Consider the following 576716-nt stretch of genomic DNA (forward strand, 5'->3'; position numbering starts at 1 on the left):
GAGAGCAGTGCTGTGGAAAGGGATTTGTGGGTCCTGGTCAGTAGAAAGTCGAATATGAGCCAGCAGTGCCCTGGCAGCCAGGAGGGCCATCCCTGTCCTGGGAACATCAGGCCCAGCATCACCAGCATGGCAAGGGAGGGATTGTCCTGCTCTGCTCTGGGGCAGCCTCACCTGCAGTGCTGGGGCAGTTCTGGGTGCCACAATACAAGAAGGACATTGAACTATTGCAGAGTGTCTGAAGGAGAGCAACAAAGATGGTGAAGGGCCTGAGGGGAAGCTGTCTGAGGAGTAGCTGAGGTCACTTGGTCTGTTCAGCCTGGAGGAGACTGAGGGGAGACCTCACTGCAGGTACAGCTCCTTGTGAGGGGGAGAGGAGGGGCAGGCACTGATCTCTTCTCTGTGGTTACCAGTGATAGGAGCTGAGGGAATGACCTGAAGCTCAGTCAAAGGAAGTTTGGATTAGTTATCAGAAAAAGGTTCTTCACCCAAAGGTGAGCACAACCCTTTAACAAAAATGTGATTGGACACTGGAACAGGATTCCCAGAGAAGCGGTAACAGCACCAGCCTGGCAGAGTTCAAGAAGCTTTTGAACAATACTCAGGCATGTGATGGGATTCTTGTGGATGGTCCTATGCAGGGCCAGGAGTCAGATTAGATGATCCTTGTGGGACCCTTCCAACTCAGTGGAATCTGTAATTCTGTGGTTGCCAAATGGTTGCTCTCTACCACTCAGATGTGCCACACTAGAAAAAAATAAGTATGTAACCATTCATGATTCACCTTGTCCTAGTATAAAGCAAAGGCATATATTCTTCACAGTAGAAACTAAGATAGCAATGAAGTTGTCAGAATCACACTAGAGAAAAATGTATGGCAAAACAAAGCTAACCTTGGGACCATACTCTCAGACACTCTAAATTAACATCTTTTATTTAGCTAAACAGGCTTGTACTCATTTGTACTTCATGAAGGTTTCACAGGTGATATAGTGACACTGGAGATAAAATAGAAAATTAAAATAAAATTTCACAAAAAAAAAAAAGCCTGAAAAAATATTTCTGTTAAGTGTCCTTTTATTTACATTCTCTGAAGCACCTAAAGAAAAAAATATCAGCTGGAATCTGAATATAATTATACACAATACCTTGACATAAGGAAAATGAATGTTAAAGCAGGTTAATAGTGAAGGCAAAAGTTTATGGAAAATGAATACTTTCCCAGCAGTTCAGGAATCATAAGGCAATCATAACCACAGGTAACATGAATGAGAATGGTGTCTATTTACATCTAATCTGCAATGCCTGGGGAGAAGAAGGGAGAAGGAATTGGAATTTTAAGAAGTACCAGCAAAAAGCAAGGCTTAAAAAATGTGTTGACCCCACACTGAACCTATTTGTCAATTTGAAAAACTCCACAAGCCAGAAATGTTAGATGGGAAGTTACTGACCCTATTTATCTTAAGAGCATTGGGTATAAAATAGCTGAATTTTGTAACCATGCAAGAAGCGTATTATGAGACTGAAACACACAACTGTGTTCAGCATTCTTGTAAAAATAGCTGGACAATATCACACAAGCCAAACAAAATTTCTTTATCTCATATGTGAATTCCAGATGAAATGAGATAGCAGGGTTGGATTGCTCATAAAAATCAAAGAGACCATGGCCTAGCATTTTGTTTCCAAATTCATTCTACAGGTAATAACACTGGAGAGGAAGAAAAAAAAATTACTCTTACCTTAAAGTTACTAAAAAATATATGCCTTTTGCAATGATTTTCATATGAAGATCTCAAAGGTTTTTATTAACACTAAGCCTGACTCCTCATTATTTTGATATTAGTATTGAAATGTATAAATATGCTACTATGATTCTTTGGACAAGAGTTTATATTGATTTTGTGTAGCTGTTGATAACTTCATGACTCCCAAAGAAGTCAGTGGAAATCAATACAGCACTCTTTGAATACTGTAATCACCTCTCCCACTCCTGAATGACAAGTGTCCTAATTGTGACCTTCCGGTCCCTTTAGGTGCCCTGCAAGATGGAGAGAGACTCTACAAGGCCATGTAGCGACAGGCACAAGGAGGAATGGCTTCACAGTGGAAGAGAGTAGGTTTAGATTAGATATTAGAAAAAATGTCTTCACTGTGAGGGGGGTGAGGCACAGGAGCAGGTTGCCCATGTTGTGCCTGGCCCATCTGTGGAAGTGCTGCCAAAGCCCAGGTTGGATAGGAGCAATCTGGTCTACTGGAAGGTGGAGTTGGAGTGTGCAGAGGAATTGGAGCTGGATGATCTTAAAGGTCTCTTCCAAGCAAAATTCTTCTCTATGATTCTATTCAGCATGTGCAGGTCTCCTAAACACATTAACTTTTACTGTGTGCAGTTACTGCTCCATCAATAGCATCAATTTCCTTGGATCTAGAAGCCTGTTCCCTTACACACACATCTTTGTGATGCTTTTTGACCAAACTATTAACATTACTGCTTCTCCTGAACTTTCCCTAAATTATCCCAAGATTATTTTAAGATTCAAGCATGGACACTGTCATTTTTTGTTAAAAGTTACCTCTTGATATCTGAGTAACTCCTTTAGGATTTCTGCATTTTCCAGCCAAAGGGGGTATAGCATAGCAGTCCCAGTTGTTCATGGCTGGTTGGATGAATCCATATTTGATGAGCACATATAAACAGATACTATGGTTCAGGTGATCTGAAAATTCCTAATGTGGTAATTTTCTCAAAAGGGCAAATTCGCCCTTGGCGTGTTCAAGAGTTAAATATTATTTAAAATAAAGTTTTCTTTGTTGCTCTGAAAAATTAAGGGAAGCCATGCCCAAAGGAGAATCAGACTCTCCTTAATGACATGTGTAAAGGCATCTTTTAGCAGTTAACATTTGCTAACCATGTGACCTTGAAAAGAGTAATTATTGTCCTTTCTTCTCTCACCATGTTTGATGTGTCTTGCTTCCTTTTTCTCATTGCACAGTGATTGCAATTAGTCTTTAAGCTCTTTACACCAAGGAGTCTCTAATGCAGTTTTATTTGCTGTTTAATACCAATTAAGATGGATCTGCTCTTCCTTTGCCAAAGTTATCTAAGTCACTCTATAAACATTAGAAAATAAACATGCCATTCTCAAGGCTTCATTGTTTGTTTGAGACTGTTGTAACTGTCATTCAGGATGCTGTCTTAACCAAGGTTGAAAAAAATAAAATAAGGCTTGTGGGCTTTGTGGAATACTTACATGATGCCTAAATCATCTTGCCACTTAATCTTCTTGGGATGAAGGAAGGTTTCTTGATTGACTATTCTCAGCTGATTGACTTTCTCTCAATTTGTTTGGTTTTTTGTAAAGCTTTCCTACACTAGCAATAAACCTCTGATATCAAAACCACAGAGGAGATATTTTATTTATGCATATTCATAGGTGATTAAAGGAAATTTCACTTTTTTATTTTGCCCATCTGAATTGTAATATTATCCATATTGATTCCTGCCTTAGAAAAAGCTGCTTAAAAGTCATGTGATATTCAGGAATTCCCTGTAGGCCTGTTCATGGTTAATTCTATTTTAAAATAACTTCTATGCACAAAAGACTAGGGTTTTTTGATGCCATAAGAATAAAGATTCATACTTATTATTATTTTACTGAAATGATTTTGTAATGCAAATTAAGCAGCTTTAGTATTCAATTACTTTTGTGCTAATATAAATTGTAAGATTAACATAAGCATACTATAGCTTCAGCAACTGGTATCAAAAAAATTCAGCCAATTTCAACAGCTGCAGTTAAATGCTATCCTGTGGTCCAAATACTGAAATCGAGGTAGTGGTAATAGAAATGCTTCTTTTGGACACAATTGTGATAATTAGAATACCTCACAATGTGTGAGTCACTGTCATGAATAAACAATTTTAAAAAATAGAATAAACATACAGCAGATACAATTCTTTGTAATGCTCTGCGCTCACTGCCATGATGGATCAAGTCAGAGACCACAGGCAAAGGGATTCGTCTGCATCACCCACAGAGCTATGGGTACTTGAGCTATTCTGGCATCACCTTGTGATGAGGAAATGGATGGTGGAAAAGAACTCAGCAAGAGCTCAATCCCATCTGGAAGAGGGCCCTTGGGTGCTGTCCTTACATACTGCCTAAACACAAAATGGATGACCTGGATCATCCACAGGTCATATTATTTTGTTTTATTTTACTTTGGTTTATTTTATTCATGTTATTTTTAACATCTGTGAGAACAGAAAAAAGAGAGAAAGAGACATGGATTTGACCACAGAATAGCTAAATAAACATAAACTAAAAAGCATCTAGCTAGAAAGGTTGAGAAGCATCCAAAATTAATGTGACAGCTACTGAGACTGCTCCTTATGTCATTCTGAAGCTGTCTGGGGAAAGTATATGGTGGGAAAAAATGGCCCTCATTCTCCCATTTGAAAGAACTAGTAGGAGACAGAAGGAGTTAATTAAAAAAGACCCTAAAAAAATGTTCATTCTAGAAACATACACAGTGTAGTCATTAGCTAGCCAAGGTAACACTGTGAGGGGCTGGATTACAATTCTTTCCCCACTACTTATATAGGTGGATGCTCCTTAAGGAAATAGCAGGCTATCAAGCCATATTTTATGAACACATGTTGAAGCTGAGAGGAAAGCAATAACTGCCCTTATAACCTTGACAGTCCTACAGCATTTGGATTTAGCTATTAGCTCCTATGTTTACCTGAGATAATGCCTCAGTTGAAGAGCTAGCAGAGCCAGGTCAGAATGAGAGTGGCTAAAGATCACACTATGGCTCCTCCTAAGCCACCACTCCAGCATGTGGAGTGAGACACTTGGAGTCTCATTCCCTGGATCTGCTCCAAGGATCCTTACTCCACACAGAAAAATGCAGAATTTAAAATTTTCTCTATGTTTCTACCTCATGCTTTACACCTGTCTCCTCACTCGCAAATAAAAATTCACATTATTCAAATGAGATTTCTGTAGTTCAAATCATGAAAAAACTCCATCAGGTAATTTGAGAGTTACCTGTATAGTTACATGAAACTGACAATAATTTTCAAAACTTGTGAGTAATTAGTTGCATATCATAGTTTTTAACTATGTTATTGTTCTTACTTTTTTTAATATGTTACTGAACACAGAGCAATCAAATTTCACAAAGAACAAACTCATTTTGTTTTAATTTTATACATAACTTTGACTGGGTTTAAGTACAAAGGGTAATCTTTTCTATATCTTCTACATGATTTCTATAGAAATGGAAACTCTGGAAAGTTGGAAGATGGCAACTATTAGGGGTCTTAAAATTCATTCAAAATTAATTTCATTCCATATCATTACATTTAAATGATCTTTCAGCATAAACTAACTAGCTAGGTATCCTTGTGTTTTTATTCATTTGCTAAGGAAAATCCTTGATAAAACTAAGTGCCTACACTTGTCACTTTCTGTGGTACTGTCCCATCTCAGTTTGTCTATGAGGACTGAGAAGCTTTTGTAAAGACATGATATATGCTGTCAACTCATGTAAATGCCAGCAGAGTTCTGGTGAGGTTACTGCAACGGCACGAGTAACTGAGGGGTTGGTGGATGAGGCAGTAACAGCAACAGAAAAGGGAAAACAGGTTATCTCAACATTATTGGTGTCAAAGTGGGAAAGTATGGACCAGATTTTACATATGGATATAAGAAACATCAAATTTGAAGATTTCACTTTTCTCATTGTCCTCAACAATCCAATCTTGAGAACCAAAGTCAGTGAACATGACACTACCACTTGCAAATATCCACTGCAATCTTGACAGCCCTTTTGATAGATTACAGGGATAGTAATAACAGAATTATAAACCATGTTTACCAAGAAAACCACTGTGTAGTTAATGATTGAGTGCTTCTAAACCTTAGGTGGCATGGAGGTACCACATTGACAGCTTTTACCTAACAACCTGAGATCTTATTTTAATAATTCATTTAAAATCTGGTCTAGCTGATATCCAGTCTTCACAGAGGCTCCCTCACTTTGGGATTTGTGTCTTCAGTAGAAGACAATTGGATCAAACCACAGATTCTGCTCCACTGTGCTGTTCTTTGCTTGTAAGTTTATCACCAGTCATGATCTGCTCTAAGGTTTATGCATTGACCATGACAAAAGGGCTATAAGCATTAAAATATCTGCTGACACTTCCTCTTAATGATTTCCTAACTGGCAGTCCTTCCAGTTCTCTTATTCATTGCCCACATTCCTAAGACACAGCCCAATTTACTACTTTTAGTAAATGCCCCTCTCAGAAAAGAGGAATGCTTATTCCAGGATAGGGCCCTGATGCACAAAGAGTCCCTTTAACTGCATCCTGCCAAAATAGGAAAACTTGAAAACTTGGCAAAGGAGCCTTCATCTGCCAACAGAGAAAAATCTGTTGCAACCCTGCTATAAAGACTCATCTTCACCCTGCGTTGACATTTCTTTTGGAAAAGGGAACATTGAACTAAGGTCCACTGCCTTTCAAGGGATCCCCTTTAACCTTCTATATGTCAGTGTCTGACACATTGCACTTTGCTGGAAGATTCACTATAATTCATATAATTTAGAACTATAAAAATTCTATTGAAGTAGCAAGCACACTCTGAGGTGAGTTACAGTCTCGACTGCAGATCCACTTGTACTCCACTACACAGCTCAGAAATTACCACTGAGTATTTTACATTAGGCACTGCCCTAACAAGAGTATAGACTGTATTCTTATCTCAAGCAGTAAATCTGAGCTTCTTCCATTATGTGCCAAACAACCCAATTACCCTAGATTCTAGTGAAGAAATTACAAGTCCTGTTCAATTTATTAATTAAATAGCAAACAGAGATTTCAGGTTGTATACATCCAGTTGACCATGGTTTACTTTAGAATAAAGTTTAGAATGCCTGGATTTTGATCAAATGCATCATATAGTATTTGGATTTTACTCTGCTACAAAATACCACCTATATTCTGTTTTTTAATTATCCATTTAGCAAAAGGGGATTAACAAGGGAACTAACTAAAAAGATGCCAGACTGTTGAAAGAGTTGGTTGATAGGCAAAATGTTAGTTTATAATTTGATGAAACATTTGAGTCTGAATTTCTTGGGATTTATTTCTCATGCAGGGGAGCCACATGCATTTAAACAGTAAAATTTCTACAGAGACATTTTAAATCTCAGTCTAGCTCTGAATTTTGTACAAGTGGGCTGTCATGTGGGAGTGTTTTGGCTGTGTGTTTTAATCTGGTTTCATTGTGAGGAGTGCACACAGTTGCTTAGATATGAGCCATGCTGACCTCACTGGGGTCAGCCCAGGAATCAATGTAAGCCAGACCTGTCTTGTGCTTCACAGTGAATGAAGACCTCAGCACCAGCCAGCAGCATTGGACGGAGGCCACTTCACAACTCAGTTCTCACAGCCAAGCACAGGCTCTCAAAATCCTGTCCACTGCATTTACATCTGCCTCTTGTATTTGCAATTACATCATATACATCCAGGTTTCATAGATTTCTAGCAAAAGTGTGTAAACAGAAAAAAATGGGGGAACATTCAAACAAATGATTCTTGTGGGGAAAAGTGTTATGAATGCAGCTTAACATATTGCACCTGCAAGCAAAGAGCATTCTACCTGCTGTCAAGAGCCAATAGTAATTCCAGGTTTAGTAAGAGCCTGGGGAATTCAATGGACAGCACTTGTGTGATAGAATAAAATTATGAGTACATGGAGCTATGTGTGTTTATGCTCTAGTCTTGGAGTCTGTGTTATCCATTTGCTCATTTCAAGGCAAAATAGGAAAAATAATTATCCTTTCAGCAGAAAAACACTAGAGCTGTAAAAATTTCCATTGATTAATCCAGAAATTACCCAAGAACTTGAAGTATTTGTTCATCATAACCTGTAATTTTGCTGATGGGCTGCAGCAAGTCTCTAGGAGCCAAAAGGGTTCAGCTGAGGTGACACAGTAAGTGCAGAAACATGCTGCTCCAAAGCTGCATAGAATTTCAACTCACATCGTTAGCTTCAAGGATAATAGCTTTGAACTCCAGGGCAAACTTTCCTTATAGAGAATTAACGAGGTTTTGCAATACCTCAGAACATCCTGTACCTGCTGTTGAGCTCTGAGTTAAAAAAGCAGAAAGTGTCTCTCGTCTTCTTCCAGTCCTGTGCTTATATATGACTATATGGTAAGTAATTTCACCTCCAGATAACAATTTTCAGTTCTGATTCAAATTGTCCCCCTCCACAAATCTAAAAAAGAACAACTGAATTGAGGCATTGTGAAGATTTGGATGTTTTCTATGCCTTATATTCCTACTAGCTTATTTCAAATGTATGTTTGAAGTAAGAGTGGGGGGAAATATTCAGGAGATGGATTTTTATCAAACTACACTTTATCAGAATTATAAAATATATAATAAATGCAGCTCTCTGTAAATAGGATTGAAACCTTTTAATATTTCATTTCAATTTATTATTTGTTTCTTTTTCATTCTGAATTGCATATCATAGCTAATATTCAAAGTCAGCTGCATTATAATTAAATTAATTCTTAGTGTGTCCTACTCAACATGCCAAAACATGATTAATTGAAATTACAAAACACAGCATTTTGACATGAGAGAAAACTGTACTAGTGATTTAACAAAAATTAATTCCTTTTCTGTGGAAAACATCAAAATTTTGTCATTTTCTGAAAAGGAAATCTGGTGCCTAAACTGTAATTATGTACCTCAGGGGCTGATGCATGTGACGGCAGGTTTCTGGTAATCAGAACTTCACAACTTCATCTGTAGTTCTCCAACTTTGCTTGGGCAAAAATGCAAACAGAAACTGCAATTGTCACAGCTTTGGGTTGATTCTTCTCAACAGAAATAAAATGCATTGCTCAAGGTTTCTCATGACTGCAGTCCCCATGCAAGCAAGGTCAACTTGCTTGTGTCAAGTGTATTTAGTGGGGCTTTTACTTTACAGGATGCTAACCCATGCCATTTAGTCTGGGAATAAAGAGATACTAGCATTTTCCAGGGAGTCTGCAGAGGGTTTCTTACTCCAGACTCACAACCATGTGATACCTCCATGAATCCCACAGTTGTAGCTTTTGCTGTGCCCCTCACAGCTGCAGCAGGTCTCACCACAGCCTTCCTTTCTGGCTGCCTGCACACCTCCCCTTCCCCTGCTGCAGGCAGCATCAGCAGCTCCAGCTGGAACCTGCCAGAGGCCAGCAAAGGTAAACCTTGCAGAGGCTGCACAAGCTGCCAAGCCAGACCTCAGGCAAAGTGTGTGAAGCACCTAATTCACAACAGTGCATAGGACACATCCAAGATTTGTCCTTGAAAATCACATCCAAACTGTTATTACAATATGACTAAGCATCTCAGAAATTTTAGGTTACAATTACATTGGTAAAGCTTCTGATGCCCACAGTGATGGATGGCCTGGTCCACATGGCCTCTCTGGATCAGACTGGCCATTCAACCAGGGTCTTCCATGCATCTCATATCATACCTCTTGATACAAGTGCATATCTAGCAAAATACCCTGTCACAAAGCTCTTTTCCTGGCCCTGACAACTGTCTTAATTCTTAATTTCCTAATCTTTTTGTACAGTGTGATAGCATCCAGGATACTGGGAACAGAGCCCAGATGTGTTTCTGAATTTTGATTAATAGTAATTTCTGTTAGCATTGGATGGTCTAAACAAAAATTGTCAGGTGACTATTCAACTACTTTAACACTTGAGATGATGCGGGTGCAAAACCCGGTCTAAACCCTTCACATTTGGTGCAATAACTGGAAGCTCTGAGACAAAATTATCAATTATATTTTGTGCATTTAATTTTAAAATGCCTGCAGTAATGCAAGTGGTCTGTTATTATTAGCTAGAATGTTTTCTATATACTCTGAAGACTTTTCAGACATCTTTGGATGGGGCTAGAGGACTTGACAGAGGGGCCACAGGTATGTTGTTGTCCTGCAGAAATACTGATGTGCTGGAGGTGAGGTGACAATGTGTGAACAGGCCAGCCTGGTTGTTGGTATGATCTACTCAACAGAAACAATCTCAGGATAAAACCATTACTGAATCCATGTGCCATCCATTTATTCATCACAGAATAAATATTTTCTTCCTCTCCCAAGGATAACTGAAGTGCACCAACATAGATTCAGCAAGGATGCCATCAGAACCCTGACCTCCTCCCAGGAGCAAATAGGAGAGGCCAATTGTTTGCCAGTACACCTCAGGCAAATTCCAAGCCAAATTAAAAAAGCAAGTTTGAAAAAATCTGTATCTTTTCCACAGCAGACTACAGAGATTTCTGTTTCCCTTCAGAGCATCAGAATAGTGATAGTGACATTAAAATGGTGCATTCATCCACCATTGGATGTTTTGGTGTGACTTTGTATTTACACTTTTGCCATGCTTTATAAAACCATTCCTAGATTACACAAGTCTAGAGAAATGCTGATTAAGCTGTAGAGTAAATCTGAGCCTGAAATATGAATAATTAACCACTGCAGAGGCTGCCAATAACTGCAGGGCAAAAGCTTCTTTTAATTTTCCTTCAAAAGCTGAAGGAAGCAAGGTTTGATTGTGAGACTTCAGCCAACTACAAAAGAAAACAGAGTATAGTATTTCTTTGCTTTTGAAATAGCATGACAAAAATTACCAGTGTCTGCTTTGTGAGACAAAGAATTACAAATGAGGATTCAAAAGATAAAGAACAAATAAGTGTGCTATATATATATATGTCTTATAATAAGAAACAATAGTTTGAAGACAAGAAAAAGAACTTGGGAGTCAAGAGAGGACAGAACTGCAGGAGGACGGGGGAATTCCAGCTTTGGTTCAGACAAAGGACCACTGTAGGATCTTGGAAAAGCCACATGTCAGAGAATTGCCTCAGTTCTTCATTGTATTCTAAGAGCTAATGACAATAGACTTACATAAAAGAATTATAAAGTGTGCAAAATATACATTATTCTCTAAGTGCATTGGCTATTAAATATGGAAACATGAGAGTCAGCAATATTTTTGCAGGATATGTTGTATTTGAGCTTGTAAGACTCATTTACTCAATAGATAATCATTCTACCCTCTGGTTTCTTTTTTACTGTGAGACCAAATCAAGAGGTAATTAAAAATGTCAGTGGTCTGTACTTTAGCAATATCTTTCAATCAGTGGATATGATGAGGTAGCAAAGAGAGATAGACATTTCAAAGGCAAAATAGACACTAGCTTGTTTAGATCTTCTATAGCTAGATATGACTTTGTTTACTTTATGGAGTTCATAAAATGGCAATACATACATTTTGAGATTTTGGCAATACAGTCTCCAGATTTCTGGAAAGCCTTCCAGGTTTATCCTAGCATTATTGTACAGAAAATAGGCGGGTAGAGATTGAAAGTGCAGATAATATTTTATCCTTCCTCTGGTGAATTAATTTATGTGATAAATTCCTATATTAAGTAACATGTAAATTAAGATTTGGCCTGTTGTCTGTTCTAATACTAAACAATATTTTTCAGTAGCCTCTTCAATTTATTGCTTTAAAATCCCTGCCATAATGCTTTTTAGTACTACATATATACTAAGAGAAAGGCTCAGCTCACTTCCATCAGATTCACAGCTGAGGCATGTCATGCCATAGAACAGTAAATTGTTTCTTCTCATGCAAAATCTTCTGTTGTAAATACTTTAAATTGTGTTAAAACTACATCTACAGGAAAGCTGAGGAGATCATTACCTGCTCACAGTGAGACTGAGTTGTCACTTCATATTTTGTCCAGATGGTTAAGAGACTGAAAGATGTTAATTGTTCAAATCCCACATGAAATGAGATGTGTGGCCTCAGACTGCTAGAGAAGTGTTTCACATTACAAGAACACCACCTCACTTGGCACTTGCTGGAAACTTTATTGTCAGCCTCAGCTTATATGCAAATGAAGGGATGAAGAGACTGGCCAAGCAGCTATTAGGATGATGATGGCGTGTACACAAAGAGGCCCTGAAAAAGCAATAAGCAGAGGAGAATTAAATTGCTACTGTTTATTTTAAATCTAGTTCATGAATTAATAAAAGGCTTCTTAGGGCTGGAAATCCACTATCTTTGACTAAAGGATAATTTGCTTCAGAAAGGAAATCACATTTAGGAGAAAACAAAAGGAGACATCAAAGCATTTGGAGAGATTCAGCTCTGGGATATGCCACAGAATTGAGTGAGAAAAATTGCTCTGTACTGATGAGGGAATTCATTTGGGAAATTGGACATTTTGGGTCACATTTACCCTTTAGCTATATAAAAGGTTGGTAATTAGTTGCAAACAAATTATTTGTGAACTCAATGGAGAAAGGAAGAAAGGAAGGAAGGAAGGAAGGAAGGAAGGAAGGAAGGAAGGAAGGAAGGAAGGAAGGAAGGAAGGAAGGAAGGAAGGAAGGAAGGAAGGAAGGAAGGAAGGAAGGAAGGAAGGAAGGAAGGAAGGAAGAAAGAAAGAAAAAGAAAGAAAGAAAGAAAGAAAGAAAGAAAGAAAGAAAGAAAGAAAGAAAGAAAGAAAGAAAGAAAGAAAGAAAGAACTGAACTAGTCTTTTTATCCTTAACACTTCTATTGTTTTATTAACTACAGAAGAAACCTAAATGAAAATTCACTGTAGGTAGTCCAAGGGTTTGGATGAGTTACGTTTCCATGGCTAATGTTAGGAGAAATGGCTATAAATGCTTATTTTTATTAAATAACATTTTTTATCAAAACGCCTTTGCTCTCATTTGTCTTCACAGAATGCTGGAATGTCCACTGGAGGATAGTGAACCTTGGTCTGGCCCTGCCTTCAGGGAGCCCAAGTATCTTGGCCATCAGGCTATGGAGGGGAGCAAACCTGCTCCCACTGTAGTGGTAAGGCAGAATGATGAAGCAGAACTGGGAAAAACAAAGTAAGGGAAAAAAAGTAGTTAATTTCAAAATTCTGTCCTATGTATGTACTATATTTTCTATAGATGGTGTAAAAAAATCACAGTTCATCTGAAAAAAACAAATACAAGACAGTGTTTTTCATTTTTTCCCCACCCATTATGAGGTGAATTTGAAAGTCTCTGGCTACTAGTGAATATAGAGAAAAATGGAAAAAATAAGACATGTAAAAAGTGTCTGACTCTTGATCTGTTTTCTCAGCTACAGCAGCAACTAGTTTGAATATTTCCTGAGCCAGACATTGCATCTGGGTTACTTATGGATGTATTCCCATGAATTTCTCTAAAGTCTGTTTATGTCCATTTATATTTTTGGCATCTGCAACATCTTGTGGAAAATTACCTCACAGTGCAGTTATGCAACAATACGGAAAAGTGTTTCATTCTGTTTATTTTAAACTCACTACCTGATAACTTTATTGTGTATGTGTTCTCCTGAGTTCCCATGCTACAAGAGATCCAAGTATTCCCTGTTCTCCACAATAAATTTATGCAACTGTCATATTCCTCAAAGTTGTTTTTTCCAAGAAGAAGAGGTCCATTCAATTTAGTCTCCCTGCATATGGAAAACATTCTCTATATCTATCTACCTCATTGCCTTTCAGTCCTATTTTAACTATTACAATATGGTATTTTTGGTAGGGGGTTCTTTTCCACAAAAACAGCTAATACTCACAAATTGTGTACTATTTTCATATTAGCACAGCCCAATATTTTCATATGAATATGTTTCTTTTCAGCCAAAGCATTTAATCACCTCTAAGACTGAATCTTCAGTAACTATGTATGACATAAAATAAGAGAAATCCACTCTTTAGTATCTCATGTGATTGCAGTTGTATTTTATTGAAGATTTTACTTAAAACCATCTTTTAAAGTATTTTACACATTATGAAAATTATCCAATAGCTTTAAAACTCAAGGTAGGCTCATGTACTACTCATTCTAGTAACATTTCAATACCTTTTGATAGTGTATTAATTCATCGGTATTTAAATATAAATATGGGATCTGTTAGAGATGTTTATGCTAATATTTAGGATTAGTGTATCCTCTCTACATCTCTGCTTTGCCTAATGCATAAGAACAGCCAATTTTGTCAGCCCATAAAATGTCTTATCAGGTTCTATCACTTCCTGTGGTAGCAGTGCTATTTAAAAGTCAATTAGTGAATGAAGAAAAGAAAGAATTAAAAGGAAAATAACAAAAAAAAAAGGAAGAAAAAAAAAAGGAAAAATAACACTTTCATGTTATTTTTCTGGAAGATACATTGCAGGCATGAAACATGTGCTGGCAAATGAACTAGGTATAGGATTTGTATCATTTACTGGAAACCTTCTAGTAGCATAAACAAGAACTTCATCAAACTCACACTTCAGAGTCTTAAGGCTGACCTCACATGCTCTTTGTATCAACAGATGGGTCTCTCTGACTCACACTTGTTCCATGCACTCGGGAAGAATTCTGCCTTAACAAGCCTGAGACCCCGAGGAACTATATAAACCAGTCTGTGAGCTGGAATAGCTTTCTTTTTGATGTTTGTTGCAGATGAAAGTAAAAAGTTCATGGGGTTTGGGGGAATGCTGCTGACAGTATTTCAAACAAAGAAAAAGTGATAGAGAGTTCAGGAAACTTCTCTCTCGACAGCTGATTTCTCAGATTTTGAGTTTACAGGATGTGTCTGGTGTACCTCTTTGTTGGTGTCAGTAAAGGTTTTTGCCAGAGATTTTTTTTTCTTTTTTGAAATTTATTTATTTTAATTCAGTGAGTAAATAACCAAGCCAGAGAAGGGAGATTAAATACTTCAATATTGGCTTTTTGGTGATCTTTTCACTATATGAAAAATATTTTTCTACAATTCTTGTGTCTTAACTGTGTGTTCTGGTATACCTTCTCATGACATTACCAGCAGCAAATTAAGAAGAAAAAATTAAAATAAAAACAAATAGAATTTGAATATCCATGTATTCCTGACTTTTTTTTTCCATAGGTCAAGTGCAATTAAATAACAGAGACGTTTTATATTATCAGAGTTGTGAGAAAATATCTTAACACATGTTCAATCTAGATCATATAACTGTTTCCTAATTGCCAGTCATATACTAGAGATCAGTTTTCTTAGTTGTTATCCTTTACTTAAGAGTAAAAATTGTGGTTTAGTACTTAGAGATTCATTATGAAAAACATATTCACTCTGAGAGGCCATATGGATGATTTGTTAAGATTAAAACTTTTTATATGAGGACCTAGGTTCTGTTCCAGCAGCAATCCATGACCTTCCTTTTAGCTTATTTATAAAATATTATAGCAGTTCATAGTCAAATGTCCCCAGCTTAGAAGGCAAGCATGGATTTATTTAGTATAAGTGGTAAGTGCATGAAAATAAAAGCCAGGGTCACTAGATCTGACTAATATAAATCCATGCCCTCAAGAAGTTTTCCCAACAAGTACTAGGGAGTAAGTAGTACTGCCTTTCTTCTTCTCTGCTGTAGTGAGAAATGATTCCCTAAAAAAATACCATATTGCTCAGGTGACATCCCAAAATTTTAACAGGCCCACACAGGGCAGTGCAAAATAAATCACCCAAGTGACACGGCTCTCTGCAAGCAGCCCAGTGCCTGCTGCCCTCAGCATTTCCCACTCACTGGAAAAATGAGCCCTCCTGAGCCTCACAACAAATTCAGATAAGGAGGGACTCCTCACAAACTACGTAAGGAATCCTGTCCTTCCCTGACTTATAAATTTATTTTGCTTCCCACAGAAAGAAGAAATTAACTACTACACAAGCAAGTCGTATTATATAGAAGTTGTTTATAAGACCTGATGAGTCTCAAAGGGCAGGCAAAGTGCAGTCAGTCAAAATGAGATTCCAGAATTTCTCTTTCTGGAGAAGTAGGCAAAAAATGAGACATAGATCAAGACAAATTCTCTAAAGGAATGGCAAAAACTAGACCTGCTTTGGATCTGCTTTACCTTTCTTAAGCACCTTAATGAGGTCTTAAATTTTACATGTCTAATGAAAAGGTATCCTTCAAGTAGGGGCCTACATTTTCTTTATGCTTAATAAAGAAAAACAGGTACCTCAGGAGACAGGTTCATTTTGCCTATCTTTAAACTTTCTTCCTTGCATATATAAGCAACTATGTGATTCCCCTTACAACCATCACTTTATTAGGCACTTAAAATAGTGCACAAGTTAGCTGACAAACTCAATGGGTTGTACCAGGAGAAATAGTAAATAATATTGAAATGTTAAGTTCCAGGGTTTCAGAGTTGAGTCTTTTCTTTTATATTTAAACAAACACACAAATAAAAAATAGATGTGAAACACTTGTTAAACTGAAATCTTCTGCAACTTTACATGAGGTATTTAAAGTGCCTTCATAGCAATAAACGTGACTTTTAGTCTGTGATAAATCTGTGATAAATTTACTAACAGTGGACAGATTATTTTGCTTACTATAGCCAGAATCATTTTCATCAGGACACAAGGTGATAGAGATTATGTGCTTTAGAACAAGTTCATTTTGACTGCTTCATTTTTATCTCTTAAAAAACACAAGCATATTTTCATGGATGCATTATTTTCTTTTGACCTCTTTTTTTCTTCTTTAGTTTAGGAGTTACAAGAATTTTAAAAGTGTACTTTTTGCTTCAGAGTTTCTTTGACATTCCATAAAGCAAGTGCTGATTGGACTTTTAATTAAGTAGAATGAAGGCAAAACAGGCTATAGTATTAATGGGAATCACTAGATATGCTTATAATAATGAATATCTAACAGGCTACAAAATTTGCTTTTTTACAAGAAATCTATGCTAATTGTCTCATCAAATGAGTTCTACTGTTTGTTCAGTGTCAACTTTATAGTCTTTTAAACCCTGCTAGGATTTGAACCTAGAGATGCCAAATATGGAGTGATAAAGATTACTTAATGATTCTAAACTTCTAGATACTAAGCCAGGGGGTGGATACAAGAAAATTGGCAGAAAGTAGATATGTTTGCAGTAGAGTCCTGAGATTTCTGCTGCTGAAGAGGTGGACTAAATGTGTGTGTGGACATGCACAAATGAGTGTTTTAGAGAACCTGGATCTGAGGTCTTTTTGCCTCTGTCATCTCTCAGAAGATTGCTCTGCACCTTCTCTTACTCGAACATATTTGTTGCTATTCATGTTTTCTCACCACAACTAAGGAAGCACTCATTCATAGCACTAATTTTATATTCTCTTTCTTTCTTCTCATCTACCTCCATCTACTGTTAGAGACATATTTGCTGCTTTTCCCATCATCCTAAGTTTGATGACTTTTATACTTTTACAAACCTTTATACTGTCATATTTTAAAACTTCAGGTAATTAATTAAAAGGCTTTTTCAGAGTGGAAATAGGATTTCCATAATCCTCTCTACAAGGGACAGAAAGCTGGCACCAATGTTTATCAGTCTGAAATCTTGATTTGGAGCCTGTAAAAATTCTTTGCAACTAATGATAAAGTTATACATACATAAGTGGGTTTGGGAACAGTTATAAAAGGTGAATTTTTTGTATGAAAGTCAACAGTTTCCTCTGCCACAGGGAAGTTTTGCATCCATTTTTATCAGACATGGTTTGAACAAGGAGCTTTCCAACCTCCAAAAAAATTCTACATAAGCTGGTTAAGGCAAAATTTTTCATCTGTTGTGCAAATCCAGCTTCTTCTTCAGCTTCCAATTTTCAAGAACTGACTTAAATCTCTTTTGAACAGCACCCTTCAGTTGTGCTTACATGCTACTGAGTGTAGCTCCTACCAAAGCACACCAAGAAATTAAATCTGTCATACAAACAACCTACTGCTCCCTGTTTACAAGGGTGTGCCTGGTTTTTAAAAGTAGAGTTTCTATCAGGGGTTCGATCTTTGTTTCCTTCCAACCCAGCCTTGATCCAGTCAATGCAAGGTCCCAGTTGTGAACTTGTTAGGTGACGTTGCTTATGTTTTCTGACATAAAAGCTTTAGTTCAGGAAAAAACATTCTGAGGGCCTAAGAAAAATAAGCTTACAGTACAAGGGTCCAATATTTAAATTAATTTCTTATCTTCATTTTCACAACAGTAAAGCAGATCCTCCTTAAAGCAACGTAGAAGTTAAAGATGAATATATTTTTAAATGGGTGTTTTATTTTCTAAGGAGTGCTGCTGTATTTTATAACTAAAAGCAGGGCTGTGAAGGTGAAATTTTAGACATAAATATCCAGATGTAGCTAGACTTTCATAGTACTTTCTTTACAGTCTTTCAATTGTTTCCTTTTTTTCCCCTTTGAAATACAGGACTACTATTGCCAGCATTGTAATAACATTGTAAATATTTTTAAAATCCTTTAAGTTTCATGAACTATTGCAAAGGTGTTCAGCAAGTGAAGGAGGCCCTCTGAGCAAAGAGGGTTCCCAACTATATGAAATTTGCTTTGAGCTTGTAAATAAATTCAGGTGGGGACCAAAATGAAGACACAAATCAATGTCCCCAGACTTTGTCACCTGAATGAAGAGCATATTAAGCACTTTAAAAATTCTTACTATTTCACTGGTGTTATTAAAGAAGTGTCCTAAGGAACAAATCAGTAAACAGTTTGAAAAATAAAAAATTCTGACAAATTTTTATTTGGGTGAAAAAATTTTGAATTTCTACTCTGCCCATAATCCTGACATTTCACTGTTTTCTCCACATTACACTAGTGTGAAGTCATTTATATTTCCAAATTTCTGTGCAATAGGAATACATACATTCATAAAGATCAACACACTTAAAATTGTCCATTTGAGTTTTCAAGAATATTATATTTTAACATTTCTGGTAACAAAAAACTTTTTATAAGTTTTTATTTGTTAAAAACTCAAAAACCTTTCTCAAGCAATTTTACCATTAAACTGCCTTCCCTTATAGCCTAGAGAGCCAATGACTACATTTTCTTTAGCTGAACTATTCTTCTCTTGTGCAAGCAACACTCGTTTCCTATTGACCATGTATCTCAGAGTGAAAACTGTTGCAAAGACTTCTGGAATATTAAATTTCCTGGGAAGAATAGTAATCAGGAAAAACAGGATTTAGACCACTTACTTCTGATGGGAATGTAATACAATAGGAAAATTTAGCTTGGTGTTTTGCTCAGCTAATGTGGACAATTAAAGAGTTCTGGTTTACCTTGAAAAAATAAAAGTGAACAGCATAATTCATGGAAATTTTCCTTCATGAAAAAGTAAAAAAAAAAAATAGATACATGCAAGATTTTATAGGTTATTTTGATGTTTTAGAAACAGCTTTTCTTCTTACAGAAAATAACTTTGAGGGAGACTTTATGTATAGGTGATATCTGGATGTAGTGGCTAGTATCATGCTGCAAGCAGGCTACAGCAAGTACTCTCCACTACAGGAACAATTTATTTCAGTTCTGTTCCCACAGCCCTTTGAAACTCCAACCACCTGCAGCCCAGCAGGTGCGTCAGGTGTGAGCCGGTACCAGCAGCCAGCAGAGCAGCCGCCAGCCCCGCTGCGGGAGGCTCGACTAGAGTCCCGCTCTTATCCCCCTGCCCCTCAATACTGTCCTTTCACAGTGACAATTCTTCTTTCCAAAACAAGAGTGGCCGTTTGAGAAGACTGAAGCTGAAGCCTAGAGAGAACAAGCAGGAAATTCCTTAGCTGGTGTAGATATTCGTCTGTTAATTAGAGAAACCAGGACAGGAGAGAAGAGCGGAAAAAGTTTTTCATCTTTAAAAAGCAAATTGTGGCAATATTAATAGGAGGAGTCTCTGGATGTTAAATGAGGATGGCACAGGAGAGAGGTAAAATTTGTCTGCAGAGAAGTTTTGCATTTCATTTCTGTTGTATTGAATTTATTTTTTTTTTAATTTACTAAATAAAAATTGAAAAGGCTGACACTTGCAGGTAAATTAATAAATGAACTGAAAATTTTTGTGAATGATTTTTTTTTTGTGAATAGAATCTAAATGTCATTCATTTATTGCTCTAAGATTCTCATGTCAAATAGCCATTCTTTCACCTGTTTTATGACTCTAGGTTAGATAGAGCTCTGTCCTAGAATTAGTTATTCCAAAAAGTGCAGTTATTTTTTCCTTAGACAACTCACTATAATCTCTCAAAGGAATAAACCCACATACAATATCATTGCAAAACATCCTTTGCCTGGAGAAAACTGTTCTTTCTACAGCACAGGAAAGCCCAATAAATCTGATATTTTCTTAGCAAGCTGATCAAAATAAAGTTTGCAGGTGACAAAATACATTTTAATAATTAATATCTACAGGCTTCAGAAGATGTGAAATTAGGATGTGGAGAAACAAAAACTGAACAGAGAAGTTTTGCCAAATTATTTAGTCTCCTACTGTTGCTTTCATTTCTTACATAGCAAGTGGAGCTGTGATTCTGATGCCTATGTGAAACTGATACTGTCTATGACTCAAAAGCTCTAATGAATGACTCACCAGTGCTGAGAATAGCTACCAAAGGGTCACTCTGGGACTGTAAGGTTCCTTTCAGGAAGCAGAGAGAATAGAAATGTGTATCAGTTCCTGCTTGACAACAAAATACTCTGAAATGATAAAAGATAATTTCAAATATAATTTGAAAAAGACAATTTCAAATATATTTTTTTTCATAAAATTAAAACTATGTTGTTATAAAATAAAAATTGTACACGCATAAATACAAAAATACTTTTAACCAACTGTTGTGGTTTAACCCCAGCCAGCAGCTTCAGCCCTAGAGACCCATTTGCTCACCTCCCTCTGGTGTTACACCTTCATAGTGGGATGAGTGATAGAATTGGAAATGTTGAAGTAAAAAACAATACAAGGGTTGAGAAAAAGAGAGTTTAATAGGTAAAGCAAAAGCTCCACATGCACACAAGCAAAGCAAAGCAAAGCAAAACAAAACAAAGCAAGGCAGAACAAGGAATTCATTCACCACTTCCCATGGGCAGGCTCAGCCATCCCCAACTCAGCAGGGCTCCATCACATGTGACATTGACTTGGGAAGACAACCACCACCACTCCAAATGTCTCCCTCCACAGCTCCCTTGTCCTTCCCCAGCTCTGTATGCTGACCACGATGCCATATGGTCTGGGATATCCCTGGGGTCAACTGGGGTCCAGAGTTCTGGAAACCCCTCATACATCCCCAGACTCCACCTTGAATGGGCAACACAAAAAACAGAGAAAACCTTGATGCTGTGTGAGCACTGCTCAGCAGCAGTAACAAAAACACCTCTATATTATCAACCCTATTGTCAGGATAAATACAAAACAATACAAAACAGCCCCCTACCAGCTCCCATGAAGAAAATTAACTCTATACCAGTCAAAACCAGCACACTGGGATACAAGTGCTAGGAAAAGGATAACTAAAATCTTATATTTTACCTTTATATATATTTTCATTTCACAAAGGACAATCTTTAATGTAGAAGTAGATATATTATGAAATTTATCGTTTACATCTCACTACTCAACAAAATACTGCAAAATACAGCCAAACACCTTTCATATTCTGAATTTTATAATATATTCTGACATCGACATTATTTTCAGTATAGCTGATGACATCAAAATGTAGAGATAAGCAAATGCCATAGGAGGTGGACTTGGACATTGTGAGGAAAGTTAAATTGCTTTGTTCAAGAGTCGGTGGTGCTGGAGAAAGACAGACTACATTTTCACTGGAGATGGACAGCCAGATAACAGAAGAAGTGAAGTTTGGGCTGTGGCAGATCCTGGGATAAACAAGAAAGAATGCTGCAATAAATTCAGTGAAGAGCAGGAAGAGGGGAGAAGAGGAGATATGAGAAGTTAACTCTGGAAATCATGGGGTGGGGGAGAAAAAGAGGACCAAAAGGAAAACAACTCAATGAAGTCCCAGTTGTCACCTACTTGGAAACCATAGGAAAGGCAAATGGGCAGGCTCTATCAGATGAAATTTCATGTGATATATTAGGTCATGCTTTGATTATTAAAGAAAAGTCAGCACTTTGTGGGTTTTTCTCAGTAAAGGCTTTATGGACATAAGGAATCTATCAGTTCTGGATAGGAGTGAAGGTCAGATGAAACCACGAAAATGACTGAGTAGGAGTCAAAGAGATTAACAATCACCTGAATGAAAGTTGACACCACAAAAGATTAGGCAGAAAGATACATTATCTCCTCACAGCATGGATACAGGTTCTCTGAAACAGTAGATCTTTTCCATCTCAAACTCTCTAGGGCCTGGTAGTTCCCTAATACTCAGAACTGATACCACACCTCTGATAGCTTATTACTGTTACAGCTGTGCACCTAAAGCTGTAGGATATAAAAAGTAGAGCCCTGCCTTTAGCCTTCACAAACCCTGATGTGTTCTTTCATTCATTGTGAGTCTGTGTCTGTAGCAGGCTGTGATCTCTGATCTCTGACAGTAAGCAAGCTCCTCTGACTAGAAAGCCTGAAAAGGCAATGACAGCCTAATGGAATTTTATTATTGCATTTTGAACATTTCCACTGTGAGCAGAGGGCTCCTGATTCAGATATATTCATCTTCTGCTTAAAGAACAATAAAAAATAACAGGAAGGAAGCAACAAGTCATAGTAAAAATAACTCAATACCTCTGCTACATTTCCTTGTGCATTGTTTTCATGTGAAATTAACTTACTGAAACACAGTGAGAGTACTTTTGGAGCTTTGAAAAAGAAACCAATACTTTCAAACCTGAGTAGATGGCCAGCCTGCAATTTTAAAAAGGAGATTTTGCTCCAAGTATACCAGTCCTGACAATGAGCAAATGAACCAAGCAGGGTAAATTGAACTTTGAAGGAATCTTGAGGACAGAAAAAATTCTCTATAAGGTGGATCTGAGACAAAATAACTTCCCAATCAAAGCATCAGGAAATCTGAGGAAAGCCTGTGACGATGTGCCCACACTGAGGCAGAGCCACAGCACATGTAGAAATGGCTGGGCTTTGGATCCCTCAGTTTAGGAGACTTGTGTTTCACCCACCTAACCCAGCAGTGCCTTTTTATCAGGAAAGTTAAAATAAACTAAAATTTACTAAATCACAGACATTGTTCTTAAAATGCATTCATGATTGTTTGGACAGCAATTGGAGATTCTTGCTTGGCTGTATAAGCACATAGTGTTATTAAATCATTCAGCATCAAATGTCCTTTACCTCATTATATTTTATAGCAGTAACTTTTTATTATCATCTGATGGCAATAAAACATGACACAGCTCATCTAGCATTCTGGGGCAAGGTCTTGATTGAAGTTGATTAAAGTTTTGTCTGAGTGAGAAGTGAATAAAAATTGAGTTAAGGACTTCAAAATTTTATTTCCTAATAAGACATCAGGAACATATATATGAAAACTAAAAACTTCTGATATATATAGGTTGCTAATGTTTTAGGCTTGATTGACTCCTTCTAATAGGGATATAAGCTCTACTAAATTTCAATTAATTTTTAATTATATTTTTTCTTTTTACTGTTTCTGTCTTCCACATATCTCCCTCATTCTGCCTTTTTTATGTCACAACTATAATTATTTTCCCTATATAGTGAAAGCTTTTGTTCAAGAAAAATTAAGATAATTATCATTATTGGCCCATTGGATGGAAAAACATAAACATGTGATGAAGACAATTTTGCAAAGAGAACTTATTTCATGAGGAAACCGTTTAGGTCCACAAGAATTGATTTCTAATTTCATCCTGTGAAGTAGTAGCCTTGAAGGAGCTAAAGAGCAGTTGAATACTGGAAGATGAATGGGAAAAGAGGTCCATGATACAATTGTCACATACTGGATAAGACATCAGTGCCCTGGGCATCTATTCCAGACATTTGGCACATGGCTAGGGACATCACTAGCTGAAGAAGGTGAGATAAATCAGGGTCCATCCCACTCCCTTTCCTGTTTCACTTGGTCTTGCAGGTTTGGTTTGTTTTTTTTTTTAATAAGTAAATTTTGTATCTTCTGTTGCAATGTGATATTTTAAGCACTGTTCAGCTTATTGCCTCCACAACCTTATTCTGAATAAATGCCAAAGCTTCCCTGACTTGTACCATTCAACTGAATGTTCTTTTTAACAATGGGAGTTTCCCCTCAGTCCTGATTAATGCTTTTTCTACCATCCATCCCTTCTTTCTGTGTTACTGGAAGTATATGTAATCTAAAAACTCAAATTAAAATATTTTTTGTGCAATAAACTGTCTTCTGGTCTCACTTCTCTCCAGTTATTATTAATTTTATAAACCACTCATTGAGATATTTTATTTTGAGGAAAAATGAAGGAAAACAAGTTAAAAATAACTAGCAGGCAGCATTACCACAGCAAATGGTTTCTACAGAAAACTCAAGCTATATAGAAATTCCCTATGTAGGACCAGAAAGAGCAGCCGAGGTCACTGGAAGTAGAGAGAAACTACTCAACACAGTGCTGGGGAGAACTGATGCATCAAAAGTTGGTGAAAAAATACATTGCAGAGCAGAGACTCAGATGGAGTCTGCAGTGTGGTACCTGGAGAGAGGAGGTTCTTGCTCTTGGTCTTTTTCAAAGATCCCAGCTACATCAGTGTAAGCAGCCTGTGTGCTGCAGGCACGACTAGCCATGCTGTTCTTTTGGCCAAGTGTCGCTGTGTCAGCCCAGCAGTGGGATGCTGTGATAGATGAGGATGAAGCATCCATGTTGGCTGAATAGCAGCATTAATCGTGAGGTCCCCAAACTGCACTATGAGACAAGCTTGCCTTCTGTTTCAAAATTATATTCATGACAACAAATCTGTTAAACTCCTCCGCTGACATGTTTTACTTTCCCAGGACGGGAACACTGTGAAGGCTGCTTTTTGGCTCAACTTCAATTTTCATGACAGATTTCAGGCAGTGACCTAACCTAACTCACTTTATGGGAAGCAAGATGGAGATTCAAAGTAGCTATAGGAGCTTATTGATAAATTGACCACTGATATTTAAGAAAATAATGTATTTTCTGTTTATGAAAGACTAATCACCTCCAAGGTTGAAGAGTTCTTCATCTTTAAGGGAAGGAAGTTTCTTTTATGAGCTAGAAATCTGCTTCCAAGGAAGCTACAGACTTTTACTGCTTATATTTCCCCCAGGGCAACCATACGGCCAGAGCCAGTTGAAGAAGTTGGCCTAGGTCATTGGTAATAGGTAACAAACCTTTCCATCCTACAGCTATTTTGAATACTCCTCAGATCAGGATGGGATAAAACATGGGACTTTTACCAGACAGTGCCTTGCTGGTGAACAATAGTAGACTTTACTTAATGAGTTAATATTCCCAATTCACTTCTTTCCAAAACACACATGGTGTTCACAGGCAGTCTTCTCAACTCACCAAGGAGACAGGAAAAGTTTACTATGTGAGTAGAGAAAATAATCTTCCACAATTTAACATCAAAGTCAAAGCAGGGAATTCTACAATATTCATGTTGTGACGATTCACTAAGTAAGGGGTGAATCACATTTGTCAAGTCAGTCAATAACACAACTGTGATCAGCAGTAGACTTAACAACTTCTGCCCCCTTCACCCTAAAAGATCTCCTGTCTGCTCTTGAGAACCTCTCCAGACCACAGGAATAATTTCTTCTCTAGGCTCACCAGGGCTGAAGGATATCCAGCCTGTGAGAGCAGGAGAGGGACACCACCTCATGCAGATAAAAACAAGCACAGCCACAAGGTGAAGGAAAGCAGCAGAACTTGTACAGAAAAATCCCCCTGAGCCATAAATGCCAAGCATGTTTCCAAATCTCTGAAACCCTTGTCTTTCAAAACTTGGTGTCTCCTCTTCTGCCAACCTACAGGACAACAGTGAATTTGAGTAAGGGGGATGGAAAAAGCAGTCCTAAGTCCAAGCCACTGCTTCTCTTCTCTCTGCTCACCAAACCTGATGGCTATGCATGAGCTGCACACTCAGCCCAGTAGGATTAGAGTGCACTGCACCCAAGCATTTCATAGCTTTGTTCCCATGAGAACACAACTTCATTGCGTTTACATCACCTTTTTGCATACATTTTTTTATATTAATATATACGGACACCCAGGCAATCTTCCCTAAGACTGTGTTCCCAGCACAAAACCATACTTTCATGCATCAATCCATAAGGGCTCAGGGCTTCCCAGTTTTACCCTGGTAGCAGATGTGTGTCACTGCCAGATGGTGCTTCAGTGCTCTGAACTCCCTGCTCAAGGGTCCCTTCCCTGAGCACCTCAGCTCTGACTGCAGCTGGACGGGCAGGGGATGGTGAGCAGGAGGAGAGATGTTTCTGAGCAGTTCAGCAGTCTAATGTCTATTAAACTTATCAGTCCTTCTTGTACATCTGTTTTGCTCTTCCCATGGGAGTAAAGCAGGACAGACACCAGATTGTCTATTTAATGGAAACAGAATGATTTCCCCCTACTTTTTCTTCTTTTTTCCCCAGCAAAAGAAACAAAAGCAAAAAACAAGTTGAGGGGGAAAAAATGGAAAATTAAGAAATTAGATATTTAAATCACTTCAACTGCTTTGATAGAAAAATTGTGACATTTCCCTTTAATTTTAGTCTTTTTAAATGTTAAGAACATTTTATTACAAATAATTTATTTGATTTTCAAAAAGAATTTTGTAATTAATGCAATAAAATGTAATTTCAAGTGTGTCAAAATAAAATAATTTTTCTGTGGCCCCTAAAGCACCTCTTTTAATGTGGGGCCTAAAAAATCCATCTCAGATGAAAATTCAGAGAAAAAATTATTTCTTCTTTTAGACTAAGATTTATAGCAACACTCAACTGAGTAATAAAAAGGAAAAAAACCCACAAAGTTCTTGGTTGACCATCAAAATTACTTTATTTATTCCTGAGTTTTATGCAGGTAGTATTTAGAAGTTTTCATGTGGACTAGGTCACTTTGTGATGAAACCTATACAGAAATTCTATAGAAAAAAGTCTGTAATGCATATATATTTTTAAAAGGAGCAAAATGGCAATGCTAATTTTCTGCCTATGGCATCAACATATTTTTATACCCCTTCAAATACTAAAATAGGATAATAAAAATTAAAAATGACCCTTCAAATACTAAAGTAGGGTAATAAAAATTCCTCTTCCCTTTTTCATTGGAGTCTCTGATGTAGAAGATGAAAATGGTCTTAAGTTCATGAACACTGAAATCAAACAAGTTCCACTGAGTCAAGTTCCATTACTGGAAAGAGCAGCAGCATCTTGAACTGGTAACTCTGCAGCCCACAGACTCTACTCTGCAGTTATACCTTTGAAATAAATCCACATTTTTCTTAGCTAACATTGACATCGCCACTTTTTTTTTTTTTGTGGGGGACAAGGCAATTACATATAGAACCAAATGTGCACGGAGAAATCATGTGGGCAATTCTGCCCCACAATGAAACTGTATATGCTCCTAAAGAAAGTTAAGTCAGCCAAAACCTGTCTGACTTACTCAATGAATTATCCTTCCTCTTCTAGAGGCAAATTATGAGTTCCATTCACAATTAAGCCCAGGTTAATGGGATTTGGCTGATATTGCCTACAGTACGTCTTTCTATAAAGCCCAAGCAGCCTGGAAAATGGGTAGAAACTAATTTTTCTACAAAAGCTTCCATACAGTGGGACTTGAGCAGAATATGTACTTTTACACAGAGCAGCCAAATTTGTGGTGCCTTTCTGCACAGGAGGTCACCTTTCTAATAGAGTATGCCTGGGTGTAACTACCCATTGCTATGATAGCATGTGGCTTCTCTGATTCAAGAATGTGAATGTCATGGCTCTAAGTGCACTGTTAGCACTCCAGAAACCATAGAGGTCAGCATTCCCATTGTGTCAGATTGTAGACAAAAGAGGTCAGATGGTGACAGCTCTACCTTACAAGGAGGTGCACCGAGACTGCCAGCTCAAATAATTCATAACATTCACACAGTGTTGGATAATAATGAGGAAAAATTATGAAAAACAGGAAATAGCCTGAAATCAAGAGGCCAAACCTCAGCAGACACACTCCTGATCATGTGTAACTATTGCAGCATAAGTAAAGCCCACTTCAATGTGAGGATAGGGGATGGTGAGCCTGTGACAGCTGTTGTGTGATGGGAGAGGAGACACAAAAGTTCATTTTTAGGATGCCATTTCGGCTTTTAGTTTCTTTTCCTGCCTTGTCACAGGTTTTCTAGGGAATTTGAGTAATGCCACCATTTGTTCCTCTAATCATTCTCTCACATACATGTACACACACCACTCTTAAATGAATGACATGACTCTCAGGGATTCTGAAAGGATAAAAGTGTTAGACATTATAAATATAAGAACTGATATTGGTGGAGGGTAAATGTAGAAAATGGGGGGAAAGCTTAGAAAATAAATCTTTTTTCTCTTTGATACAAATACCCATATAAAACAATAGCTAAAACCAAAACTAAAACAAAACTTCGATGTAGATTTTTTTAATTCTGCATTTGCTTCCTAAGAAACACTGCTCTGTGATAAATATTTAGACTTTAGGACTAGAATTCAGGATATGTGAGGTCAGAATCCTGGAAGGGATAATTTATTTAGCACAGATGATTTCAACATTCCAAAATGGATATTTTTTCACAAGTTAAAGATTTGGTGGCTGTTTTTCAATTCCCCTTTATTCCTTGCCTTTGTTCCATAGCCCCAGGGAGATGGCGCTTCTCTCATCCATAAATTTAGCATAGTAATATTTGTCCTCCTTAAAATTATCTGCTAGATACAAGGTATTCTTTTTTACATCCTTTGCCATTTAAATTGTTATTCATTTTTACGTGTCACATTTAGCCCCCCCAGAAAAACCTGTTGTTTTTTTTTTTTTTTTTTGAGGAGCACGAATCACCCTCCTAGCTGATGTCCTGTCTAATCCGAGTACCAAAGGAAGGACTGTACTAACAGACGTCTGATGCCATCTATAGCTGGCAGAGTGGCAGCTTTTCTCTGCGAGCACAGTTCGCTGCGAGCACAGTCCCCACTGGGATCAATTTACTTTTTCATTCACACCACACAAAAGAATGTGTGGATAGCGCTGGAGATGACGTCAGTGCAGTCAGCTGCAGAGAGCCGTGCAGAGTGCAAGGGCTGCGAACAGCCACCGACAGCAGCTCCCGGCAGGAAAACCTTCCTCTTGGAAACCTACGGGCACACTTAGGAAAGCTTTGTTTTGAGACACAGCCAGCAACAAACCCAAACAGCCCAACACATCAGAGCAGGAAGTTCATCGTGGTGATTTTATCCTGAAATAATTTAAAGAGCACTGAGCATCAGAAAATTTCCAATTTCTATGGAATTATTCTTTTGTGTATCTTAGTAATAGAATTCACACCAATTTTGGTGCATAATTCAGTATCCAGGGAACAAAGTGCTGTGGCTAGGGGTCACGCGAGCCCTAATCCAAAAAGCAATGCAGCTTCTGGCAGTGAAGTCAGCAAAATGTAGTTTGTTGCTTTAAAAAAATCCTTCCCCCACACGCCCCCCCCCCCCGCCCCCCGAATCTTCAGCGTCATTTATTAAGTGGTGTTCATAAGATCTAATATTGTGCAATATTTTTGAAGTCTATATATGATAGAAAGGAGACACCATTGTGGTTGTAATAATGATATTCTCACAACCCACAATATTTTATCAAGTATTCAAGTGTCAGTTTGGTGCAGGTACTAATGCTTTGTCTCATAGACAGCAACTATGTCTGAATTTTATTCCAGTAATCAATATTTTATTTAAATTTAGAGATTTTTTTAAGGCTGTTTTGCTAAAGCAAATAAATCTTTAGCACTAAAAGAGTGCTTATGTAATCCCTTTCTACCTCACTCGTGATGCTTGGGTGCTTTAGGGGAGGTAAGCACTTCAGCAGGCTGATGAGCTGTGAGCCAAGCACAGGAAGGTGCTTGCAAACAGGAATCTCTCCATTGGCTTCAATGCCCGGCACATCAAAGCCTAAAAAGTAGACATTCAGGGGTGAAAGCGGCTCTTAGGCCGGAGTGGGAGGGCCGGCACGGCGCACAGCGCTGTATCAGATGCCACGCCGTGCCCGCCCGGAGCAGCGGCGGCGCCCGCAGACCCGGCGCGGCCCCGCTGCTCCGAGCTCAGCGCTGCGCCGCGGAACACGGCGCGGAAACAGCCCTGGGGACTGATGCCTTCCATGTAGGTATGCAAGAGAACAAGGTTTCTCTGCTCTCTTCCCTCTTGTGCACCCTGAGAGGACCAGACCTCAGAGAATTGCTGAGTCTCTGTGTTTATTTGAGTCTTTGTCTCGCTGCTGACATTTACTATGAGCGAGCTAATTTGAACCAACTGGGAGGGGTAGCAACGAAGAAAAAGAAGCCAAAACCACATTAGTTGGAATAAGATTAAGGACATAAGTATTTCTATTTTTTTTTTTTTAATATGAAACTACTGGAATGACTACAAGCCCGTTAAACTGCATAAAAGGCACTTTATTGACATCTTTAAGGTTTGGTTCAGGAATAAAATGAGTAAAGTCTGATCCAGCATTTTCTAAAATGAATGGAAAAATCCTCATCACTTTGAGCTGAAGCTAAGTCAGATGAAACCACTTGGGGTAATTCAGAGTTTGAGGAAAAATAATGAACACTAGCCAACACAGACTGGTAGACCATTGACTTGCTTGAAATTCATTTACTTCTTGGTCTAGAGACTTCTCTGCAGTATCTTTGAGGACCTTAAGAGATTCCAGATTTTTCAGTGAAGTCAGAGGGTAACCATCATCACGCTCATTCAGAAAAAGCCTAAAGCAGAAGGAGGGAGGGAAGAAGAAATTCTGATGCTCAGCATGAAGCTGCAACTAATAAAGGATTTCTGACTTATGTACAGTGGATAAAGGTTTCAAAATGTGGCCTTTCTTCTGCATACTTACAGGCAATACTGCTTGGAATATGACTGTAGAGAGTTTCATTTTGCTTTGGTCAGTCAAACAGGGAAAGTCAATTGATGTTTTGTCTAGTGTTGCAAAGCAATGTTTCTCTTCCCTCTCTGGGCACAGAAGAGTGTGGTAGATCATAAGTCTAGATTTGTTGTTTCACTTGGGCAGACAGGTTGCATGGAAAGGATATTCCCATTTCAAAGGCAGGTTGCAGGTTGCTATTCTCTGAGAAAGAAGCTTTGTATTTATTGTCTTACAGATTGAAGGCATTCTGAATTACCTACATTTTAACAATTCAGTTATATTTTATACTATAAAATTATACTGGCTTATTAATAAATTAATTTATATGTAAAATACACAGTGACACACATTTATTTATATATATCTATATACACACACACACACACATATACATATATACATATATATACATATACACATATATATATGGAATCACATCCAGCTGGGGCTTTAGCCTCAGTAGCATTTACAGAATGCATCAACCTCAGGCCACAGGAAACAGGATACTGAGGGGAGACACCTAGCCAGGCCACGGTGAGAAGAGTGGAGTCATGGGAATTAGTAGTATGCTAACAGAAGCATCCTGCATTTGGTCAGTTTCTGGTTCGTGCTCTCAGTTGGTTCTGTACCTGGTACATAGAAGGTCATGTCCGAGTTTGTGTTCATGACTGGACCTTTGCCCTCAAAGACCCCCATGTCTGGCTGCCTTTGCAACACCCACGGGTCTTCGGATGTTGCCTGCCATACCCTGGGGTTTCCACATTTTGTTGTTTTGTTATTAAAATTTTCATTTTCTGGGCAGAGCCATCATTCCCTTCCCTTATTTCAACAGCTCCTCCGGCCAAGCCAAACAAAAGGGTCACAGTGAGCTCTGGACTGTGATATAAATATATATATGTATAAATGAAAGTGCATAGACACACCAGGGAGGGAAATCCATATACATTTAATATAGGGAGGATTCCTGTTAAAGAGCAGTCAGGGATGCAATCATTCTGGCACTGCATGTTGCCAGAACATGTATCTGGATTTTATGTTGGGAATAAATATATGAGTAGATATATGTGTGTTTTATGTGTCTACTGTGAACATATGCAATGTTCATATAGAAGGTCTATAGAAGCTTATACTAGAGATAGACCATATGAAAGAAAAACCTGTCATTTATTTTTTGACATGCTGCAACACATTTTGGTGCATATTCAGAGTAGCGCTGTTTATCACAGTAATAACTGTTAGCCTGCCAGAGGCCTTTGGCTGCTGGACAATATAGATGTGTAGTGTCCTGGCAGGCTGTAAAGGTTTTTAGCAGTAGCAGCCTTGGAACCGTGCTGCTGCAGCAGGTAAGTGCTGCTGGGGTGCGAGGTTGTGTTACAGAAGACCAGGTTGAGGCTGACCAGCACTTCAGGAGTCAGTAGCTGTATGACAGGTTTCCTGGAACACAGATGCAGGAGGATGAGTGAGAACAGAGGTGGTAGTAAAACCAATGGGCTGTGTAAGTAGGGTAAGTGATAACGGAAGCAGATCATCCAAATTCAACCTCAGTGAATCAAAAATTCAGCCTTTATGTAAGACAAATGTAGTGTGTAGGAGAGGATCTCCTTTGAGCTTCTGTCAGCCCCCCCAGGCAATGCTCAATCCATTCTTATTAGTGAGTGATTTTGCAGCTCTGCCAGCAGTTGATTTTATTTGAATAACACCTGGATCCCTACATCTGAGAATCTTTCAATGGTAGCAACCGCCTTGCTATTTCTTCACTGACCACCATTTCTAACACTCTCAGAGGACTCCTGCTTTTCACAGTTGATGCCCTTTGAAACAAACATTCTAGATGCTTGAGGTTCTTTTCCTTTTCTTGAGAAAAGCCATAGCTGCAGCCTTAGTACAGATTTCCCCTCTGTCTTTCATGCCTTGCTGTTACAGAAAATCCAGTTATAAGCTTGCAAAACTACTTGTCTCCTCTGGGCTTAAAAAGTATACAAATACTGAGCAATGCTATGCCATAAAAATGTCTACAGAATTACAAAAAGAGTACTTACCACCCCTGTCCTATTGTGAAAAAAATGCAGTGAATAGGCATCTCCTTCTTCTTTTGGTGACACAAGAATGACCTAAATTACTTTTGTGCCAGGGACTGAACCTGCAGAGAGAAGGGAAAAAATACTGTCATTTAGACATGTTTCCAGGAGCAATCAAATGCTTAAACCCTTAAATAGATACAGTTTCATCTGCAGCTAATTACAGGCTTAAAGAAAGAACCCAGTAAGAAAGGGATGAAGAGAGGGTCCTAATTTGTCCTAGAGCCCATAAAGGGTTTCTTGAAGGCAAACAAAAGAGGACTTCAAAGGCACAGTGAATGAAGCAGATTATTTATATCTATATAGGACTCTGCTTATCAATATCCCAAACCATTTTGTATTCATTATTTGATGTTAAGTCTCAGGATCTCACAGTGTTATCAAAATTAAAAACTGTATCATGAGGCTTAGACTTTAAAAAGGACAGGCTGTGACAAGTTAGTTTTCTATACAATGACAGCGAGAAGATAGAACAGAGTGATACAGATGAAATTGTAGAGTTACAAAAGTGACCTAGCTCTTTACCTAGAGATTTTCAGTACAGGCGACAAAAAAATACTTAATCCTTGTCCACAACTCACTAGTTGCTGTTTGAAAATATGGATGCTTCCTATGAGAAAGGAAACAAAGTCACAAACCAGCTGCTAAGTTATAAGTAGCTACATTTCATCCTGTTTACAATGCAGAGATATAATCAGCACAAATTTTTATTGCAAGTGACAGTAAACTTGGACAAAGTTGCATGCCATTTGTCAAACATTAGCTCTAAAAGATGTACATGCCAGAGCTTGTAGTGGTGCAGCATGAATTCTGAAATCATGCCCTTCCCATGGGCTTGTCCATGGTGGTCAGTAGAGTATCCCACTCTTCATGCTAGAATGTGGCTTTTTGCACCAAAATTTTTTGCAGGAAAACAGATTGTTTGAACAAAAATACACCAAAACATTGACAAAATTTGTGAACAAGGAAAGGAAGATTTTTGTAGGTTGGTTTGGTTTTGTTTCCTCACAAAAATGGGGGAGGGTATGAGGAATTTGGTGCATATGAAAGCAGATAAAACTATGGCTTCTAGAGAAAATGTGTTCACTCTCTTTCTGGCATCAAACCAACACCCCTTGAAATTAATGGGAATTACTTCATTGACTCAATGTCTGCTACACCAGGCTCTATGTACTACACAATAACACTCATGGTTTTCAAAGCATAGGAAGAAGGGCAGTTTGAACTTTTCATCTCCAGTATAACAATCATTTGTGGCAACTAGCTGTCCTTTTCCTCAGGACAAGACCTGCTTATGCCTATCAAAAAAGATTACTTTAATATTTTGCTTTAAAAGAGCCACAAAATTACAATTATTCATATTACCATTTTAGATGTCATTGATCTTATTAGTTTATGTCATATTAAAGCATTCTGCCAGCCCCCACACTACTTCCTCAGACTGACAAAGGATGCTAGCAGCTATCATGAGATTAGTTGCATTCACTTCATATTTCAAACTTTGTATTCAACCACAAAATTATGAAGTTTAGTATTTTTCAGATGAGATTCTGAAGTGTGGTTATACAGAAGCAAAAATTATTGCTGAACAAAGGTGAAACAACAATTCACTTTGCAAATACTGTTACTTGTAGGGTGAGTGTCTGCCAGGCTGCTTCTGGGGAAGGAAGTCAGGAACAGTAAGGAGATTTTCCACTTTCTCGTCCTTCTATTAGTAATGACATGTTCAGCACATTTTTTCAGAGTGTCTGAATGTCAGAAAGATTGAAGGAAATAAACTGCCTATTTGTAAAAAGCTCCGTGAGGTTTGTTCCACACTAGACCTAACTGACATGCCAGAGCTTGGAATGATGCAGCTGAAACCACCCCAATCTGCACAGCACTACAGCATTCTTTTGCCACACACACAGATTAGACTGGATTCACTGCACATACACTGCCATACTTTTGTTTGAAATTTCCATTTGATTTAGGGATCCATAAGTAACGGGTGCAAAAACTAATTACATAGAGCTGGGTTCAGAGCAAAGCAATACATTTACAGGTGCTGACTGAGCATAGAAGAGCAGCTGAGTGTTGATTACACCCTCTACTACAGACATTTGAAGTTGGTGTTGGCAGCATAAGACACCTTTGGCAGCAAATGGTCTTCACGCTATCAGCAGAGACATGGTAGCTTGGATATTGCCTATGGCTTCATGCCCCAGGAAAGAGCAAAAAATCTTCACAATTTCTCATAACATGAAAGAAGTTAAATTAAAAAATAACTATAGATAGGATTATGTACCTAGTCTTTGAAATTTTTCATTGTCAAACCTTAAGAGAGGCTGAGACTAGGTAGGAACTAGGCTAGACCTAGACTGAAATTATTACACTGGAGAAAAGAAGGAAAAGAGAAGTTGGAAAAGAGATGTCATGGCACAATTACTAACACTAGGCGAGGTAGAATGTCTTCAAGCAGTTTATTATTAACAACAATAATAATGATAATTCAAGTACACATACTTTTATATTGAAACTACAATTTACTAAAACTGAATCTTATTTAATACAAGTCAATACCACTCATTAATATAGACTGTATATTAACTTCCTGTGTAATTACTTAACCTCAATCTTATCTCTAGAATGTATATTTTTAGAATCTAGATGCACTACTTATATCATAATGACCCTAAAATTATATACTTAGTAACAACATGTACCTATAACAAATTCCATAATTAAAATGTTTTAAGTATAGAATTGAATTTCTCACATAAAATCTCCAGATCTCAAAACCTGATGTGGGTATCTTTAAAAAGTCAAAAGCAGTAAATATGGAATTTTTACTTTTCTAAACTGGGATTTTACATTTTGATTATTGCATAACATTGCATTATTATGCATAATTAATCATAACATAAATTTTATCTATTCACTTAAATACTGGCCTAATCTTAACAGATATCAAAAAAAAAACCCAGCTGCTCTTTCTCACTTCATCAAGCAAGACAACCTACAAAATTTAAAGGGATTTTATTGTACAAAAATAATAAGCTACAATATAGATTAACTGTCAGTGCATTGTAAATGTTAAGTAAAGCATAAAGGTCTTAAGGTCAACATTGCTGGTATGTATATTTTATATATATATATGATATAGATATAGATATAGATAGATTAGATGATATAGATATAGATATAGATATAGATATAGATATAGATATAGATATAGATATAGATATAGATATAGATATAGATAGATATAGATATAGATATAGATATAGATAGATAGATAGATATAGATAGATATAGATAGATAGATAGATAGATAGATAGATAGATAGATAGATAGATGATAGATAGATAGATAAATAGATAATAAATTTATCAAACTGAATTTGAAAGTCTGTATTCTTATTTCCCCAGGCTTGCTTGAAGCACCCATTTTAGTTTTTATCATTTTATTCTATAAATGCTATGAATGTGTTTTGTCTTATTTCACAAGAAAAAAATTATTCTGTAGCAAAAATATCAACATCCCATAGACATTATAGCACTGTGATCAACCTTTTTACTCAGACCTCTTTGGCTTTCAGAAAATCTGTAATAGCTGTCAGAAATTGGTATGTGTAAGGATACAATTGATAGGGACTGCCTTGTGATGAGCTGGGAATTGAAGGAAGAATAATGTTTTAAGCCTTTCAGAATTTGGAAGCAGAAGGGTAGTTGATGTTTTGCAGACAAGACCCTCATTAAAGCAAACTCTCTTTCATCTCTCCCATCTCTACTTACATTAAACACTGGGACCAAAATTGACTTGTCTTTAAATGTGCCCATTAACAACTACCTGGCCTGAATTTTGGATTCAGGCCATCAGTGTGTAACAATTACAAGGTTTTTTTACCTTAATGGTCTAAGTTCAGAAACATCAGTGTGCTGCTTTTACACAATACACCCTATCCAAATATTTCAAAAGACAGTTAAAATCTGGCAACTCCTTATACAAAACACTTTTTATTTACATATTATGCTTTTTGATGACAATTTGCAAAGCACATATACAACTTTATGGCTGTACTTATTCAAAAATACAATATGAGCTTTTCAATGAGACAGACAATATCATCTGACCTGTTTTAGGATGAGCTGAACACTGCACTGATCACCCTAATTTTTCTCCCTTGACTATCAGTGACTCATTCAAAAATAGCTATCTAAATTTTAGATGTCCCACAAAGGACAGATAAATTTCACAATTCATCTATTTAATGCAAACAGATGTATTCAAATTGCTGACCAAATAAGCCCATTATCAAACAACATGAAGCCTACACATTTTATCTAGAATTTAGCTAGAATTATTTTAACTAGAGAAAGACCTCTGAGCTTTGACAAGTTAATATTTTCAGTGAAGAAACAGGTGTCTTATTTTACATGCCAAGTACTGAACCAGATAAGAAAGTGGAGCTTTAATAGATATCATTATATAAAGCAATTATTTGCAATGTCCAGTGTTGCAGTATATGTGAAGGTGCAGTAACTTACTCCAAAATATCCAACATGTGTCTGCTCCATCAAGTACAATAGTCTGGTTTTCTATGAGTTTGGGGGCCATTTTGGCTTTTTTTTCCCCCTATTTTTATTAAAAAAGCAAGTAAACCAGTTTTAGTTGCTCAAAAACTGTCACCAAATTACAGGATGCTTTGGGTACAATCCAGAGAGGCTTTTGATTGCATCCATCCTTTTCTTTGTATATCAAAATAAGCACATTTAACAATTCTACTCAAGTAGATTAAGCTTCATGTGTAGGTTATTGTAGAATTAGGACCTTTCAGGTTTGCTTCTTGGTCTAGAAACTGCCTATTCAATTCACATAGAACTGAATCAGCAGTCAATTAAATGAGTGCTTAAATTTTGCTGTCACTGAAAACTTGGCAGCCCAAGGGATGCTGATAACACAGTTCCACTCCAAGCACTCCAGCCAAATCTACTGAAGTTTTCTAGACTGTGCTATCTATCTTTTCCAGCTCCCTACTTAGTGCCATTGCATCTGACTGGCTAAAAGTCATTGTATATTCCCCCATAGCATGCCTCAGTGGCTGAGCAAATGCTTGTATCCTCTGTTACAGGGGAGGACAAAGGCAGATGCACTAAACAATGCAGGTATCTAAATTTGTTTCTTCAAAATATCACAGAGAAAAATATGTAAAATAGGCTCTGAGGAGATTTCAGAAATTACCTAACCTATCATGCTGTCCCAGCCCAGCATCAGTCATACCTCATTAATTTTACCTGATAATTCTTTAACTTGTATCTGAATATCTTTCTTTAATTGAAATTCCCCAAGCTGCCAAGACAATTCAAATGCATCACTATCTCCCGTGTGAAAAGATTTTCTGAATGAAATCTTTCTAAAATGTTAAGCCTTGCCTTTTCTCCCCTATGGAAATGAATAAAACTTTATTTGTCTTACTTTTTGTATCAGTCTCATGTCTTTGAAGCAGACATGTCTTTTTGAGCAGACATTTCTCCACTTCTTTGAACATCACATTTTCTACTTTTCTGCTGATCCCATATTCTATGAACATCTCTCAAGTGTGGCAGAACTCAGACTTGGATGTTCCAAGCTGATTGACTAGATTTTTCTTCCAGCTTAAATATGCAAGTATCCAGTATATTTTAATGATATCCTTATATACCTAAGCTAGGTTGCTGTCTACACACCCCAGTGTCTCAGATCAACGAAATCAGGTTCTTGCAGAATTAGGTCTTGAGTGAGAAATGGAAATCAGAACTTGTCACAGTAATAGTGTGAAAATTGAGACAAACTTTATAATTGAGTACGAAGATATGTTAACTACTAATAGGATATTAATAATAGCTCAATATATCAACACCTTAAAAATCAATCAGCAACTCTTCCCCTAAAGAAGAAGGTGTTCTGAAGAGGACAATGGGAATCTAGACCTATATTCTCATCCAGTTACTATAAAACTTACATGTAGTCATTCAGAAAAGAGATTCCCTGGAAAATATGAACCCAACATCCAGAAAGAGGCTTGAATGCTGCATAAGAAATGCATTGACTCTTAAAAAGACTGCACTCAACTATATAATGGATATATTGACTAGAAATTGCCAGAGAAGTCTGTCTCTACTGCAAAGAGGGGATTATATTACAATAGTGCACATAACATCTATTCTGGAAGGTATTATATGAAATGTAATGGTTAAAAGGAAAGACATTATGTGACTTAAGTAAGAGGGCAAAGGTTCTACCAGCAGTGCTCCCCAAAACCAATTTCAAATGCATTATTCAGGATCCATCCTTGATAATGTCTATTCCCAGCATAAGAAAATTGTTGCAGGTATATATTATAACATTTAGCACAGAGTAATCCCAGCTTCGGAACTGCAGCTGTTCCCAAGGCTGTCTCAGTGATCACAGCTACTTCTCTGGAAAGACCTTGTGGATTGTTTATACATATGATGAACTGCCTTGCTTTAAGTAGCCTCAGTAGCCATTCATGCAAACTGAGATCAGATAAAAGCTACAAAGGAATAATGGAAAGGTCAGTTTTAACAAATTTGTCAGGGGAAGACAAGTCAGTACAATTCTGAATTGCTTCCAGGGGTGAGAATATAAAAAAAACAGTACCAATGAATCAGAGAATATCCTGAGTTTGAAGGGAGCGACAAAGATCATCCAAGTTCAGCTCCTGACCCAGCACAGGACAGACCCAAGAATCACACTATGTTCCTGAGAGCATTTTCCAAATACTTCCTAAATTGTCCCAGTCTTGCTGCTGTGACCTGACCACTTCCCTGGGAAAACCTGCTCCATTATGCAACCACTGCCCAGGTAAAGAACCTTTTGCTGATATCCAACCTAAACCTCTCCTGACACAAACTCAGGCCATTCCCTCAGGTCCTGTGCCTGCTCACTACAGAGAAGAGATCAGTGCCTGCCACTCCTCTTCCCCTCTCGAGGAAGTTGTAACTGCAGTGAGGTCTGCCCTCATCTCCTCCTCTCCAGGCTGAATAGATCAAGTGGCCTCAGTCACTCCTCACATGGCTTCCCCTCAGGGCCCTTCACCATCTTTATAGCCCTCCTTTCGGTCCTCTCTAATAGCTAAATGTATTTTGTGTATTGTGGCACCCAGAACTGCTCCAGCACTGGAGGTGAGGCTGCCCCAGAGCAGAGCAGAGCAGAGCAGAGCAGGACAATCCCTCCCTTGCCCGGCTGGCAAAGCTGTCCCTGATGTCCTCAGGACAGTGCCAGGGCACTGCTGGCTCATGCGCAACTTTCTGCTGACCAGGACCCACAAATCCCTTTCCACAGCACTGCTCTCCAGCATCTCATTCCCAGTCTGTCCATACATCGAGGGACACCCCATCGCAGGTGCAGAGCCTGGCACTTGTCTGTATTAAACTCCATATGGTCATTGCACATTGTCTGGTTTGAAAAAGTCTCTTTGTGGGGCCTCTCTGCCTTGAATGGGCTCAAGAGCTCTTCCCAGTTTAGTATTGTCTGCATCTTGGTATCCTATTGCACAAAAATGGGTAATATAGAAGAAATCTATTCTAACTCTAGAAAGGTAGAGCCCTAACAAGTTGTTGGTTTTTTGGGGTCCTTTTACACCAAGTTTTCTAAAGTGATAATAATAGAGGCCTTATGATTAGGTGGCAAAAGTTAAATTCAACCACTGTTCTTGGTCTTTGTAATTTCTTTTTCTTGAAATTTCCACCTTTCTTTCTGTATCTTGTCACCAAGAAGACTGACAGTAGTTAGATATAGATTTTAGGTCACTTTCCTGCATTACTTTGATAACAACTTAAAATATTGACACTCAAAATGATTTGCAGATAATAATAAAAATATAAGAGTCATAGAAACAAAAATACCAAGGCTGATAAGGTTTGTACACTTTCATCAGTATGCACTTTATTTTAAAATGGTCATCCAAAATCAAGATATGTAGAGATGTTTTCAAAGCATGGAATGTTATGTTCCGATTGTCAGCTGGTATAAATTTTAACAATTTCACTGGAATCTGTGCAGCTACACCATTGCATATATAGCAGCTGAAACTCTGAGACATTGGTCATGTCTAACCACACATTTATTAATATGGATAGCAGACACTGCAAGGAAATAGTATATCTCTCACCTAAGTAGGTGAAAAAAAAAAACTTTAGAAAAAACTACTCAGAACTGTTATCTACTGTTTATTTCCAGGACTCAAACTCAAGCTTTCTGTTAGGTTTGGAAGGCAACTGAAGCAATTGAAATCCTACAGTGGTTGAAAAGCAGATATGATCTTTGGCTTTTAATATAAGACTCTGAAAGAGTAAACTGAGATTTGATAAATTAAAGAGAAATTACTAACTCCATCTCCCAAACCCACTCTTTTCTGTCTGCGCCAGGTCTTCTGTCTCCTTTATTAGCCTTGATATATCACAGAATTGCTAAGAGATGATGAGGAATAATGGCTTGTTTTTCTGGGTTTTCATTGGCTTTTTTTTTAAATTACAATAATCCATTGATTTTCCTTTTCTTGGCTTTCAGGGGTTTTTTTAGTTTAGAAATACACCAGTTATGAAACAGGATGTATGACACCAACTCAAAATTCATAATCTCCTATGTCATTAACTGACCAAGCTGCATTACCACTTCTGTTTTAGTAGGCAGGTCTACATAAGCATGCCTTTAAGTGATGGATCTTGGAATTTGTCCTGGCATGGGGTTAAGTACAAAACATTATGATCCACTGTACATTTCACTGTACATTAAGCTTGCCTAGAAAGCAGTCAGATTTTAATGTTCAATTATATCCTCCTAGGCTACCACAATGGACTGCCAGCATTACTGTCTTCCAGGAGATGAAATTAAATATACACAGAATGTTTTAAAATAATCAGTACTTTAGGAAGAGAAAATTGCTGCTTAGAAAATCTTCAGAAAAAATATTTGTGGAAACATTATTTTATCAACACAAAATTCTTACTTGCAGACACTCTAACCTCCTGCCCAATACTGGACTGAAAGTGAGGCAATAGGGGGCAGAAGAAAATGCTCTTCTCCTTCACCTCAATTCCTAAAGTTCTAGAAAAATGGAATAATAGTAGTGAGTTGCTGATCTACTTTGTGTCTTTCAGGTTTGTACTATAGGTAATACAAACAGCCTTTTCACTGACCTAGTGTCCCTGCCAGGGACTTTGACTTCTGCAGATTAGGAGAATGTGTGGTGTCCACAACAGCAAGCCAATGGTTTGATGGAACCAGGGTATCAGTGCCACACCAATGGTTTATACACATCTGGAGTGTTCCCACATGTCCTCTTAAATCACTTTGGTTGCTTTGGTTCTCAATCCCCACTTATCACATTAGAACTTATACTGGGAGTTTAAATAATGTGTAAGAGATGGAAGAAAGGATATTTCTTTAAAGATATTTGACATTTGGATCTGATTTTTGTGCATGGGCTTGGCATAGTTTTGCAGATCTGCAGCATTATTAGAAGAGCCATGACTTTGTTCTTGAGCTGTGGCCCAGTGTTGTCATGCCCGTTCTAGGCAAGCAATAGGTATTCATTGGTTATTTTAAAACATTTTCTTGAGGGCTGAGAGAAATTTAAGCAATCCACATATAAAGAGTTTGATCAAATTCCTTTAGAAAATCCTTACATGCTGATGGAAAACATATTATCTAGACAGTCTCAACCCTAAAGGCATTCTAGCAAAGTGAAAAGCCCAGAGTTTGTATGTAAAAGTTTGAAGCCAGAGAGAAGGTTCTTAAGGGAAAATTTGGACTGCAATGCCTATGCCATTGTGATGTGCAAGTCAAGACAAGTAAAACCACTGTTCATACACTAATGTGAAGGTAAATGAGGAGTTTTGGAAATCATGTATGAAGTATACAGCAATGTTGATAGAGGTATTTAAGAAACACTCTAGATATTTCTCAAACACCTGGCCATGGAGTAAAGAGACATATATGTGGGTTTTCAAAATGCAGTTTTTATTGAAAAGAAATTTTAATGGAAAATTTTTACACTAAGTCAAGATAATTGCAATGATCACAATAGAATTTTAGCTTTTTAATCCCAGGCAGTGGGACCGCCAAGGCTGCAATGAAAGATAAATGTGCCTTGACAGCAGAGCTATCAGGCTGCTTGATTTTCTCTTTTGATAGGTTTATGTTTCATGCCAATCAATCCAGGTCTACTGTGCATCATAGTCACATTACCTTTATAATGTAACCTGCTGCCAGCCTAAAAGCACTGAAGGAATACAGTGCCCTCTAACTAAAGCAGGCAAAAATAAGTTAAGTGTGAATATGGGCAAAGATTTTTTAAGATTTTTTTTTTTCTTCTGTAAATTATTTTATCTAATGGTTCAGATATTCAGCTCTCAGCCAGTCTGATGATTACACATTTCCCCAGGGGAAACATATGCTCGGTGCACTCACCTTGGGGTTTCCCACTTACTCATTGCAAGGATAAAGGAAAAACTCTCTGGGATGATGTCTCTAAGGAGTGAGATCTCATGGTGAGTGATTCACAACAGAGTACATTCTTTTATTAAAAAAAAAAAGCCACAGACAACAGAAGATATTAGATCAAATGTTGAACTAAATTCATAATTACTAAGTCAGATTCTCATCTCACTTAATAGAAATGTATTTGTGTGCTGAAGCTGCTTTGGATTTACTCCATTTTAATTAAGATCAGAATCTTACTCTGTTGGTTTAGATTTTTTTAATAGCTAAACTGTGCCTACATACAGCAAACAGATGAATTAATTTCCGGCCCTGTTCGTTTAATAAAAGCTTCAGCAGCCCTTAGTACCTTAATCTCACTCCTGGAATCAGGACAATGCTTTGGGGGTATACCCAGCATATGCTGCAAATCAAGTTATCTCACTCAAATGTAATATTATAACAGCCCTGACTTCTAATAATCAGTGAACTGTTAAATCTCAGTGCAGGTTATCTCAAATGAAAATTCCAGAGACAGAAACAGTTTGGAGGTTAATGGGATTATCTGAAGTCTCAGTATGAGGGACCACAATATAACTTTATGCTGGATCTGCAATACTGGGTGGACAATGCAATTTGAATTCTTTTTTACACCTCTCCTTCTCCCACTCTTGCTATTTCCCTAGGTTCTATGAAATAATGTGAGGCTTTTGACAGATACTCTAAAAAATGAATTCTGACAAGCCATATGCAATATAATATAGCTTCTTCCTCCATTTTAGAAACAATTCTCCTTCTGCAAATGCTCACAAACATGTCTAGTCCCATTTTATTGTTCCAGCTGTGCTCAGCTATCCGAGTGGAATGGAACACATCGTGTATCATAAATATGGTCTGATGGTCCTGAGTTTATTTTAAGAAGCAGAGGATAACAGATGAGAAAAACAAGCAAGATTCAAAAGTAAAGGGAGAGCAACTCAGAAGCATTGCCTAATACTGGTCCCAGGTCATCCTCTGAAATACCTCATGGCTTTGGGAAAAAGAGATTAGTCAAAATTTTCTTCAAGCATGGCAGTAGAGTGTCCAGCTTAGGGTATCTGAGCCTATTATAACTTGAAGGATCAATGAGGTTGGGCACAGTTTAGGAGTAAACAGGCAGACTGAAACCTGTGGTTAGAAATGGGCTAGAAAGAAAATAAACTATCTTAGTTTAAAAACATGAAAGTTGAAGCAAGGTTGCCAGTTTTTCCTAGTAAACACATCTAATAATAGTTCTTAGTGCAAAGAAAAAACATTTAAAAATGGCTGTAATTAGCATTAGGTTTGGCAAGAAATATCCTGTGAAGGTGAGAATAAGTGTCTGAAGAAGTAGAAATTCTTCTAACACGGATCAAGTGCCAACAAAGGTAGTTTACACATTATTAGCATCTGATGTCCTCCTTCTTCTACTCCTCCTTCCCCTACATTCCAGTGCAGATGGTTTTAGTTCCTTTACTTTTGACAAATGCCCAAGCATTGTGTCTGAATTCTAGATAAAAGAGGGCAGGAAAATACTGTCAAATTCTACAGAAACCTTTTAAAATGCAGTGAAAATGACCACAAGAAATTACCCAGTCACCCTCTTAAATGATAAAAACCAGATAAGGTACAAATTAAGTATTTTGTAGAAGCCGCAATGGATTTGAAGTAATTCACTAAAGGTTTGACACCAGACACAGCAGGAGTTTAAATATTTTTCCCTCCCTTCAGATTACATCTGCCAACTGATTACATCTCTGTCAAAGGACAGCCACTGAAAAGGTCCGAGGCTTACACTGAAAGGGTTTTAGTACTACAAAGAAAAAAAAAAACAAACTTGCACTCAGGGTTTTAATACTAAAAAGAAGCATCCTGCAGTCCAGCCAGGACTGGACTTGAGCACAGCTGTAGCAAAACTGCACACTAAACATTTAAATCCACTGGCACATTGGCTTCATCTTGGTTAAGATAGGCTGGTTCTTATCTGCTGGCCTGATGGGCCAGTGTTGTCAGGGGGTCAAATTTCAGCCAGAGGTCTCAGTATCCTCAACCAGAATTATACTATCTGTACTTAAGTGTACCTTAAGTACAGATGGAAAATGTCTGCAGAATGGAAAATGAGCTGTCTTTTTCAGACATGAGCTTCCATCTCCTTGCATTCTAAAATCTAGGTAGGAAGGTGAGCACTGACAAGCATCAATGTGAAAAACTGGCAGATAAAGGAAATGGCCACCTTATGGTATATAAAAACCTTATCTTTTGATATTAATTTCAGTGATGCAGGCAAGCTGAGCTGTGTGCAACAGCCATTTCTGACTCTCCCTTTCTCCTCTGAAACAGAAGCAGTGTGCGTGCAAATGTAAAGCTGGGATATGTATAACTTCCTTTTCCGTGCTGTGCACATTTGCATTTTTTAGTAGCAGCCTGTTTGTCCTTATGTCTATGCAAGGCAACAATATCTCAGATGTCTCCAAATGTCCTCGCTGTGGAACAGGAAGCAGCATAGCTGCATCGACATGGCAGAACTAATCAGTCTGGGCACCGTGCCCTGCTGATGCAGCTCTCCAGTCTCCAGGACCACAGCTAACATCTCTGCAAGGCACAAAGCACATGCTGCTGAAATTCAAATACTGTAGTCATAGGGACAGACAGACAGCAGCAAGAGATAACCAGACCTTACAGGCTAGTGGGTCAAGCACATAAAGGGGAAGGGGGAAACTTATCAAATATTATGCAATTATTATTTTTTTAATCTGAAGGAAACTGTGCATGTACTTCACCTGGAACCTTCCCAAGAGGTTGTCCGAGCTATTAGGTTTGGATTAGTGTGCCAAGTGCTTTTTATACTCTTGGTCATACCCACTACATTTATACTGCTAAATTTAACAGTGTCAGGATCCTTTCTTTGGCTCTGAGATCAGCAGCTTGGCCCAGATGTGTCCATGCTATGTTTCCAAAGTGTAGCCTTATTGGAAATAGACGCCAGTCTGCGCTTACTCCAGGGAATTGTTTCAAGGACACTTGTTGACTCAGGTCAAAGTCATGCTGGGAAATATTCTGTGAGTACACAGATGGTGTCTGAGCCCTGGAACTGGTTAAATTATTAGTATAGGTGCTGCACTGAAAAATGATTGAAAATGCCCAATGTATTTGAAGAGCAACTGTCCAGCTTCTGCATGGTAAGCACTATGACGAATATGTTGACACTAATTGCCACAAAACCCAGTGAAATCCAGAAACAAAACAGCAAATACAAAACCACGAGTTCCTACTCTGAGCTATACTCAATGCTTTCTGAAATGTGCTGAGTGCATCTGATGTTCTTTTGAACTCAGGAGACAGTACTTTTCAGGCTTGAAATATTGACACTATATGAGGCAAGAATGATTCACACTATCAAGGACCTAGAAAAAAGGAGAACACACGAGAATATAACAACAAACTGAATTTGGAACAATATCACTTTTGGTCCCAATGGGGAAAAAAAAGAGGTTGCTTACACCATAAAAATTCTGTAGCACAAGAAAGAAAATCCAACACAAAATTTACTTTGTCTCCCAAGTGAATTTGTTTCTCTTGTTCAATACAGCAGTTTTCTTTATAGCAAATATAAACACAACCACAAATAGACCAGCAATTTATTTTTCTTCAGCCTCTATACAAAATTTATAACCAAGATTATGAACTAGACTTAAATCCTGTGCCAACCTACTTAGTATAGCAGAGCTATCTTTTCGCATTCTTTTTCTTTTCAGTAGCCTAAGAAATCCTAACTTAAACATTACCATAACTCAGGCTTCTATTTAACTTCATGATCTAGAATGCCATGGCCTTTAAAGCATAAGCATATTTAATATCAATATTTTAAGGAGACTCAATATGCAGTATTCTAGTGCACCTGATTAATAAAGCCTTTTTTGAGCAGCCATGTGTGTTCTATATTGTATGTGAGCAGCAAAAAAGACCAGAGGAATCTCAGAGGAGTAGGATAGGAATACTGATGTGGCATTGCTGTACTCACTTGTCATAGGCAAAAGAGGAAGAGCACTGCTGGGAAATCCTCACACCCATGCCTCTAAAAGCAAAAGGATTCTGGGCTTCTGGACAACAAATAGATCCTCCTATCAATGCAAATGTCCTTCACTACAGCTTTGCTTGTGCTGGAGCCAATTTTTCTTCTCCCTCAGTTCAGACTCTGGGGAACCACTATAAGATGATGTGAAATTATCTAAACGCATGACATCTTTGATGTGCATATTCTATGCTTTTCTGCATTCTTTGACTTATTTTATATGTTTTTTTTGACAAATATTTCTCAAAATCTGAGCACAGATTCAACTGGATGGCAGAAATTACTCTCTGCTCACTTGTAGTAAAACCATAATGAAGAAGCCAGGCTATGAGGGACTCCAAGGCAGAACAAAAAGGAGCAAGGTTTCCTCAGTGCATATAAGATGGTGAAAAAAATCTCTCACATTTCCCTGCCTCTCTCTCTCACACACACATCACATCACAGGAACAATAAGTTGTGGCACAAACTGGAATATCAATATATCCTTCATCAACCTGAGGATGAAATACACTCAGATAAAATCCATTTTAGCCTATCTTGGACACCAGCCAGAATGAAACCAGCAAGAATAAGACTGCAATAAATGTTGGTAATGTAAAGCTGTAGATAGGAAAAGAGGACCTTAATTCATATGATATGAAGGTGCCCCTTAGTGAATCCTTTCTAAGATTTTAATAATGGAGTAATTCTCATTCTTGTCATTGGTATTGCCTTGTTTGAACATTGCCTTGGTTGATGGTTTTCAGCCCACCTTATATTGCTTTGAAGATGCTAGGCAGCAGATACCTTTACGGAGCCAAGGACAGTCCCTGCCAAAAGGACAATGGAATATAAGCTGCTTTTTGAGAGCCTGATTATGGTCCAGCTTGGTGTTTCTATACATTTCCTTGGTTGTATTTGCCTTTCCTGGCAGCAGGACTACACAGCCTTGTTATCAAGGCACCTTTGCAGCTCTAGTGGTGCCCTCCTGGGGAGGAAAAAGGCAGAGGGATTTATCATGAAAGAGGGAGGTGCTCTGAGGCAGCTCACAGCATCCAGAAACTGCCGTTTTGAAACTGGGCATTTGATTCACTATTTTTTTCAAACATGAAGGTCTAGCTTCAAAAATCCTCTCTCTGACAATAACCAGTACCAGATGTCCAGAGGAACAAAACTAACATGGGGTAATTAAAGTATACACTAATCCTTGCCTTTCTCCTCTTCTTCATGATAGTTAAAATTTGGATCAAAGCCTGAAGCATAAATTTATTTTCCAAAACTTTGTAGTACTAATTTTCACAGCTCTAAAAATTCTTGTGATGCCTGATTCTTCTTCACTGCTTATGAAGTTCTTGGTCTTACAAACATCCTGAGACAAAGAGTTCCAGGACCATGGTTATTTTATGTCCTAGTTGCATCCTTTCTAATTCTAATTTTTCTTCAGTTTTCATTAAATCCATGTTTTGTCTCTTCATAATTTGATGGGGAGACAGAAGGTCCTGATCTGAATTCTTTCAAGAATTATAATTTCATTTAATTTGATGTACTTTAGGGTTTTTTTGGTTTATTGCTCTCCTTTCCAAGTAATTAAAGCATTTTTAATCTCTGTTCATGTAAATCATTGTTATGCAATTTCTCAACTCCTTCCCACAATTCATATTCAGCAGTAGCATTCCTAATTGTCTAGTGATACTTCACAGATACTCACAGACCCATGTCAGACTGCACCACTGATGAGAATGGTCTGTTTGCCCTTAAATTTTACAATGTTTCAAATTCATATGCAAAAATAGGATTTACTTAAAGCTACTTTTAATTTTTCTTTTCTAAATAGTAAACTAATTAAAAAAAAATCTGATTTTACTAATAAGCTGGAGGGAACAATATACTTCCCTCTCTATATAAAGAATAACTTCATAAAACAAAACATTTCAAGGACTGATATAGGCCATTAGTAGTGGACTGTAAAAATAAGGCAGGAAATGTCATTATTGCAAGTCAGGTAATGGTCACTAAAACCAGTTCATTCCCAAATACACCTATTTTAAGCAGCAAGACAAGGCAAGAGGACAAAGATAATGGGCAGTTCAGTATGATAGCATGGATTGAGCTGAATGATTTTCAGTTGGAATGCATTGATCTCAGAAAGCATTAGAGAACTCAGAGTCCATCCTCTTTACTCATCTGTATGAGTCATCCTCATTAAATTCAAAGGATCTCAGAACATCTGTGTAACTGTAAATTGAATTTTAACACTCAAATGAGCAATGACTCAATACAGCCTTCTATGTCTGATACCAAACCTGGCAAGTGAAGAATTGCCTGAAAGCAACAAAGCAGTACAGAAATTTGACTTAGAAATGTCAGACTCAGTATATGAAAAGTTTACAAATTTATTTCCCATAGATAAATAAAGTACAGCTTTAAATATATTTCAAATATTAAAGCTATCAAAATACTAGTATAATAAATTTTGTACAGAGAGGATTAAACGTTTTGTTTCCTCAAAGAGACAAGTAAATAGACACCATAAAAAATGTTAAACAGAAATATACAGAAGATAAGGATCTAAAGAAAAAATTAGTACTATTGCAAAATGACCAATATTTTCAACAGAGTCCATGACATCAAATGAAACAGAGGTTTCACTTTGGCACTCATCACATTTCAGGGTTGATTTTTTAATGAAAAAATTATGTCAAGTAAGACCTAAATGTAAAAGACGTGAGTGTTACATGCAATAATAAAAATATTTGTAAATGCCAAAGGATCGGATTTGCAAAAGTATTTAGATCTAAACATCAAAATTATGATTCAGAATACCTTTCTCAACTCTGAAATAAAAGAAAGTTAAGTACCAAGAATCCCTCTGAAATCTTATGGTTTTGACTGGGGTTTTTGTTTGTTTTTTTTTTTTTAATCCGAAGATCTTTAAGATCTTTGTTAGAAACAGAGTCACACTGGTCTTCAGTGTATAAACTTTTCTTTTTTATAAAGTGAACCTCCTAAACTACTTTATTCATACAGTTCATTGTATATGCACTCACTGCTTTGGCTTTTGGTTTATCCATGGATGAGGGACATGTTCTTGCAACCAGCAAAGCTTAATTCCTGGCTGCATGTGTGCAAGGAAGTTAAACAGTGGAAGCGAGCACTCTGCATGCTGTGCAAAGAAAAAACAGTCATCTATTTTTTCTTCAATCACCTGCAATTCTCAGATGTTAGACCATTCCCAGGCATGCCATGGCTTTGCTTTCCACAGACACTAAACCTGAGTTCAGACCACACACTATTTCCTTTAGATATATTAGACACAGTCACATCACTGCATGAGGTGAGTACCACGAGTATGAACTTTATGTACAGGGTGCCAGGAATGTCCTGGGCACTGCAAGGTGCTGGGCACAGCTCATGAGTTATAGGATTGTCACAGTGAGATTGGGAACCGGTGGTTTATTGGTTTTCTTCTATTCCTCCTATCTGAAATTTATATATAACCAGTGCAAACCATACTAGTAGTCCAGGAAAAAGGGACTGGCATCCAGCTCTTGCTGCTTTCAGAAATGTGCTATAACCAGTAGTGCTCTCTGCACTGTCTCTGTTGCTACCTGTTGTCCTCATCATCACTGCAAACATGATCAAGCCCTGACTCATCAAGCTAGGTATGGGATTATTGGATGGAGGAGGGGAGCTGATTTATATTTCAATCACCTCCAATAGTAGAAATCTTCAAGGCTTAAATTTTTCACCTCTCACTTCTTCCTGTGACCACTGCCTGACCCTCTGCTCTTTGCACTGATCTCTGTCCTGTGTCTCCTCAGAGCATTTCTGGCAGCAGGGGAGCTCCCATGACCAAGGGTTTAGATATCCTACTGAGGGCTCACTAGACTGCAGCAGAGCAAAAGCAGCGTTTTGGTGCTTAGCTCCTTAAACTGGAACTTTTCCATACATACTACTACAAATTTAAGTTTAGGCGTGGACAAGCCTTTGTGGTGCTGAATGAATTTACTCATCTCTGAGCAGGGCACTTACAGAATATAAACAGCTGCAACCCCTCTTTTTGCTTAGACCTGTAGTTTTCAAGGAACTCCATTTTCAGCACTAGAGTTTAGGGTCTGGCTGTAATGCAGCCATTTGTAGTGTAACTCTTACATTTGATGTGACAGCCAGAAATCTTTGAATTCCTGGCTTACACACCTATGTTTGGTTGTCCTCCAGCATTATCTTTGGCTTTCCTAGTTCTGTTATGTCAGAACCAAGTATTTCAGAAGGGACATAGTGACCCTGCTGTAAGGTTTGGTCTGAGGATTTTCAATTATTGAAAGCTTGCACTTCAACCCAGGCTGAGAAAGCCATTGTCATAATGGCCGCTTGTATTTTGTAGTGTTTCTTGGTGGATTGTCATATGTAAAGCTGTGTGCAAATAGTACAAAACATAAAAAATTATTTTAGTATGGCTCTGAAAAATAAAACTCTTAAATTTTCCCGTTGCTAAAAATATGAAAATACAGAAAATGACAAGGTGATTGAGAAGTCTTAGCAAAACTTTACCCCAAAACAACATCTATTCAGATATATTCATCATTTAATTCTGACAGGAAATGCTTTTCAGGACTCATTCATGCCAGAAATTATTCAGTTTTGTAGAAGAAAAACCCTGTTTATTGCAAACAAGATATTTCCTCATTTTTTTTTTAACTGAGAAAACATGCTGTCTGTTTTTAAAAGGGCACAGTTTTCTCTGTCATTACACATGCCTTAAACCATGGAATGAACATTTTTCTCCCTGTTTTTTTTTTTGCACTACAAAGTCAGTACTGATGACAAAGCAATTTCCTGAATAATAAAATCTATTAGAAATGTTACAATATTTGATGCAATTAAATAGTTAGAATTTTAGCAGTATATCATAATTTACAGCTGCTAATTGGAAGACACAATTCTGTCCACAAACTAGTTGGAATATTTTTTCTCTAGGTAACACATTGGGTCAAATATTGCTCACAAGAGAAAGTACTTTATGCATCCATTGTCATTAACCCTTTCACTTTGCTTTATAGGTTTTCAGATACTTTGTCACTTTTAGGAAAATTTTGGAATTATGGGGGATTTGTTTTGTCATTGTTACATTCATGGAAATTGAAGTCTCTCTCTGCATGGAAATAGTTTGCCTTCAAATACCTTACTTCCTATTTTGCTTGCTGTGTATTTTAGCTAACACAATTACTCTGGCCTGATTCAGCTACTTTCTCTGCAAAATGTTGACATTTCAGAATCCTAAACATCACTACAATGGTGAAACTTTGCAAGAGGCTTGATATAGTCTATCTGCATTACAAATATAAGGCATCAAATGCTGCAATGGGTGCAGCTTTCTCCAGCACTTATTGTCTAAAAAATTTTATATTCATTTCTAATTGAAACACTGCAAATGGAAGAATAAATTCCATAATTAAAAAAAACTTCGGAAAACTGAGGGAATTAACTAATATAGATCCTGATAAATATTCCTTTCAAATTTATTGCAATGGAATGAGTAAAGAGCTTTATGGCTGGGGTTTTCTTACATACTCTAATTGTAATGCAATAAAAATTATGATTGATAGGAAATATTTAAACAATAGTGAAAGTTGCTATAACCAAATTATTCAATGGAATCAGCGTATATATAGATAAAACAATACAATAGCTGCATTTTCAAATTATTACTATTAAGATAAAATATTGACTGTGTCTTCTCATGTGTGTTTGTATTCATGTTTTCCACCCAGGAAAGATGACAAACCTATGAAATCTGAATAATAACACATGAGAAGTATCTACAGCTTGGGATCTTCTGTCCCACACATAGAAAAGAGATTTGAAAAGTCCACTGAAGATAGAAGTTTATGTCACCTGAACACTTAAGGCAAGGTTAATCCAACAATTTCTGCCATTATTATTTGATATAACTGGTCCCACCTTTATTACAACCCTGCTGAAATTTCCTGACAAAACAAATTCTGTGATGTTGCAGTTGCAGTTTTTAGATCAGTGGAGAAGAATTGGGTTACCATAATGGAATGGTTGCAGTCTGGAAGCAATAGGCAGTATAAATTACTTTGACTCTATAGTGCTGATTGACATAATTATGTGAGATAAAAGATAGAAAAGATCTATTAGGTCATCTTGTCCATTCCCTATGATACATTGTAATGTCTCCAAAGAAAATGTCATTATGTGTTGTGACAAGGACCTGGCTATTACTAATGCTATTAATAATTGCTGTGGCATTTTTAATTCTCTTGCTTGGGTATTTTTTATTGTGATCTGATAATAGAAGCCTTGCTCTTTTAGAGTGTAACCACATGCAATATGGTTGTATAAAATGTAATAGAATGTCTGATTGTCAAACAAAATTATAATGTATCAAGCTATAAACTATTTTGTGTGACCAGAGTGTTAAAATGTTACTCTATTAAAAACACAAAGAGCAAAACTTTTCAAAATTTATGTTCTTGTGTCTGATCTCACTTCTCATTATACAAATATAAAATAGAAAGGAACTTCTAATCCTTCCTGTTGTCCATTTCCCATTCTATGGAATCAAATTTTTTCATGGCTTTAGGACTGAGCAGGATTTGGGGATCTGCACCCTGAATGCAGAACAAAAATCTTAACTATTATTCTATATAAATTTATATAAATCTATATAAATTAACTATTTTCTATAGAAATTATTTTAAATAGTCTATATTTTTTTCTTTTAGTGTTTTCTACTCTATTCTTTTTGGTGGCAGCAAATCCAGACAATGCTAAAAAAATCACCCAAGAAAATGTTGATCAACCTGATGTTGAGTTTGACAGAAAAGATTTTTACCTGTGTATCACCCAGCATTTAACCTTTGGCCATACACCCTTGTGTGATTAAGACTTGTTCTACTGTATGTAGGCATGTAATGCCAGCAATTCCACATGGCTCAGGAGATGAGACACAGATCTGAGTCTTGGGTTCAGGATTCACATCTCTATTAACATCCCACTTGTCATCAGACAAGTCACCTAGGTCCTTCATGCAGCTGTTTCATCTCTTAATTTGTATATTCTTTCTATTTACTTTGCAAAGTTTATGTTTTGTAGTCTGCATTATTTGTTATTTTATCCTTTTCATCCCACAATGTAAATTAAAGAGATTTACACATTTTATGTGAAAAATTTGATGTATTTTTATGACAATTTCAGTGAAAGAAAATTTTCTGAGACAGTTTCTGGTTTATATTCTCACCAACCAAGAAAGCATAATGACCATAAATTTAAGTGATAATAGCCTGATAAGGCACTATTAAGTACAAAATAGAATTTTATGTAAAAAGTGTGTGTGCATTTATGTGTGAAAGGATCTTTATTAATACTTATGAAGTAATTACTAGATGCAGCTAAATTAATTAATAAGTTATTTTAGAAGATATTTTACAAAAAAACATTACGAATGAATCATTAACAAGCAATGTCCCAGCTAGCTGTTATAACAAATTTTGTAATGTAGATTTCATTAAAAGCACACACATGCCTGATTACTATATGAATTCACATGGCAATATAGCATCCTTTAAAGTACTATAAACTTATTAAATAATCAGTTGTAGAAACTGATATAAAAAGACAATCTGAAACTGGAATATAAAGCCATCTGTAATGGAGTAATCAAACCCTCTTGGGCTAAGGAGTTTGGGAAGCACAAACAGCAGAGAATTAGAGAGCACAACAGGAACACTTTGTCTAAAATAAGTACTAAAAGTTCATGCACAGATGTCATGTTAAGGGCTGAATTAAGTAAGTGATGTGATAGCTTGTTCCTTCATCTTTTTCTAGGCAACAGAGGAAGAGATTCTTCAGGAGGTGACTGAGTTCAGCAGACAAGGCAGGAGCTCCACATCTCCAAGATGCCACCTGGGAGAACATCTCTCCTACTACTGACTGCCCAGAAGGTCTGGATTATGTTGCTGAAATAACACAGTTTAATTACTTTGCACAAGTCAGATGCTGTGGTTTCTCTACTAATCATCAACTGCCTGCAGAAATTGCTCCTAAAGCCACTATTTACCTAGCTGCACATGCTACTTTGGAGCTTTTTTATTTTGAGACAACCATGCAGACTTTTGAAGACATGTTTTCTAAAGCAAGTTTTATTTCTAAGCTGGCTCTAAAGCTCACTTTTAAAAGCTCCAGTCAATTTTATTGGTTGAGTGACTTTGAAGACCAATTTTTATGAAGGATTCTTTCAAACTCAGGCTGTTAATTTATTACATGCTGATCAGTAATATGAAAGAACTCTGTGTTTCGGAAGTTCAGTAGTTCTTAATTATGAACAAGCTTTGAAGCATCCAGCCATGCATGACAGATTTCCTGATGCCTCCTTGTCTCTCTTCCTGCAGACTGGGCTCTTCCCTCCAACACTTTTATTGCCTGGAAGTGTTTGCCTTTATCTTGAAGATTTTTTTGAATCATCTGACGACTGAAAAATTCAGAGTACAAAATGTGATTTATATGTATGATTTAATATGACAAATCATATCCTGTGAAATATTGCAAAATCAGGGAAGGCTAATCAATATTTATGCCAGAGCTACAGGACACCATGTTGTGGGTGTTTATCCTATCTTCATCATAGAAATTATCCATTCAGCATTAACAATTATCTATTAGAAACACAGAGCCACTTTCTGATCCTGCAGTATTTGACTAAAAAGCCCAAGTGCATGTTAGTGATGCCTGATGCATTACTAACAAACCTGGCCACAGGCTGTGGGGGAATTCTCTCAGAAATATATATCTGAACAATCCCAAGTTATAAATCACTGAGCAGCAAACTTCTTCCATTGAAACTATAAATTAATGGGGATCCTTCAAAGACAGAACAAACTGGTCTAGGGACCTTGATTCAACTGAAAATCAGCTGGATTTTAAATGACACTAAACCACATTTTCGCAAAGTGCAACGCTTTTGTTTTCTATCTTGCAGTCTTGTGTTGACAAAGACCTGGATTCACTCATTCTACTCTATGCATCTAGTCTAAGGTGGCTATCTAAGTTTCAGGTGTAATTAGGAGAGAAAGAAATAACCATGGAATTAATATCCCTGTCAAAAATCTCTTTTTTTGCAGTGGCTATAGAGGTTGCTTTGATTAATTGCACTACTTCTAGATACCACAGATGAGTAACCTTCTCCCTTCTTGCCCTTTTTTCATTGTCTAGATACATCAGCAAAAACAAAATTCATACAAATTACCTATAATAGAATGGTAATTTAAAAAAAAAATTGGGCAATGAAAGTAAATTTCCGAAATGAAAGCTAAACAAGGAACTGTTAAAGGAGGGCAATGGGGCCAGAAATGTGCCTTTTGTCTACCATATTGCTTTCTTCCTGATATTTTTCAGCATGTGATAATGGTTAGTCCTGCACCAAAGGACTTGGATCCTACATCTGAGTATTTCCATCTCCTAATTGTTTTCTGACTTATAAAGATTGTAATAAATGTGAGGGATTCAAACATGACAGAGATAAATGCTGTGTCACAATTTGGCTAGATATATATTATAGTAACTTTGAAAAGATTCCCTGTGGACAAACTCATGCACTTCTATGAGTTTTTAATTTCTTTGCTTCTCTTCCCTGTACCTCTACCTCTAAGCAGTCAAAAAGAAAAAGACTGCGGAATAAATATTTTCCTTCCATATTAAATTTCTTTTAAAAAATATTTTCCAAAACAATTGCATGAATTATTCATTACCTCTTTTTCTTTGTTCCTATTAATATCAGCTTCCAGAGCTCTGTTTGTTTGGAATTTTTTTAATCCAGTCCTTTTGGTGCTTTGCTCATTTCCATTGATGGGGTGTTATTTATTTTGCAAATTGAAATGCCTGCAACTAAACTATTAATCCTAGCAAGGCTTTGATGAAATTATTTCATTTTTCAGAATAGTGGAAATGCAAAAAAATCTTTCACCTCTCTGAAGAAGGTTGCAATACTTAATGATTATCAACATGCATTAGAGAGCTACAGTAGACTAGCCAGAAATAATCTGTCAATATTTGCTCCAAGTATGGGCTAGGTCAAGAAATACTGAATGAAGCAAGAAATCCATGTGAATCCGTTAAACCAAGGCCATGAGACCCAGTATTCCCCATGGATGAGTGCCATAATATCTAAGCTATAGGGTCACCATCCTTCTCTCTTTTTGTCTCTTGGGTGAGGGTATAAGAGGGGCAGCTAAAGAATCATGAATGATATTTCACATAGAGGTGTACAGTCTTCCCTCACTCCCCATTTCAACTTCCACATCACAGATGAATGATTAGGGCAGGCTCCTATTCTGAATTGTCTCAGAGAAAAAAGAGAGCAAGTCCTGTGCTTCTCAATGATCTGTTTTTCAATCCAAGTTCACACACAGATGGAGACCTGAGGATGCTGTTCTGATTTTGTCACCTTTCAAAGAGAAGAGCAGTCCCACTATGACTTTTAAAAGGAAGATTGTAATTACCTATTTTGAACCAAGGGCTCCAAGGTGCAATGCACTCAATACCAGATTACAGTGTAATGCTTTTTTTCTCATTATGGCTAAACAGAGCATGAAATGAGTGAATTCAGACACAGCTCTATGTAATTTCATTTGTTCAGAATACAGAGACATAAGGCATGGGCGTAGGAGAGCAGAGAGACACTCTTTACCTCTACTCTGCACTCCTGTGGCATGCAAAGTAGAAGAGCTGTAACAGGGAGGACCATATCCATCAGAACCAGGAGTCAGATGTAGCCCAAAAGGCACTGACACTGTCATTATCATCTGACAAATAGTTTTAGCAGGAACTGCTGTTTACAGTAAACTTCCAGATGTTGGGGTCAAAAGTTATCCTACAGAAGAGCATGCAGTTCTCCAAGCTGCTGGGCTCCAAACCCAGCTGTGCACGTCCAAAGCCTCGCCTCATTAGCACACTAAATAAGTAAAATCTTCGGTCAGTTACCACATTTCCTCTGAAGAGTGGTTTAAAGGGAGCACAAGCTCCCACTGCGGTGTCAGGAGAGATGAGAGCATTGCTGGCTTCCTGTGGGTGTCATCTGCTCATAAACAGAGATCTGCTTCCCTGCTCTGGCAGCCAGACAAGGTCACGCTAGGGAAGATGACCTGGGATTTCAAAGCCTGCAGCATTTGTAAAATAAACAGAACTACTGTACTGCCTCACTGGACAGTTGTACCCTTAACATTCCTGCATTTTTCTCAAGTTTCAGAGTGTTGAACTACAGCTGTTAACCTGCCCATCTCACAAAGTTCTTTTGCTTATCAGGATATCCGCAGGGAGACGTAACCCTGATCCTGACCCTGGCACTGCCCCAGGCACGGGGCCCACAGGCCAGGACGGTTCTGCCTGTCAGGACTCCTGGCTGGCACAGGACACAGGGCTGTGCCAGCCCCTCACAGCCGCTGTCAGGCCAGGACGGTTCTGCCTGTCAGGACTCCTGGCTGGCACAGGACACAGGGCTGTGCCGGCCCCTCACAGCCGCTGTCAGGCCAGGACGGTTCTGCCTGTCAGGACTCCTGGCTGGCACAGGACACAGGGCTGTGCCAGCCCCTCACAGCCGCTGTCAGGCCAGGACGGTTCTGCCTGTCAGGACTCCTGGCTGGCACAGGACACAGGGCTGTGCCGGCCCCTCACAGCTGCCGTCAGGCCGGTCCCAGCCGAGCCAGGGGCAGCCAGCTGGCGGCACAGGGACAGCCCAGCCCGGGCACCGCTGCGGGGATGGACCGAAGGCCATGGCCAGGCTGGCTGGCCCTGGGAGCAGCAGCATCGCTGGGCAGGGGCTGGCCCTAGGCTGAGGACTCATGCTATTGATAGACACTGAACCTGTTGTGTGCAACTTTGTAAATGCTCACCAGATGCAAGAATTAATTTACTTGTGCTACTCCAAGTGAAATAGCCAAATTCTAGTAAAATGGTCCCTTTGAAAACCTGGCTCAAATCTGACAAAGCAATAAAAATATCATCCTACTATCTCCTCCCTGTGTTTTGTTTCTTGATCTCAGTCCAGAAGAAAGAAGCAATAAGCATAGTGAACACACCATCAAAATTCTCTTTTACTTCTTGTCAGCAGAGTGTGGGGAAAAACAACTGGGATTTGGAGGGTTGCAAATTTTTAGGCCTAGAAGAGGTAAGAGTTTTTCTCAAGATAAAAACCACTTAGAGGCTATCATGTCTGCAGACAGGAATATAGCTATCATCCATCAGCTACGACTCAGAACAAAGTAGCTGGAAAACTTAGGAAAGGAAATCATAGTCCACACAGTAATAGGAAAAAATATATTACCATTGTGTTCAGCAATTCCTGTTTCTTGCAAGTGCTTTAGGAATGTTTCAGGTTTAAGCATGTTCAGAAGAAATATTACAGGTATATAACAAGTACAGTCCATTCCTCTGAATATAAAAATTCCAAAGCTTTTGGGATTAACAATCAGACAATTAATATTTAGCTAGTAGGGAAGTACTTTCAGAATGCAATAGTGTTTGAATTTCCCTTAATTGTCAAGGCATTCTACATTAGAACACTTGGACAAGTCATGAATTTGATGCATCTTCAATTGTTAATTTTTCAAGAATGCTCAGTATCTTACCATCAGAGCAGTGGCTGTGCAGTGTTAACCAGAGGCCTTGGGCTGTTGTAAACAGTTTGAATCACAGAATGGTTTGGGTTGGAAGGGATGTAAAAGATCATCTGGTTCCAACCCTCTAGAACCTTCTGTGCTCCAGAATGTCACAGGTTTTCTGCAGATACTCTGTTTTATCTACAAATCTCATGTGGTTGTCTGAGATGCTCTCAAGATGTCTGTTTAAGAAAATGAATTGTGCCTTCACCATCATGAGCTTTCTTCCTGAAACTCTTCTGGCTGTGAGATGAAGAACAATCATTTGCATGCAGATGAGAACTCTGACAATTGCTAACCTCCTTTAGAGAAAAAAAATTAGGAAAGGAGCTAGCAGGATGTTAGAACTGCTCTAGATAATTCTTATACAGGTGTTAATAGTGGAAAAAAGATGGGCTCCTGAAAAAAGCACATCTCACTCTCTTGTAACTGAACAAAATTTAAGAGGCAATTCATGTCTATTCTTAGTTGTTCCCTGTCTGCTTGTTTTGCTACTCCCAGAGAGATGATTCTCAGCAGACATGTGGCATAACCTTGCTCTAGAAAATCTAGAGTTTTAGCTGATTTCCTACCTGGATGACCTATTCATAATGGTTACTCAGAAAGATGATAAATTACTTGGACCAAAATCTGTCTGTAGGGTTGTGCAGATATGGTTCTTCACACACAGGAATACTGAAAGTCAGGATCTCACTGCTTCTCTTTCAGCAGTTGCAGGGCTTCCTCAAAATTTGGTCTTTGCACTGTAAAGTGGGTTTGAAAACAGAACCTTCAAATTAGTGATGCAGTAAATAGATTTCTTGTACCTCTAAACCACTGAATTCTTACAGGACTCCTAGCAGAAACTGAAATGAATAAACGCGCAGAATGTGCTAATCTGCAGAATGAACCATGAGTGGTAATTTATGCATCTCATAAACAGCTACCGAGCTGTTACTTTACAAGCTCTATTTTGAGGTTTCATTATCTCACAGACATAGGCAAATCTGCAACCTTTCACTCATTCAGCAATCTGCAGTGCTTACTTGTACAAAGTTTAGGAGTCTGAATAAGAAGGTGCCACTTAAAACAGGCAATTGTTAGGGAAAGCAATGTGGTACACAATTAGCCAGAACAGTACTGCAAGCAGGAATATGCAGCAGTAACTTGCAATAGCACAGGATGCCTCAGAGCAGAAATAGAGTTTAGGCAAGCATAAACCACAGTGAGCTTAGGTTTGTGGTCAATATCAGGAGACACATTCTTCAGCCAAACATCTCAAATAATCTTGTGAGATGTGAGGAATTGTACCATCACTTGTATCCTTGAGAGCCATAGATGGCACTAGGAGTCAATTTGGTAGTCCTGAAACAGCCTGGAAAGTGGATGAGAGTGGATATCACAAAAAGTTATTAATTGCATTTGGTCTAGCCATGTTCCTGACAGCGCCTGCATGATTAAAATGGTCAGATTTTTTTAAAGGACACAAGAGGTGTCTCTTAGACATTGCCCATCAAATCATAATTATACTTCTTTGTGAGGCTACAAAGATAAACAAAAGGTTAAGGATGGAGTCACATGATCTGATATGATATGATATTCCATGAACCACATTAAGTTATGCTATTCCAAACTCACACATCTTATTAATTTTAGACAGTACTTTGCTGCATCTTCAACCTCTCACTTCTATCTTCTGCTGAAGCATTGAAAAGGAGACTGTCCAGTCAATTTTTTTTTAAAAAAGCACTTTGCAAAACATTAATGTGATTTTCAGTCAAAAGAGACTCTATATATATTTATACCTGTATGTATCACCATGCTGTGTATAGCAATGCTCAGATATACACACACATGTTCATCTGTATACCTCATTGCAGAGCAATTTTTTTAATGATGTAAAATACAGTTTATCTGACAGTGTATAAACTAAATGAGAAAACAACATCAACAGCTTCTGTGTGCTGTTTCGGATTTACAGTTGTTCATTGGCTCACTGATGGGTGGGAGCACATCTGCTATTTCTATTCAGAGTTGTTCATGAGCTGTGTGGTCTAACCCCCATAGGTGGTGGTCAGGAATAGCAGAAAAGGGTGCTTGACTCACTGAATACAGATTCTGTTTTCCTTTTAAGTCTGGGTAACTGAGTTCTCATCAAAGTGAGAAACTGACAGCTCATTGTAAAATTACTGATAACACAAACTGGTCTTCAGAGTTTTGTTTCAGCTTTCAGTGTCACTTCATAGCTTCACCCCTCCCATTCTTCTGATTTTCTACCTCTTCCACACAGAATATGTGTTCATATTGGATTGTGCAGTGGCTTAATAAAATGGAATTATGTCTACCCAGGTCTAAACCCTTTAGAAAACTTTCAGAAATGTTATATGTTCACCTTACTCTTCAAACCCAGCCACTACTACACATAGCTCTGGTGTCATCTATCCATCAAAGTGAGAGGGTGACATCAAGAGAGTATCATCACAGACATCACAGACCTTCTTTGGACCTCCATCCCTGAAACATGAGAGGCTGCCATGTAGGGTCTTTCATGGCAAGATGAACTCTGGGACTAAGGGGCAAGGGTCCAGGAAGATGCCACAAAAGTAATTCCCATCTGGGAGCATGCATTTTACCTGTGATGCACTGAGCTGGTATTCCAGGAAGTGTGCATGGCTTCTTCCTTGCTGCTGTGATGCCACAAGTCAAAACAAGTATTATATGGCATGTGGGACCAAGAAAATTCTCTCTGTATTGCCTCAAGTGAAGGCACATGAAAATCACTGATAATGATAATGAAGCAACTGAGCAAGTCTCAGCACAGACCAAGAGAGCTGGCAGAATTCAGTACCAGAAGAGAGCAAAGTCACTAAAAATTTCATTAGATTAGGTTCGCACTTGAAAGAAGATGGAAGAATGTAGCAAGAATTACTGCTCTCTCATGCAAGAGTTTTATAGAAATTTGCCTTGAATGTTCAATGCACTAGAATAGCTACACAAAGGGGGTCCTGGAGAAAATCTGTCATAGCTGGAATTTTGCAAAAAAATAGTAATGATAAAGAATAAAATTAATAAATACATGTTTTATTAGATATTCTGGTTGCAACACCTAAATTACTTCTAGCCTTCAACTTTTGCATGACATCACAAAAGTCCAGGTAAAGTACAAATAAACTGATAGTGCAAATAAAGGCCTGCTTTGTTGCTGAAAATATCAGTTTGAGCTTACACTTTCAGAAATCCTTACCATCACTTAGGGCTTGGACTGTTTGGAGAGTGACAATCCTCCAGGCAGATTTTCTCAATAGATATTGAAGACTGTACTGTTCAACAGTTAAGCCAGGCTCAGCCTCTACTTTAATCTTTCAATGTATATTTACAAAATGCTTAATAGGATGCTTTAAAAAAATTAAAGTGAAAATTATCCAACCTCAGACAACCAGTTCTGATATGCTGTGATGGAAAGCACCCTGAAACATCTTTCCTTTATAAATCAGTGCATAATTTCATTACCCAGTACAGTTCCTCTAGGGCACAGCAGTTTGGTAAAAGCATATATAATTTCTGAAGGGCAAAATAGTTTACCACCAAGCAAAACCAATTCCATTATTTTGGGGTGTTATTGTCCTGAATTTTGGTTTAAGTTAAATGTGTTGGAAGCATTCGGTTTCTGCTCGTAATCCATTTGAAGTGTATCTCCTAGACAACTTGTCAATCTCTTGTATGGGCTTCACTGGTGAGAGCCTTGTATTTAGTAAAACAACTGCAACAAAGCAACTGCTTTGTGGTCAGGGCAGTTACATTTCTGTCAGGTTCTCTTTCTGTATTTGAATGATGACTATCTTTCACTTCTGCATTGAGACATTTACTAAAATCATAAAGATTGTCATGCTGTGAGACATGCACATGCTCTTCTTATCTTGTGAGGCTGTGTATTACTTTTGACTCTGCGACTATTTTTGCAATGCCACATAATAAAAAAATTTGCAATATCACTGTGCAGTCACCTAAAATACTTATAATGTCAAACCTACCATTCTGCCCCTAAAATAACTAGGGGTAGAAGGGTAGGTTTGACATTATAAGAATTTGTATTAGATGGCCATAAGTCTGTTCCAAGCAAAATTATATCCTGGTTCAAATGCTGTATTTTTGTAATAGTCTTGCTGTAATGCTGTGAGAATGCTGTGAAATGGGGTAATATAAGACCTAGATAAAATTTTCCATTCAAAACATCTTTTCTGACCATTAGTAAGTGATGGATTGAAGAAGGGTGCATAAGACATCTCTCATACCAGTTTTCCTTCTGAATCTTGCAGAATCTGGGGAGACTGCCTCAAATCTCATGCTTGGAGCATTGTCTCCAAACCTTGGGCACTTCAGATCTAAGGCTCCACCTGATCAAAATTAACCTGTCCTCACCTTGCCTTGCAGTTCCATAAAGAAAAGAAGACATATAAGAATATGGAGATCTTTTTCTCTACAAAACCCATGACTGTGACTGTTCAGAGTAGTTTGGACTTTCATTTGAAAGTTTATATTAAGTTGTGATTTAATCTTTTATTTTTCCTCTCTTTTCTGGTTGAAAATAATTTTTGTAATTTCAAAAACTAAAACGACTAAGAAAAGTTATTTAAGAATTTATTCTAATTTTTAAATTTTCCTCTAAAAAATTTAATAACAGTCTCAAATGAAAAAAATATTATTTCAACCAGTAATATATCTCGATTGAAATATTTTGGTTACTGATGGAGCTATTCAGAAAGGCTTCAGCAGATATATTTGTGAAAGTCTGTGACTTAAAATACATTTGTGCTTTATGTAACTTTTGTTGTATAAAACCCAGCCTTTTCCATCACAACCACTGTCAATATCATCTCCTAGAGTCCAGGTGTTTTGGGTTGAAATCTTCAGGGGCTGGATACAGTGGAGTAGTTTAAACCAGCAAGATCTTTACATGCAGTAAGTGAAATACCTAAATGGTTTGCACAGAATATTCAGATTCTCATTTTACTGAGCCCTTCAAGATGAGACCTTAAAACAACTGTTTTAAAATCTTCAAATCTGATTTTATGCAAGAGAACACAGCTGAAAAAGAGACTGCTCAGAAGCCCTTAACTGCAAATCTAATTGTTACTTCATCTTCTGTGACAGTTAAACTAAATGGAAACACACAGGAACATCATAAAGTAATCAATGAAATCATGCTTTCACTGTAGAACAACAACAAAAATCTGTAAGAAATTCAATATTTGCTGATAGCTAATATTCTCTTCTTCCTTGAGAAAGCATCAAATTCTATCAGCAAAGTAAAAAAACAGTAAGTGTTTTGGTTTTTTTTCTAGGGCTGGTAGCCTCTTAGGGAAGCATATTACAAATGAAATATTACAGAGGAAACTCATCTAAGAAACTGAAAAGATAGAGCTGGCTGTCTGTAGAAATCATACATTAAAATCTGAGAGAGCTCGGGAGCAGCTCTGTAGTTTTCAGAAGAGCTTCCAGTCTTACTTCCACCATTTACTGTATTTTAGTGGAGTGGAGCCACCTCCCTGATCAATGGCAATTTGGGCACCTGGAAACTGTATCAAATGAGTCACCATAAAGTCATGACTGCTGAAATTCTCTTGGATATAAATTCTTACCAGTAGTACTTAGTACCTTTGTAGACAACAAGTATCCAGGAAAAAAAAAATACTTAGAGATTCACTAAGTAGTCCAAATGTAGATGTCTAAGTGTCCAAAATGTAGATGATGTGACTGTAACAATTCAGCCAAGCATCCATGTCTGGGAATGCTCATTGAAATGGCATTGTAGACTCTGCTCTAATTTATCATAATGATATAACCATCTTAGGGCCATTTTCTCCTTTTCCTTTCATACCTTTTGAAGCTAAAGTCTATTCCTGAGGGAAAGGAGTTATATGAGTGGTTGGGAAAAGTATGAGAATGTCCTGTTTTGAGGTAGACATTAACTCTTTTCAGATGTATTGCAGGGGCCTGTTGTGACTATGTGCCCTGGATGTCCATCAGCATCAAATTCCCAGCACTAGACAGAATTCCACAGGCCTTTCTTTACCCATTCTTTTGGAGTTAACAGCTGCTAATACTGCCTTTGACTATGGTCTTATAAAACAGGTCCTTATTTTTCTGTGTCTTCAATCTGTTCCAGTCCTACTACATTCACAGAACTGGTCACATTCCATCCTTATATCTCAATGTTTACAGCTTCAGTCAGGATATTTTTTCTATTTTAATTTTAAGCTTAGATCCCTGGCATTATTGTATCATCAATGCAACTGCACAGTAATCTGAGGAAACCATGTGCAGTTTCCCTAGTAATACTCAAGGGTAATAAACTACAGCCCACATCCATTGAATCCATTAAATGCTTGAACATGAAAGCTCAGAGAGCTAAAGCTCAGGCTGCAGTAGGAAGCAAAATTTCCTTGGTCTCAAAAGTCTGCAACATAGGGCTCTCATCTCTCCCACCTACACTGAAAAACTGTACTAATGTATAGTTACTAAATAATAAATAGCTACTAATAGTTACTAAAACTACTAATGTATAGTTACTAATATTAAAGTATTCTCAGATACTGAGATCCTTTGGGCTGAGTGTTCTCAGCTGTGTCACAACACTGAAAAAATGACTGACCATAGTGAGTGCTACTAAATCCCTATGGATGACGTATTAAAGGGCAATGATAAAAGCACAAGCATCAGTCCTACTCTTGTCATTCCGGTTTTCTAAAAAGTGCAGAACCACAATAGGCCATCACTGCTGCTGAGAGTTTTAGTTCAGTTATGCCTGTGGTTAACCTGCAGAACTTGCATCTGGTTTCCTCCTATAACTTCTCTGCTTGATGGGAATCATAGCTTCCAGCTAACTTTCAGAGCCTGCATGTCACATTTCAGCAAATCATCTCATGCCAGGGGATAAGGACAGAACATATTACGTGTCAACACTAAACTGTAAGCAAGTTATTGATATGCAAGGTGTAAATCATTGCCTAAAGGAGACTTTAGTTTATGTTACAAATCCTCCAGGTCAAAAATAGTTCATGGATAGGAAAAAAAAGTGAAAGTGATCTATCTTCATTTAGTTAGCCTTATCTTCATCCTCTTTTTTTTTCATTTTATTTTGTTTTGAGGGCTCTGAACTTCAAATATCTTCCAGTGATTTATTATTGATTTAATGTACCTTTAAATTTTCTGCTTCAAATAATCCCTTTGAATGTCATAGGATGTTGTCCCTTTAAACCAAGACTGTGAACCAATATGCAGGGATGACTGTACTTGACCTAGTTAGGGCTGAGCTTTCTGTTACACAAGACAGAAAATAAAGTTGGATCATTGCATACTCTCACACTCACAGAAGATTGGCAGTCTCTTCCCTCACTATAGATCAGTCAAGGATCAGTCTTTGTATGAAAGATCCAATTTATTTGCATAAGACAAAATTGAGAAGAAACTGTCAGAAACGTTCCTTTACTTTTTGAGGCAACACCCACTTTTTTGTTATGTTATACAGCATCCAGTACTAGAGATCCTTCTCTATAGCTCTGACTGTTTGGCCACATTGCATTATGACATTCTCAAGAGTGATGAGCTTGGGGTGGCCTCTTGGTTTTTTAATATGCATTCTGGTCTTGTCCAAAGAACTTAGCTGAGAGTGAGCTTCATTCTCTTTAGTATAAGAGGTTTATATATATTCATGTATATAAATACAAAATACCTACCCCCATAAGGCAACAATTTAAATGGCATGGTTGACACAGAAGAGGTAAAAGAACCTCTGTCAGTAATTTCAAAAAACCTCATACTTCATGCCCATGTCTGACTTTGTACGCATGAATGCACCATGTCTTCAAAAATTACCCTTGTGTAGAACATATTTAAAACAAACAAAAAAAAAAAATCGTGGTCTGGACATCCTCTGTGTGCAGATCAAGAGCATTTAGCTGAGTGGACGCACATGTCAAAATGTGTGTTTAGTGTTTGTAGAAATTTTGGGCACAGCAGAGCACCTATATAATGTCCTGGCTCACCCTCTGTTATTACACATGAATAAACTCATAGTTTCTATTGAACATTGTTTATTACATGTTCATACAGCCCCATGTGAGGCAGCTTCCTTCACCATGTTATTAAAGAGCAGAAATAGACGTTCCTCTGTGTCCTGTATCTTACCTCCAGTTTGCAGAGGCTATTACAAATATACTAGATAACCTGGAACCTTAATTTGGGTCTTGATGAAAACATCCATTGACATTGCTATTTCTATGTGAGTTTTTAAGCCAAGAATTGACATCCACCATCAGGTTTCTGGCACTGATTACAGTGATCCCAAAATGAGCTTGACACTATGTTGTCAGAGTTGTTCCAAGTCCCTTGGTGTAAATGTGAATTTGCCCTCCAGTTTCTTAACTGCCTTGCAGTGATTTTAATAATGGTCAATGTGGTGGCTAATTCACCATTGCATTCTTATTTTTCCTTCAGGACATCTTTAACTGTAAGTCTTGACACTGAAAAACCTCCTTAGCTTTTTGAATGTTAAAAAGCCAGATCAAATGTCTCTGTCAGCATGAAGGAATTGTATATTCTCTCTTTGCTCTGAACAGCTCTGGGGACCCTATTCTCACGGTATCCTGTGCATTGAGTCCCCACAAATGCTATAAAATTGTATCACTATTTTAAGCAGATGATGATGAATCATCTCCTGCCTTCCAATACCACTGTTTCCTTCAATATCAGCCCTATCCAGCCCTCAAGTGATACTCAATGCTACAGATTTTACACTTCTGTTTTCTAGTGAAAAAGAAAATGTCTAGTAGTAATTCAATATACAGCTTGAACACAACTAGTTTTACTTGTACTGTTTCTGGCACAGAAAATGACAAAAATCAAGATTTCAAACAACACCACTGTAAAGTCCTCAACCAATTCTGCAAACAAGGCAACAATCCCCAGATGACATGTAAAATACTTCTTCACAGCTTGGGAATAAAGGGAAGACATTGTGCAAAAAAAAACCCCAATCCCAAAACATACATTGTTTAGGATAAATTATTTGTTTAACTTAAGCAGAAAATAATCAGAATATTATTTCTCTTTTCTGTGCTGTAGCTTGGACTCTGAAATGCATTTGAGTTTCTATAAGAATGTCTCAATAAAATGGGGTTTTCTTAGAAGGAAAAAACATTTTGTGAAATCAAGATGAATTCTCTATAGTTTTTTTTGTCTAAGCAAACAAAGGTTTTGAGATAAGAAATTCACATAAGTTGGGAACAGTAGCTAAAAATAAAGGAACAACTGTATTAATATGTTTGTGACTGTCATACATCTAGCAGAAAAGGATGGACACAAAGACCCTGGGCTGCCTCACAGATCTATGAGTTTATTCATGTGGCATTGTGTGACAATTCTTTACTTCACCTTCATATCACACACAAATTAAGTGTTCTTGAAATTACAGAATTTTACTTCTTCAGTTGTATAGCTATATAAATCCAAGTATCAAATAAAATAAACATCTCCTAATGTAAGATTTATTAACACAAGGACCAACAGAATAACATTGGGACTTCATCTAGAGTGGGATTTGTCTCACTTACTCATCATGGCTGTCTCTTTGGCTGCTTCAATACTCAGTGGAAAGAGAGAGGTGGATGTAAGTGGCAACTAATTCCATCCTTCTTAGACCCTGACTTGGAGAAGAAAAAAAAAAAATCAAAAAATGGTTATCTATCTTTCCTTTTGGGGGAAAAAAGAAATATTCAGAAGAAATCTTGTAAATTTTCCAAAGATAGTTTATTATTTGTTTACCTGTAGGGAAAATTTGCACAGTCTTTAACTATAGTTCTTTAATTGCTCTTTAACTATTTATAGCCAATATTCTATTTGCCTGCTCATATTCAAGGAGAAAAGCTACTTTTCTTTTGCAAATGAGTTTTATCCAGTCTAGATATGCATTCTGGTATAAGCATATCCATCAGCTATCCTCCCCATAACTAATAACTGGTGCTCAGTTTCTTTCCCCATGACACAGACTACAAAATTCAATTTTATAGCAAAATATCAATCCTCCTTTCAAGGAAAAACACCAACTCTTGAAAGACCATCTAGAATTTCTGGCGTGTTGAGCTAGGACTTGACTCATTTTTTCCTGACACACATGGGGCACAAAGCTTAATCTCTTCAACATTTCACTTCTGGGTTATTATTGGTTCTGTGTGTTCCACATCCCCCTTTGTGAACATTCATTTGCAAAACACTTAGGAAAATTCAGTAACAAAGATATAAAGTCTGTTCACTGTGCAATGAACAGGATAAAGAAAATGTTTGATAGCTTGTTTTATGCTAAAAAATAAATTGTTTTCCTGCAAAAATCAGGATTCTACAGGGAATCTGATTCCAGTAAATGTATTGGTTAAAGAAAATGCTTGAAAATCAAAACTGTGGAGGTTATTGGGAATTCTCATGTCTCTTCATGATGCTTAACATGGTTTATCCTCAATTTACATATTGTTATTTCATAAGATATGAAAATTTTTCACTTGGCTGATTTTTTTATTAATCACTATGAATTTCTTAAATTAGAGAACTTCATTAAGTACATCATATTTTTCCTGGAAAACCAAGGACTTCAAGACATATCTGCTAAAATAAGCCAAGTCAGAACAGAAACACAAAAGAACACAGAACACAAAAGGTCTGTAAATGGAGTTTCTGAGTACTTATTGTTGCCAGCATTGAAGTAGACCAAGGAAGAGCTAGCCCGGTTTCAGCTGCTGAGGATTCAGTCTTTGAGCCAATAGAAATATCATTCAATTAAAGACACAAAACTCCCAGTTTGAAGATGTATGTAGCCAACATATGAAGGGTCAGTTTTGGTGCAGTGGAAGTACTTTACTCCTGTAGGTCACCACCTGCACATGGAGCATTCTGAGATATAAACATTCCCACAGATCATGGGAACAACTTGTTTATGAGAAGAAACAGTGCACCCATTTTTTTCAGTCCAGAAAAACGGAAGTTCAGAAGTTGATATAAGTGTTCCACGGCAGTAATAAACTGTGAACTCCCTTTAACATTTTTTTTAAAGTGGTTTAAAGGAAGGATAGCTCAAAGAGCCAGTCATGAACTGGGAAGAATTTTTGCTGTAGGATAATGGTTTAAATATAACCCAGTTCTGTGGTGTGAAAGGTTTTACCACTGGAGGTAGTACAGTGGTCTAAATATAAAGGTTTTGTGAGATTAGGTAATTTCACATAAAAAAAAAAAATAACACCACTGTTACTGGAATTAACTGAACCCCTTTGTTTGCAGTGATAGAGATAATACAAATGATAGAGCAAACACAGATCCCTTCCTATGGATCTGGTCCATAAGCATTGGGACCAGCTAACCAACATCCTCAATGGCTTTCTCAGCACAGGCATGGGCCACTGAATATTCCCACTCTATAAACACTCCTGCAAATGTGTTCTGCAGTGCATTTCATAGCACAGAATTAGGACATGTTTGCTATTGTCATGCACTCAGGATAGAGATTACAGAAATCAGACAGAAATCAGGAATGAGGTGAATTGATGAAGTAAAATTATTTAAAACCCTTCTCCATTCCTCCTGTAGTATTTCTTCCAAGATGTAATTGACTACATATTCCTTTGAGCAGAACTTGCATACATATCTTTAACAGCATCATCTTGTGATTTCCAGCACTGCAGCAGATTTTGCTTAAATGAACTGGGCATGTAAAAAATTATGACTATAGAAACTGAAGATTGTGTGAAGGTCTCCTCTTTTGAGTATGAAGCAATTACATAGCTTTCCAGTAATAACAGTAATGTGTCCTAACCAGGAGCAAGTGCCATATATTTTGCAAACACTATAGCCTGTTCTGTAAAAATCTGCCTCTGGATATAGTGAGGAAACAGAAATTGGGTGCATGTAGCTGCTGCTGTTTTGAAATGCTTCTGTTACATTTTGAGACACAGCGGTAAGTATTTGTTTCTACATTCGAAACCTTGTGTAATATGCATAGTTTCTTTATGAGATGTGATATCCTGTTTGAGTAATTTTTTTTATCTCATGCCAGAAAGAATCCATTTCAAACTTATGGTACCAAACTAAAATAAAAGAAATTATAGTGCTTTAGAGACTTAGATGAAATGTCAATTTTCAAAGACACTCATTTAGATACAACTAAGAAATGTCAATATTAAGTTGGAATAATGAGAAAGAATGATGTGTGGAGGAAACAGTCTACATAGGAAGCTGTGATTAATATTTCAGTGATTAGAATCAATATTTACTTTACTTGGGTTAGCACTGTATGATATATCTACTAAGCAAATAAAAATATGTCTAAGGAAGCCAGGAAAAGCCTTTGAAAAGTTATTGCAATCAGAATGGCCAACCAGTTATTTTATTGACAATGTCTTGTGCTACATCTCTGAACTTCATGGCTTAGAGCCCACAGATCTCCCAGGGACTCTGATCCCACAGGCAGGGGGAAGGTTGTGCTGGAGAGAGTTCCACACAACAGGTGTTGCCATTGTTTTTGCTGCTCTCTGGAATGCCCTGGCCTCTGATCTGAGACATTCTGCTTTTTCTTCCTTGCTCTTAAGCCCAGCCTTAAAGAAATATTCTCTCTAAATAAATATCTGGGTCTGCAACATTTTTAGATGATGCCTTATTAGTATTTAAGACAGCTTATATCAGACCTTAGCATGTTTTAGTGGAAAGGTCTTCTACAAATCAAATGTACTTTTGGGCAGCACATAGCGCTGATACAACTGCCCTGAATTTGATATTATCTGTGGATATCAGATGTACTCAGAAACTCCAGCCCATGGCACTTCCAAACATTCATATCCTACATAACATGTGGAATATATAAAAGACTCTGATTCAAAGCATTTCACTTGGAATTTTTTTAAGCCAGAGGTTGAGATCAGCTCTTCATACGCATTGCTGCTAAGAACACTGATTGAAAATTAATACTGGATTTGCAAAAGTCAAGCTTTACATTTTATGTTCACTTCTAGTTCCAATCTAAAATGTGATTCGAGATCTGCCCTGAAAAATAATCTGCAAATGTAGGAAAGACTGCATGCACAGTCTATAATTACAGCAATAAAGTAGAAGGAACTGCTTATTTTGTTGGTTTCTTTTTACAGAACCATTTCCACATCCTGTTTTGTGTGGTGGTTTTTCCAAAAAGAAAAAAAAAGATTGTACACATGGTGAGGAGCAGAAAATCCCCCGTGGGGGTACGTTGATCTTTCCATGATGAGGATGGGAAGTGAAAATGGATTCAAGTTCTTTGAAATATTAATGGCTGAATGTAAACCACACCAACAACATAAGTCTCAATGACTGACACCCAAGTAAAATAGGAAAGGGAAAAAAAAGTCTGAGCAAAATGCTATTAGAATCAATAGCTGCCCCCAACAGACTGAATGCATCTGTGCAAAACATGTGTCTATTTAACATGCCACCAACGCAAAGCTGAGGAGTGAAGTGTGGCAAAGGACAGCTTCTGTGGGAGGATGAGGGCTACCTGCAGTGACATCGTACCACTGGCTCTTTCCTTCTGCCCTCCAGGGAACAGCCTGGTAGAGCCAGGCTGCCGTGGGCTGGCTTTCACATCTGGACACAACCAGTGGTGTCTACACCAGCAGCTACCCCATGGCAAGGTCTGGATGCTGGGATAAGTTGACAAAAAGGCAGCAGGCCTTGCGTTAGATGCCTTCCTGAGGAAGGGATTTACTGATAGCTGGCTCACCTCAGCTGAAGCTGAAGTGCTAAAACTGTGAATGTTACAAATCACCCCCATGCTGCACAAAATAAAGTCAAAAGGTGATCACCAGGAGATACGGCCAGTGGCAGGGTATGGCTACATAAAAAGATGTGCTTGCACAAGCTGGTGATTAGAGCATGGCTAACATATTTACCTGTGCTTCAATGGGAGCCATGCACACAAAGAGGCCTCTTCAAGGCAAGGTACCAACAACAACCTGCCCAAGAATCAGTCAATAATTTTCCTGGGTTTTTTTATGAGAACTCATCTATCTCTATCACACTGCCTTTATTGCTTAAATGATGTAAACATAAAAGTACAATGAAAAGAGGAGTTAACTGTTAAAGGGAAAAAATATGTTTTGATTTCTCTTGTGGTAATGTTTTATCATGTTACTTCATCTATTTTTTCTAACTCAAATTCACTGTGGTAGCTAAAATTTCAGTTTAAAAATAAATATATTTCACATGGGTGAAAAAATAGAGAAACTACATAAAGAACAGTCAAGCCACAATAGAAAACATACAGTCTATAAAAAAATGCTGGTCTGTTACAAAAAAAACCCCAAAGCTGTTTATGATCAAGTCAAACACAATGCAATTTGAACTAAAGGTTTTGCAAACAATACAGTGCAGGTGGGATGCTGTTAACTTCTGCAGGATTTTACAAGCAGATACTAAAATTAATCAGTGTAGACAGGGCAAAGAAATCAGGAATGCTCAAATTATTATGCAGTTCACATAATAAATAAAATACAAATAAAAAGGTTTAAAAATAAATGGACATTTTTTAAAATACCAAGAAGACATTGCCTGCTGAAATAGGTTTACTTTGTGATGTTAAACTAAAAATTATTATGCATATAAGCACATAATAGCTAAAATGTTTCAGCTGAATCTGGACACTATATTTATCTTTGAGAAATAGCACCTTCACCATAAATAAAGATCAGGTAAACTCAAAATTATTTTATATTTGAATTGAATAAGCATTAAGAGTTGCAACTGAAAACAGTTTCCTCACAAGGCTGTAGTGACATAACAACAAACATTCAAGTCTGCGTCCCCATTAACTTATAGCCAAAGACTAATGGAGGTTGCTGGGAATGTGCCTTTCCCTGCTCTTGTATTAACAAATCACCTGCATCTCCCTCACCCACAGGTGAGAAAAAAGAGGATGTTCCTGATATTACTAGTCAGGGTTGCTTTACATTATATTATTGCTAAACTTTCCTCGGTATGGGAACAGGTTCCTAGATTACCCACCTGCTTGACAAGTGTCCTCATCATTAGGTTAGAAATATTTTTGCCTTTCCTCAGAACCAGGATATGCCACAGTCAAGCAGAAGATGCTGTTGCCTGATCATTATGCCACTCACTTAAATACAGTTCCTTACCCAAAATCAGACAGATAATTTACAAGCAAGCATACTTCTTGATTTATATAGCCAGCAGCTTGGATGTACCTTGAGGAACAATTCATTCTATCCTGCTTTAGAAGGACTTTATTCTTATTGAACAAATTAACATCTACCAGAAAAATTCAGCTCAGCCCTTCCTTTCATACCTACAACTTGGTGTTATCTGCCAACTTGCCACTGGACCTCTGCTACCCCAGCTGCCCAAGAACTAAATATAACTAAATATACATGAACAGGGGAAAGCATCAGCAGGTTTTAGAAGCTTTACAAATGTTTCCATTTTTTCTTCTGCATTTCTTGCAAGCCAACAGAACCCTTATTTTCCACTTCAATGTAGTACTTTCTGGCAAGGCAAATGCAATTTGTTGAAGAATCTTAGGTGAAAATCCAAAGTATATTTACTTTTGGAACTTCTAGTCCAAATTTCCTATCCTCACCTCCACTTTGACCAGCAAAACAAAGAACCATAACAAAAAATCAGTCATGCCTAAAGCTATAATTGTCATATTTTAATTTGGCAGAGCAATAGCTTAAATGGTTGTTTGGTTGAGCTCTGCATATACAGTTGCATAGCACTCATTCTAACATTGCTTGAGCAATTACTGTAACTTTCAATATTAATCCTAATTATAGGACTAAAATGCTTTCATAAATAATTTTAAACACTGTTCAAATGACTAATAAATATAATGAAGAGCAAGTATAAAGCAGGATGTATCCAGTTAAATTACTCCTCAGTGTCCAACATCCATGGCATGTTTAATGATTATACTACTGTCCATCTATAAATAATTATAATTATTTGCATTTATTACTATCAAACCCAGTAATTTGGCTAATTACTACAAACTGTAGTTAACATATTTCCAGTTTTCAGCAATAAGTCATTTCTTAATTTCTAATTATCACCCTGTCCTTTATTTCTCCTATTCCTTATGTCATTTAGCTTTGATAAAGTGTCAGAAATAAGTCTTCCAATGTTTCATAGCAATACCTTCTCCTTCATTTAAACAATAGATTTTTATCAGTACATGAGGATGTTACTATATATTACCTGGAAAGATGTTACAGCCTGTAACTTTCAGTGGGGATTGAACCATTCAATGGCACTCTCACAACCTGACAGCCCTCTTTGTCTTCTACACAGTGACAGCTGTCCCACTGAAAGTCACTCTGAGGGTTGCAGCAGTTTTGAAATCACAGAGTGTGAGCCTTACTGTAACAGGTTCCCATTAGTGCAATTCTGCTGACTTCATAGGAATTACCCTTCATTTACAGAAGCATTATAATAAGGTTTTTACTTTTAGAGTTCCTTGAAAAATGCAAGATGTATGAATTGCATCAGCTGAAAAGCATTTGAACTTGTCAGAAATCCTCCAGCAGAATACTTTTATGCCAAGGAATATCTTTTCACAGAAATAATGTTCTGTGGAAACCTTTCAAAACAGCATGGAGCAAAGTTTCCCTCAGATCAAGCCTGCCACATGGGCTTGCAACCTATGCAGCTTCTGGCCACCTCACCTACTCCCTCAATAATGCACATGAGGGACTTGTAGACAAGTGAGGTTGTGGGAATCCTGGATTTCAACTCATCAGGTCCCAAGTGCTGCACAGATGGCCTTTTTGTAGGAAATTTTGTAGGCTCCTACAGCTTAGAGGTTCCCAGTTAACAAGGGGACAAGAGTCTAACTTTCAAACTTATTGCTCTTCAGCATCTGAACTCCCAGACTACCAGCATTTATGGCTCCAGCTCATTGCACAAGTCACCATGGCTGGTGACTCTGGGCCAGCCTATTAGAAAGATCACCCTTGTAAAAACCAAGAATAAACTACAGCAGCAGAAAAGGGAGCAATTTAAGGTGTTTTCATGGATTGCAAATACCAGTCCTATAAAAATATGGGACATTGCTCAAATTCCAATTCTATTCCTTATACACATAAAATCCAAGGATTAACACAATTTATTTCTTCTTTTCCCAATAAAATGTTCTGAGCTGGAAAAAGTCTTGGTTTTGCTGCTCACATTTATCTTTTCAAAGATTTGAAAGAGCTCTTGAAAGGGAATGTAAATTTCCTTTTATTGGTCAGAATAAAGATGTTTATTTTAAAAAGGAGAGGAGTTGTTGTGGCTGATGTTAGAAAGAAGCATACACATCCATTCATTAATCACCCATTCTTACCCAAGTATTATCCTGGCTACCAAAATCTGTGTCAGTTCATGCTACCAATTGCACAGGTGCTGGCCTTCAAACACAGACCTGCCCAAGGGTTATTTTAATTGGTGCAGCCAGCTTTTCTAAAAATGTGTGTCTGCAGACTTGGAGGCTTGGTATGTTCCAACAGTGGGTCTCCCTACAGCCTTTCTCCACAGCTTGTCTTCTTGAAAGAGGTTCACTGCTCAGCCAGTTTACCCTGTTATCCTCAGAGAAACCTGGGCTGGGTGCCACAGACTCCTTCTGTGTTCTTGGCAAAACATTTAGGGTCAGAATCTTATTCACACTTAATTTGAAAGTATTCCCTTGGTATTAGTGGGATGACCCAAGGGGTGAATTACAGCACAGGGACAGTGGAGTAATGAAATTTTAGATATTTGGATATTTTTTGCAACAGCCAGCTCAAGAATCCTTGAATCTTTTTATCTGAAACAAATTTGAGAAAGATAACTTCTGAAGAAAAGCTTTTGCAAGAGACATCCACAAAGTGAATCTTCTTGCATTAGGCAATCCAAAGATCTCCTTGCACATTTTGGAATTGGCATACATTAATATGCCTCTTATTTTGCCAAAGGATTTGGGTTTTCAAATGCTTCAAGTAACACTAAGTTCTTCCTTACAAGGTAATTTTATCTTTACAAGGATATTTTTTCTTCTCTTCCCTTTATAGTCATAAAGAGGATGCCTGTCCTTGATACCCAAAATGGGGCAGTGGGCAGCCTCCCAAGGCATGGTTATACACAGGTTTAGTGTTCTTTCCTGTTGAACAACCTTCATCTTACTCTTAAAAGCTGGACAATGAACTCTGCTGTTTAAAATAGAAAAAGGCACTCCAAGTGCTTTGTTTCTTGGTGTGGCTCAAAAAGAAGCTAGACATGTGGGAAAAAGAGTAGTTCCTTCTTCCCATTTCCCCATTTTCTTTTCACCTTCCTACTGGTCTGATTAGCATAACAAGTTTATGAATAGCTTCCTTTTCTGAAGTCCAGGACCTCTAGACAAATGAACACCTGAGTAAATGTACTTTTTCCTCTTTGTGGTATCTTAGAAACATGATATTTGATAAAAAGGTCAGAGATGTTTGCACAAAGGTTGCAGATAATGAAGATGATAATAGAAACCTGGGGGCAAATGTACTTTTCATCATCTTTCAGAGAATGGTGCTCTTTCTATATAATCAGCTTTGGTGTTTAGTCTTTTGCAAATTTTTATATTAATCCCAATTTGGAAAATTAATAATTACGCTAAATGAGTAATTTGAGCCTAGACCTATACCAGAAATCTCAAAGGTTCGGCAAGCACCTCTTTTTTGCATTTGTTTACTTCTCAGTCTCTGGTCCTGAACTCCTTTGATCATTCCTGTGTTGGAAAATTGCTCAACGTAAGACATTTTATAAGATTTGCTCTCGCAAGTTAAAAACTAGAACAAGTTCCTCACTTTGGTTGGAAAATGTTCCCAAGAGGTGGTCCTGAGTTTCTCTGCCCGATCCAAGGTTGGGGATATCTAATACAAAGCAAGATTCAGCAACAAGATCAAAAGCCCTGCACAGAAGAAATTCGTTATACTGTCTTTGTGCTCTGTGTAAATAAAGAAAACAGGTATTTTATGAAACTTTCTCATTATTTGGTTAGGTATGGGTTTTTTTTTTTTTAATTCAGAAAGGAAATGTAAAACCTTTGTAAAAGTTAGTTATGCCATTCACAGTCACTGATAGTGGTTTTACATTTGTCCAGACTTTCAACCTGTACTACTGAAAAGTGGATTTTGGCAACTAAGTGGCTGGTTCAGACGCATTCTTTAGAGATAGATCTTTGGTTACTAACATCTCTTATTCCCAAACAATAAATATCTGTGTAAACTGCCTGTAAGGCATAAAGACTGCATAAAGTACAGAAGAACAAGCTTTGGTTTCTCAACTTGTGCCATCTACAGAAGAAAAATATTACTATTAAGTTTTGTTTCCTTATATTTTCCTCTCTTTAAACCAGCAGCCGAAACTATTTACAGCAGTTGACGATCTGTTACCTCTGGAAAAATGTGCTTCTATACTTCAGTTCAGAGACCAATTAATTCAGTTTTTATTAAGGTGTCCAACTGTACTTCAGCTAGAGATCTAAGTAGTCTAACAGGCTGCCAGTAGGTGAGTGACTCTGTAGAACACAATCACACAGTTCTCCTCCCACCACTCCACCTGCATTTCAAGCACCAGTAGCCCAGGAATCACTGACACCCTCCAGAGCTGTGTGTGTCCCATGCCTGGAGTGCAGGAATTTGAGAGGTGCACATCTGGAGCACAGCATCTTGAATGCAAGGAAATATATTTCTTTGTGAGCTTAGAAGCTGATTAGTCACAAACAGCCCTAGACCAAGGCAGCTCCACTCTCCCCTACAAAACTAAAAGAGAGAATTACTGTAACTGGTAGGGATTCACTTATGTAGAGGATAGTGTGGGGTTTCAGTCTTCAATTAAGATTTTTTAAATATTCAAAAATAAGTTTAAAAATTGATATAATTTATAAGAAAGGAGCAATTTTTCAAGACCATTATGAAAAATGCAGGACTGGTTCTTGGAAGGGTTTTAGGAAAAATATTTCCAAATGTTTAGCACAAATAGGGCATACCAAGCTCCTATGAGCACTTAGCTAGTTTCATTGTCTTTGGTATTTTTTTCTCTGGTGTTTTACTTTCTGAATTCTCAGCTTCACACAGCAGAAAAGATGCTGCTTTCTCTTAGAAAAACTGTGTTACCTATTTAGACTCTCATGAATAAGCTCAAAACAAACAGATTGTAGATTATTTTAAAGTTGTGAATTAAAATAATTATAATTTTATTATATTTTCCTAATATTTCTCTGTCAAAAGAAAGCTGAGGTTTTTTTACTTCTCTGTAAACTCCTCAAAGAAGGCTACAGTTCAGGGTAAATAAAAGGTGCTAAACAGAGGAAAATTACAGATTTCAATGAAAAATACTGGAAAATCTACACTCCCACAGGCAAGTCAAACATTCCAAACCAAACTAAAGCTAATTTTAAGTAGATAAAAGAATTTATTTTTCTTTTTTAATGCATTAATTTTGTATATAAATACATATGGGGGTCACTCCCAAATTAAATTCAAACCTAAATCTTCTGTGATTCACCAAAAATTGTGTTTCCCTAAATAAACAGCCTGTGAGCACAAATATTCAAAAAGCAGAGGAAAACAGGGGAAATAAAGCAAATTCATGATGTAGTGATATATCACTAAAAATTTGCTGGTGTCATTAAAAACACAGAAAGGAAAATGTACAATGGATACTGAAACTCTAAGGAAATGCTTTGAGTTGCTTCAGGAAGGTTAACAAATCTATGTTTCCTGACATTTCAGACTTCTGATTTTTCTCCTTATCATTAGGTTTTCTGAGAACTTCTAAATACAAGAGAAATATTTTCTTTTGAGCTTTTGAAGAGAAGAATGCAAGTTCCATGGAAATATTTTCCAAACCACCTTGTTTACTAGGTCTGCTTAGAAAAATTGACAAAATTTAGACTATTTCAGCCAACAAGATTTCCAAAGGCACCTAGGGATTTTAGATATATTACCTCCTTTGCCACAAAGAGGAAAAGAATAGTGCATTAAAGAAACCAGTAACTCAGCTTCTGAAAAGAGCTTTGAAAACCTCCTTATGTGTACAGCAATATATCCCCTGAAATTATTTCAATGCTGAACCAAGTGCATCCTTAAATTATTAAAGAAGATGCAATTTAGGCAGTAATAGGAAAATAACACTTTCCTTTGTTAAAAAACAAAGTACTAACAAGATTATTTTCATGAATTCTGGCCTGTTTCGTGCCATCATTCATTGTCAGGGATTGTATTTGCCATGTACTTGCATATATTTCCCAGAACACAGAACAGAACTCATACCATAAGTGCTGCCTGTAAATGGTAACTGTAGGAAACAAATAGAGATATAAGCAGATGGGGATTATGCAGAAGCAGCCCTGTGATGGTGGAATAAGTTACCATTCTCAGCCTGTCACCAGCTGCTTATCATGCCCTTATCTTAAAGGTTATCCAATCTCACAACAGAGCTGCTGAAGGGGAAACTACTGTACCTGCTGCAGTTGAGATAAGACAAATTATCAAATTCCTAGTCAGGGTAACATAATTTTGACTGAGAGATTAGGGAGCTTGCATGGGGCAGGTATCTCTGTAGGCATGCAAAAACAGTAGCCTTCAAAGAAAGTCAAGACCAAGGACCCAAAATCTATGTCTGCTAGCACAGGAGGATCAGGGATATGACATTGATCTGCAGTTTAAAACACATTCTTCAGATTTTGCCTTCCTAATGCATACAGTTGATATTCAGGGGAATAGGAACAGAGAGGAATTGTTTCAGAAATAATCCTAATAGGCAATGTTTATATCCCACACAGTCTTTTTAAAGCCATGCTTGTGCTTTTTTCACTGAACAGGAGTAGATGAAAATTTCTGCAATGTCTGGAGGCCTTTCAGTATACTGACTAGAAAGAGATATTATTCTCTATTTCCTCAGTTATTCATTCCTGGCCATTTATTTGACAATCACCCATTTTACAATCCATCTCTAAATCCTTGGCACAAATGGCTTTGATAAAATTCTAGGTGCTACTCTGCTTTTTTACCAACTAATGGCTCCCCAAATTAAAATTATTTTTAAGTCTGGTTTTAGTCACATAAGGATCAATAGCTTTGTCTTCTTGCTTTTCTTTTCACAAAAAATACTGCCTTTCTTATATAATTCCTTCTTCTTAAGGCGCTCACCCAGGAAAATTTTTGTTTCTTTATCTGCTTTTCTATAAAGCACAAAGCAATCAAAAGGCCTGCTTTTTTGACATGGAACTCGTAAACTACTTCTGTGCCCATAATCCTGGGAAAAGAAAGCAGATAAAAAATTTTAAAGCCTAAGAAAAGAAAATCAGAACGGCTATTAGAGATTAAACACAATACAGTTTAATCTAAGGGTCTGTCTACCTAGAGAAGGCATGCACTTTTAATAATAATGCTGTAAGTAAAGAAGCTCAGCTCCTTCATTCCCAAAAGTGTGGATTTCCCTAACCTTCATACCAACTGTACTACTACACTGTTATTACTGTTTAGAGAAAGGGATCATTGCACCTTTGAAATTATGTTTCCACCTTTAGACTAAGGTAGACTTTGAATAGTCGAACAGATTAAAGCACATCTGTATTAGACCAGCAGTTGCTGATTCTTTTAGGATCACAAATGACCTGAGTTAAGGATGGGAAAAATAGTAGAGTATAGAAAGAAAAAACACCTTTTCTTCCCAGGCTCAGGGAAGTGTTGCTAAGCTTAGAGGAGAGGATTGTTACAGAAGACCCATATTAAGTATTCTCTGTCAGCCTAAGGAAGAAGAAAAGAGCCTGGCTGAGGCAGGATTGATCCCACCATAGGATGGAATAACTGAGTAGGGAGAAGAGTGGTAGAAAAAGCAAGTGAAGTGACCTTGACAGCAAGGTAGTCTGCTCCCAGCTGCTATGAAGGAGACAGTTTGGATAAAGGAAAGGGAACAGAAAGACTGCTGCTTCTTGTAAAGCCAGTTAGGAAATTGCTTCCTTTTCTGGAATTCTCTCTACTGCTGTTATTTTCCCCTTACACTGCTATGAAGTTGGACAAGACCTGTTGGGAATCTAAATGAGGTCAGGGCAAAGCTTCTCAGCCTGGGATAGTGTGTCAACTTTGATGTTCTTCAGGAGATATTTTAGCTTGAAGCTTTGTCTCTTCAGCCTCACATTCAGAGTGATTTGATATGCAGCCATTTCAAAGTATCTCACATAATTCAAGGGCACTTTTATTCAGCATTTAGTTATGGACCAAATTGTAGTAAGAAAATAATTTTAGCTGGCCCTCAGAGTACAGACATCATCATTTTTATGTCCCAGAAACCCTTCAGGACTGTATTTTTAGCCTGTCTGAGTTCCTGTACCATCCCTGAAAGGCATCCTTGTATGAAGCAGATAGGAAGAAAAAAAGAACATACTGCTGGCATGCAAGGGCCCAGAGCTGTTATTAAAAGAAGTAAATCCTCCTCAATCTTCCTCAGTCATTCTTTCTCTCCTTTACATAAGGATGTGAAGTCAGAGTATTTCAAAAATGTACTGTAGGATTGTCAACACTAAGGCGTAGAAGACTAAGGTTATATCCATACCAAAAAAAAAAAAATAAATAGAGGGAATAATTAATAAAGTGAAAAATTAATAGAATGAATTATCTGACCCAGAAAACAACCAGCACAGTTTGGTCATGCCTGTGTACTCAAAATCCAAAACAAGATGTCATATCCAAATTCCTTGTTGAGAATTTAGTTTTGGGTAAGATACATCCCAGTCTATGACTGGGAACTTTTTGGGAGACTATTAGCTGTCCCCTAATGACATGAAGTATCCTGCTAATAAACTGATTACTAAATTTCAGTATTTGTGCTTGTACCCTGACAGAGTTTAGTATATGAAAATAGCTATAATCTGAGTGACATTATGGTGATAATTCCAAATTTATCTGGAATAGAAATTGCAGTCAGCCTGAGCACAAATGGCACACAGGCAACTGCATTAGTATTGTCTCTAAATCAGGTTTCCCAGCTGGACTTCATTCTCCTACACTGTACTGCAGTAAAGGACTGAGACAGGAGACCATGGTGACCCACAGGAACATTTATCCATCATGGTGAGCACAAAGTCTTGACAGATGCATGAGGCACCCAAAATACACCACATGGCTAAAAGGAAGATTATTTGTTACTACTATACATTACTTTAATCAATAAACCAAATGTTATTCTTAAGAGATATCCAGTCTGAAAAAATGTAATTTGCCATTAAAAATATTTTGACAGAAGATTTCTTGTTTGTTTCAATGTGTCATAGTAACTGACTGCCACAGGGTAGAATAACATTGCCTAAAGCCTTTCTCCCTGTGGCATCCATTCTGCATTCAAGGCAGATGAACATTTGCTTTTCATTCTCTCACATTTTCTGCCACATATCCTTCAATGCTTTATTTTCCTGAAGGTTTGAACTGATATTGTAATCGTTATCTGCCACTGTGCAAGAGATTTTCCTAGTTCACCTTGCAGAAGGAAGACTGATTACACAAGACATAGGTTGGGCTAGTTTCAAATGACACACCTCTCAAAATATTCTTGCCTCACAATATGCACACCAGCTTTGCATTGCTCTTTCACTAAAGCAGCTAGACCCACGTCTCCAGCCGACATTAAGTACTTGTTTAGAATGGAGCCAGGCCCAGTTTGGCTGAATGGAGATAAGCTTCAGTGACACCAAAAGGACTGTGCTTAGTGAGTCACAGAGGAATCTCTTTTTAATAAAGTTATTTTTAAAAAGGTAATAGAACAATCTGACTTCAGCATATGCTCTATTGTTTTGGTTAAGAAAGACTCTGGGGTACTGTTCAGCTGTTCCTCATCCCAGTGAAATGTCCCAATCAACATACAATGAAACAGTGGAGGGATAAACATGAGAAATACCTTTATTTTCTTGAAGAAAATATATTGAGACTAACAAGAAAAAGAAAAAAAAAAAAGGTATGTCCTCTGCCCCACTGAAATCAGAAAGAACATTAGTCGTGATATTTATGAGTCTAGAGCAAAAGACACAGAAAATTAGGTAGAATACCATGAGTTGAATGGCCATGAATGGTAAAATGCCAAAAAATAAATAAAAATAAGAGTTAAAAAAGAGATAGAGAAAAAATCCTACCAGGATTAAAGAATGAATATAATCTGGCAACAATTTAGACAGACTTCATAAAAGGAGAGATAAAATATGGTTGATGGAATATTGGTAAGTCAAAATGGACTCTGGTAGTTCATAAGACTTTAACAAGACCACAGCAAACAATATTGAAGAATAAATATCAATTTATTTCTGAAGTCTTTCTATTTTTCCCAGAGCAAGAATGATCAGTGCTTGCCTTACACCAAATACTTCCTAAAATATACTTGGAGAGAAAACAGATAAGCAGCATAAACAGATACACTTCTTTATAACTTAATATCAAAAACCAATTTTACTTTCGTAAGCTGAATTCTAAAATTGCTTGGAACAAAAAGTATAACAGTGAAGTGAGTCTAGGTTTTGACAATTTATCTGCTTTCTTCTAAAGCTGACAGTTAGAAATGGCCAGAGTACCTTTGTCTGGCTGCACTTGGCCATCCTTTAACAAAACCAAGCTGCTACTTTTGGAAGAGTCGGAGAGGAGCTCCAGCCCCATACTGAGGTGGGATGGAGGCAGAAGAGGTCATGGGAGGTGGGTGAGTACATGCTGTCCCAGGGCAGTGGAGGAGACCATGGCCTCAGCAAGGGTCACAAAGGGGTCAGGAATATGACCATAGTCAGGTGTGAAAACACCAGAATAGTCCTGTCTCACCTGATAAAGTATGGGGGTTTTAATCTCAAAGTTCTGGTCCTTTCCAGATTTTGGGTCACTGCAGGTTGGTTTACAATGGGAAAGTCTCTGAGGAAGACGTAATCCAAATCACAGATGTTTTATATATTTCTTCAGATCCCACTAACTTTCCTAAACATTCTTCATCTTTTTACTTCATACATCACTTTTATATTGCTATAAAACTAAATTTTGCCACACTAAAAGAAGATGCTAAATTATATGTACATGGCAAGACTTGGAGGGGGGCAGCAGGATGGAAGGTGACCCATGCAGAACAGATGGTTTCTGTGGGAAGAGGGTGGGGCTGCCCAAAACCAAGACCATCAGGAAAGCTTGCAGTGCCTCTCTGAAAACCTGTATATGAAAGGTCAGAAAACACTGGGCAGCGGGGAAGAGGGAGAGAGAGAGAGAGAAGGGAACAAAATAAACAGACACAAAAGAGCAAGAAACAGCAAAGGCAACCCCAAGGCCATAGGAGGATGAGATACTCCATAGCAGAGCGCATAATCCCAAAGGACTGTAGCTCATGGAAGGCCTATGCAAGAGCAGAAGGAAAGCATGAGAAAGAAAGAGCAGCACAGAGAAACTGTGATATTGTGATCATAACACCTCCATGAGACATCGTTAGAATTAAAGAACTAAGTGTCCAATGTGCTGATAACAAGCAAGGAGAGAGGAATCAGGAATGAAGGAGTGAAGCTGAGCCTGGGAATAGAGCAGGAAAGATGTTTGCCTAAGTGTGTAAACATTTGTTTCTCCTTGCAGTTGTTTTTCCCAATACCTTAAGCAATAAGCAATAATCAGGTATTTATATCAATTTACAATAGATCAAGTTATATAACCCAAAGCTGAATCTGTTTTACCTGTATATGTTACCTGTATAATATACTTGGTAAATGATTTCTCTTTATTTGTCCCACAGTTCTTCTTGCTCTCTCATCTTCCCCCCATATCACTGGGTGAGGGACTGAGCAAGTGGCTGTGTGGATATCTGACTGTGAGCCAAGGCAATGCATTATCCATCAAGATGACAAAATTCAATTTTGCCTATGTTCTGTGGAAACCTGAGATTGGTTCAATATAATGTTCAATTACTGTATCTCCCATGTGATACCGAGGCATTTGGTGATTCAAGTCTTTCTTATAGAGGGAATGCTTTTAAACTAATATATTTTGGAAGAAGAAATTGAAAATTGTTCTTATTTCGATGTTTTTGTGGTGAGGGAGAGATGAAGATCATACCTCAGTGTGATGATTACTCTGGGTGTGATGGGGTTATTCAAGAATAGACCACATTATTACTCAGTTTGGAATATGAGACAAACTACTCTGTGCTAACAAAGGCACATCACAAAAATAGTACTTTCACTAAACACAGAATAAAGCCATTTTGTCCCTTGAGAAAGCTGCAGAAAGCAAACCTAAGGAGTGAATATCTCCCTGCTATATCTGAACCAGTCTCCGGCGTACCTCCAGGGTACTGGAATATATTCAGAACCATGAAAGTCCTATTTCAAATTCAACTGCAGTGTGTGATAAATGCCAAGATTTTAATGGTGTATCTCAGTGAAAATCTAATATTGGCTTATTTATAATTAAAGTTTATCAGTGAGGAAGATGTGAAAATTGCAATATTGCAAGCAAGGAGCTGTATACAGTTATTTTCCTTGCCAAGTAAAACACCAATATTAGATTATCTCCCATCATTAGTGCTATATAGATGTTTTACATTTAAATAGTGCACAGAATCTGAGCCCAAGAACATGGAGATATCAAATTGTCCATCTTGAAAACTTGTTCCCCAGAGCAGTCAAATACTTAGGTTGAGATTGAAAATATACCTGAAATTACTTCTTCTTCATCATATAGTGAATGAGTGATTAAATAGTATTAAAAATTTGATCTCAGAATTCCATATCACCCAGTCTCAAGAAGTTGTGCTTCCATCTTATATAGGGTTAATCTGATGAGTTTTTATCTAAGAAAAACTCAATTGCCTCCAGTCCTGTTCCGTTCTTTCTTCCTTCTAAAAGTAGAAGCCAATCTGCTGACTTGTACTATTGGATTTTTTGATGTGGGCACCTTTTCCCAATAAACTTCACTGTGTCTACCAGTGCATTTTACACAAGCTACTAAACATCCATCAGATGGAAATGATTCACAGTCTTTACTGATTAGGTCATATTTGAGCCAGTGACCTAGAGCTGAAAAGTAATGACAGCTTAAATTGCTTTCTACCCTACTGCAAACAGCCATATGCTGAAATACAGTTGAAAGATGCAATTTAGCATACTTTGGTTTTATAACAGTTATCTGTTGCAGCTTTGATTCCAGTCAGAGGGAAATCTTTGACAGTTCACTAACTAGTCAAATATAGTTATGGGGAACTGGGAATGCAAGCATTTACATACAAAGATCAACAGTGGTTTTGTGGGGTTTTTCAACAGCTGCAGAGTTTTGTCAGCATACCAAATGCTACATTTCATTTTTACTAAGTTTGTTGATGTTAAGCTCCAGAGACAGAAAATCTGTGAAAGAATTACAAGAAATGTTGTTAAAATTGCAGCACCCCTAGTATAATCAAGTGTTCTTTGTGTGTTTTGAAGTATTCTCAAATCAAGATTTTATGGATTTTTGTTTTGTTTGGCTGATTCTTTCACATACTGAAATATTTTATAAGTGGCAACAAATACTATTAACCAACAGTGGCTTTCTAGATAGTATCCACACTAATAAACAATAGGAAATCATTATAGTACTTTCCATAGTCCAGAAAGAGAATTCCTGGGCTTCCTGTATGACGTTCTCTAGATAATAACGCAATAGATCTTCAAAAAAAGGACTAGTTTTCTGCCCTTCATTTATAGCATGCATTCAAATCTGATTTGCATTCAAGATAGCATATGCATATTCCCTTATATTTATTTCCAAGTGGATTGAGGGAAAGAAACTTTGGTTCATTTTTATGCAGACCTGAAGATAAAGCACAGCTGTGCTTGACACCTCATTGTTCTCCTACTTAAAATATTCTTATGGTGTTTGTTCAAGGGATTTTTTTTTTTTTTTTTTTTTTTTGCCAGCTGCAGTTTTCACATTATTTCTAGCAAGAATTAAAAAAAAAAAAAAAAAAAAAAAAAACACAGAACAGCAAAAACCAAGTTTTAGCTCTGAAGCACAGTATTAGGTGAATACAAAATGAAATCCTTGTTGCTGTTTCTCTTCACATTTTAGCATTGGTAGCTCCATTTGCTCTAACAAACCAGGCCACAAACAGTATTTCTGTCTAAGGAGTCCTATAGTAAAGACTAGACAGGCTCCAAATTTATAAGCTCTGTATATATTATGAACAGCATCCACATATAGACAGAAGAAAGAATTGAAGGATGTTGTGGCACTGTGTTGCTGCTTGTTCTTGCTTTCCCCCTGTTAAAATGGCACACATTTTGTTTTACAGCCTGTCAAGGTCACCCTGAACAGTTGCTCCACCCTAAAGGATATTGACTGTCACAACTAAACAAGGATAATCTTGAGAAATTTAGGCAGGTCAATGCCCCTGCCATGGGTAGGGATGCCACTCACTAGATTAAGTGCCCAGGACCACACCCAACCTGAACTTGATTGGTTGAATGCAACCAGTCAGAGTTGATATCACACAAAACAGATCTCTCTCTTCAAAGCTGAAGTTCTGCTTTCTCAAGACAGGTCCTCCTTTCCACACAGCAATATCACTACACTGGTACAATGTAGTGCTTGATGAAGGCAAAATTGAGAAGTATAAGCAATGACAGTTACACACGGTAGTCACACCCCATGCAGCCATATTATCACACCAAAAGGTTTAAAAGAGACTTAATAGTCTGTATTGGTATGAACAGAGAACCAATAGCATTAGTTTTGGACAAATATTGCACAATCATTACCAATAAAAGCAGTATCTTCAACAAAAGCATGTGTTTAATAAAAGCCTTCTCCTGTTCTCCCTGTCCTACTTCTGCCATCAGTGGAAAATCTTAGTCTTTCCTCTGTATTTCTCTGAATGGTAGCTAATCAGAGAATATCCCTGAAACTGAGCATTCAGTTTGACAGTCTTACTTATGAATATGTTTCTCAGATGTGGAAACCCCACAGAGACTTGTATTTCAGTATGAGTCATATTTCATCACAGTATGTTAATTTAGTTACTCGTTTCCATTGAGGGATTGTCTTCTAGAACACGTCAATTGAAGCCTTATTGTTTCCAAAAGAATATTATGTCATCTTAATGCAGTTTAGATCCAGTGCCTGCAGCTGCCTTCTGTTTAAGACTTGTTTCATTTAAGTTTATAACATTCTGAGAGACTTAATTCCCATTCATAGCTGCTTGGATCTAGGTCTTTAGTTTTATTATTGATGTGATGCAGCATGAGTTATCCCTCTAAAAGCTGTTCTCAGCTGAATGGTTAAGCAAAACATCAATCCGGCCCCAGGGCTCAAAGCTAATCTTTCAGCTCATTACATTTTAAAGATTGCAAACAGTCAGAAGGCCTGGAATTTATGTAACTTGGGTTATATACAGTAAAAGCATGTAAAAGTTATATAACTTAATGTTCATATCTTATGTTGAAAAATAATAGGTATATCAGATACAGGAACATAGCAAAAATATCTCAGAGGAGTACTTAAGGTTATCCTTTGACTAAACACATACAAAGAGCAATGTATTTTCACATATAATTAATTCTCTCACCATTTCAAAATGAAATGCATATTTTTCCACTGTTTAACTTTTATAATAGCATTCTCATGAGTACTTTAATAATACTCTTAAATCTTTGCAAGTTTAAATTGAGTTTATGAACAAGCTAATTAATTTTACTGTCCTCATTATGGGAACATCAAAGTTCCTATTTACATGCACTGTTAATAGCTTGTCTGTAGAAGAGTATTACAATTCTGACCAAGATTTTATCATAGAAATACCTAAGGAAGTAGACAGTCAGATTTGTAAGTAGAAAGGGAAAAAGTATGCCAAGTCAAAAACAAGATCAAGAATCACATTCCCATACCTCTGTTTTTATGTCTTAGAATACATTGTAAGGTATATACTCAGTGAATAGAATTGCCCTTTCAAAATAATCCACACTTTCAGTATTTTATTAAGAATAGATATCTATTCTTTAAGTTAAAAGATGTATTAAACAATGCCTGTGTAGTCCTTAAGGTTATTATTATGGAGGCTATTATTCTCCTCTGATTACAGAGGCAAGTGAGAAGTTTCTAAGCATCGTTTCTGACCTTAAAATCTTGTAAATTCCAGTCTGACAACCTCAATGCTTAAAAAAGTATAGAATTTCAAAAAGCACCTTCTTCTTCTTGTTGTTTCTTCTTCTTCTTCTTCTTCTTCTTCTTCTTCTTCTTCTTCTTCTTCTTCTTCTTCTTCTTTTTCTTCTTCTTCTTCAGCTGTGTCCTTTTATAAATCAACTCCTGTCAGGCTGTGGTGTGACACTGTGACCTGTTTTCAACCAAGCAGTCTACCTGATGCACCAGATGCTGCCAGCGGGGGACTACACAAGGCACAACTTCCAAGAGCCACAAGAGCTGGCACCCAGCTCAGAGGCAGCACAGCATTGTTGTCTCTCCTGTGCTATCCACGCATGCACTTGGCGTGGGATAGCTCATATCCCAGCAAACACTGTCACACTCGAGCCTGGACTGCTTCATGCCACCTGAGTCTCAAGCACAGAGGGAAAATCAGTGGGAGACTGGGAAACAAAGTATGAGGTGCATGAGGTGAACGAAGGAATTTTTTTATTTACTCAAGTACATATAGTTCCTTACTTTTTTTTTTTTTTCATTTTTCAGATGACAGTAATACAGTCATTCTACTGAACTCTTGAGTTCTTAACAAGAGCTAAATTAAGACTATCAACCCTCCACGATCTCTACTTCCCTAATGGAAAATAAAAGGCTTCTACAGAGAGCAATTCAATGCAGCTAAAATCTGAATCAGTTCCCAAGATTCTGACACTATATTAAAATCTATTACCACAGAGCCCCTTCTTCTGGAATAGGAAGTTTTCTGCTTCAGTGAGACCACTCCCAGTAACAATCAGTGAAGGATTTAGTAGTGGATGTTATGGCTATCAAGACTTCCAGACTTTTTCTCGCTGTTTGTCATTATGTTCACTTATTCACAAGCAGAAAGCACAGAATTTAAAATAGTTTCATTTAATATATGGTTCTCACGAAATCCTTTATTCCCCGGATAGCCATGGACAAAACACATCTTGGTTTTTATAAGTTTATCAACAGATCTGCCCACTGAAGTCAGTCTCATGGAAAACAGATCTCCACCTCTTACATTAGAATCAGTTTCAGAGGGATTAGAAGCAGTTCTTTATTCATTTAGTTCTTTTTAGATACCTGGGGAGGAGAAGAGTTTTGGACTTATGACCTGACTCTATTTCCATTGAGGTTAATGGGAGATTTGCCATTAATTTCCAGAGGAAGAGGATAAGGCCCCAGGCTTTTGAGAAAATGATTCAGTAGTGCTTAATGGATCATGCAGACCTCCTCAGTTGAAAACACCTTTGTGGTTCCAAGTTTCCATCTACCTTTCCTGGATAAACATGGACATTTAGTTCTCCCTTTCAAATTGTTTCCAACTAACATTTGCAACACAGTCACATTCCCTTTTTTGTCTCCTGTTAAAAAAAAGAAATACTTAGCATGTTCCATGATATTAGGAAATGCCAAGGAATCATTCCAGCAAGTAAAATTTCATACATCTATCTGGCTAGGAAGAATAAACAATGACCTTTTCCACATGCCAGCAAATATAAAACGTTCATATTTCCACAGGCACAAGCTTAATGGCCATCTGAGATGTCTGATTCATTTATGATTCAAGCACTGTTTATAGGAGTTGACCAAAGAATTTACTTGATATCACTGAGGAATGCAAAACACATGAGTAAATTATACAGTGCAGATATCCACTTGCAACGCACCAAGAGTGAAATAAAGCACATCTACACTGAAAAAGTAAACCTTTGCATGCACACCCACTTTTATGCCGTCATGCAGTCCATCACTTCACACCAATTCTGCATTTTTTCAGTTAGCATATAAGTTATATACAATATCACATTTAACGTCTGAATCTAAATTATGTCTCCATTGGATATTACTCCCTTTGCACTACTCTCTGTTTGTGTATTGTGCCTATCTTTACCTTACAACTGCTGCTAAGCACAGACCTCATCTCATGCCAGAGCTGCTGTTTTTGTGAGAAGAACTAGTCTCTTTCCCAAAATACACTTCTAGAATGATTGGAGATAAGTTGCTTGTCTGGCAGATGCTGCTGCAGATGGGTGCAGAGCTGCTATGTGCTATGTTTATCAATCTTCAGCAGACAGCACTCAATACTCCATCTATGCATGGGAAACAATGGACAGAAATTTATGTTCCTATGCTAAACTGGACATTTAAGCTCCTCCATAGGACCTCACTCCAGTCAGCACAGATACCTCCAATGACAGCTTAATTCCATCTGCTGTAAACAGTTATCAATAGATGCGATGAATTGATTTCTGGAAGTGCCCATCTCATTCCAATACCTCCAGTTACTTTTAAATTAATTAGATCATTAAAGACAGTGTATATTTTCATCCTCTGGCATGCTGCTTAGTCCATACTGCCTAACTTTTAGCATGATCCCTGCTGCAGTTTTGACCCAGGTCAGCCAGCACTCTCCAAAACAAAGTCTGGGTGTATTTCAGGAGCTAGTCAGAGACGCTTCCCAATGCTGACAAATAAAAAAGCACCCGTCTCAATTTATGTACTGGAATAGATGCAGCTTACATAACAAGCTTGTATGATGTACTTATAATTGCAGCATGGCTCTAAGACTAGGTGAGATGAATCCCATCCAGTGTGACTGAAAGGTTCATAGCTGGCCAGTGACTGCAAACATTCTACTAAGGACAAGAACTTTGCTCCTGAATTTCCAAATAGAGTCAAGGGTAACTACTTAAAAATCTTGTCTGACACTAAAATTATTATTAATAATTTTTTTCAGTCTAAGAATTGGCTCCATTGCACCAGCTGCTATACAAAAAAGACCTAATAGAAAACGTCTCAAATACTCTGAGATAAACAAAGAACATGAAAAGGTAAGATAAATAATAGGATGTAAACTGACATAGTTTGATCAGCAGCAGTATGGTCATTTCAGTTAAGCAGTGTACTTTTTGTAGAATGGTTTGAAGGTGGGTTTGAAGGTGACAAACCCACATTTTATAGGTGGGTTTGAAGGGACCTTTAACATTATCTACTCAATTTCCTGGACTAGTAGTGGGCAGGGACATCTTCCACTAGATCAAGTCACTCAAACCCCCACTCAATCTCAAACACTTCCAGGGATGGGGCATCCACAATTTCTCTGGGCAACCTGTTCCAGTGTCTCACCACCTTCATGGTAAAAAAGCTTCTTCCTTATCTCCAATCTAAGTTTTCTCTCTTTCAATTTAAAACCATTCCCTTTTGTCCTGGTCTCAATATAAAGTCTTTCTTCATCTTTCTTTTAAACTCTCTTTAATATTAAAAGGTCAAAATAATGTCTCCACAGAGCCCTCTCTTCTCCAGACTGAACAATCCCAGCTCTCTCAGCCTTTCCTCACAGGAGAGGTACTCCAGCCCTCTGACCATTTTCCTTGCCCTCCTCTGTACCCACTCTAAGAGGTTTATGACTTTCTTATACTGGGGATTACATTTTGAAATCTTTGTCCATTCATTCGTTTGTGATATCCACTACTGATACGCAATTTCACCCTAAAACAGATATGCCATGATACATACCAGACAATGATAATACCATGATGCATAAACAGACATGCTGTGATTAAGACATTTTCTTGAGGACTTCAGAGAGTCACTGGAATTTAGGTATGGAGATTGAAAGCTGCTGTGACTAAAGGAAAACTTTCATATTCATTCTTGCATTAAAGATTTTTGTGCAGTATGACAGACAGCATATAAAAGCAATGTAAGCAATGTGTTTTCCTTTACAGTCTCTCACACTAGCCTAAAATATACTATTTCCTCCATGGTGACTTCTCAAAGGCATTAGGCAATCTGGATGTAATTCATTTGACTTGTATTTTGCAGGGTCATATTCCCCCTGTTACTGCTTTGCCATAAAGGGACTGCATAAAGAGCATCCCAGAACACAGGCAGACTTCAGAAGGAAATTTTTTTCAAAGCAGTAAGCTGGCTGGTTAATATGGCCTATTTTGTGGATCACAGTCAAAAGGTACAAACATTCTGAGCGTCTAGTCTCAGTTAAGTGGGGAGTCAAACTTGTTTCATGGTCAAATGCTTAGACTCCCTGGAACAATTTGTTTGATTCCTGGAAGAGCTGACTTGGATGCTGAGATTTCCAAGGTTTCGCTGGATACTGTGGAACTCACTGTGGGAGCAGCTGCAGCCTGCTAGCCAAAGAAATTAAAACCTAAAGTCCTCTTATTTGTGGTAAACTTTACACACTGCACCAGGTTTCACATTACTCCAGTGAGTCATGACCTATGGCCAAAGTAGTATTTGTCAGTGGTACAAAATATGTCATTGTGGTTATTTGGCTGCTTCTGTCACTCCATCTGCATCTGTAGGTAAAGGCTCTTGGTGATTAGTTTAAAAATATGCCTTAAGATGGCCTGGGATGAAAAAGAAGTGATGCAACATTCAAAAGCATCAGTACAAAGTGTCCCATAAACTTCACACGGGTTTTAACTCAGGCCCTGCAGGAACATAGTTTACTAAGTGGACAGGAAAAGTCAGCAGTCAGGAGGTGATTATCATCTTTACATAAGCTTCACATCTGACTTCTAGGAGTAGGAATTCCAGCTGGGAATGTTCAAGCCACTGTCTGTGTTGAAGTTATGTCATCAATAATGTAACTCTTGGCTGGAATAATTTCAAATAATAAAAGTTTCTGTAGTTTGTAAAACTGGGTTTTGGATATATAGAAAGCAGTCCAATGTCTCAGCATTGCTCTCTAAACATCATCTTTCACTCTAAAACAGTGTTAAGGGCCAAATTTTCTGTGTGGCTTCAACCCAAACTCTAACATTGCAGTTGTAAGTTCAGTACAGGGTGAGTAGCTGTCTAAATACACTGGTCTTGAGTAGTGTACAGTTTAATTCACACACAACCCTGCAAGGAATGGCAATGGACCAGCACAGAGTGAATGATCATAAATAAGCCAGAACATTTCATTTGTTTCTTTTTTTATAAATGTCAGGAGGGTTATTGGGGGATTTTATTAGAAAGGCAGCTGGAAGAAGAAATGCATCAGGTGAAATTAAAAAGAGCAGAATGAGGCTTCATAATGCCTCATAATTCATAGTAACATTTAAACGAAGCAGAGAAGCAACATGTGATAATTCTCAGAGTCACTTGTGGGAAAAATCAAGAGCCAAAGAAAGCATAAAAAAGAAAGCATACAGGGCAGGTCTTCCTACCCTGTAGGAGCAGCAGCATCCTAAATCTGCCACTTCCTTCATGTTATTGAGCTCAGCTACCAGTGCAGCTGCAGTATATACAATTTTCTGAAGCTTTAACTTTCTAAAGTTACAAGGAAATGTAGTGCACTGACTCATAATCTATTGCACGGTGATTCTGGAGAGGTATGAGACTCCTTGTATTAATCAGGTGGGATGTAGTCCTCCTAATTCAAGTTATGGCTGTAAAGAAAACAGTGCTAGGGCATGGGCACGAATTAGGGAATCCAGAAATCCCTCCTTGTTGTTTGTTGGTATGACTCTGGCACATTTTAAGACAGTTAGTGGTTTTTCAGCCTCATTTATGGCACTGGCATGCACCTGAAACCTTTCCAGTAGCTGAGTTGGTATTTCAGTTGGGAGAGGAAAAGGAATCTTTAATGGCATGGGCACAGCTACCTTGTGCTCTGGCCCTGGAGCTGGAGAACAAGGTCTTGCTCAGCTCATTTTATGATCTTGGGTCTTGTCTTAGATGCTTAGAGAGCACAGAGGTTCTGGCTCTCTCTAGAAGCACTCAGAGTATCCACAGCTTGTAAATGTGGGGAATGTGCAGTATTATGCTTGGAATTCAGCATTTGACTGAGCACCCATTTGGATAAGGTCACACCTTGGTTTTCTTGAGCTGAGGAGCACCACAGGGTGCCTGCATTTTCTTCCACCTCACTGCAAACACGCAGCGTTTCCAGCAGAAACCCACGCATGGTGATCAGATAACATCAATGTGCTCTTAATAGAAGTGATAATATTTAATGACTTATTAAGTATTCCTAGCATAGAAGAAAATGTTCAACAAAATAATAAGTCTCTTCTTTGAATTAATTATTACAATAAAGCTGAAGATTTTCTTAACTCAGCACAAATTACTTGAACAAACTGTATCATGCAGACTAACATTTTAATTGATTAAGTAATTCAAGGAAGAGTATCATGGTGCCATTTTTTCTGAAGCCTTCAAAGATATTCAAACATATCTTTTTACTCTGCTTTTGACTGTTCAAAAAAATTATCATAAGATTGAAGAATTTCTGGTTTTAATATAGGAGGCACATATGCAGACACCAGTCTTTTTTTAAAAAAATAGTCTCTATGTTCTACCACCCACCATAAACTTGTCTTGGCAAAAAACACACCTCTGAGCTTGCTTAGCTTTAATCCCATTTGTAGCCATTACCATCACTTTCAATGGGTTTGCAGCCCTCATTTATTGGTAGCAGCAACTGAAATCTTCTGGCTTAGATTCCTTTCCTAGCAACAGCAGCCCTCTTGATCAAACCATTGGATGTGAAGTTCCTCCCCATATGGAAACCATATAGCACCCACTTATACAGGAGGCTTTCAATGACTTTACTGGAATCTGAGGAATGGTGTTGATCCTTATTTGTAAGGGAAATCTTACAGGAAAATATTTCCACAGAGCCATTCTGTGATCCAGTTCTTCCAGTGATATGCTTGAATTCACTCATGGGAATCACTCCCACACTAAAGCCAAGGAAACGTCTTATGGCACTTCTTTGGTATAAAGCAGCCATGGGAGCTTGAAAGAGGCAGAGACCATGTTGAAGATCTCTGTTAGCACTTTGATGCTTTGTCCCACTCCTTAACTGCTGTCCCTACACCTGCTGGAAAAGAGAAGTGTTCATCATTCCAAGACATGACAGTGGCAGCAGTGGCAGGTAGGCATGCAGTATCCAGAATGCCAACAGCTCTCTGAAAAAAGAAAGCAGAATAGGAATCATCTGAGGCTCTTTAGTTAATACAGTTTAGGCACTGATGACTGCAAGACAAATCAGAGAGAGGAAATTAAGTCTGTGCAACAGATATTTGTCACACTACTTAATATAGTACTAGATGCTTCAGTGATAAAAATAGATTGATTTTAACTCACATTTCCAAAGAAGTGTTGTGCATTCATGCCACTGGGGAGTGCTGAACTGCCAACCTTGCCCAGACTCCCAGGCTCACCTCAAGACTGCTTTGGGATAGCAAGGGATAGGCACAAAGTAATTCAAGATGCTCTTTCTCGAGCCTACAGAAAAAGCCCTTGATTAACTTCTGTATCATCATTAGATCTTATGACCACAATCAGGAGAGGACATTTCCTGTATTCAGACAAAAAATGGAAGGTAGTTGTCAGCAGGACAGTAACCAGAAATCTCTAACCTATTCTACATTTGGGTGAGATTAAAAGAGAACGTGCTGTCTTTTCATTTCCTCCTTAGGAAAAATACCCCCTCACATACTAAAAGCTATTCATTGTCTGCAGATTGGCTAAAAGTTATGTCAATTACAGTAATAATACCTTTGATGTTTAAGCAGTTGTAACCAGGTTCCTAAATTAACAGGCTGTTGTAAAAAAAAGGTATCACCTTTCTGGGTCTTCTCATTTGAATCTAACTACAGAAAGGTTACAGATATGGAACAACAGTCTGAGCTGTTGAGCTGGCATGAAAAATGTCCTTACAGGTCATTTTAGGAGAAAACACCAAAACTCCAGCTCTGCCTTGCAGTCCTCTGCTGTGAGACACAAACCCTACAATGGTTCAACTACACAAGCTGTATCACAGGGGAGAGCAAGAAGAAACCTTGTCAGCTATTATTGATTATTAATTTATTATCATATTTTATTGTAGGCTTCCTGTTCTGTGACAGATAAGCTGTGTCAAGGAATTTATAGGTCTTTTGAACTTCCAGGCTAAAGTGACAGTGGCTATTAAATAGTGAGCTGTTATAAAAGAAGCTCAGGCCCCATAAAATAAGTAAAATGGGATGAAAGGTGTCTCCAGAGATCTTCATCTCATCTCCCACAGACTTATACTAGAGCACTGATTTCTGATTAATAGCTCATTAGTGGGTGGGGTAAATTTCTGAGAGGAAGGAAAAATGTGTATTAAAGTGTCATGACTTGCCAAGAACAGCAGACATAATCCTCTTCTAAGGATGGTAAATAAACATTTCATGATGAATCAGTATGACCATTAAACTTTGACCTTAACTATCCACAATTATAAGAGGTAAAATCTGAGCAATCTTGAGCTTTGTATTAAAAATTATGTCTTCCAAGAAACATTCTGTTCCATGTTAAATGAATCACCTTTTTTTCTTTTGCACATGCAAGTCTTGGGGAAAAATATTAAAGTTGGCTTTCATGTTGCAGGTGCTTTTTGTGTAACTCTAGATTTTTAAATTAACACTATTTAAGGATATTCAGCACATTACATTCCATCAGCTGTGTGGGTCCAAAGGAGATATTGGCAGAATGAGTTTTTAGGGGAAAAAATGTGATGCTCTATTTCATTTTTTAAAGAGAGGGATATAAGGTGTCTGGTAAAGTTGGGTTTATTGTTTGGGGTTTTTTTCATGTTAAAATGAAAAGCTGGATATTTGTAGCATTTCTCTATTTTGTGCGTATTCAAAAAAAAATCACACCAATAACATGTAACTGCTTTATCTCAATTAAAATTCATTAATAGTTGCAGTTCAAATGAACCTGCATCTTTGAAAAATCAATCACTTGTCCCTAAATCTTTCTTCTTGTAATCAAATCTATCAGATCAAAAATACAGTGTCCAGCTCTCCTGTGCATTCACTTCTTAAAGACAGGGGCTGTGTAATTAAGTTTATACAATTATAGCCTAAGAAAGGAAGGGAAAATCAAAGTCCTACTCTAAATCAGGCATCCTAATACTCTACATATTATATGAATTCTACAATAGATATGTAATCTAATTCTACTTTATATGATCCATTGGACTGTAAAAATCTAGCAGAATTCCCAAAGAAGTGTTAGTCAAAGCCATAATACTCAAGAAGTATGTGGGAGATGTGGAGAATGATTGAATGCACTGGCCAACTCCTGAGGCCATGTTTTAGACCTCTTTGCAACCAACCATTTCCACAAACAATGGAAGTGTCCACAATGACCATTGTGCTGAACCAAGGTCTTTGGATCCCAGGCTCTCCAGGGACACAGCAGTCCTCTTTGCCCCATTTAATTCCCTCTCTCACTCATCACATACACCTGACAACATCCTTCTGTTGCTCCTGCAAATTAGAAACCAGTCACATTTTCTGATTTCAATAAACATTTTCATGAAGAGCATTTATAAGCATTTGAAGCAATTTCTCTTCTGTTAATTTGCCCAGTCCTCCTTTACACCTATGCATATTTTAAATAACCAGAGCTTTCCCAAATACATTAATGAACCACCTCTTTTTGCTTCTTCTGAACCTTTCTTTGTGTAGCTTCATTTGATGGCCCTGTTCTTGCACAGACAAGAGAGCAGAGGCAGATGAAATGCCATGCTACCTGACTTCCCCAAGTTTTTCAACACATCAGCAGCAGTTCTGGAGAATAGGGACTCTCCTTCTGCAAAGCACTTTCCAGCTTCTGCAGAAAAGTCTCTTACATTTCCTGACTCTTTTTTTTTTTAAGTTAGAGGAATCTTCCTTCCTGTTCCCCATTCAGAAACATTCATTACCCAAATATGGTCTCCTATCAATTAGTGGGCATCAAGCTCTCTTGCTTGCATGTGTTACCGCAGGAGAACAAACTGCCCACATCATCTTTGCCAGAATCACAGGCCTGAATTCAGCAACTTGTTAAAGCAATAATTGCAGCAATTTCCAGGGTGGGTCTTGCTTTGCATCATCCTTTATGTTTTTTCAGTCACTCAGGAGTAGGATCTGCCCTGGTTAGCATCAACACAAGGCCCATCAGAGCTCTTGCCCTTATTCTTGTATTTAATTCAATGAGGGCCAGCAAAGGCATTGCCTTCCCATAGAATTTTCTATCCAAACCTCTGATATTTTAGCCTGGGTGTTCACATCTCTGTGTGTTCATGTTTAAATGAAACCAATCTACATCTTCCTTGATGGTGTCCTAGCTCAGTGTTGCTCACATCATTGTGCCATATGTGCAGCATGGATGTGTTGTTCCTAGTGTAGCAGTTAAACCCCATATGTTTCAGCCTGTGGGAAAGAAAATATTATATACATTCAACAGGCTATCTTTCATGGAAGCTTTTCTTCAGTGCATTAAAATGGATTTCCCAGTAATATCCAATATTCACCATTCTAGACTTATTCAAGTAAATTCTGCAACCATGTTTGAAATTTATTTATTTATTTCCTAAAGGCCAGGGGCAGAATGTGCCATCATGATATGATATCCAAATAAATAGCAACTAGTGCACAAGAGGAAATGAGGAGAATATAGTGTCTACAGACAGCATATGTCATCTGTTTTTGTAAGTGTTACCTGTGCATGCCCTCCTTCTGTAGCATACTCTGATATTGTATATTGTGGCATTTAGTGCACTCAAGCAGTAGATTATATAAATTAATTCTGCAGTTCTTTACAGCTAGAATAAAGTTATTCTGGAATAATAGTCTATTATTCCAGAATCAAGCACTACATAATGCAGACATAGATTAGCACTCTTCTTATGAAAATAATATAAATAATGAGAGTACACTACATTAGGAAACTGGTTGACATACACAGTAAGTTGACTGTTCTCTGTTCAGGTCACTTCATGATGAATTACCTTTTCGAGAGGTGATCTGCTTAAATAACAGTTTAGGAATTGCAGAAATCCAGTTTTATTCTAGGGTGAGACCTTGGCTGCAGAGAGATTTTACAATAAAGTTGTCATTCCTCTGTGACTAGAATAACTAGTATTTCCTATATATCCTGGGAGGACCCACACTAATATAAATTATTTAAATTATACAGAAAAGAGTATTTGAGAATTTAAACTGTGGCATCATTGTTCTCAGTAGAACCATGTCATGTCTGTTTTGCAAAAGTGTTCTTGATTTACAGATTTGGAGGGTACCATTGAATATTATTATTAAAATTTCTATAGTCAAGTGCTTTTTTAAGGTGCCTGCTAGCTGCTCAAAGATACCAATGTCTGTTGTAATCTTTGGAACATCCAAGTTTCTCTCTTCTCCTTTGATGTGGTCCTCTTCGCTATTTTTCTAGCATACATCAAATATTTAAACTCAGTCGAAGTCATCAAAAACATTCAGACAAAGCCAAAAAGAGAAACAATTATCTCAAGCTTGTATCTTGTAAACACTGGTATAACACAATCTTAATGGAAACCACCACTTCTTTTAGCACATCACTTTTGATCATTAAAAACTCATGAACGATGGAATAATAAAACCCATACCAAGTCAAATTTAACAGCCAAGCTATTTAACAGCCAGAGATGATGAACATATATTCAGACTCCAAACTGGTCAAATTCAGGAGGCAAGCCTTTTCTAGCTTTTTAGCTAGAAAACAGGTCCTGGCACAGTTTAGTTTGCATCTCTGAAATGCTCTTTAATTTACCTCTGAGTCACCTGGAAATTCTGATACACAGCGATAAGAAGTGAATACAGACACAATGTGCAGGTGTCTGTGTAAATTCACCCATCCTTCCCAGGAAGAGGAGGAAAGGGAAAGGAACAAGATAACAGCACAGTCCTGAGGAGAGTGACACTGAAGGGACAGCAATAAGGAGCAGTTGCACAGAATGACATTAGAGCAACCTTCATTACTTATTCAGCTTCTTACAGCTCAAAAGGCCTGTATGGCTCTCAACATCTCTTTAGGCACATGGGGCAATATTTGTTCCAAGCACTTTGTTCACTTCTTCCTTTGAGAGGAAGAATGGCTGTTGAAAAGAGCTGAATAAAAAGTAAGGTACCCCCTCCTGACTCCCAGGTCTTCCACCAGAAATTATAGCAGGAGAAAGGCTGAACTTCAAAATGTAGTTTTGTTTGGCTCAATCTGATGAACTGATGCATAGCTGGGGACGTGGTTAGTTTTTACTTTTCCAATCACTGAAAACACAGTGCAGATATATTTGCCATGTTTTGCTTTTACTATTGGTGATCCAAAAAATCAGCTAATGATGCAGCACATGCTGGAGTTCTTTGGTACTTAGCAAGTGCAGAACTAGTGAATTGTCACAGCAAAAACACTATACTGTCAAAGAGGGTTTGGTTGGGCTGGTCAGTTCTGAGATCACTGTTCTGCAGTTAATGAAGGATCTGGATCTCATTGGAGGACAAGGCCAAATGGAGACCATATGATCCTGTCTTGGCAGGGTCTCTGGCCCAGATTCTGAAATCTGCTTGTATATTAGATAATTCTCCAATGCCAAAGAAGGGATTTAAACCTTCATCTTGAAATATGCATATTTATCTGTTACTTCTACCAAATTCCTTGATTCCCAAATTCTTTCCCATCTGGTCCCTCAGGTAGAAGACCTTATGCTAACAGGAACAGTGAGTGGGGAAGCAAGTGAGAACATACTCGCATGCATGCACACAGCCTTCAAAAGGCACATTAACAGAAGACAGCATTTCAAGCCATATGATAATACAGTGTATTAAAATGCTCTCCTAATACATTATTTGATGTGTGACTGAGTAGAAACAGCATATGCAAATTGATTCTAAGCATGCAATGTAATTCCCATGTATATGAGCTGTGCAAATGGGAATTCAAGTTTGTTGTGAGCACTGACTGAGACATGATCTTTGGTTGTTTCATTTTCTCTTACTCTGAATCATCAGTCTCACTGTCTGATAATGAATTTGAATGTGAGTCTGTATAATACCTTCTCATTCTCCATCACATGCCCTCCTGTCATCATGTCATTTCCAGGGAAATACAGTTGGAATCACACCCTGCAGTGATGAGGTGAAAGATTGCTTTTCCTGGAAGAAAAATAAATATTTGTCACCTTAATAACTTAAAAATTGATGGTTTTGAGAACAGACCACATTACAATCTCGTTGAGTTTGGGAGCATTGTGTCATTTTCCTAGTTTTTATCTTCATGGCAACTAAGAACATGTCCATAAGGTTCCGAGAAGGAAGCACTACATGAGTGAGTGGGGACATTTGGTGGTATGCAGCCATAAAAAGCAAATGCAAGATGAGCCATCCATTTTCAAGACAATGGTGTTCATTAATGCAATTTTCAGCAGAGTCTTAAAAAATTATGGTGGTTTAGAGGCATGTCTTTCCCCAACCCTCACATTTCTCTTTTTATTTCCCCTCACACATTCTTTCAAGTGGTTTTATGAAGTTATGAGTACAGAGACAATATCTAGCCTGGAGTCACCTGTGGGGGATTTGTGGCATGTCTGTTTCTAGAGAAACAGGCTGACAGATCTACAGACAGACTGCCTTTTCCCTGGAATAATCCTGAATCTTCTGTAAAGAGGAAAAGGTTCTCAAGTAACAAATCCAGGATATTTTTCCAAGTCATTAGAGTTCTAGGTTAGAGAAGCCATGGGGAGATAATAAAAACTGTATGGACTGAAGCAGATGACTGAGTGACAGCTCTCTTTCTGCCTATATGCAGCACAGGAAATTTTCCTTGAGAGAAATTGAGAGAGCAGCCTAAGCCACAACTAATCCCACATGCCCTAATCAGCACAATTTACAATATTTCTCATGAGATGTGGTGCTTGCAAAACAAGGAAAGCTGGCAACCTCAAAAGGAGAGAGCTGCTAGCACCAGAGCCAGGGGCACAGCTTCCCATGGACAGTCACAGGCACAAACCACTCCTGCCTGCCAACCATCAGTTGCTGCACCTCTGGCAGCAGCCTGCACACAGCAGAGAAAACAATTTCCTCCATCCCATCTGCCCTTGACACATGACAGGTAACACAGAGCAGCCCTGAGTTGATAGACGGGGAAAGTCCATGCAGGATGTTCTGACATCTTCTCTTGAGTTCAGGATCCTCAGTTCACTGCAGGTTCAGGAGCTGCCAGGCTTATCCATGATCTCCTATGACCCCATCCTATTTCATACCACAACCTTAGCAGCTAGGCAGTGAACAGCACAGCCTTCAGCCTCCCTCAGACTGAAGTCAAGCTGGTTTTTCCTGCTCCTCAGATCATCACTGGACCAGTTAAGGATGCTCCATTCCTCCTGAAGGAGCTTTGCTACATGACACTGGAGTTTAGCCTTGCAACACTTACCCAGGTTAGAGGAAAGCCTGACTATGGTACCTACTTAGAATTATTTGTGTACTGCACTGTGGATGGATACCTTAGGCACAAAGACCTCTTACCTCTTCTTTCCTCTGTCTTAATCACTAGAACATATGGTGATGTACCTCCTACTCTTATTTGCTCATCCTCGTGGCTTTTGCATTTTTTCAGTGCAGGCTGGGGCAGGATGTACAATGGGAGCGATTCCTTGAGGAAAGGACAGAATAGACAAGACAGAAAGATGGATGAAGAATGGAAAAGAGAAGGAAGATTCCTGAGAAGAATACTGTTGTTTGGGACTTGGACATATGTTTCAGATCACTTGAAAGCTGAAGGGCAAAAAATTATAATCACAGGAAGGGAGGAATGTGGAGAACTACCACAGGACCTAGGGTACAAAAATTTAATAAGCAGAATCCAGAGAGAAGATATAAGAGCAGAAAGCAAGGGATAACAGAGCAGTAGCAAACCCTTCTTTCAAGAACTTTCTAATTAATCTGCTGTTCCTCTAGCTTTGCTAACGAATGGGGCCGCTGACAAAAGTGTGCGCGCATCGCCCTCTAGTGCCGGGCGCCCTTGGGGACGTGCGGCGGCTGGAGCCTCTGGCCGCGCTGCGGAGCAGCTCTGAAGAGCTCCAGCTTCTTCAAAACCCGCACAAAGACATGAAGAGCAGGAAACTGGGAGAGTTTTCTCATCTGTTATTAAAAATAAACACAGTAAATTGCATCTAAAAGTCTAAAGTAAAAGATAATTGAGCTCAAAGAGCCATGCACGTGACCACTTAACTAAGAAATGTCAACAAGCAATTGTACTTCAGTGTTGCTGTCCTTGACTTTGCACTTGCTAATATTCATATTAATTTATCATTAGTTGCTTAGACATTGAAAAATATGTATATGAGAGCTGAACTCAAATAACAAGAAAAAAACTTTCCTACTTTGTTTATTCACTGATTTATATTGGATGTGCAAGTTGATTCTTCTGGACTTAAAGGCCAAATGAAGAAATAGGAGCATGGATACTGGTCAGTGAATGGAAAAAATTTATAGGCTATTTGAAATCCTTTTGATCTTCATTTGTCCATGCTTTATTGATTTATATTTTTTTATTATTTAATTTTTCTCATATGAACTTGGTGCTGACTGGCAGAACGCTGTGCATTCATGTAAACTAATGTTTATGCATTTCAGGTAGTAATGTGTGAACTTCAAGGAAGGTTCTCTCTCTATGGGATTTATTTCAGCAGGTGGAAATTCTTGCTATTGCTGAGGTGTGGGTTTTGCCAAACCTCTGCTAAATCACATTAATTCTTTAATGTCTTTAAATGTCTTTAAAACTTGTAGCACAACCTATTCCATAAAGCTGGCTCCTCTCACCCAGCTGTCTCACTCTGATTTCTTAATCCATTGCAGAGTTTCTCCACTTTTGCCCTGAACCATCTTAAAGTCAGACTTGAAAGTCCTTGGCCTCTGAAGGAAGTGGTGGAATAATTTCTGCCCTTTGCAATCAAGAAATTATTCAAAAATGTGTATCAGCTTGCAGTTTTGACCTTCTACATTGGAGGGACTCATCTGATTGTATGTGACCACTCTGCAGGACCAGAGCTGAGACCCTCTGGAGGCAGAGACCCAATTCTAGAGCACAGACAGTGGTAGAAATGGGCCTTTGCTCAGGCCCTTGACTCCTGCACTCAGAACAGGAATGAAAAGACGTTAGTTGCTCATGGCCCAAAGACCCTTCAAACCTCCCTGGCTAGCCACACATTTCAGTGTTTCTTAATCATCATTAGTGCAGAGCAAACCATGGGATTGACAGCTGAATGCATGTCATCTGTGGGTCATTTCTAGTACCCAGGACTCTCAGTTCCTGCTGATAAATTGCAGATTAACTAGTTACTATTAATTTCTGATCCTGCCAAGCTCCCTTGAGATACTGACATTCTTTGTAGTTCTGAAGCCATAATCCAAGCTGAAATAAAACCATTCCTAAAGCCACAATCCTTTCCTTCTTTTAACATCACAAAACAGATTAGTTGAGGTGGAAAGACATCTATAATAATAATAATTTAGTGCTTCTTTTGCATAAGAATAGTCATGTTTTTTACAAATATTAGCATGTCATTGAAGCCTGTTACATTATGAAAAAAAAAAAGCCAAGAAAAATATTTACAGAGATTAGCCCCTTAAATCAAAAGATAGACAGGACTTAACAGTCAGAATGGCTGATGCACTCTCTGAAAAATGTGCATGGTCCCAGTATGTGTTTTATAAAACTGTTTTACACTTTATAGAGCTTGAACTGGCTGTGCACACTTTATTAAGTATATGGAAACAGCTGTTCACAATTAAGTTCTTTATTCTTCAAATACCTACTACTGGGCTCTGAATTGACTGCCATATGTTAATCCAAGTCACTGATCTATATCTCCATATAGACATACTCCACAGTATCCTTAAACTGTTTCTCTTTACAATAATGTTAGTTTTCCTGCATAGTAAAATGGAAACTCAGAGCCTAATTCTCTTCTCATTCATGCCAACATGAATCAAGGTCATGGAGCTATGCTGATGAAAGCAGATGTAAAATAGAATGATGGTCAAATCCCCACAGCCCATTTGAATTTTTGCAAGTTACATGTCTAAAAATTAAAACAAACACCTGCCAAGCTAAAAGAGGTCAATCTTTCAGAAAGTAGCAGAACTTCTTTTTGTGACAGATATCCTTTCCCTGGGAAGGAGGAATTTTGTGTCATCACCGTTACACATAAACCATGGGAACAGGAAGAAACAAGCTAGTCAAAATGTTGCTTTCCTTAACTCCACATACACCTTTTCCCTTGGCATTATTAAAATATGCAGGAATGGAATATTCTGTTACTTCTGCAGAACAAGATACGCAAAGGAAATGGTCTGGCAAACTTGTTTCCAAGTGTAAAGGGCTTTCTTAGTTCCCAGTAGCCTTGCCAACAAAATTAAAGCTCTTCAAATAACACTCAAGTTAGTCTTTCCTTAGGATGCATTTAAATGTTCCTAAGTCTACTAAGGTACTTCCTTTCCTTAGAATTCTTTGTGTCCAAATGTCAAGTAATTACCAAGGATGAATTGTGTTCCAAAAGATCCTTAAACAAAACTCAGGAAAGTAACTCCCCATGTGTTGGGAGCCTCAGACATTTGAGGCTGTCTGATAGAGCAAGATATTTGAATAGTTGTTCAGTCTGAACAGCCAGTTCTATTGAAGGCAAAACCAGAGAGAAAACCTGAACCCACTGTTTAGAGAGGACAGGTGAGCTAACACCCACATTAGTAAGTGAAAGTTCAGTCCCATATCTGCATGTTAACTGTATCCAGCCCAAGACAGCAGTCACATAGAACAGCAGGGAAGCAGGTTTTGTGACATACCTTTCTTCCTGGGACATGAAATCAGCCCTGCACGCAGCTCCTTTGGGACTTAATCTCACCAGGACAGGATAAACACAGCAAAAATTGTTCAAAGGAGAGCCAGTCTCCAGATTATTTACCATGAGTATTCACAAGAAGTCATCAGCCAAGACCATTTGGGATTTCCTATTGCAGCCTGAGTGTTACACTGTAAGAATGAAGGTACTTGAATAATACTGAGCCTGGTTAGTAGAAATCTAGCTTAGGCAAGATGTGCAATGGCCATATGGTTACTATAATATTTCACAGTAACATAGACTTGAATATGTGATAATAGTTTCATAGGCAATGGTTTAATACTAGCCATGTGTTAGCTGTATAGATACAGCTGCTAGGAGAAAAGTCTGGGCACAGTCAAAGGGATTGAGTCAGTCAGTATTTGCCAAACTCAGAGGATTTAGCCACAGTAATAACTAGACTTTACCTTGTGTTTTTCATATTAATTTCCCTGATGAAACTATGGTTTATAATGGTCAGAGTAATATTTCTTTGTTTGCTCCAACAGGCTGAAGTCATGTGAAAACTGGTGTTTCTTTGAAAGCTGGGAGGAAATCGAAGATTAGCTTCAAGGTTCTTGGGAAAGCAACACAAATCTTCATTAGGGCAGTAATAAGCATTAATGCACTGTAACTAAAATGGTCTGTTACCTCTTCTTGTTAGAAACTGGATGATAGATGGAGACCATTTCCTCTTTCTGATTACTAGTGCAGTGCTAATGACTTTGGTGAATACATACACGATTGAACCGATCGCAGAAAAAAACAAGAGCATAAGGCAGTGATTTGGTCATGTCGCTATCTTTCCTCCTCTAGAGACAAAGCTATTTAATGTTGATCATTAAGGACATGGATGGTGCAAAATAATAAATAAGTTCATTTCTTCCTTTGAATTTTGGAAGGAAGGTTTATGTTGTTTTCTCTCTAACATTACATTAACTGTTCTAAATGATTGACTTGAAAGAAATAACTTCCCATGGTTTCCCTCTTACTATTTCTTCTACCACAGAACAGATTTCTAGTTGCCTCTAAAGAGGATATCAGTTTATATCCCAGACTTGATACCATGCTACACCAGTGTGCACTGCTTTTTAGTGCTTGAGAAAATGATGGTGTTTTGACACAGGACAGTGGTTTTCAAATAATTGTTCCTTTACTATAATTTTTAATAATCAGAAGAGTTATAAACTTGTATATAATAACTTACACATATTATCAAGCTAAAAACCTACCTTAGGACTACGTAAAATTGCTTAAATTGAAAAGTATTCCCCCTATGTTGCAATTATCCCATTGCTGAGTCATCAAAAATAAGGAAGGCAGAAATTCTTCTGGAGAACAATCCAGAATTGAAGACATAAATTGTATTGTAAAGACAAAAAACAATACCCCCACTACCCAAAGCCTATGGTAATAATATAAAGTAATAACCAAATATCATTATTATAGAGGATTTTTAATGTTTATGATGAAGACAAGAGGAGAGAAAGGACAGGACAAGAGGAGGTTTATATTAGATATTAGCAAAAATTCTTCACTGAAAGGGTTGTTAAGCATTGGAACAGTTTGCCCAGGGGGTGGTGGAACCACCATCCCTGAAGATGTGAAGTTGTGGCACTTGGGGACATGGTTTAGTGGTGGGCTTGGCAGTGTTAGGCTGATTGTTGGAGTTGATCTTAGAGACCTTTTCCCAGCATAAATGATTATACTTGCTCTTTCTTCTGTTTTGCTTATATATAATAAAGTTCCCACACACTTACAGACTTAGCTAACGACCCACTATGTTTCCTTACTTTCTAATTCTCAGTCCCATAGCAGAGTTGCCAGGGGTAGAAATAACAAGAATGGAAAAAATCCCTTACCCAAGAAGACATTATGATTTGCCACATCCCCAGTAATCTCTGTATGCCTGACTACATTTAGTTGTTATGTCCTGGCAGTGTCCTTTCAGGCCAGGTAGCAGAACTCTGGTCTTGGCCTTGAGGAACCCTGCTGAAGCCACAATGAAGAAAGCTGTTAACTTCCCATATCTGTATGCAAATACAGTTTAGGGTACTTTTTAACAAAAAAAAAAAAAAAAAAAAAAAAAAAAAAAAAAAAAAGCCCTGGCTAAAGAAGGAAAATAGCCGCTGCCTTTACACCTTGGTTATTTATCTCAGAAAGGTTATTAAATATTGATAGATTTTTACTAATAAATGTATCTTGGTGTATTTTATGTCCCAACATCTCAGACAGAATGTTTAATGGAAAAATCCCTCTGTAGGTAAGTACCAGTTCAGTCATGGAAAATTACATCTCTACAAACATACACTGTTGTGGAGTTAGTTCTTGAAGTGATCAAGGAAAGTGTGACCCAAGTGGGACTAATTTGGCCCTTCACATATGGTATATAAAGCTATGCATAGGAGACCACTAATCTGGGGAAGAGGCCAGCCTAGCATTAATTGTGTCTCTAGGCTACACATTCTTCAGCTGATGCAAGTGAAAAAGTACAGATGTCATTTTGGCCCATGGACAGATACCACATTTTTTTTACTGATGCCACAGAATAACTGATCATGAACAAAGTGGCTAATAAAAAAGCATATGTTATAAAAGGTCTCAAGTTTAAATAATTCACTGTTTCACACCAAAATATCATGCAAATAAAAAAAATGAAATCATCAATTTTAACTTCCTTACAGCAAAGAAGTTGCCATATTTTGGCTATAAATTTCTTCATAAAAATGGCACCTATTAATATGAATTTTATATCATATTAAAGTACAAAAAACTCATAAAGAATTATTCCATGCAATACAATTTTTCTTTGTGTTCTGTCTTTCCTTTAAACTATTTCTCCAAATCATTTGCAGAATGAAATCATAGTATTTAATTTTATGATTTATATTATTAGTTCATATAACTCTTAGGCCATGTACCTGAGGTTCTCTGTAGACCTTGTTGGAAGGGGCCATGCAGTCACTTTGTCTACTTTCAGCAGGATAAGCAGACAGAAGCCAGGCCAGCAAGAGTGCTCAAGAAAACCCTTTTTGCCCTTTATGCCTTCCCTCTCTCTTCCTTCCAGCTGCAGCCAAGAATTAGTCATGACTGCATTTTTGCAGTTTTTATAAGTTTGTCTTAAGCCCTGCTTCCAAAAAGGAGGAGAAGCCAAGCTTGGGCACTGCAACCCATTTAAATTCCACCAGCACTTAATAGTAAGTGCAGAGTTTAATAATTTATTAAGGGCAGAGTTGTGGAAAGAGGCAGAACCTTGAAATCCTTCTGCTGCTAGGTAGGGCACTAACAGGGACACATGCTCAATCTTTGGGACATTTTGCAAAGTGCTCTGTTGCTCTGCTGTGGCTGATTAAAGTCCTGCTGTGACTCTTGTGCTCTGGCAGAGCCTCCTGGTGGCACCTGTACATAGAGCTCTGGGACAGTCCATGCTCTGGAAATACATTCCCTTGCCATGGCTCCTGCCCTGCAAACATCACAGGAGACAGGAAAAGAGATGCCACTGCAATTTCATTTTCTCTTGTTTGTCTGAGAAAGCCATTGTCTATCTGCAGTCCACAGTAAATGTGTCTCTGTATGGGTAGTGCAGGACATGTAATGCATAAAACATCCTTCACCATGAGGCAGAATCAAACTGCAAACTGAGACACTAATTTGGAGAATCCCATTTCTGTTCAGTCTCTCAGCTTGCTGGAACAGAAGACAAAAGCAAAACTCCCACTGTATTCAATGCCGTAAGGCATCATGAACAGCCCTGAAGGGTGCTCCTCTGCCCAGCTGACCTGGTGATATTTGGGAAAAGAAGATCTTTTATTTCCTAGCGCTGAGCTGCAGAGACAGCCGATGAATTATTTACTTCCTCTCCTAAGCCGCCCTCCAGCTCTGCTGTGCACAGATGCAGCTTTGGCCCCAAAGGCCAGGGCAGATGAGAGCTGGCCCTTGGCCAGGGGCCGGGCAGCAGCAGAGGCTCCCAGCAGGGTCAGGGGCAGGGCAGGCAGCAGCAGCACACACAGGGCACACACACAGCTCTCCTGATCTGACACCACAGGAGATCACGGGCTTTGCCGTGCAAGAATGGCATAGTGGAGCTGGGGGAGATGTTCTTTGGCAAGGGCTGAAATTTTGGGTAATCTTCAAAGTTGTGACCAGAATAAAATCCATTGGGTTGTGCTGATTCCTTCCTTTTTACAGAATCTCTGCTTCAGTGGAATGGTGTTTCAAAACTGTCTCTGCCAAGCAGAGAGTATAGATATGAGATGGTAATGCCACTACTGAAAAGTAGCTGCCTTACATAAAAGAGAATTATTTTTTAAATCCTCTGCAATCCTGAGCTGTTACAATCACGTTATATAAATGTGAATATTGTGATTTAGCCAACTGTGCCTCTTTCTCTCTTGCTCCTCATTTGCCTGTCACATGGAAGATCTCAGTACAAAATTTTGCAGACATGTTTGTGATTCGCAAGCTATAACTTAAACATTTTTTCCTTTTTTTTAAACTCACACATCTGGGTCATACAGTGATCTGAGTAAGGCTTAGCCTCCCTGGTGATGTGCAGATCTGCCTGAAGCCTTTGCCACTGTTAACAAATATTCCAGTGGTGGTACAGAGATCATCTCTCAGAAACTGCAGCTTGATTTAAATTCACTCACTGCAGCTCCTCATCTCAGCTGGTGCCCTGCTGTGTTTAATTGGCCTCTAAAAGTACATCTTCCTTGTATCTTGATTATTTTGAGTAGGAGGTGAGAGCGGAGGAGGGAAGTCAGGGGAGACCTGCAAGGAGTGGAAGAGGACAGAGGAGGGAAAATGGGCAAATGTTGCAGCAGTGGGAGAGAGTTATCATAACATGGTCTTCAGAAATGCCCTTAGGGCATATCTTCACACAGGGTGAAGAAATGCAGCTAGGAATCTGGATAAGTATAGTTCTTCCTATGAGAAATGGATTTTAAAATTTGTGAATAATTTATTTAGTAAGGTTCATCAGCACTAATAAATGAAAAGGTGCCAAGGTGCATCCTGAGAATATGAACTTCATTGTAAATGCTGACAAATTTTTAAAATGCCTCGGCATAATTTTATCCTGAGCTGGGCAGAATTCATCCAAACAATTCCCAGTTGTGCACTGGCACAGTTCTGGAGTTAGCAAAGGCCAAGGCCCATGGCTGACTGGCAGTCTGGATGCAGCCATCTGTTTTAGCCTGTGTCTGAGTTCAGTGGGATGAACTCAGCTAAACCTCAGCGCCTCACACTCAGAAAAGAGACATTTATAAATGAAAATGTGCAAACAGTAAATCCTATCTTGAATGGCTGAAAAAGGGAGGGGGGAATACACACTGTGCTATTTAGGACTAAAGATGTCTTTATAGCTCATCAAGTTCACAGACAATTCTCAAAACCACCAAATTTACAGTCATAATCTGTTTAAATCTTCTCCAGATTGACAAATAGCACAAATGTCACAGAACCATTTACTGGGTAAGTGCTGCTGCCAGGAGATTATTATGAAGATGATGGGCAGAAATTCCTGCCCCAGACACAGCTGAGGAGAGCTGACCCCCCTGCAAGTCAGTGCCTGCATTCACAGCCCTCGGGGTGCTGTGCTGCTTGGTCAGCTCTCTGCACAGGGTCACCTCTCTGCTCTGCTTGGATTCCTCACCAAAACTCTCCCTGAGATCAAGGACTTGATCCACATAAGCCACAAATAATGTCTTCCATGGGCTTCAGTGGGTTGAATCACATGCTTCTTCATAGGTGTTTAGGTGATCTGCAGAGATTTGGTGGACTCTTCATCGAAATACAGCAAAAAAAATCCCCCATATTTCTGTCTACAAAGCTGTGTACTGGCACTGTATCCTCATGCTGCGGGGAAAATCACTACTGTAATTAATTTAAGAATGTGTCCTTTTTAAGCCACACTTCAATCGGGTTGCATTTTTGAATAATTATGCTTTGAAAAGGAAGTCTAATGAGACTAATGGCTATCAAATTACTAGATTTTGAAAATCATTGATTTTCTCATTTACACTCATACATGGCTGCTAAAATTAATTGATTTCATTTGCATATAGAGATTGCATTTGCTTTGACTTCCAGAATGTTTCTCTCCCAAGTTTCTCATCAAACTTTCAATATTCATTTTCATAAAAAGGCAAGTGATCCTTTAACTATGTTCATTTGCATTGGAACTGAGACATTATCCCTCCTCTAAATAAGCACTATTTTAATTATCCTTTTTGTTTGAATATATTCTATCCAAGAGTGCTTAGATATTTCAGCTGTACTCATAACCATGGCATCTGAATACCTTAATGAAATTACAAAAGAAAACTCTAACATTACATTATTTCAAACCTTTTGTTTTCTTTTTTTTCTAAGAGAAACCCTTTTCTTTCTCTCTTCTACTACATCCGTTAAGCTAAATCATTTTTTCCACCCCTTACCAACTTTCCACTTTCTGCCTCATGACTTTCCCTTCTCTTGCCCCTTCTCACTCCCTGGTTGAAAGGGAAGGCTGAGCTGTTCATGTATTTGGAAAAGGTTAAGTTGCCAAATGACTCGTCTTTCCCCTACTGTAATAAGTAGCACTAAGAAAAACAGAAAATCTTTCCAAGAGGACCCATCACTAACAGCAAAGGCATATAAAAAGAAGCCTAGATAATGATATGTCAATTAAGTACTAGTGAAATATGTTGATGCTAACCATTTATCCAGACATATGTCTACTTTGTATCACTAGCCAGCTTCTATCAACAAGAAAGATGCTTCATGATCAGTACATTTCTATCATTTCTCCCTTATACCATGCTCTTGTTCTGCTAAACTGCCTACATGGTTTATTCTCTATTTTTAAAGTATGAAACTATGCCCATCACTTCACAAGCATTTTGGCACTTTAGAAAATATCTTTCTTATGGCTTGGGTGCTGCTGGGCTCTTGTTCTTTAAAAAATTGTTTTGTCAAATTATGGACAGGAAGCTAGATTAAATAAATAGAACTAAAATTATGCACTGATTTTGTGCATTTGGGGTCATTGTGGTTGCTACTCGATGAAGAAGCCTCCAAAAAAAGCCCTGGGGAGACGAGTTGTGTGAACCAAACTGGCTGTGCCCCAAGGCTGCAGGACAGAGGTGCCATGGGAGGCTGTGAGACCCTGGCTGTAAGGGCTCTCTCTCCCAGAGAGGATTTTGAAGAGGATTCCTGCAGTCAGACATCAGATCAAGCTATTCTGCACAAAAGGAACATTTCTTTAATGTTGGTTCTGTGACATCTTGAATTGGCTGTTTTTCTTCGCCACACAGTTTTATTCAAAAATGTAATTTATCAGAGGAAGAGACAGGGATGCCCTGACAACCTTATTCTCTCCTGACTTCTGGTACTCTACTGAAAGGAGGCCTTATTGACTGGCAAACCAGTATCAACAAGGAGCAATTCAAGACAACATCCATCCAGTCCTTTGCCTATCTGCTAGGAAGGATGGCACTTTTACTGGAATAATAATTGTGATGTGAATATGTTTTCCTGAGTTTTTAGTGAGCCATGACATTTTATGAGGCTTGATAACAAGTAATTTGGACTTCAGTCAGGTCATAAGCCCATTTTGGTTTTCCTGGGTAGTGATGATCTGGATGGCACTACTGAGGTCGGTGCAAGTCATATGGACAGCTTCAAAGGAGCTACAGCACTGCAAGGAGCACAGGATTCTGGAATTCTAACACGCCTCTGATCTTTAGGGTTTATGTTGTTACTGCTAGAAGTTACTCCTCCCAATAAACAGGTTAACAGCAAGTATAAACTAGCCAGGAGTACACCTAAAATGGAAATTAGAAGAATCTTTCAAACAATTACAGGATTTCAGTTCTTAAAAATTATATCCACCTGGAGAAACAGAGGTGGGAAATTGAAGCTGAAGTTGGTGATTTTCTGCAGTTTAAATCTTCCAGAGATTCAAAAGTCCAAATGATTGAACCACTAAGAGCTATTTAATCCTGTAGATTATGTGCAGCAGGCTCTGGTCAGAAAAGTAAAGTGGAAAATAAATCAGTAGTATGAAATCTTGAGCATTATTTAAAATGTGCTGAATAATGGAATCCTGGCAATTTTGACTGTCCAAGAGTTCATGTAACTTTTCTTTTTCCAAACCTTTGTTAATATTCTCTTGTCCTTCATATGATTTAGCTTTAGCTACATCAAATGGAATGCACCCAGTCTGATCACACCAAAACAACTGAATAATTTTGTGCTTCACTGAGAGACTAGCTGGGAATCCCTTGCTGCAGGAGTTAGCCAGGGAGTCATGGCCACATATTAGACCACAGAAATGAAATTACTAGGAATATTTGTTTTGCTGCATCATCTCTACTGAGATGACAGGTGTGAACAGAATAAAAAAATAAAACAACATGTTTCTGCAATTCCAAAAAAGAACATTTTGAAAATTCCTCTCTGTCACTATCTGCACTTATTTTTTTATCATCAGTACTTACAGCGATGGAATCGGACTATGTGAGATCACTTTAGCTAAACTGAACAAAAATTAATATTAGGTAGTCATCTCATTTTGATTCACAGAGCTTAGTTCTTAAAAAATCATCCATGTAAGTGATATGCCATAAAGGCAGATTGCATGGAACATAATAACACAATCAATTAGGTGTCTGAGCACTGATAGTTTCACTGGTATTTAGTTTGTGTATTATTTAGGAGTTGGGTAACTTCTTAATATTCATGAGTTTTCTGTAGTCCGCAAGAAAAATGTTTTGACATTTAGATGGAGACTGGAGAGAATATCAGTTTGAGTGGCTAATTATTACTGTAAAAAAATGGGAAAAAGTAACTGAAATCCAGTCCTATAAATATAAATTCACAGTCCCGATTCAACCAGACACACAAACATATGTGTAACCTTAGGCTCAGAATTCTTACTACTGACATTTAGATGAAGAATTTTCCTTAAATCGGCCTCTTAATTATTGGAATATTCTTCACCACGACTCTCATGTATACTATCAGTGGTCTGATATGCCCTAACCCAGATTTCCACCAAATTAATTTGAACAAACTCACTGAAGATCTATTTGCCTTTCTTATCAAAGGTTTTGGCTGTACTCTTACTCAAAATTCATATGACGACCTAGCCATAGGAATTTCTAGATGTACATTTGAAGAAGAAAAGGGAGGGAGGGGTGTTTAGACTTTTTTTTTTTGCCATTTCATTTCAAATATTCTTCCCTGAAAGTACACTGAATTAGGCTTCTCCATGAAAAGTACATGATGATAAATAAAGAAGTACTTCTTGTTGTTGATTACAAACCTAAACACTTCCTTTATGTGACTGCTATTAGAAGGAGAGGATTGTTTTTTTGCATACACATGTGCAAACTCACTCTCAGGATACCTGTGGCTTTATTTGGTGCGTGAGGATATTCTGAGTTAATGAGAACTCCCAACACTCACTGCTCATTTGTTGATCATTACTATTATAGGTAGTGAAAAACATTCTAGGTTTTGTGTATGCACAGTGTGCTCGAGAACAATGTATATACATTTATATTTCTAAACAATAATGCCTCAGGTGGGTTTAATGGAATTAATCACTGGTCAGTACAGTCTCTACAGGCAAAGAAAGGGATGTAGAACAATGCAAACCCCCTGCTTTTTCAGACCAGCATCCTAATCAAAATTTCATAATTAACAACTTTCAGTTGTGATAATGTGCTGATATCTTAGAACAGATATGGGAAACAAAGACATTTTTATCCTTACAGTCAAACTTTAAATATTTTAAATTGATCACTTAAATCAAGATTAGCAATATTGTCATGAAAGCTTCTTGGGGCTTGCTGCTTAAAGACGCCAGCCTGGACATTGGTTTTTTGTGAATATTAACATTTTCTTATCTTGATATCACTCCTTCCTGGAAAGGAAACTGTTAAATCCTGAGTACGTTCCTTAGAATTTCTTGGAGAACAAAATGCAAAGCTAAATTAAGCATGAATACCATCCCAAAATTGCTCTGAGGATGTACTGTGAGCCAAAGATTTTAAACAGGCTTTGCTGGTTTGGGTGCAGCCCTGGTTTAGGGGGTTGTTTGAGGTTTTTTAGAGTGGAATTACATGAAGGTATGTAGTGGAGTAATGAAGCATGGCATTTTAATGAATAGCTCACTGTACAGCTATTGGTCATCATTTTTTTACAGACAATGATTTTGGGATGCAGAAATCACCCAAAATGCATGATCTGTCACTGTAGGATGAAGAGGGTGTTTTCCGAGTTTATTCATATGGTCATGCTCTACAGCAATAATAATAATATTTAATGTGTCTGGGTCATTCCATTACCAAAGTGCAGGCATTATAGGCTGTAAATTGTGGCTCTAGGGCAGTGGGTAAGCTAAGAGAAGAAGTAATGGTCTGGTGTTCCTGCAGGAGCTCATAAGGGCGATGTACCATCACTCAGGACAGAAGCATAAACCCACAACTGAAGGATTTTGCCAACTGCAGCGTGTGCTCCCCTGGCTCTGTGCTCTGACATGACCCAGTGCACAAAGGAAGGGGATTTCTAGCAAGGGCAGCATCATTAACAACCCTGGCCTGGGCTCAGTGCTGCTCAGAGGCTCAAAATCTTTCACTGCAACTGAAGGGAAGTGCCGACATCTTGAAAACATAAAGAGAGAGCCAGGAAAAAAGCTGGATTTTTCTTTTCCTTAGGACCTGCAGGAAGGGTGTAAATTATTTCAAGATTTTTATACATCTGCCAGATGTTTTTTCTTTTATTTGATTTTAATTTTTAATGTGAAAACTGAAATCTGTTTTGGATAATTCATAGTGTTTGAATTTTCAAAAAAAAAAAAAATATTTTGCTTCAATTGCAACCAAAATCTAATTCCATTCTTTCAAATACTTTTAGGTGAGGAAAAATTGGTTTTATCTGTAAGGCAAAGCTCTTATTCTGAAGGTGTTGAACCAGGCCTAAAAATCTGAGACAATGACACAGGTACATCTCTGTCATCTTAGTTGAGAAAAATATTCAAAAACCTTCCTGTACCCTGTAGTCACTGTTACTTTGGTCTTGACTAACAAACTAATTGCTAATTAATACTTTGTAGCAATTAAATAATACACAGGATTCTGGGAACAGGTCTTTCTAACAACAAAATATTAACCAAAGTCAGATGTTGAATCTACTGAAAATTAAATCAGCACCATTTCTGGTATGGACTCAAAAATTGGGTTTGATATCCTGATTCTAGAAGTGGGCTCTGTTCCATGTACAAGCTCATTATGGCTCATGTACCATGGTTTCCCCTATTTATAAAAATTAACTGAGGCTGTGTTAATGCAGTAATTCTGTGTCTGTGCTTGGGACACCAGAAAGATCAAGCTACATCCTAAGCAGTAAATAAATAAGGAAATGAACAAAAAAGCCTCACTTTTCTTGACTCTCAGAGTAAAAAGAGCCCCAGGTTTGGATGCCTCTGTGTGCTCCACAGAGCAGATGATGACAAATCATGCCTAAGAAAAGGCTCCACACAAAGCTGGCCCTTGATGGGAGCCTCTGAAAATAGTTCTGTAGGACATGCTGAGAGAGATGTGCATTAAACCCTTCTTCCTAGATCTGAAGAACTATATTCTGAGTGGGGACCTTGGAAACTTGACTACAGTTCTCCCTTCTCCATATGGGAATTACACTGGGACTAACCTACCTAAATCAGCTCTCACACTAGGACTTGATTCCCTGGACATCGGCATCTAGTAACACTTAATGAATTTTACCCATATCTCCAGAAGGATGTATATCTCCCAAAAGTGTTTCATCTCATCTGTGATTCCTGGAATGGCAAAAGATTTCTCACAAAGTGGTGGGTAGTTACACCTGGGTGATGAAATCCCATCTTTCTTGCTCAGTTCTTGTGCCCAAACATGGACATTTAGTGCTACCTACCTGGCCTGCTGCCACTACTGCTGTTACTCCAAAAAGATGGAGTTCTCTCCTATGGCCTGCATCATGTCTTCTAAGTCCATATGGATGTTGTGCATATATATTCTAGAGGATTTCCAGTGGTCATGAGTGTCTTGTCCAAAATACAGACTGGAGCCTGCCAGGTATATTTCTGCTCAGGCATAGGACACCTAAATGAAAGTAGATGTCTACTAGAGGTGCCTAAGTTCCCTTAGTAGTCACTGGAGTTAGTACACCCAGCAGAGTTCCTCAGGGCACCCTATAGCCGGCAGGTAGTAGCTGGGCATCTGAATTGCTCTTTAGGCTTCTCTTACAGCAATGTCTTTCCACAGACTATCACTGATGTTAGACTCTTCCAGCACAAGTAGACACCTTCATATAGACACTTAAGATATCTTAAGATGAAGGCAAAATCTTCTGCTGACAGCTTAAAACTCTAACCTTAGGTCATAGACTTCTCTGGTTATTGAGGTAAAGCAGACTGGGACAAGAAGCAAACTCATTTTACAGGGGTAAATTATATCATTGTACAATTGAGAGATAAATAAGAGATTCGTACTCAAGCTCAAACAGTGGTTCAGGAGGCTTTTGAGGTAAAAAAAAAGGATCATATATTCCTGCCCAAAAGGAAAAAAAAACACTGTAGATTGTTCTGGCACAGTTAAACAGAATTGTCAAGCAAGAATAATAGAATAGAGAGAACAGAAATATTAAAATTAGTCAAGCAATGCAAAATATCTAAGGACACACTTCTTCAAATTATCAGGACAAGTTAATTGCCCCTGCTGAGTTTTTAAATTATATTTTTCTACAAAGAAAGAAGTAAGCCAGTTTTAATTGGACCACTTTAGTGGTGCCGGTTTTGTTTGTTTATTTGTTTTAAGTTAGGCTACAGATTCTTGTCAGCTGCTCCTAGGAGCAAAAGAGAAATGTTGCCTGCTTAACATCTGCTGTCAGATTATGTTGCCTCTGCTATCAGAAATGAATGCAGAAGACCAATTCAAGTTCCTGTCAGCTGTGATGTCTTTTGGACATGTTTCAATCAAGCAGCAGGCTTTTCTTTACACTTAAAGAATCATTAGAACAGCTAAAGTCTTAGGGAAAACACATTTTGATTGCAATTATAAACTAATGTCTAATTCATTTAAATTATCATGTATTAAGTAAATATTTGAGCTACTTTGAGATCTATCACACATAATTGTAGCTCTGTCTTGAGTATTTCTCCCTCCTCCAAACTCTAATCAATAGCAAGCAAAACATCTTTTTAAGTTAGTGCTGCAGCAATCTGATATGCCAGTGTGCATGCCCACAAATTCTCACTAATGGTTATCTGATATTTCTCACATTAACTATTGATGGTTCTGACATCTCAGAGTGAACTTGGTGGAAGTTAATGATAAGACAGAACATCCCTCAGAGGATTCATTTCCATCTGATGTTTCAGCTCAGCTTAGAGTCTGCTGATTCTATTCCTAGACAAATCTTAAGATGCCCCTGGGCCTGCTGTATATGGCACAGAGTGTTGCAATGTGAATTGGCTTCATGTCAGACAATTGTTTCAACAACCTGAAATCCATCACAGCGATGAGTGGGGATGATTCAGCCTTGATGTTTGAGAAAAGACTGTTCAGTCTCCTGGGTGAATCACCTTTTTCCTATCCAAGAACTCATCAACAACTGCAAATTTCTCATTTTCCACACAGAAAGAAACAAAATGTTATGACACCTATGCTAGTAATGTAATTACAACATTTGGTGTTCTCCCAAGGACTGTATTTCTGGAGCCAAGTGATTAGACAAGTATCTCAGTTTTCAGTCTCTTTCACAGAGGCTTCCAGGAGATATCTTGGAAATGTTATGTTATTTCTGCAGGCTCACAAACCAAAGGCAAAGAAGTGTAGTTAATAATGCTTCCTTATTTCTAAACCTCACTATTTTAAGACAGTCACATGCCTTGAATTGGTCTATCTTTTGATATTTTTCATCTATACTGGTTTCGACTCTAATGAGTTAATGTCCATTTCCCATTTCTGCAAAGGGAACCCTCCTAACTGTAGGATAACCCTTTCCAAGCTAAAAATCTGTAGTGCTGCCTCATTTGACATTAATTAATCTGTTACATCTGAAGTAGTCAACTGAAGTTGTTTTCTGGTTGAGCAGTGTCCAGCTGACCCCATCACAGTGGTGGTGCCATGTTATTTTCTTTTTAACTGGTGTCCAAAGTTTTTAATCTACTTCAAGATCTACTAATTTCAGCAGAAGATATGTGTCAGACCTTGCCTACCAGGCTTACCAGGAAAGAATGAAAAAAAGCAGTTACATAGACTGGAAAGGAGGGTAAATATTCTCAGAACAACTGTGCTCAAACACAGAAAAGCAGCTGCAAAGAGGAAGGAGTATTCTTTTCTCTGTGTCAAGGGCCGGGAAAGAAAACAGCATCGTGATCTTAAATAGTGCAAAAGAGAAGCAAGATAAAAATTATGAGCCTGGTATAATGGACTGCCTGGGAATGCTGTGAGGCATCTTTAGAAACAGGTCACCTTAATAACTCACAAGAGTCAAACGTGTTGGTGATCTAGGGCTGGGAGGCTGGAATATACAGTTTCCTGAAATACTTTCTGCCCTAGTTCTCCGTGGCTTTATGCACAGGCTGCCTGTGAACTGCACCTGGCAAGTGGGGCACATCCCAGGTATGTCAGTCTACCAGTGGAAGTGTTACGGGTGCACATGAGGGTTGTGCTGATTGAGCAGCCCTCAGACACGAAAACCCTACTCTTTGCAAGCCTAGATTGAGATCTCTGCAGCTTGTAACAGTAATATGCTAAACTAAACCAAAATATTTAAACATTAATTTGAATTTGGATGCTCTCCATTGTTGGTCAGGGAAACCAATCCGGTAAAAAGCTATTTATGTGTCATCTACCACAACAGCCAATTTTTATGTACATGACAAATAGGATGTATGTGTATTATGCTCCCACAATTTCTATCAAGTTTTTGTATAAATACTGGTACAACAGAAAATAATTGCCCTCTCAAACTGCCTGTTAAAAACAGTGCTAGGTGTAAGGAAATGCAACAACACAAAAGACAGAAATTTATATATTTTTTTAATTCTAGGCCTGCCTCAACACTGAGGCGCTTCAGTCTTGGACATGAGAAGTTTTTGATTCATTTTTGATTCCGTGTGGGAAGGATGGGGTAGAGGAAGGCCATGTGCTGTCCTCACAAGGATGCTGCCATGTGTATGTGTCAGGAGCAACAAGGTGCTGTCAGGGTGTTAGGGGTCCCTGACTGGCAGACGTGGACCCTGCAGGATCCGGCTGCTGCTCCGCCCGGGTCCTCCTCCAGCTCCCAGCTGCTCCCAGCAGGAACCATGCTGGGCACAGTGCTGCACAACACATACAGAGCCACATGGCTTCAACAGAGGAGTCTGCAACTTCAGTGGCCTCAGGTTGAAAGTTTTTGTTTAGTTAGTCCCATTTTTTTATTAGGCTTATCATTTTCTTCACATAGATCTTAAAAATTGTAGATCTATATCTGCGTCACTGCCCTGCAGGCTTTAAGAGCTCAAGTCTACAGTCTGTTCAACGCATCCATTACAAAGAGATAACACTGACACTTTTTTGTTTTGGTTTCATTTTTTGCTTTTGTTATTATAGCCAATGTCTGTCTTTAAATTGTGATGAGTAAAACAGGAAATCTCTTTTCAGGATGATGGGGAAACATGTAGTACTTCCCTGAGAGAAATAAAGCAAGTCTCTTCTAATTCCTTGAAGATGGACAAAGCAGCAAAACAAAGAGGACTTTTCTTTCTGGTGTGGGAGCACTTTCATTTTCTGAGAGATGGAATCCAGCAAGCTTTCCATTTGATTCATATTTTGAAAAGATGGATTATCTTGTTCTCAGCTGGGATTTGTGGTAGTCTGTTATTTTACACTTCGTTCTTCTGTAGTATGTTTTAATATTCCTTGTTACAAGTTTGTAATGGTTCCGTCTCTGTACCCCATTTGGCTTCCCTAATGGTTCAGTCCTGAGTTGTTTACCGCAGTTTTCTGTGTCAAAATGTATGTCAACCCACATGTCAATGTACCTGCATGCCTCCCTTGTTCCCTTGTCTTACCCCTGTCTGTCAAAGACATCCCATTCCTTTGGTTCTGGAGTGTTCCCTGTCTCTCATCCCTTCCTCAAAGCAGAATTGGATTGTAGGGTTTGCTCCCTCCCCATGTTGGCTTCTCTTGGGGAGCCCTTACCCTGCACCCCTCCCCTGATGCCTCCTGTTGCTCAAGGCTTGTGTCCTCCCCGCGTTCTCCCCATCCCCTAAAAGCAGCCCCTTCAGGTTCAGATGTGTCACTTGCTCTGCCTCACTTCGGGATTAACTCTTCGGAGAGTCAGCCGAGCGTCCTTCCCCCATTCCCGTGGCTCGGTTTCCCGTGCTCTGTCCCCGCTGCGCTCCCCAGGCGCAGCGATCCCCGCCCCGCCCCAGGCTGGGCACAGCCTCGGGGCGGCCGCTCCGTGTCTGCCCTGCGGCCGAGCGGGACAGCGCCGGAGCCTCCGCCGGGGCCAGACGCAGCCGGGCACAGGGATTGTTGTGTCCAAGGTCCTATAGCAGTGGAGTGGCAGAGTAGGTCATAGGAAGAAGCCAAAACAAACTTTTAAGACAAACTCATTTGTAACCTTAGCTAAGAAGAATCACTCCTGCATCATGTTAAAAACAAAACCAGCGCCAGTGAGGGGAAAAGGAGAGGACAAATACTGTACATGCTGGAGATCTATGTCTTTCTGCTCTACTGACTCATAGCTTAAACATCGTACTAGTCAGGTGACGTTACCGCAGTGATAAATCTGATCTGTATCTACAGGAGAAGGCTCCTGAGCCAACCCTTTGTTGAATCCTGAGGAAATCACTGCCATATGTGAATATTTTTAGTGGTGCCTTCTGACAAAATACATATTTTCCATTCTTTATTGAGCTGTTTATCTAGACTAGAATTATGATAAACTTCTTGAACGGTTCGTTTTCCCAAGATTCATATGGAACAAATTAAAAATAGGTTTCCATAACAAAAATTACTTAGTGGTAGAGCTATGAGATCTCCCTCTCCTCTTCCTCTCAGATGAGCTTCACAGCCAGACAGATGTGAACAGCCCCATTTGTGGCTTCCCAGAACTCAGCTGCACATGCCAAAGAGGTGCTGCCACTCCTCCACGAGGCTGCACACGGCCAGGCGCTGCCATTGAGAAGCTCTAAACCACCACTGCAGTTTGGTGAATGCAGCAGGATACCATATATAAATAAGGATATATTTACTTTTTCATTCCTTTTAAGGTGTTTACTCCTCAGTGAACAAGGGAATAAGAATCTGACTCCTAAAAGAGACACTGAAGATTGCAGATGACATTTAGTTTGTGTCTGCACACCTATTTAGTCTTAGTCAGATTACTTAAGCACAAGCATTAGAGAGAGTCTAATTGACTTCTAAGACAATTTTTGGCTCAATAATGAACATGAACCTACATAACAGGTCCATTTGTGCTTCAGCAGTGTATCTATCCTTTCATCTTAGCTAAGATTGCCTAATGTTTTCATTTGAAGTTTGGAGAAACCTTTTGAGATTTCACACTTGTCATCTCTCCTACTACCATTTTTTTTTTAATTGCTAAGACTTAAAAAAACCCAAAAAATACTGCTAAACAGCGTTTTAAAAAATGTTGCTGAAAACCTTCAGAATTCTGTGTTTTGCAGGAACCCTGTATGGTGGAAGAGTGTGGCTTTTATTAAGGATAAACCTAATTTACTCATTTTTATTCTCTGTGATATACATACACACCCTAAAAATGTACAGGTCTTTTGACAAGTAGTAGTTTGCACATACTTCATAAAGATTTGCCAGAATTTAACAGCCAGAATCCCCAGATAGTCTGTCTTCACTGAGCATGTCCCAGATCCTTACAATTTCTGTATATGCTGAATCATTTGTGCTTCACCGTCACTGGAAAAAGAAAATGTTATTTAAGAAATAGTATTGTGTAGAATTGGTTACAGGAATGAAATCAGTTTTCCTCTCTAATGGCTGTCCCCATGTGTCTGGAGTTGGAGCAGTCCTGGGCACTGGATGTAGCCCCAGGGAACTGATATCTTTTGTACTCTCAGTCCACCCACTGCTGAAACAGAGCATCACAGAGAAGGGAGTCATCTACCTCCTGTTGAGCAAGAGGAGAACAAAGACTGTCAGGAAAGGAAGTATGTGGGAAAATGTGACTTCTTCTGGAGGAGAACTCTAGCTCTAGGTGTTGTCAAGGAATAGAGACTAGGAATAATCCATGAATAGAATGGTTTGGGTTGGAGAGAACCTTTATAGGCCATCCCAGTCCAAGCCCCCTGCAATGAGCAGGAACATCTTCAACTAGGTTGGGTTGCGCAGAGCCCTGTCCAACCTGACCCTGAATGTTTCTAAGGATGAGCCACCCACAACTTCTCTGGGTATCTCTCTCATTAAAAAATCACTCCCATGCCTTCATTTAGTTTCAAATCATTATCCCTTGTCCTATTGCTGCATGCCCCACTAAAAATTCTATCCTCAAGTCAGGTTTGGGAAGAATCCAGCACACTGGAAAGCCTGGAATAGAAATAGGGGCTGGAGCCTAGGACCTGGAAGGTGAGCCATAGGCCCAAGCAGTAGCCACAGTCACGCTGAGGAAGGAGGTGGGACTGTTTGTGTGCAAAGAAACTGCTCAGGGGTCCACCAGGGTGGGAGGAGAACCCATTGCAGAAACTGGATGCCAGTGCAGAGGGATGAAGGTCACAGAAAGAACTTTGAGGGCTGACCAGCACTGACTGAATATTTGGTGAGGGCAATCTTTTGGGAAAGGGAAAGTGAGACTGTGGTATGAATCTCCAAATGGGGCATACCTGAATTTTCTGAGATTTCCATGTTGTTAAGTGAAGAGCTAGGCATGGAATTGTAACAGGACTGGAATAGGACTAAAACAAGGCACAACAAGAGTTCTGCTTAAAGAGCAGAAAAGACAAACACAACCATCCTCAGATCTGCAAACCAAGTTCAAAATCTTTCCATTCAGCCCCTTCCCTGACTATGTCCCATCACCTGCTAGTGTTCATGTGTGAAATTTGCAGCATCCCTGTTACATCCAGAAGCAAAATTCATTCCCATGCTGATAAGCATTGAGCTACCCCCATGAGATAGAACAAATGCATTGCTGGGAAGAGGACATCAGCTCCAGCCTCTTGAATATGAACAAAAGCTGATCTTCTTTGTTTCCCAAAACTTGAGGAAAAGATCATGAGACTGGTGAGCTGGATGGTCCTCCATTGGTTGTGGTGTACAGTCTGTATCCTCACCTCTCCTAGAAACATCTGCCGTGTCCTGAGCTTTGGAAGTGCCAAAGACCCTGTAAGGTAAAGGCTGAGGTGCTGGCATGGAACTGAGGGGACTCAACTCACTAATGTGCTCTCTAGAGCAAGGAAAAAGCAAAAGGGCTAGAAAAAACTTGGTTGCAACAGGGAAGTCCACGAAGGAACTGAAATCCATATCTGTGCAATGGGAAGATCAATCTTCTTCTTTGTGACTGAAAATAACAATTAGTTAAAAGATTTTGTAGTTTAAAAGATTTGCAGTTCCTCATATGATCTTTGTGTCAGAAGCAGGGATGAAATCCAGTTCTCCTGAGTGACACCCACCTACCTCGGCCACCAGACAATCCTTTTTCTCCCTGCTCTCCCCCGCCTCATTCATCTCACATCTTCCAACTTGTGCAACAAATGAGTCAGGGGATTTAACAGACAACAGATGCCTTCACAGCACAAGTCTGATTCACCCCCCTGGCAAAATGGGAAAAATCATATGTAACTATTTAATTCAATATTGTAACCTAAGAAAGTGAATGGAAAACCACAGATGACATTAATTCTGGTATGTTGTTATTTTTTAAATCTCTGCATCTGCAACCCTAGAATTGTTCTTTTAAGGGTTGTTAGATATTGGGTGGGATATTTGGTTTCATTTTGTTTTCTGGTACAATCTATCTTAGGCTGGACCACATGAAATCAGTTTTATATTCCCAGGGCGACAAGAGCACTGAGATTCACTTGGATTTACCTTTTCTGATTCACTATAGTAAAAATATGAAACTAATAATTTATTGTAGTTCTATCCAAAAAGATAGTCATAGCCAAATGAAAAGATATCCAAAATACCCAGATTCATTTGTACTTCTACATGAGCGTGGTGTCCTTGTACTCTTTCTGTATATAAAATTGCATCTTTTTCTGATACACAGTTTTACAGGAGTCCTAATCCTCGAGGCCTGTGGAGAGCTGCAGTCTGGCCTGATGGCAAATGCAATGCACCACACATGGAACAGTTCTGAAAGTACACACTTATACACACACAGAGACACACACACAGACACACATACACACAAACACATAGACACACACACAGACAGGCACACACAGACACAGACACACACAGACACACAGACACACAGACACACACACAGACACACACAGACACAGACACACACAGACACACAGACACACAGACACACACAAACACACACAGACACACACACAGACACACACACACACACACAGACACACACACACACACAGATACACACACAGACACACACACACACACACACACACACACACACACAAAGAGGATTAAATGCTCCAAATGAGTCACAGGTTCTCACTGTTCATTCCACAGGCTGCAAACATTTTCCATTGAATATAATAATGAATTTGATTCCCAACAGAAATTTGTCAGCAAAGGAAGAAAAACAAAGTCCTCTGCAGACTACATCACACCAATGCTGTCAGCCATGCAAGGGCTCATAGTACTGGCACATTCAGATCAGATGAGTGCTCATTTTCATACACCCCTAATCCTCTTTTGTTCTAGTGTGCTATTATTTGACAGGGAATCTTCATTCTCATTATCTTCTCTTTCACACTCTTGACACAATCCAGAGAAATTAAGAGGGTTTGCATAGCACTAGAAAATAATCTCAGCAGACATTTCCTTCCTGATTACAGATATACTTGCTGGATTTGATAATGAGCTATGAAGATTTTTAAAGTATGAGTGACAAGGCTATGATTTCTAAGCAAACCCTTAAAACATCTCTAATTTACAAATATCTCTCCATACTCTACATACTTCAATTGTTTGGCAATAGAAAATTTTCCAAAATAAATATGAAGAAAATTAAAATATTTTTTCCTACATTATATGCTTAGGCTTCTTAGAGCTTCTTCAGCTGCTAGTTGCTGAGGAAAGGAAACAGGGAAAGGTCTATCCTGAGATCAGCCTCAGCTTTAGCTAGTGGCTCCCACACTGTGCCTGACCCAGTGAAACCATGGCTAGTTTGGATCCAAAGTGCCATCAACCAGTTTCCAAAGACATCCAAGATGACAGCACAATAAGCACATCTTCTTACACTGTACAATCTTGTCCACTCTTTGATTATGAAGGGCAGAGAGGAGTCGATTACAGCATTTTTAAACCTGATTTTTCAGTTTTGTATGTCCCTGTTAGACCACACAAAGCCAAAAGCTGACTCACATGGTCTGAATAAGATCTCTATCCTCCCTCATGCTTGAGTCCTAAGTGCCTGATCCAATAGTACGGCCAGAAGGCTCTGAGCTTGGAGAGGGCTCGTGAGCACTCCTGCCTGAGTTTCCCTGCCTGGAGGACCTGCCAGCTCTCCCCAGAGAAGCCAGCTCAGAGGCATCTGCAGCCTGGACTGAGGAGTCCTCTCACACCCCAAGCTCATCCGACAATACTGAACATTGAGTGTGAGCACCTGAGATAGGGTTCACCTCTGAGTTACCTTCTGGAGAGCTTTTCTTACCTGAGAACAAAGAGAGATTTCCCAAGTAACTCACACTTTACTTTGTGAATACCACATCCTTTCCACTCATTGTTATTTACAAGTCAGGAAAGCTTTTAGCACAGAAACCAAGGCAGATCCAGATACCGTCAAGGACTCTAAACAAAGGTTGGAACTTCAAATCTCCTTAAGTATCACTTTATGGGTCTTCAGACTCAAACAGATCTTTTGGTCTATTGTGGAGTGTTTTATTAGCTCCAACAAACTGCTATATACTGTTGTTAAGTTCTGATGGAAATATGACTAAATTGCTGTAAATACAATGCTGCTAAAAAAGGCCCATTTTCCATACATATTCTCCTCATTATAGAAAATGAAATATCAAGGAAACATCGAGGCAAGAGCAGAAAAGGATTTAGATACAATTTTGAGCAAATCTTAAGCATGTCTTTCGCTGACTCTTACAATTTCACTTTTAGGCACACAGGGTGTAGTACACCAAGTGCAAATGTCATCAGTCTACTGTTTACAGTCTTTCTAACCTGAATGGCTAATAGGTTTAACACATTCATTTTTCAGTACAAATTAGGTCTGTCACAGTGACTCACACTTCTATATAAAGGAAGTTCTAAACATATTTAAAGGGAAATTTAGCTGTCAAAGTCAGTTAGTTTGTTGGGGTAAGAGGAATCCCATGTTCATTTGTAACCTTTCAGAGAACATGGTACTTGGCAGATTGCAGACCTGTTCAAGATAAGTGGTTTTAAAACTTGTTTGTGTATGTTTGTGTGTGTGAAAGAGAGCAATTAGAGACTCTGGAGAGCAATTCTGGAGAAGTTGAAGGCATACTTCTTTGCCCTTTATTACCAGCTAGGACCTTTCTGTAAGTTAGTGAGGTCTGAGGAAGGGTTTATATCCCCATATTTCCCCCCCCCCAGTTATATAAGATGATATACTGAAAAACTTTATTTTTCCTACAAATCTTCTCTTGCTTGTGCTCCCAGTTATAACACTACTGCTTCTTGCATTTCAAGATCATTTTTCATTGCTAGTTTCTGAAATGTCTTATATAAATATTGGTGCTCAGAATGATCTTTTCCTGAAAAAAGATCTAGCAAAGCAAAAATCTTGTAAGCTAAACATGGCTGAAAGCCAAACAATTCTGCTTTAGAATTTTTCCAACCAAAAGGGGAAAATTTACAGCAATGCAAAAGTTCTTCATCAAAGTCTTTCAGCTGAGAACCGAATTTTCTATTCAGGCATTGTTTCAGTGGACATATTCCTAGCAGCAGTTAATGGGCCCCCTTTTGTTGTTTGTGAAAGAGACTTTGGAAAGGTGAAATGATATGCCAAGAATACAGAGCAAGTTAGATGCTTCTCCCAATATTAGCATACACCATATCCCATAAAGAGACCTGGGGACAGTTCCTGTGTTTCTTTGAGCTCACTATGCTGCATTCAAACCCTCATTTCCCTGTTCAGATCTGGAGGCCCACACACTGGATGAATTCATTCCTAAAAGGCATGCCAGTAAGTCTGTCTCCAAAGCACAGGGTAAAATTCACAGTTTGAAATCCTGTCAGAATGTAAGAACATCATTTGCACCAGACCTGCAAAAGCCCTGAGCCAAAAAGAAAAAGCAAGATGAAGTCTAAGTCTGGAACGTGATAGTGACAGCACTAAGTCAGGAAGAGGAGGATGCCAGTGTGGGAAGGATGGCCTATGAGAGGTGACTGGAGAGGTGAGGAAAAAGAGGCCAAATATCCTCTTATGGCGGGCAATGCTGCTTCATTCTGAAGTAGTTGGCAGGAAAGTTCCCAAGATCCTTTTCCCAAACTCTGCTCCTGGACTGCAGCTCATATCCCTGAACAACAGTTACTAAATATTTAATAACATTTAATAACTGAGATTATTTTTTAAAAAATCTCAGAAATATAGGAAATCTGAGGTACATGTCTGGTCTACATTCTACAGACAGGCTGCCCTCATGTCCAGGTTATATAAATCTTTACCCTACTGCCCTTAGGAACCCAGGAACCCCAGGTACACCCCTTAGGCAAGCTGGACAACACTAAACAGTTGGAGCCTTTCCCTAGGTACCTAGTAAACTTAACTAGAGAAGTCATAGTTGGTGCTCATTATGGACCCTGTGATTTTCATTCTTGGCCTCTAAAAACTATTAAGACATCCTTCCTCAGCACGTGTGGCCTTTTGTGGATTTCAGCCCATGTTTTGCCATTAATGCACCATGTCCTGGCTGCTACTGGAGCTGCAGGATTCCACTCCTCACTTTTCTGCCTTCTCAGTGTCCCTTTCAAAGAAAAGAAAATTTTCAGCAAAAATTTTTTTCACTTGAGGGTCATGCAAAGGTCACCTGTTAATCCAGTAGAGGATTAAAGTAAGATGCATGCTAATGATGGGGCAAATTAACTAAATTACTAAGGATCAAAGGTAACATTTAACATGCCACTGTCCACTTTATCTGTGGGCAGGTAATGCTGAATTCACCCCATACTGGAATTCTTGGGTTTTAATGGCACATTTGAACTTTCCATTTCCATCCAGAAGTTAAATTAGATGGTGACCTGAGACAGGTGGGCACAGCATCCTTTTACAAGGATAATTTTCAGTTAAAACTGCAGCCTGCTTTCAATATCACTCTTTAAATTCTCTATTTGTTCTAACTGAGAGTGTTAATAAGCCAATATGGCATGAACAACAGGTTGAGAGAGACTGCCGTTAGCTAATCAAAAGAAAAATTGCCTTTCCAGAAGATTATATTTAGCTCTTTTTTTGGGGGAAGGAAAAGGAAGCTCAGCATCAACTGAACTGTTTCAGGTCAGGCCAGTCACCATGGCAACAAATTTTTCTGATATTAGAAAGTATCACTCGGGAAGTGTTGTTGGGATAATAGCATCATGGATCATTTTCATATATCCACTTTAGAGTGGATATAAAGTGGATACCTTAAGTGTAGTATCTCAAAGATACGACATCCTTTTCTTTTGAAAAAAACTGCAACATAATGTGCAAGATACAGATATGCAAATAAGTGTGTCAAAAAAGCCAGGTGATCTCAGTCAAATATAGGTCCCAAAAGTTTTGGCTGGCAGAAACCCAGATTTAGCTACCCAGTAACCTGATTGACATTAGCTGTCCTAGCCCCTCTTTTCCCACCTGACTACAGTATAACATTATATAGCATTTCTCTGTTATTTAGTTATAATTAGATGCACTGATGAAGTTTTTCTAAACATCAGAATACTACCTAGAATAGTGAGTAGACTTGAATTGTTTTATTTCTTTTCACATTAGATTTAGTTGTATTTAAAATATGCTAGTTTTGCTTTTAGGAGGAAGGATAAATATGTAATCTAACAACAATTAAGAATTTTCAGTCTGTAATGTCATTCTTTTCACTCTTTCCCTCTCTGGAGGTAGACACATAGCTTCTGAAAGTGCTTGAAAATAGCTGCTTAGTAATACAGTAGATTCTTAAATTAAGTCTTTTGGATGTTTTTCTCTGATTACATGTGTGATGGAAGTGATAGATTCAGTATTTGATATTAGGGATGAAATGTACAAGGCAGAAGGTCAGACACATCTATAAACTGCAGTAAAAATATTGAAGATTCTTCTTTGTCATCTAAACAACACCAAAATCTATGACTGGACCAAGGAGCCACTTACCTCAACATCATTGATTCCATTGAAGCATTGCACTTCAGAATGAAGCAATGTACACAATACCTAAATATGTATCTTACACTTTTTATTCAGAAGAGTGAAGAAATGTTTTCACTGGGTACCATATTGTGAGGAAGGTGAACCAAATTCTGATTTCTCTTTCATTCATGTAAACCCTGGGATGCCAAGTGAAACTTCTCAGGATTTACAAGTAAGTAAAATGAACTCAGGATACAGCCCAATATATTGCATGAGGTAATGCTCACCCATATAGCTGGTTGGAGAGTTTCCTTATGGCCCAGGGAAGAACCATTCAGACTGTGCAGGAACCACCTGTGAGGTCAGACTAGATAATTAGAGTGCCTTGGAATCTTTGAAGCTATTCAATGGAAAAAAATGTTACAATTAGTCAAGCTGCTTTTCCTCTTCTCTGGAAAAACTAGCATCTCCAGGCATAGCTATCCCCACTGTTGTTTGGTGCAACACTGCCATGAATTAAAGACACAGGAAGTGTCAATCTTCCAGCTTCATTTTTTTCATAAATTACCTGCTGCAGCTGAAATCCTGAAATCCTTATTCAATTATGGCTTAGCTAAAGTTCAAATAAAGTCAGATGTTTAGAAAATTAATTTCAAGGACTGGATACAGTAGGTGTTGTTAGAGCAGTAACATGCAGCTGTAGTGGAGACATGCAAATGTCAGCTGCAGCCTGCAACAGTTAGGTCACCCTTGTGCCCAGAGTGTAACCTCCTAAAATGAAAACTTAATGCATCAATTTTTTTTGTAGAGGATTGAACTATTATCACTATATAGGTGTAAAAAGGATACATGTCATATTTTTACCTGGATTCTTCTTTCCTTATATACTTGCAGTTTGTGGTCATAAGCCATGTCCAATGTGTGCTGCAAAACCTGAGACCTATCTGTGGGATCACAAAGCACACAAAAATAAAATGCTCTACACAGTAAAAATACATCTTAATGATCCTACACAACAGTTAAGCTATACTGAAAATAAGTATTCTCAGTCATATTGTTTGGTGTAATTATTCAACTTCCTTCTGTGAATGACAAGTTAGAAATTTTAAATCTATCTTAAATGTATTGTTGTATTATACTGAAACCAAACAAAATGCATATTACATGGTTAAAAAATTTGATCTTTGTTATCACAAAAAGTGTTGGGAAATAGGATTTATGGAACTGAAGTTTTGCTGTATGTAATCTAAGTTGTTTATGCTTGATACAATGATTGGAGTAGAGATCTTTGCACTGAGGATAATCTTCTCAAAGAAATTTCAGTGCTTATTTTCCAGACAAGATATAAAGTAAGAATGCTTTCTTCCACTTTTTACACCCTCATATATCTACCAGCCTGTACTATTTTGAATCAATAGGAGAAATTAAATAAGAGTAAAAAACTTTCAGTTATTCAGAGAAGGAAATAGAAAACAGCAGTCATAAAACTATGAAAAGTCTAAGAATATGAAAAAATATGCACCATTTCATGTTTAAATGTATTACAGTTAACCTTTACTGTCATTTTTGAAGCCTAGGTATGGGAGTAAGATTTGCTGAGTAAGACTGAAATGGCAATATCTCTTATGATTATCAAAATCAGGGACGCCTGATACAGGCTTTTTGACCAGGTCAAATAAAACCGTCCAATATGACTATCATATAAATGAATATATCATTATACAGATGACTCAGAGAGTTTTAGCATTTGTACTGAAATTACTTTGAGCATTGCATCCTGCACTGTGTGACAAAAGGCAGCGTTTTGGTGCCCATATATAGCCATTTTGCAATTTTTTAGGTGCCATAGAATGTCTGAGATGTCCTCATTGGGCTGGCAGAGACAAACATGTCTCTATCTGAAGAAGGAGCTAGTGGCAGCCAGAATAGTCTAGAGCATCTACCATGGTACTAGGCATCTAATTTCAGTCATCTGAACTGAGCCTGAGGCACCAGATTCACAGCATATTAGCAGAGATCTACTCCATACAGTCACCAGAGTCTGGAGGGTGACTCAGCTTGTCTGACTGCAGAGAGATAGAGATTAGCCAAGTGATGAGCTGGGTGCCAGTGAGTGCATTAGCTAGATCTCCAGTGACTGTGACAGTCTAGATACCTAGTTAATGCATAATTCGAGTCCTAATCTCAAATGGATTCACAGCTGTAGAGCTCAATAAAGCTGCTCACAACACTTAGTGTTGTTTCAGATCACTCATGGTATCTAACTGCTTGTCAGGGAAGGCAAAGGTCTATTCTACATCCTGTATTATACCTGCCATCATATGGATGCTCCAGATACATTTGGGTGCACCAGCTGGCACTAAAAGCATAAATTCAGGCAGGTGTCCTAAGTCCATAACTCTGTGCCTTCCTTCTATAATGCCTTCAGCAACTGCCATGTGTTACAACCCCTTATAAAGAAACTCACTTAAGGAAACTGGGTAGAATTGGGCAATTAATTAGACAATTGCTTATCCATTCTGGGTGTTGGGAAAAACTCAACTTATCAGAACCTTTAGCCAATGGTGATCAACACCCTTCTTGTCTCATCATCCATCATCACATTAATTATGTGGTATTTTAAATCTTTCTTGTCCATGACTGCATTGACAAAATAGATTATCAGGGCAACGAACCTCAGAGTGCCCAGAAGAGGGTCGAATTATAACTGGGAGGAGATGCATCAAAATTGCCAAGGGCAATCAGAATTAATGCTTGAGAGGAAATAAAACCAAGCACATGAAATCCAGGATACTGAGACTTCCCTGAGGGATGACGAAAACACTTTAGAATAATGGCCCAATTATTTAATTCTGAATTTCAGTGAAAATCCTATAAAAGTACTTAAAACACCCCTATTAGCACTAAATGAGCTCATCTTGATTAATGTTATTAAAACAATTGCCAAAGGGTTTAGTAATGATTAAGTCTTTTATCTCAGGTGATAAATTCTTAACATTCTAGCTACATTAGACTAAAGCATAAAAATAAAATTTTATTTTAATTTTAATTTTTTTAATTTATTATATTTCTTCTTTGTCCCTCAGTCAGACCCAGCAACACCTGCACATTTCTACCCTCATCTTATTAAGTTTGTCACAGGAAATTTATGCAATAATTTTCCCACTGCTTCAGTTGGGTACTGAGATGCTCCAACCTGTTCTTCCCACTAGGTCTGGGCACTGTTCAAGGCACCAAATTAGAAGATTAGGTTCCTTTATTGACTCTTCACAGTTAACAGCATGGGATGGGTTCAATCAAAGAGTCTGGCCCACTGCCCGACTACATCTGTCTCTTTGTACTCTTCTACCTCAGACATCTTCATCAAATACCTACATTTAGGTGGAGGAATCCTAGTCTTCAAACCCTGCATAGGCACACAATTGGAGTAAGAATCCAAGCCCAGCTGAAGCCATTAAAAAGACCCCTGTTGACTCCAGTGTTGGATTTTCCTGGACTTATACTACTGATAATTAAAAATCGTGTTTGATAGCTTTCACATCCATCCCACTGTGTCCTGGCCTTTCCCTCCCACGACCCTCAGAAGAATAAAACTGAATCCAAGTGTGGGTTTTACCAATGATAAACACATGAGAAGTCAGGACATGGGAGTCCCACACCACCCAAGAGCAAGACATAGCACATGTGGAGAATGTTTATCCTTGCCCACCTGTATCCTCACAGTGAGAGAAACAACTGCCAAGCTGCCTTGCTCTGCCAGTGCTGGGTATGGGCCATAGCAGGGAAAGTCTTTTTGTCCTTCCAAGGTATCTGTGCTGCCACTGTGGATCAAGACAGCCAGGGAATCTCCAGGTGCACTGTCTGTGGTAGAGGAGATCTCAGTCCCAAATAAGTGCCCAGAACACTGGTATGTAAGTGGCATTTGCAAAAGCCAAAATACATAGGAAGTTTTTATTTGCATGGGTCAAACACCAGCATGCAGAACAAACCACTGACTGTGAAGAATTCCAGAAGTTCTCACCCTTTTTCCTCATACACATTGGGCGTGTAATAAATCCTTCCTTCCCTCATCCCAGTGATGAGTGCATTTGGGTGTCACGCTACAGATGCTGATAACAATTTTTCTGTTATTGAAATGGTGTGGTGTGCATGACAAAATACCTTGAGAAGACCCTTAGAGTCCTTACTTTTCTCAAGTTCCTGACATTTCAGGAGGCATTTTCCTTCAATCAGGGGTGAGAGCAGTGACTCATGAGCACTCAAGCTGTGTTGCACTGAGAATACAGCAGACTACTTTTCCTTATCTTCTCTGCTACAGGCTCTTAGGGCTGCATCAGGGCACACTGAGGTTTGCTCTTGGACAGATGGAAAAGGCAGATTTGGCAGGCTTTCTTCTCATGTGCAGTCATCTGAGCTGTAGTCCTTATCACTGAGTAATTATACAAATATCTCCATGAGAGCTCTGGAAGACAGGTGCAGACAGCACCATTGCCCTTCTTTTTGTATACTTGGCATCATACACGTATACATTTGCACAGGAAGTTTCACCTGAATATAAGAAGGAACAACTTAACTGTGCAAGTATCTGAGATTGCCCAGAGAGACTGTGGAGTCTCCCTCACTGGAGATATTTATGACCATTTTGGATACAATTCTGTGCCATGTGCTATGGGATAACCTTGCTAGACCAAACAGGTTGAACCACATGACCCACTGTGGTCCCTTCCAACTTTCCCATTTTGTCAATCTGTGATCTCCCTCTGAGAGGAACTGGGTGTACACTTCCTATGTGGCAAGGAGACCTGAGGATCTCCCATCCTTGGGAAGACACAGTGGAGAGAGCTATAGCCATCTCATAAAAAGCAGACACAGCAAACTTACAGCCACCCACTGCAAACCCAGCATCCTGCATGAGCATGTACAGCCTCTGGTGAAGCTGGGCTGTTCCAGCTGGTTCTATCATGTCTGCATGGGCTTCTGCCACACCTCTGGAACACACTGAAGATGTGGTTTCACATCATAATGTGCTTCCAGCCCTTTATCCAAAGCCCTGCAGACCTCAGTACTTCCTGTTGTTTTTCAGAAGTGGCACACAGGGCAGCCCACCATGGCTCAATACAGCAATACAGGGATAAGCAACACTCTTAGTGACATCAAGAAATGGTGAAGAGGAAAGAAAAAGGTGTTTTCAATCCTGTTATGTTTCTTGGCCAACCTGCTTCCCTTTGTTATTGTCAGGTTGCTAGAGATGCTGACAGAGCTCCCTGGATCCAAAGTGACCTTTGCTCAGAGGTTTTAGTTGATATTTTTGTGCCTGTATATGGAACAACTCTTGATCTGCACAAAGGGAAGTGATAAAGAATCCTGATCCTGTGAATGCAGACCTGGGAAACAATAACCAAGGGATTTCATTAAAATCAACCTAAACAAGTTCTGATTTCTTTTTCGGACTGAAGCATTTTTTTTAATTACTCATGGGTTTTTTAATATTTTTTTAATTACTCATAGGTTTTGCAAAACCTCTGCTTCTCTATTTCCTGATATTTCTTCAACAACTTGAAAGTTCTGATGAATTCCCTGAAAATATATAAAGTGTGAAAGATCCTCAGGATTCTTTTCCTTTCATCCTACATTTTGTGCCATGTAGCCATTACTGGATAGCATTTTGCAGTTTGATTTTCTTCACCAAAGCTTTTTCAAAATGTCAAAATGTCCTTATTTGTTGCTGCTGAAAAAGCCGCTTGATATTTTGATTAGTTTCTCCCTACATGCCCGTGAACTTGCAGCAACATGTGCTTTTTTTGCAGTTTTCTGCAATATAATAAGATATCCTGCTCTAGTTCACAAACTTTGACTCCCAAGAACTTATTTGGTCCCTGATTTTTTTTTTTTTTTTTTTAATCTCTGGCTTTATTTCGTTTTTTATTGAAGTCCAGACAATTTTCCTCACCCACAACTGACTTTCTATCTTGGCCTTATTTAGTTTCTCCTGCCCAAGGATGTTTATCTTATTTCCAAAATGAAGATTCCCAATTCCCTGTACAGCCCAGAGGAATCTGTCCAACCTGACAGTTCAATTGGGCAAGGACACAAAGACAGATCACCATCATCTGCACCAGAGAAAGGTCACAGCAGTGCCAGGACCACTTCTGAATGTAGCCTGCCAGCATCCTTCAACCAGTTCCTGGGCACAGTCAAGGCAATAGACCAGGGACTATTTACTAGTCAGGTTGGATACAGGCACCTTTTTTGCAGTTTTGGAGGCCAGGGAGAGAGTTTAAGGGTACAGACATTGCCAGATGGCTTCAGAGACAATGAGTCCTCAACAGATGTACTCTTGGAGAACCAGTGCTGCCTTCTCAGAATCTGCTGTGTTTATTCAAACAAGAGCAGGGCTGCTGGAGGCTGTTACATGTCCAGACCATTGAATGCATCTTCGTCCACCAGAAGAATGTGTGCCCATATGAGCCCATGAACACAGTTTGCAGGTGTTCCTCATTCAGAACCCTCCTCCCCATCCAGACACTCCCCATGCCAACAAAATACCCCTCAGCAGGGTTGGCTGAACTGTGCCAAGTGACTACTGCTACTCAGGTGCTGGTCAATTCCCATTGAGAGGTAATGCTGAATTTAGCTGTAGGTGTTTTTCCCTAATTAAAACTAGCAGGTCTGTGTGCTTTTTGTAAGGGGGAAGGGGGTGTGAAAAAATAGAGAAGCCCCATTAAATTGCACAAGCTTCATGTGCAATTAGTAACTCAGAGTGGAAAGAAATCATGAACCAAATCATAGGAAATGGCAACAGAGCTACAAAGATGACATCATAGTTTATTGGAATTATTTAAACATCTTAGACATATGTGCAAAGCTCAATGGAGAACTCCAATGCTACATGCCAGTTAAAATTAGCTTTCATTCAGGATCAAGTCAAATATCCTTCTGACTTCATACTGGAGTGCTATACACATCTTTTTATACATGGCATCTAAATAAAGCCTCTGTCACAATTAGCTGTGCTGAAACAACCTTGGATATCACATGATGATGCATATGCTTTAGCTGATGTGCATCCGGAGAGAAAGCTAACCAGAACCACAGGATATTTCAGCCCTCGGGGGGAGGGAAGTGAGCAACTCTGCTGTGGAAAGTAGCTGGAAGTCATCCAGCTTCTCCAGGGCAGTCAGTCATGAATATCCTGCTTTGGCCACAGAGGGGCTGTGGAGGAAGCAGGCTCACAACAATTGGGAAAGGTTTGTAACCACAGGAGTCAAATGAATGAAGCCAAGAGACTGCCAAGTGATGCAATTCATGGGGAAAAGGGGAAAAAAAATGGGAAGAAAAAAACATACCCAAACCCTCCTCAGTTCCTACACAGGAGCATTCATCATTCACTGTGACCTTCCAGGAATGTGCTGACAGACACAAAGCGTTCTGTGTGACATTGTGCCAGTGAACTGGAATGACTGTGCTCGCAGCATTGTTCCTAACAGCAGGGCACCATCTTCTGGAGGCTGCACAGGCTGTCCCGCCACTCCCGCAGCAGTGCGGGCTGAGGGGGGAGTGATGCACCATCCCATTGAAAGCAATTCAGGACCTAAAAAAACCCAAATCAGTGTTCCGAGCCCATATTAAAACCAGCCGCTGCCTCAATTAGGCACAGGCGCCTGAGTGCCTGAGAGGGATGTTGGAAGCGGGGGTGGTGCTGCGCTAGGATGGGATGGAGCTGGGGGAGACATCCCAAAAACGTTGTGTTGTCAGAGCTGGCAGGCAGACACCTTTGTGCTTTAATCGGCACAGCACAGCCACCGATGCACAGGCAGAAAAAAAGAAAAAAAGTGTTATCATGGAACCACAGAAAGATTTGTGTTGGAAGGGACCTACAAAACCATCTAGTTAGCTACCAAAATCAGTCTGGCAGCAGAAGTGGAACAAGGTGGGATGTGGTTGGGGTGTCAGAGGTTTTCCCTGCAGCTGTGACTCTGCTGGAGACCTCACTGCCCTGGGTACTGCCAGGGGGGCTGTAGCCACACGGTGCTCACAGACACCGTGCTGCCAGTGCAGCTTCTGCTTCCTTAGCAGCAGCAGATGTGGCCTTGGAGGTCTAGAGGTCATATCAAGCCATGCTTAGTGCAGACAACACTGTCACATTCCTCTGAAATAGCTCCAGGGTCCTGTTCCCTTCCTTGTAAGGGAGGTAAACCTTATTCCCTGGTGATGAGCCAGGCAATACATTCCTGGTTTGGTTGTACCTCCAGTGTTATCTCTCAGACCCTCCTTGCAGAGTTCTACATTTTCTGCCCAGTCTGGATGCTAACTCAATACAATGTAGCTTTGCTTGAGTATAAGTAGAGTAAATTTTACTCTCCCCTGTGCAATGCTGTTGTCCAAACTCATAGACTAATTTAATTTTAAAAATAAAAATATCAGCTTCATTTTGCACCTGCAAATCTCTCAAGTCCCAAAACTCATGGGACTTGAGACATGGTATGTCTGACATACATACCTTGCTAGTCTACTCTTAATAAAACAGACATCACATATTTTAGGACAGGAAGGACAGGTACCATGAACAGATTCTGAGCATCTGGGTATCTCTAGGAGCACAAGCTTCTCACCCTTAGCTAAACTGGGCAGCCAGAAGGTTTCACAAACCCTCCTTCTCTGTTATGTTTCCTGCAACCATTCCAACACATCACATCATGAGAAGGGAGGGAGAGAAGGGGGAATAATGCAGGGATATATGGCATTAAGCTGCCCTTGGCATTGTGTCTGCCTCATAGGGTACTTTAGGTGCCAGACTGGCAATTCAGAGGATGCAGAACAGGAGGAAAGAAACAAATCACTCTGGATTCTTGGGACAGAAGAAAAAAGGCCTAAAAGCTACATGGTATGACTCTTAGGACTGTCCTGTGCAGGGTCAGGACCTGAACTTTGATGTCTCTACCAACTCAGGATTTCTATAATTCTCTGATTGTGTGCTGCCACTGTACATGGTGCAGCCTCAGTTGCACAACAGGCCTGGCTTGTCAGACCTTGTATCTGAGAGGATCTGGCACAGTCAGAAGAGTGGAGCCTACCCAACAAGAGGAATTGATGTGGGCAGCAAGGTCCTGGAGATCCTGGCCACAGCTGGGTTTGCACACTGGAAGATTCCCATGCGTCTCGCTAGATTACAATAAAACAGACTGGAGTAGGGTCGTCTGAATGAGAAGAAATAAAACAAACTGTTACAAAAAAAAGGTACAAAAAGTTGCTCTCTCCAGTGTGTCCTCCACAAAGGCAGTGAGTCACCTGCTGAAGCTGGGGAGAGAACTCGCTCAAATGATATGAAAACAGAGACTGAAAAGGTAATGAGCCAGTGCAGGAATAAGTGTGGGATTACAGGCCAGGGTCAGAGAGGTAGGATGTGGAAAAGCATTTGGAGGAAATAGTAGTTGCTACAACCCTTTAATAAAAATAGAGTAAAAGATGCCAAAAAGGACTCTTCTGTCCTTGCCTGGAGCTAAATTTTCAGGATCGGGTGATAAAAGATCAGTCAGGCAGAGACAAAGGATTTGCATCACCTCTGTGCAGCACTATCACTGTAAATCTGGGTGCTCAGGGATGCCCAGTATGCTTTAGACATGCATTTGGGTTTCTCACTTCAGGACCAAACATGCTGCTTCATTTCTCACAGTCCAGTTGTAACCCTCAATCTCCCACTGCTGCAGTGGGCTGCAGTCACAAGATTGTTCCCATGCCCCTCACTAGTTTGCTTCTTGGCATCCACTTCTGGGAACAGCCATCCATGTGCCCTGTGTGTCTGGGAGCATGTGATCCTGGAAAAGTCCTGTAGACCATGCATGCCACGGATCAGACGTGCTGGGAAAAGTTCCCAGGGACTTCCTGAGTAATTGCCCAGTGGTCTCAGTGTGTTTATTGGAAAATGGGAGGACAATCAGAGCAAACCTGTAGGGAAACGTAAAAAGATAAGATCTAATCTAAGCTGTGGGTAACAGCCTGGCTAAACAGAGTAAAAGCTTATGGTTACAATTCCTTTAAGAGATTCACTTCCTTCTATTCTATGCCTGATGCAATAGCTGGTTTTTATGTGATGATCAGCCAGAGTTTTCCAGTTACCTGAGGGAAGGCTTCACCTCCCAGTGAGCAATGAAATGCTAAGACCACCTGGTGTCAGATGCCATAATTTAACTGGTGGTAATTTGCACCAGTGGATATCAAAGACAGATCTGACTTGGTATCTGCAAAGGCAATGCTAATAAAGGTAATATGTGCTCACTATACACCTGTGGGTTATATGGGTTTCTGGCAGCACAGCACAAGAAAGGCTATGGAATAAAGAGTGTTATCATCTTGTGTGTGATGTTCACTCCCGGGTATCCCAAGCCTGTTGTGCTTACTATGTTCCATGAATAATTCCTCCCAGTAAAAGGACAACAAAGTTGTGTCCAGCTTTGCTAAAAAAAAAAAAAAAAAAAAAAAAAAAAAAAAAAGCTGAATTCCCTCAACCACTTCACTGATTTATGCTGAAGATCTAGAAAACTGACATAACCCTCTTTAGGAACAAGGTTATGGTTATCACAATTTATCAGAAAAGCAGGGCTACCACACTGTGGTAAGGAAATGAACACAATGTTTTCTCTATCGTAAACTCAAAGCATATTGCATTCAATAATTTCCAATTTCTTTCTTCTAATTCCACATATATTGGGACATGGAAAATTTGGTGTGGGAAGGCTTTTAAGGAGGAAATTGCAACTTAAATTTTTTAATATATTTCCATAACTTCTAAGCTTTTCAAGAGCTCCTGATGAATTAGAGGATCTCAGTTCTGAGAGCTGAATTTAAACGACCATAAAAGGACTTAAATTTCAGATGATGGGTGCTCAGCCATTCTGAAATTCAGGCATTATTACAATGTTTCCAGTTAAGCACCCAAAGTCATTAGTCACTTCTGAAAACCTTGGCATAGAGTAAAAGAAAAAATCTCCAACTGAGCTAACATCCTTCATGTACAGACTCATAAAACAAAAACTAGAAAAAATGTCCTAAAGCCCATGAGTGAGTCAATCTCATTCATTTTGACTGTGGTAAGCTGTAAATTATTTTTATTTAATAACAGCTAATACCTGGCTTTTATACAGCTGCTTGCTTCTATTTTTTAATTTTTTTTTATCAGTGGGCTATAAATGTATTATAATCTTGAAATGCAGCATCATGGAGCCATTAGCACAAGAACTTAGTCAGTGTAGACAGATCATCATAGCAAAAGAATCCAGCTAAACAAAATATACACCAAAGTATTTGCTCCTTAGAAGACAATAGGAAATTTTAAACAGGCAAAAATTCCGATGCCTTTCTCACATATTATTCTTGAGTACATATTTTTCAGTCAGATCAAAAGACTGTGTTGATATTTCTTTCTCTGGTTTCTTTTGGCTACTCCTACCAAGCAGGCTTTATCATAGATCCCAGCTTCAAGTTTTCTGTCCTGCCCTGCAGACCAGAAAGGCAGGAGGTGCACCAGGATTGCACAGACCCTCCCAGGATTGCTTGCAGAGCAGTTGTTTAGGCATTAGCCCAAAGCTGTACCTGAAACAGACCCCTGGCCCCTAAGCCCCAGCAACTGACTCAACAGTCAAGGAGCCAAAATAATCCTCAGCAGTGCCCTCAGCCTGTGGCATTTAAATATCCCAAAGTATTTACTGAGGCACCAGCGTTTGACTGCAGGAGCTCATTCAGGATGCGACAGCATCACATCTGTGCCAGACTTTTTCTACCATGGAGCAACCCAGTTACCACCTGCCTGCCTGGACCTGGCCAAGCAGAGGAGCTGCTTGGCAGGTGGACCTTGCTCTTTCAAACCTACAGGTTTCAGCCTTGCACCATCAGCACCAGTGCTGGGCAGTGATGAGAGAAGCCACAGAGGGGGTGGTTGCCCAAGCACCCACATCTCATCCAGCACAACAGGTCTGTGCCAGACCCATCACCCTGCAGCTTAGATAAGACTGAAGCCAAGCCTAAGCTGGACTGAGCTCCACTTCTCTTCCACTTGCCGTCTGTGGCCAAATTTTCTGAATGCTCTTGCACAGGGTTGAAAGTACGTGTGAAGCCAGGCTGGAGCTGCAAATAGAGCCAGGCTCCATTTGAGGGCCTTATAAAGGTGACTTTATATATATTGTTGTAAAGTGATGCTATGCCATGTCTCTGCTCAAACCCAGTGCATCATTGCTCAGCTAAGACTGGTGGCTGGACAGGCTGAGGGTTGATTTAGGTGGGGCAGCCCCATCAGTTTTCAAGGGGTTAGTAAACAAAGTAAGTCCTTGCGAAATCTTCACAGTCGGCCTTGGGGCCATGAGCAGCTGTTTGGCTCCTGTCACAGCCCCACAGCACAGCCCCTGAGAGCAGAGAAGCAGATGGGCATATAGGAGGGATCAGGCCCAACACATCCTCATCTCATGTCCTTCTGAAATAGAAACAGGTCATGAAAAACAGGCAGCTCATAAGGAAGGTAAAGATAAAACATATAGGAAGAGAGTGGAATTTGAAATGCTAAAGAGATGGGTTGATCTCTTTCAAGAAAACAGAGAAATAGGCACCTAGCCACCCAAAACACTCAAAGGAAGTGTTCTGGATAGATGCAGCAAATATATTTTTCTGGATATTTTGCTTTCTAGCCCAATCTTAGAAACGTGTGGTTGTGTGTTAATTTTATACATTCATTTAGCAGTCAAACCAACCCTCTGTTTCATTTTCACCTAGTTTTAGAAGTTAACATTTTATTTAGTTTGCAAATAAGATTTCCTTTTAAACTAGAATTATTGTCAAATCAATGACTGACAACTTGTCACGTAAAAACTTTATAAAGCATTTTAAAGAGTTAAATATATGTATTTTTAGTGCACAACATTAAAATAAATATTTTTTTTTATCCCTAAGTGCAAAGTATGAAATAGTCATATACAACAAAATATTTCACCAAAGAAAGGAACACAAAAATTACTACTCTGTTCCTGAAAATAGACATGTTTTATGTGACTTATGTGCTTACACCTCTTGAATTTAATAAGTCTTTGCTTACCCATATGGAAGGTCATGCATGAGGTTATTACTCATACATACCAATCAGTTTCACAGGTAAATCAGCAGGAAGCTAGTTTGACCACACATCTGAAATTTTCCATAATTTTTAAGTATGAATTGCAATCAGAGCATTATTTTCAGGAATGGTTATTGCTTTTATCTGCAGTATTCCCCACTAAATGCTCTCTTTGAAGGCAATGTTTAGAAATTTTCGCTAGTCAAAATTCTACCTCCCTGTTTGTCACAGGGATGTTGTGGATATTTTATCCCTAGGTCAACGCTCATGTTGTTGCATTTTAATGAACAGTATGAGCTCTTCTCATTTGCATAACAGCCGATGGTTTCAAATCCTCTGGAGCTAGCACCTTATTATCCCCTTTCATGAGAGTACCTGGGTAGCAGTGACCTGGACACCTCACTGTTGCCATTATTCAGTGGATGTCATAAGTGTTCTGAGCTTCTGAAAACCAGCCTGCATTTAATAGGTAGCTAAAAATACATAAGCCCAGGATGCTTACAAGCCACAGCCCTTTAGCCTCCCACCCTGCCTACATGCTGCTGTCTCCAGCCATTTCATTTTCTCCTCGGCAATAGGGGTTTGGAAGTGCTCTGATACAGAACTGCATCACTGTCACTTAGCAACCTTTGCCATGGTCCCTAAATGAAGTGCTTTATCAAGGAATTCATGTAAGTTTAGCATTTATAACTAAATCAGAGAGCTTTTCCTTCTGTCATCAGATAATTAAAGTATAATAATTAAAGTTTAAAACAAACCTGTGAGGACTTTGTCTCTGTGACAGAAATAGAAATTAGGAAAAACTGATATAAAGTTCGGCTGTGAGTTACTGAGATTGCATTTACCTGGATTTTAACCTTTTGCCTACTTGTTGTGAGAAGACATTGCTGAGTTGGGATGCCCCCTGGGAATAATTGCCTTGGATATTGTCCCTTGCCAGAGCCTCCATCAAGCCTTCACTACGCTTAAAGTTTAGTACAGTAAGAACAACTGTAGTGGGAGATTGCTTCCTTATATTTAGGTAATTTTATGTTGGATGAATTTTAACATTATGGTTTATTCCCCCTTTTAATATAAACAATAATATTCTCAAGTATACATGAGAAAATTTGGAGTAGCACAACCACATGAGAAACTCCTTCAAGTTTAACAACATACACTTGGACTATGCAACAATAGTTTTTGCATATACCAAGCCACTGACTATTTAAAACTACAGCCCAGTAGCCCTGAACAGCTCATGTGCTGAACAGATTGTGGTGACAGTCATCTCTCTGCACCTCTTGGCACTCCACTGGCAACCAGCCCACCCTTGGCTGCCTCTCCCTTGGCTGATGGAGACAGTTCGGGGTGGGGAAGGACACCGAGGTGGGGATGCGCGTGGGTGGAGATACAGTTGGTTTGGCAGCGAGGAGGGCCTCGAGGGGACCATGGATCCTGGACATACAAACCTTCGGTGCTCAGGTTCCACAGCAAGGATCACGTTGCAGCTGTGACTGAAAGCCCGGAGCTGGCGAGGGCACCGCTCCTGCTCCGCCCTGCTCAGAGCAGGGGTCCCCAGCCCTGGCTGAGCGCTGCCCGGAGCGGCCCTGGGAGCCGCCGAGCAGGAGACACAGGTGGGTCAGGATCTTGGAGTGATTTTTTTTCCCACAAGACAGAACTAAAGAAGGAAATGAGAAGCGGCCTCTTTTGTGGCTGAGATTCACTCTGGAGGGCTGCTTCTTGCCTGCCGCTCCTATGTTGCAACACAGGAAATTTGCTTCTGCTAACACCTGGTGTTGTTTCAAACAGCCAGATGGTCCTAACCTCAGACTCCGGTAATTGATGGCCTACTTGTCTAACCCTGTAACTATCTCTCGCTTTAGACACAGATGCTGCATCTCTCTAAATACTGTTCCACATTAAAACATCCTACCTTCCTGTTTCACGTATCAATCAATGCAGTAATTCTTACAGAAACTAGCAATGGCCTGTATAAACCAGGAGACAGTGAGTGTAAGCAAGGAGAGATAAAATTATGCAGACTTAAATTACAAACTGGATGTGCGGTTTGAAGGATTTACACTCGCATTGCAAAATTAGCTGGGACATAACCAGCAAGCAAACAGACATCAGACAGTGACCCCAAGAGCAAGTGTTAGCTCACATAAGCCAGGATGCCCTGGTATGTACTGCTCTCTATTACAGGGACTAATGCTAATTTGGTGCTTCCCTGCACCAGCCTAACCCACTGCTCCTTTCCAGCACATCCAAATAGCCTTATACTTGCAATACCCTTTTTTTCTGGGTTTTTCTGGTAGATGGTTCTCTTCTTCTAGTTGGGTTCTACTTACAGGTGGTTTGTTACAGCAGGGATAATGATGAGACCATCCTACAGGCTACCACAATATCAGAAGGCATTAGCCTTCACAAGTTTGAAGGCCAGAAGCTTTTACTTGACAAATCAGGATCTGCCCTGAGCTCCCTGCTTCCTCTCAATCCTTGTTCTGAGCAAACTGAAGGCTGACACCTGGGACCCTGACAACAGACTCAGAAAACGAAAGCTGATGTTACTGAGGCTACCAAGATATTCTGTTTCCTGACATTAAATGGAGACAGTATTTTTCCATCTCTTTTGCTCAGTAAGGATAAAACTTGACTATGAGGTGTTCAGAAGCTGAGCCACTGCTGGTGGTTCAAATATCTTTCTTGCATGATCCCTCAATTTCACATAGCAGCATCTTAGGCATTAAAGCCTTGCTTTCAGGGCATGCCTGGGACAGAGAAGCTGCCATCATCCATCATCCCCTCCTTCTGCATGGAGACAAGGCACAAAGCACAGTGAAGGATTTACTCAGTCAACACAAGATTTCTGTGCCAGGTATAGACTGGATCCAGTTCCTTACTTGCAACCAGGTTTTTGCATTTGTATTTGTCCCTCCCTTTTAGGCAGGTGGTTTTGATCCTGCAATTTCTTTACATGTGGTATTTTACCATTCAGGTTCTCATCTGAATGTGGTTATCCCATGCTCTCACTGATGGACACCAGGCATGTCACTTTGTAAGGTCTGCCCACAATTATATGATGATTACTATAACAATAAAGAGGGCAAGTATAGAATTGGGATGGACAGAGTAAAATGTATTTTACAGTTTCATAAGACTTAGAAGCATAAGGTTCTTCTTACCTCTGAGACCATGTAACTCCCTGCAGAATGCAGAACAAAATCCCAGGAGTACAGAGAGGGTTTGGGGATGGAGAATCAGGAGGAACAAACAGGAAAAGTGACATTTTCGTTTAGGCAGTAGAAAAACCCAGTAGATCAGATCAGCCACCCTTAAAACCACAGCCCTCGTTTACAAGAATTCACTAGGTCAAAAGAAATGGAAGTTATTCCATGCCAATGATGAGCAGAAAAGCAGTGCTGAGCAAGAGAAGAAATGAGCTTTGCAGAGAAGTGCAATACCCATGCAGGCTCTCAGGTTGTGCATGAGAAAGCAATGTGTTTGTGAACAGCTGGACTGCTCCCTAGGTCACTGTAACTCCATACAATCTGTTACTGACACAAAACAATGTTTCCAAAAACCACCCACCCTGTCATACTTTGAGAAATAGAAATGTGCCTTGTCATTTCCATTCACACAATACACAGATCAGAAAAAAGTCCACAATACAGGGCACTGCATTTTTACACAATATCTGGATCCCTACAGGAAAGGAGTAGCATAATATGGAGTCTTCCTCTTTCTTTCCTCTTAGTAAATTCCCAATAAAGTTGCTTCACTTTCTAAGCCTCACATTTTTTTCCTCCCAGCTGTTGTCTCTGCCAGCTTGAACTTGACAATTGAGAGGGGTAACTGGAAGGTCACATTTTAACCATGATCAGGACCAGAGAGTGCCTTCTCTTGAGACTGAACTGAGCTACAGATGAACTGAAGCACCTCCTGAAGTCATAGGAAGAGCTCAGCTCATCTCAAAGCTTCTGGAAAGAGAGCTCCCAATATCTGATTACCAGTCAGCTGGGACATGCATGGGGAAAGGCACCACTGTCAGACCCAAGCCCCAGGTGTGGCTCTTCCCAGGTACAGCACAGACATGTCAGCGAAGCGTCAGGGCATGAGGCCCAGCCTGGCACACAGTTGCCTGCCCAGTCTCCTGTGACCTCAGCCAGAGCAGCCAGCATTCACCCAGGCAAGGTCTGGGCACAGTGTGAGGGTCAGCAGAGGCCAGCAGTGCCCTGTGTGCCCGCAGGCAGCTGGACAGCAGCCAGGCGAGCCCGTTGGTGTGGGCACCTAAAACGATCCCTACCCTTTACTGGGCAGCAATTTATCTGCACAGACATAGCCACGAGCTTGAAATATAAATAGTTATATCTAGCAATGGGGAATGGAAACTGTCCTGGTCATTGGCTTTGATGTATTTATGGTTGGTTTTAACGTAAATCTAAGTTTTCAGTGCTAACGGTCCAAGCCTGCTGAGGAGTCTCTCCTTCCGTCACCATATTTTGGCAAAAGTCAAAAATAAACGCATTCACATCTCCTACCTCTTTGTCTCCAGTATTCTGAAGGGATGAAAGGGATCCTGAATTGGACAGAAATCTGTAGCACTCACTATTCAGACTTCAGATTGCAATCATAGCTGTGCATATCTGAGCAGCCATCCAGATGCTAATGGAGCTGATCCTGTGTCAGTAAGATTAGAGAAAGGCCTCCACTGTTTAATTTTTGGATATTTATTGCCTATAAATCAAAGGGCCAACACATATTGACATAAGAGGGAAAATATTTTTTTTTTTTTGCCTGTGTTAACAGCAATGTTCTAAGATAAAGCTGTTATTTTAAAACTTGACTTATTTTTACTTTTCACTAGTGTTTTTAACTGTCCTGAAAAGAAGGATGTTTATACAATTTTGCAAAGAAACATGAACTGTTCTACTCCATTTACATTTCTTTGTTCCAAAATGTATTCCTCTTGTTGAGATTCCAGCAGACAAGGAAAGCAGACACAGCGGTTACTTTCCAATGTGAAACTTAAAACCACAATCTCCTGCTCAGAAAACACAGAATGAGTCACAGGAAGGGGCCACTTGCTTGCAAAACTCATTAAAAGCAAGGCAAGGCAAAATGGATTTCCTGTATCAATAAATAGATTGCTGGCAGTAGGCAGAACACCTGACAGTGCTGGAGGCTAAAAACCGGTCCAAGGGTAACCATTAGTAAAGTCAGATCAATTCTTCAGCTCAGAAACTCTATCTCCCCAGTACACAGTTTTCTTGGAATTAGTTGGCTTAATCCAGCAAAGTGTTTAAGAATATGCATAAAGTTTCAGCTCAGGGAGGGATGAGTTAAACACTTGCTAAAATAGGCTGGAAAATGATGATATCTGTATTTATTCACTGAAGCAAGCTGTATTAAGAGGATGCATGGTACCACCAAGGTGCCAATATTGCAGGTGAAAGCTTTGTTTCCCAAGTTCATGAAATAATAATAAAGAAGCCCTAGTCCTTACATAAGCTCAAAATTTAGCTGTAATTGCAACTTTGTTTTGCTGTTAGCAGTACTCCTTGGACACTTGAGCATAGAATTCTTTTTGTTCAATGTTATTCTCTTATGTCTGGCAAATGAAGCCAAAATGGCCTTCTGATGCCTTCTGTGCAGCACAGACACATGGGATCTCAGGCTGCACTGTTTAGGGGGCACAAGGCAGAGCTCAATGCCTGACCCAGCACCAACCAGGCTCAGCACAGGGGTAGGAACAAGAAGGTGCCTTTTGACCACTTGTTCTGGTTTTGTTCCCTTTCTCTAGTTCTCCTTAGAAAAAAAAAAACTTAATTCTCATTTTACCTTTATTTTTCTCCCTCACTTCCCAATGGCTGGAAAGGTCTTGATGAAGGTTTCTTCCCACAGCATCCAACAGCTGTAATTCCTCAGCGTTCTCTCTTGGCTCCCACTTACAAGTAGCCCTTTGACTGCATATTTTCAAAATGCTACTGAACACAATGAGGGGCTGTATTTTACTGCAAGCACAAAAGTGAGACTACCTGAGGTCATGGCACCGTGAGTATATTCCCTTCACCACCATACTTTGCTGGACATTTATGAAAAGAAATTTAAAAAATAAACATAACACAAAGAAAAACCCACTAAGAACAACCTTCAGACTTCACCTTTTCATGCATTCATAAAAGAGCTGAAAGTTAAACTAGTTATATTTTTAGGCACTAGCTCTTAACATCAACCATCTTGTGTCTCTTGCAATAAGCTATCCTGAGGTACTTGATGGCATATGCAATGCATATTGAATTAAGGCTATCTATTCATAATGAAAATGTAGTATTCAGGCAATAGTCCCTACCTTCCCTGTGGCATAAAAAGGAACCCCCCAACAACGTTATGGTCTTTACTCCTAAGGAGCTTCCTCCCTCAGTATCTCTAGTGTCAATGGGATATTTCAGGAGCAATGAGTGTGTCCTCATAAAGTTTGGTTTGCTGATGCAAAAGCACCATTTCTCTGACTTTTAATTAAAAGGGCACCTTCATTTCCCAGTCTGTCTCCAGAGCTCCAGGGTAAATGTTTATACAAGGCAGAGACATACAGAAGACAGAGAAGACTGAAGAAGCAGTGACTGCAGGCTGCCCAAATACGGCTGCTCTTGTATTTTTAACAGAGAGCTTGAGATGCCGCAGAGCCTTATCAACCCCAAACATCTTTGTTTTCATACCAGCACGCACAGGCCTGGCACTATCACTGCACTGCAGTGACTGCTCAGCAAACCTGGCAGTGGGAGCAAAAGGCACCACTGTGTTCTCAGAGACAGGAGGAAAAAAAAGGTTATTGGCTTTTCCCCAGCAGGATGGCCTATGTCAAAGAGAAGCCCCACAAAACAGGCTATCTGGTCTCACTGCCATGGATGACAACATCCCCATTCAAAACAGATGGACAGTTTTTGCTTAGGTCACACTAGGAATTAGACAAAAGGAAGATTCAAAAAACGCCGGGGTGGGGTAGGATTCCTGACTGCTCCAATTTGCTCCTGCTTCAATTTGCTCCAGTTCTTGTCTGTCTGCTCTTGGCTCCAAGGGGCTGTTCCCATGTCCCAAAACAGCCAGAGCCCAGATCCTGGCCCCATCTCCCTCAGTAAACTATAATCTTTCAGATTTAAAAGGCTCTGGGTAAAACACTGCAGCTGAACAGCAAAAATAATGTAAGTTATACTGGATAGTCCCAGTAAGAAACAGGTAGTGGAGACTGGAGATAAAAAAGCCATGGTTCAGCAGTTCTGCAAAAGCACTCTGCCATGATCAAAGAATACAGGAAACTAGAAAAGTCAGGAAAAATTTTATTATTGTCTTTATTACAATATATATTTCTACCCTTGTTGCATTCAGCAGATCAAAATGAAGTGTTAAAGCTATTTTCATCACTGCAGTAGCACATACATATACAGAGGAAACACTGTATATAAATAGGCTTTCAAATAATAACAAACCATATCTACAAATAAAAAATAACCAATACCTCTTTCTCTTCCTTCCCCAAATTACAGCAGTAACATTTTATCTTCAGCATAACTAATGTCACAAGTACAATATTCTTTCCCTCCCATGACCCAGCTAGAGTGGTGCAGTCATCAGTATCAAGAAAGAAAACATTAGCCACTCCTCACTGCTGCATATTCTAGTTTCTGTGTATTGTATGAATAGAATATACTGTGATTTAATGTGTCTACATACTTATGTTAACATATTCTTTCTGTAACAAAAACCAGCATTACACTGCAAGCACAGTTGATTTTTTTTCTTTCACAGAAAGAGTAGCAATTTTTTAAACCACACTTTTTTCTTCTAAATGAGTTAACAAAGAAATTTAAATATTGTACTAAAATTATTCAGTTACCAAATCAAAATGTCTTATACTTTCTGGAAAAGTATGGTGATGCTTCTAGCAGGTCAAATCCTTGATTTTCATGTAAGTGTCTTTTTAGTCAGTAAATTTGATAAAAAGTTACAGCAACACACATTCCTCACACTCTTCAGCTAGATTTCAATTTTGGATACAATGAGGGATGCAGCAACTCAGAACTGAAGTACTGAAAGTCACAGAATCACAGAAAAGTTGGTCAGAAGGGACCCCTGGAGGTCATGCAGTCCAACTTCAGCCTTAAAGCAGATGGTTACCAACAATAGAAAAGTCAGCCATAACCCTGTTTAACCAAATCTTGAAAAACTGGGACAGATTCTGCAGCACTTCAGGGTTACCTGTACCAGCACTGCACTGTGGCCACTGTGATCTGACAATTAAAATAGTTCCTCATTCACACTATCATTTGGTTTTAAACACTAAAGCCAACAAACAACCCTGGACTGCCTATTTATTAAGTTATAATATATATTTATTAAGTTATATCACAGGCTTTAATTGTGGAGAACATTCAGGGACCATCTTTTCTGGTAGGAGCTGCTGTGTGTAGCATCTTGGGAAAATAGATTTTAACTACTGTTAAGGATAAAAACCACAAAACTGTCAGCCTCTCACTGTTTTATTTTATATATCTTACATAATAAATGGCTTGAAGTAGGCCTTTACCAAAACTGAATTTAAATAGGATGCAGCTAGTACATCTGTCCATATATTCAATCATTAATGACAAGTATTAACAGATAATTAAAGGAAAGTGTGGCTACATTTAGAGATGAAACCATCTCAGTTTGGCAATCTGCAATCCCCACTGATTGTCTTTCAGAAAATCTACCCCGTATTTCTTACACCTTGAAGTAAAAAGATATTTGCATTTGCTTTAAACTTTCAAGAGAACACAATCAGTTCTGGCTTATCAAATACTCATTTCTTCCTCTTTGTGTCCTGATATGTCCAAAGCAGATATTTACCTTTCCTGAAGTAGCAACCTTCATGTGAAAAGAAGACTTGGGGAGGACTCTCCACTGCACACTGCAGCTATGTAAAGCATTGCACTTGTTCTCATTACTATTGAAGGCACAGAGAAAACATTAATTGGCCCACTAAGATCCCAGATAAAGTCTTCAGTAGTAAACTTAGAAAAACCCTACCAGAGAGTTACCATCCTATCTACACTGCTATCACTCTTGATGTGTAAAACCAGAATCTGTTGTTACAGAACAAATGTGATCCAGAGCAGTCATTTCCAAATTTCTGGGTGATAGCCAACCACAATCACATCTTAAAATTTCTGCTGGACCACTCTGCCTTCCTGTTATTAAACTCTTAAGTGAAAACACTACAAAGCAGTTGCAAAACACCTACTATAGCCTCGGATCACAGGCTGGCAGAGACCACAGCTTGTGAACCACCAGTGTAGTCATACTGAAATACAATGTACACAGAAACCCATGATGCCATTTTCAGCATTTCAGAGAGCAATTAGACTTTTCAGTGTATTTCAAAAAGAAGAAGTAAGTTTCTTTCCTAACTACGACACATTTGAAATAATTTGGCATGTGGGCACTTGGAGTCCATATTTTAAGTACCACATTGTCTAAAGGCAGACCATTTGAAAAATGTTATCAACTGATCCACAGTATTGCTTTTAGTGCACACAGTTCAGTCTTAAGGCTGTCAAAAGCAATATCTACAGCTTGTGTCTGGATAAATAAGGAAAAAAAAAGAAAAGAGGCTATTTCATTGCCTTAAAGGAGAGTAAATTGCACTAAAAGTATCCATTCTTTATGATACAAAACAAAGCAAAAAAATCCATACAGTAAAAACCTGAGATACATCATTCACCAGCATCAAAATTCACATTTTAACCAAAATAATATTTCAAACAAAACTATTCCATTTTGATAAAATCCTTACTATTTTTGGCTCAGTAAAAAATCTTCAACCTCAGCACACTGTGTGTGAAAGATGTGTTTACTCAAAATCAGCCACTTCAGTAAGGCGGGCACTATCCACAGTGGCCTGTATTTTCCATTTGAACACTTACCTTGATCCAAAAAGCTACTCTTGAAGCATGATAGTTCTCAGACTGAGAAAGACTGAAAGAATCTGGCATCCTATTTAATGTACTTTCTATTTAGAATACACATAACTAATTTCCTCAGAAATGTCCCATGTCAAAACAGGCTGGAATAAATCAAACACAGCTCAATTGGGTTTCACAGCTACACTGATTTACATCTGCTGAGAATCTAGACCAATAATTAACTCTTAAACAAACAGTTGTTGGTCAAGCAAGGGGAGAGGGGAAGAATCAATTGCTCCTTCAGAGAGCAGGATTTTGATATATAGATTGCAATCCCTGTCTGTAACACCAGATAATGTCAGGAATGGTGAGCACCTTCAGCTCCCTTACTGGCAAGGGGTTCTGACAGGATGGAAGATGGCTTCAGTGATGCAGAACAGATGTGGAATCACTTTACAACCTTATGGCATGTTTTACCTGCAACCCCAGCATCACTGCACTTTTAATTGATCTTATATAATGAAAGTGCATGGCAAAATTTGAGGAGCTGAGAGAGGACCTAGAAAAGCAACTCCTATTTCTAGCAAGACTCCTCTTGTCTGGAAACCTGACTAAGTATATAAAAAGCATAAAAAAAGCATTCCAAGTTTGCTCACAACAGAGGATTACAATGCTCAAAACTTCACAGATTCCAACTGAACTGTCAACAGCAAAAGCCAAGTAGTGTCCTTCCAACACAAGCCAACCCATTATTTGAAGTGAGACCAACAATTTGGAGATGGGGTTAAGATGAGGCTGGATGTACATCCTGAGTTTCAAATGGAGGCAGAGGTTCTCTCCAGTAGGTGAACTGGCTGTAGGTGTCAGAACATGGGAAGTCTGAAGAATGACTTCTTTTCAGCAAAGGGAAAATATGGTCTACCACTTCACAGAGTCGGACATAGCTGGAAAACAAAACAAAACAAAACAAAAAAAAAAGCTGAACCTTTTCATTTTCATTTCTTTAATGCCCCCAACCACTCAGGCATGACTATATTTACAAAAAGACAAAGTGGGCAAGTCACCCTTCTCAAAGGAATAAAACTAAATTTAATTTTGGTGCCCAGCTTCCAGAAAGGATTTACAGTTAGGATAAGAAATTCATTCTAATCCCTTCATTCTAACAAATGATACTTACCTAGTGAGAAACAGATGCCATTTTACACCCAGATCATCTGCTAAAATATTCAATCACAACATTCTGCTTCTTCATTTCTGTCCTGCTTGGCTCAAACAGCTCCCTGCTCAACTGATTATTCATATTTTATACAGATATGGCTCCCCTTCAATTAAGGACACCAGCACTTAACATTATTAAAAGCCATTCCAGTATTAGGGGTTACCAGTGCCTAAGCATCTTTCTGGAAGCACTTGAACCGCTCTTCAGATTTTGTTTTTTTGGTTCTTTTAGATAGGAGATCCAGGAAAAGAAAACTTTGAAAAGGCCAGGAAAAGGCAGATGGTGTCAGCAAACTAGTGAGTTTCATTTTTATACAGACTAAATCATCCACTTCTAAATCTTTTACATGACTAAAGTAGATGGATTATACTAAATACAAAAAATTTCTTTTTGTCAGTTTAACTGAAGGGAAGTGGAAAGTCTGTATTTTATTCTAAATCTTTTTTGTTTTGTTTGAAGCATTCAAAACAATCTTGAATTTCTACAGCTGAATGGATCTTTGGGCAATTTGAGTCATAAGATACAGCAAATTAACTTAGTCCATAAAGTGTTAGGGATAAAAGATTACTTACGATGAGATGTTTGTTTTTGCATGCTCTTGTATAAGTTCTCCTTTGGGATTAACTGTAAATATTCTGTTTAAAGAAACCCCGACTTGTTTGTATGAATAAACATCCTAAAAAGAATATAAAAAATGAAAAATCACGATTCTGCCTTTGCAAATCCACGTGTAATCTTGCTGTAATATTTTACAGCAAGAACATATTTACACAGAACTGGCACTACATTTACCTAGTTATTGTGTGCCTGAAATTCTCCATTATGTTATAAATGAGGTCAATCTAATGAACTGTTCATGAAACAGACAATTTGCTACTAGATAAGAAGTTGGCCACAATTTTTTAGTAACTTCCCTCGACACAATAATAACATTCAGTAAAGAACTAATGACATCTGGTGTAAAAGCACCTTCATTTTTCTTTCAGAGAATATTTGATGTCCTGTGTGCATTGTACCAAGTACGTTGCAACAGTTACAGCTGTTGAAATGTAACTGACATAAAACAGGAATTATTTTTTAAGGACAAGGTCACAAAATTCATAACAAATATGCCTATACTAAAGCCATCATGTATCTCCTGAGTTCAGATTTGTGGCATATTCATATGAAGAAAAGCTTGACAAAACCAAAGTTTAAAATATCTCCCAGAAGATCAGAGCAAAACCAATTTCCATTTTGCTAATATAAATCATGGTTTTAAAAGCCAAGATGGTGAAAAACTGGAATGCTAATGAAGCTACAAAGTTTGGTTTTATTTCTATATTGTAAAGGCTGTTCAAAAAAATTAAGTAACTGAACAAAAGTGAAGAGCAGTCACTTTAAGAATTCAGCATCACGGCAGTCCACACACTATCTACACCTGTAACACCCATGTGTACAGAAATTTCCCTGAGTTTGTTCTTGGAAAAAACAATCCAAACTAAAAACATAACAAAACAAAACTACAAAAAACAACTTAAAAAACAACAGAAAACGCAGAGCAGAAAATTGAGAAAGCTGAGCTAAGCAAAACCTGTAGCATGTTTCACACCTGAAGCCTGCACTCTGGCATCACGCATGGGAGTGAGCTACTAGTAATTACTTCAGAAACAGTAACTTACTGTTTTACTTGAAATAATATTGAAATATAATCATTATTTTAATGCATGTTTCCCTGTGGTTCAAAAAAATTGAACTAGAGGTAGTTATTAGCTGTAATACAACATCACAGAAGTTTTTAAAAAGTTATTTCATAATCATATGTTTAAAAGTGCTTTGATAATGGAAACTAAGCTGACTACAATATAACAATTCAATACAGCAATAGGATAGTGAGGAGCTCTGTAAGCTCTGACATAATGCTTTTAAAGAAGGGATAATTACATGCCAGGGTCCCCCCTCAGCCCAAGCCCATGACACTGTTTCCTTCTCTAGATGCATAACAACATTCTTTGGTCAAGGGCAGGAAGAGGAGCTTTCGTTAGCCCAAATATCCAGTCTTCCAATGAGTGACAGAGATCTGTCTTTCCTTTTCTATGCCAAACATATCACTTTACATATCAAGTAGAACCTTTCTGACTTCAATGGGACATTCAAGGTCTTTTGAGTGTACTCAGGAGTTTGAAGTGTCAATCCCACCAACATTAATCTTAAATATTTTCTGCCTGCCCACAGTTATCTCACTGACACTGTATCTGTGTGGATTAAAATGAGATCACTGTTTCTTCACAAGCTTAACTGCTAATTTATGCAGATATACATAGTTACTCTGCTGCTCTTCCATCTCTGAATCCTACATCATGGTATTTTTGAGGAAGAACCTTAATACTTTCTTTTTTACAGGGCCTAATAAAATGTTCCTAATTCTCATTTAAAGCTTCTAGGTTCTAATACAACAGAACCATGAAATAACAGCAACATTTCTGTTCTCTGCAATAGAAATAAATGCACCTATTACTTACAGCAGGTCTGTTTCCAAAAGCAGCATAAAAGGGTTCTGTGTTAGGATAAAACAAATTCTTGATGTCTGTCAAACACTGAACTTTAAATTTTTCTGGTTTCTTTTCTATGACCTCCCTGAAAAAATAAAAAAGGGAAGTTGAATAAGTACACATGAAATACACCATAAACCATTTTATCTTCCTTATTCAACATTTTCACCTAGCTAGATACTACTGCATAGCATCCAATAAATCTTTTAGAAGTCAGATTGCCCATGATGACAAAACAGTATTCCCAAGCTTACATAATGGGCACAGTAAATAAATCCTCTGATACAAGGTAACTTCTATTGAAATCTATATTACAATGATGTCTAGAGAGCAAAAATAGTGGATTACAGGGAGTAGCTGCTAAATCAATCTTTATGAGGAATAAACTCTTACCAAGTAAACTGCCTCCTGAGAACTGCAGAATGATTCATAGATTATATGAGCCCTCACTGTTTATGGTGCTTTTTTTTGTTTTTTTTTTTTATTTTATTTTTAAAAGGATTGCAATCACCATATGTGCTAAAAGCACCTCAGCCTGTTAAGACAGAATTACAGTCAGGTTCTCCACCACTGTTAATTATCAAAAGTTAGGGGATTTTCTATTTCTCTTCAGCTGCTTCTTGAACAGAGAATTCATTAATGAACGCAGGAGTTAGCTCATCTCTGGGCAAAAGCCCTTTCACGACAGCTTCTCTTGGCAAGAGGACTGAACAGGTGGCAGCGTCTGGAGTTCCCATAACATAGGAAGATGCCAGCATGACACAAAAACACTTAAGAAGCTCAGAATCCTAGATCCTAATACCAACACAAATGTCAAGGAAGATGTGAATAGTACAGCTTCATGGGAGTAAAGCAGCCCTTTGGAAGAGTAGATCCATGTGTAAATCAATGCCTGAGGATATGCAAAAGATGAATAAAACCACTTTCCTCAGTCCCACATTCACCTGATCTCAAACCTACAAGGATTAAATTTATGGATAAAACAGTGAAGTCATTTATTGCCCATACACCTCAGCAGTTACAATAGCATACACTGCAAATGGGCATTCCTTAGTCTAAACTTAAGATACCAGAAGTAGTATAATTTTAAACGTATTTCTAGATACAAGGAGCATAAAGTAAGAGTAACTACCTTTCACTGCATTTATTAATCAGTCTGAGAAGTGCACTGTAATACCTCCAAGGTTTCTTATATTTAGAACACGACTGGTAAGACAGCCTGTAGCATGTCACTCAATCAGGAGAGCATCTGAACAACCTTCCATTAAAAATTCTAATGAAATATATCTTGTCACAGCAGCTTTTAACAGCTTAAAATATTTTCAGTAATCACTTGACATGCTTCGCTGAATTAGGCAGAAGGTACAATATTCATAATCTGCGCTGTTATTATTCACTCACCACAGTTCAACACCTAGAAAAGATAACACTGTCCTCACAGAATCCCAGAGTGCAGTCAGGCATATAGAAAGTTAATTTCATTTCCACATTAATTTCTTCAAAACTCATCAAGAAACAACCTTCAACAAAAATATACTTATGCCAATTGGAACACCTTACAGGTAAAGAGAAGAGTGATTGCTATGAAAATGTCCACATTTGTCCCATAGCTAAATATAAACACACGATGTTAAACACATGAAGTCACCAAGCAGTACCTACTGGTAAACAGTGAACACAGCTGTGCCTTAATATACAGCTAAAATACAAACTAGGTAAAAAACAGGAATTGAGTAACTACTGAATTTTGGTATTTCTCTAACAAAATTTCTTCTTAATTGTAAAAAACAAATTAATTAATTATTTCAAGCATTCCCACTTAAAAAAGCTGGTAATTCAGCCTCCACCAACCTCAGAGTTTCCTTCTCTGCAAAAGTAAAATTGCATTACCTGTGAAGAGCTGAGAATAGGCTGCTTGGACTCAGCAAAACTGGCCCCTGAGGCAGCACAGTTCCTCTTTCATTGACCCAGTGCAAGTATCCTCTGGTCATGCCTGCCATTCCAATAGCTCGTGCTGAGCAGTACAAAAATTTATATCCATTTCTGTGAGCAGATATAAAAGAAGAAACTACTGTAAAAATAAAGCGAGTGTTTAGACAGAAATAATTTTGAGGGTTTACTTTTACATGAATCAGATCATGGCTGTTAAATAGTATGTTTAACCCAGACTTCATTTAAAAAAAGTAAAAACACATATGCAAAAAAAACTGGATAAGTAAAACCCATCTAGCCCTGCTACATTTAGTGATTACACCTAAAGAGAGCTCATTTATCTCTGCTCCTCTCAAGACTTACGACTCCTTATGGTTACCCTTCCACCCCTGTGTGGTGGAACCACTGCCCTTAGAATTAACTGAAAAGACATTTGCAAAGAGGAAAACACTTGACATAAGCAGACAATGGTATATTGGCTTTTGTTATATTAACAGTGTTGCATTCCTGCCTCTCAGGCCTCTGCAAAAAAAGATGTCCAGCAGTAACATATTTTCTCAAGCTGGAACAACTTGAGCTTCAAAACACAGTATGAGAAAAAGTCTTTAACTTGACACTGAAATTGAAGTTTTGGTGTAAGTCACAGTGCTTTTGATTCTGTTCATGATAGAACAGAATCCAATCTGATATTAGTTCAACTTAATAGCAGCTTACTTTCCAATTCCTATTAAAAATTACTTTTCATAAAATAAAGAAATACAGTATTCAGCGCACACATGGTCATTAGATCTATCCATTAAGCATTTATATGGGGTTCAGCTGTACTATCTAGCCACTACGTAATTAACTCAGTAATTTGAAAACCAACAAGACTCAAATCTATTTTTCCCCTATGTTTATGATCATCAAAGCCCTAACAACTGATAATGCTGGCAGGCACAGAAATAACAACTGCAATTAAAAAAATTAATTAACATCTTCACCAAATGTATTGCAGAGGTTATACACAAAACTCAGCATGTGAATTCCCAGACTGTCCTGTCTTTTCTGTGAACATGTTTGTCTAACGTGCAGACAAGTGTCTCTGGCATAATTTAGATTCCAACACCCATAATTTATAATTCATCATCTATGCAAAACAAAAAGTATTAAATGAACCTTAGCATAACTCTAGTACACAGAACAAATCAGATTAACTAAGAGGAGAGTTGTGATATGTACCAGAGGCTCTTCAAACATTTATGGTAATTTAAATATATAAGAAAAGCTGACATTCTTGCAATAAAAGAAAACAGCAATCACTAATTCTCCATGTAAAAATGAAAATCAGATACTCCATCTGACCCCATTCAGACATCAATTCATTTTTCCCTCATTTCCTTTTTTTCTCTCAAGGGGTAATTACAAAGATCCCCATACTCTGTCTTTGATCTTCCAGTGTATAAAATGGTTTGGCTACATTGCAAAATGCATCCAGGGAACCAACAGCACACCTGTACTTTTGCACTAGCCTTGATCACCTAGAGACATTCCTACACATCACCACACATGAGCTGGTACAGTCTAATTTTTTCTCTCCTGTTCATCTTCATCAGAAGAAACATCCCCATTGTCTTGGAAAGCATTGCTCTAGGTCATACCTGGATATAATGTTAATGACATTAACTGACCTAAAGCATAGCTGATATACTGTTTCCTGATACTTCCCCAAGAGCTAATGGTAAAAAATATTTTTTTTCTAAATATGGTTAGATCCCAGGTATATTGAGCTACTTTTGGAAGATGCCCATCTTTCTCCTAGAATTACATATGATGCAAAAGCCACAAGTAAACATGATTAATCCAAGTCCCAGCTCCAATGGCATGGAAAGTATTTATTACTGTGGACCACCAGACATCAGTGCAGGTCAGATAGTGGCCTATAATACAGCAGGTTAAAGCCTTTTCCTTAGGTCCTTCACAGAACGGTCCTTATTGACTTCCAATAATTTAAAATTGCATTTTAAGCAACTTTTTTTTAAGCAACTTTTACTTATCACTTGCTCTCAAAATTAACCAATTACATAAATATTTTAAGACTGATCCTTCCTAACCTTGCAATTTAACAATAGATTAGCAACACTTACATATAGAAATAAATTATACAATCAGCAGATCATCATCAATGTCTTGCAGCAAAACAACAATAGTATTAGTAGTGAGTATCCAAAATAGATTTCTAGTCAAGATAAGACATTGTGCTGTGCTTTAAGGATGAGATTTATCTTGCTTGACTAGAAGCTGGATGTTTGGACAGTTCAAATCAAATCTGTTTCACTGAACTCCCTTTCTACTCAGTGGAAAGAAAGGGAACTCCCCCAAACAGATTCATTCCATAAGTTCTAGGTTCCATCCCTGCACAACTCCAGGTAAGTCAAGTTAGCAAGAAGAATTCCAACTACAGCGACCACCCTGGGCCACAGTCTTTATGCATTTCTTCAATAAGGAGTGAAAGGAAGGTATATTAGCATCTTATGAATTAATACTGCTGCAATTCGCAGTTTGCAAGAAAGCTCCACTTTCTGCAACTGCATAACTCATTCAAATTACTGCAGTCTTGGGCACTTTCTGTATCTGTTTGGGCTGGTTGGAAGGGGAATCACCACTCACAGATATGGGGCTTTTGCTTTTGTTACAAAGCAGGTTTTGCTCTGGATACCATGCAGGAGACACACTGTGTAATCATCAGTAAAGCAACAAGGACTTGATGAAACTGTCACCCTTGTAGGTTAAGAGAAGCCTGGAGAAATTTAAATTTTTATGTGCAAATGAATAAACACAAGGCACAGATGCATGAACACATTTACTGAATACTCACTGGCTCACTTTATGGTACAACTTCGCAATCCCTTGGTGTGTCCAGTCTTTGCCAAGAGTTGGCAAAATATGACCTAAAGTATCTGACCTGAATAAAGGAAAAACAATATAAATGAGCTGAAAAAAACCCATACTTATTATAACAGTCAAGTATACAAATCCCACTAACTTACTTGGGTAGCTGTAAATGAAAAGAAGGTATTCCATAAGAGACTGATTGTCATCAGAAGAGAATTAGTTTATTTCCCTTTTTTTTAAGATAGACTGACATTCTCATCCTTGGCCACATTGTTTAAATTACTCCTGTGCCCCAAAATGGATAAGCCTGTGCCCCAAAAGGTAATACAGAAGTCACAGCACACAGGCCATCACTCAGACCTCTAGGAGGTCACCAATGCTAAACAAACTTTTTAAGGTTTACACTGTTTTCTAAATAAACCAAACCTACCCATAATTTAAGTTTATGGCAAATTGAAAGTATGAGGTAAGTCACATTCCAGCTTACTTCAAACTAACTTCTCCACATTAAGCCAGTAGTTGGTCAGGTGTAAACTATTTTGAAATATTTGTTAGCTTCAATGTATTTCCTGCTTTATATGATAGAAAATTATTTACACTCTAATAACAAATAGTGCAAATAAGCATCTTGCTTTAAAAAGCACTGTACAGATACACAGCAAAAAGTCAACACCCTGAATAACTTGTATCTTAGAGGAAGAAATATTGGGCAGTGGCTTAGGATGGATTGGCATTGGCATTTTAAGGTGAAATGATTCAGTAACTCTGGGCAGATCAATAGCAGAGAGAATAGATCCCTCTCACTTTACTGAAGCTTAAAAAAGTGAAGTGGGGAGAGGTGTTAATTTATGTTGGCACCAAATGAGAAGTTTGACATACAATGGATAAACCATAAGAAGAGAGTTTCAGTTTAAATCAAGTATTTTAATTTCCCTCAGATTGTTCTTGAAAATTATTTTTTCCTTCTTCTTTTTCCTAAATAGATATAGCTAAATTTGATTTTGAAAGAAATTGAATTCAAAACAAATTAAACACCTCACTTCAAAAGACAATGCTTGCATTTTTATTTCATGCTTTCCCTATTCCACACACAATTGTCTTCCCCAGTGTTAAATACACTAAATAAATAGAAGCCAGCCAGTCAGTGAATCATTTTGGTCATGCCAAAACTGTGAGTTCTACCCTAAGTACTAATCTGAAACTTTCAATCAGATTCTAGTTCTGACATTGATTTTGAAGTCTAGTCTTCTAATAATGCCTAACACTGGAATGCCCCAGGAATGCCATTTAAAATAAAAATTCACATGTTTCTTCCTTTTAATTACTCCTTCACATTTAATTACTCCTTTTAATTACTACCTACTTCATGAGTGTGATGTAACAAAAAGGTCATAATGTTGCAGAAGGTCCTCCAATACTGCTGTAAATACTATCATGAAACACCAACAGGTGACAAAAAATGGACACATATGGCATGTGTCTATTAAATTAAGAATTCAACTAAAGACTGTTGTATTGTTTGAAAGCCAAATTTTAAAAATTAAAAAAAAAAATTAACAATCAACCAAAGAAAATCAGAAACAAGAGACCAAATGTCCCAAAACATTTGTATATGAAGATTCTGTGACTAACATTCCTTATTAATGTTTTCCTTTAAACTAAAGAGGAAAATCCTTGTATATAAAGTCTCTCCCTGTTAATGAACTCACCGTGTGATTGTTCCATCAATATCAGAAATAACAACTTTATCATCCCAATTCCATAGGTAAATGGTGCCTTCACAGCGGCAAGTGCCTTGATACTGGGTTGTAACACTAAAGGTCACATCATTGGGGCCATTCTTGAGCTTTAAGCTTTTCTGCAAGACATTATCAGCAAGGTGATCAACAAACTAAGAATCTGAAATGGATACAGTGTAAAAGCTGCCTTGGAATATTTGGCTGGGGAAACTGGTGTGGATTTCTCCTCCCATAAAGTCAAATCCATTTGTGGGATTGGTTTTGCCCAAAGATTAGAGTGTACTTGGTGGGCAATTCAGAAAGACAGAGGTTCTAGAACCAGTATGTGCCTCAGGGATAAATAATCTGTGGTATAAGTTTTATGCTGCAGAAAGCAAAGTAGCAGCAATGACATGAATTGATGAAGAATGAATTTTGCACAGAGGGCAATGTAATGAGGACCCGAGCTGGACCAGTGTCTGGTGGCACCAATCAGGTATGCTTGCCCTCCTGTCTCAGCCACCCATCCTGATGCAATGGAGACCAAGTCATGGATCTGGAGGGGTGGAGGAAGCCCATGGAATGGGAAAGTAATATGTATCTGTGAAAGGATAAGATAGTGCAAATGAAACATGTGTTTGGTATAGAGATGATTTAAGAATGTAGTTAAGTTGAATCTGTGGGTAAGGAGGGATTTCAATAATGAGAAATAAATACAATGGAACAGTTAGAAGATATATCAATTATGTGGGAACTGAGTGTGATACAAACGGTATGGAACGGGGTAGAAATTGTATTAGGTCTGGCTGAGCTGGAACTAATTTCCCCACAGCTGCCCTCACAATGCTGTGCTTTGCACTGGCAGCTGGAAAGGTGTTGGTGCTTTGGGCACTGCTGAGCAGTGCTGGCACAGCACCAGCACTGTCCTTCCAACATTCCCCCCCCATCAAAGGGCTGGGGGTAGGCAGGATCCTGAGAAGGGACACAACCAGGCCAGATAATCCAAATTAACCAAAGGGGTACTCCATACCATACATCACCTTAGACATAAAAGTTAAGGAAAGGAGGAGGAACGAGGGGCATTTGTTATTTTACAATGTCTGCCTCCCAGAGCTGAAGCCCTGCTTTCTGTGAAGTAGCTGAGCATCCCTCACTGGTGGGAAGTAGAGAATATACTTGTTTTTCTCTTTGCTTATCGACCTTATGTTCTCTCTCCCGTCCCACTGAGAAGGGGAGTGACAGAGTGGCTTAGCTGGGCACTTAGCATCCAACCAGTCAGCTCAATTTGGTCACACTGAATTTTATTGCTTTCAGTAGAGATATTCTAAGTAACAACAGCAGAGGTTTACCCTGTGTGATGTATACTAGGCATTGATTTCTAGAACAGAACAAAACAAATAAACAAAAAAAATCTGTTTCACAGTCAGGTAAATTTAAAAAAAATCCCCTGATGTTCACATAAACAGTAACAAATGATGGAATGGGGACCATTTATGGGCGTTTCCCATCTGAAAGGCAGATAGATATGCAGAGAGAAATCTGAGTAACAAAAAGTTCCATAAACTGTAATTAAGACCCTTTTCTAGGGGGATTTGTGTTCTACAGTATTTTATCTCTTTTGTACAGTAATTGACCTCTCACATCACATGAATTATTACCCTTCAGCCTACACTAACTATCCCTAACTCTCACACTTTGCTACCCTTCACTGTCTCCTGTGCCACTTAGTGACATGTGGGACAAGAGGCTACTGATTTCATTCTATTTGAGAACCTAGCTGTTCATTTTCCCAAGACCAAGGAATTTCATACTCAGTATATCTTTTCCTTCATTATCTTTCATTGCAACTTTTCAATTAGTTAAAAAGTGGAAAGGAGGTGAGAATACAGAACTCATGGGTAACTGATGAATCTCACCCACTGTTTCATCAAGAAACCAATTTAAGAGTAGTTTTAACGTCAGTTAATTTCTGCAAGGTTTCTGAAACTGAAAAGTCCCACTTCATTTGTGTAATCCCTGCTCTCTCTTTGCAACAGAAAATAATCAACACATCTCATCTGCCTCTTGGGAAAAACTGCATTTCTTACAAATTATCCAGACAGTGAGTGATGGGCTGTTAAATGCTGTATGCCTCAGGTTTCCTTCAGAAAATTAATTATCTGTACCTAAGATGACAAGAAGTATTTCTCTATAGTAACCCATTTTTCCAGGTCAAACTGAAATGTTCAGGACACAAAACTGCAACAGTTTTGTCATCATTAGCCAAAACAGGAAGAGAATTGGCTTCAAAGAAATTAATAAACTCCAAAGAAATCAATAGTCTGGGCTCATTATAAATTCACAAGCAGCTCTTTCAGAAGTTACTAACAGAAAACTGTATTTATGCAAAATATTACTATCTGCCTATAAATGAGAGAAAAGGAAAAGAGAGGAAGAAGAAAGAAGAGATGCCTGTTAACTTATACACATTTCACATACTACAAGGAAGGATATTGTTCCAATACACTTTCTCAGGTGACAAATACACACTTTGGAATTTGATATTTTTCTAAATGAGATCCCACCTCCAAACCCAAGCACTTGCTGCAAGGAACAACATTCATGTTTACTACAGAAAAGAGAAGGGAAAAGGCTTTTTTGAAAAATACAACAAGAGAATTAAATGTGAAACGTAAGAGCTAATTAAGCTTTGAAGCCTGAGTAACAGTAAAGATTTATGTTGTATTAGAAATGCCATTTCAGAACAAGGATGTAAAATTAACTCACAAGTTGGTCAGAAGTGAGGCGAAGTGATTTTTTGTAACTGATTCCAGACAATAACGAGAGATGACTGGAGTTGGTTTGTAATGACCCGAGGTTTTGTTTGGCAGCTCTAGGGTCTTCATCGCTTGAAGAAGATTCATCTTTTATTCTGGAACATTGCACACACAGAAAATGATGTTATCATGTCAGTAAATGCATCTCAGTATCCATTAAAAATGCATTAACAGTGAGTCACCAAATAAGTCATTGATTCTCTGATACCAAGTACTGTCTCACAGGAGGTCATTCATATCATGAGTTTTAATATATCAGTGAAGTACCAAACTTTCATTCACACATTTCCCATTATTCAAACTTGGATTGTTACAGGCAAATTAATGGCTGTAACAACAGGTTCATTACTTAAATTTAATGAATATAAATTCATGTATTATGTTAACTCAAAAATCTCATATGATACAAAAATAATACCAATTAGATACTATAACTACAAAAAAAATCCTCTGTTCTCAAAAGAAGAAAGAGGCACTTGCTATGCTGGCTTTCTCTTTCCCTCTTCTATCCTCCCACAAAGAATTTAAAAATTAATTTTAAAAAAATGCAAGTTATGGAAGTTCTATTATACAAAATAACTTCTCCTGTTCTTTCAATAAGCAACTTCAGATAACTGGATTATTCTTTTCTGGGATTTGCAAGATTTCACTGTTCAGAATACAATGATGGAAAGTCATAAAACCTGAGCTCCCTCACAGTCCTCTGTTTAAATGCGCATTGGAATAATTACCTTTGTTCTCCTACAACCATTTTTTAGAAACTTCTTAAGGGTATTCTTCCTCAGAAATAACGTTTTCCTACAGTAAAAAAAAAAAAACTAGCACTGTAGCTGTAAGTTAAAACTCTTTCAACAATCAATATTTGGCCTTTTATTTCAATCATACCTGGAGTTTGATGTTAGGCAGTCTTGACCCAATATCAAGGTACTGCATGTCATGACTATCTTATTCTTTGTGACATGTAATCTCAAAAGCTTTACTCAACATTCCACTTGTCATATTTTGCTTGCAAACAACAATTTTTAACGAGAGATTTCTAAGGCCAGTTAAAATTTAAACAAACAGAATTCAGAATCTAGTCTGCTTGAACTCTTAATACCACTTTAAACCTTATTTTTAAACAACCATGTAAGAAACAGACCTCTATGTCACTTGCCATCCTTAAAAAGAAAATCAGCCTTTCCAATTTATTCTGGCTCTTGATCTCAGAGAGGCAATGGAGACAACAGCTAATCTCCTACAGAATGAGGAATCCTCCTTCCAGCACATTTGCCTGGACTGCATCTTCTGATCACCAGAAAGAATGAGAGCTTTTTGTTCCAGAAGGGCAACCCCTGAACCTTACTTATTGAGCATGAAGCATATTTGAATCTGGTCCTTTTCAGCTGTAACTGCAGCCAGCACAAACAAGATGTCTTTACATTAAGATGTATTTGCACAGAAAAGGAACAAGGTAGGAGAGCTGTCCCTAACTCATCCCTCTAAAGCTAAAACTCATCTTATGGAACCCTCCAAGGTGAGATTCTGACTATACACTGTGATTACTTAGGAGCACAAGAAGGAAGAGACTTCTGCAATCCTGGAAACCACGACTATTGCCTGTGGAAAACACTCTGGAAAGTCCCTAATTTCCAAAATATGCAGGAAGCAACTAATTTGTCAGGCCATAAGTCTAAATAAATAAAAAAATTTAAGCCACTGGGATCTGACAACAGCTTGGGTTCATCTCTGATGTTCCCTTAGAAACTCTAGAAGAATACATGTAGCTTTGGAGAACTGTTCCAATTACAGTTTGTTTCCAGGCTGCTGGAATGTGTGTCCCAGAGCTGCCAGCCAAACCACAGAAATGCCAGAGTGCACTCACAATGTCTGTAGCCCTACCATGGGTAGGGGCCTCCTATTTGGACTTCTGTGGTGCAATGAGTAACAAATTGAAAGTATTTCACTGAGACAGTATTTCTTTGTTAGAATAGGTGAGGTAACTTGCTTTTGTTTTAAATGTCACTCTTACTTGTTTTCAGGTACAGATTATTTTTGGGTGTACCTGTTTGCCCTGCTCATCTGTGAAGAGTCTTCTGTAAGTCCACTCTCACTCATACCTTGCTCTGGCTTTGTTTCCTGTAAAAATACAAGTATGAGTAGCTGTGCATATCCTGCTGAGCAGAAAGTACATGTTTTTAGAAAAATATCTGAAAATCAAATTTTGCCTTGTACAGATTTGGTAAAAATGAACAGTATGTGTGTCTCCTTGGTAGGCAAAATAAAACCCTTAAAGAATAAAGGCAGTACAAAGAACTAAAAACTGCAACTATAAAACTCAGAACAATAATTTAGTTTTGCAGGGAACAAGTAGGGAAATACCAGGTTTAACATCTGGTACTGTTGAAGTTCTGGTATCAGCTATGGAGCTGATAACTCAGTTCATACAACTCAAATAGCTAGATTTCACCTGAGAAAGCAAAGTATGACCTGGGAGAAGGAAAAAAAATTACCTTTCAATTACCCACAAATTACCTTTCAGAGAATCATTTAAATCTTAAATCCAGTAAAACTTTCTAAATTGCTTTTATCTTGAGTAGATGCTGAACACTAACAAAGTCATTCCAAAAGATTTTTAAATAGCGAATAATTCTGCTTTACATAGCTCCATTTAAAGTTGCTACAACTCAAGAGAGAAGTAAATACTTCCAGAGAAAATCCTAAAAACTTCAAATAACTACAAAACTAAAATCTCATGCTCTGAAACCCATACCCACAGAACAGTACAATGGTTATCTCATGCAAGGTTAAAGAAGTTCTTGACAGAGGCACAACCATGAAATTGTATTAAAAGTCATTTTCTCCCCTCAAGTATTAATGCTTCAGTAGTATAAATTAATATGAAGAGGTTTTACTAGCCAACAATACTTTATATACAGCTTTGGTTTTTTCAATTTTCCAATGTTCATCCATCACTTTAAGATTGTTATCACAAACTTCTAATGCTCTGAAAAGAAATCAAAAGACTTTCAAACCAATATATATAGTCAGTTTGCCATCTTAGGTTTTGCTGAGTTTTACAGCTCACTCTATTCATAAATATGTCTGCCCTTCGACCATCAAAAGAAAGATGCTGAAAGGTAGGTAATCTGAGTGAAAACTTTAAATTAGTGGCACAACTCTGATTCTAGGTTTCCAAACAGAGATTTAATACATTAGATACCACTGCCCCAGATCTGTGTAATGAAAATAAATCAAAACTCTTCAGGAAAATGTTTCCGGTCGGATCCAAAGCCTTCTGCAGTCAAAACAAACCAGACTTCAGACCATGTTTAATGTGTATTTACTCAGTCAAACCGAGTACCAAGTTACCCTCTGAAGGAAAGTTCTGACGGATGAATATGCTGATACCCAGCCTTCTCACTGCAAACAGAAGGAAACTCTGCTTGCTTCTTAAACTTACCTCTTTAATAGTGCTGTTCCTCCCTCGCCATGAAAACCACCATCTTCCACCTTTCTTTGGCATCTTGTCCCTCATTATAGATTCCACAGTTGCCTGTGATAAATGGATGGTAACATAAAAAAGGCCCAAAATAAAGGACAACCTGACATACGTAAATGAAAAAGTGCCAAACACACAATTTTAACTGATAATAAATAGAATAAAAGTAAACATACTGTCTGTGGACCATAAATTCTACTAAAGCAAAATCTAATGGTATCCAGAGCTGCTCTGAAGTAACTTAAGCATGAATACTTATGATATTTTTAAAAGGAAAATGAAAAATAAATCAAATCAAAGAAGAAAAAAAAGCATAAAGAGATATTAGTATAATGTCTAGAATGGAGGATCTGCTGTTTCTAAGTTTTTTAGTACAAATTATACATTAAAAAAAAATTAAAATATCACTTCCTGAAGGAGGCATCATGCAAAACAGTAACAAACTGACATGCAAGAGAGTTATTTACAAAGTTTGTATTTAATCACCAGCTTAGCAAAAAGCAGTTACTAGCTTTTATGAGTTTATAACTTATGAGTTTATGAAATTTCATGCTATGAACTTGTCTGAAAATGTCAGAATAGTTTCTTGTATAAACCTTTTCTACTTTACATTGGTTCTACATACTAGACACCAGTAGAAAAATTTCTTTCAATATCCATAATGGCTGGAGCCTTATGCATTTTAACAAGGGGAGCTGAATTTTTTCATTCAGAGAGAAGCAACAGAAGGAACAGAAAAATATTAAGGTAAAATTGGCCACAGGGTTTGGTACACCCTTGAACAGTATGGCCACTATATTTCTGAGATGATAGCTTCCACTGCAAGTAAGGTTATCAAAATAAAGCTGTGATGTTATCATTTTTTTTTTTTTTAAATTTAAAAGCCAAGAACTCTTAGCATTTAAGAGGGAGTTGTGTTCAGATAATGTGTAGCACAATGGATTCCTTTTCTCAGTTTTTCTATAGGTTTTCTTCACTATATTATCTAAAGTATATGAGAAAAAAGAAATGACAGAGGAATAAAGTTGAGTTTTTCAAACAAAATAAGGAAAACAGGGAGCAGATGAAGCTATGGAGAATGGAGTACCACAATTGAGAAAAACAGCTACAATTTAATTAGATTCTCAAACATGTCAACTTCAAGCAGATGACCTATAGAATTTTAGTGGGGGAATGCTTGTAATAAGATGTGCATTGAAGTGTATTTTACAGAACATCAGTAAATTTTTTTTACAAAAACTTACATTTTCAGACACTTCATAAACTCTGTTTCTTATTAAATTATCTTAGTATTTCAATTCCCTAACTTCATTACTATAGCAAATCAAAACTCTACGTAACAAATGATGAAGAAAACCAGTAGGATGACTGGTAACAAAAACGAGTCATTTTAGTTTCAGAGGTACAGTAAACCAAGTAAACCTTTCCAAACATACAGATTGTTCCAACTATAAATATTGGCTTCTCCACTAAATTAAAACTGCAGTCTCAAAAAAGTTATCAGCATTCAGAATATAAATTAACCATTTAAAAACCCCAAGCACATTTGGAATTACACACTCATAGAAGATTTTTCTCAACTGATAACCTATATGAATAAGGACATATGTATAAAGCTGTTGAAAGAATTGCCATCTGCTGCAACATTATGGAAAATATTTTATAACACTTCTTTACATTTACCCATCCTAGGCAAAACCCAAGACATCTGGCTCAGGCTTTAAAGTGTTTAACTTAAAATGCAGTTATCTTACATTATTTTTATTGCACTGAAGACCCAAGAGATACCTATCAAGGCCTGAATTACTCTGTGTGAGTACCCAACAAATATAGAGTAGGATAATTTCTGTGGGCATTTGAGTTCCATGGGATGAATCCCACCTTTGATGATTACCAGAACATTTGCAGTAATGCATGAAACATCTGGCTCTGTGACATCTTTGACATTTAAGCCATGTGTACCAGATACTTGGGATTTTTAGGCCAAATTTATTTTATACTGGGATGGTACCATGCAGCTGCACATGACTGCATATAGAGGAAATGTGGCACTAAGAAAGAAACACTGGCAGAGAGTATTCTGGGCTTTATAGAAATTTTTAGTCCATAGTAGAGATAGCATTTGAATTCACACAGAAAAATCCCAAAGATATGTGAAGTGCTGCAAACGGCAGGAGAAAAGTTTAGGTTCAAAAATGTATTAAATCTGTGTCTAACCAGGACACAAAATTTTGATAGTGGTGATACTACTGCTTTAGATACATTTACAGTATTGTAAATTACATTACCAGGTCATGTGGCATTGAACTAACTTCTTCAGCACATTTATATAAGACAACACATGGTGTTGTTGCACAGTCATAGAGCTATCTGGCACTACCTACCTGGGTTATGAACAATTAACTGAGAAACAAAAAGCTAGCAAGCTGTAGGCCTTCCTCATCCAGCATTTAAACCTTATTCACTGAGGTTATTTATATTGCCTTAATAATATATGCTGTACATACATAAAACAGAAAGCAAACACCAAGTATTGGCTACAGCAAACACTAACATGGGTCAATATAATTTATGTTTAAAATCCATACTAATGAAGTAAAAAAGAAGTTTTCCTACTTTAAAATAGTTGTAATAACTTTAGCCTAACAAACAAACACTAGTCACAGACTAAACTTAGTCCTTATTTAGGCCATCACAAGACAGATGAATTATTATGTGCGGGTAGATTTTACTGATTTGCAGATTCTCTCATACAACCCATTTCCCTCCCTTAATCAGTGGCATCATTTCCAAACTCCTCCTCTTACCAGCCTTCATGTTCAATCTCACCTTTGGCAAGGGTTTCTGGAATGCCTGCATTGCCAGTAGAAGGGGACCAGCTGTCGTCCAGTTGTAGTACCTGGGCATGCAAGGGAGACAATTACAGCATTTTGGAATCCCAAAGTCCCAATTCACAATCTACCTGGTATTCACCACCTGGCAGGTTAAAGCCATGAAGCACAGGTCAAACTCTGACCTGCACTAGTAATAACAGACCCATCTAATTCCACAGAATGCTCACAGGTATTTATCACATATATTTTTCAGGGTATGCAAGAGAAGCTAGGCCATGAGTAGAAAGGGTGTTTGTCACACATTACTCAAGTCATCATAGAATCACAGAATGGCTGGGTTGGAAGGGATTTTCATTCACCAGAACCACCAAATTCTTCTCAACAGAACTGTTGTCAACAAGTTCATCTCCCAGCCTGAACTCATATCTGAGATTGCCCCAAACCAGCTTGCATTTTAACTTCTTGAATTTCATGAGTTTCTTGTGGGCCCTCTCTTCAAGTTTGTTTAGGTCCCTCTAGATAGTATCACCTCCTTTTGTTGATTCCACTGCACCACTCAGCTTTATGTCATCTGCAAATGTGCTGACGGTGCACTTGGTCCCCACTGTCTATGTCATTGACAAATATACTGAAGAGCAGCAGTCCCCAAGACAGAGCCCTCAGGGACACCAGCTTCCATCTGGACAGAGCAGTTGACTGCAACTCTCTGGTTGCATCCATCCAGCCACAGGCCTTACTGTATTCCTCTTTACCACAGCATAAGCCACATTTTTACAAGCTTTTTTCACTGCTTTTCCACCAAGGAACCACATAAAACTTAGGGGCTGCAGTCTGTAGGATGTCAAGCTCCTGCATTTAGATGTTGAACACAGCTCAACCCCTGTTGCAGACAGCAGGACAATTACAGAACCCATTGTCTAGGGAAGGTAAAGTTCACATGACATTAAGAGAATATGACATTCATGATCCTCACTAAGGCCTCCTCTCTCCCCAGTACATTCAGCAGGCAGATAAATACTACCATCAGATTCAGAGAACAGTGTCAGGGAAGCAATGAGTGACTCACCTCAAACCACAGAGAGCTGAGGTCAGGTATGAGGCTGCAGCATGCACAATATAAACTACCACCTGGTACATCAACCTTGCATGAGCCATGTCTGTGACTAAGGGTAGCCAAACCTCTAAGTGCAGCACAAACCCATGATCTCTCCTCTGTTTGCAAGGTGCAAGGAACTCTCAAGTAAAAGAACCCCCCAAAAAGCTGCATCTGGCTTAGAACACAGCACTGCCCTTCTGCCAGCAATTATAAACATACAAAATAATGTCTTAGCCTTACAGAAATGGAAGCCTTATATTTAATCGGTGAAGTTTGACAAACCTTGAAAAGCAATGCCTCCACAGAGGCATATTGGCAAAATATTCAGTATATTAAAAAAAATTGCTCGGTACTGAGTGACTGGAAGCAGACTGATGTATCCGGGTAAATATTAATTATTCAAACTGGCTCAGGGCAAGCCTTAGCAAGTTCACATCGTATTTCATTTTTACTCTGTCAATTGAATGTGAATACTATTAGCATTTAGTAACAGCTTCTTGAAATTCAAACTGTGTCAGTAATAGGTCATCTGAAACTGCTCTTCACTTTCAGTTCAAAGGAGGAAAGGTAACTAGAAGGACCTGAATTCATTAGGGAGTTGACTCTTTCTGGATGAATCCAAGCTACAAAAATTCAAAACCCGGTTTTCAGCTACAATTATACAATGTAATGCACTGAAGGGACAAAGAAGTTTCTCTTTACAACAGTAATTTTTTTTTCTGAAATATACTTACTTATTTCCAATCTTAACCACAAGGTTAGGGTCATCAATGATAGCAGGATTGTCCACAAACTGCTGATACGTTACTGCATGTTCTAAGAACTCTTCTGTGGGGGAAAAGAAGTTACATTTGTAAAGCATGCATTTAGAGATGACTGGGACGGACCAACCTAAACCTCTCGGCACCTCTCAGACACATTGGTTCCACCTTCATTACAAGGGTGCTGAGATTAACTGCAATATGGAAGCAAGTTGTTCAGAGACTTTCAGCCTCAGAAGATGAGGGTTTCTTTGTTTCTGGGTGTCTTTCCTTTCAAAATACAACCTAAATTGAAAGCTTAAGGATTGAACTGTGAGGGAGGAAAATCTCCTTTTAGAAAAATTATGTAATTTACAACTGATCCAGATGACAGTATGACTCAAATAAATCACAGGATATTTGAAACACTTTAATAAGTAGCTTGTGAGCAGCTGTCAGTGTAGCATCAGGCTCATATGATTTTATGACACCACATTACTGCAGAAAGTGCAAGTGTTAACACATTTATTTTCACATGGCCACATTATGCCACTGGAAGTTTAAGGCACAAAGTACTGTGATTTATCTAAAAGTTACACAACAAACTGGAGGTAAGGCAGGAATCAGGTTGAACTTTTCAATTCCTTCTCCTCATGTTCCCATTTATGGACCACCTTTTTCACTCCTGACTCCAACAGCTGTGAATTTCCTAGCTATATACTACACTAAGTGGCAAAAGCACCATTAACACTACTACTGTGATACAAGACATAGCACTATTGGAAGTAAAAATATCAATAAAATAATTCCAAAAACTTTCATATATGGTGGATTGTTCAAATGTGTTAAAAATCAGGAGAAGTTCTAGGAAGTTCATCATTATACGGCCAGTATCTGTCTTCTCAACCCAGTGCTGAGTACAGCCACAGGAGGGCTCTGCAGCCTCAGGCTGGGAAGATCAAACCCAGCTGCCAGCACATGTCTGCAATTCACACGGTCATCCTGTACCTTTGGTTATCTCTTTGTTCTCAGTAAGGCCTCCGCAGAGAGAAATGGCGATGGAGGGCAAATCCCGAACTCCATCCGAGGTGCTTTCAGCCCCACTGTCAACACCAGAGCTCCCGACAGACTGCGGAGAGTGGCTGGACGGCCGTGGCCCCACGTCAGCCATGCTCTTGCTTTGGGCATTATCCCCACTGGAAAAGAAAAATCAGGAATTCAGGCTTCAGGTGTGCATTCCCAAATTCACTCCCTTTAACATATACAGGCTTAGGAAAAAAAAAAAAAAGGAAAAAAAAATAATAGAGAAAAAAAAAATAAACCGCCCTTGTTTAATTTTTACAGCAAAAGAAAGTAATATAGGCCTCGTGCGGCCTCCAATATTAGATTGCTTCTGCTTACTTGTCTAAACAAGGCATGTATAATTATAGCTTCACTTATTTATAAGAGCTAGGAAAATAAGACAATAAACTGTACAGTCTTAGTAGACAAAAAAATGGTACAATAATCAGAGTTTATACTAGTAAAACTATTCCCACATGGGAACAAGAATAAGCATGTAAGTTTACTATTTAATTTATATCAACTATATAAACTGATAGCTAAATGCAAATAAATTGTGTATGTTTGTGTATTTATGTATATATAAATAAAACACTCTACATGTAAACTAATAGAATTAAAATTTTCAGAAACAATAAATCATTATACCCACTTAAACTCTGATGAGATCAATATTACAAAGTTCAAGCTCATCAAACTCTGATTTCCACTTCAGATTTCTATGAATGCATTTGAGAAATTTTCAATCCAACATTTTCCCCATATAACTTCCTTCTCAGTTTTACTGAAATGTTAATATTACAGCAGCTGAGTTTAAGCAAGCAAAAAAAGAAAAGTAAAATACACAAGCTACTTTAGTTGTTGCTTAATGACTTTCATCAAGTGACTAGAGCATATGTTGAAAGAGAACTATAAATGTTGCAAGACACTCCAATAAAGATCAGAACAAGCTGGAAATTGTATGTTCAGAATGCAGTATTTTCATATGTAATTCTGTCATTCATCTTCCAAAAATTATTTTCTCACATTAACATTTATAGGTGAATCAACCACAGTAAAGCAACATTAGACCAATAATTTTCTGCTAATACTGGTACCAGTAAGATGTAATCTTTATGGTAGTAAGTCAGGACACAGGGATAAATATATCCCAAGGCCACCTGCTCTCCCAGGACATGTGAGTAACACTCACAAACATCAGTGTATATTAGATAACCATCCACAATCAATATATGATGCTTAATTGACCAAAACAGAAAACCAGCTATAAGCACCTTTCTCAGGTTCAAATGCAGTACCTTCCAAAAGCTCTAATATCCCTCTCTAGAAAATTTTATTTTCCTTCTGCCTTCATCTCTGCTTGAACCCTGAAAAACACATCTTATCTGGTTGGCAATGAAGAGTTTGATCTAAATATGGAAGGTGAAAAGAGCTCTTTAGAAAGTAAAAATATAAGCAAAAGACTTATACTTTTTGGGGAAATAAAGTGCAGCAACTTCTGGATCCATGTCAGTGAGGTCATCTAAATAGACACCATCAGCACCAAGATGCCGACTCCGTTTGTCTGCAAGGGACAGAACAAATAAACCTATTAATTAATATTTTCTGAGTAGCGGTACAGAGCTGTTATTACTGTTTAGCTATTCATTTTATAACTGAGAAACCAGAAAGTTATAAAAGTTTGTGAAATGCATTTGTACAAAATGATACTGCCAAAAATCTCAAAACAAGTAGTCTGTATACATTGTTCAAACTATGAATTAAAACAGGACAGCAGAGGACTAGTTTTGAGACATGCCAAAGACTCCCTATCCCAGACAAAATCACTGGGAATCAGAAGTTAGTGGAAAATAGCAAAAGGAAAACCTTCTAAGTATTTGCATAGGCCTATTATCACAGTATGGCAGGCAGAACACTGAATCTTTGAGAACTAAGCTTTCTCCTTGAAAAAGGGAAATAACAGATTAAAATATGGTCACTAACACACTATAACTAGCTCATTAGGGAGACAACTGACTTTTAAGCACATTCAGCTGATGTGTTGTGTGTGCATATGCACCTCTGTAGGGGACAACACATATCTTCTAGGCCTGTCACTAGGACCAACATAGAGCCACCTCTACCCTCTTGTTGCCAGTACACCTAGATAAGTAACCACTGTAAGGTCAAAACCTAATTTGGAATTCATTCTCAAACCCACAACTTCTCACTGTCTCAATTTCCAACACCAAGCGTAACAAAAACAATCAGAAAATCTATACAAGGACTGAATAGTAAGCAGAGAAACACATCATTTTTTTGTTTTCAAAGACAGTGGAATGCATGGGGAAGAGGCCAAGAAACTTGTCCTTATTTTATGGCAAATCTGTTCATTGTGCAAAAGACATACTACAACTTTGCACTAGAGCAGAGAGTTTCCACAATTTCCAGCAACACATCACTCAGGTGAATCAGCAGATCTACAGTCTGCTTATACATAAAAGTAAAATCCCCAAATCTGTCAAAGGGAGCAAGTTTTGTAGTCTTGCTCACATGCACAGAACTGCCAACAACTTCACACCAAGAAGAATCATCTAATACATATCTCATGTGAACAGCTTGATGCACAACTCAGGTTTTGAAGGCTCATTCCAAAGCTTATTCCTTTTCTGATCTGAAAGTGCCTTCAGGGCATGGATTAATTTATATGGCAATAAAATGCTTTATCACCATAAAATTTGAAGATAAAGCCATGCATATAAAAGTGCAGGATCAACACCTTTACCTTTCTTTCTGGAAGGGGAATCCGTCTTGCCAGTGGGTTGGGCTGAGCAAGCTGCAGCTTGCTTTATTTCTTCATTTGCAGGCAATGGGGGTTCAGCTGCTCCTGGCAGCTCTGTCTCTGGCTTATTTGTCTCAGCTGGTAAGGGCTCACTTTCATCAGCAATTGCTGCATCTGCTTGTCCAAGGGCAGGTAGAGGAGACACTGTGTTAAACTCCTCTACAGGAGAGCTTTGGATGACCCGAAAGTGAGTGCTTTCAGAAGGATTTGCATCTGCCATGCTGGGTTCCTTTGCTTTGAGCAGAGAACTGGCCTGTGAGGAAAATTTAACAGATTACTACAAAGAAAAGCCCTTAAAAAATACAACAGACAGAGTTCAACCTGTTCTGTTCACTCCAATGAGATCAGACTGTCAGGATCACCAACTACAGCAAAAAAGCCACAACTGAGATAGAGACTACAATATGCAAAAGACCTCTCTGCTGTGTGTTTGTGCAAAAATCATTTGCATCTTGGGGCCAGGAAAAATTTGTTCTGTAATGTGCTCTAGAGTCTTCATTTTCCATTCACCTGCACTTCCCACCTCTTACCCTGCCTTCCTCTATTCCTGTGAAAATCTGGCTTTCTCTCAGAAGGTTAACCTGACAAACAAGATAAGGTGGTGCAGACTGGAGTCCTTGCACAATCAAAATGGTCTCAGGCACCAAGACACTAATTCCCAGATTTAGAATTTAAATCACTTTATAGGAACAATTCCAGATCTTCTCTGAGTGTGGGACAAGAAGTTTTCTTTCTTACAGAAGGACAGAGTGGAGCTGAACTACAGCAGCAGCTGCTATAACCTTCATGTCATAGCAAATAAACAACTCTTACATGAAGTTCAACAGCAGCCGAAGTATGACTCCCAGTTCAGGTAAGGCAAGATCAGAATAGCCTGGGACACAGACAGGGACTGCAGAGAGAAAAGCCTCTGGGAGTGAGATTTGCAATACACACCAGGGTGTGTGACTGGGATAAAAAAGATACACCTAAATTTCCTAGCAGGAAACCCTCCATTATAGACTGCAACTGCCAGTTTGGAACTCCTGCATGGACCTGTGCACTTAAATCAGCTCTCTTTGAGCACAAAATAGCTCCCAAATTTCTTGCAATGTACACAGGGAGGAGAATAGTGCAGAGGTGATGAAACAGCTCATGACTGACATATTAAAGAAGAGACCAGAGCTCCTCTAAAGGAATTAAGAATTCTGGATTCCCACCCCTCCTTTTTTCACTAATTACCAACAGAGAATTAATTACAACAAATTATAATAGTGCTATTATAATTCTGGTGCCATTGCCAGAACATAGAAGTCTCTTTGAACAGGATGCCCACTTCCCTGGCCTGCAAAACAGCAGATTTTCCTCTTTATACTGTGTGTGAGCCCATCTCACCTGCAGTTCTTTCTGCAGAGAAGCCAGCCTTCAGCAGGAGATGCCAAACTCCGCACTATCCTAGCCCCCATCGTTGCAGTATCCCACTGAAACCTGACCTCTATCTCCCATACCCTGGTGCACGTGTAAACCTTAAGGCCCCCCCCTTTCACATTTGAATGCTGTGACTCCTCAGGAGCTGTCACAAGGAGCCAGACAGCACCTGACCAGCCTGCAGTGTGGGCAGTTTCTGTGCAGCACTGTAAACAACGCTGCCAGCTGCAGATCCCACACCTAACTGGGACAAGAAGAGAAGCACCAAGCCAGTCCTATCAGCCAAGAGAACAGCTGGTCTGCACACTCACAGAACTGCAGGTGTCTCTGGATGCTTTTGTACTGAAGCAGCCCATTTTCATTTCTGTGAATCTGACTGCTAATAACAACCTGATTTCCATTTAAGATAATTTATGAATTTCAGTGATTTACCAAAGGACACTGGGTTTCTTTTTTTTCCTGTTTTTTAAAGCTTCTAACTTTTACAAGACTGGGTCTCAGTTACTTCTTCATTTTCTACTATCTATCACCACTATTGAGAATATCAATGCCATAAGGTACTTTCCTATACCTTCTATGGAGAAGATTCAATTCTCTTACATAAAATACTGTAATTATAGGTTAAAACCAGGATCCATTTCCTCTTCATCAGGCTGCAGTAGACTAAGCATACATGCCCTATTAAAGCACAAAAGATTCTAGCAGAATTAAAGAACTTATGTTGGATACCTTTGCAGCCTGGGGTAGCTCTCCCCATGCCCAGTGCATGTGGGGATTATTCTTCAGTCCACTTCTGTCTGTGGGTTTACTGACTAATTCTGAGTCACTTTGAGGAGTAGGAGGACGTGAGTCTGATGGGCTAAAGAAAAACAAAAAAAAAAAAAGTTGCAAAAGTAACCACAACGCACCTAGTGCTTTCCAAACTGATGTCCACCAATACAAGAATTGAAGACTGAAATAATCAAGAGCCAACCTGATTTCAGGAGGGTTTTTGGTTTTCTGCATGGCAAAAAGAACAGGGATGGTACCAGCAGCAGCAGCAGGTGAATAATGTATGCAAAGTGCAGAAATTACTCACATCAACAAGATACCTTATCCTAAGTAATACTTTAATCTAAGAAATCCAGTTGACTCCTTTCTAACTTGCTCAGCTCAACCACTGGATGGATGTTTATAAAGAAAACAGCAGGAGAGCAACACAAAGAATCTGAGCCCTTTCAGTTGAAACATATTCAACTGTTTTGATAATTACTTGATAATAAATATTTATAAATTAATTAGTGAATTATCAGCGTATAGTGTTTTTAATGTAGCGAAGTCAAGAATGTGATGTCAATTCAGTCATTAATAAATAATGAATCACTAATTTCAAGGACAGAAGGAAAAATGCAGATAATCTGCTCTGCCTTTCTGCATAACACAGGTCACAGAATCTCCCCCAATGCCTCCTGAACAAAGCTTGCATTTTTTATTGGAGCCGTAACACGTCTTGGTATCCTTATCCAATCCTGATTTAAAGACTAAAAGCAACAAAAGAATCCACAATATTCCCAAATCAAAAGTCCAGGTTGAGTTACTTTCATTCTTAAAAACAAAAGGCCTAATCTCATGAAGTGCCTAACTACATGAAGTTCAACAAGGCCAAGTATATGGTGCTATCTATGCCTGAGACGAGGCAATCCCAATACAGGCTGGGCAGAGAATGGACTGACAGCAGCCCTAGGAAGAATTAGTTGAGAGTGTTTGTGAACAAAAATCTGGGAGGATGGTGAGGAACTGGCACAGGTTGCTCAGAGAAGCTGTAAACTTTCCATCCCTGAAGACCAGATTGAATGGGCCTCTGAACAGCCTGGCCTAGTGGAATATGCCCCTGCCCATAGCAAGAGGGTTGGAACGAGATAATCTTTAAGGTCCCTTCAAACCTAAATCATTCTGTGATTCTGCAGTTCTATGAAAGAGCCAAACCTGTATGGATAAAAGAATAAATCAAACATGAGGAATTTATGTAAAGGTAAAATCATAGAATGGTTTGGGTTGGAAGGGATCATCTAGTCCAATCACCCTGCCATGAAACCAGGTTGCTCAAAGCCCCATCCAGCCTAGCCTTGAACACTTCCAGGGATGGGGCATCCACATATTTTCACAGCAACCTGTTCCACTGCCTCAACACCTTCACAGTGAAGAACTTCTTACCAAAGTCCATGTTTTCAGCTCAAAACCATTGCTCCTTGTCCTGTCCATACACACCCCTGTGAAAAGTTCCTCTCCTTTTTAGCTACAGGAAGGTGTTATAAAGTCTCCCTTTTTCAATGTTCTGTAGAGCCGAGTGGTAGGGAATTCACTAATCACAGCAAAATAATTACTTCACATTCACATCTGAAGTAACAGTAACCTAAATAACTACACTATTCACTGTTTTCAACTATGCAGTAAAATACATATTGAATATGGACAGACACTAGGACATTTTAGCTATAGATATTTATGTTACCTAATTAAATTATAAAACTAATAAGCCATCTTTTTAGGGACTAAGAATTTCCATTTTTTATCCATCCTTAGGGCATAACCTATAATTTGACAGAGAAAGGAATCAATAAAGTGCAGTTTTAGAAGTATTTTCAAGCTCTAAGGATTAAAAACTTGCCTAGTGGGTTTTTAGGCAACTGCTAAATCTTCCACTGAAAAGTGTGTAGGATTTGCAGCATGTTCCATATTTAGAGGCCATTGAAACCTGGGAAATCAGTAGCCTGAGCACTTCAGAAAATTTCAGTAGGCAGTAATGCTCCTACTGCTGATTTAAACCTAAAATATCTAGATTTAAGGAAGCCTTGTCACTTCTTGTTTTACTTACCCTGTACATTACAGACATTTTAACCCCCAAGATACCTGTTGTTTTCCTAGAAAAATCTCCAATCTGTCTTTGTTCAGCCCAAGCTCACTTACTCAGACACCCTGAGAGAATAGAAGTATTGCTTCAGCTCGGGTAGAACATCTGCATTTTGCAGTAAGAAAACAGATTTGGGTGGGAGAGGAACCTGGTCTTCACCATAATTTTCCCTGAAAATACAGTTCCCTTGTACACAGAGGTGATTGGGAAGAGCCCAAGCTGTTACTCAGCCCCCTGATTTCTACTCTCAGAGACACAAGGAAGGCACCAGAAATGCAGCACTAACAAACATGGCTATGTTAAAGCAGAGAGCTCTGCTCTGTGAAGGTTCTTGCTGCAACTGCTGCCCAGTGGTCTGGCTGAACTATGTCTTGCAATTCCTGTGTCCTTAAGTTATGCACTGACTCAGCCCAGCTGAAATTTCCTTGCCTTGCACAGATTGCTGAGATACTGCAGATCAAACCAGAGCCACCCATCCTGTCAACAGTACACAAAGAAGGAAGGGAATCTTCAGGTATTTAGATCAGCATCTCTGATTCACATCCCATAGATGCTGAATATTTGTATCACAGTCCTATATATTAACTGCTATGATTGCACTTAATCTAATCTAATGACAAAGAACAAGGAACTTGGCCTGTAGTTGGTAGTTCTGCAATAACAGACTACAATCATCTTTGCTGTGTTTTCCACTGGAAGCAAAGAGATCCCTGAAAAAGCAGCAGTATGACCTGAGAAAAAGCCCTGCCTTGTGTGACAAAAAGTACCTGTGATAACAGACGATAAGGAAAGAGGCCTACAACACATACATGCTACAGCAATGTCTGAGAGCCTCTGAAGTATCTCTTAGGTGGCCATAATAGCATTCCTTACTTCACATGGAGGGGAAAAAAAAATGCTGAAAGACCCACCAAGCATTCTTATTTCAACAGCTGCAAACACAGAGCCTCACTCAGACAAGTTGCCACAGCACTTTAAATGTCTGTCTAGTCTGTAAGACAGGTGAACTCGGGAACAAAGTTCATGAAGCCCCCAAAGCACATTACTGCTCCATCCCAACCTGTGCTCCTCCCCTGCTTTGCCAAGAGAACATGCTAAGGAGAACAGTTTTGAACATCCCAGCATCTCTGACTTGGTGCTGCAACATGGTCAGGTTAAAGAAGGCAGACCTAGAAAATGGAAAAACCTCAAGATTATCAGTTTTGATATGGCTTTAGGCACCAAGTATGGCAACTATGTTGATATAAGCAATGAGTAATTTAGCCTGATGTATTACTCAAAGCTTTCCCAGCATTAATGGAGAATTGTACAGGTCATATTCTACTACTTTAAATTTTTTAACATTGCTGTGACCTCTCTCCGTTGACTTAATGGAGTTAAAGAGCTTGACTGCAGAATCTTGAGACTTCTTGAATTTAAGATAACCCAGAAAGCGTCTGTATCTACTTTTAGCTCTGTGGAAAAGAGGAATTCTACACTACTACAAAGGCCTAGAGAGACCAGTTTTCTTTTGGCACAGGGCTCCTCCCATTACAAGGTTTACATTTTTTATTGCTCACTTATTCTCTGAGGTTTTTGTTTTGCTTTTAGCAATCTATGCACAAGCAAACAACTGAAGAAAACCATGGGATTAAAATGTCATTAAAATATACACTGATTGTAAAAAGCTATGTGGAAATATCAGTCTTCAGAGGAATTAATTCACCATCTAAGTTCTTCCTTTTTGGGGTTTTTATCATCTTAATGAACTTGATTTTTAACCCAGGCTTTCATTGACATAATTTTGTATTAGCCACCCTCTTTCAATGGATGGTTCATCAAGGTAACTTACTGCTGCTCAATGCACACAAAGAAGCAAACTGAGAAAGTGGTTTCCAATGTCACTTTCAAAGTGTCTGGGTTAGCAATAAGTACAGTTATAAACATAACAGCAGTTCGCATAGTCTTAATGTGGTAAAGGTGTATTAAAGTGTTAAAAGGATTAAAAAGCAGTCCAGAAAAGAAGGAGGACAACTATTCTACCTGTCTAGAAGAGAAGAGTGAGAAGATTGTTGAGGACAAGAATTAGATAGGCCTCTGTCTGCTGGAACAGTGAGGAGAGTGGCTTGCCCTGTACAATCTATAGCCTTACTGGGCAGCAGAGCATGTGGGGAGAAAGAAAGACAGGGTGTCATTATATTCACAAGTCCCAATTAACATAAACTCTTTGTGCATTAGTTACACAAACACTCCCTTTACATTGAGAGTTTTCAAAACCCAGGATACTGCAATCAAGAAACAAACAAAACACACAATTCCAAAAGCCATCAAAAGGTCAGGGTATTGAAAAATGCTATCAGCAGCCTGGTGAAGCCAATCCCATCAAGCTTTTCAGGCACTGGACAATGTTTCTTCCAGAATGCAATTCAACAGTTCAATTTTGCCACTGCCCTGAAATAATCTCCTCACACTCCTTTCCTCTGCCCCCCAACTACAGAGGCAGGATATTGAGATTAGACTTGTTAGGACAAGGTCTTGTGAATATTGATGCACTCCAGCACTCTGCATGGGGGATGTGGAGCACACGTGCACGGGGCACACACACACAGACCTAACTAGAATTACTCAGTGCAATGCACTGAGCAAAAAATTGTCCCTTTTTGACAGACACAAAAAGGGAGGCCCAAACTGCTCTGTTTTGACATGAAAGGTATACACTTGCACACAAATACACACACAGGAAAAAGTATGCAAATTACTGTATGTGCTCTTTTCATACAGTAAATATATCATATCTGTATTAAAAGCGACATGAAAAGCTCATATTCATTTTAAAAATCTTATTTTTATATATTAACTCCTATCTGGGAAATTTTTAAAAGGATTACACTCAAAATACTGAAGACTTATAAACCTACATTCACTGAAGCCTTTACAAGGTGCATCAGGCATATATTCAGATTTCACAAAACATTCCTCCTCTCTACAGTATTTATATGCAGTAACATTAACAGATAAAAACAGTCTTCAGAATTTATGGACCTGCATTTTTATGTATAGATTTGCTGCATCAAGGACAAAGCCAACCTGATGCTTTGGTACACTATCTCATTAAAATATAAAAGCATCAATCTAATAATGGTCACTGACCATGTTTGATATCAGAATTGTTAGTGAGACTTCATATAGTACATGCACAGAAGACACTAATGGAAAAATTAAAAGAAGTGTACTATCTAGAACTGTACTATCAGAAAAGGTACCTTTGAAGAGGTGACCATTCTCCATCTGAATGAGGGTAAGGTGCAGACTGAGAAAGCACAGAAACTGAAGGAGCCTTTATGTCAGATACATCATCAACAAACACATCTGGAACAGGGATCCTAAATTGGGGAAAGAAGTGACATTTAAAAAAGTATTTGGTTACTGAATTTTCATATACCTCAACTAACAAACCCTATCGCAGAGAAGAACTAGTATAACCTGAATTAAAAGGAGATAAAGAAATGTTATCTCATTCAAACCATCTAGTTCACAACAGTATAGAGGATTCTTATGTTTTTAATGTCATTTTCATTACTTTAATTACTAACATTCCCAACAGCTTTCTACCCTAAAGCTTTACTTTTAAAGTAACATCTTCATAAGCCATATGTTCTGACTTAGAAATAACTGCTAGAAGGCATGGACTGGAACATTAACCCAGGTTTTCATTACATATCTCAATTCCACTATGATACCTTGAATTGTCCAATGGCTCTTTTTCTTCCTCTGAGCTAATCTCTATGGGAAACAAGTCTTCATCTTCTGATGTGTCTCCATGTGTGTCTTCTCTTTTTAAGCTGTCTATTTTATGAGTTGACTTCCTCCTCTTCTTCCTCCTTTTTTTCACAGAGCTACAGACTGGAGATGTTTCAGTAGAAGGCTGGGATCCATGGGCTTGGGGTGGGACTTGTGAAGATGCATTGGTGTCCAGGTTTCGTATCCTGTCTATGGAATTCCTCTTCAGCTGGGATTCCATTAAGGCAGTCCCCTCAGACAGAATTGGAGATGTGGAGAGATGATAAGGAATTACCTCCTGAAAAAGAAAAAAATTCAAATCATAAAACATGTTAGCTCTTTCACCAGTCATACAACCAGCAACCTATGTACAAATTACCAAAAATATCAGTTATTTACTCTTCAGAAAAATAACAAGGATTAGACATCCGGATACTCATTATGCTCCTATGGCATATGGAAATTTTTTCCATAGCTCCATCTCCTTAAACAAACCAGGGACAATACTCTTAATACAGCATCCTCTGAGCATCTAATATTGGCCAGGTTATGGTGTAGGTTTCTGTCCACCTCATGTAAGATACAAAGCAGAAACAAAATCTTAGTTCAGAACATTTTGTAAAATACAATTCCCCTTCACAACACAGATGACAGATAGCATCAGATAGGTCAATGGTTTATAATTAGGTCACACAAACACCCTACTATGCATTCATATATATATTCATCTCTAGATATTCATGGAAGTATTTCCAGTAGTTTTCAGTCACCAAATAACTCAAATAACTGTTACCACAAAAAAAATTTCAAAAATAAAGGTATTCATAAAACTCTCATCTGAAACTGGTAATATACTCTACACAGGAATCTGAACACTCACCTACTCTGGACAGTGAAAAAATTATTTGGGATATATAAAGAGAAATGCCTACAAAAGTTTCCTTATATTACATTACATATGGACTACTCAAAGTTACTGTAACCATAATTTATTTGGACCAGTATTTCACCACAGCACAACAGCAGACATTCTCATTGAAATACACAACTAATAGTTGTGAGATCATGTTTATGAGAAGCACCAGAATTAATGTGTGCACAGATGTTTACAGAGCATGTGCACTTTTACTAGCTGTCTGGTGCCTATGTTCAAATTAAAGATTTCTGCAAAAAAACAGGTCCCTGGACATTAACCTCTTCCATGCAACTTTGAAGCATGTGAACTCTGTAGCTGCCATCTCTGTTCACATACTGGCATGTAAATTATTTCTTTTTCAATCATGTGATTATCTTCAGCTTTTTCAAATCTCAGCAATTAAAAAAAAAAAAAACTGAATTAACAGCATAGCATTAAATTTCCATAGCAGAAAATTGTCCAGAAACTGTCAAAACTATAAAATTAATAAAAGTATATTTTTCAACAAAATTCCTAAACTCAAAACTGATTTTGAAGAGCTGGCATTGGATTTTTAATGAATTAAAAGTAATTTTTATTCTTACCTGATCATTATCTGTCTCCTGCACAAAAAAGGCCTCCCCATTGTCTCCCAGTTTCATGTGCAAATCTACAGCCTCTCCATTAATTTCTATGTCAACCTGGAAGGAAATAAATATATTCCTATATGAAAGAAAGTTAATCCTACTGCTGACACTGGGCAAATGCTTCTAAGGGAAGTGTAGGAAACATTACAATAAACAGGAAATAGTGACCTACTCTTTTTCTTTCAGTACCCCTTCACAAAGCAATCAATTATAAAGATGTTCTTCTAACTTGTTCAGCTCATTGATACCTTGCTCTTCTACTCAGAAAGGTTTATAGTCATTACATAAAGTTCTGAATCTTTTTGAATGAAATTCTGAATTCTTCACTTGCCACACAAATCTATTTGCTCTCTTAATTCATAGCCTATTTTTTAATTGTGCAAGCAGTACTTCCAAATGCAAATTCTTAATATGCTGTCTTTCAAATTCATTAAAGAGACTTATTTTCACACTGTGAGAAGCACAAATGAGAAAAATAATTTTACATTCAATTCCTGTGACTATTCCTTCCACACATTTATCCTATCACTGTACAGCCCTATCTATCTCTATTTCTTCTCAGGAAGATCTCTCTCTCTTTGACTATAACCATGCTTGCCACCAACTCCATTTTCACTGTAAATTTTTTGGAGACTTGCGCAGGTCTACAAGTCTATTTCAGGACATGGTACACCACTGGCACAGTAATACCTTTCAACAGTTACTGAATCAAAATATTGGAATTTCTTTCTGATCTGTAAAAATTGAACAATGCCCATGCTGACTTTAGGATCTTTCTACTGAAAATTCTAGCTACGGTAGAACCTAAGCTCTATGGAGTGAAAACCTACTTCCTAAAATAATCTGTCACACTGGTAACTTCACATCTGATACACTTGCAGGTCACTCAGCCTAGTTACATTTATTTCAAGATCCTCACTGAGTTTTTTTCTAGCTTCAATTAACCTCATGGTTTTATTATCTGAAAATATTACTTCATTAATATCTCCCTTTTTGGAACTATCACTGAACATATCATTGAACACTGAACAAAGAAAAGGGTTTTAATGAGTCACTAATGAAATCTAGTATAGTTTCAAATTAGCACATTTGAAATTTTGCTTTATCGAATATAAATATTACAAATTTCATGACTAGTTTTGTTTTTTATTATAGTCAATTCTGTTTTTTATTATAGTTAACAAATTATGCTCTGAACTGCAAGAATCAGTAACAACCATTTAACTGAAACTTGAATTAATTCAGGCTGTTTATAAAAGGCGTCTAAAGAAAACCTCAGCTAGCAGACCAAAGAACATTCAGTAATTTCCATGCTATTACAGTTAACTCACAGACAGGACATATAAAAAAAAATGACACATTTTCTTACCACTTTCTCCCTGGAACGTAGAACTCCCATTTTCCCGAAGCGAACGTGAAAAGGGGAACACTGAAGATTTCCATCTGGCTGACGTACAACGATTATATCTATACATCCTGACAGTGTGGCTGGGTTTAGACCCTTATAGAGCTCCTTCACAGTTACAAACACTTGCCCTGCTAACTGTCCAACGTAATTCATGGTTTGGACCTGAAAGGCAAAAGGTAGAACAAATTGGATTTTGATCCCTGCTTTGTATTTTGGAGACGTGAGAGATGGAGAATCTTGCAGTGGGGTATTCTCCTGTTTCACAAATTAACAATTTTGCACAAAATCAGGATTTCCCACCTGATTTGTTTACAGCATGTTTGTAGAGAATTATAAGGGACCTTGTAAGTCAGAAAATTGTAACAACTTTCAAAGGTTCATTAAAATCAGTTGAATTCAAAACCACTGTCAGACTTTGAGACTCTGAAGCTCAAATGTCTCCAATTATCTCTGAGGAGAAAAGCATTACTTCCAGAACAACATCTCCTCCTAACATTTATTGTGCCCTCAACACCAGAAATACTTTTTTGTGTGTATTTCCACAGGCTTTTAAAGGCAGGGCAAGTGAATAGCTTTGAGCATATCTAATTTTACACCACACTAAAGGCAAAGACTATTTTCCCATCTTTAAGTGATTTCTCCCATTAAAAGGTTATTATAAAGCATTCAGACAATAGATATGCATTAAGGTTGAACATTGTTTCCTAATGCAACTTTACTGTTCTTGTTTCAAACAGCCTTTTTAAACAGTATCTGCACTTTCATTAAAAATTACAATTATGTTGACAGTTGAAGTGATATGCTTTATTTCCCCTGCTCCTGCATTTATTTAGTATTAGGCATTTAGCTTTAGTTTGCTGCTTCCACATTATTAATACACATCCTGTTCAATATATTTAGTCCCCCAGAAATGACTAACATGCATATTTAGACATGCTTAAAAGATAAGAAAGTCTTTCAATGGCTCCCAAAGTATGAGTGAATTTAAGCAGATACTTTCCTGAACAATATAGATTTTAAAGACTTCCAGTGTCTATAATTTTCACTATTTTTCCAGCACCTCTTGCAGATTCCAAGATCCTGGTTTCACAAAGTCCTTGTGCACACAGGATAGAGCATAAGACTCACAAGTTCTTTGCTAGTCTGTACTACAGCACCTGGACATCAATAAAAGTGACAGTTGCAGGGTAGGCAACTCTGAAACTCCCATTGATGGTGATGAGAACAGAACTGAGCTCAGAGCCTGAGACAAACACTGCACAGCAGAAGCATCTGCTACCATAGAGACTCTTTCAGCTATGTTCTTTCATAGACAACAAAAAAGATGTATGAGATGCTGCAAAACGGCTCCAAATTTTAACTGTGATTTACAGTTATAAACAAAAGACTATTTAAAGAATGCTATGAAAGCACTAGAGTGAAAAAAAAATCAGAAAATTAGGAAATGCTATACTTAAGGCAGTTTTCTTCCATGCATTGCTGTTCTAATTAACTAATGTTCACCTGTGGTTTTTTTCAAAAGTCCCTCCAAATTGTGTGGACTGAGGCTTTGCTTTCTTCTCTGCTTCTGTTGCAATACACAGGTCAGAACACAAACTGTGCTCTGAAGGAAGAACTATTTACAGTAGTCATCACTACATTGTCCCTGAAAAACAATCATGGTTTTCCCATCTGATAACTGGGGAGTGGAACCACAAAAAGATTAAGACTAAAACTAGGCACTAACTTTAAAAATTCTGGCTTGTTTTCTAAGTATTCAGTGTACAAGATGCTGCCATGGTTTAACCCCAGCCAGCAATAAAGCACTGCACAGTCACTCACTCACAAGCAATTCCCCATCCTAAGCAGGATGGGTGAGAGAACCAGAAAAGCGAAAGTGATAAATTTCCTGGGCTGAAATAAAGACAGTTTAATGGGACAGAAAGGGGAGAAAATAATGAAAAATTGTAATAAAAATTATAATAAAAATAACAAAAGAATTTCAACATATAAACAAGTGATGTCCAATGCAATTACTCACTACCCACTAACCAGCTCCCAGCCATTCTACAAGCAGCAGCCCATGGCCAATTTCCTCCCCCAGTTTATATTCTGGCCATGATGGTCTACAGTATGGAATATCACTTTGGCCAGCTGGGATCAGCTGCCCTGGCTGTGTTCCCTCACAACTTCTTATGCTTCTCCCACTATGTCATTGGCAGGACACTAAGCCATCAAAAATCCTTAACATAATGCAAGCACTGCTCAGCAACACCTAAATCAGCAGTGTGCTACCAACATTATTCTCATCCTAAATCCCAAATACAGAGCTGTATCAGCTACTAGAAAGAAACCTCTGTCTCAGCCAAAACCAGGAAAAATATTAATTAATGGAAGAATAACCCCTACACAGTGTTTGGAGAAGTGAGGGCTGTTTCTGCACAGCCCTCAATTCAGGCATCCAGAAAGTGCCACCTACTGAAAACCCAATGCACAAAACCTTCATGGCAATTATATTCCTTTCTCCAGCACTGAACTGGTATCAGCACTTCTGGCTCCTGTTATCCACTAGAAACATCACCTTCCTGAATGCAAATCTAGTGGCAAGCTGTTTCACAGGGAGCAGCACTTGAAACTCATGTCACACCCTATGCTACGTGAAATGTCTACAGAACAATAGGTCGGAACAGACTTCTAAAGGTCACCTGGTCCAAACATCTGCCCAAGGCTGCCCACAACCTTGATCCTACAGAGTTCTCAGTGTCTTCAGGATGGAGATTTCTCAGCCTTTTTGATCTCCTGATCCTATGTAGCCCTGTCCTCACAGAGTAAATTTTCTTCATGATACCTAACCTGATTTTCACATGTTGCAGCTTGTGCCACTGCCTCTTGTCCTACCACTGTGCATTCTAATATCCCAGCTGTTTCCTCTACACCCCCCAAAAAGTAACTAAATATTCTGAAGAATAATAAAACTAGTTTTCTTGGCCTCTGCTTCTAAGTCATAAGGTCTTAGTCCCCTAATTATCTTGGGGTCCACCATCTAAAATCTTAAAAAAAAAATCTCTTAAAAAAGTTGGCATGACACAGGCAAAAATATAAGTTCAGAAGCCAGCCTCCAGGCTGGCAGATATAAGCAAACTTTTAAAATTACCCCTTTGCTGTGGAAAAATAGTTTTACTGGCAATTTTTCCAACCTAAAGCACAAAAACAAACACATTTCTTATTGAGCTAAATTAAATGCAAATATAGCTACAGTTAGAGTCAAAATCACACAGTATAGCTGACCCCAGTAAATGTTTGGTCTGCTGAAGTAACAAAATTTCTAGCTGCAAAACAGCCATTACTTCCTTGGTGGAGAAGTAGCTGCTGGGACTATATATAAACCCCACTGTTTGGGAGAGCTCTGGGCAGACAACCCAAACATGAGGACTCACACATCCTCATTAGAAGTCACACCAGCTGGGCTCCTAAAATCCTAAACACAGAGTTTTGCAACTATTCTTGCTCACAACAAATCTTAGCTTCTCTGCCTGCCCTGTCTTTGGATACAAAGATTATTTTTATACCCACAAATTAGAAAAGGTGGAGACCATCCACAAGCTCTAAGGCCAATCAGCTCAGCAGAGCTTGCTTCCATACAGTGGAAATCTCTTATCCCTTAAAAAGTAACACATTCAAACTGTGAGCTGGTAGTGGACACTCCTCTCAAGCGGGGCTGAACCTGGCATGTGCAAAAAATCCACTGTGGAATTCAAAGACAGACTGGGAAACTGATCACACAAACCCCACTTCCCCAAGAAACTTACAAAAATGGGTTTATTTTTCAAATGTAGGGAACAAAAGATGCTGTAGTTAAAATGGGGAAGAGTTCAGAAATTAGACTCTGACGGTTGTATGCCCTCTATCCTACCTTTTATGCAAGCCAAGCAATGCTGAGATTGTTTGGAGTCTGAGGTTTATTAAGTTTGTACTCCAAATCTAAAGTTGATCCATGCCATGTCAGCAGTCCAGGAAACCAACACTCCTCAAACCCCAGAGGGACTGGATGTGGTTTTGGAGCAACACTTCACTCTGGCTACTCCAAGAAGTCTTTCACTTACTGACGAGGCAGCAGCAACTTCAGCAGTAAACATGAGTTTACATCGTGGGTTACACCCCCAGTACCTGCCTGCTCATGATACTCAGTTTAGTAAAACTCTTGTTCTCATACCATGCTAGTGGACATAGCACAGAATATTTTTTCGTGCTGGGAAAATTCAGATCCTTTGATCTAAGCTTGCAAGTGAGAACAGTCTGTACTGCTTCTGTCAGGATTCTCAAATGGTCTGAGTTTTTTCTTTGCCAGAAGACATTTCACAGCTCTATATTTTGCATTGATTATAAAATTAAAGGTATTTTCTAGTGTAATTTTAAATGTAAATCTAACTAGCAGCACCTTTCAGATAGCCTAGAAAATTTCCAACTCTTTTGATTGTTAAAGACAGACGCCATTTTTCAGAATTTATCATCATGTGAAAAAATAAGTCAAAAATAAACAGCTGGTGATCTCCCTTATTATTAACTGATTTATTCACTTAGTAAAGACTGACCTAACAAAATACGTCATTCTTTATAGTCCCACTTTTCTGGATGCCACAGTAAGATCAAACACACTGTCATCTAGATAATCCACTTCTTTCATACAGGTACACGACACTATGTCCTAATTCCACTGGAAAAGCCAGTAAAAAGCCCTTGTGGCATGGTTTTGGTTGTTTGTTTTTCTGGGGATTTTTTTACAGCTCAGCTCTTCCCCTTACCTCATCTTTCTTTACTGCAATTTTCAAAATAAAATACTGAAAATCATAGAGACTAAGGCCCTTTTTTTCTTTTGCAGTACCTGGTGTCTTGTCAGGTGCCACAACATTAATGAATAATAGATTAGATATCCACACATATCCAAATTACTAAGGGATGTAAATGCTATTCAACATGCTCTAAAAACAGACAGTTGATTTAGGTAGTGTGCTGTAAGGGTAATTAAAAAGTCAAACACACTTCCTCTGGAAGATATGAAATTTCCAATGCACAATATTTTGAAAACAGGACAAACATCTGCAGGAACTGGTTTAAGAACAGACAATTGTAACCTTTGGGAAAGATACTGGTGCTCTGCCTGTGGCCAAGGCAGTAAATCAACCCATATCCCATCAGAGACCTGACCATTACAATCTGGACATCTCTACTGAATCTATTTAAATTTCAAAATCTGCTTCTGGTAAGTGTCAAAATCTGCTTTATTTAATAATAAGCACTCTCGCAGCAATGCCAAGGCACAGCTAAGGAGCTAAGGTGGACTGGGCACTACTCCCTGGGCCAGTTTAGAAGCAGTCACCTTTTAAAGCTTTACAGAGCTTTGTAGAATAGATGGTGCTATGTGGTCTGGTCCCCAAGAATGAGCTTTGGCAACATTTAGGTCTCTTTCAGCCAATTTTCTAAGGCTCTGTAGTTATGATTGTGGACTGGCTTTGTAGGCCAGGAGAGGAAGATTTGCAGCAATGGTAAATGTAACACTAAAAAACCACAACAAATACAGACAAATAGTTCAGTTACACTTCTAATACCTGATATTATGATGGGACCCTGGTCCATGGCTGAAGTGACGGGCACAAAGACAAAACAAATCAACTTTCCTCCTAAGAACTTCCACACATGTTGTGAAATGTTGAAGGGAAGATAAAAATTAATGGGCCAATGTTCAGTTAGAATACATCACTGCAGCTCTGCTGTTGACACTGAAACTGTGACAATTTTGCAAACCTGGTCCATATGGTCCCCTTGGTTTCTGTTTTGAAGATGTAAAGCTTGAGAGATTGGACTATATTTGGGAATCAGACTGTGGTCCCTTCAAGAAAATTATTCCTCATTTACAAAAAATAATAAGCAAATTATAATACTTCAAAATCAGTGCTTATTAACACTCTTTTACTGAATATCAAGTATTTCTATTCTTGACTGAAACAATTCCGTTTTGTCTGCATTACTGAACACTTAATCCCTCTACTGCAACTACTGGAATTTTACTATTGACATATTCTTTACCATGAAAAACAGTTTCAGAGTTTATGTTCTAAAAAAGATTCATGATAAATGGTAGGGGAGATATGAAAATATTTCAGATGAGGATTCTCTAGATGAATATTTTCAAAATTAAGCTTAACCTTTCATGTCTGTGCAACAATCATAGTAATGTTAACTATAAAAGCTCTTAATAACTATCATTCTATTATTTTTAAAATTAGTAAGCTGTCAACACACTGAAAAGTCACTAATGCTGTTTGATCATCACATTCAAATCCCTTAATATTTTATGCCATTTCACGTAGGAAACCGGAAATCATTAAGACCTTCCAAAAGCCTTTTTCTTAACTATTTGATGTAGGAATACATCAATCCAACCTAAAGTCACTGCCATGAATTCCCACCCTACCTTTCTGAGTAAGTGCCCAGGCAGAACCCCAAAGTTGTGCATTTTCCAAAGTAAAATCAGAGCTTGGATTTACTTTCTATAGAGGAGCCATGAAGACATTGCACGGGACTTTGGGAGACTTCCCTTTAGAGCTCCACTTTCCTACAGGATCCCCACATAACTCTGGGCTAGTTACTGAGGCTTTTATCTCAGAGGGTGTAGGTCCCATTGGCTGCAAACAGGGTCTACCACTGTGGCTATATCCCAACTGCAGCAGGCCAAGGTCCCCAGCTGAGATACAAACACTCTCTTTGCATATTCTTTTCTCCTGGGAAAGGAAACCTGGACACATGACCTGAAAGGGAGCCATAAGTAGCCATGACTCCAATCTGGAGAAGTTGCTGAGGGAGAACGCCAGAGCACTCTGCTGAGCAGTGTGACTTTGGTTGTTCTGTAAATAGGAGGGCAAACTCTGTCCAAGTCCAATTATACTCTCATTTGTTCCAGACTTCCCTATAGTCACAGCTACATGGGACAGACCACATTCCTGCAGGTGATCTGACATCTGGTCAGTTGGGAGACAGGCGCAGCTCACTTTTATGTCCCACATCAGAAAGCAAAATTCAGCCTGTGCCTGGCTCTACACTAGAGTAAGAGCATTGTGCTTCCTGCCAGTCAAACCTCCAGAAATATTTCAGGGCTGGGATTATTCTAGGCTTAATTCTATTAGGAACTATTTGACTTCTATTCCAAGTTACCCAAGACCAGTGCCAAAAATTGTGACTTCTTATAACAGCCAGAGAGTCAAATGGATCAAATGTCAAACTTATCTTCCAAGCTGCCTGTCCCTTCAAGAACTCACCCACTCACACTCACTCACTGTCACGGACTTTGAATATGACATGACTATTCCTCTGGTTCTGTATTGCACTGTATTTGAAATAGTTAAAACTTACTTGGTGCAATACTTCATTAAGTCCCATTAAGTAAAGAACAGAATATTTTCTTGAGAGCATCTAAAATCAAAAATTCAAACTGAAGACTCAAAACTTGCCTGCAGTAAACCCCCATGTTCAAACAAAAGGAGAACTGGCCCAAAGCTCCACAGTCAGGGTATCAAACTGGTACCCAAGAGTCCAGGAAAATTATTTCAAGGCCAGCTCAAGGGTACAACCACAGTCCCCATAGCATACTCCCAGCTGCACATTCCCCACTCTCTAAATCTCACCCTTCTGTTAGCACTGAAAAGTAACACTACTAAAGCCAGAAAAAAATAATTTCTAGCCAGATCAATGGGATGATCTGACTCACCACATACCCATACAATTGCTACTACCAAACAAAGAGAGAAACTAAGAGTGAGCAGTGCACAGTACAAGGGACACCTCTTGAAATTCCAGGCAGTCCTGAAATCATATCTCAAGACTTGTCTACTCCTTTCCCAGAGATTTCTTGGGAGACCTTCCACATTTCCCTTGGTCCCACTGTACCTTAACTTCCCAACTGTACAGTGCTTCCCTCCTCATGGAGACGTTTTGAGGGAACGTACAGAAGGACTGGACCCCTTTGGACTGACCCTGCATAAAGGAGTTCAACAAATTGAAAAGTACAAACTGATGCCTGAAGCCAAGAACTTTTGAAGTAGCTGAGAATATATGGTAAGTCATGTATTGTGTTGACCTGTGCTACTGTTCTGATGTCAGTGAGGGAACATAAATCAGAGTGGAAAACCAGCAGTACTACTCTATACAAACACTTCACGTGACTTGGCATGTTTCTCTCAGCAGGATTGGAAAACAAATTTGTTCATTAGGCTCTACATTTTTTGCATTTTAAAAGTTTAAATAAGCTTTTACTGTATTCCAATTGGTTTTGATGACTGCTATGTTATATATGTTTACAAATAAACAGATCTGTACATCTGCACATGCTCAGGTATGGAAAAGGGTCAAAGACTAAAACTTGCCCAACTCCCTTACAAACAGGCCCCCCTGCATCAGGTAAGCAGATATGATCAGGCAGTCTGCATCTGTGTTAGTGACTTGGAGCTATAAGAAAAGCAGAAATTATCTGTTATTATCTATCATTAGAAGATATTTCCATGGCTTTATGCCTAAAATCATAACATATTTATGTTGAGCATTTCCCATCTGATTTCCTTCCCCAGTTTTTCTCCAAGTTCTCTTAATGGAAGCAGGCTCATTTTACTGTAATAGGAGTACACCTATCTAACTGATGACAACAAAACCTTATGTGTGTACACTAAGCATTTACCAGTTTTGCTTCCTGAGACAGCAGAGACAGGGACACAGATTAAGCTGTCCAGAAAATAAACCATTTTTAAACACCGTCCACACTAGAAGCCAAATTAGAGGTCAAAAGATATATCAAGGCTTATGACTTTGCATGTGAAACGAAAAATTATCTGCTAGATAGTCTGCAACATCAAGGCTGGGATACTACCTCTACACAAGTCCTCTATTTGACAGGGATAACAATATTGCAGTGTTTTGTCCCCTCCCCACAATGCACATTTGCTTTTAGTTTTGCTTCTTGAAGGTAGAGGAGATATTCAAATCAACAGAAAAGTAGTAAGTGTTGGGAGGGTAACATAAAAGAAATACAAAATATCTGAAAAATTAATTTCCCGTGTAGCCATTGCATTGCTGCTAGCCAGGCTCTGCCATGTCATTAAATCCCTCTGTCCTGTTACTGCTGTCGTTATTTAGGCTCAGGGAAAGTATTAGTGAAGCAGGGGCATAATGCAGCGATTTACATCAGCAGCTGCCAGGCAAAGAGAAGCAAAATTCCTAAAGGCAAAGGAGAAGCTGCGGCCGCACACTGAGGGGCACTGGCCACCACCAGCTCACACAGCTCGGCGGGGGACGCACCCAAAACCGAGATCCCCACGCACAGTGCCTCCCTTTGAGGGGACACCTGGAAAGCATCACATCTTCCCTCTAATCCCATGCACAAAGCAGTGGCCGGCCACCATGAGCCCAGCAAGCCGGGCGCAGCTGTCACTGCCCAGAGCCGGGCGGCTCCGCAAGGGAAGGTGGGCAGGGGATGCGGGCAGGGGGTGCGGGCAGGGGATGCGGGCAGGGGGTGCGGGCAGGGGGTGCGGGCAGGGGGTGCGGGCAGGGGGTGCGGGCAGCCGCCCTGAGCCCCGCCAGGACGCCCAGGCCGGACGGACCCGCTGCCTTCAGCAGCTCCTGGCCTTGCCATCCCCGCCTGCGGGCAGCCGGAGGAGGAAGGGCCTCCCTCCTCCCGCAGAGGCCGCCAGAGCCCTGGCACCCACCTCTGCCTCGGGCCGGCTCCCGCAGCTCCGCTCGCCGCCGCCTCTGTGCGCGCCGCGGCCGCGGGACGCCGCCGGGGCCGCTGCAGCCGCCCGGCGGTGCCGCCCCGGAGGAGGCGCCGGGAGGAGGCGGCGCGGGGCCGGGAAGGCGCGGCGGAGCGGGGGCACGGCGCGGGCCGGGCCGGGGCGGGGCCGAAGCGCGCTGGTGTGGGGTGATCCCGCGGCCGATGCGCGGTGCTGTGGGGTGATCCCGCGGCCCAGACACGCTGTGTGCGGTGATCCCGCGGCCGCCGGCGAGTCAGGTTTCTAGCTGGGTAAAACAGAGTAGGAAAGGGAATCGCTCAGCCCAGGCTGAGCAAAGGCAGGTCGTCGCTTGGGCTGCCAGAGCCTAGCATTCATCGCCATCGGGAACGCGTCTGTCAGCGTCAGGCTCTTTATCGCTTTAAATAAATGCGAGGAAATAAAGTTTTTCCACCTGATAGAGGTTTTCCTGTATGTAAACCTATTGTAATCTCTCTTTGCACTGATCGCCTTACACAAATAAAAAGGGAAGTGGATTTCCATGTTGAAAACAAACTGAAGAAGGAATCTTCCAGGCCTTTTGAATCTTGTTTACAGAACTCAGGAGAGGGTGGTGCTTTGTCCATTACAAATAAACAGGAAACAGAGTAACCAAAAAAAAAAAGAGGAAAAATATTACACCAAAAATAAAAAACACCAAAGCGTCAGAGGTCATTATTGAAGCACTCTGCTAGTTTTAGGCCTGAAATAAGTTTTTGAGAGCTAGATTTCCAGCATCTCTGTGTTGAAGTCCTCAAAATGTACATGCAGCTGAAGCTTGGGAAGAGTAACTAGTAATTAGAGTAATTAAGCCGTCCATTTCTGTTAAATTTCAGGTTACACTCCAAAACAATCTTAGTGGAATCTTCTCTAGATTATCACTAGATTGTAATCCTTGAAATTGTTTTTCTGTGACACATCTTCTTTCCTGTATCTCACTTAGTTGTCTCTCCATGTTGGCCAGATTTTGTACAGCTCACAGATAAGACAGAGCCACCGAGTGATAGAACCCAGTGCAAACTCAGACTCCAAGCCCAGCCTCTTGTTCTCTCCTCCATTCCTGGTTACACAGCTGCACTAATGAGTACACTTCAATTTAGAACAGAAAAGTCAGTGACAACAGTTTCTGCCCAGTCCTGGCAAAGAAAGGTGTATACTTAGTCCTGAGGAGAAAGTAATACACAACTGCAATTTCATTTTCCAGGCATTTCATATTTCATATCTAATCTCCTGCCAGTGGGCAGTCAGTAGGCAATGAGAAATGTTGGTAAATAATCCCATGCCTGTTAATACAAGAAGCTTTATCTGTGTTGACTGTGGATCCTACCAGTGCTCTGCCCACCACATCTCTGCGGAATACAATCCCATAATGTGTTCCCTCTGAGAGAGTGGAAATCTACAGCCACCACCATCCACGTTAGGTGGGAGGCCTCCTCTAACATATTGGTCCACTATGGTCTTCTACTACTATGCTAAAGTCAAAACATGATCATAACATACTGAATCAAAACCACTGTCTTTCCACAGCCTCAACAACACCCACCCTTCCATGCTTCTTTCAGAAATCCGGAAGCTAGGTTCTCATTTTTGGAAATACTATATTGTGTTTAGCTACTTATCATGTCCAACCATCTGCTGCTTGCTGTAAAATAGCCCACAGAATAGTGCTCTACATTTTAAATTATTTGATATACAAGGTCATGTTTTCTCTTCCTACAGAGCAGAGTCACAATACACAAATACAGCCACAACACACACAAGATGCTGTGGGAAGTGCCAAATGCTTGTACAGCAACAGTGAGCAGGGTACCATCCTTCTATGCTTTTTCACTTTATTCTTATTCATGGTATGACCAGTGTGCAGAGTGGTGTTCTTCAGATTACTTCCCTAGAACAACCTTTGCCAACTCATTCTGAAATCCTTACTTGTGCTGCACTTCAGCTCATAACTGCTCTCAATTAGTTCTAGCTAAGGACTAAGCAGTAGTACATAACCAGTACTTTGATATTGTCCAAGCCCTAGCATGGTCATGGCTGTGGATTCGACTCAGCCCATTGCAGAGTTTGGAGGACAGTATTGTCAGGGATGGTTCCTAAAAAATAATCTGGAGTTACCCACAGAGTAGCTGGCAGAGGGAATATAGCCCTAGTGAAAGTCCCTGACAGTGTTTTTTCCAAAACACACTCAGGAATGATGAAGTTCTGAAATATTATTGTTTTCTTCCTGAAAGGTTTCACCTTTGACAGGTTTCTTTCTGAAGGTATTGTGTTGATCAACAAATGTTTGTTTATGAAGGTTTGATCTAAAACTGTCCACAGAATTTTGAAGGACTTGCTCATGGACGTTTTTCTTTCCATTCCTTTGATGGTCAATGTACATGAATTCATTATTACCTAAGTCTGAGTCTTGCTTCAAAGACCTTATAAGTTATGTATTCACTCTGTGTTTGTATAGTTCTGGCACAGTGGAGTTCTAGCCTATGATCTGGGCTCATAGTTACTATGAAAATACACTTATGAAGAAAGTTGAGTTGTGTAGTCTTTTGTAAATTAATAAAACTGGGTTTTAAAAGAGTTGACAAGCACAGAAGAGTTTAATAAAATCCAAGAACAGACTCCTATTAAAAATTATGTAATTTCATGAAAGGGGCGGGGGGGGGGAAAGCCTTCATTTCTATCTTAGGATGCTAGATTTTCCTAGCAAAGATGTTGCCAGTGAGCAAAATAACCATTCAAACCATCATGCATTAGCAGTAATGTCTGGTTTTTCCCCCACTAAAACTAGAGTTGATGTTCAGGCACACAGAACCTGGGTTATGAATGGCTACAACTGTTAATGAATGCCCAATGTGCAGGTAAAAATTATTCAATAAATAGAAAAGATGAGTTTTTAGCTTTAATTTATAATTAACTCATGTAAAGATGGCTCTGGAGTTGTGCTGACATTCTTTATGTAAGTAATAAACTCAGAGTAGCTCATGTAGTGTAAATTAAGTGTTGATTTAGTTTTATTCCAGTGTAAACATCAAAAAGACATTTGACTGACTCTGTAATTACCTGATTAAACGTTCCACCATCCTAACAAAGGAATTTCTCTCCTAACGTAAGTAGATATTTTTGTACAGTAAAAAAATACCTACAGTTGCCTCTGATAATCTACTGAATTCTCTGTCTAGTTCACTTCCCCCCCCCCTTTATTTTTATTTTCCTTTTTCCTTTAAGTACAATTACCTACTACTTCATTTCATCCTTCATTTGAAGGCACAGTAGTACAGGGTGTTGTAGCATGTAAATACTGGCATTTAATCTGCCTCTAAGTGCTTGTCTGGAGAATCGGAGACCAATTTTTAAAAGTATATGTAGATGTTACTTAGTTGCAGAGATTTCTAAAACATTCCCTCCTCCCCCGCCTTTGACTTTAATGTGTTGCCAGTTTTGACTGTGCTGCAGCTTTTGCTTTGTATCTGTCCCCCTGAGATCCTTGCAGTTTGACAGCTTTAGCTTTGGGATTTTGCTTTCTGCATCATCACAGTTTCTGAGTATTGTAATCATTTGCTGACAGTTGCACATGATAGACAATACACTTCTGGCATCATTTATTATCTTTCTTATTTGAGCTCTGTTTTAAGAGGTGAGATGATTACATCATTGTCAGGAGGACTGTGATGTCATCAGAAGTAGTATAAAGTTTCAGTCAGTAATGAGGCATGGCAGTGACCAGTGAAAAGCAAAACTGAGAGGATTATTTTGTCAAATTGTCAAATGTGGGATTGCAATTTTCCAGGAACTGTTGCAGCTGGAATTAGAGGTAGGGCAGGAAGCACTGATAATGTACCAAAATGCTCATCTGTAATGGTAACATCTCTCAAGCCATCAGTATGTGTATTGCATAACCAAAATTGATTCTGAACCAAGTACTTTTGGACTTAATTTTGTGACAGATACACCTTTCCTCCCCACCAAAAAAGACTTGTCTAAGTTTTTTTTTTTGCTTCTAAGAGTATAAAAAGTCCTGATGGTGAAGGTTCTCAGAAGAGCCTTTCTTCTTCCTCTAGATCCACATCCAACCATGCAAACACATGAGAACCTCAATGCTTCCTTTATATCCTAGCAGCTCTTTCCCCAGTCAAAAGTCATTTCTCTGCTACAAAGTACTTGACTACTGAGAATAGAGACTTCTATTGACTCCTATGATCCAAATATCATCAAAGCAGAAGAGCGTAGGGGTATTTAAACTAGGAATAAGAGAGCCTTAATATATCAGCCCTGCTGGAGCTACACTTGTACCAGTCCAATCTCATCAGAAAGCAATTTAGCTCCAAATCTGTAAATAGCCACAGTTGAGCTCTCTAAAGATAATCTTAAAAATCTTAGAAAAGCTTGAGCCCTGATAAAGCAAAGCAATTACAATGTGAGGTTAAGGATATAACAGTGAAATCATCAGTGTGTTCTTTCTTCAGCCAAGACCACAGTTCATGCATGTGCTTATTCAAACACAGGCCTGTATCCTGCTCAGGTAAAATACATACTGGTGTCTTAGTGCACATACATACAAGAAATGAGAGACATAACACAGCTCATCCATTCTGTCGTGGACAAAATCTAGCTTTTCATCAGTCCAATATATCTGTGCATGACTAGCAAAGCTTCTGCCCAGAATACTGTTTTCAAAGCACAGCAAATCAAAATAATTGGTATTATTTGTTCAGAACAAAATAGTACAAAACATGCTTTGAGAACATCAAACAAAGCTGGTCTGTTTCCCAGGATATAATCTTTTCTTCACAGTACCTGCAATGCTTGGAAAATAAAATTCCAATCTTAATCCCAAAGAGGAGAAAGATATTTGGAAACCAACTCCTTCTGTTGAGAAGTTTGTTGCTTTTCTCTCAGCCTCATGTCTAAAATTTCCAGATCAGAGTGCCTACCAGTATCAAATTATTCTTGCAAATAGGTTCTGAAAGTTACTTCTTGGGGATTGTAAAACCAGACATCTTGATTAGTACACTGTGTTGTTTCCACCTTACCAGGAAAACTGTAGGTAGCAAAGATGTAACAGCTGCACTTATGATAAATAAGAGAATTAATATATATTGTGTGCAAAGCTTTTCCTTCTGGTGAGCTAAGAATTAAGTGCTAATATAGGTTAGCTTGAAGTTCATTCTGTAGCTCCACTGAGAAAGTGAAGTATCTAAAATGTGTTTTATAATACAAGTAGCAATATTTGGTGCTTCTCTCTGTGACAGAAAAATTCTTCACTTCTGTGCAGACCAGGGTAGAGGGGGGCTGTGCTGTGTGTGGCTCCTGGTGAATTCAGGGATACTCTGTCCCTGTCTTGGCATTACAAGAAGCAGGTTTTCTTGGCTTTGAAGTGAGATAATTCTGTACTTTCCCAGGAACTGTAATTAAACTGGATGAAAAGGGTTTTACTCTCCCCTCAAGAAAGAGGCAGATGGAGGATTGTGAGCAGCCTGTCAGGAGGAGAGGCAGACTGTGGCTATTGTCTCCCTCACCAGTGAACTAATGGGGAAGGCTTCTGCTGGTACTGCCCAAAAGTTCACCTCTTCATCCCTTCATCCAAAGTAAAGAAAGGTTTATTGCTTTTGCTGTAAAAAAGGTGAGATAGTGCAACCCTGTACTACTTAGTGTTTTCCTCTCTCACTAATGCTCAGTTTTCTTGAATATTTGAAGTGACAGAATATAACCAGGTTAGAGCAGTGTTTTGTTGTTTGTTTGTTTGTTTTTTTTTAACAGTGGTGTGTAACATTTAAAAAGGTACTTCTCCCAGTTCAGCTTCTGCAGCAGGCGTGGGTCCTGTGCCTCCACCTGAAGGATTCCTGCTTTCTCTTCTCAGGGCTTTCTGTAACAGTGAGGCATGAGAGAGCTCTGGCTCTAAGATCTTTCCACACTGTCCTCTCATTCCTTCTTCTGTGCCAAATTTGAAGACAACTTAATCTGGCAGCACAGATTTCAGATCTCTCTGATCTTTAACCTCAAGGCTCTGTATCAGCTGAATTGGGGGGAGAGGTGAGATACTGGATTGGGATAATCTGTCTTAGAAGTGTTTTCCTTTTAATTCCATTATTGGGGATTTTAGTGATTACAGTTTGAGTCACTGTGCTTGTTTTGAATTAAAAGTACAATCATCCATTGAATTCTTGTGATAAATTTTTATCAGGCAAAATTTGAGCTAAATGGAATAATGACAATATTTTAAAACATATTTGGCTTAAGCAAATAATCTTTCCAGTCTTGGTTGCTGTAAAATCTGACAATCTTATTGTTGTCAGCTCTTTGGTTCTTAAAAATATATTGTTATAGATAAAGTTAATAATAAAAATTGTGTGAAAATCCTAGGAACAAGCTGAGGCACAGAATTAAATCCTGCACATCACAAAACAATAAATTCTCTTTAATTATTTGCAACAGCCCTGGGTAATTAATCCATAAATACTGCATTCTTTCTCTTATCTAAGTATTTCATTCTCCTGATTTAGGCTGAGAACCTGTATAAAACTCTAACTGGAACCTCTAAGTCAGTTGTGTTAAAGCAGGAACATTGCCACTTATTTGTTTTTTAGCTGCTGTCATTCTTTACATCTCCTGCAAGGAGATGCATATCTATGTGATATTATCTGAGAGATTAGTTTAAGTCTTATGATTTCTACAACTGGAGTGCTAATACCTTTAATAGGTATTAGCTTGCAAAATTATGAAAATGGTACTTTATGTCTGTTTCAGGTTTAAATTTCTATGAGTGGTAGAAGTGTCCCAGGTAATTCAGTAAATCCTTCCCTTAAAGTAAGTACTCACAGTGTCAAAATGAGTGTAGTTACTGCAGAAGTGTTATAGCACTAAAATCCCTGAACATAGTAGTGAATGTTATTTTAGAACTATCATTAAACAACATTTCATCTCCATCAGTCTAAAAATAATTACTTGGAAAACTAAATTTTGATTTGCTGACAAAGGATATATTAACCAATGGAGGAACTGTAGTCTGTGGTTTGAAAGAAAGGGTTTTTTTCTGATTTCTGCCATTGTGTTGAAAGCTGAGCAAAAATTTAAATTTTACTCTAATGAAAACTTCAGTATAAAAGAGTCTTGAAGTCCAAAATGCACACAAGTTTTTGCAAGTGAATCACAACTGTCTTAAAGGGATGTTTACTATGTCTATGTAATCTGGTCACAAAGTATGATGTGTTTGAATGGCTCTCAGAAGGCAATGATCCATCAAAAGGAAATGTAATTCAATGTTGAACTGAGAAAGTTGAAACAATTTTAGTTAGTCCAGTATTAAGATACTATAAATGAATGTATTACCAAGCCTGTTCTACATGTAGCTCTTTAGGTGTACTACCCTTACATAAATGGGTCAATTCTGTCTCCATGTATTCCTCTTCACTGTTGGAAAAAAGCTTATCAGCACTTGTGCATACATGCAAGAATTGTTTAAAAACATTATGTTTCAGAATTGTTTTGAGAAAATAAGACACATTCAGGATTAACACTGAAAATATTTATCCTTGTTCCATAAATACAATAGAAGTGTGTGCTAAAACAAGAACTTTGTGTAAATCTATGTAAATAATATACTTTGGTGATATTAGGGAAATCCATTCCATTAGGTCCAGCACATCCTGAACAGAAAACTTTTGTCCTGGTGGCCTGTATGCTTTCCATTTCCATTATGCAAATGTGAGAATTCATCAGGTACTTTGCCTCATTCCTGCTACCCTCATTCCATATCTACTTCAGAAAAATCTACATACCATGCACAGGCTCTCAAAGCCAGCAGCTTCTGCCCACAAAAACAACATCAGCTTGTTTTATTACTCACACATCAGCCACATTGTGTTGGTGGTATCATGCACGGAGAGAATTCCCGTCCCAGTGAGTTTAGAGTCTGAAAGTATCAGGCCTGGTGATCAGTTCACACAGAGCAATATAATCCCTTTCAAGCCAGTGAACTCTGTATTACACAAGCAAAGGGTTTGCTCATTGCCTCAAACAGGTGAAGTGTTGGGGTTTTTTAAAAGCAAGAGTAGGAGCAGGAAAGCAGTGTTTTGTATCATAGTACACGAAGAGACAAAGGATTGGTCAGAAGACAAAGAAAATAATCCTATTTAGTAGAATAAAAACCAAAGGCATACCCACAGGTAGGTCAGAGTCATGTCAAGGTACATGTCTGCTTCTGATGTGAACTCTTCAGACACCGTTTTCCCCGTTCCAACCTCCACACTGCAATTTGGGCACTAACAAAAAAGCCTCCCTGTGCAGTCATCCCAGTGATATCAGATGTCACTCCCCTGCAGCCCTAGATGACAGCCCAGTTCATTCACCCTGCATGTTTTTCATGTTGCTTGCGTGGGATCATGCTTATTGCTTATCTACCTTGTCCAGGTCAGATGTTATTTGTTTTGGGTAACTGCTTCCTGTGGTAGATTCGGCCTGATATGTTTTTCTCACTTTTTGTTTCATACTGCTAACTTCTCTCTGCAGATATTGAAACAGCATAGTGCAAGCAACTCTTTTATTTGCTCAATCTCTAAGATTTTTTTATCATTAGGGGTTAGCTTGTTTCCCTCAATCTTCTTTCTGTAGAGTAGGCTTTAAATGTAGCACATCCACATTACAAAATCCTTCCTTCTCCTCTTTTTTGTGTATTTCTGTACTAGCTTCTGAGAAATTTAGGACAAAAACCATAGTACTGATACATTTTTAAAGATTCAAATTTTTGTCCAAATAACCCATAACTTAATCCTTCTTAAAGTATAATCTTACTGCAAGTATGTATTATCCTCCATTCTTTCAAAGTTACATCACAAGTTCACATGGCATGTTTTGGTTACCCAGCATATGTTTTTGTAAATTTCAGAATCTCACCTGAATGTAGATCTGAATGTTCCCAAAGTTTGGAATGAAAAGAGCATATCTGTAGTATCTATCACTTCACATATGTTTAACTTTCACATTTTATGCAGTCCTTTGCTGATTGGAGTTCCCTCTGTTTATTTTACTGGCATTTTGAATTCCCAGATACCTGTCTGTCTGCAAAGCACAGCTACTGAATTGCATGTCCAAACCCAACTCCTGCCAACAGCAACAAACCCCATCCCAATTTCAGACTGCCTGTTTGGCTTATCTAGCTGCAATTATTTACGTGACATTGCTAATATCAAGCTCAGCATGAAGGTTAGATCCTCAGTTTGTTGAAGCTGACATACCTTCCTACATCTGCCAGACCCAGCTGAGAGGCTGCCAGGCTCTGACAACCAGCTCCAAAACCAACAAGCTACAAGCAAGTCTCCACAGGTTCCTGGATCAGGAAGATTCCTCTGGAAAGTATAGAGAATACCCTACACTGCACTGTGTAGGTTGTCTGGAGCCCCCAGGTAGGATTTACGTGAGATAGCAGTGTAGCTATCTAACATCACACTCCACCCAGGCTAATACCTCTGTGAAGCCTGCGCAGAGCTGGACAGTCACTCCAATAGCTCAGCTAGGTGGATGTGAATGCTCAGCTCTGCTTGGTGCTGGGTAGAAATGCTATGGACTTACCTGTGATTTCATCAAGTCAGCCTCTAAATAATCTGCCCCACCATCACTGCAAGAGTAGGTCACTTTGAGGAATAGAGTCCCGAGTCACTTAAAGCATCAGGTTGTTCCCTGGATCTGCCTCTTTTGCCTCCTTAACCAATCATTCAGCACTGGCAGTTCTATAACTGGTATGGGAAGTGCTTTCTTCCCCTCTCATTCCTTCTTTTGAGTGAGTGGTTCTTCTGTCAATCCATGGCTGTGTCCCAAGACCTCCACCTCACAGATGTGCTTCTCTGCCTTCCAGGAAAGCAGCAGCAGGGATGTCTGGGCATATTTTCCCTGGCTTGCATCTCACATCTGTCACAGGTTTGCTCACTCTGCTTATTGTCCAGGTCAAGTGCCAAATTTCCAAATTGTTATGGTTTTTCCATCCTTATCCTGCTATTACTGGCCATATATGAGGGCCACCAGTTTCACAGAGCTACTGAGCCTTTCACAGGAATAATAATATCACATTATAGTGATGACATATAGTAACAGTGTCCAAAGAGTGACACTTGGACACTGCATTGGGTACCAGGAAGTGGGCAAGAATTAACCACTCCTCATCCTGCTTTATCAAAGACCACTGGGCTTCAAGCTGGGCCTGCTCTAAGGCACTGGAGTTAAAAAGCAAGTGAACAATTAAATTCCTACATTTAGATTACGTGTCCAGACATTTCGAATCCAACCGGGATCTTTCATCAACGGAATCTGAAAAAAAACAAAACATAATAAAAATTAGCATAGTTAATTAACCATACACAGAAGTTAATATATACAGGCCTCATTCATGGTCCTTGAAACCCAGATTCAATTAATACCTCTTACAAGATTCCTTTGTAAGCCACATGGCCTTTGTGTTATCCTCACTTTTTATCTTGACTGAGAAATGTTCTCAATTCTCCTTCCACCACCTCCATTTTCAGGGGTTTTGAAGAAGGATTTAGTCCTCTGCTAGTAGGATCTGTATCATCAGCTGGAGAGAACTTAGAAGCCAGCAAATACTGTGAGCTCTGAAGAACCACAACACTGTCTATTCTTTTGCAGGATGGGGATGCCAAAGATCTTTTCATATGGCATCATCCCTAGATGTGTTCAGGGTACAGGAAGACTCTAGTACCCAGTAGGACAGGAAAAGCTGTTTTGTAGAACAAGAAGAACACACTTCAGCCCCTTTGAAGCAAGCTGGTGCTCAGAGTCTGCATAGCAGAGGCATTAGTATATTACATGAGTAATTCCTCTGCAGACAGGCAGCACAGGAGCCTCAGCAGTGTGACTGTTCTTCCAGAGACAGATCCCACAGCTGAGGTGACAATTACTGTGACAACCACTTTATGAACGCACAAAAGTAGGAGTAAATGGTGATTTCATTTTTAAAGAAGCCACAGTTGCAAGACATATTGACATTAATTAATACCCACTAAGTAGCGTAAACTTTCAGTGTTGCTGGAGATGAAGGGACACATATAAATAAAAGGAAAAGTTATTGAAGAGAAATTCTGAACTGCATTTTATAATACTTCTTATTCTGTTATACTGTAAAGACTAACACTACAGATCAATAAATAGGATGATGATCATGGTGATAATGATGACGATGATGATGATATGAACAAATAATTTGAAAGACTTCCCTTTTTTGCCTAGAAGTTATGGCCAGATTTACTGGTGGTGTGTTCTCAAAACACCCATGTTCCCACATATTCAAATCTTAACATTTTTCAAACAAAAATGCTCACCAGGAAAAAAGAAAAAACATTTGCTCTCTATCATTCTCAAGTTATATGACACCCAGAATACTCTGTGGAATTTTACTGAGCAAATAGAAAAGGTATAAAATTATCCTTTTTCTGAACTTTCTTCCATTTGAATAAAGACTATTAAACCATTACAAATAGGGAGCAATCAGAAATAGCAAAACAAGCACTACAGAAATAAATTCACCTAGTTCTGGTACGTCCAGTTCTCAAGGGTTGTATTAATGTTGATTACACTAATAATTACACTCACATGCTCTGGTACATGTGTAATTAGAGTATCATTTCATGTGTGGGATGTGACAAGTAAGTTTGAGGTGGCACAATCAGAGGAAAACAAAGAGGTATAGCACATAGGCCGTCTTCTGTTCATGACAATATCTTGCACTTGGAACATTCCACTAAGGATTGCACCACAGTATTCAAACAAGTTTACCAAGTCTCTCAACAACCTTATGGACCAGAAGATATTATAAATTCCATTTATCAAACTAAGAAATTGAAATACACCCTGATTAAATTACTTACTTGGCATTACAAAGGACTTCTAGCATCTGAATTAGGAACAGACCTCTTTCCACATGGCCCATTGTTTTAACAAGTGGTCTATCTTTCCTGTTCTCAGTAGCAGAATAAAAATACTGGCAATGTTACACCAATAATTAAATGAACAGAAATACTCTTCCAGGCTAAAGTAATAATTGAAATACAGATGCATGTTGTATGGAAATGCTGAATTCAATATAATTGCATTTTCCTGTTGCACATGCCTGTTTGTGTTTGAGAGGTATCATAGAGTGGTTTGTGTCGGAAAGAACCTGAAAGACCATCTGGTTCCCACCCCCCTGCCATGTGCAGGGACACCTTTAATGAGACTAAAGTGCTCAAAGCTCCATCCAGCCTGGCCTTGCGCACTTCCAGGGATGAAGCACTCGCCACTTCTCTGCCCAACCTGTTCCAGTGCCTCACCATCCCCACAGTAAAGAATTTCTTCCTAATATCTAGTCTAAGCCTACCTTCTTCCAGTTAAAAGATATTCACCCTTGTTCTACAAGCCTCATAAAAAGTCCCTCTCCAACTCTCTTGTTGCCCCTTCTGGTACTGGAAAGTGACATAAGGTCTCCCCAGAACCTTCTCTTCTGCAACCTGAACAACCCCAATTCTCTCAGCCTATCTGCAGAGGACAGGTGCTTCAGACCTCTGGTCACCTTTGTACCTTCCTCTGCACTTGCTCCAGCAGTTCCACATCTTTCCTGTGCTGAAGGCCCCAGAGCTGGGTGCAGCACTCCCATGTGAGATCTCACCAGAGCAGAGCAGAGGGGCAGAATCACCTCCCTCACCCTGCTGCCCGCACTGCTTTGGACGCAGCCCAGGACACAGTTGACTTTCAGGGCTTGCAAGCACACGTTTTTACTTTTTCTTTCTTTCTTAAAAACAATCAAAATTCCATGGTCAAAAAATAAATCTCAGAACCATTGTAATAGGAACTGCCACAGGAAAACAGTACATTTCATTAGCAGAAAAGTCAACAGTGTGTTGCAACAGAGTTGGTGATTTTCCAAAAGTGCTGCTGTCGGTGCATTCAGTTCCTCTGAAAAACAGTGATCAGAGACAGTCCTGTAAAACATTCTTTGTGTACTGGTGCAACAACCACGCGACTCTCCAGGATCCCTGCCAACATTTTGAAAGTACAGTTAATGTTGCAGTTAAGTATTTGATGTTTTGATTTGTCTAATCTCTTGTTCCTGCTCACATTTTTTAAACAACCCTAAGGGGATTTCATTCAGACCTGCAATTAATGGAAAATTTTAGAATTTAATGAATTATGTTTTGTTCATATTTTTTGAGTGACTGTTGTAAAAAAACTATCTGTCTTTCCTATTTAGTAGGCTTGGAAATGCAAACTGACATGAGCAAAACTTATTTCAAAGCAGACACAATGCATGAACTCTTTTCTTTAGCTGTACCAGCCTCAGAAGGCACCCTGCTGACCTTAGAGAACAAGCTAATGTGGGGAAAAGATGACCTTGCACCAAAGCTAGTGCAATAGGACACAGGTGCTATTCCTGTACAAGACAATCATAGTCAAGGCATAGGCAGAGGCACTGGGACACTCTGGTCTGTGCCCTGATGCTGGAAAAACAGCACTTGGCACAGGTACTGCCACAGCTGGCAGCTCCCAGCTTGGCAATAAGCACAGAGCATTTCCAACAGACCTCTCAAGGAGGCAAACTGGTTTTTAGTGCTGATGGAGCTTAATAATAATAATAGCGGGAGGTGAGTAGATCACACCAGGTAGCATCAAAGCCAGAGAACGGGCACTGTCACTGTTTAGTTTCCTATCATCACTGTAGCCAAGAGATCCAGATCTCCTCTGAAGCTACCTGAGTTTCTTTGCTTCCAAGAGTGTGGGCATATCACAGGCATTATTGCACAGCTCTCCTGATGTCTAAAATAAATAATATGCTCCTAAACTGTCACAGGAAATTCAACAATATTTATAAAAAAACTTTAATTTGTGATGCAAAGCAAAATTTTCCCTTTGTCCCCTAAAGAGAGTCTTTATGACCCTCTATTGCCCAGCCTGTTAGCATGAAGCTAAACTGTATGTTTCCCAACTTCATATGGAGAGTTTAAGAATGAAGGTATTTCTTTTAGCTGATAGAAAGTGAAGTAAAACAGAAGACTCAGAACTAACTGTTATGGCCTGATATCTGCAGAATAGTCTATATTTCATACTCTCAACTTAGAAGGAAAAATATATCTTATATAAAAATATTGCAGGCAAAAAATAGTAGCAGTAACTGTAATCCATGCCCCCTTGGGAGAGATATGGAAATGCAGTGAACATGAAAAGAAACAGGAAATATTTAGGCATTAGAAAAACTTTATAATAGTAGGAGCACTCGAGCTCTGGTATGGCTTGCCGGAAGAGGCTGAGATCTTTCAGAGCAGGCTGAACATGCATTTAACAGAAATGTTTTAATTATAGTTGAATTTGCCTCTAGGCATAGAGATGGACCAGATGATCTCTGAGTCTCTTGCAGCCTTATATTCTATTAGTCTATGATAAAGTGACATAGCAGAATGAGAATCCATTTTCAGAAGTTCTTTCCTAAGAAGGAAAACTCACAGTGGGAAAAAATACAGAAACTGGTGATGAAAACACTGTTACATTAAATGTTTTGAATTCTAAAAAAGTAGCACAGAAACAAGTTATAGGGAAGCACAGCACAGTAGCCAAGGGATGGGCAGGATGACCTAAGCAGCTCTTCTGTCTCAAACTTCTGACACAATCTCACGACATCACCTGACTGGTGTTTAACTCATCACACTGATGCAACAGGTGTTGTAAACAAAGTTATTCACTTTGAATTACTCAAGCAATTTAAATCAGGTTTCTACAGTAATCATGCCTCTAAATGTAGTTAAGTACACACAGTAAGTGCTTTATTATTTAAGTACTTTATTTCTGCCAGTACCAGATAGAAACATCCTATTACTTCCCTTCAGGAGCATCTGATGCCCAGAGTGAGTTCTATTTTTCCTGCAGTGCGGCTGCCTAGAGCAAAGCAGCTGGTCTGTTCTTTCACAGAGAGCCAGTGTAGCAAGCTCTGCTTGCTCCAGGACAGTGTAGATGAATGGAGACAAGAGATCTCTGAAGTTTGCTCTTGGGGAATGAGGTTTATTAGGGATGGAGAGAGGTCCTGCCTCGAGCTGCCAGATGCAGCACGTGGCGAGGCTTGAGAGGGTGGCGGAGGGGAGAGACAAAAGGATGCTCTAGGAGAGGGGGAGTTCCAAGGGGAGGGGAAGTTCCAAGAGGATGTGTGGCCCCTCGGAGCCCCTTATCAGGGGGCTTAAAGGTCGGCCTGAACAAGGCTTAGGCCAATGGGGTTACAGGCACTTGATGTTTTAGGGGAGGGATACAGGTCCGGGGTTAACCATACATTTTAGGGGGTGAGATGGAACAGCCCACTTGACCCCTGGACCCATCCGTAGGCAGGGGCATTGTCCAGCTAGCAGGGAGGACTGTTCTCATCCTGGCTATATTATTTATGAATAATTATATTTATCTATCCTTCCCGACAAGCCAGAGTAGGTATCTTTTGTGAGGAGATGCTGTCTCCACTACTGAGTAATTTTAAGCAGCAAAGAGGAAGGAGGGCCACCTTCTTTCAAGGTAAAATGACAACCCAATTGCCACATGATCATACTGCCTTTCGAAGTGACCTAAAGTAATAAAACCATTTCCTAGCTTCTCACATAAATCAGATTTGACTGAAAACTTTAATTTTCCTGAAGAGGTTGTAACTAGTCAAGACACAGCTTGGGACGTCAGTAAATAATGTGGAAAAAAAATGTAACCACCAAGAGTTCTGTCAGAAACTTCATAGTGAGTTCCTAGTTAAATGGCTTGATGCTCTAACACTCCACGCAAAAACACCCTTATGTGTATTTATCTTCTATAAGAAGGCTACCAAAATAAAGCCACTGGTCTGTAGGAGGCAACATGGGAGCTGCTGCCCATGGAGATGACCACAGAACAGTTTAAGTACTTTGCAATATGGAAGCCAAAGTCCAGTTTTATTCTATGAAGCAGAGAAAGCACAACAAGAAACCAGTTCTGTTTAATCACATCACTCAAACCTGGCCCAAGTCAAAGAAGCCATTATGTCAAGCACTCTGGTAGTTCCAGGGTCCCAAAGCATACATGGAGACAGAGGAACAGGTGTAGGGTGGGAATATCACAGCAGTTTGGAGTCTTCTTGCTTGCCCAGCCCTCACAGCCTCTATTTCTCTGGAGAAAGCATGGGTGCTAGGGTAGCTCTTGCAGCATTAGCAATGTTCTCCCTGTCCTTTCCTTGCTGAAAACATGGATACCTGCACTGTAATAATAGAATGGCTTAGGTTGGAAGGGACCTTAAAGACCATCTAGTTCTAATCCCCCACCACCATGAGGAGGGATGCCACACACTACACCAGATTGCTCAAATTCCCATTCAACCTGGCCTGTATGCTTCCAAGGACAGAGCATCAACAACTTCTCTGGGAACCTGTGCCCCTGCCTCACTCTTCACAGTACAGATTTTTTTTTCCTAAAATATAATATAAATCTCTTCACTTTTAGTTTAAAATTGTTCCCCTTTATCTGATCACTGCCTGCTTATGTAAAAGTTGTTCTTCCTCTTTTTTTATAGTCTCTTTCAAGTACTGGAAGGCAAATCTAAGGTTTCTTCAGAACCTGTTCTCCAGACTGAACCTTTTCTTTCAGCCTGTCTTCATAGGAGAGGTGTTCCAGCATTTTTATGTCCCTCTTCTAGACCTGCTCCAACAACAGGTCCATGTCTTTCCTGCACTGAGGACCCCAGATATGGATGCAGCACTGCAGGCAGGGTCTCACCAGAGCTCCTTTTGATGGAGCCCAGGATACTTTTGGCTTTCTGGGCTGAAGGTGCACATTGCCAGTTCCTGTCCAGCTCTTCATCCACCAGAATCCCCAAGTCTTTCTCTTCAGGGCTGCTCTCAGTGAGTTAATCTCCCAGTGGACTACGTCAAGTTCCTACATTATTTTGAAATCCAGATGGAAGCTGAACGCTTTGTAATAATACAGCCTATACATTAAATAAAAAAAAAAATAAAAAAAAAAAAAAGTGAGAATATCCATGGCACTTCTGTCCTGGACGTGCTGCAAAATGCAGCAGAGCTCAGGCATGGTGGTTTGCTCACCACACTTTGAAGTGACTTTGAAATAAAGATAAAATTAAGGACAGAAAGTGAGACACTATAAAGCTGCTCATTTAGCCAGAAACCTCAATGAGTACATCCCAGGGCTGGGTTAACACAGGGGACCCTGGTCTTGGAAATACACCCTGAAAGAGCCTCATGCCACGTCTGGATTTTTCCTGCTGAGCTCCTCCCTTTTCTTAACCTCGCCCTAGTCACTCAGAGAGAGAATTATCAGCTGTTTATCTAACGTCTTGCAAGGCATGCTGATAAAGGTGGTTCTGTCATCTCCTGCAGACCGTTCAGCAGGGCGGAGCCTGTTTGGCTGCCACCACCATTGGCAGGGGTGGTGGCCCCACCACCACACCAGCACTTGCTTTTGTCGGATGTTTTAATGGCTGCAGTTAACACTGCACCTGGGAATGTTTTTTCTTAGGAACCACCCTAGGCTACCAAAAGGTGTTTCATGAGGTGATGTATCCAGATCACCTGATGTTCACCCCACCCTCCCTCATGGCATCAGCCTTTCCAGACCCAGACACCTCCCTGAGCAACTTCTCCATCAGCCTGAACATGGCAGCTGCTACCACAAACTTTCCCCAGAGCACACAAGAGTGCAATAGATGCCCTTCATCAGAGAAGGGTGAAAATGCCTGATCCTCCTCACAGCCAGGGGCAGGAAGCTGGTGGGTGGTTGAGCTTCATGACTGCAGTATTGACACTGCCCATGGCTTAGGCTTGGTGAGGCTTTGAGTCATCTAGACCCTCATTGTTAAGTGCAAGGCAAAGGAGTTCAGAGTTAGATCCTGCTGAATGTAGGATCTGCAACCACGAAGAATCTGTAAATGTTGGGTTTTCATGATACAGAGCAAACAAAACTGATCTGGCCTGCTGCTGTTCAGTCTGAGACATGAGATACGTGCTCAGTCATGTAAACAGAGGAATCTCTGAAGAGAAAAAAGGAAGGAACTATCAAGAAGTTCCTGATGTAGTTCAGAGGGATTCTGGTCAAACAGGTATGGCAGTAGAGCTGAACTGGCAGCAGGCTTGTTTAAAGACTTGAGAAACTGGGTTTGTGCCACACGCTGGATTCCCCAGGCTCCCCACTCCCTGCAGTACACAGTGCTGTGCTGTGCCTGCTCTTCACATAACACTGGGCACAGACTATGTTTTTGCTTGCTAGCAAACTTTGTCATGGGTCACATACAAATACCTTGTACAAATACCTTAAAGAAGCTTGTGGGGAGCCTTCAGAAAGGGGCATTTCCCTGATCCCATTTGTTTTGTGTGGAATTTTAGGGATGAATTTCAGGAGTGGTGATGGGGTTAGGAAGATGACAGCAAAAAACTGTGTGCTGTACACTGAAAATCTGCACAAGTCGTTCATGTTATGATTGAACCCTTTGTCCATTTGCCTAGGGCAGCTACCTCCATAGAGGCATAAAGGTCATGGCAAGTGGGAGGCAATGGCCACATCAGGAGCTGACCTGTAAAACCTAGCTGAGCTTTTCATTCTCTCTGTTTATTTACTTTGCTTGCTTGTAGACTTACTCAGAGGCCTTCCTTATGGGTATCATAGCTATTTTAGGCTGTCAGTGATGCTTCCCATCCCCCTGTCCATTGATTTGTGGAAAGCCTCCCATAAGAATGCAATTTATTAAAAGAATATTAAATTTTGCCACAGAGGGAAGTTCCATTAAGTCAGTACTGATATGTAAGTACTTGCACATTAGTCACTGTCCAGAGTCATCAAGGGCACCAACAGTGATAGGCAAAACAGGTTTTAATGTATGGCTTCATGACAGGCTTGATAGAGTCACAACAAGCCTCCATTAAAATGTGAGTGAATTAAAATATACATCAGGTTTTTTCCACTTTGCCCATCTAGGGAAAAAAAAAAAACAGGTAGGCTTGCTGTTCTTTGAAACCCTTCAAGCATTCAAATACTGAAGTCTCACATGCACATTTTTAACAGCAGAAACAATTGTATTGTGTGTAGTTTTTATAGGGTTTTTTTAAGGAATTTGCTAGCCACAACTTTTTAGGGAGTAAGTTTATGTCATTTTGTGGAACATAGGTATGTTTGTAATATGAAGAGACCTTGTGTCCCAAGATCAGATTTCTGGAGTGGAGCAGCAGAAGAGGAAAAACAATCCTACGTCTGAGGGGTAGGTCAGGAAGTTTGGAAACTTCCATTGCAGCTGGCACTACTGCAGACTGCCTGTGCTCTCCGCACAACCCAGATAACTTCACTCTGCTTCTATCTTTTCAATATAAAATAGAGAAACATTATCAACTCAGACTACTGTTATGAAAGCAAATTTCTCAATTTTCACAGTTTCTGACTTCATTGGTTCAGTACACAGGGCTCACATGGAGTAAAGACTGCGTGTATGCAAAAGTAAACACATGTTCATAAATAGACTTTGGAAGCAGCTCCCTACTGGCTCTTGTCCAGAAGGACAGAAAATAAGGAGGTGGGGAGTGTGCCTCTTCATTGCAAGTGATTTGTTTTTCTCACTAATGCTACACACTGTTCAGGACTATTTCTAGGAAGAAGGCAGTCATAAAATCCAATCAATATATGCTGCAACATTGCTGACTAGAAGAAAAACAGCATGTGCAGAACAAGAGGAAGTATTTGAATAAAATTCTTGGAAAGAAGCATCTCAGAACACAGTGGGCCAGGAACATTTTTTCTGTGGTTACACTTTCACACAGAAAGCTTTTAAAGATTTTAGAAATATATTTTTTAATGTTAATAATCCCTTGGGCTTGCCTGGGCTTTAATTACTACCGAAATAACTGCATTGGCTTTGAAATTCTATCGCCATGTCACAATGCACACTTTTAGAAGTTCTCTGCCTCTCCTCCTACTTTCTTCAATATTTTGCCTAAACAAGGCTCAGTGGCCTGACAGCCATCAGTCTTTTGTTAAATGTCATACAGTTTTTCTCCAGGCAGGACAGTGCTATGGATGAAGCTTTACAGATCCCTGGCTGCAGAGAATGACGTTTGTAATCAGTGGATGCTCTTCAAAGGGCTGGCTGACTCAAGAGTAGAGCAACCCCAAGTGTTTATTTTACATTCCTGAAGATGCCACTGCAGCTAGGCTGGTGGTGAAGCAGTGCTGGATGATAGAGCACAACCAGCTGCCCTCAGGGATGCTTTGGGACTGTGTTTTTTGCCTTTATTGTTTAAGGACAATATGGAGAGACAGGTTACAATTCCTCCCACCTCCAAACCTTCCCCAGCATCTAGCAACACAGTCAAGGCCATCAGAGATCCACCAGTGTCAGTGGAGGATCACAAGTGCTGTTTCTGTTACCTACACTGAAATTATTTTCCCAGAAGTTAGATCAAGGGAACATTCAAAGCTCCATTTTGTGAATAATCTTTTATTGACTGTTTTGGACTTCAATGATACCACTGACTTCAATGGGTGAAAGATTGTTAACTGTTCTGTGAGAAATTAACATGTCCTGATACTCTAGACTGGTGGGATTCATTTTTAAATTAACTTCATAGATTAAGTAGTCAGCAAAATAAAGATGGTGGCAAGAAATAATCTGTTCACTGTAGCAGGCTCCTGCATATTTCCTTGTTTTCACTTCATTATGCAATTCCGTGTGAAGGGATTCCTGCAGAGGGCAAGCACATAGGTCCAGCTGTTCTTATCTCATTTGAGGTGCCAACACAAGACTTTACTTTTTCAGAGCCTTTTTCACCCAGGCCACAGCCTTCCTTATGTGGCATCAGTTGAATAGAGAGATATCCTTTCTCTGGGCTGGATTGATAGTGCTTGTGTTAGTGAGATAGCACCCATGGATTGGAGTCTCCATTGGAGACTGGATTTGGAGTCTCCATGGTATCAAATCCAAAGATATTTAATATACAAATCCTATTATATTCAGCCCAGATGTACCTGTCTGACTTTAAGGTGAGAGAATAATTCCCCTTCACTTCATGGCCACTTTTTTAAGTGGGATCAGATCCGGGGACTGCCCTTTAGATCTTAAATAGTCATAAGAGAGATGATAACACCTGGATTCCCTTTCTAATTAATCCACAGGGAGTGTTGCACTGTTAGAGCATGATCCATTTAAGCTTCCTTAGCATGGCATGACATAGAGCATTTAAATACAAACTTTTTTCTCTAAATGTACCTCTGGCATGTCTTGGAAAGATCATTTTCATAACTGCCTGCTATTCTTTTCCCATTAAAATTTCCATTCTTTTTCCCACAGGATAGATCTGCTATTGTATCTCACCCAGAGCACACCACTTCCATCAAAGTCAATTTCTCTTTAGCAAAGCTCTCATAGTCAATGAAAAAGTGAAAACACTTTTTCATTGACTATGAGAGCAAATACACCCTGAAAAGCAGTTTAGCGGTCAAAAGAGCTTCATTTGCTGCAGCATTAAATTATAAATGAGTTTATAAACAGAGTTTATAAAGAAAGTATCAAATTTTCATGGGGTTTATAAAAAAAAAAAAAAGATGCACTAAGACTCACATACTATACTGATGTTTTTTGGTCTTCAAAAGTGCTTTGAAGCTTTAATTGGGGCTCCCTTTGTCACACACTGTACAGGGACAAAATTAAAAGGTTGTGACAGATGCCTTTTTTGTGAAATCCTCATTAATTTAAGTGAAGTTTTCCCAAATCTTAGCATTCAAAATCTGAGCAGTCATTCACTCTCTTCACCAACTTTATTCATATAATAAGGAACAAGTCATCATTAATGTAGGCAGCCTAGGATAAGCTGAAGGGTTTGTTTGACATGTATGGCAGGGTCAGGAATATGCTGCACAGCTACCACAAGGCCAGCAAGTAGTCAGGAGATATGTCTGCTCCAGCCTGGTTTCAGGAATGCTTGTCTGAGGATTTGCAAAGCAGAAAATAAACTACTGGTGTTAAGCAATTAAGACCACTGTTCAATAGCTCTGAACTGAGACAAGCCAGTTAAAGTGAGGAATTGCCTCTCCCATGTGTAAATGTTGTGCAGATCCCTAGTGAGTAGCATCTTCCCAAACCTTAGAGGAAACCTAAGTGAGCTCACACTTCTCTCTGTAGGGAGTGAAGAGATAGAGACAATTCCAAGGACTGAATTACTCCAACAGGATTGTTGCCTTTAGACTATAGAAATAAATCCTTCAGTGTATTCATACAAAACCTATCTTTCCACTGAAATGAGGTAACAATCCTGCCACATCTTATTTTGTTCCTTTTTTTTTTACAGTGTAGGTGAAGATCAAATGAAACCATTTCTCCACAGGAAAACAGGAGGTGGAAGCCCCAGCGAACCTGTGGGAATCCCTGGAGTGGCTGAGATTGAGGTTTCTTCCCCAGATACCATGTGAGGAAGGGCTAGATGCTGCTGATTCTGGTGTTTGGCAGCCCTTCTCAGTGTAGGGCAAAGGCTCCTTCCAGCTCTGGCCGAAAGCTAAGGAAAAGCATTGCTGGGCTGGAAGCAGCCCAGCTCCTGCCTACAGCTTCCATGAGTGCTGTGTGGAAGGGAAACCTTTTCCCAACAGCCAGCATCCCCATGCCCCTGGATGTGTCCACCCTCCCCCTCCAACTCTCCCTCACCCTCACCATTAACCCCCATCTGTTCCCAGCCTTTCTGCCAAACCTGGATCCCCAAAGGCTGTCCAGCTTATTTGTCCTTTCCTGCTTACAGGCTACAAGTAAAGTGCCCAGCCCAAGCAAAAGCCAAGTATCTGGATCCTGCAGTAAGCACTGGGTTAATTCTCAATCCAGAACATTATCATTGTTCTTCATCCATTGCAGAAACTTCCTTCTCCTACCCAGCTGCACAGAGCTGCCAAGAAAACTGAGGAAACTTGACCATTGCCTCTCCTGCTGCAAAAACCTGCCCCCACTCAGGCACAGGCTGCCTGCAGGAAATTAGACACCTGCTTTGGTCTTCTTGCAGTCACGAAGTGTTGGTATAGTATGTCTGCCAAACCACTATTAATAAACCACCTTTTTGACTGTTACAGAGTTATGCCAAGATAAAATGCCATTCCTTCTACCATCCATCTTCCTTTTGTTTCACAGGTCCTGGCAGAGCTCTCTTTTCTGTACTATTTCCTGATCTCTTGAGATTTGTGCAGCACTGACCAAGGAAGGAAGATGATAAAACTAGTGAATTACTCAAATAAGTAGGAGTTAAAGGAAACTACTTGTTCTCAGTTTTACCATTAGGGTCTGACTATCTACAACCTGCTATCCTAGAGGGGAAAAAAGAGAGAAAGTATATTAGTTTTGAAGAAAACATGAACCTTCTAGCATGGCTTATATACACAGGTGTTGCTGTGTTCTGTGCACATCTTCATGGGCTTGTCCTTTACAAGTTTAATACAGCTGCTGGAGGGAAGCAGAAGAGGAAATTTATGAAAAAAATAGGGCTAAGATCTTCTTTCATTTAAATTCCTTTCACTTTGTGTTATTTTTCACATAGAAGTGGAAAAAAATGTATTATTGTGTTTGTACTCTGTTTATTAACTGCATTACCCTGCTCACACACAGCACAGCCTGGTGAATGTCACAATATATTGCAAAAGGTGTTATTAACATAATCCCCTTTCAACAGATGGAGCAGCTGAGAAAGTTGCAGAGGGTTATTGAACCTCATCCAGCAGCATGAGGGAAAATAGCTTTGTCATCCTGTCTCAGGCCAGCAGTGCACCGAGCAGGGCAAGAGCCACAGCTCATTTCTCAGTCTTAGCTCAGAGTCAAGTCTGCATTGACTTATAGTCAAGTTTTGGCCTCTGTTGCACAGACAGCAGTAGATTTCCAGAAGAAGGGAAGAAGGGATTTTGGAGCACCCAAACTTTTTTTATCAAAGGTCATATCTGTAACTGCTTTAAGTTAGCTCACTTGTAATGACTGTTGCATTTCCACTGACCTTACAAAAGCACCAGGACTCATACAGTGAATCCAATAAGGAATTAAAAATTAAGGACATTTAAATACCCTTTGGGAAAACTCTCCTTCAGGTTTAATCTTTTTTTTTTTTTTTAGTTTTTTTTTTCTTTTTTTTTTCTTTTTTTTTTTTTTTTAATAAGGCTAAAACAGATTAAGGAAACTGTTGTTTTGCAAAAGAGTTTTCAAATAAATTATTTATTGCAAATTATTTAATTATTAAAGAGTATTTTTCCATTGAATTTCCAAGGTGTCCCTCTGAAGGAATGCTGCCCCTCAGATGCTTTTGACTCATAAAAACCTCTAAGCAAAACTGGCAGAGTGAGTGGGCTCAGAAATTTATAATGAAAGAAAATCCTTGAACTCCAGGGATTTCTCAGAGATATCTACTGAGATGGAAATCCCACAAAGCCTTGGTTTGTACCTCTCCCTGATCCTTCTCTGCCTTAAAATATCCAAGAAATAATGAGTCCATGGGATCCTAAAATACTTAGAAAAAGACAAAATAATCAATCATGATTTCCAGATTTTAAAGGAAAATTATTGATTTTATTAGCAAAGCTATGCTGAATTCCTAATTGCTTGTGTAAGTAAAAAATATCCTTGAGTTGCCTGATATATTATTTGCTTTGCAAAGGTCACCTCTGTCCTGTAGCAGATTGCAATATGGATGGTGTTAGTCAAAACTGTACCACGTGCAGAGGGTGAGCAGAGAGAATACCCCAGCACAATGCAGGAAAAAACACTCCTGAGACAAAAAAATCGAAAGTGAATAAGTTGAAAGCTTTCAAACTGGTTAGAAGGTGTACAAAATATCTCAATATAAGGATGCATTCAAATTAACTGACCTTTTTTTTTCAAAGAGCACATCCAATTGAATTGGTTTTACTTGCTACAAGCTGTTAAATATCATATGGCCTCATTCCTAAGAAGGGGAAGATAAATATCAGGTGTCAGCCAAAAATAATATGTGGGACCACTGGAGGGCACTTTTGATTTAAAAATCCCTCACTTTAAAAGCCTTTTGGCAGCAATACAACTTCTGCAAAAGCTGGAGGGAGCAGAACTGGGGCTTGTCACTTGTTAATGAAAATTTATAGGAAAATATTTATTTAATTTTAAGATATTTTGTAGCCTAGAAGAGCTTGAGGAAATTCTGACAAATAACATTTATGAAACATGTATTTTAGCTAATTTTTTTTCCTTATTACAGATTTTTGCAATGTGACTGTTTTAGCCCAGAACACATAACATTAATGAATCCATTAATTGAAACAACAACTATAGATTGGGTTAGAACAAAAAAGACTGTATTTTTTTTTCTGTGTTGCTATGCAGACACATTGCTAATTCTGCATTTAAAAGAATATGCTAAAACTATTTACCTGATCCCTGGAACAGATATCTGCCACTTGGTTCAAAGGTTCCAAGTTTACTGAAGGAGCAAAGAAAAGTAGCAATTCTCTGTGTACTGGATTAAATCTAGACTAATCTTACAAACTTTCTCCTCTCAGCAGTCTTCCTTAGATGATTGATACAGTTCACTTTAGAGGGAGAGTGGGTTTGAATAAAAAAAAAAAAAAAAGATTTCTCAGACCAGCTGCCAGTGTTCAGTCTGTCCTTTTGCAGTTTTCTTCCTTGTTGACTTAGACCTTCATGAAAGGGGACTGCTTCCTGCCTGGCCTCCCTTGCTTAGAAGCAGCCAGGCAATTCCTTGTTCCCCATTTTGGTTGGCAAAGTACAATTTGCTCATCCATTATAGCAGAGCATTTCTCTGGCAAAGCCACAAAGCCAGCATTACTACAAGATCAGACCAAGACTTATGTGAAATCCATAAGACAGAAGGGAAAAAACAGAAAAGAGGGAAAGAAAACATGGAAAACACATAAATGCCTCCATCAGGTATTTTCTTCTTGGCTTTTCTGAATGGAGGATGAAGGATTTATTCTGAGCAGGCATGACTCCATTGCCTGCTAACTGTGCCTGTAATATAGAGTAAATGATCGCCTTTTTGTGCTGTGGTCTGTGGTTCTGATGATGAACTTCCTGAGGGACTGTAAAGATAAAAATCACAGCTTGGTACTTGTTGAAGATTTAAAGAGCTAAAACTTCTAAATGGTACTAATGAGGGAGAAACAGGCTTTTGCCTCCAGCCCCTGAGCACCATGGCAGGGCACAAGAAGCTGAACCTGAACAAAACTCACACTGAAGCCCACAAAATTCACCCCTACAGGACAGAACACAAAGAGGCTCTGCAAAGCTGAGTGAAGGCTCTCCTTTGCTGTCAGCTTTGCAGGGAAACCATCCCAGTACAGCTCCAGCAGGCAGCAGCACAGATGTAAAGCACTCAGGGATGGTGGTGAAGTTACAGCAGAAACTACAAGCTTCATTTGGAACAATACAGATAAAAGGTTAAAGGGGACACAGTTTCAGGAACTTCTTTTTCTCTCTGTATTAATATATATCATATTATACTGGTAAATTCTCATAAAACCAGTGGCTGATTTTCCTATGAGTTTGGCTACTGGTACCAAAAGAGAGAAAATTGATTCTGAGGATGGTCTTGGGGTCACTTCCATTCCTCATTTAAGGAACTGCAATCCCAGATGGCATTTACCTTAGTTCTAATATACAGTGCATCTGAACTGGGAGCATGGGGCAGTGTGAGGCAGTGTGCCCTGACAGAATGGCCATGGAGGAGGCTTTGAGTAAAACATGTCCTTCCCTTCTCATTGCTCCTTTGCTCCACAGGCAAGCACAGCTTTGCTTTCTGCTGCCATGCTCACTCACACCTGTCTCTAGCCTTCACCATATGCAGCTCCATTTGCAACTTCTAAATTATTTCTAACTCTGTATAAGTGACGAGATCCCCAAGTTCAGTTGATCCCATTTCCTTAACCTCAAATATGTAATTTCAAGCGAAGTAGAAGACAGTTCTGTATTTTCTGAACCATTTTGCCAGGCAGGCTTTTCAATGATCTCCCCAGCTTGTGTGCATTAGAAACAGAAGGGACACATTCTGAGGTGCCAACATGATGGTTGCTTGTTGTGCACACCCTGTTATGGCACCCTTGGCCTCATGGCTCCTCGGGTAATGTGTGTGGGAAATACTCAGCTGATGACAGCCCAGCCCTTTTCTGCTCATTGGTTTGGAACAGAAGCTCTTTGGGAAGATGCAGTGGAAGTGTCAGACTTATGCTGCTTTTCAGGAAGCTTTTTCTTAACCTCCCAGAGATAGGGGACTTCAAATTGAAAAAAGTTTTAACCTTTGCCATGACTGGTAACAGCTTGATAAGTTTTTAAATGCAGACATCTAAAAGCCTGTAGCAAGAAACAAATATGTATCACTGCTTTCAAAATATCGGGGTTTAAGACAGCTCTGGTTCTTGGAAATGTGTTTGTGCTTTCTGTCTGTTTGGATTGGGTTTTTCTTATCTGCTTCACTTTTCAGAGTGTTTTACACTTGCAATTTAGACCTCAGTAGGTTTTGTTTAGCTGCTCAGTTGCAGCTGCTGAATCTCAACCTTGGGCTGACCAGTCCTTGGACTGTGGCCTTGACAAGGTGCAAACTCCTACTCCAGATGAGACTGAGTTGTCACAGACCCCTACAAAGAGTAGGACAGTCAAAACCAGAGAGGTTGACACTCTGTTTGCATTTATGGCAGCATAAGATAAATAAGTGTTATTAAAGTGTTACTCATCATGCACATTGTTATGGTGCAAAGTCAGTGGAGGTGACAGGAGCTGGGGGATGAAGCAGCTGACAGCCACTCCTGGCCCTCACAGCCTTTCATCCCCGTGGACCAAGCTGAACTTTCAGATCTATATTAAGACAGGGCAGGCTCTCTGAGACATGATCTCCAGATACAGAATGCACACTGACCTCCTGCAACCTGTCCTAAATAAAATGCAAAAGGACTTGGCCTGCAGTCAGCTCCCCAAAGAGTGAACCACAGGGAAGGGTCCGGGTTCAAATTACTGTTTGTTTTTCAGTAGGTGGGAAGGCAGCACACGTGCTTGGCGCTGGAGGACAGCAGATCTGCAGTGAATACCGCTGAGACTTATTTACCCTTGCAAAAATACATCCTCCACTCTCTGAAGGGTCAGCCCTCCAAAATGAGAGCAAAGAGATGCAATGAGGCGGCACCTGCTCCCCCGGCTGCTGCTGCCAGCCTGCCGGGCATGGCAGGGTAAGGCCACCGTGGGGGAAAGATGCTCTGCCCCGGAAAGTCTGGAGTCTGCTCAGGAGATGGCTGCAAAAAGGCCACCAAAATAAACAAGGAGAGCCGACACCACAACCCCTGTGGTTAAGGCAATAGTGGATCCCGGTGCCCGAGGTGGTACAGATCAGCCACAGGGGAGGAATCAGGCCCCATGGGAAGAGATCCTTCCCCGGCAAAGGTCCGTGCTTGGAGCATCCCAAGCCCAGGGCCAGCTGGGAGCAGCCGTGCTGTGGGGTAGCTGTGGGTGTGCTGGCTGTGAGTGCGGGCGGCAAGCGGGCTGTGCCTCTGGCTGCTCGGGGCCGGCACAGCTTCGGGGGCCGGGAGCGGCCTCCGGCCTGCCCCGCTCCTGCCTCACCCAGCCCAGCGCCTCGGGCCGCTCAGTGCAGTAAAAGCCTCACGGTGAGAAACATACAGTTCGTCCATTAACAAAGAAATCCATGCTACTTAAATCGCTACCCCACTGGAATCTGGTAAATCCAGGACTGTCTGCAGCCCCAGAGAAATGGCAGTGCTCTGTCATGGTTTGGCCTGGGAGGAGGATGGAGACTTGCCCTGAGGAGCAGCCAGCCCCTCTCCCACAGCAGCACAGCTGAGCAGCGCTGGCGCAGACAGCGGCTGCAGACAGCTGTTGCATTTCTGCAAGGCTTCTCCCAAAGCATCTCAGAACACAACAAAAGAGAAATGAACCTAAAAATTATATGCGTAGGAAGAAAAATGAGAGTTACAATTTCTAGTGTGCCTGTTTAATTTGGGTACCCAGTGCAAGTGGCTCAGGGAGTATTTTTACAAATGCTCCTTGTGGTACAGGCAAAAGTTGTAGAAATTCTTCTGAAGATGAAGGTCTCAAGCAGAGATCTTAGAGCACAGCTACATAATAATTTGAAACACTAGTAAATAAAATGTGAATTTTGCCTTGGGCAGTATAGAAAGCTTGTATTTGATGCAGGAATTTGCACAGTTCTCCTTGATGCCTGCTATGTTTTGATAGGCCCAGTTTTGACCACCATCCCTACATGTTATATCAGCTTTTCTCAGTGATGCTTTTTTTTTTTTTTTAATTTATTTATTCTTCCTCTGGAAAGAACATAAGTGTACAATCTTATTCCTAACCCTAGGGAAAGCAAATGTCTCTATGACATCATACTTGTTTGGTCCTCTTGCAATATCATGATAAATCAGAGGAAGTTTGAAGTTTAAATGCTTACAAAAATAAATTTTTGCTTCTGGAAGCATGTAACTTTTTTATCACGTGCTGCATTTCAAAGCCTGGGTCTCATATATTTTTATTTCCATACCTAGGGAATCTTTTTATCAAGGAGCTCTCTGTGATGAGCTTTTAATATCCTCAAATACATGTATTCTGTCATCTTCTGCAAGGACCTAAATTTTTTCTATACTCTACAACACAGTTATAGGCAGAGCCACTTCAGTAAATCTATAGAGGTAAGTGGTTCTTCTTTTCTGATGTCCTCAGCTGAAGCCCAGAGTCAGCAGCTCCTAAAGGCCAATAGCAACAATTTCAAATGATATTTAGCACATCTATTTCTATCAGAAATCTGATATTCTTTATATGCTGAATAACACTGTTTATTAACACATTCACTGCAAAACAGATTGTTCAAAGGAGCAGTGGGATCTATGACTTTCTTTGGCAATTTAAGAGATTTATATGTGCAGGAAATTTCTAGAAGGAAACTAAAGCTAAAGTGCACATCATACATATGCAATAGTTAAAGTGTTGTGTAGGATATCTTAAATTTTAATATAGGTGAAAGCGAGGAGTTTAATGACATTTAAAGTTTAAAGAAAGAAAAAAAAAAAATCCCTGACTTCTTTGTTCTCAGTTTGGTTTATATTGAACAAAGTCTTGATGTCCCTGATGTCCCATCAGTGAACCTATCAGTCCCACCTCTCCCCACCCAGCCTCCATTCTGCTCAGTCTGTAGGGAATTTTCTGTGGAAATAGAAAGTTGTCACCTATGTTTAATTTAGAAATCAACACCTATAAACTATCTTCCTCTCTGTCAAAAACAGACATCTACCAACACACAAATACCAGGAAACCTGTCCTGATGGTGAGAACAGCTGGTGCTCATTTTCACCCTCCCTACATGTTCCTCCAAAGATGAGACTAAATGAATGTTTCTATAATTAGCTAAACCAATTTATTCTATGCATTCTACCTTCAGAAAGCAACAGTCTCAGATAATTCCTTGGGTACCTGCAGGACATATCAGTTCTGGACATACCACACACATTCATGCCTGACCACATTTAGAAACCATTTCAAATATTGTCATTCCCTGAAAAATCATAGATGTGTGTGTCTATAAAAAGATACGAAACCCATATATGAAACCATAAATATTAATTTCAAAGCATATAATTGTTTTTTAACACTTTCATGCTTTTTAAAAAGTAATTGAAAGCCTTGGTTGTAATCCATCCTGCCTTTTCCTGAAACTTAGTGAATTGCCAGGCAATTCAGTAGAGCTGTTCCTATTTCTACCCAAAGTCCCTTCAGAGGGAATTCATCCTTTGTCTTTCTGCCAGAAACCTGTACTGACCCACATCCTCTCCAGCAGCATTAGGCATCAGCCCAGACCTTAAAACACAGGACCATGCAGCCACTATTAGGGGGGCATCAGTGCAGATTGTGTTTCATTAAGGCAGCTTCAATCTTACTGAGAAAAAAAGATTGTATTTCAGTGGCTCTTTTTTTAATGCAGACCTCCAGAGCAAATGTTAGCACTGTTCTTTACATCCTTTTCCTCCCATTATACCTAAAAGCTACGTTCCAACAGTGTAGCTTTTCACAGCCAGTGAGACAGCAAAGCACACAGTGCAGAATCAGTCAGGTTTCCTTGTAGAATGTGACATACACAGGATAAGCCAAAGAAGGTTTTCCCCATCAATTCTTTTTTTAAAAGTCCACAGGCTGAACTAGAAGAGATAACCAAACCATTGATGAAACACAGACTTCAACAGGAGACTAAAAATGCTGATACTCAGTACTACTGAGGGTCACACAGCACAGCTTGCTACTTGTTTTCTGAAGTTTTAAGTGTTACTTATGCTACCTTAGGGCAGAGTCTCTTACCCAAGACCAAGGGGAGCCAATGGGGGTCTCTGGATGATCTTCCTCCTCAGACGACATCCTGAGTTGGTAGTTTTTCCCTGTTCTTCACATACGCTGCTAAAGCCACTGTTGGTTTCTGCCATATACAAAAAAGCTGCCTTCAGATTTTAGCTGTAGACAACAAAGCTCCAGAGAATATAATTTCGCAGTGATCATGTTCTTGCTAATTTTACCTGCTGAAGTTCTTGGAAGCACAGTCAGAGCAAGAAACCTGAGCTCAGTAAACCAGAGCACACTTTCCTTGCAACTGACTTCTCAAGGGCTCTAGTTCAGTCAAAAGGTTAAGTGAAAAATTAGAGCCCAAAAGACACAAATTCCCTTCCAGTTGGTATCCTAACTTTCATATAAGATTTTGTGGTCAGACTGAATTAAAAGTTCCAGAAGCAGAACACAAGGAATTTTTACTGCCAACATTTTATTACTGTCTTTGATCATATTTTGTATGGATTTTAATAGTTTAATTTTTTTTCAGGACAGGTTTTTAATGCCAAAATCTAATTCTGCCTTTCTGCACAGCTGCACAACTCCACAACTGTAACTGTATGAGTGAGAAGGCAACATAGCTTTCCTGTTCCTCTGTGCAATAATATTTGAAAGAGGATAATTTTCCATTTGTTCCTTTTGGGTTTCTGTTTGTGCCTAGTTTGATACCAGTGTGTAGAATCCACACAGATCCATACAAATCTCACACTATTCACTTATCAGATAAATTTGTCCTGAATATTTTGAGACTTCTGTCTCTGTCTGAGAGGACAGCTGGGTCCAGCATCTTGAAATCACTTCTGGCAGGTGGCAGAAATAGCAGCCTTGCCACCAAAATACAGCCTAAGGTTTTGTGTCCAAATGACCACTAACTCACAGCTATGATACACTTTCACATTCACAACCTGTGGCTTGAATTTTGTTATTTATCATCCCTCTGCTTATAAGGCATCTGGCTGCAGTAGCTGGTGAAATAAAGTTGCTATCAAAACCCCTGAACCCTTCTGTTACAGGTCTAGGTTTGGACAAAGGTTTCTAAATCTTCCCACTCTTATGTAATGAAATGGCTATTTATAGCATCACACTGCAGGAAAGTCCTAGCATTAACTATGAGCTGATAACAGTTAGCAAATGAACAAATATGCCCAGCTATGCTTCCTACTTAATCCTAGGCTATATGCAAATTCAGTGAATAGGAAAATAATCAATCAATAGAAAAACACTGGAAATAAGGCACAGAGTAGAAAAATAGCCTGTTGCCAGCATGTGGTCTCTCACCACTGTATCACTAAGTAGGCAGCATGTAAAGATAGAAAGGACTAAAAAGTGACAGCCCTCTGTGCAGCCCCCTAGGCATTGTCAGCTGGAGGATTAGGGTATCACAGGCCATGGCTGGACAGTGTTTTCAACAGCAACATCAGCATCAGCATCAGCTGTGCTTGCCTCTGTTACCCTCCTCATCCCAAAATACAACATGCAAGATTGTTTAAAGTCTGAAATACTTTCCTAAAACAATTTATTCTGAGGTTTCAAGAAAAGTTGTGATATTCCAGTTGAGAGTTCAGTTCATTGCTGCATGGAGGTGCCTGTAAGCTCACTCCAGTTGCTCACTGGGCCTATAGAGCTCTGCTGGGCTCCCTCAGCATCCCTCCAACACTGTCACACAGCTGCCTGCTGCTGGCTCTGACCTGCCCCTGCTCCTGAAACCCTGGCACTGCCCCACTGCAGCCAGTCCCTGATGGACTGACTTTCCACCTGATGGGTGTCTTAGGATCACAGGACACTGACGTGAAAGGCATCTGAAAGGGATCTAATAACCAGAAAAAATTATCCTTATTTAGACTCTTTCACACGTCACATTAGAAACTCTGAATCTGAAGTATCTCAATAGCCAAGTCACCCTCAAGTTGTAGAGGAACTCTTCCAAGAGAAAGTAACACAGCACTTGTAAGTAACACAGGTGCTCAAGTTACTCGTTTCTGTTAAGAACAGAAACCCATTTATTAGTTATCTGACAAATCACATTTGCTTTCTGGAACAATTTTGGGGAAGGAAATTCAATACAATTCTTCTCATTTCAGATAAACAGGGAAATGCCACACCTAATGAATTTCAGTGGCATTCCTGCCCTTGTTGAAAGGTCTATTCACCAAATTTAAAAGATAGGAACCACTGTTTGTTGGAGTAATTTTCCACTGTTCCACCCATTTCTTCTGATCAATTTTCTTTCAAGCTGTGATGGGTAAGAATAACAAATTAACAGAAGTAGCTTTAAATAATTGTAATATGCTGCATAATGTTTATTTATACAATTCTTCAAGAAGTGGGCATGCATCTTTCCCAGCACACTGCGTTCCTGAAGCCTTTGTCATTTTTTGTACCATGCGATTTCAGGAACTTTCTGCTTTCACCAGGAAGCACTAACAAGGGTGGGCATTTCTCCTTGGCAACACAGATGTATGCAGTGGCTGCTGTTCCTTCTTGCTGTCACACCCACACAGCCAGGCCACAGTTCCTTTGCCTTCTTCCCAGTGCTCCACAACTGCCCCAGCAGCTGCTTTTCCCTCACTCCCTTCCCGTTTTTGCACTCTCAGGACTTCACAGCTTTGTTGCTACTTCCCCATTTGGTGTTTTCAACCAAAGACAAATGTGGAATAGTAGATAACATAAAATTCACAGAAAATGTTCTCAGACTCACAGTTCATGTAGGCTTCACATCAGTTTTTAGATTCCTCTTCAGCCCATAGCCTCTGTGACATCCTCTAACAACAAGTTTCACTAGATAATTATGCACTATAAAAAGAAGTTTTGATGTCAGTTTTAAACAGTGTCCTGTGATTTCACTACATGACACAGGTTAAAGAGGAGCGAGTTGCTTTTTATAAACAGCATTTGCAAGTTCTGTATCATGAGAAGGAAAAAAAATTGTAATCACTCCAGAATATTTAAATATAGAAATATTAACTCATGGTAGCCTCTATGAGAACTTTCTTTTGCTGAACTGATAACTGCCATCTTCTTTTTAATATAATAATTTTTCAGCTTAAAGATTACTTTAAGATAGTCTTTAATACAATCACAACTCTACTGTACTGGAACAGCATCACTCTCTTAAAAGAGTTGCTTTTCACATTACAGTAGTTTCCATGGAGAAGTCTCATGGAGCTGTTCTCCTGTTTTGCATCTCCTACAGAGGTGAAGTTCAAGATACTACAAATTCAAACCAAACATGATTTTAGTGAGGTACTTAAGAAGGGTACACAGGGCTGCCACTCTGCTCCACCACAGGTGCCATCTTGTATGGGAGAGAACTTTGAGATTTATGGCTGATAAATAAACAGTATTTACAAGAATAATTTAAAGTCTAATAGAGAGAAATCACATCAACATAAAAGATTTCACATGCTTGCAAAAGCTCATTTATGAAAGTGTATCTTATGATGCAGAATCAGCCCTGTGATTACTGCAATAACCTCTGAGCCAATATCTGTTCTCCTAGCTGGAAATTATTCTGATAGGTAGCAACAAGTAATACCCCACTTTCCTGTCAGTCCTGACATCTCTAAGTATAAAGAATACTGGTTAATTATTGTTAATGATGCCAGTCATAATTTTCTACAACACAACAGCTCACACTGACAGAATAATACTCTGTAGTATGTTCAGTGTTTAAGTGCATAATCAATACATTGGTCATGTAGCAAGCGTGGAGAAATTTCCTTCTGTTTATATTCCTATGTAAATATAAATCAAAAATTTCCATTTCCTTGAGGATTTTAATCAAAAAGACATTTATGTATGAAGCTGCTTTATGAGGTCTTTCTTAAAATCATGGCAGTTGACTCCCAATGCCTTTTGCTCAGAGCACAGGAGTCTCACTGTTATATCTGACACCTCACCACTCCCTAGCCAAGTAGTATGTCAGCAGTGGACAATGTCAGCATTTGGACTATTGCCTCAAAACTGCCAGAGTTGTGTCCTCCACAGTCATCAATGGTTATTTTGGGAGCTGTCAAAATAGGACTGGAAATGTTATAAAAGCATTTGCAAACTACCAGAACCACTGAGTATTTATTCAGGTATAGTCTGGAGCAAGGATAAGGGACAGAAGAGAGTCACCAGGCAGAGGATATATGGGACAAGTTTTACTTTTCACTGAAGAGCTGTGCCCTTAAGGAAGTAGGAAAAAGGGAAGATTATGTTTGTTTTTTTTTTCACACCAGTATATCTACAATATTTCAGTGGTAGCTGATGAATTATGAAGACTGGCTGCTGAGGGGATGATGTGGGAGAGGAGGACTGTGGCAGGAGGGTGGAAAGGCAGCCTGGCAGCTGGGTGTGGTGTGTGTGGTGTGGTGAGAGGCTGTGCCATGGGGCTGTGGGTGCCCAGCAGTGTGCAGGGCTGTGCTCTCTGGGCAAGCCACGCTTGGCAGAGGGATGCAAGCAGAGGCTGGGCTTTATGGTAATTGCAGTGCTTCACCACCCTGAGAAACAGCTCTGGCACAGTCATTTCTGGCACAGGCACTGTGGTTGTGGCTGGGGGATGGACCCCAGGAAGGAGGGATGGCTCACAATCCTCACTCACCCTCAAGCCAGACCAGAGCAGCAGCCTGTGCAGATAGCTGGGTCCTGTTGAGCTGGGTGCTCATGACACCCACATGAATTTGTGGGTGTCACGAGCACCCACAACTTCCAAAAAAATCTAGATTCTTTCACACTACACATAATCCCTGCCTAGGGTCCTTGTGCCCCTGCAAACACTTCCTAGTGCAGCCAGGAGCTCTACTTGCCCCCCAGCTTCTTCTATGCTGCTGGATCCATTCATAGCCCCCATTTCACTTGCTCTTCAATTTCTACCCTGTAGAGCTGTCTCTTGACCCACCTTTGGGTTTATTGTACCTCTTTCTTTTTGTGTGAGTGATACCTTCCACCACAGTGTCACAGATAGAGCCTTTGAAAATCAACCCACTCACAAGCAATGTTTAGCAGCTGCTTTTATGTGCAGAGTGGGAGCGGAGATCTGCACATTCTCTATCACCACAACAGGAGGCACTTGCTAGGGATGGATGAAATGTCCTGTAGTGATTAGATACCAGATATTAGTGCTTAAGTGCTTGTCAAGAACTCTTTAACAGAGAAGAGAGGATGGTAAGAAGGAAAATAATGTCACCTTTCCAATAACCTTCTCTATATTTGGACTCTGACAGAAGCTGAATCATAAACTACTTTCCACTCTGACAGACAATTCAGAACATGCTAATAATAATATCTGCAGGTGATAATAGTGGATGACTGAATCAGAAAGCATAGAAGGTACTAGAGAAGAAGGCAGAGGCTATAAAAATTTTGTTTGCTATCACATTGGCAAGTGAATCCACAGAATGCAGAGTTCTGCTTTCTTGCCACATCTGAAAACAGAAAGAAAATGCTTAAAATATTTGTGTGCATAATGGGCATGGGCCAAGTTTTCTCACAAAGATCACTGGAACAGAAAGCCAGCGACTCCTTCTCACAAAAGAAAGAGAAGAGTGGAGCTGGGACCTGGACTCCCAGCCCTACATATGCACATATGGTAAAGAATTATAGCACCAAGGGTTGCAGCACAGGATGCCAGTCCCAGATTTGCTTTAATTTGTCATAATTAGTTATCTGTATTACTTTATAATCTCAGAATCCCAGCTGGACATAAAATCTAAACTGCCTTCTCCATGAAAGCTCACATTTTAGGGGGGCTTAGCTTGTAAATTAGGTCAGGGATTAAGAAACTTTTGGATGGAGCTCTGGAAGCTGTCTCTCCCTGAATCATCCATCATCATTTTTTGGCCTCTTGTGAGCAAAACGCTGTGTTTTCCTACCATGTGGGTGCACAGATGCTCCCATGGCATGACAGGAAGTACCTGCATTTTGGTCAGAGTAAAGGCATATCCAGTCTTACAGGATGTACTTTCCAATACAATGGGCTGTGCATGCCAACTTTCATCACACACAATTGCTCATAAATATAGTCCATGATGGAGAATGATTGTACTTGGTCACACAATAGACACAGGTCTGCTGAGGCCAGGCCCTGGGACCCCTATCCTCTATACAGGACACTGTATGGAGAAAAAGGTTAACATGAAGCAACACTCAGGAGTATGATGGCTTCAAGTGACTATCAGCTGTATTTTGTCAAAATTTTGGGAACTTTGTGGCAAAGGAGTGTTAAGAAAGGACTTAATTTGATTTTTTACTTATTTTTATTACTTTGTACTTTAGGGCTTTTTTAGTTTCTTGGAGAAAATGGATGTCTAAACACTGACAAAGCAAATATCAGATCTAAAACACAGAAAAAATTTAATGGGCACTTGGTGTAATTGTTTAAATATTTGGTTACAGGAAAGGAAATTTCAACTCACTGTCATTCAGTCTGAGTTCTTGCAAAAACTCCTATACCTTTGTTGTCTTATGTTGTAGGCCATTAAGAAGTTCTGTATTTTCTCTTGATCAGTTCAGGTCATTCCTTAATTATGTTAACTCCTTTCAGCCAGTGCTTTTCCTCTGTTTTTTTTTTTTTTTTTCCCACTACATAAGTGTGTGTACTTATTGGTCCAGTACATTACCAAGACAGATGTCCATGCAGCATGAACTTTATTTATAAAGACATAAATGTCACACTTCCTTAAAAAAAAGTTTAAATTAACTAATTAGCTGGTGAAAACTGAACAGTAATACTATTTACATAGGCCAATGCTCACCTTCCTTCACAAAACTTAAAGTGAATTCTCACTCTGAAACACAAACAATGAAATATAGAAGCACACTGATTGCCAGCAGTTTCCTTGTAGATATCAATCCACATCTCTTACAGAATTCACAACTTACAGAACTCACACTTTCTCTGTAAATTAACCTAAATTAGCTGTTTGGCACAGTCATACCGATGCCTGCGTTTCAAGGCCAGTGCTGTAGCAGACTCAGCCACCCAATGGCATTTCATCTTTATAAAGCACCTCATTGGTTGTATCCAGCAAGAAAGGCCTGCCCAAATATTAGATATCCTCTGACAATGTCTATACTTATCCTTCCTGCACCTTGTCTGAGTGACGTTAACACTGATTCCATAAAGACAAACAGGAAGCTTGCAGCTTAGACAGCATTCCCAAACACCGAGACAAAGACAGTGACCACTGATTTAACATTTAGAGCGTACAAAATATCACAATGCCTGGTGCTGTTCAAAAACATGGTTTTAGATTTTCACCTGAATTTCTCAGCATTGTAATCTCCATTTTCTCACTCCTTTGAAGCACCTTGGCAAGAAAATATCCCCAGAAAGTGTATTGGGAGAGTTTTAGAACCATTTCATAGGCTTTCCTGAGTGCACTTGCCTCAGCTTGAAGTCTACAGCCAGTCTACAATTTAGTCACAAAACATCACTGTTCTAGAAATAAATCACTTGCAGGTCAGTCTCACCATTTGATCTCTTCAGTTATTCAAGTTAATATCAGTTTCATGTTTAAATGCTTAGATTTCATTTTATCCAGGTTTAAATGCTCAGATTTCATTTTATCATCTACCTTGTTAACTCTCTTCCTTATGCTAATAAAACCAGACATATAATTAATCTTCTCCTCCAACAGTTCTGCAAGGTAAAACTATCCAGTGTGGCACTTATTCTAAAAATTAGAGCTTCAACTGAATTCCTACTGGTAAAGAACTATACTTTACAAATCTTCTTATAAAAAGTCTACCTGGATCAATCAGAAGCAGTATACTACAGAACTGTACTAACTCCTGTTGCCCTCTTCCCACTGATAAATAAGACTTGTAAACCAGAACCTGCTCCTAAATTTTCATTTCCTATTTCTGTAATGTGCAAAAAGTTTCCTAATCCTTTTCTTTATGAACTTGCATGTGGTCTTATTTGTCATAGGAGAAGTGCACTCATTGACCTCTCTTCTGCTATGAAATGCTTTCCACCATGTAAGTCTCTGTGTTTCTATCAGGAATTAGGGATGACTTCCATCAGAATGTTAAATTAGAAAAGTCACGGCAATGTTTGTAAATATTGTAAATGATCTTAAACTGTCTGATTAGATATCATTCTAATTAACAACAGAAAACAGTCCTGTTTCTGTTCAGAAAGCAGAGCCTCTCAGAAGTAATTTCATGAGATGGTGGCAATTAGTGTCTTGTGTCATTCAGGAAATGTGTCTCTTTTCAATTAAATATGTCGTCCAGTCAGGAAGAAGAGTGGTCTGTCCTCTTTGGCATTGGCAGTCTGGAACTCGTCCCGCAGGCGGAACTGCCATTCGTCCTCCAGCTCCAACCGGACAACAGTCTGGCGGAGAGAATTGCGATCCTGGCAAATCACACACAGGGTGGCACCTGGGCAAACAGTTCAAAAGAAACTCACATGAGTATCCCCTTTGTTCTCAGATCATTCACCTCCCACCACCCTGCACAGAGAATTCTACTCCAGAAGTTACAAATGGGCTTGGGAGAAAATTAAGCCGCTTAGGACTTGAGGAGAGCTATGTTCAGGATCTTCTTGTGTAACTTGAAGTACCTCATAATCATCTAGTAAACAGGACTAGAAGCACTTTCCATGATCCTTAGGGTAGGAAAAGTTAAACTGGCAGGTCTAAAGAGGTCATGATGGGTCCTGACAGCAAACCAGATAAAAGCCCTACATCCTTTCCAGTTGTAGCCCTCCTGATCATTACCTTTGTTTCACAAAACCCTCAGGCAGCAAACCCCACATGTCAATCACTGTGATGGCTGACTAAGCTCTTTGTGCTTTGCTGCCCAGAAATGGTCTAAACATCTCTTTAAAACTAATAAATTTTAGTGGTTTTGGATTGGTAAACTCATGTGCTGGCAAGAAAGAATCTGGTCTATGTGGCTACAGACACAATCAAATACAGAATGCCAAACTAAAAAAATCATACTTCATGCCAACTGTCCTATCTGGCATGCTGATAACCACTTTAACTTACATGCATAGCTTCATGGCTTCTGAAGAAGTCCTTCTTTAAGAGAAAATAATTACCTCACCAGCATACAGTAATCTAAATGAGAAATGGTAAGTGGCAATGCCCAAGACAAAAAAAAATGTCTGTGACTATAATAAAAAGAAACAAGACAGACAGTCACATGGTGACTGGGTTAGAAAATCAAGCAGACTGCCAGAGGAGATGGAGAAATCCCAAAGCAAACGCACTTTGTGCTACATATTATAAAAATTGACTGGCTTATACAAAATGAGACTGACTGGTAGCCTCTGTTTTAGCTGCAATGAAGATCACAGCAGTTTATAACAATTCTGCCAGTTTCAAGAGGCACTAACCATGGTGCTCTTATCCCAGTGACAGTTATAGCTGAGAGAAACAAATCCCCAGAGCACCAAATGCCTAAGATAGCAGCAGAAGGATCCAAAAGGAGTTTGCAATGTGACTGTCTACAACATCGGTGGAAGTTAGTTGTCTCCACTGCTATACACTGTCATAAGGTTTGCATAGAAAAACTGGGTATCAGGAATAACTCTTAAATGAGCCAGTTTCTATTTCTAAAAATAGAAAACAGATTTTGATAGAGCCTTGGCAATCACCCATTTTCTATTAAAATTTACAAAAGCTTCAAGAACACAGTAGGCAAATACTTCATGCATAAATCTTCAATACTCAGTTTTCAAACAGAGTAAGGAGTTGTGCACATGCTTTAGGCATGATGATATGGATCTAACATTCCATCCCACTTAGAAATCTGCAGAACTTATAGCACTGGTATATATCAGTTTAGTACAGTGCAGTGCCAGCATGATCAAGCATCAAAGTTGGGTGGGACATATAAAGACAAATATGAATACATGCATATACATAGATATGCATATATATGAAATAAATAGAATACATTTAAAACACAGATAAAATAGATTTTCCCCACATTCATCTGAGATCACGTCACCTAATTCTTTGTAATAAAATTATTGCAGCTCACCTTTAAGAAAATGAAACTTCTTCAAAAAGCTAGCTACAACAAAGGAGTCACAGAGGTACAGCAGGAGACCACTGAATGTCAAACCAGAGGAGCTGATATTCAGAGAATGAGGCCGAGAACTCACGTAGCAAACTGCAATCTGATTGAGAGAGGGTGGAAAAAAATTAATGTCTTTAGAGCTTCCATATGAAGCTTCCAGTATCTGCACTTGATTCAAATTCAGACTTTCTTTCCAACTCCAAGTATTATGAGCTTTATAGTTCCTTCCAAAACATAGCACTACTTGTTAACAATATACATAAGCACAATTCATAATATTCATAATTATGTACTGTTACTACTCATTATTATTATTATCATGAGGCTTAGATGTGATAGAGTTTGAAAGCTGCAGTAACAATAGCTCCCCACAACCATAATGCTGTGACCTGCCCAGCACATTTTATTTATATGCGAGTAAATACAATTATTCTACAGTCAGACAGGAAAAGGACGCTTAGAAATTCCAAATTTCATTTACATTACAATAGGATTACTGAAGTTAGTAGAGTTATGCATATACATGAATTTATGAGGTTTCCTCTTGCCTAGTTTGTTTTTATGGCTACTTCTGAAATCTAATAGGAATGGGAATATTTACAGCACTCTTTCAGGATTTATAAATTCAGATTAAGGGAATATTCCACACATGGCTTTGTTTCAAAAGTGCCACTGTACTCATATTCATCTGGCATGATCAGCATGATTGAGTGGAGGAGGAAGGCTGAACCTCAGCAACTAAGACTCTGTACCAGTATGCCTATTCCATATTCCTTCAATCCTATTGCATCATATTACAGTTCAGGCCACAATTCCAGAATGAAATTGAAATAATTTCACATGCTGAATGGGTTGGAGTTGAAAGGATGCAATGGATGAAGACAGTAACAATACAATGCCTCCCACAAAGCTTCTTTTTCCAAACATGGTGGAAACAAAAGCCTAAGAACCCAAAATGTTGTGGGAGCAGCATACATGGGAAGGTTATTACACAGCTCTTTGGAAGAGAAGTTCAGTAAACCCAGAAAACTGAATTTAATTTGGTATTCAGTGAAGAGATAAAAACAGCCCCTCTCTCCTGAATCACACCACCCTAGTACCAAATTTCTACTGACATATTTGACTTGAAGTATGACCTTAGCTTTAGATCCAGACTCATCAGAGAAAGCCAACAGCTCCTAAGACCTAATGTCAGTTTTCCCATTCCCACTGGTTGTCTAGTATTTGATTCTCTGCCTCAGCTTATCAGTCTGAAGTGAACTAAAACATCTGTATATATTTGTAAAACCCTCTTGTGCAGGAAATTTTCTGTAGGAGGAGCCAAATTATAGTAGATTGAGAAAACACTTCACAGACTATATTAGTATATATTTAGGACAGTTCTGGGATTTCTCTCCATGTACTTTAGTTGAAGCCTCTGACAAAATCTCTATGGGACTAAGAATTTGATTTAAACATTATAGGAATATTATAGGATTCTTCAAAGGCTGTGTAATTATTATCATGGAATACATCAATAACCCATCCAAAACAGAGCCTATGGATTTCTAGAGCCACTTGGAGATTGTTTTGCTCAGTACCTGTGGTCCTAAGTTAAGGTAACAGTCCACAGATAGCACTGGGTGGCTGTAATTCTTCAATGAGAGAGGAAAGAAGCGATGGCTGTGATACTGGAGATACTTTTCAAGGAGCAACTGAGCAGGTGCTGCCAAGAAGGTGTGCTTGCTGTCAGGAGCACAGATGTACTGAGCAGGGGAGATTGAAACTGGAGTGTCAGATACCTGTGAGGAAAAAATATTTCTCGTACAGATCAATCTTAATCAATCAAGTTGCACTTATGTGAATTCTGGTTTGTAAGAAATACATCTCTACCCTACAAATCTAAGTTTTATATAAGAAGAAAAGTTATTCAGCAAAAAATATCTGCTACCAAAACAGTTTCAGTCTCATAAAATTATATTTGCGTTTATAGTCTTTGAGGTTTCTACTCTGAACTCAAAATACTCCTACCTATGAAGTCACATGAAGATGAGCGATTCTACAGCTGTAGATAAAATCCACATAGTGAATGGTGACTTGGATTGCAAAAAGACACTTTACATGTTTTTTTTAAGTTTTGAAAGAAAACTGTAAAGGAAAGTTGCATTTATGACAAGAATATTGTGGATTTCAGAAATAAATAACTAAAAAAAGTCCCATGTGGCAGGCATACCCCATTACTGGCAACAGATAATGCATCAAAATACCTCAGTTCTCCTAGTTAAAAGGAAAACAGAATTTTAACAACAGTGCAACAGAGGTCTCAGTTCCCACCTTAGACTTTATGTGGAAGGATCGTTGTCCTCCTACTGCAATTTGCTTTTTCATGACGTTGAAGTGGTTGAACCGACAGATGAGAAGGCCAGCACTGTGGACACGCAAGTTAAAGTCAACATCATCACATGTAAATCTGGAAAGAAAAAATCATAGCAGGTCAGAGGAATGTTCCTCATTGCACACTGACAAATATAAGCACTCAGAGCCTTTGATCAGCACCATAGAAAGGACAGGTATCAAACATACTGACCCTCCACCAGTGCCTATCAGTCAGGGAAAGGGGCTTCAGCTTTCTAGTTATAAACTAGGCTGGAATCAGTTTGAGAAGACCAGAATGAGGGAGGAAAGCACTTATGGAGCGAAAGGATCAAAAGCATAAAGTGGAAAGGCAGTAAATTGCTAAGGAAAATACTCAGGAGTTAAAACTTTTTTTTTGCCTTTTACTACAATAATGGAGCCTTAAGAAATTGCTACATACATTACTACCCCAAATATGGTCAAGGAAATTTATTCCTTTGGTTTCCAAGGAAATGGATGACGCCTTACATTTGATTTATCAAATGTACAGAAGTATCTGACTACTCATTTTCCCCTCAGAATATTAATAGCTAGCAATTTTTTCAATGTCCCTCTACAGAACTAATGTAATTTTATTTTAGAAATGAAGACTATTTGAAGGCAGGGAGTCTTTATACAAGATAACTGCTGAGACACAGGAGAAAATTAAGCAGAATGAGGCCAAATATCCCTGAGCTAAATTTGACCCATTTTAAAAATATGAGGGAACAGAATAGAAGGTAAACTCCTAAAGCTGACTAAATTAAAATACTGACATCTCTGGAAAATTCAGACTCAGTTCTCCATTTTGAATATATTATTACAAAGGAAACAGGATGATGTGCAGAACCAGGGCATGAATTTAAGCAAACTGAGCAATCAGTGTGACAGTCAACATCAGTGAGAAATATGACATTCAATTATAGGTTTTTAAAGTTTTGTCTTTGATCTTAGCAATATCCACATGGTTATTAGATATCCCTGACTATCACTGTCTCTTTTAAAATGTACCTTTTTCCTTGCCCAGGCTTGGAATGCCAGACAATACTCCACACTCAGCAGTACCCACACAGGAACGATGAACCTCATGGGGTTCAAAAACAGGCAGGAAATGGGTGGTGTGATGTGGCATTCCTGACATTTTAACATTTTGCTTTATTGTCACTGTCTTCATTTGCCCATCATACACAAGGTAACATGCTCAGGCAGCCTGGGAACACAGTTCTCCACTAGGAGAAGCACAGGGTCAAATTTGTTTAATAGAAAACTGACAATAGAAATATAGATAATCTGTTTATTCACAGAATAATGAACGCTGAATGCTTCCCTGCAGTTTTAAGTAAGCTTGGGCCTCAAAAGATATCTTCCTGAGTTAGCAGAGTTCTGAAAAGCACAGTGACTAATGTTCAGTTACCCAAGTTTTCTACTCTGTGTAGAGCCATTTTTATTACTTGGGCTATCCCAACCAGCTTACAGAAAACCATTGTCTGCAATTCAGCAGACAAGAAGGGAAGTACATTATTTACCAAAGGCCACTTGGAGTAGACCAGTACTGCAGAGTACACTGCTGTCTGTGTCTATCCTATCATTTAGTTATCAGTGTTTTATTTGGAACTATAGAAATTAATGTCTTTTTTCCAGCTTCTGGCAGCCTGGGAAGGATTTGAATCACCAGTAAGAAAACAAAATCTACCTGTATGCCATTCACAACCTCCCTAAAAAAACCAAGAGCTTTGGTAAAACTTCCTTTATTTGGTTCATCACCTCTGCTGAAGAGTGCTACCGATTCACTTACCTGTTCTGATTGTACTGTACATTCTGTGTCAGATCCACATTCAGCATAAGGAAGTCATGCACATGGCAGCAGGAGAATGGTTCCTTGATCTCAGCACTGTTTGTTTTACTGGACCATTTCCTCATTCCAATTAGGGCATAATGAGTGACATTGGGAGTTGCTTCAATGTGTTGCAGAATTTGCTTTAGGGAAACATTTCTTTCAGTCCATGTATAGTCACTACAATAATTATGAAAATGTATTAATTTTAAAATATATAGAGAACATTCAGAATCTCTCAGCTGAAGAGCAATTCTTAACAGCTGGAAGTTGTTATGACTTTCTGGTAGATAACTTCAGTGTTGTCTTACTTTACTGTATTTTTTTGTCTCTCACTATAGTTAAAATTAACTAGTGCTTATGTGGTGGGGACTGGTATGATAGATCTGAAACTTAGTCAAGATCTCTCAAAATATTCACTTAGATATGTAAATTTTTTAAGTTACCTAGATAATATTACAATGAATCTTGGAGAGTTGCTGACTTGTGCCATAACTTAAGCAGAAAGTATTAAGATTCTTCTAGCCCACCCCTAGAGTATATAAATCTCATTTTTCACTGAGTGTCATTCTCTCTGAAAGTTTGCTGTAAATTCTGCACAGTCTGTACATGGAATGGGTAAAAATATCTAGCACAAACAATATGCTAAAGCAATGAAAACAAAAATGCTAGTTCAGGGATTTGGGGAACTCATAAGGAGACATACAGACTGGGACTGCCAAAAGAGCCAAAGGAAATCAGTTACACAACTTGCACAGAACTGTAATTTAGCTTCCCTAGAAAAATCTGGTGAAAATGGACATGTTGTCCAGTGTATCAGGGAGTGTTTACAGAGTCTAAAATCTGCAGTCCACGTAACTCTAGCTTCAACAGCAACGGCTACAGGGCACATAAATCCTCAGGGGACAGGAATGAAAAACAGGCACTACACTATGTGCTACGCAAAGACAGATACCTAGGAAAGTACTGTCCTTGGCAAATATAATTCTCTGCTTGTACAGGGTAAAAGTAGCAAACATCATTTCAAAATTACATGTAGAGAAAGGTTAAAAGAGATGAAATTAAAAAGCATATATTACACTATTTACCTTTTCCTGTCTCCTGAACAGTTAACTTCTACTGCATTCCACATAACACAGGAGTCATCTGAAATGACAATGAAAGGCCAAATATCCTGGGGTTTTATCCCCAGCTCTTCCTGCCGATTCCGTTCAAGCTCCAGGTTATGGTAAGACAACTCTTTTATCAGGAAGTGTGCAGCACCTGAAACCACGGGCATAAACCACCAGATTAAAAATAGGGGCAGAAACTGTTTGCTTTGAACTCAGAAGCTTTTTGAAATGAATATTTCTGCACAGACAAGAGTATAAATCATTCTGAAGATTTTAACCCCACCACCACCCAAAGCCAACTTGCTTTGTCACTTGCCAGTCAAGTGACTTAAAAAACCATATCGGCAAGGATGAAGAATGAGGCCTAACTTCTGTGGTAAAGATTTTCTAGTTTCTTAAACATTTAGTGACTACTTCTTTTCATGTGACAATATTAGCATCTCTTAGTGCAAAGAGTTAGAGATGTTGACTGACCAGCTTCCCAGTGAATAACACTGGAAATTGTCCTTGATGATCTACTTTGAATGTTTGTCACTACTGCTGTATATAAGTTGTTCCAGCAGCACAAGCAAAGGGTTGAGTGTTTCACAGATGTTACATTAGCAGAACCTACCTGAGGGATATACCCAACCAGAGCATCACTGCCCATGCAAATAGCACTCAACTTATTGCCACAAGGAAGCAGAGTCAGTAACTCCATCTGAGTTTTAACACCCTCAGTTTCTTTCAAAGACAATAGAAGAGTATAATATTTCTAGGGTGCAACTCAATGAGCTTGTTCTAGGCATTGTGGATTAAGAGAAGTGTATCTTCAGCTGTGACACCTTGTCTTCAGAGGGGATCCAGATCACCAGATCAGACATCCTAGCTGCAAGCTGTGGGTCTACATTTCACTGCCCAATAACACCTAAGGACCCAAGCTGTGTGTCCACATTTTTTAGAACCTTTTGTTACACTTACCTACTCCTGCACTGTTGAAAATGCTTGGAAGAACAAGCATGATGTGGTTGGGCCAATACTTCTTATATATGGCCATTTCATACTCCTTGACAACCAAAACATGCAAATGACTGGCTCCATCCATTGCATGATATAAATTGAACAGTCCATGTTCATGACGGCCAGTGGTGGGAGTAAAAGTGGGGCTTTTTATGTAATCTTCACTCTATAGGTAAAAAGAAGTGCAAGCTTCTGTATTAATCCAGAGAGAAAAAGGAGAAATAGATTCTTCAGAAGAATAAATCAGATCCACTAACACTAGACAAACTGACACATTTTAAACTTCCTTGATAGGAAAATAAATAACTTTTATAAGAATTGGAAAAAAGAAAACTCTATCATTTAGGTTATTTGACCAATGAGAGTGTGGTGGAATAGACAGGATCGTTAACCTTGGCCTGCCAAGTGCAGAGGTACCTTGAGGATAGATCTGGAAGAGGATTTAGGTCCGTATAATATAGGACTGTAAGAAACACCTTACTCCAAATCTACAGTACAACTCTTCTGACTGGAGTACGGGAATAGAAAAAGACGCAAATGGAAAACAGTCATTAAATGTCAAAGCCTCAAACCAGGTCAGTGGCAGAAGCAAGAAAAGAATCCACAAGGATGCAGTGCACAGTTCTGACCATGTAGCCAAGCACAAGTTTACTGGGTGAGGGAGAGCAGGAGATGTGATTCTTACATTGCTGTTGTGTTGCTGTCTTGGTTCTTCTATTTAAAACTTGAACTGGAGAGCGATATTGATTTATTACTGTTTATTGGAAGCAGCTTATTTTCTCCAGGATAGAAGTGCTACTGCTTACTGCTGTTCCACAGTTTGCTTCAGTACTCCAAGCAGTGTGGCCTGAGCAAGGCACAGCTTCACCTTAGACATGGGTATCAGGAATCTCTATAAAGGTCAACATCTCTGCACCAGTGTGGCCTCATGTTGAATACTGTGTGCAGTTTTGGGCATCACAATATAAGAAAAATATTAGAATATTAGAGACTGTCTAAAGGAAGGCAGCAAAGATGGTGAAGGGCCGTGAGGAGGCTGTATGAGGAGTAGCTGAGGTCACTTTTTCTGTTCAGCCTGGAGGAGACTGAGGGGAGACCTCACTGCAGTTACAGCTTCCTCATGAGGGGAAGAGGAGGGGCAGACACTGATCTCTTCTCTGTGGTGAGCAGGGACAGGACCCAAGTAAATGGCCTGAAATTGTCTCAGGGGTGGTTTAGGTTGGATATCAAGAAAAGAGCCTTCCCCCAGAGGGTGGCTGGGCACTGGCAAAGGCTCCCCAGGGAAGTGGCCACAGCACCAGCCTGACAGAGCTCAAGAAGTGTTAGGACAGTGATCTCAGTCACAGGGTGTGACTCCTGGGGATGGTGGTGCAGGGCCAGCAGCTGGACTCAGTGATCCTTGTGGGTCCCTTCTAACTCACTTCTGTGATTCTGTGGTCAGAGTTTGCAGAGCCTGTTAAATAGATGACCTTACAAAGTGTTTTCTACATGCATGCCATGTGATTCTTTATACAGTCTTGAAGCTGTGGCTAAGATTCTTTGAAAGCATTATTTTTATATGAAAGTAACTAAGCATGTATGCAGAATAAAACAGGATATTCCACTGCTTTTTCTCTACAGAAAAAATGTTTCCTCTGACTAATGATATGATAAATGAAATCATATCTTTGAGTTTCTTTGCAGAAACTATTCTCACTTTAACATTTAAACCCATAACCAAAGACCTTTTGTCACGGAAAAGACTATTTATACCAAAGTATCAACCTTGAGGATGAGCAAAAGATAGACCTTTTGGTGTCTCAATTTTTTTTCACTTATCCCTTTCTGGGAGAAAATACAAGCTTAGCATAAGGACATCTTCATTGTCTCTTGACAGTAGGAACAGTAGTATAGAGAATACTAATTCAAGAAATTTTGAAATCGGTGGTGTCTCTCTCCTATATATGGCCATAAGTATAAATAAAAATAATCCAGCTACCTTATCTGTGACCAGTGGTAGCCTCATACTTTCCAACTGTCTTCCTGGTTGGCTAAAGACAAAATGATGCTCCTTTGATTTTGGAATGATAAAATGCAGCTGTATCTCTTCTCCCAGCATAGAATAGGAAAAGGCAAATGCATGCAGAGTGGACTCATAAATCTAAGGGTGGGAAAAAAAAGAAGATCATTTCAGTTGAAGTCAAATCACAAGGTCTCAGTGTAGTCTATATACATTTACAACATTGCTAAACAGATTACAGTCACTTACTGTATGACATTAGATTTAACTTCATTATTCATAAGTGTTAAGCAATATTCCCTAGGCTAGGCTTACACTAAAAAATACCAATTAAAGTGTTCCTCTTTTGAAACCATTGTTTCAGTTTCATCTTGCAGATTGTACGAATACTTACAGGCCCCTCCTGGCTTTCAGAAATACTGGCACATAAAAAATAGGATTTGCATTGCTGACACTTTCTTCCTCACATTATAATAAGCAAGAAATTAGAAGGTTATTCTGAGTAAAAGCGAGTTGTCTACCACAGATAGACTACTCTGTGCTGGACTACTTCTGTATCAGAAATAACACCTGTTGCAGTTACTCGTGTGCAAACTTTTCCACTTAAGCAAAGCCCTGTGGAAAGCTTACTGGAATAGCAGTTTTAACTGGTAGTACACAGGCAGATCACAACACTGAATAAAGTAGTTTAAATGACAAAAGGGTTGGCACCCTGATCTCCCCAAACTGCAGCCTAGTCAAGGCAGGTAAGCCTCAAGAAATAACAAAATCTGTAAATCAGCTGTATGTGTACACACATACAACTTCTAAGTCAATTAAAATACAGTAAATGTACACAAGCTGTGTTTGGGTTGTGTGTGCTTCAGCTTCTGATCTGCAGAGTAACACCTGGAAATCTTTACCTGGTACCTGGGATTGAAACCCATGTACTGATGGCACTGTTCACAGTGATGGTAGGTGTTATATGCTGCATACTTGGACAATCTCATCCTAGTTGTTTGACGGCACGTGTACATATCTTCCTGTCTCCTGCTCATTGATCTGTCTATTAAGAGAAGAAACAAATTAAAAGTAACATATATTCAAGACTAGAATTTATTCTCTTGTGACAGAGTGTTTCTGTCACTGAAATCAGCTTCTAGGAAAAATAGCAATATAAAACACACACAAAACAAACCAGGAATTCATTCTGAACACAGTATATTTTATAAATTGCTATGCACAGCAAGAACTACAAGGAATTATGTACAAATTTATGATTATCATAATTCAATACAGATTTCACATAAGGCTTAGATGCCTGATCATTACAATTTTCATTGTTGCTATTATTGGTAGTATGCTTACAAAACCAATAAACAGTAAAAAAGAGCCTCATGCCATTTGCCATTCTGTGACAGACATCACAGTAGATTACGTGAAATGAATTTGGCAATTTAGTGATGTTGCTCCTTAGTGGATATCTGTATTTTTCAAAGGATCCTCTTTGTGAGAGACTAAGGGAAGATGAGTTGTATTTTATGCTGAAAAGGACTTTGTTATTTAATCTTCTACTCAGATTTTCAGCATCAGATCAGGTTGCTCAAAGCTTTTCTTTGTCATGTTAAGTTTCAAAAATCACAAGAGTGGAGTTTTCATGATCTCTCTGGGCAACCTGCTCTGTGGTTTGAGCACTGTTATTCTGCAATTTTTTTTCATACAATATAATTGTAATTTTCCATATTGCAATTTGTGTCTGTTATCTCTTGTCATTATACTGTGTATCTATAATTGGTGTTTTTCTATAAATTACCATTAGGAAGTTGAAGACAGCATTCAGATGCACCTGCTAGACTTCCCCAAACAAACCCAATTGAAACAAATCCAATTCACTCAAATTTTCTACATATCTTGGTGGCTGCTCACTGGCCACACTTCTCTATGTCAATGTCTTTCTCATACTGGGAAGCCAAAAACTTGACAGAACACCCAGATGTGGCCTTAGAGTTGCCATCACAAAAAAATAATCACTTCCCTTGACCTGCTGTTAGATTATTAGTAAGCCATTAACCCAGTGGAGAACTGGTGGCTCATGTTAAAATTGCTGTCAACCAGGACCATCAAGTCATCTTTAGCAAAGCTGCTGTCTGTAGAGCTGGCCCCAAACTTCTACAGCTGAATAAAATTATTCTATTCCCAAATGCAAGGGGCACATTTGGTGAACTGTTCAACAGGGTCCCATTCCTGAGGTTCCACTTCTCCAGTCTGCCAAGGTCTTTCTGAACAGCAGTGCTTCCTCCCTGCCACCCAGTCCTGTCTGTGGATGTCCAGCTGGCTAATTCAGAGGACTAATTCACACATCAATACTCCAGGAGTCTAGATCTGGGCATGTTCATCTTCATGCTTTCCAAACCTAACCTAAAACCTAAAAAATAAACTGATAGATACTTTTAACTACAAAGCTAACTTTATGCACATAAATCATTGCATTGCTAAAGAGCAGGACAACACTACTTTATAAAATCATTCAAATACACAACCTTAATGTGGAATTAGAGCTTTTAATGAAGAATTTTCCATATAATATTCCATAAGTAATTTATAAGGGTCATACTCTGGTACTTAATCTGGAAAACTTGAAATCTTTCTTCACTATTACTTATTGACTCTGCTTAAAAGTTTAATAGGATTCTCACATTAAAAACAAATAAATACATATACATGTACCAAACAGGATTTTAAAAATTCTAACCTTCACTGTTTATAGTCTGAAGCTTTGAACAAATCAGACTTGCATCTTCATATTTTGGATCATGGATGGTGTAGTCAAAAGGCATCTTCTTAAATGACTCCAAATCTGGCCACATATCTCCAGGCTGGTGGTAGTATTGATCAGATTCTTCTTTTATGTCTATGGTATTTTTGAAAAATAAGAATTCAGAATTTTTTTAAGCTCTTTATATTGCTATAGATGGTTTTGCTGTACCTGTTATTCCTGCTTAATTTTTTTCTTTCATTAGTCTGATGACACAATGTCATTATGCACCAAGAGGTAAACATTTGCACAAATGTACCTTGCACCTCAACACAACTCTACCTTTTAAAAATTATCTTCATGTCCAGTCTGACAGAAATACATCTGGAAACACAGAGGAGTAATACACTGTAAATAAAGGAAGTTTGGACTAAGATTAGATATTAGAGAGCAGAAACTTCCTTCCCTCAGGTAATCTTCTGTGATAACAAAATATGACATTGCTCCTCATGGCATAAATCTGACAAAATTTCAATGATTCCTTTTATATCCTTTGCCACAAACATTCATTCCAAATCTACACTGAAGACCAATGGCTGGATATAATTTAATATACATAAATAATGTCAACCCCTTTCCACAAAAAACAGAAGGATGTTCTTTCCTTAAATTCTTAATGATGAATAAAATAATAATTTTATGTATCAGTTGAAGATCACAGGGATTTTTTCTTACAGTATTTATATAATGTAAAGCAATTGAAAAGGTGAATAGGATAGAATAGGCATAGAATATACAGACAACTATATTTCCATTTAGCATAACAATTTTCTATTGTCTCCAGAATATTTTTATATCAGGAACTTACTAATGTTGATTTCTTCCTCATCATAAACATCCACTTCTGTCAGTCTAATCAGCATTCGGGACAAAATACTGAGGAACTGCAGATAGGCACCTGTTTTCCCTATCTGTAAACATAGGAAAAAAAAAAAGTAAAATTTTGCTTTTCACCATGTTAGTTTTCCACATATCTAGAAGCTGTAGCTGTGGTGAAACTGAATATTAATATTCAGTACTTGCATATCCTTGTTATTTGTATATTCCTTGGCATAAATGAAAAGCTTAATGTTCAACAGTTTTATTCTCTCTGTGCAGAAGCCTAGCTGGAAAAGTTTTATATCACAGGTCTAATTACAGGCCCACAGACAAGAATTTTCTCTCCTGATGATAACATCATAACATAGGTTCTACACAGGCAATGAATATTTAAAAATCACATAAGCTCATAAAATGTACAAAACCCCCCTCGAATTACAAGATAACTAAAGAATTATCCCAAGCCTTTCATCTCCATATGATTTACCAGCACACTGCCTGCTACTGAAGTACAGTCACTCTCCTGAGGAGTAGAAGTGGCAACGCATCCCTGGGAGAGCTCATGCTGGCCACTTCCACTCCTGAAGGACACGGAATGTGCAACAATGTCCTGTTCCACCTCTCATGCTGAAAACACATTATTTCCCTTCCAATCTTTTAAAATTACCTTTTAAAATCCATTTTTAAATTATCTTAAAATATAATTTTCTCCTTTCTTTTTTGCCCCATCAACACAGTAAACATTTTCCCTTCACTACGTCAAGGCTATTGCTGGAAGGTGTAAGCCACAGTCAGTGATTTACTCAATGGCTTATTCTGTCACATTTAGTCTGCTGATGATAACATCAAGTACATAAGGCCATGCCTAAGCAGGCAGCTTTAAAAACCATGATTGTGTGTGTGTGGGAGAGGTTAACACATAGATCAGTTACAACACATTGGACAGCAACTGTCTGATTTCACAAAGTGGCAGCAGATTAGGTCTATATTACTACTGAATTGAAAACACAGCTTCACTTCCATTACTGCTAGGACATGTCAGAAGCACAGGCCAAACAGAGTATTAAAGTTACTGTTTTCCATCTATGACAAGAAAAAAACTTTTTCTCTCAACACTTGAGGAAGGGAGGTTTTAAATTTGAAGCAATAGACATTTGTTTTGGTCAAAGCTCATTATCTACTGTTTTTCATATCAGACTGCAGTTTGAACAGTTGCTCACAAAGGGTGGATAAGGGTCTCATTATCCATGTTCTCCTGTTGAGAATCAAATGTCAGCACACAACTCTGTCATCCTGGAGTAACACAGAAGAAAAAGTGACTTTGAACAGAGGAAATGACAGCATGGACTATAGTCAGTCCATGGACCATATGTTTCTAACTCCCAGTTTTGTTTTTTATGTAAAATCCATTGAAACTAATGAGAATTTTTCCTCTGACTCTGGAACAAGGTTCTGAACTTGGCTGCAATGGCTACTGATTGAGGAGCTAAAACAAAACCATCTTATTTTCCCACATCTAAGGGAAACAAAGAAAATACTTTCATTTGTTTTCCTCATTTCTGAAATTACCTTTTTATTCTTTTATGAACATACTCTTTTAAAGTGCCTCTGATCATCTTTTCATTAAACCCAGGGTAGCCTGACAGATTAACAGTTTCCTAATTTCAAACAAGGGATCATTTATCAAAAGCACACCTGTCTCCTTGATATTAGATATCTATATAAAAATTAATTCTTAATCTGTCTGAAGTATATACTTAGAATTGTCAAGAGAACAACCTGCTGAAAACCTTACGTTTTCTTTTTGATATGCATTAAGATTTTATTCTATCAAACTCATTTATTTTTCTTTCCTTGGGGATCCAGTCTATGCCAATGGCTTTTCACAATGTGTATGGGAGTGATGAGGCTACTGTTGTGTGGTGCTGAGATGAAAAGCATCAGTCACCAGGCTCAAGTGTACACAAAACTGTAGGGTCATGAGTCAAAAATACTGGAAACCACAGGATGACAAGTGCTAGACACAACACTGTAATGCATGCACTTAGGCTATTGCATGCATCAGATCTTACCCAATCTCTTTATCTGTCACATTAAAAGTTTCCAATTCAGTACTGTGAGTTTTATGACCTGCTAGATATGAGCAATGCTGTATGTAAAAAGCTGTTGGGAACTTTCAGGAATATCTCCATATTATTAGAATGTTTCCCTGCCAGAGACCGGGCTGAGAAAATGCAGCATTCATATTTGGACTCTAATCACAGCACATTTGCCTGCATTTGCTGCTCAAGAAATGAACTGGTGAAAGAGAGAATACCTTTTTCAGGTCATTTTGAGAAGATTTTCAAAAAGAAAATGAGAAATTAATGATATCTCATTTACAATCAGCATTTACTCCAGAAGGGAAGAATCTTAAATAAGTGAACTGGTAGCATACCCAGATAGCTAAATGCACCTTTAAAATTAATTGTACTGTTTTATATGTGTACCAGCTCTAGGAAAAAATGGAATAGCACAGAGACTTTTTCTTTATTTAAAAATACTGAATAACTATCAAAAACCACAACTTCCACATCTCTCCAAAGATTCTCTGCCCCATCTGTCATATGTCTTTGAAGCATAATCCTCTGCATAATGGGATCCTGCCCATCCTCTATCTCCTAACTGCAACGAATAGGAGATCTGAAAAGAAACTTTAAACTGGATACCTACTTGCTCTGCAGCTTTACATGGCTTTAGGGAAGCCAAGCACAATGCTGTGCTGATCCTAACTAGTGACTCTGGGCTAAGCATGATATATTAATAATGACAACAACTGGTGAAGAAGTACTTTGAGCAAGCTGTTTTTCCCCATCTCCTGTCTTTGCTCTGGGTACCAAAGTTGCAAACAGATTAAAAGACTGAAGGAACCTAGAAGGAACCTCAGCTGCATTTTTACAATTGCTGAAACAAAATGTACATGAGAGGGGCCACTATGACAAACAGCTCTACTTTCCAGAAAAAAGGTTCCTCAAATATGTGGCAGTGCTCAGCACTTTGTAGGATAAGGCACTTGCAGGGCAATGTTCCCAAATAGTGGAAGTATTGCTCTAATTTGTTCCTGTCTACCTGACTTTGGAAGACAGAAGTCTGCAGAATCAGACTTGGAAGAAGAAAATCCCAGAAGAAATGAAAATCTCAAATCTTATGAAAACTGATGATAAGTAAGGAATTTGGGGCCTCATGAAATTTAGGGGTTTTGTTTCTATTTTCATCCTTAGTGTCAGGGATGATTTAACCCTTAAAATACTAAGAATATGCTTACTCTGCAGCTCTTCATTCATGCAGACTGTAGCTACTATAGCAAGAGGAAGGACTATGAATTAAAATTCTTTCCTGAAGAAAATTTGATGTATATGTGAAGGTCTAGTTTTTGTACCAAAGACATGTATTACCAAAGAGGAGGAGAAAGCTCTCCAAAGATTTTGACCACTAAGCTCTGCTTGCCATAGATATCAAGGACAAAGTGCAAACCAACAAAGAATCTGAGAGAGAGCATTCCAGTGAGATAAACTGCATGTGTGCCTCCATGCATTCATGAAATGACATCAAAAAGTGCTGTTGTAGAAGGTGAAACAGTAATGAGCTTCCTTTTTTAACTTGTAACAGTAACAGATGCTGGATACCAGAACCACTAGAAGTACTTTATTATTCTTACATGTTGGTATAAAGCATCATCAGATTTCAGGCCTCACATTTGGATAAATATGGTGAAAGAGGAAATAATTCCATAGGGCTTTCTATTCTAATTTCCAGGTAAGACAGTTCTTCACATACCATGACAGTGGTTTTCAAACTGTGGTCTGTGAATCAATGATGATTTGCAGAAAACATGCTGATGATCCACAGACAGTTGGTCAAATGTTGATGGCTCTTCTCCGTGTTTCCACATGCTACATTCTTCTAAAACACAGCTAATAATAGATATATTAAATATTCCCCTAATATTTTTTTTACATAAGCTGAATGGTATATACACCCATTGTAATGAGATTTTAATAAAGGTAGAGTAATAATATGGGCAGCAGTTTTCTTCTTCAGGAAGTGTCTTAAGACATGCTTGCTTTGTTCCCTGGATGTGGTGCCACAGGACTGAGCTGTGCTCACCAGCAGCTTCCACACTTCAGGAAAATGCCTGTTCTAAATTGTAACATCCACTTAAAAAACCAAACATACGAAACCTTGATTTGCACTTTGGGGAACTTTAAGATGAATGTTCTGAAGAAAAAATACTCGAGGGAATTTAGAATTCCATATGGGTACTTCTGTGGGTTTACCAGGGAACAGACGTAAATATGATACATATTGCTCATGATGATGTATATTAAATTATATTCACTAACCCATGGTTCACTTTGATCATGCCAGCTAATTACAGATAAATTATTCCATACCTATCCAGTTTTTGCTGCACTTCCTAAAGCCTATTGTAAAAATAACACATTTATTGCCTTCAAACTTACGTAACTGTCCTTGTAAAAATTCGTCAAGTCTTCCAGCAAAATATTTTGATGAGTACATAGGCTAATATGTACTAGTCAAAACATCTCTCACCTTTGAGAGAAGGATGAGCATATTTTGTTGCTAATTTCCCTGACAGTGAGAATTGTAATTTGGATTCTATAATGTGCCTAGTTTTCGTGCTCTGTTGATTTAGTAATTTTCATTTTAACCAGAAAATTGCTTCCTGATTTAAATTTTAGTAAAGGAATTGCTGCCTGATAAAGAAAACAAGTAATTACTAATTTTTGGGAAGATACTATTCTGGCAGTCTTATACTTTGACTGAGATGTTACCAACATTTAGATATGAGCTGTCTAATAATTGTTTTATTTTCTGCCTATACCTCTTGATGCAGTAAGTATTAAGTCCATGTGAAATGTTAATATTATCAAAAACAATGAATAAACTTCAGGAAGGAAAATTATTTATTCTAAAAAGAGAAGGGTAATTCTAATTTCTGCATATTTTATTGCTACTATTCCCTTCAAGAAACTTTGCATTTTTATACCTTAAATTAACCCACATACTTTTAAAGCTGTTTGTTTGGTTCATGGGTGTTTTAAGTACTTTGGGAGGTTAAAATAGTAAAGGTAGAAAAGTTGCTGGGTTTTTCCATGAAGATAGAAATAAATTAAGATATTTCCATGGAATAATAAATGTAAATTTCTATTAAATTAATATATAACCCTACATTTTTATATTTAGGAAGAAAATATGACACTCCTGATTTGATGAGCATGAATTTGCTCTGTGTGAAACAGGTATGTTCTTCAGAAAGAACTGAGGAATATAAAATGAATAAACATATAAAAAGCATCCTTTAGGAACTAATCCAACTGTAGGATCTGATATAACACTAGGAAATAACCTGCATTGTGAAGACAGCTGAGAAAGAGATGGAGTTTCAAGTAAAACGATTGTTACCAAGGCTGAAATTCACAGCTGTACAGAGGATGAACAGTGGTCCTATTCCATACTTGGAAAAAAAACCAGAAAGATTTGATAGTGAAAAGTGGGTTGACAAATAAACAAACTTCCTCTTTGATCATAGTTAGTTAAAATTGCAAATATTAAGACTGTGAAGCATCAAAACCTTCTCACCATGTGTAGTATGCTGTCAGAAATCTCGGAATGACTCTTCTGAGATATACAATTTACATTTGGGACTCAAAAGCAAATGAATACCAAAGAAAAAAAAAATTATTGGCTAATCTAAATGTTTAGGATGGCTCTCAGAATCATATTTTTATGGGGATTGATGTGAATGTAATATAAAATTCTAACAGAAGTTAGATCCTGTCATTTTGTTACAGCCTGCTATTTTGTTACAGACTGTCATCTTTGGATCAAGTCTTTTGGTTGATGTTACAGTAACTGGAAACATCTTTGTCTTGGTTTTCATTTATCCTATTTGACTTCTGAGGTTCACAGGAAAAATATCTGCTCTCAGCAGGCACAGTGCCTGTTCCTATCTCATTGCTTCATCCTTCAGTAAAACATGAGGCACAATACTACCTTTAGCCTGTAACATGTGCACTTAACTAGGAGCTACCTTGCTCAGAGATAAATGCTAAACACTCCTAGAGAATTTACACGAGAATTAACTTTTTAGAACTAGATCCATTTCAATATATATTTTCAAAGTAATGTAAAAAACTCCTGGGTCAGCTACTCATCTTTAAAATATGGCTCTGCTACTTTGAACTGGCCTTCTTGCATGTATTATTTACAATGGCTTCTATTTCTGTCTGCTGTGCAAAAGAAACAATTTAATTACAAACTCCCAGCTGCTTTCACATTGATCATAAAAAAGTGGCTTTGTTAAGATCTTTGCACTTTATTTAAAATGTAAATGCACATTCAACTTCAAGAAACTGAAATTACACATGAAATCTATCTCTTGAGCAAACCGTCAGTAAAAAATTTTACTGGAGAGAGACTGAAAAGTGAATATTGCTGCAGCTTCTCTTTATTGGAACTCAGGCTAACAGCAAAGAAAGGAAGATATTTTTTATTAGAAGGGATTAGGAAATAAAATATACGTAATTTACCCTCCACAAAAAAAACCCACCCTTTTAAGTATGAAAAATAATAACTAAATTTTTTTTCTGAGACTATGATAAACTTAAACAATATAGATCAATTATAATACCTTGTTCTTTTTACACACCTGTGGTGGCCCACTCAGCAGCAGCCTCCTTGGGTGAAAGGTGTCCATTCTGCCCTCATTTCTGTTGTTGTAGTCCATATGGATTGGCTTGGGAACCGTCCATTGGCGGTAGTACAGAGACTGCTCCGTGCACGTCATCATCTTGCTCATAAGAGGACGAAAAGAACTTGCCCACATAACAGAATGGTAAGGCAAGAGGGAAGAGGATTTGGGAAGTCCACTGCTGTCTGTAGAAGTAATAATGTCATAAACCAGTTTGGGCAGGAAAACTATGGGAGGCTGTTTTGATGCTTTGGTCATGGAGCATTGAGATGTCTGCAGGATGAAGGAGTTATGAGTAGGTGCAGAGGAGGAAGAAGAGGAGGAGAAAGGTGGGGAGGATGATGAGGTGATGGAGACTTGGGTACTCTTTATGTTTTGTTTCATATCCAGCTGTTCAGTTACTGGTGGCAAGTGTTTGCTGATTGTTGTTTGTGCCCCCTTGTCTACTTTCTGCTTCTGCCTTTCATAGTTATTTGTAGTTTCTTCAGTGCTGTTACTTAGGGCTTGGGGAGGAGATGACTCAGTGCAGAATGCTGTAATTAAAAGAAAATTTCTATTTTAACACAGTGCAACTATCTCTGCTAGCCAATACCACAGTTAAATAAAACACAACAAATCCTCTTGATACACTGTCCAGCAAACACTGCAGTCTTGCTCCTCTTCTTGCTTTGAGCTTCCTCGTGAAGGAAGCCATAATGGGACTAGTTTGTAGTATTTGTTTCAATGCAGGAAGTGGCTTTTAAAGTCCTGAAGTGCATAGGAAAGATGTCAGTGACTGCTCTGTCCTCTATTTCCCTCCTACATTCCTTGCTTAAGGTGCTCACCAGCTACTTTAATCACTCAAGGCAAATGCAAAATTATTGAAACTATTGTTTAAATGAATTGAAGGAAATAAGTATTTCCAGGCTATTAACCTACCACACTACAGAAATGTCTACTCAGACTGACATCTAAAAACAGTCCTCTGAGTCAGCTCTGCTCTGACACCCATGTCTGTGTCACTGCAGCACTTAGGCTAATCTAATAAAACCTGGCAGCCCTCAAGCCCCTGGTGCTATGTAATGCATTATCATACATCTTTGGGTCAGCTCAGAGAACATACTGAACTGATGAATGTTGGCTGGGAATATGTGATGTAAATACACCCCACAGATAATTGCAGGTTTTCTGAAAGCTATATATTTTTACCCTATATATTTTAACTATTAAGATTTCTTGAAAGTTTAACATATGTTAAATGGTTCTGAGCATCCCTAATCCTTAGTGAAAGAGGGCATGCAAATATTTCAGTCTACAAAGTAGACAGAGAATTGCTTGTGGAATCAATCTATACAAGGTATTAGAAATACCTGCCTAAGGCTGAACATAGATTAAACCAGATTTCCTCTCATGTTGAAAACAACCATCCTGGTTCTCAAAAAACCCCCACATTTCAAACGAACAAAAGTCAGTAGTTTCTCCTGATTTCAAGAAACAGTAAGCTATGCCCTGTCTATTAATCTAAAGTAGTCAGTAATAGCCATTAGCAACAAATAGAAAAGTGTCACCAACACTGTGAATGGTTGCAAGTAACACCACTGTGGCATACCTCAACATACCAGTATCCAGGGGCACATAAAAAAGAGAAATAAAAATATTTCTTTAACCACAGAAGAACTGAGGGCACAGAGCCATGAGCAGCCCACATGAAAACACCTAGTTTGGACAACTCATGACATGGTAATTTTCCAAGCAAGGAAAGATCCTATTTCCTATATTTCAGAACTCTAATCTCTATATTTTTTAGTCATATTAAGTGATCCCATTAAAATAGGCCTTATCAAAATCTTAGTGTAAGCTAAGGTCTCTTTTATGCCCTAAATTTAAAGTAACAGAGATGATCTTATGGTCTTACTGGAAGCTTTTGAAGAGAGAGATGAAGATGCAGAGTCATGGGAACGTGATCTTTCTCTTTTCATAGGACTTCTCTTTTCTGAAGTAGAACCTGTTTCATGAATGATATTAAGGGAAAACAAAATCAAAATATAATTTAGGTAAGCCTGCAAGTCACAGATATATTGTCAAAGTAAGGCAAAGTACAAAAGGGTTTGCATGGGGTTTGTCCTCATCCTGACACTGTTTCCAGTATGGAGAGTATCTGTTCCCACTACAGAATATTGGATCAGCCTACAGTCTAATTTACCTATGCTGAGCTGCAACAGCTTCACAAAAATCCATGCTGCAACGAGGAGCTGGTAATACCTGTCTCAACTATGGTAAGGCCTGTCTCAACTACGGTTCCTCTTCCAACCCATGTCTTACATTCCTCACAGATCCAGTGTCAGGGAAAGCAGCAGACAACAAGCTCTATTTTGTCAGTATGTTATGGAATTACCTCCTACCCCACACAGCTTTATGGCCAGATTATATCTCATCTTTTGGTGATGAAAATCTTCAGGTGGATGGCCATCAAGGCCATTCACTTGAGATTCCTAGCTCAGGCTCCTAAGTTAAAATGCTTGTTTCTGTACCGTTTTAACATGATAAACTGAGACATAAACGCTGCCCTTAGGAAACTTAGACTGTAAGCCTATCTCACATGTTCTGCATTGGACTCTGGATGATCATACCACACTTCATGGACCAGGAGAGCAGCCTTAGACAACATATGAGCCCATCTGACTCAGATGCATATAATCTCAACATGTTTCAACTAAATGGACAGAGCTACTCATCACAAGTACTCATTGTATCTGAAGCAGGCATCTATGGAACACAGTTTGGGTATGACCTCAGGTATTTCATTCCTCTATGATGAGTCCATATTGTATTAAAGAAAGTATTTTTGTTCAGCTTATTCTGCTATCATTTGCAGTGAGTAAGAACTTCCTAGGTGAACAGGAACTGGCTTTCTTCCTCCTCATAGCATAGAAAAGGAAATTAAGGGAAGTTGTTTGAGACTTAAATAGTTCACAGGGATAAAAATCCTTTGTTTTCCACAGGCACAACAACAACAAAAAAAAAAGTGTAAAGAGCTAAGAAATAATTGATAATGTCCATCAATTATAACTCAAAAAAACTCCAGAAAGCAATTGTTCTTGGGTAAATTATTGTTGGTCCTTACGCATTTGTATGTTCTTAATTGGTTTCTTAAGAAATGAATTCACTAACTCTACACTGTTGATTTGAATTATGGGCATTTTCAAGGAGAACTCAGAAGTTTCTATGTTGAGATATATTTTCTATCCATATTATTTAACACCTTACATACTAGGGACTACTCAGCTGTTTCCTTGAAAGGAATCTATCACTGACATCATTGTAAGCATAGCTTCAGTAGCACCCGGAACAGTTTAGAGCTGCCACTGCCCTGAGGGTAGGAATGCAGTTGCTGCTGCTGCTTCTCAGACAGCAAATTGCATCCTTCCCTGAGGGGGAGGGAGAGTGCAGAGGGTCCTCTGAAAACTGAGTGTCACCTGGTGTTCCTACTCAAGCTCCACTTCCTGGCTGTCAGAACATACAGGGCAAAGAAGGAACACAGGAGGGAGCCAGAAAACAGAGAGATAACAGATACAGCAGAAGAACTGCAAGAAGTTAAAATGCGTCAGCAGCAGAAGGGTGAGGACAGGTTCAATGAGATGAAACAAAACTAAGGAGCAGAGCTCACTTAGTAAGACTAAAGTGACCCATACATTTCTGCTTTTGCTAATTATTTTCAATAATTTTATTACCAGTAATAAAAAATACCTTCTGTTGCTATTTCTTCATCTTCATTGTCAGTACTGCTTAGTTTCTCTGGGTCACTTTCTAACACATCATTCACAACTGCTTTCTCTGTGTGAATTTCTGAGCTCACAAAATATGCTGCCAAACCGAGTTCTTGCTCCAGGCTTGTCCGTACCAAAGAAGATGAATTTATTAAACGTAGGTCACAGTATCTCAGTGATCTGGAGGGAAACAGGAGGAGTTAGTATGAAAACTCACTGTAATCTACTGCCTTATGTCTTTGAGAAACACAGCCAAAGGGGAATTTTTTCACTATTTGCTTCAATGAGGAATGAGACAGAACACAGTATTTTGTGCTTAATAAGCTTACCACTGTGGTGCATACACTTTTCTTTCACTTAACCCAGTTACACAACTTAATTTACTGCACTGAACATTAGCATCTTTGTAAGAAAAAGAATAATCATTTGGATTCTAAACCTAACACACACAGAACAGGATTCAGTTGAACATACAAAAGAATATAGTGCCCCAGGGCATCCTGTCTGGCTTCCAGCTGCCATTCCAGAAGGCACTCTACACATCCTGGGGCACACATACCAGCATCATGCAAATTTCTCAGCTAAGAAGCCTAAGAAGCCTAAGCAGCTATACTTCTTTTTTTTAACATACCCATTCTCTGCCCTAAACTGGGATAACTCTATTAATATTTTTGGAGCTATTTACATCTTGCTATAAACAGAAGTTTATTATCAATAATATAGAGTTTGTGTTTATGATATAAAAAATGCCCCAAAAATGGCAAAGAAGCACCTCCACACTTAAATCTGTTCTCCTCTCACACAAGTAATCAAACAGTTAATCTTTAGCTATTTGATAAGCAATGGATAACACTGCCACTGAGGAAAGAGTGAATCTTCTTACCGTGGCAAAGACTCCCCTTGTGGATCCATCCCACTAAATATCAATATGCAAGGCAAACCTTCCAATTCCAAATAGGTCTGTGGCCTCCAATCTACATCCTCAATTTTCTGCCAGATCTGTACAAGGCAGAGAAACACTGTTGGACATATCTATATGTTGGACTTATCTATAATTATATAATAGCTTATATATACATATTTGAGATTTATCTATATCAAATAAAAAGACAGAAAGACATACTTTATCATCCATTATAATATTCCACTTGTACAGTGGAAGGGAAGCCACACAGCAGAACCAAATTCAAAACAGACAGCTCTCAGAGTTTTGAGAGCATTACAGGCAGATGTGAGTCTGAGGACATTGGGACTGTATGTTCCAGCCTGAAAAGCCTCCCAGCTTCCAAGATGCACTGAGACCAGGGAATATGGAAAATATGGCACAATGGAGAGTAAAGCTGAGCAGGAGTTTTGGGGGATACTAATGAGAATACTAATGCTTCCTAAGGCAGATAATATATGGATGTCTAAGTCCAATGAAGAAAATAAGCTCAAAGTGAGACTTTTTCACCTTAGAGGAATAGGAGAAAGTTTGAAGTGTTCGACACACACCACTGTCCCTATTTACAACCCTCTGGACTCTCCCACTCTCCCTAAAGCTACTGGTTTTCTTGGTAACTTTATAAGGAATCTGGTAAGTCGATATATTGTTTGGCTGTTCAGCCTCAGGCTATACTGTTTTACTCACCAGCCAGTGCTTTCTGCTGTAAGTCTGATCTACAGATCAGGAGTGTCTATGGTATGATCAACATTACAACAACTCAGCCTCTCACATCTGTTCATGTTCCCCTCTATACATGCCAGAGAACACAATCAGGATGTGACTCAGAGCTAATACTGATTTTTCAGACTGATGCCTAATTAACAGCAGAATGAGATCAGCATTAGGCTCTGAATCTCAAATTACTTCTAACATGTATTGGATCAGAGTAAACAGTATAACATACATATATATATATATATATATATATATATATATATATATATATACACATATATTATAACATTCTAGAATGGAAATAGGTTTTTGCTTTGGCGATCAGAAGATGGTAATTTTATGAAGAGCAAAGGAGGCTTTTTTTTTAACAGATGACCCATGATTCTGGGCTTAAAGGATAAAAATTAACCCATGAACCAAAACATTATTCAGAACACATAAAATCCCAAATTGTGAACACCAGGGCACTAAAGGATCCAGAACTACCATCACTGATGAAGCATGTCAGTCTTCCTGTGTCCTGCTGGTGACAAGAATAATTTAACTATCAACTAGTCACTGTTTAAAATATTTTTGCACTGTGATGTTTTTGTGAGAAAATTCAACAAAACCTGAACATTTTATTTGGCTTTTTAATGTATTTCTCATAGTCCCTTTGATAAAAGCTCAACTCTTTCTGAGGGTTGCTACTGGAAGTCAAATGCTAATTGTATTAGTTAATACTTCACTGAGCATTAACCACAGGCAGGACAGGAAAGGTGTCACAGGCAGTATGTATAAAAGGTAAAAGTCATGCTCCTCATGGCAGTTTTTGTTTCTACTTTAAGACTCCACACTTCAGCTTATTACTATAACTGTCACCAGTAAAGTCTCCCCACCTACCCATCTAAGGAAGCTTCCCAGCACATGCCATTTTGCAATTTACCTTTAGTTGCTCCACAAAGTGCTTCCCAATTGTGATCCCGGAATTAGGATTTCCTAAGATTATTTCAAAGTTATCTTCAAGGGCGAGTCTTTCCCTTACATTATACAGACGTTCATATGCCACTGCAGCCAGAGGGATACATGGAATTCTCAACACTACCATGAGGCCATGGCCACTGGGACATTGTCTTGAAGAGTTTATTAGATTTTGGGTGATTTCCAGAGTTTCAACTGAGGTGTAATTCTTCATCTGAGAAAGACCACACACTGCCATCATAGCTGCAGAGTAGTGTTGGATGAGGACAAAAGTCCTTATCACTGCACTGTGTAATCTGGGGAACCTGAAATAAATTGTGAATTAAAAGTATTAAAGGGTGATGTGAAAAAGCTATTTTTTTACAAAATATAGTAAACTCAGGATTTTCTCCTGTAACGAATCCTTCATATCTATTATACAACAAAATCTCATCAATTGAAGTTGTACAGTATTTGCAAGGCATCATTTCACAATCAGAACTGATGCCTCTTCATTTCATAAAGATTTACTAAGCAAGTAGTCTGGTAAGGTTACATCACTTTAGTTTATCCATACCTTACTGCTGTTACAAAATTTATCACACAATATTAGCTGAGGCACTCAGTAATAACATCAATCAAAATTACATTATCTTATCAATAAGAATAGTATTCTTCATTGTGCGCCATTCTTAAGGGGCAGAGGGAGATTGGATGCTTCTTTTGTTTTCTTACTGAAGCCTGAACCAACTTATTCTTGTGTTCAAGAGGACTGAATATGTAGGCAGCAACCAATGAGCACTCCAAATTCCCAAGGCCAGCTACACCTTGTCTCAATCCCCAATTTATGGAAAGGTGATCCATGGATATCCAATAGCTTCCTGTGTTCTGATTTTCACAGAAATGAAACCCAGGTGCACAGTAAAAAGAGTGCTTACTATGGCTTGCTCAGAAAAGTGACCATGGCTTGCTCTGAAGTTTTTATTTCTGATTTATGTGTACCTACCACAGTGCTATATCTAACTTCTCTTCCTTTCCAAGGGCAGTATACTCAAAATCAAAATCAGCCAGAGTCAGCAAGTGATAATATTGCACAAAAGTAATAACACATTTAAAATTATGTGGTGATACTATGTTAGATTATTATAATATAGAGTTAGTTACAGGTTACAACAAGAACACACTGTAAACTGGGCTAAGCAGTGTGCATGCCCATAGTAAGAGACAGCCTTGACTGATGACACTGCAGGCCCAGTATATACTAAATATGTAAGAGAAAATAAGAACAGGTGAAATGCCTTGCATATGTAAATGATGTGTAAGACAGTGAGAAGTAAAATAAATAAATAAATAAATAAAACGGTCTACAAGCTAATAACTCAAGGCTCTAAAAAGAACTTCCTAAGTTTCCCATGTTAAACAAAGCAGGGTCCCATACCTCTTTCCCAAAGCCATGACCATTGCTTCAAAAGAGCTGTCGTACCGAAGCAGTGGAATACTATGTCCAGAGAGGGTGGACTCAATGAATTCTGACAGTCCAAAGTATTTCTTGTTTTCATGGTATAAATCTACACCCTAAAGCAAATGAAGCAATAAAAATATAAGGATAAAGCCTATCAATAATTAATTTACGAGTGATTAACCATTGGTATCTTGATATACTTACAATCACACTCTCTAATAAACATACATCTACTCAGACATATTAGAAAAAGAGAAAGAAAGAGAATTTGACCCAGTTTTTCCCCATTTCTTTCTCTCTCCCCACATATCCATACAAACAGACAGACCAGCTATATGGAATAAATATGCACATATACGAAAAAAATCCATGTATGTACATATATTTACACAGTAATGCACTGGAGACAGAACTGAAAATTATTTCCATTTATGTAGCTCAAAAATTTTTAGAAGAACTATTAAGGTTTATGGAAGATATAAAATGAATAAAGAAAAAGAAAGCTAGAAAGCATATGAAAAGGAAAAATGAACTTGCCACAGACTGAACAAGATATCATTCAGATTTCACTCTTGGTTACAAAAATCATGGGGCTTCACTGTTTTATCAAATACATAAATGGAAAATGACTTATGAAAAGCTCAGAAAAGCACATCAAAGCATCCATCTTACATTGCTGTATGAAGAAGGCCAGTGGATCTCATTGTAAGGGCTGATATGAGTATGCTGTGTCTGCAGCGCATAGGGGAAGGAAGTCACATGGAGGGTCACAATATTTGGTGCCTCTTTCACCTCCCTGCAGTTCAACAGTCTATCAACAAGTCCTGTCGACAGCTCTGCTTGAGGATAAAGACTGTGCATAGCACTGCAAAAAAAGAAACCCAAAACTCTCCAAAGTGATCAGCAAAAGGGAATATCTGTGTGGGTGGAATAGCTTAAACCTGGATGTGAAACGGAAGTTAAAGGAATTTAGGACTCTTCTTTTACCCTGAAATTGTTACACAGAAGAAAATACAAATTATTTCACTGCAAACAAAAATTTCTTTGAGTTTGATAAGCTCTCTAACTAGAAAATTACCAATCCCTTGCAGCTACCAGAATATGAGAGATAAAGTAGGAAAGGACGCTAGTGTGGGAGTTACCAAGAGATATATACTCCTGCAGTAACTTTAGTCAGATTGTTAGTGCTGCCCTTAACAAAGGATAATTCTAGCCTACAAAAATCAAGATAGAAAAGTACAGAGAGTAAGTCAGTATGATAGAAAAAGAGAGAAAAAGCAAAGAATATTTTTGCTCTAAGTTTGCTCTAAGTTTGGCCTAAGCTATTCTTAGAGAAAATCACAATATCACAGAATACTGACAATCAATTCCTTGCTCCTGTGCAAAATTTCAGTCAAAATTTCAGTCCAGCTTTAATTTTTGGCATTTGCCTGCCTGTGTATCTCTATTAGATATAAAACAGAATTAAGCAGCAACATAGGTACTTCCCTACCACTCAAGGATGCTATATGAATAAATGCCTCAAAGGCTGGGACAGTAAAAGTCCATGTAAGTTCCTAAGACCAGGGAGCTGAACAGGCAACCCTCAGATGCAGTTTCATTGAAAGTCATCATTGTTAACCAGTGTAAAAGACAAGATTTCTCTTCATTCACAAGCAAGATTCCAGTCTTTGGTTTCAGAAACACTACCATGATCTCAAAGTTGGAGTATGTTGGTGTTTCTGGAATTCAGAATGTTTTCCAACCTCCCCAAAAGCCTCAGAACCAGACAGCAAAAGCAGCCCCACTTCTCAGAAGGCAGGTTGTTGAGAATCTATGGAAATAGAGCTCTGTGAGGGAAGCAATGAGTTACATGAGTGAGCTGATAGGGAACACTAGACAGAAACTTCTCTTTTTCCCTCAGAACTCTACCTGGCATCACTACGAATCCACAGAAGCTTTCAATTCTTACAAATCTGTGATTTTGGATAGAAAAGAACTGGGAAATTTCCAATCAGTTAAAAAAATGTTGTTTCACTAGTTGTCTACTCACTGGGTTGGGGTTTTGCAAATTTTACATCCCAGAGGACAATAAAAGAGGATGAGGAGCTCTGTGTACTTTCATAGGAAGCTCTCCCTTCAACAAAGGACATGCAGCCAAAAAAACAATAGCTGTGGCTGAAAGTAGGTAAGAATGGGGAGCAAAAAAAAAGCTCCACTGAGCTCTTGAAATGTTCCACTGAGACATAATATAATAAGCACAGTAAGAATAAATCATGAAGGACCTTAAAATATGTTTATTGAATGCATGGGGAGACAGAGTTAGCAGAAAGATGCAAACAAAGATGAAGGAAGGGATAAATCTGAAAACTAATATTGAGAGATAATGCAGACAATAATTATTTCTCTAAAAACAAGTTACAGTTTTCTTACCTCATTAGATCCCAGTGTGCGTGATCATGGATTAGGACAAACAGTGTGTGTGGATTCTGCATAGAGTTTTGTAAAAAGATTTTGAATTTAATTTGGGCTTCTGCATCTAGTTTCATAACATACTGCTCCACTCTCTGCTTTGTAAGATGTTCCTTTTCTAGTCCAAGTTCTAATAATATACCTAAAAGAACAGAGAAAGTGTCAGTAATTCTGGATATGAATACATCTAAGAATGTTGTGTAAATCTAAAATAAAGCTAACTAATGAGCACCTGAGTGCCAGAGATGAAACAAAGTCTGTTGGTAAGTCACTTCGGAGGGTGGAACACAAATCAAGAAATCGATTTTTTCGAAGGAACCCAAATCAAGATTTTGAGTGCTGGAGTCAGCAATTGAGCAAATATGAGACAGCAATTTCTGAGCCACTGCTAGCTGGAATGGACGAATTTGATGTCGTTCAATCTCATAACCTGGAAAAAGGCAAAATTCTGTTTAGATATATGCCCAAAATCTAATCTAATGCAAAATGTTAAGAGTCTGGCAAAGAATGACTGATCTACTCTTTACGGTATTTTGCTTATTTACAGGAGTTCATTTATGAAAATCCATATAGAATACGCAAAAAAAATCTTTCCACTTACTTTCCTGTAAGTGGAAGACCTGAAAGAGAGACCTGAAAGGGAATTTGAACAATAGCATTCTGCTACCACAGAAGTACAACTTACAGCTTCAAACACTGTAATACCCTGTGGAACAAAGCAGAACATCCATCAGAATAAATCTGAATATTCCAATACATGAGTTGCTGTTTGCCTCAGGACCTTTGCCTTCTGGGCTCTGCCCAGAGGGATCTAACTGTGCACCCAGAACTTGGTGTACAGTGCCCTACTCTGTTACCTCTTTAGAACATGCTCCTTACTTGTACACACAGCTGCTCCAGCTCCATTCACTGCTGTTGGTTTATTCACTGAAGAAGAAAGCGATGAAGAGATGTGTCCTTGGTTTTCTTGATAAAATTTTTCCAGCAAAAGATCAATGTCACCCTCTGTCAAATGAAAGGGACAGTGGAACATCCATCTTCATAAGAGCTGCATTTCATATTGATTTTGCCTTGTAGAACTTAAAAACTTTGTATATATTTGCTAGCTATCCTGCCCTTGATTTATTGGCCGTTTTATACAGGAACCCTCTCAGTATTGTCTATTGCATCTCTTTTTACAGAGTATCACCAGTAAAATTAAAACCAGACCAAAGAATGGGAAACCATCTCTGCAGACCAGCTAGGACATTTAATGGAATGTCGTAGAAAACTAACCTTAAGGTCTTGATGCAAACGAGCAACAACAATGACATAAAACTGGCTTAGATTATGTTCAGACCATGGATCCATACTGTTCATTAACAAGGATTACAAGAAAGTTGAGAAAAATCTGATAAACATTTTTAAAACTCTATCATGTTTGAAAAACAAAAAGAAAAACAATTTCTAATACAGCCAGAAGAAAAACATGAGTCAATGCTGAAGCAAGCAATGTATATTTTGTTGAAGTATTGCATATGTTCAAACATACCCGTTTCTATAGAGCAGGGGCCCTACTTACAGATGAAAGCTATGCAGAGAGTACAGTATGCCTGACCCAGGCATTAGTATTTTCTCAGCAGCTGAAAAGATGTTTAAGCATGTCTGCAGTGAGCTCAGAAAGGCAGGGCCTGTCCTGTGAAGAGCAGTCCAGTGAATATAGGTGGCAACTATTTTTAGGATGCTAATTTACTTGTTCTGCTCAAACAATAGCAACAGCAGAGAAGTCTGTGATTCTCTGTGATTCTATGGTTCTCTGATTTTGAGAAGCATACTTTGAAGATACTAAGATAAACAATACATAACTACAAGATGATTTAAGGAAAGTGAGATTCCCTTAAGTGACCACTCAAAATATCATGACACATTCAGAAGGGTTCTTGTGATCTATTTATCAACATGATGTGAATGGCAAAGAAGACTATGACATCCCATTAATTCTGTCAAATATGCCGCATTTGCCCTAGTTGTGAAATATGGTTTAACTTTCTACACAGCTTGATCTATCCCCAGATAATCCTGCCTGTTGTAGTTCTCAGTATACTCACTTAAAAAATGATCCAGCCTCTCTGCAATTTTTGTCTCTGTCCCAGGCATCACAATCAAGTTCAAAGTATGACAAATCAAAGGGGCAAATCCCACCTTTCATAAAATAGCTCTATCTATTCTGCTCTAAATTCTTAGGGCAAAAGAATTTATACATTCATATGCATATGGACTTACATAATATAAGGATGGATTTGCATAGCTAAGAATAATATGCTCATCTGCTTGCTGGCCTATTTTTATGAAACCAAGGGATTTTAGAAACAGATGCTTTTAAGAGCAATTTCAATTCAACTGTACTTTGACAACTTTGTCCCGCATTTTTCATGTATTTCTAATAGTGTCTTGCTTCTGGTAAGGAAATAAGCAAAGGTGTTTTCCCAGACTTAAAATTTTGTTTCAGGGATTTGGAAACATGCCTCTTTACAATTTGTTAGGTACCTGGGCAGAGTGTGCTAAAGAAGGACCCCAGAGTTTCCACCTTCCCTGTGACCAGCTGATAGCTAACTTCTTTTTGGTAGTCTGAAGGACTGAGCATGCTCTCAGACAGAACTCTTGCCTGATACTTTCCTAAAAGACAAAAAAAAAAAAAAAAAAAAAAGAATTTTGATAACACTTCAAAGAAAAGAATGTTCTAAGTCAAAATAAGAATACCCTCACACATACTAAAATGACAGAAATGACAGAGATAAGTCTTTTATTTCTCCAACATATACATGCACCAGACACATGTAAAATAGATTTGTTTCATGATTCTTTGTATTTCATTCCCAGTTTGGAAAGTATTAGTTGATACAGGATATAAAAACCATGTAATATTGAAAGGAATTGCCAATTATGTTACAATCACAATGAATCTTTTAATGGTCTTTCAGATAATTTATTTAATCGTGAGCAGGCTGTTAAAGGAATGACATAGAAAGACTATCTTTTAGAAGCTAAGGAAAGGTTCTCTGCAGTAATATCCCCATTGCAGAGAGCAGGAGAGCTTTATGCACTGTGTGTGCTGTAACTCACTATTTCTTGTTTGTAGCCTTGTTGGCTGAGATGCTTTAGTGAGAAAATGGGCAAGACAGGCACAAGGTGGTTTGCTGGGGAGAGACCCAACTGTGCAGTGTCAGCTTGGCTTCATCAAAGCCCATTACTGGTTGGCCAAAGCTCTGCTTTCTGAGGCAACTTCAAAGTTTGGTTGGAACTCCAACCAAACCCCTCACAGCAGTGAATTATTCTGGTTTGCAAGGAGATGCATCCTTGGGATGTTACCTGTTATCACAATGCAGGAGTCAATGGCTCGGTTTCTACTGGCACATATGATCACCACATAGTTTGTCTTCATTAATTTTCCCTCAATGAGTAGCTTAAACATTTCTGAAAGCCCTTCTGCCAGGGAGTAGCTGCACTCGATGATATGGACACTGTCATTGCAGGAGCTGGCTGCCAGCCCTGCCAGCCAGGGCAGCTGGGCTGAAGTCACCGGGGTGATGTGGCTGGGCACCGGGGGGAAGGCCTGGGGAACAGCCTGCTGGTACTGGCGGATTTCAGACAGGTGGGACTCCCGCCAGGAGCGCATGAATATTTGCTCCAAATCCTCAATCAAAGGGACCTGGTCTGCAGCTAAAAAAAAATAAGAGGGGAAAGATTATGAAACAATTAAACAAAACTGTTGAGTTAAAAACTTCTTTTTTTAAACCATGCTGCAGATTTCTGCATGCATGACTCTGTTACCTTTAGTAGATGAAAAGCAAATTTTTGATTTTAAAATGCCTTTGTGATACTCAGATAAAGCTGCCCTAATTTGAACCTGAGTACCAGTAATTAGAAATATTTAAGAGGTTAAGTGCTGCCTGTCTCAGCATACTTCTAAAACCACAGATTGTCAGCAACAACAGTGAATTATGGCTCTTTTCCTTTAATTTTCATTGCTGAGGTTGCAGATGATAGCAGGAAATAAACTTTGTATGTTTATAATTCAATCTGTCTGGCCTTCAAGACATAGTCACTTCATTTTGTTCTACAACCATGAATGAAACAGTTTAATATCACATAATCAAAGACTCATATTTAGTACTGTCCTGCTCTAATATTCCCCTTCTCATTTGTCTTCATGTAATACATTCAATGTAGTCTATCTGGATGTAGAACAACCTTACCTAGTTGAACAAGGTAGTAGACAGTCAGTAACAGCTGCATTTCCTCAGAAATAGGCTGCATTGTGGATGCACCATATTGTTCGTATGCTCTAGATAAAGACTGTGAATTTCTGTAACAGGTGTACAACAAAGGACTCACTATCACATCATTAATGTTCCCACAGAGATATGGGAAGTTTCCATGACCTACAAAATAAATGTATGTACACATCACATTTATTTTGTCACTTTTCATATGTGCATTAAACAGGTTTAAAAGTCAGCCTCTTAAAATGGATAGTGTTAGCAGTGTACATCTCATGCAAAAAAAAAGAGGCCTTGTTGTGGGGTTGTGGGGGTTTACCTTTAAAAATAACTGGTTTTGCTTTACAGATTTTCATCAAGTTGTCAGGAACTGAGACTGGTTCTCCTGAGCCCACCATTGGAGAGGAGGCTGGTCCCACCAAAGCAGAATGTGGTAAAGATGACAGGCTTCCTCCATCTGAGATTTCAGACATATTGTTACTGGAGTTAGGTCTGGGAATGATTTCCTCAGAGAGAAATTATTCAGCATCATTTCATACCCACATTTACTATCAGTATTAACTGCTTTTTGTGGCTCCATCAAACAGCTCATGACCTGTTACTACAACCCACACTATTATTCTACGCATCGTGGAGGACTAATTATGTCACTGCAACATTGGACATCACATATGCATGTAAAAATTTTGAAATGTTTATAAATAAACAGTTCCAAGGATCAATGCATAAATAGACTTGTGTGATACTGTGTAGTTGTGATTATATGTGCAGTTATGATTTGTGAGTTCTGTGTGATATATTTAGTTTTACTCATTCTAAACAGGTTTTATTGCTATAAGAAGAAAGAAAAAATAAGAGTCAATGTTTGCTCAGGCATAACTTCTTTATGGTAATTTTAATATAATAAATAGTACATTAAAAAAAAAAAAACATTTTGGGGAAACTGGGTTTATTGCACTGCATGTCACTCTTGTCTGTATCTAGACTATAGAATCCAAGTACCAAGAATATTATGACAAAATAATTGAAATAGTGAACAGTACTGCTATTATGGACCTGAGTTATTACACTAATTCTAATATTCTAAAGGTGTTTTGGTATCTAAAATGGACCCAGGCATCTGCTGGGATTTGTTAATGACTCAGTGTCTGGAACCTAAGGAGAACTAGGCTCAGAGCCTCAAAATACGGAAAATAGTGGAAATAAAATATAGTGGAAATAAAGCATCTAGGTGAGCACAGAGAAATCTCTCATATGAATGTGCATATGTCTTTAAAATAATGCCTTCTTCCCCCCTCCCCCCCCCCATTATTTTCTGAATAATGAAACAAAATTATTACTTTGGGCATAGCTTACCATTTTTAATTCTGTTTGAAGCCTGTGGATTGAGTTGGAAGTTCCAAGTTTCAGTGGATGATGGAGATTCTGGTGACCAACCTTTATGGCGCTTTTTTGGAGGCCCTGGATTTGTTAATGTGCCTGCATGTTTCAGAAAAATATTAGAATAAAATGTATACAGGTTTGTGCATGATATTTCAATATGTTTTGATAGACTGAATGTATTCAACGAGTATGGTAGTAGAAAAGGTCAAGTGTATGACTACAATAATTTTGTGGTTTATTTTACTTTGTTGTGTCCTGCTTAAATTTCTTGGAAATTTCTGGTGCAGAGAACTCCTAATTATCCAGATTTTCCTTACCCTACACCAATGCTTTCCCTCTACCAAGAAAAATACAGTATAAGTACAGTAAGAGACATACTAAGAATCCTTAAAAGTATTAATATTTTGAAGTCAAGACTGTGGGCATTTTGCTCCTTTTATTTCTGAACACATGATACAGTGTTACATGTAATTTGTTGAAAAATTGCATTCCCAAAGGTTTCAGAGTAATAGTAATATACATCTGAGTTCTTTTTAACAATTTCCCCATTTACAGGATTTTTGCCAGTTCTTGCTGATTCCATCTTTTGTTTTATGTTATTCCATATTAACTCCTATCAAACTATTTCTACACCATCCTCCTACCAATGTATAGCTTCATTTTTTTTCTGTAAAACTACTTTCTCCCAGTTTCTCTAGGAGATCCTGATGACTAATTTCTTTAATTTTATTTCATCATTTTCTTGAGTCTCCTTGTGCACTCCTGCAAACTTATAGAACAATGAGCTTCCACTAACATTTCCAATTATTACGAGTAAATGGTCCTCCAGGAATTGCTCAGAAACTTGCAGGATTGAACTATTTCTGTTTCTGGACATTATTACACCAAGGTCATAACACTGCTTTACCCTGCCAAGGCTACATCTCCTGGCAAAATAGTTAGTCCCACATAAAATGTGAGGCAACATAAGAATTTCATATTAAAAGTGTGGGTTTAATTTTGAAAATTTTATTAAAATTCAATGTAAACCCGAGGTGTTCAGATCTAGAAGATTGTTCTCTTGCAGACTCTCAGGCACAGATTTCCAGTGACTTTGTCCCTTACACTTTTACCACGCGAGGGCAGCCTTTGGCCGTTTGTGCTGCTCATCCTTCGCCTGGCTTCCTGGCACTGCGCTGGGACAAAGTCACAAGACACTTAAAACAATAAAAGGATTTTTTTTAATTTGAAAATGCTGTGCTCTTTAGTTCAGATATGTTGATATTTGAAATTAATCCTTCTGAAATGAATTAGCAATAATGGGCTGCTTCATGGAAAAAAGATTAAGAGCCTGAATGGGCGGAGAAGGAGAATTTGTCTGTGATGCCAGCAGGGAAACTTGGGAAGACTTATCCTAAAATAGAGAAACAATTTATTTCTAGCCATAGTGAAAACTAGTTTTCTTTTTTAAACAAGCCAGTGACACAGTTTGTGACAGAAAACAATTAACAAAAATCATGATAATAATGCTACAGTGAGGACAGTTTATTGAATTTGGAGCTGGTTGCCAAAGTCTAGCTCTCCATCCCAAGGTGAACTGCAACAGTTCAATAGGAGCTGCAATAGGAATCATTCTATGAGTGATTACTTATAAATATTTTTTAGTTCCCTTCACAAAATCTGTCGGTGAAATCGATGCAAACTGACACATTCTTTAAGAACATGGATTCAGAATCTGGTCTATGTCTCTATTAGATTAATGAACTGTAAATATGAGGGACAAAATTCAGTTAATATTATGAACTGTAACAAAACTGTGGCTGAAAATATTAAAAGATTTTTTTTTACTGGTAATTAATACAGAAAACAGTATTGTGGTCATAAAGGACTTGGAAGGAAATGGTAATTTCTATTCATTCAGGAAATTATAATCATAATACAATATGTTCAATGCTTCTGTTATACACATAGAGTTTAGGGTTATTAAAGAACAAATCCATACAAATACCTAACACTGAAGGTCTTGTCAGAGCAGACAGGTTATTTTTCATCAGCTGTTTTTTAGGTGATTCCTTGCCATTATAAACTGCTGAGCTGAATGCAGCTGTTGAAGGGGTGGGATCTACGGCTACAGCTGACAAGAAAAAATCCAAGATATTCACATTAAACATTTCTAGGTCAAAATCCTCAGTTGATAAAACAAACCAATCATTTCATCATTTACTTTAATAGAGCCATCGGGATCTGCTCAAGAGTGAATACAATGCTGAATGAAATAATCCACTTCTGACCTCCTACTCCCAATTAAGTACCTGGGCAAAGTCTGATTCTTCAATTAAATACATATGTCAGAAGCTGTAGCTTCTTTGCATGACCCTGGCTCTTACATAAAGTTTACTCAAGAACCAGGCAAAAGAGAGATGTTTAAAATTTACTAAGCCTACATCCCAATCTTTCTCTAAGATTTTTTGAACAATGCTGCATAAAAAAAAAAAAAAAAAAAAAAAAAGGAGGTGTTCCCAGCCTAATGTTTTTGTAATTAATGTAGCTTTTTTGTAACATATGAGGAAAAAAAATAGGAAAATAGGCAATCTATTATCATAAAGAGATTGATGATTTGTTGTGGAAGGGCACCAGTATTCCAGATCATGACTATTTAACAAGTTTCTATCTCACACAGAGAATATACAGAATATAACCACCACAGATGTGCTTCAGCTCCCGTGTGTAAAAACCCAGGAAAAACCTGTAATAATCACAAGACACTAAAGAGCTGGTTTCATTATGAAGAAGCCCAGAGAGATCACTCTTGCCTCTGTCATCTATCACCTTTCATTTATGTCAAGTTAATGGAAAAGCAAACGTCATTAAAAGAATTTTTAATACAAAGAAAGTTACAGATACTGATCATTAGTTTGTTTTTTAATATTAAAGTCACTTTTCTCAGTGGAAGAAAAAATTCACAAGTTTTTAAGCTGATGCCCATATAATGTCTGTTTTGAAAAGGATCTGGTCATAGCAAAAAATAGATTGGATCAGAGAAAAAAAGCTAAAATTACACTGGATCCTATAACAGTTGTCATCTGTGACCAGACAAGTGACAGCTAGAAAAACACTTCAGAAATACTTTTTAAAACATTTTGGTTTGGTTCTACTGTAAGCAAGCTGCAGAACACTATTTAATATTTGCTAACCTTTTATACATAAACCTGATGTGAGAAAATAGACAGCAAAAAGCCTTCAAAGTATAATTGCCTTCTTTGTTTGTAATAGATCTCTTATTCTAGTCAACTTGTATTGGGCAATGTGCTTACTTGTTTGTCTTTGCTTTCACACAAGTACACCCAAATACACGAGCACAGACAAGTTAGGAGGAAGTGGAACCCCAGCGTGTTTTCTTTCCAGGAGGTACCTGTTTGCTGAGTCCCAGCTGGAGCGCTGGGATTTGCAGGTGGAAGAGGCTCACTGGAGGTGCTTCCTGAGAGTCCTGAGCTTTCTGGCAACTGGAACAAGGTGCTTGAGCAGTTACTGGCTAAAGACTGCCGGCCTCTGAACTCTTAACAAAAAAAAAAAAAAAAAAAAGAACTTTCTTTATCTTTCTGCTAATTTCACAATGAATTGCCTAGAGGCTACAGCATTTGGAATGAAGGAACCAATGTCTTCAGCCATGCCAGGCTCATATGAGGTCAGACAATGGCTTTTACAGCTGCTCTACAGTCACCTGGCTTTAGAGAGTCTTTCAAATGAGCTCTCTTTGGCTTCACCCAGACGCCAGACCCCGTGATAGCTAAGCTTGGATGATGAGAACCAGAGCTCGAGGAAGACAGCTTCATTATCTTACCTGCCCCTTTCCAGCAGATTACAGATCCTTTGGTCAGAGCTCCCTGTGCATTCCTGACCAGATAATACTTTAAATGTTTCTGTTTCTTGGGCTGAGTGGTCAGTTTAAGATTAATGTGATTTGAGAATTCTGTAAAGTAGCAGAAACCCTTCTTGCCACAGCCAACACAATTGCCAGAGAAGCCTGATAAAATAAACAATACACATAATCCAATGAGATAGGTGGGTCACTATTAATAACATTCAAACATTACTCTTTCCAGAGGAAAGGCTGTATTTAGGTTTGGGCATTTTGGTTGGTTTTTTTCAGAGAGTGAAATTTTATTACCATTTTCATCAAAAAAAGTATTTGCATTTTTTACAGAAAGTGTATTGCACTTCAGATAACAGACTGCAAAAACACAGCCTCACATTTAAAAAACAAATAAAATGGGCCATATTTTTCATTTTCTCTCATAGAAAAATATCACAATTCCTATTTATTACCTACCTGTGAAGTTTCTGACTGAAGAGCATTGAGTCAACTGCTTAACCCTAATCCAGTCCAACTCTACAGCTCTTACATGCTTCACTTCTCTTTCAGTTTTCATTGACATATCATTCAATTTCACTGAATTTCATTTCACTCAATTCAGTGAAACATGCAATTGAGTCTCAAGAAATTAAGTATATTTAACCTACTATATTTAGATAGATCTAAGCATATTTAAGTAACAAGTTCTTACTACAGATGCTACTTTAGAGAGGAGAAAATACTAAAGCATTCCTGGGCTATTAATTTAAAATAGCTTTGTCAAATTATGGTTGGGCTGTGTCAGCACTTCACAGCAGTTGAAACTATTTATGATTACAAGAACAAAGTGTCTGCAACTTTATAGACACAACAGAAACACAGTCCTTCCCCGTAAAGCTTTTTGTACTCGGGCTTGATGGGGCATTTCCAGGGATACTGCCATTTCCTCTCATTCTGAGATCCACAGCTTGAGCCTCAACAAGGGGCTCATGGTGCTGATGTCATTAGCATCGTAAATAAAGGGCACTGCTCCCACAGCAGCCTTAAGATCCTTATTTCTTTTATCCATTTTACAGAGTATTTCCTAAGACATTTTTATCTTCATCACACTAATGCAACTATCTGAAAATACTTATTAATATTATTATTATTGTTATTATTATTATCTTCCTATACTGAGCAATTAAAATATAATCTTCCCCATGAAATTTTTTTCTCTGTTCCCTACACATGACCTGAAGTACGATCTTTTCTTGTATTTTAATCATATGTAATGTACATTTTTATGTGTAATAACAATAACTGAAATGAAAAGGGTCTATTCAGTGAACTGAAACATAGTAAAAATAAAGGAAATGTATTACACATAAGGCGGACAATACCATTGAAAAGAAAAAACTGGAATAAAAGATCAATAATATGGTAAATTAAATTAAGAGACATTTATGAAATTATTTCAATCAGATATCTCAAACAAATTAAATTTACCAACTAACGGTGAATACTTTTTTCCTTCTGTAAAGTACAAGCACTGAAACATAATTCTCGGAAACACCTGTTGCTTGGTTTTCAACCTGAGCACTTTCATTAGTTTTCAAAAGGTTCAGAAGAATTTATTAAAAACTAAAGTTGATGTGGAGATTGGTCTGGTATCCATGGGAACAAGTGGCTAACAACCATTGAAAGCTGCCTATTATCTCTCTGATCCTAGTCAGTAGAATGATAAAAGTCATTGTGACTCATAAAATCAGGACAAGTCATGACTCTGCAGAATCCTCTGTGTTATATCAGTCAGCACAAAAGCATCTGTCTAACATCACAGAGCCTTGAGTAGCTGCAATAAAAGCAACAACAAAAGGAAACAAAATTAGAACGGATGTGGCAAAAGCTGTAGAGTTTGCATGCATTTTATGTCAATTGAGAAATCATCAAAAATGCTTTTGCTAGTAAACTAAATCTTCCCATCTATTTGGAAGCATACAGAGCACCACAGCAGCAGCACTGTAATTTTTGTCTGGGCTGTCACTTACAAAACCACACATGTTTTCAAATTTCTTTTTTTTTTTTTTTCCAGAAGTACACTTTTTAGGTTTTATCATTTTGCTAGGAGTGTCATGACAAAGCAACTTGACAAAGCTATATGTTGGAAGTATTTGTTCCATCCAAGTTGGACAGCTGACACAAAATCTTGTCATTTGGACTTCAGATTTTCAGATCACTTCTGTACATTACACCTGCCCAAACCAGATTTAGTAATAACTTTTACCTGAAAAAAAATGTTTTCCCTTAATCAGCTATTCTTAACTCTGCAGCATCTACTGGAAAATTAGTAAACACTCTATATAGCATAAGGTGAGCCCTAGTAAGAATTAAACAGATCTAAATTACCCACTTGTTTTGAAAAGTCCTTGGAGGACATTTTATAAGTTTATTTTTTAATTTTCCTTTAAGTTAAATTATCATCTTTCACATCAAGTTTCTACAGCCCCTCTGAGTGAGACTCAGTCCTTTTTTTCAAGCTCCTGCCAACACCCTTCTCATCCATTGCCTCTGACTGACACTCTGTGGTGACAGCCATCACTTCATTAATGCAGCTCAGCCCTGAAACCACAGATAGAACACAGCATGCTCTTATAGTTCCAGTGTAATAAAGTGCTGTTCAGTCATTTCTTATTGCAGGGCTCTGCCACCCCTGCTCAGAGCATTTTATGTGGCAGATTGAGTAACACTGAGAACCCAAACATTTCATCATCCTCCTCTGAATGCCCTGTTCATGCCATGGTCCAAGGCAGCAGCTGACAGAGGGGACAGCTTGTTTCATAAACAAGCTGCATTAAATATTCTTCCATACATTATAGAGAGGACAAAGGTCAGGGGAGTTGGGTCAGCCATAAGGTGACTCAATATATCTATGTCATGGGATTGATTTCACAAGAGAATTAGAAATCAATGCCTGGAGTTTAGGGGCTAAAAGCCTTTCACCTTTCGGTCATTGGTTCATACTGAGCACAGCTCAGCTGTGATAAAGGCTGCTCCCCTCTGAAGTTTGTTTAATCAGAAGGTGTTTGATTGTATCTGTGATTTGTCATATGCATTTGCTTGAATTTGCTCAAATCACAATGATCAATTATCCATAATTTAAAAAGCTCTTCCACAGCAGGGACCTTGTGCTTGAAGAAGGACCTTGGATCAAAAGGTTATGAAACCTGACCTACCTTCTCACTGATAAAATGGCTCCTTTGGATCAACAGTAAGCTTGTGGCAGAGAGGAGTTCAGAATGAAGGACATCCACTTGATATTTCATAGTCAAATCTTTCATAAAGTGGCAGAAAATTTTCTTCTTGTTTCTCTTTTAAATGAGTAACAGGCTTTAACATTAATATTTTGGTGGAAAGTTTGCAGCTTAAACAAAGAATTATTGTATTTTCAACTTTTCACCACAAGTATTTCTTCTTTTCAGTTCTACTCACAGAAAAAGGCACTCAAACACTGACAATGCTCTATGGTTTTCCCACCTACTCAGTACCACTACATCTGAAGACTGAAGTCCTAAGTTTAAAAAATGAATAAAATCAATATGGTCAAGCAAGAGAGCTCCATCGTATGGAAACTCAGTACTGTTACAAAAGCCCAACGGATCACTGCATATTTATAAGAGGCAGTCACAGAATTTTATACTACAATGTTTTCATCTTACATCCAGCTTGCAATGCAAGCAAACTAATCTTTTCCTCTGTCATTCTGACCTCAGGCACCCACAGGAAAAAAAAAAAGGATTTCTTGTTCCCTGATAGGAAAGTAGGCAGCCGTTTGGTCTTTTGGAAAATGATGGGCAAGTAGCTGCTTTGTTTATCATGAGACACCCCTGAAGAGTGAGAACTAGGAAAAAAAAAAAAAAAGAAAAAAAAAAGGAAAAAAAACCAAGAAAGAAAGAAAAAAAAAGATAAAAAAATGCCTTTGGCAGTGATACATGTTTGCTGCTTTAGTTAGGAAACAATAAATATCTCACTATCACAGAGCACTTCCTCCATCTAAGCATTCCTTTAGACTGCATAAAACCCAAGAAACAGCTTTGTAAAGGTAAAAACCTACATCTGTTTTGCAAAGCAGTTAAACCTGTGATCTAACAGGATTAACAGAATCAGCAGAGGAACAACTAGAGACAGAAGGCATTTTCCTTGTCAAAAAATATAGTCTTTTCCAGAAACTGCTGACGTTTTCTTCCTATGGAATAATACATCAATTGTAAAAACTAAAAACCAAAACAATCTCCAACAGAAATGACTTTGAAATCACAAGCACATCTGCCTGGATGGTGGGACAACTTGGTAGTATTATCAATAAAATGGCACATGCCTCAGAGGACTCAACAGCCCCAAATGAAAACAAGATCAAAAGTCAAAATCTGGCCCTGAAACTACTGAGGCATTTCCTGCTTTCTTCTGGTCTTTTTGTACAGTGTACAGGCAGCTTCACAAACACATGTAGCAGCCCATAAGAAACTATTGGGTGACTCATTGGTGTCTTCTCTCTTTAAATAAACTCTTTTGAAAAAAGTCGACAGTACTGAGGAACAGCTGCCTTACTAAAGTACAGTATATTAAAAGGAAAAAGCATGAAATTAGGCAAAACCCAGTGATGCTGAAGGGTTACAAATCCTGTGTCTCTATCACCAACAAGCCTTACTAAAAGTGTGGGATATAGACGATGACTCATGACAGCTAATTTCAATTCAAAATAATCCAATTCAATTTCCCTCTAAATTACAAAGGCTTGAAGGGGACCACTTTCCACGCTGTTTCAAAAGGCCAGAATGTTTGATAGAATACTGCCTAAACTCAGAATACCAAAAATAAGGCTTCTATGCTGTCTTGAAAAGCAAGACACTAAATAGTTTCTCTTTTCATATGACGTGTTTTCAATGTAAATCTGCTGCCAGACAGAGATCCCTGTACTACATTAATAGATTATTTACAGCAATGATGGTTCTGGTTTTTATCCCACTATGTGTCCAAAACCATGAGACTACTCATGTCTACTTCTAATTTTACTTCCCCTGATTTGACTTGCACTGGGATATGAAAATCTGAATCAAACAATCATTTCTATCCACAGTACGATCTATTGTACAAATGGTATACTATCCTCATGTTAGTATAATATTATTTTTGATTAAATTATGTATTATGATATGTCTTTTTAAAATTTGATTAGGGACAGGAACATTATTTTATCTCCACCTTCCAGATGAAGAATTCATTTCTTAAAGTATGCAAGCTCTTTTGTATTTGAGCTTGTTGTAGAACAACATAAAAGTCATACTACGGAGTTACGAGAATTCTCTGCAAAAGAATGTGGTTCACTGGGGTTTAAGTATATAACAACACTCAAAAATAAGCATTTAAATGGTTTCAGGAAACTAAAATGTATTAAATAAGCAAACTGAGGATGCAAGTAGCATAAAACCCTCCCAATTATGTTCCTGTTGCTTTTTTCTGTTCTTGTTTAGCACGCAATTAACAAATACACTACTTCCTCTCTGCTAACAGCCTAAGGAGCTTAAGCTGTTAATAGTGCTAGCACTGAATGACTTGAGTGGTACAACATTCCTGTCTTTATCTTTAAAATGACAACACTTGGGTGATTTACAACCCTCCTAATTCTTTTACAATCACTGGTCAAATGCACTGTGACCAATCCAACTCTACAAGATCACATAGGAAAAGAAATTACTGTACATAGGATCGCATTATACACCTTCACACTCCACTGTCAACCCAAATGCCTTGAAGAGCTGCTCAAACTGAGATAACAACTGAATTCAGGTCATATCCCTCAGTGTTTGTTAAAGAAACCTCTTAAAATTCTTGGGAAATGTTTCCTTTTTGCTATTCAAAGTTCAGACTAGCGCACAAATATATGATGCATAATCTTTTTGGTGAACTCTGAAAACAATATACACATACCTGTAAGTGTCTGATTGCAAAATAAGTTCCCCTTCCAATTAAGCACACCTTTCCCAATATAAAAAATATTCCATTTTAATAACATTAATATTCATTTAAGTAATTCACATGATTGCAGATTTTCCCTATTTGGCTTGATTTGAATGAAGTTAATGGCAATCAGAAAGACTATAATAAAAATAGATAGAAGGATCTATTTTTATGTCAGAAGAAGAATCTATTTTTATGACAGAAGTTAAACTTTTAAGTACATTAAACACGATAAATTGAAGCATCCTCCTAAGAGTATTTTTCAAACACACAGTGTTAACTGATTGCACATATAGGAAACATTTCAACTTATAATCACGCATATTTATTTATATGATGACAGCAAGAAGTCATAGATTAGGATATAGAACCCAGGCTTTTGTTCAAACACAGTGGAGAATATTATCCCTATCTCAAAGAGGTAAATTAAAATGGTCATTATTTTTTGTGGTCTAAACTATCATTAAACTGTCTATATGCATATAAGAGCCTGAAATTTCTATTTGAGAGGCCTACAGTCTGTACACACCCATATTTGAAAAGCTACAATAGACACAGGCAGCAGTTCAACCAGTCCAGTTACCAGATGTGCAGTTCCAGCAACTAGGACACACAACAGTCAAAAAAAACTTTAGCCTTGGACTGATGGACAGAGGGTGATGAAGCATCTCTAATGAAGTGGCTCACTCTGTATCTTTCCAAAGCAAACACAGCCAGCTCTGACTTGTTATTTTCTTGTGCATGACCTGTGAGCATTACTGTAGACGTGGAACAGAAATAAGATCTGCTGAACTCAAAATAACCAATTAGCTATTAATTGAAGCCACAGAAGAATCCAGTTACTGAAGTCAGACACTTACCCAACAGGGCATTGCGCCCGTTGTCATCCGGCAGGAATCTTTTATCCACAGCACACACTAACAGGTGATCAGGTAAATTTGGTGACTTTGCACCAACAAGTAAAAATCCAGATGGCACCTCAATATGTTCATTAGAAATTGAAACCAGCCTCAAATCTTTACCAGCCTGGCAGAAACCTAGAAAAAAAAAATCAATTCAATTTATTTTAAGTTGACAAGATCTTTTTGTTTCCTGCTCACAGTTGTCTTTTTTAAAGGACTTTCTATATTTTTAATGAAAGACAAAGTCTTACCTCCTAAGATCAAGGGCATACTAAAAGATAATTTTCTTCTCTCATTTTGGTCAGCCATAAACAAACAAAAATTTGAAAATGCACAATAAAGTATCTCTTGGTGGTAGTTTGCAACCTACATATTTACAGGACTCATCACTATCATCATAACTTAGGTTATGATTCAAAAAGGGAGAAAATAGTTCTCAAAATCTGGTGAATTTCACCACCTTTTCCTGGGTTTTCAAATATGTTTTACAGCTTCATAGAATAAGACACACTTTAAACAGGAAAGAGTGGTGATAAAGTAATAAGAATTATCACAATTCTTTTAGCAAATGCCATGCCTGAAAACTTAACAATTTAAAGGCTATGTTGCCTAAGAGAACAGAAATTCTGTCCTTGTGCCAGGCATTCAAACACAAATGCTATCTGACACTGAACAAAAACCCTGTCAAACAGAAGAGCAACTGAGAGCCATCCAGCTTTATCTGGCAGGTAATGAACACTGACATTTTTATATCATATAGGTTATCTTATTCTGACAAATTATAGGGGAAATAACCCAAATTCTACCCTTTTCAGTAGGGCACATGCTTCTGACAGCACAGTGGTTTGTAGTCTTACCATCAGTAGTGCAACATCCCTCTGGGGGAGGCTTCACCTGGTAAGAAACAGGAGGACTACTTGATTCTGAGCCTTCTTCTTCCTCCTCTTCCTCTTCTTCTTCCTCATTATCTGCTCTGCTGCCTGCTGCAAATTATCATAGCATAAATGACCTGGACAACAGAAAATGCTGGCAACAAACCAGTGAGTGAACAGGGTGACCCAGTTACAGAAAGTGTTACAGCAAACTGGATTCTCTTCTCTTGACAATGACTTTACTGCTGCCAACTCCTGATAGTTGTTGCTCTTTAAAGCTCCAACTGCCAGACATGCTTATGATAGAATGCCTTTCACCAAGAAAATAAAGACGTTAGTTCCTGTGCAAAAGAAGTTCAAAATCATGACTCAACTACACCTGAGAAATTAAAGCACTCTAAAGTACAAATAAAAATAAGCCTCAAGTTATTAATTGTAAAAATCACATTATTTTAAGATAAGTGCACAATTTTAGGGAACTAGCTTCTAATGTTTGAACTCTTGCTGATCAAAAAAGTGTAACTGTATCTTTTGTTTATAATATTAACAGCCAATAAAACTCGAAGTCATTACTTCTTGGCACTTTAGAATGTCCTGGCTACAGTCCAAGTCCAGAATTTATTAATTAGGTATTGACCATGTCCTTGGTTTTGTACAGGACAGTGAAAAAACAGTTCCTGCTTCAAACTAGTTTCACCACAGATGAGGCCACGACAAGAACACCTAATTCTCAGGCTGTCTCCTACCAGAATCCAGAGCTCCAAGTAAAGAAGCAACACTCCCTGTACAGTGTCAAGGAAAGGTAGATGTTCAGGAAGATGATGCACACCAGCCTGCACTTGGACTGTGCTAGAGCAAGAGGCACTATGCAGGCAGTACTGAATACTGGAGAGGAATACATGACATAATCTCCAATTTTTAGAATGTGTTAGGTGTTTTTAGAGGCTTTATTGCTGTGTGTTTCACCTCTTCAACTAGAGATTGCCTCTTTCCTTCTCTCCACCCAAAGGACAATGGTTTTTTCATGCATGATTCAACAGCTCCAGCAAAACTGACCATACTGAACAATGGCTCCATGCCCTCTTATGGCTCAGATACATTCGTGGCAAATGGGACAAAAGTGGCAAGCAGGGGAGAACAATTAACTGGAGAATGGGGAAAATGCTTCTACAGACTGGACTGAGGAACATCTTACATACAAGAGAGACAGTGCACAAGTACTAAGTGAACCCAATGGGGTTTGTGTCTTAGGCTTGTAGGCTTCTAGGGGTCTGTAGAGACATGCCTGCAGAAAACACAAGAACTTCCACTGGCAAAATTGGGTAGTGAAGGGCTGCGGGTACTTGAGGACCAGCAGGAAGCTGCTTCTTGTACTTGGGCAAGTAAAAGAGCAGTTAGGCACTGAAATTACACTGTTGATCCAGGTTTTAGTCTTGAAACAGAAAAACAGTGAAGCAGTGGAGTCATCCTCCAAAGCCCAGTGTCAACTGGACATATTCTCTTTGCTTCCACTGACTTCAGATCAGGTACTCAGAATCCCACAGGATATCATCAAGGAATTCTCTTTTCTTTCCTATCCTGACCCTTCTCAGGACCCTTTTATTTTATTGAGAAATTATTGTACAATCATCTAGACAACTACTATAGGATAAAAAGGGAAAGTAAATCTCGAGTCTGAAGATTTATATGTCAAGGTCATTAAAATTTACAGTCCAATCTAGAAGAGTATGTTTACTTTAGAACTCTGAACATTGAGCTCCAGTCCTGGTGCACACAACTAAGAACAGAACTATACACAACTATTTTAAGGGCATGGGCCAAAGACAAAAATGCTGCAACTGAATGAAGGGAGAAGTGAAACTCTTCATCTGTACTATTTAAGTAAAGGGTAAGTTATGTGTTATGACATAACCCTGACTAATATCCAAATGCAACACAAAAGGCCTGAATGTCTCTCCAGTCCTTCCCTTTGCTCCTAGACAAGAAATTAGTTCCTTCCTCTTTGTGCCAGCTCTGAAACTTAACAGAGCATTTGCTGAGCCACCCCAGATTGCCAACCAGTAAAAAATCCAACCAAGTAAAAAAGGTGACCAATTTCCTCTTTTCTTTTTGCTGGGTTTACTTATTAAATTACCACAATGGAAGATCCAAAAGATGGCAAAATTCATGAAAAGGGAGAAAATGGAAATGTATGGATAGACAAAGAGAATAGAACAGGATATGTTTTATTTCCCTTTTGGACAGAGGTAGACTGTGAGGTTTGTTCAATCATAACATGTGATTTAAGAAAGAAATAGAAAATGGAAGTGGAGACTAAGAAACAAGAGAGCTACAGCATTTTCAGTTCAAAAGTGGAAAGAGTAAAAGAGAAAGCACTCAAGAATGAGCTGCTGCCACCTGTAAAGGGTTTCATTAGCATGGCACAAGCCCCCAAGGATGTCTCTCAGATTCAGGGGCCTCCTGGCCCTCAGAGCATAGGGATTCAGGTAGCTAGAAGTGGAAGATTCAATTTCTGACAAGGCTGCAGTACGTAAGAGCAACCTGAAGACCCCTTCCACCCGAGGAAAAACCTAGGAGGCACTCTATTATAGGTCACTTCAGAGTTCCCCATGTCTGAAACTTTCATGAAAGGAATGCTCTCTGCCAGACTGTTATGAGACTTTTAATTACACTTCAATTCTTTTTCCATTAACTACAACGAACATAGAATCAACCCCTCAAAGTTTGCAAAGTTCTTTGAAAGTCTTGAAAGAAAGAAAGAAACTACAGAAATGTGAAACTGCACTTTTTTCCTGAACAATGCATCTGCTCCTGTAGTATCTGTCCCAACTGATGTCATAATCAATTTTGTGACATCACAGCTACTGTAGAAGTTTATTAAATCATTATGGAAGGGTTTGATAGAAGGATCACATTGTGCAGGGAATCAGCAGCATATCTATTTAAACAATTAATGTATATTCATTATTTTGTCCTATGTTAGCAAAAAAAAAAAAAAAGGGGGAAATTACTAATGATGTGTGAGCAGAATTTTTTTTTTCAAAAAATATTCACAGCTGTCACTGTGAGGCTATAGCAAATACTTTATTCTGTGCAAAATACTTTTATCTGTTACTACTCCTTGGCCTGATTTTGTGTGCGTGTTACTGTGGACCTTTAAGCATTTCTCACTGTAACAGCAGCAAAGTATGACAGGGAAAGTAGATGTGGACAAGACATGAAACTCCACTCTCTTGACAGACATGACTAAATAATCAAATTATTAAATATAACTTTACACCACCATGCCAATGTTATGCACACATCAGTAAACTCACTGGAAAACATGAGACCACTATAAATAACAGACACCGAACACCAGACTGCATAACGAGTTTATCAGATCCATACAGTTAATTTAAACTACATTACTGAGAAAGCAGGCTTCTGTAAACACAAATTCATTGAGAAATCCTACGTGTTAAGTACCAACTTATGCAGGGTTTGTGAGAGCACACATCCTAAATTTTACCTTTGCAACCACAGAATAGCTACAAATATTATGCCTGAAGAAATTACAAACCATCTCAAAAGCTAAAAAATATTTCTGCTGTATTTATGCACATTGAAAATCAGTCTTAGCATACATGTTTTATAAATCTATTATGGGTTTTCCACCATTTACTGTGTGACTTTGAGCAGTATATAATAAATCACAGGGTAACAGATGTATGTTACAAATCTTCAGAGACCTCTCCACAAATGTAATGGAACAATTCCTAGAACTTCAATTTGTGTGTACAGATGAATCTGAGCAAGTGGCTTAATTTTGTCAAAATAAAAGACAGTGTGTTTTGTATTTTAACTCCAATTCTAATACATATATATTTGCAGATCATTAAAAAATCCAAATAAAAACATATGTTTATCCATATTATGATTTAAAATGTGTATGCTGAGCCATGACTGAGCAAATAGGAGAACTGCTTTTGACACAAATAGAAATTCCGTTTTTTCCTACCTTCCAGTGATGATAGCTGCTGTTCAGCTTCCAAATACAACTGAGAAAAGATTGGTCTGGGAACTAAGTTGTTTGAGCGGAGAGAGGCCTCGATAGAATTATGCAACACTTCTTCAAACCGTGTTGTCTTGAGCTGACCAGCGTAAGAATTTCCCATCTTCTCAAAAAAAAAAAAAAAAAAAGAAAAGAAAGAAAAAAGAAGAGAGACAAGAAGACAAGAAGAAAAAAAAAAAAAAGATATTACAATTTAAGCACTCAGAACTCAATCACTGCATGCTGATGCCAGACTCAACACTTCTCACTAAAGGAAATGCTTCATTGTCCACAAAGAAAGGCAAAGAACATTGACTGCAGCAGTCACTAAGCAGATCCTGCTGGTAAATTACAGGAAGTTATCTAAAAGTAACAGCTTTCTCTAATTCAGCAAAAAGGCAGCAAGCTTTGGCACCTTCTTGAAAAAATGACTAGAAATCTGATTCAAGTAATTTCTTGTTTTTTATAGCAATTGAGGAGATGAGCTTTCAATAGTCATCAATCTATTGTTAAACAACCTATTTTAAGTGATTTGAACAGAATAAATGATCTGGGCAATAGCAGTTTTGTGTATTTATCTTTGCATGTTCCATCACGGCTGAACCTGGCTAAAGCAGTTCAACATATCATTCAGAGATGCTGTCTCATAAATAATGTAGCATTGCTGTAACCCAGAGATGGTGAAATATAACTTTTACTTTTCACCCGAAACAGTATTTCTCCTTGCAAAAAAACAGCTTTTTTGGGTTTTTTTAAAATAAAACAGTATCCATTCACATGTATTGATATTGCATTCACTTATTTAACAGGACTTTACATTTAGTGAAACCATGTAATTTATTCATTCTGTCATTGAGCAAGCAGTCCATTCCGGCTGAATATTCCATGGACTTAACTGACGCCTACTTTCCATGGGGAACACAATGAACTGGTGTAACCAAAAGCCATGTCAGCTTTCTTTCCCTATTACAAAGTAGCTCTTGCCCTGGGCCCCATGTCCTTTCCCTCCTCAAGTAACTGTGAATAGAAAGCATGAAACGCTTCCTGTTTGTGGCAGTAATTCCTAAACACTGAACTGCCCCTCCTCAGCACTGGCTGCTGCTTGGGAAATTCGCCTGTTGGGAAGCATCCTGTAGGAATCAGTCAAGCAAAAGGAAAACCACTGTGAAACCACATACTGCTTGTCATGGGAAAAGGGGTTTGAAGGGAACAACGCACACACTTGTTGATTTGGATATCTTTTTTTGACTTTGCAAAGCATATTTTACATATATAATCATATTTTAGTGTACTTTTTTGTATCATGTTAATACTGAGAGTATAGCTAGTAGTATATAACACTGCTATAACAGGTATACACAGTATTAATAGGACCACAATGAGTACTATAAAACAATGGAGGCAGTATTGAAGAAAATTATTTATACTACAAGAAGGCACTACAAACAAAATATTCATGTATATATACAAAGTCAAACAGAGAAGTTGCACTGAATAGTACTGAAGTATCCATTTGGTAAGGGGTAAACAGGAAACTGCAAAGCCCATTAGAGATGTTAATTGCTAATACAGAAATCAGGCTGCATCATCTCTTCCAACAAAGAAATCTGATCACAGTTTCTATCCCACACTGATAGGAACCCACTGGCTTCTTTTCCCTACACCAAAGGCTGCTGAAGACAATGAAAAAAACTGACATCAGTGATGCCCTTAACAAGTTTTATCAAAGGTATTTGCAGGAAACCCCAGGTCAGCTCTGAAATAAATTATATCCAATGCTGAATGCTTGCTCAGGATTTATAGAGCTCACAAGTGGTCAAAAGAAAAACCCTGCATTTAATCCTGAGGATAGCACAAACCAGCATCTTATCAATGTGAGGTTACAGAGAAGGAATCAGTTAAGACTGTATTATTTGTGAAAGAAGTGGGTTTTGGAATCCTTTGTAACACAAGCATGTTTTTTTGTCTAATAGGCAGCTAATTAAATTTTGTGAATGTGTTGGTAAAATGAAACAAAAATATGATTTCTGGATTTGTAAGATCTCATATATTTGTGTGATCTTACAATCAGTGTAAACACAATCAAACCCAAGAACCTATTTTGGAATATGTGGTAAATATTTTTTAGCCATTTTTCATTATCAAACACACACTACTGGAACCAGAAAATGGGCATTACAGGAGCTTTTTTGCCAGCACCAGTCTCTGTTGTTCAGAGCCTCACTGACTCTCAACAGCAAGATAAATTACTTCTCCAAAGAAAGCAAGGGAGAAACCATTTCCCACTAACTATATGACTGTTGTCATCCCCTCTTTTCTTTACAGATGATCAGACTGTGGTATCTGAATTGCCAATTGCTGACTCCACGGCATCAGGAAGCAAAAACTGAGTCCTATGTCCCACCTCCAATGACCTCAGTACTCCCAGCCTGATTTATGTTTCTCTTGGATACAACTGGGTGCCACAGGCTAAACTTTCAAACACTTGTGAAAGTCCAAACCATGCACATAAATGGTGACCAGATCTACTAAAAAAAAACCCCATACACTGACACAGAAGGATGGCCTTCGACCCCATCTACTGATAAATCAAAGGGCATCTCTCTGTCACATGATCAGTTTCCATGGAGAGCATGCAGAGGAAAATACTTGCCAATATAAGGAGGGGGGAAAAGGCAAAGAGCTGGACCTGGAAGAGCCTCATAACAGCATGATAAAGAGACAAAAATCACTCTGAGCCACTAGGGAGCCTAAGAAAAAATTGCAGATACAAACAAAGCACCTCAGGACAATGCCTTAGAAACCCGTGGATAATGCTGGCAAAGAGATGCTACGTCCAGGCACCTGAAAATGCGAGCGATAGCAATAGTTTCTTAGTCACTGAAAGGAGTATCTCAAATTCCAAATAAAGAACTGTCAGTATTTCAGTAGTAAGCAAGGACTATGTAATTAAGAAAAATGAGGACCTTCTTAAGGCTGAATGTCTGTCACATTTAGAGTCAACTTCAAGTTCAACAGCAGTTGAACTAGTCAGGGTTTAAGAAAACCTGCTATGAGCCTGCCCTCCACGCGTGATTTCAGTAAGGAGTTCCCTCAGTGACGAGGACAATCCCTTCCACGCGGGCCATGACAATGCAAGAGAGGACGATGGCCAGCAGCAGGAGCACATTCAGTCCCAGCACCCAGATCACACAGGGAGATCCTGGGCAGAGTGGAACAGAGACAACAGCACTTTACTGACTTTTTGCACTGAGGAACACTAGGGTTTTGTGAAGACTGAAGATCTAGCACAGCAGCTCTGGACAAAATTAATCCTACACCTAGGGTACACTGGGTATCCTAAGGAATGCTATGGACTTTAGAGCATGGCAAGTAATCCAGGGCTTTTAACAACTCCCATTGAAACAGACTGATAAATAAAGCCTGCCCTCAGCAGAAACTAAGGAAACAAAAGAGTGTATGTGGGCTGTGTTATGTTGACTTAAAAAAATAATCAAGGTAATTAAGTGGGAAAATAGGAAGACCTGGCTGATTAAGAAATTCAGCCTTAGATACAAGATACAATTGTTACAGGTGGGAATGTTTCATATTAATTTGCAAATTTTTTGCATTACACAATATAATCAACACTGCTACTTTAATACAGTAATCCTTTCATTATTGCTGTATAGCAGTGAATCTGTTTTCTGAGTTTGAGCAGACAGCTTTCTATCTTTTGAAATAGTTTAACAGAGTAATTTCTATTGTATCATTTTTAAGAGGAGAATAGCAAGACATTCTCAAGCTCTCCAATAGAATTTGCTATCACTATGATAAAAGGCAGTTTTTCACTTGCATAAAAAGAAAGGATTTTTTTGCATGAACACTGGATTTAGGTATCTAAAATGCTACCTATTATTTTTTCTGTGAGGAAGGAGAAAGCATTATTTACTGCAGGTTAACAATTTAACAGAATAGTACCAGTAAAGTTCTGTGATCCTTTTGCCCTTTGTGCATAAGTTATATGTATCCAGTAACACCCAGAAATTTATCAATGTTTGTAAAGTCCAGTAAAGTCTCTACTGATGTATTAAAAACATCAGTCTAAGAAGAAAGAAATCTTAGGGTAGGGTATGTAAATATAATAGGTATGTAAATATAACTGTAAGACAAATAATAAATTTGAGACAGCACAAAACTGATTTTTTTCAATGGTAGTGATATATCTTGCAAAATCCTCCTAATGGATTAAGTCCAGCCATGAAACACCACAATTTACTCTTTTATTTCCATGAAGCCATCTGTAATTACAGTGTTTTCTCTAGCTTTGGATTAGGAAGAATAAATTATTTTTAATTTCCTGTGTTAATGTGTGTCATGTGTAGAAATGATACTGTGTGGTATTTTCCACAGGTTACATAAAATCTATTCCCACAGGTTACACAAAATTCTTGCTTCAGGAGAACTAAAAGACACTCTAATATTCAGCCCCCATGAGATCCAATGCAGTATTATATGTTACGGCTTTATTACTAGTCTGAAAATAAGGTTACTCCATCCAAAATGCCCTTTGGGAACAGTCACTAGTCCATCATGACTCTTGAAGTGCATCTGGGAGCTACTGAAAAGAAGGAGTACAGGCACCAAAGCTATGCCAAGATATTACAACATAAAATTGATTTCTGGCACACAGAAATCTCTCCTTCAATTGTTTCATTTAGTAGTACAGCTGTAGCCCATATGGGCAAAGAGAAATTAAAAATTATTCTTCCAGACATCAACCAAGTTGTTCATGTACCACAAAATTATCACTTGTAGAAGTAATTTACAAAGCTTTTACTCTCTGTTAGTACAAAACCACCTAACAGCATTGTAAAGAGGTGGATTATTGCCAGTTTCTGAGAAAAATACTAGTTTTTGGAAGTCAAATCTGTTTCCTCACTATTCTGCAGACTGACTTGGCAGTAAGATAGAGGGGGGAAAAAGGGCTCAGAGGACTGATGTTTATGATATAATACTGAAGCATGGGAACCATCACCTCATTTGAGATTACTTCCAGACCAACATTTTACCAAAATTATTTTCGCCAAAATCTTCAAGAAGGGTTTGATTTTTGTCTCGTAGTGTTACCTGAAAGAGAAATTTTCAAGTTTCAAAAGATGCTGTGAAATGAAATTACAATTCTTTCCTGAGCCCAATTCAACCAATACCAACAAGGATAAAATCAGTAGTCACTTATGGATCTGTTGATTGAAATCCACTTCTTCGGGGAAGTAATTTTTATCTCAGAAGTAAAGCTGTCAGATGAATGAGAAATCTCTAGTCATTCTGTGTTTCATATATGACAAGAGTTTGGAAGTTCAGTAGACCCCCCTTTGGCCCATTACATTTTAAATGCAACATAAAACCTTTAAATAAAACCACAGTTACCTTTGCCAGGAATTCTAGCTCATTCTCTGTTACCAGATATTAGAATTTCCATATGTCTTGTGGACTTATATGAGAAATGTTATCTAAAGACCAGCCCAGACTAAACTTAATGGTTTCCAAAAAATTTGGATAGTAGCTCATGATGAAACACAGACATTGATTAAGGCTGATGACAGGTCACAGAGAACTTAATCCTACCAACTTTATACAGCCAAGAACAATTCTGCTGCTGCTTCCATAAAACAAATATACTGTAACAAGACTAGGCAGATATCTCTACCATTTATTTTTATCTTCTGTTTGCTTTTAATTTTCATGTGAGGTCTTCTTTTGATTTTGAAAATCAGGCTGACTACAGACAAGGATTTTCTGCATCAACAGTGAGAAGATTTCCTCTGACTCATGTTTCCAAGCAACAGGATGTTGGAACAAGAGTGCAGATTGAAAGGTGTCAAGCCTTTTTTTTTTGCAACTCTCGACTCCAAGCCACAATTCTTATATTACTCACTGAAATCAGTTCTTTCACTCACTACACAAGTAAATAACTGGAAAATGTCTTTATTCTCAGGAGATCAGGAGATTGTTGCAGAGATTAATATGGACACTTTTGCAATGAAATTCAATACAGGAAAATTGCCCCACCTACTGTAAAATAAGTTCGTTTCCTAACTGATCAATATGAAAAAAGGATGAAAACAAACTCGGACAAATCAGTGTTAAACCACTTCAATAAAACACTATTTAAAAGCTATTGCTTTCTTTTTTCTTCGGGAAATAAATAAATTTTTTTAATGGCTCATTCTTATTATAGATTTATTTCACATCCGTTTTGGCCATAGCAAAGACAGCTTTTTTAAAAAAAAAAAAGAGTATTCTTATGTTTTTTTGCTGAAATTTTTCAACTGCAAAACCAATAAACATTACTTCTGACTGTTTATTTTTTTCTATTTAAATACTACAATTCATGCAGGGAACAGTAGCAAAAATAGCAAATTAATATTTTGTACAGAAAAAGAATTTCCTGATATGTCAGAAAAAAAACCAACAAAATCAAAAGAAAACTTCTCATACAAATTCAACTTTACATTGAACGAAAAAAAAAAGAAAACCTGAAAAAATTCAGAGCAATCTAAGTTCTCATAAACTCATTAAAATATACAGCTATTCAAGGGGATCTGGACTAAGGCATGTGGCAATTTAGTGACAAGGAATCTAAATTGTGACAGCCTACACTGTACTTTTCTGGGGAAACAGAAAACTCCAATTGCAATCAGGTTCCTGTAATTAATTAAGGATGAAAGATTGTTTTGGTTTTTAAGACAAAGTTCGGTCTTCCTTTATGGCAACAGAAAAGGTAAGCTTCCTTCACCCTAGTAACTCTTATACCTACTCTCAAACCAGAGATTATTTTTTTCTGAGACTGGTTTGTGCTAAAATTACACTATATTTTAATTTATTTTAAATAGAATAAAAAATGCCGAAGTTCAAATTGCTCATAACAGAAATCATTTGTTAAAAGCCATTACTCTTAAAGGATTACTCTTAAAGGATTGCTCTTTAAGTTTCAAAAAATCATAATCATAAGCACTATTGGGACTGATGCCTAATAAAAATCCCTATCTGCAAAAAGAATTCAGAAGGAATCTTTACTTAGACTTTTTAAAAGTGACTTAGCATCTATTATTAATCTATTTTAATTTTCACTGGAAGTCTACTTTAGATATAATAATGGCACTGGTTTTCATTTATTTGCTTCTTGTTTTAGCATGAACCTTCTTTGCAAAGACTTGTCATTCCTTTATATCCTGACAACTGGGCCAAGAAGCCACTTGATAAAAATAAATGTGAGCTGGGTATAGTGCTGCATTAATAGTGCAGACTGAGCCTAATATACGATATGGCAATAAATACATTGAGGCAGTGGCACTTCATCCTGTAAATGCTTTCATATTCCTCTCTTCAAGAAACAATGTATTCTGATACAGATTTCCTTGACTTTCCTACAGGATCTCAAAAGCTTTGCAGGTGTTACTGGAGAGAAAATCTCTTATCAGGATAGTGCAGCTGATTTGCTTTACTATTTCTCCAGCACAGAACCCTGATCCTGTGGCTGGTCAGGCAGCACTGCCTTAGCTCCCATTTGCCTTTTGTGCATTGCTTTGATCAGCTCCTGGCTTTGGATGAAAGCAATTCTTTCAGAGGCCACCTTCAAACTCTCTTAAAAAAAAAAAAAGAATTACATACATAAAACCAATTGAGCTTGTTAAGCAGCAGGAAGAAGTCAAGTAGAGGGAGGAGAAAGGGAGGGAAGAAGGTGCCACAAATCAGGGCTAGGAAGCAGTGATCAAAGTGGAGACTGGAAAATTCATAAAAAAGATCCTGAAGTTGTACAGGTCTGGGGCATTCCTGTAAGTGCAAAAGCTCTCTCACTGTTACTTAAGGAGATACAGCTCTCTCTCCAAGAACTGTCTCAGACATCTCCTCCAGTGCTTTGAGAACAGCCACTTGAGATCTGAGTAAAGCAGTAGGGAGCCGATTGGCAAGTCAGGAGAGATATAATCTTGAAATGCATATTTTCTAAAGAAAATTCTAAGAAACCAGAACTTAGGACATACTACTATTTCTTCTGGTGCTGGTTACTAGTGCTATAGGGTATTTCCAAGAATCTTTTCCAAATCCAAAAGAAGTATATAAAGAGTAATGCTGTATTGATTGTACAAGCTAGCTTTTTGAGTCATCCTCAAAACCAGACTTTTGTTTTTCCTTACACCAAGCCTCCAGGCTCATTCCTACCTCTGCCCCTCCAGGCTCAGCCCTGGAAGCAGTGCAGCTGAGGCCTGAGGGGCAGCCACATGCTCACAGAGATTCCAGAGTGTACAGTTTAACACACTGGAGCTGTCTGCCAGGGCAGCAGAGGCAGAGCCAGTGCCTGTGGCAGCTCTCCCAAGGATGCACACACAGTGCACAGGTTCAGAGGTTCCCCCTCATTCACAGCAAATGGCCTCACTGCTTGAAAGAGAGCTTCACTGATTTCTACTAGCAGAGCACACTCTACTGTATCTAGGTCATATTTTCCAGTCATATTTTCCATCTGATGAACAAAAAGTGAACACAAATACAATGGGAGCAGTTTAAAATGTGCCTCACCATCTGTGGATAGCAAATAGATCTGTAGATGAGTTTATCAAATTACAAAATAGATTTGAACCTCAGGGTTTACTCAATCAGGATATTGATTGCACCAGTATTATATGTTGAAAATACATTAAATAAGAAACATTTGCAAACAAAAACATACAATCCAAAAAATTAATCAAATATCTTTAATTAGAAGTATCAGTAGAATCCTCAAATTTAATTCATTTAAGAAACTGAACTTAGCAGTTTTATATCTGAGAGTTTAAAAATTTAAGTTGTCTGAACTTCTAGTATTTTGAAGTTTTCCTAAGAGGAGATCACTCAAACCAAGGACAGCAAACAAGAGACAGCAAATGCAGACAAATTAATATATTTACAACATTAATATTAGTTGTAAAATGTCTCATAAATATCATATTTGAACAGTAACCAATATAAGATTGTATATGTTATATTAATATTTTTATTAAACTGCATTTTTCAGCATGGAAATATGCCATAGAAAATATACTGTACCGTACTGAAAGCATGTGCTCCTCAGCAACCTCCAGTAAAAGACTCCTGAAGTTTCATAACCTGACTGCAGTGCTGAATACTTTACACCTTTGGTAACTGCCAGAGATTATGTCTTTGTGGAGTTTTCTTTTTGGTTTCATTTAGAAGAGACTGCTGCTTGGCAAATTGGTGAGCACACTTAAGGCTCCTGAGTCAGCACTGTGCGCAACTGAACAACCCAGTCGGGTCACCATGACACGAACACTCTCCTGTCACAGCAGAGCACAAAAAGGTTTCAAACTATCTATTCTGTAACTATGGCAAAAACTAAGTAATGAGACAATGATATACCCTGGCAAGGTGTTCTCTAATTTGTGTACTGGCTATACTGAATGATAAATGGTCTGACTTTATGTCTTATTAATACAGAAGTGCTGTGCTGGGTCATGGTGCTCCCAGCCAGGCACACATGAATTTATCAGTCTGAAACATTATTAACATCAACAGTTTTGTTGGAGGCTTTTGGAAAGACTGAAACAGTCTGGGGTTTTTAAGAAATAACGGTGTCCTTTTGTACTATATAGGTATCAAAATCATTGAAAGAAAGCATTGAGTGTGTACTGTAGGTATTTTGTTTTGCTAACAGAAAAAAAGATTAACAGGAAAATGAAATCAGGTATGTAGCAATATTATCTTTGTGTTGGTACTATGCCCGTATCTCCCGTACAACAGGATAGGAAGTCAAAACAATATTTGAGAGAACACGTTCAATATAACACTGGATATACAAAGAAACAGCTGTTGCATCACATTTAAACAAACACTGCATCTTTTCAAGATACAACTAGAGTACATGTACAGAGAGTGTTTCTGCTAAAAACATATCTATAAAACATTTCTTTAGGTAACAAATAACTTCAGGATATAAAAGCAATAATTTTGATAATTGAATTTTCTTTTTCTTGTATCTCCAAGTCATGCAATGTTCAGATACATGCCCGATTTTAAACTCAGTTAAGTGTTACTGAAATTAGTAAAATGAAGCACTTGGCTCCCAGGTGAATTAAGCTTCTGTGTATCTTTATATGAAGAATATTTTTGGTACAGCTTGTGAAACTTGATTTTCACCCTTCACTCTCAGGACATGGTTTCATGACTGGCTCAGGACTCAAAACTCAGGTTACTGTTGGAAAGCAACATCTCTCACTGCTGATTGCATATTCCCCCTCTGTTGTTCAGTGGCATTGATGTCAGCTGATATAACTGAAGACTTGTAGTTTTTGTAGGGTCATGTTTTGCTAGGTCAGATCTCTGATCTAGCTATACATAAAGTATATGGCCATTAATATATGCAAAAGAAAAGTACCAGTACATAGCTAGGGAGGGTTGTGAGAACAGTATCTTTTTCTATAAAAATGCTTTAAATAACACTTCAAAATTTTAAAGATACAATTTCTGATTCTTCTGCAATATAAGAGGGAAAAACCTGAATTGTAAATCTTCTTGAAGCTTTAAAATGTTGAGAATTTCAGTGATTTAGTGCTTTCACTGAAATTGAAAATTTTCATTGTTTATTTGGTAATTTTTTAAAATGTATGCTTTCTCTATATACTCAACATGCTTTAATTTTTGATTGGCCCTGAACTGGTCAGGTAATTGTACTGGATGATCACTGTGGGGCTCTTTCAACTGACAGGCTCTACTCTAGTCCAGTCAATTCTATTCTTGGATTTTAGACTAAAGCACTCCATTGAAGAACGTGAAAGAAAAACTGTCCAGAAAGTAGTAAATAATGATTTAGGATTTGTATATTTTTCTGTTGCTACAGAAGTAACTATAAGCTTTATAAATGTTCTGTATTTAACACCAGATAAAGGAGACCTCAGCCATGCATTTTCAAGTAGGGTACAAATTTTTTCAGCTAAGAAATGCAGGAATGACTGACTGGTTTTCTACCAGCACTGTACCACTATGTATCTTCAACATATTAGCTTGACAAAATTGGCAAATATTATACTGACAGCCAAAGTTTAGAGAAATCCAAAAGGAAAACAAACATTGCAAGAAATAGATTTGTGTGTGAGAGGTGATTTTTGAAAGACTAGCTTTTAATAATTTACCAAGCCAACAAAAACAAAACCCAGGAAATTCACCTTTTACAGTAAGTATAACTTGACTAATGCAGTCAAACATATTTGCCTCATAACAGTAGTGCATTCACAAGCAAAATTTCTCTAGGATGCACTGCCCAGGATGTTTTTTAGAATGAAGTCTACAATGCTGCAGTGTCTGTCTCTGACTTTGCTTTGTGCTGGGAACACCACATCAGTGTTAAAGAATATTAGCACAGGGGAGATGTGAAAGAAGAATATGTTAACCTGATATTCAGAAATGGAATGCAGAAAGGAAAAGAAGCCTGCCTGCTTTGGATATAAGCATGGAAAAGAAGTTCCAGAGGAGAAGAAAGGGCAAGAGGGCACAAAGGCCTCTATTGTGTTTGATTAGTAGCCAGAGCAGGAATTCCAGGAATGGGCAGTGAGCATGGAGTTTATGTATAAGAGATGTTGTATACAGAAGCAGTAAGAGTTAGTCACTATACAGCTGCTGATACAACATCAACCAGAAAAGAGGGGCTCTGCCTGCTGAAATGAGCTGCAGAATCCGTGTGAAATGAGTCAGTAATGTAAGTGATTAATTGACAGAACAGTTGTTAGGGGAAAGCTGATCATGTAATTATCCCAACAAAAGGTATGTAAAATTGTAACCTTGTACCCTAGGCATTAAAGAAGAGAATCATATTTTACAGGACTCTGTAAGACATGTTTTTCACATATTGAGAACACTGGAATGGAAGTGAAACATGGCATGTAATTTGAAGTTATAACCTCAGGATTACAAGATTTTCAAAAGTCTAAAGCACATGGTCACAAAAATGATAAATGGCATAATAAAAACAATTTACCAGGACATGCATTTATAAGGCAGAATGAGGAGAGTTGGTCCCCTGTGCAATCATAACAGAAAATTAAGATATGATAGTAAAGTTTAATGTTTTGGGGTATTTTCCCCCCAAGAAGATGAGAGGTTATTTATGATCAAATGATTGATTTAGCCAGAGACTTTAGCAGGAAAAAGCAGACTGTTACTTGAAAAGTCCCCAAGAACTTAGTATTTGAAGCATTCTGCATGCAGACTGTGTATGAAAGAACTGGGTCATGCCAATCAGAATGACTGGTTTAATTGTGAGACAACTATTTTTCTTCTCAAAATGTTTTTTAAATGGCTGTAGGTATACCTGCCTTTTGTGTTTATACAGAAATAATACTGGAGTTTGTATAAAATCTTATATAAAATATCATCTATATAAGCTAAAAATACATACCACGCTGGTATGGAGGGTACTTATGTGGAGCCCAGATTGTCTCCTCCATGAGAAACACTCTTGTCTTGTGTATGTACACGCTTGTCTTGAACATATACAAAAGGAGAACTTTAAGATCATCTAGAAATAGAGACTGCATTCAACAGCCTAACCAAGGTATTGTCTAGCTTTGAGATGTTCTGGGTAGTTCTGTCTGGATTCTGACTGCTGCTCCAAAGAAGCAGAGTTCTGAAGTAAGTCCTCTGTCATATATGCCAGTCCTTTATGGACACCTCAAGTAAACCAATGAACTGCGTAAACCATGAAACCAGGCACCAATATTTAGGTGAATTAGACTCTAGATATCTAGTGTTTTGCTATGTATAAATTTCCATTATAATCAATAAAATCATGGGATCTGAAAGAGATCTTGGAGATGATTCAGCTGACCAGCTGCCAGTGTTTATTTAGCTCAACATGAGCTGACTCCCTCCCCAGCTCCATTGACCACACTTGGCTTCAGTGACCACAAGGCACTGCAGCTGTGGCTGCACAAAGACCTCTATATTGAGGAGTCTTGGGGCTCAATTCAGTTGCTTACACAAAGATGTTTGGTGCTCTTTGATATGCTCCAGGGTATCTATCTGAGGCAGCAAGACAGGTACCACAAACACCTGTAGAAGACCATGCCAGGTAGGATACCTGAGGGCATCTCAAATTGCAGAAGAAGCACATAAGACACAGAATCACATCCTGCATCTCAAACTAAATCCTACTCTCAAAGTCAAAAACTGGCATGTCTGTGGGTGCATCTACATTGTTAAGTGACTCCACTTGCAGTATGCTTCCAGCTCCCCATCACCTGATCACACTGTGTACACACTGGTTTACATCCAGGTACTGTGCACTCAGTGTACAAGTAGTGTACACTGCACGTTAGTTCCACAAGTAGTTAAATAAGGCCCTCCTTTCTCCAGAGACTGAAAAATTAAAATAAACAGGGTCATGCTGACCTCAAGGCAAGCTACGGACTTAATTACTGCCAACAGACAATGATGAATCATACCTCAGCAAACCTCCCATTCCTTTTCAATAGAATGTATTATCAATCAGACATATTGTTTTACAACTGGTAGGACCTACACCAGAAAAATCCTTCCTTTCTTCAAGGCACAACAGGAATATTTCAGAATGTCATATGTGTTTCTTCATCGCTCTTAACAGTCATAAACTGTTGATGATTTCATGTCTTACCCATATTTAATTTTTACTCACTTGCTGCACATAAGTATCTACCACATTCAGACATGCTGTATCTGTGTAAAAATCTCAAATGAATTTTCACAGATAATTTTTTAAAAACTTGAAAGCTACAGCCTGACCAATACTTCTGTAGCTATTAAAGACTCCAGCTGTTCAAAACACTTCCTTGAGAGTGTTCCTTCATCTGTAGTAATTGTTGCAATGGGCAAAAAAGCCTCTGAACCTCCAGGCTGAGCGACATCCCTTTGAGTGCTTAGAAAAACAGCTCTTAAGAACTCTCAGCTTTCTGCGCTCTCTTTGTGAAAGACCTCATATGCCAAGCCATGTGATGGAGGCTGTTGTACAGCACATTGGGTCAGGAGACAAGACGTGGCACCATCTCATACCTGGGGAACAGGCACATTACATTCTGCTAACGTGAACTGAAACTAATTGAAAAAATCCTGCGCTCAGTGTGTGTGATTTGATATGCCTGTGCTAACCCACTGCCTATCTCCAACTGCTGAGCCAGCAAGGATGCTATTCCACTGCAAACTACTGAAGACACTCATACCATCCCCACTCACTGCCATGTTTTGTACCTATTTCCCAATTTGCCATTTAGGTGTATTTCCAGGCCCCACATATTCTTTGGAAGGAATCATGTCTGTGTGCAGCCCCAGATGGCTTTTTTCATATTCAGTGCATCAAGAGAGGAACATGTATGTCCATTTGTAAGCCAAACAAATGTAACACAGTACAATTACACACACAGCTGCTGTAGTACAGCACATCTTTCTATTAGAACATCTTACTTTAATTACTATGAATCATTAGAGTTTTAATCTCTTTAGTTCACCTTGTGTTTGTATATTTTTTTTTCTTAAGAATTCTATCACCTGGTCACTTATAATACTAAAGACCTTAGTGTTGTCTATTGGGTGCATTGAGAATGCTCACAACAGTATAGTTTTCAATCTGACTTAAAACCTGTCCCATGTTACTTTTGAGAGCCATCACAACCTGCAGATCATGGATTATGTATCACAATTCCTGAATACTTCAGTGATTACTTAACATCACCCTCAGAGAACAACAGGGAAGTAATGGTATCTTATTCCTCCATTTTACTGAGTTATGTTCAGATTTACAGTAGAAAATAAGTGAAATCAGCATAGCTTCTATGAGTATCTGAATCTCTAATTACAAATTAAATCCATGCCAGGTAATGTTATCTAAATACTTTTGAGAGTCTGAGTTCAAAAATTTCAATCAATGTCAAGCTGTGGAAAAGCTCAGATCTGAATGCAGCTCATTATCTATTTACTATTTAGTTTACATGTTGGAAGACATATGGAGCTTGGAGAAATAAATCATTCTATTTCTGTAATTCTACTTGGAAAGCCTAACTATATGGCCACATAAAAACAATCTTCAAAGTAAGTCTCCTGATGAAAAAATAGATTTTTTTTCCTTATTTGGGTAGTGCTAGAAATTCCCTGTCACTTTTGAATAACTCTAAGCCATAGATGAGGAAAAATAAAGCATAAAGTTTTCACATCTGCTGTCTTTCTCTACTGCTCCTTAATTGAGCTGCAATTAGAGTAGAGATGAAAATCAACATGAGCCAGCCATGCACTCTTGCACATGAAAGGCAGCCCAAAAAGGCAAATTTGTCCTGAGCTGTATCCAAAGCAGCACAGGCAGCAGGTGAGGGAGGGGATTCTGCCTCTGTGCTCAACTCTGGTGAGACCCCACCTGCAGTGCTGATCCAGCCCTGGGTCCCTGCACAGGAAGGACACTGTTGGAGCGAGTCCAGAGGAGGCCACACAGATGTTCAGAGGGATGGAGCACCTCTGCCATGGAGACAGGCTGGGAGAGTTCAGCCTGTTCAGCCCAGGAGAAGAGAAGGCTCTGGGGAAACCTTAGAACACCTTCCACTGCCTAAAGGGGCAGTACAAGAGAACTGGAAGAGGGACTCAAACATAGGGATTTTTCTAATATTAAAAAAAAAAAAAATCAGAACAGGTCTAGTATTTGCAAATAGAATAAATAGTACTACAGACTAGGAATTCAGCTGCCTCTGTTCTTCCATTACATAAAAACAACAGGCAGTTATTTGGAGGAGCTATAGACACTATTTTGCAAACTTTGGATCCTTCTTCTCATTCTGTTTTTAAGAATCAATTCATTTTTACTTTAAGTTTTATTATAACTAATTCAAAACAGCACAACCATTTAAACAAGTTTAGTCTATCAATTCACCCCAAGCAAAAAATACAAAGGGAAGAATTTTTCATAATTTTCGCATATATGAACATAATTGCACTTTTCAACTGAATACAATAAAGTTACCTACTGTGAATATATTACAATGTGAAAATACTTTCATTATGCTGCCACCATATAAAATTTAATGCAGTTTCCAAGGCCGCAAAAGTTCACTTTAAACAGAATACTGAGTATCAAAGTGCAAAGGTCCTACAAAATCTACCTTAGTTTAGCATTCTGAATAACCAAAATGTGGTGCTGCAATAGCATAGTGACTCTATATGCTGCTGCTGACCGTTGGAAAAAATAGCAAAAAGTTTTAAAAAACAAGTACTCATTACATAATTATATAATTAAGTATAATGCTTGCTCTTTTATTCTAAGTATTTATCAAAAAGCCATTTTGGACCCAAGTCTGCCAGAATGATAATAAATTAATCAACAAAATTAGGATTCATTTTGACAGATGCGTGATTTTTGACATTATGCTGAAAGCAATGTTAAAATCTTTAGCATTTTTGACACCTCATACTACATAAAAGAAGCTGGGGGAAACACTGTCATTATGACATTTTTGGCTTGTTTGACATTTTGTCTTGTTCTTTTTTGAAATCATGATTGCACATTCTGCAACACATACAGAAGACATATTAATAGAAAAGGCAATCCAGAGCAATTGATCTATTTAAAAAAGCAGTACAAATTGTACACAGCATTATTTCAGTTGGTGGATAGTGTCTCACATTTTTCAAAAATGCTGGGCATTGCTCTCACATTTGAGTATTACCCATTGTACATTGTCCCTGCAGCAGAGAACAGTCGAGACAGACTAAAGAATAGAGTTCATGTGACTGGATGAAAGAATGGAACAGCACTCTAAACAGACAGCAGGAACAGTACAAAATGGTATGTCTGAAACACCACAGCTGGACAGAATGCATGACATGTTCCTAACTGACATGTTAGGAACAAGTTTTATGTAACAACAAATAGTTCTTGTCTTTAATGGGCAGCTCTTACACAACTGTCAGCATCTATTTTCCCCTGTAATTATGCATCCAGTATATTTTACACACACATATAATTTTTCCAATAGCAGTAATCATTTCATATAAATGACAGTCTTTTTTCTAGACATCTGAAAAAGGCTCTTTCAGAAAAATATTGTATTTTCTGGTATAATTTGAAAGCATGAAGATACGCATTCAGAAATGTTAGCACAAGATCAGTAGGAGACAAATTTAAACTTGTAATAAAAACTTTTAAAGTTTCAGCTGTCTTTGATTCTGAGTAGTTCACCTGCCTGAAGAATAAAGAAAAATGTCCTTTCAAAGGCACCCAATTACTACCTCTGTGACAGAATATGGGATGAACTGTAAAGGAAATGTTCTCAAGAATTTATCCTATGCAGGGAAACATGTGAAAAATTACTGAGAAATAATCATAACTACTGCTTGTTTACAAGCTGACTTAGACTCAGGAACATTACCTCTGCCTAAAGAAAAGTATGAATCAAGCCCATAGGAGGGCCCAGGTCACTTTCAGATTGAAATATCCTTCTTCATTGTCTCCTGTGTTAAAAATTCTGAAGAAGAAAAGGTAGGAATAATTGTTTCACAGAAAATAACCCTACCTCTTCTTGAATTCTGTTATCTAAGTCACTCTTCCTAACACTCTGACTGATGACTTCTTTAAGTGCTTGACATTATGGACTTGGAAACTGTACATTATTATCTTGGCCTCATCATCTCCTGCATTCAATTACCAGTCTATATACTACATGAATAGCCTCTTCCCATTAAGGTGACATCCCTTACCAAAGCAGAGTTTTACAGAACTTTCTCTGATTTAATGGGTCTTTACTTTATAAGCAGTTTTGAAGCTTTGCTTCCTTCAAATAAATTCTACGTACCACTTTGGTTTGATTTTTCCCACAACACGTGCCCCAGTATGCTATCAAGAAGTTCTTTTTAAGCAATAGCTACATCTCAGTGATGGATAAAAATAAATCAGGTGGGTAGGAACTACCTGTGCATACACACCTATTAACAACTACACATACACACATACACACACACAGAGATTCTTACATGTTCTCAGGCTGAGGTTCAGCTATCAATGCATAATACGACACTTAGTTGTGTATATACTGTAGTTTCCTTCATTAGTTGGCATTCATCACTCTACTTGCATGACCTCAGCATGAATGTGGCTCCTTTGCCATGTCTATATTGCTACATAAAACCAGGCCACTGGTGGTAGCACAGTCATGCCCACTCCCCTGAATCCATGCAGTGCCCTGTGGCTTTGTGGGCATATCGAGTGTGGTTTGAGTCAGCACTGTGATCCCAGGGCTGCATTGCAAGTCATGACAGCAGTGCTTCCACAGCATGGAACAGAATGGCTGTGGAAATGCTTTAATGGGGAAAAGCTGCTGGGAGCACATGTGAGGTCCCGGTGCTCTGGGAGCAGTCCCTGGTGCATGCCATCCCCAGCCCAGGCTCTGCCTGGAAGACTATTGACTGCCACAGCCCAAAATTGTACCAGGAACCACTCTGACTGGAAGTTCAGCTCAGGCTCACCACAAACTGCCTTACTTAGCTTTTCAGACTCTGCCTTCAAGTCCATCTGCACTCTGGTTGCAGTTTTCTCTTCTTTGTCCTACTTTCTCTGACTTCTTTTTTACTTACTGTTTTCTAAAAACTTTTTACTCTCAATGCCCTCCTCATACATGCTCCACTTCCACCTACCTCTCCTTTCCAAGAATTGGAATATTCAACAATTAAACAACTAATACTGACACCTGGACACCACTAGACTTTATCATTGTTAAAAAGATTAAGAGATTGCATGTTGAGACTGTTGCAAACCTGTACACACTATAATGGTATTGCAGCTGCACGTATACCCATGTAATAAAAGGCATTGGTTTTTTTACCTTTAAACATCATCGATTAAGTAAATACAGGAGCAAGTTGACTACCTGATTCATCATAATAGTAAAAGCTTCTCCATAAACTCCTGATTTGCCATGGGTAGATTGTCCAAACTATGATTTAAGCTTTGTGTTTGCTCCCTGCCTTTGGTTACACTATTGAGGGTATGCTGCTCATGCCACTCAGCAGCAAACTTCTTTAGGCAAATTTCTTTCCCATTCCCTTCACAAACAGGTTAACATTTTTATGTGTATCCTCGTTAGTTTATATGTTTTGAATTGTTTTTCTTGCTCTCTCTTACTCTGTCCCATCACTGTGCAGTATCAATGAGCACTACTGTACTCTCATTTTCTGAGGCAAGTCACACTAGACATGAGATTCAGTACACATTAAAGAGAAGAGCTGAGTAATAATGAGCTTTAATTTAAAATACAGACATTAAAGACAGGAACCTCATCTTGTAGTGTTTGTTGCAGTTTGTTGCAGTGTCATCCAACGCAGGCTGCAACTTCTCCAAACACAAAACGCGTTATCCAGCAGCATTTGCTTTTCACTTTCTTTCACATTACTCAAATTCTCACACACTTTCCCATAATATGTAACAGGTTTCCTATAGTATAAATCTGTGACAGAATTCAAAGATATTAGTAATCAATACATCTCTAGATGTCCTCAACAAAAACTCTTCTGAAAAAACTCTAAGATCAAAAACTTGCTAAACACCATAGGAGACCACTTCTTCAGAAAATATTGTAAAATCCAGGTTTAACTATTTAATCTAATTGTACCATATCAAAACCAAAGAAAAACAAAATGCCAGAAGATAAGCAGTAATAAAAGCAAGCCATTTCTTCATTTCAGTTCTATTGCATGATAATTCCAGTGGCTATCCTGCTTCTTTCACAAGGAAAAACATTGAATCATGGAATCACAGAATGTTTTGCATTTTAAAGGTCATCTACTCCACCCTCTCTGCCATGACAAGGGATATCTCCAGCATAACCATGTCACTTACAGTGCCATCCAACCTGACTTTGAATGTTTCCAGGGTCAGGCACTTACCATCTCTCTGGGCAATTTATGCTGGTGTTTCAGCGCTTCTATTAAAAAAAAAAAAAAAACCTTCCTTATATCTAATCTTAATCTAACCTCTTTTTTTAAAAACTATTACTCCTTGTCCTATCACAACAGACCCTACTAACATTTCATTCATTGAACACTCCATCCACCAAATCTGTACCTCTCCAATTAATAGAGAAGGATGTCCTTCACTCATTGAAAATATTCTCTTGTGAAAAGTTAGGGACAGAGAAGTTTGCAAAATCAGGATGCAACTATGACAAGAAAAAAACGCAGGTGTAGTAAGAAAAAGGTTAAAATGCTATAGGAGATGCAATACTTTGTTTTCCATGTTTTTTTGAGAAGTAGCACTATATGATCTATTATAAGATATGCTAACTATAGAATACATAGTATCTGTGTTCAAGATCCATACTCTGAAAGTGAAAAGCATTTGAACTGTGAGAGTAGCAAGGAAAATAAATATGACCACGTAACCTCTCTGTGGTCAGTCGAGCACACAAGCAAATCTGCAGCTCTTCATCTTCTTTACTAAATGAGGGTATAGGAAGGTAGTAATAATAAGTCATCTTAGCAGCCCCAAATTCCAGTTTTCAAGCGCAATATCCATCCAAATAAATAACAATTATCTCAGCACATCTGTTGCTTGTTATAAACTTCAATACAGCAACAATGATAGTATCATCCATGTTCTCCCACTTAAACTTAACTCATAGGTTTATATCAAAGTTTTCTCTTCAGGCCTAAACCACAGTAAAATAAAGTATGGCAGAGAAACATATGATTCTTAAATAGTTGCATTACAGACTTTCAAAAGCACTTTGCACTTACACTTTTAGTTATTTTTAAAGATGTCATATAACCATGCACTGAAAAATCTCAGCTTCCATTTCCTCTATTTAAGTGTGCTGTTGATTCAACCACAGGTTTGCTTTCAATACTTACATTAATTACTCTTTGATTTAAGTATCTTCATACTGAATTCATGTTGTTTTCTTATTACAATAATGCAATTATATGTATTGATGTGGTCTAATTTTATTAAAGATTTCAAGTACATTCTAATTAATAATATACTCTTAGCAAAATGTGTGCAGCAGTGAGTCCTAAAAACTGAGTTTATCAAATATTTCTAGAGACTGATCTATAGTCAGAAATTGTTCTGAGCCCTCAGTCCTGTGAAGAATGTTTCCACATTGTGTCTACTTAGTTCAACAATGGCAGCGGCACTGCATAATGACACAAGCACTATCATTGGCTCTGAATCAGCTAAAAACCCCAGAGTTTGGTTCACAGGAATCCCCAGCACAAGCCCATTTCTAGGCTGCCTTCCTCTCTGTTAGTCCCTATTTCAGGCTTAACAAGCTGTTACATGGTTCAGGACCAGATTATTACCCCAGCTGTTCACCAACAGAATTTGCAATATCTCTTTGTAAAACTGAGGTTTTAAAGAACTCTGATCTCTAAAAAGAAATCCAAAATTACAAAAAGCAAATAGTTGTTTTGTTTTGGTTTTCTTTTCTCATTACATTTTATTGCATTTAGCACAAACAGCTCACAATAGCTGTTCCTTCATCATTATACTAAAAGGTTGAATGAATTTGAAATACATTATCTTAAAAATGATGGCATAAATCTTCCAGGCGTAAGTCAATATTTCAAGCATGAACTATATGAAATACTGGCTCCTTTTTGTTTTTAACAATACCTCAGTACATATAACACATTAATAAAGCCAACCAAACAAAACACCCCACAAACCAAACTTCTTTGCAAGTGTTAAAGGAAGATAGGGGGTTTGTTTTGTTTCATTTTCTCAGACCAGTTCTCCATAATATTTCCAAAAAGGCAAAAAATTCTTTGAAACTAAGGTCTCATTACACACACATTATGAAAAAAACCCATTAAAATTGGTTTTTGGATGTGCAGTGTCTAATTTACAGGCTTGCCTAATCTGCATTTTTAGAAACTAACAGATTGTTTTACTGGTTAGTGGAAATGTTATTGATCAGCTTTCTTCCTGAATTAATAGCACTATGATAGGACAACTTGCTTTCTCAGCTTTCCCAATGTTTTCCTGAAAAGAGGCCCATTACATGGCAGGGGGCAAAGGACAGGCCTTGATAACACTGTTTGTACATTTCTTTGATGTCCACAGGCATCATCCTAGACAACTGACCACCAGAGACAAAGGAGTACTCTCAGGCTGCTGGAAATCCCAGCCATTCTTCTCACCACCTTTTGATATCCCACGGCTTCCATACCCTGACCTCTGCACTCTGACATCCTTATTTGAAGGATGGGCAGAAACATCAAAAAAATGTTTCCAAATTTAGCCAATAAACTAAGGATTTATTTATTTTACTTTCCATAAGCGCATGGGAACACCAAAGATTTTAAAAAGAGAGTAGAAGGAAAAGTGTCAACAAGAAAAAAATACTTTGATTTTCTGGTTTTGAAACCATTTTCAAACACCTGCCTTCTAAAAGCCAACCACTTTGTCTAATGTGCCTTGACATTGTCATCATAATGCCTTGAGTGTGCCACATGTATCCACAGTATTTCTACTTAGCCAGTGTCATGCAGATTTCTATTTCTATTTCTATTTATATGTAGATGTCGTTTGATGACATAACTTCACTCAATAAACATACACATTTTAAGTGGTGTGCATGCTCTATGTAAAGGACTGATATAAATTTCTATGCATTCATATTTTAAAAAGAAATGTGATTTTAACATTTTTTCAAACCGTTTCACTCTCTACACACCTGTGTGATAGATAATTGGATCAGTTTTCCTGTTTTCCAGAATATTTGGAGAATAATTTTCCACAAATCTACCAGAGATTATGATGGGTGCTTTTAGACAATTTCATTTTTCACCCTTCTGAGGAACTGAAATTGAACAAAATGGTTAAAGACAAATAATACACATACAGCTAAAACACTGGAAGTCAGGCAAACACCTAGAGAAGCACCCTTCTCTCTTTATTACTATGGGAGATCCTGCTGAAAACCCACTCCAAATATGTAAGTGAATATACAAGTAAAACCTCTTAACAAGACCAACCTACTGACAAACCATATGTATGCACAAATTTGGAGTTTAGCCAAACTAGTATTCAGTCTCTTGTGCCTTGACAACAATTTTTTGTAACACGGTGCTGAAATATTATCCTGCCATGAAGTTCTTTAGCTTAAATGAGGACAAAATCCGGTCCAAAATATGATGGATTTCACAGTATACAAGCTTCTACACAATCTTTAGTTTAATAAACTGTGCCCAAATGATAAAATGTTTTGCATTGATTTTTTTTTTCAAACTGGCATCAATATAATTTTTTCCTACACTGACAATATTCCTCCTAATTTAAAACTCAATGATGTACCAGTGTTAATGCAACAGATATAGAATAACAGATAAATGTCAACATTTTAAAAACCAAACTATCCATCATTTACAATGCAAACACTGGGATTTATAATGCTTATTTTAAAGCTAGTTCTAAATCACCTATTATTATCTACTCAGCTCAGCCAATGTTTATTTATTTTAATGTCTGCCAGAAAAGAGTGAAACTGAATTCACAAAAGGAATGGTATGGGATTCAAACAGCCAAGAATCTTGAGATATTTAAAAACTCTCTTCTCCATATTAGTTTAATACCATAAAAAAATAAGGCATAAACCAACAAGAAAAATAGCAAGGGGGAAAAAAGATGTTTTTTAAAAAGTTTTGGAATTCATAAACTTCTCAGACAAAATGCTGATAGTATCCATACAAGGGCTGTTCTAATTGATCCTTCTGATTTTGGTGGGTTTTGAATTAAACCAGACCCCAAGAATTTCTGTTCAGTGATAGACCCTGACGATTTATGTTCAATGTTTAAACTTGTTATTTTTAAAATGAATTGCATGTGTTTAGGCAGAACAGGAGGCCCAATTCTGAATCAGTACAGACCCCTCAGAGCAGCTCTGGCAAGAATGTAAAACAGATAAAGTTATAATGGGGGGGAAAAACCTAATGAATCCCAAGTCTATAAATATTTTCATTTAACTGAATCCTGACCATGGATAAAACAAACTACCTGTGAACAGGCAACATATATACAAACCTAAGTTCATACCTATATAGCAAGAGGAAACACTGAAAATTCAGTGACATATATTAAATGCACACAAAGCCATTAACAAATCTTTCAGTTCTGGTAGTGCGCAATGAAGATTACAATCTATTTTATAGAGGCTCATTACTGCTCTGATGTTGGAAATTATTGCCCTGCCAGTTTTACACACATTGTTTTCCTTGTGAGCAATCTCTGACTGACCCTCTTTAGTAAAAGAAAGTTAACACTGTTACAGTAACAGATCTTCAGCAGCCGTATTAATTTCAAGCAGAATCGATTAGGAGCCATGCATGGGAGCAGCTCTGCTGGCACAGTCACATCTCTGGCAGAAGTGCAGTAAGGAGTTATAAGGGGCAGGAACCCAATCTCAGCCAGCACAGTTGCAGTCAGAAGAGGATGTGTGAATAAAGCCTTAGTAAAACACACTAGCTTTTCATGTGCATGCATTCATACACAGCCCTAAGTGTTGGCAAATTCTGTGGCTGCAGCTACACTTAATTCTGATGTAGGTAGAAGATACAAGGAACAGATTATTCCTTTGCAGTCCTGCTGTTTATCAGACTATTTTTTCTCCACTGTGCCATCGTCTTCAGGAGTTTCCAGACTCTCACCACATAACCTAAAAAAAATACAACTGTGAAGGAAATTTCTAACTGGATATGTCAAAAATTGCAGCTTGAAAAGAAATGTTTATTTCATCCTGGAACCACAGAAGCACACAATGAAAAAAACCAAACCAAACCAAACCAAAACAAACAAACCTCAGAAACTGTAGATTAAGATCTCATTTGCAAGATTTAAAGGGATCATTTCAACTGAGCAATATTTAACTTGAATTCAAGACAGCCTTTTGTTTTTAGAAAGTGAACACACTGCCAAAGAAACCAAATTACATGCAAAAGCAATGCCACCTAGCAGTGAAAATACAGTGAAGCAGTATAGCTAATTCAAAATGGGAATAGCACCACCCATAAAGCTTTGTTTTCTTCCTGCCATCCTATACACCATGACTTCCCACCCAGATTGACCTGTCAGCATGACCTTACACCTCCACAGCTACAAATATCTGGCCCAGGAAGAGATGCCAGGCCTTTATGTCCAGGGCTGGATTCACACTGCAGGACTGTGTTCACATCACCTGATGCTGGGCCAAAGTGTCTCTGGGCCTCAGCTGGCCCCTGTGGCCCTGACATAACTATTTTTGTGTGGTCTTTCCCCCAGTCAGTTGAATTTCATTATTATGCAGGCTGTATTGAAGCTTTTATCAGAGCAGGATTTTTTTTTGGCATGGAACTAAAAAGCATGTGATACATGAACTGAGATGTTGCACCACATTACACACAGGGTAAGACACCTACTTTAATTGCACTAGAAAATCACGTGGGATTAGGAGAGTCATAAGTAATTGTGTTCATCCACTTTGCCAAGTGGGAGCAGTCTTTGAAATAAATTAGCTCCAGAACAATGCTGAAGTTTTGCCTCAGAGGGAAATCATTGGATTTCTGTTAAAGAGAACACAATTCACACAGTGAACACTATCAGTGGGCTGAAACCTGGGAATGAACTCAAGCCAAGTCACCTGCCCCCATTGCTGCACTTTTTCACACCAACTGATACTCCCAATTGGATCCCTCAGCTGCCTTTGCCTTTCCATTGTGCATATGAAATGCTGGCTGCATAAAAGAAATTTAAAAAATAAAATAAAATAAGCATCAGAACATACTGGGAAACTTCACTGAATAAAAGAAAAGAAGACATAGACACAAGGAAAGACATACGAAAATCTACAGAAGAACCATCCATAATCACTGCCTGAAATGTACAGATGTTGGTATTTTCACTGAAAAATGTAATCTGACCTTTTGAGATTGTAGGGATTCTTTAAGGCACAGTAATAACTAAATGCTAGAAATGCATATGTATAATGAAGCATTTTCCTTTTTTGAGTATTTTAAATTCATTATCTAGAGCCTTATTAGGGACATCTATTGTATCACATATGCAGTGAGAAATTCAGTAGAAGACTTGCACTACAGCTGGACAATATTAGAATTTTCTAAGCTCTCTACTAATCAGCCAAACTGCAAATAAAGACATGTATCTACTTTGACATGTACAGTACCTGGAATCATTGGCTTCCCCATATAAGAAGGCAGCCCATTAGAGAGACTGAGCCTCCATACAAAAATATCCATATGCATAGTGATGTTATCGCTTCGTGACTCTGATGAATGGGAGCACAAAATTAACCAGATGAAGCAATCTTCTCGATCATACAAAATATATGTGAATTAAGCTTCGGAAATATATGGCAGGAGCATATCAGAAAAAATCAATAATCAGTGGAGGAGCAAAGATAGGTCCATTAAGGACAAGTGGGTCCATTAACCAAATAAATTCATTAACGCAACTACCTGAACTCATATGAGTAAGATCAGTTTTCACATCAGCAAACCCAATGTCTGCTTAATAATCCCAAGGAAAATACAGCATTTCCCTTTTATTCTGTCACCAGTGCTAAGCACATCTCCCCAGAAAACAGCAACACTACCTGATTTTCTAGTTGTTCCTCCTATTATTTCTCTGAATAAGAGCTTTTTCCCCTTCTGTATTAAATGTCCCTACATCACAGTTGAACTGGAAGATGTAGGATTGTCAGTGTACAGACTGCTTGTAGACCAATGCATTAAATTAACAGCTTGCCAAAAATTCACACTTTCACCTTCCCAGCCCACTGAAAGAAAATAAGATTCTGATTAGGTTTAATAGAAAAGGAAGTAAATGGCAGAATTAAAGATATGTTGAGCTGAAGCTGGAAACACAGCTTGTAAAATAGAAGTGGTTCAGTTCAAAGTAACCGAAGGTCTCCTTCTTTATCAAGACCTCAAAGACAAAAGGTTTTAGCCAGGAGTAGCTATGATGGAGCAGCTGAAGAAGCATGCACATGCTCAGGCCAGGGTAATTTACATAAGTTAAAACACATGTTGTCTGTCTAGGCTGCAAACTGTTGTTTATGCACAAAGTACAGAAGAAACAGTGTATGGATCAAGTTGAGGCCACCTGAACATGTTGGTACTAATGTTCATCAGTGGGCTAGTGTAGGCAAATAGGAGATACTCTAAAAATTGAAGTTGTTATAACTCTGATTTCATTATTTTCTTAATATTCTTGCTGCCTTACGCATGGAGAAAAAGGCAGGTTGTCTTTTCTAAGTTACAATACTGTGAAATTCCCAGATGATACTTCAAAGATGCTCAAGACAGTTACATAACTTCTATTTCATACAGAACAAAAGTCACTGTCATTTTGAAGACAAACTTCTCTTGAAGATTCTTGTAAGATCAAATCTTTTTCTAAGCTGACATAATGAGGGCTCAACAAGTTATAGTACATAGGGTGTCATCAGGCTGGCAGCCAGTCAACTACAGGGTTGAACAGAGCTCAATTTTAGGGCCAGTGTTATTTAACATTTGTATAAATTATCTGGACACAGGAGTTAAGTTTGCTGAAAAACACAAGAGGAGCTGTGGAGTCAGTTGAGGGTCAAGAGGCCTAATACAGAGAAACAACTGCAGAGATTAGGGAGCAGCATAATACCAACCAAAGGAAATTTAACAAGAGCAAGAGCTGGATTCTCCATCTAGGATGGGGCAATCCTGGTTAAACATACAAACTGGGCTGGAGAGCAGCTCCACAGAAAGAGATCTGAGGGTTTGGATCAATGGAAACATAAATCTGAGTATGCTCTGGCAGCCAAAAGGGCCAACCATGTCCTATGAGGCACAGCACCACCAGCCACAGCAAGCCTGTCGAGGGCAGCGGTTGTCCCTCTGTGCACTGCTTTAGTGCAGCCCCACCTCCAATGCCATGTGCAATTTTGGGTGCTTCAACTTAGGAAGGACATGAAACAACTAGAGTCTATCTAGAGGAGGGTGACAAGATGGTGTCAAAGGCAAGACTTTAGAGGAGTGCCTGAAGGAATGGAATGAAGCTGAACCAGGGAAAGACAGCATCATGTTGGACATTAGGAAAAAGTTTCTCACTGAGAGGATGGTTGGACACTGGCACAGGGTCACAGCACCAAGCCTGACAGAGTTCAAGGAGTCTAGATGACACTCTTAGTTACGTTTTAGGCTGTCCTGCAAGGAGCAGGGAATTGGACCTGATGATCTGTCTTCCAAATGATTCTATGTTTTTACTAGACATCTTCTTTCCTGTGATGTTAATAAACTTTCTACAAATAATTATTCATTTTTATCTACTGCATAATTATACAAATATGCCATCAACATAATTATATAGATTGCTTTCAGAACATGAAGTACTGCTGTGCTCTTTAACTAGAAAAAAGGTATTTTCTTCATGTAATACTTGATCAGTATTTATATTTTACAGCATTTTTCCTATAGTATACAATGTAGGCAAATGGCAATTTTTTTTTTTACTCAGAGATACACCATTGCCAATGTTACTTCTTAGACTTCCTTACTTCCTCACATAAATATTTAAGCATGAAAGGCAGCACATGGATAATGGCAAATGAAGGCAAACCAAAACCAAACCAATTATATTTGGAATCCTTAAGTATAATTATAAAGGTACAGCTACAAATATCTGTAAAATGAGCATTAGTGATACACATGAACTTCCTTAGTAAATTATAGTATTTCCTGCCACAGTCTGTGTAAAAATTCTGAAAATTTAGTCAGATTTCCCGACTGACTGAATCATTAACCATACTCCTCATGGGCAAAAAAGCAAAGAAATATTCAGCTGTAGTTCAGGAAGCAATACTTTCCCTGTGCATATGTGGAATACACGAATGCAGGCATGTTTTTGTGAAAGTAGGCATGTTTGCATGTAGATTTTGGTTGGTTGTAGTTCCACTAGCCTTTTATGCCCCTCATGTGGCTTATATTCACATGAAATAAATCCCAAGCTCTGCCTGATCTCAGCTGATAGTAAGTAAATGTTTTATTTTGTATGAAGGTGAAAAAAAGGAGTAAGAGATCACTTATCATTCACCTTGCAGGTCTTGTATTCATTAGAAAAGCCACAATCAATAAGAACCAAAGGCAATTTCTCCCTAAAGATAACTATGCCCTGCATCACTAGAGGGTCTGGGAGTCTCACAGGCTTTGATTTATTAGTAAGAATCACCTTTTAAAATTTACAACTTCCTAATCCAAATATTAATTTACTTAACTCTGCTGCAAAATGCCCTCCTTTTATTTTGTTATACAAAAATATACTGCTTTTTCTTATCCTTACTTTTACAGTGTGACAGTTCCGTAAGTTTCAAATGCAGAAAAATTGGAAAGGTCTTACTTTGCCACTTTTCACTTTTTATGCAGCAATATATTCTGGGTTTTGGGGACAAGTGTTGTTTTATTACAAGAGAAACTATGAAAGCCAGTAATTTCTTATACAGAGTACATTCTTTTGGTTTAACAAGGAAAAACAGAATTCAAACCATTGTTTTTAACTTGCTATTTCACGTTAGAAAACTCTTTCCTTAACTTTGTGCATATTATGCATAGTTTTATTGCATAACATGAAATCTCATCTGAGAGATTCAAAGCTATTGTATCCAAAGACAGACTACCCTAACAAGGAATTTAAATACAGACACAAACAGACAATAGACTTGAGGCATAAAGGAGAGAAAAAAAACCATATTCCCAATACCAAGGCATACAGACACTTTCAACAGAAAATAAAAACATTGTACCTAAAGGATATTCACAACACAAAGATGATCACAGCCTGAGTGAAATCCCATCATTTCTGGGCTTCTGCTTATTACATCTTCTGTCAGGAGCTAATCTCATGTGACAGGCCTGATCCAAAGCCATTTGAAATCTATGGAATGTCTCTTCTTGACTTCGGGGAGCTTTGAATCTAGCCCTTATAAACTTCAAGAACAATACAATTCATGGAAAGTTGTTTTAAGAGAACAATAGCTAACTATTGTCTAAGTAGAAAAGAATGTTAGCTTCAAATGAAATTTACCTGCAATGGTAGATTTGTGTTAAGATTCTTTTATTACTGTTTCTTTATGCATCTAACACAGCTAAAACTTTCCTAAGTAAGAACATGCCATTTCTTTAACAGAAGCCACAGAAAATCAAAACTGTAGTCAAAACCAAAAAGAAAAGTAAAAGTAAAAATATCATTTTGTACATAGTACATACATTTAGGTTTTCTAAGGAAACAAAAGATCACTTTTAAGGTCTCAATTTATTCAATATTTTCTTAAACAGCTGTACATTAAGGACAAAACAGAACAAGAGGTTTCAAAAATGTATCAGTTGTTCCTGAAGTGAGAAAATCAAAAGACAGAATAAAAAATTAAAAAAAAAAAAACCACCATCAAACAAAGCCAAACTAGTTGTATAAGCCAGGGGGTGGGCTGACAGGAAAGCAAGTTATTTTGTTTTTGTTTTATAATAAAAACCCTGATTGTCTACTAACTTAAGTAAGTATCAAAGCTAAAGGTAACAACTACCACATCAGACATGGTGAGCAATGTCAGACTGTTATTTATATTCTGAAAATAATATAACTGAAATAATGAAACTGAAATAGCAATTAAGGTAACTCTAAACACTGGTGGAAGAGAAGTCCTATTTCTGTGATGTCTTTCATTTATAAGAAAAATGAGGCAATGTAGACCAGTACAGACCCTGATGTTGATCTGATGTGCATTTGTAGCAGTAAGTTTACACTGACAAAAAAGCAAATCAAACTTAGCTCTACCACCTCCAACTTCCCAATGCACCAGAGAGGTGGTTCCAATTTCCTGCCCCACAGAACAAATTAACTCACTACAGCTATTTTAGTTACCCAATGTTGAGATGAAAACATAGAAACTTCCAATTAAGCACAAATATTCCAGAATGCCCACCTTCAGAGAATGACTCTATGTTTTATAGCAAAAAAAAAATCCCAAAACCAAAAAAACAACCAACCCCCCCAAAAAAAACCCACCAACAAAACAATCAAAACAAACCCCAACATTAGGTCCTAAAGACTCTCATTCATAAGACATACAAACCACTGTTAATTTTCACTGTACATGGTTCTACATGTTTAACAACAAACACTGACACTATAACTTTAATTAATTAAAAATTTCAGAAGGGTCTATGAAGTATTAGGTCAAAACCAATGTAGCTATACCTCAAAAAGTAAAGTAAATGAGACAAAGCACAAGTGAAAAGCAAACAGGCAAACATTAATTTTTGCAATGTGGAGATGCTCCTTCGTTTTCTCCTTCATTTAAGCTCCCAGTATCCACAAGTAAAAATAAACATTTCACTTTATAAATGCACCTAAACAAATTGCTGATTTTTTAGTCTGAGTGGATGAAAACACAGAACTAGAAATTTTATTTCAGACAAGTATAAAATGGTAGTTTGATTTTTTTCCTAAATGAAATTAAACAGTATTTCTCAGGTCAAAGAGTATACCTTGTTTTGGTATCACAAATATTATCTTAAAATTATCAAACAGCCCATTTTGTTTGACTTTAAAAGCATATTATTTTGGGAATGTTGTCTTCTTTCCTTGTTGTTGCTATTTACTGCATTTTTAATCTGAAACGTTGTCCTGAAGCGAAAAATCAAATTTTAAAGTAAAAAAAAAAAAGTCAAAACAATATGCAGACTTTATTTTTCTTCCTTCTGACATGCAGAAAAGAATGAATTGTTTTGTTCACTCCAAAACTATATTTTGGCTAAACAAACTATTTCTATGCTTTGCTAAGTCCCATTTATCCACGTATCACTTATACCCCATTCTCTCCTCTTCCCACCCAGGCAGCTGGGACACGAACTGCTCGCAGCTCAGGACTGCTGGCTGCTATCCCGATCCCTTCGGACCTGCCCTGCTCTCCTCCAACTGCGCTCCTCCTGCTGCTGGGACTCACACTTCCCTAACCTTCAGGAGCCCTGGGCTCCCACTTACCCCCCTGCCGTCTCGGAGCATTCCCAGGTGCTGATAATCTTCTCTATTGTTGCTGCTGCTTCCCCTTATTCTGGCAGAAGCTACAGCTTTGCAAGTTGCACGGCTCTTACCTCTGAGACCCTCTTTGTTGCTCTGTCTGCGACCACGCTGGAAGCAGGGAGTGATGGATATTAGGGAAGCATGAGCCTCCCCTCGCTGTTTAGCAGCGTGGTCTGCAGAGAAAGATAGAGATGCTGCTCCCTCCTCCTCCTCCTCCCCCTCGCTGTCCCAGCTTCCTCCTCCCTCCTCCTTGCTCCCTCCTTCCCATCCACAGAGAGCTCCAGCGCTCTCCGCGCTCCCAGACAATGCCCTACCTCTCAGCACCAGCTACCTAAGGTCAAGAATACAACCCCTCACCCTTCCCCCGCCTTTTCCTCTCCGCCCAGGCATCTTCACCCCTGCTTCCCACGGAATATGGTATCTTCCCAACCAGACATGCCTGAGTCCATTCTGGGATCTAAAGTGTGCAGACAATTTCAGCAACCCCGGGGAAAAAAAAGTTATAAAACAGAAAATGCACAAGGAAGACCGGGGATATAAAGGGAAAATTGAAGCCTTTTGGAGAAATTGGAAACTTTGGGAGTTTATCTTTGTGTTAAAACAAAAACAAAAACAAAACCACAAAAAAAAAAAAAAAAACAAAAACAACAAAAAAAAAAAACCACAAACAAACCCAAAAATCAAGTCACAGTAGCCAAAGACTGCCACTTGGAGATTAGTTTAAGAGATTAATACAAATAAAGAAAAGTGCCCTGGATAGCAAGTTATCTCCCAAATCCAGTTTACCTATTGTTTATGCTCTTTGTCTCTCAAGCTTTATTCTAAATAGTTTTTCTGTAAAGAAGCCTCCAAACTTTTCCCCTGCAAAGCCAGCCTTAAATACCAGCATACTCTGATGATGCAATAGAGAATGAAACAGAAAAAGTAATCAGTAACATTTTTTAAGATTATGAGCTATGCAATAACCCCTTTAAGATCACAGAAGACACCAGCACAACTCCTCTGACTTTTCAGCTTGAATGACAAATGTGTTCAAGGGGTCTTTTCTCACTTTGAGCAGTTATGGTGTTTAGAAGCACTTTCAGGTGACCAGTACATGGCTCCCAAAAGTCACATATAATTACAGCTAACCAACATGTTTTTCTTACGGACCTAATTTTAGACACATGGTAAAACAGTCCTTATAAAATGTTTATGTTTGTTATGGAGACTGTGGAGAGATGTAAGTGATGCTGAACAATTCTAAAAGACCTTGACTGCTTAAGGTTATACAACCTTATTTAGGTGGAGAGGGTCTCCCTCTGGAGATCTCATGACACTTCTAGCTCTCACCAGTGACGTATGGCCACCAAACAATACCACTCCTAAGCTGTACTAAGTCAGAGGTTTCGTTTTAAGAACAGGAAAACTTTAAAATATCTCTATAAAATCATTGACATGCTTTTCTAGAACAGTCCAGAGATGTCACATTTGTCAGCACAATTTCTGAAGGTCAGAACTTCTTTCTGATGGTCAGCAAAGGAAGCTTTAGAATGGACCAATCATTTGGAAGTAATGTATCAGCAGGACCAGAGGTTGTTTACACAAAATCCAAAACTGTTGAACTACCAAGGATGAAGACTGTACATTTCTGGACAATCTGATCCATAGCTTCATTATTCTTATGTTAGAGAACAATGGGAAAAAATTCCTTTTCTCCGTTTCTTTCCCCCCATTTCAGATTAGTGTTATTCCTTTCAAATGACACATTTGAAAAGGCTACAGCAGAACAGAAAAGCAACATACAAGAGTGACTAGAGATTTAAAATAACTTCCACACATAACAGATTACATAGGTTAGGAATCTTGAAATTGAAAAACTGGTAACTGAGCTGATAAATATCTATTGAGATATTTAGTTGAGAATAATATAGAAAAAGTGCACTGAAAAGAAATTATTTCAGTTTCCCATAATACAGGAATTACAGAGTACCAAATTACATGATTGGGGAACATATTTGAAACAGAATTACTTCATTTTTCCTAACAAGTTAAAATCATGGAATTCACTGCTGTAAAAACTGATTATTTTTCCTTTCCTGAAATTATATAAATTGTCATTTTCAATTAATAATTTATTATTATTCATTAGAATTTGCCTTCTGATAAGAACCAACTTAAAATGAAGGAAGCTCAAGGAGACCTTATTACTCTCTACAACCACCTGTAAGGAGGTTGTAATGAGGGAAGTGTTGGTCTCTTTTTCCAAGTAATAAGAGATAGGATGAGAGGAAACAGGCTCAAGCAGCAGAGGAAGTTTAGATTGGTTATTAGGGGAAACTTCTTCACCAAAAGGGTTATCAAGCTTTGGAAGAGGCTGCCCAGGGAAGTGGTTAAGTCACCATTCCTGGAGGTATTTAGAAGATGTGCCAATGGGGCACACAGGGACATGGTTTAGTGGTGGACTTGGTAGTACTGAGTTAATAGTTGGACTTGATGATGTTAGAGGTCTTTTCCAACCTAAATTAATCTCTAAGGTTCCTCAGTATTGTAGGCAAAATTGCCATTCCTCAAAGGTAAAACAATGGTATTACCATTCAGCTACCTTCCATTTTGCTTGTGGTGGAAATGTGAGAGGAAGGGAAGGATGAGAAGAAAAGCAGAAAAGTCTGCTTAGCTTTAATCCTCTGGTGCTGGGATCTCATCTCGCTGGAGGCCTGGGACCTGTTCACAAGGGGTGTTACTCCCTGATGGAAAGACATGGAAACTCATGGAAGACTGGGGCTGGACTAGCAGAGCCTGGAGGAATGCAGATGCCTCAAAAATGGAAACAAGTACCTGAGTTTCTCCAGTGGTTTCCAGTGTTTTTTACAGCATCTGTATCAGCTCGTCTCCCAGTGGCAGGTAACCCACTTTCCCAGAATCTCTTTCTCCTACACCTTCCCTCAGCACAAACAGGTGCCCCAACATTTCTCATCCATTTCAAGTTCTCACTGCTTTAGAGTGAGAAACTGGAGGAAAGGATGGAAGTGGCCAACGTACTTTGTGTTAGGCTTGAATTACTTTTCTGCATCTTGACAATCCCACTATCAGTGAACGTGCTGAATCATAAATCTCACTGCACACATAACAGCAAGCTACTCTAATTTCAAGTAGGTACTGTATAACACTTTTTCACATTGTAAGAAAAATAATAAAATAAATTTTTAAAAACTCACCCTAAGAAAAAAAAAACAAATCAAACAAACAAAAAACCCACAAAAAAACCCAAAAAACAAAATTTAAAAACCTAAACAAAACGAACAAAAAAAAAAAATCCCACAACAAAAAACACACTGACTTCAAGGATACTTTTAAACTCAGGATATAATGACAACCACCTTATGAGGACATACTTCAACTTTTCCATACATTTAAAGTTTACAAAATAAATCCATCAGTGAATTCTGCACCTCCTCTGCCACAGAAAAGATACAAACAAAAAATATAATAATGACCTTTTGCAACAGGAATCTTCTTCTGTTGATAAATTCCTTACCATGGATGAAAACTTCCAGCAGATTCTGTAAAGACCTTTGCCTAGAAATCCCCAGGCTGTGTCAGACAATGGCAGATGGCTTACTGCCAAATTTCCAAACCTTCCTAAGAACACAATATTCACTGAACTTTTTCAGTAAGACACCAGTGTTCATATACAGTAAGTACTTGCTATTTACACAACTCTAATGTCACCTTAAGGGTTTTTTTTCCATCTATATAATTTCTTTACTAAATTAGAGGTAGAAGAAGCAGGAGCTTCAGTTTATATCATGAACTAAATCCAATGTCTCCAACGAGATACCACATCCATGACTTTTAAGTGTCATTCAGGACATGACAAAAATGAATGCCATTTAGCACTGTTCTTCTCTGATCTGATTAACTGACTCAATCTTCCTCATACACAACAAAGTGAAGAAATAGGAGATCTGCCTTCTTAGACTAAAGGATGACTATTTTCCATGTATACAGGAAGATTTTTTTTCAGGCAGATTAAGCTGAGCACATCAAGAAAAATTCTACTATTGCCAGAAACAGATTTAAGTCATTGCATTTTACAGCATAAAAATGTATACCTTTATGCCTAATAGTTATGCAGTGGTGAGGACCTTAGGGAGGCCTGGGAGCTTCTACAGACTGACATACTAATATACAAAAAAATGGATAACTCTATAGCCCCTGTAGTTCAAACAGGTATTTACAGCTATTGCTGTCTTTCATGATTTTGTACTTTTTCAGGAATATATTTCCTCTGGCTCATCTTTTCAGCAATACATGTGCACCTAATGTAAGATCCAGTTACAAGATTATTGTCTTGAAAGGAAAGATTTCATTTAATACAGAGCTGTAGAGTTTTACACAAGGCAGCCTTGGCTTTAAGAGCAGAATGCTGTAACCACTGTACACATAAAGAAAGAAAAAAATCATATAAGGGTATAAGGTACTCTTTAATGGATGTATTTCCAATTTCAGAATCACATATATAGGCTAATAAATATTAATAGTATATTAATGCAGCAAAAAGTAAAAGAGTGGGAAAATAATATGATTAAAACAAAGCTTGAATATTACAATGGCAATATAAAAACCACCAAAAAGCTCATACTGCGTTAGATACAAACCATGCACCATTTCAGTGCTGCATGAAGTTTACCAGTAAAAACTTTTACAAAGCAGTCAAATTTCAGCTGCTCAGAATAAAACCTACATGCCTTGCCTAAGTAGTGCATGGCAAAGTATTTACCATGTATTTACAAGTAATTTAAGAAGCATTTTTAAGAAACTTATGTTTTGCCCTTCACATACAGTCATCTAAAAATATTAGTGAATCCACTATTCTGGCAGGTTTTGATGGTAAAAGATCAGATTTAGGAAATGAATTATTGCCCCCTGGTGGCACTTTAAGAATCAATGTAATGAAAAAGAAATCAATTTCAGATAAATAAGCAAATAACTTTTAAGTATCCTGTTTTGTACAATTAATATCTGGAGGTGTTAAAAGAATGCACAGTCATTTTAGTATGTATTAAGATGACAGTAAATGGGGTATAATTTACATTTTCATCTTCATGATTATTCTAATAAAGAATGTGTTATGTTTAATTATCAGTTTTGTAAAATGTAAACAGTAACATACCAGAATAAAACTCTTTATCAGCAGACTGCCACAGCAAAAACTCCTGACAGTCAAGCAAACTACTTCAACATCTAATTTTTACTTAAAAGAATATTAAGTCTTTTTAATTTTCATATAAATATAGAAAACACTTCCCGAATCTGAATCCAAGTGAGGCTCTTCTTCACTCCATGAGATAACATCAGCAGGCAAGGACAGAGAAGCACGGGAACAACAGGATTTGATCTTATGACTGGCTAGAACAACAGCATAGTTAAACATTGATGCAATGTTTTCCACATGGGTTAATACAGGAATTCATGTATCCTAATCCTCAAATTATGAGTTGTTAACATCCTCCTAACGTCTGTCCAGCCAACAGCCACCAACTCCTATTCAATGACTTTAATACTGCTTGGCACTTTCCTTACATCACCTCAAACTAACATGGCCCTGAACATCTAGTCCAAATCATTTTGCTGTTCCAGGTGAAAAAAACTTGCTTTATCACAGTGGGTCTATACAATCTGTAATTGCAATGATAAAATATATCTTCCAGAATACAAAAAAGAGTAGAAATATTCATTCCTCATGGAACTACACATATTACCACATAGAAATTACCAATTAGGTTATGTTGCACATACAGAAATGAGCATTTTTACATTTTAGTGTAATCACGTGTCCCTTCCATAATAGGAAAACCTCCACCTGCAGCAGTCTAACCTTGCCTTGCAATACTGACAACCAGCATTTGCATGACATCTTTAAATGCACAACTCCCAATCTCCTGAAATACAAACATCTTGTCTTTGAGGAGCTGCAATATATTTTTCCCTCTTTTATTTTTGTTGATTCATTAGAGCATGAAAACAACTCACCTCAGTTCTACACTTCTCTACAAGGTCAATTATTACCATGGAAATACTTGGCTGAAAATTTATTGCTATGAAGAAAACTCCATTCTCTATCTAGGCATCTGATATATCACTGGTGATACCATAAGCTACTCTAAAGGAACGTCTAACTGGAAGGGCTATGAAATACATAGTAAATGAAAATTAATTCAGTATTTATTCAAGATAATATAGTATTAGTTGACTTGTTTGGTCTGACATATTAGAGTATGAATAAAGTTCTTCATGGCTTTGAATTCTTCATACCAGACTAGCAGTTTTACATGTCTGATGAAATCAGGACTAGAAATTTCACCTGAAATGTGGGTGGGAGAAGCAAAATAGTTCATAATTCTTAAAGCAAAAGAACTCCATGACAGACTTACCTGCTGTAGAAGAGAGTTAATTGCCATAAAGAGCAATTAAGCAACAAATGGGATACCTAACAAGGATCTGTGTTTTAAAGAAATGTTTTTGTCTTGACAAACAGAAGTTATCTATGCAACTGGCAATTTTGAGACTACTGCTGAGGCTGGCAAATGACAAGGTGTCAGTGCTTGTAAAACATTACCAGAAGTGTGGAGGAAAGGGCAGGAGCAATGGAACTGGGACTTGGGGAAGGATGTTGCTGCAAGGTAAATGTACAGGATTAGTGTGGACATGCCACATTTGATGGCTCCTGTCTGGCCCTAGAGGAACATACCTTGCCCTTCACTCACAAACCTCTTGTAATTAACTTATACCTGACACAGGCATTCTAGCCATGTCTCCCCTATGAGTGACACACATAGCTCTGGCTGCCTTGCACTAGCAAGTATTGACAAAACCAGGTAATTTGGCAGGGAGTCAATACTAATTACTCTCACTCACACTTGCATGGCAATGCTCAGCCAGAATGCTCTCTCCCAGCTCTTGCTGTTACCTGAAGGAAAGAGAACCCTCTCCTCGAGGGGAAGCCCTGTGAGGAGTGCCCGAGGGGAGGCCTCACTGCACTTTCAGCTTCCTTGGAGGGGAACAGGAGGGGCCGACACTTCTCTTTGGTGACCAGGGACAGGACCTGGAATGGGAGGTTCAGGTTGGGTATTAGAAAATGGTTCTTTACCCAGAGAAGCAGTGGTTGGGCACTGGAACAAGCTCCTCAGGGAAGTGGTCACAGCACCAGCCTGCCTGCCAAAGCTCAAGAAACACCTGGACAGCACTCTCAGGCACACGGTGTGACTCTGGAAGTGTCCTGCGCAGAGCCAGGAGCAGGACTCGACGATCCGTGTGGGTCCCTTCGAACTCGGCATATTCTCTGATTCCTCCCTTAGCCCACGCTGGCTGCTGCAGCGCCCAGCGCCGCTGTCGCAGAGGCGAGGACAGCGGTGAGGGGGCCGTTTCCTCCGCCGGCCCGGCAGGCTGACGGGAGAGGAGGCGGGGAGGAGGGGAGGAGGGGAGGTGGGGAGAAGGAGAGGAGGAGAGGAGGAGAGGAGGGGAGGAGGGGAGCGCGGCGCTCGCTGAGGCGGGGCGGGGCCGGGCCGGGCGGGAAGGCGCCGCGGGGGCCGATGGGTAACGGAGGGAGAAGGCGGCGGCGCAGAGGGGAGGGCGCGTGCGCGGGGCCCGCCCGTTCCCGCCCCAGCGGCCGCCTCGGGCGGGAGCCGCGGCCATGACGGGCAGCGATGAGGGTGGGAGCAGCCCCGCGGCGCCCCGCGCCCGGCCGCGCTTCGGAGCTTCGGTGTGAGGCCGTCAGTGCGCTCTCCCTTCTCCAGCGCCTCGCCGCGGGGCGGGGAGGAGGGGCCGGGCGGACATGGCCAGCCCCGACAAATGGGAGCGCCTGAAGGCGCTGCAGGCGGACATGCTGCGTGTGAGTGAGGTACATGGCGGGAGGCGCTGCCCGTGGCGGGGGAGAGGGCGGGACGGCGCCGCAGCTGCGCTCCTGCCGCGGGCTTGGAGGAGGCGGCCGGAGCCCGTCCTACGTCTCTGGGCGGGAAAGATGCGGCGGGCCCGGCAGCGTGGTACCCGAATGGAGCGCTGGGTGCTTCCCTCCCGCGTGACGTTGGGGTGGGCTTCCCGGGAACGGCGCTAGAATGCAAAAGGATGGTTTTTCTTGCCTGTGTTACCTACAGCCTCTTAATCGAGCTAAATATGTTGTAACTAATTATGAGAAAAGGGGACTACAATGTGTTTTCTCCTCTTAATGTCTGCGATCATCTTACGTGCAGCTGCCCCTATTACCTTTAGCAATGCTATGAAGTAGTTAGCAAAAAAGCATATTTTATAAAACGTTTTTTTTTTTAAATGTTACATGGTTTTAGTTAATCTGGATGGTGCATACTTTTAATTTTGTGAAATGTTTTAAATGTATTATTTTTTTAAAATTAATCTTGTCAGTTGGACTAAAGGTTACTTGATAGTATTAAAGCCATGAAAAAATTAATGTAAGGTTTTAGGTGATGTAAGTATTAATGTAAGTTTTTAGTTTTAATTTAAGTGATGATTGTAAGAAGCAAATTATGTTTGGCACAGCTTCTTCATGTAGATACTTAGATGAGTGTATGATGGGTGATAATTTCCTTGATCAGCTTCTTATAAACCGAGAGGTCGATATGGTAATCATTAACAGCCTTGCCTGTGATGGCCATGGAATAGTGGGTGTGAATTACATCTAGTGTAGGCACTGCCCAACCCTTGGGATAACAAAAGGGAACAGAGATGGTCTCACTGCTAAGGTGGGCGAAGAGAGACACATGGGGAGACACAGCAGGAGCAGAGGACTCGGAGTGAAGAGCAAGATTTATCTGAGTAGACTATGAGGGTATAAAACCTTAGAGGTTCCTTTGCTGTGTGTCCCTCTTTGGAGGTACCAGCTTGGGCTGCTTCTGTGTTGCTGCACCTTGAATAAATTGCTTTATGGAGAGACATCCGAGACTCTGCAGTGGGAAACCTGGGGTTGAACCAGTGAGGAAACATGGCCTGACTGCATGAGTGTGGTGTGTAGGGAGTCAAGAGGGCCTCCCAGTAGCACACTGAGGCAGTCCACCATGAAGGGGCTTCAGGTCCAGCAGTGGCAGCATGAGTCTTATGAATGGTCAGACTGGGAAGTTTTCTTAACAGTGGGATATTCAAGACCTTCAAGCCTACTACTAAGGAAGGCTAGTAGTAAGGTGCAGAACCTGGATTCCAGCTTACTCAGTCTTCAAGGCTCCAGCTTATTCTGGCAAGAGGTAGGTTGAGATTTTTGGGGAGTGAGCTTTGGAAGCTGGAGGAACTGAAGAGATGGGAGATTAGTAAGGAGAAACGTTTCATCGTGACACTTATCGCAAAAAGGACAGGACAGAAGAAGGACTAAAGAACAAGAATAAGAAGTGCTTGGACATGCAGATGTGATGCTTGGAAAGTCAAAATAGTAGTGTTGAAGCTAGCAAGGAATGTCAAAGGTCACAATATTGAAGAAATTTCCCTGTCTGACCATGCAAGAGCCACTTTTGTCAGTCACTCTCACACCACCTGAGCTGGGACCGAGGCCCCTTTGCAGCAGCACCCCCACACTTGCACAGACAAGCTCTCTTCACCAAATTGACCCCAGGTTTCCCATAGCAGAGTATTAGACATGTGGATTCTTAAAATAACTTAACAACAGCTGGAACAGGGACCCCAGACAAAGGAAACCTTGGGCTTGTATACCTTGAATTGGGTTTTTGTGGTCAGGTTTTGATAGTAGGTGAGGCCTGCAGGGTGGCTTCTGTGAGAAGCTGACAGAAATTTCCCCCATGTCCTGCAGAGCTAATGCCAGGCAGCTCCAGATTGATCTAACACTGGCCAAGGCGGAGTTAATCAGAGATAATAGTAGTGCCTCAGTGATTACATATTTAAGAAGAGGGAAAAAAGTTACTATACAATTGTAATTACAGCCAGAGAAGAGTGGAGTGAGAATATGTGAGAGGAACAACTCTGCAGACACCAAGGTGAGTGGAGAAAGAGGAGGAGGAGGTGCTCCAGGTGCCTGCTCTGCAGAGACTCCCTGCAGCCTGTGGTGCAGCCCATGGTGAAGCAGCAGCAGCCCATGGAGGACCATGGGGATGCAGAGATCCACCTGCAGCCCATGGATGAGACCCAGGCTGAACAGGTGGATGCCTGAAAGGAGGCTGTGAACTTGTGGGAAGCTCATGCTGGAGCAGGGACCCGTGGAGCCCATGCTGGAGCAGGCTTTCTGGTAGGACTCATGACCCTAGACCCACACTGGAGCAGGCTGTGCCTGAAGGACTGCACCCTGAGGAAAAGTGATGGACACTGAAAGAGTTGGTGAACTGTTTCTGTGGGATGGACTCATACTGGAGAAGTTAATGGAGGGTTTCTTCTGTGGGAGGGAACTCCACACTGAAGTAGAGGAAGGACTCTCCACCCTGAGCAGCCACAGGAACAACATTTGATGAACTGACATAACCCCCATTCCCATCTCCCTGCACTGCTGGTGTGGAGGAGGTAGAGCTTGGGAAGGTGGGAGGGGTGGGGGGAAGGTGTTTTCTTAAGATGTGTTTTATTTCTCATTATTCCTCTCTGATTTTACTGGTAATAAATATAATATTCTCAAGTTAAGTCTGTTTTGCCCATGATGGTATTTGGGGAGTGATCTCTTCTGGTCCTTAGCTCAACTCACAAACTTCTTGTTACATCTCTTCCCTAACCACTTGTGGAGGGGAGTGAGAGCAGCTTTGGTGGCCTGGCAGGGTCTATCCTAAGGTCTGTCCTGTTGTTAGGTGGAGGATGTGAGGTTTATAGGCTGGAGGAAGGAGTCATCTAACGCCTCATGAACCTGGGAAGTTGAAAATCAGGATAAAGCCTTGCCTTTACCCTGCAGTGGTACAGGCTGGGGACCACCCTATTGAGAGGACCTGGGGTTCTTCATGGACAGTGGGCTAAGTGTGCACCTGCATTGTGTCCTGACATTAAGGCATATGAGGCTGTCTTAGCAGGAGAACAGTAAATTGAGGAAAATTATTCTTTTTCTTTATTTGAAAGTATATTAGATTGCCCTTGGAATGCTGTTCCTGATTTAGGTCCACTAGTACAGGAAGGCTGTTAATAAACTCCTGAGAGAACTTGTTAAGCCACAGCCACCCTTCAGTAAAATCATAGCATCGCCTGAGTTGGAAAGGACCCATAAACATCATCAACTCCTACGCCAGCACAGGGCAATCCCAAAAGTCACACCACACCATGTTCCTGAGAGCATTGTCCAAGAGCTTCTTGAACTCCGGCAGTCTTGTTGCTGTGACTGCTTCCTTGGGGAGCTTGTTCCAGTACCCAACCACCCTCTGGGTGAAGAACCATTTTCCTAATATCTAACCTAAACTTCCCCTGACAAGTTTCATTCCATGCTTGCAAGCAAGTGAAGAACTTTAAGAGGTTACCAGATATTTCACAGTTGTACATGATGGGTGATTGAAAGGAAATGGCCATGAATTGAAATAAAAGAAGCAAGAGAGGTTGCAGCTTGCCTGAGCATCAGCAAGTTCAATGGTGTTTCCTGTTTTTGAAAACAGAGTGAGTTCTACTGAGATTTAAGGGCTGAAAATTCTGGCAGGAATTAAGGTACATGTATTCCTTCTATCTAGTGGCACATCTTCACAGTAATAGCTGTTGAGTTGTCAGAGCTGTGATGGCTGTAACGTTTAAAGAAGATTTGATGATTTCTTCTGAAGAAGCTCCCCCTGTACACAGCATTTTATGATAGTTGTTTTTTTACCTTTTTATGTCCTCAGGCATCAATGATCAACCTGAATGTGCACAAAGACACACAGCTTGTGAAAAGTAAGTTGCTATGTGTCATGTGTGAAAATTAATCTTGCAGTATGTGCCTTTCTACAATGTGAGTACAATGCTGTAGACAAATTAGAAATTGTATTTAATATCAACAGAGTAGGAAAGATGCTGAACACTGACTGAAATAACAGATGTGAAGCAATACATTCTTTATAGTTTTTCCTCTTCAGATCTGTTCTAAGTATACCTTCCCACTGCTATATTAAAAATAATACATAGGAAAAGTGAGTTATAGAAAATTGGAACAATGTACTAGCAACTGGTGCATTTCAACTGGTGTTAATAAATGTGGAAATAAATTTAAGTTAGTTTCTGGGTGTTGGGGGGGTTTTTGTTGTATTTTCTCACCAGCTGAGTTGTTTCACACATTTCACAGTAACACAGTCCAAAATGGAGTTGTTGAACCCATCCCTTCATGTTACAGAGTGCACAAACTTGCAGCCATGGAATGGGCGTGATACGTTATTAGTGAAAGTGCGCATCTTATTCATCTTGGGGAAGATACTGATGGTTGAAGTAAAAGTGTTGTCTAGGGTGCTTTGTTTACACACTCACCTTTTCTTGAAGCGTTAGACTGGAATATTGCCCAGGGATACAGGTTGATCAGATGAAATACCTGGTTTGCTTTACAGGAGAAAAGGCAAGTAACAGGAGAATTTGACAATCCTTTATTGGCTGGCATTAAGTGAATGTGTGCATACCATGACTTTCTGTGCCTCAGAAGCAGATGACTTTTTTGTGCTTTTTGCATACGTAAATAACAATCTCAAGTTATTCATCAGTGATTTCTGCTGTTTCTGCAAATATGGTGGTAATGGATACACATAGCACGGTGATCTCTTAAACCAGGGTGTCAGGGTAGCTGTAGATCTTTATTGTAGTAGTAAATCAAACAATGGAATGACCAGTTCTTTTGCCTTGAGACCAGATAATGCAAACAGTTTGTCTACATAGTAAGGTCTTCAGTTCCAGAACAGATTGGTCCTCTCCAGGCTGGAACAGTCCTGAAGCCATGATTCCTGAACCATGCCTAATGGTTACTTGCCAGGTCTGCTGATTAAACTGGACCAAAAAGATGTAAAAAAATACTCTAATAGTGTCATACAGCAGAGATAGAGCTGTATTTCTCTGGCAGCACCTCAGCACTGTCCATAGTTAACCAAAGGTTTCATTGGTATTTGTTCAGTAATCCAATACCATGTCCTCTAGAACATACAGTTACTCAGTTATTAATATCCATACTAGCAGTGTGGAGTCATGAATGTTGAAAGCACAAAAATGCATGCTTGCTATTTAGATAAAATCATTGCAAACAAATGAAGGTTTGTGTAGTTCATAGGCTTTTTATGGTGCTGTTGCAATGTAAGCATTAAAAACTGCACCGCTTCCAGACTTCTACCTTCATTGTTACTTTCACTATCACTTTTTTTACTTCATGCTTATGTAGTAGCCTACCCTAAATATTCTGCCAAAACTTTACAGAAACTGTGGAAGTCAAAAGGCCTCGATTTGATGCATCCTTGGTGCTTTTGACACGAAGATTTATGGCTCTTCTCAGAAAAGCTCCAGACGGTGTCCTTGATTTAAATGAAGTAGCAACAACACTTGGAGTACGGAAACGAAGAGTGTATGACATCACCAATGTGTTGGATGGCATTGACTTGATTCAGAAAAGATCTAAGAATCATATCCAGTGGATGTGAGTTGACTTTGAAGCTTCTTGTTTCTGAAACAGTAAATCCCAACAGTGTTGAGTAATGTTTATAACTTTAATTCTCGTAGATAATATTTTAAGTTCTGTATCCTTCCTTATGCTGTGTGAATTACCTAATATGTTAACAAGTATCTAGTACAGAAGTACATGGAAGCATATTTCAGCAGAATAAAGGATGCCAGACTTCCTTACTGTTTGCTGTTAGTATGCTTAATGTTTAATAAACAGGCTTTTATTTATACAAACAGGCTAGACAATTTTCATATTCTTCTAGAGGTAAGGATCTTGACCAACTTATTGGAAAAGCACCAGAGCAACAAAACCTTAGAGATGAACTTTCTGATTTATCAGCCATGGAAGAAGCTCTGGATGAATTAATCAAGGATTGTGCTCATGAGATATTTGAACTAACAGATGACGAAGAAAATGCTAAATATCCTTTCAACTCTTGCATTATTTTAACATGTTTTGGTTTTGGTTGCACATACATATCTAGTAAGAAGTGTAGGCTGATACCACAGGTATGCAGTACTGCTTGGTAATGAGTTTTATAATAGCAAACTTTTTGATTATTTTGCATTTGAGAATGCCAGTCATGTGCCCTGCTTTGCAGCATAATGGACAGTCTTGCCTTTCCTCAGAGGAGTGCTGCTTATGTGACTTTTCCACTGCAGAAGAACAAAGTGAGGCAGTAGTCTTAGCACCCTGACCACCACTCTGTTCTCTCCATTTGAGTCATCTCAGGGGCAGGTTTTGACCTACCAGTGAGCTCAAGCTGCTTAGTGAGATGACAGAGAGGACTCAAAATGGAGTCCCAGTGGCCTGTCACCAAGGAGATATAATTATACCATTATATATTATATTATGTCCTAATACTCCTCTCTTAAAAGAGATTCCAGTGCAGTTCTGACTTTCAGATGGGTTTTGACAATTAAAAAGAGATTCATTTTAATATATGGCATAAAGATTGATTTTTGGCTTTGGGTTACAGTAAAATATTATTTAGCTCTCTTGTTTGGCAGGTTGTTATGTGCGCCAATGAAATGTGCTCATATTCTTTACACCTTACTGGTTAAGAAAATAGTTCTACAGTGTCTCAGGAAATTATTTCCATGCTATTAGAAAACAGAATGCAATTCCTGAAGAACAGTATTCCTTCTGCTTTATAGACTTAGGACAACATCTGTGAAGACTGTTCAGGTTTCTTTTATAAATAACATTGTATATATTTTTAAAAGCTTTTTTTCCTTCCTGGAAATATAGAAAAAGTATTTTTCTACCATTAGTTGATACTTGATTTTACAAAGCTAATATTAACCTCTGCTGAATTGTTGATTAATTTTCTGAAATTTGTATTCTGCCTCAGCATATCTTGACATCACACTCTTGCTTCTGCCCATTAGCAAATGACTTTACATAATCCTTGACCAATGTATACACTAGCTTATGTGACGTACCAAGATATCCGAAGCATTCAGGCATTTCAGGAACAGATTGTGATTGCAATCAAAGCTCCAGAGGAAACCAATTTGGAAATACCAGTTCCTAAAGACGTAAGTTTTATATATTTCTTCTAAAGGAACAAAAGTTTTAATTTTGATTTTTTGCAGCACTACTTGACTTGCAGTTTCTCTGTTATACAGATAGTGGTAGTTAAATGTTCTTGTGTTGCACTGAACAGTACTGCAGGGATAATAGTCTTGGAAGCTTACTTGCTGTATTTTTCTTTTTGCCTAAATTGCTAAGCCATAAATGTATCAGAACTTTAGTTAACCTTGTTTTGTTAGAGAGAATTGAACAGTTGTAATAAAGGATGCAATGTACAGTATGGTTGGAAAAAGAAAACATTTTGTCGCTCTGGTAGATTATATCTAGAGGGATTTTTCATGGAGTGGCACTGTGCCCTGTCCTCACCCCATGGTGCACTACACAGGGTCTATTCTTGTCTCACAGAGGAGCCAGACCTTTGCCCCCTGCACCCAGCAGTGCTGCAGCTGCACAGTGGGACCTGTGTACTTGGAACCCACTGTTGGTGGTGCTATGAGAGGGCAAATCCTGCAAGACAGCCTAAGATAACAAACAGAACTTTAATTCCATTTTCTTTTCTGCATAAGCATTTTTGATAATCTTCCCGATTGCATAGTCATTGAAGTTGCCTTGCTGTGTGGATAGAAAGGTGGGGATATCTTGGGAAAAGGAAATAAATGAGTAGAACCAAAAGAGTTAGATCCACTGTATAGATCTCCTGTTGTTTCCCTGGTCAAAGGAGCTGTCTCTCATCCAGTGTAGATGGGAAATATATAACTCCAAAAGCCTCCTGAAGTAATAAAAAGGCAGAATTTAAAAAGTTGTACATTAGAACTGAATATTTCCTCCATTGTTCATTAAGATTTATTTGCTCTGTGTCTTGCAATGTGAGGTCTGCTGAAGGAAAGCAATAGAAGCAATAAGCTTTACTATTTTGTTAAAGCTGTGTGCTCCAGTTTGTTGTCTGTTTCATTGCACTGTTATGTCAAGTTTTTAAATTCTGTTACTCTTCCTAAACATGTAAGTAAGTCTTGGTCGTATATCTGAAGGTCAATAGAAAGACTAAACAAATACTTAAATGCACATTCATTAAAAATGAAAGCTTGTTAGCTTAATTCTGCATAATTGCCTGCAAATGCATGTAATAGTCATAATTTATGTAGAAGCAGTAACACAATTTTAAATAGTTATATCATTTCTGTATTTGTTCTGTTCTTAATCTATTGTCTTTAAAATACATGCAAAAATAGATAAAGAATGTATAAGATTTATTCTTTTAATTATATACAAGTTACTTTTTTATAGGATCACATAGAAGTACATGTGAAGAGCACAAAAGGACCCATTGACGTATATCTATGTGAGGTGGAAAAAGAAAAAACAGGTGCCAAAACTTGTGAAGATATGGATACTGTCACTAGTGAAACTGAGACATCATTTTATCCTGATGAAGGTAACATCATCCTTTTACATTTTTATCCACATGTATTTTTTTGTTTAAGATTATCATATTCTGATAAGGTTGTAAGCTGTACTGTTGAACAAGTGTACATTTCTGAGCATAAATTGTGGGCCAAGATGTGTGGTAGTATAGGAAACGCCTGGAGGAGAAGTCTGTGCTGTTGTGTTACCTCACAGCAACAGGCAGTCAGAGAGTCAGGCACGTGCACACAGAGCAAGGCGCTCTTGCTCCCTGGCCTTTTCCTTCCTTTGCTGGTTTCCTGTTGTAGCTGCACTCTGTGGATGGAGCAGCGTGTGTCAGCTCTCAGCTGCTGCACTACAGTCTGCTCACCTGAGATTGCTGCCATGAGAGCTATGATGCCCTTTTAAACAAGATTGTTCTACTGCTCATTCCTGCCCTAAGGGAGGGCAGAAAGAAGAGGGGACATAGTATTTTAATCTCCTAAAACAAGATTGGATGGAATAGAGATTCTGAAGAACCCTAGTGCTGCAGGATGTTGTGGCTTAAAAATAAATGTGGCAGGAATTGCAGTAGCTCAGAACACAAAGAAAGAAATTATCTTTAGAAGTGCTGCTTTATAGGTGAAGGGAAGAGTTGGCTTTTTCATCCTAGGCATTTTTTAATTCATTTTGCTTGTAGAATAACTCAGAACTGTATTTTATACAATTAGAGTAATCATATTCCTTTTTTACTTTCCTTTTAAAGTGAGATCTCCAATGGAAGAGAAAAAACCATTTGAGATGCCAGATTGATTACAACACAAAAATCTAATATAGAATGTAAATATCTGTGTTATAGGGCTTTTTCAAACTGCTTGGATCTGCAAACTTTGGAACATTTCAGGTTACTAAGTGTTTTAAAAACCCAGCAGTGGATTGGTTGAGTGCTTTCACAGGCTTGCTTATGTTCCCAAGGCAAAAGGCTTGTTTCTGGAGTTGTGTTTAAGAGCTTTGTTTTTGTAATTGCATGTGACCTACAGAGCTTTGGGAAAACATTATAATTTTAATTGACAGAAAACATAGATAATCAATTACTTCCAAAAATTAAGGTTGGAGAACAATTTCTGGAAGGGTCCACAATCTGCATGAGAATGTGTAATATGAAGAAATGCACTTTTCAGTTCTGAGGCTGCACTACTAAGCAGGATTGTCAAATACAAGTGTAACAAAGAACTGGTGTATTGGAAGTCTTTGCTATAAAGAACAAGATGTAAATATCCTGTAAGTTATGCCTTACACTGTGTGGGTGCTGTTTGCATCCAGCTCTACATGAACTATGGTATCAACACTGAAGTGAAATAATTGGGCTCTGTGTACATACTTGTATCATTTCTAGGTAGTTACTGATGTACATTTATTGAGATGGTTTGCATTTCTGCCTCTGTACAGCAAAGAAATAAAATAAGCTTTCGAAAATATGAAATAGTCTAATGAAACATGTTGGGTTGCCATTGCTGCAATTCACTTGGGAACTACATACATTTTAAATTATGTGTAAATTGAAAATCTGTTTTACGTGGTGCTGTCAGATAACACTTGCTGTCAGATTCTGTGATTCACTTAGATCTGGATCTTGTGATGCCACAGTACTGTAGCAATTTTCAGAAGAATGATTGATAACTACTTAAATTGGTCCCTCCCAGTTTCTGGAGTTTACATACAGCAGAGCTTTAGTTGAGTATCGTGACGTCTTTGTGGCTCAGCTTGCAAAAATACATAAAATACTTAAGGACTATGTCTGTATTTGCCATCTTTCATATCCATAAAGCTGTCAAATTTGTATACTGGAATTGCTAAAGGACTGAACTGTCACTGTACAAATGCTGTGATCACTTCATCTCAATATGGTTTCTGTAGGGGTGAAGTGGGTTGGCAGGTTTGGTTTTAAATAGGAAGTCAAAGTCCTTGGGTCACACAGTATTGGCAACTATACATCCACTCACAAGTGAGAACATCAAAGCTAATTAACCTCTACGTGTTCTAGCCATCAACTCTACAGCTACTTCAGACAGATGAAGTGAAATTAAATGCTCTGTGTTCTACAGTACAAATAATGTGGCACAGCTGACACAATGAGTATAAAATGCTAAGGAAGTCTGTCTTAAACAGCGGAACAGTTCATTTAAATGAAACATTAGGCTTTTTCATTTTGAACAAATTTCTAGTGATTGTTTTTCCTCACTCATTTGTTTTTCAGGAGTATAATTAATGTTTTTAGCCACACATCACAGTGACATGGAAGAAGCTGTAATATGACAATTATACTGTTACTATTTTATTAAATACATCTACGGTTTTAATGGTGCACCTTCAGTGGAACGAATGGACTTTTGAAGATTAAACCACTGCTTTTACTACTTGGTTATGTGCAGTATTACCCATTGGTGATGCTGGAAAGTAATGTACTGTATAAGCTCAGTGCACTAACTAGCTGAAAAGATTCAACTTGGACTTGAAGAATACTGGAGTGATGCCGAACTTACAAGTTACAAGGTCACTTGTAAATGTGACAGGACTTTACTCTGAATTTGTATAATAATGCTTGATTTTTTTTTGAGAGATTGTTATTTTTGCTGAGTCTATATCTGCATTTTCAGTACATTTGTATATGTAAGAAGCTCTCTTGGCTATTTGAGGACTCCAATAAATTAAAAGTTTCTAGTATTCTTTCTGCTTTCCCTTCAGTAAGAATGGCTAAGCATCTAAATGCATTCATTAATCAGCAATAGCAACAGCCAGGATCTGTAATTTTTAAATTCCAAGTTTTGCTGATTCTTATCGGAAAAAGCACTGCAGGTTGCCATTTCAGCCCTTATTTGGTGTGGGAAGTCACTTGTCAGAGTTTTCAGATGTGAACTACAGTTTTAAATAATGTGATTTTTAAAGAGTGAAGATTCTTGCAAATTATTGTCTGTTGTAAAGCATTTGAGTCAGCAGTTTTCTTCAGTTTGAAGAATCTTTTTGGTGTGTCTGAAGAGCCTCATTTATAAGCTATAATTAAACACTGATTTCAAAAGTCACTTCAGCTGGTCCTTGTCAGTAGCAAGGTTCACCTGCTGGCCAGCGTGCTGGGGCTGGCTGCAAGCTCTAAACCCTTGTGTTCCATGATCCTGGCATGGGCTGGCCCTGGCACCCTGCCGGGACCTCAGTAATTGCTGAAGGGTTTATCAGGAACATGAATTGCTATTTTTGGTTCCACTTCTGAATCTGCTTGGGGTAATTTGTGAGAACTGCATTGAGGTTAAAATCTATAAACTACACTTGGTTTTGTAGGTTATATAAATCGAGACGAGGCTCCTCACTGTCTGTAGATGTTTACTGAAGGACTGGGGTACTCGTTTGTAGAAAAGCAGGATCTTTGTTTCGAAGGAAATTTAATGATGTTTGCAGATGGTTCTGTCCATGTATGGCTGCCCTGGTTCCTTCCTTCGTGGCAGACAGTGGGTGATCTGAGGGCCTGGAGCTGTGCTCTCCAGACCCACCATGTGGACATGGGCTGATGGAAGCTCCTCACCATGTGATCCACGATTGAGGTGGTGTTTCCAATTCACTCTAAATTAAGGGATGGGATTATAGAAGACAATCCAAGAAGCTGTAACAGCAATTTCAAAGATACAAGCTCATCAAATTGCAACTCTTTTATTGACTTCTATTCGGCCACTGGGGGGGTGCATTCTCCCCACCCCAACCACACTGTGGTCTCAGAAATGTTCATTAGGCTTCAGCCTTTACAAACAACAGCTGGCTGAGCTTCTCTTGAACTTATCAGAAACACTCTTCTCCCAGGAACTTCTGCTGTCTAACAAGCTCCTGTGTTTTAATGAACAGCCTTGGAAATTTATTTTTGTTGCCTGAACAACAACCTAAGTGGAATAAAATTTTTGTTATCAAACTTTCAAAGAAAGTTACCGACCCGAATTGTGGCCAGGATGGAAAAGTACTCTGACTGAGGCCAGCTCTTACGGCCCTATACACACAGCCCAGAGTGTGACCCTTGGAGCTCTCCTGGTCTGCAGGGCGCTGTGGCCAATCTCTGCTGCTAGCTGGGTATTCAAGGATCAAATCAAGCTTCCCGGAAGTTAGTTGTGATCTTTACACAATCCCTAAAACACCTACAAAACCAGAACAATATCCACACTATACACTAAAGCAGGTTGCACAGAATTCAGGCAGGAGCTGAGAACAGTGATTTACTTGATAATGCTACTCGCTGCAGATCATCAGAGAACCTTTTTACCAAGCAATGTTCTCACAATCAATGCCAGTAAAAATTTGTGTAAGAAATAACTTCTCATGAAAAAAAATCTCTCTGGTTTTAGAAACAATTTCAGCCTTAACTGCCCAGCAATGTGTGTGACATTGTCTTCAGGCTGACAAGAAGCTACTAGAGGTCATTTCTGTATTTATTCAGCTGAAGAGAAAACAAACACATTTGAAATTATGCAATATTATCCTATCCTGGGAAAATATTAATGATGGAAATACAGAGATATAGGATTAATTCTTCCTGTGATTAGAGGTTAAAATAAAGCAAAGTAAAAGCAAAGTACTGTGAAAGCATTAGCATTGCCTTTCTTTTGAGATAAAAAGATTTAATTGCGGATTTGAATAAACAAATGCTTTCTATCTTTGGGATAAAAACAAATGCAGTCTTTCAAATTGCCAAAATTGACACATTGTTAGTGTCCACGCAGAGATTAGTAGTTTTGACTCAAAAAACATTGACAACCCTGGGCCACTGAGCAGCAGAAGAGGCAAATGTGGATTAATGTGTATTTATTGATTAATTATGTGTTTCTCCTGATCTGAAATACTCTAGACTGTATTAAAAATTTACTGCAGGTTGAAGCTCAGGAATCTTACCTCTTTCAAAAAGGCTTTAAATTTGTGACACTAGATGATGATTAGACTCTTTGAAACAAGTATCTTCCAATCAATATATATTTTATTCCCAATCTGTAAAATACTGTTTCGTTACATGGAGAAAGTATAAACTGCTTGGAAAGAAGGGATTGGAAGGTTGTCCAGATATTATTGTCTGTATTCTGTGTATGTGTCTCTGAGGATCAGTTGCCTGGAAATGAAAACAAGACAACAGCAATCATTTACATAGATGTTGCCTAAAAACTTCTCAGGCATTTATGCTCTCTCTGCTGACTTTATGCCAATTGCCCATCTCTTATATTGACACATGGAGCTATTTTTGCGGCATAAGTAGGAAAGTCTGCAAAGCCGTGTTTAATATTTGGAGGGAAAATGATATGGAGCTAAAGGGGGAAAAAAATCTCCTTAATTCAACTTAAAAAGTTTTTTACCACTTTTGAAACCAAAACCTTATCAGGATGGTGGTGTGTGTAATTGATTGCTTCCAATCCATTTAACAAAACTGAGGTTCAACTAGAAATATTCATTCAGCCATGGTTTTATTAATGGCAGATGATGACTCTGAAATGGGCCTGGGTTCAGCTCTAAGTATAATTTACTTAATTGTTGCACTATGATACTTTTGTATAGGTAATTCTTATTTAAAAGTAAAATGGATTCACAGTGGTAATATTGGTAGTACAGATGAATTACAGAGATACAGGACTACCATTATGGGAAGAATGATATCTGTAGTTTCTATTTCCATACAGAAAAAATCTCAGGGTGGGCTGTCCTTTAAGGACAGTTTTACTTACATATAAACCCGTGTCTCCTTTCAACACCACATCCTTTTGCTGTCAGGCAGCTTGCTGCATCTGGAACAAACCATTCCTCTGTGCTGTGCCCATTTGCAAAAAGGAGGGACTGTTCAGTTCTGCTCTGCAGTGACTCCTAAGAGTGTGCCAGCTTCCCCAGGACTCTCCACGGGATGCTTGTCCAGCAGCAGCAAGGGCAATCCCCAGATTTGCTGTGCTCTATGAAGTAACCACAGTGGGTGCCCTGGGACAGCATCCTTTCCAACGACAGTACTGGAGACTTCTTCACTATCTAATTTAAAGATGCTATCCCAGAGCTCTCATTTCTGCTGCATCACTTTAACAAATTAAAAAGCAAAATAAATTAAATGTTCCAAACACATAAACATAATTAGCATCTTATTGACAATTTCAGTTGAGAAGGTGAAGTGTACAGATGTACAAATGAGTGATCCTTATGTTTATTTTACATATACATTGGGTTTTTTGGTTTTTTTTCCCCTTTTGGTATTCTATCAGTCTTGTATTAAAGATACAAGAAGATCCGAAACATTTAATTAATCTTCAACTATAACTTGCCTTTTTTTTCAATGATGACAAAGTTGTTCTCACTCTAGGTTAAATAAACTGACATGTAAAAAAACTTAAGAGACAGGATTAACCCTTTCCTCATACCACCTCCCAGTACATCTGTTTTTTACAGTGGCCAGTGAAATGGGTTCTGCCTTCAACTGTCAAGTCTTGTGTGAAACAAGCACTCTAAACACCCTGAACTGGTGCAGAGTTTCCAGGGAAACTTTTGTGAAATGGAAAAAGGGCAACATTATCTGCCATTTCTTATCTGTGTGTGTCAGACAGTTCCCCAGCCCCGCAGAGGACCCAGCTGCACAGAGGAGCACATCTGCTCCTGCTGAGTCCGGGGATGCCACAGCTGCGGGGCCACTAGAGGGATGTCTACAACCATCCTTCCATCCACGGCTTCTGAAGCAAACCACCACTTCACATTCCTGACCAGCTGCAAATCGCGCACGGCAACCAACAGTCCTTAGAAATGCTGCAGCGGATGCATGAGAGGGCTGACTAGGGAGAGTATTTGGACACTACGATGAGATGCAATGCTTGGAGGGCTATAAGGTCCAAGAGAGCAGACCAGAAATCATAGAGTCATGGATTCATAGAATGCTTTAGGTTACAAAGGACCTTGACAATAATCTAATTCCAAGCCCCCTTGTTCTGGTTGAATAGTTTTAACACTATTAAAAACTACATCTAGTTATATCCTTTTATTTGATTTGATCCCAATAGTTTAGCTTGTATCTAGTGGAACTGCATAATTTATTTAAACTATCAACAAGTTAGCACAAGGGTCACTGCAGAAAGTGTTTTTTTATTAGTTTAAATTAGTTGACTAGAAAAGCATGAGAATGTAATAGGGAAGAGTTCCCTCTCCTACAATGATCTGATTGGAACTATCAGATCAGTTCCTATCAGCTGGAACTGATAGGTTGAAAGGGGCTGCAAAAAAAGGAAAACATGAGTAAAGTGAAGAAATAAGTATTAGTTGTAAGTGCTATAAAACAGCTTATGCACTCCAGAACAGCATAAGTAAGGAGCCCCAATTTCCCTGGTTGAGTAGATGGGTCAAACTGTTACTTTTAATTACATTTACTAATAAAAAAGTTTCAATTATATGGAAAAGAAGCATCATGGATTTTAAAAGAGGTAATAGTTAGAGTTGGGTGATTTATTTATTTATTTATTTTAATAGTTAATTCCCCGTAAAATGTGGTTTCAGTCATGTCTAAACTATTTGCTTCAAATTTGCTGAATAGTTTTGGCTGGAAAAAAATAGAGAAGGGGATAAACTGTGTTGGAGGAAAGTCCCCAATTACCCAACAGCTCGATGATCAGAGCATTTACTTGGGTAGCAGAGACCCCCCTTAACAGAGGCTCTGTTGAGGTGGACTATGCTCAATCTTTCCTGTGACAACTTTGATTTTGTTGCAGTTACGAGGGATGGGGACTCACCTCCCAAAGGAGCAGGCTGGTTCCCAGAGTAGGAAGCTGTGATTCTCATGCTCCCCTTTGCTGACCCAACAAACTTGGTGCCTTTGTGCAGGTCAGCAGCTTCATTGTGAGGAAGAATTTCCCCTTTGTCCTGCTTCATGGATACCAAGTCCTTGGACAGCTTTTTAAGAAGTAGAATTCTGCTTCGAGTTCCCTTGGACAAAATAGGATTTCCTAATCTTAAGTATATCCATGCTATGACATTCTTTCAAGAATCCAAAACAAATATTCTACATCGGATTAAAACATAGCATTTAATGGTTCACACAAAGAAATAACCTTCAGGTTTTTTGTTTCAGCAAGGAAAATCAGCCAGTTTAGTTATGTCCACACTGTGCTGATTTTTATGACATTCACTGCAGTTCTTGAACAAAAATGCAACTTCCACCAAGTCTTTAACTGATCATGAAATAGTTTGATAACCTTCATCCAGACTACCCTATACTTCTTACAAACCCTTATGTCTGCAGCCACATAAGAACTGAAAATGACATTGCAAGCTCCCGACTCTGGTCCTTGTGGTGCCAGACACCGTATCTTATGGCCCTTTCAGAGTGCACTGATACACTGCAGGAAGGTATTTTCTGGCTGCCTTTACTTGGATGAAGGTTGTACTAACCCCACATTGTGAATAGCTAGAAACAGTCTTATTTCCCATCGGTGCTTATTCGTGGCCAGTTTACTTGCATATGCTCTTCTGCCAGCATTGTTCTGTAATGTACAACTCTTAAACTCCTTGGTTGATGTTGTATCTTTAGACACCACCATATTTTCATTCACCTCTCTGCTGGATCTAGAAAATGGAGTTATTCAAGCTCCCTCACATAAAACAGGCTGCTTTGTTCCTTTTTATCTCTGCCAAATTCCCATTTTCAGTTCCTCTTCTCCAATCAGAGGAATTGAACTATTTATGTCCCAGTGTTCTCACTTGATCTTGCCCTAGCCTATCTCACTTGACTATCTTTGTTAAATTTGACAATACAATTTATATATTTTTGATTCCACATTTTCATTAGCTAATGCAAGCCTAAGTAATTCTCCTCAGCTATTTCCAAGTGGTAAGTTCCCACATGACATCAGAATTTCTTACTAGTCCCCAAGGACACTCCCTCTATAGACTGTACCATTTAATAATGTCCTGTTTCTATCATTCTCATCACTGAGCTGATCCAGATCTTCTGAGCAATATCCCAACCCTCAACTCTCTGCTAAGTTGTCTGATGCAAACAGCATCAACAGCATAGTCCTGGATTACATCCCGGTAAACAAAAAGGTTCAAATTTCAAAAAGTTAAGCAAGATGGACCGGGACTGGTCCTTGTAGTTCCTAGCAATCCAAATCTTCAAGGATTCAACTAATACATACCTCCCTATTTCACCCCATAAGGTATTGCTATCCTACATGAAGTGAGTTCTTTTTAATTTGAGAATAGCATTATAACCTTCAGAATGTTTTATTCTCCTATAAAAATTGTACATGAAAATGTCTCCTAATAATTTCCACTAACTTCAGCTTTCTCACATCAAAATCTTTCAAGTTTTCTTCCAATTTGGTTGCAATTACCTCCTGTAATACCTTATTTTTTCTTATCCATAAACATGGAAAATTAAAGTATTACAAGATACGTTTTTCTTATCCATGTGTAGTATTTCGTTTTAATATTGTCCCCCATCACCAAAGACTGGGGAAAACTGAGATCATCTCTATGTCAGCCTTTTCAGGTAGTAATCACATTTATTATTTGACAGCCAAGTCTAGAAAAAACAGTAGTTAAACATAGTGTTCATGTTGGACAGAAGGATAGGTAGAAAAGTCATATTTTTTCCAAGCAGTAAACTAACTTCCTTCCTTCCTTCCTTCCTTCCTTCCTTCCTTCCTTCCTTCCTTCCTTCCTTCCTTCCTTCCTTCCTTCCTTCTTTCCTTCCTTCCCTCCCTCCCTCTGATGCTGTTAAAAATACAAAGGATGTCATTTCTGAGACTAAACCCTTATATGCGAAGCTGTGTTTTCACTCATGCACTCACAACTGTTCTTATTCGTATCTAACAGCCCCTGCAAGTTCCCTGAGAGCAGGCACAGAAGCTGTAGTTGTTTACACCCCGGTATCAGCTGGACTGGCTTGGTTTCCCCACAATTAAGAGTAGCTAAGTCTTGATGAAAAGCAGATCACAGGAATGACAGTGGTAATGGCAGAGACACATAATGTGGGTATTCAGAGATGCACACAGAACCTCTACACTAACCATCTTTTTTTAGCTTGCTTTATCCAAGTCATCTTCTACTGGCATTTCCCCCTAATTGCAGGGAGCGTTCAGTGCCTGGGGTTTTACTGTCATTTTCCAAGCCAGTTCCTGCAAACTTATGGCAAAAGGGCAGATCAAAAGAAGGATTGATGAGGTGCCTCCAGTGGTTCTTACACCAAACTCCAAGATGACAATTCAAAAAATACTCAACAGCTGTATAACTGTGAATGTTTGATCTTAAATACATATAGAATTTATGTAGAATAAACTATCAGAAATGCTTTTGTTTTTACAGGTATGTGTTCACTAGAAGAGATTGTTACAGGCATGCAAGTGACATGTCTGAATCAATCTCTAGTCCCCTTGTCAAATTAAAAGAGGCAGAGACAGCTTTGAGAAGCTCTGGCCGGCACTTCCAAAGGATCAGAAGCATTTTACTCCTGCGTATTTCCAATATTTCAACATTTACGATGTGTCATGTAAAGGAAGTGCTGGAGATAATGCTCACAGCAGAAAGAAGAGCAGCAGAAACCCTCCTCTGCTCCAAGGTACTGTGAGGTATAAACAGCCCACTGACAGCATAACAGCAAGGATTTCATAAATCACAGCAGTCTCTCAAACTGCTGTGATTTTACACCTATGGGCCACAGAGCCATAAGCTTCACCTAAATGCACAAAGCAGCAAAGGGAAACTCGAGGACACTTTGTCCTTAGTCTCCAAACTACACTTACTGCAAGTTTCCTCCTGGGACTTATAGCAGAGAATCTGGCACATCACCATCACGTAAGCATTTCAATTAACCTAGATTTACAGCTTCACTTCTGTCTTCCCAATGCATCCAAGAAACTATGAAACTAACTTATTAACAAAAGCAATGATATTTAGCTGGGGAGAATTATGTAAGCAATTAAGAGCCAGGCAGAGACCAAGTCCTTTGTTATCAGACACACCCAGGCATTACACAGCCACTTTCGATTCACACCTCCTTTTCTTGATTCTCTGGTATTTGTGCTTAAGATACTGACTTTAACACAGCAAGAGAATACCAACTAATAATTCTGTATTTATCACCTATATATGCTGTTTGAAAAAATGGGAAGATGCTACCTGGCACGCTTTCAGAGACAAAGGTGCATGCCTTTCCAAGCAGAACAGTAGATATAGGCCTTTACCTACAAAGCTTACCAGATGAAGACATTTTCTTTAGCATTTGCTTGATTACTTTGGTTTGCATCTAATTATACAGATGGCTGAGTGGTTTTGTAATTTTATAGCTGGCCTGTGCTAGTAATTGATGTGGTAGTGTCAGTCTTACTGAGGCTGGTTTGGAAATGCATGGGTTTGAAAAGCTGCTTGTATTTAAAGCCTCTAGTTACAATGCAACAGATGAATTAAATGAAAGAATGTTAAACAATGTTGTTTTTTATTTTTCTGTGGATTTTACATAACTGTACTATTTGTCCCAAGACAACACTGGAACCATTATATCAACGATAAAGATTGTGGCTGACTTTGCAAGTCCTTCAAAAACATAACCCCTGTATACACACATTGTGTACCTGTCTTCCTGTCTGTTTTCATTAATCTAAAACGAAGAAGTTTATTTTTAATCCAGAAAAAATAATTTCTTAACCCTCAGGCTGATTGAACACTAGCATGTGAGAAAGGAAAATTAAAACAAACAAACAAACAAAATCCACAATAAACTTATATTCATTTTCACCCCTAGTTCATATTGATGAATATAAAAGTAAATAAACCCCTGTACTAATGACATAAATCTACATTATTTTCTGGAGGTAGAATGATGATCTTTAGATACGCCCTCCAGAGTCTCAAGACCTCATTATCTAAAAAATGACTTGTCCTATTTCCACCATAACAACACTGATCGACGTCAGTGCAGCGTCCTGAGCGAGTGATGATAGTTATGCACCTTTTCCTGTAGCAGTCTGACATGGTTTACTTTCAGCAGCTTTCAAAGGCTGTATTTTTTGGACTATTGATAGGTGTTTTGTCCTTCTTACTCTGTTGTCACGATTTGATTCTCATTTGGGTTCGAGTTGATTCATGTCACTGGATTGAGATAGTCCATGATATCTCTGGCAACTCACTTAGCTCTTCTGTCTGTTCTAATGTATGCAAAACACAAAGATGGACTAGATCCATGAGATGCTAAACCTAAATTTTAGAGAACTTAGCTGTTAAGATAATCAACTCCCCTGTCAGGAGTGCTCTTATGTTCTTCAAATATTTGCAGATACGGAGCCTGAAAAGAGGATTTGCAAAAGCCTTATTTATCCAGCAGCAAGTGCTAAAAGCACAGCCCCTTCTCTTAAACTAGATGTATGCATGGGTAGTTTGTCTCCTTTTGCTCCTTTTGCAATAGTAGTGAAAGCATGCCTGAGGTCCAAAGCCAAATCCCTCTTTTCCCTGAATAGGCTTGAGGCCTTGGAATACCCTAAAGGAACAGCCTGAAGCTGATGGCTTTTAACCAATAAGCCCCACGTACCAACTTCTCACAAATCTGTACCTATAAATGTAGCCAGTCATGAAAATGGTCAACAGCAAATTCCCTACTGCCTTGGGACACCTAAAACATATTTGGACTGTAGATATATGAAGAGTTCAGCAGCATTTCAGGAAGCAAACAGAGAGATGAAGGCAGACTCCAACTACTGCAGACTCCTATGCTTAAAGCTACAGCAGGCACACTCAAAGGCTTGGACTTTGCCTTACAAAACATAGTAAATAGCATTTGACAATTCACTGCATGGGACTTCAAAACCAGCATATACAGAGTGAGTAGGAAGAGTTCTTCCTGAGATGGTCATTGTAGGAATAGGTGATACTCTGAGAGATTTACACCACTGAAAGCAGAAAAGGTGGAACTGTAGAAAGACCACAGAAGGTGGTGTTATTTTTCCTCTAGAGCATGTTAAAACAGTGTTTTTTTGCAAAGAAGGAGAGAAGGAGAAGGATCTGACTTTCTGAGTACTATTTTTGTTACTCAGTCACTTGTAACCAGCAATAAATCTTCTACTGATGATTTTTTTGAGGATTTGTGCTGTACAAAGGAATTCAGCTGACTACTGTTGTCAATTTGTCCCTGTAATAGAGTAAAACTTGTTTAGTCAGTAAACAGATATGTCCTGAAGGGTGGAAGAATAGATCTATTGGGCAAGAATTTCAAGAAGGTATTATTTCTACACACTTGCTTTTGAAGTCACAGTCACAATTTTTTTCCTATGTAAAAAGGGCTGTTACACTTCTTTAAGATTTTCTTTGTTACCTTTGTTTAGATAGCACCCTGAACAATACCATTAAATCACCTTCACTAAACATCAGCTTTCACAAAGCTTATAGATCAGAAAACTGAAGAGAAGCACCTTGCCTAGAGCCAAGAGGAAACTAAGAGCTTACATGATCACATAACCTGGTGCCCAACTCTGAGTTCATTGAAATTACCCCAAAACTGTTGTTTGCAGTAACAGAACTTAGCACAAGCTCTTTATTGATCACCAGAGACACGCTCCTCACGTGTGGTCTGTTGTGCAAACCTATTTTATCCTTTAAAAAACCAAAACGTTTTTGTTGTGCCACATATAAAAATTAGCCAATGAATAGGCTGCAAGTGAAGAAATCATGTTTATTTTAGGTAATTTAGAGTTTTGAACTGTTGTTTTGCAAGGCTGTGTAACTTCATGGTCCAGATAGTATCCACATAAAATCCTAGTAGCAACCCAACTCATTCTTACACTTCTTTTATCTCCTAGCAAAGTAAAATGTTCTAGACGACTACATGATTTTTTTTTTTGGTGGTGCTGCAGTTAAGCAGATCCTAATCTGTTTTGAAGATGAAGTAGTCCTAAGATATAAATAACCAGTGCCTCTCCCAAACAGATTTCACCAATTCCTTCAGAAAACTCACAAACTCAATGTGGTTCACTGTAAAGTGTGAGTGATAACACCCATATTGACTTTTCAAAATGTTCTCGTGTATGTGTGTTTCTGTCAGGCTTGAGGATTTTGACTCAGTGGACTGTAAAAGCAGGATCCAGTTATGGGGTTTGGGTGGATATTCAGAGCAGACCTTCCCTCAAGTTGGGAGTTGTTTAGCACCAGGGCCCTGACTCAGACTATCACTGACTGTGATCTTGCTCAAAGCCATGCAAGTGACTCACATATTTACTTCTCTGACTCTCTCTCCTCTTCCTTTAAAGTTAAAATATTGAGCCACTTTTCTGACATCAGCTCACTGCCAGCCAGCTATCAGCTGAAAGTCAACACAATAAAATGTTAACCTTTCCTCCCTGAGGTCCCTCCACCTCAGCAAATGACACCTCCACAGTCTCTGTTGTTCTGCCCTAGAACATCTGCCCAGGAGCCACATCTCAGGGCTGCTGGAACCATAGTTTGGCCACAACCTCACATGGCGTTCCATGGAGCATCCCATCCCTACCATCCAACTCCCTACCTGCATCCCTGCGGCCACAGCTCAAGCATCAGTGACACTTTCCCTGCTGTAGCCTCTCTTGCCTTTCCCCTCAAAGTGCCACCAAGTGCAGCAGAGTGGCTGTACCCATCTCCAGCACAGTGTGGAGGTTCATCTTCCTCAGGGGGCATGAGGGTGGCCTGCACCTTACCCAGCACAGCTCCTCACTGCCTAGTTCTTCTTCCTCCCTCTCCTATACGTAGGATATACACACAGGAGAGGGATGGAGTACCTCTTCTTTGGATTGCTCAGCCTGGAAAAGAGAAAGCTTTGGGGTGACCTTATTGTGGCGTTTCAATACCTGAAGAGAATTTATAGAAAAGATAGGGCAAGGCTGTTGACGAGACCATGTAGCAACAAAACAACAGGGAATGGTTTCAAACTCAAGGAGTGTAGGATTAGATTGGATATGGAGGGGGGGAAAAATCTTTACCATGAGGGCAGTGAGGCACTGGAATATGCTGCCCAGGGAAATTGTGGATGCCCCATCCCTGACGTGGTAGGGCCAGGCTGTATGGAGCCCTGAGCAATCTGGCCGAGTGAAAGGTGTCACTGCCCATGACAGGGGGCTTGGAATTAGATGATATTTAAGGTCCTTTCCAACCGAAACCATTCCACGAATCTCCGATTCACGCTGTGAGCACTGCTACTCTGTCGGAAGTGCTACTCTCCCACCTTCTCAAATATTTTTCGGTTTCTGTGTGCTTGACGCCACGCGGGCAGGCTGAGGTCCCGTGTGCCGAAACGCACACAGCCCTGCTCCTGAGGGCTGCGGTGCCCAGGCCCGCCGAGCGCAGGATGCGCCGGGCGCGGAGCAGCGCCGAACAATGCGCCGCTCGCAGCGGGGCCTTGTGGGTAGGGGAGGCCGCGCCGAGCCGGGGGCGGGCGCAGCGCGGAGAGCGGCGAGGGCAGCGAGGCTGGCGGGGATCGCGGCTCCCGCCCCAGCAGCCGGCGAGCGCTGCAGAGCGATCCGCTCCCCCTTCGCCCCCCGCCTCCCCCCGCCCTCGGAGCGATGTCCCGGCGGAGCGGGCAGTGAGGCGGCGGCCGCCGAGGGACGCCCTGAGCGGGAGAGGCGGGGGCACGGCGGGAAGCGCTCCGTCCCTCCCTTCCAGCTCTCTCCCCTCCCTCTCCCGCGCCCGGCGGAGCGGCGGCCGTTTTCCCTCGCCCTTCATGCCCGGGCGGCGGCCACCGGCGGCGCTGCCCTCCGCTCCCGCCTCGCCGCCCCCGCCCTTCCCGGGCTCGCCGCCGCGCTAGGCCCGCCCGGCGGCCCCGCGCAGTGCCCTCCGCGGGCCCGGCTCTAGGCGGGCCGGAGGATGAGCCAGCAGCCGGCGGGGAAGATGTCGGCGGCTCCCCTGGCGGCCGAGGCGCTGGAGCCGGCGGCGGGGATGCTCGAGGGCCGCCAGAGGAAGCTGGAGTCCATGATCCGCGACCCGCGCTCCCCGGTCAACGTGGAGAGCCTGCTGGTAAGGGGCGGCCGCGCCTGGGGGAAGCGCTCGGCGGGGGAACAAAGGGAGCGCTGCCCTCGCCTCAGGCGGGCGGGAGGGAACGGGAAGGAAGGAAAGGGCTCCCGCGTCCTGAAAGTGCTTTCCTGGGGGAGGACGGAAGATCGTCTCCACGCCCCCGGCCGGGCTACCGGCAGCGGGGAGGTGGCGGGAGCGGCCCGCGCCCTCAGGACTGGGCTGAGGAGGGGACGGGCACGGCGCTCTGAGAAGAGAGCGAGCGCTCCCCGATCAGATACATCTTATTTGGCGGAAAGCGAGAAACGTCCTTGCCGAGATCTGATCCAGGGAGAGGAAAGGGCTTTGTTTTCCCTCCCAGCATCGTTCACACCGTTCGCTTTCGCGCCTGGGAATCTCAGCGTGTCCGTCCCCGAAGTACCTGCCTTTGTGTGCGCTGCCGGGCGCCCATCCCTCGCCCCCTGTGAAACGTCCCCTGGTGAAGCTGAGGTTGCTGTGTGGTGTGGAAGTAATTCAGGAAAAGGGGACACGCCTAAGGGAGAAATGCAACTGGAGGGTCCAGTGACCCTTCACTTTTATTTTTCACTGGGGCAAATTGATTCGTCTGTGTCCCTTTTCAAATAGTATTTTTCCGCGTGAGTGTATGAAATACAGTTTACCTTAGAGAGAAATCTATGCCCTTGTGAAAAAGTGTGAAAGTGGTTAGATTTTCTCATTTAACCATCTGAACTCTAGAAAGGAAGCCAAGAGACAGATTATTATAATTATTGTTATAATTGTTGTTGTCATTATTATATTATTAGTATTATAATTATTAGTATTTGAACTGAACTTGGGGGTCTTCAAATCGTACATCTCCTGTCTGCCCCAAGATTTCCAATGTGTCCCAGTCCTTGTAACAGTTGCTCAAGGCACTTACACTGTGTCTTTTTTTATGCGTTCAAATGACTCAGTCCTGTTTGGACAAAAATACAGGAACTGACTGAACAGAATGTATGTCTGTGCTGTGTGGAGAATATAGGAATTTCCTATAACATCTGAAAAATGTTCTTCCCGAGGCTGTGGTGCTGTGTTACTCCTCTCGTACATGTTCAGAGGCATAATGACAGCCATAGTCAATGGAGGGGGGTGGGAAACAGTGCTACATATCTGACTGGATTCAGATAAGTTTTTGCCTAGGCCAAAGCAGAGAGAGCTGCCTCTGGGCTTCGCTCCCAGCATTTTCACTTTGGTATTTTGCTTGGAAAACTTTGACCTGTGGCCAAAAAAGAGCAGTTAAAAATAGTACAGTCGTTCTGAAAAATGCATCAGGTTAATACTTAACCCCAGTAGACTTTTTCACACTCTGCTTTTATACTCAACAGCATGATTCTTTTCTTTTCTCACCTCCCATGCCTTGGACATAGATGGAATACACTCAAATATGTTTATGTTTCTGAAGAGAAATCCTAGCTACAAAATTGAGATTGGGCTGCTCAGAACTTGATTTTTTTTTGTTTGTTTTATATGTTAGCAATTTAGACTGCTTCATGTAATACATTGAGAAAGCAAACCATGGGAGACTGTTAGCTGGATTGTAAATGCATTTTTTTACAGTAAAGGTTATCACTGTTCTCTGCACTCTGTAAGTATTGTTTAAAAAACTAGCAGCAAGTGAAATATAATGCTAATCAATCACATTTCCTAGCTTGTGCAGTCTACATATCTGTGTATGAAATAGTGGACTATTTATTACTCTTATTTAGGAAATTTGCAACAGATTTCCTGTAAAAGCACTTTCTTTTGGTCTCTGGTATTGTTGCTTTATGCAATTTGATATTAATTTTGCATTGGTGTGCTGCTAAATAGTCTGAATATGAAAGCATATTAATATTGAAAAATTTACTTGTTTACTAAACAGCTCCCTTGCAGTGTAAATTATCAAAAATGAAAATGTGTTTTCAGTTAAAAGTAGAAATACAGCAACATGAACTGAGAGTCAGGGAAAGCATCTTAAAAAGACTAGCTGGAATGCCACTATTCCATCCTCCAAAAATAACATAACCAAAACTAAAAATGTGGAATGGAATTCAAAATGGAATTCATTTCCTTACAGTGTAAAAAGTCATAAACAGCTGCTATTCTGTATTTTGTGTGCATGCTTTATTTTTGGGAAGCCGTAAAAAGTGAAAAAGTAGCTGTTGATCTATAACACATGGTGTACATTTGAAAGGCGTGAGAAGCTGAGGTAATAAGCTGTCTTTCTCTAGATAGCAGTTCCACTGTCATCAAGAGATGTTTTATTCAGTGGCTCTAAATGAAGATACTTTCTTTGCGTACCTTCCTGACCACAGGATGGCTGACCACATCCATCTGTTTCTTCAGCAGGAGAATCTATGAAGCCAAATGCATTGATTGATTATGTTCCTCCCATCCCCCTTTGGGGCTAAGAGAGACTGTTAGATTTTCTAATGGGGTTTTTGCTATATTGTGTGCCTTAGCAGTCACTAATGCCTGTGTTGAGCATAATTATTTATGTTCAATTAAAACGTATCTTCAAAAAAGACCTATGCATTCTCAATTCAGAGGCATTATAAGATGGAGAACTCTGCATTTAGTTCGTTCTCACAGGCAGTTGAGGGCAAAATAAAATGTCCCAGGAAACAGTGAACCAACCAGAATGTGTGGCATGGTTATTACTACTCTTTTTCTGCTAAATAAAAAAATAATCATGGAGGACTTTCTACTCATTAGCATAGAATGAGGTGCACAGCCAGCACTTGGTGGGGTTCTTCTGGTTTTGGTCTGATAAAGAGATGAAAAGAGGAATGCTAGAACTGTGTACTTGGTGCTGTGATAGGTGTCGGCAAAGACATCCACAAAGGGAAGTGGTTATTGCAGCCTCATTGAGGCGTTGGCTGAGTGCTCATTCTCTCATTGTATCTTGTTGAAAGCTTCTTGTTAGGTTGCCTATGCTAAGATAAATAATTTTGGTATTGTCACTTTGGTGACAATAGCTTTCTATGGTACAGTCTTACCCTTTTTGGGCATGTAACAGTGCATTAGTGGTTATGAAAACCTGTTTTCTGTATTACATTTAGATCACGCAGACTACTTTGTAAAGCTACCATATTTTTATTATTTGCTTTTCTGCCAGTTGTGTCACCCACTAATTTAATGAAGTGACATTTTTATGTGTACTGCGTGTACACATGCATGATAGCACTTAATGGCATTTGACCTTTGCTGATCCATAAGAAACCCTTCTATAAATACATTCCTACCAAATAGTTCCAAGTTGACAGCTAAATTTAAGGAGTGCTTAACAGTGCTCAAATACATTTGTGGGCATTTATGATTTTGCATATAAACTCTAACTACAGTATGAACTGAGTTATTTTGATAGTATTTCATACACATTATGTAGGGATGCGTTGGCAAGTGCTATCTTCTCTAAAACAACAGCAGATAGGTTACTGTAGACTGTGTAAAACTAATCCAGATCTCTGCTTCCTTGCCATGAGTAATTGTATCACTTCAGCACATGCTGAACTCAACTTTTGAGTTGTGTGGTGGTGACAAACAGCTCTGGTAAATCTTAACATCCTTTTTCTGCACTGCTGTGCCTGGGCTGGAGCTGTTCGAGTGCAGTTGTCCAGAGAAGGGTGCCCTTGGACTCACTCTTCAGTGCAGGCCTCAGGATTTTAGCGTTAAGCTTGAAGTTTGACATTACACTGGAGGTGTAAAATGTTGAGTATATTCTGGTGGTCTGCTATGGATGTGTCAGCTTTTGAAAGAAGGAGCTCTTAAAACTGTTAATTAGACAGTGCAGCAGTGAAATTATAAGCACAGTGCTGGGCTATGTTGGAATGCAAGCATGGTGGACTGAGAAATGGAGAAATGATTAGCAGGAAAGGACTCAAGTGTCTCAAAATACACATGCCTTGGAACCCAAACCCACAAACCAAAACTGAACTAATTTGCCATTTATTTATTTTTTAAATAAAGATGACAGGTAAACTGTATATTTACACCAGTTTGAACATGAATAGATGTTCATCTACATAGGTCGTTGCCATCAAGACCCTGAATTTTATTCTTAATGAAAAGCGGATTGTAGATACAGCTCTGACTCCCATTCTTTCAATAGGTGCATCTGTCCATAAAGATCTCATCAACTGAATAGATGCCAGCCTTGTACCAAGAGTGTTAATTGAGCAGATCACTAGGCTTAGCTCTGTTAATTCAGGGTCTCCAGGTCTTCATGGCTGATACAAGGTATTCCTTAGCAGGATTTTAGCCTTAGGAACTTTCTAAGTATTTCATAATTAATATGAAAGTTGTTTTGCTTTCCTGAATTTATTGCCACACATAATTTTGAATCAGCAAGAACAATCTGTTGTGTTAATTTGAGCCAGCAAGTACAGGGAAGAGATGCAAATGTAGCAGTTAGCAGGATCTGATCTAAAATTCATTGCCCACTAAGTAATTTGAAGGCCAGATGATTCTCTGTTCTTGAAGAAATAACCTTTTCTTGTTTGTTATATTTCCTGTGCTGTTATTTCTCTCTTAGTTCCTAACTCTTTCTATAAATGTTCTATTTTTGATCTGTAATTTTAGAACATCTACTACAGAGTTAAAAATTATGATCCTTAAGGAAACAGAATTGTCTTTTGTTCATTGTTCCCCTCTGATGGGTTTATATATAACAGTATGGTTAGGTGGAAAAGGAGTTCTACTTTTCTGATAGCTTTATGTGATTTTATATTCTGACTTATACTACACTAGGATTAAAGTGTTTCACTTCTGATTTGAGAAAGCAAAAATAACGTTTTGCCCAGCTTCAGTTCTTTTTACTGTCACACGAGATGCATGCAGATTTTGTGTGTGTGTATTCATAATAGTCATGTTCCCTCCCAGTATTTCATCTCTGTTGATCAGATTGCAAAGTGTGTCATTAGTATCCATTAATTGTTCAATCTTTTTAACAACTTAAGAGAAACATAAACACACCTACACTATCAAATTAGCAGAGTTTTCTTCTGCTTTATATGTGCAGGAATAAAAATTCAGCAACTCTTCACTTTTCCAAATATGAGTAGTCTCAGTTTCAGTTGAAATGTGTGCAAATGCTTGTTAGAACCTGGTTTTTAAAGTACATTTTGAGTTCTAACTAATGGCAGAGCAATGCCAAGCATTTGGCTCTTTGTCTAGTAATGCAGTCCATAACAAAAGCTGCCTAATTTAAAAAGAAAGAAAAGTGCTATCTCCAAAGTGCTTGAGCCAATCTCCACAGCAATCAGTTGATTAATTTTTGCCAGTGTTTGATCTACAAAATATGACTGGAATTGTATCAGTGTCACAGAGGAGCTGACTTTGGATTTTAAAGATGAAAGTGATTGAAATTGGGTAGTAGAGTATTATACAATGAAGGATATTAAAAAATCTGTGTATTTTTATAACTCATAAGCATGGGGGTTTTGGGAGGGAAGAATGCTATATTGTGTCCAAGGTTTCTTCTAAACTGTTACACTGTAAAGCAGCGAGTGTTTCTGGTAACAAATTTATTTAAAATACTTTTTTCTTGGTACATCCCATTGGTTAAGAACAAGAATACAGTGTTTATATTGGCAGCCTTGCCTAGTAATAAACTTATTTTAATGAGCTGTTCACAATGTAAACACAAGGTTGAATGTAGTGCTCAGTTCCCCAGCCGTGCCTACCCTGTGTGAAGCTCCTGCAGCAGTGCAGTGTCCAAAGAGCCGCGGTGCTCAGAGGGTGCAGCTGCCTGGGCGCAGGTCAGGTGTCACCTGCATCCTTCACTGGCAACATTATGTTCGTTACCTGCTAACAGGGTTTTAAAACTGTAGGCTTAAATCAGTGATTGGGTCCCTAATGTGCAGACTGGTTGGAATATTTGGAAGATTGTGATTTTGTGAATTTTGTCCAGATTTCACTAGGCTGGATAGTCTCAGTCTGTAACAGGTGTTTTATGTGGTATGGACTTAGCTTTCTCTCTGTGTTCATCTGCTACTGTTACAGCTATTGAGAGAGGGACCCTTTTTTGTCTGTGACGTATCATGGAGTTCTGTTTTTGGATTGACAGATTTCTTCACTGTCATGTGAAATGTGCCTCCTGTTCAGTCTCTACTTCATTTGTTGCAGGGTGTGGAAGGTGATAGATGTGAGAAGAAAAACAATCTGAGTGTGACATACAGTGGGGTTTTGATTATGCTTGTCTTCCATTAATTTTATTTCATGTAGAATGACTTATCTGAGTCTTTTGCAAAACATAACCAATCAGATGCTTTGTGTTTTGTGTACCCAGATGGAGACTAATGAGTTATGATATTAGTGTTCAGCATTGTTACTTTAATTCCACAGTCATTTCATCATTCCTTTTTTTAAGGATAGTGTTGTTCAGATGGTACAGAGAATAAAAAAAATGGTGCGCAGGAGGGTCTGAATCCTAATCTACTGCTATCATTTTATGGTTTCAATCAAATTTTTCTTCATTTCCGACTATATGAAATGGAAATGATGAAGCTTTATTTTTAAGATGTACTGGAAAATAATTTAATATTTAGAATAGACTTATGTGATTAAAAATGATGGTCACAAGTAAGCTATGCCAAAGTGTTTAATTCCAAACCTTAAGGACTCAGGTAATCAAGTAATTGCTCTATTGCCTCTTGACTGTTCTAAATCATAGGTACTGATTTTATTAGTCTGTATTTAAAGTACAGAATTAAAGGATCCTACATAAAGCAAGATAAAGTTTGGGTGACTCATCCAAACACAAGGATTTTCTTGTACTTTTCTTCAGGAGGAAGTGAAGGGGAGGTCACATACTGGCATGAAAGTTGTAAGCTTAAACAACTATGAAAGAAGAAAAGTTAAGCTTTAGCAAATACTCTTTATTTTTTTTAATCTCAAAACACATAATGTTGACTGACACCAAATAAATAACTGGAAGAAAAAATGCCTTCTTGAGTTCCACTCTTTCTTCCAAATGCTATTTAAAGTTTAACTAAAATCTTGATTACTATTTAAAAGCTGTAACGCATCATTGTTCTTTGTCCATGTCACTGCTGTTACAGGTAGTCGACCAAAGTCTATGGCTTAACTGTTGATTAAATATCAAACATACTTCTGTCAACAGCATAGATTTACCCTAGTATGGAATCTATAGAGAGAAGGATCTTCAGCTCCTATGGGAATTCGTTTTTATTGAATGAGCTCTGAATTTGGAAATCTAATTGTTTTTGTTGCTACTATACAACTTGATTGACCCTCTTTATTTTTCTTTTGTTTGAAATGAAGAGTGCTGCATTGATAAATTCACAGTACTTTGTATGTGCATACTTTCAAAGATATTGTGTTCTAGAAACAGTAATAGCACAGGTTTTGGTTGAGGGATATACAAATGTTTGGCTTACCTATACTATAAGAATGTTCTATTTCATACAGAAAACAGTCTTAAACTGGTTTTCCTTGTGGTTTCTGAAAATAGTTTGTTCTAGTCTCTCTTTTCAGTTCAGTGCTGATTATTTTAAGTACAAGATTAGAGAGACAAGCCTTGTCATTTGTTACATGTTTAGGACACAGATTTTTTATTTGTAAATGACTTAGCACCATGTGCTTTGTAGAGAAGGCTGTATTATGATAGGCTTCTACAATGTGCAGCTAAAGTAATTGCAAACAAGCTGCAGTAAATAGATAAAAGATCTTATGAGGTTACTTAATATTGGTTGCACCCCTTCTTGCACAATTTTATAATTATGCTTGAGTTCTGTATTATGGTTTTTGTGTGGAATTTTAAACTTTTGTGATAAAATAAGCATGAAGTCTCTCAATTTAGGAATAGTTCTAATAATTCCTTCTAATAGTTTAGGAAAATGGAGAAGAGCAGGGAATAATATCATGTTGGGAGCTGTTGGTTTAGTAAGTAATTAAAACCTTTCCAGTGCCAGGGGTATGCATGCATGATCTGTTTCCTTTAGGAAATGTCTTGGGACCTCCTCCTCCAACAGTAAAAGCTAGCCCACTTAGGCATTAAGCCATACTTTTTATTTCTTGGCCTGTTCAATTTAATGATCTCTTTAGGGTGTATAAACCTGGATTATAAAATACCCTCCCTTTTATTTTATGTTCTTTTATATGAAAAGTGACTGAGAACAACTGCTTGAATTACTCATCTGGCAAGGAGGTACTGACAGTTTATTATTGTATTGCAGCTGCTGCTAGTAATTTAAACATTATTCTATGTTAATTTTTTTTCTGTGAGTACAAAATAATAATTCTCTTAAAATTTAGACATGCATCCATGTTGCTATTACAAGCACCTGAATTATAGATTTGATAGGGAAAGCTAAAAATTGCTGCACTTTCAAAAAAATGCTATTACTAAATTGTTAAGTTTTATAAAGCTATTTTAAAAATTGCTTTCAAGTTAATTTTTCAGTATTAGTTTAATTATGGAATGTACTTATTTTTTATTGTATTTTTAAGTTTTTTTCCTTTTTAAGTTATTTTCCCCACTTGTCATCTTCCCAGAACTGAAGGATTTGTCTTGACTCTGCAAATGTGGCATTATTGACAGTGAAGGTGAAAAGCAGCAGAACTCTGTTGTCAGAATTCTGCTGGTAAAACCAGAATGTAACACCAAATGAGGTAGCCTGAACATTGTTTTGTATGCGTGTAGTGTTCTATGTCAGGAATATTTTAAGGTTGTATTAAAAGATACATAATAAATAGATTCATATAAGCTACATCTCCTGAAAAAGATGTTATGTTGGCAATTCCTTTTAATCATAAATATCTAGCTATTTCTCTGGTTTAGAAATTATTTCTGTTCAGATTATGAAGAAAACCTCTAAATGTGGACACTGTTATGAAGAATGGTTCATGTGCGTAGAAGCCTGAAACAGTAGCACCATGAAGTGTGAATCATTTCATCTATTTTAATGGTTGACTGCCTCTGAAGAAAGGCAATTTAAGTGTCAAAATAAACTATTTCAGTGCTCTCATTTTTTAGAAGAAACCAGTATTTGTTCCCACATGTGTCTTGCAGTGTTTCTCAAGTGCCAGAAACCCCAAATGTCCCCTCTCTACCTGTGAAAACATCTTTGACAAATATTGACAGATATAAAGTAACTTTATATGTAACTTTAAAAATTGTGTAAGATATTAGGTTGCTCATTATTTTAAAAGCTCCTGGCTTTATTTTATATAACTCTACAGCAGGGCTTCACAAAATTAGAAAATCAGAGACAGCATTGAGCCCAACTGCAGAGCTTATTTTATGTTTTTTACATAGAATGGAGTGTTCCGCTTATACCATATTGCTGAAAGAATGTTTTCTATGGGTTGGGTAAAAGTACATATGGTGATATGGTATTCATGTTTTGAAATCACACTGTCTAAATTTATGAGGGAAGATGTGCTGTATGTCTTACAAACAGATGGAAATTAATAAAATTGCAGTATATTGAAGTACAAATTCTTTTTTGTTAAATCAAAACCAGATGAATGTATACTGAAGTTATTTCTATTTATCAGTGTTTTATATCAAATGGATGCTGAATGTCACATGGGAGAGGAATGGCTGTTTTGCCTTTTTGGAGTATGCAGGAAGCATGACTGAAGAAAAGTCATAGACACATTTTCTTTTCTAGAGTTTATGAGAAGAGGCTGCCATGTAATTGGACTCCTTTCTTGGCACACGGGAATTGTTCTTGGGTTTATAGACAGACTAAATTTCTGAATTGTGGAATTTGTTTTGGTTTTACTGTCATCATGCCTTGATTTTTTTTCTCATGTGCAAGCTCTTAGCACTGTTGGGTCAGTTGTCCTCTAAAATGGAAGTGGGGGACAAACAAATGTGCTTGATGCTGTAGTATCATAGGGTCACTGATGCTGAAAGCACATATGGATTGTGAGAGAAGAATAATATTTTTATCATCTTCATGTTTGATTGTGTGTAAGAAAACAATGAAAAAGTTGTTATTGTGGTAAAATGTCACTGTCATCTGTAAGTTTGTATCTAATAACAGTAACTCACTGTGTCCAGGTTCTCCCCTGCAGCTGGTGTGGTACTGCCCTGTCCCTAAAGGGAAGTTCCAGGCCCAAGGTTGTCCAAAAGCATCACTCTGGTTATGAGAGGACTGGAGGCCTCACACAGAGTTTCAAGTGCTGCTGTTGTTTCACAAAAGGATTCACCAGAATACCCTTTCAGCTCAGAATATTCTGTGTATCCTTCTGTGAATCTGTGATTTAAGTCAAAACCAGCAGAATAATCAGCAATTTAGGCTTAAAATGAACCTTGCCAGTGCTCAGAGTGAATGATGGTTTCCAAAGCCACATCTGTAGCAGCAAGTGAAACAAGAGCAGCACCAATTATCTCATGTTATTCCTGAAAATGTTATTTCTGAAAATGCTGGTCTTTGTGTAAATGAACATATTCAATAATCAATTTTTTTGTATGTCTAAGCTCCCTTTGACGGTGATGTGTATGTAGCTAGTCATATGCACACTTTCCATGTAGGGTAATAAGGAATGACAAGAAACTCAAATCATTTAGGGACCCAATTATGTCTAGAATGGCCTGAAACACCAGGGTCATGATCATACCTACTCAATGTGCAGTGAAGCTATTAAACTGTTTTTTGTTGATACAAGGATTTAGTATCCCCAGATTTAAATTCTGCTTTAGTAGAGAGTTAGTAGTGATCTCTGCTTGCTGTTGGGTAGTGCCAACAGCCCAACTACAGTTGTGGCTGTCCTGTTTCTGGCTAGGTCATGATTGTGTGCTCTCCACTTGTGTATATTCATATAGAATGTGTGCAGAAATACTCTTACAAGAGACCTATGTACATTTTATTTCTTCCCCACAGTCTTTAGCCAAGTGCATGCACTTCTTCTGACATTAAGGTCTTTATGCACAATTTTTTTCTTCAAATGTAAAAATTGTGACTCCTTGAGGAAGCAGCTGATCCAGATGGCTCTTGTGGGGATTAGATGATTTAGGCAAATATTTTCTTGCTTTTCCATATAAGAATCACTTGTTGCCAAAGCTGAAGGGAAATTTAGAAGACATTGAGTTATTGTCTGTGGAAAAACTGTTTTCCACTTATAAAACCATGAGGAATTTGCAATCTGCTTTATATTTTGCTTTACTTTCCCAAGTAATTTAGGATATTCACTTAGCCCTGAGCTTCTTGCCATATTTTTATTTAGCAGTTGTGGGGCTTTTTAATTCTTTGTATTCAGAAGATGTATTTGCTTAAAAAAAGAAAAGTGATTATGGTGGAATAAACACAAACTTAATAAGCGGAAAAATATTTGACTTTTTGCTACCATAATCTCAACTGATATTTTTAATACCAGTTTGTAAACAAATTTTGATAGAGGTTTAATTTAACAGTCTCAAGGAAAGCAGCCCTGTGTATCTTCTGACAAGGTGAAAAGGCAGGATTTCATTGCCTGAATATAAGAATACCTTGCAGAGCTATCATCAATTGGAAATAATACTTTATATCTGGTTCAAGGTTTACAGTGCCCAGGAACCTTTACTTGTAATAACTTCACCTTGAAAATGCTGTGGAATAGTCCTACCACTCCAAAGATACAAAGTACTTCATTGTCAGATTGAGACCAAACTTCCTGAGGATGTGGGATCTCTGTCAGCCATAGACAAAGATGTTAGAATGTCCATGGGGGATGAGGGAAGCCTAAAAATGCTGTAGGATGCTGTCTCTGTTTCTGAGTTCTAGAAGCAGAAAGAGACAAGATTTTGCAGACACAAACCTAGTAAATAGGTGAGTACTGTGATTGGGTCAGATAACTCTGGTCTGTAATCCAGATGTAAATGCAGCAGTAAATAAGACAAGTTTAAATAATCTCAGGTAGTCTACGAAGCTCTGAAGGAAGATAAAACATCGAGGGTGGCCATCTTATTTTGGAAAAGATGGGCACAGCAGAGGACAGATATTTTCTCAAATACATGTGCAATTACTAGTAATGGTGGCAACTTTTCTGCCTTAGGACTAGCACATTTAGAAGAGGAAGAGACATGGTCTATTCTTCTGGTTGTCTTGATAACTGGAATAAGGTTTTCTGGATTATTTAATAGTCTAGATGTTGATTTTTTAAATTTTTTTTTTATTTGTTGAAGTGCTTCCATCATTAAGGGTAGCACAAATCAATTTTTTACGTGATTAACAAAAATATATCTGTCTTGGAAGAATTTGTAGATGAACCAGTAAAATTGTACAGTGTTAGATGAAGATACCAAGCAGCTTTTAAAATAAAAACAAGAAATGTTCAGAAATCTAAAGAACAGAGAAGTCTTTCAGTATGAGAAACTAAGCCTCAGGGATCTCAGAAACTTTTTAACCCCTGTCTTTCTCCTTTAGTAGTTATAGGAGTCCATTTAAAAACAAATAGCTAACATAAATAGTTTCCCTATCAGTTAAAGCAGTAGCTCTACCTGCTTCCCTGAGGCACCACCTTGGTAGTGACACAGTGCTGGTGTGTTATGAATTGATTTGAGTACCTAACCTGGATTAAAACTAGCCTGAATCATTTTCTTAGCTAATCCTGGCAGATTTGAAGAATGATCACAAACCATATTAAGTTTAACGAGGACAAATGCTGGATTCTGTGTCTGGGATGGGGCAATCCCAGTTGTGTGCATAGACAGGGGAATGAGATGCTGGAGAGCAGTGCTGTGGAAAGGGATTTGTGGGTCCTGGTCAGTAGAAAGTCGAATATGAGCCAGCAGTGCCCTGGCAGCCAGGAGGGCCATCCCTGTCCTGGGGACATCAGGCCCAGCATCACCAGCATGGCAAGGGAGGGATTGTCCTGCTCTGCTCTGGGGCAGCCTCACCTGCAGTGCTGGGGCAGTTCTGGGTGCCACAATACGAGAAGGACATTGAACTATTGCAGAGTGTCTGAAGGAGGGCAACAAAGATGGTGATGGTGAAGGGCCGTGTGAGGAGTGACTGAGGGCATTTGGTCTGTTCAGCCTGGAGGAGACTGGGGAGAGACCTCACTGTAGTTACAGTTTCCTTGTGAGGGGAAGAGGAAGGACAGACACTGATCTTTTCACTCTCAAGGCCAGTAAAAGGACTTTGGGAAACAGCATGAAGCTGAGTCGGGAGGTTTAGGTTGAATATTAGAAAAAGGTTCTTCATCCAGAGGGTGGTTGGGCCCTGGAACAGGCTTCCTAGGGAAGTGGTCACAGTGCCAGCCTGACAGAGCTCAAGAAGCATCTGAACATTCCTCATGGTGGATTTCTTGGGGCTGTACTGTGCAGGGCCTGAAGCTGGACTCAGTGATCCTTGTGGGTCCCTTACAACTCAGCATATTCTGTGAGTCTATGAACTATCACAATAACTTAAGAAACCAAACCACCCACAATCCTGAACCTCTCCAAAGCAAACTAAAATATCCACAGCGTACCTCCTTTCTCCAAAGAGCTAGGTTCCAAGTTAATGGTGTGTTTATTGATTAAAATATGCAACCTACTTTTTCTGAATGCTGGCCACCATCTGCATGTCTTACCACAGTGTTGGTAATGAAACTTGGAGGAGAGCATGGATTCAAGAAAAAAATCCTGTGCACTGTTCTGCAAATACTGTAGCTTCTTTCAGATTACAGAGAACTTCAGCTAGAATATGCTAATATAAATTTAGAAAAAATGAGAATGAGAATAAAAGAATGAAATAAATTCTTCTATCGCGTTCAGGGATAATATCACATGGTCTTACTAGTCTGTGTACAGAGAAAATTGCAGAAACTGGAAAGGTTTTATTTAAAAAAAATAGTAAAAAGTAAATTCCAATTAATACTGGCCTGTGTTTGAATTTAGGTAATTTAAACAGGTTTTTTGTGCTTTAGTCTACTGCTTTAATCTGTTCTTTTAGGAAAAAGCAGGAATCTGTGAGTAAACATGCTTGTTTTAAAGATAAATACTGGCTCATATTTTCTTCTGGAAATAGTAGAATTCATCAACATAAGAAATGCCAAAATGACTAATTTCAGTTGTTAGCTGCCAGTGATTAACTAAAAGTGGTTCTTACTGCCATGTTATTATTTCTCCATCTCCAGTATGTAGGTTCTGTTACATGGACACAAAGCTGATTGATACCACTGCAGCCTGCTTTGATACCTGACTGAATTAAATTATATCAGTACTAATTTGACCTTACACTTATACAGTTTTCTGATTTTATACTCTTATATCAGGGCAAAGAAAAGAAATAAGTATTCTATATATATATTCTATATATATTATATATATATACACAATACATTTATATATATATATAATATATACGGTAGAAGAAAGAAGTATTTTTAATGCTGGGTACCATTTACAAATTAAGGAAATAGCTGATTATTGGTGTATCATTTTCACTATTGATTACAAAATTCTTTCAGAATTACAGGACAATTTGACTTGAAAAGGACTTTTCAAATCATGTAGTTCCAATTCCCCTGCCATGGGCAGGGACTTTGTCCAATAAACCAGATTGATCAAAGTCCCATCCAAACTGACCTGGAACTTTTCCCGAGACAGGGCATCCGCAACCTCTCTGGACAAAAAGTGTCTCAATATCCTCACTGTAAAGATTTTCTCCTTATGTCCATTATAAATCTCCCATCTTTGAATTCAAAAATGTTACCCCTTGTCCTGTCATTGCAGGTGCTGTTAAAAGGTCTCTTAACTTTCCAATTAGTCCACTTTAAGTATTAAAAGGTTGCAGTAAGGTCTCTCTGAAGCCTCTTCTCCAGGCTGAACAAAACCAATTCTCATTCTTTTCTCATGGGATAAGTGCTCCACCCCTCTTATCATTTTGGTGCCCTTCCTGTGGACTCACTCCAACAGATCCTTGTCCTTCTTGTGCTGGGGACTCCAGGGCTGGGTGCAGCACTGCAGGTGGGCTCTCTCCAGAGCAGAGCAGAGCAGAGGAGCAGAATCCCCTCCCTCCCCCTGCTGCCCGGAAAGTTTGGATGCAGCCCAGGACACATTTGGCTTTCTGGGCTGCAATGGCACATGGCTGGGTCATGTGCAGCCTCTCATCCACCAGCACCCCAAAGTTCTTCTGTGCTCAATTCCTTCATCCCCCAGCTTGTTTGGATTGCCCCAGCCCATGTCCTTGACTTGGCACTTGGCCTTGTTGAACTTCAACGGTTCACATGAAGAAGCAGCCAATAGTTTACTGCAGTAACTGGAATTGGTATTCTGATTTTTTTGCCTGAAAATGTTAGAAAACTATGTCAAATACAATTTAGGAAGAGAACAGCCATTTGAAGTGTCACTGCAGTCAGCTTTACGTTCAATTTGTTTCCAATTTGTAGCCTGATACTAAGCAATTCAGAGCTCTCTTTTGGTAACAAAACAGATTGAGGGTTGTAAAAAAGATTTTTTTCACCATCAGAGTGCAGGAATCATGACAGGATGAATTTCTGTACATACTGGATCTCCTGGTCAGATAAGCTAAGGGCAGTTTTCTTTCAGCGAAGTGAGGGTCCCAAGGAATCGTTACTTTTATACAATTTCCTTTTTTTTGACAACATTAATGTCAAAAATCGAATACAGCTAATCAAAAATCTGTATTGTTATACTTGTTCAGATGTTGTCAAAATGTGAATGCATCATCCCTTCACAAAACAAAGATACAAATTTCTCTGTCATAGTGGGAAGCTTCTTTGGCTGTTTGAATTCTTTCCCCCTAGGTAAACAGAAGAGATAGCCAGATATGGATTTTTAAAATTATTTCTTAACAAATCATGAAAGTGAAATGGATCCTAGAGAGATTGATTCCTGGAAGTCTTTTGAAAGACACTTTGGGATAGGGGGAGTGTTTTTCAGAAATATTATTAGAGTGCAGTTTTGCAAGCCCTTACATGTGTGTTTAGCTTAAAACATTTTAGTAAATACAATTAAGTGGGTAGGACTACTTATAGGTCCAGAGTTAGACATAAGGTTGTTTCAGTCCACGGGGCTGTGGATTGGGTGGTTGTTGCCAGGGCTGTGTAATTTTTCCTTGTCATCTCTTTGATATGTAAGATACTTGTTGTACCCACTTCACTCTAATCTCTCTTCTCATCTTAGAGCAACATGGAGCCATTTCAGTTGAGGCTAACAGATGAAGTCTATTTCCTAATAAAAATATGCTCTGTTTAAGTGGATTCCTGACATCTAAGAGCTAATGTTTGAATGTGTGTTCTGTTAGCATGTAATTCTATGAGCTTAGTCATTACTGCTTTGAAGCCAAAGAGTTTACTGAATGTGAAATTTAGTCATGCATTCAGTAATATATTCAACTCATATCTGTGGAATTCTGCCTCTTCTTTCTCAGGTATTTAATTGTATTTTTGGAGTGAGTTTTGTATGCTTTATGGAGGAATAATTGGAGGAAGAGGAAAGGGCAGATGTCCTGGCTCCAGTGATGATTTTATTTTTTTCTGTTACTAGAATATCCAGGTGGAACTTGGTGCATAACTGGAATATTTGCAACTGTGCAACTGTGATGAAAATCACAGAATTAAAATTACTAATTTGTCACATCTTTAAATATGAACAGGTTGATAGAACCTTTTTGTTATTTTTCTAAGAGACAATGTCTGAAAAACATTGAATTTTTTCCATGGTGCTGTCAGCTTTACATGAGATCATTGGTCAGAGTCTACAATGTTTCTTGCTGCATATGTGTATATATGTATGTATATATATATGTTTATGTGTGTGTCTGTAACTGGAAGACAGTATTTTTTTACTGAAAGTGAGTTTTGGCCAGGGATTTGTTTCATGTGCCGTATTTGAGTAGTTACAAAAATGTGTTGCTCTTCATTTCTGTTATGATTATCTAAGTGTTAATTTTCTGAATTTTCAACCATTTTGGCAAACATGAATATGTAACACTGGAAATAGTAAGTATTTTTCAATATTTTTAGTGAGGAAATATATATACTACCTGTCTCTTCTTTCCCCTGAGTGTTTCAGTAAGTTTAATCAGGTGATATTGGTTGACAGATATTTTCTCATGTTTATCTCATTTTGCCAAGTGTTTAGTGACTTTTACTTTGTTTTTATGCACAGTTTGCTCATTTTGGTACAGATGGCACTACCTTTACTAGGCTAGTCTTTGAAAAGCAGTTTCAACCCAAACTGTCAAAGAAAAAAAAAAAAGAACAAAACAGCGATCAAATTTTTCTCCCCTTTTTATTCAAATCACACAGGTCATCCTAAAAAGCATAAATATGTATCAAAATTTTTTGATAAACTGTAGTATTTTCTAAGCACTAATTTTGTAACTGATTGTGGTATCTGCTAACCTCTTTACTGTTTGTAGGAGAAACTTGCTGCAACAAACTTCTAATGCTGTTAAAGGAACACACTTCAGTGTCATGAAATGCACTTAAAAAATGAGTTTGATACAAGTGAAGAAAATAGCAGTCTGTCTCAGATCTGGGGCACTGGCTGTCCCCAGAGCTGCAAACTCTCTTTGTGTTTAGAGCTTGGGGAATTTCACTTTTCCCTAAGTTGTTATGCCGGCTTCCTCAGCTGTGGTATTTGGGGAAAAAACCCTGCAGGAAAAATACAGCATCTGACTAGGAAAGAGGCACCCTGTGGTGGAAATGATGGTGAGCTTTTCTGTGGTCCTTAATTCTGTGGAATTTCATTGACTAATTTTGGACCAGTCTCTCAAAATCCTAGGCTTCCAAACAGAGATGATAAAACTCATCTCTGTTCTGCAAATCATCTTTGCTCAAGAGGAATGTAATTGTACTCCAGGTGAGAGATTTTACTGGTGTGATGACACTGTAAGGGCCAGTTGATGAGCTCTGTGTTCCTCAAGGAATGCTGAGATCGATTTGCAAAGTCCAAATCTATTACAGGAGACAAAGGCAAATGCTTTGAGACAGCTGGTCTGGCTCTGGAGTAACACTGCAGAGTTTGGTACAGCAGGACTAGGCTCCAGAAATCTTCATGTCCATAAGATTGTATGGCAGCACTCCAGCAAGATTTATGATAAGTTGAATAAGTAAGGTTTATCTGCAGTATGGGATAGGAAGTTGAGGAGGAAAAATGTTCAGATTTTTGCAGGGTGGGTTTTTTTAAGGGTAGGGAGGAAAGAGATTTTCAAGTTGACAGTGCGGATACATGAAACTCAGGATAAACATTCTTTCAAATTACTTGGTATAAATCCAAACAACACTTTTATGAGCAAGGTCATGACCATTGTCTGAAATAGAATGAAAAAGGAAAATTACTTGAATAGGTGATGTTACTCTTTCTCTGTAGAGGATAATGGTTTGCAATTAATCTTTTCCCAAAATGTGACCTTACTAATATAGCTCTGTGTGTTTATAGCTGAAGAGGACCTTTGTGCAGTATGTCAATATGATTTTCTTAAAAATGTTTTTCCACCTTTTCACTCTCTCCAAATTTACAGATCTATTTCCTAAGCAAAAGAAGGTACTATTTGCATTTGTGAAGAGTTTTTTTATATAGTTATATAAATATTCACTGTTTTGACATTTTGACTTTCTTTTTATGTTTGGCAGGAAGTGAAAAATGAACTTACTGGATTACTCTAAAATATGTAGGGAGTGTTTTGTTCTTGAGAGGTCTATCTGTCCATTTGGATGTGAACCATAATTGAGTGAAACAAAACATTTTCTGTGGATAAACAAATTGCTATTGATAGTATGAATTTATCTTACAGAATTATGGATGTATTTTCTATTCTGATTAGACTGATTAGTATGCCAAGAAATAGTTAGTTCTGAAGATATACAGCTTCTTTTCAAGTGAAGTTCTATTGGTAGAATAAAAGAAACAAGTTCTTTACAGATGTACAGTTCTTACAGCTTTTTGTTGTTTTGTTACTGCTTTTCCCCCTCTCTGTGTTTCAGGTTTGAATGAAATTACATTTTCTTGAGAGTAATTTCCTGTGCATGAGACTGATCTGCCTTGGTTGCTATATTCTTTCAGCTGCTTTTTCACTGATTGTTTTACTTCTTTGCCCCTGCAGTGAGCAGGGAATAAATGGCCAAAAATGGAAACAAACAGAAGACCTGTCCAGTTTAGCTCCCTAAACTGGCTTGTTCAGGGTGAGAAAGACATAACTGCTGAGGCAAAGGAGGGGTGGGGATTTTTGTTTAGGGGATAAGGAGACTGGTTTAGACTGTCCTGGAACTTCATCCTCAGGCCTTGAATAGATCAATTCTGTATGCAAACATATGCTGCTTGACTGGTTACTCTGCAGCTCCGAAAATTACTGTGGGTTGCTGTAATTTATTTATTCATTGTTAATGGCTGCAACACACAGCTTTGGAAGCAAATGTTAGTGTTAACCTGCTTCGGAAGTTTGTTTTGGGAAGAGTTGGGTGGAGTAAGTTCTTGAGACATCCATTCTGACTGCTGTGGATATCACCAATAGCACAGGCTCGAGCTTTTCTCTGTGGTTTTCTCTCAGCTGCTTCTTTAACAGGTCAACAACGTAATGGCTGTCTTTTGCAGTCGGGGCCAAATGAAAAGAAACAAGCCTCATTCAAAAGGTTATTTCACACTTGTCCTTGACGCAGCATGTATATTTGAATGCCATATATTGGTAATTATTTTATATAAAAATTATAAGTATTGGTCACTCTTAATGAAAAGTACAAGCTGTTCAGTATTTCCATCTCAAAACCCCTCCCACAGGGCTATTTTTGATCACTTTCCTTCAGTGAATTGAAACAGAGCAATTACCAACATGTTTTACAGTTTTAGCATTTCAACACTTGTTATTTTGTGGAAGTCCTTCAGGCTTTGTTAGAAAATGTAGCAAAATATGTAGCAAATAACTAGTTTGTCATGTATTCCAAGGGTCATTCATTGCAACTAGGCTTTTTTCTCATTTTACCTTTAAGACAATCCTGTTTAAATTATTTTAATTTACTCTAATATGTTTAGGCATGAGTTTCAGACTTATTAACTTTTTTTTTTCCCAAAGTGTCATTATAAAATACCATTGTGTATAGTTAGTGTTTGCAATACCTGTGAAAATTTGTTTTGTGTAAGCCAGATATTTTGAGATGATGAGACATGGAGGTAGGTGATGTAGGAGGCATAGAGTGCACAGAGGTTATTTATAAATCTTGTAGGTGCAATATTGTTAATGTCATGGAAGAAATATATTAATGCTCTCATTTACATAACCTTTTTAATCAAGGGCTTAATTGTCTGAAAGTTGTTATCTTGTTAAAGAAATGAAATGACATCACAGAGCTAAAACTAAAACATTTCTGTGTTAAGCTATAAACTGCATTCCAAAAAATTGCTATGAATACAAAGTTCCAACTTTGTATGGCCACCCAGGTGCTCTGTTGATGAAAGCCCAGCTGTTTATGCAGTGGTGTGTGCCTCCTTCAGAGATGGTGCCAGGCTAGATCCTCTAATGCTCCCCAGTCAAATTTTTGAAGTGGTGTTAAATAATATTTCTATCAAACATTTGATAATTTTTCAGTTATCTTGGCTACTTCTGTCAAATTTCGCTGTGCAGTCATCCTCACTAAAAACTCTCTTTTCAGCATATGGAAGTTAAATGATTATAATAGAGTTACAATTGAAATTGTGTAGTAAATGTAATACTTCCACAGAAAATGCTGAGATAGTATCATTTCATACAACAGATCTACAGAACTTTTTTCTAAATGGTTATTGATAGTAGTTGTTTGGAATTCTCTGCTTTTGTGAAGTTGGTGGAGTGCCATTGTTTAGCTGTGAAGTAGAACTGGAATATTGTTTTTTGTCATTGGGTATATTGAAAACAAACAAATATTCAGAGAGCAATGTAAAGAAGGCACTAAGGTCAGAGAAAAACTCCTGGTGTCCTCCCAAGGCCTGTAGGTGCATCTAGAGGAAAAATGAACACCTGAACTGTTGTAGTCTAAAGAGAAGGATTCTGAAAAGTGTTATTTAAAAGCTTGACTTTGCTGGGAAAAAGTCCATAATATTGAAAAGTTTGTGGTGTTTTCAGTCTGAAGATTTGAAAAGGTTTTTTACTGTGTCATCTGATGAGAAGAACAGCAAGTATTGTTGCAGATCTCTTCACATGTAATGAAGAAAAATATACTAATTGTATGAAAAAATGATATGGCAACCTGGCCTGTGTAGATAAGTTGAGTTTAAAGAGCAGCAGATGTGCTGTCTGAGTAAGACATTGCAACTCTGAAGAAGATCTACAACTATGGTCAAACATCTCGTGCTGAGAGCAGTTAATGACAAATCATGAAAATAATGCAAGATCAGTTTTGAGAAAATGAAATTTTGTCTGGGAATCCAGCTGATATGAAGCTATAGCAAGGAAAGAAACCAAAAGAAGAAAAGATCAGGAGCATGGCTTTGTTAAAAATCTACTTCTGACTTTGTATTACTGGCTCAGCTAAAGCACTACTTTTTAAAAAGCCTTAAAATTAAAATGAGACAGTTCTGCTGACGTCAGTAGAAACAAAGTTGCTCTTGACTGAAGTGCCATATTTTAGCACAAAGAAGTAAGAAGCTTTCAGCTTTCCTCCTTATTTCTGTAGCATAAAGCGTTGGTGCAGCTTGGTTTGCAAGTGGAAGTTGTGAGAGCACTTACTTCGTTTTCCTGCCTGCTGTGCAGAATGGCTTACCTCTGCATTTACAGGGACAGTACTTTGTGTTCCTCTGAGCTGCCCAAAAAATCACAGCATAACTTTTCATTGATCTTAGGTCTTCTGTCATGTTTTAAAATGTGCATTCCAGTCCATTTCTGTCCAGGAAAGGACCTAGATCATGACATGTCATCAGGAGGGTTGTGCGGCTGGAAGGCAGTTGTGTCATAGGGCTTTTGGAGGGGTTGATGGAGGTCTCAGAATGCATCTTCCTTTTTGACTTGGTGAGAAAATTTAAAAGGAGAAAGTTGGTGTACTAAAGTTATGACTGATTGGAAGAATGTGCATAATTGCAGTGTGCCGTAGTTATGCAGTCAGTCAGAAAGTGAGTTTTCATAGAGCATCAAGATTTACTTTGTCACAGTTACAGAGTGTTGTTTTAGTGTTTTCAGTTGTAAATATCAGTCTAGCAAAGTATGGTATCACGCTTGGAGTTTAAAGTTTGACATATGCATTGTTTGGATAAATTGCAAGTCATTATGTTGTTAAAAAGTCATGCTTTTCACAGAAACATTCACATGGTAGCTCTCACGCAGATGGTTCTGTGTTATGTACCACCTTAAATTTGAGGCTGATCAAGAAATTAAATAACTTCCCATTTAATCATGTACTTACTAGAGGACAGTGTTTGAGCAGCTGTTCCTAGGAGTGGGCAGGTACCCTATTCTGCTTTCATTGAGCTACTTCCTGTGGTGAGTGGAAGACTTTTTAAATGAAATATGATTGTAATTTCTTAAATGTTTCAGAAGGTTAAAATATCATACTGTAAACTTCACACATACAATCTTAATTGAGGTTAACTGAGGGGGTTGAAATCAATATATAGGAAAGCAAGGTTGCAAATTTATAGGTGGCTTCAGAACTTGGAAGACTTTAGGAAATGTCAGCTCAGAATGATTTCTACATACTTACTGCTAATTTTCCCATAGTTGATTTTCCCTAGCACTTTTTAAAAATACAGAATATCTAAAATTGTGCTAGTAAGATGTTTCATATTTAAAATATTTGTGCTTGACAAAGGGAATGAGTTAATATTTTCATCAGCATTCTTGTTAATTATTGATCTGTAAAACAGTACATTCTAGCAAATACCCCTGAATTCTGGTAAACTACATTTTGGTAAAGAAGGGTAATGTTTGTACAGTTAGAATGGAATTCCATGTCTGAGATAAGGAAAAGGCTATTTGTCTGAGGGCAGCATTGGCTTTCATATGGAGCTGAAGAACAGTCTCCTAGTTTTGAAAATGTGGTGCTGTCTTGGAGGTGTGGGTTTTTATATTCCCCTTTATAATTCTGAGGCAAGGAGAAGTTGCCATGATGTAGCAGGAAGAGCCAGCAAATACTGGTTTGGAAGCAGCTCTGAAGACTTCTTGGCATAGGGGGGGAACTCTGGTTTTAATTCCTGAGTGGGTAAAGGGACACAGTCTCTTCTCCTGACCATAGCTTTAAGTGTGGAGGAGAGGACCAGAGTGGCTGTGTCCTGCCCTGGCCACCACTGCTCTCTGTTCTCAGCAATATGCTGTGAGCTGCAGGGGACAGGGTGCCTAGCAAAGGGATGGAAAAGGCAGCATTTTTATTAAACTGATCCTATTTCCCAACAAAACATGCTAGCTGCTTGGCTGAGTGTTGTGTTTGCAGAATGGACAAGATAGGAGCTACGACATTGGTATAGAGTGAAATTTCATAAGTGGGAGGAGGAAGGAATTGCATCACTACACTGGTGTTGTGGTGCACCAGAAGTCTCCGCCTAGACATGTCTACGTTTCAAGTTGCAATGGGACATGCAAGTAGCAGTTGTTGAGATCATCCACCTTTTGCTTTGCAGTGCAGGGTTAAGGTTAAGCTGCACTCCAGGCACTGTCTTCACTGCTGGTAATTGCTCAGAAACAGCCATAGCCATAAAATACAGCTCTATAGTCTGCATGAGGCTCAGCCACTGCTTTGGGTATCTGCACAGGGAAGACTTCATTGGCTTGTTATATAATATTTTTCTCTGGAAACTCAGGGCATTTGTGATTCTGAAATCAGGGCTGTCCTCTTGGCAGAAGACTATACTCTTAGAGTTGAGGTTTTTTTTCTTTCACCTGTACCCATTTTTTTGTTGTTGTTGTTGTTTGACCTGTACCCTACTCAGCCTGTGCTGTCTACCTGAAAGGCTTCCCATTTGTCTGTGCTGTCACATCGGAGGTGCTGCCATCCCATACTCTTGCTTTGTAAGCCTACTGGATTGCTTTTCGTAGAATCATGAAGACTGGAAAAGACCCTTAAGTTCATCAAGTCCAACCACTAACCTAACATTAAAAAAACAATAAACTTCCATTTTCAGATTATTTCCCCCCCCCACATTATTCACATGGATGTAGCGTGAGGAACTCTGGAAACAAATTACAAATCATGAATCATACTTATGTTGATGTACATGTACTGGTGAGTGACCTGAAAGTCATCTATTTTACTGGCTCAACGAACAACTTCACGGCACATGGTTCTTTGTTGATACTGGGAAGAACTCAGATAAGAGGCTGTCAAATCTGGTTCAATTTCTAATGCTTTGTGGACTATTTTTTTACATATCCGTGTAGGAGTACCTGCAAAAAAACCCAATATGGTCCTTTTACTAAGGAAATTTATGAACAAAGGCTGTTAAAGTCCAGAACTAGTTCTAGAATTTTGACACCAATTCTAGAATTCTAGCAGTAGTTTGTGTTAGTATGATTTTAGAATTTTACAAGAAATAAATTTTTTTAAATAATTGGCCTCGGTTTGTCCAACATTATCAATCTATGGTGTAGTTAGGGAATTAATTTCCATTTAATTAATTTTATTTTTTGTGTAAAGAATTTAGTATCTAATTTATCATATATTTTAGTAGTAATGGGAATTAAAGTCAGTGCAGAAACATTGCTTTACAATTGGAATTAAGCCATTCAGACTGAAAAAGCCATAATAATTTTAGCTGCTCCTTTCTTCCTTTTGCCCAAGTCTAAGTGATAATATGTAGAATTCCTTTCAAAATGTGTTTTAAATGATCTTTGACATTTCCCTCTGTAATCTTTCTCTGTCCTTTCATCTTTTTAACTATTGACCACCTTTCTTGTCTGCATTATGTCTGCTAAAACTCTGACCTTTTTTTTTTTTTGTTATTTTAATACCAGGAAGATCTTTGTGGATCTTCATTCTTCACATTTGTATGAGCAAACGTGAGCTTCTTTCAGCCAAACTTTCATCAATATTTCATCAATACTAGGTCTTAAATATATTCTAATTCAATGACCATGTTTTTCTTAGCCTAACACTTCTTTGCCTATCCTTTGTAGAAGAAATTTTATGTTGCTGCTATTAGGCAAATACAATCATATGTACTTTTCAAACAGGTTTCCATGACAGATTTGTTATTCAGATGTATTAAAGCCACTGTGGAATCAAACACAATAGTAGAGATTAGCTGCACGTTAATGAATTTTCATAAATAGTTGTTGTGGTAGCTGTAATTCAGTGTTTCTGAAAAGTACATGTAAACATGGGTGATTTGAGCATGTAATGAAATTAAGTATATGCTTTCGAAGAACTGAAATTATATTTTGAGATCAATGAGTCAGAATTAAGGATTGCTGCTTCTAGGAGTTCTATTTTGGTATGTAACTAAAGTATTTCCACGGAGAGCGATGGCATTCTGAGTGAAGAGATGGGTTAAATATAGAATTGCATACTGTGCAGTGTAGGGTGATACCAAAATTTAGAAATAAGTATTAGAAGGTAAGCTGCATGGTGGGTCATTGCACCTCTAAGTGATGAAAATTAAAATGGGATCTTCTTATCTTTCACCTGTGTAACTCCACCTCTTGGTTTGTGTACAGGAAGTTGGGAGCCAGGAACTCTCTTGAAGACTAAAGGTGCTTATCAACTTCAAAATGTGGTGGGTTTGGATGAGATCTTTTCTCAAGAGCTTAGAGACTTGTATGTCCATCTGAAAATCACATTACTCATGGATGTGCATATGTAAAGCAAAACCTTTGCTTTTACTTCATCCATAATGAACAGAAGAGTGAATTTACAATCGCTCAGGAATAAAATCATTACTGCGAAAAAAAGTATATTTGCTCTAATTTCAGAATTTTACAGTAGTGTTTGTGTTAGTAGAGACAAGTCTTAATTGTATTTGAAAATAATAATTTCCTAGGTTGGTGAAATTGTGCAAATAACACTATTTGAAATTCAGATACTGAGAATTGAGATGTCTGGGAAAAAAAGACACTAGAGCTCTCTTAAAGATAAATCTTACATTTAAAGTACGGATATAACTTAAAATAATTTTCACTCTTAGCAGTAGAAGTCTAAGGAACTTCATTATGATTTTAAGTCTTTTCTAAAAGGACTACAGTTTCCTTTGCCAATTTGATGTCATTCCTTTTCACAAATGCATACAAAAAGCTCTTGTATACATAGGCACACCAAATTGTTTGATTTGCACCTACAGCTGGAACACTGGGAAGAGGAATGTTCTGGGAACTCGTTATGCAAATTCCAGACCAAGTGTCCCACTTTATTTCAGAGTTACCATCTAGAGTATTACCAAAACAAATGGCCTTTTTTAACTAGAATGAGGTTTAACCAGCTGTAAAATTGATAATCAGTCATGGTATTTCAGAAACTGCAGTGTGAGTGTTTTTTGCATTGTCTGTACAGTAGTGGGAGTCAAGTTCCTAGAACATTGAGTGTACCTGAAAGTATTTTTTTAAGCTATCCAAGAGAAATTTTAAACACTGAATTCTGTTTGATTTGTTTTCACTGAGCAAGAGTGTCCAGGAAAGAGTGCACAAAGTGTTGCATAGCCACCCATTCCATGCTGGATTATCATGTCAAAAGGGAAGTGAGATAAGGTTGGGCAGTCAACCTTTGTTCTGTTTTATCCTCTGAGTTTTGATTTTTTTTCCCCTTCTAATATGTCTGTATGTGTATGCAGTTGTACTGCCACTCCCAAGATGTAAAAGTTGGCTTAAAATAGATGCAGTATGACTTTAAAACATTACTAAATGGCTAATAGGTTTTTTGTTGTATATTTCAAAGATGAGAAAAATTGTTATATTGCACAGGGCTGATACTATGTCCTTTCAAATGTTTTCTGCAAGCTCATAGCCTGCTTTGTAGCAGTAGCCCTTGATTTGGCTGTTGCTGGAACTGGCATCTGAATGCAGCCTCTGTTTTCTCACATGTCACAGAATTATTTAGATTGGAAAAGATCTTCAAGATTGTCTGAGACCAATCTCTGACTAATCACCACCTCATCAACAAATTACTCCTCCAGCCCAAAATGTCAAGGTTCTTCTTTCAGGTTGGGAGGATGACAAGCAAGATACAATGCACTGCTGATTTCAGAATGGTTTGTCTCTGTTGTTGAAGCTCTTCTCTTTTTCTGTGTATACTTTTGGGTGTGGCATGATGTTCTCTTTTGTCCAGAGCATGTAATATGTAGGCTGAAAGAAACTTGTCGTACTTCCATGTAATTATTTGTAGGGATTAAAGCACCTTGTGTGAGCATGAAAAGACAGTTTCCATTGCTAGTTTGAATTAGGAATTTTTCCAGCCTAACAATGCTGTTCCTAGCAGTAGTCAGTAGCTCAGAAGTGCCTGGGACAGAGTGCAGAAGAAGGGCTCTGCCTGTTCAATTCCACTCTCCCAGCTTGGAGAGACTGTGCAACTCAGGGAATCTCTGAGGCAGATGTGGTGGTTTTCTGTCTCTCAGCCCTTGACTGCTTTATCTCCCTTGAATCAAATAGCCTTCGGCCCAATGTAAACTCCTTGGCAGCAGAAAGATCCCGTGGCAGTAAGTTCTATGATGTGAATAAACCTTTCCCTTCTGTTTTGTCTTGCATGCTGGCTTCATTTGCCTTCCATCTTCGTGTTAATGGGGATCCAGCTAGCCAGGAAGTCTGAGTCACCACATACGTAGGAGACCAGGTTCTAGTTGAATGCCTGTGATACTGTCTGATATTGTCTCTGCTTATTTCAATTTGTGTGTATCCATCAGGCATCTCTTATCTTAGATTTGACTGCAATACAAAACAGAACAGACAGGCCCCAGTCCATGATCAATGACACTGTGATAATACAATTCACGATGAAATATTATTTCACAAAATATCCTGTCAGCTCTTCTGACAGCAATGTCTAGCCAAATAATTTGTGGTATTTCTGGAGATGCACATGGCACCCTGTCAGTAATTGTAGCTGTTTTCCAGAATTTAATACCAGTTCCTATCACAGGATAATTTAGGGTGCAAGGGACCTGTGGAGGTCTTCTGGTCCAAACTGCCGAGTTATTCATTATCAGCTTCAATTAGATGATGTTTAAGAATTTCACTTGGAAAATATCTAAACGTGGAGATGGCATATCCTCTCTGGGCAACCTGTTCCAACATTTGACAGTGGTGAAGAAAATGTTTCAATGTAGCCAAGTTCACTTTTCCATATGGCAACCTGTGTCTGTCACATACTCTGCCACAGGGCCCACTGCTGACCTGTGACCAGTTTTTGTTCACCAGGACCCTCGGTTCCTTTTCCTCAAAACCACTGTCTAGCCAGCAAGTGCCAGCCTCTCCTGGTGTGTGGTGGTATTCCATCCCACATGTGGGAGTCTGTGTGTCACTGCAGGAGGCAGTTCGGCCCATTTTCCCCAGCCTTTCTGGGTACCTCTGAATAGCAGCTCTGTCCTCCAGTGTATCAGCCACTGCCCTGGTTGTGTTATCCATTAGGTTGCTGAAGGTACACTGTGTCCTAGCTTTTGGGTAATTAGTAAAAACAAACAGTATTGGTCCCAGTATCATTCCCATTATTAACCCCTGGGTTTAATAAGTGGGTTTAAGTGGTCACCAGGTGCCAAGTTGGACTTGATTCTGCTGATCACAATGATACTCTGAGCTGGATGATCCAGCCAGGTTTCCACCCAACTGATTGTTTGAGTACCCAAGTGGCCCATACAATTCCTGCAGGAATCTGTATTGAATACCTTGCTGAGGTCTAGATAAACAAAATAAACAACACTGCTTACTCCTTCGGCACTGAAAAAGCCATCTCCTTAGAGAAGACAAGTTGATTATGTACAATTTACTTCAGATCAATTTATTTAGTTATCTTATTCTGCATTTAATTGATAATGGTGTCCAGGGGCCTGAACTTAATTGGAATTTTGGCCTGTTTTTCTGCAGGTCCTCTTTGTTGAACATGGGCAGAAAACTTATCCTTTTCTATTTAACAGGAGACAACCTCCCCCCCCCCCCCCCCAGTTGTTGTGACCTCTCAGAGGAGGTAGAGAGCAGCCTGGTAATGATTTTGACTGACTCCTTCACGCCCCTCAGATGGATCCGGTGAGGCTGCCTGAGGTGGAGCTCTGTATGTCCTAGGGAACAACAGCAAAAAAGGCATGAAGTGCTCATTTTCTGTCCCCAGATCTCTTGCTTTACCAAGACAGTATACCCCCGTTTACTTTCTTTCGTTGCTGATTTATTAATAGGAGCTTTTGTTCTTGTTTTTCATACCCTTTCATACCCTTTACTGAGGACCTGAGCCTGTCATTGTGTGTGAGTGTACATGCATCTGTGTATATTCTGGCTTTCTAGCGACAGACACACTAAATGCTTCTCAGTTTCAGAGAAACAGGTTTAATCACAGTCATTGTTTGTTATGCTCCAAGTCATGCTCTTTTATGCATGGCACAGGATTTTTTATACTATCCAAAGTGAGGTAATATGTTTATTTTATTATGGTCACACATGACATTTGAATATCTCACAGGCACTGATAAGATGGTGTTTTTCCTGACTGAGGCTAAACTGAGGTGCTGTGTACAAGCACAAGTGTTTATTGTTTGTATTTGTCTCTTCAAGCTGCAATAGTTTATGTTTTTTTCTTGGGTATCTTAGTATTATGTAATGTTTATTTTTAAATACAGTTCCTTCTGATATAACTCGCAATTAGCATTAAAAGCTTCTGCAAACTGATTCATAAGGCAGAGGCTATAACAACACCCACTGAGTGGAATTTATGGCTAGATAAACAGATCAGAAATCAAGAGCTGTTATTTTCCTGAATTAGTGATCAACTGTGATAGAAATTTTAAATTTTGTAATGAATTCACATGCTACCAGCTTCTAAAACAAGTTTCTGCAGTTACCTTATGTCTTTTAAACTTTACATTAACTAGATTTTAGTGACTAAAGAAATAAAAGTTCTTCCATTACTGATCTAATTTATTGTTAAAGTAGTTGAAAAAATCCTTCAGAAAGAAATTTTTTGCTCTCTTCCGTGGTCCTTTGTGTCACCTCCTCTTCAATGAAAGAAACCCAAAGATCTTAATAAAGACTACCCACAGCTTTGGGGAGCAGTTGTTTGCAATGTGAAGGTCTTAACTAATCTTGTGGAAGAAACAGCTAGTTAATATAGATTTGTGCACAGAATCAACTTCTTGCTCAGAAACTTGGAAAATGAGTATTTATAGCAGCAGATTTCAATAGGCATTCACTTCATTAGGCTTGCTGAAGTAGTCTTTCAAAATCTGCAGATAGCAAGTTCCTGTCAACAGTTCTTTTCTACTGCTTTACTTCATACTTTCTTACAGTAAAGAAATTGCTCATTCAAGGACTGTCTTTATTGATGCAAGAACAGAAGTTTTTGGACTCATTGATGTGAAAACTGATTTTAATGTTGCTAATCTGCCATATGCTCAGGTCAAAAGTAATTGTAGCATCATGGAATAATTCAGCTTTGAAGACCTCTAGAGGTCATCTATGTTTAAAGTGGCTGCTTAATGTCTGTCCTGAGTGTGAATCCAGTCTCTTTTATACAGGAGAGCCAGTGACGTGGCACATCAGGGTTTGTTTTTCTCCCATGTTTGGGTGGAGAGTTTTCAAACACTTTTAGTTGGGCTTATCAGGAGAGACAAACTGTTACATTCCTGGAGGTTGAGGCTGTTGACCTCTTAAATATTCTTTTGTTATTAAAATTAATGAGAAAACTTCAGTTTTTGATAATACCTCATCATCATGGATTTTACAAATTATGTAACTATTATTTTAGTCAGTCCCTAGAAGAATGTATGCAGAGTTCCAGCAGAAAACATCTAGAAAAATTACTGTTCTGCTTTAAAATCTACAATGTTCGATTAAAAGTCCTTACACAGGAGTTGGAATTGAAGTGTTGCATCTGTTATTTTATATATTTAAACATTTTAAATATTTATGTATTTTAACATACTTATGTGTAGGTTTTTCCATAGTGCATCCAAATTCTGTACTCCAAAGTTAGATGTGATTTTAATTACCTCAGTTTTATTCATCACTTTAACTGGAAATCTGGGCTCATGGAATTATGGTGGAGTACAGCACTTACATTTCAAGAAATACGTGGTGCTGACAGAATATGCTGCTGACATCAAATTTGAAGTTAGGCAGGAGGTAACATGATGGGCAGGCCATTATTTATTTTGTTAGAAGTGTTTTAAAGAGTGATTTTAAACAGTTGCTGTTATTTTTAGTACAGGGAAATTTTATAATTATTTGTTCTGAATCAGTGATTACAAAAAAACCCAAATCCTTTTATAATTTATAATTTATCATGCTTTTAAGAGAGGAGGGTGCTAGGCTTTTTCTTGATTTTTTTTCTTTCAAGCTATGTTTACAGCTCCAGTTACTGTAATAGAGGTAGTTACAATTTTTGTTTACCCTAATAATGGTCCTTTTTAGTTAGTAGATTGTGTACTTGCATCTTATTTATCTATGTTTGCTAAATAGATTAGTAAAAATAAATAATATAATACAACCATCAGCATTACATGAAGGAATATATAGGAAATACATTTATCCAAAACCAAGTTACCTCTGAGTCCAACAGCTGTAGCCTTTGGAAGCCCTTTTTGAGAAAAGAGAAATGAATAAAAGGATTTGTGTTGCATTTTCTTGAAACAGTAGGTAATTCCATTTCTTCAGGATGTCAGAGAAACAATACCAGGCATGGGTTTATTTTTGTGCATTTGTAGATAGTCTTTTTGCAGTTCTAGTATTTGTACTGTTTTGCTTGATTGCCTGGGCAAACTCCATCTGAGCTGGTGCATAAATGACTGTGGGAAAGTGACAGTCAAAATTACCATCCTGCTCTTGCTCTCTTGTTCAGGAGCAAAGATTGCTAATAAGGGCCTTGGGGGTTTCCAATGAATAGGAAGTTATCTCTAGTGTAATTTTAACAGGTTTGTAGTTCTGGGCTTTGGTGCACATTAATGTTTTAAGAGCAGTGTGAATTCTAAAATCAAAAGTAGCCAAGGAACCTGGAAATGTACAGTGACTTCAGATTAAAGCAAATTATGTTGATCTACTGAATTTTCCATGGCTACAGTGATAATCAGCAACACATGCAAGACCAGTTGTATTTTATTAAATCTTAAAGAGAAAACAACAACAACCGATTTGGAGGAAAAAAATGTGCATTTTTGTAATGGTTAAGTTTTTGGAGGTTTTTAAAGTGAATAATGTTAAACTGTATCTTCAGGGCTTCTGGGTTACTCCCCTTTTCAGTCCTTTTTCTTTGGATTGATTTACTGCTTTTGTGTATTTCTTACAATAATTTGTGAAGAGATTTTAGGTAGGCTTGGAAGGAATTTTAGAGATCACTGCTAAAGGATCCACAGTAGCTGGACCTACTGTAATAAATATTTCTCTAGCTTGTGAATCTCTCATGAAGGTGATTTCTCAACTCCCTTGAGGAGCTGCATTGTTGGTTTATCACTATTAATTACTTTTTAGGACACTACTGTTTAGAACTTTTCTCCCTAATATGCGACCTAACCTTTGTGCCTAATTCAGCTAATTTTTTATCTGTTTTGGGGAATGTGAGGAATTGTCTGTCATCAGCATCGCTCATTACAGCTTTTTATGTTCTGGAGAACTTGTCCTGTCTCCTTAGGCTAACCTTTTTAAAGACTGAAGTCTCTGGTCCTGACAGCCTATTTTAGCATAAATTGCTTATCATTTCCCCGCTCTTGTTAACTTCCCTGCAGTTCTTTTCCAGCTTGTCTTTTGCAGTTGTCTATATAGGGGTTCACAGAACTTGACACAATATTCTGGCTTAGGCTGTGCCAATATCAGCAAATGATTTCTGATCTTTATTTACAAAAGAGTCTTAGTTCTCTGTGAGGTTTTATCCAATTCACCTCCTGTTTATGCATTGTTTATGCATCTAGTGTGCTACAACCCCACGTCATTTTCCGTTCTCTTCCTGCTTGGTCATTATTTCAATTTTTATATTCTGCATTTAACTTCTTTCAAAAGTATATGTTAGTTGAGATTTTTTTTTTCCCTTTTTGTACATTTAGTTGCATCTGGCTGTATTTTTTTCAGGTTTTTTTTTTCCTTATTTTGAGGTAATTTTGAATGCAGTAAAAAGCCTGTGCTCAAAACTCTAAGCTTGATATTGTTTGCTGAATTTATTTATTTTATTTTATTTTTAATTCTTAATAGGTCTGTTTCTAATTCTGTTGCTTTGTTGTGGCAATGAAAATATTCTGTAGAACTGAAAAAGGACAAACCCCAGGGAATTTCTTCTTGACACACTTTTCCAAATCCTGATAATTACTAGCCTCCTAATAATTATCTTTTGGACCTTTTCGCCGTGATTTCCTATACCATATTTTTTTACTTTGCCAATGCTGATGTTGAGTCCTGCATTTTATCTTTGAAAAGAATACAAAAAATCCTTAAACCCTGGATCTTTGATTTAACCTTTTCAGTCCTGCTGACCTCTCCTGTTCTCCTGAGTTTTCAATGTAAATTGATTGGGGGAGTGAATTTCAGTGTATCTTGCTGTCCTCAGCACATTTCTTCATGTATATAAATGATTTTCTTTCGGATTTGTTTTCGTTCTTATTCCAGAAAGCATGGAAAGCTTAAACCTTCTGTGCATTCTTTGTTTTTTTTGTAACTTAACGGATTTTTTTTTTGCTCATTCTTAATATAAAGTATCTTCCATTATTTTCTCTTGTCTCTTGTAAACTACAACTCATTGTAGCCCTTTGCCTTCCTGATCATAATTTACATGCTTTTACTGTTCCTCTTTGGTGTTTCTTAATGTCTGTCTTGCTGCATCTTGAACAATTTTGTGATTATACTTTTGTAACTATTCAGAAGGAAGCTGTTTTTGGGCTGTTACCATCCTATTGTTATCATTGCACTTTCACACTGTGCCTTTCGAATAGCAGGGGAAAATGTATAAAACCATTAAAATATGCATGTAAGATGAAGCACATAAGAGAACATGTCTTGAGGAGTATTGCTTGTATGATGAAGAAATATTTGCCTGTATTTACTAGTAGACAACATCAAAACCATTTCAGCATTTGTTTACCTTCATGTACAGAAATCAGATTGTAAGTAAAGCCTGTTGTTAAGTATTTACATACTCATTTGCGGACAGTAGCTGCTTTTAGGTTTCTAAACTGTATATACTCAATACTGTTAAAGAAAACCTGTTAATTAATGTAAAACTGTTAAAGAACTAGAATAGCAAGACCTCCCAGCAGTAAATGTTGGCTGCATTATCGTGGCCCAGATTATTCCTTCACATACTGATTACTAACACTTAAATAAGAGAAAAGTGAATTGCTACATATCCTAGAGATCACTGAGCAGGGAAAAGGCTGTATTTGCCTTGCATACAACCTTTCAGTTGTTTTTCTTATTGTATGCTGTTACTGAGCTGTTCACCTTGCATCCAAATGTAGCTTCTGTATTATAGAGAGAACTAATTGCTCAGGAAAGTCCAGAATTATTTAAGGGTCCCATTGGCATATGGAAGAACACAGTGGAGGTTTAGTACTGGGGAAGAGTCTTATATCCTGTGTTTTTAGATTTGGGTACTTCTGTCTCTAAAAGCATTTAAGCCCAGTTAGAAAAATGCAATGTGATGTTACAAGACTTTTCTATCCTTACTTTTTGCTGCAGCATATTTTATTAAATTTTATTTGGTGATTTGGAAAAGGAAAGGAATATTGTTTTAGTTTTTTAATAAATAATGTTATAGTGAAATTTCCGTGGGATCTCATGGGTGTAGGTTGGAAGGGAACCTTGAAAGATCATGTATTCCAACTCCTTTGTCTGTGGGCAGGGACATCTTTCTCTAGATCAGGCTTTTTATATTTTCCAGTTATTTCAGGATTATGAATTGTTTCCTGAAGTAACTGATACCTTTTCTGTTCAGTCATCCACTATTTGGCCTTGTGTTTTATTTTTTTCACATAATGAAAGTAAGGAATAAATCAAAAATAGTCTAAGCTGCTTTTGACAGCCAGTGAAGTTTACATGCACATATCAATGTTAGACAAGTTCAGACAGTTACTTCAACATCAGAAACTCTTATCAACACAGAATGGTTTAATTTGGAGAAGGGTTCTGTGGGATTGCCTGGTATTAATATTAAGCTCATTATTGAGAAGCTACTAGTATTTTTCCCTATCACTGACCCTTCTGTCAGAGAAGAACATAAACATTTAGTTCCTGTGTTTCATGAACTTTTCTTGCCTGTTTTTCCCTTGGTTCATTCAGGTCGGTAAACAGTGCAAACTGCTTGCTGGGGAAGCCAAGCTCCATGCTGGCCCCAGAGGGTGACTGCTGGCAGAGTGGCCAAGAGCTCTGCTTCTCATGTAGTCGGAGGGTGTTGCAAAATAGATCAGGTTTGGTCTTTTCTCTTGGAGAACATTTCAGCGTGTTTGCCATCAGCAAAAGGCTTTTGATGGGGGCAGATCTATCTTTGCCGGTGATGCATTTGCTTTGGAAGCTGCTATTTTTGGCCTGTTAGCTCAGAGTCTTTTGTGATAGCAGAAAGCGGAAGTGAGCAGTGAAATCCCTTTAATAGCATATTTCCTGGTTCAAGTGACTTATCTGTGAGGCCTAGACAGAGGAGACGTCATTTCCTGGATTACTTCTCTTCAGTCCCAACTGCCTGTTTTACTGCATAATCTTTTGACCCAGCTTCTTAATTGTAGTTAGTTTTTCTGTTAAGTGATATAAATTAGATCTTTCAATGAAAATGTAAAGCTTTAAGGAAACAACTTCTGACAAAATGCTAGTGTGCAAGACAAGTTTTTAATAAATTACATGTTGATATGAACTTGAAATCTCTTGCATTAAAATTTTGTTTAAAAGCTTAAAATCTTGTCTCTGAAAGAATATGATAATAAGATTTGTTCACAGGGCTAAAAACCATTTCACACACTTTCTGTTACTTGTTGATGATCACCTCTCTTTGACACTAGCTGTATCTGCTGCGTTCTAGAATTAGGACATTTCCAAAGAGGTAAAATAGTCAGTTGTGTTGTTCTCATATTTCCTTTCATTAATAACTATTTTTGAAAATTGTTACCTGAAGTCCATGAAAAAGAGGCAAAAAAAGCTAATTAAAAATTAGGTGCAAATATGCTTCTCAGTTTGTATAGCCCATGAAAAAGCCATGGAATCAGAATGACATGTGGGAAAAAAGTGACAGCTGAAATTATAATATACAGTTCAGCTTAAATTGGAACATGTATGATAGGTTTGGACCTTGTAATCCAACTTCACTAAAAATTTTGTTGGGGTAATAACTATTCTTTCCCCTGATGTTTTGCATAAAATGGAAGTTAGACACACTATATATGTGTTTCTTGTCAACCACTAAATTATCTTCACATGAAAAGTATTAAGACATCAGGTGACCTCACCTCTCTTCCCCTTCAAAATAGGAAGAAGAGAAATACGCCTTTTTGATTTTTGTTAGCACAGAGTGCTTTTACATCTCCCTTTAAGTTCTTATCCTATTGTTAGTTATCATGAGAGAATTTTCTCAGTAGAAGTGAAAGAATAATGTTGGAGTTTGGTGTAGACTGCCATCTAATAGAAATTGATACTTATTGAGCTAGGTAAAATCCTAAAAGGTGTGGCCCAGCTGTTCCCAGTGGGCATTCAGCATGGTCCTTCTCTCCATGCTGCAGGGTGAGGATCTGCAGACACACTGTGCTGCAGAAGGAGATACCCTTTCTTGAAGGTGGTGTTTGCCAAGTCAAAAGTAGTATGTATTCTATTACACTATTTTGCAGGAAGTAATTTCAAATTAGTATTTTCTGTTGGATTTGTCCAGATTATTGGGCATTACCTGTCCAATTCATGTAGTGACTAATCCGTAAGTTTATTACAACTTTGTTACTTTGGTTTGGTTTTATTGTATTTTCTGTAAAAGTGTCATGTAAATTAGGAACAGATAGAAGTCATCTTCTGTCGCTCTGAAAGATGCGTATGATGTCCTGGTGCATCACTCCTTTCTCCTTAATGTGTCTTGCAGGAACTATTATGGTCAAGGCTGAAATAATTCCTATATTTACTATTATTAAAGCAACTATGTGCCTTTTTGACTGAGTTTCTGTTTGCTTATTTACACTGTCTTATGCTTTCTGGTAGGAAGTTCTAAAATTTGATGTGTAAGACTGTCATAACAATTAAGGGTACATAGAATCAAGACTAAAATTCCACCTTTTGTCTGTGCAGCAGTGGAAATATTATACGTGTTTCAGAATGTTTGAGGTTGGCAAAGACCTCTTGATATTGTCTAGTCCAACACCCTGCTCACTGAAGGATCTACCAAAGTAGGTTGCCCATGACCATGCCATGTCAGATTTTGCCTCTGTGGGCAATTTCATCCAGTACTTGACCACTCTCACAGGGAAAAAGTGTGGTGTTCAAATAGAGTTTTGTGTGTTTTACCTTATGTCCATTGTCTCTTGTCCTGTCAATGAGCAGCGCCTTTTCTTCTGTCCTTCCCAACAGACACTGATGAGCTCCCTTGTCCTAAGTCTTTGCCTCTCAGGCTGCAGAGTCACAGTTCTTTGTGCCTTAATCTTACTGGCCCTTTGCTGGATTCATCCTGCCTTTGATGGTTTGGGAGACCAGGAGTGAACACTGCATTCCAGGTGGGACTTCCTCAGTGCAGAGTAGAGAGGAATCTGTTGTTCACCAGGACCCTCAGGTGCTTCTTCGCAAAGCTGTTCTCTTGCTTGTTAGGCCACAGCCTATACCTGGTACCAGGGGTTTTTCCTCTCCAGCAGCAGGACTTGGCTTTTCCTCTCATTGACCTTTGTGAAAACCTTCTCTGTCCAAGAGAAGTGCCAGTGCAGGGATGCACTGCTGGTGTCTGTCTCCGACTGGACTTTGTGCCACTGATCAGTCTTCGGGCAGAGTCTTTCAACCAGCTTTTAATCATTTGCCTAGCCCATACTCCATCAATGTGTCTGTGACACTTTGCAAGACATTTTCATTTGTTAGAAGGCAAAAATAAATAAATAAAATCTCTTTATTTTGGAAATTGTCATAACCATTAATGTGTTTTGTGGTGTAAACTGATACTGCCACGGATGAGGTGGTCTTATTTTTTTATTAGTTTATTTAGGAACAAAGTGGCATTCAAAATGTATTTAATAATCCTAGGCTTTGCTTTTGAATCTCTCCAGATATGTTATTAAAATAAATACAATATTTTCAGTAATATTTGCAATAAATTATACCTTCCCAGATATATTAATAACAAATGTAAAATCAGCAGGTTGTTAGCTAATAGCCTCTGTTATTAAGAAGACTGAAAAGCTATCTAGTTCTGTTGGCTGCCTATTAATAAACATGATGTGGTCTCTGACTTAAATCTCTGTGATGCCCTGTCAAGGCTCAAAAACCTGAAAAAGCAGTCTCAGGATTTTGTCCTTAAGCAATGAATAAAGCTGCCAGTTCAAGCTGAACACTGGAGCTGCTGACAATGAATGGTGTATTCTCCTCTTAGTATCTGAAACTAACTTTTAGGTTTTTTTTGTCCCTGTGTAACTGGAAAGGTCTCTGTGTTTGAAGAGTAATTTTCTAAAGTTTTTCCAGGTTGCAGAAAGGTGGAATTGAGTAAAGTCTTGTAACAGACATTTCAAATGCTATTTTTAGTTTAGTTTTTTGATGATCTCATCCCTTTCCATTTTAGGATTCTCAATTGTATTCTGCTGAGGCATTGATAATGCAGAACGGCATGTAAAGTTCTGGCTCATGTTCTGTTGAGTCACTTAGAAAAGGTATTTTAGTGCTGTGAGCCTGAATTACATGGTGAATTGTCTTCTTAAGTTTAAGTCGTGTCTTGCTTCCAAAAAAAATGTGGTTGGTTTTTGTATGCCCAGAATGAGAAGGTAGAGGGACTTTGATCAAAGCAATAATATGGATATACAAACATAAAGTCTTTGCAGGAAAAGTGTAACAGAAGTAAGAAAAATGGATTGACTGAACTCGGTATCTTAAATCAGTGTTTAATGAGTAAGATTACTTAGTGATTAAGATTAAAACTACTACTCCAGTTTAAGTCCCAGTGCCACTAATCAGTGGCAATACAGCAGTACTGTTTATAGAACTTGGAGCCAGTCAGTTTGTTGGCTCCTCTGCTGGTTTATAAACATACTTGAGAGCTTGTTTGATTTGCCTACTAGGAATGTAATGCCTGCTTGAATAATGTATAATCACTCTCAGTGCAGTTACTTTAAGTAAGTTGTTACTTGAAATTTTAGAATTCAGTTAACTTATTTTTATTTTTTTTCAGGATGGCTTGAATTCTTTGGTCCTTGATTTGGATTATCCAGCGCTGAGGAAGAACAAGAACATTGATAATTTTTTAAATAGATGTAAGTTGCAAGTGGCCCTTAAACAATGACATTGTTGTGATCTCAATCATAAGAAGTTGAGTGGTAAGAAATGCATTGCTCATGGTTATTCTACTAATTTTTGTAACTGAGCTTCAGAAGGCTTTGGAAGACCATTTATTACAGAGAGAAATTTCATTTAAGGGAGTTGTTATATTGTGAAAATATGTTGGAAAATACTAGATTTTTATTTTCCTAAATACAGTTGAAAAAATCCCTTTATGTTATTTTCTTATCTTATGTATGCGTAGCTACATAACTTGCTAAGTATATCCTAGTTATTATTCTTCAGGACTTCATTACAATGAAATCAACATTATATAGTCATATTTCATCTAACAGAGAAGTCTTCTGTGGGATTTTAAAACTAAATTGTTGTACCTTAAAATCTGTTGGTTGATTTTTGAACCTTTCCATAAATGTTTGTGATTCTCCCCAAATTAATTGGAGACACAATCTTGGAATTTATTAAGCATATGATTCTACACCAGAGTAGCTGTATTTTATGGTTTTGAAGTGTTTTCTATTATTGTATATAAGCAGAACATTTTTTCTTGTAAAAATAGCAGATTATTTTGTAATTTGCAGTGATAAACCTTCTTGGAATAACAATGCTTTGTAGTGAGTTTATTTTGAGATACATATATTTAAAAAAAAAAAAAACAACTTTTCTATTGCATATGTTGAGGTTAGGTTTCTGCAGATGCAGTCTTATTAGCAACTCCTTTTAAGTTCTTTACTGGTAAGAGCTGTATGTGTCTGCCCTCTGTTGCCCTGGGACTCCTTGGAATATCCACTCACACTCCTCACTTGAATAGTGGCTGGTGTAGTAATTTGTGGTGAGTTCTTTGTTTGGAATTCAGTGTTTTTCCATAGGTTTAGCAGAGCCCTGTAAATGGACATACAGCTTTTACAGTTGCCAGTAAAGTCTCATTTGGAGAAACCACTTAAAATACAGTAAATAAGAAAGAGCAGATTAGGACATAGAGGCATTGGGATTATTTTCAGTTTGAGTTCAAGGGAATTCAAGTGGGTGTTTATGAAAGAAAGGGTCTGTAACAGCATTTTAATTATCTTTGTTATTTGCAACTGAGCATTGTATGTGTAAAATGAGGGGAAACACCTATGAAAATTACATAAATAACATTTATCAGCAACTTCTATAAGCTGGTCATATATGCTTTTACGTTACTATTTTTGCAGTAGAACAAAATTAGAAGCCTTTCTCTGATCAGAAGACTAGTGTCTTTTGACTATTAGAAATAATAACTGTGGGAAAACAATTTAACCTCAAGAGCAGGTTGGGGTTTTGGTTGTTATTTGATTGGTTGTTTTTTGTTTGTTTGCTTGGTTTTTGCAGCCCCTGAATATTCTTGTTGGCTGTCTCCCTTTTTTCAAAGGCTGTTGCTCCTTCTCCTCCTCTAGGTTATCTATCACTGTTGTTGTAAATATTTTTAAGTATCTTATATGACCTGGAGGTGACCAGCAATGTCAGAAACATGAAAATATACTTTTGTCACAGTTTTGTTACTGCATTTTTATTGTTAAATCAGCTGACAGTATACAGTTGAAATAGCCAGATACTAGTTAAAAGAATTTTGAGATGTGTTACAAAAAATTCACAGTAGTTAATAGAGTTTTCAAAGGTGCACTTCATCCTTACATGTTGAACTTTAAAAAAGCATGCAATACCTGATTATTTTGGCCAACATATCATGTGACAGTGCATATTTCATAAGAATCACACATGTAACTTCTCTCCTGTTTCTGTGCTGTCTGGGAGAGAATAAAAATAGTGCTGCATGTCTTCTGTGATTTACACTTTGGGAAAAAATAAATTATGAAATGAGAATTTTGTAAACATTTGAGGCTGATAATATTTTGATATTGCAAAAGAAATAATCAATCCTGCCACGGTGGTTCATTTCAAAGTCTTCCGACACAGGTTATGTGGTTTGTTATATACCACACACAGCGAACTGTGCAGAATTAATGCAGACAGTCAGGTTTCATTTTTTCTTTTTATTAAAACTAGTCAGGCAAAAGAAAAGCAAAGACCAGATTCTGATTTTCATTTCACTTCACTGATACATGTGCTAGCACAAAATGAGCCACTCAGGTACAGGAAAAAACAGGTCAACCGAGTTCTTATTGACATTGCCATTTTATGCAGTTTAAAATTTCTAAGAAGACCCATAGCTTGCGTCTTCTTGGAAACTGTTCTCAGGGTAGCAGGCATCACTGGAAAAAGTGTGGCACGTGCTTGCTGAAGCCTCTTGCCACCTTGGGCTTGGAAGAAAAGTTGGGAACTCTATTGAGAATTTGTAGAACTCTTAAGTTGCTGCCTTCTTAGGGTAAGGAACAGTGAGTTCTTGTCTCTTGTAATTTTTCTCAGCATCTGAAGAACTGCCACAAATGCCCGGCTGAGAACTGCTGTCAAAAGGTTCTGACAAACTCTGATGAGCAGTCTGTGCCAGGGGCCTGGAGCCTGCACCAGGGCTTCCTGAGGCCAGCACGGAGAGGTGGCAGGGCCGCCTGGGAGTTACACTGTGCTTGCTGCACAGGGAGACAGCTAAAGCAGTCACTGCAATTCTTCTCATCCTCATCACACAAGTCTGCAGAAATTGCGAAGAACACGAAACAATCATCATGCTTTCAGTCAGTTTAATCACTTACTTCTTTCACAATAACACTTTAAGAGATTAATTTTCTTTTTCCCATCACAATCCTAGGGGTTTGCATACACCCTACTTTCAACCTACATCAAGTCATTACTATTCGGGTTACTCTTTTATTAATAGTTTTTTTAAATTTAAAAGTAAAATAGCTTGCACTTCAGCTGAGGCATTAATTTATGTTCGGCTCAACTCATAATTGCAAGCTGAAACTCAAATGTTTCAAGTATTTCAAAAAAGCAGTTTATTAGTTGTCCATACCATAGGAGTTTGGTGTGTTCTGTTTCTGTGACCACTTCACCGAAGCAGCCTCTTCGCTCATTTAATAGGAAAGAAATTGTTTGATTGCCTGCTTTTCTTTACTATTCTGATTTCTTGTCACTTTGTCTAAGGTTTCGAACATAAGTGTAGCCTGTGTTTGTAATAAGAGGTATATTAAATATTTGACATAATACAGCTATTCCTTTTCAGTCTTTTTGTTCCTTTTCTGTTGCTTTAATCAGCTGTTGAGATTTTGATTTAAATTGCTCTGTTTTTTAGAGTATTCATGGAACAGAAAAGCATAATGCAATATTTAATTCCCAAAACAATGAGAGGAATCTCATAGTCCTCTGAGACCAAAAACTAATTAGCTTATTTTAGAAAAGGAAACTGAGTTTTTCAGCATGGGCTTGCTGTAACAAATCTTTCTTGGTCTTTTCAGTCATCCAGGCAAAGACAGTAGGTTGAGTATTTTTCCAAGTCAGTATTTCTGCTGTTTAAGATTTCCCAAGTGTTAAATCATATCTTTGTGGCTTGTGCCTTTTTTGGTGGTCTCCCATTCAGATGAAACTTAGTCTGAAATAGTTAAATAGCATGTTTAAGCAATAGTTGGAAACATTTAATCATTTATAATCTTCATGAATAGAAGGACACAAAAAATGGATTTTGAATAAGTCCAAAGAGCAGCACAGAGAGGGGTACCATCAACAAGCCTTGTATCACCCAGAAGTCTTGACTCCCTAAATGGATCAGTAATTTTTCTATGCATTATTGAGCATCACTCAAGAGTTGGAAACTTGTGTTGCTAAAATGATTTGCTGATGTTAATGTAGGTTGGCAGACTTGTAGAATGTAGTGACAGTGGATGTATTTACAGTAGAAGGGACTTCTAGTAGAGATGTGGCACCTGTACACCAGTTTTTCTAGACTCCCTGAATAGACTCTCTGGAAAATTCCTTTGGCCATTTTCCTTTCCAAGCAGGCACTGCTTACTTGGAAGATGCATCTGTTAAGATTAATTCCTTGCAAAATCAACAGTTCTGGCTCCTTCCCTTGCATTGTATTATGTCATTTGAAGTTGCTGAATCCTGCAGCTCTGTGTGCTCTGGGCTTCCTGTCAGCAGCACTCATGAAATGTCAGATGCCAGCCAGAATCTATAGAACTTCCACTAAGTTAAGGAGCTAATTGCTCCTCTGGTTTTCTCTTGGCTTCTCTAAGGCACATCTTCAAAGTCACCTTAGCAGGTTGGGCTCCAGTTCCATTCTTAATGATATTGTTCTGGTAGGAGTAGGGATGGGAGAAGTATCAAATAACCAATGTTGCAAAGCAGAACATGGAAGCCACAGTGTGTAAGACAGAATGTCTTAGATGTATAAACAAGTTATATGTCAGTGTCATTAACCATATTCCCTTTTGGGTACTTGGTAGATACAAAGCAATTCAGCCCTGCCATCAGGCTTATTTTCATTACATTAGAGATGTGGTCTCTGTAAGCCAGAGAGGGCTGCCACTTTCTGTTTCCCTGTGTTCTGCTCTTTTCCATCTATGTAAGAGAATATATTTTTCATGTTCCCCTTTTTTTTCTCTGAGGGAGGAGGCATTACCCTATCTGGAGCTGTGCCATCTAGTTCCTCTTGATTCTGCAAGGTCTCCAGCAGCTTCTTCTTCACACACCTTTGACCACACACCAGATGCAGCCCTAATTACGTCAGTCTTTCTGGTGTACTTTCTGTTGGGTTTTGTTCAGCTGCGGGATTGCAGCACTTCCTGGCTGTACTTCAGTTTAACTTCTGGCTGGACTTCTGCCTAGGGCAGCAACTTTTGACTTCATGTACTCCATAGCAGCACTCATTGACTGACTGTGTCTGATCTGTGGGATAAAACTGCACTCCCTTGCAATTTTATTCATCATATATACACACACTCGCCAGAACTACTTGATACACATTTTTTTAAGATAAAATATCCTGCAGATTAACTTTTTTTTTACCTTGAAAGGTAGAAAAGTTTGGGTTTTCCCTTCCTCTGTCCAGTACCCTTTACTGTCCTAGACAGGTATTTTTTCCATTTTCAAAGGCATTTGCAACATTCAGCCACATTCTTTCTGCCAGCTGTCAGTAACTGATTGAAACACTCTGCCCTTTCAGAAAGTGAAATTTGATTTGTTTAAAAGTTCTAATGTCATTTTCAAATAGTAAATCAAAAGCTGTCTTTAAAGACTCTTTGTATCTGGTCCTTCCTGTGTTAATGAAGATAACTAAATCATAGGTGATGGTATTCTCATGTTTTAGGACTTCTACTTAAATGTCATAATATTTCTATAAGATTCCATTGCATCCTGGGACTAGGGAATCCAACTAATGCCTTCCTTTAAACATAACATTTTTCTTCTGCTGGGCTTTGTGCTGTTGCAAATTCATGAGACTTGTGCATACAGATACCAAAACTTTCAAACTCATCTGTGTGAAATCTGAAAGTTCGACCACTATAAGAAGGCTGCTTTTGGAAAGGACTCCTGAACCCTGAATTAGATCACATTATATGATATGTGAACTAAATCTTATGATCCAGTATGTTGCAATTATGATATGGCTTCAGGGTTAATCTAAGCTTGCCTTCTTGTGCCCCGGTTTTTTGTTTCAGGTTAGTTCCATGCATTGATTATCTGTTCCATATCCATAAGATTTTGTGCCAAAATAGACAATCCATCTGCGTTACTGATACCTTTGCAACATTTGCATCCCTATGTGGTAATAATATTAACTGAGATTATTAAATTTTAAAGGAGGAGGAGGAGTGACCTCCTCATTGCTCTCTAAAGAGGGGAAAAGTGGAAAGGGAAGTGCTGAACTCTGCTTCCTGGGATGCAATGACAGGACATATGGGAATGGTCCAAAGCTGCATCAGGGGAGGTTCAGACAAGACATGAAGCATTTCTTTACTGTGAGGGTGGTCAGACACTGGAACAGGCTTCCTTGAGAGATTATCAATGTCCCAAGCTTGTTAGTGTTTAAGGGGCATTTGACAGCCTTTAACTGTTGATCAGCCCTGAAATAGACCATTTCAGTGGTGGTCACTGTGGGTCCCTTTGAACTGAAAGGGCTGTTTGAAATAGTCTGTTTATTCATCTTTTAGCAAAGCACATAGGATTTCTCTGTTCTCAGTGTATCACAGGGATGATAAAACTAGTAACTCCTCAGTTGGTTGTTACACATATTTTTGGTTTTTTTATTGCTTGTTTGCATTATTTAAGGCTTGAAGAGTTTCACTGGAGCTGTAGTAACTTTGTTTATAGTTTCTACCTCTACAGAAGTATTCCTGTGAGTTTCTTATTAGATATTGAGCTGTGTAAAACTATACACTGCTTTTTCAATGTGTTTAGATCCTTGCTCATTTCACATATTTGAAAACACTGAAATATGTCAGAAACATTTAAAATAAACTCATGTCATCCTTGTGTCTAGTGAGATCTAACTTTATATTCAAACATGTAACTGCACATTCTCTGTCACTTCCAAGTTTTCTGATATTCTTTCTCTACTGCTGCCTTCTGTGAATTTGTATTTATCTTCCTTGTCTAGTGCCAGGGCTTGTGATCTTCAGTTCCAAATGCAGCACTCCCTTTGCAGTCTGCAAAATTAGTTAATACTATTAACAAAAATAATAAACTTGGTGTGGGTGAAGCACTGTTGCTTTCCTCTACTTTTGGTCTAGGCTTTCATGATTCTGTGTGGAAACAAAATCACAATTCTCTCAACTCCTCTTCCTGTTGACACACTGAATTAATTTGGTCTTATTAGTACACTGAATGTAGCAGATTGGTTTACTTTTGGAGATTTTAATTGCCTCTGTCCTTACAATTTACTAGCAGACCATTCCCTCCTTGTAACATTAATCTCTCCCCTTCCCTGTCACATCCAGTCTTTTCCTCAGAAGAAACTTACAGTTGTGTTTTTGTGTTCCACTGGTTAGGAATGATCTCTGGAGGCCAGTAGGTCCGAGTCAAAGCCAAGCCAGTTTTGATGTTATATCAGATTGTTCAGGTTCTTGTGCAGTTGAATTTTGAGAATTTCCAAAGATAGCGTTTTTCAGCTCCACTTGACAGTCTGCACCTTTCCCCAGTTCTTACTATTCTTTTCCTACAAAAGAGGATTTCCAGTATTTCATCTTGTCTGGTGACTCTTGTCCTTTCACTTGTACCCCTTAGACATAAAACCTCATGACAACTTCCATTGAGACCAATCATCCCTAATCTGAACTATTCCTGTTCTCTCAACTTCTCTTGAGCATCATGTGAGCGTCTTGGTGTCTTCATGAAGCTAGGAAATTTTTAGTATTTTTTGTGCACTGAGGACCCCAAAGTTAGTCATAGTATTCTACATATGGTTTCGCAAATGACAGATAGGGGAGGAAATCTACTTCCCTCAACCTACGGGCTGTGCGTTTACCAATGCATACTTGCACAGTCAGTGCAAAGGCTGGCTCCTCATTCCTCTCTGCTTGGCTTGTTGTCCACCAGGGCTGTCAGGTCTTTCTCATGGTGCCTTCTAGGTGGTGAGTGCATCCTATTCTGTTTTGTGGTGCTGTTTCATCCCAGCTACAGGACTCTGCACTTGCTGTTGTTGAACTGTGAGCTTCCTGTCAACTCGTTACTCATGCTGTCTGGGTCACTCATAGAAGCCATCCTACCCTCCAGTGTGTCAGCTTTGAACTTAAAACCACTGGCTATGACTCCAGCAGCTTTTCCACTTGTCTTGTAATTCCTCTGTGCAGTCCATGTCAGCATGGTTTGGCTATAAAGATACTTTGAGATGTTGTGTTGTAAGTCATGCTATAGTCAAGGAAATATACTGCTTTCTCTTTGTCCATCAAGACAGACATGTCATTATTGAATGAAATCAGGTTAGTCAAACACACTTTGTCCTTTCTAGATCCATTCTGGCTGTTCTTATCCTTTCACATACATCATGTGCTTGGAAGTGGATTTCTGAATGATTTTTCTCCATGATCATCTTGGGCAGTGTGGTCAGGCTGCTGTTCCATCTTGTAGCCTCCTTGTTGTCCCTTTAGAATAGAGATGTGGCATTTGTGCTTTACCAGTCATCACCTTCCCAAGTTGCCATGATCTTTCAAAGGTGATAAGAGAACAGCCTTGTAATGGTCTTGACTGGTATTTTCAGCCCACCTGGATGCATCCTGTATTGTCTCAAGATGGGACATATGCCAAGTTTGCTTCACTGGAGCTGGGAGGCCTCTGAGCAGGGCTTGAGAGTGAAATGAAGCAAAAAAGGCATAGACTGCCTTGATCTTTTCGATGTCCCTGGTACTAGATCACCTCCCTCACTGAGAGCAGTGGAACCATATTTGCCTCAGTCTTTCTTTTATGGCCAATGTATTTATAGAGTGTCTTGTATCCCTTCATAATCCAGGCTAGTTTCAGTTCCAGCTGAGCTTGGCTTTCCTAATTCTATCTTTTTTGGTTTAGGAGGTTCCTGCTGGGTAACCCAACTCAGCTTCCATGTTCCAAACGTTTACCTTTTGTGGTGAGTTGAGGCAGAGGTTGCCCATTTAGGCAGACTGGCTCCTTGCCATTCCTGCTCGATTTCTAACTAGAACAGCTTGATAGCTAACTAGAACAGACTGTTCTTGTGCTATGAACATGTCATCTTTGAAGATCAGCCCACTCCTCTGCCCTTCACAGCAGCTTTTTGCAGGATCCTGCCAGTGAGTTTTCCAAACGAGCCATAGTTTGTTCTCCTCAAGTCCAAGGTCTGCTATTTTCCTTCTTCAGGTCTGTTCGAGTCTTAAATTCCACCATTTTACCATTGCTTCTGCCAAGTCTGCCACAGACTTTGTCTTCCTGAATCAGTTCATTCTTGTCTGTGAGTAATAAATCAGCATGCCTCCTTGTCCACTTCTATTGCACTCTTAGTTAGACATAAGGGTCCCTGCTACTGAAATCCCTGTGTTGTGTTGTACGACACACACAGATACTGATACAATCCGTAACTGAAAAGCAGGTACCTCTTCTTATGGCTAATTTTTGTACTTTAACACCTTTTGATTTCAGAGGACTCTATGCAGAAGGAGAGCTCTGTCCAGTGTCAGTTAGGTGGTTGTTTTGAGGGCTGATAGGACTCAGTAAAATGCCTTATTGGCTTATTGCTTGTTTGGAAGAAGTGTTCCTGATGGTCAGGCGTCTCTTGGATTCCTTGTAACCTGCCAAGTTGCTCTTCATGAATATGTAGGAATGGTTAAGCTATTTACTAGATGCTCTTATCATTAACTCCTTTAGACCATGTCATCTTTAATGCTGGATTAACTGTATTTCTGATACTTTTCTCCCCTGTATTCAGATCTGACATCCTCTTTAATGCCTTTCTAGGGATAAAATTCCATGGTATTTGGCCCTATATAGGGATCTTGCAGTATAAACCTCTACCCCTCTCTGAATATAAGCATCCACAGCTTTTCATACAATTTTATGCTCTTCCCTGGTAGAGTTCTTGCTCCAGCCACCCGTTTTGCTTTGTTTTGTTCTTTCTCTAAGTGTGTGTAGGAGCTTGTAATGCCTCAGATTACCTCCAATATTATGGATTCCATTATCTTTTGTCCTTGTAAAAAGAATAGATTTAAAAAATGCATTTAGCTGGGAATGCATTCGTAGCATGGCTCATTTACAAAAGTCTAGGACCTTGTGTATTTTTAGAACTTGTCAGAGATCAGAATTTCACTGTTTTCCCTTGTACAGATTCTCACAACTGCCAATAAGACACACACTGACAGACAGTGCTTATCTGCAGAATTCTGAACAGAGCATTGTAGACATCATTTTAAGAAGTGTAGAAGTACACATGTGAGCACCCAAAAAGCACTCTGAGATGGCCAGCAGTTACATACACATATGTGTAAACTTGAATCAATGTTTTGTATGGAATGGGTGAGTGGATGAGCCAGATCTTTGTGTGATCTGCAGTTGTACATGAAGGTTACCGAGCCACATTCCTTGCCTTGTGAGAGCTGTTGAACCCTCCAGGTGTGTAGGAGCAGGTTGCACCTGCAGTGCTTTTTGTGTATCATGTAATCCACCTTGACATTATCAGTGAAGTGTCAGTGGATCCTGGGAGTGCAGCAGGTAGCAAGGAATGGTTGAAAATTCCAGATAGGCATCTCTGGCTCTCTTCATTACCAGAGTCTTCCCATAAGCTTGTGAGTGATTATTAGAGGTGTGAAGTGAGAGTCAGCAAATTATGAACTATATTTCAGTGGTTACAGCTAAAGCTAGATAGTTTATGGTTTCCAAAGAATAATGAAAGGAAATATTAATAGTGACTACAGATTTCAAGAATTACCAAGAAGGCTCTAAACATTTGAATAAAAATAGCTTTGTTTTACTCTAAATAAATGAATAGCTAAAATTGTATTCTGTTAATGCATACATTACCGCAACTTCTGTTTGATTTGTTTTAGATGAAAAGATTGTGGAAAAAATCCGAGCTTTACAGATGAAAGCTGAAGACTATGATGTTGTTAAGGTGATTGGAAGAGGGGCTTTTGGAGAAGTGCAGCTGGTAAGAATGTAATGATTTAATGTTTACACAGATTGACAACTTTAGCTAAAACCTTCTTCAGTCTTCATGTTTTATATTTAAAAATTCTTCTTAAAAAGAGTAAGTGTAATTTTCATTGTATTGAGAGATTGTTTCTGTGCATAGTAAACAGTAAATCTGAGTTTAAAATATGATGGATAGGAAGGGAAGACCTCAGGAATGTTTTCTATCCTTTGATCAAAATCAAAAAGGCAGTTCATGGCAATTGTAAATCTTTTTGTCCACAAGTATCACTGTATAATAATGTCTGAAACCTTCTACAAAAGAGAAGGTGAACACTGCGACAAAAGATTTTTGTTTTGTATTTTAAATGACATGACTCACAGGATTTTTAAAAGATTCCTTCCATAACATTGTCCCCTTGACGTTGCATGCAATATAATATCTAAAGTATGAATGGGATTACTTTTAAAATTTCTATTGCAGAGAAATTATGTTATTAAAAAAAGGTAATCAAACTACAAAAAATAACTTGGTGTATCACATATAGTCTGATTTTCATTTAATTCTGATTTTTCCAGGACTTGGAAGTCCTACTGTCTGATAAGTGGCACAAAAATGTAAACATATGTATGAGATGGATTGGTATGTCAGTTTTGAAATAAGCATTGGATGCAAGTGCCAGATAGAATCTAGAATGCAAACATTAGGGACAAGTTACCGTGAGCTAGCAGGTAACTGTGCACCAGCTGATCTAGGGTGATTTTCTGGGTGAGTATTTTTAGAGGAAGAGAGATGTGAAGCAAGTCAATGGAAAGGGGAGTAAGTAATTTGCTACAATTGAAGCTTGTTATCTTATTACCACAAGGTAACAAAAATTATCCTTTTGCTTGTACTTGTTAACCTGGAAATGGCATTTTACTACTCTGTGGTAATTTTGCACTAGGAAGCTGGGAAAATCATATTGTCTTGTAATGTATAACCATTTTGGCAAATATAAAGATGTGTTGGAGTTTTGTCAAGGAGTGTGGTAAGATCTAAGCTGTGAAGGGCTTATAGGAGACACAGTGTATAATAGCAATAAATTTATGATGCATTTATAAAATTATTTGTAATTTACATATTAGTGTTGCTGAAATTTGTTGAAACTGGAAAAAAAACCTCTGACTAGCCTAATGTTATTTTCATGACTCATGGGTAATTTGCAAATTTAGGTGTGATTAGTATGACAGATAGCAATATCTAATCAGCATTTTTTATTAATCAGTGTCACTTTTTAGGACAACTTCATCCAAGTCTAGTAACATGAGAATGTAGCACCCTCTTCCCTTTCTTTCTATCAGGGTCATGTTCACTTTGTTTTTCTCCAGAAGAGTGAGTGAACTATAAAGTGGAGTATTTCCAAAAATCCTCATTTTCTAGCAAGATTTTAAAGAATTATTATGTATATTTATTTCCTTGTATGATTTTATATCTTTGTAGGCAAGAAATTAAAAACAAAACCTTCAGCACAACCTTACTTTCTTGTGAAGAGGCTGTTGCAGGATTTTTGTAAGAAAGCAGTCTACTCCATGTCTTTTCAATGACAGTCACATCAAATGGTTTATTTTAAAGTCTTCTATTAGACATTTGTATCTTTATATTAATCCACACAGAGCAGTCAGTGAAAAATCAAGTTGTAAATAGCAGAGTTCCTTGTCCATTTCTTGAGGGGGTCAGAGATGAAAAAGTGCAAGTCCCAATAACAGAAGTCATGTGCCATTTTTAGATATCACACTCATTTCCTGGAAGCATCCAAGAGACCTGTATATTTGATGTATTTTCAAAAATGAAAATACATTGTCTTCATATGTGTATTTCTTAAGAACAGAAGGGTTTCTCTAAATTATTTTTATTTTCTTTTTAACATTTAATTTCAAGTAGAAGGTCTTGATTTGTTCTTGAAACTCTTTATCTTAATTCATCATGTCATACACAGTTTACATTTTTAAGCAGAGATGTTTTTTCATAGTGTGCATACTGCACTTGGGCACTTAGATGGATCTGAAGACAAACTTTTATTTTTCATTTGCCTGACCATTAAAATGTCATGATAAAATGCCTAGTAACCTGGTCATACAATGATGGGGTTTGGGTTGCGTTGTTGTCATGGGTTGTTTATTTGTTTTTCTTTAATCTTTAATAAGCCCTTCAAAAAAAGCAAGAATCCTTGGAAAGAAACTTCTGTGTCTTCATATAAAGCTCTTCTGTACTCCATGTCAATTTAAAAGAACACTTTTTCTGTAGAGTAAAAATACAAGCAGAAATCATAATGTTACTCAGTCTTACAGCTGAAAAGCAGTGGGCTAATAAATACAACTGCAGATCTGAACTAATATTAGCTGGTGATGTGGACATACATACCTCAATTTTTTGCCTCACAAGGTATGGTACAAGTTTAAACTATTGAGCTAAGCTCTATATATTCCTACTCCATTCAAAAGGTTGACACCACTTTTGCAGATGATGGATTTGCAGTAATGAAAATATTTTGCAACACTTTCTGTGATCAAAATAGAAATTTGCTTCAGTGAGGATTAAATACAGAAAGAACCATAAATAAAACATGATTAAGTACATGAGTTAATTAATGAATGTTGTGTTATCAGTGTGTGTTATTGTGCATAGAAAATGTAGCACAAAAATTTATTATATGTTACTAATGATTATATTAGTATGCTCATTTTTTGGCTTGTAATGTCTGCTGCATAAAATAGTCAGCTATAACCTCTTTAATTTAATTTTGTTTTCCCATAGTTTTCTGTTCCAGTATAACATTTTCTTGCTAAGGAACTAATGTGAAGCAATCAGCTTTCCAGATTCTGTCAAGAAAGTGAAATGCATTCTCTATTGTTGTGTCTTACAGCTAGATTTTTTTTTTTAAGACTTGATTTTTTCCTCTTCCTCTCCCCTCCAAAAATTTTTAATAATAGTCCAATAAAGAGAGATCAGATGACTCTGGTCTGAGCATCTGACTGTGGTGGAGAAACAATTTCCTTATAAATCTAGAAGTATTAAACTCAACACTTGTGCTCTGGTCTCTGGTTTTGCTGGGTCTGTAGTGATGGGGAAAGCTAAGAAAATGACTGCCAGCTGCCAGATCACTTACTCTCTTACGCAGTGCCGTGAATAAAGGTGACTGGTGTCTAGGGCTGACAGAAAAATTGAATTATGCTGCTTAATATGTTACTTCTGGTTTATGCAGAAACAGTTACTTATGAAAGCACATCCTGAGTTCCTCTTGTTTGTTTTCACTTGTGGAAAATCATCTTGATTTGAAATTGAAACTTATCCTTAGTTCCTTGTCCCAGGTTTAACCATGAAGGACTGTAATGTTGCGGTGACACAGTAGACTGACCTGCTCATGTACTGGAAGAGAAAACTAAAGCAAAGTTAATAGTTCCTTGTGTTTGGGTGCTGCAGGATGGTCTGGGTGACAGTCCTTACTGTCTGATTTCTTAGAGTTGCAAAGCAGTGATTGTCATGGCCTGTGTAAACAGATGCTGGTTTATTTTTCTTCATTTAAGTGCTTTGTTTATTAGATTTAATTCCCCATCCACTGCTGATGTACAGTTCTGTAGTAAAGCAGATAAAACAGTCATGTTTTATTACCTGAAAATTTGTCAGAACATGGACTTCGATGCCCTGTCAGTAGTCATTTCTTACGGCTTTATTAAGTATTCTAGGATACCTGTAATTACTTCAAGCCATACAGTTCATTTCAAAACTCCACTCTAGGATCGTCATTTTTTTCAAAGTCATAAAAGAGACAGTATAATTACCAATACAGTGTACTAAATCAGATCACTTCAAATGGATGTGTTATTTTCTTTGCCTACAGATTGTCTTCCCATGTGAATACTGGGGAAATTATGGAGGCATTTTGTTTATTGAAAATATTAGATTGTTGAAGCAGAGTAGAGTGAATTTCTTTTTTCTTGATGCATTTTCATGAGTTAAACAAAGCCATGTTACTCAGTGCTAATGGCATGAAGGGATTTTCCTACCTATTTTGAGAGTTACTCTGGTGAGCTGCAGTTTAAATTTGGCAGTTCATTTTAACAGTTGGAAGAAATTGAAACATGACAGTTAAATACATGAATAATCTGCTGTATGAGCTAATATCTGTATGTACAAATATAGCTCTGAGTAAAGAGCACAGTGACTGGCAAATCAAAAGGCTGTCTCCAGGGGCTGTGGTGCTGATAGCAGGAGGAATGTCAGTGGTAGGTCTGCTCACCTGCAAGGAGTGCCAAGACATACTTAGTCTCTGGCTGTGCTAGTGTACTTGTTATTGCTTTGCTTTGGTACAGAGAAAGAGCCTATCTTGAAGTTTTCTCAAGAAACCATTTAGCCAATAACCTATTGGCACTATTTAGACACATGGACAGACTGATTTTGGGCCCCCCACCTCTCTTTGTTTCTACTGTATATGAGCTTCCTTCAGACTGTGCTTTCAAGATTTTTTTTAACCCAAGTCATGGGAGACAGTTGTTTTTCTAAATGCAGGCAGCTACTCTAACTGCACCTAGGCAAGAGTACACAGTGACTTTAGGAACTGTAAACTACTAAATGCATTGCAGAGCTTCCATGTGAAGTTTCACAGAAAATGCACCTTCAATTGACCAGTATCTTTTTGAGGTTTCTAGTCTTTGTGTTTCTTCTGGCTTTGGGCAGGATTACAAAAGCTCTGCTTAGGGGAGTATTGTTTGTGGTGTACCACCAAGTCTTTGTAAATTATTCCACATGGGATTAGTCAGTGGGAAGAAGTTAATTTTCAAAATACTGTTTTAGGACACCTTCACTAGTTGACTAATTAATGGCTAAAATATGCTCATAGAGTTGTTAATGCACATGGATACCATGTTTCTGTTCTGGTGTTAGTTGGAGATTTTTTGATCTAATTGTAGAGAAGGTTGCTTGTTAGTATTAAACTATGCAAGATACTAATAATAAAACCTTTGCATGTATATTTTGAAGGCAAAAAGTCCCAATTTCAAGAACAGCAACTCCTTAAATAATCCTCTTTTTGTTCATGTTCTTGCTTTTTCCAAGATTACTCCTTCCACCTGATGCTTCTTCAGTTCCTTCAGCAATATTAAATTTTGCAGCTCCTGCTCCTGAAGCTTTCTCTGCTCTCTGAAGCTTTGCTCTGCAGGTGTCATGCCTGCATCTACAGCTCTTCAGAAAAACCTATTAAACATTCTTTCATGTAACATAATTAAACTCAGATATTATGCAAAACTAAGAGGTTAGGAGATCTGCTTTATTTACTAGATGTGAGAGGTTTTAAATGCACCAGAAAATCATAACTTCAGTTTCTGGTGCATTTCACAATTTTCATGAATCGATGTCACAAACTAGTCCACTGGATTTTTTTATTTTAGCAGGAAAAAAATAGGCAGAAATTTAAGGTCCTGATGGCTCAAACTTCTTATAGCTGAATACGTCTCACCTTGATTTCTTTAAGAAACACTCAAGAATGTTAAAAACATGTTCATTTAATAGTTTTTTCATAAAATAATGTCTCATGATCACTTAGCTGAGTAATGACTGCAATGTGCAATTTAAGAATTTGGTTTCATGCCTGAATTTAGATGAAGTTTTCAAAAATGTTTTCAGACTTTGTAATAAAAGCTTTAATTCCAGTTTTCCAACAAGAATTAGTGTTTAATTCCAGTTTTCCAACAAGATTTATTGTATTAATTTTGCACAATTTAAAATGAATTTAAGAGCTGTTTAGGAAAATAAATAGAAGTAATCATGTTTTGATGTAAAATAAAAATTGGCAGAGGCTCAAGCAGACTGCTTGCCCAGTTTCTAATATGGATGAATTCAATGGCTAGACAGTGCTCAGAATAAGAAAACAAAAGCAGACTTAGACTTTATTTCCTGCTATGGTGGGTCTTTTTGAGCAGCTGTTAAACTTTTCTTTTTAGGTTTGGAAGTTCTCAAATCCTTACTGTGTAGAAAACTGTGTGTTTGAAGACCTGAAGGCATCACATCCCAGAAAGCAGTTTGCACATAGCAGAAATGTACTATGCTAGTACTCAGGTTTTTAACAAGGCATTTTAAAAAGGCTGATTCTCTTCTTTCTCAACCAACAGGTTCGCCATAAAATGACACAGAAGGTTTATGCAATGAAACTCCTTAGTAAATTTGAAATGATCAAGAGATCAGATTCAGCCTTTTTCTGGGAAGAAAGAGATATCATGGCCTTTGCCAACAGCCCGTGGGTGGTTCAGGTAAGGAAGATGTGTAAAAGTAAAATAATAACAACAATAGCAATAGTAATGATGCTGAGGCCATAAATACTTCCCGGTCTTGAGCTGGTTTTAAATTTACATTGAAACTCAAATCAAGATTTAGGTTCAGATTTTTACTTCTAACAACCACATTTTTACAGCAATTTCACTAAGTTTTATATATCTGGCTGTGCTAAAAAGTAGATTAATTTGCATTTTAGTTCTACAAATGTATCATAAAACAGAATTAAGGAGATTTTTGAAATGCCTACATAATTATTTGTAATAATAGGGAAGTTATCTTTCCAACTGTGAAAAAATATGTATAGGAATGTAGAAACAAATGTGATTGGTATTTCCAGTCTTTCCTCATGATACAGTCAGTTGATCACAGGCAATTGGTATTAAGAGTGTCTTTTCAGCTGCAGTTTGGTATATGGATGAGTGTGTAGTCCTGGTCTCCTGCAAGACAGGGGCTTGAAACCCTTATGGGTTTCCTTGAAACCATCTTCTCGTAGTGGTCAGTTCTGAGCATCAGTACTCAGCATGCCCAGGGAACAGAGAGTTGATTTCTTCATCTGGTCTTGGACACCGTCACTTGCAGCTGTCTCATGACGTGTCATCAAGATGCTGTAATGTGAATTATGCCTTTGGGAACAATCAGTACTGATTATTGCCATTTGTTGTAACTGGTAAATTGCACCAGTTAACAAAAGGAGTGGTGAAAGTGTGCTTGGAGAAATTTAGTCCTTAATTTTTAAAAATAATTAATTTCAATGCTCTCATATATATTGCTATGCTTCTGTATATTTGATAAGACTGACTTTAGGCTTTCCATATATTTTTAATAACACTTTACCTTAGTTGTACAAAGATATTTTTACTCTTTGAGCATGATTTGTGCTCTTGCCTATATTCAGCAGAAGTATTTAAACAAATAGAGGATTTTTTTATTTAGTTCTTTGTTCTTGTAACAGTAATTGTCAGGAGCTATTTTTCACATGCAGTTGAAAGTAATGAGAAATGCATGACGTGGATTTTCAAAGGCAATTGTCACAAGCAGGATATATATGTGTGTCTGCATTTGTAAATAGCAAATGAACTAAAGTGTAATTGCAATTCTGCCTTCTATGGTTATGTGTCTTAGTGTGATATATTTAGGTGATGTGGTCCAGTGGGGAAGGACACTGAGCTGGTTTAAAGAAAATGTAGGTCCTGTTCTGATCTGGAAACTGGGACAGATCACACTGCCTCTCTCTGTCTAGTGCTTAATGTGAAAAATAAATGAAACAAGAGCCCTAGATCTAAAAACTAATTTTTTAATGAAATCCTTTAAGGGCAATAACAAAAGTGCTGTATAAAGACATAGTGCTGTTATCTGTTATTATTTTAATATCTCTACTTGTGACAAAATTGAGATTATTTTGAATTTTCATTTGGATTTTAATGAACCAATGGATTATTATACTATATACTGCATATATTATCCATTTGTGCAAACAAATACAGTGCAGCATATATGTTTTAAAACATGTATTTCTGATTTAGGTCTTGTGTCACTAGTTATACAAGTAATTTTAATCTGAATGTCAAATCTCCATAATAACATAGCTGCCTTTCACAGTTCCTCATCCTCCACAGTCTCCCTGATTCTGACTTCATCCTTTCCACACATCCTATTTTTCAATTGCCTTTTAATTTTGCATGTTACTGAAAGATGTGAATGCTTTTAGTTTTTAAAATAAGGCAGTATTCCCTGAGAAATAAGGTGAGACTTTCAGGGAGATTCACAACAGTCACTGAACATTTGATAGTAATGCTTTTTGCTGGACTAGGCTATTTTCAGACCTGGTGAGCACCGAATGTAATCTCTAGAACTTCAGCACTCTAGGTCTGAAATACATTTTAAAGAGACTGGATTTACTTTCACTATCATGCCAGTAGGAAACATACTGACTGCCACTTATACCAGATCAGTATTTTATTGTTAAGGACAGTTTCTTTGAATTGTGTTAATTTTCTTCAGGAACATTTTGTTCTTATTTTTTATTTCAGTATGTGTTGATTTAGGACAAAGTCAGCAGTGACTTTGCAAATATGTACAGAGATAAGGAATTTATAATCTAGAAAGTTTGGAAACAGTATAAGATGCTGCTCACTGTTGAGCTATTTTCAAATCAGAACATAATATCCTTGATGCAGATTTGATTCTTTGCATTTTGACTCAGTAATACTTCTTCAAGCCAAGAAACATGGAGACAGATTGATGGATGGATGTCTGTAGTATTAAAATAATCAGGAAATATTTTTTTACTTTCTCAAAAAATATAATGAGGGAGTTCAGAAGTTAGTAAATTTCAAGGTACTCTCATAATTAATAGAAAAGTGTATTTTTATGCATATTAAAAGAAATCTTGAAAACGTATTCTCAGGTTCAATGAAACTTCAAGAAAAAGAGCTTTATTCTTTTCCCTAGCTGTCTGAAAAGTAATTGCATTTTTTTCCTTTCCTTTTTTTTAACATTGCAGCTATTTTGTGCCTTTCAAGATGACAAATATTTGTACATGGTAATGGAATACATGCCAGGTGGAGATCTTGTAAACCTTATGAGCAATTACGATGTGCCTGAGAAATGGGCCAAGTTCTACACAGCTGAAGTTGTTCTTGCTCTTGATGCAATTCACTCCATGGGCTTGATACACAGAGATGTGAAGCCTGACAATATGCTTTTAGATAAGTATGGGCATCTGAAGCTGGCAGATTTTGGCACTTGCATGAAAATGGATGAAGTAAGTATGCAGCTGAAAAATTAACCATTGATTAAACTGTAATTCTAACTTATATCTATATCTAAGGTTATTTTCTTATGAAGTATAATATCCAGAGGAATGTTCATCTAATGATCTACTTGGTTGGAAAGCTGATTCTTCTTTCCTATTTTTAAATATTAGAGTATTTTAAATAGTGTAACCTTTTCTGTTACAAATTGTTCTCTCATACAGAAGAAGGATGTAAACTTACTCTCTGCTATTTTTTAAGGCATATGCATTTATGAATTTCTAAGATACATTTTTTTTGCCAAATGTTTGAAAAGCTCACAAGATAACTCTTAGTTTCAACATTAATAATCTTGGAACAGTTCATAAGCTTACATTTTTTGTAAATTAAATTATTTTATAGGCAAGATACATTCTCTGTGTGTTTTTCTTTTATCTAATTGTTCTCATAGCATCCTCTAGTGGTCATTCAAATGAGGTCACAGTGTGGCAGCAGTGGTATATGATATATTGATCAAGATCTGTTACTTATTTGTCAGGATGCCAAGATGTCAACTAAAATTATTTAACTGTCCAGATTTAGCCATGTACAGCCAAATACAGTTTCCTAATGAGTTTGTATAAGAATATTTTTAACGGGGTACTTTATATTATTAAAAAAACTTGAAAATAAAACTACCTTTGTACTTTGCACTCTTAGAATCTTGCCTGACAGTGTTATTACAGCTGTAATTTACAGAATATACTCTTCCTATGAAAAATTATAAGATTATAACATATACAAAAAACACTGTATATGAATGCGCGTTATGATTTACATCTTTGAAAGTTTTCTCTAGTAGTGTTGGCAAGAGTGATCCTTTTAAGCGTACTTGCTTTTATGTTTTGGGGTTTTTTCTGTATTGTTTAGGGAGTGCTTGATATAATTTCTGCTATCTACTTAATTTGTATTTGCATTAACTTAATGTCTCTTCAGCAGTATCCAGAAGTACTGCATCTGTTTAGGGTGGGTTTTTTTTCACATGACAATATATTAATTTTATCATTGTCCAGCTGCGGCTGTTCATTGAAGTTCAGTGTTTTCACATTTGTTGATGTTGTAGTTGTTAGTCCAAAGGCAGAGTTAATATTTACCTCCATTTTGTTGATTTACTTTCCTGTATTTTGAAGGACAGCATTTACTTTAATTGAAAAAAATCAAAAGTTGTACTTGGTCTCTTGATTTAGTCCTTAAAAATATTAATATCTGTTTTGAATCAATAGGTTGTAATATCGTAAGGGAATCTGTTGCTCATTGGAAGGGACAACAAAAAAGCATAAAAAACCTCACAATATAAATCTAAAAAAAAAAAAAAGGGTGATCCTCTGTGCTGTTTTAGGGATCCCAGAAATGGTGGACCTACACCTACACCTTTTACTTTTTTTTTTTTTCATTTTTGCTGCTATTGTTAAAATAATGGAATACTAAAATGCAGATGACGACACTAAATGTGACAAATACATCGGTGTTTCTCATAAAGTTACAGTGAGCTCCACTTAGATGGAGCATCATCAGTGGACCAGTGATCTCCTAGAGAAGTTAATTTTTTAAAGGATAACATTTTCAGTTCTTTCTGTTTCTCACACTCAGTGGAATGGCAAAAATTTTTTCTACAGGAAGCTTTAGAAGTTGAGAGGTTCTGGATTGTCTCCAAATCTCATGCTACTTCTTACAAAACATGAACACATCCCAGCTGTGTAAATATAATATTGGTGTTGGCTGACTGATTTGTAAAAAATATATGCTTACCCAATCTTATTTATTTTTTGGATTTAGATCTCTTTTAGCAGTTGTGAGCCTTATTAGCATCTTCTTTATGCTTTTGAGAGCCCAGGAAAATTTTAGTGCAATTTGTTGAGGAATTTTTCTGACCTTTGCTGTGGAATTGTGTTCAATGGTTGCTTAAGTCAGCCAGGCCAGGCCAGAACAGACACTTGCAGCAGAGTTCCTCCTTACAATTTTGTGAAAAGAGTTGCTAAGTGTTTTAGTGATCTTTCCCAGCATAAAAGGAACTGCTCTGTTTTCATAACTCAGTTGTGATAATTGGGGGTTCGTGGCATTGTTTTTCATTGTTTGTCTTGGCTTTTTAAAATTAGTTGTATAATTGAGTGAGTATTTCTGTTGTTGGATTCAAAAATTTAGTAGGAATTGTGGTTCCCTTTTTTGGTATTTAGGTATATTAGGTAGATCAGGACCGGGTTCACCAGTCTGTCTAACCCTCAGGTGTTGTGTAACAAACTAAACAGCAGCTGGTTTTCGTAGGTATTGCAGGGCCAAGAGCTCCCAGTGTTGCCATCAAAGCACTGTCCTGTGCTGACTGAGGTTTCAGCAGAGCACAAATTCAGAGAGTATCTGTTGAAAAAGATGTGACTAAAAGAAGGGATTCTTGGGATTGCCACTTGGGATTGTTGCCTCAGCCCAGGCAGTTTAGCTGAAAGAAGCAGCGTTTTCCTCTTTTTGGAACTCAGCTTCTTTATCATTGAAGCTTGTCCAGTGGAGAGGACTCTGCTGGACCCTTCCTGCCTCAGTGCATTGTCTGCTGTTAACACCTGATGTGTGTGGTCCTCATGTTTCCACACAAACACCCTCCAGCTCTTGTTTACTGGAAGGAAGTTCCTGAAGGAATGAAAGCCTGATTGTCAGCCTTGGTTCAAGACATCAAGTCCTTCAGGTTTGATGGAGATCCTCCTGAGGATGAAACCTGAATGGCTTTGTCTTCAGCAATATAATAATGCTGAATGATGCTGGGAAACACGACAGGCTCACCTCCAAGTTGCCAGGAGCTGAGAGAACATTGCTGTGTCTCCTGGAGAGCCTATTTTTTTAAGACTGTGCACTGTACGTCTCTCACATAGCTGAAGGAGCTGAGTTCCAAGGTCCACCATGATCTTTTGAGGTGATGAGAAAATTTTCAGGTAAAACACAGGAAGCTTTGCATGACAACTGTCATAGCAAGTATGCTACTCAGGCATGGAGGCTTAGTGTTTGAAACACAGGAGTAACACATTGCCCAGAGAAAACAGTACCATTTAAGCCTCTTTTGAATGCAGGGACTGCCAAGGTGCTCTGTTGGACAGAGAGCATATCCCTATTTACTCTACTTTGATGCCAGAGATCACAGTCTTGACTGTGGTATCAAATTCTTTGAAAGAAGACGTGTGTAAATGAGCAGAACAGAAATCTGGCAGTTTCATATTTAGGTGATAATTGGCCAGCCTCCTGAGGGACCTGGTAGAATGCCCATTTTGTGATGGAGTTCCACAGGCTGCTAGATAATCTTTTATCAACTCCTTTTTCTATGAGTTGAGTCATATGGTTGAGTCAGATGATCTTTCAGGTCCCTTCCAAGCCAGGCTGTTCTGTGATCTGTAAACGCATTTCTAGGTTAGTTCCTGAGACAGAAGGTAGAGAGTTTTATGGGGAATAAGTAGAACCAGCTTAATGTGGTTCAGAGGGCTGTGGCCTCTTGAGCCTGGTGTTAGCATTCAAAGTCTTCTTCTTCTGTAGAAGTATTTTTTGTTTGTTTTACTGCTCAATTCTTTGTCGTCATGTATGAAAACTCAAAGTGTTACTACGTGGAGTTCTTTAACATCTGGAACATTTCTGAAAATACTTTCCTTGTTGCTGCATAGCAGCCATCTGATTTGTGTAGGTCTGGCTCAGTTGTGGCACAGCCTTTACTTTGTTTGTTTAAAAACTCAGAAAATATCAACATGTGTAACATATTTAAAAGTATTCTTGCTTTGGTGGATTAGTTATAGAGAGATGGGAAATAGGATGTTATTAAGTGCTTAGGTGTCAAGGGAGAGAAGCTGTGGCTGATGCTGCAGACTTCAGAGAACTCTATCAGAACTATTTTGGTGACTTTGTTTTTAAATAATCTCCTTACCCAGGAAGGGATTCAGGTGGTTTCGGCCAGACTTGACTGAGCAAAAATTCAGACTTTCCCCTGTTGTAATTGTGTGTTTGGATAAGGAAGAGATAGACACACACCAGTGCTGGAGCCTCATTAAGTTGCCACAATCCTACTGGATGAGCAGAACCACATAACCCTAGAGTGACTCCTCCTGTGCTCAAGGCAAAGAGAGGCTTAAGCTTCAGAGAAGTTGTGCAGGTTAGTGTACAGAGTGCTGTGGCAAGCAGGATAATCAAATAGTTGTTCCTTGCCATGTACTAGATCCATTTTCAAATGCTGTCAACGTCAGATTCCTGGAGTCTTTGAGCTTTAGTTTATTTTGTAGTGTTAAAATATGTTTGCCTGTATTTTTCTTTGTCTCATGAATGCAATCGGTCTTCTGGAAAGAGCTAACTTCATTTTCTTATCCCAGTATGAATAAGCTATGTGCTGTCTTATCCAGTATAGAATGCTAAAGTTTGCCTGCTGTTCATTCTGGAATTGAGAAGTTAAAATTTATTTATGTTTCAGTTTTAGCTTGGAGTCATAGAAGATAGACATTTGCCAGGAAGACATTTGAAATATTCTGTAGGTCTTTACAAGATGTAGTCATCCCTTTAATTTTTGTTGGCTGGTTAGTAACTTTCTGGATTCTGTTCTAGTACAGAAAAAAAAGCTTTTCACAGTTCATATTGTATAGGAGAAAGAATATTATAATGTGGTGTCTAAATTTTGTGTATCAGTACAATTCCAAAATCTAATGGTTCTCTCTTTAAATATGTATTTTGAACTTAGTTGTTGCTACTAAAATTGTGTATTAATATTCAAAATTAATACATATTGCCATTCATGATGATGGCAAAATGCACTAAAAACCTTTGTAAAATGGTTTAGATAAAATTTCAGATTAGGAAACAGAATAAAAGGTAAGTGTATTTTTGATACTTCTGTAACTTCATCAAGGATTTAATTTCATTCATCCATCTGGTCTTAGGAGTGAATTCAGTGAATTTCAATACAGGAAACAAGACTTACAATTCTGAATCAGAATGATGGCAGAGATGACTGATGCTTCTGCGTCAGTCAGTCCCTACATTTTTAGTTTCTCAGTGTGAAGCAGAGTATGAGCAATCATTTCATTGATACAATTGTGGTAATATGTTAATAAGGAAAAAAAAAAAACTTTGCTATTCATTAAAAATAGCTTCTCCTTTTAGTCTTCTTTATATATATAGACAAAAACAAAGTGTGCATACAGATTTACTTATAATTTGATTTATTGGCTGAATTAGACAAAATTGTTGGGTATGTGCTTTGTAGGGCCTAGAATTCATAACTCATCAAAGCTATTTTAAAATTTGTCCCTGAATTCAATGAGATAAGGAGCAGTCTGATATGCTGTGTACCTTCAGATTAAAACCAACAGTAAAAATAATAAAATTGGTGAGTTTTGAGAAGATGAAGTCAAATCACTATGGAGTAGGCAGAGGTAAGCACATTACCAAGAAATGTTTCAGACCATATTGCTTCTCAAATTCGAATTAGTCTTTAAAACACACTCCTCAAACAAAGTATTACAGGCTACATTTTTAATGATTTTCTGTCCTACTAACAGAGAAATTGGTTAAAGAGATGCTCAGAAGGCCCTTGAGCTGAGCTGTTTGTGTTGTTGCTGTTGCCCAGACAGGAATGGTGCGTTGCGACACGGCCGTGGGGACTCCCGACTACATCTCGCCCGAAGTCCTGAAATCGCAGGGGGGTGATGGCTACTATGGACGGGAATGTGACTGGTGGTCTGTAGGGGTTTTCCTTTTTGAGATGTTAGTTGGTAAGTAATGATTTCTTCTGCTAGTGAGACTGTGATTGAGTCTTCCCTGTGCATTTAGCTGCACTTTGCTGCATGGAGGCTGCTTGTACCTCACTGACAGCTTCTAACTTCTGGCTGATGCTGTGGCTCATTGCTGTTCTCTTTGCTCTCTGTCACTCTCACACTGCGACAGCTGTTTGCGTGCTTGCTCAGTGATTAGTTCCCTGACTCGGTTCAGCTTAAAACTAATTCTTAGAATAGTTTTAGCTGGGGTCAGCTACCTCACTACATTTGTGCCACCTCAGTCAGGATTGAGTTTGCAGGGACACAAGAGGTGAGAGAAAAGGCAAGGGTAGGCCTGCTCTTTTCTTTTCTCCTTCTTTTCCACAGCACATCTGTCTTCTATTAGGTCAAAGTGCGGGTATGGGTCAATTCTTTTTTTTTTTTTTTGTGCTTAAGTCAGGATTTTCTAGTAAAATACACTGGACTGCTATGGCAATGAACATAGAATATAATCTGTTCAGGAGATGAGTCATCTGCATCTTAAAATATAGTGAGGATCAGTATGATAGTCTGGTAGCAAAATTCTGATTATGGAAGGATGGAATTGAGCATACAATTATTAAAAATCAGCATTTTCTGGGAATATTGCAGATTTGATGTTTCTCGCATGCTGAGACAGGAGATGCACTTAAACATGATGCTATTACTACTTCCAGTTCTTTCAGAATTACATCATTTTGACTTCATGAATGTTTTATAGTTAATAGCCTCTCATGAACAAATTTAGTAGTAAATAAAATTATTCAGTTCTTAAAATATTTGGCATAGCTGTCCAGAATATTTTCTCTGCATTTCAAAGCCTGTTTTTTTCCCCCTCACTGGTATCTAGGAGGAAAATATTACTTCATTTCCCCATATCCCACATATTGGTAGAAAGTATCTATTTTTATCTGTACTTTAGTATCAGATTCTTCCAAAACTTTGCACTTCAAAGAAAGCACATAAACTGTTCTGTTATTCTGGTGATAAAACCACAGAAAATGGTAATTTTATTATGAAAATTAAAATTTTATTGTGTGCTCAATTAAACCGTAAAATATTGGTCACAGGATGAATCCTAACTTTAGTTCAGTGACTTAAGATAGTTTTAAGGTGTGGCCAAAATCAAAGCTATTTCCAAGACAGAAGAGGATTATGAAGAGGAAGGCTGGGAAAGAGGGAGGCAACAGCAAATACCAGTGATTCCCACCTGCAATGCACTGTTATGGCAACGTAATAAATTTGCTAAAAGTCTAGAAGTTAAGTTCAAGCTGCTGTATACTAATTTCTTATTTTGCTATAAAATGGCAGAAAGAGACAAAACAAAAGCAGAATGGTTGTTGTCCATTGGTTTGTTTGTACATTTTTTCACGTTCATGGTTTTGAAATGCTTGGTTCCTCGTTGGAAGGCCACAGCCTGCAGTGCCAGGTGATTCCTGCCTGCATGCAACACACCAGAACCAAGGAAAGAGCCTGGCTCATGTGACTGTTCACCTTCTCTATTAAACCTATGGATTAGTTGAGAGAAAGGATCCCTGTGAAAGTTGCAGCTTCTTGATTACAGACCCAAACCATTTCTATGTTAAGAATGTGCCAGTTGATTTGTCAGTTGCCTTTATCACAGCCTATTCTTTTCACTTGCCCCAGTTTTACCTTTCTTAAGTCTAATTCCTTTGCAAATATCTTTAACTACAGCCTAGGCTAGAAACCTCTGGATGAGAAGTCTTATTATTTTAAAAGCCACCTGCCATGTTAATATGGGCACTCAAGCTGATGTAATTTGTCAGTCAACAAGATTTATTAATATGGGTTTAATAGTGTGGTAACACACTGGAGGGCTCCTGCTCAGAGCTGGCATGCCTTAGGGAACATAGACCTGTTGCCTCTGAAATGGTCTTCAGAGAGCTTTGGTGGATTCCTTTTAACAAATGTGCATGAGCAAATCTTTAATGAGTTTTAGTTTTATCCTTGGAATGTTTAAAGATTGATTCCTATGGGTGTCGGCCATTATGTAAATTAGAAAATATATGAGAGCTTTAAGGCAGAACAAAAGATGTCATTCACCAGGTAAAATTTTGGTAGGGATAGACAGGAAGGAAAATGGTGTAGTTTATAACACAGACATTTTAGGGAAGGAATATTTTTAGTAGTATACATTACTTGTACACTGCATGTCCATTTTTTTTTCTTTTTCTTAATAAAAGACTCTTCTAGGTAAATTGCTTGTAGACTTTTCATTATCTCTTCTGTCTTATTCAACTTGCATAACTTAAACATGATGTAAAATCACAGCCAGTTTACTGTTTTATTTTCAGGCGATACTCCTTTTTATGCAGACTCACTAGTAGGAACATACAGTAAAATTATGGATCATAAGAACTCATTGCATTTCCCTGATGATGTGGAAATCTCTAAGCATGCAAAGAACCTTATCTGTGCCTTTTTAACTGATAGGTAAGTGCACATACTTTTCTGGCACTGTTTTTTATTTTGGATGGTACATTGTAAAAATTAATTCCTTCTCCTACTTCTCCTGATCTCTGTTCAAATCTCTTCTGCCAAACCTCCTGTTCTCTAATTTTCCTTTTGAGGTGTTTTTTCCTGGTATTGTATTTTATTTCTATGAGCAGTTCTTACAACTCTTGTTAACAACACAGTTTTTACTGGACAAATCCTTCAAATAGCAATAACACACTTGTAATGCTGAAAGTAATTAGTAACCTCAGAGGCAAGGACAAAATTGTTTTGCTCAGTGTCTATATGGATGTTACTTAAAAAAAGTGGAAGGAAGTACTTTTCTGAAAGTAAGCATGTATTTACTGAATTTTTTTTTCATTTGCTTTGTTGCATTAATTGGTAAATATAACTAACAAACCTTCAATGTTATTGTTTTGGCTACAAAAAAAAAAAAAATCCTAGAAGTTTCCCTTAATGGATCTAAGCCACTTATTGAAATTAAGCTGTGTAAGCTTGTTCTTGACCTGAGCAATTACGTTTTGTTTACTTTCAGAAAGCAGAGATAATCTTCAATTTCACTGATTTAAAAGAACAGGGTAGGTCCCCAGTTAACTCTGGATCGATGATGCCTTCTTACGCTTTCCTGTGGTCACCTGAACTTGGCTGGAGCAGGGCATCCGGCCGCTGTAGAAGGAGGAATTAGGAAAACAAAATGCCTTATAATGGGTTTTACATTCGAAGAGAGATTGTTTGCTCTGCTGAGCAAGCCTGTGGTTGGTCAGGAAGGATGTGCTTTATTTAACAGCATTTTTCACCTTTAGTAGCTGAAGGGTAAAGAGAAAATATGATTAGAATTTAATAGTGTAAATGTAGTAAGGTGGACTTGTACTACGTGTGTCCCTCTTCCTGTTTATATTTAACACAGGGCTTGAGCAATTTATTTGAAACAGATGCTGTGTGATCACTGCTGAAGCACTTAAAGAAGGACTAAACATCAACTCTGTGATTTATGGCTTCTTTTCCATGCATTGTTTTTATGTCCTGTTCTTTTACGTAGTTTCAAGAGAGATTCCTGTTCAAACTAAAAGTTTCTCGTTGCACTTAAGATTTACTTCATGGCAAATATCAGCAAGAGTCGTGTCAGGGTTAGTTGTGGGGCAGAGGATGGAATTCTTAGAATATTTATTTTAGTCCAGCTTTGAATAACTGTTCTGTGCAGCAAGTCAGACCTTCCTTCACTTGCGTCTTATGGTCTGTCATGTGGTTTGGCAGACACGAAAGTTCTGCAGTTTTATTTCCCCCAAGGGTGTTGAGTTTTTGTTTGTGTTTTTAGTTTCTTCTTAGTTTTTGCCTCAGTGCTCGCTTTTTTGCTTTACTCCCCACGTGGCAGACTCCAGATTCTGGACGTTTTAGCAGTCACAGGGAGAGTGCATGCTAAGAATCAGTAAATTTTATATAAGGAACTACAGATTAGTGGTTGGTGGTTTTTAAATTTTGTTTTTGTTTGACTGTTAGTGTGGCTAACACAGACAATCTTTACTGAAAGTTTAATTGCTGCTTATGAACAAGTCAGCATTTAAAAAAAGCAAAAGCAGCTATTTTTCCTAATGTGACTCCGGATTAATGGCTGTTTAGGGATGTGCGACTTGGGAGAAATGGAGTTGAAGAAATAAAGCATCACCCTTTCTTCAGAAGTGATCAGTGGAACTGGGACAACATTCGAGAGAGTAAGTAAATCAGGTTAAAAGTTCTATTTTATTCAGTATTTACAATAGTAGAAATTAAAATAAACTTCCAGTTGTATAAACAAAGTAATTTCTATCTATCAAGAATCTTGCTCAGACATTCATATTTATCACTTGTATTATGAAACCTTATATGAGGAAGGGTTAATAAATATGCATTTTTCCTACTGGAATTATTTCACCTTTATCATGTTTTTAATGTAGATGTTTCAATTCTAAACAATGGAATTGGATGGTTCAGAATTTTATCTGAAAGGAATGTATGTTAGCTTCTGTTTCTCTTGTTTTGTTGTTCTTTTGAGGTGGGTTTTTTTGTTTTCTTTCATTTTTCCTTTAATCTTCTGATAGTTAAGGCAGGAGTTTGACAATGGTCTTGTCAGTTTTGCTGCTTTTCATGTGAGGTATTGAGAACCTAATAGCTTTAGGTAAAAAAAGCAAAGTAGTTCAGTTCTCATAAGCTTGTCGTATCTTCTAAAGTTTTATATTTACTAAGAAGTTTTAAAATTATTACTGTATTTAAAGTTATATTCTCAAGTGTGATTACCTGAGCAATATGTCTTGCATACTAGATGGTCTATGCATTAGGCAACGAATACAAAAATAGATTGTTCTAGAAAAAATGGTTCATAGTAATATTTCCAGATCTGCCTGGTTAATACATATTTAACTCTAAGTTATTTAAGGACATCTTATAATACAGTCTTCTAACACTAGAGACATACCTGTATATAGCAAGTGACTGAATCTTGGAGTGAAATTCATCTTTTTTCCCCTTTTTATAGCTGCTGCTCCTGTTGTTCCTGAGCTTAGCAGTGATATAGATAGCAGTAATTTTGATGACATTGAGGATGACAAGGGAGACGTGGAAACCTTTCCAATCCCCAAAGCCTTCGTGGGAAACCAGCTGCCTTTCATAGGATTTACCTATTACAGAGACAATTTGTATGTGATACTTTAATATGCATTTTTAAAAGCATACCTGCACAATTTTTCTTACATTCTTTCTTTTTTTTCACTCTAAATGCATAATTTATTCCTTGCATTATATTAATTTATGTCCAATTGTAAAGATACAAAATGAAAAGTTTGAGTAAAATAATTTGTTACACTTTCAATTATTCCAATAACTGATTAAACAGTGTATTTTTATATTCACAAAATTATACAATACCTTAAAAATCAATTAGGGTGAAAATTCTGATAGATTTGTAATTTTTTTTCTAAAAAGGCTTTTTATTAGTTATTTTAGAAGCTTACACAACATAACAACTTTCTAGAATTCATCTTGAATAATCAAGAAATAATTGTATTAATTAAAAATTACAAGCTGCTGTAGTTTTGGAGACATTCTGTTAAGGAACAATTCAAATTAGAAAGATGCATTAATACCAAAATGAAACAAGCTTCATTCTGAGAGCAACATAGGACAAATTGAGATTTGAGAGAATTGATTAAAATGACCAGGTTGCCAGAGTTGCTGAAAACTTTAGTAAGAGCTGGAGGGATTTGTTTCTGTTTTTGACAGGTTGCTAAGTGACTCCTCTCAGTCTTGCAGAGAAAATGAATCTGTGCAATCTAGTAAAAATGAGGTTAGTGCTTTTTTTATTTGTATTAATGGGATGATTAACTAATTTAGTTAATCTGTTAAGAAAAGACAAAGTCTAAATTAAGTCTGAAACAGTTCTGTGGGGGGCTTTTTCTCTTTTAATGATCCTCAATAAAAATGATATTTTCTATTTACAGGACAGCAAAGAGGTAAGTATAGTATCTGAATTATGAAAGGAATAAAAAAAAACCTTCATAATTTTATGTGGATGTGAAGTATCTTAAATGTTTATTCAGCAAATGGTTAGCAGTAAACCAGTTGTATTTTGAAACAGTTGTAATCAAGTGTTAAAGTGATAGTATACTAAAGTACTGTAGTATAAAGATAAACCAATACAGATATTTCTCAGATTCCTTTTGTATCCAGAATTTGTTTGGAAAGCCAATGTGTGAGTGTCTGTTTCCTACAGACAGCATTACTCTTATGAAGGTCCCACACTTACATTAATGATTCGTGACTGATTTATTCAGAGTTTGAAAAAGTAAATTATCACCTGCAGGGATAAAGGAATGTTTAAATCATATTCCGTTGGAGTATATGGAGCGTGTTTATCCAGCTTTTGAAGATTGACTAATGAATTTAAATTTGCATGACAGGAAAAGCAATGGCATTTTCATACACTTACTTCATTATGTTTCTTAAACATTTGTATTATGCAAGTGAAGATAGTATATTGTTAGCATTTCTTAAAACTTACAATTGCTTTTCAAATTTTAAAAAATACATAAAGGAAATGCATTATGTATTGATCAGATAAATTTAAATGCACAAGCTTATTAGACTCTACTTCCTTCCTGTCATTGATGAATAGATGAATAGTTTTAGACTTCACCTTTTGAGTAGAAATGGTGCTGCTGTTTAAAATACATATGGTCACATTCATGATGTTTAATTTATATTGTGTTAGTAAATGCAGATGGCAAAATTTTGCATCTCACTTCTGACAGCTTACTTTATCTGCATTTTCTCAAGCAACAAATCTCCAGTTTTGATGTCCTTTTCAATGTTCCTGTTGTGGAAATCTTCTAATTGTAACAATTATAAAGTATTTTGGAAACCCACATGTTTACATTTTTTGTTTGGGGGGTAGAAGAAGAGGAGGAAGGGAGGAAAATAAATGTGTTTGAAAGCCTGAAGTCATGAGATTAATCCCAAATCTGTTATTTATAATTTCTATTTAGGTACTGGACTCAATTATTTCTTAAAATTATTTTATTAAGCAAACCAAAACATTTCCAAAGTTTCCATTATCATCCAAGATGTAAGACTAAGAAATTCTTCATGTGAGGTCATTGAACATGTTTAGCCATATTATCTAAGATTGTCTGATTTGGTCATGTACACCCCTTTTTTATTTTTTTCATTTCATTTAGAAAATGCTATCCAAAAACATCTGCACCAGTGGAAAGTCTCTGGCTACAGAGCACAGCAAAGGGCCGGTAACAATGTTTTTTGCCCATATAAATTTAATGACTCACAATCTGTGGCACATAATTCTGTGATGGTTCAATTCAATATGCAGCAAATTTTGTTGCTATAAATCCATATATTTAAAATTATCAGAATTAATACCTTGTAAAGATGTAACCTTCTAGTGATGGTTTTAAAAAGATATACTGGAAGATTTAATTAATTTTCCTCTCTTTCCCTTATTTTTTATTTACTTGAATTGCATTTGTTTTCTGTGAAATTATTTTTATATGTGGACCATGCTTTTTTGACATTTTACACAGTTTCAGAAAAAACTAAGCAAGCTAGAAGAACAGCTCAGTAATGAATTACAAGCCAAAGATGAACTAGAACAGAAGTACAGGTGAGAATGTTTCAGCATGCTTGGTATGTTTATAAAGATGTTTTATTAGACCTTTTGTTTCTGAATGCTTAAAAGCATTTTAATCCACTCTGGGGATTCCCAACTCTGCAAGCAGACCTCACTGTAAGTTGCTGGCTTAATTCTTGCTACTCCTTTGACTAATGGGATGGTTTTCTGGGGGTTGGTTTAGATTTTTTTTGCTTTAACTCCCTATAAGAATCTCACTATTTAGTGATTTCACTGGTTCTTGAGGTTTTTGCTTAAAATAGAATATCTTGCGTGGAATTATTGAGACAAAAACACCTTACATAAAATTAGAGAAACACATCCAAACATTCTAATTTCTGTATTATCAGTAGGGTTTAAAATTATTTTTCAAATTTGTTCAGGTCTACAAGTGTTCGTTTAGAGAAGATAGCAAAAGAGCTCGATGAAGAGGTAAGGCCATAGATTTCTTACTGGAATTAGTAACATTTGTGCATGGATTTTTCCCTTCAGTAACAGCAAATTGCTTTTGAGTAGCTGTATATTTTATAGCAAATAACACCAGCTGATTTCTTGGTGTTCACAAGCATGAAATTGTTGTCACTGCTAAAATATTTTTATTATGATTTCTGTACTGTAACTGCACATTTCTTTCTAGAACTAGATTTTTACCATATATTTAAGTTGGCAGACAGCATGAGACAAATATCCCATACAGATTTTTAAAATTGAAGGTGTGAGAGTAGTGTTTCCAGAGGAGGAAGACCATGCTTTGGATTGCTTGGTGTTAGTAAAAGGACTCTTTCTTGCTCAGCTTTGTGCTTTACTGCTTCTACAAATTTAGATAATATATGGTTCGTGTAGGTGCATGTCAAGACCTTACCTTTACATGTATGTTTCTTTGCTCCCAGAATGACTGCTTAGGCAGGTCTACCAGGTTTGTCAAATCCAGATGATCAAACAATATTCAAATTGCAAAGCTCCTGGCCATAGACATCCTGGGCTGGATTTGACCACGTGTTCTGATACATAGTATTTGCAGCAGGCAGATGGACTGGCTTCCTCCATTACAGACTAAACTGAGTGCATGAGCTGTGTTTTTATCGTATAAAAATTACCACTCCTGTATATGTAATTAGTGATGTAATTTTTTTAATATATCCAGATAACTTCAAGGAAGAATGTAGAGTCTGCAGTCAGACAGTTAGAGAGAGAGAAGGCTCTTCTTCAGCATAAGAATACGGAATACCAGAGGAAAGCAGAACATGAAGCAGATAAGAAACGCAATTTGGAAAATGAGGGTATGTTCAACCATGCTTGAAGGTTCCATTTTGATGTGGGTTTTTAATACTTAAAATAAATGAATTATAGTTCCAATTGAAGTGTTTTCATGACAGTTATTAACAATGTTGAGTTGTGTTTGTTGCAGTTAACAGTTTGAAAGACCAACTTGAAGATTTAAAAAAGAGGAATCAGAACTCTCAAATATCCAATGAAAAAATCAATCAATTACAAAGACAGGTATGCCAATATTTTATAATAATCACTGCTTGAAATACAGATTTTGGTAACAGTGGAGGAACTTGGAATGTGTAATCAGGTTTTAAAAGCTGTTCTTTCTTGTTAGGTTTTGGTGCTCAAATGTAATCTTAAAATATAGTCCTTACTTCTTTAACTCATAAAACTTAGTATTCTGTAGTAGAAATAGTGTTCTTTATAATTTAATTGTTTCTGAAGTATGTTTTTATCAATCTTAGTTGGATGAAGCCAATTCTTTGTTGCGGTCAGAGTCTGATACTGCAGCCAGGTTAAGGAAGAACCAGACAGAAAGCACAAAGCAAATCCAGCAGCTGGAAATTAATAATAGAGAACTACAAGATAAGAACTGCCTGCTAGAGAATGCAAAACTCAAACTGGAGAAGGAGTATCTCAATCTTCAGTCAGCTCTAGAATCAGAAAGGAGAGACCGAAGTCATGGATCAGAGATGATCAGTGATTTACAAGGTATTCCTGCAAATCTTCTGAAGTTGAGATTGCTTCTTTTCTCTGGTGTGGGTGGTGTTATTTGAGTTTCAGACTGTGACTAGGTAAGCATGCTGTTTTATAAAATGTTACATAATTGTGAATAGCATTTAAGAAAAAATGTGTGGTAACATCTACAAAACATTTTTGATAGCTTTTAGAATCACCCTAAAAGGAGACATTCTTAATAGTCAGAATTAGAAGCTGTTACATTTCAAAAATGTTACCTCTAAATAGATAAAGTTTGTTTTCACACACTGACCACAGCCTCGTTGATATTTTGGTAATTTTAAGGTCGAATATCTAGCCTTGAAGAAGAAGTGAAAAATGGAAAGAGTGCATTAGCCAAACTGGAAATGGAGAAAAGACAATTGCAGGAAAAGCTCACAGATTTAGAAAAGGTAAGAGCACTGATAGATGAACATTTGTACTTTTATTACTTGACACATTGCAACCAAACCTATACAATTTTTTTTTCCCCCCCAATTTGAGAAGTGGGGGAAAAAGACATCATTTCCCATACAATCATAATACATTTTACTTCTAAAGTACTTAATTATGTACTCCATTGTGTACCTTAACAATACAATTGCTACATTTAATTTCATTTCAGTGTGGAGTTTTTTAAAATTCTCATTATTGCCAAAAATAAGAGCCTCTGCTAATAGGATTTTTTAAACAAAATTGTTATTGGAACAAATGGCTTGAAAAATTTCTTCAATAAACTTAATCTTCAGATTGCTCTTACTATAGAATGTTGGTTGTTAAGGCAGTAATTCTATAATTGTTTGCAACTGGGGATGTCGTACATTTTTAGAATGCTTTGATGTTCACAAAAAAACATTTATGGAAATGAGTTCTCATTTCCTTAGCATGAGCTCTCTCTTCTATTCCAAGTTTCCTTCCAAGCGGCATGGTGTTGTTCAAAATTCTGCCACTAACCTGGTGTATTTAATGTTTTATTTCAATATTATTTTTTCTTTAACAGGAAAAGAGCAACATGGAAATAGATATGACATATAAATTTAAAGTTATGCAGCAGAACCTTGAACAAGAAGAAGCTGAACATAAAGCCACAAAAGCACGATTAGCAGACAAAAATAAGATCTATGAGTCTATAGAGGAAGCAAAATCTGAAGCCATGAAAGGTGTGTATTTGACATCACAGTTGGACTTAGGTGTGAATTGTACAAAGTAGATAATATAATCTTTCATTGTGCATATTCTGGTGCATCTCATGACAACTGAAATATCTTGAAGGGAGGGATAATTGCCAAAAAAATTCAGAAGATAGCTCTTATTTTGAATTAAATGGCTTATGTTTATTGCAGCTAATTAAAAAGCTACCTACAGATCCTGTCCTTCCAATTGCAGAACATTCCCAAAAATTTTGAGCATGCAGATCTTCAAAAGAAGCAAGAATGATTCAGTAACAATGGCTGAGTTACTTGGCATATCAGGTTCTCAAACAGCATCAGCTCTTTGATTTTATATTGTCACAGCCATAGCACAGTAGACTTAAATGTTTTATTTTTAAAATTCTACCTGTTTTGTTAATCTCAGAGGTGTTGCAGATAAAACTGGAAGTTATCTAAAAGCTCAAAAGTAGGAAATAGTTTTGTCAGAAATGCTTAAAAGCATCCTCTGGGTGTGTATCTACTGTGAAAATTTTAACTAATCACTTCTAAGTAGTCTTTCTATTCAGTTTTAAAAGGAAAACCATGTGGCTTATTGTTAGTACAGGGTAGACATTCTCTTCCCTTTGACCTCCAAAATCTGCTGTTTACACTTCACTGATGTCTTATACCTTTTACTTCACAGAAATGGAAAAGAAACTTTTGGAAGAGAGAGCTTTAAAGCAGAAAGTAGAAAATCGGCTGTTGGAAGCTGAGAAGCAGCGCTCCATGTTAGACTGTGATCTCAAACAATCCCAACAGAAAATAAATGAGCTCCTTCGACAGAAGGATCTACTGAGTGAAGATGTAAGGAGCGCTTTGTCTTGAGTCAAACCTTGTTTTCCATGTCCTAGTATTTTTCCTGTTATAGCTGTATTTGGGAATATTTGTGAATGAAAACGGCAACAAAGTTTTCCCCCTCTGCCTTTGAAACTTTAAAAGGTTTGCTTATGAAATGTGGTGTCATTTTTCTGAAATATTTCAGAATTATTCATGTTAAAAGGTTTGTCCTCTACAGTGGTAAATGCTGTGAGATTGACATGGAAAAACTAGGTGATTTAATGTGTGCTAATGCCTTTTTTCAGGAAGCAGCTTTGATTTACCAAGAGATGTAAAGGAGGTCAATTAGAGACTGTTTAAGTGTTGTTTTCTTGTGTAGATCTGTAAAATTCACAGGTTTCTACTTATTTTTCAGGTAAAAAACTTGACGTTAAAAATAGAGCAAGAAACGCAAAAGCGCTGTCTCACTCAAAATGACCTCAAGATGCAAACACAGCAGGTCAACACCTTGAGAATGTCAGAGAAGCAGTTAAAGCAGGAGAACAACCACCTTCAGGAAATCAAATTAAGTCTGGAAAAACAAAACAACGAACTCCGCAAGTATGCAAGTTGCTCTATATGTTTTTGTCATGTTACTGATTTGAAGTATTTTTGGAACAAAAGCTGGGAGCAAAATTAATTTTGAAAGTTGCTGCAAGGAATATGCTATTCTACAGTGCAAAACTTAATTGTTCTTTGAAATAATTTACAGTACCTCTAATTGTGACTTGCCCTAGTGATTCAGCAGTGTATAGGTTTGTATTAAAAGGCGTTCGTTAACCTGAAAAATCTTGGAAAACACAGCTTAAATATGAGTCTGAAAACTTGAGAGAAACACTTATTTAACTGAAGGCCTAGGTAACTTTTTTAATGATGTAGGACTTCAGTGAAGAGGAAAGTTACTGGAATTATTAGTCTAGGAGAGCTTATCAGAGTTGGAAATACTGCTACAGATCTACAAAGCATAACCATTGGAAATACCTAGTACTACAGATAACACATCTGTTGGACCTTCAGATAGGAGTGTCAGTAGTTCTTCAAGGTCTTACAAGTAGTATTTGCACCTGATAGCAAATAAGGAAAGAAACAATTTTATTTTTTACATAAAGAACTTTCTTGTGAATGAAATGACCAGGTTACCACACATATCAGATGAATCTCAATCCTAGCTCCTTTATGACTTGGATGTTTCTTCTCCCTGTGCTTTGCCTTTCTGTCAGGAAGATGCAGTTAGTCATGTAGAAGGTGGCCATAATGGGGAGCACTGGCAGAAGTCTTTTCTGCTACATTTCTGTGTTATGGAGCTGTTGTTTAAATAACAGATGAATTCAAGAAAATATGTGTGTCAAGGAATACAGACATTCACAGACTGTGCTCTAGCAAACAGGAGACCCAAAACAACCAGTCAGATCAATGACATTTTACATGGAAATTAGATTCTGTTGGTGGCTGTTTACTTTATCAATGTCTCTTACCAGTTAAACTTTGTGACACGGTTGTAGTTTATTGTGTTAGCAGTATTAAACTGACTTGTTATTAGTGCAGTATTCTCAGGTGTACGAGTGATAAAGAGAGCTGGTACCCATAGGAAGATTCAGGTTTAATAGCTGATGATACTTAGGTCAAGAAATTGCTGGAGATCTCAAGAGTGTGAATGCTCTCTTTTCTGTTTACTGCTTTGGAATATCTTCATATCTTTAAAGCATGTTCTTCCTTTCTAGGGAACGTCAAGATGCAGATGGACAAATGAAAGAGCTTCAAGACCAGCTCGAAGCTGAACAATATTTCTCAGTATGTTTGATGCTGTTTTATTTTTACATTAATCTGCTTACTGAGTATGTTAGCTTTTCTTCTTCCCCCTCAGCCATCAGATGTTTCACATCTGTAACCCAAAGCTACTGGTTTTTCTTGTGCATGTCTCCAGTGTTGTCTGCTGCCTAGATCTTGATCATGTTGAGAAATGTCGCAGCTTTGTGGGAGAGTTCAGAGGGAGGAGTCAAGCAACTCATTTTCCACAGTATGAATAATCTCATGCATTTTTCAAGCCTTTTCCATGCTGTATGGTAGAGAAGAATTGTATTCTCATGTGATGTGACAATACATCTACTGCTCAGATGGAAATTTTGCTTTACAACCAAACTTGGTAGTTATCTATTGGAGTTTTTCTTTTATTGTGGCAACGTGCACCAGAATAAATGGGTAGCATACTTAAAAATCATCACTGGCATGTGGAGGTTAGATTTTATTAACAGTGCGCAGCACATTGCATGAGATGCCAAAAGGCTTGTTTCAATATTAACAGAAAATTAAGATTTGCTTGTGGATTTAGATTAGTGAGGAGGAGGCCTACCTAAAATTTTATAGATGAAAATGTTACACATATTAAAGGAAAGAAAGGGAGCACTGAGGTCAGTTGACTGCTGTAGAGGGGCCAGAAAGACAATCTATCCTGAAATCCCTGCAGTGAGTACACTTAGAGTCATCTGTCACTTGATCTGTAGTCAGTCATTTGAATGGACAGAGCAAAATAATGTTTCTTTCATTTTCATCAGAGTTCTAAATTTATATTTATTCCATGAAATTTTGAATTTCAAATTATTTTCTAATTGTTTTTTCCCGTATTCCTGTATTTCTTTTTGTTCTTTAACTGTCATACTGGTTTCATGGATATATATGATTAGATTCTAAACTCCACATGCCTAATTACATCAGACAAAGATTTAAAATAGTAGATAAAATAATTAATTATTTTCTGTGCTTCAGATACTTCTGGTTTTGTATAAAATAGTTATTTTCACATTTAGAATATCTTTTGCATTATTTATACAAAGAAAATGCAAATAATATAACTACCCATTCACAAATATACAAATTAAAAAAGGAAAAACAACAAAGTAAAATAACCAAAGCACATTTGTGAATGATGATGACATTTAGATAAGTTTCAAGAAGGCATTGCACAATTATACTCTAATTAGTGTGATTAAAGAACTGCATACCATGTCAACTTGTATAAATTTTGTGGATCCTCAAGAGTATAGAAATCACATAATTTTCTTTCCAACTTTAAATTCTAGACTCTCTATAAGACACAAGTTCGAGAACTTAAAGAAGAATGTGAGGAAAAGACCAAAATTTGTAAAGAAATGCAGCAAAAGATGCAAGAATTACAGGATGAGAGGTAGGTTTTGCTAGTTGGACTACTAATGCATAGAAGATCAGGGTGGCTTTTTGTTGTTTTCTTTCCTCCCCTCCCTAACCTACCCATTTTAAAAGTGTATATCAATAATTTGCAGAGATTCTTTGGCTGCTCAGCTAGAGATTACTTTGACAAAAGCAGATTCAGAACAACTTGCCCGTTCCATTGCTGAAGAACAGTACTCTGATTTGGAAAAAGAGAAGATTATGAAAGAGCTGGAGATTAAAGAGATGATGGCGAGGCATAAACAAGAACTTACTGAGAAAGATGCCACCATAGCCTCAGTGAGTTACATGATCTATAATTTGGGTTGAGGTTGTATGTAAGCTTTATTTGCAGTTTGAGTTATGCATTGCTCTTTAGCAGTTTTGGGGATACACAAATATACCTAATGTTTTTAAAGTAATTATTTCTTATGATTGAAATTCAAGAATCTATTATTTTGTTTCATCCATGCATTTCTCTGGCCATTTCTTCTCTGCCCCTTCCCCTCTTACAGCAAGTCCTCTTACCCTCATCCTGGTCTCACTCTGCAGAATTTCCTTCTGTCTTCTAATCCAGCTTTGTTTGCCAAATAATGAGTTTTGTCACATGTCCTTTTTTTTTTTTAGTTGGAAGAAGCAAATAGGACACTAACTAGTGATGTGGCTAACCTTGCTAATGAGAAAGAAGAGCTAAACAATAAACTGAAGGAAGCACAAGAACGTATGTAATCTCTGAACCAAATGTGATTTAAATTGAAAATAGGTTTGTTCTTTAATAGTACTATGTGTGTTTGTCATGAATTTTCATAGATTTTCTTTTTAATTACCTTGCTACAGAAATTACAAAACTTAAAGAAGAAGAAGCAAATGTAGGAAATATTAAAGCACAATTTGAGAAACAGTTGTTGAATGAAAGAACATTAAAAACCCAGGTAAGCAAATATATTCAAATGCATGTAGACACTGTTCATGAATCAAATAATTTTTAATAGAATACTTTCTGTTATAAAGTATTGATATATACCAGTGTTGCTTTATTTGGTTTTGCTCTGAAAGTAAATATATTGGGTTTTTTCTCCTTCTTCTACGTAGACTTTCAGTGTAGTGAAACTGGATCCTTATGATTCATAATAGAGGAACTTCTAATCCAGATGTATTTCACCAGCAAAAGCCTTCATTTCCGTCAAATGATTTGATATGTTACTGGTTTCAGTCTTGGTTTGCATACCTCTGCAAGTTCTCTAAAGACATACATTTCTGATTTTAATCTAGATTGTTTTTAGAACAAGTGGCATTTTAATACAAAGACATATTTTGGGTCTAGCTAGTGAAAATGGAAAGGATTATTTAAATGAGTAAAAGTGCTCACACAGCTAATGCTTGCTTCAAGTAAAAAGGGCATCAATACCTTCTTTTGTGTAATACATTGAATTAAAGCAAGCTTGTAGTGCTGGATTGCAGAGGTCTTAGTTTGTGCCTGGTTATAGACAGAGAGAAGACTTTATTTCTTCACAACATAATAATTTGGTTTTTGTCACTTTTTTCTTTCCACGGGAAGGCTGTGAATAAATTGGCTGAAATCATGAATCGGAAGGGTCCAGTCAAACGTGGAGCTGACACTGATGTACGGCGGAAGGAAAAGGAAAATAGGAAGCTGCATATGGAACTGAAGTCTGAACGAGAAAAGTTAACCCAGATGATGATCAAATATCAGAAGGAAATAAATGAAATGCAGGCAGTAAGATCCTTTTGTAAAAATAAACATTGCAGCATTTTTGTAAAATCTTACTATTGATACAGACTTTAAGGTAACATATTCAATCTCTATTTCTAACTTTTCCCAACACAGAATATATATTGAGATTGGGTACAAATTCTGCATAATTTTCTCTGAGTAATCAAATACTGTGATAATAGGAAATCTTGTGATTTATCCCTGCAGCAAATAGCAGAAGAGAGTCAGATACGAATTGAACTGCAGATGACTCTGGACAGCAAAGACAGTGACATTGAACAGCTTCGTTCCCAGCTGCAGTCACTGCACATTGGGCTGGACAACAGTAGCATAGGCAGTGGACCTGGAGAGGCTGAGGCAGATGATGGATTCCCTGGTATGTTAATTTTATTAATATTTCTGCGTTAACTGGGTTTATACCAGTGTTTTTCCATAGAAACTGGAGTATTAAATTGATGGTCTGATGATTCTTCATCTATTCGTCTTCATCTATTTCTACCATCTTATCAATCCTTTGATAGTGATCACTTGCTCACCTGCTAACTAAATCTGTCTGTTGAAATACTTCACCTTACATTTATTTAAAGAAGTTTCTAAATTCTGTTGTACTCCATTAGAACTAAATATTTTTTTCACTTTATTTTGGTGGTTACTTTGCAATTATTGTGTGTATGTGATAAAATGTAAAACTAATATTCTCCTAGAGATTCTGTTTTGACTTCTTTTCTACTTTTCCTCCTTTATGCTTTATGTTTAGTCCATATCACTCAATCCCACACTATGGAATCCATGTCCTTTACCTATCAGCACTCTTCTACCTCTGTCAGTATTGCCACTAAGCCTTCCAGTTCTCGCATGCTTCTTGATTCCGATTCTGACTCAGAGGAAGAACCTTTGTCTTGTTCCCACAGCCCTACAGAAGTTGATAGCACAGGTGACATCCCTGAGAGTTTGGTTTTGTTCTTTGTCATTTTCTCTGTTTCAGAACTAACACTATTAATACATAATGAAAGAAACATAAACCAAATCTGGCAGATAACATGCTGCAGCAGCAGGAAACATTGCCATCAAAACATGAGAAGATTTGCATGAACAAATGACTGGCCTGTTTTCTCTAAATGTTTGCAAATGCTTGCTGACAGTTATAAACCCACCATGTTCATTGAGGCATTGAATAAATAAGCCTTATGGCTTGTTTTCAAAATAGCCTCTACGCAGTATCTGCAGTTCTCTATATGACCCTAAGGTACTGGACACCAAAACTCAAATCTTTTCATTTAAGTGTGGAAACATCTAACTCCTCACATCTAAACATATATGATTTTCTTGTAGAAATTAATTGTCCTGAATATTACATTGTTTTACCTTAAAAGTGTATTATGAGTGATAAGGCCCTGTTTTATTAATTCTTATATGACTACATTTTATATTAATTTTATATGACTACACATACACCCTTTTAACAAAGCTTCTGTTTGGTGTTAATGTTAGAAGTGGGTTTTTATAGCATTCAAATTTCTGTATTTCACATGAGGTTCCTTTAAAGTATGAATACCTTTCCATTGAACATAGAACCTCTTTTGGTATTTTGACATTACTTCATCAAACTAGAGTAAAGAATAATGCATTTCCTCTCTTCTTCTCCTCATTCTCTGGGTTTTGCTTTGAAGCTTCTAATGAAAGAAAACCTACACACATACATATTTTTTTCCTTGTTAGCTGCTGTTGTGGTATGTGCATGGATTTGCTTTGTTCTAAAGTAAAAATTATAGCTAGGATGGGATTTTTTTCTGACATAATTACAAAAGATTTGAGGTAGGATAGTGTCTTCCGTTGTTTCTCCTCTCCTAGTGTTTATAAGCATGTATTTTGAGAAGTTTGGAATTTTCTGCCCTTTTTCTGATCTGTTAGTATTGAATGGACACTAGAAGTGAAGAAATATAATGAGAAGCTCTCATTTTACCTAATTCAATATGTATTTCAGGTTACAGAGAAAAATACAAAAATCATATTTTAGGAAATAGTAGAAACATGCATTTTTTTTGCTCTACTTGTGCCTCCTGAATATGGGTAGACTATTTTTTTGCATCAACGTTATGCTTGTTACACTTTCTATGAGGTGTAGTTGAAAGGAACAATATAAGGTGGCAGGTATGAGGCAAAACAAATGTTACAGAACTGTTTCATGTACTTGATATGTGTATTAAAATAGGCCACCAGCAGCACTGCTGATAGGACTATAAGCATTGAAGACATTCACAGAAAGAATTCTATGAATATCTAGTATCTAGTAATTATTTGTTACACTGTGTTAAACATGGGCAGGAGCCTGCACATGCCCTCTGATGAGAAGGAAAATAGTTTTTGTAATTTTGGAGTATGTTTCTGCTTGTTTCATGGTTTTGTCTTTGTTAATGCTTAACACTTCATTATTTTTGACTTGGAAGTTCCTCAGCAGCCAGTAGAGGTTATCTGCTAGGGTAGGAAACTCAGTAGAAAAATACTACCGCAATTAAGTATTTCCCCTTAATAAAGCATAGGGAGAAGAAAGACTTGTGTTACATGCAGCTACAAAAATAGGGTGGAAGGGTATGTGATCCTGTGTATTACCAAGCACTGAGAAAGTGTGATCCTGTTGAGCTTTTGGTGACTACTGAAATGTGTGTGTCAAACAACAGCTGAGCTCTCCTTACTCTTTATAAATCAAATCTGACAAATGTGCCAGTGTAATATAAAATACTGCAAGCATGTGAAAGGGCAGTTGAGTTTAGGCAAGGCCTAAAGGTTAGCCAAAAATTACTTATTTTGGATTAGAAAGCCTAGGAGATAGAGGCAGAATTAGAGAGAAGAAAAATTTACAGACCAAAAAAGTATGAATTAGAATGCTAAACTGACATTTTCCCCAGCACATAGGGTATATAGGTTATTTGTGGTGGTAATTTGACTTTTTTTTTGGTCTTGGATTGGATATTGTGTGGTCTGTACTAATATCTTTAGGTGCTGTTGTAAAGGTAACAGTCAATAGACATAAGGCTTTTAAGACTTGAAAAAATTACTAAAGAGAATGTGTGTGCTATAGTTGCAAGTTTGTTCTTCTCCTTCCTCCTTGTGTCTACTACTTTGTTGTGATTGCATTGCTGGTTATTGGCTGTATTCAGTGGTACATTATTTAACATATTCCTGAACATTTGCCATGGTAAACTTTACAAGATCTCATACTGTTAAATAGTTCATCTTCTCATGTTTGCACTCTTGCTTTATTATTGGTGTTCAGTAATTTTAAAATGCACAGTGGTCTCAGAATTTGTTGTGTTTATTCTTTAATACCTATCTCTTTTTCAGAATCAAGATTGGAAGGCTGGCTATCAATGCCTGTTAGAAATAACACTAAAAAATTTGGATGGGTTAAAAAGGTAAGAAAACCAGATTTATGATTTTGTTTCATGCATAGGTTCGACTTTAAACTTAGTGTAGGTTTTCAGCACTTCAGTTTTTCTATGTGTTCTCTCTTTACTTAAATGTATAAAATATGTTAACTGGTAATCCTGCATCTGAGAGGAGCAGCTTAAGACAATTTAATAGTTTAAGACTCCTCTTTGTATAGCCAGAGGTGAGAACAGTCATTCATGATTTTCAAATGTTTATACATGCCATAAGCATTCCCAGCAGTATTACAGAGCTGGAATTAGGCAGAGTCTGGAAACAGGTACTCTTGACAATTTCTTTATTTAGGAGATAAGACTAAAACCTACTCCTCCTGCCTTGTGCAGCCTTCATGTTTGCTGCTTCTCAGTAACCTCTTTGATGAGATTTTGTCCAAAATGTAACATACACGTTTTTGTACAAATTTCCTTACTGCTGCCATGCAGTTAATTCTTGACAAAATTTTGGAAGCAGAACATCTTTTAGGTAATTAGCTTTTTAGTGAAGATTGCTAACTATTCTGGTAAGTATAATAGTGATCTTTTAAAGTATGATTCCTGTTAGTTGTCACCTGCACACATGAAATAGGCAGAGGATGACAGTTACTCTCTCTACCAGTCCAAGTGAAAATTAAATCAATGAAATAGAAAGGAAAAGCTTATATCTTATTCTTCTGGCTTTCAGTTTTGTTTCTTCATAGATATTTAAATATGTTTAAAAATCAGTTAATCTGATAATACAACTTCATTTATCAGGTAATCAGAATCGTGTTTGTTATGCAATGAATTCCTTGGCATTGACTTAGTATAAAGTACTACCATTTTCCACTTAGGTACCATTTAATCAAATTGTACAAAAATATTGCCACAACATATGTGATAGAGAATTGCTGTGACATATTTGACATCTGTGATGAGCTGGATTAAAACATGTTTTATCCTTTTGTCTCCTTACAGTATGTAATTGTAAGCAGCAAGAAGATCCTGTTCTATGACAGCGAACAAGATAAAGAACAGTCTAATCCCCATATGGTATTGGATATAGAGTAAGTATTGCCATGTGTGTTTCCTTCTTCTGATTTGTAGGTGAACTGTTGGGAAGACCTGTGACCAAAGGGCCTTTTGAGGTCCAGTCTGGGGGCACAACATCACATGAGACATAACATTTTTAATCTGAACTGTAGAGGCTGGACCCAGTGTGGTGCAGAGTGGGGTTTGCTTTAGGCACTGGTGCAGGATGAACACTGTGGTGCTCAGACTGATCCAGAGAGCTTCCCTGAGCCCTCGTGTCACTGAAGTGCCCCCACTAGCTCAACTAGACCTTCCTCACACACACTTTTGAGCAAAGCATGTAATGAAAGCTGTAGCAGAGCAGATACCATTTTCAGTGTTTATGTATTTTCTCTGACAAGATGGCCTTACAAGTGGGTTATATAGTTAATTTATTTTCTTAATAAATGCAGAATGTGGCTATTCAGAGCATGGGGACAGGATTGTGTTAGAAAGATGACAGCACATGATGATGGTTTCTCAGTGCTTCTGCAAATATAGCTGGATGCTTGTGACTTCTTTGTATTTAGGGTTTTTGGGAGTTCATGTGCAGGGTTGAAAGACAGGGTTTTACCAAGTGATTGGAAATCTGTACAAATTTGACTAATCTTCAGTGGTTCCAAGCCTTAAATGTGGTATGTTGTATCCTAACTTAATCCATCACATTTGTCATTGTGGTAACATTAATTTTGTCCTTATTAAAACAATTTCTTATAGCAAGCTCTTCCATGTCCGACCAGTCACTCAGACTGATGTGTACAGAGCAGATTCCAAGGAAATTCCTAGGATATTCCAGGTATTTATTAATAAATTAATGTTTCTAGTGTAACAGACATGGCATTTCAGACATTGTCAAAAATATTGTCTAATGAAATAGTTACTAAAAAATCATTGAAAAATCGTTCCTAATGTACTTCTTCAATCTTTGTATTTAGATAATGACTGTGAATTTATATTTGCCAACTAGGAGTATTGAGATTATTTTGCTTTCATTCTAGATCCTATATGCTAATGAAGGAGAGAGCAAAAAGGAACAGGAATTTCCTGTGGAGCCCATGGGAGAGAAGTCAAATTACATTTGTCACAAAGGACATGAGTTCATACCTACTCTTTACCACTTCCCAACGAATTGTGAAGCTTGTATGAAGCCCCTGTGGCACATGTTCAAACCTCCTCCTGCTCTGGAATGTCGCCGCTGCCATATCAAATGTCACAAAGACCACATGGATAAAAAGGAAGAGATTATAGCACCTTGCAAAGGTAAATAGCAAGTATTTGAATATGCAGATAGTGCTGGAGTCACAAGGCATTCTGATAGATCAGAGGATTCTAGTAATGGTCTGACACCAACTAAACATAAAGGTTTGTTTCTCTTTTATTAGTATGTGGCCATCAGCCCCTTTCCAAGAGTGTCTCCATGAGGGTCACTCTTCTTTGAGTTCATGACACGTGGCTGTGGTGTGCATGTGCCTGTTGTGTTGCCATCCTCGTGCAGCAGAGCATGGTGGTTGTCAGGTGCTCACACTGAGTGTTGTGCTCTGCTGTGGGAGACAACAGCGCTATGGAAGGGGTTACATTTGGTGAAGGCTGCTCCTTGTGACTCAAGGTTATATAATTTCTTAGTCTCTGTCACACCTCTTCGCATTACCCGCGTTTTCTTCCACTTGAATGTGTATCTTCCACAGTACTAAGTTGTTACTCTTGAAATACAAGGAGTAGGCACTGTCAGCAGACAGGAAACCTACTGGTTCATTTTAGTTTTGATCTCTCTGCTGATTCCTCTACTTCAAGTATGAGAGTATGCTAATCTGACAGCTAATTTTTGATGTGGGGCCATGTTTAGAATAATAAAGATACTAATTTTTATTTTTAAAATCTTATTACAGTGTACTATGATATTTCTACGGCAAAGAATCTACTACTGTTAGCTAATTCTACGGAAGAACAGCAAAAATGGGTGAGCCGACTGGTGAAAAAAATACCCAAGAAGCCTCCAGCACCAGATCCCTTTGCTCGATCTTCGCCCAGAACTTCCATGAAGGTACAGCCGAACCAGTCCATCAGACGACCAAGTCGACAGCTCCCTCCAAACAAACCAAGGTGACACAAGAGCTGCTATTTAATTCATTGTTCTGAATGTTTTACTACAATTAGTTTCAATTTCTTATTCAGGGTAGAAGGACTCATGCTAATGTATCATGATTCCTAATCAGATTCTTCTGATTGGGTAAAAATTGCCCATACAAAAATTGTTAGTTTTCTTCTGGATCACTTCTGAGGAGCAGAATCCTATCTGCTGTGCTGTGGAAGTTGATAGCATTCTGCAGGTAACATTTATATGATTGTGCAGGGCAGAGTTTCTGTTTTTTTTCCAGTTTGCGTTTTTCATCACCTGCAGTACTAGTTTATATTTGTTTATGTCAGTTCTCAGTACTGGCAGCCTGTGAAAAGGTTGGTCTCAGTTATTTTGTTCATTGCAATATTCCAGTTTGGCAAAGATTTAACATTTTTCCCCAGAGAGGTAATTTGGCAGTGCCTAGATGGGATTGCTCTCCTTTTTTCTGTGACCAGACTGGCACAAGTATCCCAGGTGGTTGGGTGAGACCTTGGGCTGGGTGAGTGGACAGAGGTACCATGGAGAATGCAGGGAAACACACTCTTGCTGTGATGCTGCTATTACCACAAAACATCCTTATGCTATGAAGGATCTTAAAGAGATACTGGTATTTTAATGGGTGGAAATGCATAGTGGTGGAAGGACTTAGAGTAATTTTATTTCACTTCCCTCCCAACCTTCATACAGTCTAATTTTTGGTGATTTAATTTACATATTTTAAACAGAATCAGACCTCATAATTTGGATTTTAAATTAATAGATCTATTATAATCATGAAGAAAAAAAGCTTTTAAATCACTTTTTAGTGACCAACTATTGAAGAGTTTCTTTGTGCAAAAATAATCAAAGTATCAGTGATAGGACTGAAAGCATGAATCAGGAAAACATTCATGACGATTTGGGGAACAAGTAGATCACTTTTCTTCTGCATACTGTTTACAGTCTAACTTAATGGTATTACTCTGTTTCTTGCTGTTAACATATAAAGGTATATAAATTCTGATTTTTTTCAATAACTATTGTTAGGTGTTCTGCAAATAATTCTTCTCCTTCTAATACAGCTTTTTCAGTCTTGAACTTTGGTACAAAATGCTTTCATAGCATAGTATTTACCATTCTATACTGGTAGGAAAAGGAGGGGGCTGAGTGTTTTTGTGTGTAAAGCACTTCATTTTAAGTTTCCAAGTTAGCCTCACAAATGTACCTAACAGATGAAAAGTGTAGCTTTGTGAGGTCATGTCACCTATTACCAGAATAATGCAGGTCTGTCAAACCAGTGGGAATTTATATGGATTTAAACACATTTAATTAGAAACCACATACTCATAAATATTGCTACGGTAAATTTATATCTCAGTGTTGCTTCTATGAGGCTTTTGTGCAAGTGCTTACCATATGAAATAATTAATTTTCCTTCATGAACTATGTTAAGAATGAAGTTGCCAGTTCAATCTCGGTACTGAGCAGTAGGCCCTGGCAGCTAGGTTTGGGCTGGGGCTGCACCAAGAGGAGCACAGCTAGGTGACTGAGGGAAGAGATTATACCCCTCTCCATACACTCCATAGTCTGCAGCACAACACTGCCTCTACCTCTGAGCCCCCAAATTCCAGCCAGACATCAACACACTGGGGGAGGACCAGGCAGAGGCCACCAGGATGGTCATAGCAGATTCCTGAGGGAGCTGGGCTTGTTCAGCCGGATGATGGCCATGTCCAGGGCTCCCATGGCAGCCTGCCCCAGCCCCTGGGGAGGATGTCCAAGAGACAGAGCCAGGCTCGTCAGTGCTGCATGGTGAGAAGCAAGGGGCTCACCTGAACCAGGAGACACTCCAGCTGGATAGAAGGAAAAGCCAATGCAGAGAGGGAGGCCACTGAGGCTGGACAGGCTCCATCCCTGGAGGCTCTCAACAGCTGACAGGACAAGGCCTTGAATATCCCGGGCTTGCTTTGTATCTGACCCTGCTTTGAGCAGGAGGTTGGGTTAGAAATCTCCTGGGGTCCCTTCCAAGCTGCCTGGTCCTACAAATGCTGTCCCTGCTAGGAATTTCACACAATGATGGTTTCTTCAAGGTTTTCATGGCTGTTTTTCTTCTTAAATCTGCGAGGATTTAAGAAAGGGCAAACCAGTTTTTCATACAGGACCATATAATTTCTGCTTAACCATTTGAGAAATGGCTAACAGATAATTCCAAATGGATAATTCCAAATTGAAAGAAACCCAATTTCAATGTATTTTACTTCCTAATAAATTGTTTAAGTGTAATAGCCATAGTTCATGTAACAAATGAATACTGAGCCTTTTCAGGGCTATATCACATTTAAAGATTTAAATAGTTTAAAGCCTGGAAATCCAAATTCCCAAGACCCATTTTGTTTAAAATGTGTGATTTACTGTATTAAACAATGTAGCATGTTTATATTGATGCTCTCTTAGGGTAAGGTTTCCATGCCTGCATCCTATGCTTGGCATACAACCCTAATTAGGATCCTTCCAGCTCCCTGGAGAAGTGACTAGGCTAGGTTTCATTTGTTGTAGCTATAGCAGTTGAAAAGTTAGTAGTTAAGATATTGCAACAGAAAGAGACAAGTGTTCCTAGACAATGATTCACCCCATCCCAAAATAAATGCCTCAGATAAGTAAAATGACTCATTTGCTGACAGGGTTTGCCTTGCTTGCCTTCTTTGTTCTATAGTGACCATACAAGGAGCAAAGACAGGGAGGCCTAGACAACAAGTCGATATATCCTCTTTTTTGGCATTGCTTAACTTTAAATAATGAGCTACAGAATAGCTTCATAGTGTAATCACCCTGTATTTGGGATACAGTAAAATCCTGCTATATTTGTTTATACATTCAGATGAAGTGCTATCTTATTCAGTGTTCTTTTCAGCACTCAAAATCACTTGATTTTATTGGAAAAATTGTTAGGTTTATATTATTGTCTGGAAGGGCATAGCAGGAGAGCATGAAACCACCACAATCAGCAAGAACAGCAACAAAACAGAAAGCAGCTAATTTTAAAAAAGGCACATGTTGGTGTTTCCTATTGAAATTCAGGAAAAAAATGAATATGGTAAGAATTCTATATTGAATGGAATGATTTTTGAGATGAATTTGCAATGAAAGCAATATTCTTAATTTAAATGAACACTAACTGAACCTTCATACTTGTAATAGGCAAAGGAACAAACCCATCTACCTTAAACAGTCTTTCAGTTAAAAAGGTTTAGTGATAGCAAAAGGAATTTTCAAGTCTTTTATAAAAGTATGACACTCTTTAAACATCAAACCCTCCTGTTGCAGATTACTTGATCTGGCATTTAAGGACTGGGATTGGTCCTTTGATGATGTTGATGATATTGATGGTGATGATGATGATGATGACGATGTTTTTGATTTCTGAAGAAGTATAAGGGGTAAATCTACATAGAGAGGAATGGATTTGTTTGCCTTTGAATACAGCATGCTATGTTGGATTTTGTTTCTCAAAACAGAGAAAATACAAGATCTCATTTTAAATTTTAAATAGAAAAATGAGATTCTGTTCATCATATTGAACTTCTAGAGGAGTCATTTTCATTAAAACACAGTTGTTGCCTTTGCCAGTGTTTTTATTTTTCTAATCTTAGATTTTTTTTTTCAAAATTCATGTCTGCCTGCCTGAAAAAAACCCCAAAACTTCTGTTTTCAAGGTCATTGCCCATCTCTAATGCTAATACTGCTAACCTCAGCATCGAATATTTGAAGGATAAATGGGAGATGTAGCAGTTGGATGTTCAGCTGAAATAGATTTGGTATTTACAAACACTTTTCAGTTTTAAGCTTTGAATATAAACTGGTCTATGGCTAGCAGACATGAAATCACTGGAGTTTTGCATTTTGCTTTTCTACCTCTGTTCTGAAGTGAATTTGACTTGGCTTTCCTTTGCAGTGCTGTGCTTTCTGCGTACCTAACCACGCATTTGAAAACTATGTAAACAGACGGGTTTGCAGCTTCCGTGGTGTGGTTCCCTTGACTGCTTTAGAAAGATCCGGCCATTGCAGTGATCTGATTTGTCCTATGGCTTAATTCTGGATGTATTGTGAATAGCTTTACCTGTTCTATAGACTTCAGGATCTGATTATTTCACACATTGATGCAATCTTATATTTACACAGAAAAAACCTAAATGTTAAATGGCTAAGAATTGTTTTAGACAGTATGCAAGATGTATCTCAGCTGTATAACAGTGGCACTGGGGCAGCTCCTCTGCTGTGTGCTCAGGGAACTGAGGAACAAGCTCCTGCAGAACTTAACTGGCTTAGTGTTCACAGTAATGAGCATTATGTTAATTAAATATACTGCATCTTTGTGTATTAAAAGTCCACTGATTACTAATCTTTTAGAAGTAACTATTACACTGTGCATATTGTACTTCACCCTCATGTATTGCAAGGGGGTTTAATTGATTTGGAATTACAGTGTGCAAGGATGTGCAATACTGAAGTAATGTTGCTGTTGGATGCAGAGGAAAGGTGCTTCTCTCAAGTACAGTGATGAGCCCATCTTAAGGGAAGATTTTGAACAAGTATTTATTGTCAGATTTACATTTGTTGCATTTACTGACCAAACTTCCTGCTTCTTTTTCAGCTAACTGCTTTCCGTGAATGCAGACACAGTCAAGGTGATAATTTTCTTCCCATTACAGCAAGACTGAAACATATCCCAAAATATATTAAAAATATATATTTTCCTGAGAGATTGTGCTATATATATCAGAGGTTTACATTTTTGCTGCAATATAAATTACTAATCTCTAAGGGTTTTCCTGTATTCTCCCAAGTGACTGATCAGTTGAGGAATGGTTGGTAAATAGTCAAAGGATATGTTAGGTAACCTTTTAAACTCTGTTCCACAAAAGCTTTCTTGGCAAGACACATACACTACATTTCATAAAAGGATCGAGAGGAATGAGTATTGAAATGGAAGAAACTGACTTTTCAGCTTTCATAAAGATGCCACCAGCACGTCTGCAAGTAGAACCTGAGGAAGATCCACCATAGTGATATAGACTGCATTTGTGAGAAGTGACCATTAAACTGTGTATATATATTGTACTGTAATACTGCAAGAGGGGTTTAAAAATCTTTCCACTTTATTTTTTTATGCTTATTAATCAGATACCGTTACTTATTGCAGTTGCAACTATGCACTTGTATAAAGCCATAATGTTGAAGTTTATATCATTCACACACATCTGTCAGAAGCTGCATGTCAGTGTTCAGCAGCTAGTATAGGTTTGAAGTATATACTAGTTTCAGCTACATCATCATGGGCAATCCCCTTTTACCTGTCTAATTGCCTTAATTTAATTTTTTTTCAAGGTTTTTTTGCCCATTCTTTCTGTTTAAGGAGAAAGAAAGTTTACCAGCTCTTAGGATGCAGTTTTGCTTTGTGGCAGAAAAAATAGTGCACTATTTTTACACCTATTAAGTATATCAGTGTCAACCTATTTTGAATGTATATCAACTGGTTTTAAGGGTGGAGAAGTGTTGGTTACAGAAACAATGTCTGAGAGCATGGGATTTACCAGACCATTTGCTTGTACATGTAACTGCTCATCCAGCCCTTTTTACAAACCTCAATACTAGTTATTGACTTATATTAACCCTCATTAAGTGCTATGAAACTTCATTTTGCCTTGTTTTTTACATACTCTCCTAGATGTGTTTTGTTGGTTTTTTTTTGTTTTGTTTTGTTTTGTTTTTTTCTGGAAAATAAAAGAATCTGTGACTGTTTTTACATTTCACAACACAATATCTGAGGACTGTCACAAACTTTAAGAAAAGTGAAACATACTGTAGATGTATTTTAAAGTTTTAATCTGGTTCTCTAGCACATAGCTGTAGGTATAGGTAAATAATTCAGTAGTGTGTTTTGAGAACTGATAGCTGGGAAGAAAGGGCCTCAGAGGCACTTATTCTGACTTTTTTTTTTTAACTTGGAGTTGTACAAAAAATATAATATATATGGGCTCATTCATGATGTGTTCATAATTATCCCAGAAAATGCATGTTTTATACAACTACAGTATGTGATGTTAAACATATTGACAGTAAAAAATGTAGTCTCCTATTTGGTCTCTTTAGATATATATATAAATATATATATATATTTAGAATATATATATATATAAAAAATATTGTGTGGGAGTGCAGTAATTTAAAATATGATCTAACACTTCAATGAAGGAGGACATTTCACTTTAAAATTTTGTTTGTTTGTTTTTGTTTTTTAAAGAGTGTTGAAATGTTGGAAGGATAGGACCATGTTTTATTTAACACTATCATGAAAGGTGGACTTGGAAACACTGAAATACTGAAAATTAGTAAATATATTTACATTTTGTAACCTCTACTGCAGTTCAGCTTAACAAAGCAAGAATGTATTTAGTCTTCTATTTATGTGCTCACAAAGTAAAATGTTCTTTGTGAGTTCTTAAATTCAAAACTAAAACTATCATGTCATTTCTGTTAGGTATTGTAACCCAGAGCACAACTACAGTGGTTTTTCCCTGCTTGTTTTGATTTACAGAAGTACGGTATATTTTTAGATAATGCAGATTTGCATAGAGTACAACATTAAAAATGTATACAGTAAAACTGTTTCCATTCACTGAATGCATAAATATTTTATATATATATAAAAAAATGTTACATTGTGGGAAGTTCTATCCTTTTCTGAATTGGAGAATATTATATATATATATATATTTTTAAATAAACTATTTGAGTAAGGTAAAATAGTTCCTGAACTTGAGAAGCTGGTAATTAATTGAAATATTAAAATATAATGATAAGTACTGCAGCAGATCTGGAAAGGGTGAGGGCTGCTCCAAAGACAGTCCAGCAAAGCCTGTTTGTACAGAGGAAGAGCAGACTCTGAGGGAGCTGTTTGGCAGCTCCTCCTCTGCTGGGGCTGGATCTTTTGCACTTTCTCTCGCTGGTTTGCCCTCATTTTCTGCGAATCCACAGGGCCCTGCTAAACCTGGCATTTTAGGAAATGTACTATATTATAGTATTTGCTAGCCACAGTGTATAAATTCCATGCTTGTACAAGTTAGCTGTTGGTACAGCAGGCTGCACTGAGATGCAGTCGTGGAGCAGGACGGGCCTCGGGCAGCGCTGGGCTCCTGTGCTCTGACCCTGGCACAGCTTCCTCGGGGCCGGTGCTCGGAGGTGCACCAACCTCGCTTTGTACCCAGGACACAAAAAGCAGAGCTGCTCTTCTGTCCTTCTCCCTTATCCTGCTGTGAAATGCAAACACCTCTTTAATGCTAGTTCCTGGAGTTTGTGTTGTTTCCTTATTGTCTAGTGGTGACCTTTTAATATTATTGAGAGAAGGGCATGTTCATGAACTAAGGAGTATTTGTCTTGAAAGTCACTGATGTTACAATATTTTCTTTTTGTTACAGGCTTGTCCTAAGTAAACAGAACGTTTTTATGGCCTGAATGACTTACTTATAGAAAATTCTCTCATTGCAAGTCCTTAGTAAACAAATGGTATAGCCAAGCTGCATATTATTCTTCTGGAAAAACCAGAGGTCAAACTTGGAGCCAGAAGCTCAAGGCACTTGTTCGAAAGTTGCTCCTTAGTTCCCAATCCAAGAGCTCACCAGTACAGAAAGACAGGCAGACCCCATTGGAATTACCTTGTCAGGTATCAGAAAGACCTTTCTGCAAGATTTCCACTTCTGTCCTAGTTGTGTGCTGCAATTCCCTACCACTTTTGGTCCCTGCCAAAGTGCAGCCCCCCCACCGCAGCACTGCCAGCAATTCAGCACCGAATCTGCTTTTAACTAGAGGAAAGCTGTGGTGGTTCTTGTGCTTCTGAGCATGGCTGATGCTGTAACCAAAAACATGTCATAGCATCACAGTAGGATGTAGGACTTGGAAACATGCGAGGCTCAAGGATTTTAGCAGTGATAGGGACCAAATTTAAAACATCACTGAAATTTTGCTGCAGGTGTCTAAATCTCTTACTGCGTCTTGAAAACACTGAACCACCTACTTTTTGACAGGCATTCAGTGGCTCTCTGAAGGCACCAAGGCCAGGAAAGCTGCCACTGAAATTATGTGCTTTTTCTCTTTAGTTTCTTTTTTGTTTCTAATGTCAAGTGATCATTAGAAATGTGAGACTTTCTGTGTGTAATCTTACAATGTATTAGTTTCCCATCTAGCTTTGAGAGAATCATCCTTAGAAGAGAATTATATATTTTGTTCCCAAGTGCCTTTACCCATCCTGTACTTGTGAGGTTGTATTTGGGATGCTGCTGTGAAAAGGGGGAACTTACATGAAAACAAACTTCTTACCTGCATTGCTTGTACAAACCCTTAATCACCTTCTTATTCTGTTTTTGAGGCAGAAGAGCAAACAGTACAAGGTCCAGTTCAGTGAACTGGAGTATTTCAGTCTCTTCCACCTTCCTGGATAGTTTGCCTTGACATTCATGTTAAAATAATGATTTATTTTTTCATGTAATCATAGAATATATCAAGTTGGAAGGGACCTATAAGGATCATCGAGTCCAACTCTCTGCTCCTCACAGAACTACCTAAAATTAAACCATATGAATAAAAGCATGATCTAGACACTCCTTGACCTCTGACAGACTTGGTGCCTTTTTCAGTGCATTACAGTTTTTTACAAATTATCTCTGCACATAGTACACTTTAAATTGAAAACATTATTACTTATTTTTTAAGATGATCTTCTGAATCATTTAGGGTTCTATCAGAATCCCAAGGATCATAGGGTTTGCCTGCTGCTCTGAAGTATCCCTCATGAGGATGAGAAGGAGTCTTCTTTCTCCATAAACAATGTTATGGAGTGGTTCTGAAAATAAAATTTTTGTTCCATGTTGAATTTGCCTAAAAATTGGACAGGTGTATATACTTAGACATTCACATCTGAGAAATTAGGCAAGTCTACTACAGTGTACGTGGCAGAGAAGAACACTCAAAACACATCCTGCCTATTTCTCCTCAGAAACTACTGCAATGAATGGAAAATTTGTAACTGTATAAACAGCTCTAAGAAGTGGGAATGTAGAGAAAATAATGTATTGGCACACGGATACTAATTACCAGGTCTTATTAATGTAAATTGGAGTTTGGAATCTTTGCTACATTGTAGGCAGGAAGCAGTGTTTTATAAAGGTAAGAAAAGCCACATTACTACTTGGGTATTGGCAAGGGTAAAGCCTTGGATTTGACTGCAGCTGCTTTTGCTCCAATAATCTTGTAGAAGCTGCAAGATTAAAGTGATCTTTCAAAAGAAAAGTCATGGTGAAAGGTCACAAAATTTTAATTATAAGTGTATGTAGTCCTGATACCTTAAAGAACTCTGGAAAGACACATAATCACCCTGAAAAAAAGGGCAGAGAGTCCAATAATGTGTCCTTGCAGCCCTTACTTGTTGGAGGAGCTGCACAGAAATGCTTCCACAACTGCATAGGATGCTTCAGTCCTACCACTTCACTTGAAGTCTAGGCCTTCAGTGTTCAGAGATGTGTGCCTGCTTCTATGCATAGTCTTATATTGTCCCTGTGGGCCTCATGTCATGTAGTTCTTGTCATTTGTCATTACTCTCTGGGGAGTTTTTTTGCCCAGGATGCTCTTGCCACCACTTGGTAAGCCTGGCTATGCAGTGATAAGTACACCAGGCTTGTGAGATCACAGCCAGTCCTCATGTCCTTTGGATCACCAACTGCTTAGGCTTTGGGCACTGAATTGCCTTCAATATGTGCTACTTTTATTAACAATGAACTGGTAGAAACTTTGGAGTTACCTGAGATGTTAAGTCCCTTAATTTTTTAAGACTGAAGGAGCTGGGTACCCCACCTGAGCTCTGAGCCCCGTTTCATATTGGCTCACCTTGCACTGTCTCTGACCTCAACTGCTCCATTTTCTGGTAGGCTCTTGAAGCAGGTTTTGCAGGTGGGTGCAGGTCTGGCTGCAGCTTCAGGACTTGAAGCTGCTTGCTGGATCCCATGGTCTCATGTGTCTGTGTGATGTTTTCCAGCTTATTACAATCCCTGTGTCCTGGGGGCCACTGAGATTCAGTGGGATCTGTGTAGCCTTTAGTCCAGTCAGGAGCCATGGGGGGAGGCTCCCCTGCCAGCTCCATTCTGAGCTGCAGCAAAGGGAGTTATCTTACTGGAAGGCGAGCATCTGTGCAAACTACAAAAAAACAACAATGCTGAGAGAGGAAAATACCCACAAGCTCAGAGAGTCCATGAGGACTGTGCTGACAGTGCATTTCGTGGAAAAAGAAAAGTCTCACAAGTCAGACTCTTGAAAGACAACTCTACAGGATGTGTATATAATCAACTGTTCAAAGGTGAAAGAATTTCTCTCCAGTAATTAATTAAAATATGCTTTATAGAAGCCCAATTTGTGCTTTGTTAAGATTTACAAGACAGAGGGAACACTGAGACAGAGGATGTGTGTTATTCCATTTATGATTTTCCTATGGTGTGAGTCTTGGTACTGCTGGGCAAAGCTGTCACAAGCAGGAATCTTGTACATTCCAGAGCAGGCATAAGCACAGATGATTTGCAATTATAGTAAGGTGGTAAGTAGAATTGATTTTCAGCATGAAGCCATGTTACTACTCAGTTTGAATCAGAATCATCAGTAGCCAACTTAACTTGTCACATTTTAGGCTGGTGCAGGTTCTGTATTTTACATCATTTTCCAGAATACTTGACAGATAAAACAAGGTGTCTGCCCTCTTAAAGCTCCCTCCCTGCGAGTGAGTGATACCACATAATGCACAGAGGCACCTGTTTAGGCTTCTGACAATGTAAGAAAGTTGTAAGATGAAATAATGAAACAAAACAGTATGAACAAAATTGTGACAATTACTTAAACTGTTCTTCAGGTATCTCAAATTAAATTTAATCAAAACTATGATGTAAAAATCTTATTTTACCACTGGCCCAAAGATTTATTTTTTTTCCAAGACAGAGATAGTTGCCCCAAACTACTGCCAATGCAGAATGGAATAGCTGACACCTTTAACTTGAAAATGTCTGTATGTCCGTCTTGCCATTAGGCAGGAAACACCTGAGGGCGTTCATCAGGGCTTAGGTCTGTGAGGCTGTCAAGGTCTTGTAACTGGATCTATCACAAGTGATGATCTGTCAGATTCTTACAGTGATGTTCACTGTGGCTCCCAGCCACCTGTTTGACCTCAACAGCTGTCATCACCTAGAACTCTGAAGTGTCCGGGAGAACCCTGGCTCAAAATCCAGCAAATTAAATTTAGTACAAACCAAGAACTTTAGAGCATCCTATTTAAAGATTTTTTTTTTTTCAGCTTCCTCACCTTCAAAAGTGAGACATCCTTAGACTATTATTAGTGATGAAGGTGACATTTCATGTTCTGCTTCATACATAAATATGAATTTCAAGTATGGAAGAATTTGGAAGAGAGTGGAAAAAACAGCCTGAAAAGAATTAGGAGGGAAATCATTATTATTTATCATCAGGGAAAATACATGTCTGGGAAACTACCTCATTTCAGTTATCTCCACATCTGTGGAGTTTTCATTTATAATAGTTCCTTGTGTGGACTCAGCTGTTATTTCCTATTTTTATTTTCTCTCTATTACATATGTCACTAAATGGATGATTGTGGGGTGGAGGAAGAGTAATTTTACCTCATTAAAAGAAGTGAGTGAAGGTGTTCTATAAGACAGGCACCATTCAGCTAATTTTGAATTACTTTATCCAGAGTCAAACTGCACTAAAATCCAGCTCCCAACCTGCAGCAGCTGGGGGCTGTCACTGCCTCCCCATCTCACTCCTTTCTCTCGTGTTTCAGTAGGTCAGATGAGCAGAGCCAGGAGCAGGAGCAGCCACGTGCACAGTGTAAGGCAGACAGAGGCTTGGGGGTCAGGCAGGGACAGGGACTCCTGGGCAGTCCAAGCAATCACATCCCTTGCTGGATTGGAGCAGCACAAGGAAAGACATCTGTGTCCACTTTGCACAGAATGCCCAGTGGTAAGGGAGGCCCATAGGCTGGGGAGAGGATGGTTTTGAATTTGTGTTCCATGTTTTGTTCACTAAGGACAGTCCAAAAAAAATAAACTGTACACATCTTCACTGTCCACATCCATGTCCAGACCGGCAGCCTGCTGTCTCTGGACTCACATTCTTATTCTTTCAATAGTAAATCTTAGGGTAAATGTTTTCTGTCATACAGCTGAAGTGAGCTTCTAGCTTACCTGCTGCCAAATCCAGTCACAGTTCATCATAGCCACTGCTGGAGGTACTTCGGGTTATTTATTGGACTGTACTGGAATTCAGAGCACAGACAAGGAGACTCAGAGATTTGAAAGCCCTGGCGAGACACATACTTTGTCAGCCAGGGCAGGACAGGTTGTGTTACCTTGTGAGCATGTGAGAACTGGTACAATTAGACACCGAGTGTGTAATTCCACACTTGCACAGCATCTCTGAATCAAGCTGGGTTACTTCCAGCTCTGTGGACAAGAGCTACTTATTTGCTTACACCTCCTGCCATAAATCCAAGATGCTTTCCCTGCTTGCTTTTGCCCTGCTGCTGCATTACACAGCCAACGACCTCCTTGTTTCCGCCCCGATACTGGTGAATGATGAGTTTAACAAAATTTATCCTGCCTATGTATTTGTCGAAAGCTGTTGCCTTTAATCCAGCCACCGAAAAGATTATTCTTTACCTACTGGAAAACGCAGTGTCTGCGCTTTGATGGGCCTTGCCTGGAATTTGAATGTGCCTCTGTTTATGAAAGAAGTTATTCTCTGAGAGAGGAAAAAGTAAACTATTTACTACTAGTTTCTGATTTGTTCCATATCTCTTACAGCTTGAATGAAAACTCATGATCCAGCTTTCCAAGTCCACAAAAATTACTTTACCTTAAGTTCATTAATTACCCAGCTTTCTTTGTTTTCCTCAGTCTTTTTTTTCCCACAGATTTCTAAGGAGATTTATTCAAAATGTGTTAAGTAACCTATTAAGAACTGTTCTTAAATGCATTTTCAGTATTTTATGATAAAAAAACATCTTGAGGTGCTGATTCTCAAACCAAAAATGGAACAGCTTCATCTTGCTACAGCATCACTCAGGAGTGTAAAAGATGTCAATAATAGAGAGGGTTTGGGTTCCATACAAATCTTTCTCTATCAAGAAAAGGCTTTAATTAAAAAGCAAGTGTGCCGTTTTTCATTTTAAGATGCTGGAGCCCTTTAGCATTTGGCAGGTTCAGCCTGATGCTTCAAGTGTTAAGGTGAAAGCTGCCCATTTATGACCTGTAATGAATATTTCATTTTCTCTCCATATATGGAAACAATAAAAATTAAAATGCAATGAAAATAATGACACTATCAATCTTTAAGAAAAGCATTTATTAGTATCACCTGGAAAATGTATCACATGGCATCTGCCACCATTTAGACCACTTCAGATACTTTACTCAGCTTTAGTAAAATCAGAATGTTTACAATTAATCTTTCAACCAACATAGAAAGATTTATACTTTTTATTGGAGCAGTACAAAAAGGTCATTTTTGACTTTGACTTGCTCTCAATGACATGGGATACATGAAATCAATGCCCACAGACACATCTCTTCCCAGCCCTTCCCACTAAAATTTAGAGTATGAGGTAGCTGTTTTCTGATGGTAGATGCTCCAATTGCTGTGTGCTCACTGGCAAAACATCTGCTTTTGCAGATCCCATTGCTCCACAGCAGACACACAATTTAGAATGTTGCAAAGAAAACCTGCCTCAAATGAAGTCAATGCAATCTTCCCATAGTTTTCAAGTGTGTTGGGTTCAAGGGTGCCTAGGTTTTTACATGCTAATCAACAGAATACCATAAGAACTCTTGGAATGTTGTATCTTTTAATTTTGGGGAATGTAATGACAAATTAAGGCAAGCTATATGATTACTAATGTAACTTTTGGTTGTGAAGGCAGTACTTCCAAAGCCAAAATCCTCTGTTAATAGTTGTCAAGAATATCCTTTCCCCCTTTTTACTCTAAGTACTACAAAGTGATTAGAATTAAAAGTTTAAGTGAAGTATATGTTCTTCAACTCACTTAGCACTGACAGGCCAAAAACTCGTGAACCACCGAGCACAAATGAGCAAAACCTGGCAACCACAGGAGATCAGTCTGCTGAGATACATCAAGGTGCACATGTCAGTATGAATGGTGTTTGGGAATTCTGGTTATCATTCCAGGAGCTTTGGCTTGAGCAGCATTTTTAACTGTTGGTCAGAGTTTCATTAATTCCCATAATTCTAGTCCCTGCTGTTCCCAAAAGAGTATGTTCAGTGAATGAGAGCTCAGGTTGAAAAATAATTCGTAGTTGAGTTTTTGCTCTTTTATCCAATAAAAACTGGGTATACTGAGGAAAGTGACTATGGGTATCCTGTATCAGCTGTATAAATTGTACTGTTTTAAGTGTTGCATGTAAGTGCTACAATTCCAACTGGATTTGTGATTTAGTAATTAGAATCTTATTCTGGATTGGGCCTTGGCTCAGATTTTCATCCTCAAATACAGACAGTTAATGTTGAACTAATTGAGTTGCTTGCAAGAAGACAAACTTTTGGTGTGGTTTTTCAGTCTTGCAGCAGGACGAGTCAGTATGTTGGTGCAAAATTGATCATGTATAATTGAAGAAAATTGCTTATATGTAACCAGAAAGAACTGAAGTGATACCAGAATATTTATACATCTAACTATGAAATACCTTGTAGTAAAAAAAATCCAGAGAAAATGTGATATCAGTGAAACTTGTCTGAAATGACTAATAAAAATATGCTGCTTAAATTAAGTATCTTATCAGAATTATTTCTAAGAGAAAGTAAGCATGGATGTCCTATACTGTAAGTCTGTAAGTACTGTAAATACTGTAAGCATGCTAAAGGGTAAATATTAGAGAAAGAGAGCTTCCTCAATCTTTGAAGAATTCTTAAATTCTTTAGGCTTAATTACATTTTTTATGGTAATGATATGTGTGCTGATGAGTGTCTTCTAATCAGTCTTTTTAGTCTTCCTGTAGTGCAGGATTGTGGCTGTGACCCAAATATTGAGAATGAGCATGACTATGAAACGGATGAGAACTAAAAGAGAAAAAAAATATTGTAAGCATAAATCAAAAAAATCAACTACTGTTACAGCACTGGTTTGTAAACTTTTGCTGGTGTACAGACAGGCTGGTTCACATTCAGAACTGTTTTCAGCCAATTAGTTTCAATTACCATGTTCAGGAACCCACACATTCTGAGCATGAATCCAAGAGAAAACAGCATTTAGCACTTGATTACTTTCAGAGATAGCTCAAAATTATACACTCCAGTACCTTTAATTCTTTTGTAACCTGATGAATAGTACAAGCATGAGAAGCCTCATATAAATTTATATGTACACCAAAAGTTAAATTCAGAGTCACAGCTCACATGTCCTTTATAGTTGCACATGTTATTTATAATAAAGGAACTACTTTCAGCTGCCATCTCTTAAGTTTAGACTTCGAGAAGACAGGAGATACTTGTATCTGTCAGACTTTAATGGCAGAAAATCTGACAACTGACAAGAAAGCAGTTTTTCAGTACCTGGTTTATTCAGCTTTAAATACCGTAACAGCATAGGACCTCTACTTGTACGAAGGTATTTAAGTTTAGATATGTCTGATGTCCATTTGGTAGGTGGAATATTCAGAAATGTACACAAAACCTTGTTTCAGAACTCTGTGATACCTGACTGTTTCCTATGTGTCGATGTGTTCAGTGTTGCAACTTAATTGGAAATATTTTCTATTAGAGCAGCACAGCATCAATGTTTGCTGCTGGCCTTTCCACGTTCCAAAGTGGATGGTGCTGTATTTCAAACAGCAGCTTTACCCAGCGCTAGCTTTGCTTTCCTGGTGTTTCCTCCCTCCCCCTCAGTGAAAATCTGTAGCTGTGGGTGGTGTGGACTCAGTACCTGACCCTGACTAAAGCCCTGCCATGAGCATTTTGCCAAATCCTTGGTGACCAGTTAACTGCACAGCCCCACAAACTCCTTATCTTGGCAAAGAAAAAGCAGCAAGCATGGGGGTGGAAATGTGGGCCAGAAATGGGATTTCCTTTCCCAGTAAAAGACCCACTTGAAATGCTTGCAAAGCTACAGCTTTATTGGGCTGCAGAGGCTGCTTAAAAACTACAAAATCCATTCAAGTGATGTTTCTGATGAAATACTTTTGAACAAGAACAAGGAACCACCAGATGAAGTACAAAGGGATTATTACTGTTCTTGCATCCACCAAGCCTTGATTTTGAACAATTCACGGAAAAATCAGTGACACTCCCTAGCTCTTGCAGTTTTGAATGAAAATGAGCTGTCAATAAGTGAAATAATTATTACTTGAAATTCTCATTCAATTACTACAAGATTTCTTTAAGTTATATTTTACTACATTCATTTATTTATTAAAATAATAAATATTTTTAATACTTTATTCTGTTATTTTCAGAATTAATTTTGTGGTGCTTTTGCTTTTTGAAAAAAAAAAAAGTCTTTTGGACCAGTTGCACCACATGACAAGCATAAGCAGTTTTCTGGCTTTTTTTCCCTTGATGTCTTTGCCTGATTTGTAACCCTGTGTAACTCCTGCCCTTACCACGCCAACCTATCACATTCGTGGTTTGTTCTTGTGACACCGTCTAGGTGTTTTATAAAACAACTAAAATCTGTGGCAGCTGTTCCCTTGGAAAGGCAGAGAATTCCATACTTCACTCACCTGCGAGATCATTTGTAGTCATTACAGTTGTAATAATTCTTGCTGTAAATTGAATGAATGCTGATTAGTGGAACACATAGGACACATTTATACTTTTAAAAAATTATGAAATATCTGTTTTTCAACAGAAGATAATCTTGCATGAAAACATATACTATACACATTCCCACTTTTATTGCGTCCTCTCTTCACTATTTTGGTTTCAGAGATCAAGCTCTCAAAGCTGACTGACACTATATTAACAGTCTTTTTTAATGAGAAAATCACAGATATAATAAGAACTTTTAAATCTATCATGCTAGACTGGACATGGTCAGTTTACTGCTTTTCTTTCTGTTCAGCCCCTCCTTCAGGAGCTGACAGTCAGCTACACCCACAGTTGAGTTAGCATAACTTAACCATTGGGAATGTTCACGTGTGTGCCTTCAAGTTTTGCAAATACAAGGAATTCAGCTTCTCTTCCCACAAGGAACCTAGATGTTAATCATTTCACACCTGCAGCAGAGTAAAACCATTTACAAAGTTTACTGTTGCTGTTCACCTCAACTTCTAATTACTGACTTTTTTTTCATGTAGAAATAGATCCAGCATCACTGGATGATGAGTTTTATAGTGAGAATATTTTAAACGAGTTTTGTGAAGATGCAGAAGGCACTTCTAACCAACAGCTGTAGAACTGTTCATGCAGACCACTGGGGAATTGCCACGGGAACTCCAGAAATGACTGTTCATAAATTCTGTCAAGAAATGTAATTACGAGTAGCCATAGAGTTAAAGGTATTTAGCATTAAGTGTGTATTTATTTGTAGACAGATTTTCAAAACTAGCATTTTCTGACTGTATACCTAAAATTTTAGCACATTTTCATGCTGGGCCACTAGTAACTTTATTAAATCGTAGAACATGGAAAAATTTCCTCATAAAGACAGCCTTTCAGTTATTTAAATTCCGGTTCTCTTGGTCATATTCACACTGTAAGTCATTGGTTTTTATCACTGATGTCAAAGATAAAACTTTTTTCAAGACTGTGTGTTATCTGAGTTCCAGATGTCAGCATTGAGGGAAACTAAGTCAAGATCTTTACCTACTATGATTGAGTAAAGACCTATGAAAAAAGGAATCAGGAGAACTTAGTACTTTGCACCAAGTTGTCTGTAGCTTACTTGCAGAGGCATATACAGACATGCCCCAGGTCAGGGCACTCGCTTGTCCGGCGTCTTTGGTCTCCCAGAGGTGCTGCAGCTGAACCAGCTTACTGGCTGCACTGACCAATGTGCACAGATTCTGAAAAGCAAGTGGAAAAGACAGGGAACCTTTCTCATGGCTTCTGCCATGGTATTACCTGAATAGGAGTAGCTTTTTCATTTAGAATAAAAAAAAAAATTTACTCTTTTCCAGTGTTTGGCAACCCAAGTGCTTCGGCTTCTTAGTAAGGAACAATGAAGCAAAAACTGGAAGTAGCCAGAAACAAGGACTCATTTCTGAGGTACTGCCCAGCAAGAAGCTCAAAGAACTTCAACAGTTGCTACTGTTATTGGCAAACGCTTGACAGAGGCAAATGCATTAAGAAGCAAAGAAACAAAAAAAAGCTTCTCAACCTGCTCCATAAAACTGTTTATAAGTCAGCTAAAATGCGACTGACCTAGTCTAAACAGCAAGGTTGTTTCAGACCATCTGTTACCATTAGGTCTGGCAAACCAAAACATAAAGAAATGAGAAAACTGACAAGAATGTGTGGAAAATTAGTCCAATTGGAAGGAAAAAATAGTAACAGGAATGCACTGTTCACTCAGTCTCCCTTTTAAAGGGGATTTTGCAAAGGCAGCAGGTAGAGAGGATTCCACACAGGCATTTGTGCCCTGCCCGGATTTCTGCTGCAAGTAAGGATCAGCATAGGGCTTGGAAGCTTTTCTCCCCATCTGTATCCTCTCTTGTGTTAGCAGATCCAGTTCATCTCAATTACCTTTTTACTTTCTCTCTCCTGCTAAGAAATGATTCTCTTTAACTTTTGTGGGCATTATCAGATGATATTTTTCTTGAAAAACTGCATGACTAAAGGGCAAAAAAGAATTACATCACAATCCCTGTTTCAAACGTTTTGATGCTCTATTTTCTTCCTCTTGTGTTAAAGGTTTATTGGTTTGGGGTTATGACATTAGGACTAAAACGGCAGTAGAATTTCAACATTTTAAGTATTTCCTAGTTTTAATTAAGGCATCACCAAGTAACAACTTATCTCAGGAATACCTTTCCCTCCCCCCATAGAGCATCTACTTTTAGTGCTGTTTCCCAGCTACTCGCAAAAGAAAGAACCTGTATCTGAAAACTGGTTGGTTATTCTGAAAGCTGGCCTAAGTGACAAATTCCTCCAAGGACATATGTTTAGGAGTAAGTCCACTAATAAATATTTCTAGAAAAAAGTCAGTTCATGTGAAGATCTAATTTCAGATAATCATGTAGCACTTACCATGGCCAGGTCTATTATCCACTTCTGCAGTGTCAGCATGTACCAGCCCCCCCAAAATCTTATATTATGTTAAGTTTCATAGTACTGAAAATTATAGGATACAAAGCTCTCAAAACTGCCTGAGGAATAAGTTTTTCTTAAGCATCTGGAAATAATTTTATTTAAACTTTTTAAGACTATACAATCCAGCTAAAACATATTAAGAACTGGTTGAAACACTAAGTGTTCCTATTTTTCACACCGTCTTTGGTCAAATAGTGTCTGGAGTTTCTCAAAACCTGCTTCTAAGCACAAGATTTGAGATTTAAACCCAAGTCCTATTTAGGAAAAAAACCCAAACACTGCTGTCTTTATTGTAGAAAGTACAACCTGCATGGACAGACAGGAATTAAAAAAAAAAAAAAATCAATCTGTAATTTCTACTCTGCATCCCTGTAGAAAAGATGTAAATTAAGAATTTAGTTTACTCTTTACCAGTTGGGATCCTTCTAAAGCAGAGCAAACATATAAAGCTTACTTCCTGCAGAGATTTTACTGTGATCCCAGAAATCAGCATGTGAATGTGGAATACATGTTGAGGGGTGGGTGCCTGAGAATGATTTACAATAGTAGCACACAAGAAACGATGACATAGCTGCTCTACAAAGAACTACCAAACAAGCCACACAAACTGAAGGATACACAAGTGCATAGAAAAAAGCTCGTCTCGTTTTTCCACTGAAATGCATAATGCAGGAAAGTAGAATGACAACTGCAATAAACAAAAGATGGCTCATCACAGAAAGAACCGAAGGGGCCCAAACACAATCCTAGACCGTTCCACTGGGCACAAGCTCTGAGGAAACTCCTTTCTTACAGCTTTTGTCTCTCAAATGTGATTGATGACCAAAATTCTGCAAGCTCCAAAACAAGGCTTTGACTAGAGTCTGGAGTGTTTAGTTATGTTTCTCTCCCATGTGGAGAACCAGACAAAAGGATGAGTTTACAGTTACTCTGTGTAATAATTGGGTTTTTCTCCTCTACCTGACCATCTCTTTCAATGGCATTCAAAATAACTCAGTTTTATATGAGATGTTAATTCCCTCTTCCCCCCAATTCCAGCATCACTGCAGTGGAACACTGTACCTACATGCAGGGGCTTGGAGGGCTGAACGAGCCCCATTTCATTTCCAAAACATGGCTTACAAAAATTACCTTGTCCAATGACGATGAGATACTCCAGGTATGTCTCCAGGGGGTAACCATAATAGATCTGGTACCTCAGAAACACAAGGAGGCTGAACAGAGAGATACAAAACATGACTGCACAGAGGGACATAAATGCCTTCACAGCTTTTATACTGTTTAGTGGTGCCAAAAGGTGCAGCCCTTGCTGTCAAACTGATCAAATAAAACACAGGCATACAGAGCAAGCCTGATCATTCTGTAATCTATTTCTGTTACCCTCACTGCCCACACTTCTCATCGAGGTCTTTATGTCACAGTCTGTAAGGCATCACTTTATTAATTATAACTGGTGAGAAAGAAATAAAGGCTTCCAGACCTAGGAGATACCATCTCTCTCCAAAAGCCTTGGCACCACTAGGATAACTCTGATTTCTTTATTTGTGTCTGTAATTCAATTTATACATTAAAAAAGTTTTTTAGGGGTAGAAAATGTCTTCCAAGCTGTCTAGACTATACTGTTATTGCTCAGTGTAGCTCTACTGGTCAGACTAAGAGACTGTTTCTAAGTGCACCAAACTGGCAATTTTCCTTCCTGCCATTCCAAAATACAGTACCTAAAAGGAACTGAACTTTGGTTTTCTGTACTTCCAACTCTCCTGCAAGTCCATGGGGTTAGATAGAAAATTCAAAGCTGTATAGAAAACAGAAAGGACTCAGAGCAGTTTTACGTAAGAAAAAATATTATGGTTTCTGGTACAGAAAAATGGCAGAAGGAACAGCCTGCCTTGTAAGAAACTGGCTTTTACAGTATTCAGAATTTAAATATTTGGACTTCCTAGAAGTGCTATTTGATGTAGATTCAAATCAGACTCCTAGCCACCAGCACCGTGCCTCTGTGTCACTCCTCACACCTGGTCACTTTATGTTGATTTCACAGAACCTGCCCAGTTTGTACTCCCTGCAACTGGATTCAAAGTCTTTAAAGATAGAAAGATAAATAGTCTACTAAATACAATAAATGTTTCAAAGAAGACCAGAACCTGTAGTTGTGTGGGTACCGTGGTTCTCACACAGGTGCTGAAGAGACATTTCCAGCTACTCCATGCTCATCTCGAACATTACTTACAAAGACTTTTTAATGCACACCAACGCACACGAATTAATGAAGTGCTGTCACCGCTTTTTGACTGAGGCTGTGGGGTCAGTAATCTCTGCTGGAACTCCAATTTGCTTCATTTACTCTGAAGTGCGTTAAGGATAAACAGCAGCAACACAGTTCAGTGCTGTAGAGAGAGGCGGGCGCGGAGCAGCCGCGGCGGAACCTGAGGGATTCTCCTCTCCACGGAGAGGTGTCTGAGCTGTGGCCCTGCCTGGAGACAGGGCACGGCGCCTTCAGACACAGCACGCCGTTTTCGTGAGGGGATTTTTCCGGATGAAACCCCCTTTCCTAGCTTGGCACACACAGGGAGGTGGCAGCTACCCCGCTGGATGCTCTGCCCACCTCCACGCCCGGTTCGGACAACGCAGGGCTCTTCAAGGTGTTCTCGCACTCGCACAGCTGAACGTGCACACACCGCGTTTATTTACTTGTCGTTTCATACAATCCTCTTTAAGCAAGATTTAATAAGCCTAGCCCATGTAAGCTCATTACAGGCTCACAAGTCTTTGGAGTTTGACACGGCTTGTAATTTTCTTAAGGAATTATTTAAGTCTTACAGATTCGGGTGAGGGAAGCTTGTCCGACAAGTACAGCTACCTGCGCCACAGGGCACACGGGCCACTGAAAAACCTGAGCACAGGCTTACACCCTCTGCAGCTGCTGGTTCGGGGCTTGTTAAAAAAGCCGAGTTTCCCTTTAAATGTCAAAGCGGAATCCCTAAAACAGGAAGTTCCTCCCCGAAAGGCTCTGAGGGCTCAGCTGGCGGGGCTGGTCCCGAGCTGGGAACGGGGCGATGTGGCACCGCGGCCAGGCCGCCCCTCAGCGCTGCCGAGCGGACCCGAGCCGCGGAGGGAGGGAGGGAGGGAGGGAGGAATCAAGGAAGGAAGGAAGGAAGGAAGGAAGGAAGGAATCCCCGTCTGCCGCAGCAGCCCCAGGGCGCCGCAGCCCCGGCCGAGGGGAAGGCGGCTCCAGCCGCTGCTCCCGCCGCAGGCCCCGTGCGCCCGCGCCGCTTTACCCGGCCAGCTCCAGGAGCAGGCTGCTCACGCTGAGTCCCCATGTCGAGCCGGCCCTCAGCACCGCCACCACCTGCGGCAGCTTGATCACGGCACACACGGCCCAGGTTGTCAGGTGCACCAGGTCCAGCAGCCCCGGCGCCATCCCGCCGCGGCGGCCCGGGCCGGGGAATCCGCGGGGCGGCGGGCGGGGAGTGCCGGGGCGGCGGCGGCGGCGGCGGCGCGGCCCTCGCCGAGCGCCCGGGGCGGCCGCCGGTCCGCCCTGCCCGGGGCGCGGGCCGCCCTGCCCGGGCCGCGGTCCGCCCTGCCGCCCGGGGCGCGGTCCGCCCTGCCCGGGGCGCGGGCCGCCCTGCCGCCCGGGGCGCGGGCCGCCCTGCCGCCCGGGGCGCGGTCCGCCCTGCCGCCCGGGGCGCGGGCCGCCCTGCCCGGGGCGCGGTCCGCTCTGCGCGCTGCCCGGGGCGCGGGCCGCCCTGCCCGGGGCGCGGGCCGCCCTGCCGCCCGGGGCGCGGTCCGCCCTGCCGCCCGGGGCGCGGGCCGCCCTGCCCGGGGCGCGGGCCGCCCTGCCGCCCGGGGCGCGGTCCGCCCTGCCCGGGGCGCGGGCCGCCCTGCCGCCCGGGGCGCGGTCCGCCCTGCCCGGGGCGCGGGCCGCCCTGCCGCCCGGGGCGCGGTCCGCCCTGCCGCCCGGGCCGCGGTCCGCCCTGCCCGGGCCGCGGGCCGCCCTGCCGCCCGGGGCACGCAGGGAGGGCGGCCCGGGCCGTGCTGCCGAACCCAGGGGACACCCGTGCCGCTGGCTGGGGTCTCCGTGCCTCCGACTCCCTCGGTGACCGGGCCGAGAACCGCTCCGCTCCAGACTCGGAGTGTTGTCGGAATGCCTCTGTTACCATAAACATCCCCAGAACAGGGATGATGTGATGCCGTGCCGGCCGTGGGCCGTGCTCACCCCGAGCAGTGCAGTGCTCCGGCTTTGGAGCTGTAGGCTGGAGCTCGGTTTTCTCCCCCAAAGTAAGTCCCGACTGCTCCAGCGCCCGTGCCTTTCAGGTAATTCTCTCTGGACCGCTGTGGAACTAACTCCTGCAGCAAGGATCACACGGGTCTGACCGCAGCACTTTATTTTTACAAGAAAATGTGCATCAAAATTAAAAGTTGCTAAATGCTGGACTTGACAGATGATACCAAAATTAGCTGGAATAAACTTTCAAATGCAATTTGAAGTATTAGAAAGGAGGTATTGTTTACTTGTGCAGGACACAGTGGATTTATTCTGTGTCTGGAGTGAGACTTTATAGCAGGGTTTTTATTCATTATAACTATATACATTAAAACGTGCTTCTTATTTAATAAGCCATTTTCCTAGAACTAATTTGCATGCATTCACCTCTTACTGGAAGTTTATGGTTCCGGGGGTTTATTAAGAGAGATCTTTTGTGATTGTATTCACTGAATGCTTCAATATTAAAGGTGACTTTCCCTTGAAGATTTTCTTCGTGTATGTGCTGTTATTTCTTGTTACATAAAATTTGTTGAAAACCCTCTGTAGGCCTCCTTATCTGTTTCTCCACCGGTTCCAGCTGTGTTTATCATCCTGTGTGCATACATTTACATTCTTTTATCTTTTTTTTTTTTTTTTTTTTTTTTTTTTTTTTTGGCCAGTTAGCCTTTCAGCAACTTGAGGGGAGCTGAAAATTGTTATTCTTTAAGTTATTTATCACAGGTTACTGGAGATGGAATAGCTTCTCCAGAACATACACCTACCCACCATACACAGTTAGATACAAAACCAGTAAAGTTTTTGTACTTCTCATTTTGTCAGAACTAAATAAAGGTTATCCTAGGAACACACATTTGTACTGATTACGCTTGGACAGAATTTTCGCTCTTTTGTGCCTCCATATGGCCAGGACTGCTCAGACTGTCAAATCTACACCATTAATTCAGAGTTTTACCTAAACTGTAATTGCTTTAACATGAGGCATTATTCACGGGTATAACATTTCTTCTTTTTTTGTTTTAATTTTAATAAAAGTTGTATTTTACTATGGTCAGTAGTACTTAAAATGGCTTGAAACAGGTACATTGCATTAATTCTGCCTACCCTTGATGGTATTTTAAACCTATTTCTAATTCTGAATTTGTAAATCATGTTTCCCTTTGATAAGTCAGTCATAAAAGGAAGAAGAAGTACATAAAGTACTTCTTTATGTAGAAATACATGCAATCTCAAAACTCAGAAATAAATGGCCCCAAATACAATTCTTATGTAGAAACTGTGTTTCTGGTAATACAATTCAAAGTAATCAAGCTTTTCAAAGACAATAAGGTAAAAGAAGAAAAGAAAATTTGGGTTTACCTTAAATAGTGACTGTTCCAAGATTTTCTTCATAAACTGAGTTGTTGACTTTGTGGGAGCATTATGTACTTGAAAAAAAGTTGAGACATTGTCATACAAGATGAAGTTATTTAAAGTTAGGTCTGAGGTGTAGGTGTGTCTGTCGTTTCAGATAATAGAAATTGCATATTTGCACTACTGTGTGGATGCTGATCCAAAACACCTATAAAATTGTCAGTAATGTGTGCTGCCTTGTACCTTCCTACAGTAATCAAGAAGCTGAATTAACTTCAAACTATTAAACAGGTCCATGAGTCCATTTTATTCAATTATATTTTTATATTTAAGAAGTTATTAAGTATTTAGCTTTAGTCAGCATTTTACCCTTTTGAAAACAGAACCTACTTTGCATTGCAAGCAGTCAGATGACCAGGATGATTTACCATCTCCCCTGCCCTGTCTGTGTAATGGTCCCACTCTGCATCTGTTCACTGCCCACGTGAGAAGCAGCTTAGGGAAGGAACAGACATCACAATGCTGGGCAGTCTCATCCAAGGTCATGAAGAAAAATTTAATCTCAGAGCAGTATGAGAAATTCTTTCTAGTCTGTCTACATTACTTAGTTCTACATTGAGTTTCAGTTTTGGTGAGTTGCAGCAGAATGCAAGACCCCTTCAAATTGCATTTCAGGAAATGAATTTATAACATCTGAGTCTCCAGTGCAAATTGCCAGTTCTGCAGCAGATAGGCAGTGGTTTAACACTGCTGCGCCTCAAATGGGAATGCACATGTTGATTCCTATTGAAAATAACACAGAGAAGGAAAATAATCTTCCTGTCGTAACTAAGGACAAAAAGCCAAAACATTTTTTCCCCATAATGATGTCGGCTTATCACAGTTGGATTTTTGAACAGAATGCCTTACATTTTGTGGGTTTGCAAGGAATGCAGAGAGTGCACTCCTGCTGGTTATTTCCACAGCCTGCCATGCTAACAGGGAATAGTTCATTTTATAGATAATTAATGTTTAAGCTCTAGGTTACATCCACCACTGAGGAACCTGTGCGGATGGGGACAGTCCCTGAGAGACACATAAAGGAAGCTGGGGATGGACAGAGTTGCCAGGGACAGCAGGTTACAGGAGGCTATTTTGTTTGCTCAGGGAAGGGAGCATGAACAGTGTGTCAACCCATAGAGCTCAGGGAAGAAACCAGAGGAATTAGACGTACCAGCACTGTTACAGGGCTGTGACCTCTAAGGGATCACAGGGACAGTATGGCACAGCACATTTCAAGTGGGAGGATTCAAGCTTTTTTGGAAAAGCAGACAGGGAAATGAGTGGAAGTTGTGTTCTACACAAAACAGTTTCTATTTGCCTGGAGCTTTCCCCTGCTTGTTGTAATAAGCGTTGAGTCAGCTGAGAGCTGATGGGTCAAAATTGGTGATGACCCTGGCATGGGGAGCACTGTGCAGGCACCTTCTATAAATTGATAGGAAGAGGAAGCAGATAAAGCTTGAAATAACTACAAGGAGCTCACAATTGTAAGAACTGCCTGCTTTGGAATACAAAATTGCTCTGCTATCTGGAGGAGCACCCAGTAGGGTAAAAGCAGTCCAGCCAATTTTTGTGGGTCATCAAGAACATTCTTTTTTGTCCCAGATTTGTTACTCATAAACAAGAAAGGAATTAAAAATAGGCAATGTTCAGGTAAAGGGCAGCCTTGGCCTTTTAAGGTCCAGGACCTTAGAATTAAAACCCCAAGAGAAGGAAGGAAGGAAGACAAATAGTAGAATAAAGATTCTGGGCTTCAGAAGAACAGAATATGTCTTGTTTGGGAAATTGGTTTGTCAGAACCTCCCAGGAACATGTGATGGGGGCAATGGAGATCAGGAAGGTGCATTGAAATTCAAAGAGAAGAACACGCTCACAGAACAAAAGCTGGCTTGGCTGGTGAGCTGGAACTCAGGCAGGCAGAGGAACAGCTTGGCTGATCCAGCAGAGCTTCTCTGAACTCAAACACCAAAAAGGGAGGGCTGGAAAGAGGGGAACAGGTATGAGCTACTCAGGCATGAGGGAATGGAGTTGAGTACTGGAACAGTGGCCCAGAGAGGCTCTGACATCTCTGTCTGTGGAGATTTTCACAACTGAACAGGACAAGGTCCTGAGCAACCTGGTGTAACATCAGCATTGGCCTTGCTTTGAGCAGGGACTTGGCCTAGAGGCCTCCAGAGGTCCCTTGTGGCTACATGACTGTGATTTCCTGTACTTTAGTCCTTACACAAACTGCGTATTTGAGGCTCCATTCTGCCACCAGACACATCAAATTAAGACATGGTAAAAATTATCAAGACTTTAAAACAAAATTGAAAAAGGATGGCTATGATTTTAGGTACTCTTCGCGTCTGGTTGTCTTTGCTGAACACTTGTAGTTCCCAAGGACTGTGAGCTTTACTGTTGAGGAGTAGACTGATGCAGAGTTGTCACAAAAGCTCACCTTGAGGAAGAGGTTATCTCTGTGCTGAGGCTCCTTGGTGGCACAATGACACTGCTTCAGCTCTGACTTCAAGATCCTTCTCACACTAAAGAAGTCCAATGGATCCCTGTGTGCTTCATGTTTGAGGTTACATTGTACAAATGTGCATGACAGGCGTATAAAAGAAGCCGTGGAGGTTGCGTGTAGTTTGTTGGTTCTGCCTGCAGTGTGTTGTATATATTTGTGGGAAATGAAAACATGACCTTATTTATATAAGGTTTACTTGATGTTAGGCTGAACAGAAGCATAACAAATAGAATGAAAGTACTATAAGCAAAAAAAACCCCAAACCCTCTTGACTCAGTGTTTGGTCCAGAATGTTTTTCTGAGTTAACAGAAGGCCTTAAGACCATTCTGGGTAATGACATTTATTGAAAATAATATTGCTATCTAAAAAGTAGTACTGATAGAGCCTAGAATGCCAAACACAGGTTTTAAAACCTAACCCAAAAGCCTAACAAAGCTAGGATCTGGGAGGAGCAGAAGAGAAGGAAAATACACTAACTAGTGTTCCTATTACTAAATCTGCATTGAGCTTGTAGCCCAGAGAGAATGTTGAGCTGCAGCTTTTGGATGTGGAACAAGTTATGTTCAGATCCATACTTACATCTGACCAAAGAGGAGGCTCCAGCAGGAGTTGAGAGTACATAAGGGCAGCAGCTCTTGCCAAGGTCCTACTGCATGATGCCTCCTGCACTCTTGCTAAATGTCTTAAGATTCTCCCAGAGTGTTCAAATGGATCTGCCAGCACGGAGGAGCAGCTACAGTTACAATCCTGCTTATTCCAGCAAAGATCATCATCATCTCACCAGGTCTGAAACACTGCCAGGTGTGGGTTTCACTCTGGGCCTTGCAGGGTTTTTTATGTATCTCTATGGTAACAAACACAGTGCTAGCAATGTGTCAGCATTCCATTAAGTTTTGTGGCAGACAGTTGATGTAAACACTGTTTTTTCAGTCTATCTGACTTTAAAGAGACATAACAGTGTAACTGCTAAATAAGCTTTGTGCTAGATCATATAAAATATGTCCAGTGATGATATTTGGTTATCAGTAACTGGGCAAAGTGAACCCACAGTTTTAAGTCATAGTGATTGGGTCATAGAGTGAACCCAAATGTCATAATTTTTATATTTATTGTGCCAGTTTACTTGGACATTACCTCTTAATGCAATTTATCAATCATTATATGCCTGCTGAGACTTTCCTCTGGGTTAAGAGACAGTTAATAGAAATTTGCAGTGGTTTTGCTCTATGAGTCTGGCATAAAGGTTTTGTGCTGACATGAGGCTGTAACCCCAGACCTTGGAAATTCCATTTTTAAGTGCTGACAGTTTTTTGCAGATATATAGGTTCATGCAGCTTCTCAGAGAGGCTTTGGAAAAGTCACAAGCTGAAGTCAGTCAATCTATGCCCTGTGACAGAAGAGGGCTCTGGGCAGGCCTGTGCCAGCACCTCTTCAGCTTTCAGCAGAATTCTTGAGTTACATGGAGACATATCTGTGTTTCAAGGAATTCATTGGCACAAACATGAAGTTTTCTGAAGAAGGAAAACATATCTGATGTGGATTCAGAGTAGCAAGTAAAATTTTTAAGAGAGACATTCAGATTTAGGAAAGTTTTAGTGGTTTATATCTGTGCAGGATTTAGGAAATGCAACTTGAGACCCTGACAGGCATCAAAAAAAAAACCAAAACAAAAAAAACCACCAACAAAAAAATGCCCCACTTTAGAAAACTGTTGTCTGATTTAAGAAGAACTTTACTTCAGAAATTTATTTCTTTTTAGAAACTGAGCAACGTCAGTATATATGCACATAATGCATAGAAACAGATGATGCACCGACTGGCAGTATTACCCATCTAATGTTCATACATAATCGTCCTTGCTCTTACCAGTTCTAGGAATCTTAATGTTTATGCAGTAATTGTCACAGTACAATGAGACCTTCTGTGCAGGAAAACCTGTTTCTGTTTTTCTTTTTTTTTTCTTTTTTCTTTCTTTTTTTTTTTTGTGTTTTGTTTTGTTTTGTTTTGTCTTAGTTTTGGTTTTTTTTGTTGTTTTTTTTTTTTTTTTACTTTAGAGTAATCTAAAGATCAAAAAACAGTTTTAAATACAGTTTCCAAGAAACAACTGGATTGACAGTAATAAACCTTATTAAATGAAACTTTATACTTAAGGTGCCATCTGGGAACTATATACAAAGACTGTTCTAAAAGCACAAGAAACACAGATTTATATGAACTTAGGTATTTTTTTTAAATATATATTTCACACTTTTTAAAATTTAAATAGAACTCAAAATGCAAACACACAAAATCCAGATGTAGTGGAAACGTGTTCACATGATAAATATTATAGCTATAATCAAAAATATAGAAAATAAAGCAGATATAACTAAAGAAAGATCTAAATCAATGCTGCTACCCACTTGTGCCATTAACTGAAAGAAATAAAGAAAATGAATTCTCTAAACATGGATAATCCCTTGTTTGAGATCTGGAAACAAAAGTGAAAAAAAAAGCTTATAAAACTGAAGCCCAAGAGATACACCATAAGAATACTTTACAAGTAATTTACCACACAGTTTAATATCTACACAATCTCTTTGATAAATGGACTCTCCACTGATTATTTACAGATTTCACTACTATTATAATCTCATCCAATCTTTCTAAGACACTCTGCTTATATAAATAAGGATTAGTTAGCAAAGATAATTACTGTAAAAGAAAAATGCTAAACTTGGGATGAAATTGCAGTCTAGAGTTTGTCTGTTTGCTGTCTTCTACTTGCAGGTGCTAAGGCAGTTTTGATTAGGACCCTGGATATTCCCAAAAGGTCTTTTCTGGAGGTAGCTGTACATGGTGGAGAGACCCAAACAAACTTTGGAATTGTAATGCTGGAGAGCTAATTGCACAACATAAAATAATTTACATGTAATTATTAGGAGAGTGTAATAATTTAACAAAATCAGATGTCCAGTTCTACACAATGTTCCCATATCACACAGATGATCTGATCTATTGCACATAGTAAACTTTGGTTCTCAAGACATTCCCCTTTAATAATTAAAATGTCAAAATGCTTAAGAGTTGCTATTGATTTCAGCAGGAAATAGGAATGAATTTGAGTTCTGTGGCGAACAGAGCTGGTTCTATCCAGTTGTTGTCCACTAGTATTTTAGAGAAATTTCGATTAGCTTGAACTCAGAAAGTCAAGATATTAGCTTAATTGCACATAAAAAGAGTCAGTTGTGGGTTGGTATGATCTCACAACAAGGCACAGAACTATATTTTCCAAGGTTGGACTCTTCAACAGTTAAGTAAAAAATTATTCCATACTTTGGCTCCTTTTCAGGTATTCCTACAGAGTTTCCAGTTGTGATCTGTTGGCCTGGAGTGACCATGCAAGGGAGGATGCAGCAGAGGGGAGTGCAGGGCTTTTCCTGTGCTGTACACACATTGTCACTGCACGTCCCCACTGCAAGATATGCCTGGCACCTCCATGACTGCTTTATCTGATTAAGGACACAGGACTATACATTTTTACTGAAGACTTTGTCAATTTTTTAAAAGAAAATTGGCTGTTGCCATTCACAGAAATTACATAATATGTTCTTTGTGAAGTGTCCTTACATGGCTGTCAGGAGGGCACTAAACAAGCCTTTCAGATGTGTGTGATTAAAAGAGACACATCTAGACTTTGTGAAAAGTATCATATATGAGTAGTTAGAAGAATTAGAAATATATTTCAATTTAAAAAAGTTATTAATCTGTATTTTTGAAATCTATTTAAACCTGGTATAATTAAAATAGGAATTAAAAAAAAAAATTTTGTGAATGTTTTTGAAAAACCATTTTTGTAAAATATGTTCTGATCCCAACAGCTCTGGTTAGTCATACAATTGGTGAAAATATCTTCAGACAGTTATTCAATTTATACAATACAAGACAAACCCTATTAAATATATCCCTCTTGATGAACGTATGTGTTTAACCTTCAAAGGTGGAGATTCCTCAGGGAATCCATTTCATGCTGTATTATCCTTACTACTAGATTCCCAAAAAGTTAATGTGATTCTTCCCTGCTAAAACTTAAGCTTGTTATTTTTTGCTGTTGCCTGACACTCCCTCGAAGTGCAAATTACTTATTTTGTCATTCCAGAGAGGCACACGTATCTAAAGACTGCTATCCTCTTCCAGGACTGCTTTTTTTTTCCTTCAGGTTAAACTTTTAAGTCTTTTTAACCTTTCCTTATATTACATGTCTTCCTATACTCCAGTTGCCATCACTGCTTCTCTAAACTCTGATTAGTAGCTCACATCTTTACGGTAAGATGTGGAAGGTCCTGTCCAAAACCAGAAGTGCATCAGTTGAAACAATGCTGGTTCTAAGTGAAGTGGGAGGATTGAATCATGTGGTGCTTAGACCATCCTCTTACCCTCCAGTTTGCAGGAACTCTCTGGGAGAAGGATTCTCTGGATTCACACACAGTAAACAGAGTCAAGAATCTGGAATTATTTAATGCAATTAAAAAGGCACTAAGTGTCCTTTTTGGTGGATTACTTGATGTAGACTGAGTGCCATCTGGAGGTCAGGAAACATAGAGCTCTGTATGCTTTCATGCTGAAAAACAAAATTCCCTAGGTTTACAAACAAAATGTTCTTATATGAGTAGGAGCTTGAGCCGACAGATACTGGGCATCACCACTCAGTGTAAAGTTTGTGACCCAGAGTAAGGCATGCAAAGGCAATGTCTCTTGTTGTTATGCAACCACCAGAAAATGTGTAACCTCTGAGTGGCCTGTGAAGTTTTCAGAAAAAGCTCTGGACAGCACAAGGACAAGAAAAGTCTTGATCTGCTTTTTCTTCTCCCGCTTTCAGGAGACAAATGAGTTCCTGGTGCAGTTTTCTGCTCACAGGAGAGAGCAAAAAGCACTTCAGCTGAACAAGAAGTTTTAAAAAGATGGTTCCTATTAGGTGTGTCTGAACTCAGTTATCCATCATCATTCATGTCTGCACAGAGTGGAATCAGCCTTCCTCACCTGGGCAAGTTGCATGAGGTGGTCATCCTTCTTTAGGTAACTTAGCTGTCATCTTTAAAGCCCTGATACTTCATAGTTCTCACTGTCTTGAGAAAGTCAAGAGGAGAAGTGCTTGGCAGACGTGACTTCAGAGGTGGGACCTGGCTCTTCTTGCTACAGTGCCTTTTTTTTTTGTCTGAGACCACATGGATCAGTGATCATACTGGTCACAGTGGTAACCTAGTTTGCTGGGCTTCCTTCTGCCACTGAAGTCTAATCATGAAAACAAATAGCTTTAATTGCAAAGTGTGAGTGCACCCATCTTAATCTCACTCTGGTGAGAAAATGCAGTCTGTTGTTTCGAGGCAATGCTAATGGTTTCTGTGTTGAGCTCCACGTAGGCCTGAGCATGATCCTGCAGAAGTTACATACAGCTTAAAGGACAGATATTGTGTGTACCCTCTCTCTGCTCTGCTCCTTGCAGATTTTTCCCTACAGAACAACAGGCCATAAAGTTTCAACCTATGTAATGAAGATGCTCTTGCTGAACAGGCTTTTGTTATTGTTGTGTTGATTTAACTTGAGGATGGTTTCCCTGGGAAACCATAGATTTTAGGGATTATGAACCTGTTAAATTCAAGACTGACAATCCTGAAGGTGTAAGACAAGTTGCTGAGCCAACACGCCTTCAGATCAAAATGTGAAAGCCTTCTTCCTTGTCAATGAGTTTCCATCAGCTAAACCAGAAAAAAAAGCATAAGGGAAAGGAATTGAAGAGCAGCAAATCCACAGAAACAAAAATGAAAACTAGTGTGAAAAATATTTGTTCTTCCTCCCTCAGCAGGGAGTGGTGAAAAGCACAGAGCATGTCTCACGTGCCTAAGTATTATTCTTTAGAGCAAGTTTAAACATGCAGATGACAGAAGCTGATTAATCCTTGTCTAACTACATGAAATGCAACAAGCTGCTGCGTTTTTATCATGCTGGCTTTCAGAACTGGAAGTGCATTTTTTATGTTGTGACTCATCTGAGCAGATCTCTTATAATTGTTTGCTTTCAGGAGATAAAATTCAGGAAGAAATGGCCTTTTGTCTGTAGTTTTGTTCTTTCAGATGTTAGTGGCATCCTTACTGTATTTTTCATGGGAAGATGGATGAGATCTGTAGTGCTGTCTGTATATGGTGCAGTCACTCGAAATATGAAGAGGATCATCTATTATGGCATTGTTTGACCAGATCTGTTTTTACCCTTGAAAGAACTTGCTTTGTTGCTGTTATATTGTTACTGAAGCACTAGGAAAGCTGGAGCTCACTCTCAAGTTTCCTGATTCATGCAGCACTACTGAAGAATTCATATTTACCAGAGCCCTGCCAAGCTCAGTATTCATATGGCTGCCAGTAGTTTTGGTTGGTTGAATTGGAAACTTTGCTTGAGAACACAGACATATAGCTTGGCAGTGGCTTCTGCTCCTTTCTCTTACTCTAGATAAAACAAATACCAATAATAAGTTTTCAAAATTGAAAGAATTGCTTCTTACAAAAGTACAACTTACTGAAATTATTTTTAATATCAGCACTTATAATATCAGCCCTTCTGCTTTCAAAATTAGAATTTAAATGTATTTAAATATATCATATAAAATGTACGTGACAGTGTAGAAATAAAGCAAAACAATTGAGGATTTTTTTCCCCTGTTGTCTTATGATAGGATAACAGAGGGAAATGAATAATTTTAAAATGTGTTGCATAAAATGTTATCTGGGATGGAAGTTACCCTGTTCTAGAATGGTTACAATGTGGGAAGTTTTTTCTTTTATTTTTAGTTAGTGGCTTGGGTTTCAGCAAGATGATTATCTTACAAATTTGCTCCTAGGAAATTGATTCTTCCAGCACCTGTCTTTTTGCCAAGTTGTTAACATTAAAACAGATTGAACACACATAGGTAGCAGAGGAAAACATTTCAACTCTATTATTTTTCCTAAAGATTATAGTAGTAAAGTAGTAAATGTGCCAATAATGCCTAGATATGCTTCAATTTGAAATATTAGCCTAGCTCAAATAGATGAAAACTAAAAAGAGCATTGGTACAGTTAAATGTCTGTTCAAAACTCAATATTTGGTCATGGTTCTTTAGGAAACTCCAGTTCTGGTACCTTGGAATAGAAGTAAAAAATATAGGGTCAAATTTTTTTATCTTTAAATAAATTGGTTAATGTTGTTCATAATTGAATGCCTGTTCAACTGCTCAGTTTGACATGTGCAGCCCAGCTGATAAACCTGCAGATTCCTGGTACTAAAACCTGTCTTTTTGGTGATGGAGCCCAGGGTTTTCTTTATTTCCATACTATATGAGGAGTGGGTGTTGTTTTTGCTAAGGGAAGGTGAGAATACCATGTCCCACAATGCCTTGTGCAAATGCAAATAAATTACTTATGACCTGAGTTGCTCTAGAAAACATTGTCCAATGCCTTGAGGAAGACATAGCATCTTATTATTAAAATGACCAATACTTTGCTGGCAGAAGTCCTGGTAGGAGTTCCCAGAGCCATATTGCTGCCAGCAAATATCCATGGGAGTATTCTGTGCAGATAGGTAGCTGTGCTAGGAGCACATGGAGTCAGAAAACCTGACTTTGGCACTTCAGCTCTGTTCTATACCTGGTGTGGGACTGCAGGACAAGTCCTTTGACTTTCTATCCTTTGCTTTCCTCGACCTGAAATGGCAAAAACATCAGTTCACCCACTATTGTAAGAGTACTGTGAGTCAAGAGAGGAAGCAGTTCTGTACAGCTCTATCTGCAGCAGGGCTCAAGGGACACCTGGGCTGACTCTGAGCTGCTTACCTGTGCTGCATCTAAGCTCACTGAACTAGTGCTGAAGCTGTACATCCTTCTGACCTGAGCTCGACTGTACAGTACAGCCATGTGCTAGGAGCAATGGATTTCTGTGCTGCACTCGCCTGTCCAGTACAGATATGCCCCAGGTGCAAATAAAATCGAATTTATGACTGTTGTGTTTATCACTATATGTCTTGGTATACCAGCACAGGACTGAGGTTCTAGAATTTTTTATCTTGATATGCAGCCATTATTTGAGCATTATCAGGTTTGGGTGCTACTGGATGGTGCTAATTAGTCAGAAATGTCATGGTCTCAGGCATTGCCCTACATCTACTTCAAGTCAGACCATTTAATGCATACCAGCCTCTCTCCATTATTGTTTTTGGGACAGGAGTGTGGAAGTGAAGGACAGTCCCCTGCAGGCTGTAGGGTATATAGTTTGATTAATCCATCTTTAGGCATCTTTTTCTTTACAAGCCTGTCCTACCTTTTTGCAAGAGTTTCTGTCTTCATAGCTAAAACTGGAAAGCAGAACATGCTTCAGCTGTATGATGTGTTACATTATACATGAAAGTGAGTTTGCACCAATATTCATGACTATCAACCCCAGGGACAGGCACAGAATCCTTCCTTCTGCCTTAGCTAGGGAATGAGTATGGAACAGGCTGAGACTGTTGAGCAAGAGTCGGAGTGTCCCAGCACAGCTGGGAGGGAGTAACATTGCCCTGGCTTTGCATGCGTCAGAGTCCTGGCATCAGCCTGTCCCTCGAGTAAACAGAGCCAGGCAAGACTGCAAACACGTCTCTGGGGAAATCAGGGATGGGATCTGCATCTCCTCTGGAAGGCTGAAGGGGGTGAAGGTTTTGGATTGTTTTGTTTCCCATTTTAGAAAATTCTGAGTGATACTCTTTTTCTTCCCTTTCCTTAGCTTGGGCAATGTGCAGCTGGAAATGGAGCTGACTTTAATTTTACCAAGAATATTCTTCTAATAGACATACTGATGATGTATACTGAAGTATAAACACTTACTCAAGATATGTGGCAGAGACAGGATCTTAATTTTGGGTTCCTTTGGGTCACTGGTGCGTGCACAGCCAAAGCTTAGGTTGTACGTGTGCAGCAGTCTGCTGAAATACCACAGCAATGGGGCAAGTTCAGTAGATTTACAGACTGGGAATACAAAATTGTATTTTGGCAGAACACTCTGTTCAGCTTCCATTTCAGCCATTTCCAAGAGTATGAGAAGAGGTGATAATATCACTCTGTCTGCAATAAATTATAAAGCTTGGCACTTTTATGTCTTCATTGTGGAAATCTCTAAGAGCTAAAAGATACTTAGCATGCAGTTCTTTGCATTGATTTTCAGCTTAAGCCCAGCATGCTGGAGATATTAGGACAGATTTTGTCCAGTGAAGGAGAGCAGAGGTAATGTAACCCTAGAAAGGAAGGTATTAGGATCTGATCCAAAGTCCCTGCAGCAGCAAATTTTGTTTGATAGTGTTGGCTTTGGATCAAGCCCTAATGCTGTCAGGGACTATCAGGACCATTGTCAAGACAAGCCAAAGAGACATGAACTGGAACAAGTGACTTACCAGAATCTTCTTCCTCTCTGTCCAGCCTCCACAGACTCTAGATCTTATCCTGTTGGACCTGGTCTGCCTGCTTGTCTGCCCAGGCCCAAGCAGCCATTTGTGCAGTGGTTGCCAGTTCTGCTCAGCTGGGCGCTGCTAGGACACAGAAGGAGCTGGGGCTGGTTGCCCCAGAGTATGGTTCCTGTTTGCTAAGACTTAACCAAGGTATTTCTCCTGATTCCAGAGCTCCTTTCCAGCTTGTCCATTTTGAGACTCACCATATACCCAGCCTTTTTAGCCATATTGTGACTTCTCAGAAAGTGAAACCTATTCTTGTTTGCACTTTTGAAGTTCCTTTTCTCCTAACATTTTTTTTTCAGCTGTTGCTTTGGAGTGCTTTCAGAAAATATACACAGCAGCACTGACAGGCAGTGCTCAGCACTGGTTTATTTCCCTCTTATTTAATGTCCTTTTCCTACTGCTTTCTGTTGCATCATTGCTTGAGTGCTGTCAGGATTTTCATGGTAACAGCAATTTCATAAGAAGTGACTGTAATTGGAAGCAATGGGATCTCCAGATGTAGCCAGCAAACTCTTAGCTTACAAGGTGATTACAGTGACTGCAGCTGAGATCAGCCTCTATTCCAGATCCTCAGAACAATAAAATCTTGTTTAATAGCAAAGGGTGCTGTGCAGATTGCTGCTGAGTAGTCAGGAGGACTTTTGTTGTGGTTATGTAGCAGAAGCAAAAGCTCCTGAAAGCTGCTGGTTTCCCTGTGTGTTTACTGTCTCTATTGGAAACATCTGACTTGTGAATATACACCAGAAGAGGAGCAGAGACACAGTGTGACAGCTGCTGGGGCCTTGAACTCTGTTTGGGGCAGAGATGTTTGGTTAAAATTAAGTGTTTCAAGGAATCTGTTCTGAAAGCTTCTTATTTTCAAGTTTTAAAAAAAATCTTTTCTAAGCACTTGGAGAGTTTTGTAGAAGGCATTAAGCAACTATAAAGGTTTTAAGTAACTTTAAAGGGTCATTAGTATAAAAAGTGAGAATTTTCAAAACAGTGTCCAAAATGTCCGTGTTTGTCTTTGCAGTCAGCCTGTTGGGCTTCTGTGGAATGAACTCACTTCCTCAAGTATTTGTGACCTTGCAGGAAAACAGAATATTTAAAGTATAAATTTCCTCTGAAATTCTTGACTGACTTGTTTTTGAGTAGTGTGGATTAGTTCCAGACAAATTCTAAACTCTTGTTTCATCTTTCTGGTAAATGCTAATGAACTTAGAATCTACTTCAGGGGGATTTTGGCAAACTTATTTGCTTGCAGTATTGGGAAACATATACTGAATTTGGCAGATAATTTCTTTAACAATAGTTAAATACAATAAATAAACACAACAATCCAAACACTTTGTGTAGACAAGTTGAGCAAGAAATACTTCTACAATTCTGCAGTAATTATGAAAAAGTTGTCCTGAATTTGAAGATTGTAATAACTTAAGATAAATTCCACCTCAAACCCCTATGTTTGCTTTGGTTTTGAATTAAATTTTAGTAAGCTTTTTGTTTATTTGCTATTTTTATTAGATAATTGAAACATGAATAGTGTTTTTCATCTCTTTCTGCCAAAAAGAAAAAGAAGTCATGTAGCCACATAGCATTGTCATGAAGTGAAGAAATCTAGTGTTTTTCAGCCTGGACTAATAGTTGTCCCTTTTCCTCTTGTGGAATCTGCTTATACTGTTGCATTTGGTCCAGGGTCCTCTCCAAGTTGGGGTGTGTGCAGCTGGTTGGAGAACAGTGTTTTAGCAGCATCTGATTGCTTTAAAAGGAATCTGAGGCACATTTGGAAGAACCAATGCATTAATCAGAGTGCATGGGATTTTAGCTCCTGATCTGTTCAGAAAAGGATGCTGATGGAAAGTCTGTTCCTCTTAATTCTTGTGTACAAAGTTCCTGTATCAGATCGGAATTTTAATTCTGATCATTCTTTCAAGTCAGTTTCTGCAAATTTAACCGTAATAAGGTAAAACTTGTACTGAGGACAGCCTCCAAATGACTACTTTCAGCTACTGAATAAACTGGACAGAAAGATTACAAGCATATATATTAAGTCTATGTCATTGAGTGATCTCAGCAGACCTGGCACAGATACTAAACTGTTTCCCCTCATTTTTCCCATTTGCCAGTTTAGCATTTTATTGGCTCATTTGAATTGGTACAACTGATTTACTGTGTACATATTTTCATCTTGTAGGTTGATGTTTATTGTGGCTTCATGCCACATGAATCGATGTAAACTGATTAGAACATCTTGATTTTTTCTAGCTGGGGACATGAAACGTAAAAAATAATTATGAGTGTCACTGTCAAAGATGGCCTTTGCTTAGAAGTTTGTTTTGTGGTTAATTAATTTGACAAGCAAATGCCAGGGCCTGTCATTTTGAAGAAGAACTTGACTGAGGTTAGTCTTTTGGTTTTACAAGACAAGTGATAATATGCGCTACAAATTCATCTGGCTGAAATAATGGCTGTTATTCCTTGTAGTCAAAGGAAAAGATGCCTAGAGAGGCTTTTTATAGAGGAAAAATTTCAGACAAAACCTTTTTATTTGACCACAAGAGGGTATTGCAGTATCAGTTATACAAGACTTTTACTAATGTTTGCCTTTATATGCTCTGACTTATTTTTAAAATACATATTTCTCAAAACTTATCATTTAAATTATGTAGTAGTTAAGAAAATCAGGGTTTGTATGCTGGTATTTGATGTTCTTGTCCAAGGGCAATTTCTGAATTGTTTTTTCCTAACATTTATAGTAAAAGTTTCTTAACACCTTATAGGTTCCCTTCACTGGAGACTGAGACAGTTACTCTAAAACAATGAAAAACTTCATAGAAATGGCTTGCAAGGATACATCAGTCACATTAGAGAAATAGTAATAGGAGATGAATGTGTTGCTGCTTTGTCTAGGGTGCCCATTGGTCCAGGATGGAGCTGGCACAGTCAGTGAGACTCTGATCTGATTTTTCCATGTGGTTTTATTTGAAGGAATAAGTTCTGAAATCTTTTTTAGCTCATTTGTGTTTCCCAGTTTTCTCATTTACACCCAATTCTTCTACAGTATACATCCAGTATTGATTTGCATTTTTTAAATAACTCAATAATGTGTTGCAATACTTCCCTACAAAAGTTGTGTATTCTGAACTTTAAGGGATGTGTTGCCAAATGTTTGTGCCATGGGAGAGGGACCCAGAAGGATTTTTGGATTCAGCCACTCCTGCATCTACTGCTGAATTTAGGAGAAGGTGCATGGGATGCCTGCATGTCTCTCAACAAACTCACCTTGTAAAAGAAGTAGAAGAGCAGCCATATCGCCTTTTCTGTGAAGATCAAGTTTCTGAGGGTTCTGATAGTGACTGATGGACAACAAAGGAATTTGCATACAAGCAAGTTTGTGAGCTATTGCAGAGATTTAAGGAGCACACACATTTAAAAGCCCCAGTGCACTGCATATTCTAAGAGATGGGAGCAAAAGCTGGAGGAGAGGGCAGCCCTCTGGAGACCAGCTTCTCAGAGCAGGTCACAATTTGGAAGATCTCTGTCACTTCATGAGAAGTGAAGACATCCCCATGGAAATCTTTCAGCACAAGCAGTGTTTCCTTCCTGCCTCACATAGTGGCACTTGACTTGTCATCATCATCCTCCTGGAACGAATGAGGATCAGGCAGTCAGGGTTGCAGGCTGGACGGGGGGCTGTGGTGATGGCTGGCAGAGCAGGCTGTGAGGTGGTTGGTCAGAGGACACTGAGCACCAGCAGAGAAGTGACATTTGGCAGGACATTAACACACTGCTTTTTCGTCAGCCCTGGCCATTAAGCACCAAGGGCTCCAGAAAGCCTGGAGATGGCAGGTCCTGCTGGTGAGCCATATCTTGGTCTGGCAGGAGCAGAATGCCTTGGGTCTCTGTATGCAGCAAAATAAAAACAAATCCAGCCACTACCACTTTGGAGTCAAACTCCTTTAAAGCAATTTATGTAGTTGATTGATTAAAGGCATCATGCATTAAGTTTTGCTGTGGGTTTCTTAAAAAAATCTACTTATTTCATATATATATGGAGTTCTGCTGATAGACTGTGGCAAGTGGAGTGTCTGTTGCATCAACAGTGTACAAATACCATAGGAGGAATGTCTGCCTCCAATGACACAGAGTCTGACACTTCAAAATACAACCAAAGCTGTAGTACAGACTGCAAGAAATCTGTTGTGATATTTTGTATCCCCTTATAATGGCAGTAAAATATGTTAACTACTGATGTGCAGTTTTCCCTATTTGAAGGAAAAACTATTTATTTGGGCTGGTGTGTGAGTAGGAATTTGAAGGTATCTGGTTTTAGAAGAAAGAATGTTAAATATATGTAGTGCTCCTCAGTGGCTGGTGAATCTTTTCAGTTGCTATTGCACATCATTTAAGTCTCAGAGGCCAGATCCTGTAAAGAAGTGCAATATTGTAGGCACAACCAAAGTTATCTTTGTGAGTCAGAGTTGAGTTAAAGTCACATCCTCACCACAGCAGGGAGCTCTGGTAACTGCACAGTGGAGCTTGGCTTTATTCATCTCCACTGTTGGCTTGCACAATTTGTTAGCAGGTCTAGGAGAATTGCAGGGTACAAACTGCTTGAGTGCTTTGCAGAGGCCGTGCTTTGAGCTGCCTAAGCACCCCTGGCAGTGGATTGGCCTCTGAGTCTGGTGTGGCTCTGATTCCTGCACTCCTGGGGTCTGCAGCTGCTCACAGGGCACCTTACAGGGCAGGGAAGCTGCCTCACAAACACTACAGAGTTTCCCCTCTCTGCTACCTGTAGCACTGTGGTACCAACAGATGTATTTTTTTTTCCCCTGTGAATTGCAACATTCCAGCTGTTATTAATACATATTTCAATGCTCAAGATGCTTTTCCAGTTTTGGGGTATTTTGCATTATTCTCTGGTTTTTACCTGTCTCCTCTGGCAGCTAAGGGTATAACTTGTTGATTGATGTACATTTTAGTACACTGAATGTTTCATTTGCCATCTGCTCACCATATTCATAAAAGACATTAACTTTCTGTTTTTTATGTGAGAAACCAAAAATTCTCTACTGCAAGTTATGCAAAGTTTTCAAAGCACAATACCTAAAATTTATTTTAAATTGTGTCTCACTATTGAATGAAAGGTGGCACCTGGCTTTCAAAATGTTCTTCACCCTTGTTAGTTTTGTTGGCTGAGAATTGAGCTACTTCCTCTTAATTTTTTTCAAGGTAACTGTCAGAATCTTCTCTGAACATGTCAATCACAAGCTTTATCTATTTTTCAGCAAAGCTTTTAGCGTTTTCATTGCAGCTATTAGTGTCAGTTTCCTTTTTAACTGTAGAAGATAGTGTCAAATCACACTTCAGGCTGATGTTTGTCCACCTCTGACTGTTGGAGTTGGAAAGATGTTCTCCCTAAAAGCAGGATGTTCCCATAATGGGGGTTGTGTATAACCTTTTCTTTGATATACTAAAATCTGGTGGCAGATTTCCAGAGATGATGGGAATTCAGGTCTGAAGGGACCTCAGGAGTTCTCTAGCCCAACATGCTCCTCAGAGCATGAGCTATGAAATCAGACCAGCTGGTCAGGGCTTTATGCTGTTGATCTTGAAAGCCTCCAAGGACAGAGATTGCAGAACCATTTTGGGTAATGCATCTCACGTCAGGGTTGCCACTGTGATGAAGATATTTTGGCTTATATACAGTCAGAACCTCTCCTGTTTCAACTTGTGCCCGCTTTATTTCATTCCTCCACTGAGCCATGCTCTAAGCAGCCTGACTGTGTCTTTCCAATAATCACCAGTTGTGTTGTCTGTGTTACACAGATGTGTCAGACCTTTACCTGACCCACTCTGTTCTCTGTCCCTGCCTGATGTGACCATTTACACTGCTCATGCCCAGCAGGGCAGATGCTCCATGAGATCTGGAAAGGAAAATATCAGAGTGTACTTGGAGTGCACAGTCCATTTTGGCATTCTTTTCTTAGATCACCTGCACTGTTCTGTAGCCCTTATTCACTTCAGCCTTATTCCTTCTGTGGTTGTACAGAGCTTGACTGTGTTGCTGTAGAGTTGGAAAATTTTGCTCCCTGAACAAATGGACATCTAGAACAATGTGAAATATTCCTGGATGTGTTTGGAGCTTTTTCTTTTTAGCTCAGTTGTGCAACTATTCACATGTGAATACTCAAACAGGCAAAACTAAAAAGATAACAGCTGCATTCCTAGACCTTTAGGCCAGAGTAACCAAACAGACTTAGAAAAAATTCAGACTGGATTTTCACTGTATCAGGTGCTTCAATAATGATCTTGTTATGGTGTGATAAAGAAAATGGGAGTCTACCTCTTAGAATGGGCTGTATTCCAGTTTTCAAGACAGGTCCCTGTTTCAAGGAAACCTTTTGCTTAGGTCACTACTTAAATTTAGAATCCTCTCAAAACAGTATACAGAAATACAACTAAGAGTGCAGTTGTAGAATTAGGATTAAATCCTGTCTTCTTGCATTTGGTCACTTAATGAAAAAAAGGGCAAGATCTTATCCTACTTTCTGTGTGAACTCCCCACATAATCTACACATGTACAGTATGAGTATCATATATCTCTCTTTAAAAATCCAGCTCTGATCACAGTGCTGATAGAACTGCACCTAGCACCATTTTCCATGTAGGCATGATGAAAAACTTCAGCCAAACTGAGATTATGGAAAATTGTTTCCCTGTTTCACATGAAGCATTTAATCTTGAAATATAGTGAGATCAGTGAATCATTAATGAGGAACAGGGTTTCCAAAATGCTTCCAGGTTCTGGAGGACCAGGGCAGAAAACAGGGCAAAACCTGACAGCATGAAGAGCCCCATGTCAGCTGAGGTCTCCTACAGCTTCCAGCATTCCTGGCACTTAATAGCAGGCATCTCAAAGTTTTGAGATATTGGGCTACCTGGAACCTTGGTTTCTGGGCAGACTACTCAAGGCTTCCATATATTTTTAAAAGAATGGAAAAAATAGCAACCAAAATAGGAATATTCAGATGGGCTTTTAAATTCTTTGTCTACTTCAGCATTCTGAGTCCTTGGTGGATTAAACCATGACAAAAACATTTTGCAAATCTTTGTTCTTGTCTGCTGACCGTGCTAAATTTCCTTTAAATGCATTCCAAATTGTTTAAGACTGACTAACCCATGCAAAATTAGTTGGGTCAGTGAGATAATCACACACAGAAGCATCTACTGCCATTTAGAAAGTCCTAGGATAGCTGAGAAGTACATGATGAGCCACCAGGTCTCCAGCTAAGCTACAAGAGACCTCCATCTTTCTACAAAAGCAGGAGGGACAGGCAACATCTGGGTGTCATATTGCACTGGATGACCATGAGTGTGTCAGCACTTCACATCCTGACATCCAGCTAAGAGTGTTATTCAAACAAATCTCCCAGTCAGCTCCACTTACTGCATTGTGGATCTTCCATGGAGTGGTCCTGTTCCATGCAGCCTGTGGGGACTCAGAGTGCTGCTGGGGAAGGTGAGGTGCAGCTGCTCACAGCTGCTCACAGCTGCTCACAGCTGTCAGCACTGAGCACCAGGGAAGGGCAGGCAGCCCCTGACCTGCAGCATGGGTTAAACATCTCTGAGGTTCCTTAACCACAGCCAGTTTCTCTCCAAAGATCCACTTTCTGCTGTTGCACATGAGTTCCCTGCGCCTCCATTACCTGTAGGGTGGCAGAAATATCCTTAAAGGATAGCAGCTGTTGAACATGAGATTACTGTGAGGGAAGGTATAACTACACTTATGCTAGGAAAAAAGTGCCAGGAACCACTCTCTGGATGGAATCATAAACTTTTCCTGTTACAGAATTTCTGAGTGACAGAGAGCATGATTTATATCTGGAGTGAGACTTGAGCTACCCACTCAGGCTGGGCCTCTGATGGGCAGCCTTGATGGGGCCTCGAAGCCTTTGATGCAGTGGGAATTCAGTTGTGGCACAGTCAGAAATTGTGTTAAGGTAACTACAAAGTAATCAGCTATCCGAGCATGAAGTAGAGTAGAGCTGCAGTGTGAAAAGCCTGACCACCTTAAGGCAAAGGTAAACAATGTTAGCTTGCCAATCAGAGTGCCTTTGTAACCTGTAAACTATGTAGAAGTGTATAAAAACTGCCATCTTCTCTCGAAGAAACGGAGAACGTTGCATTAATCATATTGGTTGGATGTATGTTCTGTCTGGCCAGCTTTCCCGTTTTATGAGGGCCCTGGCTTTTGTTTCCCACATTAGTGAAGAAGTTTGTACTAAGTGATTATGTTATATTGCATGGTCTGTTCTGTTAATTCCTGTTTAAAAAGGGACTTAGCCAGCAGCAAAGGAAGAGGCTGAATGAGGGACTTGTAGAAAAAATAGCTTAACTTTCCAGTCTTTTTCTCTGTTTGATAAATTTAATATTCCTAATTCCAGCCATTTTTCCCTCATAAAATTTTGTTATGTACTTGAACCTGACAATTGGAGGATTGAGGATGTGTTTGGACTGTGTTTTTTTCCAAGTCTGATGATGAAAACAACTTGTGCCATTAGCATAAAATAAAAAGCCCAAACACTTTTACAGTTTACAGAAGCTAAAAGTTTTGCTGATGAATGGGAATATCCATATTGGAAATAGCCTGCGCTGGCTCTGTAGTTGAAATGGTACCATACTCTTTCAAAAGGCCAGATAGAGATTTTGAATAAAGCATCTCTGTGCTGTATCCATTTGCTCTTTGCCTGTTTCCATTCCACTAATTTGCCATAATGTGAATATTAGGCTGCATACCTTAGCTTGCACAAACCTCCAATTTTGCAGGAGGACTAGAAAACAGCAACAATCAAAGCAGATTTTTCAAACTGCTCCTTTTAAAATAAACTTTATCCCCAAATACAGACTAAAATACAACATTTAACAAAAAAAAGTTTAAATTAATTTTCTATATGTCTTTGTTTGTGGTGAGTGTTCATATTCATCAGCACTTTGGTCTGTGGTGGCATCTTTACTTTGTACATTCTGTTTTATGGGCTCTGCTATTGGGATTGTTGTTTGCTGGGAGAAGAAATAGACTTTGAGAAAGAGATCACACCATAGCAACCTTCATCTTCTGTTTACAGTTCAGATAAATATCTGTGCTGTGGAAATTTATGTCCTGAAGAATTTTCTAAACTAGAACATTAATTGGTTTAATAACAAAAGGATTAATGCAGATAAATTGAAGGTGAATCTACATTCAATATTTAAATGGTGAATAATTTTATTTTTTAAAAGCTACCATTGACCTTGAGATTATCTCAGTTGGTCTGAGCATGATGCTAATACCACCAAATTTGTGAGGTTAATCCCCATATGGGCCATTTACTTAAGAGTTGAACTCTTAAGTTCAACTTGTGGGATCCTTGTGGGTCCCTTCCAATCCAGAAGATTCTGTGAATCTGTAAATTATACACCACAGGTACTAAGTAGGAAGAGAGTATTTTTCACTGATTTACAATACCAGAAAGTACATGATTGTTTTGAGGGAGAGGTTCGTATAAGCATCCATCAGAACATGACTTCTCCCATTAAAATCAATATTAAAACTCCCCTTGTTTAATGGCAGCAACTCCATGTGTGTTTTGAAAATCCAAACCTGTCAGTTTGCAATTTCCTCAACTTTTGGTTCAAGAAGTAGATTTTACTCAAGCAAAATGTCTATTGGCTGAACTGGATGTTTTGCTCCCCTCTGAACATCCTGGCTGGAGGGAGATCTTTGACCTAAAGGGTATCCCTGGAAAGGACATTTTTTCCTTCCTGCATCTGATGCTAAGACACTGTTGCTGAAAGTATTTTGGGTTTGTTCTTTTCTTAATATGCAAATTGGCAAGATTTTATTCCAAATTGAGAGCAATCCTTAGAGATTTCAGCTGTATGTGTTTGTCCTTCAGCTGGCTTTCCTTTATAATTGGCCAGTGGTGCAGAAAGCATGGTCAGGGGAAGTGTCAGTGTGGGATGGAGTCACCATTTGGGAGGCTCTTCTATGGGTTTTGGAAGAACATAGAGTGGCTGGAGAAGCCAATTAGTAAGTAGAGTAGGGTTAGGCACAGTTTTAATATCATGGTATTTCCCCCCTGATAGAAATTATCATAAAAACCAATAACTACAGGACATCAGTGGAATATTAGTCTTGAAATCCAGTGATAGGTGATCCCCACAGTGCTTTCTCAGAGCCCACCTGCAACATGCACACCTTCAGATTTGTGTCTCTTCTCTCCCAGCTGCCTTCCATCATGTGAAGATTAGCTGGGTGAGGGGAAAGCCAAGCTTTTTATGTAGTGCTGGCTGCTATAGAAACCAGGAGCTCTGTGGCAGCGAGCTCGGCTGTGTGGGCACAGCCGGCAACAGCTCCTGGCCAGGGGATGCTGTGACTGCACTCTCAGCTTTCAGTGTCCTCCACCAAAACCCAGCTGCCTTTGAGCTCTTGTGTGTCTGTGGCTCTGCAATGTGCAGGTGTTTAACATGAGAAATGAGATGCCAAATGTCTGTTGTTCACGGTGTAGAAGAAATCCACAGCTCCCGACTATAAAGGTTTATCTGCCATTTCAAGTCTGTTGCAATGTGTGGATGACATCAGGCCTCTAGTGATTGGAATTATGGCTGTAACTTTCCCCAGAACATCACTTTCAGCCATCTCTGTGTCTGCCCAAATGTAAAGAGCCAGTATTAAAAGAGGTGATATATGAAAAGTGTTGTGTCTGCTATGCTTTTCATGACAGTGTTAAGATAAAAAAGTCTATAAAATGGCTGATAGATATTTCTGGAGTCAGAGCAGGATGAGGCTGTTGGCTGTGAGTGAAGAAAAGTAGTCTGGCATTGATCCTTGGTCAACAGGATCATGCTGCGTATTCTGGTAAGTCTGGCTTTAGAAAAAAAAAACAGAACAAGAAGAGAGAAAACAAATGTAGAACATCCCAAAGACATCTGAAGTGCACTCTGCTAAAAGTAAAAAGGAAATTATATTAATGAAATGTTTTAAAGAAGTAGTTATGATTGCTTCTGTCTGGGTTACAAGATCCCTAGAGGAAGAAAAAGGTGTCTGTTTTTTTAAAAAAATCCAAGTTCTGGATGGTATGGCTGAGGCAGTATCCCAAAAACATTTACCTGGGAGCCAAATCTGAAAAACAAAGTACCCTGATGAGTACAAAAAACCAACATGGAAGATACAGTACAAAATAAATAAATAAATTAAAAGCTGAACTTGCTTTGTGTTCCAAAACCTTATTCTCAGAGGAACTTGTGTCCCACGGGCAGAGTACTGAGGCAGAGACAGTGGATGGAGACTGGGGAGCTGCTGCAAAGGGGAAGGATGAGAGCTTTGAATACTGACCTCTACTTCTGCAAGTTATAAACTAATTTTGCAAGCTTTTGTCTGCTTTTTCCAGCTCCTCTCCTTCCAAACACTAGCACAGACTATGCTATATGCACAGCAGCCTCCCCTGTGAAGAATAAATGTCACAGCAAAATGTTGGTGCTTCTCCAGGTCCCATGGAGTACCTTCTGCAAATCATTGAATTTTGAGACAAGTGGAACTCAGAACAGAGAGAGCAGACTCATGGGGTTGACAAGCTGCATACATCAGCTATTGGAAAGTGCACACTGAAAGAAAGGGGTTGGCTCACCCCCTCTGCTTTGAAACCAGTAGCCAGTCAGAAGTAAAAATGCTCTGGAAATATTGGAGTTGATTCCATAGTGGAGTAAGGATTCTGACAAACTGCAAAACCAAGTCTTTCCAGAAATACAGCATGATTTACACACCCACTTCTTAGTTTTGAATAATCAAGGATTATTGCTGCCAGACAAACTAAATTGGTGCTGTCATAAGCTCTCAAAGGCAGGCAATAGCAAAACCAATTCAAGGGGTTTTGTTTTCTTCTTTGATTTTTTTTTTTTAGGGCTTTGCTAGCTGTGAAAATGATGAAACACCTAAAACAGTGTGAAAGGAAAGACTTTTTGGGATTATACTAAGTAATCTTTCTGGTGGGAAGCTCACAATTATGTACTGTCAGCACATGGAGCGTGATGGGACTATAATTTTGGCTATGTTATTTCCCTGGGTTGCCAAAGAAACCATAATAAGAAAAGTCAAAGTGCTCCTGTTCTTATTGATCTTCTTAACACATTCTCACAAGCAGCATTGACTGTTATAATTATTTTCTCTTCTCTAAGCCGATGTCTGATGTCACACATACCACAGCTGGTTCGCCAGTGCTGAAATTTAGCATAAAACTCTGTAAAAAAGGCTAAATGGAAGGAAATGGAATGAGCACATGAATGCTTTCCTTTGCTGTCTCTTTAATTGAGAAAAAAAAGGCTGCCAAGTCCAAGAAAATTAATCCTTTTCAATTTTAAGGTGGGTGAGATGATGATGAAGGTCTCCTTGATGGCTGGCAGCATCCATGGTGTGTTCAAGGAAGAGCAGCAGCTCTTTGGAAACATTTATTTCCAACCATAGCCAAACCAGGCTAAAGCAGGTTTGCTTGGCAGCCTTGGGAAATAATAGTGGTGTACCTTGGATGGACTTTGGGAGACACAAGACAAGGAGGGCAGTGGCAGGGACCTGCTGGAGGACAAACAGCTCTGGGGCAGTAGTAGCTATAGGGAAGAAGGAAGCCAAAAGGACTTTTCATCCCCAGTCCCTGTGGAGCCAGTAGTTAAGCAGATAGTTGAAGGCTTCCTTCTCAGCCTTGTTCTCATTCTCCTCCTCATTCTTCTCCTCATCCTCATCCTCCTCCTCTTCCTCCCTGGAAGAGTCCCACAGGGAGTGGGGTCTTTGGGGCTCTGTGGAGAAGTGAGGTAATGAGGCCACACCAGAAGTCAGAGGAAAGCTGACCAACTGGCACATCCTGGAGTTAAAATTTTAATATTATTTTTTTCCCTTTTCCATCTCTGTCCTTTGAAAAAGGGTGCTCTGGTCCTGAAGTATCTCCATGATCCATGCAATCATAACTTTATCCAAAAAACTGAGTTTACAGCTAAAGAGAGAGTGATGGCTAAAATGAACCTATAAACTGGAGTGTCTGCAAACACATCCCATGATATTTCTGCAGTTTCTTGTAGCAGCTGCCTGTAGCCCCACAGCTGGAAAGTTCTGCTGAGTAGTAGATGCAGAGAAAAGAGACTTGTTATTACTATATAAATAAAAGCCCAAGCAGGACAGAAAGATGTTTATTCTTATAGGAAGCTGTGCAAAAATATTTGAGCTTTAGCTGTGGGACTAGAGAGGTTTTTGGTCATTTGGAGCATGAAAAGCAAGGGTGTTCCTTTAGACAGATTTTTGTGTTCACTTGGAAAGTCTCTGTCCCCTGTTGACCTCAGATGATGAGCAGTGACATATGGATGCTGTGGGAGGCTGGGATTGGGAAGGCAGTTCTCTCAGGTCAGGAGAGTGCATGACATTGACAAGTGTAATGCACCTATGGTTGATCTGCAACTCTGGTTGGGAAGATTAAAAAATGGTTCATATTTATTCAGGGTGCAAAGCAAGCCTTGGAAGAGGCTCTTGGAAGATCTTGGTGAAAGCTGAGAGGTGGACATGCAAGCAGAAATGTTGAAGTTGAGTTTGTATCCATATGGTTCTCTATCTTTCCCTAAAATTAATGGAAAGCATATGTTTTCCCCCATTTTTGAAATAATTTTCTCAAGTATGTTTAATATTATGTGAAGATATGACAAACCTTCCTGCCTAATTGGCAGCCTGCAGCTAACTTATGAGCCTTTCTTAATAGCATTTCTATTATTATTTATTCTCCTTCATACTGAGTGTGAGTGCAAGATATAATTTCAGTAAAATTATTACAGCCCTATTTTTAATCGCCCTGTTCAGAGTAGCAGCTGGGGCATTGAGTAGCTCTGGTGTTTGGAAATTATGTCTGACAGCCCCAGAAAAGTGTGAAAGAGAGCTGCTCTCTCAAAGCCAGTAAATAGTCATCCCATAACCACTGTGTCTGAGAGATGTTTAGGGTCCTTTGTCTGAATGGAGATTTGATGAAACTGAAAAAAACCAAACCATTGTATGTAGGTGCTTGGAAGAACAGAAAACATTTTTCTTACTGTATCATGTAGAAGAAACAAGGTGACCCCACTGGCCAACCTCCCCTCTGTAAATCCTTTCCATCAGAGCTTCAAAAGCATCTTGAGAAATCTTTCAAGACTGAAGGAAAGTCCCTAAAGATAATGAAGTGGTTTTTGCATTACCACAGTGGCTTCTAATCCTGAGAGCCACTTAAGAAGTGGAAGTGGTTTTCAAATTATTTCTGCCTGACCTCTTCCCATGCTGGCTTAAGTCTCTTCCCAGGCATCCATACCCACCACTGAGTGGGCAAGGCAGGATGGAATTACACATTTACTGCAAACGGACCTCTGTGCCATGTAACACAGCAAACAAATCATCAGCCACAAGACTGTGGTCAGTGGCTGCTGAAATTGGATCTGAAATTATGGCAGGATCTCTCATTAGAGGCAGTTATTATGGAATATAAATAATCTTATGCATATACTATTTTTCCATTTTAGTCTATCTGCTATGTAAAATGTCTCTTTGTTGAACCATGTCATCTTCCCAACCAACAGCCCCATCCACTACAGCTGCGCTGTGCAGTTTGCCTGTAAATAGTAAAAGGATCATAATTGTGCAACTTGTGACAGCTTGTGACAGCAAGCAGTGTGGCCAGCCCTTCATCATTGCATTTCTGTGGGCTTTTATGTTGATGTTTGATTGGTAGCTTAGCTATGAATTTGCATAAATCTGATAATTTTCATGAAAATTTGATTTGAACAACCAACACAGCATTTTGTACTATTTTTCCTTTCTTTCCTTGTTTGCTAGTAGATAGTGGCTCTATTTGGTGTTTAGGTAAGTGGTGAAATTAAAGCTCTCTGCAATTTCAATACCGTAAATATCTCTTCATTAATGATTTAAAGAAAATTTCATTTACTCAGTATATATAATGGAACACATACATGTTCTATGCTATGAGTACATTACAACATGTGCATTGTGCATGAATACTCCCATATTATACACACAGTGTTGAAACAAGCCAAGTTTTGACCAAAATCCAATGATATCCCAAGACCAAGGCAGCCTTTAATCTTATTTCCCTTTGGATGTATGAGAAGCCCTAAGTTTAGTGCCTTTGCCTGTTTCTGTTGCAGATCTGGGTTCCCATTGAGAAACGGCTTATTGAAGACAGTGGGTACCTTGCCTGCAGACCACAGCAGCTAGTTTAGGTGCAGGAAGAAGAAAACCACGCAGAAGAAAATCAGAACAGGTTTGTTCCTGGGCTGCAAAGTTCTATCAAAGGGGTGGCATCTGATCTTCCAGATAGAAAGTTGCCCAAGAGATGCTGTTCCTGGGACACAGGATACCTCTTTGGCTGTTCCTGTTCTCCAAGGTGATGTGTTATGATGAGCAAACAAACTTGTAGCTCAGGGCTGCATCTCTGTGCCTCCAGAAGACACCTTTATCCCCCTTGTTTAAAAATTTTAAGAGTCTATTATTCAGGGCATACATCATTTAATGCAAATAAGTAATGGTAATGGTAATGAGTAGTGGTAAGCAGCTTTCTTTCTTGGCATTGAGCCAGGTAAGTGAGAAATTATTTTTGTGATATTGGGAGTGATTCAAACCAGATCTCCTGTACTTAGAAAAAAATGTTGTTGTATATATAGTGGACTTCAAGCACTTGCCTTACTAAAAGAGCATGAGGCCCTTCTCTCATGAAGTCAGTACCAAAATCCCCATGGTTAGAAAAAAACACCAAAGCCCTAACTAGGTACTGTAAAAGAAAAGCATGCTTCAGTTATAGGTGTTGCTTAATGGTACAGTCAAGCTTTGAAGATGCTGCCCTGTTTTCAGGATGCAATTGGAGAGCAACCCTGGCTCCTCATCCAGGTGGTTCCCTGCCAAAAGCCCTGGAAGCTGGGCTGGGTGGGAGGGCTGCTGCCACGTGTTCTCCCGGTAGCAGGTATCTTGAGCTGCTGCTGTCAGTAAGAAAGGAGTTATTAGCTCCTTTAGGACAGCGTTTTAACAAGATGCTGGATGTACAATCTCACAGGAGAGTTAAGAGGTTTGCTGCCAGACTCCCAGATCTCTTGCTCACAGGCAGAGAGGCATTTTTTGATTCTGAGCTTTATGGTTTGAATACATGCATTCTAGCTGCTGGTATAAAGCAGTTCCTGAAACACACACTGCCAAATTTGAAGTTATATTGAAATTATAACAAAAGATATTGCTAGAAGTATTACAGGAAAAAAACCAAAACAAAACAAAACAAACATAATTATTGAATTATACAGAGGGAAAAAAAGTACGTTCCCTATATTAATTTACAGGAGTTGCTGAGCTGTTTTGGTAGAAACTTGAAAAGTATCAGTCTGAGGCTGAGGTCAGACAGGGAAATTTTCAGGCATGATGGTTAAGGTTTATAATCACAGAACTTATAGTCACAGAAATTTATAATCACAGAAAACCTGCTGATTACAATGGGAAAGTCAAGATACCCTCACCCCAGGCAGCATGTCTAGTCTCCCTACCATAATTCACCAGTCTCAGCATAAAGAATTTGTGAAAATTGCTGTCACCATTGCTGTCAGCTCCCCCTCGCGCAGTCATTCAAGGGCTGATGGCCTGCCAGGAAAGCATCCTTCGGGATTGCTCGGGCAGCTGGGGCTGGCGGTGCCCGGGCAGCGGGCAGGCTGAGTGAAAGCCAAGCACGAATGAACGAATGAATGAGTGCCTTCCCTCGCATTTCCAGCTGCTCTGACTTTTGTTTCCCTTCTGTGTTGTTGAGGTGTTGGAAGTGGGCTTTCTGGTGAGTTAGGATATTTAGAAGTGATGTGTTGATGGCATAAATATACATCAATTTCAAAACAGTGAACAGTACATTTTTTTTTTTCCCTGAACATTTTGTACTAGATGACATGAAACTGTCTCTGAGCCTCTAAATGAGTCTGTAATACATCAGCAGGTTAATGAACCAACATTATAGACAAGATCTTGAGACAGAACTGCATATCTGATAATCACGTCCCTGGTAATTTTGTTTTACTGGAATATTCCAGTTGTCTCTTTTCTTCACAAACTGCAAAGGACAGAAGTAAATGGACTGGAAAACATAATTTAACAGTGTTTCTGTCCCTTGCTTATGCAATGACTCTTGTCTTCTCTTCTGTTTTTTGAGGGAGGTTCTTGGGGTTTTTTTGCTGGGAGATTCAGTGTGCACGGAGCCACAAATCACTCACTAGATTTGAAGGGTGACCCTGCTCTTCTCACAAATGCTGCTTCTTTTCCCAGCAGGAGCAGAAGACAGGAAGGCAGCAACAGGAAAAGCTCAAGCAGTGTGGGTGAGATAGATGGATTGAAGAGCACTGATTAAGGGTGAAGAGGGTGCAGGGTCAGTGGTCACTATGCAATATCAAAGGAAAAAGGGAGGATGCACCTTTTGCAATACATCAAAAGCATTTATTAAGATGAGAGAGAGATAATGTGGGAGAAGGGGTGACACTTAGAAGTATTGGTGAGAACAAATTTTGTAGTGGGGCTCTGGCAAAAGTGGAGAATATCAATTGACAAGGTTAAAAGCAGAAGGCTGGAAAGAGGCAGATCAAAAATCAAGAGGGAATAGGATGGACAATATCTGTGAAACAGGAGAAAGCTGAGCACCAGCCCATATGAGTTCCTGGTGATGTCCCAATGCCTGTTGGCAGTGAATGTTCTCAGCTCTCACTGTTCCTCATTTGGCTTCTATAAGATGATGGTGGCTTGGCTTTGTAGGGTCACAGGATTAATCAGGTTTTTCATGGAAAGGGCCTCACAAGATAATCTAATATTTTATCATCTTCCCTTCCTCCTCTCTGTCTCATCTGATTAAAGCTTTTCTGTCTCTCATGTGTAGTGCTGCCACAATGGTTTTGATCTGCTGTGTTACAGATAATAAAACCCCCTGTTACCCAGAGACATCAGGCATGTGGGTGCATAAGATCTCAGCAGCTATGCAAGAGAAGAGAGACAAACACAAGCAAAGAGGGTGTCTTTAATGTGGTTGCATCCATGCTTGGGATGCCTAAATTCCCTGTGTAGCTGCAAACTTCTGACTTGCCTACTTGAGGCACCTTTCCTGGTCATTCTGTACAAATCTCATCACAGATGTAATTCCAGTGAGAGGTAAAGTGCTGTACACATCTTTTGGCATGGAAGAGCTTTGCAGCACAGCCTCTGCTCAGATTCAGATACATGTGATTCCTGAATGTAGCACCTGCTTTCTGAGAGCAAGCAGCCAGCTTCCCAACCCTACCACCAGCTTCAGGAGAGGTGTATTCCCCATTGTGTTTTGTATTATTATTCTCTCATTTTCATGTTAACCTTTGCTTTCTGCGATTTGATAGGATATTCCTGTAAAACACCTCAATTATTGCTTTAAAAACCTGCCATAGTCAGCCATGATACCCTGCCGTACCCTGCTATAGTCAGCAGGGCAGATGGGTTTGGAAGAAACCAGCTGTGCCTAGAAGGTGGAAAAACTACTTCCCAGGAGTAAGGAGGGAAGTGTTTCAGAAGGAATAGGATGTGCTTCACCCTAAAATACCAGGGTCATCAATGTGAAGAGCAAGGTGGAGCAGTGATTCTCCTCTCAGCTGCGTTGGAGCTGTGGTGAGTGCCCAGCCCTGCCCTTGTCCCTCACCAGTCCCGTGGGAGGTTGGCAGCACTTCTCTGTCCAGGAGACACCATTTCAGAGAGCTTTGCAGAAGGACCAGGGCAGTCCCTGTCAGGGCTGCTGGGGTTGTCTCGGCAGCCCGTGGCACAGTGCCCAGCACAGAACCACGCGGATCACAGCCAGGAACCAAAGCACTGAGTGACCTGCTCCTGACTGACTGGACTGCTGCATGTTTTGACCTTGTCTTTGGGGGTTCATCGTGCCTGTTGGAGAGGCTTTATTGCTGCTTATTCTATTCTGGGGAATTATGCTCTGGAAAGGTAAAATGTATATATTTATGGAGAAGAAGGACACTGATCTTTTGCTTTCTGACACATATTAATTTATTAAATTCCATTTTTCTCCTCAAAGTGAGCTTTGTTTAAGGGTGCCCAGCGATGAGACAGGTAAACAGATGCACATACATATATGGAAATAGTACCAGTGGTCATACTCATCATTCTTACTGAAAATTTTAATTCCCTTCTCCATCCGCTATGGATGACTTTTATAGAGAAAACATAATTTGCTCTAGGCAGGATAAAAGACCTTTCTCTGTGAGCTGACTAAGTCTTTCAAGTGCCTTTGGTGGGCCACAGTTAATGAAGCACAAAAGAATAATCATAGGCTGTTATGAGCCAAAGTGCTGTGATTTTCTCAATCTCACTCCACTTGATCTGAAAAAAAAAATCTTGCTGGAAGAAAAAGCTTATTTTTGAATGTTAGCTACCATGACGGCTTAAACCTGGATGCAACATGCACACATTTTTTCATATTAGAAATGTTCTCTTCCACCTTCTTTTCCACTTCTCTTCATATTCTCTTCCACCTTCTTTTCCTCTGTTTTATGCAAAATGAAAAGGGGATGAAGTTAGCATAAATTCAGATTTTGAGGATTATTAAAATTTGGAAGGATGGGTTCATCTACCATGAGCATTTTTGGCTCAAATGCAGGAACCATTGGAAATACTGGGGCAGAAAAAAAGACCCCCAACAAAAAAAATCCCAAAACCAATCTAATGAACCAAAACTAACAGAACCCAACCAAACAAACAAAACCAACAAAAGCCAACCAACAAACAAAACCCCAAACAAAGTCTTAAGGACTTTCTGCCTGATACTTCATCTCTAACTGTGAACAAGCACCTAGATGTGTTTATAGAAATACAGTACTTGTAGGCTGCTCTTCACTACTCAGAGAGTTTTTTTCAGGATACTTCATTATCTCAGGCAGGCAAGTGGTTGAGCAATGGCTGAGTGGTTTACTGTAAAACAAAAACCTTTCAAAAGTGGAAGGATAATGTTTGCATGAGCCTTTACTGAGAGGCTTGTGCTTTCACAGTCCTTGTTTGAGAGCCAGGCTCCAGCTGAGGGGCAGAGGATGTCATTGCACAGCTATAATCTCAATTGTAATTTATCATTCAGGTCACAATAACACAAGTGACTGAGAATTTTTGTTCAGTGCAGTTTCACAACCACACAAACAAAATATTTTTTAAAAAATGCTCTGTTGGCATTCCCTAAAGTTCTAACTCCATCTTTTAAATTTCACAGATATATTTCTTACAGGCAGCAGAAATAGAGTGTGACCTTTGCTGAGAAGAAATACAGGTGCCTCTTGCCTTGCCCTTGACCCTCCTGTGTGATATATTCATCAGTTTACAGAGGTATACTGAGATGCCTCTCTGCTTCTCCTTCCTAGCTTATCCAGTTCTGCATCAGCAGCACTGTAAAACTGTCTCTCCAGAGCCAGACCTTCCTCATCCAGAGACTTTCTTTTTCATGCTCACACATCTTCATGTGTGATATTTTTTTGTATTGTACTTTAATAAACTCTCGCAGGAATGTACCTGTCACTTTGAACACATCTCTGCTGCCAGCCATCTGACAATAATCTCCAATGGTATTCTGGCATCTGGAATGACTGCTTCAGGAATATTTTAATTTTTCCCAATCTTATCACTCTGAACCAGCTATATGGGAATGAGTTACATTTCCCAAAATATCAATATCAAGTTAAAAGACATCAGTCTGTTGACTCTATGTTTTGACTTGGGACTGGGAGTTCAAATATTTATAGACTTCCGCTTTGTAAGACTCTTTCCATTATGGAAATAAGATGTGCCAATTTAAAGTAAGTGCAAATTAATGAGATTAAGAGCTCAGAATGTTTTTCCAAATGAAAAAAGCACTAAAATTTTATTAGGCATGTAGGTGCAGTTAAGGTAAACAAACCAACACAGTTTTGATCCAGCTTGACGTATCCTTATTATCCAACCAGAGAGCACTGAGCAGTTTGGTGTACAATGTCACTAGTCCTATTTTACCTGAGTTACAATTCCTCTTGCGTATCTTTCAAGCAATCGTTTCTCCAACAGATACTGAGGATTATGCAAATGTAGTTTTGTTTGATTGGAAATCCAGAGATCCCAGGACATTGTTGCATTTTGGAGCTAACAGATGATCCAGAGATAATAATACAATAGAGAGACAGAGATAATAATACAAACAAATACAAATAGAGATAATAAAACAAACTCACTGCATAATTAATTTGGTAATGTTCAGATTCTTTTTTTTTTGTCATGTCAGGTCTAATTTTGCACTTTGGTCATAGTGTGTCTTGTGAGTCCACCAAGCTTTAAGAGCTCCACTGCTCTTCAGCTCTTGCTTTATACCCCACATAAGTTTCTAACTGTGATAGTCTCTCTAAATGGACTAGCAAGTAATTGACTGAATAATAGGTAAATTAAGCTACTTTTTAGCTAAGTCCCTCTATATCAAACTAGAATATATCTTTACTAATATGTTCTACACCTTTGGAAGAGTGTAGATGGACTAATTTTCTAATGATTGGACATTCCCAACCTCATGCCACTGGCTGCCATCTTACACAGGAATCTCCTGAAACAGTTTTCACTTCCCATTTTGAATACTGCTATGTGGGAAACTCTTGGAATCTGCAGAAGTAGAGGGGAAGTTTTACTGGAAATACTTGTCTGCTAACCAAACAATTCTCAAATTAAAGCACTGAAACAGGTTGCTCAGAGAAGCTGTAGGTGTCTCATCCCCAGGAGTCTTCAAAGTCAAGTTGGGTGGGGCTCTAAGCAACCTGGTCTAGTGGAAGGTGTCCCTGCCTGTGGCAGGTGGGCTGAGAACTAGATGATCTGTAAGGTCCTTTCCTACCCAAACCATTCTAATATTCTACTAAATGCTCCCAGGAACAACAGCAGCAGCTGGATGTAAGTCCCTTATATTATTTCCCTAATTTGTTCTGATTCAACCTCATACAGTTTGAGATCTTGCTAAATCACCTTAGTTGTTTGAGTTTCCAAGGAGAGCTGTATCAAAATTCAGCCTTCAAATCCCCACTTTGATACCAGCTGTGGAATTACCAGGGAAAAAAAAAAACAGGAACAATTCCTACCACCCCACAGCTGGATGAGCAAATATCTTCCATCCCAAAGTTTAGCCTGCTAGAATAACAAGAGTTTTATTGCCTGCAGCCTCTTCTCCAGGGAAGTCCTTAGTTGCAGTAATCCAGACAGCAAGCTGAGAGGAGGATCAGGCTGATTCTGTTTGTCCTGCTTTTTTTCTTCTGTTATCCTTTATATTGCATAGCCCAGGAAAGGGAATTGGGATATTATCAGTTCACAGCCTACCGGAAACATGCTGAAATAGATTTGGCCACTCAGAAACATGAAGAAAATATTCCTGATTCCTGCTATTTTTTGTATTTTGTGACCCACAGAAAGCCAAATCTAAATGTGAAATATTAAATTAATGTGGAAACATTTTTAAAAAAGGTTCAGTGTGCCCTCATCATGCAAATAATGACAATTAATGATCCTGTAAGCCTCTGGGTCATTCAGGTTTGTTTCTAACACCCTTCTTTAGCACTAGAGAGGCATACATTTATATCAAAATCCTTAGTGTCAGACCAATGTAATCTGGCAAATAATCAAATATTTTTTGTTTCCTAAATATCAAAACACTCTTCTGACCTTCCAGATTCATTCCAATATGACAAGTTAACACATCTCAGTACTTTTTATTTTGCTGAGTTAACAACTGCTGAGATCTGTTTTTATGACAAAGGAAAATCATTCCTCCTTCCACTGTGATAATTAATGGTGTCCTCCACCAGTACGGGCTCACAGCAGTCCTGTCACTTTCTATGACTGGCACAATTATGATCAGCTTTAGAGAGAACATTCCTGCTTTCTACTGGGACTGCTGAGGATGAATGGATGCTATTAAAAAAAGTAATTGATGTGTATAGTACTATTCATCAGCATCTGTTAAATGCTTATTATTATGTGTTGGATAGTTGGTGATATTTTAAATTCTACCTTGAATCTTTGGATGGAATGTCACTGTTTTTCTGAAATTTGAAGAGGCACATTAGCTAGAAACTGCAGAAAGTCATACTGCACAAACTCTTTGATAGGTATTTGGGGATTTCACTGGTGTAGTCCCACTTGGTTCTGTGGAATCAGGCTTGCTTTGCAATGTCCCTCATAATTATGACTTATCATGTTTCAAAATATGTGTAGGCTGTTAAAATCTGCAGCTTTTATTTCAAACCTACAATCTCAGATCCTGGAGACCCTCCTACATGCACAGTATGGCCTATAACTGCCCTCCTGGTGTGGTGTGTCTGGAAGGAACAGCTCCAGCTTTAGAAGCTTTGAAGTTATGAATTTGGAGGTATTATGCCCTCCTTCAGAGGGTCTCTAAGGCCTTCACTTCTATACTGAATGCTCTGTAGTTTGCAGCATGGCAGAATACAATTGTGTCTCTGGATGAAGTTACAGATATTAGGGCAGGGATTCCTTGTGCTACTAAACCATGTAAATTTACACTTTTCTGTGGAAGCATCTATAAATGTACTAAGGCTTCTAAGCTCCAAGCTCCCAATAAGCTCCCAGTAGAATCTGGTAGCTGGAGACTGTAGCAAACTTTTCATTTCTTAGCTGCTCACAAGGGCTGGGGGAGCATCTCCCATTTCTCTTTGGACATTTCCTGAGGCAGCGTCTGGGTGCAGGGCTGGAGCCTGTGCCCAGCTTCTTCCCTGGGTCCCAGGCAATGTGTGGGTCTGGGGTGGGAGAAGGGTTCTTCTCCAAGTGCAGCTAATGCCAGTGAGGAAGGAGGTGTACCTGAGGTAGCAGAGAGCACAGAAGGAAAATGTTTGGCCAAGAGTTAGGGAAGACCAGACACTGCTGATGGGTGTGCAGGACTGGAAAAGGATTTATGGGGATTTATCATTTCTGTAGAGAAGACTATTAGCAAAGGCTTATTTTCTGAGGCTGTAATTAGAGGGAGACTCCTCTGCATTGGCTGATGGTCCCTTGGGTCTGGAATGATTCCCAGGGTTTGAAAGAGCAAAGAGGAAATTACAAAGAGAGATCCTTAGTGGAGGCCTTGACAAATTGTTCAGCATGTGGTCTCTGCCCCCTTGGAAAGACTGAGGAGATGGAACAAGCACTGGCTGAGGAAATGACTGCAGAAGGACCCACATCAACCCACCCCCAGCTTGTTGCAGTAAGAGCCATCATAGAAACAGAGCCACATTCCTGAGAGCTACACATCACTCATCACTCAGTCCTGCACCCTCAGACACAGAAAAGCTCTTCCTATACCTTATACCATGGCTCTGAGCTGTTCATGGCTCTGAACAGCTGCAGCACTGCAGCATTAAATCTGCCTGTACCTGGGTGAAGGTTTACAACTACTCAATTACTATTTGAAACCTGTTTTGGTGGGTTTTTTTGGTTTTTTTTTTTTGTTTTGTTTTTTTTTTTTTGTTTTTTGTTTTTTTTTAAAGGGGAAATGATTTTATAGGGAAGAGGTTGCACAGAGCTCACATTTTTTGAGAAACTGTTTTGACAGCCATCCATCCCAAATATATTTTTGGTTAGGTTTATTTCAAGTAGCAGATATGATCTAAGGTCTCATTCAAGTCAGAAGAAATGGCCTAGGAGGGGAACTGATAAAACACATCTAAAGGCATACACAGAAATTGCAGGGATGTGATGATACTGAGAAGGCTCTTGAGATGTACCTGTTTCTGTAGGTGGTGGTAATGAGGTATATTACTGTCCCATCCAAATCACTGGATATCCATGGATTCCATGTGGGTTACTTCCAGTCTTTCTACTGGAAAAATAACTTGAATGGCACAACTGAGTGCTTTCAGTCCATAAAGAGAATATGGCATGATCCCCAAGGATAGCATGCATGAGACCCAGACCCTCTATTAACCTCTGCTTCCAGCTCACCACACATCTGTGGCTGAATCCCTCATCCTGTTGTGCTTCTGTCTCTCTTTGTGTATTTGTTTGGGGCTTTTTATTTTTCTGGGTTAGTCATAAGCTCTTTAGGATTCACAGACTTGCAAGCATTGTGTCTCTACAGCACTCACTGTACCCTGACACATCCTCAGGGTAATGGTGATGGCACAGTAATGCCAAGGGGATCTGGAGAGAGAGGGGCCACTGCTGCTTTCTGAAACTGAAATTGGTATGTTGGAGTCTCCTGCATCTCCATTGTTTAATGGAATGCTTTGCTGACTTTGCTGTGCTCAAAAATACATCAAGCAAATGGGAAAGGGAACCATTCTAAAGCATCCCTAACATGTCACACTTCTTCATCTCAAACTGGATCACCTTGAGGATACCAACTGATTTATGTACTGATTTATGTAGGTTAAGGTCATACTGAAAGTGAGATTTCCTAGTCTGGGAGTAGAAGAGATGTTGGGTGACTTAGGTGCTTACTCACTGAATTCACACATCCACTTCTAACCCTGAGCAACCACTCAGACAGTCACAAGGGGAAACACAATAATTTTAAAATGCTAAAACAATGCAAAGAGCTAACTTTAAAAAATATAGCTAGATGATTCACAAATGGAAATAAATAAATACACAACATAAATGATACATTGTAGTAATTTGTTCAGCTACAGTAATAACAATTTTGTGGCTAGGGATAGTTACTCTTACAACCTGTAAAAAAGAAAAAAAGTTGTACCCTAACAAAAACATCCCCAGGAAATTAATGCTTATTTAGATTTGATATTACAAACCATTTTACAGAAACCTGGAAAACTTAAAAAAATGTATTCAATAACATATTTCTTTTAAGAACTAATAATGCAATTTTATTTCCCTCAGAAGGTATGTGGGATCTTTTAAAAGCAGTCACAACATTACACTCCTCTTTTCCAGCCCTGAACAGGGAATCCTGGAGGCAGGCCATTAATAATGTAAAAATGCCTTGTGTGAAAGTCATAAGTCTTTCTGAACCTGTGAGATCAATAAGATGCTAGAGCTTTAGATAAAAGTGTGAATTTCCAGATTCTGTATTGCCAGCCATGTTGTTGCTGCTTCTGAATTTTTTACTAATTTTACTTACAATTGTGACTCTAGGTCTCTGACACCACCAACAATTTTGCTTCTTATCGTGCCCAGTTATCTCTGCCAGTGTTGTGCTGGGTGGAAGGGCTGTTAACTCATGTTAAAGCCTAAGTCAGGCTCCAAAGATGAAAAGAAATGGAACTATTTTAAACAAGAAGTCTCTGAAAATGTACCATCCTTGTGAATGTGGCTTGGCAGAGCCCAGCTGTGTACAAGCAGTGCGTTCTTCACGAGCTGCCTGGGACCATTAATCCCCCCAACCCCACAATGTATTATAGAAGAATTGCCCTTACTCTTACATGATGGTCCACCTGGGCTACACAGGAAAGGATTCAGCTTCAAAAAGCAAGATTAAACCTTGTGCAATCTTCTCACAGGGCTGTGCACACATAGCTCTCCTGCATCCTATACTGGCTCACTAAACCACAGCACTTTGCTCCTATAGCAGACTTTTTTTTTTCTCCTGTAGCAATATGGTTTGTATTGTTCAGGGAAAATCAGGATAAAACCAACATTTGTTAAAGAGAACACATAGGAGAAAATTTCAGAAACTGCTTCTGATCAGTATTTTTTCTGGGTCTTGTTTTGAAAGAAAAATTGAAAAATGTCAAAGGAAATAATTGAAAATAATGAGAAAATATTTATTTCCTCCGCCATTCTTTCTATAGGAAAACCCCAGTAACTTCTCTCAGGTGCTGTGCTGGTGCTGGGTGATAGGAGAGCTGCCCGTGTTCACTGGAGAGCTCCTGGTGGTGTGGTGCCAGTTGTTCCCATCAGCACAGTTGTGGCCTGGCAGGACACCGAGTGGGACCTGCTGTGGCACAGTGCAGCTGCTGTCCAAATGGGGAAGCTGCTTCTTCCCCAACTGCTCGTCACCCTCAGCACCACCTGTCTCACAGTTCAGGGGTCACAAATTCAGCCTGTTCCTCCCTTGTACCCACAGCAATTCCAGTGTTCATAAGAAAACATTTCCCTTCCATTGTAATGGAATAGAGAGCTTTCATCTCTGAGTCCAAACAGTGAATAAGCACATTAAGGGAATAGATTGGCAATAACTGAGGCCCTAAAGTTTTGCAGCAAGCATTAAATACCCCAACTACCATTACAATGAGATCCCATTTGCTTTATCTGCTTATTAGCTTGTATCTGAGACACTAAATGGTGCCAGGACAAGCTCACTGTGTCACCCTGGCACAGACTAGCCCTGTGTCTGGAGAGGAAGAGAGGCAGTCTTGGAGCAGGGGAGTGCAATAGCACAGCTTGGCTGGCCATGTCAGTCATGTCATGCTCCCTTCTGCTTCAAAATAGGCACTGCACTGAAACAGGAGCTGCACTGAAATCACCTCCTGAAAGTAACACCAGAAGATCCTTCTTTGCCAACCTATGAACACTTCATAGGAATTGCTTGGGATGATGGACAGAGCTGCAGCTGTGACCCTCCTACCAAGGTGACCTTCCTAACATTGTTCAATTTACTAAGGTGAATGTGGCTAGTTTTGGCAGAAGAAAAGTAGAGAAGAGTCACTGGCAAAGGACACAACCCATGGCTAAAAATGCTTGCGAGAGTGGCAGTGAAAGAGAGGTGGAGACTGCAGAAATTCTAGGTGAAAGGACCACAGTAACAGGGTTTGCAAAGGGCTTTTGGGGAGTACAGGCTGCTGTTGAAAAAGCTAACAGATATTGAGGAAAACAGGGGATTTTTCATTTAAATGTTCTTGGGATGTAGAAGAAAATTTTTTTTGAGTGGGGATCATCCAGCAGTCTTTCCCTTTCGTTTCCATCACCACCTCCTCCAGTCACACCAGTGATTCAGATCAACTGCAAGTAGTGCCTGATGGATTAACTCTGAGCATTGGTGTGACAGTGAAAGCTTTCTGTTAACCTTCAGGTGAGCAGCTGCTGGGAGAAACTAGGCTGCCTCTCAGCCATAAAAGTTATTTCCCTCCCAGTAAACTAAATAAGATGAGGACATGAGCAGGGCTGGCACATGTTTGTCCATTCTGTGGGATTGCTGGCCCATCCCCGACACAGCTGTAGGGCAGGATTGCTGTCAGAGGGTGGCTGAGCAGGATCTGTCCCTCTACACAGAGCAGGTGCTGGCAATAGCAGAGTCAACAAGTGCAAACCAAGTACAGGTGCAAGCCAAGTCATGCCAGTCATCCTCCAAATTAGACAATGTTCTGAGTGTCAAATGAGTTTTTCACTAATGTGCACAAAGGATATTTAGGAAAAAAAGCTTTAATTCACACTTGACTATATCAGGACAGCAGCACACTAACTCTTCTTTACAGAGGGGTTCTCTGCTGCCTACAAGAAAGCTAATTGAACCAAAGCATCAAAAAGAGGCTTGTTTCCTTCTTTCATTTAGTATGGCCTTCACCTGGGTAAAAACAGTTATTGAAACCTTTTTTTTCCCCCTGCCTTCATTTCTTGTAATGAATAAAAATCCCCATAGAAATGCCATCCACTGAAGATGGCATCTCAGACAAATATTGCCCTTGTGGAAAAATACCCCAACAACTACAAAAATTCACAAACAGAAAAAATTAACAGCATTACATAACACAGATAATTATGTCCTATTTTACACTGCTATTTTTCTCCAAGAGGTGATCTTGTATTCTGTGTATGGTTACCTCCTTAGTGGAGGCTACTCACCCATCTTCCCATGACATGAAAAATAGTAAAGTGGTTTTCTTTTTCCCAGCAGCTCAGTGTTCACAATTTTCACAATGCTTATGATATTATGTTACAAAGGCTTTTTCATTACTCCCAGTACTTTGATTAGAAAAGCTGCTTCTTCATACATAAAATTGCAGGAATGTTATGTTTTTCTGGTGCTATGTCATCAGTGATACATGTAAGATTTTGTATTATATGATTTTCCAATAAAAATGCAGTGCAATTCAGAGTACTTAAAGGAACATTAATATAAAATGAAAACTGATTGCAATAATCAAATTTAATATCCATTTCATGAGGAGGAATTTCATGACCAGCAATTAATTATAAGCAGGAGTTGAGAACATGCAAATAAACATAGATGTGACTGGGATACAATACTTGTGGCCTCTGTTCACCTGGACACGACATTTGAAATTTGTATCCGAGTCCTGATCTCTTGCACTTAAACTTGTAAAACAAACATTAGACAGGGCAAGAGAACCTGAAATGAGGGATATTTCCCAATTGGGAATTGAAGGTATGCTTTTGAACCCATGTGGTAGTTACTGTTTTCCAGACAATATTAATGGGCTCATCAACATAATTTCAAAAGAGTCATTGGGAATGAAATGGGGATACTGTCCGAAATAGAATTACTGACAACATGAGGATATATCCAAAATGGGGATACTATCCAGCATGGGATACTGATCTGCTGCTCACTGGCACTCAGTGACTTGTATAAAGTTTCACAGAGGAAGCACAAACATACCCATGTTGATAGGTAATTCACAGATTACCAACAATACACCCAAGCCCCTTTTTAGGTCACAATGCAAACTGCCCCAGCTGACCTAAGTCACCACCTAAGGCAAGCGCTGAAACCTGTTGCTTCACAGGGAGAAGTATCGATCCACTTCAGCTGGTGACCTGTCATTTGATTTATGTTGATTCCCTGAGAACTCAGGGTCTCTGCCTTCACTTGGGCCAAAGAACGCTGTGCACTGTACATTTCTCCATGATTCCCCATGCTTGCCTTTGGAAAAGGCCCAGGGAGCAGAGCAGGATGCTCTGAAAGTGTAATGGGCTTATGCAGAGATTGCTGAGCGTGGACCTGGTCCCTCTCAGCCCAGGCCAGAGCCCACCCAGCAGCAGAGCAGCCCTTCCCACCTGCCTGCTGCAACGCCGGGCAGGCTGAGCTGGCTGCTGGGATGGAGAGCGCTGCGTTCATCCGCAGCCAGTCTACCAATCTCCATTTCTGTTGCCATGGATACAGGAATGAAGCAATAGCTTCATTCAGGATTAGCTATTTTTATTGTAATTACACAACAGGAAATTACTTGGCTATTTTCCCCTTCATCTCACCCATAGTTTATTTATGTTACGATGCTTCAAGTGCCTGTGCTGAGCCCCCAAGCATTGACTTGCTGTTGGTGGGGGGCTGCTCCCTGCTGTGGTAGGGGTGCTGATGGTGCTGGGCAGGAGCTCACAGGCAAGAATTAATGTTGATACATTTTTGCTGTGAAATGAAGTGAAGTGCTGTGTAGCTGATGGGTGCAGCAGCTTGTGTCCATCTGTTTCTGTAGTACAGGATCACTGGCAGGACTACCTGAAGACAGGTTCAGGAAAGCAGAGTGGAGGGAAGAACCTGTTAGGCAGGTAGCATTAGGAAGTGTGACTTTGCCAGCATTGATGGACACTGAATGATAACCAAATGCTGATGAGATGCTCCAGGAGGGCAGCAGAGGAGCATGCAGGCATCCTGAGGCCAGAGCTGTACTATCCAGTCCAGATAGGGAAAAGCATGTCAAGGAAATGATGCCAATACTCCTGTCCTGAAGAATCCAGTCATAGGGTGATCCATGTCATCCTGCATCCAATGTAAGAGGAGTGTTACCACATAAACCACAGCAGGTACCATCTCACAGCTTGTGTTTCCTGGCCTCTAAGGGGCCATGCCTCACTCAATTTCTGCTCTTTGCACCAATTTACCTCCCTGCACCAGCCACACTTGGGTGCACAATGGGGACCTGTCTAGAGCCCCCAGAATTTTTGTTCCTTTCACTTCTGTCGTGCATTTGGTCATGGTTCAGGGAGAAGATTGCATGCTCAGGAAGTCAGGTGGATACTTTTCCTGATCAATAACAAAAATGATTTTTAAAATTGTCCCCAGGAGAGTGTAATGAAAGGACATTTGAAGTGATGAAAACTCTGGGGAATTGGATGCTTTATTTAATGCTTTTTACTAATGAAATTTCTGGCCTCAATGTAATGTTTGTAATTTTTCCACAGGTCATTCTTTTGAATGAGAGACCTGCTCTGGCACTGTTGCTAATGCACAGGAAAAATTTTGAAGAATTTGTAATTACTCACTAGTTTTATAGAGAAATGGCACTAGAAATATGAAAGGTGTTGCATTTAAAATATGTTTTAGATTGGTATGTGGAAGAACCAATGAAAGAAATAGGAAGGTAATTTAAGAAATAATAGAGGCAAACTGCTAAATTATTCTCTTTACTTACTGAGATGTGTGTGCCACATCAGGTTATGGGAAATTCAGAATACAGTCTGTTGTCTCTGATGGTTTTGGTTGCCATTAGCTAGATCTGTCCTAAATCTTAAATTTCATTATTTAATATTAGAAACTGACTCTGTGTTTGGCCATGTAAATAAGTGTGACCTGTTTTCCTGGTTTGATGAAGACCAGTTAACTAAGAAGAACAGAGAGGGAGGTCCAGCTACATTTTAGTGATAAAATGTAGGCATCCTATGTTTGGCATTTAGCTTTCATTTGATCAGAACTGTTTCACAGGATGTGCTGTCTTTCTCTACCAAGGCACATGCCAGCACTTCACTTTACTTCCATTAACATATCACTCTCGCTCAAAGCTGGTGTTAAGTTCTCTCTGCATCCTGTCAACCCAACAGTCATTAATCTTTTCACAGAGTACACTTCTGTCCCACGTATTTTTGTGTGGATCCATTGAGACCCTAGTGGGACACATCCTTACTTTCTTTCCATCTGCTTGCTGAAAGCTGCAGGACCACAGTCCATTTGCAGCCCTCTGCAAGATCAAACACTGGCAAGGGTCTTACTGTTAGAAAAAACCAGAATTTTCATGGAGTTAGCAGTAGGCTTAAGAAGCCAAAACAAGTGGTTATGAGAATCCAAGCTGGACAGTGCCCTTAATCCAATTAAAGCTATGTCTGAAAAATTGTTCTCATTTTGGCCTAAGTGATTGAGAAGTGTTTGGAGTCTTGTGCTAGGACAATTAAGAAGTATATTGTGATTAGAATGGGACAGAAAAATCTTAGGTTTATAATCAGACAAGGCCTCAATTGATTAAGATTTAATTATCTCCAAGACCAGAATTCTTCATTTTCAAAAGACTAGTCCTGTGATTTAAGTTTGTTATCACTTTGTAGCAGTGTATGTTAGTTGAGTGATATGAAGATTTTAATTAGAGTAAGAAGCTTTTACATGAAGATATTAAAGAAGCACAAAGGGCCTTTGAATATGTTTTATCATTTTTAAGGTTTCTCTTAAAGCACTTTATCTCTCTTTCCTCAGATTACTGTTGTAGATTTTTCAAAATTGCATCTTCATTTCTCTCTTGGAAGATAATTAATTTTTTTCAAGGACACTCTTTTGATTTATATTTGCCAATGTACAGAGCCACAGGCCTACTGCTGACAATATCTTCCAAACCTAAAAGTACATTTTAATAACTGAACTCTACATACCCAATGGCAAGGAAATTTGTGCAAATGCAATTTTCTTTGACAAGTACAATAAGATTATAACTATGTGAAAATTAATGGTCACAGATTTGGTGTGTTTAGACAGAAAGCAAATCTGCAGGAAATCTTTGAGGAGTTCATTGGTGATAAAAAATATATTGTGAACAACAATAGCATCTGTTTGGGGTTCCGCATCTGAATTTATCTCTTTAGCATTTTGGATGTCAATCAAAGGACATTCCCATGGTCAAGTCTCTGTGATAGTGCAATATGTGAGGGTGTGGAAGAACCATTGCAGGGAAAACACTGGCTGTGTTGGGGTGCAATTACCCTGGTCTAGACAAGTTGTGAGATCTATATGATCCAAACAAATCGGATAGGCCTGGTATTATTCCTTCTGGCAATGTGGATTTTGGTCATATTTGCCCATATAAATGGGCAAATGGTTACCATGAGCAATGGCAGCTACCACTGTTTGCCAGCAATTGTTGCTAAAAAGATGTAAAATCTTGTGCAGAAGACTGCAGATGGGAATGTAAGGTGTGGGAGGAAGATACAGAAAATCAGAAAAGGACAATGACAGTTCTGGGAAATATGAGATAAGGAAGAGTTTGGAAGGGCAAGAGGATGTCAGGACAGTGAGCAGATGGGAAATACTGCATGATGTAAGGCCAGGGAAGACAATAATGGGAAACTGAAGGGATCCTTATCAGGATCCCTGCGCTGTATCAGGCCAGTGGCCCGCAGTGCCCCAGAGCTCTGTACGGGTCCAGGCCCTCCCTGCAGTCCCATCCTGTGGGGCTGTTGGGTGCATCCCCACGTTGGGTTCCCACAGTCTGATCACTGATTTGTTCTGCAGCAGGTGGGATTCACAGCAATCTGGTTTTGTCTCAGTTTGGATGCTTTGGCTCAGTTTGGGTGTACAGGTCAGTGCCAGGCTCACATCTCTGCTGTGGCTGGCCAGGTCACATAGAGCATAGGCAAGGATCCTTCCTTTCCCTTTGCAGACCAGGTAGAGACATGACATCACTAATTTCTTTTGAATTTCAGCCACTTTTTGCATTCTTCTGTTACAGAGCTTTCTTGGGGGACTTTTCATACAAACCTCACCATGAAATTAAAAGTAAGGTTAACTCACATCTCTCTACTGGGGTAATTAAAAAATGTATTTGGACTAGGATTCATCTGAAACCACTGTATTTAGAGGCACCTTCTAGTAGTGCTTATGTCTTTCGTCATGGATAGCTAGGGCATATGGGATGCTCCCAGACTGGACTTTGGGAATAACTTATATGTGCTGTGGTTACCTGCAGAGAGATGTGAAAGACAAACCTCAAACTGGCTGCCTAATGCAGATTAGATGTCCAACTACATGGTTACAATTTGGTGAGATAAAGATGAGTTTATACTAGGCATACACATTCATTTATTAATTAATTTCAGTTTGTAAGTGTATTAGGAAAAGGTGTGGGTTGTTCCCTATCCTGGCATCAGAAAGAGATAGTCTAACATTTCAACGGAAATTGCTGTTACATTCAAATTTGTGGAAGATTAGATTGCATCTTTTCCAGAATTATGGTACTTTCTTTATATAATGCTTGGTATGAGTCCACTCTTGCTTTAAAGGTTTGCTTTCTATATGTACTATCCATCTATATATGCTATATGTGTATATATAGATGCAGACATCATATATATGTATGTTGTCTCTTTCTTTGAATGTGTGCTTGAATTTTGAAGCCTTATAACTCCTGAAGCATTTTGCTTCCTTTTTCTATGCAACAGTTTATGTATGAGGCTGAAATTCTTTCTTGTCTTGGTGAGATTAAATGCTCTCATTTCATACATCTTTATGCAGAACCAGAAATCATCCCTGCTTCAGAACAGGGAGAGAGGAGAGCAAGGAAGCTGCACAGCTTCAAATATGTGAACATACTGACTGGTAGGAGAGCTTTATTTGAGGCAGATGAAAGGGAAAAGCCCCTCAGGATCAGGAAACTAACAGCTGAATTGAACAATCTGAATGCAGATTTAGAAAGGAATTCCATTGGAAAGCTACTTTTATGCTTTTGAGCTGCTATGTCCTACCAAGGGCAAAAGTGCAAGCCTTGAAGTTAGCTTCAAAATCAATGATCAGTTTTGTCTTCTCAGCTTCTTAGGCAAGACTCAGAGCATTATAGGCTAATGCTACCTTTTTCTGGATTGCTTTCAGACTCTTATGACTGCTATTGGATGTGGGATTTTCACTTTTTGCAAGTCAACAAATATGTGGGACATCTACTGTTCACGTTTCTCTTGGTATTTATATTGTATCTATGGAAAAAGGGGGTGTCCAAGGACACAGCATCTCTTGTCCGCCTCTGACTAGTTAATTCATAAGAAGGGAAGCCAGACTAGGTATTCTTTTTCTTTATAGCGTTCTGTTACACAGATAATTAAACTAAATGCCTTGGTGTGCTAATGAGTCCTTTTCCCCCCTGTATCTTTTTAAGATACCCCAATTCTTCCTCTTTTTCTCATATGTCCAGATGATAATTAGTTGCTTCTGTCTACTCTGCTGAGGTTCATTAGCCATTGCTGAGCCAAAAGCTGAGATTTAATACCATGGTTCTCTAAAATCAGAGCAGGCTGAGTCATTAAGAAATGACTGTGTACAGAACATGGTGGGACTTTCTGATCCGGTCACAGCCAGAGTCCTTTTCAGCACTTATCAGTGGCTCATGCAGGATTTTGATATGTTGTGGCCATTTTGGTTCCTTGCTGTGTCTCCCCCTCAAATCCACGGGGACAGATCCCCTGTGGAGCCTGGCCAGCTGGGCAGTGGGTGAGTTGGGCAGAGGGAAGGAACTTCTCCTTGGATCCCAGGGGGCTTGGAGAAGCTCCCACATGAGTCCAAAGACGAGCTGGTCCCACAAGCAAAGGAAAGAGGCGCTCTCCTTCAGGATTAGTTCCAAAGTTTAATGAGGGCCTGGAGAGATCCCAGGCCACATCTGACCTCGAAGGACATCCAGAGCAAGAGAGAGCGTCCCCACCCAGAGCAGCCAGATATGGGGGGTCGGGAAACCTGAGCAGGCAATGGGGGAAGAACATGGGAGCAGCTCTTGGGGGGCAAAGCCTCAGAGTGACCCCTGAGGAGGGGGTGGGGGTGGAGTCCCAGCCAGGGTCCAGCTACCTGGTGACCCTGGGAGAAGGGTCTGGACAAAGGGGAAGGGTCACCAGGTGATGGACACATCACCTGGGAGGAGACAGGGAGAAGGGTTGGGGTTTGATGGACATACAGGTACTGATGGGAAAGCTGGGATGGACCAGACAGGTACAAAGAGGGGATATGGAGGGACAAACCATTATGAGGGAATATACAGTGCAAACTCAACTCTAAAGTTACTGTTCTAAATATTATCAGTTGCGAGTGCTTTCTTCATGTTTAGCATCTTGACTGAAACATCATATTTTTCTGGAAAAGAGCCTGGAAAACTGGAATATCTTCTCAGTTTCTAAAAGAAGCTAATCCAAAAAGCCTCCTTTCATTGCATCAGGAGCAGACATCCTGCAATGAAATCAATCTTTCCAGCCAAGCACAAACCCAGAAAGGCCTGATGCATACCCCTAGAAGATGTCACTGGCTGCTGATGTCTGTTTCTGGAGTGCAATTAGTGCTTGTTCCTCAGCAATGAATTTGCATCTCCACCAAGTTTCATGCATCACACGTGAGACTAAGTTATCTAGCCCTCCTTACTGACCCCCTCTGCCATTTCTCTGTCTCACTGTACTCTGAGTGATGCCCAACAACATCTCACTCTTTAGTCCCATTTGCCTCATGCACCCCATCAGCATCTGTGTGATCTCCTCATCACCTGGATTCAGGAGGTTCTGAGATTTCATCTAGGAAATGCAATGGTGTAGCAATGCCTGGAAGGAACTTGTCTGGAAAAGTTACACTGGTAGCCTCATTTCTATAAATCAGGTTCTTCAGTGAAGGAAATTGCTATTACAGAACTTTGGCTTTCTTAAGTAGTATGTTGGTGTCTAAAACAGCTTTCTTTTTTTTTTCCTTTTTTTTTTTTTTTTACACTAGAGTCTACATTCCTTACACCTGTGTTTCCCCACTATCTAAAGCACCAAACTCTTGTTTACCTTCTTTTTGCCTATAAGCAGCAGGTGAGCAAAAAGATGTATTGAAACCACAAAGAAATTGAAACTGTCAAGATGATAGAAAACTGTGGGTTAGATAAGGGAGCTGAGAGACCAGGGAAGAGAAAAACTGGAGATAGTCTTCTTCTATATCCACTTATCAAATCCTTGAATCCTAAGTTCCCTTTGGGGAAAAGATGTAAGGTAGCTGGTCTCATACAACCCACTTATAGCAAGAATTAACAGGGACAAGAAGCCACCACCCTGTGTCTATCTAAGCCTGTAGGGTGAAACAAAGCAGAAAAAAACAGGATGAAAAAAACTGAAAATATCTTAAAAAATCCCTCCATCCCAGTAACTCTCAAGCTTCTCAGGTAACAGGAATAAGAGAAGGGACCTGAAAGGGAATAGAATTTGCTTCTGAAAAAACCATAATGAGAATGAAAATGCTCAGTGGCTCCTCAGACACCACTCAGAATATCAGCTACTTCTTCCAACAGCACCACAGCTATCCCAACTGCGGCTCAAGCCCAGTCATATTTTCTGCCTTTTGTAGGCCTCCTTTTTCCTTGGGTGTTTCAAGGATTTGTGCAATTACATGCCAAGAAGGCAGAAACCCACTGTACAGAAGCTTGAGAGAAATAGAAACTTTGGGTCAAGGACATGGTCTGAAGGGAAAATTTGGAGGAGTGATTGAAAGCAAAGTTTTGGGGAGAAAAAAATCCTTCTTAGAAGTGCTCAGTGAGCTATGAGACAGACAAGAAAGCATCCTCCAAACCCATGGGGCTCATGTCTTACTCATCCAGCTGCTTGTGCTCATCCTTGCACTGAGCATGAGACACAAGCTCAATTTCCCCTGCACTCAGAGCTCCTTCAAGCTTCAGGGGATTGGGAGAAAAGAAATGGATTCAGTCTGTCCCGTAAAATGAGTCAGTGCTGGTTTCAGCTGGGACAGAGTTCATTTTCTTCCTGCTGTGGCAAATGTTGATAGCACACTGATGTTTTAGTTGTCGAGTGCTAACACTATATCAAGGACTTCTCTCTGTCATGCTCTGCCAGTGAGGAGGTGCACAGGAAGCCACAGAAGTATGGCCAGGACCCTGCTGACCAAACTGGCCAAAGGGATGTTCCACAGCACAGAGCATTGTGCTCAGTGGACAAAAAGGAGAAGGTGGCTGAGGTTGGATGGAATTGCTGTTCAGGACTGGGCTGGGCATCACTCAGTGGGTAGTGAGCAATTGCAGCATGTACCGCTTGCCTCTTGGGGCCTTTTATTCCTCTCTGTTTTCTGTTCATTACAACTATTATTGTTATTATTAATAATAATAGTAATAGTATATTTTATTTTGTTTCAAATACTGAACTATTTTTATGTCAACTCATGAGGTTTACTTTTTTTTTATTCTCCTCCCCACAAGGGTGAGTGGACTGAGTGGCTGTGTGGTACTCAGTTCCAGGCTGGGGTTAACCACAGCAGAGCTCCACAGCAAAGCAGCTGCTTTCAAGGTGCTTTTCTGATGTCACTCAACTCATCTCATGAAGTTATTGCTTAATGCTGGTTGCTATAACAACCTGTTAGTCTTTTTCACTATTACTCATACAGCACAAATGCCTACAGGTAAGTCACTGTTGTGAAATTCCACTTTAAAATGTTCATTTTAAAATGTTTCTCCTATCTCACTGGCAGAAAACACACAGCTTTACAGATTTATTTTTTTTTAAGAAAAGCCAGCTACAACTCATCCTGTGCTATCTGAAGGAAAAAATGAATCAACCTGAGGAAAGAGCATTCTTTCAGTGAACCAGCATTTTAGCTATATACTTCACTCTTTTGTGTTCAGTATTCCCAAAATTATTTTCAAAAGCTCATTTTAACCTCTTAGATTCTGTTTTTAAAACTTGCATTCTGTGTAGAGGAAGCTCCTACAAGTATTGTAGTCAAGCCTGTAGCTTTCTGTACGTATATTTTTATTATGAGTAGGAATGAACAGAGAAAGTGCTCTAGGAAAGTGTTTCTCTTTTTCTGAGCTGATGTGAAATACTATCTCTTTGGTTATAGTAAAGACTACAATGAAAGATGTCAATACAAGAGGTCATACTGTGGATGGGGAATCCCTTTTGGTGCTCGAATTGCTGGTGCTGGTTGTGGACTAACAATTAGCTCCATGAAAGAAATAAAAGACAGCAAACCAGACAGACTTAATTTTCTTGGAAATATCTTCAAACATTCTGGGGTGTGAACAAGCTCAGTGAAATATTTACTTTCCTACATTGTCTCTCTCAGCAGTGGAGTGACAGCTGAGGGGTCCCATGGCCATGACCAGCAGCATCCAGCACTCTCCTCCTGCTCCTCTCCCAGTCACACTCCTCAGCAGCAGAAACTCTGCAGACTGGTAGAAAAAATCGAAAATAAATGCTGCCAGCAAGCAGGAGTCAGTCCCTCAAAGGTGCCTCTCCCTCTCCATTGACAGTAGGAGAAACCTACAGTCACCTCTAGTGAAATGTCTGATTCTGGGGCCAGACAACATGTGCAAAGCTAGATGGGAATGTCCTGGCCTTGGTGGCTTCTACATGTGGCATGGAAGCAGCTGTGACTGTGCTGCTTTTTGGGGCACTATTGTTCCATTGATGCAGTGCAATCTTGCATCCTTTGGGTTGCAGGTCACTGCTCTGGTGACACTCAGACCTGGCAGGGGATGACTGACCCACAGGCAGCCTTTTGTCGCAGCACACAGCAGAGGGGTCAGCCTGGAGCTTTTTATGGGGTGATACTCAGATGAACCCTGCCTCCAGCATCCTTCACTCTTACATCTCCAGCAGTAGATTTGACTTATGTTTTGCCAAATAGAAGTGGGCTAAACTCTCCAGAGGGGATTCTAGGAAGCATCATAATCATGGAAGTTAAATGGAAGTTAAAGCCTAATTCTTTTGTCTCAAAAAAAAGAAAAAAATTTTTTCCCATTTCTCCAAATTTCATGGAAGCACTATGAAGCAGTACCCAAGTTTCCACTGTCTGAGGTCCATGCTCACGAAAGAATTCAAAGTAAGGGTAAAACACTCCTAAAGACAAGTCCTGTTTCAGAAGGGTAAAACTAACATAGTGTAATTCTTCCAGTTTTCAGTAAGATATATTTACTTTCAAGTTTAAAGATGGTGCTCCAGTCAGAGATGTATAAACTATGAATCCTTTCTTCTACTGTTGTAGGCAAATATTTTAGAAAAAAAAATACCATGGAATCAGTCCAAAGAATCATACTAAATATATGAAAATATCAAACAAGTTTACAAAAATTTCTTATGCTTTGGCAAAAATACAGAGCTCAGCTTGCATCCCCATGCAGTCATATTCATATAACACTAGTTTAGCTGCAGGATTCATGAGTCAGTGTTTCTACTCTCAGGTTTCTGAAATGTGGGCTGCCAGAACTGAGCTTGGCCAGTACAGCATCACAACATCCAGAGTAAATGGCTGATGACATTTTTTTTCACTCCTAGCTTAAGAACAGGGAGAGGAGCTGCAGTAGAGCTGCTATTTCCTGATTGCCTCACCTGAGATTAGGGCTTTTAAAATTCTTGTCTCCTGTGTCACTATTGCTTGAAGACACTGTTCTTGCTCCCTCTGTTTTTCTTAAGTAACAGGATCTGACTTCAGAATGTTATGGTTAACAATGTTAATGCTGTACCTTGCCTGGAAACTGGTGAGGATAAGATTTGAATGACAAGGAAAGAGAAGCAAAGTGCTCAAGGATCCACACATTGATGATCTGAGCACACAATGAATGGTTGTCTGAGCTGGGCACCTTTTAGCCAAATTCTTCACAAGGTTTTACACCCCACTCCAAAATGACCTCTGGTTTTGATTAACTGACAGAATTGCCAGGAATTTGCAGCACTTCTTTGCTACTGCCTTGGGAGGCTACTACCTTTTGCAGGAGGATGCAAAATGCTGCAGTGACTCCATTGCATCTTTGAAATATTTTTCATCAATTCTGGACCTGCGACCTCACAGAGATATTAGGAGACTTCATAAATAGACTTTTTACTGAGTTAGTGGAAAGGAGGAAGGAGAATGATGCCGAGCCAAAGACACAGCCTTGGACATGTTTACTCTGTGGGTTGGGCAGGAGGAGAGGCACAGACAGATTGGAAGCCTTGCTTCACTACCAGAGGGCTGTTTTAAGTGGGAAGAAAAGAACTGGTAAATGGGGATGCTGAGCAACTTCAAGCAAGATGACAGTCTCTTTTGTGGAGCTGAGACAAGGTTATTCCATTTTCAGTACACTTCAGCTGCAAAAATGAAGCAGATCCCTATGGCACAATATTGGAGTGTTAAAAAGGGTGATGGTCAATCTCTTTGATGGTCCAAAGATTACTCCTTACTTAGAGACATGAGAAACCTGTAAGCAGAGCCCTTATTTTGCAAGTGAATATTATAAGCTGTATTTAGAGAAAGAGTATTTGGGGAAGTGTTCTTGGGTGAAAGCTCTGCGTGCTCCCTACACTGTACAATGGAAAATAGTTTTCTATGGATTTTTTAAAATAAGTGTTCTAATATTTATTCTCCTGCTTAAGAATGTAATATAACTGACAATCTGCAAACTGGGATTCTATACATTTTTTCAAGAGATAACATTTCTTTCCCAGGGCTGCTGCAATTGTTCATCCTGCAGCCTATATGGTTTCTTTCACTTCTCTAAAGAAAAGTAATTCCTGTCTTCAATATGCCCAGCAAGGTTCATCTTCCACAATATGGGATTACCCTGTCAGTTGAATGGTTGCTGCATGTTAGATATATTAACCACCAATATTAACCTCTCTGTGCTGGTGGGCTAGCAATGTTACCAGCCTCTAAGATAATCCTTGCTCATTGATGAAAAATACATTCTTCCTCTGAATTTTGAAGAGAATTACTGATAATCAAAGAATGTGTCTGCCAAGCACATAACATGCTGCTTGTGTGGTCTGTCAAATTAGCAAATTCCCCTAAGACGAATTAACTGTCCTTATTAGACAAATGAAATCTTATTGTGTTGGTAAAAAGGTTTACATTCCCAATTACAAAACTAAATCACTAATAAAAAGAACTAAATATAGTTTGGGGTGGGATTTTGTTGTTGCTGTTGTTTTTTGTGTTGGTTTTTTTGTGTTTGTTTTTTTTTTGTTTTGTTTTGTTTTGTTTTGTTTTGTGTTTGTTTTTAATTGTTACCCATGGTTGGGAACAACAAAAAGCCTTCTCTCTTTTGAGCTTGATGTCCCTGGTGAATTTTTGAAGTTACCTGGCTGTGCTTTTGTTTAGCTGGAACTGTCTGCTTTGCCAAGCTCTCTTCTGGATTTCCTCCAGTGGAAATCAGTGTTATGAAGTGAGACAGGAGAATTGCTTTCAACTTGTCATGTTGTACATTTGTCTGTGCCTGAAAGCTTCATGTTTCTTCCTTTCTCTTTTGTTCTTTGCACTGGAGTTTTCTCATCTTCTTTTTTAAAGCTTTTTAATGATTTCAGGCAGGAGCCCATTGGGTGCTATGAATGAAGCATGCTGGGTTTTTCTGGAGGTGGAGATATCACAACAGATGCAAGACTTCTTTCAAACTATCTAAATTATGCACTGAAAGCAGTGTATAAAATATTCATTATACATGGATCTTGCCAAACTCATATTTTCTAGACTATTACATCCTCTTCTCAGAGATAGCATGTGACATAGCAACAATTTAAAATTTGACACTTAGACCGCTCTCTAAGCTACTGTCTCCCTCTCCATTTCTTCCCTTTATATCCAAGGGAAGAGACAAGAAACCTTGAAATAGGTAGCCTAAGATAACCACTTCATAGGGAAGATTCCAATAGAGACTGACTTAAAGGGTTCAGACAAGGCTGAATCATGGAAAGGTAAAAGCAGTTCATGATCCACAGTTCAAAAAGCCCATCAGGCCTTTCTTTCTAAGAATATATGAGGTTCATCTCTCAAGCAATATAAGTGCATTTGCCTAACTCACATCATCTTTGTCTCTTTCTTAAAAAGAAAGGTACTAAAGGTACTAAAGAATAAAGGTACTAAAGAATTCTCCAGATGTCAAAAATAGTGGGTCTTCTGGGCAGTAAGGAGTCTTTAGGTGTTATGGAGAGTGATAAAAATATTATTTTGCTTCTTTTAATATTCGTTTCTTTCTCTTTTCTTTCTGCTTTTCCTTTGTATTCTGGGCAAATGTCATCTGGGTTGCTTCAAGAATGTGAAAATTAGTAAATGAATGACCACGTTTAGCAGTAACAAAATGTTTAGCACGAGGTTTGGATTTTCAGGAGATGCAATGGTTGCCTCCAAAAGTAAAGATTCACTAAGGATCTGCCTTGCACAGTGCTTTCTTTTGGATTTAGGAGAGATTCACTTTAATCATAGGATCATTCAGGTCAGAAAGGACCCCAGGAGGTCTCTAGTCTAGTCCCCTGCTTGAAGCAAGACCAGATACAAAATCAGACCAGATTTCTTTATTAATTTAATACTTCCTTTATTTTTTCATGGTAGAGCAGAGTTTATTTTTTCATGGTAGAGGAGGGTGGTGTTCTAAAATATTGTACTCTAGCTGTTATTAATAGAATAATTTGCAGTTTCTTATAGACTCCTTTTACAACATTACTGGACATATTGGCTGTCAGGTGTGGCAGCTTGAAAGTTCAAATAGAACATCTCGGTTAATGCTAAGTGATAATAAGACTGTCATTGTAATGGTCAAAGGATGCAGTGTAGCAATGCCTGTAGGTACAGGTAACATCTACTTTTAATGTCAAGTAAAACAGCAGAATGAGGGGATCAGACTCTCTGGTTGAGTCCCTTTGTCATCTTCACTTGAAAAGCTTGAAAGAAAATAACTTTCAAACCAGCCTTAATATTTGGCAAATGGAAGAATGTAGATGGAAGGAGGAAGGGAAGTATCATTCCCAAAGGAAAATTTCTTTGAAATCCTACACAGAAGATACTGGAAACTGTAGATTTCCTGCAGGATTTCTCAGACATCTTTGACATTTTAAATTCCTTTAAGTAGCCCCATTGATTCTTACATAGAAAGAATACTAGAGCACAGTAAATTCAACAAGACACCAGGAAACTGAGAACCTGATGGGACTGGGAACAGCAAAGTGACCAGAGGAGAAAAAAAGTTGGTTTTGTATTTTGTGTTTCCTATTTTGTATTTACAGATCTTAATAAATGGAAGCTGTGTCAAGTATGCACAGTCAGATCAATCACATGTAAATATAAGAAGCTTTGAGTTGCAGTAACCCTACCTACCTTTTTTACAGATTATTCAGAGATCTACTGCCTTAAAGTTGAAAGCAAAGGTAAAACTGTGAGAATAATAAGCAGTTTTAGCACTGAAGGTGGCTATTGTAAGCTACTAGAAAAGAACAAGAAATTCATCACACTCTTCAATCTTTAAGATAGAAGAACATCCCTCTTCCTTTTATGTTATATCACAACCACAACTTTGAATGTAAGAGAGAATTACTGGATAAAGTTATTTTTCCATTTAGGACCTTTCTACCATAGGAACTATCACAGAGGGGCATAAAAATAATAATTCTCCTATTGAAGACTCATTCAACTGCAATATCCACCCAAACAACCCTCAAGCAGGCCTGTTGTGAAAATGCCTGCATTACCCATTACCCTGACTGTACTGACAGGGTGGTCTTACCTGAGGGACAACAAGAACCAGCTGCTCCAGGGAGACAGCCGAGCCAGGAGCTGAGCATGAGTCAGTGCAAACCTTGCCCTCACCCATAGTCCCAGTCCCACAGGAGCAGATAATGGGGGTCTGATAGCCCTTGACTTGGCAAAAATGGACCAGGACCTGGATCCAGCCAAGTCCTCCAGCCAGAAACAGAAGGAGACTAGGCCAGAAACAGGGCTGGGAAGAAGCTGTGACATGGCTCTGAAGTCCATCCGTGTGGGTACACCCACAGTGTGACTGAGGTGGGGCTGGCAGCTGAAATGGGGCTAAGCACGTGTAAGTGCATAGCTGAGCAAAGAGTGACAAGTAGTTCTTTATACCACAACAGCTGAATGTTCATTTTATTATTGTAGTACCAAACATCTTTCATGAATTACCCTCTAATACTGAGCTTTCATCATAAGGTCACTTGCTTAATCCCACCTAGGCAGTGACAAACAGTAAGCTGTGTCTGACTCAACCATTTCTCTCACACCCTGTCATTATATGCATTTGAATAAAACTGCTCTGTGCCCTGCTGAGGAACCTTCCCAAACCACGCTGCTGTTGGGTAGGACTCAAGGAAAGACAGAACAATTCAGCCTTGGCACAAACAGAAGCCAACTTTTAACTCGATTGAATTTTCACAGTAAGGCAATAACTTTGGTGCTGAAATGCAAATAATTACTGTTGTAATTGCTTTCTGGCATCCACAGGTGTGTTGACTGCCTCTCAAGCTGAACAAAATGACAAGGACTACTGCTATTAAAAGCTCAATATATTCCTGCCTTCTGCAAAGTTCACTGAAAACCAGTGGGAATAATTTACATAGGTACATGACTCTCCTTATGAAAGGTCACAAACTTTATGTTCACTCAGATGTCTGGGAAAATTTATTCAAGGTTAAGATTAAGTAACCAGGCAAAGAACTTGGTCTCTGTGAATGAGCTGGAATTTAATGCAGCCCTCCTGTGTCCCGTAAAAGCATGAAAAAGGTTTTACTGATTCAGAGCAAATATCCACCTAGCCCAAAAGTGTCCATAAGTAGATAACCTGAGAAATTGTAATAGCAGGAGAAATCTGTGTGAAACTTCTTCCTCCTGCCTCAGTCTACATCCACCAATTTCAGACCAATGGATTTCCTCTGCCTGCCTCAATTTGTCTGTCCAGTAACAGGGATCTTTCTCTTATGGAATTCCCCATTTTCCCCTTGGAATAATTTTTTTACCAGATATATAATTTAATATTCCTTGCTTTTTTGGCTTCCCCAAACACTGAGCTTATAAGGAAACAGGTGCTGTTTCCCAAGGCCTCAGTCCTGAGGGGTTCTGGTTTGCTCAGAAGCAGAAAGTTATGTGTGAATTGTTTGCCATCTTGTGCATCTTTTTACATTCATCTCTATCACAATTCATCCGGTATCTTACAGCCTTGGCAATCATTTTCCTAAGATCCTTCCTAGTGCCACTTATCTCTCTTTGTACCACTCTGAGCAGCTCTGGATCACCAGCAAACCTTTCCCATGCTCTGACCCCCCTGACATTATGAAGATGTGATGGAATTGGTCTGGAGGGCTTTGGGGCTGGGAACTTCCTAGGTGCTTCTTCTGCGCTCGTTCACATTCTCTCTGCATGCAGGGCTATCTTTTCTTTCAAGCACACTCCCTGCATAAAGCACATGCAGAATCTAAAACCAGAAATTTCTTTAAAATATTTATTGGCTTTTCTTTTCCCCAGATGTATGGGCATCTTGCTTTCTCCATCTTTATTTATAAAAATGGCATCCACCTTGCCTAGAAGGCAAATGTTGTTACCTTCACAAACAGGGAGGATTTTGTATTTTCAGCATGTGTACATTTCTGCACATTTTCAAATAAGTGTGTAAGAAAATACTGAAATTAATATTTAATGTCAATACATTTGACTCCAGCTGCAGAAGGCAGCAGTCTTTCAGCAATTGTTATTCTCTCAGATGTGGCTAATGTCAGAAATAGAAGAGAAGAACTGAACTACCAATTAAGCATTTTGCTTGTCCCATGATATTTTGTTTATTTTCACTTCACAGACGAAAGAGTGACTACAGGGACTAAACACTCGGGCTTTCCCTTTATGAGGCTGCAACATAATGGAACAATAAAGTACAAAATTGCCTCTCTTGTATTAACTACATTTACAATTTTTAGAAAAGTGAGCAGACCAAGGGTCAAATTAACTTATAATTTCCCAGTGCATTATTAGAATCAAAACAAATGTCTATTGTGCTGTATATTCCACTTCGTGACCGCTGCTGAACTGCATGAAGAACACAATTTTTGTCCAGGCAGACAAAACCAAGACAAATTAACTTTCTTAAAAGTTCAATAGATCCTAAAGCTTGGCAAACATTACTGATCTCCTATGCTCAGCAGTGCTACTTAAGAAGAGAGATACCACTGTAAAGTGTTTTTTCAAAGAAAGACTGATGTTAGTTCAACAAAGATAAAACAGCTTGGGTTTAATTAGCTGCAATCACACAAATAAATATTAAATAATGAGCCATTATAAATTATGTCTTATATAGTTAATATTAATAAAGTTTTCATGAAAAGATTATACAATTTCTTATAATATTAAATTAATTTTTACTAATTACCTAACAAAGTTGAAAATATTCCTTTTTTAGACCTTCTGCATTAAGATTTGAACTACACCAGCTGCCATGTCCAGATTGCCAATAACAAGGAATTGGTGCAAGCTTCTTTCACATGAATTGTGTTAAATATGGAGATGACATGATCGGTAAATATTTCTGATATGAGTCAGATTAATTGGTCCTGTAGAGTGTCTGAAACAGCAGTTGTGGCTTAAAATGTCATTCTGAGACCAAGCAGGCACAGGAAAAAAAAGACAAGTAACCCCTCAGTCATGGCACTAAGGTTTCCCTGCAGAAATGCAACACCCAGGTGCTGTTTGGGCTGTTTGGGGTGGCAGATCTCTCCCACAAGTTCTACTTTCTTTCCAAAAGGTCATTCCCTGGTGGGTCAAGGTGAGGGGGTTTGACAGGCTGCTGAGTGGCTCAGCAGTGCTGCTCAGGCGGAACCTGTGTCCCCACTCTCCCTTCCCCCAGCTCAGAGGCAGCAGATGGAGGGTGGGCATCCTGCTGGGCTGGGGGACTGGCCCCTCACTGCTTGAGCAGTCTCTGGTGCCTGGCAGGGAAATTGGAAGTATTCAGTGGCATTTACATATTGAAGAGGCTTCAGAGTACCTAGAGACTGTTCAGCCTATTGTGCAAAACTGCAGTTTGTTCTGATTCCCTTGCATTTATGGCTGCAGTTAATAATTTCCTGGTGTCCCTCATAAGGTGCCACTGTCTAATATAATCCAGAAAATAATTAAGTGCATCAGAAGTCACTCTGTTCCCTCTTATGTTAGCTTATTCTTCCATAATGTGGCTGTTAAAAACTCCCTTTTTGTGTATTTCCTTAGTAAATATTAGAACAAAACCCTGCATTGTCCCATAACAGTTTTTTCCTGCAAGCACCATAGCTCTTCCAAGAAGGAACATTGGAGATGGATCAACAAGTGAACTGAAATTGATTAAATGACCTAAAGGTAATTACCAATGTATATAGCAAATGGATCATTTCTTTTGAAGTTATTTTACCCACAAGTGATGTCAGTATCTTCTGTCTAATACAAGTGAAAAGTAAACTTTCTTTTGGTTCTGTCATTTTACAAATTTGTACATGGTCACAACAATGCTGTGATCAGTTTCTCACATTCTATCCTTACTTTGAAATATTTCTAGGTATGCATGCATGGGAAAGAAAATAAATCAAGATACCTCTGCACAAGAATATAGGATAGGAGATGTTTTAAAAGATTCAAAAGCCCAAGAGGGTTTGTGGACTCTGGGGACAAACATTCTCGAGTAAAGCTATTCTATTTGAAATTTTTTTTGTTGTTGTTTTAAAATGTACTCGCTAAATTGATACTTCAGGGCCTGGATGTTAAAATCTTTTACACTACGAGTGGGTTATTGCTGCTTATCATCACTTGCTTTATTAATGCTTACAAAGTCCTCTAGAACCCCCAGAGGACTGCTGGGGAATAAACAAGCAGACATGGTTCTGTATTGCAAAAAGCTGCAGAAACTAAGACGTGTTTGCTACAGAGCTGCATGTGACCCTGAGGCAAAAAAGCACCTGAGGCATCCAACACCTCTCAGAGTGGATCTGCAGCCTGGCAGACCATAATTTCAATTTATTGTGACCTATTTTCTCTTTTTTCTAAATTTCTATTTAAATTGTCTCTGTCTTATGCCCGAGGTTGCAAGGTTCAGGGAGAGAAGTCACCTGTCTTTGCCTCAACTATATTTGAAAGAAAACCTCTCCAAAGACTCTAAAGAGTCTGCCTTTGAGACCACTGGATTAATGCATTTCAGATAAATGCCCAGAGGAAATTGGAAAAAAAAAGGTGATGCAACATCCAGCAAATAGGTGTGATAAACAGATATCTGGAGGTGAAGGTTTTCTCTTCCCTGTTTCTGGCTGTCTTAGAGCAGTTAGGGCAGGCTGCTCCTCAGGGCAGGGGAGCTGGGGGTCCAGGGTGATGCAGGGCTGGCCAGGGTTTTCCGAGGGTCAGCAGAAGTGCCAGAGGAAGCCTTATCTCCCTTATACTAAAGCTTGTGCTAACCCAGGAACCATGATTAGGTAACAGGGAGGCAGATGACATTCTCCTCACAAGTTCATATGGCTTCTAATTGCTTCAATCACACAATTCAAATGCACAACTCAATTGTGTAAAATATGTACGTCTTAAGTCTATTGACCAAATTTTTCATTTGTGTGGAATATTATTTCTCTCTATGTTCATTGGAACCACCACAGGTTATGGAAATCTGGTTTATTTACTGGTTTCAGGCTCTATTGCAGTTGCAAAGAGCTGTACAGTAATAAAGGCTGATCTTTAAAAACAAGGAAGAGATATAATCCCTGTAAAAAATCTCAGCAGTTCTAGAAAACAAGTCTAAGCAAAGCTTTATTCATCTGTTTCTATCAAAAAAGGTTATTGCTAAATAAAATTAGATGTCAGCAAAGTCAACAAAAGGTTTTACCCCAACTGATTTGATGGAATTTTGTATTGGCTGAATGGTGTCCTCTGGGGCTCTCATTCTAAAATATGATACAGACACTCTCTGAAGTAAGACAGTTTTAGAAATCTGGATGGAGAGAAAATGTAGAACTCTGTAGATTACAAGAACATAATCTCCCCCTGTCAGCCCAGCGCCATTGATCCTGACATTTACTACACTGCTTTTACCTGAAAGAAACAGCATCTTGCAGCAGTGGAAATAGGTCCAGTGTGATGCAGAAGATAACACTTCTGAGGTACACAGTTAATGCTTTAATATGCACTTTTTTAGCCATTATTTTGGACAGACATCTTTCAGACTGAGAGTCCAGGTCTCTCTTTTGATTATGCCAACCCTCTATCCTATCTAAGACTCTTCCTAGGCAGCTCTACAGACTATTTACAGGGTGGATACATTATTTGAGACCTCATCAATAGTAAAGAATCCAGCTATGGTGAGCTGAAAAATGTCTGGGTTTTTTCCTTTTAGATGCAATGAAACTAAGACAATGCTGGACTGTAAAGAGCATCAGTGAAACCTGACCACTGCTAAAGGAATTAAATCCCAATTTGAGGGAAAGGTGTGGTTACTCTGCCTCAGGACCTCATCACAATGCAGCAGAAAGGTACAGGGCTGGCAGGCACAGAGCACCAGGCTGGAATGTGCAGATCCAGAGTACAAAAACATGGCTTTTTCCCCAGTACTTCCAGTTTCACCATAGCTCCCAGATGTGGGAAGTGAAAATAGTCACCAAGAGACAAGCCTGAAAATGAGACTCTGGGTTGTAAATACACCTTTTACCCTCACACATAGATTTGCAGAAGGCAGTGAAAAAAATTTTGTTAAGTTACAAATGAAAACTGGAACTAGCCTTACTCGAGTCAGAGAAGGGAGCAGCCCTCCTGAGAAGCTGTGGAGAAGGCTGGCTGTGGGAGAGGAATGTCCCAGGAAGGATGGATGCTCCCGCAGGCACTTCAGAGTGTCTGAAGTGGGGCTCGGTGCTGGGCCGGCGCTGCTGGCCATCCTTGTCAGCAGCACGGTGGATGGAGAGCACACCGAGCCAGACACAGGCTGAGAGGTGCAGTCACACGCTGGACAGGGGCAGTGCCAGCCACAGGGACCTGGAAAGGCCTCAGAGGTGGCCCTGTGCAAATCTCCTGAAGCTCAAAACAGCCCAGGTGCGAGGTGCTGCACCTGGCTTGGGGCAATCCCAAGCACAAGTAGAACTTGCGGGTACGTGTCACCTGCACTTGGAAGGTTCATATTTTTAGCTCCACCTATTTTTCATGCCAAATCCTCACATCCTCTCTAATTTTATGTCTTTAATGGGGTAAGCAACTTGGTCTATGCCTTACCCGTGACTCCACATCCCGCCTTTTTGAGGAGCTTCTCTGAATGGTACAGGTCTATTTTCTGCTACACAGGGATACACGACTGTCACAGTTGATGTTAGCAATATGTAGAATTTCAACAACTATTTTTTCCTTCTACTTTTTTCTGTCCACTTTTTCATTTCCTTTCTGAGTGAATGTGGTTCCTATTGCGTACTTTCCAACTGTAAAAATGAAATAATTAGTTGGTGAAGAGGTGATGAAACTGTTAGACATTATTATTATCTTTTGTGGAATTGTGAAGATAAAACTATATGAGCCTTATTATCTGGCTTTGTATTCACAGACTATACAAGTGTAACTCTAGTGAACTGTGCTTATTTCATGCAAAGGTTTCAGTGGAAATATTAATAGATTGAACAGTGTATTCAAAAAAAGAAGCATGGAAATGTCATAGCAATAAAGATTTATTTTTTTTCCAGAGAGGAACTCATCTCTCTGAGCATGGTTCTGGAAACATTTTAATTAAGTCTTTCAGGTTTGAATCCCTGCCCTTTATTTCACCTTTTTCAGACAACACAAGGAGAATTGTAATTGCTGACAACTTCTAAGTCTAAAAGATCAAAATTGCCACATTTCTTATGGTAAAGAAAGCAAAAGAAAATAATTTGGAGGAAAACCTATCTATTACTCTGACATGGATTCCAAGAATTCTCTTGTTTTCTTTTAGCTAAATCTCATTCTGGGGAAGATTGGAGTGACTCTTGGGAAATGTATTGTATGTAAAAAAAATTTGCCTGTTCATTATGCCTGTATTAAATCTATTTTAACCAATCAGCAGTGAGGAACCTTAAAATATTCCAGTGAACTTGATAGAATTGAAAAATTACAAAATTTTTCAATTTTCCTTTTTTTCCCCCTATCTCTTGCCCCTTCTCTTCTTATAAAGACAAATATTTATTTGTCTTTAAAATAATTATCACATAAGCAAATAATTATAATATTTTTAAACGAAATTTACAAGCTTAGAAAAATTATTATTGAAAAAAATCTGCTTCTTGTTTCCCCCTTCCTCAAATGTCACTGTTTATCTACAAAAGTGGCTCACATTACTTGACCAGATAAGTGTCCAGAGAATCATGCCATGACCCTTTCAGTCACATGTAGCCATTGAAGATCTCTTGCAGAGGTAATTTCGGTCTCTTCATTCTTCATGTTGAAATACATATGATCTTTTTCTAGGCATGTGAACTCATCCTAGCCCTGGCTATTCCCCAGGTGAACCTCCAGACAAGTGGCTGTAAATTACAATGCCTATATTCAGATGTGTGGTGGGTTACTACTGAAAAACTGTGGTGATTTGTGTAGGAACTCTTAAATACTTGACTTTCTAGAAGAACTTTCTTTCCAATTACAGTGACTATGCTTCTGTCTGGTATTTACTGGTCTTAGAAATGTTAACATAATTATGCCACATCTATAGATTTTATATTACATCTGCCAAGGGATGTGCAGGCCCACCTACAGTTTCATTGCAATGTTACTAATTTTTCACTTGTGGTGTTTTCTTCCTGTGATGCAATTACCTATACAAAGACATTACAGCATTTTTGAATGCATACTTTCCAAACTGGTATTATATCTGTGCTATCAGTGTCACCAATGCAATAGAAGCTGTGTTTGGAATTCAGCGGTAACTCAGAGCAGGGCAGTGATTTTCCATTTCCCAATGAATTACTTGCTCAGTTACAAAATATTGTCTGAAATTTGTCTTCTATGTTGGAGACACTTCTGTGCTTCTTGGATGAAATGAAAGTACTTAATGATGCTTTTCAACTGTAAGACAATAAATATCTGTTATGCAAACAGCAGAGAAGATGCAGTAAAGTGCCACTGTGTTATCCACAGCCCGCGGCTGGGTTTGGCTTTACAGACAGTGCCTGGGGCAGCCTCTGTCCCTTGTGTTCACACATGATCTGTGAGGAGCAGTGGGAGAGGGACTCCCAGGATGCTCTGTATTGAACTCAAAATTGCACTCACCAGTGAAGGAGTAAGAAGCAAGGTCAGAGAAAGAACTAGCACCAAGATTGAGAGGACCATAGACAAAAAAATTTACATTGTCCTAAGAATAATTAGGGATGATAACCTAATTTTGTGTGGTAGCAAATACCTAGTCTCATTTTCTCTCTGACACTTGATTATAGTCATGAATGAGAAGATTTATTTTAAGGACTTTTGATTGATTGGGCTGGGGGTGGGAGGAGGTGCAACCAGTTTTAGAGAGTGAGATGTAAAACTGATACAGTTATTAATAAGCATTGTGTTTCATAAGCATGAAGCTGTGGCTGCTGGCCTGAAGGCCAACCTGTGTAAGGAGCCATACAAATGTACAGGCCTGACAGCCCCTGCTTTGAAGAGCTGACCTCAGAAATGAGGCATCCACTTCTTTTTTTTCTCTGCCTTGAGCTGGAGTTGCCCAGTTGGACAGCCTTCCCTGTGATGGTATGCTTCCAGCCTTACTGTAGCCAGATTACAGGAGTCATATGCTGCAGCTGGAAGGTCTCTTGGTATTTCACAGAATGGTAGAACATGCCCACACCAAGTGTGGGAGCCCTGCCAGAGCAGGAATTGTGCTTTTTTGGTTGCTGGCCCTAAATTAGTTTCAGAGCAGCCCATTTTGTTCCTTGGCTTTGGGTGTAGAGGTTGATTTGTGTAAGACCTGCTGCACAGGTTCTGCCAGCGTGGGGGGACCAGCACCCCCTGGCAGACCCTGCGCAGCACCTTTGGCAGAAGAGAGGGAGCTCTGGTCCCTCAGATGGGATGTGCAGAGCAGAGGACTTCTGCTCCCTCCCTGGTCATCGCAGCTCCTGCAGCCTGGCTGTGTCCAAGATGCATCAACAGCTGAGAATGATTTTTTAAGGCTGGGGTCCTGTAGAACTCCTGGGAAAAAGAGACTCTAAGATGAGCTGGTTAACCTTTGCACACACTCTTTTGTAGCCTTATATCTGTATCAATAAATCCTAGGGATGCAAGTACATTGTGACATACAAACTCACCCTCATACCTCTGTAAGTCTATTCTTCCACTGCTATGCAGCCCTGTGAAGTCAGGATCCATTTCTCATTCTCAAAGCAATGAGAATCCCTTCTTTGTTGAACCACCTTTTTTCTGAAGCATCTGCTCACACTTCTCTCCTTGTGTTTCTTATTAATTGACTGTCTATTGACAGTAACAAATTAATGCCATTTAAGTTCAAACAAACAATCAAACCCCCCCTTACAACAATACATAGCTGGTTGAGGTGAATTGCTTGCCACCTATAAAGAGCAGTTTCTATTTTTCCAATGTGATGAAACACTCTAAATTTGTGCTTCAGGTGTTTTAATTTTTTTTAGCATTATATGTCTTGAGGAGATTAAACAGAAGAGCATCTGAAAGTAAAAATCCAATGTCAGTCACAGAGAGAAGGGCATGATTTGTCTCAAATTAATCCTCTTAATCTTTGACAGGTATATTCCTATAGGTAAGTTTTTCCATTTGCATTTATGATGCTGAAACCTGAGGTGATACTTTCTTAGCACACAATCCACATGGAGGTATCTTCCTTTATCTCAGCCACAGTACAATTTTAAGTTAAACATGTGAAAATGTGGAAGATAATGCATGAGAAGTAGGGAGCTGCTATCCCTTGAAGTAATTTGAAGGGTTCACACTGGAGTGTTTGGGCAGGACTGAGGTGCTCTGTGGCTCACCCCTGAGCCTGGCTGACAGTGTGGCTGTGCCAAGTTGGCAGGGAGGCAAGAGCAGTGCGTGCCTGGCTGTGGGTGCCAGGGGCAAAGGGTTGCAGCCACCACCCTTTCCCAAAAGGCTGGTGAACATCTGGTACCTGTTCAGACCCCAGAGAGGAGGCTTGAAGAGGAGGTTTTCTTTGTGCCCTTCTGCAGGTAATGGCGGTGCTTCATTTTCTCATCTCAATCCCACTTTTTGAAATCACTTTTATATTTTTTCTGATTTGTCTTTCACTACCATTTCCTTATTTGGTAGCATTAACTTCATTTTGATTTTGCATCCTCTCATCCATCTCCAGATTTCTTCTACTTCCCTCTGTCTTTCCATATTCCTCTTCTAGTTTAGTTTTTGTTCTCTTTCCAAGCTTTTTCTCCTCTGCATCTCAGCCTGTGCCTCCTCACTGAAGGATGGGTATGGTGATCCTTGCATGCAGGATATTGCTATGACAGCTTTGGGAAGACTCCTCCTCCCTTTGCTGTCTTCCAAGTTTCTCCAATTACTGGCAGGTCAGACAGAGGAGGGACTGTAAAATCTATAACACAAGTTACCTCTTTAAACTAAGCTCAGACTATAAAAGGCAAGGAAAAAAGAAATTAGTTGAGCTGCAAAATGGAAGTTTTGTAACTTCCTTGAATTAAATGCTGGTCTCTGCAACAATACCCAGAAAGAGATTTGTAAGGAAAAAAATGGGAATGAAGAACCACATGTTATATTTCCTCTGAGAATTTCTGGCCTCCATACTTCATTGTTAGAAACCTTTTGAGCCTGAATTTCCTTTATTTGTTTCTCCTCAATGCACAGAATATGCTGGTGCCTGTAAGGCTGAAGAGGAAATGTTATGACCTCTGCACAGCTTAGTTCAGGCTTTGTGTCTGCCTGTATCTCTACAGCTCACAGAGAATGTCAAGGGCAGTGATCAAAATTCTCAACCATTTCCCAGGTGAGGAGAAAAACATGCTTGCATCACTTCCATGATGCTTCTATTTCCTTAAAGTTAATGCAAAATTTTTAGAGATAAACATGATAGGTAAGTTGTTGCTCCTTCTAATCGCTGATACTGCTTGGGCTGCCACTCAAAAATGGGATAACCTTTTCTTTTGACTGCCTAGTTGTGGATGATTAGCCATTTCCCACCTTTCAATATCACAGCAGGGCAGTGTGCCAGAATGCAGAAATTAGGCACTTAGTCCCTAATGAATCCCATTTCCTCTTTGGCATCAACATAGATGCAGCCTTTGCTGGCACTTTACCAATGGTGGAAGAAAAATGTTAGAATCTAGGTTTTAAGTGGTTCCTTCTAAACTCCTGTGTCCTGTGGGGCTTTGTTTTTCCACAAACTTTTTTTTACTAAGCAGAAATACCTCATAACTATATGTGAATCTAAATATTTGTTTTGTTTGGAAAAACATTTTGATTATTTCTGTTGGAGCCTTGTGCTTCTGGCCTTCATTATAGCCATGTATTTTTCCCTGTACTCACTAGACACAGAATGATTAGTCACCCAAAATACACCAGGCATGGGTTAATTTTTTTCTTTGTTTCAGTTGTCCTTTCTTCATCTCTTTGAACACACAACTGGAATATTATATGATATTCAGGATATGATACAGTTTTATAGCAGGAATGTTTGTGTTGTGTGACTTCTAGTATTTATTTCATTTTTAAAACCATTTTCCTGGCTTATTCTTTTTATTTTTTTAAATTAGACAGGTCTTTACAGAAACTGCTTTTGAGTCCTTTGTTTTAGCAACTAAATTAATAAAGTAATTATTGTCCTGCTAGGTGCTTTCAGATGTTGCTTGTGCAAACAATGCATTTACAAGTACTTTTATGATCTTGAAATGCTTCTGCTTTCTGCTGATCTAACCTTCCCAGGGTGCTAAAATGCCAATTAGGCCAGAATCCATAACCTATCAATCTCGATGGGGAGACACCTCATGAAGACCTAGGCCCTCATGACACCAGTTTTATAAACTCCTTGCAGGGTGTGTAAATGCAGTCAGCCCTACAAACCCTTCTGATGTTGCTCTGGCAGATGCCATTTAAAGTCTCAATCCTCAAACTATTCAACTGCAGCTTTCAAAGACAGAAAAAAAAATGGGGAGGAAGACCAATCTTGCTGCACACTGGATTCAAGAGCTCTTTGGCTCTCATGCATCAGCAGCTGTCGAAGCCACAGTTCCAAGAGCTATCTCCACTGCTGTAGGGGATAATTAGGGATCATTCAGCTGATCAGAATACTCCAAGAGGAAGAGAGATCTTCAGAAACATGTTTTTAAAACTCCAGCATTCATTAAAATTTTGGTCACATTATGTATGACATTGCAGGTGCTTGCAGATTCATACACCGGAATGCTTTTGCTTTCATACTCTTCTCTCTCTCTGTGGTTGCCAGTAATGTGAATACAATCATTTACATGGACACTGAAAAACAGGCAATTATGGAATAAAAATACTTTTGCTTCTGCTGGCAGTGGGTGAAGTGACAGGAGCATTAATTATGCTGGAATGCACAATAATACAATATTCAGGAAGTGAGAAAATCATCTGAGCATGAAAAAAAGGGTTTTTTTCTTCTTTATGATTTAAGCACTGTGAAATTGTTGTGGACATGGACCAAATCCACTTCTCAGTCATGATGCTGATGCAAATGAACAGAAACTATGTTTACTTGCAGTGAAACATTAGTTTGCATCAGTGTAACAGGAAGCTGGGTTTGCCACAGATCCCAGTGGGGAAGTGATTTTGACCAGCTGTCTAATTGCACATAAAGCAATTGGACAAACTGTCTTCCCTAGCTTTGAAATTTGAATTCAGGGCCAGAGCTGAGCTGTCATCTTATTTTACTGCTGAGAGAGGCTGCAGCAGACTAGAGAGAGATGCAGACTCTGAATATCTTTGAATTGCACGGACTGAAGTCTGTAACCAAATGCCATGGTTCGAGTCTTCCTCAGTGAGAGGGGGAAGAAATTCTGCAATTCAGCTAGGAAAACAGCATGAAACTCAAATACAGCCAAGCAGCCAATAACTATATCAAAGTGAGTTAGAGATGCTGACCAGAGAGTTCCATATAAAAAGCATACTTCAAACAGCTATTATTTTTGTCTGATCTACATAGCTGTAGTAATTTTCTAAACCACCATAGTTAATTTAAAAAATTGGACACTTGACAGTTTTTGAAGTGTGAATAGAATTGTACAGGGCAACCTTTATACTGAGTGGTCTGCAAAGATTGCAACTGTATGTGCCACCATGCTTCTACTGGGTGGCTTTCAAAAGGGTAGATAGCTGACCTCTGAATTGAAAAAGAAAAAAGCAAAAGTTAAATGTGGTGGGATGGTCAGAGGTGGGCTTTTTGGGGACATAAGCAAATCACTTCAGTCTGGTGCAGGTACTGGAGTTCTTGTGGGTCTTATGTGCATGAGATCAATTAAAAAAAATTATATGTTATTATAAAGTATAAGTATAAATGTTTTTGTGAAGTGCAATGGCTTGTGGAAGGCTAGCTTAAATAAAATGTTCCTTATAGTACCATTTAATTTGAACTTTACAGTGCATTCTTGACCTTGTCAGCTGAATGTATCATTGAATCACTTTGGAATTACTAAAATGCCCATTGTTTCAGCAGTTGGCTGATGCTGGGAAAAAGTAAGTTTTCAATATTGTCAATGCTGGGTTTTAATAGTAATAATTTTAATCAGAATTGCACCTAATTTCCAAGCTCAAAAACTATGATCCTGAAGCCAGCTGTAGAAATTGGATTATAAGGAAAAGTTTTAATGAAAAGAAAAAATGTGAAAAATCTTGTCTCATTCATTTAAAGCATGTCTTTTCTACTCCATTTTGTCCTGGTCCTATCCTTTTTGCTTTTATTTGGATTATTATTGGACTGAAAATGAAACAAATTGGAACTGTTTTTGCAGGTTGCTGGGAGTGCTTAGCTGACTGATCCACCCACTTATTTCTAAATGAAAAAGATATTTTTCACTTTAAAAAGTTAACAGTCTTCAAAAATTAAATGCTTTCTCTATACAATGACATAGACTGTTTTCAAATAGTTTTCTGTAAAAGCCTTTTCAAATGCTCTGTATTCTATTAGACCAAGATAATGCAAGCCTTTAGTAAAAAAGCTGCTGCTTCTGGCAAAACAAAAAAATGCTTTAAGAAGGTTTCTAAAACCTGTTTTGAAGAAGAGACAAAGATAAGATAGATTATATAAATGACAAAGAGGGAAAAACTAAGATGACAAAGAAAGCAAAAAGAAATATCACTTGGCTGACTTGTTCTGGTGTCTTTGCTGAAAAACTTAAATTACCTGTCAATAATAAAATTCTATTTAAATCTTCTTCCCCCTGAGATTTATATTTGAGTGAAATAATGCAGAAATACTGAATGGTATAACACTGAGATTGTCCTTGGTATCAAGGTGAGATTAAATGACCCTACTCTTTATGTTTTCAAATTGCCTTTCATTTTTACATTTTTTTATTACATGGAATAACCTCCTAAAACCTTGAGCAAGGCAGTGTTTCAATCACACACCAGTTTGCCTATTGAAAGGTCAGTCTATCTAAATGCCAGCCAGCACTTCCTTTCATACCTATATTAAATTAAGTGATTTATCTGGTGTGTTTCCCAGCACATCTTTTGTTATACAACCAGGTTTATAAAAAAGGCAATAAGCTGAAGAGATGTTTAATAAATGGTAGATGAGGATAGAGGATGATTTGGAAAAACAGTGTAATATTCTTAACTCTAACAATTTGAAACTGCATATTTTAGATACTTCATTTTTCCAGTTTTTCTATGCCTCAGGTCACTAAGCCCCAAGAGCATTATGTCCAACAGGGAGGTGCTGCTTCTTCAACTGGTTGATGAAGCACAGAGAAAGAGACCCTCAAACCCACTGAAATCAGAGCAAGTCTTAAGGAGTTGTTTCCTTGGGACAAGTCTGCCTTTAGGAGACATCTCCATCTGGGACTATCACCCATGGTTCCTTTTGTGCTCCTTTTGTCCTTCTGTACCTGCCACAGGGTGAGAGCAGCTGGATCTCAAATGTGTATTGCTCCTCTAGAAACAACCTAGTCCCATCACACCCTGCCTGAGCCTTCTCTTCCCAACAAACAGACAAAAAGCCCTCAAAGAAGGGTAGGAATTTGTGCTTTTTGGATCAATGCAGTACCATGGTTTTGAAACACAACTGCAATTCCAAGTGTCCAGCACACAGAAATCTGGAGTTTGCTGACTTCTCAACAATGTTGAAGATAAAATGAAAACTAGATTTCAAAAATCCATCACCCACACCTGGCACATGACTAAGGATCACCCTTCTTAGAAAATTTAACTGCATAAATTAAGATACTGTCCATTTAGGTACATGAATTGTGCTCAGTTCTTGGCATCTAATGTACCATCCTTCCAAAAGTAAGTACCAAAAATCACATAATATCTAATAGGGGAAAGTAGAACTTTTGAGGCCCTCCAGAGGGAAATACAGTCCTCTGAAATTAAGACATCTAAAATGGATATCTGGTTTCCAATCTGCATAAATAGCTGCTATATCCCTTTGTTTTGCCAATCTAACCAACAGATAGTAAACAGTGATGACTCTGCCTCAACTAAGTTGTCTCTACTGATGCCTCAGGTTTTAGCTTTTATATTTTTCTGATTCTGTACTGCTTTATTGTGTACTTCTGAGCTTCATATTAGGGGATAGTAAGCTCTCCTAACAGAGATGGTAGATGAAACAATTCCTTCTCTAGCTGGGGACCAAGGACAAATGATCCAAATCTCAGGCCCAAAAGCATAAACAACAGTGGACAGAACAGAGGAAAAACGAGAAAGATGGGACTTCATGGGCTAAACCTATAACTGGACAATTAACTCCAATATGCTAATGGACCAGAACTTATAAAAGTGAGAGACTCCATGACTGGTCATCCATTTTGTGACCATTTCGGATTCATCTTGAGTGTAGCCCTGGCTACACTCTTATGCTGCCCAAAGTGGATCCACTGAAGCCTTCTAATAAATACCTACTTTATTCTTTAGCTCTGTCTAGTCTCTGTTCTAGGTCAGCCTGCACAACATTAGAGACAGAACTGCACTACAGATTCTGTAGGTTGTCCTCTCTAGTGTTCAGTTGCTGCTGGAGAAGAACAAGGATTTCCAATAGATCCAATATATTATTTACACTATCCCATGGACATCTCCTGTCCCCTCTTTGATGGCACACATACCTGTGTGTGGGCGGTGGAAACACTCCCCCAGAGTGGTTCATCTTGACTAAACTGAGATTTCTGCACAGTGGAGGTCTACATCAGCACTAGTTATGATCAACTGTCTTTACAGCCCTTGTGAGAAAGTGGCAATAAAGGAGTGAAATTCATCACCCATTTCAGAGATCTATGTAAGTGTGCAATAAATGGTACTCTACAAATATCCTTTCTGTCCACTGAGTATAAAGGGAGTCTAAAATTGACAGCTGAAATGTATATAATTAAGGAAATTAATCCTATGCTAAGATACTTATTCAAAAACAAATCAACAGTATAAAAAAAATGGGATAGTATTAATTTTTATCATTGATACCCTGGGTCAATCTGTCTTGACATTTTTCTCTGTAAGGAAATTGTATATTGAAATATAACAAAGTTGAGTTGCTTAAATATGCGGTTTAAATAATTCCATGTATTTCTGGAGTAATTTTGTCCCATTTAGCAATAAGGAAACAGTTACAAATATGTTCCCATACTCCCACTTATTCCTTTTATGTACAATTGAAGTTTATTATTCTATTTTTTCTCTTTTATCTTTCAGCATGTATTTTCTTTATAAGTATTGAAATCCTAGGGTGGTAGGAAAGAATGTATTTAAATAGTTGGTCTGGAAGTTTTGCCCAATTTATCTGTGTTTGCCATTCTAAAGACCCTTTTTTCTTTGGTTTTAATCATTTGTACTAAAAGACTTTAAATATCTTTTGATTTTAATTTGTAAGAGATATCCTACTGGATATTTATCCTTCCTACCAAACAGACTATTGAAGGCCTGTTTTGTTCTCACTCCCAAACAAGCAAATGCAAGAGCTTTTAAGATAAAATATAAAGGATTATGAAATTACATTTAAACTGCAAAAGAAATGTCAGGTTGCAGGCAAATTTAACATCAAAGCCACAGATTTGGTCAAAGGAGAGTTCCCATTTGACTCCTTTGACACAGCACACAGGAATTCTTGTGCAGTACTTCACTGTAGAATTACAGCCTATATCAGTGAGCCAAGCTTGCTCTGGGTCTGTATGTCTCTTGTGGATTTTTCCTTTACCACTATCCCCAGGGAACAATTGTTCCACAGTTTTACTACTTTGAGGGGTAGGAAGTCTCTTCTATGTCCACTTTTAGTTTATTAAAAGAGGACTGAACCCAAAAGTGCAATGTTCTGGTTCCAGAGTGAAATTAGTATCCTGTCAATTATGGTTTTGCCCATATTACCTGTACTAATCTCAGCCAGCAGCTGTTGCTACCCCAAGACTTTTTCATGTCTGGCACTTAATTGCAGTGCTTCTCCAAAATAAGCCAAAACCATCAGGATTTGCAGAAACTTCCATTTGTAAATGCATTTGTTATATTTGAAATTAAATACATTTTCTTTGAAAGTGGAAGTTACAAGCTATGTTCAGCACTATTCCACAGCTCAGTACCCATTGTAATCCATTCTAAGACTGAGCCAGCGAATTTGCTTTGACCAAGCCTATGTTGTATGTAAACACAGGTCTTTATGTTAGCAGAGTTAGCAAACTGGCAGTTTTCATGCATGCTAAAGAAAGATTTGCTTAAAGAGATAATGTTACACAATAATGAGTTGTTCCCACAAACCATCTGCTCTTCTTCTACACTTAAAATTAAATATTCAAATCCAATTCCTTTGTTTTGATTAAAGGTTTCTTTGCAAATTATTGTTTCTGAACTTCAAAAACAGGGAATGTTTTAATGAAACCCTGGATTGGAAGAAAAATATAATTCTTTCCTGTATACTTTTAATAAATGGATGTATGTTAGCTGTGGGTTGTTAACAGTTTTAGAACCCAAACCTCCATATTTTTGCTGTAAAACAGTGGAGCTATTATATTCATCCTGACAGAGAGTTCAAGAGAAAGGGAGTAAGAAAATCTCAGGGCACAAGATCTGCCATTTGTGAAAAGTGCTATTTATAAAAAGATGTTTTTCTGATTTAGGCAAGGAACATGTTTTTAGAAGACACTTTATTTTTGTGCCATACTTCACAAGCTATTTCAAAAATCCTACCTAATTTTATCATCTGGGAAATGCTCCATGCAAGGCCTAAAGTTTATAAATGCAGGAGCTAATCCTCCCTTGCTCTTCCAGCTGGACACTCTCTCTGCTCCTTCCTCAGTAAAGTGTGTCATCAAAATGTGCCTGGTGGTCAGGGGGTGTAAGAAAAAGGGCACTCCCAGAGTGATCCCTTTCCTGACCCCAGCCATGCCAAAACAAGTCTGTCTGAGTCTGTCACAAGATAGGGACAGCACAGGTCTCTCTGATGCCGGGGGTCTCATTTTTAAGGCACAGCCTGAGCCAGAAAACAAAAGTGAGAACCCCATTTGCTTAATACCCATCTTCCATACTCCACCATTTAATAACTCTATACCCAAGAGTATTAGCATATATAATAAAGGAATACACCTTGATTTTCTGGTGAGGTGGTCCCTAGAAGCAGTGTGCCTCAAGGGACTAAGGAGGGCTAACACAAGGAACCACTAAGCCAACAGAATCCTTCCTAAGTCAGGTAAATCTCTGCACGTTTTACAGACTTATCTGTCATCCCTGCTCGCCCTTCACATCTTCCACGAGTTGAGACATGGGTGGAAAGGACAGTTTGCTTCCTCTGCAGCATCTTTGATCTTTCTGATGGTATTATTCCTGTGTCACGTGCATGGTAGAAACTAGACATACCTCAAGAAAAGGTGCAAGAGAAATATCACAAACTCCTGAGTATCTTGCATCTTGGCCTGTCTGAAAAGGCCTACACAGTGAAAGATTGCACAACCTGCACATTGGTTACCAGGACCTGTGAAGGAGAGGCATACTTCAAATTTATAAATGGTTACAACTGTTCCTGTTATAAAAACCAGCTGGAACAGCTGATGCCCTTTGAGCCCATTATGTGAATATTTTGTTCATCTACTAGTTTGTAGATGAATACATTAAATTACTATAAATGCTTGAGTTGATCTGAATTAGGGCAGAGAGTTTCAGAATAATCAAAATAAGATCCTTCATGAATGAAGAAGATATGATAGTTACTATTTCTCTACTGTTATGAGCTGGATGCATTCAGTGCAATAGACTGTATTTTCCATCTCTGTAATTATGAGAATATTTGTCTGGGTGGCCTTGCCAGGGATTCCCTGGGATTCCCGGTGACCCAAGCCACAAGGGAAGACAGCCCTGTTGAGAGCAAGAAGGTTTACAGTTATCAAATGCATGAGGTTTTTCTAACATCTGTAGATTCTGTGACTGCTTCTCACACTCTGGGGGGCTCCCTTAGGTCACAAAGGCAGCAAGGCTCTCTGTAGGAAATGTCTGTCTGCCCAGGACTATCAGCGTTCTCAGAGGATTACAGGATCTTTCAAGTACAGACAGTGGCAAATGCATGACAGAATCTCCTTCCATGTCCTGTTTCCTTTCAAGTTTTCTCCTCAGGCTCTTGTGTTTTTCAGGAAATGTGAATTCCAGCATGTCTTTGAAGTGCTAACAAGTATGTTGCTACTCCTTTCCTAATGTCTGCTGTGGAATTGTCTTTCAGTTTCTCTTTGAGAAAGCCTTCTTCTCTGGCTCATGGATCTATGTTGAAATGTCCATCTGGAGTTATTTATAATCCCATGAAATTTAATGCTAGTAGAGCTTCTTACCCTTTTTGTTATTGCACAGTACTGAGGAAATCCCCTAAATGTCACCTCAGCAAGCCCCATCTTGGAAACCATGACCTCATGGCTCTTCTCTGGGTTGATCTTCAAAATCAAGAGAAAAAGCCAAATGATATCCAAGAAAAAGCATCAAGTTCTTGGAGTTTTTTGTTGTTTTTTTTTTTTTTTAATTCTAGGTCACAGATAGCTTCTCTCTCACAAGACAGATAAAATCCTATCATGAATCTGTTCTGAAACCTTCAAGCTAAAGAAGTTCCATTATTGGGAAAGATATTTACTCCAGAGGAAATCTGACAGATTTCATCAACAACTTTGTCTATACCATGGACAGCAGATTGAACAGTTGCACTACACTTGCCTCAACAATACTTTCTTCCCCACAAAACCAGCAGAAGCAGTTAGTCCAATGTGCAATGTAGAGTTCCTGTCCATGCTCCCAGTTACCATGGACACCTTTACTCTAGATAACATATGAGCACATTTGGGCCACTGATAACATGGGGCTCAGAATCACCTGTTTGGTAAAGTCTATCTGAGGTCCTAATCAGCCCAGGGTCCTCATCAACCCAGGGGTTTCACAGCAACACTGCAGGCTGATTCTTCATTAACTGTTAATAGAAGAAGGATTTATATTGGGTGAGAAATTACACAGTGCCAGTTCCCCGAGAGGCACAAATTTTAAAAACTGACCACATAAATCCATCCAGTTTTCTTGTAAAGTTAACAACCTTCTTTCAATCTTCCAAAAATATACTACTGGTTATGTACTTTGCTGTCAATTGCCTGATTCTGGACATTTTTGTTTCCATGCTAGATCATAAAGCTGCGCATTCTTAGCTCTTTCTACATCATCCAAATCCTTTTCTCTTGCTAATGTACTTAAAGGAAACAACATACCAGGTTTTCCCCTTAACAAAGCTGTCTTCTGAGTCCTGGTGAATGTAAACTAGGATAATCCCCACTGAAGCCAGCAGTGATATATTAGTGAAACCAGAGCTGTGAAGATAAGGTCAGGGGAGAGACAAACAATAGGGCCTGAACCAAAACAGGCTCTGAACATAGCTGAGAGCTGAACACCGACATTTCATAAATGTCTCCTTTTTGTTAAATGCTTGATTGCAGTGCTGGGGAAAGTAGGGTCGGAACAAAACCTCTGGCAGTGTCTGTACTATTAAAACATTCAAGACTGCACTAATAAGGCATACAAGGAGACTGTTCCCTAGTCATGACAGGCAGTGGCACAAAACAGCTTCAGCTAACTCCCTGTTAACTAGGAGTGTGCTCTGGACACCAGAATAAACTGTTCTAGCAAGGGAGACATCAAATAATGTGACAATGTCACAGTCTTTCAAATGTTAAGGTTCTTAGTCCATTGCTCCAGCACAATTTAGTTTACAAGCTCAGCTGCAACTTCAGAAAGCTGCTCAGTCAGTCCCTGCTCCAGGAAAGGATCAGCTATACAACCCAAGACATTATGCCAAAAAAATTGCTGTTTAACCTCTTATTTGTAAGAAAGGTTGTGTTGGAAACACTACAACTGCTCTCGGCAACCAAATCCAATGCTCTGTAACACATCAGTAGAGTTTTTTTTCCCATGGTCCCACTAGAAGTCTCCCACTCCCTCATCTTATGCTCATTATTACTCATCCTGTCCACTGAAAGTGCAGATCCAAATATAGACAATTTAGAGCACATATATGCCATGACTCTGGCCTATCACTTACTTACATTTAAGTGTGGAAATATGATTAAGTAATTCAAATCCATCGTGAGCGCACATTCTCTTACATGCCAAAAAGAAGGAGCAAGTACTCTGTCATTTAATAAAATCTAGTTCAAAATAGCATCATTTAAACAAATCATCCTAAGATAAATAAACTGTTAATTAAATCTCTCCACTGTTCCACATAGAAAAAAAGATCCAGCACTAGAGTGCAGGAATGGTCTTTACTTCAGTGAAGCTCAAATAAAACTGGGAATGTTTGTTTTTGTGACTTTGCTCATTTATAAAGTGCCTGTTGCTATAGCAGCTAAATGCTTGTAGCAAACTTGCATAAACAGAAATTCTTATAAAAATGTGTTGTACTAGTTAATGACTGATTTTATTCCTGTGTCTCTACTAAATTCACATATCATGATCTGACACATCTGGCCATTGGGGTTGCAAAGGCCATATATAGGGGCATTTCTATTTTGTTCTTGCAATTAGCCTGAAATTATATATATATATATAAAATCCTGTGGAAGTTTCCACTGTCATTTGCACTTTAATAGAATAAATATCTTTAAGAATGTTTTGGAAATTTGTTATCTAGATGTATAAAGCACTCAGCTCGTGGGATGAAGAACTACGTACACTATCAGTACAGAATGACTATAGTCTTGGCCTAATTTGGAAGTGGTGTGTTAAGGGATATAAAACATATACCAATGATCTAGAAGGTCTTCAGGCCAGCATGAGCTAAGGCAAGCAAAATGTCACAGAAATAGGTCCCCTTTCAAAAGCCCTCTGACGTCAGTCGTCTGAAACTGTATCCAAACAGCAGAGTGGGCAGAAGCTGTTGGAGGCAGGGTGTCTTTCACTCCTCACTCCTGTGTGCATTGAGAGCCCTCTTGAACCCCTTTCCAGGACCATCTCTTTCTGCCAGACCCAGACTTGCCCTATTGCAGTGGTAGAAGCACAATCCTTCATAGAAATAACCACACAGATAAGTTGCTGATCAGCACAGACAATTCTGGAAATAAAAAGAAACAAGAAATGGCAATTAGTATGTCATTAAGGCATTCAGAGATCTGTTCATTGGACTGATTTCTTTGTTTGAGCATTTTTTTTTCCATCAAAATGTCATATGGGATATATTTGTTGAATATAAAAGCCTTGCAAATTTCTTATGGCAGTTTTTTAAGGAAGTTTCTGACAAAACCAAAATGGAGAAAATGTCCCATCTGTTCAGATACTGGATGCAGAGCTGGAGCTGAGCAGAGGGTTGAAAGGCAATGCAGGCAAGGAGAGGAGTACAGCAAGGCAGTAGGGCTGAAGAGGAACCAGGAGTATCTGACAGCACTGCAAAACAGGTGGCAAAAAGATTTCTGGTTTTTTTTTTTTTTTGTCTGTGATGAAAATATAACATTCAGAGCAGCCTGATTTGGCCATGTTGCTTACACAGCTGTAGGGTACCAATTTGTGACAGTCAGTCACTTCACACCCTCCACCAACACGCCAAGCCTGTACTCTCAGCTGTGCTTCACAGCCCAGAAGAGCATCTTGTGAAGGATCCTGCTGCTGGGGTTAAAAGCCCATCTGTGAGTGACAACAGGCTCACAGCTGGGCATGGAGTAGGTCTGAAATGAGAACATCACTATTTGTTCAACAGAGGAATTGCAAGGCAGATAGTGGTCTCCTGCTGAGCCTGGTGAAACAGCTGTACCCAAGAGAGATTCAGCTGCTTAACAGTGTAGCTGCAACCTTCTTAGGGGACTCTGCTTAGGAAATATTCCTGGAAAGGTGAGGTTTTCCTGATGGCCCCTACCACCACTTCTATGGCTGATACTTTCTATGTCACTAGTTTGTTCTAGGCATGTCAAACAGGAGAGTGAGTGGGTGTTGATTTTTACACTATTTTGCATTATTTTTGCATTATGTTATCCCAAGTAGACTGTATAGCAGGGACATGAATCCTCAGCTTACCCTGGAGGTGATTTAAAGATCCAGTAGAACACATAACCAGGTATTTTTGATCCTAGCTTAACATATATGTCCTTACAGACTATAATGTGTTGGTCCTGGCTGATAGCTGAGCTCCCACTCAGCTGCTCACTCACTCCCCACTGGCAGGAAGGGAGAGAGAATTCGAAGAACAAAAGCCAAAAACTCATGTGTTTAAATGCTAGGCAAGTGTTAATAACTAAATAGCTGAACCCAAGCTGCTTGCAGAAGGAAAGTGTAAAGCACTTTTAAGTGTAAGTACTGCTCAGCAATAACTAAAACATCCTCATGTTATCAACACTCCCAACCATGGCACCATATGAGCTGCTGTGAAGAATGTTCACTGCATACTAGCACATATCCTCCTATATGTTTCTAGCATAGATCACTTCGCTTAGCCTCTCTTACTGCTTCGTAGGGATCTTTTTTAACAGTAATGATGCTAGTAATGTTAGTTATGTCTTGTTAATTCAGCAGTTAGTCTAGAATATCTAATACTTTTCCATCAAAAATGCAGAGCTTTTTTCTTGCATAGACCTAACCAGCAAGGGGCAGGTAATAACCTGCAATTCTTTGCAATAACCCAGCCGAAGACTTGTCCACTTCTGGCATTTTCCTTCAGTAGCCAAAATTACAACCTATAGAAACATGTGATAGGAGGCGTTTTGGTTAGAAAGGGCAAAATCTGCAATAGCATCATGTATCAGCTGGGAGATCTGGAGTAAGGTGCACATCATAACTTGTAGACACTACACGTAATTTGATGAGATGCAGATTGTTTATTTCATATGTAAGTGCAAATGAATTAGGTTTAAATCATTCTGGCAGTAGCCTGGCAGAGGAAAGTTTGCTGATTTGTTGAACAACAATGATTTATTCACTCTGAAGTGTTCATAAATATATATAAGTAATATAGTCCAAGAAGAAGCAGTTTAAAATCACTTAAAGCAGAATCCAGTCTTAGAAGCAGACAGTGATGGGTAAGGCTGATACGTTTTTAGTCCTTGTATGTAGAAAAATGAGAACTTCTTAACTTCTTTTTTTTTTTTTTATTACTATAATTATTCCAAATTCCTTCAGTAAGTCATTAGTATATTCACAGCTGTTTTTAACTCCCACAGGAAGATTATAGAGCAGATCCTCCTGGGAGCTATTCCCAAGCAATGCAATGAAAGGCAAGAAGATTTTTGGGAGTATTGAAGTCCCAAAACCATGCCCAACCTGATCTGCTTCTAGCATAGGATGATGTTTCAGCAGGTGAGGAACAGCAGTTTATGTTGTTTAACAAGGCCTTTGACACACACCCACAGTATCCTGTCATCATAACTGAGGGCATAGGGGCTGGGTTAATGGATGAGAAGGTTGGTGGGAGATTGTCTGGAATTCCTGGTGTTGTGATCAGTAGGATAAAATCTACCTGAAGAATTCCTCAGGGACTGATGGTGTGAGACCATCTGATGTCCTTATTAATGGCCTGGAGTATGGGATGGAGTTCTCACTGCCAAAACTGGGATTAGTAGTCCTCTTCCATGCAATGATCTTGTAAATATATAACGTCTTTGAGGGAAGCCTAGTAAAATATCTATGTTCTTAAATAAACTGAAACCTGATGATTTGACCAAATTTTCATTGGGCAACTGTGACAATAATAATATTTTTATGTCAGTGTTTTAGAAATGCTGGCTATGATGTATGTCTTATATCATCTGATGTAATTTTGGCTATGTGGTTAGAGAAGATTCTTTGAATAATTTACCATTTTTCCTAAAAGAAAATTAGAGAGAGGTATCTGGACTCCAAGTAGGGTAAACTTCTAAATCAGGTCAGATTATCTGCTGCTACAGTTGCATGAAACTACCCTGATTTCCGTTTTGGACCATTTTCTGCACTTTATTGTTTTCATTGCTGATGTAGCACTGGCACACTGACCCTCAGCTCTTGAAAGGAAATATATACAAGAAATAAACTAGTAAAGCTTTTTCAATGTCCTGTCCTTCCAGGTGTCTGATGGGCTGCAACACTTTAAAGCTGTAGTTCCTAGCTAGACTCAGCATAAGTGGATGTTTGCACTTACTAAATCCAGTTATATTGCCAAGTATTTCATGTGACTCTTGCTGTGACAGTGCAGAACTCTTTGTTGTACATTTACAAGTCACTGGGAGGGATGATGCTCACAGTTTATGAGAAATCCTAGAGATAGTAGTGAAGAGAAATGGAAAACTCATGTTGTTCTCAGAGTATCAGATGGAGCTGAGCAAATGCTGGGTTGTGCTGGTAACCTCCAAAGTGTAGTGGGGCCAGCTCAGTCCCTCGGTTCAGCCTGTTTGCACAAACACTACTTCCACTTCTGGACCTTTGGGATCTTCCTGACTCTGATGTAAACATGGCCAGACCAGCCTAATGACATGATATCAAGTACTTTTAATTTCTCTCTAAAAGGAATAAAGTTCATTACACAGACCCCTAGGGTAGCTAGGCTCACTATTGCATGGTTTGAGAAGATGTTAAGATACTCTGAAATGCATTTGCTTAACACATCACACTGGTGTCAGGAGTATCTGCTGGCTGCTCCCTGGCTAGCTGTGGAGCTGGCAGGTGCTGGTTAGTGAACTAAAGGTTGGATCCACGCACCCAGGGCAGATTTCTCTGCTCTGACTCAAGCCATGTCATTGCTGTCAGCCTGAGACATCACTGCAGAGCCATCACTGATGCCATGGAAGGTGTCCAGCTGATGTGGCACAAATGATATCTCCCAGACCGTGTCAGGGCGTGACAACAATAAAATATAACAGAAGAGGCATTAGTGTAACTTGCCTTACCTGGATGTATTTGAATTACACCACAAACCCCTGCTAAGCCTCCCCACAGGGTATTTAGCACCCTACAGACAGTCAAGACAAGAAAGGCAGCATTGTATTTATCTTCTCATGAGGTATCAAATGCAGGAACTTCCATCCTTCCATCCTTTCATCCTTTCAGCACTGGCACTGACAAGGCTGCTGAAACAAGAGAACGACTACAAAAAATTAGTCTTCATAGGGCTTTCCCAGTCAATTTCTGGTCCACCTTATTTAAGTGGGTCACCTCAGATACATTTCTCCACATTCAAGCTGAGCACACCGTAACTGGCCACTGCATAATGCCAGGTCTCCTGGAGATACTTGCAGCTGATGATTATTGCATTTCCCACTGTTTTGAGTATCTGTGCTTATGATTAACCCTTTCTTTCACTTCTGGGTGGATGACAGACTCCAGCCTACCCTTGGGAGTAAGATAAGCCATTGCTTCATGAAGTGGATAATAAATCTTAGCTGGATGGCAGCAAAACCAGAATGAGGCATGAAGTGTGCAGCACTTTGGCACTTCTAAGTAGTGCAGAATACATTTCCTCAGCTGTGCAGCCGCCAGGACACCGCCAAACCTTTCCTCTCTCATCTGAATTAACTTCTTACAGAAGGCTGAGGCAAGCTCCTGTTTCCAGCCCTTAGTGCTAAAGCGCTTTGTGGCTTGAGGGTATGGATATGCAGAAAGCTTCTCACAGGCTCCTGCAGGCATGCAGATGGCTTTGCCCGTCTTTCTCTTCTGGCGCAGGCATTTTTATGATAAGGAGGAAGCTTGTCTGAGCAGAATCCACAAAAGAAATCACTCTGAAACCCTTGAAGAAATTCCCTAAGGGCCGGAGGTACATCATAGACATTGTTGCCTTCAAGGGTAACAAAAAAGTTCCATTTTATGCCTCAGAGACAACAATTTGCAATGTTGATTAGTGCAATCTGGGAAAATCTTTAGGTAACATAGCGGTGAATATGACAGAAACTTTGTTATATAACTAAATGTAACCCTCTTGTAATCAAATATTTCCTGTGCATTAAAAATATTGGATATAATAGGGTTTTTTTGAATATTCAGGTAATTTCATAAACAGAAGTTCATAAAATATATTTTTACTCTTACAGAAACTTCCTTACTTGCTTATTCATTTATATATAACTGCACATGGGTATGATATATGTATGTTTATTTTGATATCCAAAATGGGTCACAAAACAGATAATTTGCAAGTACATATTTTCCTGAATGTTTTTATGCCTTTCTTACTAAGAGTCTTATGTTTCCCTCTGAATTCTTCTAGAGCAGAAAGGAAAGCTACGCCTTCCTCTCACTGTTTTGCTCTCTTTCATAAAATCAAAAAAAAATCAAATGCTGTCACATGAAAGTAGACCAGCTGTATTTTGGATGTCTGGAAAAGAATCTAAGCAATATAGACATGCAGACATACAACTATTACAGATTTGACTAATTAACCAGCTCACTGCAAAACTTATTTTTCAATTATCTTGCTACCAGACATGCACAGGAGTGGAGGGCACTGTAAGTTACTGTGAGAAGAGTTATCGTCACCCTGTTTTTATATACACATCTGTGTTTGCTTTATTTTATTATGTATTTGTGAGTCCTACAAGTGTTTTTGCAGAGCTTTAGAAGAGGGTGGGACAATGTTTTAACAATTTTTGTATCCTGAGCATGAGCTCTGAGCTATAACATATTATAAAATGCTGACAACTGGTTTGGAGTCCTGAGCTGGAAGGGCTCCAGCCAGCAGTGTAGAGAAAGGCCTCTGATCTTCACCACGAGAGATTCATGGAGAGAATGGCTTTTTCTGCTGTTCTCTCAATCTTTTCTTCTACTCCTGTCTGCTCACAGATCTTGAGACTAAGGCAGTTCTACCATCTAAATGCATTAGTTGAATAGCACCATTTCTTCGGGAGGAGAAAAATGCCAGATTTCCTCTTGTGACTTCTAACTTTCTTCATAAGTGGGTTAAAAATTTCTCACCGAAGATCCCTTAGAGAGAACAGTCAACAAACTGGCTGTTTTACCCCAACAGAGTGTCTTGGGTTACTCCAAATTTCCTTCTGACTGATGCAAAGCACATGAAGATGCAACTGAAATGGCCAGATCTTAATTTTAATGCTCATCTTTTTATTTATGAGCAATATGGTTCCTCATACCTGCCTGGTATTGCTGAAGATGGGAAGCTGTGCTGAGGTGTCTGCAGGGAATACCCTTCCCCTGGAGGCAGGGGTGGAAGGAGAGGCAGGTGCTCCTCTTTGCCTCCTGCTTAGAGCTGCTGTCTGTGGAGGGGCCAGGAACAGCTCAGGCTTGTGATGGGCATTGCTGTGCTCCACCGCCATTAAGGCTGGAGAGAATTTGGAATTGGCTGAGTGAATGCCTCTGACAAATGTTCTAAGTAACAATGTATTAAAAAAAATAAAATATTGAAATATGTGAGAGTTAATTCCTGCCTGGATATCGTAAGCTTCAATCTTCCTCTCTTATTTTACTCTGTCATGAAGTGTAAAAGCCAACAATGGCCCCAGCCTGGGTAGATGTACAGCTGAGATAGGATTCCCTCCAGCCCTCTGAAACTGCCAAGGAGGTGAAACAAGAGTCATGATCATGTAAAAGCAACAAGAGGCTGATCTCTCTCTTGGGACTTAGAGAATACCAAATCCTCGTCCTTGCCTCCTCAAATTGCTTCTCTGTATGCTTACTGCATAATGCCTTAGCAGGTTAGGCTGTGAGTGAGTAAATCCAGGCTTTGTGATACTGGCACCTGTGATGGGAGAGGCTCAAAGCTGCTGTCCCTGCTCCAGCCTATCCACTGTGCAAAGAGATCAGTGTATGTGACACTCCCTGTCTAAGAAATCTGAATCTCAAGTGTTCCTCATCCCTGCTCCTTGCTGAAAGCCAGGAGTTATTCCCAGCTGCTCCAGTGCTGGAGCTTGAGTAAAGCACGTGTCACGTGTGGTGGGTCATCTGCATCACATGGAACACCCAGAGCCCAAGTGTGCCTGTGACATTGGCCAGCAGGGAGTGTGGGGTGGGAACCCTTAATTTGTGAGGGCCAGAGGGAAGTGGGTGCTGAGCTGGTGGGGTCTGCTCTGGCAGACTGCAAAGCCCCACCACTCCACACTGTGTAGGAAGCTCCTTTGGGTGCTAAGGGCTCAGGAATGTGTCAGGGGATGTCAACAGCAATATGGCACCACTTTGGCTGTTGCAAGAAGAAAAGTCTTGTAGTATTTGAAGTACTCTGCTGTATGTGAGTCTGTGTCTTTCAGTACTAACACAAGGAATCATAGAATCATAAACTCTGCTTAGGGTGGAACTGATCTTTCAGATCTTCAGATCCAACCATTAATCCATCCATCAATCCACCATTAAACCATGTCCCTGAGTGCTGCATTTGCAGACCTTTTAAAGAGCTCCAGGGACAGTGACTCTACCACTTCCCTGGGCAGCCTGTTCCAATGCTTGACAACCCTTTCAGTGAAGAAATTTTTCCATATATCCAATCTGATCCTCCTCTGGGTCAGTTTGAGGCCATTTCCTCTTGTCCTGTTGCTTATGCCAAGGCTGCAGCTGTGTCTTTGTGTGGCTGTGAATGTGCTGCCTTTCCCCCATGATACAGGCATTGCTAGTTCTCCATCTGTATCCTACCTTGCACCACCTATCAGACCCTTGCTCTGACCCACTGTGTTTCTTGGAGATAAATATCATCCTCGAGGGTTTTCAGAAGCTGGACATTCAAATAGGTGATGGATTTAAAAGGCTGAAGACATCCACTTATTTTTTTTTCCTTATCTTCTAGTTGAGTTATCAGAGCAAAATCCACTGCTGGTATGAATTGTTGGCTTATGCGTTGTGGAGTACATCCCTCTAGAAAATGTCAAAGTGTTTCTTGAGGAAATCTCAAGAAAATAGCTATATTCAATGGTTATGTATAGTTCTTCAAAATAAGAAAAAGTGGTTTGTTTTATTTGACTTGATTTTATTAACCTTAAATAAATTGCTGTGAAACCAAACAAATTGTGCAAAGATTGCTCTTGGCTGATTTACCAATGAGGATGTTTCTAAGTGTACAATTAATGCAACAACATAAATTCAAATTAATGTAACTGTACAATGTAAATACAAAAATAACTAGACAGTCTAGTCCCAGACTGGGATCTGGCTTATAGGCCCTTTTGAGATTTAGTAGCTGTTGCTATTGCAACATTTAGACCATTTATGAGATAAATGGCTGAGATAAAATCTATGTATCACTGCTTTTTAGAGCTGCGGGGATACTTTTATGCCTAAATAGCAGCTTCTTACAGATGGTTTGTGAAGAGCATTTGCTTTTGAAAAATCAGGGTATCAGTCCCTCTGTCTCTAATCCCATTCACCCCAAAAGATGCAATAAAATTACAGTGCTGCAAAAAAACCCCTTTATTCTTAATTTACACTCTCTCTGTTGTGCAAGCTGACTTCTGAAAGAGCTGGTTGTGAGAGTTCCATGAAGTACACAGTTCATCAAACTTTTCATCCCACCAGACCCCTCATAATAAAGGGAAAATGCCGCAATGGAAACTTTTTGTGGTATTTCTTCTGGAAGAAATGATGTAACGAGATAACAGGAGAGTTTGCCTCTTGCAGTCACTGCAAGGTCAGAGCAATCTTTGAAGCCTGGCTAGGAGACATAGCACAGCATTGGAACAGGCAATGGCTGTGCTGCTGTCTACTTTCAAATATGTGAGATTCAAACAGGGGAAAATGCTTTATCAATTTTATCAATGAAATTTCTACAGGAGAAAATCTGAGTCCAAGGTCTGTGAATCACATAGGATTTTGCATGATGGAAGTTGTCTAGGAGTGATATCTGAGACATGAAGGACTATAACTGAGACTAAGGGCTAAGTGCTGATCTGTGCTTTTTATTTAAACTCTGCTCTGCTCCCTGTCCTGGGTCTTAGTTGTTGATTCTATTCACTTGTAAGACTGTTGGTCAATGCCACTGACTGTGGTCACTGCCATTGATTCAGCCACACCAGCTAATTTCCTCCTAAAACTTTCTCATTCATGGTCTCCAGAATAAAAAAAAAAAAAAATCCATGTGCCAAATGGAAAGGATTAGAAGACTAGGACTTGAACCCATGAAAGTTGCCATTCAGATCTGCTCCTGGAGCTAGGGGGGAGGCACGACTAAGTGTTCACCTTCCCCATGGGAAGTTTTATATCTAAAGCACACTAATATCTGTTGTGGTGATTTCCACTTCTGGCTGTCCAGCTCAGCATCATAGAAAAGACAAAATGCTTCCTAAGGAACCATTCAAGAGAGACAGCTCTGTCTGAGGAAAACAAAATGACAGTAACAGTTGTGTCTGAGAACCACCCTGATGCAGGGCTAGTTAGTGAGGCAGATGTAGGCTGAAAGAGGAGGTGTAGGGCAGCCACAATGAAGATGCTCTAAAAGCCCAGAGGTACCTTTCTCCTAAGCACAGAGCAGCAGAACATGGTTATACTGAGGAGTGATAGCACTTTTTGCATGGTGGACACACTGTTCCTAGCAATAATGTGCTCTTAATGGGGAAATATCTTCCATCAACCTGAAAGATGGATAGGTGGTTTTGAAGAAGAAAGAAAGAAGATGATTAATGCTGATACAACAAAACCATAAAAGGTTATTGAGTGGAGCAAAGTTACGCTCTTTGATCTGTTTCACTGAAAACCACTCTGTCGGCTGCTCCCTCAAGCAATTCACAGCAACCTCAATGCAGAATACCATAACTGAGAGCAGAGAAAGGCTGCTTTCAACAGTAGGTGCCTTACTTCAATGAGACAGACACCTTTAAGTGGCTTGGACTCTTTGGAAAATAGTGTCTGCTGAAATGCACTCATACTAGCACACAGTATTGGGGATGAGCTGCTCCCTGCAGTGTTTAAAATGGGATTCAGCCCAGCAGCTCTGCTATTCTGTCACTCGAGAGGGCATCCTCTTCCCTACGGTACTTTTGCAGTGTGCCCAAAAGGTCAGCAGCTTGGGATGGGTGTATAGTGGTGATGGTAGAGGTGCTTGGGGCATTTTAATTATTTTTTTTTTCTGTGTTCTTCCATAATACTCTTCTAGAAGCCCCATCTAGCTTGGACAAAACATGCAGAGTTTCTGCAGTAGCTGCCACTGTACCAGAATTCTCTCCTATGCTGCACTGTACTGTAGAGCTGTTAGTTAAAAATGGAAATCACTCGTGTGCTTTGCTCTGAAATTGCATTTGATAAATATCAAGACACTTTGGTGATTAATTAATAGGCCAGTTATTCAAAGGTAACATTCCCAAAATAAAGTATATCAGCATTTTCATGTATAACTGGTACATTTCAAATGCCACTCATGGAGGGAGGAAGTGTTGGACTCATATTTTTGCCAAGAGAATCATGGGGGACAAGGCTCTTCATGGAGGTTTTGTGCAGGGAGATGGATGGGGTTCAAAACTCTTACAAGCTCTTTTATTTACTTTGCTCACCTTTGAGAAAGATTTCCTTTAGTGAATAGGCAAACAATAAAAGCTAACACAGCTTCTGGATACAAGAAATTATCTGCTTCTGGTAGTAATGAACACTGCAAATTACTCATGGAAAATTCACACTGGGAATAAAATTAGTGGGTATGCCATGACTGTTTCTGAAACTGTTCCAAATAACCAACATTCCTGTGTAGTTTCTTTTAGCCCAGGTTTTAAAGCTTTTTGAGACATTAATTGCTTACACCTACCATGTGGCAGGAGAAGAGATGATGATTCAAGGAAAAGCAAGAATAGGATGAAACAAGTCTGCATGACTGTTAGAAGGCACCCTGTCTAGGCTGAGTCTGTCCCTAATGCTTTGTGGCCTTCTGTAAAATGATGCCAACTTCCAATTATTTTCAACTGGATTCATGAAATGATACCCACTTCAATGGCATTGTGTACATGAGTGAAAAAAGTACAGGAAATAGAGGGGTCAAAAGACATGTAATTAAGAACAATTTTCTCTGGAAAAATGTATAAATTCTGGGCCCACTTATAGACAGTTAGCAAATGTTTATGTAATTCATCTATATGGGAACTACAGGTCTGAGCAGCCCTAATCGCTCTTCATTGCCCCTGACTCAATTATATAATTACCTTTAAAGAGTCAATTATCTACTAAAGTGTCTGCTCACTTTTAAAAACTGCCATATATTAGTGAATGAAGGGAAAAAAGGGAATATCCTCTTTAGGAAGTAACTATAGCCAAAGTCTCTGTAATGGACCTCTGGGAGCCAAAAATTACATCAAATAAGACTATCAAACATTGGAGGAACTGCTTTATCTTCCTGTCCAAAGGTAGGATAATGCCATGTGCCTGAGGCATCTTCCTTCTCCAGTTTCTTCCTGACCTCTAGTAACACAGACCGTACAAACCTCTTGTGCCACCTGCTCCCATCCTTCATTAATTTCTCACTCTTGAAAGCTTTTAGCTATTGAAAACCCACTTGCTGTAGCTAGAGCCCATTAAATTAAGTTTTCCACACTGAGCACAGTGAAGAAGTGTTCCTGTGAGTGCTGATATCTGTCCCTGGGGCCACAGAGTGGTAGTGGGTTTCCTTTGATGGCAAAGCTGGCTGCTCTCCTTCCTGTGGGCTATTCCCCTCTTCCCTTGCTCCTGCCAGGCCCTGCCTGCCTGAGGCTCTACAGGGAGTTCAGCACAGTGCCTGAGAGCTTCTTCCTCCTCTCCTCTCCTCTCCTCTCCTCTCCTCTCCTCTCCTCTCCTCTCCTCTCCTCTCCTCTCCTCTCCTCTCCTCTCCTCTCCTCTCCTCTCCTCTCCTCTCCTCTCCTCTCCTCTCCTCTCCTCTCCTCTCCTCTCCTCTCCTCTCCTCTCCTCTCCTCTCCTCTCCTCTCCTCTCCTCTCCTCTCCTCTCCTCTCCTCTCCTCTCCTCTCCTCTCCTCTCCTCTCCTCTCCTCTCCTCTCCTCTCCTCTCCTCTCCTCTCCTCTCCTCTCCTCTCCTCTCCTCTCCTCTCCTCTCCTCTCCTCTCCTCTCCTCTCCTCTCCTCTCCTCTCCTCTCCTCTCCTCTCCTCTCCTCTCCTCTCCTCTCCTCTCCTCTCCTCTCCTCTCCTCTCCTCTCCTCTCCTCTCCTCTCCTCTCCTCTCCTCTCCTCTCCTCTCCTCTCCTCTCCTCTCCTCTCCTCTCCTCTCCTCTCCTCTCCTCTCCTCTCCTCTCCTCTCCTCTCCTCTCCTCTCCTCTCCTCTCCTCTCCTCTCCTCTCCTCTCCTCTCCTCTCCTCTTCCAGGGCCTAATCTAAAGATAACCTTAGACCTGGAGCCCAGTCAAGCCCTTGAGGTATTGATACCAACTGCTGTGGAGAGGCATGGGGTGTCCCACTTGAGGAAAGCACTACAGGATTGAGACTCTGCCTTACTCCAGCTCTGTCAGTCTAGCTATGAACTCCTTGCAGCTGCATACTCCTTGAATCACAGAGCCCAAAGCTCAAGTATATGATTGCCAGGTCCCATAACTCCTCAGTGAAGTTTTGATTTTCCCATGTGGTGAAAGATAGCACACATCTTCATATTTCCTAGCATGGCCCTACATGTATCCTTTCTTACACAGAAGTGGTATAGAGTGATTTGCATTCATTTTGTCCTACTCTATCTAAATATGTGTGCCTTTACTACATCCCTGTGTTCACCCTAAGTGCTCTAGAGTGTACAAAATGTGGTTGTTCTTCTCATAACCTCTGTGCAATGGGTTCATTTTTTCCTGAAATTAAACCTGTACTAAATATTGCACTATAGGGAAAAAATTGCCCTGAGGATAGCCTGTTTGCTTTTTGTCTAAGTCTCTTAAATATTGAGACCTGTGTAAAACCTGGAAACTCTGAATTAATGTGGATTTTTTTCTGGACTAGGTTTTTTTGTTGTTTTATTTAATTTTGGGGGTTGGGGATCTTTTAGGTTTGTTTGTTTGTTCATTTGTTTTTAACATGGGGACAGAATTTGACCTGGCTTGTTAAAATACTTAATTATAAGTCATCATCATTCTCTGAAGTATGCTCCTGTTGAGCTCACTTCTGAACAATTCTCTCAGGCACATGGTATGACTCTTGGAAATGGGGCTGTGCAGGGCCAGGAGCTGGACTCAATGATCCTTGTGGGTCCCTTTGAACTCAGCACAGTCTGTGATTGTGTGATGAAGTGTCTAATCTCCCACTGCCAGTAATGAAGATCTAGTAAGAGCAATCAATGAACAAATCAGCTGAACAGAAACTACGTTCCTACTTTATGGTGAGCTGAATTGCTCTTCAGGCTCCAGTGACTCTAATGGGAGTATAGGAATCAAGTAACCCAAAAGTACCTAAATTTAAGTCATTGTTTCACACTAGTTCTTGTACTTGATGCTCCCTAGTCAACAAAGAACATCAGACAAATTTAAAGAGCATTTTGTTTGACCCATTTTAGAAATCTGCCTTAGGAGATGCATTAATTTTCATTTATCTAACATGAAATTAGGTCTATAGCTTTAAGATAACTATAAAGTTTAGCAATCCTAAGACTCTCCAGCTGATTTAATATCCATATGGTCATGACCAGAACCTAAACCAAGATAACAGTTTGAATATGTTATCTACTGCTTAAAAAAAGACCTGGAAAAAACCACCATATGTATGTATAACTTCAGGCTCAATTAAGGGCAGAAAAGATTTTTGTTTGTCTCCTATCCATATTTAAAATGAATTCTTGTTTTCATAAAATATATAATCAGTGCTGTGCTCATTCCTGTAAGATGCTGTCCAAGCTAACAGTTTAGCAGAACAAAAATGGTTGGGTTTCTATGTGTCCTGTACATACAGAGTTAAAATTTATGTCTCACCTGGGTGTTAGAAGATGAAGGACTAACAGGTTTTGTGGCTCTAGCCCAAAAGGGCACTGTAAAATGCCACGATACTGTCCTCTTCTGTAACTCTAAAAATAATCTCCATTATTCTGAAATCATGAGTGATTGAGCAAAAGGTGTGTGATCAGTAGGAGTTTTGTAACGCAGTCCATATAATCAAGTGTTTTTCATTTAATGTAAAACATGTCCATATCAAATGATGAAAGCGAAATCAAGCAACCTAGAGAAGTAAAAAACTCTTCACAGTTTATCACCAGTGTTCACATACAAAACTTCAGTCACTATTGAAATGATGATAAAGACCCTTTTATGCTCCAATTAATGACATTCACCTGACATTACTATCCAGTAGATGCACAATTAATTTTACTGCTAGACATTATGGTTTAATGGTTTCTTCTAGAATGTACATCAGAAAAAAAATCAATCAGTGCTGGAAATTAATGAGTACAGGAGCTTAGATTTAATGGAGCAGAAGATGGATTCACTGGTGCAAAACTTAGTGTGAACTGGGGGAAGTAGATAATGAGTAAGAGATACTAATTTATTTACAGAAATTTCCCTAGCCTGGCAGAGCTCTCAAAACTGATCAGCTGCTAATTTCTACTGAAAACTGCCTAAGGAAAGAACCAAGCTCCTCAAAAAGGAAAACAAGTATTGGTTACCTTCCAAAAACTTGTTTCACATTATGGTCCTCTCTAGATCATGTCTCTGGTCACTTTGTGACTAGTGATACAAAGTAGACACCTAAATCTTGAGAGTCTTAGGCACTCAACAAGACCTGCAGTGGTATCACTTGCTCTGTTCTAATCTTCATTTTCTATAATACCCTCCTGAATATAAAATCTGACATTTAAAATTCTTCTCACACCTGACTATTCTATCTTTTAGGACCTCTTAAAAATAATTATTTTGGCTTTATGTCAGGAATGGCAGTCTTTGTTCTTAGAGAAATTCTTCAACAACTTCACTGCTCATTTTTTTTTCTCCAAATAAAAGGAAAGTGTTGACAAGAGAGTGCACTTTGGTGCTTGGATTTTGTTTGGGTTTTTTTTAATATTAATTCAATTTAAACAGACTTGCACATTTGTATGTTATGCATGCATGCACACACACAGACAAATCCATATTGGTATGAAAGCAAGTCCCTGCTAAACATTTTTAAATGCTTCTTTTTAGCTTAGATTCTATTTATATAGCAATGACAATTTAAAGAAAAGCCTCAAAGACAAAATGAGGCTTCCAGCAGAATAAATAATTTCCTTGGAACAGCAGGAAAACCACTCAGTAAGAAGGTGTAGAAGGGTTGTAAACTGCAGGCCTGAAAAGTAAAACAAAATCCTCTCCTGCTGGCTAAACTGGTGAGGCCCCACTCTTCAGTCTGCTGGTAATTTGGGTGACTCACCAGGACTTTGCAGTACCATTTATTTGTCTACAATTACTTCTACAATTACTTCATAACTTTTCAATTATGTAGGACTTCTTGGATTCCAAAACCTGCTTTAGGAGGGCTGTGATAGCAGGATCTTTTTATAGACCTGGGTTTGCAGTGAGCAATCTGTGATATCAGATGGGGATGTTCTCAGTGGCTGTGCTCCTCAGGTGGGCAGTGTCACCAGCACTGAGCTGAGCTGTGGCTCAGCTGTGCTTTCAGAAGGGGAGAATTCCACTGAGACAAAGTTCCTACGATATGAGGTTGGCAGAGCATGGGGAGCTCTGTGAGCATGTGCATGTGTGTGCACAGAAATTTGGTTGAACACAGAATTTATGAATGTGAAAATAGTCAGCCTTTGCATAAGCTTGGGTGAGATAACACTATCTGATGCCTACATTAATACCACTGGCTCATTGTGATTTTAAATTTGAGGCAAAGACTAGAAAACAATAAAGAACTCAGCTCTGTGCTTTGGCATCACTGCCTGGATGCTCCTGTCAGTGATTACCCAGATAATTGTTCAAGTGCAGCAAAATATTTTAAAATAACTCTGCTCTAATTGTTGATAATGATATTTTGTCTCAGCAAACATGCCAAAGATCAGTGCCAAGATTTTACAGTCAATGAACAAGTACTGATTAAAGAAATCCGCTTATTAAAAGAATGCATGGATTTGTATGATGTGGAAAGGCTAATATTTTATTTCTCTGATTATAATAACAATCTACCTTAAATTCTGGTTTTATAGGCTGTATTTAACAAATCACTTTTTCTCATGAATAAAATTAGCTTCTCACAAAAGGCCAGCTGCTTCAGAATGGGATGTGATGCCTTGTCTCCTTGATATTTCATCTAAACAGTCACACACAAAGCAGGAGAGCTTATATTTCTTTATACCTGTCAGGAGATCTGAGTCTGCCTGGAGTCACAGTGCTTCACACACAGAGTGGCTGGAAGTAATTCTTATTAATAAAACTGTTGAGAGCTCTGCAGCTAAATCTTGAGCATTATTTCAGCAGCTTCATTTTGGAAATAAAAGGACACTGCTTTTGCAGAATGGCCTTTTCTTTCTCCAAGAAGCTCTATATCTAGTAATTATTAGGTCTTTTAATTTCTGAGGTGTGTTACTATGTGCACACAAAATATTTGTGCTTTGAAGCCTAAGCTCAAGCTAGTAATGCATATGTATAACCCGGAACAATCCAGTGCAGAGAAAACAACCTGCAGCTCCTATTCACACCAATAATGCAATTGAATTCAAAAACACCAGCCTGCTGAGCTTAGGGAAAACAGAAACCTAAATACTAAAATACTAACCAGCTGTCACTTCACCCAGCTGCAGCTCTTGCCAGATTACCACCCAGGGACCCAGGAAGGAGTAGGGCAGCCGTCCCCATCTGTCACCTTCAAAGATCCATGTGGCTGTGCAGTGAATGGGGTGGGAGGTGGCCCTGTCCCCCTGTCACACTTCATCACCTTGTTTTGGTGTGCTACCCGGCCAGGCAAACCTCTGCCAGCTCTGGGCACTGAGCAGAGCTGGGCACAGGGGGGAGGTCACCAGCTGCTTTGGGGATTGGGGCAGCTCCTGCAGCACAGCTGGTGCAGCACCTGGGAATAGAACAGATGGGAAAAGAGCCCCATGTGCTGGTGCTGCTGCAGGAAAGAAGGAAATGAGGAGATGCACCTGAAGCTTTGGAAATGCATTCCCATGGGCTGTGTTTCCAGCTGAGCAAGAACTTCCTGTGGGCACAAAGACATGACTTTTGGCAACTTCCTATGGCTCTGGTGGGGTGATAGGTTCAGGGAGGTAACACCTTGGTGAACCCTGCCCAAGGAGCAGCATTTTCCTCAAGAGCCCTGGATTTCTGCAGCCTTCCTGTCTATTCTTCCTATCCAGTCTAGCCTGTGCAACGTGCTTTAGCATCACCCTGCTGACCAGGGAGGCTCAACCAGATGACCTGTGTGGTTACTGTGGTCCCTTCCAAACAGTCCATGGGATTCTGTGATTCCCTGCAGGAAAGCTGTGCAGCCAAAACATGGAACAACTTCTTGACTGGGACTTTGGGACCCCCTGGCACAGCACAGTGGAGAAAGGTTGTATCCCTGACAACTCCTGGGGCTGGCCTTTGCCTTTGATGGGGTTTTTTCTATCCCTCTGAGACCACCCTGAGCCACAAACCTGACACCACCCCTGCCTGGTGCTGCTGGTGTTGCCTTGACCCCAAGTGTGGAGTTGCTGCAGGCAGTGCACACTCTGCTGGGTGATGTTCTCTTGTCACAAGGCAAGGGCAAGAGCCTGTGAATTACAGTGAGCAACACATCACTGCAGACTTTTTGGAATCTATCCAAAGTCCATTAAAGGCAATGGAAAGACTCCATATTTCCACTCTGCTTTAAAAACTATTATCCTTTATTTCTGTCAGGAATCTTGTTTCACAGTAGATGGCATGCACTGTCATGAATCACTCAGAAGAAGCAGCAAGCACTTACTTAATACAGGGTAGCTAAAGGTGCATATTCAAATATTTCTTATCTGGCCAAAACACATGAAACTATTTCTGGACAAATTTTTCTGTAGAATGCTGCCTATGTGCTCCTCCCATCAGTTTACAGCCTCTCCTTCTGAAGTCAAAATTCAGACTTAGGGTTTATTGGCACTCTGAAAAATGTATGTTATGCTATTTATACATATCTTCTAATAAAATAATGACCAGTGTGCTGGAAAATAACTTTAATGTAAAGGCATTTCATGTAGGTTCCAAGTTAAATAAAGCAGTTTTGACTCTCAGGTTTATGGGTTGCTGCTGGTCCATACCTCTCAGCTAACAAAGATCACAGCTGTGTGGATTTTTAGTTGAATATATCAGCCTCTTGCAATATGTCTAAATCCCAAATACAAGAATAAGTCCAAGTCCATGCATACTAACCAGCTGCTTTCCAGTTACCTATTAAAATGCTCTGTACTATAAAGGTGCAAATACTACCTTACCCATAAAGTTGTTTGTCTTTATGGGCCTCTTCAGGTCACATTTCATAGGTTCTAGAAAAGTCCAACTACCTTCAGTGCCAACTATTTTTGAACAGAAATCTAAGACTAATCAACCTATCAGATGATACTTTTAGCTAGAAGAGAACATATCAAGCAGAGGCACTAGGAGATGAAGCTGTCCCTCCTGCACTGAGCTGTGGGATCTCCAGCAGGCCTGTATCTTGTATAAACCCCCAAAATTTTCTACTTTCATCTGAGTGTTAGTATTCCCTTTTGCCAACTGCTCAGTTGAAAATCAACAAGACAGATCATGCAGCCAGTGCTCATTAAGGATTATCTCTCCCTCAGAAAAAAACTTCTCTTGGTTAAGTAATAATCCTGCTGGTTTTGTTATTGGAGCAAGAAGGACAGCTCTTCTCTGTACCATGGACACTTTTCTTCTGGTCAGGACAAAAATTAGTCCTGAGGAACAGGACAGCCAGTGACACCAAGTTCCAAGCTGGAATGCCTTTAAGATCCAAATCAACTTGCTGTTTGGTCTCCAGGGTACCCACTGCTGGATACCTACATGCCCTCCACAGCTGCAGTTCTCCCTCACCACTGACAAGACAAAAAAATATTGGCACAAAATTGGGCACAGAAATGGAGAATAAAGAAAGAACACAAAAGATGCTAGGAAAGGAAGGACCACCAGGAATTGACCAAAATCTTACTAGAACAGTGCCCTTCCTCTTGTTCTTTGTGGGCATGAGAGACAGGCAGAGACCCAGCTTGCTCCTTTCATCCCTGTTGGTCCCCTGTATGTGGGGAGATGTTGTTGTTCAAGTGTGTGTCAGACTGCAGGATCAGACCTGAAATGAGCAAGAAGTGATGGCCACTCAGGCTGTTGGGAGTGAATGGAATTTACTGAGCATCTTTCTCTAAGCCTGTAAGCTGTACGTGATGTGCTTCTGCCTGTTATGCTCAGAGGAGACACAAAGACGCAACAAATTCATATAATTCAGAAAGATGATTTTGAATAGCTTTTGTATCTTAGGCTAATAATTTCATTTTGGGGTTCCCACAACACAAATACAAAGAAGAGAGAAGACCCTTGTAGCACTTTTTGCCATAAATGCAGTTTTTATCTTTCTCATGAAAACAATAGGCTTTGGACTTCAGTTTTCTTCACAGCCCCTCTGTCTTTCCTACATGCACTGAGAACCCCTCCTCCTGGCCACTCAGACATGAAAACAGAAGGTCTGCATAAGGTCAAATAGATTAGCTGAATAAATCAAATTAGGAAATGAAGAATCATCACTTTTCAAAGCTGGCTTGTGACAGAAAAAAATGCATTTTTCTCTGTTATTTGATTTTAATAATCAAATACACAGAATTATATTCTTGAAAAAAAGAATCAATGAACAAAGTCAAGCTAAGCTTCTGCAGCTATTTTGCTGAAAGTACTTGCATAGGCAGGATACCTGTGGCTTTGATAATTTACCTAACTGCATCAGCTGTGGTGGCAGCTGCAGAGACTTGCAGAGATGACAGGTGGGTCTCCAGGGCATGGAGAGCTGACACAGGTACTTGTGATAGCTTCTGAAAGAGCAGTGTGCTGGCATAGAGCTCTCCATTTGACCTGGAGGCTGTTTCCACATGTCTCCCATTCATCTGAGAGACAGAGCTGAAGCCTGTTGCCACCCCTGGATGCAAAACATAAAGTGCTCATCTCTGGGATTTGTGCTGCCTGCCGTGCAGAGGTGGGAGGAGAGGCAGTAGCTCCCAGCCACCCCAATGCAGCAGCCACAGGGTCTGGATTTTGCCTTTCTCTGTAAACTGCAGCTGGAGAACTGTCCTGACTCAAATAATTACAGTTTTAAATTGACACAGTAAGTTTGTCAGGAAGCAGAATACAATATGTTAGAAAATACATTTTTGTTCATACCCTGGGCAAAGGTTTGGTTTCACCCTTAGATATGTGACTGGTTATACAACTTTATTTATATGATAAGTCAGAGATAGTTCCTGTAGCAAGAAGTTTCCAATTTAAATTGACAGAACAGAAAACAATTAGAAACAAAGGAACAGAGAGATTCCCTTGTAAAGATCTGCAGCTTTCTACGGAACAGAGAGATTCCCTTGTAAAGATCTGCAGCTTTCTACTTACATGAAACCTGATGTCAAAAAGCTCTGTTTACTGCCATGGATTCAGTTCCTGGGTGCAAAAAGCAGGCTTGAGAAGCCTATGGGAAAGGGAACTGAGCATTTTCTTGTGCAAGTATTAAATGTAGAGATGATTTGCAGGTGTAAGGAAAATGTATCTGCTGTCAGGGTCTCAGTACTTGTAAAATTTTCTCTGCTAAAATGCTTGGGGTTGGAAACTAATACTATTTGGATTGTGAGCTGTATCATCATAGTGCCATGAAGTAAAACTGCTTTTATAATGCAGAAAACATGGAGGAAAAAATACACTTACTTGAAAAAAATTATTTTAATTTCATAAAATAATTCACAAGGTGCTTATTCTTAAGGATAGTATAGGTTTTTTTTTTTTTCAAAAAGAAGAAACAGGGACAAGTGGCTTCAAAAAGAGCTGGTCATTTTCCCTTTTCTCACCAGAAAGCCTGAACAGAATGGGAAGCATTGCCCCAAAAATCAAGGCCAAAAAGTGAAGATTAGCAAGGTAAATTTGCAAATCTTTGGGCAGGAGAGAAAGGAAATTTACAGTGCCCAAGAGGTAAATTTGAAAGAACAAGCTATATGTACAACCTTTACTTCCTGACATATAAACTTTCAGTCCAGAAAAATTACACAGTGCAAGTGATGTCAGCTCAGTTGTTCTGCACAGCTCATCTGTATGTAAGTCAGGGCTGTTCCTGGTGCTCACAGCCAGGTGCTAAAGTTGGCTAATGAGGAAACCTATTGATCTGTAGCATTTTCTTTCAAAAGTTTAAAAGCAAAGGAGAACTGTGAAAATGAAGTGATCACTCTCCTCTAACATGACAGCTTTCTCATCTGCTCTACCCTGTTTGCCATTGTTCTGGTGCTCCTGGTACACTGCACACTGGAGATTGCAAACAAGAAATGGGAGAAGTTTGATTTTTATTCATCCCAGGTGCAATCATTGGCTTTCACTTTTCTCAGCATGTGACCACTCATACAATATTAATTAACTGTTAGGTTTTTAATTCCTGATTTTCTTCTGAAACTAAAATTTGATTTCTGTATTTCAGTAGAGAGTTGAAAAATCTTGCCTATGGGAACTACTTATAGAAGAATCTTTCTGCACCCAGCAGCGATCCCCACTGCATGGTTATATTAATCATTTAGTTAAATCTCTTGCTAATCTTGGGAGGACTACAGGGAGGGGACCTGACTGCCTGCCTTTGCAACAGAAGGAAGGGTGTAGTCCATACTGCTCCTTTGCTGTTCTAGATCTGCCTCTTCTGAAGGAATGAGTGGTACCAATGACAAGAGCTGCTGTCATCCAGCAATTGAAATATATGATCTTTATATTGGAGATTTCAACTGAAAAATTATTCATTACAATAAGAAAAGTATGACAAATATTTACTTCATTAACTATTGGGTCAATATTGCTGATTTTTTTTGTTAGAGTTACAGAACAGGTATTGAGATGTAAAACTCTTTACTTCCATTTGACCATTTTGTATTTTTACATTTACAAAACATTCCTGCGGCTGGAAGCCATGAAAACATGAGTGTTTAAGTGATGATTTTGACTCATTATTTTTGTTTATGGCATGAAGATAAAGCATATTGATCTGCACAGGAAAGCAAGAATTGACTACTTGGTCTACTTTGTCTTCTCTTTCATTGTGAACTGAAGTGGGACAAGCAGCTCAGAATTTCCTACTTATTTCTTTTACTGCAGTGCTTGCATAAAAATGACAGGACACAACAGACTAATTGAAACCCACCAGATCATATCTCCTGTTTGGTAAGTGATTTTTGGTTTCTGTTTTTTATTTTTTTTTTGGTAGCTATACTCAGGTGTCTCAAAACTGTCATCCACAATCTAGAATAAGGATGACTTTCTCTTCCCCAAAGCATCAGCACTTTGGAAACACTCTCCAGGTGTTGTTTCCAGAGCATCAATCCTATTTTCAGTGTGCTTTTTTAGGAAATAAGTCCTGGTGACTTCAGGACAGGGCTTGACAAAAAGAATTTAATCCAAATTCCCTCTTCCCTGGCACTGACAACACCTCTGTTAGGACCTTGGGACCCTGTCTCTCAGAAACAGTCTTTGGACCCTCAAGATTTTGTGTGCTGTGGACTAGAAGTGCTTGCCCTTGGGTGCCCTTGGCAAGCAGTGGCTCCTAAAGAGCAGAAATGCAGTGTGTTGGTGTAGTACAGCCCATCCTGTTTGATGCATTATTAGGTATTATTAAACATTCTTCATTGTGGCATTTGTGCTAACAGTAATTTTACCATCTGTCCTCATAGTTTCCCTTTGATTTGTTGCTAAATGATGGAAGGTGGGGCATTTCATATGGACTTGGCTCTTTTAATTATCAAATTAATGATCTATTCAAGTTTAACTATGCAACTTCTTATTATGTGAATCCATTAGCCAAAGGACTCTCAGACAGAAACCCTGAGTGCCCCACTTTGTATCCATCTCTACTCTGGCATGTTCTCTTCTTCCAGGGAACAGTAATGTCCATTCTTACTGGGTGGCTGGAAAATTAAGTTACCCAGCAATACAGGAGCTCACCTAAAGGGATAATATTTTTTTTTTTCAACATTAAGTAATAATTTAAAACTTTCCCTAGACTGCATTAAAGACTATGAAACTGAGTTACACAAAAGGCATCTGGGAATTGAACTAGTAAACTAAAAGTGATCCTACCAAAACAAATTGAAAAATACAGAAGTGTTTGTCAAAGCCAAAAGTCAGGACTTAATTATATATGCTGCAAAAATTGTTGTACATATTTATGCAGTTGATTCATTGAGAAATACTAGGAAAGAGTTGAAAAGGCAATCACAAATAACATATTTTGAAATTTTTTATAGAATCTTTTAGGTTGGAAAATATCTCTAACATTATTGAGTCTAACTATTAACCCACAACTGCCAAATTTAGCACTAAACCATGTTCCCAAGTGCCACATCTATGCATCTTTTAAATACCTCCAGAGATGGCAACTCTACCATTTCCCTTGGGCAGCCTGTCCCAGTGTCTGACAACCCTTTCTGTGACAAGACTTCTCCCAATATCCAAAATCTCTCCCAGCTCAACTTGAGGCCATTTCCCCTTGTCCTATCATGGGAAGGGAAGGGAAGGGAAGGGAAGGGAAGGGAAGGGAAGGGAAGGGAAGGGAAGGGAAGGGAAGGGAAGGGAAGGGAAGGGAAGGGAAGGGAAGGGAAGGGAAGGGAAGGGAAGGGAAGGGCTCCCACCTGGTTACAACTTCCTTTCAGGTACTTATAGCAAATGATAAATTCTCCCTGAGCATCCTTTAACCTAAGCTAAACAACCCCAGGTCTCTCAGTTGTTCCTCATCAGTCTTGTGCTCCAGACCCTTCACCAGCTCTGTTTCTCTTCTCTGGACTCACTCCAGTTCTTGAATGTCTTTGAGGGGCCCAGAATTGGACACAGCACTCGAGGTGTGGCCTCACCCGTGATGAATACTGGGGTTGGTTATTGCCCTGGTCCTGCTGGCCCCACTGTATCTGATAGAGGCCAGGATACCATTGTTCTTCTTGGCCATCTGGCACATGCTGGCTCATATTCAACCAGCTGTCAACCAGCACCTCCAGGTCATTTTCTGCTGGCCAGGTTTCCAGGCACTTTTGGGAGGAGCTGTTGTCTCCCTCAAAGGCTGAGAGGCCCTGCAGGGAGACCTTGATGAATTAGAAGAGTGGGGAATCACCAACTGTATGAAGAGTAAGAGAAACAAGAGGCAGGCTCTGCATCTGGGACAGGGCAGCCCTGGATGTACAGACAGAATGGGGAATGAGATTCTGGACAGCAGTGCCATGGAAAGGGACCTTGGGATCCTGGTCAGTGACAAGCTGAACATGAGCCAGCAGTGCCCTGGCAGCCAGGAGGGCCATCCCTGTCCTGGGGGCATCAGGACCAGCATCGCCAGCCAGGCAAGGGAGGGATTGTCCCGCTCTGCTCTGCTCTGCTCTGCTCTGCTCTGCTCTGGGGCAGCCTCACCTACAGTGCTGGGGCAGTTCTGGGTGCCACAATGTAAAAAGGACATTAAACTATTGCAGAGTGTCTGAAGATGGTGAAGGGCCTGAGGGGAAGCCGTGTGAGGAGTGGCTGAGGTCATTTGGAGGAGACAGGGCAGACCTCACTGCAGTTACAACTTCATGAGGAGAAGAGAAGGGGAAGGCACTGCTCTCTTCTCTGAGGACAGGACCTGAGGGAATGGCCTGAAGTTGTGCCAGAGGGGTTTTAGTCTGAATATTAGGAAAGGTTCTTCACCTTGAGTGTGGCTGGGCACTGCAGTGGGCTCCTCAGGAAGCTGTCACAGCAATTTACTGCATATCAATGACATTATCATTAGTTTGGTGAATACATAGTTTACTTGCAATATTAATTGCAAAATTACAGCTTAAATATAAAAATAACTTCAATTAATTGATTTGCAAACAGCTAATGTATCATCTGGGAAATGATGAGAAATAGACAGCGTCCTCATGGGAAGCAAAAAGAACTCTACCATGCACTGGGTATAGGAAATAATAAAAGAGTAAAAAGGGTATTTGCAGGCTAGTAGAATTAACAGCAAACTGCAGAAGTTGTTGCAGTGGATTGATAGTTTACATAGGTAGGATGAACCTTAAGATATGTTTTGAAGT

The 576716-nt window shown here is 38.8% G+C and overlaps 6 protein-coding genes across 35 annotated transcripts; 2 read left to right on the forward strand and 4 right to left on the reverse strand.

The window, feature by feature from the left end:
• Positions 1–156161: 156161 nt before the first annotated feature.
• On the reverse strand, positions 156162–235006 carry LPIN1 (lipin 1). 7 transcript variants are annotated; one of them, XM_085576277.1, is made up of 23 exons: positions 234817–235006; positions 213735–213791; positions 193675–193875; positions 192264–192359; positions 190724–191061; positions 190247–190366; positions 189027–189134; positions 184844–184973; positions 182651–182960; positions 181357–181450; positions 179833–180020; positions 178819–178912; positions 176984–177053; positions 174331–174408; positions 174116–174208; positions 172718–172791; positions 170624–170768; positions 167849–167997; positions 166123–166209; positions 163224–163376; positions 161304–161418; positions 159375–159478; positions 156162–158527 (listed from the first exon to the last, which is right to left on the reverse strand). In XM_085576277.1, the coding sequence occupies exons 1-23, from the start codon at positions 234871–234873 to the stop codon at positions 158368–158370; spliced, it is 3021 nt and encodes a 1006-aa protein (XP_085432403.1). In that variant the 5' UTR covers positions 234874–235006; the 3' UTR covers positions 156162–158367. The 7 variants fall into 7 exon arrangements, with proteins under 7 accessions (XP_085432403.1, XP_085432405.1, XP_021381064.3 ...); XM_085576279.1 differs by lacking the exon at positions 189027–189134; XM_021525389.3 differs by lacking the exon at positions 174331–174408.
• A 6444-nt stretch (positions 235007–241450) lies between these two features.
• Positions 241451–334417, reverse strand: GREB1 (growth regulating estrogen receptor binding 1). 7 transcript variants are annotated; one of them, XM_085576268.1, is made up of 33 exons: positions 334278–334417; positions 295045–295201; positions 291030–291155; positions 290131–290307; positions 283262–283444; positions 282833–282976; positions 281429–281554; positions 279415–279537; positions 278378–278515; positions 278035–278220; positions 277148–277498; positions 276326–276454; positions 274679–274804; positions 274032–274229; positions 273761–273941; positions 272021–272213; positions 271325–271461; positions 269873–270212; positions 268171–268286; positions 267268–267467; positions 265436–265525; positions 263500–264074; positions 256777–256879; positions 255906–256064; positions 254077–254219; positions 253154–253315; positions 251137–251341; positions 250153–250327; positions 249026–249244; positions 247171–247306; positions 246438–246638; positions 244819–244957; positions 241451–243207 (listed from the first exon to the last, which is right to left on the reverse strand). In XM_085576268.1, exons 2-33 carry the CDS (start codon positions 295199–295201, stop codon positions 243044–243046), a joined length of 5802 nt encoding a protein of 1933 aa, XP_085432394.1. In that variant the 5' UTR covers positions 334278–334417; the 3' UTR covers positions 241451–243043. The 7 variants fall into 7 exon arrangements, with proteins under 7 accessions (XP_085432394.1, XP_085432395.1, XP_085432396.1 ...); XM_085576269.1 differs by lacking the exon at positions 334278–334417 and adding an exon at positions 327217–327424; XM_085576270.1 differs by lacking the exon at positions 334278–334417 and adding an exon at positions 327217–327356 and having other exon boundaries at positions 291030–291152.
• A 381-nt stretch (positions 334418–334798) lies between these two features.
• Positions 334799–354478, forward strand: E2F6 (E2F transcription factor 6). 13 transcript variants are annotated; one of them, XM_085576283.1, is made up of 8 exons: positions 334799–335027; positions 337066–337119; positions 338917–338965; positions 340460–340676; positions 340966–341124; positions 342130–342244; positions 343524–343671; positions 353964–354478. In XM_085576283.1, exons 1-8 carry the CDS (start codon positions 334962–334964, stop codon positions 354041–354043), a joined length of 888 nt encoding a protein of 295 aa, XP_085432409.1. In that variant the 5' UTR covers positions 334799–334961; the 3' UTR covers positions 354044–354478. The 13 variants fall into 13 exon arrangements, with proteins under 13 accessions (XP_085432409.1, XP_085432410.1, XP_085432411.1 ...); XM_085576284.1 differs by having other exon boundaries at positions 334799–335018; XM_085576285.1 differs by lacking the exon at positions 353964–354478 and adding an exon at positions 344386–346343.
• Positions 354479–359164: 4686 nt separating this feature from the next.
• On the forward strand, positions 359165–453599 carry ROCK2 (Rho associated coiled-coil containing protein kinase 2). 6 transcript variants are annotated; one of them, XM_085576271.1, is made up of 35 exons: positions 359405–359627; positions 398925–399006; positions 409432–409532; positions 415658–415795; positions 418324–418584; positions 424191–424335; positions 426672–426810; positions 428449–428540; positions 429341–429500; positions 430084–430147; positions 431538–431603; positions 431898–431977; positions 432367–432415; positions 433128–433263; positions 433392–433483; positions 433720–433966; positions 434279–434385; positions 434973–435132; positions 435806–435966; positions 436355–436539; positions 437700–437769; positions 439056–439159; positions 439275–439461; positions 439789–439882; positions 439999–440093; positions 440720–440899; positions 441104–441272; positions 441654–441830; positions 444239–444309; positions 445276–445364; positions 446086–446164; positions 446367–446628; positions 447255–447468; positions 450788–450900; positions 452115–452221. In XM_085576271.1, exons 1-34 carry the CDS (start codon positions 359478–359480, stop codon positions 450885–450887), a joined length of 4506 nt encoding a protein of 1501 aa, XP_085432397.1. In that variant the 5' UTR covers positions 359405–359477; the 3' UTR covers positions 450888–450900; positions 452115–452221. The 6 variants fall into 6 exon arrangements, with proteins under 6 accessions (XP_085432398.1, XP_085432401.1, XP_085432397.1 ...); XM_085576272.1 differs by lacking the exon at positions 431538–431603 and having other exon boundaries at positions 359165–359627; XM_085576273.1 differs by lacking the exon at positions 450788–450900 and having other exon boundaries at positions 452115–453599.
• A 7299-nt stretch (positions 453600–460898) lies between these two features.
• On the reverse strand, positions 460899–470325 carry SLC66A3 (solute carrier family 66 member 3). The gene is made up of 7 exons (XM_031504454.3): positions 470110–470325; positions 467963–468045; positions 467450–467519; positions 466769–466826; positions 465465–465585; positions 464302–464343; positions 460899–462643 (listed from the first exon to the last, which is right to left on the reverse strand). Exons 1-7 carry the CDS (start codon positions 470250–470252, stop codon positions 462555–462557), a joined length of 606 nt encoding a protein of 201 aa, XP_031360314.3. The 5' UTR covers positions 470253–470325; the 3' UTR covers positions 460899–462554.
• Positions 470326–481154: 10829 nt separating this feature from the next.
• CIMIP5 (ciliary microtubule inner protein 5) lies at positions 481155–484843 on the reverse strand. Its single transcript, XM_077781769.2, is given in 8 exon segments — positions 481155–481343; positions 481346–481394; positions 481396–481474; positions 482107–482145; positions 484424–484463; positions 484466–484556; positions 484559–484599; positions 484602–484843. Coding segments are annotated over 8 exon segments (501 nt in total). The 5' UTR covers positions 484705–484843; the 3' UTR covers positions 481155–481284.
• Positions 484844–576716: the final 91873 nt, after the last annotated feature.

Source organism: Lonchura striata, chromosome 3 (genome assembly GCF_050655825.1).
Source record: "Lonchura striata isolate lonStrDom1 chromosome 3, ASM5065582v1, whole genome shotgun sequence".
In the NCBI taxonomy this organism is placed as follows: domain Eukaryota; kingdom Metazoa; phylum Chordata; class Aves; order Passeriformes; family Estrildidae; genus Lonchura; species Lonchura striata.

What these genes read in the sequence shown, in the direction of transcription:
- LPIN1 (XM_085576277.1), bottom strand. Translation starts at nt 234,873, where the DNA reads ATGTCGTCTGAGGAGGAAGATCATCCAGAGACCCCCATTGGCTCCCCT. An exon ending in TTGGCTCCCCTTGGTCTTGG is followed by an intron (nt 213,792 to 234,816) that starts GTAAGAGACTCT and finishes GTTTTTTTTCAG; the next exon opens with ATTCCGTTGATGAAAGATCC. An exon ending in CTTTTGGAAACAGACCTGCT is followed by an intron (nt 159,479 to 161,303) that starts GTAAGTAATAGG and finishes TATTCTTTTTAG; the next exon opens with GATGTTTATTCATACAAACA.
- GREB1 (XM_021525390.3), bottom strand. An exon ending in AGCTGGGACTCAGCAAACAG is followed by an intron (nt 281,555 to 282,832) that starts GTACCTCCTGGA and finishes TTTTCTTGTCAG; the next exon opens with CTGTAGCCGTAGATCCCACC. An exon ending in TGGAGCAGCTGTGTGTACAA is followed by an intron (nt 274,230 to 274,678) that starts GTAAGGAGCATG and finishes GCCTTTTTCCAG; the next exon opens with GTTATGAGATTGAACGACAT.
- E2F6 (XM_085576283.1), top strand. Translation starts at nt 334,962, where the DNA reads ATGGCCAGCCCCGACAAATGGGAGCGCCTGAAGGCGCTGCAGGCGGAC. An exon ending in ACAACTCTGCAGACACCAAG is followed by an intron (nt 337,120 to 338,916) that starts GTGAGTGGAGAA and finishes TTATGTCCTCAG; the next exon opens with GCATCAATGATCAACCTGAA. An exon ending in AAGAATCATATCCAGTGGAT is followed by an intron (nt 340,677 to 340,965) that starts GTGAGTTGACTT and finishes ATATTCTTCTAG; the next exon opens with AGGTAAGGATCTTGACCAAC.
- ROCK2 (XM_085576271.1), top strand. Translation starts at nt 359,478, where the DNA reads ATGAGCCAGCAGCCGGCGGGGAAGATGTCGGCGGCTCCCCTGGCGGCC. An exon ending in CCTTTTTGAGATGTTAGTTG is followed by an intron (nt 424,336 to 426,671) that starts GTAAGTAATGAT and finishes TTTTATTTTCAG; the next exon opens with GCGATACTCCTTTTTATGCA. An exon ending in AATTTGGATGGGTTAAAAAG is followed by an intron (nt 444,310 to 445,275) that starts GTAAGAAAACCA and finishes GTCTCCTTACAG; the next exon opens with TATGTAATTGTAAGCAGCAA.
- SLC66A3 (XM_031504454.3), bottom strand. Translation starts at nt 470,252, where the DNA reads ATGGCGCCGGGGCTGCTGGACCTGGTGCACCTGACAACCTGGGCCGTG. An exon ending in TCTCATCGTCATTGGACAAG is followed by an intron (nt 467,520 to 467,962) that starts GTAATTTTTGTA and finishes TGTTTATTGCAG; the next exon opens with TTGTCATTCTACTTTCCTGC. An exon ending in GGATAATAGACCTGGCCATG is followed by an intron (nt 465,586 to 466,768) that starts GTAAGTGCTACA and finishes CTTGCTTTTCAG; the next exon opens with AATCTGTGCACATTGGTCAG.